General features: G+C 39.1%; 1 protein-coding gene across 1 annotated transcript; it reads right to left on the bottom strand.

The window, feature by feature from the left end:
* Positions 1-192,747: 192,747 nt before the first annotated feature.
* LOC139697436 (lachesin-like) lies at positions 192,748-512,531 on the bottom strand. The gene is made up of 9 exons (XM_071596149.1): positions 512,298-512,531; positions 393,170-393,276; positions 364,834-364,914; positions 316,842-317,027; positions 309,335-309,527; positions 307,762-307,890; positions 279,127-279,246; positions 197,969-198,139; positions 192,748-193,061 (listed from the first exon to the last, which is right to left on the bottom strand). The coding sequence occupies exons 1-9, from the start codon at positions 512,350-512,352 to the stop codon at positions 192,748-192,750; spliced, it is 1,356 nt and encodes a 451-aa protein (XP_071452250.1). The 5' UTR covers positions 512,353-512,531.
* Between the last annotated feature and the right edge of the window lie 64,185 nt (positions 512,532-576,716).

The raw sequence follows: 576,716 nt of genomic DNA, 5'->3' as shown, positions 1-576,716 counted from the left end.
GAGTGAGTACGCCGTCCGTCGAATGGGAAGTCAAACTGCAGACCCTTCGGCGCCTTTCGTTAAGAGTTCTTTCTCTAAGAGTAGCCTATGCCGAGGACGGGTCTCTCTCCACCCTTCCTTCTTTCCCATCCACCTCTAATTGCACAAATGACCTCAGCTGTGGCTCGCCTCTCCTAAACCTATTACCACTACTACCCAATGATGATTCATGGAATAGACTGGTGAATAATTTTCAAAAGGTTTGCATGCACAGTACACAGTCATAACAAAATTGAGCGTAAAAATCCGTAAAAAATAATCTGAAGACTAAAATATAGTGAGTCATACGCAAGTACTGTTGCATGATGTAAACAGACGTGGTGTATTTACACGAACGTTTTTGTATAATGGCAAATATATACTACAATAAATGTGTGAATTAATTTTTCTGCAGGCATGGCTGGTCCTTAACACGTACTCACCGCGCCGTCCCTAGTTGCGAGGTATTTAATGGATGTCAAAACCAATAAAATTTGTATAGTGACTACACTGATTCCATTGTGATATAAATATCACTTATTGATTCTAAAAATCTGTGGTGAATCTAGAATTCACGCAGAAAAAACGGGACTTGGAATCTATTGTTTCGTTAGCCTTTTTTTTGGGTCCATGGGATGCGCATGCAACGGGAGTCATGTGCGAGTAACACGGCTAACTGGCGCAGTTAAGCGAGCGGTATTCCATTTCTCCATCTCTTCGAGAGAGGCGACCATATAGTTTCCAAGTAATCATTTGACTTCACAGATAATAGTGACAGCAAATTTTATTCAAAGACCAACATTCATAATTTTTGTTTGTAATATTTACTTAAAGATTTGGGTCCAACCGGCTTCTATTATGTGCAGATTAACGTGTTCCTCGCCCACATCTCCTCTCTGCTTCTTCATTCCTTCCCGCTTCAAGCATCGCTACTTCCTCCTCCCATTCTTTCAATTTTTGCTCTCCGCTCGTCTCTCTCACTCTCTCCATCTCTCTTCCTCCCTCCCTACCCTCCCCATTCCCCTCAATGGTTCAGGTTCTCCACCATCCGATTCTCCGATTCGCCTTCCTCCTTGGCGACCCGCTTTCGAATCCCGTTAAGGCGCCATCCCACTATCTGGAATGGGATGGCATTTGCGAACGAGCTCGCATTCCCTTGACCGTAGCCAATGGCCCAGCCTTGTTGGATGGATGTTGCCAGGCACGAGGGGTTAAGAGTCACGAAACTCGACGAAGGAAATGCTTGGTAGAACGTGTAAGACTGAAAGGGTTTTCTCCGGACAGTTGTCACAGAAACCCACAAACATTAAAAATAATTATAACCTCGACCGGAAACGACATTGTAGATGGGAATTGATCGACAAATTAAGAATAGTAAAAGAGGGAAATGAGGAAAGAGGAAAACCGATGTCAGATCTTTACTGTTTTCCAATCTTAGCCATCGAAATACTTCTTTCGCCTGGCGAGAAATTCCTTGTTTCCTAAAAGAATCACAGAATTTTCCTCCAATAATGCAAAGAAAATAAATCCTTGTTTTTAACTTTTTGTTCCTAATTTATTATGAGTACAACCACACATCATTCTTCGACATTGTTATTTCTATTTACGTATAGTTACATAAATATATAAAGATTATATAAAATTATATAAAAATATATGGGAAAGGAACTGGCCCTGATATACCCTGATGTGTGCATTTTACACGCCGTCGGGCTTAGTACTAGGTGAAGTCTACCATCACCTTCCAAACCGACCTTTGGGTTGATTACTGTGTTTATGAAATACTGTGTATATAAATGCATGTATATACATAAATATGTAGTTGTTGGAAGGCTGCTATTAAAAACGAATATTCAGTTGCCCTCTATTTTTTTACCCACTGTTTTGTACAGGTATATTGAGAATAATTTTCCGTAGCAAAAAATATTTTAAGCATGACAGAATCTGGCTTTGTGATGAGTCATCTATAACCCTGTATGGGAATACTTTAAAAATGTTTATCTATACTTCTAAAATGTGGAGGAATTCTGAGTCTTGATAGGTTTGGTTCTTTTTCCGAAAAACGTCGCTATGATGGATTGTACAGGATAGATACTGCACGATAGATTAGCAACTGATTCATTCAAATGATTACATAGTTCGGTAATGTTTTTAAAACTTTATTGTTCATTTCATTATATTCGTGTATTGTTAACCTTATGCCAGTTTTATAATTTCACTGTATAAACTCGTAAAATACATGTATGTGCACGCATGTTATTGTCCATATTTTATTCTTTGGGTTATTTTTCAATAGATTATAAAAGATGTAAGTATTTTTTACTTCCTTCGCACATGTTCTAATCATTGAATCGATTTGGATCTTTAAAATTCAATATCTTCTTACTATACCTGAGAATACTCAGGAAATTACAATACATGTACATACATACATCCATGCACTCACTCATGCACACGCACACATGATAAATCTTAAAACAGACCATCCTATAACCAAATATAGAATTTCATGGCTGTAGTGCTATTAATTTTGAATTTAATCAGAAAATGGGTACGAAAAATGAACCAAAATAACGATGTTATGGTGCGCTGTGTAGTCGTTCATTGGATTAATGTTGACAGCTAGGAAATCCTGCATAAACATATTAAAAAGGCGTCCTGTTGGGATATGGAGTGAAATACGGCGCAACCACACATTGAGCGCATTGTCCCCAGGCCTTGAACAAGGTGCAAATGTCGCGCGGAATGCCGCGACACGTGAAAATGCGTCAGTAAAAACAAATTTTTGTAGGCCACAGAAATAGGTCGTTCTTTATTCTAGAGAAAACAGTTCCGGCATACACTCACCGCATGCCATATTATTTCAGGATATGCTCTTGGTGTGCGTGAGCAGTGTGGGTGTTGACAGTAGAGAGAGCGGAGGAAAGTAAAAAAAGGAGAAAGTGGAGGGTAAAGGGGGAGACGAGTGGGAGGATAAGGACAGGGTGGAGGCTTTAAGTTGGATGAAGCCCGAGTCCGGAATCGGTGTGGATCCGGGACGTTGGCCCTTTGAGAGGGCGAGGGGGTGAAACGTGTGGAAGGGCGCCGGCGGAGACGCGTTGGAAAGTGATGCGTCACCACGGTGATGGTAGTATTTATAGGAGAATGCTGCATTTGCGAAGGGGAAGTGCAAATGGCCCGAGGAAAAAAGCGGTCTATCGGGTGGAAGGTCCGACTACCAGAGATGACGCCCGATCCTCCTGTAATCCTCTATTGGGTTCCCACTCGCCACGAGACTCATGGAACCGTCCTTCGGAAGGAAAATTAAAGGCATGACGTTTAAGTTTTGGCATTGGTTTATCCAGCGCATCATTTTTCCTCAACTTATTTCCTTCTGAGTCTTCGTAACTGATCCAGAAGGATTTGTCACATTTTTATTTTCTATGCTTACCATAAAATATACTTGTACATACATTCCGCCAGGGATTCCGGCAGTGGGATGTTGAAGACTGTGATAGTAGGGAGAATGTTGGGCAAAAGAGGAAATGGAAGGAACAGGATAGGGATGTTGGACGGGATGAAGGGAGGAAGAAAGTACTCAGAGATGAAGAGGGACCTGATATAGAGTAGGATGATGGATTTTGTGTTTTTTTGGGAGTAATAAAATGTTTGTTTGGTAGTTGTGTCCATCCAAAAACCTACCTTAACCGGTAGATTACCTTAAAAAAATACATTCCGCCAGTGAATTCAATAATTTCATTTGATTTCGTAAGAATCTTTGGGTTGATTTTATGTATATAATGAGAAGTGGGTGGTTAATCCCTAGGGAAAAAATACTTATAAGATACCATGGGCAATTACAGTTATTCCAAGCTTACTTAAACCAGTAGCGTCAACTCAGTAGTTAATAGTGTTTAATTAATTTTATATTTACTGTCGTAACCATAGTTATATAACTGTTTAGGTAGTTTCCCAATGTACATGGTATTGGGAAAAGTTTCGTAAAAATATATTTATTGCAAACATTGCTATAATACCCTAAAATTCTTCAAATCACGTCCCTTGAGCGTTGATTCACTTTTTTCAGCGGCTTTTCCACGACTCGAAGGCTCCCTGATAGGTGGATTCCGGAAGGTCTTTAAGGGTACGCATGCAAGCTTCTTTGGCGACCCTTAAGGTGTCGTTTGCATTATGTTGGTGTCCTTTGAGGAATAATTTCACTTTTAGGAATAGGAAATAGTCTGCTGGTGCAAAGTCGGGACTGTAAGGGGGTTTGGGGATCGTCGCGATGCCGCTGCAAAAGGTCTTCTTAACCAGACATTTGACTCTGCTCTGGGTCGCCCGTTAACACCTTCGGTACGAGTTTAGATAGAAGAGTTCTTTCGTATTGCCAATTTTTCAGTGATAATGGTGTGCACTGTCATCTAACCAATGCTAATACGATATGGGATCATGCGCACATTTAACCGACGGGCTGAATTCAGCTATTCACGCACATGTCAGGAAAAATTGTTTCCAAAACTTTTTATGTAAACCTTGTAAATCTAATGAGAATTCCGCTTTTAATTCTAATGGCGGACCATCTCGAAGAATTTAATCCGAAGGGAGCTGAACTATGAATGCCAAAATGAATGAGTGGGAATAACTCTGTAGATAATTTGCTAAAACAAAGGTCAGTATGGTTTTTTGACGACAGCGTCTGGCGTATTTTCATTCACATCATTACTACTGATCTAATACTAAAATACGAGGAGACATCTATTGGGTTAAGTACTGTAATCGGGTTTTCATTAAGTTCACAAAATGCCTACGTTCTATGGTTATTGTTTTGCATAGAATTAATAATGATGTAAACAAGAGAATAAAGTAAATATCAGATATTATTTAAATTTGATTGAAAATGTTAATATTGACAGTAAAAAAATGATGTGGACTCATAATGAAATCCCACTTTAATCGCTAATTTTATATCGGTTCTTCCTAACGTTTGAATGACTTACTGTAATTTATACCATGTCTTCCTCACTACTTTTCCATTGGTATTGCAATTTGGCCACAGAAGGAAAATGCATGAAAATTAAACTTGATGTGAATTCAATTAGGTGTTCAATTTCCGCTACAGCATTAATTCAACCCCGTGCAAAGTCACGATTTCCTGATTCGGTAATTTTCGCCTTTCGACTGCGTTCCGGCATTATCACTTCACCATCCCTGGGGTGCAGAGAGAATCTTTCTTATAGAAGACGGACCAACTACCCCTTATTTCAATCCGGAGGCCTTTCATAAAACGTTATGCTCATGCGTCAATAAGCAATTTATCTCCCCCGCGTCCATCGTAGGTGCGTTATTCACCAAGGGCGATTTTTCTTCGACCGATTTCCCGCAAAACCCCATCGGGATAATTGGGGCCTAATGCCTGTGAACTGTTGATGCGCCCCAAAGCTCTCAAGGAGTCAAATAATAGAAAGACTTAAATCTTAGCTCCCTCTGCCTCCCAGTTCCGTCCCCTCTCTCTCCTTTCCTCCCGTCACCCCCTCCAACTCACTACGATCCATTCCCTTGCTCGCACGCCTTCCTCGTGCAATCCGTACAACCTTGCCTTTTATTCGCTTCCCGCAGACCGCTCTCTGACCCAACTCCGGCTGTTGACTGGCGATCAAGAGGACGACGTAGCTTTTTCGCACGGAGCACTCGATCCCAGCCGCCGCGCCACCAGGAGGAAATAAAAAGAGAAGGGGGCGCAAGGGGGTGGCAAGGTCCACCTCGTCTCTCCGAGTGCTTCCTCGAGCGCTCCCGTAACTGACGGCCCTTTCTCTCCTACTCACTCCCACCACCTTCCTCTGCTTACAACATCCTCTCTCCCTCTCTCTCCTTTCCTCGGCGTCAAGCCCAAGGAATATAGACGCGAGAGATAATCGCGATAGGACAAGCGTGTCGAAGTCGCGCAAGAATGAGGGGTGAAGACGGGGAGGGCGCAAGTCATTCCTTTCACGAGGACATCCATTTGGACTTGCACTTCCCCTTGACATGCTTTTATTTTTTTCCTTGGGCACGCCCAGGGTCCTCCACAGACCAATGAAAGCAGTTGTCCCGCCCGAATCGTATTACGAAATAGTCTGGCAATTCTATCCTCAAGTCTGACTTATTTTACCTGAATATATGGAATTTTTCAAACTGAAAATGGTTGTAATCGAGTCAGATTTATTATGGAGATTCATCATTTAATAAAAAAAAATTGTCTTCAGTCATTAGATTCAAAGGTAATGCCGTTAATTTATTTTGGATGCTCCTAACTTAATGACATCTGAGAGATTAACAGCCATGACCTGAACATCACAACAATTTTTAACGTAAACATTCTAGTCAGAGATCGACTCAGTATTGGACTAGCCATTTTTTATGTATCTTTATACAAAGCTCTATGTTTCTATTTAATACGGAAAAGATTTTCAAATTATTTTCTAAGGTTGGCGTCTTTTTGGCCCGTTGTTATTTTTCTTAAATCTCTATCTTTCTTCCTAAAAATCCGTATTTTCGGAGTATGATGGGAATAATATTATTTCCATCCGTAGTTATGCTTTTAAAATACAATGTAATTCAAATTAAAGCCAGATATTCTCTTATCATTTTGCTTGAAACAGTATGGAATACGTAAAGAAAAACATTTTTAAATTCGACTATCCTATCCTAGTTAATTTTGTAATAATATTGTATTCAAGATATACTCTTTGTCTTCTTCATATTGTAAACGTCCAGCACATATACATATGTGACAATTTTTCTTAACTTTAAGAAGTTAGTACAACTTAACGAACTCGAAAATATGGCGCAACACTGGAGTAGCATGTTTTTTTTCTGCAAAATTCCAGATAGCTTCCTGCATTAAGAGTGATAGCACGGAAAATTTGCGGGGGAGGATGAAGCTTGGCACATCTAATTTCCTTAAATTGTCGAATGTGGCAAAATGGATGTCAACTCTTGAAAAGCCTTAAATGGTTAACATTTCACGCAAGTATACCCACTGTGCATCTGTAGTGTAAAAGCTTAGCAATTTTATTAGGTTTCTTTAATGGCTATTCTAATGCAAAATTACGGCAATATTCTCTATTATTTCAGCAATGTATTTTCTGGTTTTTTGGTCTGCATAATATTGATGCATTGTATGGTGAACAGTGAACTGCGATTGAATCAGGAAATGAGAATAATGAGAAGTTTTCTACATGGATAAAAGCAAAATAATAGTGAAAAGTTTTTTATTTTGTATTCAATCTGAGGGTCTTTGGTTCGATACGATGCTGATGACACGCACAATTGATACAAACCAAGAGAAGCGAAATAATTCCATTTGGTATTTTAAAAGCTTAATTCATCAAAAGTAGAAGTCCAAAATCTCGTAAACTCTTCAATTTTTGTCGAGCTGCTATCCTTTTAGAAACAATCATAAACTGTAGAATATCAGATTATTGCCTTCTACTCATATAACTCGGATTACTTGTAAATTTAATTTTATTCATTTACCTTCATGTTTAATTACGTCACGTCTTCATTTTGTGGGAAACAAGAATAAATCCTGCATGTCCCCAGAGATCAACAACCTCAACTGATTTTCCATAACCGGTCGAGTTTCATGGGGAATAATATCAGTGTTTCGAATGATCCCATGGTAACATTTACTCTGACCGCTAAGCCGAACATAGACAAAGATAAGAGAAAAAAAGGAAAACGGCTGTTTGAAACTGCAATCATAGCAAAATATCAGTACAGTAAAATTCGGAAGACATTGACGAATCATTTTCCGATAAAAACGTTATGCTACGGATTGAAACGATAGAAACATGGATAAAGATGCTGAGAAAAAGTATGCGACCCAGGAATCGTCAGTGTAGAAGTAGACGCTCATCTATGTATTACGGAACGCCATTGAACACGGCCAAGCTGCCTCAAAATTTACGGTGCTACCCCAAAGTACATGATGCGAAACGACCTGCGCACCTCCCATTTCTAGGAAGGGTGATAAAGATCCTAATCATCCAGACGAGCTCAGTGATTCTTGGAATAGGAATACGTTCGAAAAGATAAAAGCTCATCGTGACTGCCGATGTAAATGCCATTGGCTGAAAAACATCTTGGCGATTATATGTGAGCGGAGAAGGAAATGGATGAACGCGGAAGCCGCGTGTGCGTGTCCAGGCCGACTCAGGGGAGCCGTGGAATATGGAGGTGTGCAACCGCGCTCTCATTGCTCGGCCTCAGTTAGGAGGATCAATTAAACATGAGCGGTTAGATAAAACTTTCCAAGGAAAACTTTGTAAGCTAAAACGAATCAATTTTTTTCTATTCTCCTAGCATCATTTGAGAGCTTTCAATTAGTGTTGCATGCTTTCCCTATTATGAATCCCAGGAGGTAAGAAATAAATGACGTAGCGTCCATAATTTTGATACTTCCAAGTCACTTCATTAAAATGTTCCATATAATCGCAAAGATTGCTTTGCCGATGGAATAACTTAATTTGAACAAAGAGTGTTTGAAGAGAAAAGATATTGTTTGATTGTGACGATGAACATATTTTTCTAATGATGGTGTACTGCCGTATTCATCCAATAGTCTCTTTGTTTCTTAATAACTGCCTTTGAGTGTACATTCACATATGTCGTTATTTTACCCCCCTATTCAATAGTTGGTTATTTCCTATAGTTCTACCCAGCCATTCAGATTTCTATTACTCTATGCCGGCTAGTATTATGCCTTATAATTGGTCGAGTAAAATTGTTTTTCCTTCCTCTAAATGTATTCGACAGACCTCTTTCTTTCCTAATCATTTATTATTAGACTGCTTAATCGGTCATTTTCCCTGGCCATTATATCTTTATCGCTCCATCTGTATTTAAACAGCACATTTACATTGCTTCAATTCTTCTACTATCTGCTGTTGCTACTGCGCACGGCTTAATACCACAGAATAATACCTTCCAATAACGTTTCACTGAACTCTCTTCTTTTTTTCGTGATATGGGTACTTGTAGGCATTTTTATGGTATATTTATGTACTATACTAAGTTACGGTACGCATTATATCTTTGTTTTCCCTTCCATCCCAGGTAATCCTATTTACTCGGATGTCAACATGTTTCCACTCATTCAAGTTTTTGTTATTCTTGATTCATTATCATGACCATTTCTTGCCTTTTTCCCATAATTAATTTTTCGTCATCATTTTTTCTTTTCTTTTTTTGATTTCATCTGGATTAATCTATGGAGGTAAAAAACCTCGTCGTGTATAATAGTTACCCAATGAGTACTTCCATGTGGCGAGAAAAGCTTAATATACAGCTAGTTTTTCTGTTTACGACTCCAGGAGTGCAACTTCAGTTTTACCTTCTTTGAGTTTTTCAAAAAAGTTAAATTTAATGGGTGACGAAGAGCATCTTTTCATTTCAAATTCTTCATTTTTAATGATTCTTCACGGTGATCGAATTTGATCGTTGCCATTTGGTGCTCATACAGTCTGAAAATCGTTATGCTCCTCTTATATTCCACAACTATTTCCTTTATGGGCATTCCGCACTTCTTCAAATAACTTCCAAGTCAAATTGCTGGGGGGCCATAAATGCTGACAGTTCTTTTCAATCCGCATAAGAAACGTCAAGACTGGAGTGAGTTCTTTCGTGGCTCGAGTTTTACCTAGAGTCTCATTAGTTTTCATCGAGAAATCCATTTGAATTTTTGGTGCATTTATGCGCAATGCAACTCTAAAATGTTCGTACTATTCAATCATATACCCTCTTTATAAGATGAAGAATAAGGATTGGCAGATTTGCATACCTCCCGAAATAAGGTTATTGTGGAAAATTGGCGAGCTTAGTCTTTTAAGGTGTAGGTCCGGACGTGGAGCACAAAATGTGCCGGATAGAAAAAATACCAAGAAAAAGTATACATGAAAATAGAGGGAGGACTGAGGAGAATCCAATTAGGAAACAATAACTGGATGTAGGAGATCCTGAGAGGTTGTAGACTGTAATAAAAGAAAACTGTTAGGCTAGAGAATAGGTGGCAAAACAGGAGGTTCAGAATAGAGGTAGAGGGTATGAAGGGCTGAAAATTGATAGTAATGTACCGGAGGCTTTTATTTTCTCCTTGAGGTCTTTAATATATCCGCGAAGGTGTGTAAGCATCGTCCTAAACCTACTCCTGGGTGACCGACTAGCAATGATAATTGGCGTACTCGGAATTGGAGCGTATTAGTAATTACCTTTTGATGAAGCACGTCCTCAAAAAATCAGTTTCCTTTAAAGAAGATTTAAAACTTTTGGAACAGCCACAAACAGTTACCCTAGGAAAGATGGACAAAAGGAAGCAAAAAGCGACACTAGGCATCTCGAGAAATGTTTTTCGAATGCAGCCACATGAAAAGCGTTTGTTGCATGCCCGATTCAGGTGAGAGGAGATTAGGGGGTTGGTCACAAAGTAGTATTGGTCCAAAACACATAAAAATAATTGTGTCAAGAAATAGTGCATAGAGCAATGAATTAAGTACACTTCTTTCGCCTATCCTCAATTGTAGGACAGGTAACCCCATTCGTCGAATTGCTTCTTTTGTTTCGAAGGGAGAGTGCCTTATTTTTTGAGTCGGGCGACCAATCCCATCGCCTGTTGCTCATAACCGTTTGCACTCCGGAATGGCCAACCCCACCTCCTCCCCCCCCTCCTCACCCCATGGAGCGTTTTTGAGGCATTTGCCGCACGCCTCGGGAAGAAAAAGTTTTCGCTTCGGCCCAGAAAATCGTGCCTCGGGGTTCGTTGAACCCTTCCTCCTTCCTCGCCCCCTGCCACCGATCCTCATCCTCCTTCCCCCTACCACCCTTTCCCCCTCCCCCACTTCCTCCTTCTCCCTCTCCCATTTATTTTCTTCCCACTTCCATCGCTCGACCCCCCCCCCTCGAGCCACTGTCCATCGTCTCCGACAGACGGATTAAAAAGAGGCGGTCCATCCTTCCCCCCGCTCCCCGTAACCCCAAGCGGGAGGGGAGGGGGCGGCACACCGCTTGAGAGAGACACTCCGCGGCGGGAGACCATTGCACCACGGCTGGGAGAAAAATCACCAAGGACTCTAGCGCATCCCTCTCGGCTCCGAGCAGCCGCCGCCGTCGGCGGAGGAGGCCTGGGCATAAAAAAAATGCGCCATTGCTGCCGGCGGTCTTTTCCTCCTCTCCTGCCTCCCCCTCTCTCCCGTCCATGGAGACCAGTCCAATGGAAAGTGCGAGGATGCGGGGAGGAGTGCGGGGGAGGATGAAGAGAGCGAGAGAGGAGGGTGAGATGAGGGGGAGATTGGGTGGTTGGTCTGGTGGAGGATTGGTGTGGTTACTACTATTGATACGGTCGACTGTTCTCACTCTGCCCTAAGCCTTGTTCTCATTACAAGATGGTGGTATCAAGGAGTAATGAATACCTAGCTAACTGTGGTCTTAAAATTTGTGCTTCATACATTCCGATCAGAGACTTCAGTTCATACTGCAAGTGTTTTTGACTAAAGTATACGGATTCGACTTCGTACACGTTTTCTGGCGAGCGCCTAACCCTCTCTGGGTGCCAACACCTCACGTTTATCATATTTCATTGCTATGATTGAGTCGTTTTCTTCATACTAATTAAAGACTGGAATACTTGGCTGGTGAGGGGAATTCATCAAACATCACGGGGAATTCAGGGGTTTGAAACACAGATCCAACACTTACACCAAGTCGAATAGAGTAGTCTCTGTAAATGAAAATAAATCTACTCTAATCAAATAATAGCGGCCTAAAATGTATATAGTAAGTAGAACGACTTCCATTGACTCTTATATTTAAGCATGTTAAGTATTCATTTTAAAGCGGTAGAAATTAAAGCCTACAGCTTAAAATGATTTGCGATCTCTAAAAACCCCTATTATATAATTCGCGATCGAAATCCTTCCCATTTTTCTTTATAGCCCTATCACAAGGTGGCGATGTGATACGTTTTGGTAGCAGACCAAGATAATCTTTTACTCCATCCGTATTTGATATAAATGTCGATTTTGGTTCATCGAGTTAAAATGCTATTTCCCGCGGAGCAATCTCAAATGCTGTGCCACCTTTCATCTCGTGCAGAGCTGAGCCTACCTTTGGGGCATGTCCTGTAAAGAAGATTACTTTTGCTTTTGAACCAAAAGGAAGAATATAAAGCCTATTTAACTTCTTCCATTCGCCAACATGCCCAAAGGAAGACTTGCTATTAAGACTCTCTTGTGGCTGGGCCAAATAGAGTAAATCGATGGATAAGCAAACCTCCTCCGCGTTTGGTCCAAGGTTAGAACACCTGCTTTGGGGCTGATCGTGGGAGCGAGAGGAAGCATCAACGGAGACTCATCATCACCTTTGGGGGGTAAGGTTGGTTCCATCCTCTTTCTCTGTTTTTCTCTCTCTTCCCTCCTCTGTCCCCCCCTCCTCTTCTCCCACGCCTCCTCCTCCTCTCCCGGGCCCTCCTCACTGGCTCTCCACCAACCCGCTGCCCTTCCACTCTCGGCCATCCCGCCGGATCCCCATGGCTGCTTCTTCCCGTGGGGCACGCATCCTCCCCTCCATCCAAACCGCATGCATACGAGAGAGCCAAGCCAAGGCGGCCCTCGACCTCTTCGCGAAACTTGTAGGTTCCGAGTCGCTTCAAAAGCGAGAGGAAGAATAGTTTGGAGGGGGGGGAGCAGGGTGGATAGGAGGGAGAGTGTGTTTGTTTCCACACCTCGCTGCCTCGGGTTCCTCCTCCTCTGTAGAGGGCTCGAATACATTCGAGTTTTCCTTTGAGACGGAGGACAAACAAGTGGAAGGAAACCCTTGTGTGCATCAGAGTCTTTTCGTGAGGGTTTTTTATTTCGAAACATTACGTGATGGAGGGAAACATTGTCATAATACGTGAACGTATGAATGAGCACGTTCATTCAAGCGATAAGCTACAGGATGTCGACACGTTGTGCTACTAAATTGAGGATCCTCAAAGTTTCAGCGACAGCAATTACGTATTGGGTGCTTCGGCTAGACGACTGAGGTCCAACATCATTATTCTGTTTAGCGGCCGTATTATAACACGTTATCCAAGTTTTGAGTGGAATTTATCTCAGGATCCATGGGATCGAGTGTGATATTTACGGTTCCTCTAATCTGTCAACTATCTGCGTTACTGCATATCTTCCGTGTGGCTAATTTGTTTCATATTTTTCCTTCAGAAAATTTTTCCTTAATCATATTTGGGAAGATCAATAGCCTTATCCTCAATAGGTTGTTGTCGCTCTTACCTAAGAACATGAAATCTCATGTACAATATGTTATATTTTATAGAACGCTTAACATTTTTCAAATTTGCTAGCTTTATTTTCAAACAAATTCGGGGCTTTCCGTGTCACAATCCGTTTTGCATTGAAAAAATGGATCACGGACGGCACTAACACCTAGCCAAACTTGCATCCCAAGTGCAGATACATCGATCACTTCCCTTCTTGTAATCGCATGGCTTCCTTTATATCGGCTTTCCACGACGAAAGGAGTTCACTTATGGTTGCGAGCGTCTTGGAGCGAGTTTTTCAGGATGCCGACTGAAACCGTCCTTCGGTCATTCGCCCTCCAATCACGCGGCGTGCTTCAAATAACCGTGTGGAGACCCTTCCTGCCCCCCCCCCATACTCTCTACTGGGTTGCTTCGTGCCTGGCAATTACGCGACCTTTGCTAAGATTCGGTCGGCTCTCGAAAGGAAAAATCTCTCACCGCTTCTCAATAATTTTATTGGATGCACATTTTTCGCTGCTACTGCGAACTTAGCAGTCGAGGGGTTAGTAATGTGCCTTTTCGCACCCAATTTCTGTGTCATGACAACAAAGTCGACAAAAAACGTTAAAATAATTTAAAAAATTATTTCATCGATAAATACACTAAATTAAAAATTTCATGTTAAGGTATTTCAGCAATTCTTTCACACCGAAAAATGGCTATTTATTCCCAAGACGAATATTTCTCCGAGCCCATTTAATGGCGTAGTTTTCCTTAGGCCCTTAAAAGATTTCGCAGCTGAGTAAAACTCAGGGGACCCATTGTCTGCGTACAATTCATAGATGTAAAGATTATATTTTTATTCAATTTATACTGTTAGAGAATATAATGCAAGCGTAAGAAACAATGACATTTACGTTCATTGTGATAAATTAAAATCTTATCAAATTTGCCATAAAAAATTGAAATAATTCCAATACGTATGCGTACCATAAACGTCCTCGTGTAGAGTGGTGACATTATTATTTATAGCTTTTCCGTGCTTACAAGTAACATTTTCAGCGTCGCGTTTATGAAAACTAGTTAAGCAGCAACGGTCCTTTTCTATCTATCGATTACAAAATGGAAAATAATGCCTTAGAACATTCATTCCATGAATAAATGTAGAAATATTCTTTGCAATGCTACTAAGCCTCATGGTTATGCGCAAAAAAAGTTGTGTCATCAAGTTATCAGTCTAATTGTCATCGTCAAATTTATTTGGTCACCGTGATTTTTGCATGTTTTAGTGTGCGATATTTCAATATGGTGGCTATGCTAAGCATAGATTTCACCAAAATTGCTTCTGCAGATTTCATAAACTTTATATTGCGAAATAATCACGGTAGGTGGCTTTTGTATCATCATATTTTTGCGTGTGTACTTAAATGTTTATTCTACGTGTACCTCATTTTATTGTCATACAATGCGCTATCAACTGCTCGGGGAATCTCATGGTTGTAAATCAATGTGTCCTTTGGGAATTTACTTGATCAAAAAATTACTTTCTGAAATAAGAGCTCTCAGTGCACAATAGTCTGCAAATTTGCGAAAATGACAATCCATTAATGAAAATAATCTAAGGTAAATAAACGGTTTCTAGGATTTCCTGATCCCTCATAAATTATAAATATAAAGTGCTCTAAATGAAGCGCTTCGTATCGGGAAGTATTTTCTAATCTGTAGAATGATAAGAGTGTCAAAATAAGATAAGATTCAATTTATTTTTCAATAAATTCTTCTAATAAGGGATGTTTAAACGGATTACTGAAAACGTATTTATATGTAACACTTTGCTGCGGATCTCTGCGACATTTTTATCATATTAAATTCCAACTTACCATGCTGCGAATGCAATTCCAGCCACCTAATATTAACTAGTCACTGTAGTAAGTTATTTATTTTGGCTCAAAACACGTCAATGTTAGATAACCTATGGAAATATTTGTGTTTGGTTTTCATGCCTGCTCTTTACTATCGGAAGAGGATAAAATGGATTCAATATGTAAATATCCGTTTTTGTGTGCTGTCTTATTTATGTATTCTTAATATTTTATAGTGCAATAAGGCCATTAAATATCGTTCTTTTTTCATTTTCCGTGGTACATTTTTATTTAAACGTATGGTGATTTTGGTTTTCATCAAAATGGTGGGTTCATTTTTTTCCTCATTTCAATCATTTCTATAATCTTGTATTCAAGGTATGAGCACATTTAAATATTCATTTAATTTGTAAAGTTCTTTCATACGACGAAAAAGCCGTGATTACCTAATCCTACTTGAAATGAGAATGGAAGAAATACGCTTACCAGATGTTTTGTGGGAGTGGTGATGCATTAATTCACCTTTTAATGAAGCTATGGCTAAAATTATGGAATGGGAAGCTAGGACATCATTTCTCTTCTTCCTTAAACCCTTTCTTTGTGCTTTCTCAGTTGGAACTCCTCGAAGTTTTAATTTCATTGCTATTGTATTTTTTAATCAAAAATGCATTAAGGTTGCATGACTTTTCTCATAAATGTATCGCAGTTAGGGCTATACGGCTTCTACTTCATGCTTAGATGAACTTAAAACGTATTTATGCTCAACATTTCCGCTCTCTTCGCTCTTAACTACATTCCTGGCCATGCATATAGTAAATTCTCCGTGAAAAACATGAAACAGGCTAACTTAAGTACTGTTTTTTGTTCTAGCACTGGTGAAGGATAACGGTTCAGCTTTTTGCGGTTGGAATGATTATCCCACGTTACCTCAGTGATTTGTTTTGTTGGGTTTAATAGATGTCTAAATTAGCGAGCATTGCGGGCATAGCAATAACAAGTGTAATGTGATCTTAAAACATGACGTGTTATCCATTGTAATGCTTGCAAATTTTTAGATAGATGACCGCGGTGTTAATAAAGTTGAAACGATATATATCAATGCTGAATGCTTACAACCCATTCAAATGTTTTGCTTGTAAATTCGTTGGAGAACAATGTTAACGATTGAATATCTACCGAAACAAATAGAATATATATGTATAAATACGTGTATATATATATATATATATATATATATATATACACGGGGGCATATACCCCCAGGCATATATATACATATATATGCCTGGGGTTCGATGGTTCGATTCCCGGGAAAGCCTCTCTGGGCACCTCCAGCTCCACCCAAGCTATGTGATTTTTTGGGTAACAGATCTTCCTGGGAAACCATAACCGGCTCATGGAAAGGAACTGGCCCCTCTGCGGGCTTAGTACTGCGTGAACTCTAACATCACCTACCAAACCGACCTTCGGGTTGATTATTGAGTTTATATATATATATATATATATATATATATATATATATATATATATATATATATATATGTGTGTGTGTGTGTGTGTGTGTGTGTGTGTGTGTGTGTGTGTTTTTGTGTGCATGTATGTACAGGTATGTAGTGTACACATTGTGAGTGTTCTTTTACGCTTTATCTATTTTATTTTGTGCTATATTGTGCCGCCCAAATGTTATCTTGTTCTCGCATATACGATACATATGTACGATAAATATATGTAAATATACGATATATATGTACACACCCTCGTATATACGGGCACATGTTCAAAAAATATAATTTATAAAATTTTATTCGGATAATTTATAGTAAACAAATTAATTTTTTGATATTATATTTTCATTGGGAGGGATTGATTTTACTATGAAATAGGTAAAAGTCACTTGGGGTTCAGGTCTTGACACAAGAAGAATGAGGAATACACCTTAACTTACGCGGTGGGTTTTTGTGGTTAGAGTGGGTGGGCACGCTTAGAGGTCTCATGTTCAAATTACCTACTACTACGGTTGGGTGGCATCCTAAGAAATTTTCTATATTTTTCATCTATTAACGTCTTTTAACGATCTGCTCCCAAAATGACAGCCACGACGTTTATTTTTCCGATTACTTTCCTTCTAATTTCATAGTACTTTCGAAAAAGCAATGACTCGAGTTTCGGATCCGCCTTCCTTTGAAATCTGAGGTTGGAACTTGAGTTTCGGGTCCGCCTAATCTCTTTAAAAATTCAAACCATCTTATACTAGTCTTAAATTGAACAACATACTCTCCACAAACCTTATTTCACTGATATTAGCATTAATGTACCTTGGCTTAAGATTTGATGAGGCGAGCGCAAAATTCCAATGCAGCGTCCTGCTCGTCGTGAGCTACCTTCATTGTTACTGTAAGCGAATTGAACGTTTTAACTTGTAACGGCTGCCCCTGACGCAATACTGGAATCAACTCAAGGAAACTTACACCAAATACATAGCACATATAAAGGTGGCAATATAAGATAAAATAAAATTTTGTCATAATATATAATGTGAATAAAAACTATTTAGTCATTCTTCCACGCAGCCTTGGTGGCGGACTGGAGTTAGGGAGGGGGAGGTCAGGAATCTGGAGGTCGTGGGTTCGATTCTTGCCTCAGTATTTTTTTCCTTATAGGGCTTGGGTGTTTGTAAATGTCTATAGTTATGTTGTTGTCAAAAGCCTAATTTGAATACCGAAGTGCTATTTTCGAATTAATGTAAAATGAATAAATTCGTAGAAAATTTTTAGTAAACAGTGATAAAAGGCAATCTAATTTAATACAAAAACAGAATTTTGATTTTCAAATAATTTTCATAAAACAGATTTCCTTATGATAAGACAAAGCAAATTCGGCTAGGATTATAAAACTAATTAAGGAATCATTAGGAAAATATTGAAATCATGAATTCTAATAAGATCTGTTTTCCTCATCATCCAGCTATTTGCTATCATAGCTTCGTGAAACTAATGATTACTTTGACTATGTGATTGACTTTTTAATTTGTTCGCGTGGTTTTATTATACATAAGTATGCTACACTGCAAAAGAGTCTTCCTCTTCCCCTTCTTCCTGTGGAACTAATTGTGTGATATTATTCTTGATATCGTTAACTATTAGTCAATTATCGGTTTTTCCCCTAGTTTTACTTATTAGGGTATGTAGAATGTGTGCTTGTAATTAAAGTATAATGTTACGTATTAGCTGGCTTGATTGAGTGAGAAATTTTCACTTACTGGGGTGAATTAAATAAAAAAATTGCGAGAAACGTCAAAAATCGCAAGTTCGAAAATATGGCTCATGCGGCACGCATATATATACATCTTATACATGAAAGTTGAAGGCAAGATTGAAGGGGAACGAAGTGCTAGCATTTGGAACATATAATGGCTTAAAATATAATGGGAATGGTACCAAAAGTCCACGTTCTAACTATTTCAAGTAGCAGCCAATAATGAAATGATTGCCAATGTTTACTGCGTGAATATGTTGCCAGAAGAACGATTTCGGTAAACATTACTGGACTATAGAAATGTCATTTACACATTTTTAGAATTCAAAAAATACAAAATCCTCGTGTTTCCAACGCTTAGAGGTAATTAAGTACATGCTATGGACATACACAGAATGATATGAACATATCATTCTGGGTAGGACCACCATGATAAACGATCTCACTTGAAGGAATACATTTTGATTCTGTTCATTAGAAACTACTTCTGAAACTTACGCGATCACCTTTTTTCGCATTTTTATCTCCTGGTTAATAACTATTGTGGGCATGATAATAACTATGAAAAGGTTTTGGCTTTTCCCATGCGTGAGCCAAAGCGTGCCACAAAACTATGATCACCGTCTTTGAAACTTCTGAGGAATTTCGATTTCTTAAAATTATTAATCTTTTCCCATTTTCCTGCTCTACCGAAACTATTTTCTTCTTAACTTTACAACTTTTTATTTTCTTATAATATTTCAATACTCCACCACAATCCGAGTATTTAAAGCCTACATTTTTCATTTCCTGTAATACTGTGAGAGGGCTACTTGCCCTACTTCAAACTGCTAAATACGTTGCCAAATACAAATCTTCTTCTGTGTCCCACTCTTCCAATTTTATCGTATCGAAAACCTTTAATCTACATACGCTGATCTTTTTGTCTCGAAGTCCGAGAACACCTCTATGGCAAACAAAGAAATTGTTGAGTAATTTAAGTTCTTTCGGTGATGCCCCCATCATGATGACGTCTTCTTGGTGTCCCCGCCGGTTGTCCTGTTTCGTTCTAAGGATAATCTGTGCGACCAACGCTGAGGTCCTCATAGCCATGAGTACTGAAGCGGAGTTAGCTATTGACGCCCTCGCCCGACTATGGAGCAGCTGGCACTGGCAATTGTTAGTTCGCATGATTTTTCGTTCCTTTTTACGAAGTATATTCAATTGAGACTAGGTAAAAGACAGATTACCACTTTTCATGGAATAATCCGTCACTCGTGTTCCCTATTTATAATTAATGACAACATTGCGGGTATATGAATGATTCCCTTCAAAATCTTTCATTTTTTAGTCTAACACGAGCGTGACGCGCGGCAAATGTCACGCACATGTCCTCGACTTCATAGTGAGATATTCCTATTCACAAAACGTCTGTATCCATTATCCATATATTTGATCTTTATACACGCATTTATATACTTATAACTTTTATCTTTACCATTTAGAAATACTCAAGCAATTATTACGAATATTAAACCATCTCGTCTTTCCACCCTATTCACGTGGTTTGTCTGTAGCTTACAATTTTAAGTGAAAAAATCACTTATGTCATTTGGTGTACTTCTTCGTCTATACTGATGTCAGAGGGTTTTCTATTATCAGCTACCCTATTTTTTAATCTTTCCCCGTCATTCTTCTCCCCGCATTTCTTGATGCTTCCCCTCTACTTCAATACGAGTTTGCTCGGGAGAGCATTTTAACGGTGATGGTGAATCCGTCCGCATCATCCTTCCTGCCATGTGTTCCATATTCCGTATTTGCTTTTGAGGTCTCCCTCCCTCTTTCTCTCTTCCTCCGAGCACACGTTGTCAACGCGCCAATAACTGTTCCTCCTCCGCGTCTTGCCCCTCCTCCGCTTCACCCACGGGTCCTCCAAGGACGGACACGCAGTAATATAGTTTGGGAGGACAAAAGAGAGAGAGGAGTGCCTGTATTGCCAAATCAATGACGTCGAAATTAACGGCGAAGTAATAATATGGGGGCGTCAGAAAAATTAGCGAATGAATTATTTGAAATTTTGGGTTTTAATAATTTAAACCTCTTATTTTTTATTTCAATATGAAATAAATTTGTATTCAGGATAATTAAAGCATCGTACATTGGTACATGAAGGAAAGAGACCTGTCCATGTCAATTCAACGTTCTGTGGCAGTCATTTTGTGTAAAAAACTGTGGAACTTAATGCAAAATCTAGAATACAGGTGTTAGATTGCACAATATACGAATAAATGTTCTATACTCTTTCCATAGCTTTAAAAAAATATCTAATAAAACCTATTTATGGGCATGTTTTGCCTCCGGATGAATCAAGCGTAGACTTTAAATTTACAACGACATTGTTTCAAGGGTTTGCGTTAGATTTAGTCAAATACGTAAGATAATGGTTATACAAGCCTGCTTTCGTTGATCTCATTAGTTCATTATTTAGTGGCTAATATATTTTTGTACTCATTTCATAAAGTTAAAACATTTTTTTAATACCATTTCATTGATATTATAGTCATTAGTAGGTACGGGATATTGATTAAGCAACGACAATTATTTACTCCATTGCTTACGTTGCGTACTCCATTAAGCAAAGCATAATAGAGTACGCAACAACAATATGGGACCCTGTGGTAAAGGTGCATATAAATAAGCTTAAGAAAGTACAGAGAAAGGCAGCTAGGTACACTCTGGGAAGACATAACAGGACAGATAGTGTGACAGAAATGTTAGAGTCACTAGGATGGACACCGCTCCGACTCAGAAGGAAGCTGAACAGGCTATGCGGGATGTTCAAGATAATAAATAAAGAGAAGGGGTGGGAGGAGCTCTCAGAAAGAATAGACAAACCTAATTACATTGGGCGGAAGGATCATCAGTTCAAAATAAAACACAGAGGGCACAAAACAAACTCCTTCCTCAATCGTAGAATTTTATTGGAATGGAATGAGTTACCTGAGGATATCTCTAAGTCCTTCCCTTTTTCATTAAATAAATTTAAAACGAGGCGTATGCTCTCCTTAAAAAATATTAAAATAATTAACTGTAACGTGTGAGTGAGAAATGTACGTGATAAACCCGTATGTACTTCCTTGTATGTTTTCATGTGTAATGAATGCATTAAGTGATTTATGACTCGTAATCAAGAACATTACCACCAGGCTATCGCCTACTTGTAATGCTGGTCGTTAAATAAATAAATAAACAATATAACAAACATAGAGGAATGTTGGAAACAGTGTGATTGCAAATTACCTATCTCATAATGAGTACTTTTTTGGCTAAGAACTAGTTCATACTAAATTTTCATTCAAAGTTTATTTATCTAGGCTATGATACGTACGATTAATGGAGAAGAGAGTATCTATTTTAAAACTTAAATTTATGACTTTATGAGCTTGATCAAAACCAATAGCTAACGTAAAATCAATTTCCGTCAAAAGAACCAACGATTAAAAGCTAAAAACTCTAATATCCACCTTCAGGGCTAATTTTCCAAAGAAGGGGAATGAATGTAATGTTCCACTTTATTTCGATAACTTATTTAATTCAAATATCTAAATGCGGCAATATTCAATTAATTTTATTTCCTAACTATCATTCTTTTCTTGATGCAAGTATATGAAGATATAAGAAGAAGTATAGAAGATGCAAATAGTTTTTTCGTATATTTAATCATCGAAAAAATTATACTTATCATCATTTAATGCCATCACGAATCCACCCTCTAAAAGATATCTATGCGACGAAGTTGTAAATTTGTTAAAAGTAAAGCTTTAAGATAGCATTAGGTATTTAAAAATTCTTTTCTCAATTACTATTGCTGCATGCTAGTAGGTATATACTTTCGACTCCATGTTAATAGATTCGATGAGGACGAATTTTTATATCTTGAAAATACCGGAAATATTCGGATTTTAAAGAATAAAAACGCTGACAGGAAGTGGCAAATACGCGAAGAATCTTATGATTAACTATGATTAAGTTTCAAGGATTTATGATTCTATTGCGAAGAAAATGACGGCTTGAATAATCGAAAGCTAAGCATTTGTGTACGCAATGATCTCTGATATGATGCCGTAGGTCACATAATATATCCTCAGTTTGTGTAGCAGATGATCGCTCAATGGATACATACTGCACCCGCTAACGACTTCTTACGTATAGTTGATAAACCATAGCTAAATTTGCATGTTTAAGCTCATTTTCAAGTTTATAACCATAATATCATCCATCAGTGTTACGGATGTTATGATAAATACCGCAGAACTCTCCTTGTACTTACTGTCCGTGAAATAAAGCGTTAATGTATGGTAATGCTCCGTTAGCCATTGAATTGTACCAGAGACGACACTTGAGTATTGTTGCTTGCGTAGAAAATAATATCAAAGGGTTTTGAACTCAGAAATATTCAACAACAGAAGATTTGTATTCATCATTCAACACATTATTTTTAGTTCTTTAATTTTCAGAAATGGAACGGCGCATTTATAGATGCATATGCTTTTGCGATCAATTTGAATGGACTGTAGGTCGTTAGAATCAATAAAAATTAATCAAGGGTGTACCAAATGTTTAACTTATAGCTGATTTTGTGAAAAGTAAAATGTTCATTCATGCTACAAAGCTACTTTTCTTCCGAGCCAAAAATAATAAAGCCTGGTTTTCAGTTACAAAAAACCGGAGGGTTTGAATTGTTTCCTGAGCATAAATGCTTAATCTAACTTAAAGTTACATTTGATGCTCTGTATAAATTGAAAAATGTTGCAGATTCTTGAATCCAATCATATTTAAAATACTTTATTGTAGGTTACACTTTCTAGATTTGAAATCTTTAATACCTTTACAACTTCTTAAAAATATTAACCCCTTTTACTAATTATTGGTTATCAATAACGATTTCACTAATCTGGGTTATGAGTAATGTATTAAATCCGGTATATATATCCGGGTACATATTATGAAATAAAATACAGTCATTGTATTAAATATTTAATTTTACGTAATTTGAGTGAATAAAAGTTTCTGAAAAAACTATTTTAGCAGATTTTTTGTTGATATTGTGGAATGAGGGAGGCAGTTAGGGAACACAAGGTTGTGAGTATCCTGCGTTACAAAATGCTGTCAATTAAATGGAGATGAGATGCTTTTTACTCGTGTATTTGGTTTTAAAACTGCATCTGTGAAATGCAAATCGAATTGCAATGCTTGCTCAAAACTGGCGCCACGTACCTACGAGGATGAATGCCGTCGTAGCAAGAGAGCATTCCCCGGGAGGAACGAAGGCAGTGGGTCTTCGCGCAACCCACGCAAGTAAGCTCAAGTTTTACGGTAGCACGCCGTTACCCGACAAGGAAGACCGTCATCGTGAACAATTGGAATTGGTACGAAGCCGATTTAACGATTTGCACAGAACGAAATACCCCATTAATAATATTTAGAAAAACGCTAAGAGAATTTTAATAGGCACAAATATAACTCATCCAATCTTAAGGCTAAAGTTATGTTAGTTCAGATCAGGCATATCAGTTGTACTTAACCGAATTAAAATTCTGTTTCACGAGCTTACTGTTTTAATCATTATGTGGCAGCATTCGGACACATAATGATTAATATTCATGCCATTGGTATTCTCACTTGCATCTTTGCATACGTTTGTAAATTGATTATAATTGGTAAAATACTAATAGATTTTAGATTCATGTAGTACCAAGAGAAATGTGGGGATAATGGTGACAAAATGGACGGAATCTTTTCCACGCATTTTTTCTTGAAACTAGTGTAACCTCGTCCTAGCACGTAATTTTTAGACCTAATTCAGTAGGTATTTTTATAGCGAATAAAATATAGTCAGATAGAAATGTTGATAGTAAAATATAAGTTTATGTGCAAGTAATGTCTTTATCGGTAGTGTATGATTACTGCTGAAGCGAATCTGGATCCTATGATTATGTCACCCACGCATGCAATTCCACGGAGAGCTGGTCGTTATATTATGCATGGTCTGACGCTCGAGTACAGTAGCGAATCGACCTTCTCGACATGAACGATTATAGATCTCTCTATTCATTTGGGGGAGATCAGGAATAGTTGTTAAATAGTATACTACGTTGATAATATGGTCTAATTTCACAGCTATATTCCTTGAATCATTAACTCGCTATAATTATTTTGCGTTTGTATCAAGCGTGTTTTGAAACAGTGCTCGGATATATTATAATTCGATTATTTTGAAAAATAAAATTGCAGTAAAATAGTAAGTGTTGTAAAACTACATAGCAGAGTAGACATCTTACTTTACTTGGATGCCAAATATGCTGAAACAAATTCAGTTGATCTACAAGGATAAAATGGTCTTGGAAGTAATATGTAGATGATTGCGAGAAAATACTTTCGCCAACAATTATACATCACTCATACTAAGTAATTTTAGTAACGATAACTTAAACAGAAGAATCCATGCCCATTGGAGTGTACGATTTAGTTTACACAAAACGCATTAAAATGGGCAAAATTTTCACGAGTTTCCTATTCTATAATGACGTTCGAAAGTATTTGAACAAAATACGGGGTTGTGAGTCGGGAAATCTGCGCATTATTTGCGGACGCAAAACGTAACGTTAGATTTAGGCGTGTTTAGACATTTCAGAGCATGGGAGTTGGGCCACGGCGGAATGGCGGGCGGGAGAAAGAGGACGGTTGGAGCACCTCCGGAATGAGGAAGGAGCGATGTCTGGAAGCAGCAAGTGGGGAGGGGAGAGGAAGGGAGGAAGAAGGAGGAGGAAGGGAGGACGAGACGGGGAATGGGGTCACGGGTAGCCAGAGGAGACAAGGGCAAGAGCAAGGACTGACAATGAGCGACGACGCCCTCCGCAGGTGACATCACTCGAGCGAGCGCCTTCGAGGGATGAAGAGAGCGAAAATTCCCCCAAACGGCAGAAATAAAACTACTTGTAAAAGGCACGTAGAACGGAGAAAAAGACAATTACTAGATATAGGTATTTGAAAGGATATAGAGCACTAGGAGCAAAAGTCTGTAGTGTCTCTTCTCCTAGAAGAAAAATCATGTTATAAGTTAAACAATTAAGCATGTAATTCTATGGAAATGAATGAACTATGTATAACATTAGTATTCTAAAAGGTTGACATATACTATTGCTTTAATATCTTAAAGGACACGATATTTGTATCATTTCATTTTAATTCAAAGCAGTCGTCTAAAATTGAATAAATAAATGTGACCAAATGTAAGCTGTGCGTCATGGTTTTAATTGATTTAACAGGAAAATCTACCTTAGTATTTTTCAGAAATCTATTCTACTCATACAATGACTCTCATTTCGAGGGTAAAAAAAGGTTGAGTGTATACAAGATCCTAAGTAAATCCACTGGAAATAAGAAATGTGGAGCCGTTATAATATATAGTATATCTGTCAAGACACTTCTCTGTTCAGGAAGTGAAGCTCAAAGAAACAATCCATTTTATATATGCTTGGGCTTTTAAGATATGAAACATAATCTCTTGATACTTGATCGATATAATTTTTGAAATTAAATCTTTTTAGCTTTAATACTTTTGAATGCATCCAATATGTAGGTGAATTTCTCATTTACATATCGGATCAAAGTTCTCATTCTATAACCTCCTAACTGAAAAATAATTGAAGCGGGAATCTAAGTCTTTGTCAGAGGGAAAGAAAATTTGGGAGAGAGTGGTAAAAAGTGAATCTGGTACCCACATTTTAGAAAGCTTTCCCAGAGCCCACATCTTCAATGCCACAACCGAAGGTGATTTTCAGTAAAATTATCAATGGAATAATTTGTGTCTAAATTTCAAGGATTTATTGCTCAGTTACACAGCGCACATGATATAAGCATGGTAAATAGCATATTATCGAAATAAATGGGAACATGATCTTTTCATCACAGCGCTTTGATCAGCACTTGCGATTTTTTTTACAAACACACATTGAAACTACTGCTCTTGGGGAAAAAATGTTCGACTTTATTTCACATGATATTTCAAGGTACGGTGAATATATTTCGACCTTGTTTATTATTTTTAAAAATTCATGATTCTCACATTAAAAGACATCGTCAGTACTCATTATTTTTCTTTATATTATTTTATGCTATGAAGAGTAAGGATTAATTTTGCGCTGATAAATAACAGTTTTTCATTAAATTCCTCTGCCACTAGCCCTTAATTGCACAAAAATAAATATCTTGAAATATAGCGAATAGTGTTATTTACATATTTACTTAGGCATGTATCAAGAAGCCATAAGCACAATTCGATCATTCGCGGGTACTACTGAACGGTTTCAAGCTGCTTTGGCAACATCGTGTCCCATTATTAATTTTTTCAAACCACACCAGCGTCGACGTTCCAAGTAGGCCGGGCATATAACGGTTCATCTGCTGAAAACTATTGCGAGTCAGCACGAGGGGAAGCGGTGGTCGATCAAATTAAAATTTCTGCTCTAACTGGCAAAAGTGCCCACCTCGATGGATTTCCTCATGAAACGGTACCGCGAGTCTTGAATGAATAAAAATTAAAAATATTTAACCTAACTGGATTCCTCAGATGTGTTAGAAAAACCTGACAATAAGGAAAATAGAAATGAGATTTGCGAATTTTCATCGGTATAGAAGAAGTTGGCTTTTGTTTAAAAAAAACCTTCATAGAAGCCTTTCATGAATCAACCATTCAAACTTTTAAAAAATACCTGTAGTCAAATGAATATTTTAACGATATATGTACTTCTAGGCAAACTATTTAGGCAACACAGGTTATCACGAATAAGCCTTTTCATTTCCCCTTATCATAACGATATAAATTATGCAAATTAAATTCCACTTTACTTCTCCATTTAAAATAATAAGGACAACTATTGAACAAACTGAGGATATTGTAATGTTGAAAAACCAAGTCTAGTTCTACGTTTATTGTAGAAGGGCAATTTTAATACGAGAAATAAGATCACTTATTTATTTTAATAAAATTTAAATTATGTTTGCTAATTTAAATTCGAAGAATTATTTCTCGAAGCAAAATAATTCACTAAGTAAATTAATTTAAGTAATAATTTATGGAGTAAACATAACCGACTATATTTAATAATATTTCCAATAGCAGTAAAGGGTCACCCTTAACGGCTTAAGGAAATATTATTCAATATAGTCAGTCTGAAAAGAGGCCCTAAGAAGCTCAATTTCTCCTTTCCATGAGTGAACATAATTTTCTTGAGCGGATACTGGCACAGACTTTAAATCTCATAGCATGAAGTAACGACGTTTTAACCAGATAATGCTAAGCTTCTTCGATTTCATGCTCATATAGACGTATCTCATGATCAATCCTAATCTTAGTCTGAACTAATTCCTAATAATATCTCATTCTATATATTGCTTTAAGGAAGGAAACAGTTACATGGACAACTTTTAGGTGGACCAATAATATTACGTGTCCATCGGCGTAAGTGATACGAATCTTTGTTCGCGCGACGTTGCATTCCTTTCAATCTCCTCCTCACCTGTAGCCTTAATGAGATCATTATAGCGGAGGATTTTTCATAAGTCTACCTTCAAAGAGCTAGCCTTCCCTTCACGCGTTGAAATTATTCTAAAAAAAGCGGTCGTTGAAATCACTGAAGGTAGGCGCGCATAATCACGGAAAAAATCTGTCGAGCTGGGACAATTGCTACACATAGGAGGGAATAAGAGACTTCACCACATACCTTTCCTACGGTACCTCCAACAGTCGGCACTCCCTCCCTCTGTTGAAGCAGCGGGATGTCTCCTTGTTTATATTGTCCTCACACTGCACTGTTCCTTTCCGTCACTCTTATATCACAGACGACACCGTTTACAAACTGTGATTTTGTTCCTTCTTCTTTCTTGATTATCTTCAATAATATTTCTTGATGGTTTTCTTTCTTGCATTGATAGTGGTAAGTAGCGCCTCCTCACCTATGAAAAAATTAGGGTCATCTGACTTTTGATGACATAATTGTATATGGATTTCTGAACCGATTGTGGAGATGAAGATCAGACTATAAAACCGCGTCGGTGTTCCTTAGGATTGGCGAGAACTCCAAAAGGTTTTATTTTTCCTAGACTTCTCCAGAGGCAATATACCTCACCGATCCTTCGCACGCTCGCGGACTACGCCGGCGGCATGTCGCACTCGCATCCGCTTGCTCCCGCGTTCCTTCCCGGCAGTCCTTCTTCGAGAGCCGGCCCTCGTCTTCCTATCCGTCGAGAACCACTCGCACAGCTGACTGCCAAGTGAATGACCTGCCTTCGCCTTTTGCTGCCGACGACTCGCTGTTCTCTCTCTCTCGTTCCCTCTCTCTCTCTCTCTCTCTCTCTCTCGCCCTATCCTCCCCGAGATCTTCTTCGCTCTCGACCATAGCGGACGACAACGACGTCCAACGAGGAGCTCACTCAGCGCCACCAGAAGAGGGTGCGGAGAAACCAGAAACCCACTTTCACTGGTATTCGGTGGCCTTCTCTTCTCACCCCCCCAGGATCATTTCCTCCCATTTCTGCTTCTCGCTTCATCTCCCCCTCTCACATCCTTCGCAGGGACTAGTATGCAAAAACTAATTACCTGATCTAATAATGTGTTTTTTATCATCATCAGGTAGCATCCGCCCGTTGTGGTTGCATGATTTTCAAAGCATTTAAAAAGTAATTTTCAAAGTTACCCGCCAATTCAGTGCTCAGTAATTATCTTCGGTAGTGTTGGTTCATTAAGGACAGTTTAACTATAAGCATTAAATTATCCATTGAATAAAAAAATTGATATATGATTCAAATTACTTTTTCAGCCACACAGAAATAATCAAATATTTGTTGCGACTGCCATGTTTACCCACTCCTGAGGGATTTTTTTGGGCATAACTCATTTAAATATCTTTGTAAGTACAATCAATTTACAGCATCTGTAAATATTAATGTTTAAAGAATATATTTTCCTGAAATACAGGGTCTGTACAATAATTATCGTGACTGGTTCGCTGTAGCTTCAACGGAGCGGTGGATGGGGGTCCGACCGGTCGGCTCAGTAGAGGGGTCCCCACCACTCAGGCGCACTTTAGTTCAGTCGCCTCCGGGCATGCGTTGAGACAGGAGGTGAATTTTGGTGACGTGTGATTGTTTGTGGTGTCCTCGCGCCAGCATGGAGCGCACCATCGAGCAACGCTACGCTGTGAAGTTTTGCTTTAAACTCGGGAAATCCGCGTCGGAGACCCTTGAACTCATTTAACAGGCTTATGGGGATGATGCCTTAAGCCGCACACGAGTTTTTGAGCGGCAAAAAATGTTTAAGGAAGACCGAGAGCTCGTCGAAGACGAGCACCGCGTCGGACGCCCAACGACCGCTCGAACCGATGCTCAGGAGGCCAAAGTGAAAAAGGTCTTGGACTCCAACAGGCGTTTAACCATCACCCTTATGAGTGAGGAGACCGGCCTTTCAGTTGGAACCGTCCATACCATTGTAACAGAGGATTTTGCGATGAGGAGAGTGTGCGCGAAGCTGGTGCCGAAAGTCTTGCACGAGAAACAAAAAATGTCGCGGGTGGAAATTTCGAAAGAAATTTTGGACTACGTCCAGGAAGATGAAGATTTTCTCGACAACTTTATTACCTCAAAGAATAGCTCAAAAGGAGCTCAAAGAATATCGGTTCGACTCCATCGAGGCGGTTCAAGCGGTGACGACAAAGGCTCTCAACAATATTCCCGAAACCGACTTCCAGCGGGCTTTTGACAAGTGGCAGACGCGCCGAACTAAGTGCATCGCTGCAGAAGGAATGTATTTTTGAAGATTATTAAGTAATTGTTATGAAAACTGCAATAAATTTTGATTTTTGGAACCAGTCCCGACACTTATTGTACGGACCCTGTATCACTAGCTCAATTACTTTTGATTTCAACAGAATGTTTCATGAAACCATTAAATACAGCAATTTATATACCACCTATTTCGTAAATCACTGGCAAGGTCCAATGTTTTTATGTGATTTCCTTGAAACTTGCAAGTTAGGATCTATTCATCTTTGTAATATTTAGTGTACATGAACTTATGTTAATAGGAAAGCCTACTTTTTAAATATCACAAAATAACCTGTATCATACATATATACTACTCTTTAACTGCTTGAAAATATGCGCTCTATTTAGGTTATAACTGAGACAATCAGTTGGACTGACTTTTTAAGCACCTCTACTTTTCTACCTGTATATCTAAGCATTTGTTTCTATTCCGCTGCTGTAACCACGTAAGTGCATGTGAACCTAACGGAAAATTCACTGAAATACTACCACTTAGAAATGGAATAGGGGAGTCACTTGGCCGTAATTGTTGCAGGTGCTAAAATAAGTGAATGCCTCATCCTAAATTATTTAATCTTATTAGTATAAATTTTACTTACGGATTCGGAGGAATGCTCGCCGGAAAAATATATTGTTATTGGGAAGGATTGTCAACGTTGAAGGGGTCACGTTTGGATCCCCCGTACTTTTCAAGATCTTCACATCAGTATCTGCCTTGTGCCTCGTATTAGCATTATTAGTATTTTTAAGGTACTCGGAGGGTATTTATTTAGATAATCCTCAGTAAACAACATTAAGGATGCAAGTAGTAAGGCGTGCCTTTCAAGCATTCGTCATAAATTCAAGCAACACCTTTGCCAGTGACTGTCGCGGAATTCAAGCGGTAATTAAAAGGGGTGAGGTTTATTCAGGCGAGAGGTGGCATTCACTGAATTCGATTAGAAGTGGGGAGCGAGCTTTTATTACTTCTTCGATATGTTTACTACTTTCGATCCAATTTCAGAAAAGAAATAACATCACCTTCAAACCAATACCATTGGTGGGTTAGAAATTAGGACAGTGGACCGAGTGGAATAATCAAATACCACTTCAGCATAGGGCCTGACACGAAAAAATAAGGTCAAAATATCTGCGTTGTTGCATCAAAAAAGTCGGTTTCGCCAAGTGAATAGAGGGAAAATATTTGATTGAATGTTATTTTGGGGTAAGGGGTGTTATTTTGCGCCGATAAGAGGTCGTCTTATGTGATCCGTGAACATTTAGAACTCACCTAAAATTATTTTATGTTTGAATCGAAAAATGTAGAAAAAGAATATGCCCAATTCATTACAAATTATTGCTAACTATCCCAAAGTGCCACGTAATTTTTGAAAATCCGATGATTGGCTCCGCCAGAGTCCCCGTATATTAGGTACGTATTGGATAAATTCTGAGAAAAACAGTTCAATAGTGAAAAAATGTCTCAAATCTGTATTTATACTTTGATTGTTATCCCCAATATCGGGAAAGGTGAAAGAGTATGAAAAATATGATGAGTTTCCGAGGAAAAGTCAATAATGAGCTCACTTAGCGCGATGTATATCACGATGGCCCAGCTTCTTCCACTTTCATTACAACCTAATTACTTTCTGAAATTGAAAGAATTTTCAATTCATTGGAAGGCATACTATTGAGGGATGACTAATAATTATAATATTTTCACTAGTGGTGTATGCAAGGCAAGTTTTAACAGTTTTAACATAAATGTCCCACTAATAAGAATTTGAAATACATGTAAACCGTAAAATTATTCGAACGTGAAGTCCAAGACTCGGAAGTTGGCTTTTCTATGTGTGAAATACGTTTTATAAAAATGTAAGAAGTATTATCCTTTTGGTTCTTCCAGCAAATTGATGAGTTTTTCAACGTTCTGTTCAAAGTCTTAATGCGACTAATTTTTATGGAATTTACTTCACGAAGGGGAAGACATACGCAAGAGGCAAAACAATAAACACAGTGATCAAAATCAAGGTCTGTTTGATGGGTGATGATAGAGTTTAGTCAATACTTCGAGCAAATGCTTGTGGAATTCACACATAAGGCTAGATCCACCTCTAACCCTGGTCTACCACGTCCCATCCGAAAGAGATAGTGGGTTGTAAAAGGAAACGGAAAAAATTAATGTCAAAGTACATCCCTGATCGTTATCAAGGCCCATCATGGAAAGAAACATCTATGTATTGCATTAAGCAGTTCAATTTACTTTATATTATACTTCAATCAAAAAACTCAACCAACTGGATGATTCTTGCAGAACAAAATGGATATTTGGCCTCAATGATCTCTCGAACAAAAAGCAAAATAAATAATTGAGGTGTAATGAGCTATTTATGCATTTTCTAGTTATGCTTATTTTATTTTCGTTTTTGTTATATTAAACTGTGGAATTGAGGAAGAAATGTAACGCTCGATCTCATTTAACTGTATTTATAGATAATAATTTAAGGCCTAATTTTCCTTTTCCGGAGAAAATTTTCCATAACTCATACCTCTCCGTGTTTGAACCCGGATATTGTCAGCATGAAATCATCCAGGGAAGCGATGCGCCTAAAATATTAGTGTATATTCCGTTGAAGCGCTTTCTCTTGGAAATAGAAAAATATTTGGTGTGTGTTTATGTATGTATGCGGGTGTTCTGTGGGTGTATTTATATATATATATATATAATTGTATATATATATATGATTTTGTCGAAGTAACTAGTAACTGTTGAATAAAAAAACTTGGACAGCATCATACAACATCAGAACACATAAAAAGAACACTCACACCTTATTTCTTGATAATTTCGACAGAATTTAGCTCTGTCTTCCTCAGATGAAACAGTAGTACTGACTGCCATATATATGTATATGTATATATATACATATATATATATATATATATATATATATATATATATATATATATATATTGATATATATATATATTCATAGTAGATATTATTTGCGCCTTGTATCATAACTTGCAATTAAAAATGTATAAATATATTAATTTTGAAGAGTTCTAACGAATGGGAAAAATATTTTGTCACTGACTTACATAGAACTACAGGTATCTGCAATATGTTATTATCCTACGTTGAGAAAAACTTGATTTAGGAAGACACAAGTACTTCCATCGAATTGATACTCATGCTCGATTCGAGGAATCTCTTCGGAAAAGAAGCATTATTACTCAGGATGATTTCACCCCTTTCTACGTACACATCCCATGTGCTCAATCTCCACTACTCTCTCTCTCTGCCACCCTCATCTTTTACTGACTCAATACCATCTTAGGTCATCTGCTTCCGTTTCTTTTCTTTACTAACAATGACTTTTTAAAGGATTGCAACATGAGAATTATCCGTCGAAAGCAATCCCTCGGAGAAATGACCCAAAAGATGCCAGTCCAAAAATTCTAGCGCACTCCTTCACTAAAGCTTTACTATTCTCTTGATTTCACATAAATGTAGTGAAATATTCCAGCATTAAAATTTCATCTATTGTTAACTTTTAAGACCGATAAAGTGATCTATACAAGTAGAAGCAAGAATAATTTGAGAATGGAGCGACAAACGATAAGACATACTGTTTTTAAATTATGCAATCGGTATACAGATTGGAAATAAAATAATCAGTGCCCCTGAACGGTGAGCAGTTGGAATATGCATTCATTCAAACAACATATATCACAGTTAATTATATGAATACAAACTAATTAATTTTCGACTTTAATATTAATTTAAACATTAATTACTTTATATAAAATAATATATGGCAGCAGCGAGAACTAACTGCCTTTAGTGGATGATAATGATGTTAGTTGGCAACAACTTTACTAAAATTTCAGGATGGTATTGAACTGCAATGGAATGGCATTATTTTATCCTCAACTCGTAGCTGTGAAAAACTTCTCTATTTTTTTCCTTTGTGTAGGATGTGAATTTTTCTTTCTCTTTCGTCTCCGAAACAGACACTGGATTGGAATATTTGTATTTATTTTCACTTTAAAACCATTAAATAACTTCCGGTTAACTTCTTACATATTGCTCATTTCCTTCGCTTATTTGGGTACAACTGTAAGGTGATCCACCAACCAATGCTGTAGATGATTGCCCATTTATTATATCAACTTTGTTTTTTCATTCATTATTATTATAGCTTCTTCGATAAATGGTTTGAATAAAAAATATGAAATCAGTCAATATTTTTTATGTAACGTTGGCAATTTCCTTTTTCCTGTACGTATCAATTTCAGTGCATCGTGATTTCTAAAAGTTCGAAGCTAGTATTCCATCTTTCCAGTTACGTTTAGTTTTCCTTATAGCTTGACATAACTGCACTCACGAATTATTAAATAAGTGCCAAGGCATGAAAAGGTGTAACATTTACATATAAATTGTTTATAATAAATCCGACTAGTATTAGTTTTAGCGACTGAAGTAATTGCGTTTATTTAGTATTCTCACATAATACATGTTTGCACAAATAGAAAGACAGCTCTAGGATCCTCTATTTCGCCTGACTTGATATTAAAGAAAATATTGGTAAGACGTTCATAAAAAAGCTACATGCGCCTATTCTCGCTGGGCTCATTTCATTTGTATTAAATTGGAAGCATATAGAGCGATGAAATCGCACTTTTGTTAGTTTCACAATTTGATGCATGTGAGGATAAAAAAGGATTCTCCTTTGACTCTTGCGGGAGACCGAGTTCACGTACTATTGGTACAGTTAGCTATGCTGAGCTGAAGCAGGGAGGTAGGTGCTGAAACTCAAAAGCAATTTGTAACCAAAGCGATTTATTTTTTATATTCCTCTGATGATGAAACACCAGCCTCAAAGATTCCGGATGTTATTATTTGTTTCCTTTGAAAGTCCTCATTAGACTGACCACTCGATGCACGGCACTCTTGTTAACTGTCCAAGTTCACTCTTTCAGGTGGTTCGGTGCCATCCGTAAACCCGTGAAAATATTCTTAAACTATTTTTTGTGCTCTATTCTGATGACAAGGAAATGCTCCACCTAAATTTTAATGCGCACCTCTGGATCCTGTTGGGAAATGTTTAGAAGCCCATAGACCTATTTTGCCCGTCGCCGTGATATTTCAATGCATAAGGAATTTCCCAATGTATTCCGTATTGAATGAAAAATCCGCCTGCTTAGCATTAATATCAATGTATGATCATATAAATAAGTTATGTTACAGGATTGGCCGTTGGAAGTATTGCTGCTGAAGATTTGCTGTTCAATACTTGTTTGCAGAATAAAAGTTAAGACACATTTAGGACTGGGTTTTTTATGAAATATCTCTTTCAACTGTGGAGACTTTCGACAGGATCCTGGGAATGCAATCTGTAAGCATCCATATTTAAATGGAATCAAAAGTATCCATCCTTCTGGACTTAAAATTTTCCCCAAGATCATTGAATGTCCATAGCGTAAAAACTTAATTACTGTTAACATAGAACTGTGTCTCCTTGTCGTTAACTGCCCGCGATTCATTTTATTCGAGCGCTTGTAGAGTTGCGACTTCTTTTTGCAGTTTTTGGAGAGTTCATATGTGTATGTACCAAATATTCTTAAATTAGTGAAAGCACATCCATATTTCGTTTCGTATAAATTTGTTATTATTACTTAATTTAAATATTTTTGTGCAAAATGCTGTGGCAAATTTAATCGTTGTCACAAGTTAACAACTAGAGTGCCATAATTTTATCCCCAAATCCAACTAATGGTAAGACGGCTAGTGTCTAATTAGTCAAGTGGTACATAGACGGGTTAAAAAAAAGCATATTACTTACACATGGGAAATTGTTCATGAATACATCAAAAATCAATTGGTCAATATGACTGATAGCTTCTTGTAGAGGAAAACTGATATTTTTTCAAATCTAAAAAAATGCAGATTAAGCGAAAATAATTGAATTGTATTGTGTTTATCATGTTCCCAGAACGAGAAGACTTGGGAATTGAAGTGGCAATAGTTGAAATTCCATTTGCAATCAATAATTGAGCTTCCAACAATTTTTCTTACATTATTGATTACGATATACTGTAATTTTATTTTATGGTATCAAATTAAATATTATTCTTACTTATTATTTCCTTGTTGGTGAGGTGGGTCGGATAGTAGTGACGCATACTGTTATTATTTCTGCATTATTCTACCCGTAAACAATCACGTCACCACTTATCTAATCTCACATTGTCCTTTGAAAATCCACTTCACTACGCCGTCGGAAATACCGAACATTTTTTAAAACTTCTGCCTCCCTAATTGTTGGAGGAAACAAATCACGGACCAGGTCTTTGGGAGTGATTATCGGCCTAAGTGATTCTGCCTTCCTTTTCAATAACGACTCAAGGAATTTACGAAGACTCTAGCTCGTTTTAAACTCATCAATTTGTGCTCAACCGCGGAGGTAGTCTTGAGAAGTCGACTTAAAGTGAACTCAACTGTGTGTAATTTTATGAAAAGTCCTCATTCAAAACTTTTTGCTTACATTTACATAGTTATGTATTGGTATTGATGCATCTCATTTTGTTCACCATATTTCCTTGGTCTCATTTTGTTTGCTGTCACAATTATATTTTGTCATCAGTGGCCAATGAAACCACTAGCTAATCCCGTACACGAAATACAATAATACTCGGTATCATTTTGTATAACTAAGCAAGAATTTTACTTCATTTATTTATTCCAGGGGCCATGCAATTACAGATCTATATGTGACCCAGCTAGCCCCTAAGGCGTGTGGCAGGTTGCATTAAACCTCCAGATATTAATACAATGGTTAATTATAGGCACCCGATATTACTTATATTAGGGTAAATTTAAAGTTGATCTGCATGGTGCTTTGTATTATGGTGGTCACCAATGTGCGAATGCAATAGGATTTCTCTCCTTTCGTCGCGATCGCTTAGTTTGGCAGACAGTTTACTTTAGTTTTGAGTGGTGGCGTCTCGCCTTGCAATATAGTGTGGGGCTAGGATCACTCCATCCATGATTGCGTAAAACTCTTAAAATCTATTTTTATCGTTTGTTGTCTTGTGTCTAGCCTTAGCTCTTTCGGTGGAACCAAAACCAGAATTTCCAATAACTGTGTAACGTTTTTTGTTCGCTCAAAACGATTTTTCTCAAAACGGGCAGCTTTTCTCTGTTTCTACACGTAACATTAAATCTGTAAGGAATAATGATAACATTTATACTTAGACGAGAGCGTATATAAAAAACTTTTAATCATACAAATAAATAGCATGAAATTATTTTCTCACAGAAAAGTGATTTCAAACTCCAAGAAAGTTGTAACACAGATAGACCTCCGAGGGTTGCTAGATGACTTTTTCCCAGAGTTAAAATCTAGTCTGCTCTTAGTAGTAGCAGATAATACACTCATATTTGTAACGATATGTACGCTGACTCAACAACATTTTAAATATTCTGTCGTGTCCAGCAGATTAATTTCTCCATGCTTGCGTAATTGTTAAAACAAAGAGAAACTTTAAGCACCTTTAAATAATTTATTTTTTACTGTTACAATTCCGTTGAATTGTTTTCATGAGATCTAACTAAATAAATAAAATTATACCGATGGAGAAAGCAATAATATTATCTCTTTGGATTGCTAATGCAGATTGGTTATTGCCGACTCCGATGGCTAATTCCCATCGTAGTTTTCCCTATAATTCCCATTAATTTTCTCAAAGTATATTTCTTTTATATTAGTGTCAGGGAGTATTATGTACGTGCTTTAATTTTCACTTAAAATCAAAATATAGATTGTTTTCTTCCATTTTCGGTAATTATTGATCCACTCACCTTTGCTAAATTTTCTATCATTTTGCCTACGAAATACATTTTACAGAATCTCGTCAGCATCTCCAAATGAATTGAACATTTATTCGGCATGTGATCTGCACTTCTCAGATTTTAAAGTCTTTTCATAAGGAGTTACCGATATTTGTAATTTCCTTGTTTTGTTAACAGTATCCTTAGGATGTGCTGTAACAATTGATGGCTCATTTAACCAACCAGGGAGGATAGGCAACAAACTTGGTCGACTGCCTCCAATACAACGTTAAACCGCATGGTGAATTTGCCCGTCATGGCAAATCCACTCCCTCAGTGAAATAATTTTATTCCAACTGGTGATTCATCATCTACTCCACCTTCAAAGTAATAGCAGATATAATGTTTTTGCTCAGCATTCTAAATGGATATTCCCGCAATAATGACCTTATTTCATTCCGTAAGTGTGTTTCTCCTTGTCCTGCCACATCAGTTTTATATATGGTCCCAAAATTCCGACTTTCATTATTTCAGAACAACTTGGCCCATTGAATCACCGCCATTTTCATTCCCCTGATCACAAAATATCCATCATGGAATCTCCTCTATCCACCCATCTCCTCCAGGACCGTCCTGAAACTTTAAATGACTCATTTTAAATGAAAGACTTTATCCTTCACTCTTTTGATTTAACCATGGTACACTGGTTGTATAGAGGACACATTCTATGACAGTGGATTTTAAAATGAACATTGTTTAAATTTGAAGAACACTCATTGGAAGTAGTATACTAAAATACTGGAAACGATTGGGGTACATTGAAGGGATACAGTTTAGACGTAGTAAACTAAAATCCTGGAAAAGATTGGGGTATATTGAAGGGATTCAGTTTAATATAGTATATGAATTGTATGAAGGAATAAAGAAGATGAAGTAGTAATAAAAAGCCACTTCGGCAATATTAGCGGCAGATTAGGGTGTGATAATATAATGCTTCTTCATTCGCTATCTACCAATTGTGTTTTATGAAATCCAAATGAAAAAAAATGGGGAAGAAAAGTCTGTAGAGGGATTCACATTCAAAGTGCCCTCAAGGATGCGTGTATAAAATATGCCCGGTTTGTACATGAACCCATGTTGAGTCCATCAGTCAAGAATTATAATTATGAGCGGACATAATCGAAAATCAAAATAATATTACCAATGAGAAAGTGAATGCAATAAGATTGAAAACGCTCTTGGCAGCAGGGAAACGGAGAATGAAAATGTGGGGCGAGGAAGTATAAAATGAGAAAAACTAATCAAATAAAAGCATATTAAATTTCTGTGAAAAAAATAATCTATGAGAGCAAAGATTCAAGATGAGTTATCAAATAGAAAAGAGAAATATTTTTAAAGAGGAGGAAATTGACAATCGGGGCGATGGGGAAGGTTGTTGAGAAGTTATTTCGAGCATTCCCAGCTTAATTTCCAAGGCTCGAAAATATGGATCCCCACGACAATGGCTCCCATTCTATTTGCTTATTTAGCTTTTCTTTCATTGAAAAAATTCATTTGCCTTGCCAGTTATTTTTTATTAAATATAAAACTTGAAAGTGATCAATATGAAAGTCATTGCTCTGATTTTTATTCGGCAGAAAAATTCTTAGTTCTACGATCGGTAATGGTAAGGTTGACGACAAAAAATAAATGTAAGAATGTATTTGAAAGTCAAAAACTTCGACAAAAAGAAATAACGGTAATTAATAACCCCTTATCGGTTTCACATACGGTAAAACCAGTAAAGAAGTGAGGTCTCATTGTGTGTTAGAAGTGACTGTCGTAGTTGCATAAAGACTAAAAATTTGAAAATATATTTGGAGAGATATTTATCAAGTGCTGATGAGACAACGTTTTCCAGAAAGAAAATAAAACTTTTTGAGAGAATATTGATGGAAGTGATCAATAGTTTCTACAAATTTAACAAACAAAGGCAAACCAAAATGAATCAAAGGAGAGTTCGCTTGCTTGTTATGTATCGGGAAACTAATTTAAAAGAATCTATTTGTTCGCCTTGGGCCACGGTAAATCAAATTACATTAACACAGTGAACAATAATGTATACTTAGTGATGACGTTTTGCAACTGTGAACGTGCGTGAGCAGGTAGGCTTTCAGTCCGCGATACTCTTATGCGTACATTTTTGTCCTGTAATAAGTGTCGGCAATAGATTGAAGCGTCACTCTAAAGTCAATAGTCACAACCAAGCGTGAAAAAACATTTACACCCCTTGCTTAGCGTGAACAACGAGGATTGAGCGAATGATTACGAACGAATCCAGCCAAATGCATTCATTGATATATTTTTAGCCAGATACGTTCGATATCTACAGCTATGTGTGAATTAAAGTGACACTCATTACTTGAGAGGCATTTTTGTCCGCCTTTATAGTTTATATAGAATTACCATATGTAAGGAGTCGCATACTCTTGGGGACGTTATAGTTTTTCGTATGTTGTTGATATGACGGAACAACTAATTTATCCATCTTGCTATAAAAGCCATCATAACAACAGTTTCAAGGTATCAAGTTATACAATATAAGAAATATAATATTCAAACTCAAAATCTATAATCCATCATCAAAAATTAACGATTAAAAGAACTTTGAGGAGGGCTAAAAGGTTTAATGACATAAATGCCAAACACAAATAAATGCTCGGTTTGCTTGATAAATTTACATAAATGCCTTTCCGGCTGGGAACCCTCGTTTTGACATCATACACTCATTTTACAGCAGAAAAATTTAGAATAAAATTTTAAAATTACCAAATTTTATTACTTTCATTTGTCAACTATCGAATTCAGTTATCCTCATCAATCGTTTTTTTAATCTCAAAATGCAATGTGCATTTATAATCAGCGATGTACTCGCATAAAGTTTAACTAACAAAAGTTTAGAATCCAGAATTGGACAAAAGGCAAATAACTAAGATGAGACAAGTGGTGAAAAAACCAAAATAGGCTAATTTCCCTCGCAGTTCTGATCCAATGTTAAAATACCCAGGACTCCTCGCGAGGAGGTGACTGGATAAGCCATCTTTCTGGCTTGGCTTATGTCTATTCAATAAAAAGTCGTTTTTGGTATTTGGAGTCTTCATTAAATTCGAATCGATTTTAGCATTTCAAAATTTAAACAATTTAATGCAACAATTTTATCTACCGAGATCACGGACAATGTCTTCCCTGAAATTCGATTCTAGTGTTAGTTTGACGTAGCTTCTCCTTTCTGAAGCCTGCCTCATCATATTTTCATATTTCATGAATCTTGTCAATCATATAATTAAAATATTTATTCAAAGCTTCACGGGATGTACAGTTAATGATTTACGAAATGAGTAGGTAAATATTTTGCCGACATCTGGTAACAAAATTTCCTCTATAGCATATCCTCTATGATATAAGAAAAGTTTGACCGCTCGTATATATCGTCTAATGCAATTTTCATTCCATGGAAAATTGACCGTATGTCTCTAATAATCCCGTTAGTTGTTCTGTATACTTTTAATATGAGCCAAATATGTTTCTTTCAAGTGCTATTTCACTCCGAATAAGCTTTAAGATGAATCAAAAATATTTTTATTCAATGCAGTAAGTAATATCCCATTCATGGGTGGCTGTCATGAGTTTAAAAGCAACTGGTAGAATGTAAAATTGAAATTTGTCTCAGTATCTTATACGTAAAGTCTGAAATTCACCTTAAACATTTTAAGTAAAGAGTACAACAAGAGTCACAAGAAAAAAATTTCAAATAGAACAAATTAAACATTTTTGCTACAGTTTCTTTGAGGGCGGACTTACAGTTTGGGCTCCTTAGCAGCTTATTAAATATTTTGGACTTAGTAAGACTTTTTAGTTAAAAACTGTTCTTGGAAGTTTTTCGAATTTTCATAATGTTGGAGCGATTAAGTATTGGATAAGAATGTTGTTTTATGTAAAAGAGAGCCATTCACAGAACATGTAATGTTCAGCATGAGAATTCAATATATTTCTTTTTCACCTGACAGGGAAGCAAGATTCGGATTCCACCCAATGTGAATTCATTTCGTAGATGTTTCAAGTGAATCATTACTTGGCGTAAATACTCAAAGAGTTTAGCTCATAAATAATCATAAATAATTGTTAATTTAAATTACAAATAGCTATCCTTATTTATTCTTTTATATTTGAAGTAAACCGAAGGATAGATTAAATGCTGCAGGCACAGCCAAACGAACTCGGGATTCTAGGAACAAGACTCGTTTCCGAAAAACGGACGAACAAGATTACGGAAAACTTCCTTTTGTTTTGGGTAAAAAATGTTGCAAATGTCGATTTAGCATAGTAATTAATTCACTTTCTGTTAAAAAAATTACTTGCTAACACATTGGAGTACTTCCCAGACTATGCACGGCGTGCTGTCTGACCTGTTTTTCTTGATGGCCTACCTACTTGCATTTCGGAAAGAAAGATTATCTGCATATAAAGTGCTTGGTTTAATCTATTTGCCAATTCGTGCAGATCTATAATTAACGAATGCAAATATATTTACAATAAACTTACAAAAAGTACCACTTTAAGAGAATTTTAATTCGTATCTAAATCGTATTTTAGAACTTTATTATAAAATAGACAAGAAAAATCTGTCTAGCCTTAAGGAATTCACTGTTTCTCGACAAAAATCCGCAAATATTTTTTCAACCATGTAATTATATTGTAAGAATTCGTTTCACCGTTAAAATTTATTGAGTTTCATTCTTCAATCGCATTGTCCATAATTCGTGCACAGTCAAAATCATAGCAATTAACAATCTTTAATGTGGACATAACCGTGCGATAGCGTTAACGTGCGAGAACTGTGCCAGTGAAATCATTTGAAAAAGATCATTAAAAGATCTGAGAAAGTGCCAATGTGAAAAGCGACTAGATATAACTATCGCACGACCGATAGGTGATAGCATGACATTTTAATACCTGCAATATTGTTTTTCTGTGTGCGTAGTTTTTATAATATTTCCTTTTTTCATATCCATTTATTATTATGTAAATTTGTTTAGTCCATATTAAAAAGGAGACATGCTTTGGAATACCAAATGTAGGTAGAGCAATAACGCCTACAAGTGATAGAGAAAATATAATTCCTGGCTATGAGGATTGATTGAGTTGAAATAAATATGAAATAAGTAAAGAAATTGCTCCATATGGCGTGAAATTGTTGCATTAAAAATGTGTACAAAGTTATCTTAGACATTATGCAAGGCAATGCAAGGCAATCGAAATAAGCTTGAGAGTGGCCCTACAGAAATTTCATAAAAGAGATAAGGTTAAAAATCTTAATAGCTAGATCACATTTTAATCGCTCATGTATTTATTTATACTCCATGATCATTTTAAATCTCCTATTAAGCACCACAACAACAGGATTTTTTAATTTCACTACTTCCTACATGGTCAATAATTGTAGTTATTGATTCCCTTCGAGAGAACCCGCAATTGATTCGATGGGATTGAAGTTCGAACTCAGCCTTGTCTCTTTTTGTTGAAGAAACTAATAAACTTCAATGAAAACATTTTAGCGAAGGCAGAATAGTTCTTTTTACCTCCTAATAAAGGATACCATCGTAATCGAAAAAATAATTTTAAGCATTTGAACATAAGGGGCGTATGTACAGGGTCTGTCCCAAAAAGTGAGTAAAAGGATTTTTCCTGGCGAAGCGGACAACTGGAATGGGACGATTTTTTGTGGAAAGAATCAAGAAAGCAACACAACCCGTGTCAGTTGTCTGCGGGTAGTTACAGAACGCGGATCGCTATTAGACTGAGCCTCTGTTCGAGGGTTGGATCACAAATTCACGGTGCCACTTTCCATGGAGCAATGAATTACGATAAAAGTTTGTGTTAAACTCGGAAAATCGGGTTCGGAGACTATGCCCATGGCTAAGAATGCTCGAGATAAAGAAATGTCTCAAGTGATGGTTTTCTGCTTGCACAGGATGTTCTGGGAGGGTAACGAGGAGGTTAACGGTGAGGAATGCCCTGGACATCTATCAACAACACAGTGAGATGAAAATATACAAAAAGTGAGACACGTGCTCAATTCTGATTGACCCCATAGTGTCAGGATGTTAGCAGAGTGTAATATTCAGAGGACAACAGTATTGCATTGCATTCTTACAGAAGATTTAGCCATGAGAAAGGTATGCCAAGATGGTCCCTATGGTGCTCTCGGAAGACTAAATAACCCCTTTGAGTACCATTTCGGACCACTGGATTATGTCAAAGAGGCCATGACGAGGTGCCTGAACGAGATTCCCATCGACGCCTTCCAGGAAGCGTACCAGAAGTGTGGCAGAGGCGCTGCCATCGGTTGATGCACAAGGGCGCTGTGATGGCTGTTTTGAAGAGTTTTAGTAATTTGTGCTTTTATCTGCAATAAAGTGTACCCCCAATTAATTCTACTTATTTTTTATGATATACCATGTACATATGTTTGAAAATTTAGTTTAGTTTTTGAGTTTTTACGTAATCGTAAACGAACTATGATGCAGACAGTGGAGCTGAGTGTAACTTAACGAGAACTAATTAATTAAAAATTGGCAATTTTCCACAAAATAAAATTTATTAATGCGGCCGGTTTCAATGTAACTTCATCATCGTCAGGTGTAGTAGGTGGAAAATTGCCAATTTTTAATTAAATATGATATTCCACCACATCACACCTGAAACGTCTCTTTTAATCAACGGGAACTGTTAATCAATTTTCAATTTCATTTATTTTTTCTTTCCCCATAATATGTTATTCAGAATTAATAATAATTAAGAATATTTCAGCTAGTTTCGCAATGGAAAGTATCTTAGCCTCTGCAAATTTCAGAAAATTCACTAATTTTTTTAAACAAGCTTTCTGAAATCTACTTTACGGTTATGAGTGAATGTGTCTTTCAAGGATCGCAAACATCTTATTACCAGATTACGGTCTCTGCGAGCAAAATAAAGTCTGGAAAATGGAGTTAACTTGTCGGAGTCTCTTCGACGTACTAGTTTAAGAGACTATTTGGAATCTCTGATGACCGTACTCCAGATTAAGATTGAGTAAAATTAAGAGTAAAGACTGACACAAAGCGGAGGATTGTGTAGGTACGAAGTTTGGTTCCGAAGGAAAGATGAGGAGCATTCCACAAAAGGCTGTTGATTTGTGGGTTTGGCATAATTAAGTTGGATATGACAAGAGCAAGATAAACGGAGAAAAGTTAGATACTGATGAGGAAAAGAGAAAGTTCCTGAAGTGAACTCCCCAGAAAACTGAATTGAGCAAATATTGAGAGGGAAGATAATCTAAAAACCTGTAATAGAAGATCAGGCTTTGGATAATTTATTGTAGACGCCATGACGTGGATTGAAAGTTTGGATAACTGAAAATGAAAATATCGAGCCAAAGGTAATTGTGGTTCACTGAAAATCTGTACAACCGTACGCGTAAGGTTGTCTTAAATATGGTCAAAATCAATCTCTATATGGTTGACAAAGTATAAAAATAAAATATAATATTTTATGTTCCCTTTGTTGAACTCTCTCTTGAAAAGTCACCTGTACCCCGTTTTTATAGAAAAACATCATGATTTACTAACTTACGAGTCGATGGGTGGAATCGCAAATGTGACTTGGATGGAACGAACTTCATCTCGAGTTTTCCCCCGAACAACGGAAATCGTCGAGAGTAGGAAAGAACCATGAGTGAACCCATTAGCATCGACGCCATGCAACCGGTACACGTACGAACGTGTATTTCGTCAACCGTTTGCTCCCTTACTTGCTTGAAAGATGGGAGCAGGAAGGAAAAGGGAGTGTGGGGAGTGGAAAAGCTGTGAGGGTGGGACGGGAGAGGGGCGCGGATGGGCGCAGGAAGCGGTAGGAGGCGAGAAACCAGAGTCCACTGGATTTACCTGCTCGGCACAAGAGGAGAGAAATTACTTTTAGGCCCGACGTGCACAATTCATTCGCCATGTGCTCAAGTAATTGTGGAGCGCTCATCATCAGGAATCGAGCCACCAAGCGCGAACACGTCGCCAAATGGAATCCTTAGAATCACTTATGTTCTTGTAGAAGTATTTATTTCTTGTGATTTTGTTGGTTCTATGAATGCTGGGATAGTTTGCGTCATTTACATTATAAGGGCAGCCTATGGCGAATCCACGCCTTCATGAGATATTTGTTTAATTCGATTTTAATAATTGATTTTAAAATTCCTGTCACCCAAAAACCGAATTACCTGAATTTGAAACAAAACTGTTCAATTACAATTCATACTGATTTCAGTCTTCTCTCCCCTCTAGCTCTCAACATTATGCCAATTAGCCCACACTCCCTATCGCCCGGGAAATTTCACCCTGGGACCACCTCTGTGGTCCCAGGTCCCAGGGCAGGTCAGGGTTAATGCAAGGAATAGGAGAGAAGTGGAATATCCGACATTGGTTTCCGAGTCAGCCTACTCATTAACGCATCGCAATTATTGGTAAGGGTTTGATTTCACATTCGACGTAGGTAGTAGGGTACGTACTTGAGGTACACGTCACCCAAGATGGGTCCGCCATCCCACTACGCTACATCCCGTGATCTTAGTCAGCGGCGTGGGAAATTGGTAAACTAAACGTCTTATACCTCTCTAGCCCCTCAAATAGTTATAATGTTTATACATAGCTGGTTTCTGTCCTTAGAAAATAAAAGAAAATAGCTTCGGCCATCATAGATACCTATGAACATTGTCAAGTTACAAACTAGAGAGCAATTAAAGTTTAAGGTCGTTTTAAATGACAACTTATAAGTATTTAACAGCAAGAATTTCTTTGAAAAGCGTAAATTTCTGTGCTTAGCATACGGTTTGTCCTATCCTCAGCAACTAAAACCGTCACCCCGGGCTCTGAGAGTTCGAATTTTGAAGATAGATCTCTTTCAGTCCCATAGGATCCGGTCTGGGTTTGATGCTGAAACTTCATCAGTAGGCAATAAGCAAATATACATCATATTTCCCCACACTTGGAGAATGTATTTCGTAGTTTAGCGTTCAAAATTTCAAGATGATTCAGTTGGTTGGTCATAATTCAATATTGGTCTGATATTCAAAGTTTTGATCACTGCCTCATCTTAGGAACTGTCCATAGCCTCAATCTGCTATACCTTGAGCTCTGATCGTATCACTATTTTGATTCGGCCATTTGTTTATATTTTTATGTCATTACATTAGCTTTGAAAATTTGGTACTGTAATATATGAAAGTTAGTCTTATTTTCTGCGAAAAACAGCAAACGTTTTGACTTGTAGCTCACCTACTGAATATACCTTTTTGAAGTATTCCTATGGTACCGTATAATGCGTCCCACAACATCCCCAACATTTAGGTATGGTAATCAGAGGCCTTCTTTTATAATGTTTTTTGTTGTCTTAGGTAAACACAACATTTAGCAATGAGGGAGGGTTTGTTACTTCCTTTTGTCCAATTCAGCAAGCATTTCAGTTCATGAATGGAAATGGGTATTGTGTGAAAAATTCCTCTGTGAGAAACTACTCACATTTTTCCTTGGAAAGATATTTAAACGTGTAGAATGAACGAGGGTTTTGCTTTCTTTTCGTAGGTTTTCCTCACCATGTCTGAGCGAGAACAGGTTTGATGAGATATCCCTACTCTCACTATTGAAATATTTCTCGCGGCCCAGCAACTCCTTTCGGTCTCTCTAAAATAGTGAAAATTTCTGTGTAGTTAATGCATATGTCCTCAAAACTGGCTGTATCCATATTAAAATCCTCTCGTTGATGGAAGAAACAATTTCTCTGGCAGTAATGGTATATCTATTTATTTTCCTAAACTATCGAGATTGTATTAAATCCAATAAAATGCCCTAAAGTAGGCTTTCCATTTGGAAGGGCTAACCGTATAAATATTCCTTAGATAATTATTATTATATAACTATTATTGAATCCAAGTGAGCGCTGGCTGTTAATTGATTGAGGAAAATTTGTTTTGAGTATACGTCTCATGAATTAATATAAAATAACATAAGTAGTGACGTAGGCGTTCCTATCAGGGTATATGTTTTAATGGATGAACAGGGAATGAAGAAACCTTCGCGCCCATAGCATAGAATTATTTGACCATTGTCGCAATTTAAATTGGATCTATGTATTTCATTGTTCTGTCGGAGTTTTTCAAAATCATTTGGGAAATATATTCGGGAAATCATTGAATGAACGTATATATGTGTTTAGTTGCCTCCATTATACTAGCATAATATGTAACTACTTCAGTGACGCCATCAATTTGAAAAATAATTCCTTAGATTTTAAATTTCGATTTTATTCCATTTAGAAGAATTGAGCAAAGAGATAGTTCTTTATCCCAACCTATGACTGCGTAACTCACATTAATCTCAAGCGTCATAGTTTTATTTGGAATTTCCTGGCTCTCCCATGTTTACTTCAATCCTAGGAAAACGAACCCCATTAAATTTTGTGGACATCCAATGACTGATTTTCAAATGTAAATACTTACCCTGGATAAATCGCTGCGCGAAATCCATTTTAATGTGCATGGCGAAATGTTGTGTGCGTTTGTGAAGGAAATGGTACACAAAATTGAAAGTAAATTGAATTTTTTCAACTTTCTTAGCGTGATGAAAATATAAAAAGTATACTTAGTAAAGGTATTTATTTTTTAATTGGTGTGGCGAAAATACGCCACTGAGATCGAGTAGACGTGTCATTGGTTGTGTTAATAAGATGGTCAAACTCCTATTGACACTAAAAACGCACCTCAAATAATAATAACAACAAGTCGATCGCTGAGCCACGTCAGTTACTCCGCCGTTACTTCTGGTACATCTCAGATGATAACGGTTAAACGCTGGTTAAAATAAATATAGTACCCACGCCCATATCCTCTCAGGCTTTCCATACTCTGATTGAGCAAATGTAAACAATGTAGATAGGTGGCATGTCTTCTCTTGAAAGAAAAATGCTAATTGTTCTAATACTCATGCACCTCTGTTTTTTAGATCTTAACACTATCCTTAAAATAATATCAAAAGTAATTATGGAGAATACCTATGAAGACCGAGAAGAGAGCAGGAGATGACAAATATGAAAGCTAACTTATGAAAAATTTAAGAAACTGAGTGGTTGGCAGCGAAGAGAGCTAAATTAAGCCAACAAATCTTCGTCTTATTAATCGCAAATTGTGAATATAAGTTGACGAAAGTTTTTATAATGCATGGTATCTCCAAGGTAGGGCTGCAACTATGCTTAGTGTTCTTTCTTCGGAACCCGGAGTTCACATGGATTTTGGTGCCCTCCCGCCCCTGTTAAAATTGGAAACATTGTTGTATTGCAGAAATTATATAAACTCCAAGAAACCTATATAAGGAATTATTTTGCAATTAGGACGCACTCCAAGCACGACGCCAGGGGTAAATGCACCGCCTCCCGTGTAGTTGCAGCTCCGCGCCAGAGGAAAGTCCGAGAAGATTAAAATTTAATAAGAATATCATGCGCTAAATGACTAATCCTCAGATGTTTAAGAAGCAGCCCTTAAGTTTCTCCTCCTGAATTATTGAGTCCATTATGCGCACTTCTCAGAGTGGAGTGCACTCAGAAGTATTGAGAGGGCTGAGACCTCTCGCTCATCGGCAATGCTCTTCCTTTGACTTGGCGACCATCGAAATAGGATTAGGCAGGGAGGTTGGAGGTGAGGCGGAGGAAAAGAGAGAGAGAGCTTGCTTACCTTCCTCACTTTGACCACACGTCGGAAAAATCCAGAGTGGCTCCTTGGGATTCCGGATGGCCGCGTATCAGGTACACATAACAGAACGCGAGATGGCGAGGGGGGAGAGGAGGTCGATCGTGAGTGGGAGCGTGGGTGGGGGGAGGAGGAGAGAGAGGGTGGAGGTGCGAGAGGGGGAAGGCGAGATGCGGGAGTGTGGAGGAGGGATGAGGACCGACTGTGTGGAGGAGGGGCCTGGGCGAGGAGGAAGCGGCCCAATGCCTTGGAGATCGCGTCGCCACTCGTCTGACCTGGCGGTCCACTCCTCTCGTGCGTGCTGTGTGCATTCGTTTTGGGGAAAGGGTGAGAGGAGGGTACACCCTGGGCCCCCTTCCCCGGAGGGATTGGGGGATGTGAGGGGGAGGGGTGGGCTGGACGATGATGTTGGGGGGGGCTCAGGAAGGGGAGGGGGATGGAAGAGGAGGACATCCAAAGGAGGGGAGGGTGTGGACGATGGGGAGTAGGGGACGGGGTGGGTGAGAGGGTGTTTCAGGAATCCGCTACGGGAACCGTTAAAGGGGAGGCGATGGGGTCGGCCGGTGTAAAGGGGAGTGGGGAAGCGGTGGTTGGGGTGGGAACATCCCCCGCCACACCCTCCCCTCCCTGCCCTCCCCCCTGCTCACCTTAGCACACTCCCCGCCAGCGTGATTGCAAGTGGTGGACACGCACGAACATGTGAGCACGGGATACCTTTGCTTTTCGTCCGCCCGGCCGCAGAGAGCGAACTTCCCCATCTCTCTCGCCTTGCTCTTTTTTCTCCTCTCTTTTCGTTCATTTTTTTCCCAGTACACTTCCCGGTCCCCCCGTGAGAAAGGATTGCCGACAGGAAATTACGGCGAGGCAGGTGTGTCAGTGATTCAGGCGTCGACATTCAGTTAACCGAGCGCCAAAGTTTCTAATCCACACCCACGATGTAGCCCGTGAAATCATGTACGCTAGGCGGGTGCGTTAAGAGTCAGATGTGGCAGGAGTTCAGCAGTGAGGTCTCTGGTCAATAGAGGTAGGGTGGGAGGGAGGATATTTATCTTGGCTCATTTGCACCCAAATTTCTCCTTTACGTCAATAATCGAGTGGTGACGGTACTTCGGTGACCAAGGCATGAATCGACGAGAAGGATTTTAGTTTAACTGGAGCGTATGCTACGGATCAGGCAAACCCGGATGAGATGGAATAAGTCATGCATGCGAATATTTCACAGTGAGGTTATGCCTATTTCTCCACAAATAATTGTACCACCTGATTGAAAAAACTAATGTTGCAGAGTAATCTTTTAATTTATTCATTCTCGTTATCCCCATTTATTCTTACATTGATGATTTCTTTCATCAATGCAAGAATAATATCATTTCAACATAACAAGAATAGCATTTCTTGGTAATATTTTATCTTATCCTAATCGTATTCACCGAGCCGAAACTCAATGTTTGATTTAAACGAATATACGTATTTCGTCAATAAGGACATGTTACCTGCTTCATTTAACAGGTATGTGCAGCTATCGAACGAAGAGAAGTTTTGTTTTACTGTCCTTGTTTAAGACTCCTGCTAGACAGCTCCTCTCTCTTCTACCTGTCCGTTGTTGTGGGTTATCACTTTTGTCCTCCTGAAATACAAATTATACAAGTACGTGTACAAATGACACGTAATAGCTCAAACGGGCAGCAAACGAGCGTAATGAAATCCCTGGTGTAAGTAAATTCCTCTTTTAATTGTCCCTACTCCTGTGTGACGTACAATAAGAACACAACAAAGCACAAGGAATAAAGAGCATGACAAAGTAAATTTTGTGTTTTGGAGATGCTATTATCTCGCACCCGTCGGGTCAAACGGTGAGCGCGCAGCTACGGTTAAGGCTAAGTGGCCTTTAGGTGATGGTGGTGGTGTAATACCCGTAGTCGGGTGCATCTACTATCTTCATAAATAAACAGCCCGTCTCTTCTTTTCAGTTTTTTTTATCTCTTTTGCATATTTTTTTTCGAATAAAAATAATGTGATCGAAAATGCATTTCTTTAGTGTCTCCAAGCATGCATCAAGCATCATAGTAAACGTCAATTAGTCTCCTCCGCCGGTCTCTTTATTTCATATTCTGACTAAGAAAAAATAAAACACTGTAAAACTGAAACTGTGAAACACTGTCAATAATATGGTTGAAAATGAATGAGTCACTTCATACGTCATCCCCAGTTCTCTAATAGAGTATGTAAAACTTAAAGCGCTCTTACATCTTGAAAAGGTTTTCAAGTTAAATTTCCGTTAAGTATTCAAACATTCCCGTCGCGTGCTAAAAGTTGATCAAGGTAGGCCAAAAATATGGAAAACTAATTAATTTGTGGACTAAAACAGCCTACCAGAGAGCGTTTGCCAGCAGTTTTCTAGAGATGCCTGTAGTCACATTATCGACTTCCTCCGGGTGCATTGGAAGGAAGTTTTCAGGAACCGAGAAAGCAGAGACATCCGCCAATTCCTAGCGTCCCCTCTCTCTCTCTCGCTCCACTCACCCGCCGATTGGCTGCTTCTCTCTCGAGGCGGATCTGTCACCCCGTTGTCCCTGCTATTCCTGACCGCGCCCCGCGTCATCTCCCGAGTCACCCGGACCTAAAACCGATTTGAAAGTGAAAATTCACTCCCTTTTCCCCTCGCTCCACCCACTCCATTTTCTCTCTCCCTTTCGCTTTCCTCAATGTTCCCTCTGCCCCCATTCCCTCGTGCATTCCGAGCTTTGACACAGATGAATAGACGAACACTGGTGCTCCTTGTTCCTCTTGAATAAAATCATTTTTATAAATACCTACTCAGAGCTTGTATTTTGGATAGAGAAAGTGGACGAGAGTTTTCACGTAAAATTATTCAAAGACAAAGTGTACTTCTGCATCGAAAATTGGCTATATTTCTACCGACAGGGAGAAAATTTGCGCTTCGTCGCACGTGTTGATGTGTGTGCTGATGATATGTCGAGAAATTAAATACTTAAATTGGTCTTCCTCCTGCCAAAGGTCACAGTTTCGAGTACTAACTCTGGTAAGGACATGGTAATACTGTAGTGGTGTATTTATGACCGTGACTCCGGTAGTTCGACCCCTGGAAACCTAATAAGAAGCCAAATGCAATTAGTAAGGATCGTAATGAGCACACTTTTCTATGATGTTGTCTGCTAGAGCAAAACAATGACTGAGTTCATTATCGATCAATAAATACAGGGTCCACTATAAAAGTAATGTGAATTTTCTGGGAAAATAGATTTGTTGTTCGTACTTATGCAAACGCTTAAAAGTCTTCAAAATACTTTCCCTCTGCATCAATACACTTACGGAGACGTGTCTGCCTCGATTGGAAGGCACCCTGAAACTCCTCGATGGAAATATCTCTCATGAACGTTGTAACATGCTTTTGGATGCTTTCCACGGTCTCCCAATGCTTTTCTATCAGCTCTCTCTTCAGTTGGGGACACAAAAAAAGTCGTACAGAGCCAAGTCAGGACTGTAAGGGGGCTGGGGGATCTGGTCCGGGGGTGCTCCGGAACAGCAAGTTGGTAACGATGACGGACGTGTGGCTGGGGGCATTGTCTTGGTGGAGCTTGACCTCCATCAACGCTCCATCGAGCCGTATTACAAATTCGAAAAGCACACTTCACGTGGAGGCTCGGAGCAAACTGGTGACCGGCTGCTTTGGAAGGGTAGGTCCCCATCACATTTCCCGACCGGCTTTACCACGCTGCCATGGATATTCGCGTCACAATAAAATCATACGCATTACTTTCATAAAAGATATATGTATTCATTGAGTTGAAATGGAGAAAGGTTCATAATGTACTCGGTGTAGTTAGATTTAAAAGGTGAAAAATTTAACCAAAATACTTCTGGGATACAGAGCCATTGACAAAACCGCAACTTTTTGGCAAGGTCGAAATAGCGGCTGTGGTCTTGGTTCCCCTCAATAAAGTTCGAACGTATTCTGCAGAGACATTTTCTCGAGGATGAATCCTAACATGCCTGTGATGTACGTTTCCGAACGGTTGAGAACAGAATGAAAAAAATCGTTCCATGGTCACGTGATTTTTCGCATAAAAAGAGCAGGCAAACTTAATGAACGATAAAAGTTGAAGACAGAACGGAACGAAATCTTTGGAACGGAACGAGCATCGTAAGACCAGAATATCCAGGAAACTTACATCTGGGTTGTTAAAAATATGCGAATATTTAAAATGATTGTAGCCTCCTTTAATTTTTCCGCTCTTTATAATTGTGTGGGAAACTTTAGTCTTATCATTACACTCCAATTCTGTGCCAAATAGTAAAACAAGATTAAAACGTCAAAAATATGAAATCACCTCCAAAAATTCATATAATTTGATTCAATTTATGTCACATTTTTGAGCTCCATAATTCTGGGGTCACCTATGGAAACTTGACCATTCCGGCTAAGATTTTTATGATATTGAACTGAGAAAAAAGTTTTTTTTTACTTGCAGCGCCAAGAGTCGCTTCGTGAGCGGCGGGTTGCCTAGAGTTAACCTTCCCAAAGGTAAAACCATCATGCAGGCAAGCAGCGATGAGCATAGAACTTAGAGGTACCCTCCTCCCTTTTTTTCGGTGTTTTTGGAAATTTCAAACGGGTCAATGATTTATTTTGTCAATCCAAATAATTATAACCACTTAGAAGGAAAAATAAATCCAGTGAATTGGGAATGAATGGAGGAATGTTTATATTGTTTAGTCAGGAAGCTTAGTTTTGTGTCTCCAACAATTTCCCCCAAATTACATCTTGTTAGCACTCAGCTTCACCCAAGCTGTATGATTTTTCGGGTGCCAGACTTTCCTGGAAAACCACAAGTGACGCTGACAGGAACTGGCCCTCCTACTTTGATGTAGGAATTTCACATGTTTTCAGGCTTAGTACTGGGTTCAACTCTACCATCACCATTTGAGTGAGATGTTTACATATGAAATCGACCTTCTAGTCAATTAATGTGATGATGGTGGCCATCATCAAGCTCATATAATAAACTTTTATTGCAATAAATTAAAATTACAGTTTAGTAATGAATGATTTTATTCAACCTCATCAAGACTTAATTATTGTTTTTGCTCAGGACAAATATGAATACCATGTCGTGAAATAAAATTCTTTCTACTCCTAGGAATCACTTTTAAAAAATTAGGTAGAAATATCAAACCTTCCCAAAAATTTAAGGTCATAAAGGTGGAAATTCTTGCAATTCCTTTTTGTATAGTGCATTTTCATATTCAAGTGTAACATGGGTGGATTGAGGTTCTATATCAAGATAGAGTAATGTAGAAATGAAAAACTAATAGATGCATGAAAAAATATTTTAACCATAAAATTGAATAATAAAAATTTAATAAAAGGAGAACTTACAAGCAGGACATTAATTAATACAGAAAAAAGGTTGATTGAAATTTATTACTTGAAATGTTACAACTGTCAGAACATTAATGAGTTTAAATCGAATATAGGGCAAATTATCTTCCATCTTTTGTCTTCATAAGTTTATCAGTTCCATTAATAATAATAGCAGTGCCATTATGCTTGAACAACAGTTTGTTTCTAGACCTGACAGTATCTATTTCAATATTATAAATCTCAACCATGATTTTAAACACATTGGGAGGATGGGTAAAACTCCCTTTTACTCCATCTTCAATCTGGTCATATACAGAAAACATTGTTTCTTCTCATAATCTTGGTCAAAATCAGTATTCATCCTCCTTCATCTTATCAATGACAGCCCAGATGATGATGAGTACTAATGCATCCATATCTTCTCCTTTAGAGGGGCTAGGGGATATGTAAATTTTTGCTTATTCCACCCTTTTGTATTTAGGCGTCTTGCTTGTTTAATCTCTCATGACCACATTTCACCCTACACATTTCACAATTTTAAAAAACAACAGGGCCAACATTTCTAGACCCATATTAGCTCTTTTGAAATTATTTTAACTATTTCAGTGAGAATATACAATTAAATTGAATGATCCAAATGTGCATTGCTGAAATACACATTCATATAGTGTAATTACGGTTTTGACTGCTAGATACTATAACCGGCGATAAGTTGCTCTTAAAGTTAGGCACAACAATTTTGAATATAATTGGTAGATCATAAGTGAGAGCATTAGGGGATTAGAATATGGTGATAGGAGAAGGGAGAGTTGATATTAAGGTATGATGTCCTAGTTTAAGAACTAGGAATTACTGTGGGAAGAACGCAATATAGTTTTACCAGAGAAATGGTTCAATCATTACAAGCACTTATTTTAAATGTCACGATAGATATAAATATATGTTGAAAATGCCCAGGGGCTCAGAGAGATATCATTTAGACTAAATTGTAATCAGGCAAAGATTTAGGACTAAAATAATTAATTCCCACAGTTTCTCATTAGCTGATACTTATTCAAATCATAATTTAGTGCTGATGAAGTTTCATTAGAATTCAATCAGTTATATATTCAAGAGGATGAAATAGAGAAGATGGGTGAGGAAATGGAATATAGAAACATTAACCTTGAAGTAAGGAAAGAAGTACCAGAAGGCAGTAGATCAAATTATGAGTGAGAACAGGGAGGTGATCAAATGGAAGAAAAATGGAAAATATCAAAAAAGGATATTGAAAGCTCTAAGTAAAACTAAAGGAAGTGTGAATAGAAAAAGCACGAGAAGATCATGGAATACAGATGAGATGATTAGCAAGATAGTCTAGAGAAAGAAATGGAATAATATAAACCTAGAGGCAGGTGTGGAAGAGTAAAGAGAGTTGAATAATGACATGAGTCAGAAAATCAATAGAGTAAAAGAAGCATGGTGGAAGACACATTGTGAGGAAATGGGGAGCTTACAGCAGACAGATGAAATGAGTGCACTATATTGGAAGGTGCAAGTACAGTTAAGAAGCAAGAAATTAAAATCCATTCAAACAATCAAAAATATTTCAAAATTACTATTGAATCAGGAAAGACTCAGAAAGATGGAACTGATACATAGAGAAATATGAAGTTGAACATTATTCCAGCAAGCCTAGACGTAGAGAAAGAATATTATGAAGGTAAGGTCCAGTCATATTTGATTGCAAGGTAATAAGGGCATTGAGGGAATTGAAATCAAATTAGCCTATGTGTATTGATAACATCCACACAGCACTATTAAAGGGGCCTTGGAAAATGTGGAAGGAGTTTTTATGGAATAACTCATAGAAATTTGGTTGGATGATCTCATCTGAGTAGTGTTAGGCCTGTCCCAAAATATGGAAAAGCAGACATATGTGAGGGATATAGAATAATTAGTTTGATTTCATGTAGTGGTACTTATGGTCATAACCAAAAGGATGGTGAGGAGGGCAAATTATTATTTAGGTGATTATCAGTTGGATTTCAAGAATGGGAGAGGTACAATGGATGCTATAGCAGTACTGACGTCACCAATAAAAAGGAGAATAGAGTATGATCAGGGGATATTTGTTTGCATCATGGATTATGAGATGGCATTTGAGAGAATAAACACGTTAAAGTAGTGTGGGTATCAGGTCATGTCTAATTTGATGGAGCTAAGAAGTGTACTAAGGTTTGGTTAGTGTCCAAAATTTACCGAAAATGTTTGACTACCAAGTAAGAATAATGATATATGTATATTTATTGAGAGGAGTAGTAGCCTAGTTGCTAGAGCTGTCAGATCAACACTGGAAGGCCTAAATTCAATTCTCAGGGAATTTGGACTCTCCCTAGCTCCAGTATTTTTAGGTGCCAGATTGTGCTGAATCTTAATTCACAAAGGCTTCCTTTTATTGGGGTACATTACTGTAGGTAAGTCAGAGATGGTTTCCAGAATAATTTATTGTAGTGTGTGGTGCCACTTTGTTTTTTCTTAAGATAAGCTAAGAAGTGTATTAGTGTTCAGTCTGGGTCTATATTACACAGGAGACTACATAATATAATAGGGACTAGTTGCTTTAGACAAGATGTGATATAAAGAAGTTTGCTTCCTTTTGTCATTCACAATCCAGTAATTATAGCTTCTTTGAGCAGTATTTTAGTCTGCTGTAGTAACGCCATTTCACATTTGTTTGTTAAGCACAATTCACCCTAGCTTTCTTCTCCATTATGATGATAATGATATAAAATGTTCTGGAACTAACAATGCACAGCTTGATTAATAAGTATAGTAATTTGTATTCATTATAGCATCCTGCTGGGTCAATCTTTAACCTGTCACCGATTCACATATTTATTTGTAACTAATTTAAATATGCATTATTCTGGTTATAATCACTCAATGTCCAGAAGTTATCAAAATTTACCTTGCCTTTTTCCCTACCAATGAAGAAAAGCACCCACATGAACAAGGTAACACTACCACAAAAGCAGCCACAGGTTTAAAAATGTTAGTATAAGCCCAACCACAGTTCCTATTCTTCTTTGCTTGAAGACATTTCATTGCCTCCATATTTTCCTGATGCTCCCTAAAATAGTCAGATTATTGAAGCTCATCACCACTGTCACTGTTATCCAGTATTAAGTTAATCACATTCGAAAAATTAGAGCATGATTGATGCAATGCATCAGCTAATAATCTGCCTACTAACAATAATGTCAATTGCAAGTATCATTATCCCCTGAACATGATACTTTTAAGGTAGTATTGGCATTTTCACCAATTTCATATGCAAGCATCACATTGTCTGACTACACTTTGTAGTACATGTTGTATCTCAGGAAAGTTGTATGATGATGGTGAGCCTGCTTCACAGCAACCAGCCACTCTAACAGAGGGAGAAATGAGCTTTTAAGGAAATAACAATGTGGCTTTTTGGACTCAAGGTGAGCTTGTTCTTGTTATATGGAGTCTCATATTAAACTGATTCATATTTTACTTCCAGTCAGTGATCTCTCCCAATGTGATGGTTTTTAAAGGTCTGTTATTTGCATTTAGCTCTGGTTATTAAGGGATAGGTGAGTATTTAATCATATTAGTAAAAATGATGTAGTCAGTTTGACCATTAAGGGTTCACTTTAACTATTATGACCACCTAGAATGGACAAGTGCTTATAGAGCTTGGGCTCCAGAATATTGTGTAACTAATACAATGGAGTAGGTAGAATTTGTGCTACATAGGGAAATCCTTGAGTTGGCCACACCTCATTGAGCTATACTAATAAAATATGGCTTTTATTAGTCCCTCACACTCAGAATATATTTTGCAGAACCTTAAGACTATGCAATGTATTTCGATTTGAAATGCTCATGTGTTTTTCCCAGAATTGGCAGATTTATTCTTATGCAAACAATATAGGATGGCAATGATGGGTTAGAGAAATGTGCAAATTAGGCTTTGAGAGAGTGAAAAAATTGAAAAACATTGTTTAATTACCAAGTGGAAAATATTTAGCAAGGGAAAATATTTCCTTTTCATGAAGTAATCTTAAAAATTATCAGTCTATTATATCTGTCCAATACTGAAAAATATATCAAATAATAGTTTTGAGTGGGGGGAACTGATAGCTCTTTAGAATGTTTGAAATCAATTTCATTGCCATTACCAATTAAAATCATTGTATTTGCAGTGTACCAAGCAGAACACCAAAAAGGTGCTACCCATGGTGGACCTCCCATCCCACCTCCCCCCTTAGCTATGATAATAAACTGATGCTATCTGTAGAGCCAGGAAGTATTTATCATACATTTTGATGCTGACTGAGGGGAATTAGCTCCTCATTTGCTCTCCACTTCCCTCTCTATGTCTGATTAATTGAAATGCTATTGGAAGAGTTCATTGGATATAGCTCCTTATTTCAAAGGTCCCTTACAGAAAGAAAAATTAAAAAGAGCAGTGATCTAATAGTAGAGTCAGTAAAATGTCAAACTGTCTGGAATTAAATAAAAAATTTTGTTCTCCTAAATTAAAAAAAAGAGTTCCTATAAAATGTTCAAGAAAAATATTTTATTGATAAATATAAACTTGTAGAATAAATAAAGAACACAATTTTATCTTCTGATAAATGCAAGTTATTAGGTCGTCATGATTATGAGAAATTAGAAATTGATGGGAGATAAAAATATATGCAATTATTCATCAATTGTGTAATTCACAGGGAAAGGCAATATGTATGGATTATGGAATGAAGAATGTGAGGGCTATTGAACAATTAGTTTGATTTTGAGTGCAGTAAAAATGATACATTGGGTCATCAATAAAAAATGGAGAGAAGGGCCAATTATTACTTAGGGGATTATCAGTTTGGGTTCAGGAATGGGAGAGGCATGCACTTGAACTGAGGGCACTGAGTCAATATTAACATTGGAGAGCATTTAATACAGTAGGTAGAGCAGTTCACCTACCAAGGAGGAGTTTTATATGACCATGGTCAAAGTTATAGGGACATTAGAAGAAGAATTTCATAATGCAAAGAAGCTTTAACAAAGTGTCTATGACAGTGACCTTGAGTAGCTATGTAAAGAAAAGATTAGTGAAAACTTTTATATGTAGTTAAAAAGGGATATAAATCTTTGTATGAAATGCAACTTTGGTTATGAGACACCATGATAAGCATAGTGTAGAGGCTTTTGAGATGTAAACTAGAATAGATAAAGTAATATGGACAGAATGGAAAGTAAATGAGGACATACTAGTCACATAAGAAACTGCTATAACTGCTAATTATAGTCTTGTTGATGTTTGTATGTTTGTGTCCTTATATGTTGCTGTTATACGTGTCACTATAAATTGGCAATCCTGCTGTATGTGCACAATTTTTACTAAATAAATAAATAAATAAAGAAAAAATTGCTAGGAGAAATTCATGAGAGTCAATAAAATGGATGCAGAGTCAATTGGTGATGGAATATTGAACACTGTGATCGAGAGGAGATATTTAGAAATTCATTGAACATTTGATGAAGTATTTTCACTAGGGTAAGGGAAATCTTCAGTCTCCAGTGCATGGATGGGCCATAAAAAATCTTTGTTTTTGATCAATGAAAAAAGCTGCATTCACAAATCACTTTTAGTCTGTTGCAATAAATTTCTCAGTGGTGCTGTGGGTTGTTTTTTTTATTTGACTATGTCTATAGCATCAGAAATAGTTGGATGAGAAGGGTTTATTTGAAAAAGCTGTAGATGTGAACCATTAAAGGATGTGGACTCCTGCTGTAGCAAGAAGCAATAGAGGCCAAAGACTACTCTGAAGGCTCATTTTAGGAATGTTAATTTTTGGAGGGGGTCGGAGGATTGAAAAATTGATAGATTGTCAAGATTTTTTGGTCTAAATTCTAAGTCTCTTAATGTGATGAAAGTCTTCCCAACCTTTAAAGAAGTAATCCCTTTTTTACTTACTTAAAAATTAGAAATAACAGGAATAAACACATTGATGATAAATTATTTCTAACTACAATTTTAAAGGCACTTTCAGTTGTATTGAGGTAATATCATTGCTGCATTCATTGCTTTATGTCATTGCATTATACATTAGTTGAAAAAAGGTAAAGCCAATTAGTAAATATGAGATGAAAAAGAGAGTATTACATTTAGTTGCAACAAGAGGGACCTGCTTGTGACAATGGAGTAGAACATTTCCTGTGTTTATTTCAAATAAAATCCAAAAAAGATAAACCAAATCTTCTTCGGCAATTAATTGGAGATAAATTTCGACATGCCATGATTTATTATAATATTCCTTATTTCTGGGTATCTGAAACATTAACAGTAATCCTTGAGAATCTTTATTGATCCCCCTTCAGGGAGAGTATTTTGTATTCATAGTAGGAAGTTAAAGACCATGGAACAATAATCCAAGATAGATCTCTCAAGTGAGGCATGCAAACAAGTACATAAGCACTCAATGTGAAAATAATTAAGAATTACATATCATAAAAAACCAAATGTCTTATTTGTACAGTAGCAGTTTAGGTTTTACTGTAGCCCAGTAGAGATGTTCCAATTATAATACTGCAAATGCATTGTTCAGTAGGTTCCGAAGCCCCCTTTAGTTTTACTGCAACGGTACTTCTGGCAATTGCAGTCTGATTGGCATCACTTTATCTCTGGCTACAAGATCTCACTCCTTCAAAAATTTATATTCTTGCTGACTTCATAGGTATCTGACACTCGAGGAATGGAAAACAGAGATTAGGAGTAGTAGTAGTTTTTAGGGGAGGCGACCGACAACTGAGGTCATTTGTGCCATAGGGGATGGACAGGAAAGAATGAAGGGTGGAGAGAAACCCTGCCTCGGCATTAGCCTACTCTTTACGAAAGGCGCCAAGGGGTCCGCAGTTTAACGTCCCATCCGACGGATGGCGTACTCACCCAAAGTGCCCTCAGCAAAGCTGCCTCAAGTAGGGATCGAGATACCTCTGAAAATATTCAACACCGCCAGGATTTGAACCCGTGCCCTCCGGGTGGGAAGCCAGTACATTAGCCCCCGCACCATCTCGATCCCCCAGAGATTAGGAACTAAGAATTTTTTACAGCTACACCAGTATCACCATCTTGCATTAAACTAATTGCTAGACCAATTTAATGCATTATTGTCAATGAACAGTGATGATATGCATGTATGATTTGGTGATACTGACAAAAATCAAAGAGAAACTGAGAGAAATGAAAATAAATACTTATGAAGGAACCCCCGCAATTAGGACTAAAAATCAACTGTATATAAACGAAATCCATGCATTTTGGATGCAGTAATGATGAGCAGGAGACACTCATTGTTTCAGATCAAGGCTTTGTAAAATGTGAAGCATTTAGTTATCATGAGATTGTTACCAAGTTGCTAAATGGAGCTATAAGTTTACAGTACTATCATTAGACCAGTCCTTATGGTATGGAGTTAATTCATGCGAAATTAATTAAAGTCAAAAAGTAAAAAAAATAAGAACTTGGGAAAACATAATCTTGAGAAAGATATTTAGACTGACAAAGGAGGACAGCACTTGGAATATAAAGAATAACACAGGTAGATAAGGGATCTGTTGAGAAAACCAGACATTTGAGCAGATGTAAGGAGTATGACGTTGAGATGGGTGGACCATGCAATAAGAAGTGAGAACAAGAGCTTGATAAAGCAGGTTTGGAAACAAATCCCATTCGGGAGATGGTCTCTGGGAAAGGCTATAAAACTTTGGAAAGACCAAATGAAGTTAGAGGTGGGCAAGACTGGGGTCATTGAAGAAGATGCTAAAAGTTTGAAGAAATGGAGGAGTCACTTTACGAGGCCAAAAGCCATTTTGGGGGTGAGATGAATGTACAGATGAATGCGCGAGAGCTGGCATGAAGAAAACGATACTGACTTGGATTGTTGCCAGTCTTTTCTTGTACTTGGCCCGAATTTGCAATATTCGGAAACGAACCAACCAAATCTCTCCTTTATAAAATCCTTACTTCTTTAAAATAAGCCATAGTGTCCAGCGTAATTGACGTGAAGTGCTGCGGTCTATTTTTTAGCAAGTGGAGTGAAAACCATATAGAAAAATTCTACGGCCGTTTTAACAGGATCACACCGATGGAAGTGGTAAGTTCACAATCCTTCCCTCCCTTCCCCTCACTCTCAAAGTCTGCTGAGCTCGGATCCATATGATAACATTCGACTGCTCTCCGCCCGTTTCTTTTGTGTACAGCCCGCTTTCGACCCAGCGAATTTCCCTAGCCCCTATCCACAATCTCTCCCTCCTCTTACGTCGGGGCATGATTTGGGTCTAGGCATTACCAACGTTTTCACGCGATGGGAACCAAGTAAAATGGTCCCCTCATTTGTCCTGTCCAATTCTTAATTTCAATGCGCTTATTGTTACCCGCTTGACTATGAGCTGTGCGAGGTTTCCTCTCCCTCCGACGAACGACGGAAACCATTTCTGGCAGTGCTCGTGAAGCGGCCGGTGGTATCAGTATGTGTCAGGAGTGTCACTGGTAAGTAATGTCGAAAGCTGTGGCTTCTTCCACGGTGATAAGTTAAGTATTTTCTTCGTCGTGTGATTTAGGTTAAACTGGATAAACTTTTTAGCATGCATATTGTCATTGAGCAGAGACAGCAATGCAGTAAAGTGGTCTTGCCATTTGTTAAACGCAAGGTGGTCGTATTGGTCGTCGTAGTTGTGAAACGTTGTTAGTCCCTACTGTCTGTTTTCCATCCCACGAGTTTCACCTTCCCGTCAAACCAGCCTGAATATGAATTTGTGAAGGAGTGAGATCTCGAAGCCTAACATAGAATGACGCCTATTGGACTGAAAACAGAAGTATCTTGGCAGTAAAACTTAAGGGAGCTGTGGGACCTACTACCTCAGTGAATGTGCAATATTAGAATAGGAACATCTCTTCTTGACCTCGGTAAAACCTAAACTGATACTGCACAAGTAAGACATTCGATTTTTTACGATGTGTCATTCTTATTCGCATTGGTGTAAACTTTTCGATTTTTCAAACTTCCTCTTATTGGGCTGGCTTTAGATCGTTATTACGAAGATTTATCCGTTAAACTAAAAATAATTTGAAATTCAAGTTACATTACCTATATTTTCAGGATGTCAGAATATTCTTCATTAATGGAAGTTCATATCTTTCATTTAAGTTAATAATTTAATAATTAAGATGTTTTCCAAATTGCTTCATGCATAAAATATTTCTTTTCGAAGCACCAGCTAATTTTTAACCGATGTTGCCCGCTTTACTCCATTTTCATATTCAGTTACGAAGGAGTAGCGTCAAATCTTTCTCGAGTAGTAGTTTTAGGGGAGGCGACCGACAGCCAAGGTCATTTTTCTCGAGTATTGTTCGCTCGCGTTCCGTCAGCCTTGCCTCTTGGGGCAGCCTAAAAAATAATAAATTCCTTCGATCATGGTAATAGGTAATTGATACATTGCTCCATACAAATTTTTTTTTGCAACTGCTATATCTGGCGATAAAATTATACTCTTATTTTTTCCAACTCGGCGAGCTATTTATTATGGTATATGAATTCGAGGGGAGATGCAGCAGTCCAGACAGAGCGTTTGATTACTGACAGGATGGCCCGGGTTCAATTTCCAGGCGTACCTCTGGACACCCTCAGCTCCCCTCGAGCTGTGTGATTTCTCGTGTACCAGTACATCCTGGGAAACCTTCACAGGGAAGGGAACTGACCACTACCTGGATTTCACACGCCATCGGGCTTGATGAACTATCTAACTGACCTTCGAGTTGATTACAGCGTTTATGGTTTTACATGAATAAGATTAGAGAGCGTGATAACAATAAGAGCTGCAGCTTTGTATTACCATGGCAGCCGACAAATCGATGTGGCAGGGGGTGATCGGTCACTAGCGACTAAGTTAATTATTTGAGTGTGCAGGAATTGGATAAATTTAAATTTTATTTTTAATTTAATTTAATAATGGAAATTTAATTTTCACGTAGCTTAAATTACTATCGATGTAGTCATCTACTGCTATAGCAATTTAAACATGCCCTCCGGATAGTCCTTAAATGCGGTGTGACGTAAATGTTGGCCACGTTGTCTTAATCATAAGAATGGACACAGACGTTACCGTTCACATTAACCGAGTCAGAATATCTTCTCCTCGCTCATGTGGTGTTATACATGTAGGATGTCAACCAGGAACAGAGTAAAACCATTGCTAGACAAAGCAATCGTGATACTCGATTAAATGACATGATTACAGACGATGAGACATGATTAAATCTGAGTTAATCCCCCCGTAACGTTGTGTAACCGACTTGCCCCGGAATTTTTCTGCGCTTTTTCTCACATGTCTCGGCGTAAGAAATTATCGGCGGAAAATCGTGCTTGCCGTTATATTGGTCTTCAGCCTTGGAAATAATTCCAAATGTTTACTATGTAGACGATAGTTTCTTATCATTATTTTAATTATCCAATGAGTGTGCTGATTACTGATGTTTTTCGTGCGTGGTGTCACCTTATAATGCTCTTCCATGGAGGAATCCTTCTCGTGTTAACGCTCGTATGTAATCTCTTCATATCTTGTACCAAACGTGTGGTTCATGCAAGATTGATACTGTTTAAAGAAAGTACGGGGTAAGTAAAATTATATCGGGTCTCCTCTGGTGCCGGCGCCGAATCATACCTTGACGTGACGGCAAGGCTTGCGCGTGATATTAATCCCTAAAGATGTGCTGGCCGGAGTAATGAACATTTCTTCTGGTCAACCATGATCTGTCCAAGTTTAGGAGCCAAGTTGAAGGTGTTCCGTGCAGCGCTTGTGCCGCTTTCAGCCGACTGCAAAGACATCTGACAACAGTGGGGTGGCCGTTTGAGCACTGGTGTCACGTTACAAACGGTAAAGCGGAATGTAATTTGAAACCACCTCAATTATCCCATGAAACAAAAAATGGACATAAATTTGAGTGTGAGTGCCCTGATCACATTCTATTTGGCGGTTAGCTTGCTTACCTTCATTTTCTTGAATGATATAATGATCAAATAAAGAAATCGATGCAACCAATCCAAGGAGTTTTAAGTGGATTATTTCATTCATTCCTCATTGAAGGGTTGAAATAAATTTCAGGAGGCATTCAAAACTCATTGCCGCATGGAAGAATTGTAGTTTTTCTTACAGTATCTCAGATTAAGAAAAAATGGAGAAATGGGCAAATGAAATTGGTAGTTATGGCATTAAATAAATTTGAGAACTTATTTCATAGTTTCTTGTTCTGCATGACCCATTTCACTCCAATGGCTCCATGCTGATGACATCTGGAATTTTCCTATGAATTTCCAGAAAACCTGGACCTCTTCTGCTATCTCGCACTTGCCATTGATCAAAATCATATAATTTCAGCAAATGGTGTTTTGAACACCCTCTCCTTGGAAGGAAAGATAAGTCTTAAAAAATCATGCCTGTCACTCTAATCTGAAGCAAACTGAATGGGAAGAGAATTCTAGTTTCTTAATGTGCTCCCTCATACCATATTAATTTCTACATTTTTGTTCCAGGGTGTATGGTTAGTGGGAAGACTGGTGCACTGGCATCTGGAGGCTACTATGCCAAAATTCCCCATGTGGTTCTTGTCATAGAATACTGGGATATTACATGGGAAAGCTCGACTTTGACCATTTAAGGCTTGCAGAGCTGAAACAGGACTCCAAAAAATAGGTCTTTATCTCCGGTCCAAATTCTACCTCATCTTTGTCAGAAGTAATCATTATTTTGCACCACAAAATTTAATCTTGAAGTAAAGCAGTTATATGAGCCAGTTTTTCGCCAAGTAAATTTTTATACCTACTTCAATGTCATACAAAGTATCAATCCTCTTCATCTTTGCTTATCCAATGTTCTCCCTTCTGTTACAGCCATCGAATTTCCATTACCAGTCAATATGCTCTGAATATACTTTTCTGGAATTTCCCTCAAAAAACTCTTATCCCCTTCTGTGTCACAAATTTATTCTATCGCTTCAATTTCACCCCTTTGATTTTTTTAACCTTATCCTTGCTATATCAAAAGCTTCTAACTCACTTACCCTCTAGAATTAAGGGCTGTTCCAAGTGATGGCAATATAACACAATTTAAGTAAAGACTAAATTTTCTGTGAAAAGTTATCAAGAAAGGCAAATATAATATCTGGCAAGACATTTTCTTATCTACCCTCTTTTTGCAGACTCCCTCCTCATAGTCACCAAAGCATTTCTCTCCTTTTCATTCTCACCTTCAAATCATGCAACCCTTGGGGATTGAGATGGTGTGGCAGCTATCATACTGGCTTCCCACCGAGAGAACCCGGGTTTAAATCCTGGAGGCAGAATATTTTTCAGTGGTATCTCGATCCCTACTTGAGGTGCTTTTTGGAGGGTACTTTGAGTGAGTACGCCACCCAATAGATGGAATGTAAAGCTGTGGACCTTTTGGTGCCTTTCATAAAGAGTATGTCAATGCCAACGCCAGGTTTCTCTCCACCCTTCATCCTTTCCTATCCATCCTTTTATAGCGCAAATGACCTCAGCTGTCGGTCGCCTCCCCTAAACACTACTACTGCTGTTCAACAATGCACAACTGTTTTAGGGTGTTGATGTGTTGTACCTTCAGTGCCATACTCTTTTACCTGATCTATTTCGCTATAAGGAAAGAAATGCCATTTTAATTAATTCCTCTTATCAATCCAACTTTTAAATATATAAGATATATCATTCAAATGTTTGAACTAAGATTCATTAAAAAAATTATTTCATCAACTGTATATTCATGTTCATGTATAATGCTATATTCAATGAATGGTATTCAATTAAAATCTAGTGTTGGGCAGCTCATAATGACTATCTTCTACTTATACAGGGAACTTTCTTTGCCCAACATTATTTCCCTCATTTGTGTACAACTACTACTTGACTCATGCAGTCTTAGTAGTGCATTTATTTTCTTCTTTTTCATACCTGCCAGTGCCGGTGGCGGTGGGGTTACGTCCTCACCTGCCAGCTCAGAGGATGCATGTTCCATTCCCACCTCGGCGGGTGTTCCTCCATGAAGGAGGTATCGTGGTGGAAATAATGACACCTCCTAACAATTAACAAAGTTTATTGTGCTCAGAAAATTAAAACCTTGATGAGGCGATTGAACAGTAATTATTCAGTAAATATTCGGCCGTGCGGTGGCGAAGCCAGGAGAGAATCCTTCACCAGGAAGCAGCGTCCTTGGGTTGACCACGATGGCGGCGCGCGTGACGGTCCAGAGCCAGTCAGAGAGAGAGTGAGAGTGAGACTGAGAGTGGCTCTGGCGGCGTGGTTGCGCCCTGGCGGCGGACCCTGGTGGCGAACGCCGGAAGCCAAAACACTTGCCGGCGAAGGCGCGTTCGCAATGGCGCTCAATGATGATTCAAGGGTTGAGCCGCCACACCACCCCCTTGGTTGTTTTATAGTCCCTGGTGATTAGTAGACATTGGAAAAATTGTGGAAACAGGAGGTGATAACGGGTGAGCGGCAAGGAAGGAGGGTGTAGTGGTGGTGGAAGCATGACAGGTTAGGTAATGAAGTCAAGACAACGAAAGAAAAAGAGAAAAAAAAGAGAAAATTATAGTTGAAATTCTTCAAGATGCGACGGAAAGCGCACGTGTCTCCCAGATCGGGTTGTCCGTTCGCTGCGCTGTGTGCGCAGTGCAGCACCTGGGGGCTGAGGGGCTGGTGGTGCAGGCAGCGTAGCTGGGCGCGATGTAAAGGCGGCAGGCCATCTTTCGTCCGATTCTGCTGCCTCCAGCTGTGGCGCGGTGTGGTGAAGCGGTAGAGCTGCCTGGTGGTTATAAATTGGTAGGTTGGATACCGTAAAGGCAGGTTTGAGTCTGTCGAGAGAAATGAACACATCACGGTTTGGTAAGCGGACTTTGTACGCCTTATCATTCCGTTCTAAAACTTTAAACGGCCCGTCATACGGCAGCTGAAGAGAACCCCGCGGGGGCCGTGCCGGACGAAGACGTGGGATGCCGTTGGCAAGTCTTTGAAGATGAAAACCTGACGGGAACCGTGGCGGGCAGCGGGGCGAGGGCTCAACTCCCGGAAATGCTCGCGCAACTGGGACATGAAGGTGGTGTCAGCTGGCTGCGATGGAGAGGTTGGTGAGAGGAATTCTCCGGGAAGGCGGAGAGGCTCCCCATACACTAACTCTGCAGTGGAGGCATCTAGGTCTTCCTTCCAGGAGGCGCGGAATCCCAGGAGGATGGCAGGAAGTACGTCCACCCACTGAGTGGTCCCGTGGCAACGGATGGCGGCCTTCAGCTGTCGATGGAACCGTTCTACCATCCCGTTCGCCTCAGGATGGTATGCTGTCGTCCTGAAATGCTCCGCGCCGGCCATGAGGGAGAGCTGGCGGAAGAGGTTGCTTTCAAACTGCCGTCCTTGGTCGGTAGTGATGCGTTGGGGTGAGCCGAAACGCGACATCCATCCGCTAAAGAAAGCGAATGCCACTGTCTCGGCCGAAATGTCACCAATCGGTATTGCCTCGGGCCATCGGGTGAAACGGTCCACGCACGTAAGGCAATATCGAAATCCACGTGAACTTGGGAGAGGTCCGACCAAATCGATGTGGACGTGCTCGAATCTCCGTCCTGGAGACGGGAAATTGCGCACAGGGGAGGCAACATGACGAGTCACTTTTGCCTGTTGGCACGGGATGCACGCGCGTGCCCATTCGCGGCAGTCTTTCCTAATAGAGGGCCACACGAAACGCGATGTCACGAGTTTTATCGTCGCTTTCGCTCCGGAATGCGCCAGGTTATGAAGCGAATCAAACGCCTGACGCCGGAATGCGGGAGTGACGTATGGGCGAGCACAAGGGGTGGAAGTGTCACAAAACAAGTGCACAGCACAACCGGGAACAGGAAGTCTTCTGAGCTTGAGGGAAGACTCTTCGTTCTTAAGGAGCGCAGCAAGTTCAGCGTCTGCCTCCTGTGCACGGCCTAACTCCTCAAAATTTACCGCGGAGGACAAGGAATCGATGCGCGATAAAGCGTCCGCCACGACATTATCCGCGCCGGCTACGTGACGAATGTCTGTCGAGTATTGGCCGATCAGGTCGAGGTAGCGGAATTGACGGGGCGAACATCTGTCAGGTTTTTGCTGGAACGCGTACACTATCGGCTTGTGGTCTGTAAAAATTGTAAAATTCCGACCCTCCACCATGTGGCGAAAATACCGGACCGCCCGATAAATCGCCAGGAGCTCCCTGTCGTAAGGGCTGTAGTTTCTCTCGGCCGAGCTTAGTTTTTTGGAGAAGAAACCAAGCGGTTGCCAACCCGCTTCAGTGCGCTGCTGGAGCACAGCTCCCAGGGTGAAGTCTGAGGCGTCGGTAAACAGGCCGAGGGGAAGGGAGGGGGCCGGATGGGCGAGAAGCACAAAGTTCGAAAGAGCGTCTTTACACCGCTGAAAAGAAAGGCGCAGTTCGGGCGTCCAATCCACTTTGTCGCGGCCGTGTACACCACCGCGTAGCACTTCACTGAGGGGGGCCTGTAAGTCGGCGGCATGGGGAAGGAATCTTCTATAAAAATTCAGCATCCCCAAGAATTGGCGGAGCTGTTTCACCGTCACAGGGAGTGGGAAGTCTGCGATAGCACTCACTTTGTCACTTAAAGGCGTTGTACCCTCGGCACTTACACTATATCCTAAAAACTTGACATTGGGAACACCAAAAACACACTTTGCAGGATTAATGAGCACACCGTATGATTTTAATCTGCCAAAAAGCTCACGCAGGTGATGCTCATGTTCGTCCTCATTTTGGGAGGCGACCAAAATATCGTCTAAATAGACGTAGCAGAAGGAGAGGCCTCTGAGTGCCTCGTCGAGGAAACGTTGGAAAGTCTGTGCGGCGTTTCGCAGTCCATATGACATAAAGGGAAATTCAAACAACCCAAAGGGGGTCGTGATTGCAGTCTTCGGTATGTCTTCCGGGTTCACAGGTATTTGGTTATATGCCCTCACGAGGTCAATGGTGGAGAAAACACGAGCACCATTGAGGGATGCAGCGAAATCCTCGATATGGGGGACAGGATAGCGATCGGGGATGGTCCTAGCGTTTAACGCGCGATAATCCCCGCATGGGCGCCACTCGTCTCCCTTCTTGGGCACAAGGTGGAGGGCGGAGGACCAACAGCTATCCGAACGGCGGGCTGTCCCTAATCGCACCATTAATTCAAATTCCCGTTTGGCTGCGGCAAGTTTGTCGGGAGCAAGCCTACGTGGTTTACATGACACCGGCTGACCTGCGGTCGTGCGAATGAAATGCACTGTGGAGTGGGACGCATGACCGGGTGTCCCTGCTGGACGCGTAATTTCGGGAAAGCGCGAGAGAAGAACGTGAAAACGGGTTTCTCCGACTACCGCCTTTATCTGCGTTGCCGGGAGGCGTACAATGTTTCCGGCGACGGAAATTGTCGTCGAACTGTCTGTAAGACGAGAATTCTTAACGTCCACCAAAAGACTGAAATGCGTCAAAAAGTCCACTCCGATAATAGGCTGTGCAACGTCTGCCACAACAAACCTCCACGTGAAGTCGCGGCGCAGACCGAAATTTAGGTTTAATACTTCCCAACCGTACGTATTTATTACGGAATTGTTGGCAGCAAAAAGTTGGTAGTCGGTCCGCTGTCTAGGACTTTTGACGAGCGATAGGGGAAACACAGAAAGGTCAGCACCAGTGTCAACAAGAAACTGTACCTTTGTGGTCGTGTCCGTAACGAAGAGGCGGCTTGCTGTAGGGCTAAGGTCGGCGGCCGCGTCTACCGAGCGCCCGCGGTGTTTTCCGGCACCTGGAATGAGCACGGCTGGGTGCAGTGCCGCGCGTCGGCACCAAACTTCCGGTGATACCAGCAGAGTTGTGGCGTCGTACGGCGTCCTGATGGTCCGTCTTCAGAGCCGCGAGATTGGCTGCGGGAACGGGAATGGCCTCGGAAACGGGAGCGTTCCTCTCGAGGGTGCCGCGCCACCGAAAGAGCCGCAACTTGACGGGTGAGGTCGTCCATTCGGCTCAGGAGGGAGGTCAACATGCCCGAGCATCCACCGGAACAAGATGGCGGGTCGGAACTCACCTCGCTTACCTGAGCGTGGGTAGGGGCGGGCACTCGTTCCCGGGGTATCACCTCACTAATTCTGTCGGCGAGGGAAGCCACGGCGTCTAGGTCGACGCCATCTTGAGCTGCTAAGATGGCGTGGAGAGGCGTGGGTAGCCGGGTGAGCCACAGCGACCGCATGAACTCGTCAGGCATCGACGAGCCTGCCAAGTCCTTGAGATGGCGGAGAAACTGGGATGGCTTCCTGTCGCCCATCTCCTCTCGCTCAAGGAGTCGCCTGATCACATAACGAGGCAGATGTAAAGATATTCGGGCTCGACCAAAACGGCGTGGTCAGGGCATGGCTAAGCACGTAGGGCGAAATGAATCACGTCGGGGTCACCACTATTGAAGAAGGTATCGTGGTGGAAATAATGACACCTCCTAACAATTAACAAAGTTTATTGTGCTCAGAAAATTAAAACCTTGATGAGGCGATTGAACAGTAATTATTCAGTAAATATTCGGCCGTGCGGTGGCGAAGCCAGGAGAGAATCCTTCACCAGGAAGCAGCGTCCTTGGGTTGACCACGATGGCGGCGCGCGTGACGGTCCAGAGCCAGTCAGAGAGAGAGTGAGAGTGAGACTGAGAGTGGCTCTGGCGGCGTGGTTGCGCCCTGGCGGCGGACCCTGGTGGCGAACGCCGGAAGCCAAAACACTTGCCGGCGAAGGCGCGTTCGCAATGGCGCTCAATGATGATTCAAGGGTTGAGCCGCCACACTCCACATAGGGCTTGGGTGTTTGTAATTGTTGTTAATGTAATATGTATGAATTAGGTGGAAGAAGGGCCTATAAGTCTCCATCTTGCCACAATGGAGTCATTAAATAAATGGGAATATGTTGGGAAATATGTGTTCTTGCCCACCCCATGTGTAGTGACTGTAAATTTTGGAAGAAGTTAACATGGATCCTTCAACCCATTCAATCAATAGTACATTTATATCTCTTTAACTGTGTGACCTCTGAGAAATTTTAACCAGTCGGTAAAATTATTTTGAGATTTGAATTAACTAATGCATTCGATATATAAAGAGATTATTTGAATTCTTATTAACAATTAAGTATATTACCTTTAATCAATAGACTTTGTAAAATAAATAAGCTCTCTAATATCGTATAGACACAATGAGAACTAGTAGGACTACTAGGGCTGTTCCAAAAGTAGCATGAATTATTATTTCCTGGGGTAGATGGATAGTGGTTTCTCTGGCTAGATTCCAAAGAGGATTGTCAAAGGAAAGGCTGGAGACCAGCTGTAATTGGTTCCCAACCTTTGTGAAATGCGGATCGTTCATTTTTGAAACCTCTATAATGTGACCCCATTACGCTCTGTCATGAACCGGTCATTGGAACAGTGCTACACCATCAAATTTTGTGTGAAATAGGGAAAATCCAGGATAGACTCATGAAATGCTCAGGGGATCTTATGCGGATAACACCCTGGGTAGATTGGGTGTTTTTTGAGTGGCCCAAGTTGTTTCAGGAGGGTAGAGATGATGTTGAAGATGACAAATGTTCAGGATGCCCTACAACATCAAAAAGTGATGAAATTTTGCAAGAATGAAGGCTTTTTTGGACAGTGATCAGAAATTGTTTGCATGATTGCAGATTTAATTAGCATCCCCAAGAGTTATGCACATTGACTTGTGATTGAAAACATGAGCATGAGAAAGATATGTGCTCAATAGGTGCTGCGAGTGCTCCTGGATGAACAAAAGGAAACTTGTATGCAGCCAGAGCTTCTTGATCATGTGAGGGAGGATCCATATTTTTTTAGACAATGCCCCACCAGGCATCAACCTCTTCCCCATCCTCAAATCTGCACTGGAAGGATGCCAAGGGCTTGGAGTAAGCATCACAACAGACCATGATGAGGTAGCTTATTGGTGCCTGAAAGACATTCTGGGCACTGCCTTCCATAAGACATAAGAGGCATGGAAAACCCACTAGCAGTGGTGGATGCACAAGGGAACTACTTAGAATAATTTTGAGTGAATTTATTGATTCGGGGATCAAGATGGTGCAATGGCTGTGGAACTGGCTTCCCACCCAGAGGGCCTGGGTTCAAATCCCGGCGGTGTTGAATATTTTTCGGTGGTACCCCCTTGAGGTGCTTTGTGGAGGGCACTTTGAGGGAGTACGCCATCCGTCGGATGGGACGTTAAGCTCCGGACCCCTTGAAGCCTTTTGCTTAGAGTAGGCTAATGCCGACGCCGGGTTTCTCTCCACCCTTCATCCTTTCCTGTCCATCCCTAATGGTACAAATGACCTCAGCTGTCGGTCGCCTCCCCTAAATACTACTACTACTACTATTTATTAATTCAGGCAATACATTTTTTTTAACTGCTAGTAAGACTACTTTGGGAGAGACCTTTCTATTAGTCTTAAATAATTAGCTCTTCATAATTTTATGCTTTGAATTTTATGAAATAATTTCTTCTTTTGAATTTTAGTGGTGGCAACTTCTGAAAGTGGCGATGGCACTGCAATCTGCTGGCAAAGTCTACAATTATTTTAGTTTTGACTGTTTCCCCACGGCTCTCTTTGGAAATCTGCTATTCACATATGATGAAAAGGGAGGGTATTTTGTTTCCATTACCTTTATTATTCCTGAAATAATAAAATAATCTAAATCATTGCCGATTCAATGAAAAATTTTTATGAATGTATTGTGATGAGCATAATTTTAATAAAATTTCAAAGAATGCACACTAAAGATAGCACAACAAGGAGAGGATGAAAATATACATTCACAGCTGCCTGGTATATTCATGGCAGAGATGGGTTAAATAGCTGTCTTCATTATTTGTGCGATGGAGCTGCCATCTATTTGATACAGATCTGATATAAAGTTTCACCCCCTGGTATATGCCTGCTATTAATTGATGCATAGATTTTCTAAATGCATGAAGTCACTACTTCTACAGGAGATTTAGGTAACTATGTATTACAAGATCTTAGCAAAAAAATATCTTTTATCTCCTTGTCTTAACAGTTTCATAAAAATAATGTGGCTCACAGTTTTAAGATTATTATTAACAATTAACATATGTCCCATACTGAAATGCATAGAATTGTTTGATGAAAAAATCTTTGCATATTTTAAAGGATATGCTTCCTAATTAGGTTATATTTTGTATTTTACTCCAGGCATTTCTCAGTGCAATCTTCAGCAAGACTAATCCAAATTTGCTTTTCCAAGGCTTCAACAACAATGCACAGGTGACACTTGTGTTTTCTCCACTATGTCCTATCTTCAACATCCATTGTGGAATCAATCTAAAAATCATGGTTTTACTAATCCAAAGGTTAAAATAAATTGTAGTGCATTGTAATCCTTAAACTATTAATGGTAAGTAACCCATATCAGGTTATATTTATAATGATGTTTGTTTTTAGCCTAACAGAAACCGCATATTCTCCTATAACTTGGGTGATGTTGAAATAGTGACAAAGATTAATGGTTATGGAATTATTCATGAATGGGGATAATGGGAATAGTTTTCCATTTGCAATGAAAATTTTATTCCTAATGTTTTGGTTAGTATTGTGGTTTTGGACAACTAGTTTTATAGAAGAGAAACTAAGACTGTATTCATAGGAGTAATTTATCAAAATAGTTTTACCTTGATAAGAAACTGAATCAAGTACAGAGTGCCCAGATGTTTATCATAGCATATGGTTGCAATAATTTCTCATCACCCTGAGAATGAGACGTACCATATAATATGGAAAATATTTTACTTATAAATTTACTTAAAAAGTTTGTATTCTATCAAAATTGGGTATTGAGTGAATATTGTGTACAGAGCATGATGCTCAACAAAGTAATTATTATTGAATTCCATGATCACAATAATTTTATTTCCTCCTAAAGCTATTACCTCCCTTAAATACTGCTACTTACACTGCCAAGGGACTACAGATTGTTGAGTGCATAACAGGAATAATGCCAGAGGCATTGGATGATTGTTGATCACAAGAAAATGAAATGTAATAGATTCTTCTTAAGTAGGTAAGCTACACTTAACTTTAAATCTGGAGGAATCAACTATTTATACCTACCAATATATTTTAGACAAAAATTACCAATTAGAAAATTATTTATAATTTTGTAATAGATACTTTCATACCCTGGAGTATGTGAAACCATGAACTAAGAATGTTTTGTATGTATTTATTATAACGGCCCATAGTATTGATGCCATTTTTTCAATTATGTTAGTCATGGATATATTCCCCTGAAAAAAGCTGTAATTATTTAAAAATGTTGCTATAGTAAAGCAGCAGTCTTTAATGTATCTAAATTTAGCATTGCAGTTGTACTCCAACAGCTAAGTGACAATCAAATGCCATTTCTGTATTATTTTAGTTTACTTGAAATCAATGAATATTTTGTCTTTCACTGTGGTTATACCCATTATAAGTTAACAGGATTGTTTCCATTTTAAAAATTTTCTAGGGAAACCAATCTTTTAGATGTTACTGCCATTGTTCAGGTTGACATTACACATATATAATAGAATTATTTTGCCAATTTTTTTAAAAACTGTACTAAATAAAAATAACTTTATCATAATTATATCCTGAGTTTTCAGTCAGGCCTACCATTAGATATCTATGCTCAACAAGAGGGGTTATCAAAGAAGGCATATATGAAGAGGATTCCAAAGAAGGCATATATGAAGAGGATTCCAATGAAGGCATATATGAAGAGGATTCCAATGAAGGCATATATGAAGAGGATTCCAATGAAGGCATATATGAAGAGGATTCCAAAGAAGGCATTTATGAAGAGGATTCCAAAGAAGGCATATATGAAGAGGATTCCAAAGAAGGCATATATGAAGAGGATTCCAAAGAAGGCATTTATGAAGAGGATTCCAAAGAAGGCATATATGAAGAGGATTCCAAAGAAGGCATATATGAAGAGGATTCCAATGAAGGCATATATGAAGAGGATTCCAAAGAAGGCATATATGAAGAGGATTCCAAAGAAGACATATATGAAGAGGATTCCAATGAAGGCATATATGAAGAGGATTACAATGAAGGCATTTATGAAGAGGATTCCAAAGAAGGCATATATGAAGAGGATTCCAATGAAGGCATATATGAAGAGGATTCCAATGAAGGCATATATGAAGAGGATTCCAAAGAAGGCATATATGAAGAGGATTCCAAAGAAGGCATTTATGAAGAGGATTCCAAAGAAGGCATTTATGAAGAGGATTCCAAAGGAGGCATTTATGAAGAGGATTCCAAAGGAGGCATTTATGAAGAGGATTCCAAAGGAGGCATTTATGAAGAGGATTCCAAAGGAGGCATATATGAAGAGGATTCCAAAGGAGGCATATATGAAGAGGATTCCAAAGAAGGCATATATGAAGAGGATTCCAAAGAAGGCATATATGAAGAGGATTCCAAAGAAGGCATATATGAAAAGGATTTCAAAGAAGGCACATGGTACAAGAACAGAATTACTGTGGAATTACTTATGCATTGTTTTTAAAATAATGGCACAAAGATGATACTTAAGAAGGCACAGGTCTAAAGTATCACTATATGAAGGGGTTTTAAAGGATGGTTCATTTGAAGAGTAATTAAATAAACTGCATATCCTTAATGCCATCTTGAGGAAATCTTCAAAAGACTTAATTTTCTTATGCATATTCTTAATTATTTCATACTAGTTTATTTCAGCTGTAAATTTTAATCGAGACTTTTAAGTTAATGTTCATATGATTATTTTCTTTGGCTCAGCAATGGTTTTGTATAAATACTTACCTTTATTTTTAATTTATTGTATCAGTTTAAGTGAAGGTGGAAACAGTTTTAATTAAAAACTAATATATATTTCTACAAGAAGAAATTTTTAATCTCCTCCCTTCAAATTTCTTTAGGTGTAAGATTTTTATTATTTTCTTTTATTAATGTATCATTGTTCATAATACTGAACTACCTGTGTTAACATTGTTTATAAAATTTATGGATATTACAAAAGCATATTTCCATTACTTGTATATCTGAGTTAATTTTATCACTTAAACATTTCAGTGGTGCTTGTTAAAATTTGGATTCAGATAAAAATCTGAATTATTAATGCTTTTCAGTCTTAATATTTGCCTTCCAAAAATGTTGAGATATGACGTAATATGTTATTTTAATGGAAAAGTTAATTTTTAGGTAATTTATTGCAAAACATGTTCTGCTTTGAAGACTGTGAGAAATAAGGTTGAATACATACTTAACTGCTATTATACTTAACATTGTCTGATGGAATGTCATAGTGCTTAAAGGTATAAAATTATGTATTTAATTTCATTTTTAAATATACTGTTATTGTAATATCTGCAATTTACTGCTTTTTTACTCTAAGACTTTAAGTAAAGTGAGAAAATTAACCATATCAATGTAGTTAGACCTAAAAACTAGGTAAAGTGGGTGCTTTTGTGTATTTCTTGGAAATTTAAATGAACTGGGCAACTTGTCTCTGTAATTTGTTCAAATATCATAGAATTGCTCTCATTGTGAGATGAATTTAATGAGAAAACCATATTTTGTGCTATCTGTCATCACTACATTGTCCAATTCAGAGCTGCAAAAGGCTATACTAGCAGCATTACATGTACAGCACGTTTTCTGCAAGGTAAGCCTGATGTGATTGGAGCCTTTGGAAAACCCAATAAACCCATTTCCCCAATTATTGTAAGTATTTCATACCAAATTCACTTTTTTATTCACTCACTCTTTGTGAATTTGATTAAATGAAGTTGTATATTTATAATATTGATCGGGATATTTACTGTTAATGATCAATTATAATGGGACCTGTTTTTTGATTTGACTAATTGAATGATAAACAAATGAGAACATATCATAAAAGGTAAACAAGAAGAATAATATACTACTTAGGGTAATCTTAAATAGCATAGATTTTAATAACATTCAGAAAAAATATTTTCTAGGATGATGTGAATAGTGGTCTTAATAGAAATTATAATGTATTTTTTGGTTTCTGGCTTAACCTAGTGGAAGTTCATGTTCATTAAATGAAGAGTTTTGTATTTTCCATTGTTCTCTGTGAAAAGAACAGTGGAAAAAGTGTTCTTCATATAAAGAAATTCTCAGCTTTGTGAACATCTCCATTTCAGCATGAAGTTCATTTTCCAGATTGAATTAGTTAATACTTATTCAGTCTTGAGGTAAACTTTACTTACAAGGATATAAATACTGGTGTTACTAATATTTCTCTCATTTTCCGATTGGTATTGTCATGTTCCCTAATCCTTTTACAGGTATTCAAGGTATATAGTCTCCTTACAAGACTCTCTCAAGTGTTTACACTGTCAGCAGTGCTATTCAATATTTGTAATTCAGGTAGGTGATTCTGGGTTTAAATGATAAAAAATATGTGGCTAAATTAAGTGATCCAATTCATACACCCTAGAGAAGGCCTTTTACTTCCTGTATTGGATGACATAACGGATGGACCTTTTTTCCTGCCTAATCTACCTGTTAAGGTAGGTTTTTGGATGGACAAAACTATGAAATAAAGATTTTGTTTTCCCTAACAAAAAAATAACCCAACACCCTACTCTACAACAAGCCCATATTCTCAGTGCAATTCCTTCCTTACTTAATCCCTTCCAACATCACTATTCTAATCCTGCCCCTTCCTCATTTGCCTGATGTTCTCCTTATCACAGCCTTCAATATCTCACTGCTGATCCATTTTTCCTGCCGCCATATAATTTCCCCAAAAATCCGCTCTCCTTGCCTACCATGCCTAGCATTTCTTCATTTGTTTTCCTTTCTGGCCACTTCACCTTCTCCACACCCACATTTCAAAAGCCACTAATATATGTCTATCATCCTACTTGAGTGACCATTTTTCCATGTCATACATAACTTTGCTCTAAGTCAAAGTATTTAAGAGTTTTTCTTAATAGTATCCTCACTAAAAAATCCCTGTCATCAACTCCCTCCTAGTAAAAGTCTCTTTGCCTGCTGCAATTCTACTTACATAGGGGTTAGGTGGTAGAAGAAACTCCATACTCTCCATCTCATCCTAAAATAAAGATGATCGTCTCTATATCTGTACTACTATGACCATTTTGGTCCAAAACACTTCCGAGATATAAAAACTTTTCCACATGCTATAGGTTTTACCCTCCTATTTTAATGTTAACTTTAGCCTCTCTCCTCCTGGAAAATTGCATAACCTTTGTTTTATTAATATTGATTCTCATCCCATATCCACCACACTGAAATTAAAATTCACTCAGCAATGCTTGGAACCCCTTAGATGACTGACAAATTAGAGCTTAGTCATCAGCAAACCTAACTGATTTTATGAATTCCCCTCCTCCTTTCATTCTTACTTCCAGTTCTGCCAATGCCTCTTTAATCATTTCCTCCACATATACTTCAAACGGGACCGGTGACAATGGACAACCCTGCTGCCTTACACCTCTTCCTAACACTACCCATCTGGACTCTCCATTCCCCACTTGCACCTGAGCAGTCTGAGACATGTACAGGTTGCGGATTAGCCTCCTGTCCATCCAATTTATTCTTATTTTCTGCAATATACTCATTATTTTTCCCAATTCAATCTATCAAATGCTTTTTCAAAATCTATGAATCAAGCAAATACATCCTGATTTTATTCTATATTCGTCTCTATCAGCGATCTCATTACTTCAATGACAATGTGCATACCTCTGCCCTTCCTAAACCCAAACTGATCATTCCCTAAGTAATCATTTGCCCTACTCTTTATCCTTCTGTTGATAATCCTGAGAACAACTTTAGCTGTGTGGGGTATCAAACTTATTGTTCTGTAGTTCTCCCATGCTGTAACCTTTACCTTTTTCGGAATTGGAACCAACACTGATCTCACAAAATCTTCTGGCCAGTTTCCTTCCTCATAGATACTATGAATCAGTCCATATAGCCTCTTCCTTCCACTTTTTCCTAAACATTTCAGTAGCTCTGCAGGTATTTTGTCTACCCCCATGGCCTTATTGAATTTCATTTCCCTGAAAGCCCTTTCTGTCTCATAGTCGAGCTATGGACCTTCCTATAGTGGACCTATGCTATCTTCCTCTGCATTATTCCTTTTCTATGTCTAACCTTGTCAGTCTAAGTTCTTTTTGCTGTACAGTTCTTCTATATATTCCGTCCATCTCTCTTGGATCTTTTCCATTGAAACTATTATCTTACCAGGCTCATGTCTAACTGTTAGCACAGATATTCCCTTCTTACTTCCCCATAGTGATTTCACCATGCTGTATAGCGCCCCAATTTCACCCTTCAATATCCAAACTTTCCATATCCTCGCACTGCGTCTTTCACTATGTTTCTTTTGCTTTATTTGTTGCCCATCTCAATTTATTATTTAACTCTTTGTACTTCATTTTGCCCTACTCTGTATTTACATTCTTCCATTTTCTTCTCTCATCCATCTTTGCAATCATTTCATCCGTGATCCATGATTCCTATAGTGTCTTTTGTGGCTTTCAATATCCCTTTCTTAACACATTCCCATTTTTCTCGATAGTGCTCAGCTCTTAACCTTCATCCATGATTTTTTCTACTGCCTGCTGGTACTTCTTCCTTGTCAATTAATTTAATGCTTCTATGTTCCATATGCTAACCTGCTGCCCCTGCCTTATTTATTTTGAAACGGAAGCTACACTTCATAACACCTAAATTGTAGTCAGAGTCCACCTCCACTCCCAGGAAGCTGTGCAAGTTGATCACACTGTTCCTAAACCTGTGCCTAACCAGAACATAATCCAACTGACATTTTTCTGAGTCACCTGGCATTTTCCATGTATACCTACACCTTCTGTGGTGTCTAGACCAAGTGTTGGTGATGACTAATCCCTGTCTTCTACAGAACTCAATTGCTTTCTCCATAATTTTTTATAATAATAATGTTTTTAATCATAATTTTTTAAATAATTTTATATATTATGGTTTAAATATTCTTTGCTTAAATGCTGATATTATTTCAGCAAATAAACATTCAATGCTCCACTTTAAACTTATAGTTTTGTTTTTAGGAGTTTAATTTTTAAAAATTGCATATGCATTACAAGTCAAAAAATAAGTTCTTACAATCTTACTTTGCTGTAATAAATTCATTTTTTAAGTAAATAATATTTCAGTATTCATGTGAGTCAGTGAGATCTTTCATCTTACTTGATGGTAAACACATCCATATAATTGTATAACAATGCTTGGAAGTGATTTTGGTGTTAATCACACACTCATTGGCATTGTTCAGATCGACAGGGGTAATTCTACACCTGAAAATAAATTTATTTTGAGCGATTGACGATAGAAAATCGATTGCCAGTACTAGGGATGAAATTGACCCAAATTGCCTTGGGGAGCTTTTAAATGAAATGAACAGTATTACATTTTTACATTACAATACAGTTCACATTAGTGGGTAAATTTATCTTAAGTGACTTAGGCTGTTTTACAGACAAGATTTTGGAATAATGCAGCAATTTTTAATTTAAATTCTGTATTTACCCCGAATATACATCTAATCATCTATATTACAATAAAACATTTATTTTATTTGTATTTCCATTGAAAAATTCGACTGGGGGTACCCTCTCATTAACGAAAGCTGATGATTTCTTATTTTTTAAACAGGTCTGTGCAGCATCATTCTGCCTTAGGAGTCGACACATTGATGAACCCTTACGCAGCTGGCTCCAGTGGATAGTGGTGTGGTCTTGCCGTAACAACTCTCCATATTGGACTTCACCAATCAATGCTGTCAACGCTCAATGCATTGGGTTGAAAGGAGTCATCTATTGTGGAAAAATTGACACTGCCACACTGGAGTGAAATTTGTTTATTTAAGACATTCTATTTGCCTGTGTGCTCTGAATTACATACTGTGACACCAATAAAGTGACTTTTCCCATGGTTACATGAATTGTTTTTTTTTGAAATCCTCAGCATTTAATTTAAACTATAATTTTCTGAATATCCTGTACATGGGCTTTGCAAATACATTTTTCTCATCAGACAGACTTATTACATTTCCGAATATTGGAGGAGGGATTTTTTATGGTTTTAGAATATTGACTTCATTGGTTTGTTTGCAAATTGGGCTTGATAATTTTGGCGATCATCTGCCATGATAAAAATGGATTACGTATAATTGTGAAAGAAATAATACATATAGCTACAGGTATTTTAAAATTAAGAAACTGCTCAATTTGAGCACTTTTTCATTTTTTTAAGCAAAAGAATGCCAATAGACTTACTGTTAAATCCTGCTAAAAGGTCTCTAGTCAGCGGCGGGAAGTAAGCAAATAAATATTCCATAGTGTTAGACAAAATTTTCCACAGAGAAAAAGAAGTCCCTCTTTACATTTTCAACATTGAGGAAAAATGAAATGAAAATGACAAAATAACTTAAAAAATTACTCAATATTATATTTCATCAAATTGTTCATAAAATCAACATAATTATTCAAAATAAAGTAAAGTATTATGCAATTAAAAAGATTAATAAGACAAAATTTTCTTACAATACTATAGTATTGCAAAAGAATAATATGAAATTCTGTCATGAGCACAAAGGAAAACGCGAGACGGAGCTCGAGAATTAAAAAATACGCTGAAAAACGGAAATTTTCGAGATTTGTATCCGGCGAACATAATACGCTAGGAGGTATCCTCGTAGAAGGTTCCACTTGACTCCTGCTCCTGCTGAAATTGCCTCACACCACTCCATCAGTCGCTGCCGGCCTATTGGTCCTTTGGTCAAGTAGGTGAATCGCCGACCCTCCCCAGGGAAAATCGGCCAATCATAATTTTTTCTGCCATACAGAATTGGCATTGGGAGATATCACTGGATTGGCTGATGCCCTCTTATATTTTCTGCGAACTCCGCCCCCCAGTTTTTGTTGCCAATGGGGTACTATTGGGCGTGAGCCAGGGGTGAGAAATTTCCTTCGGTGGCAGGAGTATGAGTTAAGTGAAACCTTCTACGAGGATACCTCCTAGCATGTTATGCTCGCCGGATACTAAGTTTTTGAAACGCCGGATTTTCAGCGTTTGCCGTCCCCCCCCGCTGCCTATGGTGGCCGCTGAACTTCGTCTTTTCGTGTTTCAGTTCATATATGCCACCTGATATACAATTATTCCTTTGCACTACATGATACATGATAGATTATTCTTCTTTATAAATATCACAGGTATACGCAATATTTAATTAAATAAAACGTTGTAAAGAAATGTATTTATTCCACAGAGATGGTTGGCGTCGAATAGAAATGGTAGAAATTGCTCTTTGCAGAGCAAAAAACATTACACGAAAAGAAATAATTGTTTTGGACGTCAAACTTTCAATTTAGCAATGCAAATTTAATAGAATAATCATTATTTAAACTTCTCATTCATTTGGCATTCATTCGCTTTATGGAGATTTTGTTAATAAACTTGTCGCGTCGCTGGCGACCGGGGTTGGCTGTGCGACCCGCCCCGAAACGCGAGAGCGAGTGAGCATTCTGCCCAGGTAAGGGCTGGGGTTGCTGGAGAAAATAAACCTCCCTGCTGTTCCGTTGATTACCCCGAAGGGCGTTTATTCCGTCCAGTAAAGGATTACAGTAAAGGGGACCTTCTCCCAGGGAGAAGGTCGAGTGTCGTTTGCCTGAAGGGCGCGTGTAGTCCGGTTCAGCTCCAGCAGCTGGATGGCGGCCGGGGTCCTGTCCGGCTTCTGGCTGGTCGCGGGAGCCCGACGGTCCGGCGAGCCAAATAGGGGCAGCCTCGGCACCTCTGCGTAGGGCGTCCTTGGAGAGTCCAGGGGCCGGAGGCGGTACTGCGGGGTGGGCGGCGTCAGGAGACTCAGCACCGGCCACGTAGGAAGGGCGGCCTCGGCCAACCAGGTCCGGTAGTCCTCGAGGGTCGGCGATGATCCCGGGGTGGTCGTCGGAGGGGCTGGTGGCAGAGTGTCGGAGCGGCGGGGCGGCGTCGCGGCGGGTCGGTCCTCCGTGCGGCGTCGAGCTCGGTTGGCGCTGGGAGGCGGCGCGGCATCCGTCCGGTTGCTTTGGTCCTGGTTGCCTCGAATTCCTCTTGAGGGGATCGGAGTTGACCGAGGATGTGCTCTCTGCGGTCGCTTCCTCCAGAGGGGAGCGGACTTGACCGAGGATTTGCTCTCTGCGGTCGCTTCCTCCAGAGGGGGGGGGGCGGAGTTGACCGAGGATGTGCTCTCTGCGATCGCTTCCTCGAGAGGGGAGCGGAGTTGACCGAGGATGTGCTCTCTGCGGTCGCTTCCATCAGAGGGGAGCGGAGTAGACCGAGGATGTTCTCTCTGCGGTCTCTCCCTGATGGACTCCCACCTCCGACTCTGTCTGTTCGGGTCTCAGGTCCCTCCTTATATACCTGCCCTGGCCCGGGCGGTAGCCAATGGGCGAGCGCTGAGGGGACTCCGGGGGAGGGGAGACCACGTGACATTGTGACGTATCGCTCACATGCCCTGGCGGTAGCCAATGGGCGAGCGCTGAGGGGACTCCGGGGGAGGGGAGACCACGTGACATTGTGACGTCGCGCTCTCCGCGTGGCAGACTCTTCCCCTATTGCATCGGAGCGCGGGTGGAGGGGAAGATTCTCCGCTGCCGGGAGATTTGAATTGTCTTCGCTCTGCGGAGCGGGCTTTGGCCACAGTAGGCGCACATCAAACTCATTGTTAAAACTCGCTATAAAATAGGAGTCCTAATACATTGTATTTCATTTAATTATTTTTGTATTACGTTTACCTTACGATACGGCCTTAAGTGTAACTTTTGTAGTTTTTGGTCGCGTCTAAGTGAAATACTTTCTTTTGCAAAATCGCAACAAATTTTGCAAAGAAAATGTATAACCAAATTGTAACTTTAACGATAATTATTTATAATGTTTATCATAGGTAAGAATTTTAATAAAGGGGAGACAATTGGAATTTGAAGTGACATGCTAGAAATAAAAAAGCGACGCTCATTTTATAAACTATGTATAAAAACTATAGTACTGGCATTGCAATTCACCAAGTATTACGTTTATCTGGCATAAAAAAGTTATGTAATATCGAAAATATCAAAAGGATATTTAAAAATTAGGCGATAAATACGAAGGAATTCGCGAAATGAGTATTGGGAAGAACTGGGAGAAGCGGAGACAACTCTCGTAAACGCCGAAAAACGGAAATTTTCGAGATTTTTATCCGGCGAACATAATACGCTAGGAGGTATCCTAGTAGAAGGTTCCACTTGACTCCTGCTCCTGCTGAAATTGCCTCACACCACTCCATCAGTCGCTTCCGGCCTATTGGTCCTTTGGTCAAGTAGGTGAATCGCCGACCCTCCCCAGGGAAAATCGGCCAATCATAATTTTTTCTGCCATACAGAATTGGCATTGGGAGATATCACTGGATTGGCTGATGCCCTCTTATATTTTCTGCGAACTCCGCCCCCCAGTTTTTGTTGCCAATGGGGTACTATTGGGCGTGAGCCAGGGGTGAGAAATTTCCTTCGGTGGCAGGAGTATGAGTTAAGTGAAACCTTCTACGAGGATACCTCCTAGCATGTTATGCTCGCCGGATACTAAGTTTTAGAAACGCCGGATTTTCAGCGTTTGCCGTCCCCCCCCGCTGCCTATGGTGGCCGCTGAACTTCGTCTTTTCGTGTTTCAGTTCATATATGCCACCTGATATACAATTATTCCTTTGCACTACATGATAGATTGCATACTTCTTAATATTTATCCTAGGTATACGTAATATTTAATGAAATAAAACGTTGTATAACAATGTAATTTATTCCACAGCATTGGTCGGCGTCGTCCGTCTGCTATATCGTCTTCTATGAAACGTCTTCCAAGCGCATACAGCTTGACAAGATGGGTTGCATTTCCAATATGTTTATACAATTGGTGCATTATACTGATTTGCCCTGCTTTTAATTTTAATAATCGCGATTTAAGATCAATTTGAAAGTTATTGTAAGGTTCATTGTGGTTGCCAAATAAATAATACTTTTTGATATGGATCAAGGACGACCTAGATGACAAATAATATTTCTATTTAATTCACATAGATTGAGTTGTAACAACATATAGTTAGTAGATTAATGTTTACACTTTTAACTAATTAAAATTTACCTACCGATCATGATCAATTGTCATTCGATCATCGAAACGCTAATTGGCAGCCACTAGAGTTCGCAGTACTTTTCAACCCCGATATTTAGCTCCCTATGGAAAGATCGAACAACAATTAGATGACAAACTCATTTTTTAAATGTCATGATAACTTTGCTTTTATTCAACACGCCTTCATACTGTTATTTGCCCGTTGTTTACATTCAGTGGATATCGGAGACAAAAAGTGCGCATCAGTTTGTAAATCCTGGTGCTTGGACTGCAGTTATGATATTGCCTTTATGCTTATGACCGGTGTTTCGATTCGTTTTTCACGTATTCGAAAGTGTACTCTCTCCGGAGTCTTAGAACCTTTTTAATCCAAGTTTTCGGGATATGATTGAGTATGAAGTAATAATTTCTTTTCACGTTATCGTAAAAGAATTGCTAATATGGATGCAGCTTTTAAGGTTTGCCGTAGTTTTATTTTCTTACGTGCATATGCCTTTTGAAGCGGATCTTCTGTTATTGTTGACGTTTATTATTTAACATTTGTAGATGGTACACAATGTTACAGATGCGCAAATGTTTACTCCAAACAAAAATACATAAATCTTTTACAATGGGAGTGCTAATGTATTTAGAACTTTCCAATCTGTATGCCTCTTGCATTTACAGTGTAATTGTTTTTTACAAGCTCAGTACTTACTTAAAATTCCAAAAATATAGCAAGTTATTTTGCTCCAGATAAAATCCATGCAGAAGGACTGTCATTATTGCAGAGGGGAGAAAGTTTCTGTAATTACAATTACTTGACTGCTTTTTAAAGACCATTATGATGAAATTGATGCCATTAGCCATAAAAAACCAGACAATTTAATTACATAACCATTTGGGCAAGATTTTTTAGGTCCCTGGTATGCTTCTATGAATGATTGATGTATCCAAGCGCACCAATAGGCTATCAGCACCTAGGTATTCCTGAGAGTAAATATTAACCCAAAGAGTTAATTAATTATTAAACTATTAAAACAGAAATTCATGTCTGAGCTTCCTCACACTTGGAGTAAAAATTCTTGTGTTGGTGAGAAAGAAGGCATTAGAGAAGTATTGTGTGTGCATTGAATTTTATTTTGATCTCAGGAAAAGCACAACTGAAACTTAGGTAATGATTCAAGAATCATTTATCAATGAATCTGTGAGTTGGGCACAGTGTTTGTGGCAAGGGATAATCTTCCTCACGACCTATAAAAGCTAGGATGTCACCTACGAACGTGAAGGTAATGTAATCACTTCCTTCGATTGGGAAGTGATTATTCATGATGAATATGTCACCAAAGAACAAACAGTGACTGTGCAGCACTATATAAAAGTTATAAGAAGGTTAAGGCCCACCATGTTGTGGAAGAGACAACAAATATGGAAAAAAAAGTCTTAAGGCATCCATTATGACAATGCATCAGTGCACACATCATTGATTGTTACTTGAGTTTTTGGCCAAAAACAGCACAACAGTGATTCCCCAGTCACCCTGCCGGATCTTATTCCTGCGGACCTTTTCCTATTTGTAAAGTTTAATCCACTTTGAAAGGCTGCCAATTACTTTACCTGCATGATGGCAGAACACCTACCACATTTGAGTGTAGATGCATTCCTGACTAATTCCCTGCAACTTTATTTGTGCTTTTTATTTCATTCAACCAGCTGCTTAGTAACCTCAGAGTGTATTATTGTTGATTGTGTGGCCCAGAGTTTTTTTTATGAGGTTGAATAATTTGCTCAATGCATCATTACATATCTTAATTAATGAACTGTATGCACTTTTTTGTATCAGGATGGAATTTCCAATGACTGGTGCTAAACATTTCTTGATGATATAGTAAGTTATGTAGACACTGAAAACATAAGCCATTGGAGCTGTCTGGTTAGAATTAGGGAATAAATAGCCTCTTATTTTCTCTGCGCATTTGCATTACATGTTACTTATTGACTAATTATAATAATAATAATTTATTGACAATTCTTTACCACATTAGTTAAAAATTGCATTGTACGATGACTTAGTTGTAGCAATTATATAAATTTCTTCAAATGAAATGAAAGGGATTTTAAAAACCTTTGTATTTGATACAGACGAAAATTTTCAGCTACCAAAATTTTGAATTTCTTTTGCATTGAATGACATTTTCAGAGCATTTTGTTTTAATCGTAATATATGGTGGTCTTTTCACCCTTGTATTTTTATATATTACCTGAATATTGGCCCTTGTACCAATTTACGTTAAAATAATTTTGACCTGTTCATTGAAATAGTAATAATTCATTTTTCACCCCACATTTTCATTATATGGGTTGTGGTAGTCCAGGGGATAAAGTGCTTAGTACTGGGTGAACCCTACCATCACCTACCAAACCAACCTTCGGGTTGATTAGTTTTTTTTTTATTTTCGTTATTGACAATTACAAGTGGTTCATGACCAATTGCCTCCATCTGGGTATGAGTTCATTAAATTTGTGATTTCCTTGATATGTACGGAGAAAGTGCTCTGTAAAGCTGTACTATCACAATTAAAAATTTCTATTTGATAAAGAGGTTATAGTCGATTCCAAATATGCATCAAGTTAGCACCTCATTTCATATCAAGTTAGTACCTTATCTTGCCCTCATCTCATCTGTGGCCTACCTCATGTAAATTTATTGTTATGGTGTGAAAACTGAAAATTTACCAAAATTCTAATCCAACTAAATTTTCTCCTTTTCAATTAATATGGAATTTCAATATTTGAATCATGTGAGAATAATACCAATATAAATTCCTGAGAGTGATTTTTTAAAATTCTATTTTATATAAAGGAAAAGTTTCCACTACAAATCTAAATAGTGAATTTCTTTTTGCATGCAGTAATGATGATATTTTTCTCCACTTCAATACTTTTTAAGTAATTAATGGGAGATTTCCAATTAGTTATTAGGATAGGCTGTATAGCATTCAAACATTAAAAGAAGTGAGCAGAGATTCAAACAGTAGAGTATGAAAACTAAATATTGTGCCACTCTCTAGATCAATACTGCTTCAAAGTCCTGTCAAAATAGAAAGATAAAAAACATATTGCTAATTTCAAAATATATGAATGTCTATGCGAAAAATATGTAAGTGCATGTGAATGAAATAGATGTTCAATGACTTCTGGTTTTTAATAGAGGTGGCATGTTGTCAGTCTCATAATATAGAATCAGCCACAGGGAAGAAATAATAAAAGAAAACATTAGTCATCTATAATAAAAAAATCGGGATATATGGGGTCACTGCACATGAGAAACCTCATGTGAGCATGGTTCTCAATAATTATTGATAGATCACTCGTACAGTGAAATTGAATTTACTGTGTTAAAAATTAAAATTATTTTGGGAAGTTTCATGTTCACAGAATAATATTACTAAGCTCAATGACTACTCTTCCTGATACTTGGAAGTGTGTGCAAGTACATATCTACTGAAATAATTACAATTGCTAATTAACCATGCATGTATCATTTGTTCTTTTTATCTTTTCAGAAAAATAAAATAAATATACTTACCCCATTTATATTTCTTAAATGAGTACCAAGGTAATTCTAAAATCTGTCACAAAAGGAGGAAAGTAATTGCACTGATGTGTCTCTGCAATAGTCATTTTGAACTTGTAAGGAGACAATGTTACTTGGTGTATTTTTTTGAGCATACGGAAGGAGTTTAGTCAGCATCGATAAGCAGCTGTCACCTAAGTCAAAGATTATGCACATTAACAATAATTGAAATTTCATATAATATGGTAGGTCATGTATTATAATTTACAACCCATCCCGCTTTATTTTCAATAAAAGCTATTTTCACTATAGATAACTATTGTTATTTGACTGGGGTTGCAAGATAAACACTTCATTGGTAAAGTATCCCTTAAACTCACTCCTGGAAGTATCCAACTGCACAAAATTCATTCTTGCATATGCCTCTAGGCCAGCAATATTATCTTCTAATAAACTATTAGTTTCTTTCATGAAAGTAGCTTGATTATGGAAATAAGTTTACCATTTAGACCAGAAGCATCAAAGCCATTACAAAAAATGCTGATTTGAAAGTACATTATAAGAGCTTCTATCACATTATTTTATGTTTTTGAATGGCAATATATTATTCCTCTAATCAAATTAGGAATCTTAAAAAATAAGAAATTTTTTAATGGTCTTGTGATCGATTTAAACTGTGTTTACCATTAAGCCATTATATCAACTCAGATGTTCAAGGTGATTGCTCCTGGGTGGTTGTATTTGATACTCATCGATGTCTAAGGTTAGTGTAGATGTTCATTTCTCAAGAGAAAACTTTTCTCAATCAAACCTGTTTTTCTATCACATCTTTGGACTGATTTCTGTAGTTTTTTCTGGTGACATGAAGAATTTATTTCTTCGGCATTCATTTAAGTTTCTAAACAGCGTGTTTGTGCTTCAAATTATTTTTTTTGAAAGCTTGCCTTACCCCCCTTTTGTTGTTTTATCAAAAAATATTTTTTACTTGTTGTTCCTTCTTAGTCAATAAATACTAGTAAATATACTGCGACTGCCAGGTTTACCATAAAATTCTTTGAGGAAGATTATTTTCCTGGAAATTTTCATTAATGAAATTTTACAGTTGGATTTGTCCATACCTTCCAGCTGCAAGTGGCTATACCCTTGCTAATTGTTGTGGAGTACCATTCCAGTAAAATTGGAAGTACAGCTAAATCTGGCTTATAAAATGTGGTCTATATGTCTCTGTATATGTAAAATGGGAATGGCCTCAGCTTTTATAAGAAATATAATTAGAAAAGAAGGTGAAAATTAAATGTAAATCTTGGTGTCTAAGCATGACCTATGTAATGCTATTCCGTAACTTCTCTAAGATGTACAGTACTGTCATTGGTACATATGACTGTCAAACTGGAGGTCACTCCCTGACAAAGTCACTCAAGCCTGGGCTCATAAACATCAAACCAAATCCTATATCTCCCTCGGGGGCATGGTGATGTAATGACTGCAAGAAGTCTGGCTTTGTTAAAGGAGTGGCAAAAAATGACATGTCACTCCAACCCACAAACATGTACAGCCTATGTGTACATAAATGCAAGAAATTTCAAAAAATAGGCCTGGGATCCTGGTCTAATTAAGCATTAGGCCTGTGGTATTTATATACTGCACATATACACGTGACCACATCCCTAAATATTCAAGGTAAAACATGTATGAATTCCAAAGATATAACATCAGCTAAAGTCATCAAAAAGGCAAAGTATCAGAAAGTCTTCCCAGCAATTTTGGTGCCACTTTTGAACCTGAACAAACGTATATTCATTAGTATAGATAGATAGCGAGTAGAGATATTCAACACCTCACAAATACTGATATCAGAAACATATAAAAAAATCATAGAAAAAAATGCCATAAAAATACCAATTGAAATAATGAAAAAATCAAAATAATTTTATCCTGAAAAAATTAATTAGTATGGGGTCCCTATGTATACAGGGGCATTTTCTACAGATACCTTAGATAAACCAGTCTAGGGAATGAGTTTTTCAATGGATAGTTTCTTACATTCAAGAATTTTACCCCATTCAGATGAGTTTCCTCTAATGCCAACAGCTAATTAAGGAGTACAGTTGTGTACAGTGCTGAGTTCTGTTCATAACAATCTTTCCATGGCAATACATTTACTCTGCATCTGAATACGCAGTGGATTATGAAATAATCTAAGCCTAAATGAATCGCTGTTTACTTTAAGATTCTTTTGGTACATTAAATCATTAAAAGAAATTTTTCTAAAACGAAATTATTTCTGGCAGCTAAATTACTTGTACTCAGTCACTCCCTGACACTGAGCTTTACCAAGGTGTTTGATTATGTAACATATCATATAACGAAAATGGATACTGAAGAAGTTACTTTTATTTCCAAAAAAACTACAAATATATCAAATTAGATAACTATGATCACAATAGATTAATTCTAGGTACAAATGAAATAAAAACTACTCACTCATTACAACTCAAAAAAGACATTTAAAATGTATAAAAATACCACTATAATGAAAAAATTCTCTCTAAATTTAAAGCTGGATAAATAGTGGAAGTAAACTTAACTCTCTTGACTGCTCTCTTAAATCTGGGGTTCCCAGCTCTCATGGGGGTTTCACAGCATCTACTTGGATTTCAGCCCCTTGAGTATGGACCTAGGGAATACCAACCTAGGCCTTGATGTGGCAGGAGGGCTTGAGCCCCTCCAGGAATCAGAATCTGTTTTGCTAATTTCCAAAGCTAGGGGGTCACTAACTAGGCTCTGGCTCCTTTGAACTATTGGGTTTGCGGCCCCATGATCTTTAAAATGCTTGCAATGGAAAATAAAAAGAAAGCCTAGGATGAACCGGGGGTAGTCCCAATGGGCTTCCCCAAAGCATGTACAGAGAGAGAGGAAGAGGGTCCCGGAGAGGAGGTCCAACCACAGGGAGCTGGAGCTACTGTGGACATGTTGGCGTGCCCCCTGTGTACTCGAGAGTTCAAGTCCAAGATTTGGCAGGAAGTACACCGGAATTGAGCTCATCCTCTTTGAGGCCAACGAAGCAATAGGCATGGATTGAAAGAACCGGTGGTGGTCGGAAGAGGCATGGTAAAAGGTGGAAACTGAGACTGAAGGGATGCACCAAGGGGTGTGGTTGATGAATGAGTACATCACCGCTCACTTCCCTGATTGTACTCTGGAGGCCATTATAGGCAAACAGCATCAGAGGGCATACAAGGTGCTAGCCACCCTACTTTTCCATGAGCAAACCCCAGACCCACCTTGTCCCCACTATTGCCCAGAACGGGACCACAAACCATCGATCCGGGAGGTGACTGTTGCTATTAGTAACCTCCCCAAGACCTGGAAGACTGCCATGCTGGTGGAAATGAGAGAGGCTGACACCCAGTGTTTTCTTATCCTTTTCCAGGATTTGATGAGGGAAGCGCTGGGTGCCAAGGAACTGCCACCTCCACCTTGATGTCCCCCCAGAACTGGAGAAGGACATCACTTCAGTTGCATATTCCAATGCCAGAGGGACTACACCAGGGTCCAGGAGTCATGGAAACATCATCCAGCCACCACTGCAAAGGGAGCCCTGAAAGGTAGAATAGACACAGGTGGACTCTCGAGCAGATGGAAGAATTTCAGAAACCAATTAAAACCACAGCAGAAGATGTGGATCCTTAGGTTTGTCCTCAGACATAGGATCCAGTACCCCCTAGTCCTCAGTAGGACGACGATGCAGAGATTGGCTAGAATGAACATCTGCACCCAAGCTGCAGTCCTCCAGTGGCTCCACCTCTGGAAGGATGTGCTAATTAGATAGTTCCATACCCCAGTTAAGGAAGGAGGATTATGGATACCAGTATTGCGCCATACCATCCCCATTCAATGATGGAGGAGATATGATTGCCTTCACCAGTCAGAATCTCCAACAACTGCAGCAGTGGTCCAGCCCAACTTCTTCAAGCAGCAGGTGTAGAGGATGGAGGATGCCTGCACCTGCCTCATTTTTGCTGAGCTGTCCCCGACAGTGGTAAAGAATTCTGGACATCGAAACTGGTCTGTGGATGGTCAAGAACTCCATGAGTTTCCATACCTGCAAAGAACAATCGAGGTGGATTAGGTGGGCTCGGTGGCTGTGCTCCAAGTAAAACACCGGACTAGCCAGAAGTGGCATTGAGAGGCGATGGTGTAACAAGGCCTACCCATATTTCATAGTCACTTCCTGATGCTCCAACAGCAACAAATGAATAGGAATCCCTAGACCATGGATCTGCTCTCCAACATGTCTCCACAGTTTCCTTGGGCCAAAATCAAATGGAAGCAATCATCAATTTAGAAGGGAGAATGAATTCTATTTCATTTACAATTCACAGGTCTAGTGGCACCTTTTATTATTCCCACAACAATGGGCCATTCATTAACTAAGTGAATCAAATCAAATGTGCCCCCATGAAAATAGCAGACTTTCTCCAAGAATGTCATTACATACTATCTATGGGTAATATTAGGTATTACTATTTTTTTAGTCTACTATTTTAATACTGATAGCAGCAAAGTTAAGAGTATGCTTACACATTTATGAAAGAGAAAATAATAGTGAAATATGAAAATTATTTCGATTCGGGTGAATGACTATTGCATGGCCAAGTCAAAAAAGCACCTTTATGAAAAATAAAAGCATAACTTGCAGTGTTGATGTTGCAAACTATGCAAACAGTATTGCGAAAGAGAGGGCCAATTATTGAAGGATCAGAATCACATGCATATTTTTGCCATACAAACAAACTTAGTGATTCATACTATAGGGTGAGATCCTTATATGAGTTAGTCAATTTGAAGGTAATAGAAAGTTACAAGTACTAGTAACTGATGCATGCTTTTGCATGGCTTATTTAAATGTACATGAGCAAATGCATATCACTAATTAAAGATATATTTTTGGTTAATATCAACTCTTATAAAACATTCAAGAACAGCAATATCATAATTTGAATTGTTCATATTGGGAAAAGTACTTTAGAGAAGTATTTTTGAACATTTTTTGATTGTAAATTCAATAGCAATTTATTGGCACTGATTCCTCACAATATGTGCAAATTTAATGAGAAGATTGCCAGAACATATGTTTGCCCCCCACAATGCAGACCCTAATTGTGGTTCTGAGAATACCATTACATCTATTGCAGTATATATTGTGAATTGGAGTAGAAGGAAAAACTAATTTAACAAATAATTATGACTCAAGAAAGGAGCAATTACCTAATATTGCATTATTCTAACTTGAATTAAAGGAAAGAATTAATGAAAGTGGCCTAATTCCTGATGAAGGAGATAAGGTCTATTTATTGCTTGGTCTGCCATATGACAAATTCCAGGAGCATAGGGTGACAAGATTCTGCCCTGTGGCTATGTTATTAAAATAGATTCATTGGTGTTTTTACTCCTCTTTGAATGATTGAATATGTACAACCACACTTGAACTAATTCAGTTGAAATTTATTTATTTGCTACACTAAATCCTACCTTAACAAACACAGCTTTAATCAGCAGCTCGCACCTGGTTTCTTGCAGTTACAAAATGAATGGCAGGCCATTAAATATTTTTTGAAAACCTATCATAACACTACAAAAAGATGGCAAAAAATCTATATCCACGTTACAAGTCAGGGGCAGTATACATGAAATTGTGGTAAATAATGAGGCATAAAAACAAAACAATTCATATACCAAAGTAATCTATTAAGGCCACTACATTTATCAATGCTTTAAAAAATTAAGACATGAACATAATGGTCTTCCTAAAGTCCCATATTATAGTGAATTTACGTGGGGTTATCACAAAAGTGATCAATTTATAAGCTGACGATTGCTCAGTTTCTGTAAATATTATCATTCACATATCAGGATTTTCAGAATATAAATAAGAATTAAGAAATGAGCATCTTGGTAAACATAATATCTAGTTAATAGTTTTTCATAGAGTTTATGTTATTACACCTATACTGTGTGATGTCAGGAATCAGCCCTTCCTGGAAAACTGTAGGTGGTACAGGCAATGGAATGGCCATATTATTCCTGAGTGTGTGAATTTCAAATGCAGTATTAGACAAATTTAAGTCAAGCCTTAATCTCACTCAACAAACCAGCGTCTAAGGCTCTGCTTCAATTTCAGATCAATGAGGCACTTGCTCACATAGAAAGCAAAACTGAAGAATTTAAAAAGAAAAAAAATTACAATTTTAATCCTTTCATGGTTTACTCCCCTTCATTTAACTCGTTTTTTATTATCATTTTCAAATATCATTGGGATTGGCCCTTTATGCGATCTCACTGCCTATTTGGTAGCTCCAATACAAGATGGTGGGAAGTGCCACTGTGATTGACTGATGAAACAGCATTGGCACAGTGACTGCATTTCTGGGGCACAAGGTAGCAGAGACTACCATTTCATTGAAATTTATCGAATTTCAAGGATATCTGATGAGGAATAACCCTTAGCTCACATGAAGTCACCAGAAATCCATCAGCTGAAGTCATTGTCACTAAACTATAGGGAGAGTCTTAGTTTCCAGTATTTTCTCAGTATTGGCTTATCTTAGAAATGAGCATGTCTTCAGAGGAACAGTGTTGCCTGGAAAAACTTCCAACAAGGACATTTGAAGACTTAAGTCTTGAGTTTTTCTTTTTGAAACAGTCTTTGTAAAAATAACAATCATATTTCTCATATCTTATTCCATGCACCTGATTAATGTTACACCAAACTGCCCTAAATCCATAGTCCATCACCAATTTTTTCTCGATTAAATTGTAAATAATACATGAAATGTAATATAATATCAAAAAAGAGAGAAATAGAAGGAAAGGAGAAGGAAGTCTGGAAACAAGACGGGACCCTCCTACTGCATCCTAGTTGGTTCCTGCAAATTTAAATGCCAAAATTTTCACCTCCTCTCTTCTAAATAACATGGTCATGCCTTCAGTCCCATAGCTGTTTGAATACAATAAAAGTTCAATGCTAGAACATGTCAGAACTTACAAAAGCTGCATCCAAAGTGAGTGTTGTAGCAAATGACACTGCCTTCTCAGATGAGACAACATTTATGAAAAATAAAATAAAAATTTTATATTTTTGGTTGTTTATAATATTGCACCACAGTTATTCTACTCTAAACCGGGAAATTTTTTCACTGAGAAGGAAGATGTGACTGAAGAGAACTCATTTACACAGAAAAAGGCACTGTCATGAGACTAAAATCTACAGAAAATTCTCCTTGTTTCCACTCTTTATATGACACAGTTATTAAACCTGATGAAGGTGACGAAGAGGTGTCCACATGGTATGCTCAGCCACATGCCTTTCACCTGAAATTCACACTCAAAGCTAGGAAGAGCAACTCATTTTCCTCTTCAACCTATGATGTATTGTGCTGTAATGTACAACAAATTTCTGGTATCTGAGGAGTCATGCCACTGGAAATCACACACCATTTTAGAAAATGTTCATCTCTCTCTCAAATCCTCCACAATTTATCAAAGCAAAGTGAAATAGAAAGCAAAGTTGCAAGTTGCCCTGGTGCAATAAAAATGGCTTTTAAATAAGTAACAGAAAATAAAATTAAAAACTATCCACATTTTTATGGGTTATCTTCAATATTAAAAAACTTATATCATTTTGACTACATCACATTTAAAATCCAAATTGATTTTAAATCAACATTTTTTTCAGTTTACTCTTTCAGCTGGCAACTCCATAGCTAAATCTTCATGACCCCATTAGCAGTCACATGGGTTGAGAACCTGAAATTAGAACCTACAGACAACTGATTTGAAGCTTGGTGAACCCCTGAGGCTGGTAATGAATTCTTCTCTCCATTCAAAGGCAAATAAAAACATTTTTGACATCATACAAGCATGCACCAATGACAGTAACAGTGGCACTAATGCTACTACAAGTACCAGTGAATAATTCAAATTAAGAAAACTAAACTAAATCAGAAACTTCAACTTCAGCAGGCCTGCATGTTCCACCAAGCATCACTTTCTAGGCAAAACCTCTTGTTTACTATATACTAACTTTCATGTGGGACTGTCTGCAAAATGTGGAGTGACTTTGAATGATATGACTGAGCAAAGAATAGGTGGTGTGTATGGAGAAAAAGATGAAGAATAGAAAGAAGGATATACTACATGTGGGAGTGGGAGGAACGGGTCAAAATGCTTCCTCCAGGGAGCAGTCCTAGGGTGACACCTCGCGGCACACCCCTGAATCGCACAAACAAATGAACCGCCACACTACAAAAAAAGGCATAGCATCTGATGCAACGGTGAGATATGTAACAAAGGTTAAGGTGTGAATTGCATTAATGAAAGGCTAGGCATGACTGGGGAATGATGAATTAAAAGTCATAGGTTCTCCTTGCTTTAGTCCATCTAGTGTGACAGCAGTTTTGCAGCAATCCAAAGGCTGCTCTCCCAATGTTATCCTAGGAGGCATTTACTAAGTGAAATGTGGCCATGGCAAGCCTTGAATTGAAAAGACATCAAGAACTGAGGTGGAACTTGTAATAGCACCAAAGAGATATTAAAAACAAGCAGTTTTGTCTACTTGCGATTGCATAACATGCATCATGTCATGACTCTGACTGTGCTGTGTCATGACACACAACATACAGAGTGAAATTTTATACAATATAAAATTCGGAGAGACAAAATTAATTGCCAATGAGAGACAAGAGAATACTACCTTAGGCTCATCAGAGATGCCATAGAAATTACATATGTGCTTACAAAGCTAACTGAAAGGATGGATGCATGTCCTCCAACTAATGGAAGTGAAAATGCAAAGAAGTAACTTAATCAGCCAAGCAGAGGAAACCTGAGTCAACGGCCATTGTGAACCAGCCAAAAATATAGAGTATACATCTGATCTAAAAAATTCAGCAGACAGGCCTGGTAAAACTATTATCCCAACAAATGGACCAACACAAAGGAAAACCAGAGACATTATCTCCATTATCACTATCAGCTCATGGAAGCCACTCTGTGGTTAAGAAAACCAACCAGGTAGTTTGTTGGGTGGTTGAGAGTCAAGCAGACAAGAGTTGGTGGCTATGTAGGATACAAGAGTTTTGCAGACCAGTCAGAAAGTGAGATAAAAGAGGATAAGGGAAAAGACCAAAGAAGCAAGGTTAAGGTAGGCTGTGAGACATAAACCTGAGTGGACTTAAGTATTCATGGAGGATTGTATGGTGACACTAAAAATATCAATTTATCTTGTAATGATTAAAATAGAATAAATTATCCAAGTTTTAACATGCATTCTCAAAAGTGGAATAAATAATTCAACTATACTAGAACTGTTCATGTTTGTTTGTTCAAGTCCTAAATACTCTTTCAATAATGAATTGAATTGATGCATGCGTGCGAGTGAAATTAAATTTTAAAAAAATTGAACATTAAACTTATTCATAATATAATTGACAAGGTTCACCATTTAAAGGATGAATGACCAAAACCATATATAAATGAAGTATAATTAAACAGTATATAAATATAGTAAATCAATAATGTTTTAATGATTATTAGAAAAATATTTTAGCATAAAGAATTAAAGACTGGAATGCCAAAATGTAAGTCGCAGACTTCATTTATTTTGTTCAATTTTCATTCAAGATAGAAGCAGCCTAAATCACCAAAAACCAACAAATATAATGTAACTGAGAAAGGCCATTGACTTTAAAAAATACTCCTCTTCCTAAAAGCATATCTTTCTAAAAAAACTTGCACAATTATCACCACTTTGTATCTACAGAACAAATGTCCCTTATCTGCATTAGATTCCTTAGAAAATATCACAATGATATTCCCACACCAAGGTCTATGGGCTATTATACTTTTTAAAATATACAAGTAGACAGTACCACCACTGTGTACGAATAAATTTTTGCCCAAGGCTAAAATAAAGCCTCATTTCACAGTGCACATTTAAGACTTCACTCCCAGCCAGATAAAAAAACTTGAAGTTGGGTTTGAAAGAGTTCAGAAAATTTAAGCAAGAGGTAAATTAGAAGAAAGCTTGAAAAATCTCAAAGAACTAACACTTATTTTCTACTTGAAACATGCCACTAACTATACTAAACACTTAGTACTTCTGCATGCAGAGGCACTGTGAGGATATTTATTCAAATATCTCCAATCAAGACAGTGAAAATATATTATTAAAGTAAAATGGTAAAAAAATTAATAGCATAGCAAACTAAAAAATGGCTAGCATCACTATTTATAGTGTAATCATGTTCTTTTTCCCCTCACCTGCCACACCTCATGAAGTGGCATGCACACAGCATTGGAGTTAGCATCAGAGTGTGGCTTCTTTCATCAAAGAGCCTATGAATGTTGGTCCTCATGAACATCAGAAAACAGTTTCTTCCGAATTGGAGTCCATTCTAACCTTGTGGTAAAGTTGAGGTTCATCACTCTTGTTTCTAAATAGGAAGAAAAAATTTAAAACTATGCACAATTATGGCAGAGGTGGCCATAGGGGGGTTAATGACGAAAATTAAAACATTTATTCACTTGAATAGCTTGAAAGTTTAGTGATCAAAGACAAAAATCAACCTATTAAGTTTAAGATCTAGGGACATTTGTTAAAAAACTACTATGTTTGGTGATGTGTGTGATTGAAGTATTATTACTTTTCATTTTTTGCACAGGGCATTAATATGGGACTGTGATGGGGAAGTGAATTCGGTCAAGTGAAAAGTAATATTTTTAAACAGATAGGTAACCCTCAATTAGGTATGCACAATTTTAGAACATAGTTGCTGGTTATGGTATACCGTTTTAATATGTTGGTATACCTCATGTAGTTGTTTTGGCCTTTTTAAAAATTTTTCAGTTCCTAGATGAAAATAATTGACCAAGGTCATTTTTTGATATCAGAGAAAAAAGTAACTACATGATTATGGCACTGTACTGATAACACTATTTTCCAATAAGAATGACTCTGCATTGTCCATGGGAAAACATTAAAACTGAATCTTTTCAGAGAATTTATTTTTCAACATAAAAAAGTAATAACTACTGAATACACTTCAATACTTAAAATACAAGGATGTATACGTATTGCACTTTTCTCAGTTATATTTAATGTGACCTTCTCTTTTGATTTTTCTAGTAGATGCAGAGCTTTCTATTTTTACTGGCATCTTGTTATTCTTGCATCAATGTATGCACAAAACTTCTTGTCCAACAACAACTTGGCGAGTTTGATCTTTTATTCGAAAGTTATTTTTACCTCTAGTCCTTTAGCCACACTGGTTCTGGTAGGCCCAACTTTGACCAACGACTTAAGGAAGTGCTCTCTGAGAATCAAATCCTCAACTGAAGCAGCTAATTCTCACAGGAGAAATTGGGACTGAAATTGTTACACATGTATCCAAGGCATTAGTCCACAGCCCCAACTGTAACAGTAATTCAACTAAAATGAAGAGAGGAGTCCGTTAGATTCATGTGCGACTAAAAAAAGATGAAAAGTTAAATCCCAATTTCAGATGCCAATTTAGAATTAAGTTTAAATTTAATGTCAGGTTATCTAACAAAAATATTTTCATTCCCACAAAAACTTTTGCCAGAAAATCTGTCCACCTCTCAAAATAAAAAAAATATGAATCTTAATAAAATCTGACCAGCGATTATATTTCTCCATATATACCTAAAGAGGTATGTCTTTCTTTCTATGGATACTAATCTAAATTCCATCTAATCAGCATCCCCTTCCATCAGAAAGTATGACTTAGGAAGAAACACTGGTAAAATGTTTCAATTTAGATTTTTCAAATAAAATATATTCTATTAAATGTCAAATAAACATATGATAAATTTATGTTAAGAATTACTAATTTGTTTTGCTTTCAGTGTTTAATTTATTAATACCTTAATCTAATGGATCATAATGTAATAATTCACATGTGTATGTCCTCAATTTAATGCTTTCCATGAAATTACCCAGATTTTTGTTTCCAGACTGCAGTATCACATGCAGAGTTAGAATCTGTTCAAAGTTTTTATCTTGCATCCACCCGCATTTTATACAGAACAAACATGGCCTCATAAAGTGCATGACCTTAAGTAAGTAGGCAGTGATTACAATAGACATACTACAAAGGGATCTTTCAAAGTAGATAGTGAAGTAGTAGTAGTATTTAGGGAAGAAAACCAACAGCTGAGGTCATTTGCACCATAGGGGATGGACAGGATAGGATGAAGGGTGAAGAGAAACCTGGCATCAGCATTAGCCTACTCTTAATGAAAGGCACCAAGGGGTCCGCAGCTTAAAGTCCCATCGGACGAAAGGTGCACTAACACAAAGTGCCCTCCGCAAAGCACCTCAAGTAGGGATCGCGATATCACTGAAAAATATTCAACATCGCCAGGATTGGAACCCGGGCCCTCTTGGTGGGAAGCCAGTATGATAGCCACTGCATCATCTCGATCCTATGAATAGTCAATCTTGATCTCATTCTCATTAACAGTGGAATCACCTACTTTTGCAACCACTACTTGCATGAGTGCTGAGTACTCTATCAGACAGAAGGGGCATTAAAAAAAATGTACTTTATGAGCTATGATAGAGTTAGGCCAAAGTTGATCAATGCCAGGTTTCACTACAAACCACTTCATTGCCCTGATCCTTGCATGCCGACATATCAATCTCATTTCAATTGACAAAAATGACTAATTATATCAATTTTCTTCCAGAATAGGAACGTAATCAAGTAGTACCAATGTTTTGTGGCCTGATTTGAGCACCTACTTTCTGTATTCTAAATAATTTATTTTGAGCACCTACCTTCTGTATGGTAAATTATGAGTCCTTGTATCTTCTTATTCCCAGGAGAGCAGGAGGATATTATCTCAAAATGCTTTGTAAGGAATTGTAAAAATAAAGGATTTCAATATGGATACATTTCCCCATCTTTTTCAATGGGAACCTCAGGAAAACCCACCCTCATCCAATAAAATTCTGATATGCCTGATTCATGAATTGTGCCAGAGCACCATGCATATGAATTTTTCATCAACTTACCTCTATGAAAGCAGGAATGAACATAAATGACAAGATGTTGGAGTTAACTGGACTTGAGTATGCACAGACTTGACTGGTATGGTCCAACAGTCTGGAGTAACAAAAGTAATGAAGTGATTCGCAGAAATTCCCTTGTCCCATGGGGAAAGTTATCACTGTGGAAAGAATATTCCTGGGGGAATGTATGGAATTCAAATTTTGCAGATTGGCACATTAGATGTGGTTCTTCACAGGTTTGATAGAAGTATTTAAATTAAAAAAAAATATTATGAGACTCAGTGACCTCTTCAAGGAAAACAAATAGTAGGATCATTAAGTAAGCTTTACTCTGCAACAAATATAGAAAGTATTTATGACCCTCATTGTCTGTGCTTGAATAAATACCATAGGAATAATGTGCTACAATAAATACCATATAATTAAGGTAATGGGGGAGGAAGGGTGGACAGAAACCCCACATCTACATTTAGCAACTCTTAGTGAAAGAAATTGTTCCATCTAGCATGATGGCATATTCGACTTAACGTACCCCCCACATAGCTCCCAAGTAGGGTTCATAATATCTTTGGAAAAATCTGCCACCACTGGGATTTGAACCCCAGCCTTTGGTATGGGAAGCCATTACATAGCCACTACACACTACACAAACTGGACATCCTTAGTTGGGTATGTTATTTGGCTTTCAACATAGTTTGCAAAAATTCCATCTATTGTACATAATAAAATTATGTTACATTTCTCCTGTATCTTATAAATTATTTACCGCTTGAAATCATGTGACACCGGCTTTACATGAGATATATACCTCGAATATGATTAATTATCTTCACTGGGAATGAATTTTATCATAGTCGTATGAAAGAAGGCGTAGAAGAATGAAGACGTTGAAACACTTTAGTGTTTTCAATGCTAAACATTAATGGATCCAGTAACTGCTCAAAATTATTGATTCACAAAAATAGATTACTAACAACATGATGTGGTAAGGTAGCCTCGGAAATAGAGATTTTACTTACTTAGAAGTGGTTCCTGGGTTAAAATCATGATCTATGCCTTTTGATAAATCTGAAATTGGAATAGTGAAATAAATTGGAATCGTGCAACTGGGGAAGGTCAAATTCCTGGACAGTGAAATTATCTTAAAGCCCCTACACTGAATTTTTTAGTTTCACGCGCCTTTAGATAACTCAGCGTGAGCTCTAGCCACATTTTTCAAAACCACCTTCCAATCTATTACTATTTGGCAGCGAGAGTCGGTTAAAATATGCAACCTACCTGAAATATACGGAGCGGTGTACTACACAAAACTCCACCGACCCAGAGCCGTTGCTAGAGGGGCTCAACATTCACTCACTATGAAATACGTAGTCGCTCTCCTTCTGCGGCCAAAATCTTCTCCTGCAACTCCCCCCCCCCCCCACACCAAATAGGGAAAACCCCCGTGGATAAAACGGGGCAACTTAGAAGTTGGGTGAGGGGGGAGCTCGGGGATAGAGGGATACAAGGAAAGAAAGGCTGGAAGATATAGGAGGTGGCAGAGAGCGAGCTAGTGAAATGGGAGATTTCGACGCTCGCACGGGACTGGGAGGGGAGGTGGGGGAGGAAGATCGGATAGAGAGAGGGAGGGGGAAAAGGGACAAAGGTGAAAAAGACAGTAGGAAAAAGAGTAAATAGTCGTCCACTCTCGATAACCTAACCGATGACTTCACGCCAGGGGGGGGGGGAAATAAGTGGGGTGGGAATAATTTTACGGAGCGCGTGTACTTTAGACGCCATGAGTGTGTTAAGGCCGAGTCCAAGTTTAGAATGCCGCCCTTCGATGTGAGCGCATTGGAGCTGCCCTCAAATTACCAAAGGCTTTGGCTGGATGCAGGTGTGGGCCGTTTCATTATGTCTCCTTGCGGTGGAAGGCTGGGAAGGTTTCAGAAGGAATCTTACGAAAGGTTTATTATTGGATTGTTTTAGCTATTTTAATGTACAGAGAATTTTAATGTTTTTGGATGTGTTTGTATTCTCTTAGTGCTGCGTTCTACTAGCAGCACTAGCGAATAGTTCGAAGGGTAATTTAATGAACAGGGTTCGTCCGGAAAATAAGTGTACTGATTTTTTCCCGCCGCTCCAGGCGCGCCCAGCACCGCTCTGACGGGCTGCGATTGGAGGGGGGTATGTTGGCAAGCGACGCTGAAAAAGGCAGTCGGATCTGAGCTGTGGTGTAGTGAGGAGCTCTGTTAACGCGAACCTCCACGCTCGACCCACGTCAAGGAACGCGATGCCGAAGTTTTTGGAGCAGCGTTATTCCATCAAATTTGCGGTAAAGCTTGGGAAATCGTCTACCGAAACTGTCGGTATGATTAACCAGGCTTACGGGGAGTCAGCCATGTCCAGAAACATGATCTTTCGGTGGCACAAGATGTTCGTGGAGGGCAGAGAAGAGGTCGACGACGAAACACGGCCTGGACGCCCATCAACGACACTCACCGACGAAAATGTGCGAAAAGTTCGCGATGTACTTGAACTCTGATCGTCGTCTTAGTGTTCGGATGATAGCAGAGCAGTGTAATGTGCCAATAACAATAGTGCACGAGATTATTAGGGAGCAATTACAGATGCGAAAAATTTGTGCAAAGTTGGTGCCGAAAGTGCTCAGTGATGATCAAAGACTCAATCGTTTGGAAATCGCGACACAACTTGCGGATCACTGCAAAAAAGATCCACATTTTTTAGAGAACGTTGTTTCGGGTGACGAGACGTGGATCTTTGAGTACGACCCGGAGTCGAAGAGACAAAGTGCGGAGTGGCACACCCCATCATCACCCCGTCAAAAGAAAGCTCGCATGAGCAAATCTCGGATCAAGGCGATGCTCATTGTCTTTTTTGACAAAAGGGAAGTCGTCCATTACTAATTTGTACCTGAACGACAAACTGTAAATGCTGCATTTTACGTCCAAGTGCTCGACAGGCTTCGAAAACGAGTCGCCCGCGTCCGGCCAGCGATCAAAAACATCTGGCGGCTGCATCACGACAATGCGCCGTCTCACACCGCGCTTGTCGTGTCGGACTTCTTGGCCAAGCACGGCGTGGCAACGCTGCCGCACCCGCCCTACAGCCCGGACTTGGCACCACCGGACTTCTTTCTGCTCCCGAAGATAAAGAGGAGTTTGAAAGGAACGCGATACGGGACTTTGGACGCCGTCAAAGAGGCCGTGACGACGTGTCTTCGAGAGGTTCCCGATGATGCCTTCGCGGGAGCGTTCCAGGAATGGGAACGCCGCTGGAACAAGTGTATCGACTCACAAGGGTCCTATTTTGTGGAATATTAGCTTAAGATATGTAAAAGTGTAATACATTTTTTTTCCTGAGCTCAGTACACTTATTTTCCGGACGAACCCTGTATATCATCTGAGGGATAAATATATTTTGTAGTTATTTTTAAAGGTATCCTTATGCAGTCTTTTCATTGTATAGCAGCTGAATTACGAAACATTTGGAAATGAATTTTACATCGTATTACAAAAAAATTATAACGTTTTAGTCTACTAAACAGGAACAACATTTTTAGTAAAAGAAATCTTATGTTAAGGAACAATGGTAATACGCTTTTTGTAATATTTTCTTATGAAAATACTATTTTTGCATAACAAAATTAACCAGAGAGCCATGTTGAAAAAATCATTAAAAATGAGGAATTAATTTTGGGTTGCATAAATTTTTGCCTGCCTCCGAAAAGTAACATTTTGTAGAAAAACTGTTCTTAAAGGTGTTGGAGGATCGTTCATACAGCATCTATAGCTAGCCAAATAAATGCTATGCGCACCTACGAGGGTCATCCGGAAAGTAGTACCCGTTCGTGAAATAAAGACACAAAAGTAAATATTAACAAACATAAAAAATTTTATTTGAAAGAGGATACTTTAAACTACTTCTCAACATAATCTCCAAGCAAATTAAGGCATTTGTCATAACGTGTGACAAGTTTCTGTATTCCTGCTGCATAGTCCTTCGCCGCCAGCTCATTGAGATACGCGAGGGACCCATCTTGCACAAATTTTTGCATAATGCAGATGGTGTTTAACAATTTCATGAACAATTGTTCGAGAAACATTGGGAAAATGCTCACAGATGTCATCAATTGTGACGCGCCGATCGTTCCTCACGAATTCGTCAACTGAGCTCACCAGTTGGTCTGTAATGACAGACGGTCTCCCCGAACGCTCATCGTCGTGTGTGTTCCCCCTCCCCATGTTGAAGTTGCGACACCACCGCCGAACAGACGACTCGTCCATTACATTGTCTCCATACACCTCCTTTAATTGGCGATGAATATCACATGGGCGAACGTTTCTTGCATTGAGGAATTTAATCACTGCCCTCACTTCACAACTGGCGGCGTTCTCAATTTTTTTAAACATTGTAAACAATCACAGAAACAACACAGGCAATGCTAGCGTCACGCAACTTGGCTCAGAGAAGGCAGACAAGCCACTGAAGCTATCTGACCTCGTCCAGCGGCTACTCGCGTCGTCAGCACTTAATGCGGCACGAACGGGTACTACTTTCCGGATCACCCTCGTAATTTTACGATGTATGCACACTGTTTGGGACCTTTTTCTCTCCTGACCATGTAATCCGCTACAAACTACACAATTCTTTTCTTTTTTACCTGCAAGGTGCTCCAGTCCGGTCCAGTTGCTCCGGTCTGGATTAATTGCCGAATTGGATCGCGTGCAGCGTAGAGGAGCTAGATTTGTAAAACGTTGTTATGATAAACTTAGTAGCGAGTCCAAAATATTAGAGCAGCTAAGCTGGGAATCACTCACAGAGCGAAGGTTTAATTACAGATATATACAGGTACAACAATGATTGGAGTGGTACAACTGTAACTGGTACAACCGACCTGTATGAGTAACTTTGTAACTGAGGATTACGCCGATACGTTGACAGTCGTGCATAATAAAAAAATTGGTTGAAAGGTGCATTGCTTATTTACTTCAGTGATCATAGATTTCCACAAAGTAAAGCATTGAAACATCGAAAACATTAGTTAGACGTTTTCCCTCCGTACTATTATTGTCTAGATGTGCTCGTACGCTCTGTTACCTCCCGTCTTTCAGTTCATTCGATGTGTCTGTTCTCAACCCCAATCTTTCCCTCACACCCAACATTCCCCTTGCGTTCGTCAGTCTTCCTTGTTCCTCCAGTTCTCAATAACGCCCTTTGTCTGTCTTCTTCAAATGTGTCTTCCACTCTTAGTAGTTGAGTGGTTGAATTCCATGAAACTTCTCTTTCCTACCAACCCATTCAACACCTTTTTGTTCATCATCATTCCCATGCACACTTATGCAAGCAATAGCGTAAGCAAAATTGGTGGTTCCAAAGCCCCTTTTGAAGGTTAAAACTGAAACTTATTGCGTGCAGTTAGTAGTTTCAGACACAGAAGATGGAGAGGGAGGAAAAAGTAGGGGGATAAAGGGTAGAGAAAAAAGCACGGATTTGCGAGTTTTCGTTGTCGTTAAAATAATAGAAACTCAATAACTTTTGGGCTATTACATTTTTTTCTTATTTAAATGAGCCATGAACGTTAATTAGTTCACTTGTTTACTGGATTTTTGCTTAGCCTGGAGTCGTGGGGTAATCCGTCGTGTTATGATTTAGGGAAAATATTACAGTTCATATTAGCTATAATCAGCAGTTTGGGTCCATTATATTCGGTAGAATTTGGTGAGAGGGTGGGTCAAATCTGTTTATATATTTTAGTAAAGATAAAACAATGAACTAGAGTTGCATGAGAAAATGTTATCCTTGCCTTTTATGGAATTCCTAGCTATTTTGTTGGACGTATTTCCTACAAAGGATATTTTGTGCTATTTCTATTTGTTGAATTTTTTCACTATGGTTGGGCATATTTCAGAACAGGCCGTTTTATCGCGGGTATTAACACAAAATTATCTCAACCATTCTGATAATGTATACAAAATTGACCCCACTCTCCGATCATATTCATATTAACTAGCGGGAAAGATTTGTGACAAGTGGTCCATACCACGACTAGAATTATAAATCGTATGGGGTGCAGTGGAATTTTCTCCTAGCTGGCAAATTCTTGAGGCATTGAACCAGAGCAACTTTGCCCTGAGGATTCATTGAAACGAAAAGCCCATTGATGGACGGTTTTATATAACTGTAAAATTTTAAGTAAAACGTTAATCTTTCTTAATGTGAACAACTTTTTTCTAGCCATTCCCACTGCTAATCAATCCTTTCCCTTGACAACGCCAGCATCTTCTCTCTCCATCTTCCCTGCCCTTCGCCCGAACCCCCCCCCACTTCCCCTGCTCTCATTCCATCTCTTTTCTTAAGACAACCTCCTCGGAGCGGCACATCCAACTACTTCATCTCTCCCCTTTCCAACAATGGCTTTCATCCCTTTAACCGTCAACCCCATCACTCCTTTTCCTTTTCCGTCCCACCCATACATACATGAGGACAAGAAAGGGAAAGTTTTTTTACCTGGGCTAAAAATCCGAAACGCGCGTAGCGATATAGTTTTTTTTTACGGGCATAGTGGAAAAGTGCAGCTTTTATTTATTCTCCAGTGTGGACTCCTTCCACCTCATCACGCCTGGAGTGGTGGGCATTATTCTTGCGGGGTCTCCGTGTGTGGTGTAATCGGATGGAAGAACCAGCACCGGCGGTGGTCCTATCGCAACGCATGGGCTGGAGTGCTGACCGAACTTTTCATATCTTGTTCCTTTCGGAAGACTACGTTATCCCCGCCTCTGCTTCCTTTCTTTAAAGCATTATTTGGAAACCAAAGTGAAATATTTTTTTACCGATACTTATAATATCATATAACCTTGGAGTGGAGTAGGTGAGTTCAACAATGGCGACTCAAATAAGCGTAAGAAAAATATAAAAATATTGATGTCCAAATGGAATAGAAGTAAAATGTGTAAAATAATCACACGATTCAAATATTAATATAATTTTTTTCATCGCAATAGTGTTTGATTTCACCAAAATATTTCCTCTCACCTTTTTTACTCCGCACGGAAATCAATAAATAAACCCTTTATAAATTCGCTTTAAATTTAGACTCGGTTGGGATATAGCTTGAACAGAATGGTGATATTTGTTTCGACGTACCGAGTTTGATAAAGCTGTGAAATATGCAATACAAATTAAGAGAACAGAAATTTTCCCTCTTCTCTATGATCTGGGTCGTTAACGTTGGTTCTCAGTCTGAGAGCAGGCTTTATGCATACCAATATTAAAATGATTAGAAAATTTTTTCTTAATATAAATTCATATCGTCAAAATATATGTACAAGTACTACAGATGTGACCGAGTAAAAAGTGAAACCGATTGTTTTGAATATTTTAATGACTAATTTGCGAACTGAAATATCGGTCATTTCCTAGTTATGATATGGAAATATTTTTAGCGGGGTGGCACAATATGATGAACAATGCGGCCACACACCAAAATTTGAATATAAAAATCAACATACACAATATTTAGTCTAATATATTTATGGTCCCAAAATATGTATAGAATATTGATATTTTTATCCTGAAGTAAGGAAACTTACCCATTCTCAATGGCATAGAGTTCACGCAGTGAAATTTCCTGCAAAGAATAGAAAATACTATTACAAATTAATACTTCAGAAAAATTACATACAGCTGAATATTAAGCAATTGAAAATAGGGGGTAACGTTGGATTCTATATCTTCCACTTCCATAAAGGAGATAACTTCAGACGTCACTTTGTGGAAACGATACATACTACCTTGATCAAAAATTTCCCGGAATTTATTCAGAAAATTAAAAATACAAGTTTATTCATCTACATCTATATTGTCCCCTTCAAAGTAATCCCCATCGACTGCAACACACTTATGCCAGCGCTTGATCCAATCCTCGAAACATTTTTTATATTCGGTTTTCGGTATGTCCATCAGTGCTTCTTGCGATTTTTCCATTACTTCCTCTCGGCTGCTAAAACGCGTTCCCCGTAATGGTTTTTTAACTCGATTGAACAGAAAGAAGTCACAGGGAGCCAAATCAGGTGAATTCGGTGGCTGTTGGATGGTATTTGTTGCATTTTTCGTCAAAAAATTACGAATAATGATAGCACTGTGCGACGGTGCGTTATCATGGTGCAAAATCCACGAGTTTTCTGCCCACATTTCTGGTCTCTTTCGGCGAATTGCTTCACGCAAACGTCTCATAACGCCCAAATAATACTCTTTGTTTACTGTCTGGCCTTCTGGCAAAAATTCATGATGCACTACACCGTTGTAATCCATGAAAACCGTCAGCATTGCCTTCTTTTTTGACTGAAAACGACGTGGTTTTTTTGGTCTCGGCTCATTTGGTGAACGCCATTCACTTGCCTGATGTCTGGATTGCGTGTCGTACTCATAAACCCACGTCTCGTCTCCAGTAATGATCCTTTTGATGAATGTGGGATCGGATTCAGCCTCGCAAATCATGTCTTTTGCGACGTCAACACGGTCTCTTTTTTGTATGAAATTGAGGTCTTTTGCTGCTACACGACGGAAACCCAAATCATTAACCACAATGTCTTGGGCGGATCCATAGGCAATGTTCAAGTCCTCCGCTATTTCTCTGATGGTTAATTTGCGGTTATTGACCAACATTTCTTTTACTTTATCAATTTTTTCACCGACTTTCGATGTCGATGGTCTGCCACTGCGTTCATCATCTTCGATTGACTCACGACCACTTCTGAACCGCTCGTGCCACTGGTAAACGACCGTTTTTTTTAGAGAATCGTTGCCGAAACACTTTTCCAACATTTCCAACGTCCGTGCGCCACTAAATCCGTTTTTTACGCAAAATTTAATACAAGTTCGTTGTTGCAAATTTAAATCCATTTCTGCAATTGTAAAAAATCGCCAACACACACAGAGATAGATGTACTCTTGGCTACGTAACTTTTGCAAATGTCAAGTTATGACACTAAGATTTAAAGGGAATATCAACAACAGATGTACCAATTTAACAAAAAAAACAGAACTCAAATCGGAACGATGGGAGCGCCACACGGTGGTTATTCCGGGAACTTTTTGATCAAGGTAGTATTGCAAAAGAAACACTTGGTTTTTCCACATAAAATCAAAAATCACATAAACCACATCACAAAAATAAAATCACAAAAAAACAAAAAAAAAAATAAAATTTTATGTGGAAGAACCAAGTGTTTCTTTTGCAATTCCACTTCCATATTAATATAACTCACGATTTTCGCCGTTATGAAATTTTGAAGATAAGGCAGATTTTGCATATCTTTTAAAATTCCGTTTTGAAGCTGGCGATTCTTTGGTTTTGGTAATTGTAACTATTAGAGTCACTCGTTTGTGAAGAACTTTAAAGACTTTAATAAGTCACTTTTCACGCAATTATAAAAATCTTATCGAACTCACTGAGCAGTGAAATACGACCTTCTTTAATATAAATTTATTTCCCAGTCACAGTATCGTCCACAAGCATTGAGATTAAACTGTCAACTGTATGGGTATTACAATGTGTAAATGCATCAGTATTTCAACAGCATTATCATCAGTATTCCACCCCAAACATTGATTGACTCCAGCCATTTATCCTTCCATTTCCAAAGCCCAAACTTCTTTGTACGCTCTAAAGGCTTTGGATCTTCCTTATCGGGTTCTTACTTCAATTACATTCCTCGAAAATTCATTTTGTGGCCAAACCATCCGGTTCTACTTTTGCTTAGCGTGCTCCATGATATCTTTTCCTCTTCTATTCTTCTACGAGTATGCACTAATTTTTTTAATACGAAACGTGTACAGATGGGAGGTTCATGCCGAACTATCTATCAGCGATCACAGATTAGTCACATACCAGATTGGCACGACTACAGAAAATGAACGCTGTCATCGAAGAAGATTTAATATCGGTGCAGCAAACTGGAGAAAATTTATGGAGATATTATCAAAGAACACCTGGTACAAATGTGAAGTGTTGCCATGGGATCCAAGCAATAACAACATCGATGCTCGAGTTAGATCTCTTACGGAGGCGCTGCAAGGTTCCGCTCTGGCTTCGATCCCTCTGACCAGAACACGACGAAACGAAACAGTGTGGTGGAATGAGAAACTTCATAGGCTTAAGATAACTTGCAGAAACCTACGGAGAACTTACCAGAAAAGCATTAGCCACGAAGAACGTACCATCAACAAAAGAAGATACTATGAGGCAAAGGAGAACTATGAACAACAATTGCAAAAAAGCAAGGAAAAAAGCTGGGAGAAATTCTCGAGGTCAAATATTGAGGAAAACCCCTGGGGGTTAATATATAAAATCGCGAGGGAAAAATTTAAAACCCTACCAGCATACTCAGCTAAGACCAACGCCAGAGGGGAGCTTCTATTCCTGGACGAAACCATTTCCAGCATCATCAACACGCTAGTGCCGGATGACACAGCAGAAAATGAAACTGAAGAGCAAAAAGTAATTAGGCGTGAGGCTAACCTCCCTTGTCTGCAAAGTACGGAGATAGAAATCACCGATGAGGAAGTTAGAACCGCGATTAAAGAGATGAAAGTGAAAAAGGCCCCAGGCTTTGATGGCATAAACGCTGAATTGATCAAAGCAGCAGAGCCGTTAATCCTCAACTATTTAACTAGATTGCTACAGGACTGTTGCAGAAACAAGTACTTCCCTGCGGCATGGAAAAAGGAGGTCCTATGCACCATCTTGAAATCTAAGGAAAAGGATCCCTCTGATGCTAAGGCATACAGACCCATAACACTACTACCCGAAATGGGGAAAATGTTCGAAAGAATCATCAAAATGAAAATTGAAGAAGCAGTTGGTGAGGAGGATCTACTTCACAAAAGCCAATTTGGATTTCGAAGAGGCGGATCCACCGCAGCCGCGGCAATAAAACTTCTGCAAGAAATCAAAAATCGTAAATATAAGTATAAGGTGGCCTTATTCATAGATTACGAAGCAGCATTCGATTCATTATGGTGGCCCCATTTCATAATCCAGCTAAAAAGGTATAAAGTCCCGGGACCAATAGTAGAACTTATTAAAAACTATTTCTTGAATAGAACCACCAAAATACAACTAAATAATCTGGAAGTTGAAAAGAACATTACAAAAGGGGCACCACAGGGATCCATACTCGGTCCTTTTCTTTGGAACATCTCCATGAACGATTTACTGAATCAGCCCCTTCCTGGAAACTGCAGATGGACAGCCTATGCTGATGACGTTGTGATCACAATGCCCGCAAATTCCAGGAGAGAAATAGAAAAACTCGCAAAAGAATGTTGCCATATAGTGGAGTCATGGAGTACGAAAGTGAAATTAAAAATTTCTGTGAATAAGACTAAGTTCGTCGTATTCGGGAAAAAATTGTCACGAAACCCAACTATAAAAATCTATGGTCAAAACATCAAAAGATCCTCCACATTCAGATACCTGGGCATTGAATTCCACGAGAGACTAACATTCCAAGAGCACGCAAATTACGCAGCAGGCAAGGTAAAGAAAATATTTAACTGCTTAAGAAGGCTGTGCAGAAACCGATTTGGCATCACCACTAATAGCTTAAGAACTATATACAACGGAGTCACCATCCCAATATTGGCATACGGCAGTGAGGTGTGGGGAGAGAGACTCAATTACAGTAGAATCCGGAGAAAACTGGAAGAGGCCCAAATATCTTGCCTAATTGCAATATCCGGGAGCTACAATACGGTCTGTAATGAAGCTCTACAAATAATAACTGGGATACAGCCGATAACGTTCTCAATAGAGGAAAGAAGAATCGAGGTACGGATGAAACAGACGGAAGAGGCTACTCTGGGAGATGTAGCTTTGTCTCCAACTGAGAAATGGAGCAGGAACAGGAATTTTATAAGAGCGTATTTCCTGGATATGTGGGAACGGGAATGGGAAACATTAGAAAAGGGTAAAACAACCAGACAATTTTTACCTAGCGTGAAGGAAAGAATGAAGATCAACTTTAAAACTTACAACGGTATTACGCAAATTTTAACGGGCCACGGGGAGTTTAGATCATACCTCAAGAAAATAGGGAAAAAAAAGGAGGGGACGTGTGAATGCATGATGGAGGAGGACACGGCAATACATAGAGTCCTTTATTGCCCAATTTATGCCGAGGAAAGACGCGAACTGGAAGCTATCCTTGGGTATTTGCACAACGTCCAACAAATTGGGCAATACCTACATGAGGAACCGATTAGGAAAATATTGGAAAGATTTATTAACAAAAGATAAAGTAAGAACGGGGAGAGTAACGGAAAGGAATGGCATGTAACTCATATTTTGTATTTTGTAAAATTTACGAAATTGTATGGGGGGTTATGTTTATAAGGCACCCCAAAAAACAAATTGAAACAATAAATGCCCGATCGTGCTCGAACGGGCCCAATTATTATTATTATTATTTGAGCTGCCGATTTGGCATATCCATTCGTCCATATTGGCCGAAACGTCGGCCAATATGGACGATATAACCCGGTGGAGGACCCGAGAGGAATTTACGCAAAAAGAAAAGCCGTTTCTTTTATCAAATCACTTGCATTTATTTATTAGAATCATACTATTTTTACATTTTTGTCATCACTGCCTTTACCATGTGAAGATTTGTCTAATGTAGATTCACTCAAATGAGTTTTATCTTGATATATGTTAGTTGTAATAATATATTTTTTGACCATTTTGTGTCAGTTTCGCAGTTCCAATTTGAATGGCTTAATAATGCAAGGCATCCCTATCAGAGAAACATAAATTAATTGAGTTCATAATTAATTTAAGTTTATATGATGTCTTTCCTATTTTACTGTTAGAAAAATATCGTGGAAGCTAAGTAACATTTTACTCTTACACCGCTTCAAGAGTACGAAAAAATTATATTCCTCCTTTATCTGATACAAGTAAATATGCAAAGAGAACGCATTGGAATTTCAGAATCGATTAGCAGTAGTGGCACGAAATATTTGTACTTGCGTACGTCGCAAATCAGAGCACTACAACGGCTGATTGTTCCATTCAAAAACTTTTAAAGTACAAGCAGTCAAACTTGCGCACCCGTCATGTCTCTCTCACAAACATTCAAGGCCCATGTGTACCCGATGGAATGTCACCCAGCGAAGACAAAGTGAAAAATAATTAAAATTTTGACGGGAAGTAGCTTTTATTGCTTCCTGGATTTTTCGCGATCATGGGATGGCATCAGTCATATTTTAGCTATTCGTTAATTAAGCTGTTGTAAAATTCTCAAGACATAAATATGTAACATAAAATTAGCTCAATCAGAACAAAATGTTTTGCGAATCAAAGCAAAAGAAGAAAGTATAATGTTTTAATTGGAGCCCCGACTTCGATTTCAATTTTAAATTTATTTTTAGAATGCATCACACCATCTATCTCAGGATAAACTCTAAGATGAAGGCTTGATTTGAACCTTTCAAGATATGGTTTAGAATTCTGGAGTACTACCAGCCTGGCTACTAAGGTCAATCTCAATCAATTGAACAATGTTGAAAAGAATAAAGGAAAGTAGATGCTACTAACTATTGGTTCTGAGATACTCAAAACTTCGATTATCGATTTCCTAAGACATTCCTCCGACTCTTTGCACTTCAGACGTGTGCACAAATAGCGTTCTATTTATTCTTCAAATTGTAATAACCCGAGGGAGTTTGGTTTTTTCCTACTCGTATGTTTTCTACTATCATATCACGGACCCTCTTCATCAATTAAAGGGAGAGCTGATGGTGAGGGCTCAGCAATGGCCGGAAGCAGCATCGAACACTATTGTTCTAACTCACTAGTGTACAGGGCTTATCATGCGATACCTTCTACAAGCATATTTACGCTACTTTATTTTAATGAAATAGACCGCATATATTAGGCAGAAGAGTAATGTAGGAGGGATTCTTGATTGAAAGAAAAGAGAAGGAAAAAGGAGAGTTTTTATTAGAAGGACGGGAGTTTATGACGGAGTCAAAAATGTTCATTAAATAAAGAAAAGATTTTCAAAACAATCGTATCGGGCTGAGTGTCAAAGAGAGTAAAAACTATGATGCCTCTACATTCCATTACTCTTCCCTCTCAATTTTTGCAAATTTTATCCTCTGTTTAACCACACAACCCGGAAAAGAGAGTAATAAAGACGAATTAAGTATGAGTACACCCTGGGAGAAATGTGTTCGTCTTAACGGTGACTATGTTGAAAAATGCATGTTTCGTTTTGAAACTTAAAAATTGTGCTTTAATGTACTTTTCATCCGATCTTGCCATTTGTTTTTGCTCACCCTCTACAAGCATGTGTGCCTTACTTTTCCGCCTACTCTCGTATAAGTATACCCGTATGCATGTGTATGTATATATATATATATATATATATATATATATATATATATATATATATATATATATATATACATACATATATATTTATCTCCATGAAATAGAATGCTCTTCGGTGACACAAAAATATTTAAAAACACCGATATAGATTTTCAAAATATAAACACAAAGAAAGGACATTCACATATGTAGTTTTCACGTTTTGACGGCACGGGTATCTTCATCAGAATGCCGTTCTCGGGGGAAGAGTGGAGGAGATATGTATGGCGGGTGAGGGGGAGAAAGGTAACGGATGAATAGGGAATGGACAAGGGAGTAAGATAGGATGGCGGCTAATGAATGGCTTCAGTGGGCTGAGTTCAGCCCGGGAGGTTTAAACAACTGATGTATCTCGCGTATTCTAACCTTTCTATAATGCTTGCGAATTTAGGATTGCTTTCAATCACCGAAAAAGAGAAACAGTCGTCAAAAGACTGGTCGTGGGAAGCGGTGTGAGTAAGGATGGGATAATTAAGTAAGATGGGAGATTTAGTGGAGTGACCGCGCCATCGAAACGTCAAACATACAATATGTATAATCGAATCAAGTATCCCAAAGTTTGTATGAGCAGCTTACTGAAAGGAGTGTTAACATCAAGTAAAAAATTGCTCATACATTATTAATTCTTCCTGTATATACAAGAATATGGGAATATCTCTCCGAGTGATTTAAAGAAAACCTTAGAGGTAAAAATTTATGCTGTGAAGTCATGGGTAATTCTTAAATAAATTGTGTAGTACAATTATGATGTAGAATTTAAAATCCTTTTTTTTTAACTTCCATAGAATAATGCCTCGACTTGAATGTGTGGTTGCTAGACAGAACTGAAACCCTTTACAGATAACTTAGAAAATTTACCAACTGCAGGTGACTAATTTTACGTGGTGTATACTAATTGAGTGGGTCGCTGTAGTCCAGGGGGTAGAGCGTTGGACTGCTGACCGGAGGGGCCCGGGATCGATTCCCGGGTTCGGCACCTGTAGCTGAAGTAATTTTCGGGTACCAGGTGTTCCTGGGAAACCATGACCGACACAGGGAAAGGAACTGCCCCCCCCTACCCTGATGTGTGAATTTTCACACGCCGTATAGGGCTTAGTACTGGGTGAACTCTACCATCACCTACCAACCCGACCTTCGGGTTGATTACAGTGTTTCTGTATGGTTTTTTTTATACTAATGGAATCCACCTAGTTACAAAATTCTATGGCTTTGCATTTTCTTAGGTATATGTTTTATTAGTTTTGCAGTTTCCTAGCTATGGACATTCACCTCCAGCACAATAAATTTAACACATCATTCTACATTAAACCGACCAACAACTAACAATGCCTCCATTTTAAGAGCTGCTACCCATCACATACAAAACGCTCAATCCCTTTCTCACTATCAGTCCGTGGCGTCCGTCTCTGCGACAACACCCCCTCCGAACAGAAATACATGGAACAGCTACGTGACTCTCCCAGGAAACGCAGGTACCCTAAAAAGCTACTGAACATTGAAATTCTCAAACTGTCAACCCAATACACTCCTCTCCCCAAACCAAATCGCCCAAAATGCCCTAGCCTTATCACCACTTTCTTCCTCGGAACCCACAAAATTAAACATACTATATAATCCGTGAACTCTTCCCAATTATTAATAACAATCAGCCCGCATCACTTTTATTCCCTCATTGTCCCTCCGTTTCGTTTAAATGCCTGTCGAATTTGCGAGATATCTTCAAGTCGACATGACCACCTGCAGGCACCCCCGTCTCTTCTCCGCCCCTGTCCGCACCATGCAACCGTTCACGCTTCAAATGCTGCCATCTTCTAAGACCCGCCACCTCCCTTACCACCAATTCCCCACCTGACGCAAACTGCACCTCAAAAAGCATTATATTACGCCTCTCCTGCAACTTCTGCCCTGCCTTCTACGTGGGTGAATGCACTACCACCCTTTCCCTCCACATGAATAACCCCCAGCACAAGGTTTCGAAGGGTAATATTTTTTTCTAGTCTGCTTTTTCCTTAATGAATGAATTTGAAAGGTATGCCACGTTACACATTAGGTTCTTTCATATATTTTCCTCTTTGGTATGCAATCAGGTTTTCTTCGGGTATAATAGAATAATAGACTATTATCTGCAATTGGTTTCCATATCGCACCCTCGAAGTTCCTGTAATTCCTATTGTGTTCAAGAATGTCTACCCATATCTTATCATTTATGCGCTACAACTACGTATTAAATCTTCGCCATTCACTATTCTTGCATACACATTCTTTGCATTGATTCGTTTATTTTTTTCAAGTTCTTTTATGCCGTAAATACTGGTGAGAGATTGCATCCTTTTAAACATCTGCATTTATGTTTTCTCCTATTTTTATCCCATTTTCTTCCATATTTCATTAAGTTTCCGACGCACTGGTTCTTGGAGATCTGTCAATTTCCTTTCGGGCATTTTCATCCTTCACAACTTGTTCCACCTTAAGTTGTCAAAGACTATCTCCAAGCCTACGACTCTCACGTGTTCCTTGGAGGATTTAACGTTTTGTTATTATCGAATCGAATATTATTACCTTCCTTTTCTCACTGTTCTTCGTGACTGCTAATCGGTTTTCCAAAAGGCTATACAACATATTCTTCTCTTTTTACCATGTTTATTTGTGCTATCGCAATGTACACTTTTGATGCCAGATTCCAGACTTAGTGCTCTTTACGTTTGCGTCTCTTCATTTTCCTCAGAATTTCATTGCTAATACTCTTATTGAAGTCTCCCGCATTAATCGATGAAATTTCCGTTCTTGGTTATTCAAGATTTTGCTATACCTTCTAACGATCTAATAATTTCTCTCCTGACGTTTTCTGCTCCGAAATAGTACCCTACCTTTGAGCTTTACTATTCTCTTTTGAATTTTCTCCTCTGAATTTCTGGGATTCAGTTGATTTTGCCCATCCCATTCTCATCTTTCTTTAATCTTTCTTCCAGAGAATATGAACATTTATATGGACATTCGATATTTATTTTCCATGCGTAGTGTCGTCATCTTTTTTAGCATATTCACATTCGAATCTCTGATGTCTCCTCATTTCGTTTCCTCTCACCAAAGGAATTCTTCACCGGCTGGTATGCTTTTTCGATGTCTCAGTTGTCTGTATTTCGTTGGTATCTTCGGAACAGTTTATTTCCGCTCTTCTTTGGGCTTCATTGACTTTCACATATCTTGGCTCCGAACATTTTTCGGAGAACTTCGGCACTGTCACTTAATGTGCTGTTTTACTGGCTCCTTCCTTGTCTTCCTCCTTTTCTCACAAGAACTTTTCTTTTCCTCGTTCTCTATGGCCATGTGTACCCTCTCCATTCCTAACAAGTTCCTGCTCTGCTACTTCGGTAATTTTTAGATCATTTCATCTTCCTTCGTTACAAGTCTCTATTGTTTTGCGCTGCAATTTATCATTTGTAGTCCTATCAATTATTTCTTAGATTTTTTTTCTCCATAGTTGTCGTGCTACATTACAATTCATGTTTTATCATATTCATCGCAGACGGCTGTCCTTGTCATATATTTAGATAGGATTCAATGTATATAAATTGGTGAAGTCAGTTGGATATTAGAATCTTTCTTCAGAAATTTCCTAAGTGTACGTATATTCTGCGCTACTGCACAGAGAGTGTCGCCATTATCATATTCTTTTCGTTTCACCACTCGTCAATCCTATTTCCTATGAAATATTTTTCCCCAATCCAAATTTTCACATGCTTTAAGTATTTCCCTCGTTGCTCTCACCACCCTCCACGTTTCAGTGGCTCATTTTGTTTAGTTTATCCTATCTTTAGTGTTTATTTCAGTTGTTCATGCAATCCTTCTATTTATCCTTCTGTATGGTTGGACACTGGCTGGTGGATCTTGTTCTTTCTGTTTCCATGGACTCTCCTTCTAATCTGTCTCTACAAATTTTCTCGTTTTACTCCCATCAATATTTTGCTTTCTTTTCCTCTTCTTTCTTGAACGTATATCATTTTATGTTCACCGTTTCGCTAGTCAAAAAGCCAGGCGATCACCCCATTTTATTTTATTTTGCCGACTCTCATGTTCAATCTCATCATTTCCATCACTAAATTTACACTTACAAGCACCGTATCCAAAACCTCCCTCTCATTCCTAAGGATCTCACGTTCCATGCTCCAACCGTAAATTTATTCAGTTTGACTGATGTTACCCTCTCAGCATTCAACTCTCATAGATCGGATAGAGGGTTCATTTTACCGCCGAAACATTTCATGGTTACAGCCATATAACTTTTGGTTGAGGTCTGTTTATGTTTTTGCATGGCAACCTTCATGATAATCCTGAAACTTTAAAGAATGATCTAAAAAATGTTGCTCAGTTGAGCGTGAAATATTCTAAATCATTTCTTGTTATTTTTGATAAGAAAACATATTATACGAAGGGAAATGGGAATGTTTGAGGCAAAGAACATTATTGTTTTTTAGCCAACAAGAGACCATGCTAAGAGACCATTCTTCTTTCTGCATACTCGATGTGATCAACGAAAAGGAAAAAAACACGAGAGAAATTTACCATATTTTATGAAAATTAAAACGTCTAAAATCTGATGTATTTCCTATCTCACATTAGATTATTATTTTGTCTACTGGATTAGTAGGTTGGGTTTTTGATGGACCATTGCTGGTATTAAGTCCTAAATGAAATGAAACGGAAAATGACAAAATATCATTTATATGTATAAAATAACTCATTTTATTGCTATGAATACTTTCTATCTGACATAATTCAATCCATTATACCTGCTATTTTCCTTCTTCTACCTCACTTATCCAGCATAATCCCCTCTATTTCCGCCTTTACTATCCTATTCCCTCTCAGTAACTCCTGCATTCACTTTTTGTGCCTTCTTCAAATTTCTCCCGACAGCAGTCTCCGTTCCCCTACCATACTGGAACTTCAAGGTTTGTCTTCCAGTCCGTCCAGTTTATTTTCTCCAATCTCCACTTCCACATCTCAAACGTCTCAAATACGCGTTTCTTCTCTTGCCTCAACAACCAACTTCCCCAGCCATTAAGAATAGGCTCCAATTTAAGTTTTCACCAATCTTTTCTAAACACGTTTACCTAGGATGTCTGCATTAACTACCATTTCTTTGTAAACGCTTTTTGTTTAACGCAGTTCGTATTTTAATACCCCTAATACTCTAAACTCTCCCCTCCCGAACACTTCCCAAATAGATGAACTATTCTACCGTACTAATTTATGTTCTATGAACTTTTCTAATTTTTAAGGCCCAACTTTAATGTGTATCTTAGCCCTCCCATATCTTTAAAAGCTTATTATGCTCATTTTGCCATGATTGATTCTCATCCCATCCATACCACACTAATTCTGCAATCCACTAAGCAATGGTGATAACCCCTCGGCTCACTGGGTAGCGATTGAACATCCCCAATACAAAATGATTTTAATAGTTTCCCACCTACTTTTACTCCAGTTTTCAGCCATTCCTCGGTATGTACATTAAAAATAACAAATATTAAAAGGACATCCATGCCCTACTCCCCTTTCTAGCACTGCCAATCCCGACCATAAATTCGCTAACCGCACCTGTTCAGTCTGAGACATGTACAGTTACCGTATGAGACGGATACATTTCTCCAGTATACTACTTTCTTGCTCAAAATGTTTATTAATTGTACCCATGTTACATGATTGAACGCATTCTCTAAATTCACGAAGTATACAAATACATCCTGGTGGTATTTTGCATAGGATACTGTAATTTCTTTCGATTTGAAGAAAAATTGTTTGCATCAACTGATTTCAGGTTCTTCACGGGAAAAGTAGAGCATAGAATCACCACCTTAACCTTCCACCTAATTTTCAAAGACATATACTCCTTTTATATATTTTTGCGTTAATACTATAATATATATGCAGGGTTTATCCACTGACACTTATCTTTCCTTTCACTGATCTCTTTATAATGGTGACCACATAGTTTTACTCTTTCGCTTGTTTAATCGGAGTGGATATGAAAAATACAGACGACTCCCGATTATTAATTGATTATTATTAATAGATGGATACCATAGATTGGTGCCAAATTGGAGCGACATCTAGTCTCTGACTTGCCATATTTCCAAATTCCACCGCTTTCCAAAAAAGTCACGAGAAAGAAGTCGACCCAAACGTTTAGCCCGCAATTATTTGAAAACGATAACGACTCGAAAAAGGAAGAGTCGGAAAATAGAAGGGGAAGATCCAAAACGGACCCTATACGGAAAACAAAAGAATGTCTATTCAAACATCCATCTCTCTCGCTCCCTCTTTCTTTCCCCGCCGTCCTTCCGCTCACGCTGCGACGATAAAATCCCGACATCGGGAGATCCCACTCGAGGGAGAGAAGCATCTCTTCTCTATCGCATCCGCTCTACTCCACGCCCTATCCCCTGCCCCAGCGTGCGACCCCCTTTGCCCTCTCGCCCCCTCACCATCCCCCACGGAAATACACCATACCCCTCCTCCCTTCCGTCCCGCCGGAGAGCAAGATCGGGGAGGTCGACGGGGAGGGGGGATGGAAGGATAGAGAGGAGGGAGGGTGGACACTTCTGGGGGAGAAGGGATTCCAGGGTGAAAGCGGGGATTGGGAGAGTGGGGAAAGGGGGGGAGTGGGACGAGTAGAGGAAGCGGTGGTCGGGTGGGGAGGGAGATAGTGAACGGGTAGGGAGATATCGATTCTGTTTTCATATCAATTTCTGTTGTTCACATCTCATTACACTCCAATTTTAAAGCCGATTGTTCTTCAGTCCTCCAAGTAATTGCTTGCCTCGGGGTGGCGCGATAGCACGGGGAGGGATGCCGGAGGGATGGGTGGTTGGAATGGGGCAGAAAGGGGTGGGCAGTGAGGGGGAGGGTACAGTAGTGTTTCTGGGGCAGAGAGAGAGGAGCGGTGGGACAGGGACCGAAGGGGACCGGGAAGTGGAAGGGTCCCGAAAGAAAAAGGTGGAAAAGGGGTAGGGGAAGGGAAGGAATTAGGGCCCGGAGGGACGGAGGGGGTAGGTGTGGTACGTTGCGGGCCGTGGGGAGTGGAGGGATGAGGGGAGGGGAAGGGTAAGGGATTGGCGCTCGGGATCGACTAGTTGGCTCTTGAGAGGGAGAGAGGAGAATGGGAGGGGGAGAAGGTTGGGGAGAGGTGCACGTGGGGTGGGATAAGGAGGGGATGGGGAGAAGATTTCGGAGGTTAAGAGGGGGTTGGAAAAGGGGGGGGGTCGGGATGAGTCGCGCATTCGATAAGAGATCCTCTTGCCCCCGAGTCGTCGTTCTTTTTGCATCCCCTTCCCCAACCACTCCCGCCTCTTCTTCCGTCTCACCTCCTTCCCTCTCCCACTTCCTTCATATGCCCCCTCCTCCATTTCCATTAGCTCTTTCGTGTTCTCCTTCCACTTCTCGTTCCGAGTGTAGCCTTTTTCCTTCCTTCCTTCCATACTCCTTCCCTTGAAAAGTCTAAACCCCCCCCCGCCCCCCGGGCCCCGGGACACTTTCTCAACCCTCGCCCCCATTCCGTCAATTCACCGCCGTTCGTCTCGTCTCCTCCCCCTTATGCACCCCACACACTAAATCCTCTCCTCCCCTCGACTCTCTCACCGTTTTCCTTTCTCCCCCCACTCCGCCACCTCGCCAGTCGTTTCCTCTTCTTTCCCCTCCTCCCTCGCACATCCCTCACCCTCCCCTTCCGCCTTTGACCCTCTCCTTCCCAGAGACCAGTTCTTTCCTTTTCATCGTTTTCATTTTGTTTCTTCACATCCCGCTCCTTAAAAAGTCAGCTTCCTAAAATAATGTTCCCTCTCCCCGAATCTCTTCTCATCCATCCAACTTCTCCTCTACATATATATATATTTTTTTTGATCCCTCTTATTCGATTATCCACGGTATGTCTTGCGTCACTTTTTATGTTCCATTCGACATTGCATTGCACAGCGTACCAGCACGTCGCACTGCATTTGCATAGCGTGCATCGGATGTGAAAGACTTCCGGGAACTTGACAAATCATTAACCACTTGACACCAAAAGAAAAGAGGCGCGTGGAAATTTAGGTTCTTGCCCTCTTTTTGAATGCTATTTCGTCTTCCTCCTCAACAAATGACAGTTTTATTTCGAAAGAAAACAAAGCATTTAGAGAATATAAAAGCTAAAATGTGATTAAGACTATCCTTCGACGGGTAATTTTGAAATTTCCCCATTATTTTGGCTATATTTTTTAACATTGACTGACTTTAGTATGTGGTCTTTTGTTCATGTTTTCTCAAGTGGAGAAAGGTCATTTGAAATGGCATTGCAATAATTAATTGCTTGGACAAAATTCAATGCAAACACATGGCAGCGGATAATAGGATTGTATCTTTTGAAAAGGCAGAATAAACTTAAGTTTTACTCTGATATGCCCGCTATTCGAAGGAGTTTGGAGTCCTTACAAACTTTCCGTAAGCATGTTCTCCAACAGAAACGATATCAGAAAATTCATTTTTCAAGGTAGTTTACTATTGCAATGAACACATCTGCGACCCGTCTAAAAATCGCCAACTCGCTCCAGGTACCCCAGGAACATGAAAAGCAAACATTGAGATTGGTGCCCGACAGAGTAGCCGCGATACCTCGTCGCACGATCCACTAGGGAACCCATTCATCTCTCGGCCATTTTGCAGGCGATGATTCCCCCATTTGTCCCGGCGAAGAAATAAATCCACCCCATTCCCTCCCTCCGACACACTCCGTCGTCCCTCACTACATCCGACTCCGAACCACCCCCTCGAAGAGGAATCCTTCCCGTGGTAAGATTCCAACCATTTCCGGCCTCGGTTTCCTTCACAATCAGAGGAGAGGAGAAAAAAAGCATGAGGATAGGGAGCTTGAAGTCAAGAAAGAGGAGCAAAGGTCTTGGCTTGAATCGGAAGAACGTGGGAACGGATAACACGAGTAGTTTTAAGAGGAGTGCGAGGGTAGGGATGAGGGGTCCCCTCGAATGATTCCCCTTTCTATCCCACATTTACATTCCAGCTCCCATCACTTCCTTCTTCGCCAACTGCCGGAAATCCCGTGATACCGTCAGGAGTGCAGGGCCCTCTCCCTTCTGGTCTCCCTCTCATCTCCTTTCCTCCGGCAACCTCAAAATTCCCGTCATCACCGGATCCGAAGCAGGAATCAACAGCACTTAAGGATATTGCAGCGGCTCGAAGCGGGTCCGGCCGGAGGGGGTTTTTGGGGAGATTCTCCTCCTCCACCCGTCTATCCCTCCCTCTCTCTCACCGCTCTACCTCCCCTCCCTCCTCTCTCTCCCTCTCGCTTACTCCTTCACCTCCTCCATCTCCAAAACTTATCCTCTTGCCCAACTCCCGTCTCGAAAACTGCAAGCCCCTCAGTGTTCCCCCACGGGCACATCATCCTCTCTCGGCCTCTTCTCTCCCGCGGCTCCTCTCCCCTTAACGATGTCGTCGTCGATTATGGATCTGATGTCGGATGTTATGTCCTGCCTCGAGGTATGCAGGGTGCGGTGGTCATGCGTGGATTGAGGGGGCGGTTCCGAGAAGGGACGGGAGCATGGTGGAGGAGGAGAGAGTTATACGAGCGAGGAAGCTGAGAAGGACGCCCGTGTTACAAAATGACGCAACTACTATAATTACGCTATGGCGCCAGCTAAACCTTGGACCATTCAATAAACGGTGGTTAGGATCATATGGTTCACTGACCATTAAATTAGTGGCTCGACAAACTATTTACGGACGCTGAAATATGTCATAACTGCCTCTCCACGTGACCAAATATGTTCATAGTCTAAAAATGTTTTAAAAATTTATTTACTAAGGAACGTTAGGATGGATTATAAACCCCTTTCATCGACACGTGGCTATTGCATGATAGTAGATAAAGAATTGTATGAGAAACAACTTCAAGGGAATCCAGAATGATTCTCCTTTTTTGACACACACAAAAACGAAATATGGTTACCTTTGAAGTTTTTCTCGCTGGAGCTTAGATTTCTTTGGAATTAATGTCGATCTAGATACAGTCTTTGTTGCGTGTCGACGACGCCAAGTAATGTTTAACGAAATGCGGGAAACCCTAAAAACCAAGGTAATTCAGCTGAAAAGTAATTCAGTTATAAAAACGGAAGATAATAGTTTAAAATCTTTAACTTTATTTTTCAATTTGTCCAAACGACTTAATAGAAATTATATTAAGTTCGTTATGATTCCTCTCGACAGGACATACCGGAAATCATGATTCTATGATTCTTCAAAGAAGAATACCCACTTAGTACTACTAGTAGTACTAAGTCTCTAGTGATCCTAAGGCTTCTGGGATCACATCAAGCTACTCTAACCATCAGTTTTCCCAGACGCAGAGCCACCAAGCAGCCCGCATTCTGTGGTGGGACTCGAACCCCTAACGTTTCTGCTAACAGGTGAGCATATTATTAATCTAAGTGGCTTGGTGTGTTCATGATTCATTTATGCTTTTTATGGACTGGGACATCTCATGCACAACAATTTATCGTATGAAGGGCAAGTAAACTCACCTAAATTTGAACATGCTTCACCTTATTTTCACTGAAAATAGTGAATCGTATTCTGTTAATCAGCAATTGCCTAGTATCTCAAGGTTCAATATGTACAATGCCATTAAAATAAAATCTAACCAATGAACTCCATAACGAATGGATGTACTCCCAGGATATATAGGATAGTTTCTCAGGATATTGCATATGAAATTATAGGTAGTGGCCTTTATTTTGGTGTATCCCAAATTTAATCTCCATTGAAAATATATAGATATCACAAATGGAAACGAATTCTCTGGCAAATCAATCCGGAAATTAATGAATATATTCTCATTTAAAGCTTATTTTTAATACGAGGAACGGTTAAAAATTTGAGAAAATGAAGAATACCCGAATTGAATATTGAATAAAAAATTAGATCTAATGAAAAAAGGTGATTCCGGCAAGTCGATAATTGACAACACTATGTTAGAAACGCGGAAAAACCGCTGTCCTTTTCATTACTCCTTTTCTTGGTTAAACTAATAAATATTTTAACTGAAAATAGAAATAATTAAGTGACATCTTATAATATCATTCGTGAATGTCTACTCAGGTAGTAGTTTTGCATTCACAAAAAGGCGAAGTAATCGGTAGATATTTCAGCACTTATATAAACAGACATACCCAGGCTTTTATGCAGATCGAATGAAAAGCTTTTTGAATTATAATTCAATCATTTAAAATTTGTTTACGTAGTTAAAATATTTAGATTGTAAAATATTCATAAATTAAGGAGGTATCTATGTGAAAAATAGATATTTTCTTAACTTTTATGACTTAACGCCGAAAATTAATGAAAAATGTCATTGTCAAAAATGTGAAAACGATTGAGCATCTTTTGAGAAACTCTTAAGAGATCTATTGATAAATTTCATTCTAAAACTGTGGCATCAAAGCATATCATGTTGAACAAACCGAGATTATTCTTGTGGCTGGTCTTCCATTCTTCTTTACGTCTAAAGTACATGCTATTTTTATGCTCGAGTAAGATAATAGGTTTTTAATTTAATTTTTTCCTGGGACAATTGAACATGATGTTTGAGCTGTTGATAAATGATCAATCATTAAATCCCATCTTCCCCAAGTTCAGCGGAGTATTTTTATCTTTCTTTAGAACGCATGGACGGGAAGCAGGAAAATAATAAGGAAAGAGTAAGAATGACAGGAATTCAAATGATTGACTTGAAAGGCAAGACTATGCAATATCACCAGAATTTTTCAATACTTTTATGGGTAAATATAGTATGTGAAATATGGATTCATGGGTAAGGTAGCAATGACTGGGGTGCCCAGTCTTCTGTACAACGACTACGGGGTCCACTATTCACAGCCTGCTTCTGGGAGATAATGGGAAGAATGTCGTTGTGGGTACACTCGTAGAAAAGAAAACAGTTTTTGGTAAAAGGAATGGAAAGAATGATAGCATAATGAGTGTAAAGGGTGACATTGTGTAGCAATGGATGATTTTGTTTATATTGACCAATTATTTGTGAAAGGCGGCAGGGAAATAAAAAAATTAAAAGGAAAATTGAATATTTATCTAAGATACAAAAAATGGAGGATGAGTAATGGAAAAGAGGAAGCAAAAATAGCAGCATTTTTATACTGTTAGTTTTGTTTACTCTTTTCCATTACTCTCAATCATTTGAAAGCAATATTTGTATTATTATTGTACAAATATTGTACGAAAATGAAACATGGGCGGAGATGAGTTAGCAATGGAGTGATATACTGGTCAGAGGTAGATGATGATTTAAAATTGACACATTTTGGAGCATATGAGGTAGGCATAGTTTAACTGAGTTAACTGTAGGGAGGAAAAATGAAGATATGCTGTGGAATTAGGTGGTTACGAAAGAATGTGAGTTAGATATTGCGAGTGTAAGATGAATATCAAACGCATGCGCCAGCTAAGATGGGTGTGGTCATTTGTGAGAATGGATGATGCATTAAAAGGAAAACAATGATTTGATGGAAGGGGATTGTAGATAAAGCCATGGGTGAATGTGGCCTAAGAGGTTATCAATACTACGGATAATAAATGCAATAGGAAGGGAAGAGGGTTTGTGAAATAAAATATAACGTGAAATAGGCGCATATGGCATGAAGAGCATGGAATTATGGGAGAAATCAATGAAAGGTAGGTTTCCTAGTCATAACGAAAAATCAGGTTTAATGTTCCTCCAACTATAGCAGGAACGGGATAATGGGATTTGAATATATGCATACAAACTGAATATCGAGTTGATTTTTATCGATGAGGTTGTCCTCTATCAGGTCACTGTAAATAAAATCTGCCGATGGTCTGAGTCAATAGAAATCGGCTCACTATCACCATACGTTATAGCCTTTTCTGAACGAATCGAAATCTCAGACTGAAAACTAAGATTTAAGGTTATGTTGTGAATAATGTTGGTGCGAATTAAATAGAGAGAGAGAGGGGCGAAACTTAGCTAATAAACTCACCAAGATACCCAATTCATTTGTACCATTCAACAACACCGTTTGTACCAATCAAAGAGCAACATACTGTACTTAAAGATGATCTACATTAAATTATGAATCGGAATACATCAAAGTTTATTTACCCCCAGGATTTGAGCTTACATCCTTGGCGTGATAATCTAATTCACGCCAAGGTCGCAATCCGCACTTTTTTGTTTGTTCAATGCTAATGTATGAATAAAATAAAATTAGAAAAACATCTAAGGTCAATTGTATATGCTTCAGTATAGTCTTCATCAAACCTCACATGAGGAGGACACTGCTTTACACATATGACTACGGAAAATTGAACCTTTTATGTGAATTGAGCTGGATGTTACTAGAGAATGATGGAGATTAAACGGGCTGAGGAAATCTCCAATAATACTCTTCGAAGGGTAGGTGAGGGAAGAAGGCGGAAGACAGCATTACCAAGAAAGAGAGATTTTTTATTTAATTTCAGAGATTGATTGTATGAGAAATTTATTCGGTATATTTTCAGATATGCTGCTGACTACGATTGAAGGAACTGGCTAAAGAGAAAGGTGTAGGTTTATACGAACCATAAAATGGAAGACGCTGAAGAGAATGATTCATAAATAAAAGATGATTAAAAGTTTTCATAAACACGCGAGATAATTGAAAATAAAGTGAGAGTCAAGCACAGCAAACTACAGATTGCATTTGAAAATAATAATACAGTTGCTGATAAAAAAAATTCTTCCCACATTTAGCATCCTCCATACGGCTCGTAAAAATCTAACGCTTACAATATTACGACATGCTTTGGAGATATTACTAGTGAGCCATGTTAAAACAATATTTAATCTAACTTTGTTATTTTAACGGAGTGTTCGCTTACAAAACATACGCTTTCGTATGCATGCCTGCTCAGGTTGATATAAATTTAAAATATCCCCCTCGGCTCATAACTTTTCACCTCGAAGTAACCAATGCTGTGCCAACAATGAATACCCATCAGAAATCCACAATGGCTTTCTGCGTTCACTTTCCACACCATTCAGGTTCGTGCTATCGATATTCGTATGAATGGAGACAATTTATTTGCAGGCTGGATATATTGATGGTGGCAGAGGCAAGACCGTAACATAAACTGCTAATATAAAATACCCGTGAAAAATAGCTCCCTTGAATAGAATGAATGTCCTTCCTGGTGTACGAATTATTCGCAGATACGATTTCTTAAACATTGGAAAGTAACTAACGGAATGAAACCATTTATCGAAGGAAGCAAAAGTGAAACGACTGGTGGAATGACATGGAATGGTGTTAAACCAAGTGTGTTGTAGATAATTAAGAATTAAAATATTAACATTTAGAATTAAAACGGCATTATTATGCCTCAAAGTAGTGGCTTTGAATTTAATTTGGGTTGTGGGACTTGATAGACTCTTCTTGTAATATTCACAAAGGATAATGAACGAAATTATAAACATTCCGTCGGTTAACTAGGACAAGAGTGTTGTATGGATGCTATCCATATGTGTCTATGAAGACTGTTGTGGGAATTTCGAAGAGTGAAGAGAAAGTTGAAGCGGGGCCTATTGAATGTCAAGGGAATGTTGAAGAGTGACATAAAGGAGATATAATGTAAGGAGTATGCGATGCAGAGGGTGAATGGTTGGGAATGTTGAACTGAAGAACGTAAGGCAGGAAGTGCGTAGTCAAAAATTAGTCTATATTAACAATTTTTTTAATTATTATTCCTTAGTTTACTGTTTAAATAAGGTTTTTATGAACCTAAACTGTGCAACGATTAATTTGCCTTTCTTAAACGAGCAACCTAACACTCGACATTATGGTGAACCAATATTCAAATTCCTGAGAGGTTTATGGTCATCGTTTGCCTTGAAGTTCCAAACTTTTAGGTACCATAGGCATTCCGTGGAAGTTGAGGAGGCACCAACAGTATGAATCCTCTATAGGTCATTTTTGTTTCGTTTTTTTTTCCTATTTATGGACAAAAAGTGCCCTCGGTTCTATGAAATTTATATTCTTAGGTTAAAAATGTATAAAAATATGTGGTAAATTTAAATTACGAGGCATATTTTAATAAAACAGCTGAACCAAAATATGAGAAGTAATGAAGCTGGTACTTGTGGAACTAATTTATGCCTGTTCGATACTTACAATGATATGTCAGGAGGCAAACAATGCGACACTGTCGCTTATTTTAGGGCGGGAAGAATCTGTGATGCACTGCTATGTCCAATATCTTTGTGTGTGTGTATATATAAAGGTATAGAGGTAGAACAGTTTACGTATCTCGGTAGTGTTTTGGACCAACACGGTCAAAGTAGTAGGGACGTAAGGAGAAGAATTGCGCTAGGCAAAGAGGCTTTCACAAGGAGGAGGGAGTTGATGACAGGGACTTTGAGTAAGGATGTTAAGAAAAGACTCGTAAAAACTTTGATATGGAGCGTAGCTATGCACGGCGCGGAAACGTGGTCATTGAAGTAGGAGGATAGACGTGGACTGGAGGCTTTTGAAATGTGGGTGTGGAGAAGAATGGAGAAGGTGAAATGGACAGAGAAGAAAACAAATGAGGAAGTACTTGGTATGGTGGGCGAAGAAAGGGGTTTGTTGGGAGCAATCCTATGGAGGCAGGAAAAGTGGATGAAGGGGGTGTTGACCGGCAGTGGGATGTTAAAGACTGTGATAGAGGGTAGAATGTTGGGCAAAAGAGGAAAGGGAAGGAACAGGATAGGGATGTTGGACGGGATGAAGGGAGGAAGAAAGTACTCAGAGATGAAGGGGGACCTGATATAGAGTAGGATGATGGATTTTTTGTTTTGTTAGGAATAATGAAATGTTTGTTTGGTAGTTGTGTCCATCCAAAAACCTACCTTAACCGGTAGATTACCTTAAAAAACATATAAATATATAAATATATATAAATAAATAAATAAATATATATATATATATATATATATATATATATATATATATATATATATATATATATATATATATATATATATATATACGGGGCTCGACCCAATCGGCCGTGTGTCGTGCCCGGCAGCGGGGGAGCCAAGGCTTCCGCGGTCGTCATCCCACGAAACCCTTGCAAGGGAAAACCAGCAGCAGCAGGACAGAAGACGCAGGAGAAGAAGACAAAATTAGTTAGAATAGGAACGTGGAATGTTAGGACAATGATGAGGACAGGGAAATTGGAGAATGTTAAGCGAGAGATGGAAAGGGGAAATATAGATATTTTAGGTCTATGCGAGGTGAGATGGAAAGATAGCGGGGATTACTGGAGTGATAAGTATAGAATAATATACAGCGGTGGGGACGAGAGCCAACGAGGGGTTGCCATAGTATTAAATGAAGAGGTAGGAAGAAGCGTAGTCAACATAGAGCAGGTAACGGATAGAATACTACTAGTGGAGATAAAAGCAGAACCGACGAACTTAGTTATTATTCAGGTATACATGCCACCGAGCAACCATAAGGAAGAAGAGGTCGATAAGATATACGATCAGTTAGAGGACATGATCGCGTGTGTTCCTGCAGGGAAACATTTGATAGTGATGGGGGATATGAATGCGACGGTAGGCGAAGGAAGAGATGGTGATGAGGTGGGCGACTACGGTTTGGGCACGAGGAATGACCGCGGGGAGAAAGCAGTTGAGTTCTGCAGGAGACAGGGGTTAGTCATCACCAACACTTGGTTTAGACACCACAAAAGACGCAGGTATACATGGAAAATGCCAGGTGACTCAGGAAGATATCAGCTAGATTATATCCTGGTTAGACACAGGTTTAGGAATAGTGTGATAAATTCCCACAGCTTTCCGGGAGCGGATGCGGACTCAGACCACAATTTAGTTGTTATGAAATGTAGCGTACGTTTCAAAAAGATAAGGCAGGGGCGGCGAGTTAGAAAATGGAATGTAGAAGCGTTAAATGGGTTGAAAAGGAAGGAATACAAACAGGCGGTAGAGAAAATCATGGAGGATGGTAAAGGGCTTAGTACTATCGAAGAAAAATGGGAAATGATCAAAAAAGGGTTGTCTAAAGCCGCAAAAGACACTATTGGAACCGTTAACGCTAAAAGGACTAGGAAACCATGGATCACGGATGAGATGATTACAAAGATGGATGAGCGGCGAAAATGGAAGAATATAAATACAGAATTAGGCCAAATGAAGTACAAAGAATTGAACAATAAATTGAGGCGGGCAACAAATAAGGCAAAAGACGCATGGTGGAAGACGCAGTGCGAGGATATGGAAAGTCTCCAGAGGAAGGGTGAAATCGGTGCGCTGTACAGCAAAGTTAAATCGTTATCGGGAAGTAAGAAAGGAAGAGCTATGCTAATAGTTAGAGATAAGGCGGGTAAGGTAATAGTTGACGCAGGAAAGATCCAAGAGAGATGGAAGGAGTATATAGAAGAACTGTATAGTAAAGAACTCAGACCAACACAGTTAGACATTGAAAAAGAAAATGACGTAGAGGAAGACAGCTTAGGTCCAGGCATACTAGACAATGAGATAGAAAGGGCATTAAGGGAGATGAAACTAAATAAGGCCGTGGGGGTAGATAACATTCCCGTGGAACTTTTAAAATGCTTAGGAAAATGTGGGAGGAAGAGGCTATATGGGCTGATCCGTAGCATTTATGAGGAGGGAATCTGGCCGGAAGACTTTGTGAGAGCAGTTTTAGTTCCGATTCCGAAAAAGGTAAAGGCCACGTCATGTGAGGACTATAGGACAATTAGTTTGATATCCCACGCAGCTAAAGTTGTTCTCAGGATCATAAACAAACGGATAGAGAGTAGGGCAAATGATTACTTAGGGGATGATCAGTTTGGGTTTAGGAAGGGGAGAGGTACGCGTAATGCCATTGCAGTAATGAGATTATTAATCGAGAGGAATATAGAACACAACCAGGAGGTATTTGCCTGTTTCGTAGATTTCGAAAAAGCGTTTGATAGAGTGAATTGGGAAAAACTAATGAGTATTCTGCAGAAAATAGGAATAGATTGGAGGGAAAGGAGGCTAATCCGCAACCTGTACATGTCTCAGACTGCTCAGGTGCGGGTGGGAAACGGGGAGTCAGGATGGGCAGTGTTAGGAAGGGGTGTAAGGCAGGGTTGCCCATTATCACCGTTGCTGTTCAACCTGTATGCAGAGGAAATGATCAAAGAGGCATGGGAAGAACTAGAGGTAGGAATGAAAGTGGGCGGGGAATTCGTAAAATCAGTTAGGTTTGCTGATGACCAAGCTTTAGTTTGTCAGTCAGCCAAGGGGCTGCAAGCATTGCTGAGTGAATTGGAAATTCAGTGCGACAGGTATGGAATGAGAATCAATATTAATAAAACAAAGGTTATGCGATTTTCTAGAAAGAAAAAGGGCAAGCTTAACATTAAAATAGGAGGGCAAAAACTAGAGCAGGTAGAACAGTTTACGTATCTCGGTAGTGTTTTGGACCAACACGGTCAAAGTAGTAGGGACGTAAGGAGAAGAATTGCGCTAGGCAAAGAGGCTTTCACGAGGAGGAGGGAGTTGATGACGGGGACTTTGAGTAAGGATGTTAAGAAAAGACTCGTAAAAACTTTGATATGGAGCGTAGCTATGCACGGCGCGGAAACGTGGTCATTGAAGCAGGAGGATAGACGTAGACTGGAGGCTTTTGAAATGTGGGTGTGGAGAAGAATGGAGAAGGTGAAATGGACAGAGAAGAAAACAAATGAGGAAGTACTTGGTATGGTGGGCGAAGAGAGGGGTTTGTTGGGAGCAATCCTATGGAGGCAGGAAAAGTGGATGAAGGGGGTGTTGACCGGCAGTGGGATTTTGAAGACTGTAATTGGGGGGAGAATGTTAGGCAAATGAGGAAAGGGAAGGAACAGGATAGGGATGTTGGACGGGATGAAGAGAGGAAGAAAGTTCTCAGAGATGAATGAAGAGGGACTTGATGTAGAGTAGGATACTGGATTCTGTTAGGAATCACAAAATATTTATTTAGCAGCTGTGTCCATCCAAAAACCTACATTAACCGGTAGATTACCTAATAATATTAATAATATATATATATATATATATATATATATATATATATAATTATTATTAGGTAATATTATAACCGGTAGATTACCTAATAATAATAATATATGTCAACGGTGATAATGGGCAACCCTGCCTTACACCTCTTCCTAACTCTGCCCATCCGGACTCCCCGTTTCCCACCCGCACCTGAGCAGTATGAGGCATGTACAGGTTGCGGATTAGCCCCCTTTCCCTCCAATCTATTCCTATTTTCTGCAGAATACTCATTAGTTTTTCCCAATTCACTCTATCAAACCCTTTTTCGAAATCTACGAAACAGGCAAATTATCCATTATTATAAAAATTTCAAATTATCGTTGTTTGCTGATAAATACTTTAATACATTGTTTTTCTGGCGTGAGAATTATTTTTCGCCAGTAACATTAAGGTTTTTATATTCAACTTTCATTTCCTGAAACACGACTAAAGTACCTTATCGCACACAACAAAATTCATCCGTAATCCAGAACTGAAAACCCATTCATGTATTTGCTTCATCATGCCAACATTTTTGATTTTTTCTGTACATTTCATCTGGGCCAGATGAGATAATATTTTCCCCTTCTGCCTTCGGATTTAATGAATTGATTGATAATTTTCTCCCAGAAATAGTAACATAATATAAAAAATAAATACTGGGGTTAGCACAATGGCTACTTCGTTACTCGAAATTTATTAGTAACATGAATTTTTCTGAGGCAAATTGAATGACATGCCAGTCTATGTTATTAAAATTATTTCTCCTTGGCATACACAGATAATTTCAGTTAGTGATAACTTAACCTTCAAGTACACCAAATGTATGAATTAGAATAGTTTTCATTATAGATTACTCAGAGTATCTTATGCTTTATTGCACTAAATCAAGCTCTAAGTTCTACTCGTTTCTTACCCTTAATATTTACATCCATAATTATGACATTCCCGAAATATTTTCTGGGATAATTTTTCTTAATTAATTTTCTCGCTCTCAATGCTTCTCAACCAATTACAATAATCAGGAAAATGTTTGAAAAGATAAACCAAAATTATTGCCGTTTACTTTAATCACGTTACAAAAAATACTGTTTTGTTTGTCTTGACGGTTTGAATCGAATGTAGTTTTTCTGGAAGGATGTGTAAGAAGCGGAAGGGTGTGGTTACATCTTTCAAGTTTAATACAGTATAATTGAACGGAGAAGAACGCAGACATACATAACCATTTTTATAGAATTTATTCATACATCGCCTGTGCATTTTAATAATGGTTTAAACTTTCCGTTTTACTTTATATCAACTCGACGATTCCTAGGTTTACCCTAGGATCATTTTATAAGGAATAAGGTATTCAACATTTCAGCGATCTTTCCGTCCACGCATGGTGGTAAAGGAAATTAATTTACATTGCCATTGTGCCCGCGTACACATTTAGAACCTAACTAAACGAGGAGATGCATTCAGAGGTAGGGAGGGAGGGAAGTTGAAATGAAGAAGGGCACTTCGTGGCAACATCTGGGACTTCTGCGGGTAAATTTGGGAATAACTGGTTGGGAGAGGGGGTAATGAGTCACGTAGGAAGTGCCGATGGGAAAGAGGAGGAGGACAGAATAGCCGCGCTGTAGTGAATGATTTTCTCAATTAAATGGTAGGGAATGAATTCCGGTTTCCATGCGGTCGTGCTGAAAAAACTACGTGGAACTGAAATTACTGCTAGCGAGCTCTCTTGGTTCTTTTATTTATTTCAGCATTCACAAAGCAGCGCTTGGGCCTTCTGTTAATTTATTTTGCTTGCATATGAAGAAGTCATTTACTGAGGCTCGGAATTATAACCGTTTTAGCAGGTTTTGCATTAAGCTCAGTAATAATTAATGCATGATGACAATTTTCTAGATTACACTGTTTTGGAGGAGCTGTGAAATGAAAATTGAGCAGACTACTGAAATTAAATCACTACGAGCATAGTAAAATGCCTCATGCACAAAATATAATATCTATATACACAAGTGGTGACAGCGAAAATTTAATGCGTGCGCCATATAATGCTGGCTGGGAATGAAATAGTAAAACCAACAGAGATTTTTATAAGAATATGACTGATTTGGAAGCCACATTATTGTTGTAATATGGTAAACTAAAATGCTGTATAATTTGAAGTAATGTTTCTACATTTGGAAATAAATTTCCTTCATATTGGATTCATGAATTATTTATTTCTCACTGGAAACCATTGACCAGTTTCTAAAGTAGTTCAATACAAATATCATTTTTTTTAAGAACGAGATTGGGAGTGAAGAAACTTTATTAACCTCACATTCATTAATTTCTCATTCATAAACCAATACATTCTCACTGGAAATATTTAAAAAATGTCTACCGCAGTTAATGACTACAATTATCACATTTGCCAGAAGAAATATTGAAAGTGAGAAATGTACCTAAATAGCCAATGTACTAATTATATAAGTACACTAAAAATACTTAAAATATTTAAAATCGCTAACAATGGGATTAATCAAACTATATCTAAATGCTAACTTTTAAGATGACCACGTAAATTTTGTCCTGAACTAAATATCACTTCAGAAATACGCTGGATAGTCTCATTTTTGTCATTTTAAACTTGACTGAAGACAAAGGCTATTCAGATTATTGCTGGTAAGTGGAGATTCAATAATAACTTGGTGATCATTTGGCGGTAGTGATTTTAGGGCGCAAAGGGAGAGGAGGGAAAACTTGGTGTTGGTATTCTCTTCTCTTTAGCTGAAATCTGAGGGATTTATGTATTGTTCCGTGACATCCGAAAAATATAAAAATACGTTTGAAACCTTCTAAATATCGTTCATTTGGGACCACCTAACATTTTATTACAATCGGCATTGGTGCAAAGATCCTCGGAAAAGGAATTCATTACTATATTTACCGCAATCAATAGATGCAGCTCCATTACTGGTAGCTGTGTCTATTAGCAATAAGTTGTCCATTTTAAGCTCATTCAAATGCGTTTTAATAACCTATGACGGTAAATTGAAAATTTGTATAAAGATTATGGCAGATGTCTTTGTTATACTATACCTTAATTAGAACGGACGAACTGAGTTAGAGCCATTAGAGGGTCAGAGAAACTGTACAAGTATGTTTCAAGTCGCTGTTACAGAAATCAATTATAGGGACATAAATATAGTATTGGGAACAGCAAACGCGCAACCCAGCGCCATTCAATATCACTATTTATTTATGAAATCCTCTTCAAGTGATTATACATTTTGTCCATTTCAATAATTTGGTTACAATTACTCATGGATGGAATAACAAAAACTTGGGCCCTGCAAGTTGCCATTTCATTCCAAATCTCAGGTTAAGATATTAGTATTTCAGCGACGCGTTGGAACACCTTATTTTCCTTCAAAGGGTAAGAAACAGCAGTTCGTAAAAAAATATTATCGAACACCGTAGAGCTTTATGACGGTGTGCATGAAAATAAACAAGGTGAACGGAAGGGAAGAAGCTGTTCTCGCGAATGGGTGAATAGTACCCCATGGGGAGAATAATATTAGATTTTCTTTTTAAAGGACAAGAAAGAGAAGACAGAGAAGGAAGGGAGAAATATAAGAACGGAGGACGATCAAGGGATAGGAGTCGTGGCGATAAGAACGTGCAGAATGAAATGTGGCGCGGGATGGCGGTGGGAGAGACGATAGGGGTGCGGGAAAGGTCGGAAAAGAGCCGGAGCGAGATGAGGGAGGCGAGGGGAACGAAGATGATGACGAATGGGGAGACAAGGCCAGAAGTGTAAGGACGATTCGGAGGAAGGGTGTCAGGAAGGTGAAGTGGGTGAACGATTTCGTAGGGCTATGAGGCCGGCAGCTCAGTCATTCGCCCGCCGGATTACTTCGTGGAAGGGTTCCGACGGTAACTGTAACGGCCAACTATCGAAATGATCTAAACCGTCAAATCACTCAATAAAAAACAGTAATCTATTTTAGAACTTTAAAATCTAGCTCTCATAGGTTAAAGAGGAGACCAAAGAGGTAGAAAGACGTAGAGTCTACATTGAAATCCTGAGTTAACTACCGAAGTGGAGATGTCCAAAAAACATTTTTATTGGCAAATCTGTGCAAAAAGAACGCGATAAAATTTTGAAGTAAAGGCATGAAAGATCAATATTGAATAATATTACAGCCATAAAGTACATGATAGAACTCCTCCGAGTAAGTTTAAGTGACGTAAATTAATCAGCGTGTCAAATATGCACGGTGCCGTTATCAGGAAGGGTGTATCAAATAAAAGGATAAACAATTGGGGATAGGAACTCCGAATCAGAGGACTATGTTCTTAGATGAGCGCATTGGGCATTTCAAACACTTGATATAGACCAAAATGGTTGAAACCATGTGTGTATGTATATATATATATATTTATATTTAATATATATATATATTTATATTTTATATATATATATATATATATATATATATATATATATATATATATTAAATAAGGTCTGTCCAGAAAGTTCGCGAATTTTTAATTTCCGCGGGTTACGCATTTTTGACTTCTTCGTGGCTTTATGTAAAGTACCTATGTATCTCCCTTATGCCGAAACGTTCGGCCATTTTGAATGTTCCGTTAATTTTTGACAGCTGATTTGCTGGGACGTGCTTTCGCTTGTCTTCGAATTTTGCCTGCTCCAACCCTGTAACCATACCACAGGCAAGAAAGGGTATTTTTCTATGCCTACGCACTGGGACTAACTCCTCATTTAATATAGGACACGCTAATAAAATGATCTGCAAATAATACTAGAATAATCAGTTTAAGTACATAAACACATAATTTATTTTCGAGTCTAGGGTAGGTCACAATTGGGTGATGTCGAAGGAGATACCTGAGGAATGCGTCGTATCCCAAAGGTTAAGAGGGGGCGGTGTGGTGAATGCGGGAAGGTATGGAACAGCGTTCACGGGGGACGGAGTGAGGGAAGGGAGAGGGTGAGGACCGGATTGAGCGTCGGCACTCGAGGGGGGGGGGATCGGGGAGGCTGCAGAAGAAGCCTCTCTCGAAATGCAGATCCAAGATTTTGGAGACAAAGCTCTGAGCGGCGGCGGGGAGTGGAGAGAGGCATTGGGTGGGGGCAGGGCAAGGGATACTGACTGAGAGAGAGGACAGTGTAGGGGAAGGAAAATACTCTTTTCGACAAATCCGATTGAAAAAGTGAGTTTTCTTCCACCTTAAATTAAGTATAAGAAAACCTGCGCGCGACGAAGGACGGATTTAAAGTTTTTCCCTACTTATGGGCGATGGCGCGAGAGGCGAGTCGTTAATGCTTCGTAATAAAATTATCCGTCGGGCGCATTGGTGAGTTACGTGCGCGCCAAGTTGAACTTCGTGGAAAAGGGATTTGTGTGGAGGAAATTGAATTTTTCTTAATCGAAATTTTTATTTTTTTGCTAAAACTTTATCTTGCAATATCCGTTTGAAAAGCTTATTGTAAAATCGAAAGATGTGGTAGAATATTTCTCCCCAATGATCAGATATAGATTTTCCAAGGAATTTACGAATGGGTCTATGGAAAAGAGTCATGCCTTTATAATGTCATAAATCTTCTAAAAATAGAAAGAAAATAATTACTGCTGTGGAGGATGGCGCGTGTGTCTGTATATTGCCATATCTCTAATCTTTCGGTGATGATAAATGATGAAGAAAAATACCTGCGTTGGCTCGTGGAGAAATTTTAATTGCTCTCTTGGTCGCAAAGTAAAAAATATTTTATCTAAATTACTGGTAATGGCACCATCTATAAAGGAAGGAATGAAATTTTAACGTGTATTATAGAAAACAACACGAATTTACTCAAAAAACACATGCCGAGAGGCGGTTTTTTTTCAGAAAGTTCATAACAAATCGTTATGAATAGGCTCAGAAATGGCATCGGAATACAATTAGACGAGGAGTGATGGAGAGATGCAGAAAAAAGATACTGGGGCGTAAGAAATGGGGTGGTTGGGTGGGGTGAGAGGAGGAAAATGAAACGGGGACGTAAGAATTCTTCGTGAGCTGGAAACGGGGAGGAAGACTGATAAGAAGTGAAAGAAGATCATGGGAGGTCGATAAGAGGGCATTTCGCAGAAATCGAAGCTGGAAGACGTGGGGAAGGGAGACGTTAGAAGGGTTGGAGGATAAAAGACGGAATGACTTGGGGAAGGAGGGGAGGGGGTAAGAGACGCCTCTTGCCTGGGGTTTTATGGTAACAGGGGCAGGAGGGGTTTGGAGACACAGTTGGGAGTAGGGTGGGGAAAGGCTTGAAAAAAGAAGAACAGGATAGATGGATATTATATCGAGGGTCTTGAATTTAATGAAAATAAGTACAAAATTCATTTTTACATTTCTCTTTTTATGCTCAAAAGGTATCGATTCATAAGTTCTTTTCTCTGGAAACGGTAAGATACCAGGAGAAATAAGTATATTAAAATAATATTAATCAGTAATATTAAATGACAGAGACAGTAAAAATTCCATTCATATCATCACCCTTCTGCCACTGTTAGAACTATATGTCTATTAAGGTTATAAAATAATGGAAAAGAAAGAAAAATAAATTACGGAGGAAATATTTAACTTTCAAATTAAAAGAAGATGTTTGAAACTGTAATTGACGGTACGAATTTAACGAAAGAACCCGAAGAAAATAAAACTGTTCTCAAAAAGTAATGCTAGGAGGGAAAATTGAAAAGCCCCTTGCTAGAAGAATGCAGTTTATGAAAAATCATGACGCACGGGAATAATTCACGATTGCCCTCGGGTTCAAGCGTCCGAGAGGAAGGCGATAAGAGTGGGAGGAGGAGGATGAGAAGGGGAGCAGGGGACTTGGCGGGGCTGGATGGAAGGCGAGAGGGAGGAGGAGGGAAGGAATGAAGGAAGGCAGCACTGGTGGAAGATGGGATACGGGAGGGTTGGGAGCTATGGGGATGGAGATTGGATGGAGTCACTTGGAAGGGCGCGAGGAAGCAGTCGGCGGGGATGGGAACACCTTCCTGGGGGATGAGTAGAGGGGAAGTGGAGAGCCGAGCGTGGAAATATCTTTAGTGACAGGGGTGAGGAGACGACGGAGGAACCTGTCCGAGGATGCCGCTGGATGTTGATCTTCGGTGAGGGAGAGGAATAGCGAGCGTTGTGCACTAGAGGGGTAGTGGTGGTAATAATTTAGCATTTTAAGGCGCCTCTACGAATGGACAAGCGCCGGAAAACAGCTAAGGAAAATACAAATTAAACAAGATTCATTTATAATCCAGATATGTGACTTCATAGCTCTACATAATGTTGGCTAAAATAAACTAAGAGTTTTTGCTAAACGTTTATGTTTTAATTAAATCAGATAAATGGATCAAATTCACATAAAAAGTATAGAATCTAAAATATATATTTTCGATAAATTTGTGCAAGAAATCATCTTCTGACCGTAGTATTTTCATTTTTTTCGGGCATACTTCATAAAATTGCAGTGCATACAGAGTACACGTCAATATTTACCGGGAAATTTCTACTTAGCTCAAGAATTTTTTAAATGAACATTTAAAATCGAGTTCTCCTGTGCGTTTTGCCTGATTTTCTTATTATGTTGCCTGAAAATTTATGGGCGTCTGATCGTTATATTTACATTGGAATTTAGCGTGGCCTATACGGAAGTTCTGAAAATGAAAGCCCTTGCCATTGCCTGTCTCTCTTTCACTGTGGTTAAAATATGTATGATGGAGAACTGGATCCGCCCGGAAAGGAATTTTCCTCTGGAAATCATGGAAGTTGTTTCTTCTTGCTCAATATTATTACATTATTGGAAGCAAATTTCTAGGGAATTGGAATCGATTCATCGATTAGTAATTTTATACTTTTTCTGCCACACATTTTGTTAGATTTTCTTCTCGTTTACTCAAATAATATAAAATAGTGAATAGATTTTATTGATGGGCCGATATTAGCATCGTTGAAGTTACAATGACAGGGTATAAATCTACATGCGACAATTCACACGGAAAATCTTCCTTATGAAAATTAAATGAATGAAAATGAAAATAAACGTTAATTAGAATTTTCCCATTATAATGCACAATAAAGATTAAGAGTTAATAAAGTATTAAAGCAAGAAATTTCCATAAAATCCAATATTTTCCGAATAAATATTTTCCTCATATGTTATATATCATATTAAAACCGGTCGCGCAATGACAAATCACGAGAATGACAAAAAAGTAAAAGACATGTCCTACGCTGCCGAATCATGTGATGATAATGCTGCATAATTTATAGGAAAACACTCATATTTATATATAATAATAATATAAAACATGTAAGGGGTAAAAGTTTAACCGATTGGACTCTAGTATTGCATCAGAAGTATTCGTTGCAAGATTAGTTATGTTCAGTTCGGCTACTCCTTCTTTTTAAATACGAATAACGCTTTCCCCGAAGGTGTTTCTGCACATTGGGGAGCAGGAAAATATAATTAGGAATAGAACTGTATTATTATTATTAGGTAATCTACCGGTTAAGGTAGGTTTTTGGTTGGACACAACTACCAAATAAATATTTTGTGACTCCTAATAAAACACTATCCAGCAACCTACTCTATATCAAGTCCCTCTTCATCACTGAGTACTTTCTTCCTCCCTTCATCCTATCCGAAATCCCTATCCTGTTCCTGCCCTTTCCTCGTTTGCCTAACATTCTCCCCTCTATTACAGTAGTCAGCATCCCACTGCCAGTCAATACGCTCTTCATCCATGATGGACACTACAGACCTCTGAAAAAATAAATAGTATGAAGAATAAATTGCTTTTCACGAAATAATCGTGATTTTGTAGTGGGTTTCCAGGAGCCCACTTCGAGCAAATATCCCATGGGAAAATTTTCTGTTACCAACGTGTGAGAGTCGGAAAAATTAATATTTCAGTTTCACTAAGATATTTCAAATATATCCGATATTAATCTTAGTTTCTCTAAATAATTTATGGCACTCTTTGTTTGATGATCTTTTCTCTAAATGGCAGCAGCGATGTTGATGTTAACCTCCGTAAGAGCAGTGACTAGAGTCCCGGGAGTAACTTCCTTCGAAATTGATAGTCCTCCTCCTAAACATTAAAAACCATATCCTAAAATCTAATCCTCATAAGCCCCTGGCAGCTAGAATTACAGGGCTAGGCTGACGATTTATCCGGAAGAAAGTAAAAATTCAATGCAGCGTATTACTCGTAGAGTGTTGCCCTCATCGTTGCCGTAGATAAACTGAACAAGTTTCAACTTACGCTGAAGTAAAGATGGAGTAAAATAAATGAAATTTGAACAGCATATTCATTACAAATTAATCTAACAATATAAAAAGAAGTTGAATCTTTGAACAATAAATAATGAAAATAAAAATATAATGCTCAATTTTCATTGGACAGTTTTTGTACTAGGTAGTACGAAACTACTTACGGAAGTACTTGCGCAGCCTGTGATTGTGGGTGTGTTTTGTCTCGAAAAATGAGCCGAAAACGAGCGAAAAAAACGAGCCGAAGAATGAGGAGTTCAAGCATTACCTGGGAGCATCTTAGGTGGATCAAAATAAATTTAAATCGATGGAATGAAGAGATTGACAAATTCATTAATTATATTACATCTATTATGCGCCATAATTTTTCTTGCGGAGGTTTTAATTTGATGTGCATTTTAATTTGACTTCGCAAAGGAAAAAGCATTGGATTCTAAAACAAGTTATATTTCAAGCTAAACATTCTTGAAATGAAACGAGATTCGGCCGACTTTAATAAAACCCGTGCCGCTGCTGCAATGTATATGAAATTTTGCTTGCAATATTCAATTTATCCCCAGTTCACATGGTATTAATTTGAAAGAGTACAAAGGGGAGTTGCTGAGTCTGTCGACTTGGCAATTACCTTACGGCGAACCATACAGATTCACCTGCCAGTACTGGAGGCATCATATTAAAACAATGCGATTTAAGATGTTCACGTACATTTAGAATTACTAAATTATAGCTTAATATCAGATCGAAAAATTTCTTACGAAACAAGGGAAACGTGTATTTAAAACAGACCATAACCTTCGCTTAATATTTTTATTCTTCACTGGTATTACGCTTCAACGTGAAATTACGTAATATTCTGAAGGAATTAAATGATTATTAGGGCCCATTATTTGTTATTCATTTATATTTAAAAATAGAATACCACATATTTTAATACTTACCCACTTACAGGTAAAATTACAAAATTATCAATTTAAATATTGTTGATTTCAAAGAGGAAATTTCCAAACATTTATGTGATTTTAATTTTGAACGAAAATTGGTGCTTCCGACCCTAGTTACCATATTTTTAGAGGACATTTTTTCTAAAATATATCCTTACCATAAATCTATCAGCTAGAATACACACACGGGTTTTAAAAAAATTTCACAAGTATAAATAGTGGTGTAGTATGATGGGTAACTATTTCCGCAATATCCATTGTGTTTTATCATAATTTACGCTAACTTATAAAGAGGTATAAAATACTATCTAGCGGGTGATATTACTGATGTAAAATATGATACCGGTATATTGTTAGAGACTGCTCATTCATAAGTCTATTTCATACAAAGCACAATACTCAAAATCATACCAGCTTAGAGATTCGAGATGAAGTTTTTTGACAGGAGGAAAGTAAGCTGGGGTCACTAGCCCGGTTTCTTTTGAGCTAGAGTGAGAGTGAAAGGCGGAAAAATAGTTTATTCAGATGATGAAATTGAGACCGGGTGCCCTCTTTCAGACTTTCAGACTGAGTGGGATGAGTTCGTAATATATAAAGCCTTTGCCCAGAGAGATGGGAAATCACACCCAGATGAGGAGGCGCAGTGGTTTGGACTGCTGCAGGAAAAGGGTAGGGTTGGAAAGACAGAACAGGCATAAATACTGCTGCTTATTCAATGTAAGAACCCAAATGGATCCGCCTCCTGACCATTCAAACGCAGTGATTTTTATTTAAATCATGTGTTCTCTGACTGAACTTGAGAGGGCCTTGTAAGCCTTGTTCCTATTTATGAAAATGAAATGGAAATTTAGATTTTAGATGGAAATTTTGTGCCACGGCAGAAGTTCCTGCGGATAATCAATGAATAGGCAAAGGTAGCATTACTGTCTTGATGCTGGCATTGAGAGGTGGTCTCTATGAGCTTGCTGGCACAGAGGTGGGTTTATATGAACATTTTCTCTGAGGTATTCGAACTCACGAATCGAGATTTTGAATCCCAATGAACACAAAAGAGTTTTGTATTAAAACTTAGGTTATATTACGCTTACAATTTTTCCAAACCACTGGAGAACATGAAGAAAAAAATATAAATTATGAACTCGATCAACTTCCTTAAGTAATGCTTAGAAAATTAACTTATGCTTAAAAACACTAACGCTTCACTAAAATGCTTAAAAATACATTTTTTAATTGATTCTTAGGATATTTCTCAGATGAATTTGAATGGCATGCGTCGAACCTTTACGGGAATGAATGACTTTGTCCACTTTAATTATAACACAAAAATTAATTATTGTGCTCTTAGAACACATTAAAGTGGTTTGTCCGTGCAGTATGATAAGTTTTGGTTTTGATACATGGACAATAAAATAAAATAAGAGAGGTTTAGGAAACAATGCAAATTTTTTTTACAGAATGATCATGATAACAATAAGGTCTCTGTGAATTACTTACAAGTAACTACCTAGACTGGGGGAAGAAAAAAACAATAGACAATATGTTTTTTATAGGCATATGTAACAGAAAGAAATGAATGAAACTAATAAAGTACTCTGAGCTGATAAGAGGAGATGCAGGTATGAGGTAAAAAATATGATCACGCGGAGAATTCGGAAGAGATCAACGCGGAGAGTTAAATCCTGGAAATAATAGCTGAATATGGGAATAGGAACAATAATCCCAGGTGATGGCTCTAGACGCCAAAGAATTTGATAAATCAGTCATATATAAAGAAAGGTGGATTTATCAGGAGTATAATTGGAGTAAAGGTTCAGTGAGAAAGAAACGAGAGAAATACTGACGTCAAATAAAGATGAATGCCAGGAAAGAGATCTATGAGATCATATGACAACCAGAGATGAATGTGCAGAAATGTGGAACCAATCAATTTTCCATATTAAGATTTGACGAAGAATACTTCAGAAAAGCAACTCTTTTATAAAACGTCTACAAAGAGTCATTGAATACCTAATAGTATAGCAAAATACCACTGCGACTTTAACGTATACTAGTGTGATTTGACCTTTCACGCGTAATAAAATACTATCTGAAATAGAAAAAAACTATGAACCTTAAAAGATTATGAAAACCTGCGCATCGTTGTACATACATAATGTCAGAGTGAGTGCAGAAGACATTGGCGGAGAGTTTGGTGAAAATTTTGAAGCTTAACACGAGGCAGTTGTCGAGTGAGGGGCTTCACAGATATCGGGAGCGAATGGAGCGATCGAGAAGGGCTGTGATCTTCCATAAGGGTACGGGGATGGAACGTGACGACGACGGGGTTTAATACTGGGTCCTTCCGGTAAAATTTAGCCTTGGGGAATGTTCAAATAGAGGTGGAATAAAAGTGGAAAGTTAATCAAGGAAAAATAGAAACTCGGGCAGAAAATTAACTTGGGGCAGTAAAAACTAAAACTGTCGCACACATTCTTGGCTTTATTGAGATTTCAGATTTTTGAGGGGCCGAGTGGCTCGGAATGAAAAATAGGGGGCCAGAGTTTATCTATCGTTGGAAAATATTCCTTTTGGTTATGGTATCGGCTGAGGAGTGGTTGAACAGTTTCCTGTAGATGAGAAACAAGGTTAAAGATTTTTACTTAGCCATTGTTCCAGTGAATTTCAATACTTTGCATCATAATTAGCTAATTACTATAAGGTGATGCCGAGAATCAAAAATAGTCAAAATATAAAGTACGTAGTGGAAAATTGCAGGCGGGCGCTTTGATATCTTAAACAAGTTCACAAAGAGGAAAATAAATATTACATTTCACTCGCAAAAATCATTGATTAGTGAGTACCACCAACCAACTAACCCATGTATGGTACCCATTATGGTGCTGTTACTTGGTGAGCAAAAATGAACTAAATTTCTCCTGATCCAGGTTGTCACAGGATAATGCCAATAGCTTTCAGTTGATTATTTCTTTGCTTTAATGATTCTCCTAAATCCCTGAAAAATTTATTTTATCGATCAGTATTTCGTTCACATGGTAGCTGTTACCACCTCTTGGACTGTATCCCGTTTTAGTTTTGCTGTAGTGACTGAACAAAGGATTTTATTTCACATTAGTACGGCATCTGGAACCAAGAAGACCCGTTGCGACTAGGAGATTAAATAAAAATAAAATAGCGGTAATCATGAGAATATGAATAAATATGTGTAGAAACAATGGGGTAGAAAGTGCATAAAGTGCTGCACAAGAGAATGGACTGACATGTGGATAAATATCGAGGAAAGATTGAGAGTAAAAGGTGGAATAAAATGATTCGAAGCAGTAATAAGCAGAGGGTAAAGAGCGGGCCGACGAGGCACGGTTGATGTATGGCTTGAAGATGGGGGACGAGCGGGTGCAAGGAGGTTGACAGCGCTGTTTAGGAAGTCCGTATTAGGGGTGGGAGGAGAGGAAGAAAGGTCTTCCGACCCCAGAACCGCGAGGGGGGTATGTATCGCGACGAGCCGAATAGAATAAAGAGGCGAAAGCGGAGCGTTTATTTATTCCCTCGCAGCCATTCTTCGTCGGATAGCGGGCGCGGCAGAGCAAAGGAAAGGAGGGAAAAGGGTGGGTGAGTGGGAGGGAGGGAGGGGAATGTGGGCGGAGGAAAGAGGATGGCGTGGGGGAGGGCCGAGGGCCATCAGTAGAATGCCACACCAGTTGAAAATTTAATTTTGAATCGCATTCTTTCCTTCGGAGATATTGATTCTGTCTTGTTGAGGAGAAAAAGGATAGAGAGGGAGGCGGGGCGTGGGGACGGAGTTTAGGGAGGGAAGATTTTATTTTTCTCGGGGAGGTGGTGAATGGGGTGCGTGTTTTGGGAGGGAGGGGGAGGAAGTGGGGGCCGGGGTAGTTGGGTGGGTGTGGTTGAGAATGGAACGCCGGGTGGTGGGGGCGCGGCGGTGGGGTGGTGGGCGTGCGTGAGAGTGGGCGGGGAGCCTGGGAGAGGAGGATGGGGCGGAGATAAAGTGAGCGGGAAGAAGGGAAGGGCAGTATGAAGAGGAGAGACTATGCGTGCGTCTGTGTGTGTGTGCGCGGTTGGATGAAAGGAAAAACCGTAAAGTCGGAGATGGTTGAGGGCAAGGTTGGGAGGAGCTGGGGAAAAGGAGGGGGGTCAGGGGAGAGGAATGGTGGGAAGAGATTTGCAGTGGGTGAGGAGGGAGAGTGGGAGGAGGGCAAGTCTGGTTGAAGGCACGAGATTGGATACGAATGATGGGATGGGAATGATGCCTATGATAGTAATGAAGGACATTACGGACCAGATTTTTTTTCAATATACGCAAGCTCCCCCTGCAAACTTAATGCCATTCCATGGCTATTTTCCTCGTGGCGGTAGGAGGAGGACATGCGGAGGAGGTATATCGAAGAGCCAAAGAGGAAGGACCAGGGGTGGCATATGTAAACGAGGAAAGAGATGGATCGGACACACCAAGAGACAGAATGAATTCATGAGGGGAATAATGTCGGGAATACTATGTGAGAGAATGAAATGGATGGCAAAAGAGTAATAGCAACAGAGAAACACTCTGTGCAAATAATAGAAGTAGTCAGGCAAGTTGCGCAAAATATTCTGAAGTATCGTATTAGATGAAGAAATCGAAGGGATGAAGAGTCACGTATATTCGCCTTAGGATTGAGAGCGAAGCAATGAAGAAATGGTGAAGATTCGGTGATTCATCCATTTGTTTCTTAAAAAAAGTGAAAGTACATTTTTGTGGAATAGTTTCCAGTATTAAACGAACAAATATCGTGTAAAAATCAGAAATAAACATAAATATCTACATATATTCATAAAAAAGAAAAAAGTCACATAAACACGGCACAAATATTCAACATTTAAATCAGAGTTTCATTCAAAATCTCCTGTGTTTCTCTAAGGACTGCATGGCTATGGCTCCATTGGAAGTGAATCAGAGTGAAATTACCTGAGCCTTCGAATTATACCGAAAATATATGAAATATTAATATTAGATATTTTATATAATATATATTTTACTTTTACTTTGGATCTAGTCCACCTAATTGTTAATATCCTCATATAATTTACCTGGAAAAATTTATCGAATCCTAAGACTAAACTGAACATGCATGGAGGTTGACTGCTTTTGTTCCATCAATATTAATATTATATCCCGAAAGAAATTACAATGACTTAAGACTAAGGCTATTGGACCACTAGCAGTAAATATGAGGGAAAAATTCATTGAAGGGGAGACATTTTAATATGCTAATGATCACCCCAAGGTTTTTTACCCCAGCTACATCCGCGCTCTGGCTAGAAGACGCATTTGCTGCTGATAGTAACACCATCGAAACATCCGCATAGTATGGGTTCTATTACACTTCCCCGAGGGACCGATGTTGGCCTATATTTAATGCTATCGGTATTCATTTCAAAACCGTAATTAATGTACATTGGCCCGAATTCTTTCGTGTATTATTGACAAGCTCTAGAATAAATGCAATATAAATAATAAAAATATATGATTTAATTATAATATTTCGCTTTATTATGCGAAAATTTATTTCACTCCGGATGAATAACATTCAACTCTATGAAAAATACGAAGTACTCATTTCACGGGAACATGCTAGTTAGAATATGAAAACATATATTTACTATAAGAATCCGGAGGGTGTTGATTTTTAAGGTTTGAATGATGTAGCTTATTTTGTTTTAGAGTAATGTGCTCTCAACTGTGAAATGGATTACTATAACTGTGAAATACCTTAGTAGTGTCCACAGTTTTAATAAAGGCACATGGACGTAATAAAGCTACTGCGTAAAGAAATGGGTCGTACCACATACCTTAGATAAAAGTGTAGAAACAAAAAAGGGGTTTTTTAATTATGTAGAATAAGTGATGGTCACCCTAAAGTTGCAGCCATATTTATTGACAATTTTAGGATGATCCAATTGGTCTAGTTGATAAAGTATTTTTTCTGCACAGTGAGAAAAAAGTACTTTATAGCGAGGAATCTATTAATTCTTCAGTATCAAACATCTGTGTCGCAATGTTCACACTGTAAACATTTAAAGATGAATTACATTAGTATAAGATATTATTAACCATCGATTCTCATTTCCGTTATCAATCGATAAAATAAAATAACGGAAAACATACAGAGTAGCCGTAAAAAAAGACATTTTTGGGTGAGAAAGTACGAGGCCAAAAATCATGTGGCAGAAAATATCAAATTTACGACAGAAAGGGGGCATCATTGGGAAGGGAGAAGATTTGGAAGAAGAAGAAGAAATGGCGGGAAAATATGGGATGGGGAAAGGGAGGGTAGATTTTTGGTCTCAGGGCAGGGGGAGGAGTAGCGGCGGTGTGCGCACGGGAGCCGGGAGATTGTCCTCGGGGGAGATCGGGAGTCACGGGCGGGGGGGGGAGATGGAAGGAGAAGGGAAAGGGGAGGGGACACGGTAAGAGCCGTTCGACGGGAGAGGAGGGAGGACGGCGGCAGTCTCTTTCGAAGGGATAAATATCCGGGAGTCGCTCGAGCCCGTTCCTTAAGCTTCTGCCGCCGATCCACTCCGCCACCAACAATCCCCTCTGCCGCACTAGTCCATCTCCGACCCCACTCCCTCACCTCCCCCCTCCACACTCCCTCACCTTTCCTCACCCCGCACACTCCCCAACCTCGGACCGAATCATCTCCATTCCATCCCTCCATCTCCCGGCTCCCTTCCTCCGCATCTCATCCTCTCCCAACCGCGTGGGGGACCCTCTTCCTTCCTCCCCTTGCCCCTGTCCTCCTCGGCCTTTCCTTCCCAACCCTCTCCTCCCACGCACGCCCACCCCCTTTGCCCGAAATGGGGCGAGGATTCATTAGATTCGTATCCGTTGACATTTTGGGCTGGGAGGACGCGAGTTTAGAATTCGCATCGGAATGACAAGGCTTTCTTTCCCAACCGTCGGTGGGGATGCCGTCGCCTCCCCCTCCGCCCCCACCTCCTCTCATCTCCTCTTTCCCTGCACCACTTTCCCCGCCATATTCTCTCCTCATTTCCCGAATACCCGATTCCATTTCGTCTCCCTCTCACTCCCTCTCATCTTCTCTTATCCGTCCTCCCTTCCTTATCTCAGCCTCCCCTTATCTCCCTACCCTCCCAGCGTCCTTCTCTCCCTCTTCCCTCTCCCTCCCACTCCGACTCCTCCTTCCAGCCAGACTCACGAATTGTCATGTGAAAAATCCTCTCCCTTCCGCCCCAAAGATGGGAAGGGACGGAGGGAGGGGTACTGCCGAAGGAAGGGTTTACGAGGGAGAATGGGATAGGGACGAGGCTCGGGGTTCTAACGGGGCCGAAAAATCCAAGAGGACGCCTGCGTGCTTCATTTGTTTCTAATCATCGCTTTAGAGATATCGAATTACTTGATTTCCCTCATTCCCCACCCCCATCATAATTCTAATCCCCCCTTCAGTCCTTCCTCCATTTCCTTGACGCTTATCACTCACTCATTGGTGATTCTATTTCGGTCCGTTTTGAATTTAAATTTTGGGGAGCCAGCCTTCGCATTGCACGTTTTTTTCATAACATTGCACGTTTTTTCATAACATTGCACGTTTTTTCATAAAAGTTAAGCTCCTCATAAGGCAATGAGGAAGGATAGGACAGCGAATTAAATTGTACCAATGGGAATATAACTAATTACATAGAGATTACTGTTATCATCTACTAAGTAATCATAAATATTGAAACTCTTAGAAGACTGAAAATATTCAGGGCTATTTTATCGAACCTTATTAATGTGTTAGTTTAAATACTTTTTGTTACTTTCTTTTTCACCACAAAACTGCACAATCAAAGACATAAGAACAAGCTCCATTCACGATAATAATGAATTTTTGGAAACAAACATGTTTAAGTGAGTAAATAAAATAGCATTGAACTGCTATATATAATTTCATGATGAAGACATTTTTAAAAAAGTGTTTAAGTATTAATTATTACATGGTTAAAACATTTTACCATAAATTTACACCTAACAAATTTGAATAAAAATGCTTTTACTATTTCACTGTTTTGCATCCAATTCCCAGTTTTTACTTGTTTGAATGACGTTTTGGAAAGCTAACTTAGCATATGAACCTGGGTTATTTTCAAGATGTAATGCCAAGGTGCCCTTGTGCCTATTTAATAAATTTAGGTATTTTATGTTACTGAGAAGGCTAATCAATTTAAAATATCTTAGAATTAGATAACAATTAGAATAACAATGAACCTCTAATTCGTATTTTTTGTCAATTACTTCAATCTGTCTTAGGTCCTTTGTGATTATGTACTCCATTACTTTCCTAATTCGTTCATAATATTTTTCTTGACTGCTTTCATTTAATATTTTCCTCCATTATGATTTAAAATAAACTAATAATTCTTCATGTATGTCTAATTAGATTTAGATTTGCTCTTCTTCTTCTTGATGTCTTGAACAAGTTTTTCCCTTCACATGCAATTCGAACTTAATTGTCAGCCCCTTGGTGTGTCCACCATTTCACCTTAGATTCATCTCTTTAGATTCGTCAGCCTTCTATATTAGCTGCCTGACCAGTCTCCGTCTCTTTCAAGAAGTTTTTAGTGTTTTTTACCAGCTTTAGATACATCCCCTATTTCTCTCCACTCTCAATATTTAATAATACGTACGGGACGACAAGCAAATGAACAGGGTCGTGCTGTTTTTCCTCCACTGAAGAGATTTATAATTCCATATTCAGTGCAGAACTTAGTTTCTTAATGAAGATTTAATAAAGGGCAAGTAAAATGAATTTATCTATGAATTCCACATTTTTCAGCTGAGTTTTGAAGTTTTATTAGAATGAATGTTACCATAAAGTTAAGATATGGTTGAAACAGTTGGCTATTTTTTAATTAATGAATAAGTAAAACTATTAGGAAAAGCAGCAGCTGCCATAGAAAATATATAATTTAATATATATTTTATAAATATAAGCTCTATGCCAGCGTAGTAACTAACAAGAAACAACATATCGTGGATAGACGAGAGATTATTATGAGAAATGTCAGCTGTAAAAATTATGATCACAAGGAAAAAGATGAAACTTATGACTCTGGGTAAAATTGCACATCATAAAATATACTGTGAATCTTGAAAATATTGACCCTGTAATGGGAAATATACGCACGAAGTAACTGAAGAGTCGCATCAAAAATTGACTAATACACACTAAAAAATATTGAGGAAATATTAAAATGAAAAATGTATTTCGATGTGTCATTTCACGTTCGTTAGGATCCAACTTGAGTGCACCTCGAGTAGAAAGTTTTTTTTATATTTCCGAGCCACACAAAAAGGGAACGAATGCGGCTCGAAGGTTGGCTTTTAGGCTGGAAGAAAGGCTTGTTAGGTTGATAGGAAAGAATCTTCCGATTGCAAAAGCGAGGTTAGAATCCGTTATGGACACCAAAAATCTTTGGAGTTTAAACCTGACTGCGAGGGATTAATTCCAATCCCAGACTAATTACATTAAAGCCATAATGAAATAATTGAGTCAAAATGATTGTCCCACAAAAGCGGTACACACCAAAAATTGTACAGGAGAAAGGAATCCTTTATACGAATGTCTCTAACAATTCGTGATCACAATATTATAAAACCATTAAGCCACTCGAGCATGAAATATTACTGAAATGCTCTCCTCATTTCTCGATCAAAAAGCGTATTCCTCGAATGGTCGGTTATCTGTCGTCCTAAGCCCTTGTGGAGTCTCACAAGGTAATATGTGGACGCAGAGCATGAATACTTGGCGTTCACTTTGAACGCGAAGCCGGAGGTGGATGGTATTTTTCTTCCCGGTCGCTCTGCCGGGAATATCGCCTTCATTCCATGCGAAGAGATAGGGGTTAAAATCTTAAAGGGGCGTGGCTGTAGGTGGCGCTTCCGAAGTTATCCTGTTCGCACCCAACCTGTCAACCCCCTGTTTGTGACGTCAGAGGGCGTCGCGTTTGTCGACTGCTTCGGAATTCTCAGCGGCGGTGTTAAGGAATGCGGATAGGCAGAAGAGGGCTGCGCGGTCGGGGCTGGGGTGGAGTTTCGAGTGGGAGGGGGAGGTGCCACACCTAGTATGCATTCATTCCTTCCCACCTCTTTCTCTATCCTGCCTCAGCTCTCCCCCAATAACCACTTACCGTAACGGCGCCACGCCTGCCTTGTTGTGTATTAATTAGTCTCGTGGGATGGAAAGTGACGAGACTCTTCAACGCCCGGGGTACAACGAGGGGCTTTAGTTTACGGTGAGCCCTCCTTGTGATACCAGCCTTTTGAGTTCATCTTCAAAGGTGGAAAAAAAGAGCTTCAAACATCCCCTTGAGGGAAACTTGGGGGACTTGGATCATGAAGTTCATTTTTTATTTCTTTCGATGAGGGCCCTGAGCCATCTGATTTCTTCAGTAACACTCATATGACTTTTCTTTGCCAGCAAATAACCGCATATTGAGGTGGTTAGCGAAATAACTTCCAAAAATAATTTCGTGCCATTTTAAAAACGAAATCAAATGATTGCATCACTATGTCCACCAAATTATCACGCCATATTATCAAAGCTGTTCCATTGAGAGTTTTGATGGGTTCATTATTTTTGCATAGTGTTACCAACGAAAATTATTTTATCAATGACAGAGATGAAATAAATTTAGTTACTTCAATAATACAAATAAATTTATCGTTATCATAATAAAGGCCACCATAGACGACCTAACGACACCCCCATACCACACACACTAACAATGGCTTGCAGGGCCTGCACTAAAATATTACTAAAAATACCAAACAATACTATCAACACAGCTGGTTGGGGACAAATCTTAAAAGTTTCCAGATAAGTGGAGAGGGCTTAATGACTCCCTTTATGGTCAATTATTCACCTGAATAAGAAATATTGCATTATGGACCCAAAGTACATATATCCCTCAATTACTTTAATTGACTGTTTTTTAGTTGCATGAATTAAGAAATATTTCATTAGCTTGTATATAAATTACACTTATGTAAAATTACTACCTGCTCAACGTGGTCTTATTTGACCAGAAACGTTTTGAGTGGGGGTAAACAATTACTCTCCTGAACTCGCCCTTGTGGATCATATTTTCCCAACATTGGTGAAGATCAAAGTTCAAATTAGTAGGTATTATTTAGCATCACGATTCCTTTTTGGTTGCATTACTACAGAAATAAAACTACTCATTCATCTATCTTGAATAAGACGAGATAATTAAATATACAGCAATAGATGATAATTTAAACAAAAATCCACGCCGAACTGTGCATAATTTACCGGTCACTCAGCCAATATGAAAAGGGAAATAGTGCATAAATTTGCTTTAGTAATGAGGATATTTACTTTTTCGATATTCCCTTTGCATAAAAAGTAGGTCCTGATCAAAATGATAAAATGTAATATTTGAGACCGATAGAATGTTATAATACCTATGTTGTTTCCGTTACCATAAGAAAATACGTGAAAACAAAGTTACACATTCAAAATGCCATGGAACCGTCAATTATTGTTGAACCACTTTGACTCTAAGATAGTTTTTTGCGAACGATATTACATCCAACTTTCAGCAACAGATTGATTTTGCCACTGTTGGCAACATCCAAAGAAAATAGTGATTTATAGACAGAAACTGAGGGCAATTTCTTCGTTAATTGCCCTGTTACAGCGTACATTAATTGCCGTTGACTGAAATTTTTAGAACATACCATCCTTTGAAATTGGTGGAATCGAACTAAATACCTCTCAGTCCTTTGTCAGATCCGGTGTATTTAATAGTAGTGAGGAAAGGCAAAGCATGGAATACGTGATTTTAAGTACTTTGACTCGGGGTCTCTAGAATGTCAGTGCCTGACATGAATCTTTAAAACCTCGGTGTACGCTTTACCTCAAACGCAGACTTGAGTTTTGGATGCGAGCCTTTTGGGACACGCTTTGTTTGTACGAGAGAGCCTTTGTGCTCCCGACCACATTGAAGCACTGACCGTTGAAGATAATCGCCGGTCTGATTTATAACGTAACTACGTTTGGATCAGCTACAGTGCGGCATTGGAGAGGGAGATGGGCAGAAAAAATGTGTGCGGTCCAAGGGTAAATATATATTTGCGTGCATGCTGCATGTTTTCGTCCGGTGCCAATCTCTCGGACTGCTTTTCCAAAGACTGAGATACTTGAAAGTCGGTCACCACTCGATAACCTGGCTCGCGTTAGCAGGTAACGTATTCCACTCGTCGCACTGATCTCCGCACCGCTCCGATTCAATTCGTTTGAGCGTGTTAAACGGAAAATAATAATGTTTGCCCTTTCATTTTGATTTTTCCGTCCAATTCATCGATTATCGTTTACGACACCAAAGCATTTTCTCCCTCCTTCACTGTTGATTTATTATTTTATTTCCACGTAAAAATTCTGTCATAATTTCTTTATTTCTTTTATTCAATTTTTCTTCCCTTCCCGGAAGGGAATTTTTTAATATACACCACTTTTTCGCGCCAGCTCGACATTCTGCAAAATTGCCCGCTCACGGAACGTCATATTTCGAGTCTACGCACACGTGTACTTTTGTGCGTTTTGTGTGTGTGCGTGCGTGTATAGGAAAAGAATAAACGGAGTGGGGGAGTCGGCGGAGGGGAGTGCTTGCGAGCTCTTTGTGTCCAGGGCGACGTGCCATGTGTTTGTCCCGGTCTCATCCCGATCCTCCCGGGGCGCCCTCCCACCCTCTCCCGAATGTTCATCCCCCGTCCCCCGATCAAAACTCTCCCGCCAGCTCCCTTTCCTGCCCCTACCCCGATAACATCGACAAAGCGGGGGCTTTCATCGCTGCACTTACAAATATATATGTATGTGTGTGTATAAATATATATATTTATTTATGTGAATACAAGAGTTGGTAGGGAGAAAGGAATTCCCTCGACGGGACGATGACATAAAAGAATTAATGAAAAAGAGAAGAATATCGGCATTGGAGTCGGGTGGAAGGGCGGGGAGCGTGGGTTGAGGAGGGTGGGGTGGGATGGGATTGTTAGTGCGGTATCGGAGCCGGGGGTACCTTGAATGGGTAGGGGAGTTGGAGGGAGAGGATGGAGGAGTCAGGATTCTGTGGCGGAGGGAGGAAAGGAGGGTATGGGGCGACCTGCGAGGTTGCGCGCGCTCTGCATGCATTGCGGAACGGGGGGGAGAAGGGGGTAGGGCGGGTCCGATCGCTCCCCAATACCTAATCGCCACATCAAAGGGATGATTCTCCGATATTATTGAAAGCACCGTCACGGGCGCCCCCATCCTCAATCCCCTCCCCTAGCCATCCCCCACTCCCCCTCCCTTCCTGACCTCTTCACAATTCTCTACCCCAACCCTAAACCCTCTGACTTCCAAATGCTCAAACCTCTCAAATCTTCCTCTGACTCTTCCCTGTCTTCTTTCACTATTGCCGAAAAAATCCCCCATCCTCCGAGCCTTGCGACACTCCCCACAGTACCCTCCAAACAAACCCAGGAGCGACCGTACATATTTGCTCGTGTCGATTTCCAAAATCTTGGCCTTTCCTTATTAATTAACGGCTTTCGTTTTTCCAAACTATTAAATAGCTAGATTAAAAAATGTGATGGGTGGTTTAATATCCAAGGGAAGCGCCCTTATGCTGTGGAATTTACTTGCATGAAATAATATGGAAAAATCTGTAATATCGGGAAATAGCGAATGATTTTGGGTCACTATCGATGGGATCTTTTGATTATTTCCATTCGATAATTTTTCCATGGTTAACGGACGACCAGTCCTGTACGAGAGTTCGGGACTAATGGCTCTAAGAATAGATTAAATAGCAAACATAGTTGGCGTCATGGTTTAACCGACACACAAGGGAATATTTTTTATGCCTGAAGAACATTTGCATTTAATATCCTCTAAATCGTAACATGGGAATTCATTTTTGAAGGGTATATTGTTTTACCACATCATTTTTACGGCAATGATTTGAAATCTAACTGAACGAATAGTTTTATGAATGACGGGAGGACATCATCAAACATAACAGTAATTTTTAGTGTTTAGTAGTTATTCTCACATCAACAAATGATGTGAGAGTATTATTACCTGTTACTAATGGGTGTCACAAGTTCCTCTTGTTTCAATATCTACAGAAATTTGCATGTTTATTTTGTATTTTACTTTCGTCACCTTCACAGCAGCTTTAATCGGTAGAATACGAGCTAATTTTTCGTAATAATCCTTTTTCAGCGAGAGTGATGATAACTAGCAGCCCTATTGCATTTCAATTTTACTCGATGACAGCATTTCATGAATAGAGGTAGATATTTTGGTCGAAAATTCCCACTTAACTCTTATCTCAGTTAAATGAGTTGAGCCGGATTACTAGTTTAAATTAGCTAGCTTTAGTTACATTAAATTTATTACGAGGTGTCTGCGGACTCTTTGCATAGATTGTCACTACACTTACATACATATTTTAATAAGTTTACCGATACCTCTTCATTCCTAGGATGGTTTCGAAAAACGCCAGACCGGAATATGATGCGTCTGAGGATAAATTTGACAACCTGGTTATCGAAAAATGACAAATGCAATGGGGCAAGTTTGAAAATCAAGGCTTTGACATTTCTTACTCTAGAGACATAGAAATTTAAATGCTAGTTTCTGTCATATCATGAAATCGTGTTTGCATCAATTTTTTAAGGGCTCACACCGTTACAATATAAGTTTCTCTGATGGCTTTATGGAATCCACTCACATGGAAATGTTTTAATCCTGTGAAAATATTTTTATTATTTGCCATGGTTGAAATAATTTTATCTTTTTAAATTTGATTCCTCCACATGGTGTGAGTACGTAATCATCTTGTGAAAATAAAACTTGTGCTTCTTATTTATCTTAAGAATACAAGCTTATTTAGGGTTACACCTGAACCACGCGGTAAAGTTTGAGCCCTGAAAGAACGATTTCTTTTTAATCTTGAGTCAATAATGACCAGATCAGCATTTCATCCAACTTTTCAGAAGCATCTCTCTATTTTAGAGTTGATCTCATTTTATTATTTTTCATGTTTCTTCAGAAAAAAGCATTACAGGGAAACATTAACAGAGGTGGCATGGCCAATGCCAACCGCTCTTTACTTTCTACAGACATATGGATTACTATTTCAAAAAGTTACTTGAAGTTACATTGACAAGCAATCATAAATTGACGTGCAGAATACATTAGGCCAAATGTATTCTGCACTAATGAATCAAAAGCGTGGTCTACGGAACTCCTAACATAAAACTAATGCTAAGGAATAACGTGATATCTTTGTTTTCCATTGCCCAATGATGTTCGGGGTAAACATAAAAATGCCCTTACTTGCTTTATCTCTTGAATAATCAAGAGAAATGCAAATAAGGGCATTCAAGTTTTTATCAAATTGTTCTCTTGGATGATCCATAAGATGGCGTACTTTTTTATGCCAGTATCATAAGTTAAAGGTAACGTACGGTAAAATAAAAGTTTTAGGGGATCTCATTTCTACCAAACTCCTATCCACAGGCATAAAATATTGTGAAACTAGGTAAAATATTGGGGAACAGTCGATCAGATGAAAATATTATTTTTATCAGATCTACATTTTTATTTATTCAATTATTACTTCCCGGGAAAAATAGTTGCCATTCATGGCAATTTTGAAATATAACGCTTCTGAGAATGAATCTAGAAATTCAGATATATTCCTCAATGAAGTGACATTCCAAGCTGATTGAATATGCGAAATCTGATTTGCGCTTTCACTTAAGCAAAAAAATTGAATTGCATGCCATGGTACTCTCCGAATAGTAAAATTTAGTAAGCACAACTAAAAATTGAGTAGAATACTCTCAAATTATGTTTCGTTTGTTTGGATTTAGACTATATTTTTATTGAAAAAGTATTTTTATTCAATTGTGCGGAGAAATTGAAGTTAGAGAAATTCAAGCAGCGTTTGGTTAATTTTTTTTAAATTAAATGTATCTTATTATCCGTGGGAAACTAGTCAAACCCAAAATGAGTGTTGGGAAAAACACTGCATCCCATGAGGAAGATAAGATCAACAAGTTTCCTAGGAATCTTAAAGAAAAATTTGGTCTTCAGTATTAGAACAGAAACTCTAAATAACCAATACTGCTCTTAAGATTTGGAAAATGATTCTATTTTATATAGACATTGTATGAAAGCATCGGAAGTAACGTAGCCAGGGTATGGTGTAGATACATCACGTGCGTCAACGAAGGGGCCGAATTCCCAATACTATCGTAATACTTAGAAGACCGATTCGGCATTTTAAATCCTGGGCTACCGCATGTGTATTCCAAACCATTTTTAACTCATTCTCTGCCTAGCAAAGATTCATCTAGGAAGTAGATGGAGGAATAGGGCGGAAATGAAAAGGGATACACTAAAACTATTCAGTGGTACACAGATATTAAAAAACTGAAACGGAACTAGACGAAAATGGGGCTTTCCCCACTCGTCAGATAGAAATTTCGCGCAGAAAGAATGGCAGAGGCGAACGGAGATCCTCGGTACTTCATGGTTGGTGCTGTGGGGATGGGTGCGAAGGGTAGTTTGAAAGACGGGCGTGGGAGGGAGAGCGGGACGGAGAAATGGGTGAGCGGAAGAGATTCCACCCGTTGCGTCTCTCACGCGAGAGGAAGGAAGGAGATGCGGGGGGATCGGGGAGGAAGGAGAGGAGAAGGGAGGCTTTGAGATGGTCGTAAATTCGCTCTTGACGGGGTCAAAGGGCCACTGCGTCCCGGGGAGGGCTTCTCCGCAACCTCCCGCCTTCCGGACAACCTTGCAAATCGTCCCGGCCCTCCCCCATTCTCTCCCCGCCTCCTCCACAGTCGCACCACCCTACCTGCCTCCCTCCCTCCCTCTCAATACTTTAATTCGTCCCCCTCCCCCTCTCTCCAATCCTCCAACCCCCCCCTGTCCCCCGGCGCCCTCCCCCTCCCTCGCACCCCCGCCTCACTCTTAATCCCCTTTTCCCGGACCTAAAAGCCAGGAACGCCGCCGCCGTCTCAGTTGGCCGCCCTAAAGGGCCTAAAGAACCTCGCGACCGGGCTTAATGGGCCTCCTCGAGCACTTACTAAATAAATCCACGGTGAGATCGCCGCTGCCTTGCCACCGCGGACTTAGCGGAGGTGGAACGGGGAGAAGCAGGCTAGAAGGGGGGTGAAGTGGAGCGAGTGCACCATAGTCCTTCCCTTCGCCAAAAGGGAGATGAATGAGGGAAAATGCTCTATTGCAGTTTCAACCCCCTTCCCTTTCTCCTGCCTCTACTCACATACTCATTTCTCCCTTCCCCACCCTCCGCTCCATCGTCCCGTGCGCGTCTCCCTTCTCTAAACGCGCTCTTTTCCCCCACCGGCGTCATCCCCGACCTCGTTACACGCTTAAACCCAGCCCAAGAGACTCCCCTTCTCGCTCCGCCTCAAAGGCCAAGTACTTGATGATTAGGATCCACTGCCCTCTCTCGATTATCCATCGAAGGATTATCCGGTTTTCGGGCTATCCACGCTATCCTTATCATCAGCTGCTTTAAAAGCATGAGCAACAAGGGAAACGCCAGAAGTACATTTTCCCTGGCCGTAAAACGAAGGCACTACGAATCCCCTTGGCCATTAGTCTAATGCTCAAAAGGAAGTGCAAACAGTTGTGCAGGTATACCAATGATGGAAAGTCGCAGAAAACAACATTATGATGGTATTTCTTTCCGTGACTTCTTTTCTAATAATTGATGAAATCAGATATATTTTAGTTATAATGTGATGGCATGCACAAACATTTTTTCAAATTTTAACTGTTGACCTATAAATAGAATTTTTGGCAAACTAAAAATCATGTGATGAAATTGAAAGATTTTTAAAAATCATTCTACAGAGCAAATCAAAGAAATTCTGCTGCAGTTTAAGGAAAATAAATTGATATGCCGAGTATTGTACGCAGAAAACACGATTTTTGTTGTTGTTGGGCTTTAAAAGCGATGCTGAAATAATACAAGAAGAAGCGAAAATAGTTATATATATTTATTTATGCTCAGTACTTGAGGACTGGTTATTTTCCAAAATTCTGCCAAACTTTGGAAAAACCACGTGAAAAAACGAAGTTAGTATTCGTATGGCTATCGTTTATCACCTTGACGGGTTATTCATCTTATCATTCCCAGGAATTCATTCACAAAATGAAAGAATTCCAAGTGTAAATGTGAACGTTACCTTTTATTCGTTCATCATACCATGGCCAAAGACCGTGTGTCGTAAGGAATACAAGAAAATTAATAAAGAGGATCCATGAGTAGAATTGGAATAGGTACTGCGCGTAAACTTCCTTGTAAGTCATTCATGTTGGCTTAATTCCATTTTAAAGAGCAGAAAATGATTTTGAGGAACAGAATATACCTTGTTAACCAGTGGGTTATGTTAAATTATGATTTCTTTTTGATAAATTATAATTTCTATAATAAGTGATCAATATTTCCACTTAAAACTAAATTATATGTATGTGATAAAAAAAATGGCATGAAATGGTCATTAATTGCAATGAAATGGCTGCTCGCGTTACCTAATGATAGTAGGATGTCAGAAATAAGTCATTTATTATTTTTCTGCATAAGGTTTATTTAAAAAAAAATACCTTTTCGAATTCGGTAACGAGTAAATTGATTATTTTTAATCATCATTTTATTACAAGTTCATAGCAAATTTATTACAAAGATACCCGCGAAAATCTTTTTTCCAAGATAGTAAATTAGTTCGTGGCTTTTTTACACTTCAAGGGAGAAAAGTTAACGTTGATATGCTTTTCAAATAAACATGAGCCTTTTGAAGTTAACACTTGGAAAGAAAATGAAGATTAATATATTCTATATTCAGCCGAGATGCAATTTAGTTTACACTGGTTGGATATCTACGAATTACATGCTATTTCTTTGAGTAGTTTTATCAACTCGCGCGGAAACATTCTTATCCATGATTTTTCTAAAACATTCTCTAAACAAATTGCAAGAGAAAATGCCTCCAGGAACATGATAAAAAAATATGTAATAAATTGATGGATTTGCATGTATTTCCCTTTACTATAAAAATATTCATGAGTTATTTATTTTATTTATTTATTTAACGATTTTTTTGTTGGGGCGAGATAGAGACTTTATAGTCCTTTCTTACACCTAATTCCTAAATAAGATACAAAACACTAATTTAGTGCTCACTTTCTGAAATTTCCGAATATCTATGGAAAAAGAACATTGGAAAAGAAAAACGAATTTCAGTGGAGTAGTAGAACAAGTTGTAAAAGTGGAATGATTTGACTCGTAGTTTTAATAAATCGTGCTATAAATAAAATACAGAAATAGCATGGGATGCACTCACAATCATGACTCAGTCTTTTTCAAATGCATCAACAACTATTTCAGTTATTTCATACACCCTACTATGTTAAAAAAATGTACTCAATTACCTGGCCAGTTTATAATTATCCAAGCTAAAGTGGACATAAAAAATATTCGCGCATATACGCCTCACGTAAACGTGTTCGTCATGGCAAGAATAACTCCCTGCTTGTTCACTCACTTCAATGGCAACGCAGGCTCTCCTCACAATGGATAATGGCTGTCGCCCGCGAAATAATGCACGCGAGTGGAGTTATATAAAGCTCGTGCCTACCCAGCAAGATGCAAATGATGAATTGCCAGGTGGCTGTGCGATGAAACTTGAATTTTATGCCTTGCTGTCAGAGCTCTTGGTTAACAAAGGACGAAAATGTGTAATTCGGCTAATGAAATCGCTGAATGAACTCAGTGAAAATAAGAACTTACGACTGTGATTCAAGGGAAATAACAGATACCGCAAGCATTTCCCATACTTGAAACTTGCGTCTCAAGGTGTAACAACTCATGCTGGCTCTATGAATGGAGAAATTGATTCATGAAAAGACAAACGAGAGCTTCATTTTTATCCTCCAATAACAAACCTGTGAGGGGATCATCGTCTGACGAGTGAAGGAGAAATGTGAACTTTGTCTCTTTGGTAAACAATCATACCATTGAGGGCTTACCACTGATTTCCTGGCAGCTGTCCTGGAGCTGACAGTTAATATTGTCATGGTCAATCGCTTAAAAAATCAAACATGGCCGTTCTATAATTTGGGAAAAATGATAGCTTTTGGGGATGTACATTTGAAAGATTTAGGGGAGAGAATTTTGTGGATGAAATGAGACCTAGGTTTTCCCATACATCAGGCCAATTCATTACGCCAGCCATTCCACAAAATTAAGTTACCGTCACCATTTATACCTTTATATACAAGTATATAAATAAATTTCATGTAAATATACAATTTTCACATAAAATTACATTAAGATTTCTTACAGGTGATGAAGAAATTTAATTGGGATATATCTTTCTTTTTCCCGTCTGTTCCTGTTGTGCAAAAAAGGCTATGGGAAGCCAGGTCTCTAAAGGGATACCAAAAAACATACGCCAATTAAAAATAAATATGCCAAATGAAATAATTCCTTTAATGTCATATACACTCAAATATCAAGGAATTATGCTCTATGCAACTATTTCCAGTTTATTTTTGACTGCTGAAAATGTTTATTTAGGAAATTTGCCTTTGAGGTGGGCATGCACTTACCAGCCTCGTTCGTCGTCAACCACAACGTTTTTATTGGCAGTATTTCCTCGACGTGTCCTTCCTTATCTTTATTCCGTAAGGAGAAGTAAAGAGGGTCTAATAAATACTTAACCTGCATAAACTGATGCCATTATCGGTGCTATCCATAATGTCAACATGAATTCAACCTCTACCACTTAGCGCCGACGCCATTCCACAGTTAATTGAGATTTATTTCGCCAAACTAAGACCCTTCGCCATCTTTTTGCGTGAACACAAAAGAAGTTCCGAAAACCAATTGAATTAATTTTCAGTAATACAGCAGAACACTTGCAAATACCATACTCATTCACTAACTTTTCTCAATTTGAATCACCAATCCATTGGAACAGCTTATTTTAAGCCGCAATTTAATGGAAATAGATATCTGCGAAAATTCCTTCCAATCTGAGCGGAATACCATGGCAAAGTGATCCCATGAGCAGAATCCCATGGCAAAATACCATGCATACGCTTCTTGTGGGACTTAATGGGAATTTTCTGGTAGCTTTTGATACCGCTTTTTAGATAACTTAACCTTCTGCTTGGGGAACGGGATGTGTATCAGCCACATTGAACCTCGCTTATATTCTTTCGTGAATTATTAGATAAATAGATATATTATGTTTATAAAACTGACTTCACGTAGAGTAGGATTAGTTAAAATACGAGTTTGTTGCGCGGAAGGCCTGAGTTTGAATCTTGACTGAGAAGTCTTACCCAATAATTTTCATTTCCAATTCAAGTGTCGAGCGTAGAGTGCTTGAATTTCAGTGAACCGCCTGATAGATGGAACTTCCAATAGCGGAACCCTAGGAGGCTTCCCTTATAAGCAAATCAATAGCCACACCACCCTCTTTTTCTTCTATAAACTATGTGGCAGTTTTAATTACAATTCATTCCTGAAACGATCACCTGAACTCAGCGGAGGCCTTTTTGCTTATATAGTACTGCAAACTAAATGCTGCTAAAATATGGTAGCCATATGAGGGTTGCTATTTTTATTTTGAGCCTTGACAACACTGAGTGCTTTAGACGCCATCTGACGTTTCCATGTGAAAGTTTGACCCTTTTAACGCTAACTTTTTTCGAAACATTTTGTCGCTTGATCATAACTTCTGTTGTTTACAGTGACTCGAAAATTTTGCCTCAGCGAAAAAATGGAGCTAATTCGTAAACACTTTACGACGATTTTAGATGATTTTCTACGACTTTCGAAGTGGATTATCAAGACAGGAGTGCATCGATTAACTTACTTCCACTTTTGGCGATAAAGCCCTATCCTTTGTCACTGTGAAACGCTGGTATAACAAATTCCATCATGCCCGCCGTTCGCTCAGCGACGAAAATCGTGAAGGTCGTCCAAAATCAGTTGTTGTGCCAGAAAACATTGATGCTGTGCAAGAACTAGTAAAGGAAGATCGTCATGTGGCTTATCGTGAGATTGAGGCATCCTTGGGGGTTAGTATGACGAGCATCAATTAGATATGATTAGAAAAATTGTTTGTGTTGGGTCCCGCATAATTTGAAAAAAGATCAAAAAGATGCTCGTATCAATTGGTTCAAAGGAACGCTCAAAACATAAAATCGCGGCTTATTAAAAGCTATGTATAACATCTACACAGGTAAGAAATCTTGGATCTATGCGTATGAGCCAGATACAAAATAGTATTCCATTGTATGGGTCTTCCAAGACGACGCCAAATTCGACAAAAGCGAATCGTGCCCGAAGCACATCGAAGCAAACGATCGCCTGTTTCTTCGGAATAACTGGACATGTGGCAACCGTTCCCTTAGATAAACGTAGAACCGCATATTCTGAATGGTACACGAGAATTTGGTTGCCAGAAGTGCTTGGTGAAATACGGAAAAAGAAGTGGCAGCGAAGGATTATTCACTGTAAACAACAGAAGTGATGATCAAACGACAAAATGTTCCGAAGAAAGTTAGCGTTAAAAGGGTCAAACTTTCAGATAGTCACGTCAAATGGCGCCTAAAGTACTTAGTGTTGACAAGGCTCAAAATGTAAATAGAAAGCCTCGTACTTTGACCATTTTGATCCAAAACCCTTCGACATAGGTAACCTTCTGCTCCAGTTTTTGCCCTCCTATTTTAACATTTTCCTTAGCTTTTCTCTTCCTATAAAACCACAAACAATTTCTCGGTTTCCATTTACATTTGTAATGATATTTGCTCAAATAAATACCATAAAAAATTTAATTACGGATGATAATGACCAATGTTGTTGCTTTTGTCATAATAAATGCTAATGTCAATAGGAATAATATTTATCATTGAATATTTTAAAAGTAATTATGTACAAATTTTAATAACAGCTATTTATCCATTGCTTATTTATATTTAAGCAAATTTATGTAAACATTTTTATGTATACCATTACGTAAAAATAACAACTAAAATTCACATCATATTATGCAACTTAGCGAGCGAGAAATTTAATCCATAATGATTTTTTGTTGAGCTTATCAAAAACCTCTTTCGTTTATAGGGTAAGATCTATTCTCACAGGCCAGGTTCTACAATGTCTTATTAAATTGAAGGGTAATTTTAACCTCCGAAAAAGGAAAAAAAAACTCAGTTCAATAAGCGCTAGTTCAAGTTTAAAACCGACAGTTAAACAGGTCAATAAGTGACAGACCATGTTGCATCGGTAATAATGTTCATTTTCACTAATCAACAATTTTATTTATATAAAAAAATTTATTTTTTGATAATATTCAAGTTAATTTAACGTGTTTTGAAAACAATTGGACAACCTACGAGAGATCCATATTTTCTTAGGTAAGATATTCAGTTATTATCGCAAGTAATACCAAATGCCAGACCGGATTTTAGTGACGTGCACGAAGAAAGTCTGTAGACAAATTTATATGACAATCCCTAAACGGGAGCGCTGTAAAATGTGATTATGTCAGGAAAATGGCCACAAAGGTGGCAAATTCCCGTAAATGGAGATGTGGGCAGTGATGCACCAAAATTTCTAGGTCATGTAGGCTTGAATAGGTTTTACGTATTTGGTGAATGTGTTCTAGAGCATGATTCAGAATATTAAGCGAAAATTCACCGCTCTTAATTCAAGTTCACGCGGCTTCTGTGAAAAGCAGGGGATTTCGTTGCTATCCTAATAGATTTTTCGATGGCTGCAAACTTTATGGACCACTGACTAAACGTGGATAAAATATTTTAAGGATTTCGAGTAAAAGAAAGATGTACCTCTATTAAATAACATTTAGCGGAAGAACAAACAGGAAAAATACTGAGCTCCTTTTTCATGGATTATGTACAGTGATTAGCATTATAAGCTCCTCTTCCCTCTCCACATTAGTCCTTTGGGATGGGGATGGTGATGGACTGAGGAGAAAGCTTTATTGGAGGAGTAAGTAAGAAGAGGGAAAACAGTCGACGGAGAATGAGAAAGGAGAAGAAAGAGCTATTGAAAGACGGAGATGGAAGAGTGTGATGCTGAGGGGTATTCTTTCGAAGAAGAGAGGGCTATAAATTAAGGATGAAAGAGGTGCGGAACGGGACGTGATGGCGTAAATCGAAAGAGGAAAATAAAAGACGTGGGAGAGAAGAAGGGAAACCAAAGGGGGAGGAGGTCGAAGCGGGGAGCAATTAAGCACCATCTCCCTGAACGATAACGCAAGATAGTGAATCAAATCCACTGAATTTTATTTACTGCCAGTTCCATGGACTGAGGCTTCAGGGGAGGAAAGAAGAACGGGAAGTCCTTTCAATCACGGTTGGGAATATAAAGGACCTCTTTGGGGGTGCCACGATTGTAGATTTTAGGGCGAGAACACAAAAGTGATATTATAGGGCCGAAATAAGTGGTCCGTCGAGCGCGAGAACCGTGGGAGTTGGGGGTAGGGCTACGACCAATTCGGGGAGGACGGTTCGGAGGTAAGTCTGCGGGGAGAGACTGACCTGTGGAAGGAGGAAGAATTTGAGGGAGCATGGGCGAAAAAGACGTGGTCTAGCTGGCTTGTAGGACCAAGGCAGGAGGTCGGAGCTTTTCTCCTGCCCTTGTGAGTAAGGGTTAAATAAAAAAAGGAGCAAGGTGGCTCTACCGTGAGGGAAATGGAGAACCTGGTCCAGGAGGGGAGGGGCGTGCGTGTCAGAGGAGGGTTTATGGAAGGAAAAGGTAGGGCGAGGACGAGATAGGAGAGCCGGAAGGGGGTGGGTATTTTTTTCGAAGGCGTCCAAGCGGAGGGGAGGAGGACGTGACATCGTAAGAACCGCCGCTTGGGAAGGAGAGTGGGTGGTGGAGTGAGAGCAGGCCCACGGGGGACGGGGTTTGCTTGTGTGTGGGTGGGACGGAGGGATGGGCGTTTAGATACGATGGGAGGGGGAGGGCTTTTGGTTAAGGGGGGCTCCACCTCGAGAAATCGGTTCATCGTCAACTTTTAAGGGGGGTTCCTTCGCTTTAACCCACTTGCCTCCGCCACCTTGTGTCCTCCCTTCCCCGAAACTCCTCCCTTCCAACTCCGCCGCTGCCCCACTCCCACCACCCCGCGCCCCTCCGAGCGACCCCGGGGCCGCCAGTTCCTTCCCCATTTCCAAGTCCTCTCGACGGAGAGGGCGAGACCACCACCATAATGTATTACCTTCATAAACTGACTCGACAGTTTCAATTATGAGATAAAATTAATGGTTACTTTTACGTGTAGGCTTCCAGCGCTTCCACCCTTGGTCCACCCCTACTTCACCCGCCTCCGTTCCTCCCGCCAGTCCTTTCCTCTTCCCTCCGCCCCATTTCTCTCCTCCCCTTCTCACCCCTACCCTCCAAAGACGCTCCCACACCTTCCACTTCGCTCACTCCTATCTCTAATCTCCCGTCGCTTCTCTCGTATGCTTCCGTTCCTCGCACTTTCCCTGCGCCCTTCTCCTCCCGATTTCTCCAACAATTTTGTCTTTTCCCACCTCTATGCACTTCCGCTTATTATTTTACCGACCTTATTCCTCGTACTCCTCTTTTTGTGTACGAGACTTTATTTTCTCACCAATCCATTGACTATTATCAATCATTGCTGTTCCACTCACATAAGTCTTCACTCTTCGTCACAATCTTGTCATTTTAGTCTCCCTCCGGTTATCTCTTATAAATAAACTATGGCCTCACCACCACCCCCCTACCCTCTGCCTATATCTCTTTTTCTTCAGGCGAGTTTTTTAGTCACCTGAATTACGCTGAAAAAGTTTCACTATAGTTTCATATTTACTTGCACCTTCCTCTTGATTTCATTGAGGTTAGACTCACAGATTTATTTTCACCAATCTATCTTGCAATCAGTTCAACCATTCAATCAATGAAGTTAAATAATTAGGAGATTCAATTAAAAACCTTTGCCAAACACCCGTGGTCAATGAGTATGAACCGCTGCAATCAAATCCGAAAGGGGCATGAAATGATCTCCGAATGGATTAAACGAATTGCAGCGTAACTCTGAACAAAGTGAGTTCTCGGGTGGGAGGATAGGCATTTCGTGAATGCAGGAAGAGAGTACAAGCAGAGAACGAGAGGTTTCTGCGGCGAAAAATTGCAATGACGGGGGGGAAGGAAAGGGATGTAGGGATTCGATGACGGAGTAAAACGACTTGCTCTGGCAGTCGGTTCCGCGATCTGTTCTACTCCCGGACCCATATAACACATTATTCTTTCGCGCTCGCATCTTTCATCACAGTTGACTTCACTATCTCCTCCCGTCTTCATCCCTCCACTCCCATCTCTCACCATTTACCCCATCTCCTCTCACACCAGCACCGCCTTCCGACGCCTCCGTCACTCCCCGAGACGCTCCCTCGCCCGCCAGTCCGCCTCTCCCCTTCCCCTCGGAGCAGCACGCTCTGGCCACCTCCGTTCCCTTCAGTCTCTTCACCCAATACGTCGTCCATGACCCAGCCCGATCCCCCATTCCCCGCGAACACACTCTTTCCCTTCCCTCCTCATTCCGCATTCATGTGCAAGAATGTTCCGGAGGATCATAAAGCCGTGGAAAGTTAAGGTCGCCGCGGAGTGAGGAATGCCCCGGCAGGGGCACCCACCAGGCCGGGGGAAATAAACAAAAGACGACTCGTGAAGGAGAGACTATGAGAGGGGGGGTTGGGCAAAAAAGAAACAATAATGGCGTCGGTGATGTGCATTTAAATGGCAATTTAAAATAATGGATCCGGCGAAAAAAATGGGAAATAAACGGGAGCACGTGCTGAAATGAGGTGATAGGTGTTTTGCGTCATTAATAATGGCCTCCCCGCTTCGTGTCTTTTTTTGTTTCCGAGAGTAATTTCTGTCGGTGGAGGCACTACCGTTGAGTAGGTAGTGCGGGAACGCTTGAGGGGATTCTCAAGAGGTTTTTGGAGAGGGAAAGGTTGGGAAGGGAGGGTCTCAGTGTCGTAATGATGATGACGCTAAAGAGTTGGCTGTCTGAATTTAAACGTGACACCTTTCGAAAATATTCCCACCGAACTCAACAGTCATCTTAGTATTTTTGCCAGGAAAGGTATGATGGGCATTAAAATCGATTAACTCGGGATATTCAGGCTCACTACGGAGAGGTTTGTTAAAACAATTGTTCTGTAGATTGTGCTCGAAGTTAGTCACTATCGAGTCCAGAGCTATATTTTTGGTCTTCACCAGATAAAAAGGGATTTTTTTCTTCTCAAGTGACATAAATATTTGGATATTTCATTTTTAATATAATGTCATAAACTCAGTGGAATAGTACCTCCAAAAATGTGAAGTGCATCTATTCCTGGTAACAATTAAACTAACTGATTAGTTGTCCAACCATGGAGTATAACTCATACTAACCATTCTTAAATTTGGCAGTGTCAGACCTTAGAAACATATTTTGCCACTCATTAAGAGATTAACTTCGAGATACTTATGCAGAGCGATCGGGTACTGTTATTATTATTGGCATTCTAAAGTTTAAGAACCTTTTGGATGGACACAGAAAACAACAGTATAATGCATTTCTTTGTCTCTCCTGACCAAACGAAACTTCTTCCCCGCCATGCCTTACTCTTATTCCTTTGTTTTATTTTCTGTCGAATTTAATTTCTCCATCCTTCTCCGAATTAACACTTTAAAAGACTCTAAATCTATGCTCATCATCTTGCTTCAAAGGTCATGTTTCGCGCCGTACAGAACCACACTCCATATAAAAGTTTGAATGAATCTTTATCCTCAGTCCTCTATCTACATCCTCACTCAACGTCTGCCATTAATTCCCTCCTTATGAATTTCTCTTTGCTATCCGCAGTTCTTCTTATGCCCATAACACTCTATTCACTTTGTACGAAAGTAATTTTGATCTATGCAAACCTTTCCACCTACTCTAGTCTATGAACTTCGGCTATAATTTTTAACTTACCTTTTCTCTTCCTCGAAAACTGCATAATTTTTACCTCATATACTTTGATTCCCTTCCTATACCTATCAAACCGACTGTCTAATGCGCTCAGCATTGATTTTAACCTCTTGACTGGATAGCAAAATAAAGTGTGATCTTCTGCAAATCTAGCATTTAAAGAATTTTTGACCGTTTTTCATTCCAATCTGGAGTCCTTTCCATTCCTATTTTACCATTTCCTTCACATACTAACATGAACAGCATGGGTGACACCTCTGACTAACTGTAACTCTTCCTAACACTACCCACCAGGACCCTCCATCTGCCACTCGCACCTGAGCAGTCTTGAGACATGTACAGGTGGTGGATGAGTTCCTATCCCTTCAATCCATCGCACTCTTATTTTCTTCAACAAATTCATAAAGTCCACACAATTAATTCTTTCGAACACCTCAAAATCTAGGAAACAGTCAAATAAATCCTGATTGTATTCTATCTTCCTCTCAATAAGTCACCTCATTACTGCTATGTCACGACGCGGGCCTCTATCCTTTCCGAACACAAAATGCTCATAGCCTAAGTAATCATTTTCCTAGCTTTCAATCGTTTTATTGATAATCCTGAGAACCATTAAGCTTGGAAGGAAATCAAACTTATTGTTACTATAGTCCTCACAAATGGCTGCCTTCCTTTTTGGAATAGGATCTAACACTAAGCTGACGAAATTTTCCCGTCAAAATATCTCTCGTATATTCTTTGAATTAATCAAAAGGAACTCTTCATTCCATGTTTTCGTGGAACTTTATGTAGTTCCACGGAAATATTATCCACCCCCACATCCTTATTTGACTTACATTCTCTTAATTTACTTTTTATCTCGCTATCCATGGAACATATTCATCCTCATCTACGTTATATTTTTTCTAACGTCTAGGTTTTCTGGGCTAATGTCTTAACTACATATTTCCTCTATGTTTATATTCCTCTTCCTTGGGTATATTTTCTTCATATTCTTCCTTCGATCCTTTTTTTATCAGATGACCCATTTTCTTCCTTTCCGGATAGAGATCGCTTCATGAATCAAATACCGTGTTCGCACAGAATGCTTATGCGCAAATAACTTACAGTCTTAAAAACAGCAAGGAAAAATGGTAAATAGCTATTTTTTAACCACTAAAATTTGCTTAATATTTTCAGTATATTCAAATCTACAAAGTTAATAAACGTTTGCAAATATTCAGGGTAATTTTGTTCTCATTAACCCAATCTCTGCCAAAACATGCAATAGGGATCCACTTTCATCATTGTCGTCAAAATATTGGCAATGAAAGATTTAGCGCAATTAGATTATTCAATAAATGATAAGAATTATAACTATGAAAATAAGGACTAAATCCTACGAGTACGAGACTGAGGCAATATTTTCACATTCTTCAGAAGTATTTAAGTAGGAATATCAAGCCATTAAAGATTTTGCCTTCATTTTGAGGGAACTCTCTCATAGTTAACATCCTTAATTGCAACGTATAAAGCCAAGTAGTGAGTACCTAATAAGTACTTTTGTAGTACTTTAATAGTAGTAGTTTAGCAGTTTTTAATGGTATTCCTCTTATTCCCATTTTTTGGTCCACAATAAATTCCTAACCTAAATTTAAATATAATATTCTAGAAAATTGTAAATTAGAAATTTTGCATCATAGTGGCCCTTGCTTCATGGGCATCCGATCTAAAATACTGTGTACAGAAATCGCAGTAGTTTCATGAACGCCTCCATTGCCATTGAAAAGAATACCTTCACTGATTAGCTCTTGTTATGGAAACAATTGAACAATCATTCTTTATGATTATATTCCATCATAATCTACAAGACAGAATTGAAAATCATAATATTCAGATATTACATGACTTATGACGCATACAAATTTGGATAGATATTGAATTTCAGAGTTTTGACTGGAGGTAATCAGGAAAGTCTGGAGGGAGCATATAGTTACTAGATTGAGTTTTGATTCAGTAACTTATTTTTTTACTGTGGATTTGGAAATGATATAAATGGAATCCAGTGATTAGAATTCAGAGTAGTTTGAAATTATAGTTAGAGAAATGAATGAATCAGACAGAATTTTGCACAAATCAATCAATAGAAAAGAAGGCTTAAAAATATCAGATTCAAATAAATATATATACCCTGGATTCCAACCTGCTCTTTGGGATTGAGTTGTGTTGGCAAGTTTGTCTGCAATCAGGGTATGGGGAGTGACTCAGTTCTGATAGACAGAAACCCTCTTACTAACCGCAGCCCTATATTAAATTAGAATTGACGCACTTTAGTTTTCGACGTTTCCTTTTCGTGAAAACAAAAGAGGAAAAAAATCAAATAGCGGCGGTAATTCGAGCACGGAAGCCTATGAATGTAATTGATCCTACATCCCCCGTACGGTTTTTAAATGAGACCCTGTTCCGTCCCCCATCCCCCCGCCAATGGAGCCCCAAACGGGACTGTACCCCGCAGGATAATAAATCGTGGTTCATTCATTCGTTCATCCGACTCCACTCTCCGCTCCTTTCACCAGTTCCATCCCCTAGCCGCAAAATGCACCCTTTACTCACATCACCCCACCCTTCCCATCAATACACGTCTTCACCCCCGTCCCTCCCTTTCGCCCACCAGCCCTCCCATTCCTCCTCCTCCCTCCACTCCCCTTCTTGCCCACCCATCCATCCACCCTCGCACACATCCTCCCGCGAAACCTGCCACCCCTTTCCCGCTCACCAACCAACCCTGGTCGCTCGCCGGGGCTACGTGAGGAAGGGCTCGAGGCCCACTTCATCCGCCGAATGACTCTTCATTCGGCCTAAGTGAGGCGCCGAGTCAGCGCAGATGGGAACCTCGATTGAGCGATGTACCCGCACCCGGGCACTAGCCCCCTTTCCTTATCAATCACTCGCGATTGGCCGCGCCGGCGGGGGTCAGTGTAATTTTCATAGGGTGCAAGTCTTCTCGGCATGTAAAGCAGTCGTAATAGGGACGCGAGAAGGGATTCCCTGAGAAAATGCGATATTGTATGTTCCTTGCACCGTACAGAGAATAATGTTTGGTTACAATTATATTTTGATAATGTTCATCAAATAGGCAGGCAGGCAGTGAATGTTCAGAGGAATGACAAAAAAAACAAATTCACGCAGTAATTGTAGTCGTGCGCTGTTGCAATACAGCTTCCGATGCTAAATTCAACGTTAAAAAAATGAATGGCGATCGTTATAGACGAAAAACTTACAGATTTGCAGATTGCAACTAAAGAAAATTTACGCTTATAAAACGTTTCACTGTAATCGAAATTAAAGTTTTATCTCTGTCGAATCACATCCTCTATTCTTTCAATGATGCTAAAATACATCAAGTAATTTTTTTACCGAAGAGTTGTATCGTAAAGCTATGAGAGAAATACAAATAAAGAAAACTAAAACTACCTTTCGAAGGACGACTAAGTAAACTAGGAGACAAACCGGTAACGCAGTGAATTCTTCTCGGGATTTCATCCGGGTAATCTCCTCCATCTCCATCGCTGCCGACGTTTCGATGAAATCCTTTTCCATCGTCATCAGGGCCGAGGGCGGTAACGCAGTTCTTCTCTAATTAAATAAATCAAATAATTTCGATGGGAACTTTGCACTAGTGCGAATTTTTTTGATAGAATTCTCTTACTGGTTGATATTGAATTCTGTCTTGCATAAATTTTCGCTTTCGATATTTTTGACAAAATATACTGCATTGATAAAAACCAAGAACAACTTCTTGTGATTAAATATAACGAAACGAACTTCTTAATTTAACCGTAGTTTTTCGTATTTTCAGGCAAAAAAATCTTCTATCGAAGTTCTTGGTGAGCTCTAGCCAAACCATTTAGCAGCATTTAACGAATATTCAGGAGCCAGAAGAAATACTGCCCACGAAGCGTCTGCTCCTCAGTAAGGCAGCTGCAAAGGCATTTTACCTCAGTAGGGTGGCCATTAAGCGATGGTGTCACATTGTGAACTATTGATGAAGGCTAACTACGGGACTCGACCCAATCGGCCGTGTGTCGTGCCGGGCAGTGGAAGATCCAAGACTTCTCCGGCCATCATCTCAAAAAGGCCATGCAAAGCAAAACCGACCGCAGCAGTACAGAAGACGACTATATTAGTTAAAATAGGAATTTGCAATATTGAGACAATGTTGAGGACAGGAAGATTAGAGAATATTAAGCGAGAGATGGAAAGAGGAAATATGTGTAGATATTTTAGGTCTATGTGAGTTGAGATGGAAAGAGAGGGGGGATTACTGGAGTGATAGTTATAGTAATAGAGTAATGTACAGCGGAAGGGAAGAGAGCTACCGAGGGGTTGCAATAACATTGAATAAAAAGGTGTGAAGAAGAGCAGTTAATTTAGAGCAAGCACCAGTGAGATGAAATCAAATAAGGCCGTGTGGGTGGAAAAAATTCCCGCGAAACCACTCAAAGGTTTGCGAAAATGTGGTGGGACGAGTTTTTATGGTATAATTCGTAGAATTAATGAGATAGGCATTAGGCCGATGGGCAGTTTAAGAAAGAGGAGTAAGGCAAGGTTGTCCATTGTCACATGTGCTGTTCAACGTATATGTGGAGGAAATGAATGAAGAAGTATGAGAAGAACTGGAGATAGGAATGGAAGTCAGTGGGTGATTCTTAAAAACAGACATGTTTGCTAATGACCAAGCTTTAATTTGTCAGTCAGCCAATGAATTGAAAGTATTACTGAGTACATTGAAAATTTAGTGCGATACGGAAGCAACAAAAATGTATTACTTTCCAGTTTTTTTTATTTATTACGGCAGGATTTCGTAGTTATGTAATAGATACATTCCTCCGCGTAAAGTTCAATCCTTTAGAATACAGTTGCCTTTCTCTTCATAATTAGCAACATCATGCATGAGCATTCTTTTATGTATGTAATTTCTGGTCATCATAGTACTGCTGCTACTAGCCTTTCCGCTGAAGTCATAATTTCCATCACGAATGGTAATGTCTTTGTTTTATTTTTCCTTGCTCATTCGACTATGAACACTAATTAATTGACACCCCTTGAGAATTTCATTCACATAGTGTGCCGAAAAATTATTTTTCATAGTTTTTTTACAGGTTTCATCTACTTTCATCTTTATTGGGAAGAGAATCTACCAGCTTTTTCTCAAGCACATAGTAAATCAGCCCAGGTTTTTTTGGATCTTTTATGCCAGCTACGTTTTTTGCTCCTTTCTTTAGATTCTTAAATTGAAATCGGACCTTCATTGGTATAAATACCCCGGGTAGTATTTGCTGTACATACAGTATTTGCTGTTTACGAAGTCTGTTCAAAAAGTATCGCGAATTTTAAATTTTCGCGGGTTACGTGTATTTGATTTTCGATTTTTTGTGGCGTTATGTTGGTACTTTTGTCTCTCACTTATGCCGAAAAGTTCGGCTATTTTGGACTCAGTTAATTGTTGACAGCTGTTTTGCTTGGACGTGTTTCGGCTTGTCTTCGATATTTGCCTGTTCCAAAAAAATGGATCAAAGGATCTGTTTCAAATATTTTGTGAAAACGAAATTAACGGCGCGGACGCATTACGAATGTTGACTGTGGTATATGGAGAAGCTACCTTGGACCAAAGCAACGTTTATCGGTGGTACAAAATGCTCTCCGAGGGCTGAGAAGATGTGAACGACGAAGAGCGAGCCGGACGCCCGAGCGTGTCAACAACAGATGAAAATATTGATGGAATGAAGAAAATAGTATTGACCAATCGTCGAATCACCATTAAAGAAGTTGCTGAGAAACTAAACATATCAATTGGCTCGTTCCATTCGATTTTTACCAATGATTTCGGCATGACACGGGTCGCCGCGAAATTCTTACCAAAATCGCTCAATTTCGACCAAAAACAGCAACACATTGCTAATGAGGTGTTGGACTCCGTCCGCGACAACCCAAAGTTGCTCCAGAGGGTCAAGGCTGGTGACGAATCATGGGATTGTGGCTATGACGTGGAAACCCCCAAATTCCCAATCATCCCAATGGAAGTTGCAGAACGAGCCAAGGCCGAAAAAGTGTCGAATGTTAAAGTTTTGCTTAAAGTTTTCTTCGATTGCAAGGACGTGGTGCATCATGAGTTCTTACCACAGGGTAGAACGGTAAAAGAAGGAATATTACCAACAAGTTATGCGCGAAGCAATCTGCCACAAACGCCCGGATTTGTGGCAGAACGAAAATTGGCTTTCGCACCATGACAACGCCCCTGCTCACATATCATCACTTGTGCGCGAATATTTGGGCAAAAACAACACACCAATGATGCCACCGTATTTTCCAGATATGGGTATCAGTGACTTTTCGTTGTTCCCGAAACTGAAGGGGCCCATGAAAGAACGACGCTACGCTACGATAGACGAGATGAGAAACTGCATCGATGGAGGAGCCGAACAAGATCACAAAAATGACTTATTGAAGTGCTTCGAGGATTGGAAAAAAATTTTGGCACAAGTGTATAATATCTAGTAGGGGAAAAAATAGATATTCATGAATAAATAAATAATTTTTGGAAAAACACAAAAGTCGTGATCCCTTTTGAATAGACCTCATATGTGTAATTTGGTTCATAAAACTCGTCTTTAGACGGATCTAATCTAGTTTACATCTTCTTGTTAGGGATTTGGAAACATGTTCTACAATTTAACTTAACGGTGAACGGAGTACAATGAAATCCCTTCATTTTCACTGAAATTTTTTTTCTAAAAATCACGTTCCATTTTTTATCCTACTTGACATTTAGGGGCTCTTGTACTTCGATCTCTAACTTCTTTTTATACTCTCATACAACATATCACTTATCCTGGAATATAAATAATGCATTTTCCTTTGCGACGCATTGGTAGTATATTTAGGGGTTAAAACTGGTATACAATGGATTTAGACTTTGTACCCAGCGTGGTGGTCCTGATGTATGCCTATATTGAAGTTTTCAAATATTCTCTTCTTTTATCCTTCTCTCTCAACATAAATCTCAGTACAAGTGCTGATTCTCCTGTCAATGCCGATCCCATAGTCTTTTCTTTGGCCTATTTTCCATCATTCCAACTCAAGGTGTCGAAGTATATTTCATTTATTCTATTATTTACCCTTCTTAACCTTACATTCTAACAATGGGATAAAATCCTTAATTTTTTGTCACATTCGACAGATATGTACAATCTTCAGTAATCTACCTTCAAAATATATTACACGAGTAATCAAAAAGAAAATTTACAGGTAGTTAACTTTGAATTTTTTTCTTTTAGGGGTAATGCGGTTATTGCTCGCTGTCTTCCACGTCGTAATGCTACAGAGTAAAAGTAAGTTTTGTTACGAGTTCAGAGGTATGTTTGAAATTATAAGAATATGCCACCCCACCGTGCGGATTATTTATTAATTACTGGTTAGTGTTAGATAGATGCTAAAGCAAGTCAGTATCGCAGAAATTACTCTATCGGCCATCCATAAACCCAGTTAACCCAGGAGTAGGACCCTCCATAGATACCTTCCTGGTCAGGACTCCTTCATCTTAAGGGTCACTCTCTAAATTTGTAGTTAACCTCTATTTATAGTTGGAGCCCGTGCGACGGCTAAACCGAATTGAGATAAGTTGTGCCATATACATTATCAATATTGGTATTGTAAGGAATATCTGCTCCTGCAACACTCATTTTTGGAAATTTTAGAAATCAGCCCTCTAATCGGCAAAATCAAAGGCATTAAGGTTATTCTAGGTTATCTAATGATCTAGAATATACCATGATAGAAAATTTTATAAAAAGTATTATTTTAAAATAGTTAATAGTTTTTACACCATTAGGAGCAATTCAATATCAAGATGTCGCCGTATAAAAATTAGGCACGTTGGTAGTAGTATGTGCATTTCAATGACTCAAATATACGAAGCAATATAAGAGAATAACCGCAGTGCTCTAGCAGCAGCAGTTGAACACCCCATAAACACCACTAGATCCGTGTTTATGAGAATTTGAATTGAAAGATAATAACTGCGTAATAAGCCAACTCATTAAGCTTCGGGGAAGGCCTGCGTGATGCTGCAAAATAGCATTGGGGTATTAAAAAAATCATTGGTGCTTCAGAATTAAAAGCAAACCATTCGTCAAAACTCCCGAGTTTCAGTGGAGTGTAATTACAGCTTGCGGACATGCGGAAATATAAATGCGGTAATAATAGCAATATTTGAGAAAAATCACCGAGTGCATTAATGTTATGAAAGCCATAAGATAGCGCTCGGAAATAATAAAATTCATCAAATTAAGTTTGCATTTCAAACCTCCATAATCGCACATTTTAATCTTCCCCACCGAAGATACGGTTAATGCAATTCGAGCTTATCACGAAAATAAATTCGAATCCAAAATGCTTTCCGTGTGATATTTTTTTTTCGCGCGTGTCTGGCTAAAAGCACGAATGAAAATAATCGCTGAAAATGCTCTTGCATGGACTAGCGACAGTTGCGCTTTCCCGGGAATTTTTTTTCTAACACTCTCTCTCGCTGCCGTGCCACTGGATCCGTGATCGTACCTTTTCGGTTGTCCTGGAAACGGGCGCATGGATTGCGGTTGGGAATGAATTACATCTCTCCCTAATGGAAAGTTTTTAAATACCCGGTTTCCCTAACTAGAAAAATTAGGATTGGGTGGCAGAATTTGTGATCGTGCATCTGTTCCAAAATTCATGGCGGGGTTGAGTCGACTCCACGAGTTGGCTGAGGCGACATATTAAATTTATCGCGAAAGTATCCCCTAAAATCGGATCATTCCGAACAGTAACCAGATTATGTTAAAGCATGAGCGTTGATTTTTCTATCGATTCGTGACAATAAAGCCGCGCGATGAGACGAAATCCAAGTTCCATTAGCGCGAGAAACCCAAATATTCTATAGTTATGAAAAAATTATATTTTTGGAAAAATATGCCCCACTGCAATATAATTATGGAATGGAAAATTATGAGGATTACTACTCTTTATTTTATAAATTATTCTGTTGAAACTTCTTGCTCGTGATTTGTTATTATTCTTACCGTTGAAATTGTAGTAAATTTATGAATACATTCTTTTAACAACGTTGATTATGAAATTTTCCAGAATTGATTTATTACTGAAAGGATCTTGAGATGAAGACAAAGAATATAATCAGGATCTAGGGAAAGTTATAAATCAAGATTATAAGGCCTACGCGATTATTTTTAACAGGTATGTGAAGACTCTAGTCGTCTTTCATGTCTCTATTTTCCTTTGTAAAATTTGCTCTCGCAATTTGACCTTCTTCACAGCGTTGAAATATTGAGCTGTTAAAAACCTCACTGTTGAAATTACTTAATGCTTTGTGGCACAATATAGAGTTGACGTGCGCCATCGACAGGCGAATTTGTCATTTTGAGCACGAAATAAGATCGGATAAGTTCCATTAAAAACGTAGTTTTTTCAGGGGAAAGTAGTGAATATTGAAATGGTGCGTTATAGAATATTAATAGAAGACTATTGATAGCATTGGATGAAGAATATGCTAGAACGGAAATTTCAATTAATGCCATGTTCAAGTGAAAAAGGTAATCGTTCGAAGGAAACAATAATTAACCTATATTTTTCAAACGAGAACAGAGGTTAGATTGGGAAATAGTTTCGGTAACTAAGCAAAAATATTTGAACCTTTTTTGTTGTAGTTTAAAATTGTCTTCCAATTTCGCTATAGAGTATACCTGTATTATGGATTTATAACTTATAAATATTTTTCAACGCCTAAATCACATGCCATACACTACACGATGAACGAAAAGATTTCATACAAGCAGCTGAAAATGATTCTGAAATATTTTCTTTTCTTCTTCTCTTTCTTTTGGAATTTAAGTTGGTCCTTGTTCCGTAGGTAAACGTAAAAAAACATTTGAGAAAACGTCGACTCTATTTTGGAAGTTTGTTTCAAAAGATTTCAGGCAATGGTCCCACATTTAACCTAAAGGAAGAAAAGTGAATTCGAGATTTAGAGCACAAATCTAGGACACGAAGAGGAAAAGTCGGGTTTTATTTCTGAAAATATCTGCATGCATGCCAACATCTTGAAAAACGAAACTCAGTTATTGGAAAAAAAAATTAAAAATCGCTCAAAACAAGCTTCATTAAACTATAAAATTCGATAATGTGACCCTAAAAGTTCACTAAAAAATGTAATCAAATAATATAAAAATTTTACATTCAGTATAATTAATAATCGATAGATAATATTCTTTTGTTACCATAAATTACTGAATTGTAAGTCCTTAAAACAACAAAAGGTACAAATATCTTGTCACTGTTTCTAATATTTGTTAATGATTTCCTACATTTATATTTATTCTTGCGTCTGCTTGCTAAATGAAAGCGAAAGCACTTGTACGTATGTCATTTCAAATACCTTCATAAAGCTACGTCTGGAAAAATTCAATCATGTACTGGTATTTAAATGTTTTGGAGCTTGGTGCTTATGGCCAGGTGTATGTTCCAGTTGCGGGTAAAAATAACTCAGAAAATGGAAACTAAAGCATGGGAACCATTAGGAAATACAAGGAAGGTAATTTAACTTTACGGCTTTAAAATAAGATAAAATCAGGTCAGACATGTGTGAATTGGAATAAATTTCATCAGAAAGATAGATCTTCCTTTTTCTAGAAAATCATATCAAGTGTAAGCATAATGGAATTATTGTACATTGGAAAGTTTACTTAAACAATATTGCAACATCATCAGTCGAGTATGCCGATTCCCAGTAGTAGTAGTAGTATTTAGGGGAGGCGACTGACAGCTGAGGTCATTTGCGCCATTTGGGATGGACAGGAAATGTTGAAGGATGGAGAGAAACCCGGCGTCGGCATTAGCCTACTCTTTACGAAAGCCGTCAAGGGGTCCGGAGCTTAACGTCCCATCCGACGGTCGGTATACTCACTCAAAGTACCCTCCACAAAGCACCTCAAGTAGGGATTGAGATACCACTGAAAAATATTCAACACCGCCAGGATTTGAACCCGGGCCCTCTAGGTGGGAAGCCAGTACGATAGCAACCGCACCATCTCGATCCCTCGCCGATTCCCATGGGCCTGAAGGACGAAGTATATGACCAGAGTTATCAAACTGAAGGTTAATTTAATAGTTGACGGTAGACCTCTGACCTAAAAAGCTCTATGGCGATTAGATTCTCACATCAATGTAAAGGGAGTCACTTCCATGTCCTGTGCTGCCTGGAGTCTCCCATAGAATTTCAGTACCTGGGTGCTAAATTGCCCAAAAAAAAGCTGAAGGTTTCATGAGTCATCAGAGATCGAACCCGAATCCTTCTGTAAGTGTCGGAATGCTCTATTTACTGGGTGGGTTACCATCCCCCCTCATAATAATAAAATTTTGCTGGAAAAACCGTATTAATTTCAGCAGATGGATATCTCCATACAACTATATTATGATAGTTTCTTTCATCATAATGAAATATTTCAAGAGTACTCAAACGCGATATTTTGCATCATGGTGTTGATGAAGAGGGTGTCATTGTTCACTTCGTATGGAAATGTGATTTAATGGACGGAATTTTAAGATTTATCACTCTAAATTACAGTCAAGTTTATAAATTAATGAAGGAGAAATAAATAAATGTGAAAGCACTATTGCAAAGTTAGTCAACGGCCCGAAGTTTAATATCAAAGTTCAGGTAAAGTATAAGAAATCCATCCAATTATGCATATTTACATAAATTAGTTTTTATTTCACTTTCCTCTGATTATTATTATTAGATCATGTTAGTTCAGTTACATCAGGAACTTCAGATTGAAATGAAGTGGTGAATGGAGAAGATGAGAGAGTGATGTTTATTGAAGATTTTACGAATGGAATATTACATGAATGGAATATGACTAACTTAAAGATAAGAAGAGGTAAAAAAAATCATTTCATACAAAAATTACAAACAAATTATACAAGATTGAAGCACAATGGTTTAGGTAATCATGGAATTTCGAGAGATGAAAACTTACGAATAAGATTTTCTTATGGTCACAAACAATTTTAAGAATGAGATTATCAAAAAACCTCAAAACTTTTCGGAGGTAGATGCGGATGCCAACTATTTTAATGTAATAAAAATTAAAAATAAAAAAGGTTTCATTCGTATGACAGGGAGGGCGTGAAAGCCGACATTTGACGTTTGCTAAAAAAAAAGGAATGACAGACAGGATTTTGTTGATAAAGGCAATAGATATAAATATTAGACAAAGGAAGGGAAGATCTTTAAAAAAATAACAAGAGGAAAATATAAAAAGAAATATGGGAGGGGAATACATAAGTAATGATGAATTGAACGTGAAATAACTAGGGAAGAAATAAGGAGAAGACGTTTCAAATACACGAGGTTGGCAAGAAGCAAAACTTGGGCATTATGCAGACGTTAAGAGTACTTACTGTAAGAGGTAATAGTAGTTGCAATAATATGAAGATAAATCATTTTATAAGAATAGTGTAGGCGCTTTTTCAAAAGGCATTGGAATTGTCAAAATATTTCGTGATAACTATAAACGGATACCTTCAGAATCAAAGGATTCAGATAATGTGAAAGACATGGATTAGGTGGCTGAAATACACTGTATACGGAGAGTTGAAGTTTTTGGAAAATGGAAGTAAGAATTTTCGAGTAAATTATTTATTCATGATAGTATTTGACCAGAAGAGATCAACGCTAATTTTTGTTACAATTTTAGAACGAGGGGAAATAATTTAATGCAAAGAACTAGAAAGCTATTTGATTACTTTCCGCACCGAGCAATTCTAATATTAAGAATCATCATAAAAAGCATGGAGAATAGGGGAAACGACCATCAAGGCAACAGTCTCGACGGATAAACGTCATACTTCAAACATAACATGTGTGTATGCTTCAAACGGAGCAATGGGGTGAGAAATGTCAGTTCGTGATGATACCAATCGCCTTTGCTGTGGCTCAGTATTCTTCCCCATTTCCTACACTAATTATCTTAATCGGAGCGAAATAATTCCACAAAAAGGAGAAGTTTATTTATGAAAGTAAGCGGAGAGAAAATTATTCCAGATTTTTGGCTGATCCAGCTTATTCAGTCCGACAGTCTAGAAAAATTCAATGCTAGGTCCATCAAAAATCGATATAAATTGGTTGGGATGCAAAAAACATAAGATAATAAGGAGATCATAGAAGTTAAAGAAAGTTCTTGGTAATGCAAAATAAGTAAGAAAAGACCTATCTCCAATCTATGTAAGTGTATTATTATTATCATTGGTGATCCACCTGTTAAGGTGGGTTTTGGATGGACATAAAGTACCAAATAATACTCTTGTCTTTCCTAAAAAAACATAACCCATCCTTCTACTCTACAGAGTGGCTGTATTGAAAAATATTTCCTATGGACGTAAAGGGCTTTTGACATCACTGTAAAAGTAACAAAGGGGAGGATAAATTGAGATTGTTGAGGTGAGTTACGGGAAAATTCAATTCCTCGGCAATGATTTGTGCTTTCCATCCAATTCTAAAACAAACCCCTCTTCATTTCCGTATATTTTCTTCCTCCCTTCATTCTGTCCAACAACTCCATCCTCATCCTACCCCTTCCTCGTTTGCCTAACATACTCCTCTCTACCACATTCTTCAACATCCCGCTACCAATCAATACAAGAGAAGGTTTGGAATCGTTATATCGCACATTTTTTGTCAGTGCAATAAATCATTTTCAGAAGAAAAATGTACGTAACGTTTTAGGAATTGATTGTGCTCATGCTCGCTTGAAAGTGGAGTTAAAGTTCATATTTTTGTGTGAGTCTATAAGGTTACTCTTTTCGTTCATCTCTTACCAATTTATTTTATTGCGACCAATAGTGTAAAAGTGAGTCTGTGATTTTCTCCAGGCATCACATTTATTTCACTTACCTTTATATTAGAAACTTGATTCTTTGCGCGGTGGAGTGCTCACTGAAGTCCGTTGGTTGGAATCTTTGAGCAATGGGGTTCAGGGGGAACATATACCATTCCTGAATGAAATGATAAGTAACTCAGTCAGTTTTTCAATAAAATAATATTTCAAAAGAATAAAATGATGTTTAAGTATAAAACACAAAGCATAAAATTAATTCTCCTAAAAAAAATATATAAAAGACATTTTTTAAATAGCTGCAAAGGAACTCAATTAAATGCGATCACTACAAAAGGACCATGAAAACAACATTTGTCAGTTCATCTTTCAAAATCTTTATTGGTGCAACGGCAGCATCTTTCCCCATATATATTTATATATTTATTCATTTCAGTATATATAATAATATCAATTCATCCATAGGCATATATACACACTTTTCTACAACAGTTATTACTCTTGTATGAATAACAATCGATAGTATTGTTTGTCTTAATGGCTTTTTCATCATTAATCCTCTTCCTTTGCACGAAGGCAGCGGCATGGAACAAAGCGATCAATCAAATTGTGTCGACAAACAATTTTGCGACAAACCCATACAAACTAAACGGCGACGACTCGCGTGAAAATCTCCTTGACACAATCCAAGGCGGGTCGAAGAGGCTTTTTTTTTAAACGGTATATCATCTCAGATTCCCCAAACGTTCTCAATAATTGTCTTCTCCACTCAGTCAAAAACACCCGCACTGTCGGTCCACACTCTACCCTCTAGATACGAAACAGCGGTGAAGAACTCCCCAACTTCAGAAACCCCCCCACCCACCGCCCGATCAATGCTAACCATCTTTCCCCAACTTCCATATTAGTCTTCAGTTTCCAAGGATAAGAGGATTCCGTGATGACATCGTTTATCCGGGATGACGGACTGTAATGGCTTACTCCTTCCTTATTTAATTTATACCCTTGGTAACAGGGGGTCGGATTAATCGCAAGGAGGAGGGTTGGAGTCGATCAGGAGGGGGTCCACGCGAGAAGCCGCGGGGATATTTTCAGATGGGCGGGTTTGCCTTGGGTACGGATCCTTGACTAGGAAAGGGATAAGAAAGTTCTGGGATTGGGAGATGTGGGGATTCGGGTGTAGGGATGAGCGGGGATGAGAGATGGATGGGTCGGGTTTTCACACGGTGCAGGCCGGATTAGAAAACACACCTACAACTAACCCGGATCCAGGCAACGATGGATGGCACGCGGGGCTCGACTGCAGAGAGAGAGTAGGGAAACGGGATGTGTCTCACATCCCGACGCTCCTCGGCACACTCAAACGACAGAGACACACAAGCACACTGCAAAACGCACTCGACTTGTCCCTATGATCATTTCGTATCGTTCAAATGGGCTCGGGGGGGGGGGGGAGGACCTATACAGAGGGGGATCTCCATCCGAACTCCTGCTCGGGAGAGAAGAAGGAAAAAGTGGAATGAGAGGAAGTAGGGGAAGTATAGGAGGAGGGGGATTCAATTCAATTCCTGCATTTCATATAAAATAGAGGCCCATTGAAACGAAAGAAAAGTAAAACTTGCGCACACGGATTTGTTTAAACAAGCTCCCATTATTTTCTTTATACGTAACACGGAAATCGGACGCGTAGTATACAACATTATATGGCGAACGATCAGTAACAACAGAAACGAGTTTCCACTCTCCTTCCTCCAATATCATTATTATACATTACACGTTCCATGAAAGCGGACTGTACCTCTCGCTTGCCTCGCGAGGGAACAGCTTATGTAAATTACCTTCGTCGCGCGGCAATCGCGCTCTAAGACCTTGGCGGCACGAAGGCTTCGCCGCGTTCTCACAAATCGTCGAATCGGCGAACTCTTTCTCCTCAAGTGGCCCTCTCGAGCCCCGTGTGAAAGAATCATACAAATAGAACGAGAAACCCCATTTATGACCATTTATCCTGGTCTAAGGCCCCCGGGCACGGGGATTCGGGTTCGATCGGGCCACTCCTTCCGTGTCCTTTCTGAAAGGGGGGTACTAAGACAACACGGTTGGAGTTGTGGGAGAATGGATAATAGGGGAACATAGGGGCGAGGGGGTAACGGAAATGGTTCGGGTTTGGTAAGTTAGATGGGGGATGGATATACTTTTTTCCGCTCGATTAAGCATGCACGTCTGTTTTTATTCATATGTATGTGTGAGTAGCCGAACTCTTGTGTTGCATGGTCGTGTTTGAATACATGAAAGCTGCAACGAATGCCACATCCGGCGACACCTCTCTTTCCTTTCCCACCCCCACTACTCTCTTTTGGCACATTGACACTCCGAAAAAAAAGAATCACACCGCGATTCACACGTCGGCAACGCGATCCACGGGATAACGCCGAGCGGCTGACGGCGGCGATCCTCTCCCTCCCCTCGGAAGCCTCTCCCGGTGACCACCCCCCTGGCCGGCTGGAGCGCCCCCCTCGGGGGGGACCGGGTTCTCGCACCGGGAGGGGTCGCCTTTCCACCGCTTTCTTCTCCACCTCCTCCTCCGCAGATGTGCACACGTCGGATGTCTCGGTGCCCGGTCACTGCAGCGAAGAGAGGACGGCTCGGAGGGCGAGGAGTATGGGGAGGAGTGGAAGGAGGCGGGGGATGAGGGGGGAAGAGGTGGGGGCCGACGAGCCGCCCCCACCCTCTCCACGCCCCCCTCCATCGCCGCCCCCACCCTCGTCACCGCCTCCCTTGCCCCCGGCCGAACCGCCGTCCTCCCTCAGCGACCCCTGGTACAGCCGGTTGCCGTCTCCGGGCTCGCCCGAGTCGTCGCCATCTACGCCCCCGGAGTCCATGTGAGAGTCACCTCGCTCCATGGCGCCCTTGACACTGTACGGCAACTCCATCTCTGCGACAGAGACACGGGGAAAGCAGGCGGAATCAACAATCGTCGGCTACGCCATGCATGCAGCATTTTCATTTCAAGTTCAAGATCGGAAAAACTCGCATCCAAAATTGTAGACATAGAGGCCACATTTCCCGAATTTAGATTGATGTAAGAGTAAGTATGTGACTTCTTAGGTACGGTATTCGTTAAGCTGAAAATTTTATTTGGAGAAAATAAAAATTTTTTCCGCGATTGAAAAAAATGGACGCCGTAGTTCAATAATTGCCTATACATTGATAAGTACATATTTGCAATTTTAATTTAGGAATATTGCTAAGACAGTGAAAGCTTTACTACGTTTATCGTTTCACATTTCTTTTATCTATTAGAATATACAAGAGTAATACGTTTCCAGTAGTAATTCTTAAAGCATTTATGGTTCTACATTTATTGCGTTAGAATAGCATACACTTCTAAACTTATAATAGTAACAGCAAAGACAAGAAATTGGGGTAAAAAACGTTGCCCATTATTTCTTGAAACTTTATTAAGAAAATTTGCCATAATTAAATAATTAAATTCATTGAAGGGAAAATATTTGTAAGACAGCAAAAATTATTATCCAAGAACAACGTAGTCAGACCCAGCGTCCAATTAACTGCCGGAGTGTCCGTTTAGAATAACTCGGAGTGACTCAACCGGAGCCTTTGTCTTTTAAGAAGGTCCAGGACAGTCCAACGCACGAAGTAGGAAAAAATTTTCCAAACACTGAAAGGATTATCCAATTTTCAGTATTCTTTTAACATCTGTTTGCACAAGACAACCTTGAATTGTTCCCAATTAACTCAGAAAAGCTAACAAGGGGAGAGCGGCTGTAGTTATTTTAGTAGAGGGCAGGTTCTAGCCGAGAATTGTCCACTGAATCCTGAACGATTCAACCAAAGGGTTTACTAGCTACTTTTTCCTTCTTTTCCATAGGCATAGCAATCAGATATACCCCGACCCTTCTTTGCTCCCCCATACTCCGTGCGTTCGCTTGACCTAACTCGACGGGGAGACGGGATCTCTCGCCACCCTTCATCCTCGACCCCCGCACACTCCTCCCTATCCCGCCTCCCTAATTTTCCCATTCCGACATTCATGCCCGACCACTCCTTTCCCTCGCCTCCTGAAGACTCCGCCAAATTCCGGCCATCCACGCCGCTGCCCACCTCCGGTCCGTCCCCCTTGAACAACTTCCACGACACGGGGCGAAGTGGATAAAGAGGAAGAAGGGGGAAGATGTATGGTGAGAGGAGGAAGGGGGTTCGGGGTGTCCGGAGGGAAGGGGAGCGAGCCAAGTAGGAACGCGCGGCAGGAAGAGCGGAGGGAATGTGGAATTGGTTTCGGAACTTCCTCTTTTACACTCGGACGTTTTTTTTATCTACTTCTTTTGTTCTTCCTCCCTTTTTCGAATCCCTCCGACCCTCTTCCCCAAACACCCGCGCCCCCGCCTATTACATATATAACCCGACCGCCCGACCAAGAGCTCTCTCCCCGGCGCCCTCTTTATACAACCCCTCTCCAAATCTACCCCCCCCCCCTCACCGAGTTACCTCCAACCAACCCCCCACCCCATCCCCGACTGTAAGAATCCACTTACCGCTTCGGATGTTGGCCCGGCTCGAGGGAAGTTTCGACCCCTTTTCCCACCCTCTCCACCTACCATGGATACTTTCTTTCTTCCCCCTTCCGTCCCCCACCGCTTTTTAACGCTCCCCTAACCACCACCACCACTCCCTCCGCCTCCATCCCCGCCCTCACCTCTTCCTTCTCCTCATACCTACATCCTCGACTCTCCTTTCTTACGGGCTTAAACCCATATAACCCACCTCCCTTCTCGGCCCTCTTAAATTCTCTTCCCTTCTCCCTCGCGGAAACTTGAATCACCGACCGGTGTTATTCACTGCCGAATGCCACTCAGCCCTCCCTCCCCGCCCCCTTCCTTCCCGCGCGCGTTCTGGCATCCTCACGAGCGGAACATCTTAGTCCTTGTGGCACGATGGATGGCCGACCGAGGCCCTTTCGTGATCCCGCATCGAAGGAAAAGAACTGGCGGTGTCGAGCTCTCTCTCTCTCTCTGCCTCACTTCCGTAGCACTATGGTTCCCTTCCCGGCATGGCCTCTTCTATCCTTCAGTCTCTCTATTTCTCTCGATCATCTTCTCCCACTCTCCCACTCGCCCTCTCCTCCGTCCGCTTCAATTCCACTCCACTCTCTGTCCTTCACACCACCTTCGCATTAACTTCTAGCATTCTCGATTCTCCTTCTGGGACTGCTCCTGTTAAGCACCGGTCGTGTGCAACGAATCTCAGGCTCGCTCACAGCACCGAAGGCATCTCAGCGCTCGTACTCAATAATTCACGAAAAATATATATTTATTCACATTTCGTGGTAAAGAAAATTTTTTTTTAGTTTACGTGCAAAAAGTTTCAACATTCGATTCGATTATTGAATCCATCTGAATGTTCGATTAATGTGCAGCTTTTCCTGTCAGACTTCCTGAGAGAGTAAGTATGAATCTGAAGCCACAAATGCGGGCTATTTCGGGTGTTTAACCCGAATGCGGGCTATGGGTGTTTAACTTCCCACATTACACTCATAATAGAATTAAAATATTATTGCTGAGGTGGTTCATTTTACAAATTGCCCGAGAAAAATAGAACGAACCTCAGGTCTAAACGTGGTGAGAAAATTTTAGGAGATTGATAGGGGAGGATTTTCATTTTGGAGCGAGGACGCGGGAGAATGCGTTCAGTTATTTATTCAAAGGTGGTTTTACTACAGGCAATATGATTTAAAATACCTGTGCACTAATGGGTCCATCAGATCGAATTCTTCCCTACTTGTTTTAGATCAAATTTCATGCTATTGTTTATAAAGGGGATTCGATTCAAATGTTAACTGGTGAATTGATTTGGAATTAAGTAAAAGAAATGCAAAAAATAAAGGGCCCATTTCATAAAATTCGCAGTCATAAATTTATTCCGAATAAGGTGAGTAGATTAGAAAGCACCTAGACGTGGCTCTTACGTTTCATTAGAAATAAAAGAGAATTTTTCGGATCAGTCTCAAATTTCTACAGACGAGTTGATGACAAGTGCAATTAATACGTAAGGGAGAGGTGTATCTGTACACAGCTTAGGCCGTGTTTAGAATATTCAGCTAGTCTTTGGTATCTAACGATGGATACTTAATTTACTGACAGCAAAAATTCCAAAATAACTGTTGTTACATTTAGAGAAAGTTCCTCCGAAAAAGTAGCCAATGTGATAGAACTATTAGAGAATTGAGGAATGGAACTCCTCGAGTCACGAGGAGCATGATTGACAATGAAATATTTACAAAAGAGGAAAGTTCTGAAATTGTTCCAAAAGTGAAACGGCCCATAAAGGTAATTCATGCACTTCATAATATGTTATTAAATTCTTAAATTAAAACAGGGATGAAAATAGTGTCACTCCGGAAATGACATATTAAAATACTCTTTCTTCACTCACGCTATTCCCGATAGCATAATATGTTACCATACTACACGCTAAGCAAACTCCGAACTCCAATTACTTTGTTCCATCGTCCTTCTTTAGTATATATTTCATTCCTACCCTCACTTATAAAATTAACATCTAAACATACACTGCCCTCAAACTGCGCGCCAACATGACATCTCGGGGAATAAGAAGTAAATATGGAAATGAAACGCTGGGAAACTGAGCATATTTTATCATAAAAGTGAGAGTACATATTTTTATGCACTCCAGGAAAGGTTTCAATCTATTCAATCATCACTTATTAACCTTTAACTGAGTCTGAACCAACCCGCCAAGTGATTAAGTCTTTTGTGTACCTCATCCATCATCTTACTCTCTCCATTTCAAAATAGTCTTCAGTGAACTTCATTGCCACCACATTGGCCAAAGAGTTTATTTTAGTCCTTTATTTCGAGTTTTCCACAAACTTCTTTCTCCAAACACTATTCCACATACTTTTGGGTTGACAAATCGAACTATTATGTTTGCTTCACAATTATTAATAGAGCCATATTTTCCGCGATTTCGGTGTTCATTTATCTAGTAATGTATCTTCAAAGAGGCCTCATTTTATTTTCTATGAGTTGCTTTCTTACTCCAATTTCGTATGGATAGAATTTTTCACGGGAACTATTCTTTCCATGTACCTTCCGTGTTCCTTTTATTACGCTGGTGATTTTATTTCCCGAACTCCATTCCTTCACTTTTTCCATTTAATTAATCTACTTAATATTTGAGTCGCCTTATGCCGTCGAGCATCATTTTGATTTTTCTCAGGCAGTATTATCAGGTGGTGACCCCAGGTGGCATTTTTCATCAACTCCTCCACTTCAGTAATTATGCACTCTAAAGCAATTTCTTAGAATCTAGATTCATGACTGCGGGAATAAGAATTATGCCAATTTTCTTTCTTTTGAGGTGCATTACCTCGGATCAACTTTATCTATTTCATCCATCTTACTTTGTTAAAGTCAATTATATACATGGAAGAAATGAAATATCATTCGGTCTTCTTACTGTGGCCCAAACGGTTTCGCGGAACAGAGGAGAGTTACATTTCTGGACCTAAGAAACTTTACTTTTCGTTAATCCTTCGGTCTTCGTGCTGTGGCCCAAAACTTTGAGCATAATAGGGGGTAGTTACATTTCCGAGTTGATAATCTCTCGTGATTTATATTTTCCAAGCACCAAAAGGAAAGTTCATAAATAAATTATTCACAATAGGTAAATGCTACAGTTAAAACGTCAGGTAAACCGATGGGATTGCAATATTTGTATAAACTCATTATCTCATAACTGATTATAACTTACCACAGATACTACTGATTTCTTATTACGATACTTGTAAATGACACTCACCGTATAGTCGGATATTTCCTTCCGCATCTCCGATAGAGTTCTTTGAAATGCATTTGTAGCCTCCGAAGTCGGACTTGTCGAATTTTCTTATAGTCAGCCTCATCTGGACGCTGTAGTAAGAGCTATTTATTTCAGTCATTTGATACTTGTCATTTGAAATAATCATCTCACCTGGAAATAAAGCAAACGTTATAAGAACAGGAATGAAATTTAGGGGTTATGCACAGGACAAGACAAGAATCTATATATCATGTGACTGTATTTCCGGCAATATGTTATAAATGTTTCCACAAATGAAGAACTATAATATACATTTAATAGGCGGTGTACTATGAGAACAAATCCTGATATAAATATTATTTATTAGATAATATTTTAATGATTATTAATTATTGAAAAAGTGTATCAATTCAATTATGCATACTTAAATTTGATTACACTTACGTCTACATATATACCCCGCGATCCACCGCAGCCACTTGAGCAATCGAGGATACGTAATTTATTTTGAAATCATCGAGCCGTTAGACATCGGCCCGGAAATACAAAAGATACGTAGTTCAAGTCACGGTCAAGGAAATATTTGTGAGCTTGTGATCTGCTTGATTCCGCATTCCTCATTTCTTTTGTGCACGTATTTTATGTGTGTTCCTATCCCTTTTCCTAATATCTATATCCATGTGAATGTTCATGCATACAGAGGTAGTCCAGGGGTAGAGCGTTTGACTACTCACCGGAGGGCCTGGGCTCAATTTCCGGGCAAGCCTCTATGGGCACCTGCAGCTCCACCCAAGCTATGTGATTTTTCGGGTAACAGATCTTCCTGGGAAACCATAACCGGCACAAGGAAAGGAATTGGCCCCCTACCCTAATGTGTGAATTTCACACGTCATCGGGCTAAGTACTGGGTGACCAATTAGTTTATGGTTTTAATAACAAATGTTTAAACGGCCATCACATTCGAGCCATTTCATAAAGCTATATTTCATAAAAATCAGGTTATTTGTTAAAACGACTTTTGGTAAAAATCAAAAATTTTATTCCGACTTCAGTTTTTCGCAGAAAATTTGCAATAATCATTGGAAAAACTGAATATAGGTGCTTTGCTATCGAATGTCATGAAGTAAAGAAGTGTCTATGATCTTTTCATTATTAACATTTGTGATGGCTCGTGAAATCATTCCGAGTAACAGAATAGATGCCCTTAAAAGAAATCCTACATCCCGTGAGCTTTATGGAGCTATATTTGGCAGAATTTTTCCCCAAATTAAATTTTGAAATATTTTTATGCTGCATACCTGTATCTTCACGAATAGCGTATCAAAAATTCAGTAAGCCATTTCTATGAACGACGAAGCACTAGTTATTCACACCATTTCCATTACTCCGTACATTCCAAGCTCTCTGTGAAATAAAAAGTGATTAGGCAGCAAGAAATACGATTACGGCCTTTATATTGACACAAATTGGTGCATGGCGAGTAGTTCTGCAGTAAATGAACTCGGGATTTAGGCCTGGATAGGCAAAAAGAGAGCGGCAATGTGTTTCACTTCCTCCATTATTTGCAAAAGACCATTACCTACGATTCCCATCGTGTGTTCCAATCAGATCAATAGAAAACTCGTAGAATAAAATGGTAGCCCTTCAGACGGGTGACCGGGAATTTTGCAAAGTAAGCACAATTTTACAGCTTCAACAAATCCCAATGGAGAAAACGTTTCCGTCTTATTTCTTACACCTACCTAAGTTTAGGATATTCTACGAGAAGGTAAAGTTTTCCAAGTGAAGTTTTATTATACTGACCAAGACACATTTTTGGGATCACATAGAGGCACGTCACAGATAGAAATAAATATCTTTCCAAATTGGGAGTCATTTAGGCAATTTTATGAGCGCCATAATCTTCGACAACGCCAGCATTTACAAAAAGTTAATATTGGGAATATAAGGAGCGAAAATTTAAACCTAATCAATCGAGATGACGATGAATCAATGGAAAACTCTTTGCAAACTTCCAGGAAATGAGTTTTTCGTCAATTCTGGCGGTTCAGCCTCTGAAGCACCTGATGACAAGCCAAAACTATTGGGGCTGGGCTCTTGACCAGTATACTCGTATCCATACGAGAAGGCAAGAATTTAATTGACGATGGTTACGATATCATGACAAATAAAACAGAGCGACCTAGCAATGAATGATCGTAACCCGCATTGCCTTGGCTTTCCCTACGAACCAATGACGTACCACGATACAGGGTTCGGGAATCCGATAGTTGGGATGTCAGTGATAGAGTACAAGAAAGAGGTGAGTAGGAGTGATGGTGGGGTTGCGGAAATGAATGGCCAAAGGGAGAATAAGAATGAAAAGGGTGAAAGGGTCAGAGGGTAGAGAGGATAGCGGAGGAGGGAGGGGAATCGTGCGGGAAGAGAGGGCCGAGACGAGATCATATACATGGCGGGCACGTGAGTCCCGGGACGCGTGGTAGGTCTGTTTTAAGACCAGTAGTCAGGATGGGGGTGCGGAGTTTGAAGAGGGAAAAAGTGAAACAGGGTTCAAAAGGGGAGGGAACGGTAGAAGATAAGGTAGGAGGATGAGAGAAATAGGAAGGATGGGTTGGGAGGGGAATAAAAGAGTGCCGGCAGAGTCGAGTCACTCCCTTTTCTCTCGCCCCCCCCCCCACGTCCCCACTCTCTGTTCTCGTATAATGGAATCTTTGGCGGGAGGTCGTTTTTCACTTGAAGGTGCGCGGGTAGGGGGAGGAGGGAGTCCGGGGGAGAGGCCTACGGCGGCGCAGGGGATGCCTGGAAGCCACCAACTCCCGTGACGCGACCCGATTCGGAGGGGGCCCGGCCGGTGACGGTTCTGGGACTCCTGTGCTAGCGTTACCGAGAGGGACCCGAGCCATTCCTAATGGCTCACGAATTATAATCACTGGTGTGCATATGCTGCCGAGTTTGTTCGACTCCGCTCAAATCAATGGGTGCGAACCTGCCGCTCGGTTGGCTCGTCTATGGGAAGTGGGCGATTTGTCAACCCCAAAGTATATGGCTGAGAAAATTGTATGAGTGATAAATGTTTAAGTTATTTGTAAGAGCTTTTCGAAGCTGAAAGATTCACTGTTTCATATAGTCGGAAACATCTTTGCGTGAACCAAATAAACAATACTTTTAGTAACATTTATAAAATATTAACGGAAACTATCGCTATGCTGTGTTTTAAAAATATAATGAAAAATGAAGTTATTATTTATGCCGAGAAGATGGTATTATATGGCTTACTTTCACAAGAGTATGCAAAAAATTACTACAGGAGAAATGAGTTCATTAAATATAATTTTTGCGTCAAAAAACATGAAAATTTCATTTTTTTCCTGCAATTTTATATTTGCCATGATATTCTATAGATATTTTTACCGTGACAACTGTCACGATGAACTTCACAGCTTCATGCAATTATGAGCAACTATAGTAGGTTATTCACATGATGAGCTGCAAATATAAATGAAGGATGGAATTTTTCAAATATTAAGTTATACAGCATTAAGAATTAAATTGAACACGATCGAAATGATGGCAATTAAACGTGAACTTCCATAGGAATCTCCATTGCAAGCATTGGAGAAAGTAAAATGGTAGAATTTTGGACTGAAGTTTTAAGTCAGCACAATTTGTGGCTGTTAAAGGTTTTGTTTTATATATGATGACAGGTTGTATGGAAATTAAGCAATTTAGATGAAAAATTCATTAAGTCACTGCAAAAACTCCCAAGTGTCTTCATTTCAATAAATATGAATTACCACGTTTGCGAGAGAGCATGCTTTGATTGATTTAGCTCCAAACTTTTGAAAATGCCAAAAGAATTAGAATGCTAAGGATGAAAAACTACCCTATATTCCTACCCTCAGCGTCTAAAATATAATTAGTTCTACTTAAATGCATGCTCTTCCACTAACCTTATGTGTTTTGTTATAATAACCCATTCTTTCCGAATGACCTCATTCGTGTTCGGTTCATCTGTTTTTAAGTTTCCCTTTCAGTCCCTCGTCCCTCTCCGCGGGGGGAAATGCCTGCTACCTGCAACGTTGGGTCGCATTCCCTGCCTTTTACAGACTCTTTGGGGGTAGAGTGTTTTGTGGTGCATTTTCATGTGGTAGTGATGTTTCACATTCTTGCTTGTTGTGTCCTGGCTTGCGTGTTGTAGGATGGCTTTCGTGCTTCATCCTGGGGTGCAGTTTTTAGTTGTTTTGCGGTATATGTTTGCATGAGTGTTGGATGAAGGGATTTTTGCATGAGTGTGTGCGCTGCTGTGGGTGTTATTTTCCGTGTTGTTTTTTTGTATGTGGTATTTTTCCTTTTTACGGTTGGTGACCTAACACCCCCCGCCACACGCGCTTGCGGCGGCTTGCGGGGTATTATGTACATGTAGATGTATATTTATGATGGGCCAACATAATTCAGGTTTTATTAACTATTTGTACTTGATTACTGCCTGAATATTTCTTTTGCAAGTGGTGGAATGGTGACATTCACCAAACGGCCGATCTTCATATCACCAGTAACCTCAAACTGCAAAAATCTCATTGAGAACCTGTCTAGACGAGAATCTCAGTAGAAATGATCACTTCAGTGATATAAAAAATCGGCAATGAAATGATGATGAAATCGAAGATGTTATTAAAATACTCAAGTAATAAAACTGGTTTAATTTGTTACGGTGTCGGCCTATCCTATCTAGTGACCATACAATGAAACCATGTTTTCAATTACTAGTATTTCAATTCCAGTTAAATAAGGGGTAGGCAACTGAAATTACGGCAAAATTAATTAAATCTATTTGCAATATTTTATTGAAAACATTTTCGGATTTGCAATTAGTAATATTTCAGATTATATGCTTTGCCCTACGATCAATTAGACGAATGGAAAATCCGCGCAACACATTGGATCTGCATCGAAACGCCATCCGCGGGAGATAACAGCTGCAAATCCATTCGAGAAAACGACTCGTGGGCGTTTTGCACGACAACGCGATCCAAATTACCAAATAATGAGAGAGCAAATATCACTGGGGTGTGGGCGACGTCGAGGGCTCCACTCAGGAGCCGAAGAGGAGAGAGGTGACGGAAAAGGGAGAACTGCGGCGCAGAGGTAGGTGGCAAAAGTAAACAAAGCGATGGATTCCCGACTCCATATTTTGAGGCGATAATCTTGAAGGTGGAGGAGTGGAGTGAAAGCGTGAAATCCTTCCGCTAAATAAAAAAAAGTAAAAGAAATGAACGTCTCCTCGAGAGCCGGTGAGAATGGAAAAGAGTGGGGGATGGAAAGGGAGGTTGAAGTGGGGACAGGGAAGATGGGAGGGGAATTCCCATTATCAGCTCGCAAGTGATATCCACTTGTTACCTGCCAGCGTAAATCGAGGTGTGAGGATGAAGAAAAAATAGGCTTAACGAGATTCGGTTCAACATCGAATAGCTGGAGGAGTGGTGTATGGGGGGAGAGAGGAGAGTTTCCACGAGGTGAGAGAAATGGGAGGTGATGGAGTGAGTTCGCAGGGGAGCGGGTGGAAGTGGATCTCTCGCAGTTGGAGGAGATGGAGACAGGTAAAGAAGGGGACGGGATGGGGGAGGGGAGACGAGGAAAGATTCAGATGGTGTGGCGTTGGAGAAAAAGAGAACGGGTCGCAAATGCGAGGAGAAAGGGAGAAACCGTGGAAAAATCTGAGAAACGAGGAAGAATGGAGCTCAATTAAGACGAAAAAAACTTTTTTAAGTATCATTATTTGTGAGCTTTAACGTAGTGCATTAGTACAGAAAATATTCCTGTTTCATATGAATACATTTATATTCGAAGATAATACAAACAATGGCAAAATAAATTCAAAATTTGTAATAAACATTTTGAATTTAAAAATATACGTGTTATATAAATATAGTTTGTGTTCTTGGATCATATGGAATGTACATGTATGTAGTATAAATCTGCAAAGTTAGATATCACCAAGCATCTAACATTTCCCACAAGCAATACGGAGAAGTATCACGTTGAAGGCTCTTGTTAAGCTAGGAAAACTAAATAATTAAATTGCGTTCAAGAAAATATATCTCGACTAATGATGAAAAAATGGGGTGAGGTATGGATAAAAATACTTCAAAATAGAAGGTTTCCCATAATTTCATCGATTTATATAAAGAATTGATCACTTTCTATAATAGAAGATAAATAATTAGACGATGGTAGAGAAAGACACTTTGCACTCCCTCATAAAGATTCATAACTTCACACGGTCACCTGATGATGATGCGCAGCATCGAAACCATAATCGTGTGAAGTAATAAATCTTTCAGTGGAAGTGCAAAGTTTATTTCTCTACCCTCATCGCAAAGGAATTCCACAAAGTTAAGCCTGAAACTGCTACGATTAATCAGACGAGGTTTACAATACTAGTGAAATGACAAGTCACTGGAAATATAAATGTACATCACTGCCCATTTGCTACTTTTTGAAAAATTGCATTGAAAGTTAACGACACAAGCAGCAGTATATGCGATCATGTGCTAATAGTACTTTACACTGATTTGGTATTTCCGTCCTTTAAGAATCTAATCTTCATAATGTCCTTCGTATACGCAGTATTTTCGGGAGAAAAAAGAGGTTTTCATGCGTATTGGAGGAAGAAAAAGAACACACATAAGTGACAGGCGGAGACAGGAAAAAAAATCAAATTTGTCAATGATACTGAGAGGTTTATCTATTGTGTTGAAGACATTAGGCGACTGACAATATTAGAAAACTTCGGGCCTTTATCAATGATTACGTAGAAGAGAAACGGAGGGATCGACGACAAAAGTTACACAGTCTTAACGTTAATCATAAAGCATTAAATTGCACTTTTTTCAATCAGAGCTTAAAAGCAACTTCCCAAAAAAAGTGAACAAGGGATACTGAAAACTTAGACTTGGATTATTGAATACAGACAGATGACATTTTACGCGGGAAGAGGAGGGGGTGCGGAGCCAGTTGGCTTATAGCATGTGATCTAGTAAAATGAAGATTAAATACGAGGAAAAACAAATTCGGCAGAGAAAGAGAGAGCACGGTAAACTGGGAGGGAGCTTTACCATAAAATTAAACGTCGTTTCGAAATAAAAAGTAATTACGAAAAAATGAAGTTGATAGCAACTTTTTTATACCTCAGATGCTATCTCTGATACGTGGCAAGAGAAGAGGAAAAAAGTTCTCATTGTTTTCAAACAGGCATCAAGGTACTTTTTCTCACAAATTCGAAAAAAAATCATAACAGAAATATCATCGACATAGCAAAAAATGAGCTCGGGTACAAGTGTTAAACGATGCAAGCGTAGAGCCAATAACATTCCTAATATACCTCTTTGGGATCCAACACCAAATATAATCACGCGACGAATCCGAATACACTCACAGCTATCCAGAGGGGGGATAAGAGGTAACACATTCAAAGACCAGGAGATAGCCCAGAATGGCTTCGAAGGAGGCTGGAGGCACGAGGAGTGGGAGAAAAAAGGATGGGGAGAGACGAGAGAAGGTGGAAAAGTATTTTATTCTCCTGAGAAGGGGAAGGAGGAGTGTGAGAGTCGTGAGAAAGCGGTGGGAAATAAAATGAAAGCCGAGCAAGAGAGTGAGAACTTGAAAAGGATGGCGGGCGGGGGTGAAAGGAGAAGGACACGGGGTGTGGGGGGAGAAAGAAAGCGACGAGAGAAAGAAGGCAGAGGACTCAGAGTGGGGAGATTATAAGGGAAGTGGAAGGGACGCGAGATGGGGGGGAGTGGATGGGGAGGGCGGTTGGGTGTGTGAGTGAGGTGGAGTGAAATGGATGGCAGCGAGAGGAGAGGGATTTTCGGTGCGGGAAGTGTGAAGGGGGAAGGGGGAGGCAGGAGGAGTGGATGTGGAGGGAGGAGGAGGAGGAGAAGGGTGGCTCGTGGCAGATTGAAGGAACATTTTCCATTCCGGGCAGGGAGTGAATTCCGCAGCACCAGGATTTGAATCTCTCGCGAAAGAGGAGTCACTCACACTCAGGCACAAGCACACATCTCCGCTCGTCACTTGCACCACGGTGTGATATAAACGCGTTGAACTGAACGCGTCCATTTCCCGCGTTCTCACCGTGCTTCCCCCCTCCCGTCCTACTTCCCACCCGCCTTTCGTCCTTCCGCTCCCCCCACCCACTGGCCCATCGCCCCCACCTCCCGCTCACCCCTTCCCCCCTCTCTTTCCCGTCTTCCTCTTAGCCCAAGTAACCCCTTCCTACCTCGCAGCCTTTTCTTTTGTGCCCGTGTCTCACTCTCCTCTGAAATATTACGCTTTTAGGGCAATCGCCATCTCTGCTGCCATGCCAACCACTTGACGTGCCCGTTGCCAGCAGGAAGGACGCCACCAGCGTCCCACCCCCGCTACGCCGTGCCACGCCTCCCGCCCCTCGCACCCGCTGCCCCCCCCCCTCCCAGGCGAAAAAGCAACCCCGGCCTCACCGCCGATTCCATTGTTTGGTATTTGCGATTCATTCCCTTGCCGCGAACTCGGGGCCATTGAGTACTCCGGGGTGGTGAACGGGGGAAAAAATTGGATTTCCCTATCCTGATGCACTTAATTAAATATGCTTCGACAATGGTTGGTTAGGTATAAGATTCCAATCTCGTCTCTTTGTGAGGAAATAAAATCACTGTACTTTGCGGTGTGCTTATGATGGTAGGTACCACTTAACTTAATGAATGAGCATCCACAAAAAAATAAATGCCTTCAAATTTTTTCATATTATTTAATAATGAATATCTGTCACTCCCACTATGTAACTTTAGGCGTCATGAAGTCAATTAGTGATTGACATTTAAGACGTGAACTTAATTACTGAAAGCCATCTACATGGGCTAAGATGGATGGCAGAGAATAAACCACTATGCAACCCATAAGCAAATACATAGTAATCAACTGTGTTTATTATAATTGAACGAATAATTTAGGAAATATAGCATTCTGAATCATACAAAATGTTTCCCTTCCAGAACGCGGGTATTGAAAAATTATGATTGAACCGTGGTGTATATTTCATGCCTATTATTCATTTAATAATGGTAGCAAAACTTAATAAATAAAAGTAAAAGAAATGCACCATCAACTGTTGAAGTTGGGAAACTGATACTATTTTTGTTTATAATTCTTCAAAAAATCACATCTTCAGCAATCCAAATGCAGAATGTCTCTGAAATTTCTTTTCATTGCTATGGTTTCCAGTGAAGTATTGTCAAATTTGTAAATTGCATCGATCACCAGCGATTAATTAAATTCACTTCCCTAAATATATTTTTTTAATCAAGGGATTTATTATTTAACTCATAACAAAATGTCATGATCGTTACTAAAGTTGCTAATCGAAATGTCTAAAAATATGCACTCCATGTATTTAAAATGCCAATGTTAACACTGTACGCTATGTAAAGCATGATTTTATATGCTAATATGCTTATACAAGATCTTTTTCCGATTTTGATCAAAGCTCATCATAGGAGCGCCTATTGAGTTATATGCCATTTTCCTATTTTCTTGTTACATTAGAATCCATTTTTACAATTTTATAAAAGATTTTTTTTCTCTACTGAGTCACCGCTGAAATACTTAATAAGAAAGGAATTATGCATTGGAAACGTAAAAAAATTAATTTTAAGAATTTTAAGAGGCTAAGCTATTAATAAATGGACATCTGTATTTGTAATTTATTTTCAAACTAGAGGAGTTAATACAGATATAATAAGAATTAGGATATGAAAACAGTTTTTCGTGACGAAAAATACGCTGAAACATTTGAAGTTGTTTTTTTCACATCGAGAAAACAAAGAAATACTTCAGTAATATTCAAAATGCTGCAATATCTGAAATTTTAAACTTAATTAAATTATGCAGAATATCCTATCTTAAACTCATAACAGAATTTATACCATTTATTTCAATTGTGCTGTATGCAAAGGATACTGGGACTGGAATCTAATTAAATTGATTTCTCTGAACATATTCGGGCTCGAAAAATAGCGTCATGTGTCTTAGAGCTGTTCTACCGATACACGTAAATCATAACCTACCATTCGTTACATTGATATTTTTCAAATATTGTCCTTCCACCATTTATGTACTGACCCTCAATGAGATCGATCTCGGATCTAACCAATCTTTATATTCTTAGCAGCGTTACTGATTTCTTTGATGCTATGATGTTTGGTGGAATAACGACATTAATGCCCGCAATTCTACTCATACTTTTCTTTCATCGCTTTTCGTTCTTCTCAATTCATTTGTAATCTACAAACTGTATGCTTAAGTCGTTTTCAAATTTGATTTGGATTTAAATCTATCAATGACTGCCCTGAACTGCTTTTGCTTATCAATATCAGAATATCATCATGACCTACCTGTAGTTATTGCTAATTACTATTTAAGAAATTCTTCTCTCCCACTTACTGTATTCACCACCTGCTGATACGAGTACTTATCCGATTTTGTTTTCCTCTAACACATTTAATAACTCTATCTTACCTCTACTTATAATTGGTAACCTCTTTTCATATGATTAAATTTAGTTTTTTGCTCATTTTTACATGTATACCCCTCTCATTTTATGCCCTGTTTATGTGTCACTACAAACGGAAATCACTTTTGTAGGTGGAAATAAACACTCGATTTTGCTGTGGAAATATTTGTGTTTTAAAAGGAGATGACCGAAAAACAACTGATCTATTCATTTCATCTCGGTGGAATAAAAAGATTATTCTTGTTCTACAAATATAATCAAGAAGAAATACAGACACGTATATTATTTTATTTTACCGAGCATCGTTATGCAAACAGAATACCTTATGGAGTGAACTACACGTGCTCTAATAATTAGCCAACTGCAAGAGATGATATTATTGATTTATTCACCTTTACACACTGTCTGAAGCATTATGGAAGAAATACTGTTTATTAATTACTCTCGTTTATATTAGTTCAGCGAAGATAGACAATTATTGGACAATGCACTATTGATTCAAAGTAAAATTTGTCATTGCGATGGGAATGCCCCAAGGATAGAGATATAAATAAAGACGGAGAATTTATCGAAACGAATATTTTTTTATTTTTATTCGTTGATAGGAGAAAATCCGCCTCTGTGAGATATAAGAAATGGAAAAGGTATAATTAATATCATAATTAATTTCGGAAAACCGTTTCGATCAAAACCATTACTTTCAATTGTTTAAAATGGAGTTAACTTCAGAATTTAATTTAATGTGAATTGTACGACCATATGATAAGTAAAACTTTCTGATCCTCTGACAAAGACAATTGAAGAATTTAAAGCTGAAATTCTGGAAAGGAATCTTTCATTGAATCAAACATTTAACAATACTTCATGAAATTCCAAAAATTTCGAAAAATCTCCATAAATATATTTTGAAACTCAGAATTTTATCCATTTTTACCCTGTGTAACTTCTTTGGTGGTAAATTTGCTCGCAGAAAAAGGAAATACTCCAGCTATTTATTTTCAATCGTTTTCTCCAAATATCCGCTTTTCCGAACACAATTATATATTTAAAATCATGACATGTCTCATGAGCTCAAAATTTTGATTTATTGCTTTTAATGCTAAGATTAAGTGATCTAGATACTCTAATATATAGGCAAAGAATACTTCTTTTGACCACTAAATAATTCAGGAAATCCATTTGCTCCACCTGAGAAATACTTTTGAGTGAAAATTAAAGGAATTGAAAATTCGTACTGCTGTTGGTAATTTTATTCTACATGAGTTATACATTAAAGTAGCATTTCTATAAATTTGCGTATTTAAAAAATGAAAGTAGGATATTATTTAACCTCGCATATTTCAGACAGAATTATTATTAAAGGTATGGACGTTTGGCTATTATTTTTAAAATAAAATAATACATCTACAAGGAATAACTCCGCCTTTTAAGCTTTACTGTTTATAAAACAGTGTGTGATAATTATGAACGGGTTATGTTGCTTGGTAAGAACGATGAGCCATTTTAACGACCCTGTCATTGATGGCCCTTAGAAATTGATGATGTTACACAGTAGCCATGATATATATCATTCTTTTAAATAATGTTTCATGACACCAAAAGGTTCAACCAGTGGTCTCGGACAGTTCTTTTCCGTAAAATAATATGCATTATAATTTATGAAGTTAGTTTTTATGAAAGATATTGCACTACCTTCCTAGGAATATCTGTTGAATAGCTATTTGTTACTAGATAATTCTTCCACGGTGACATGGTCATAAGCCTATTCCACAGTATTCTCAGGCATATTAAAAATAACCTAGTAATTTTACTACAAGAAGGTTTTCCACAATTTTCCTATCCATGTTGCCTTACATAATTTTATATAGTCATTTAAAGTAAAAAAAATGCAATATTATGGTACTTGGGAAATAAAATAAGGTGTGCCACCTTTTCCAACAGTAGCTAGCAAAAAACTTGTGGAGCGCAGTCAAAACGTTTATCAGGTAAAAAATCTATTTTTATTGTCTAAAAGGAATAACTTTTAAGTGCTTCTCAGTGTAATTTTTGAAAACAATTGTAATACTGAAGAAAATGATCTCTTGCAAAAATGAAAATTTTACTCATTAAGCTTTATTTTTTTTCTGTTGCAAAAGTTATTGAGATATTTTCTGATCAAAGGTTTCTGAAACTTCCACTAACTAATACGCATCATAGTCAGCACGTAGAGCTATGAAAGGGCTTTTTTCACGCGCTTATACTTGTTACACTCCATTCCGCCTAAAATTCCTAATTAATCTATTCCTTTAATGGTTAACTAACTTTGCTATTTTATATCCTGCTGATTGCAGATCTTTTGGTCATATCAATGAGAAAATTGTGATAAATAAATGCGTAGAGCTGGGAAAAGGTGCAGTTTTTATAGCAGTAAATTAAGTGATTCATGCTATTCACTATGAATTACTTATGTGATTTCGAGACCATTCTAATTAAATGAAATTTCAAGGCCCATTTTATATTAGAATCATTTCAAGCGAAAGTGGTAAGTAATGGAGAAGGGGAGATCTACCGGCGTGAGTCAGAAAACAGTCAAAGAAGGCACTTAGAGGAAAGGGATAATTCAAAAGTTTTCTCTTCCTATCCGAAAAGATCCTAATATCTAGCGACGCCGGTAGGATATCGTCTGCATCCATCTACATTACAGGTTCCAGGGACTAACAGGTTGGAACATTCCTCTTTAAAAATTGATAAAAGATGGTCAAAAGATATCATTTAATAGATTATTATTTGATTAAGTGGGACATACTAACTGCGGCCACCTGATATACTATTGCATCATGTGCCTAGATATTTCACCTTGTGGCATAATACAGTTATTGAAAATATTATAAAAATGATACAGAATTTTCGGCTATGGCCTAGAGTAAAAGTTTCCGTGAAAATAGAAGTTTTTTTCCTAGATAATGGTATATTTTTTAGGGACGTATATATACAAGCATACAATAGGTATGAATACACAACACAGAAACAAAAGGAGACGATATGTACAGATAATTGTATGGAGTATGATTTTACATATCTATATTTCTGAAAATGTCCTTAATTGCCTTAGTAAAGACGTTGACCTTAAGGTGGAGAACTATGAAGTTTTCGTAAAATTGTAAATAATCAATAAGTTACAGACTTAGACATCACAACAAAATATTCCAAAATTTTAGTTTGGATAATTAAACAACAAGGAGAGACTAAATCAAAATTCAGAATACAAATATTACATTTATATGTTGTAGCACTAATAATTTTAATTCACCCACTTCTCAAATGTGGACGGTGATATATTATTATTTGTTCAATATTAAAAAAAAATTGAAACAAATTAAAAGATATGAAAAAATGAGCACTTCCTTGATACTACCGTTGAATTGTATTCTCATTGGAAACACCTTGAGCATTAGATAAAATGGAATTGAAGACTAAGACACATAATTCAATCTTATATGCATTAGTGGATGTGATTAACTTTAAATATTTATGAAATCGGAACGACAAGATTAATCTAATATGGAACGAAAGTACGTTGGAAATTAGGTACATACGCTTCCATCGCAATAATTTATCCCTTGGATCTCATAATAATAGCTGATTGAAGTTAATATTGAGAGAAAACATTGAGATGGGGGCCATGCAAATTCAATACATACTTTCAATTTTTTTCCACACTTGACTTGCCTTAGTCCACTCCTATGGTGAACAAGCACAAAAACGCCACCAGGAAACATCGCTTCATCCACCTAACGCGACTTCAAATACATTAAACTTTGCCTGTCCCTTCGTAATTCGAAATTATTTTCATGGATATCTCTCCGTAAAGTTTTCGGGAAAGCATTTAGGTCGGGCGTCCTAGGAAGAATCGGCTTGGATAGGGAGGGGGAGAGAGGATTGGTCGACGACGGTGGGAAGGGGGAGTTAGGAGATATGGCGAGGGGAGCGAGGGGCAGTTGGAGGGGGTTAACCGGGGAGGGGGAGTGGAAGCCGGAGGACCGAGGCTGTAGTAAGAGGACATTTAAGTGGCAGGGGGGGCGGGGAGGGAAGGGAAACGGACGGGAGGAAGCGCGCAGGGAAGAGGGAGGCGGCAGATATCTCTTCCCATAGACGACGAATGGCCTCCCCCGTTTTTCCAACCAATTTCCATTGAATTCAATTACGAAAACATGCAGCTTTTTTCTCTTTGTCATCCATCTGCGTCACTAAGCAATGACCTCTCTCCTCCCCTCCATACCTCTCCCTATCTCTATCCCTCACCTCTCCTCCTTCCCCCTCTTGACTCCATACACGAATCGGCTGAGGGCGAGAGAGCCCTCCTCTCATCCCGGAACCATCTCCCTTGTTCCTGGTTTCCACTCTCGTCCTTTTTCATCCCTCGCACGCGTTCCATATCTTCCTTCCACCCGTTAACGTTTCAAAGTCCTCCATTTCCATTCATTCCACTTTCCTTTCGGTAGTATTTTGGTGGTAACTCAGGAGGTATATAACACGCATTCTTTCTGACCATTTGGGTGGAATGACAAGCAGCTTTTGCGAAATTATGATTATCTGATTTAAGACGAAGCAATATTTTTACGCATTTCAACAGAACATCTGAACAAAACAGAACATTTCATACAATCTAATTGCAAACGAAGATTATTGTTGATGATAATCTACCGACTGGGGACAATTTCTAATCTGCGCCTTAAAACTAACGAGTACCCTTAAGGACATCCTATTGAACAATATCCCTTTGATCGAAATTATTCTCTTCCGCAGGCACTCATATATCCAATGAAATTCATCGCATCCAAAATAGCAAATTCTCTGCTCTCCATTACACGGCAAAAATTTGAATCAATCAAACTTGTTAGTAACCAAAAGTATTACTCATTGTTTTCATGAAAATCTATATTAAACGTTTCATCTCTTTGATCCAATAACTAACTGAAAATGTTTGATGAAACGTTGCTAATGTTGAGTATACCGATAATTCCTCGATCAAAAATATTTTTTCTGTAATATCTTTTAAAATTTGATGCATGTTACGTAACGTATAAAATAAACAAGAAACACAAAATGGTCGGCCAATACGCATTATTATGGTAACAATATCAGCCAGACTTCGCTTGGATCTTTATTAATGCTTTCAAAATTATTTATTTACACTCCATTAACCCCGACCCTGTCCACAGTTCTCGTTATTTACGTAATTATTCTGGCTTGGTGCATTAATTTATCACCCTGCTTTACTTTGGTCTTCATATTTTCTTTACCTACGTCTTGGGAATTATCATCTCATGGAACTAAAACGAAGTTACTACCACTTATGGACAGTAGATGAATAGCAAAGTTTTGTACAGATTCCATCCATGGAGCACCCTGACTTACCGGAAATAACCTCAACTTTTTTGATACAGTCTGCTAATAGATACACTTTGTGTGATTTAACAGATGTCTAAACAATATCTGAGTTAGTGCAGTACGGTAAACCAAATCATAGTGCAATATGTAATTATTCGAAATAACGTTGTGTAAACAATTTAGAACCATGCTCACTAAGGAAGTTTTGATGCTACGGTACTTACTTAAGCAAGTGAATAATACTTCTTCCAGTCATTTTTCTACTGCGACAATAATAATAGATAAAAAGACCAATTGCAGCAGACATTCAAATTACTCTTTCAGTACCATGGCGTCTAGATATTTTATATTTGATGTGCTTCTATGTCCAGGATTACCGTTCTACATCAACATTTGATTTCAGCTATGCCATCGATAAATGAAAAATGGGCCTATGATGTAACACCGTTATATTACGACATCATTGAATCCATGAATGTACGCTGATTCAATGTATTTGCAGAATGAAATATCGATTTCTTTTTCCCTGAACAACATGTAATTACTTCTTTGGATAAATAGGCCAAATTAAACAAGCTTTTTAGGGGTAAAACAATTTGGAACCGAGCCAAAGAAAATTTGCCTAATTACCGCAGACATTCGCTCAGCCCAAAAAATCATACAAAATTATGGAATATATACAAAGGTAGGTGACCGAGAAATTAGAATTTACGCAGAAATTATAAGAATTAAATTAATGAATAATTTATCTGGAATGCATACTAATGCACCCGGAATTGTTGACTTGATATTACACGTTATTTCTTCCGTAAAAACGTCAATTCGATCTCAATTTGAATGTCAGATTCATTACTAAAATATAGAATTATGATAAGATAACACCCTACAATCCATATATAATCGCATTGAAATTATGTGTATAGAGGCAGCGGCTCATACGGCCATTCGCAGGAGGCCCCTTTCAACCTACAGTGCACAAACTCAGCTCTAACATGGCTTCAGACCGGAAACATCTCTCTCCCTCTGCTTCATGAATTTTGCAGCTTTGATCTAAGTGAATCAAACTAACAAAATAGGATAACAATGCAAGATACCATGAGAATTAGCGCACAACGACAAAACTTGACAGTTGAGGTGGAGACTTAAAGTAGGCGAGAAGGACGGGCAGATGGAGAAGGTTGAAGGGTCCGTACAATAGGTATCAGGACTGGTCCCAAAAATCAAAATTTATTGCAGTTATCATTACAATTACTTAATAATCTTCAAAATACATTCCTTCTGCATCGATACAGTTAGTTTGGCGCGTCTGCCACTCGTCAAAAACCCGCTGGAAGTCGGTTTCCGGAATACTGTTGAGAGCCTTTGTCGTCGCCACTTGAACCGCCTCGATGGAGTCGAACCGATATCCTTTGAGCTCCTTTTGAGCGATCCTTTGAGGTAATAACGCTGTCGAGAAAATCTTCATCTTCCTGGATGAAGTCCAAAATTTCCACAGTTTTCGTTCCTCGCTCAAGACTTTCGGCACCAGCTTCGCGCACACTTTCCTCATCGCAAAATCCTCTGTTACAATTGTGTGGACGGTCCCGACTGAAAGACAGGTCTCCTCACTGATAAGGACGATCGTTAAACGCCTGCCAGAGTCCAAAACGGCTTTCACTTTGGCCATCTGAGCATTATTTCGAGCGGTCGACGGGCGTCCGACGCGGTGCTAGTCTTCGACGAGCTCCCGGCCTTCGTTAAACATTTTGTACCACTCAAAAACTCTTGTGCGGCTCAAGGCATCATCCCCATAAGCCTGTTTAATTATTTCAAGGGTCTCTGACGCGTATTTCCCGTGTTTAACGCAAATCTTCACAGCGTAGCGTTGCTCGACGGTGCGCTCCATGCTGGCGCGACGACACCACAAACAATCACACGTCACCAAATTTCACCTCCTGTCTCAACGCATTTCCGGAGGCGACTGAACTAAAGTGTGCCTGAGTGATGGGGGACCCCTCTACCGAGCCAACCGGTCGGACCCCCATCCACCGCACCGTTGAGGCTACAGGGAACCAGTCCTGAAACCTATTGTAAGGACCCTGCATGACCAGTTCGAAAGGCGTTATCGGCAAGGGGAAGATAAATTAGGTACTTAAATTTGGGTAAAATAAAATTGGCCGACATTAAATGCAAAGGACATTTTATGGAAAACGTTTGGTTTTAGACGCATTTGATTAGAAAATAGAATACGATTCATAAAATGTGATGACATATTCTGGGACACTACATGTCAAAAAATAGCATAAGAATGGGTAAACCGCGATTATTTAGATGATTTCACAACTATATTTTAAACTAATGCTGAAAGGCAATATAAAATGGATAAAATTTAAAATTTAACTGATATATTCTGAACTCATTAAGGATAAAAATGTTTTCAACCAAAATTATATCCACGTTTATTTAAATATGCAAACTGGCACGCGGATATTCGGCAGGGAACTTTAAGATAATAGAATTTATTCCTTTCTTATTGACATTTGGGGTCGGTGTAATCCCTCCTCAATTAAAATGAATGGTATTTGATTTATACTACCAGAGAACTGAAACTTAATTTTTCCGCAACCGTGAACATTGTGAGGAAAGAAAGTATACATGTATTCAAAGATGCCAATCCCGGATCCTATCTCATTCTTTTACCTAAGTTGTCTTCCTGTCTTAGTTTTTACGAAGTTTTTTCCGATTATAATTTTGCAGATATTTTTAGCATTACCCGCGATCGTGAACATTGTTAGGGAAGTAAGCATATTTAAAGATGCCAGTTCTGGATCCTCGCTCACTTCTTCTCTCCAGGTTTTCTTCCTATTCTAGTTTCTACAGTTTTTTTATAGTAAATTTTCATAACTCTAGCAATTTTTTTAAAATTAATGCAATTATTTTTTATCATTTTTCCGCGAGGGATAACTAATACTCATCACAAATGTAGCCCAACGGACAGCGATCTCCACTTAACTCTTTCATTATTGAGAAAGTCGTCTGAATTCGAGTCACTTTTTACTTACAATTATATACTTCTAATGGGTGTACCAAATTTTGGAGGTGGGAAAAACATGCAAGTAGATTTTTCTACATATATTGAATTTCTTCAATCTTTACGGTCCATGTATTATTTAATTTCGTGTTTTCTTTTGCTTAAAACTTTTTTTTACCGTACCAATGTTACGATTCGATTATAATCCTCATCCCTTACAGCAATCCAAGATATTGCTAAGCCACGAGAGAGTAACCCGCCATCTGCTGGATCTTTCATTTCTCTCTCTATCACTGTGTTGTCGGCAAATAATCTAATGCTGCTCCTTACGCGGGGAACTTATGTCGTTAAGGTTTATTAGGAAAACTAGGGGCCCTATCACACTTAATTGTGAAACTCCAGAGGTTCTCTCCACCTGCCTCTCATGAGCTAACTGCATATATTACTTTTCGTTTAATCTGGCCTATGAATTTCCTAGTCTAGTTTATCACTTATGTATTAATATAGTAATTTTTTAGTTTGTCAATTACTTCTCTGCCGTGGATTCTGAAGACTTTAAAACAATTTTAATCCACACCATAAATGTCATGTAACTCCATTTCTTCTAATTTTTGAACGCCGTGAAATAAAAGATTCGAATTGCGTTTCTCTTGGTGTGCTTCTAAATCCGTTCTGGCTTCGGAAAATATACATGTGCTGCCTAGAAAGGACATCACATAACTAACAATGACGTTCGGGATAATGTTCTGAAAATTAACAATAGAGAAAATATTGCCCAGAAATTAATAGGACCATCCCATTGTAAACGTTGAAGACAAAGTGGTGTGCGGCAGGTCCTAACCCATCTTTTAACACCAATTAGGGAATAAGGTTCACAAATAAGTTTCCATGCCTTGAGAAATCCTCTTCAGCATCATAGGACGCAATGTTTTAGAGCTTCGATGCTTGTTTTAGTTTCCATCTCCTTTAAAATTTTTCTGATAAATTGTTATACTGTTCGAAAGCTCTCAGGTTTTTTAAGGTGCCCTATTTTATTTCGTGAACACACTATCGGATAATTATTTCAGGATATTGGTCTTATTTGCGCTGCCGGTAAAAATTTCACCGGTTTATTGCATTAATGAATATAAAGTTGGCCACTTCCCTTGTACTTCTCTAACCTAACACCAGAAGTTTTAACGAATTTTCTCTAAATATTCACACAGAAATTTTCTCTTGAAAATACGCTGGACTTTGTGAACAAAATATTTTGTACGTGTTTGTAATGTTGTCCATCCCTTGAATTTTTTTTTCGGTTTTACCTTTTAAATATTATTTTATAACTTGGAATTTATTTTTTCTTGTCACATTAAAGATAAAATTAAAATTTAAGTTAGCTTGTTTCTCCATTTAATCAAGTAATTTATAGAGGCCCTCCAGGTTGGAACCTATGCTTTTTGTTATAAAAAGTAGTAATTTGTTTTTTGATTTCTGCCAAAAGCCCATTAAAAGTTCCTTTGTTGAATAGATATACTTTACGATTTTCTTCCATCACACTCACGAATTTTGTTTGCATTTTTACCAAAAATGGCCATATGGTCGCCAATACCTCCATTTATTTCTAGATTTGTCATAATTTCCGGTATGTTAGGCACTAAAATGTCGAGCGCATTGCCCCTTGAGTCGGCGAGTAAACCACTCCTTCAAACAAATAATGAATAAACTCAGGAGCCGTCACAGGAATCACAGTACTTTTTGTTGTACATTTCTCAGGACATAGTCATAAACGGAAAATAGTCAGGACATCAGTATAATTAAAAGGCTTCATGTGAGAACGTTTTATATCCTTAGAAACAAAGCTTTTACCATGATTTTATTTTCCATCACACGCCGCGGGAATGATGCAGAGATCATTTTCCTCTAATGGCTTTTCAGATAATTTTTTTTTCCATCAAAATACAGAAAAAAGTTTCGATTAACTGGAGCCACTAATAAGTCAATAAATAGAGACAGTGACATCAAAAAGAGAAATGAAATAAAGGCTTAGTTCATATTATCGTGAGAATCCCTTCTATTTGAAATGGAAATTTTGCGGAAACTTAAAAACTCATCATGATGCTCATGGAAGAACCCATAACAAGCTGCATGCAACGTCTATACTTACCCTCAGAAAATGATTTCATTTAAATTAAATATAATCAAAGGCAATATTATCTTAATGTATACATCAGGAGTACTCTTGGGAAAATCTAAAAGGCATTCCTAATAAAATGTTATATGCTTAAAAAACTAAAGTTTATTATTCCATATTGTGAAAAGTACTTACAAGTTACAATACCTATAAGCGAGGAACGTTCAATAAAAAATAAAAAAATACATTTTTTTAGTACAGTAATCTTACAAATATTTAATTTAATCTTATATTTTTAGCTTTGTGTACAATGTTTACGAGGTAAAAGTTTTCTTCCAAGCAATCCACAGTCGATGTTAGTTGAACCATGTTCATTTAACCTACGCCTGGTTCTTCTGATGAAAAACAGTTTCCATGAAGGGGTTGCTTCATATTGAAGACCAGAAAAAGTCACATGGGACTAGGACTAGGCTATATCGAGGCTAAGGAAGACATTCTGTATCGATTTTCATGAGATGATCTGCAACAAGACTTTCGATGCACGGCCATAAATTATCACGGTACTGCATCCAGCGTTGTTGCTTTGAAATGGGGCCTTTGTCTAATGACGATGGAAATTTGTCAGCATATCACATTAGGATACTCCATTTAAAGGTGCCTACAATGGTCTGACATGATGATGTACCATACGCTGAATACGCTGAAAAATTGTATTAGAATTACTTTCCCAACAAAGGAAAACATCCACTACTTCTGTGGTGATACTACTACCACTACTTCGGTATTTGGCGTTACTGATGCCAAAGAATTAAACTTTGCTCTTCGCTTTCAGGTTCATAATAATGTAGCAAGTTTACTCTCTAATTATAAACTTCGAAAAAATTCTCAGCTTACAGTAACATCAACTACAACTGCGAACAAATGCGTACGTCCTGTTGTTCGGATATGAGTAGACTCGTATATCAACGGTCACAAACATGTTTCTTGTTAAATTTTTTGTTACCAACATGTGGGTGGCACTCAAAGAAGTTTTAAATATTTACAATAATGGTATTTCCGTTATTGACCATTCTCCTCTCACAATGGCAGCTGCGGTGTCAATTTTGGCTACAATAAGAGCAGTGACTTTAGCTCTGTGCCCAAATTTCTTTAACATTTTCTCCCATCTTTAAACATTTTAAACCGCCTTATAACAGTACTACAGGGAAGGACAGACTGACCAAAAGTCTCATTTAGTACTGCATAAACCTTGTACAACGGTTTGTCCGGGGGAAGCAAAAATTCGATCTAGTGTATTTCTCGTCGCTTGTTATACACATCGTTGTCGTAGGTGAACCGAAAATATTTGAACTTTCTCCAGCTGACGCAATACTGGAGTTCATTCAATTAAAACAATTGTACCACATATATGCATTAAAAATTAAGCTAGACGCATCAAGTTTTATTAAAATTTCAACAATTAATTTTGCGAATAAAAATTTATTATCACTCTTAATTGAAAAAACCTCTATTAACACTTGTTTAATTTTGGTAGATGTTACCATAGAATAATATTTCTGCTATCAATATATGTTAATATTTTTTTTGTTTTTCAACATTTCATATAATCATATGACAGTATCACTATATGGCTAATAGACAAACTTCCCGAAGATACCACTAGTATGGGACAAGAAACGTTGGAAGACAAAATAGATAACCAAAGGGAAGGCGAAAAATATTCTGTAGTACTCTTTGTGTCTCTTTGTTTCTACATTGTCAAGCACCTAGTTTGGGTTTTACAAGCCGTAAATAAATTAAGAAATGTGTAAAAAACTACTTCTTGCAACATTAAAAATATAAAATATAATGTCCAAAGTGATGAAACCTATGTCCAAAGTGCTTACATGATGGTATTTTATAAATTAATAAATATCCGTGAAAAAACAAGATACTTCTTTTAATCGCAATATGAAGCATTCCACCCGGTAACGCCCGATACAATTGATGGGCATGAAGGGTAAATTTGGAATAGGAGACGAAAAAGGGCACAATAAAGAATGAGAGAGATAAGAAGGATGAAGACGAACTCGCTAAGGCGGAAAGTGAGGAGGGAAGGGCGGGGAGTGGGGATTGGCGTGGAGGGAGGATGGAAAGCGAGGTGGACGGAGAGGCGAGAAGAATGTGACGCGGGAGGGAAAAGATTTCCTCCAAGGGAGAACGAGCGCAGCTGCGACTGTCTCCATACACACACACCCACACACACCACAAGATGTTGCATCTGAGGAGGAGGGCAGGGGCCATCGAGGGAGCGAAGTAGATCGGGAGGGCTTTTTGTGTGAGGCCGGAAGGGAAGGGAGGCAACGGGAGGGGTGGAAAAAGGAGAGAGAGAGAGAGAGGTGGGGGAGACAAGTGTTTGGGAATCTAGAGCAGTGAGAGGGGTGAAGTTGGGGGAATACCGAAAGTTTGTCCGAACGGGTGTAGTGCGGATATTAAGATACACGCAATCGGTGGACTTGAACGAAAAAGAGGAGGGATGTGAACGAAAGACAAGAGTGGAAGAGCGAGAGAGATGGAGAGAAAAAGCTCAGGAGAAGGATATTGGCGCGGGAACGAGGAGTTTCCGTGTGATCCAGAGAATAAAGTTTCCGAGCGGGGCGGAAGGGAAGGATGCGAAATGAAAGTACTAACTTGAGGCATTAAATCCGATGTCTTCCCGGAGTGAGATATAGTTTTTTCCGATATCTTGCTGTATGGCTCAGTTTCGAGGGATTATTGCGGCACAAGTGGAATGGATTCAGGAGCAAAACACCCTTATTGCGACGTCTTTGAAGGGAACAAACAAACCTTTAAAACAGACTTGTGACTGAATTCGTCAAAATAAAATCACTCTTCCGTGCAAATATGAACATTATAGTGAACATTACCAAGGTAATAATTGATAATAATGCCTTCGAAATCAAAATGGCTTTAACTAAAGTATGACTAACTGATAAATTTTAACTGAATGATCAAATTACACATCAAACCATTATTATTCCGTCATAGGAAATGTTGGCCTAAAATTATTTTAGATATTAACCCGAAATAATCTCGGGTGTGTACAAATATTTCCCGGGAAAAGTTCTTTCCTTTATTTATATTTCATAAACAGTTTACGTTATCGCCAACGGACCTGTTTATTTTACTTTAACTTGTGAGTATCCAAAAGGTTTTATGTCTATTAACCTTTAGTTTTTTGTACCAATGTGATCTTTATTATTTGGAAATCCAGCCAAATCTCCAGAGTATATCAACTCCCTTTAAACTGCACTTTAGGCATTACGATAATTCTTGCAAATGTTTTCATTGAGTTCCATTTTTGAAGGTTGAATTGAAAATCTTTAAACATTTTTTCCTGCATTGGTATACATGTATATGCTGAAGCTTGGCCTACTCTTCTGTGTACATCCTGAGACCATTTTAATGTAGCCTAAAGATGCCTGTAGAAGAGTAGGTAAAACTTGATCGTCGTATGATGACTAGTGGAGAAAATCGGATGGTCCTGTGCTCCAGGAAGATAATATTGATACAAAAAATATTTGTATATCATAAAGAATGTATTCCAATTCTTAGTAGCACCTGGACGGCAGAAAAATACCTACGTACAAACAACAACACTCAATAATCCTCATAGGGTCTACATCTCGTTCGGGGTTAACCCAATTACTTAATTATCTCTTCTTCCACGCTTATGTAAATGTGTTCCTCCTACTACAGTATTCAAAATCCCACTATCGCTCACCATCCCTCATTCTGTCTACCTAAAATGTAAAGCAATCCTCTCTCCCGTTCTTTGGCCCGCCTCTCGGGCAAGCTTATTTCTTTATATTTATTAATACTTATGCATCACATTTCAAAAGCCTCCAATGAGCGCTAATCCTCTTTCCTCAAAGACCAGGATTCTGAACAATACAATACTACGCTACCTTTCGATGTCTTTAATAATCTTCTCTTTGCGCTTTTACTTTGGATCCCTGTCATACATTCATCATTCTTTACAAATGCTTCTTTCACCCTTTCGGCCAAATGCTTCAAAGGTCTGAATTCTCGTAATTTCATTACCTCTCTGGCCATTTCCTCCATATTTCTGCCTAAATAATTTAACTGATTTTACTCTTCTATTTTTGACCTCAAATTTGAATTTTATATTTCGTTTATCTACTTTTGAATGCTTTATTTAATTTTATTTCTTAAAATTTGTTTTCATCGTATATCTTTGATCCTCTGATACGCTTAATAAGAAAAATTCATTTTCTGACTGATTAACTTTAGCTTAACTATTAACATATCCCTTATATATCAGTTAACTCTTCACCAAATATCATCCCTACACTCGGGTATTTCGAATATCTATTTCCCTACAATTTAGAAATATACTAGTGTACATGGCCTGAAAAACCATCATACTAACCCCCCTTATGATTCTAAACGGTCGGAATCACTTCAAATAAAAGTAAGTAAGATGCAAAAAAAATCGAAGCATCGGTATTGCATAATATGGTAACACGGAACCCTGAGAACGGGACGGAAGCAATCGCTTAAACTTCCCAAAAAGTCGTTAAGTCCGTGTTAAATACTGGAAATTTGGATTAACAAATTGTATAAAGATATTAACCCTCCAGCTAACAAGGAAAAGTGTGCGGTCCGTGGAGTAAAAGGGCATTGTTGTAGGTTCTGCCAAGATAAGTGGCCAGTCAGAACGAAATGTAAGAAAAGGAACGGAAATGAAGAAAAGAGGTCCTCATGAAGAGTCTACGTTCTCGGAAATACAGGAACACAATTTCTGGAAGGTAAAATTGACAACACGTTATCGGGAAAATGTATATAAACTCTATGCAGTTGCGCGGGTGTCAGTAATGTCACTAAAATTAGATCCCTAGGTTTATCGTGCCGAGTAGGACAAAGACAAAGAAGAACACCCTGACCCGGGAAAGGGAAAGATAATTCATAGGATGCCAGAGATATAGAATAACTTGTGATGGAACTATTCACTACAACTATAATTCGATTTTCCTGATGCTATATATACTACGTACGTTAAGGCCCTCTTGGTTTTATATTTTTACGATTCAATTTAAGTTTTGCCAAGAACCCTAATCAAAGTTCGGGATAATGCATTAAATAATGAACTAATAGTAAATTTGATAAAATCTCGTCAAAGACACTTTGGAAACTAAATGGAAATGAATATTGAAATTTATTTCAGTTTGAAATTTAAATGTCCATAAATATGATTGAAAAAAACTTTGATGAGTTCATGAAATTATAACATCAGCCTTCACGTTGTTATTTGAGAATAACACGACAATTTTGACCACCCCAAAGAAGATAATAAAAGGAAACGGGGGCAAAAGTCAATGATAGTTTTCAAATTTTTCAATTATATGATGATGCTTATACTTGAATTTTTATGAACTACATTGATTTTTATACCAAACGTCATTTTCATGAGGAGGTACAATACAGAACGCTTCACATCACAAACGAGAGTTTTGAGGGTGGATAAGGTGAAACGAGAAATTAACGGAAATCAATTTATTTTTATGGGTAAAATCAAATATCTAATCACTTAGGCCTCAGGTTTTTCGTATGATTTCTGCCTTTTTACAGACAACACTAGTAATATTCAACTATGTGATGACACAGGGACTTAAATGGGTATTTACAATCTGAAATCTAAAAATAGTTAGCAAAGAATGTCCGCAATTCAAGACTGGTGCAGTAGTTAGATAGTAGTAATAATAATAGTGGTAAAGACGATGTATTTAATTAGAATAATTACTTTGAAATGAGTTTTACGTAAATTAATACTTCTCCTCCAAATCTTAAGCCAAATAAAAGTGAAGTTTACAAATTAATATCAATGTGTACTCATTATTCCTTCCAAGAAGTAATTAGAGGAAACATGGGAAATACATGTACGAGGTGACATTATATTGAGATGCATACTAAAAGCATAGAGGGAAACGTGATCAGAAGTAAAATAATGTTGTCCTATTTTCTTTGGCAATTTACTGTAATGGTAAGAGGTACGTTATAATTTAGAATAAAATCGCGTGCAACGAAATGTATCGTGGCTTCTGAATAGAAAGTTCCCATGAACTAAGCAATTCGGCTAAATTTTTAAAACTGGGATAGGAAGTTTAAAAGAAAGGACAAATCTCTTGTGCAAAGCTGAGGCAGATTTATTTTTTCATAATTTAAACAATGACAATATTCATCAAACTCAAATATGCTGGGTTTAAAATCTAAAGATTGAAAGAGATTGTAAAACCTTTGATTGTTTGTACGTTTCGACAAAATTGATTGCAAAAGAAGAGTGAAAAAGATTGTAAAACCTTATTCATGGTGTTAGTAGTGGTCTCTCGGCAGAGTGTAACTTTTTGATGGAACCTTGGACTACACACTACTCTACACTAAGGGATGTACTAATATAAGTAAGTATACTAACATGACACAAAATTCCTTAACCGCATATTACATATTATAATACCTAATTTTATGCTCTGCTTACTTTCCAACCCCCTTAGGTCTATCCGAAATGCCTATGTTTTCACTGTATTTACCTCACTTTTCCAGAGTACCTCAATTGCCATCTACAGCATCATTTTTATCGAATTATCCTGCCATCTTTGAATGTATTCCAACAGGTATCTCTCTTGCCCTAGCATTGCCAGAACTTCATCGTTTGTTTTCCTTTCCGCTAATTATATTTAACCATTCTCTCCACGCCCACATTTTAAAAGCCTCCAATATACGTTTAGCCTCTTGCCGCAACTACCAAGTTTCTACTTTACACAAAACTATTATCTCCATATCAACGTTTTCACTGGCTTTTCTTTATGTCCCTACTTAAGTTGCCTGTCATCAACTCCCGCTTATTTATCTATCGCAATTCTTTTAATATTTTTACTACTCTACCCGACCTTCTTCGAAACCCTTTCAGAGTAGATAAGCTCTTCCATCTGTTACTAGTGCATGTATGTTCCCCAACCATCAGTTTTGTCTTGAGCATTCTATTTATTGAGAATTGCTTCATAGAACCGTAAAGATCAATATTTTGCCCTGCGGATACAAAATAGAATTTCTCATCAAAAGATTATTATAATAACTGATTATAGTTACTAGCCAATGCAGTAGTCATGTTTTTATATGAATGTTTCTATTCTTAACTAGCAGATCGTCGTGAATGAAGTATTAATAACAGTTAAGAAACTTTAATAGATGGAAGCTTGGCTTAAACATGAGTATTTTGTCTATGAGGTATTATAATTTGGCTTTTTTCACCTTCTCACTCATGCCTTATTTGAAGCTTTATTATTTAGGTGCGCGGAGGTCACAACTCATAAATTACGTGATTGTCAAGATATTAGTTTTATGGGTTCTTCCTCTAGTTATACAAGGTAGACTATAAAAGTAATGCGCATTCTCTGGGAAAAACAGATTTATTGATCGTACTTGTGCAAGGGCTTAAATGGGGGCTGGTGGACCACCGAGCCAGGAAGTTGGTAACGATGAAGGGCGTGTGGCTGGGGCCATGTGGCGTGTTGCTGAGCACTCCATTACGCCGTGTCATAAAGTCGAAAAACACACTTCACGCGGAGGCACGTCTTTCCGCTCAGACTTCTTGGAGTTAACTGGCGACCGGCTGCTTAGGAAGGGCAGTCCCTCTACGACATTTTTCGACCGGTTTTACCGCGCTGCCATGAATAGTCGCGCCACAATAAAATCATATGCATTTCTCTCATTAAGGACCATGTATACGATTAACTTCAGCTTGTTTTTGTGTCGGTGACTTCACATTCTGTGGTCTGTAGCGATCGTAGAACTTTTCAACTTGTAATTACGTCAGTAATATATATAAACAGTGGAAATTTTACCTGCTATCCCTGACTCAAACCCCAGAATTGAACAAAATAAAATTGTTGCATTGTAATGCACATTAAATTATGACTACGTCGAAGGTTACTGTCACGGCATCTCCCGTAGTTTCTTTGAGTTAGTCAAAAAAGATAAACAATAAGAGTTTTAACCTCATGGACTGGGGCGAAATGCACACGACTCGAAAACATGTGATATTGTACGTACGGTATTTCGTCATAATATCTTGTTCCTATAAAGCCCTTAAATTTCGCAGATTAAAACGAATCCTCGGTAGTTTAACTAGCACTCCGCCGGATATCGAGAGGTCCGTGTTCGAAACCCGGTAAATACGAATGATTTCCACCCTTTGAATTTCTTCCATTGCAATTACAAACGGATTACTCCGTTAAAAGTTAATGCCACGGTATACCCCGCAGTTTCTTTGAATTTTTCGAAGCTCTCTCTTTGCCTTCTTCAGAATTCCCCCTAAAAAGAATTTTATGATGTAAATTACACTGTACAACTGCATGGGATAGATCTCAATATGTCCGCGAGAAACGAACCAAAGTAGGCTGAGATTACATTTTTTATTTCGAAACATGACCACCTCTATCTATGAAAAATGTAGAAAGGTAATGCAGTTGCAGTGGTACGAAATTTGTGCTTGGATGAACTTGAATCCTTTCTAAATGTTGACCTTCATATTCTTGAGTGATGCATCCATTGAGAAACCCAGCAGCAGCGAGCGGAGCAACACGCGGACACAGGGATGGGATGCACCGAATGGGCAAGAGATTACGGCGTGTCCGAATAACGGTGCTGGCGAATCCATACATGAGTTCCTCGGAAAATTGATGAATATTTAAGCATGCAGGGTTACTCAGAAATTTTTCAGTTCAGCCCGTTTAGGAAAATAACTACGAACAAATAGAACAGCACATTGGAAGTAATATATCGTAAATGGCTTAGAAATTGAAGATGAGAAAATAAAAACCTTGCATAAACAGAAATTATATAATTACTATTTTTAACCGCAGTGAATATAATATTTCAATTAATTCTTAGAAAATAGAAGGAATACAAAATAAGAATTAATATGGAAAAACAGGTGAATATGTAAGGACGTAAGAAAACAAAAGGCAACTACGTAAGTAGTTCCTCCACTTATCCGTAGGATAAATGGAGGAACGTGTATATAGTTGATTAAAGCTTCTCCAAAAGCAGCGATAGATATTTTGGTAATTATAGCTGATGTATGCGAAGTGGAAGGGAAATCATCCACGAAGAATTGGGTGCAAGCATATCGAGAAATACCGAGAAAGATAGCATGTGTAGAATAAAGCAACAACGCAAAAATGGATGGAGAAATGTGACGAGTATAAATATTTAGGAGCACCAAGCTAACGTGAACGAGATTGTTAGAAGGGACATTTTCATGAGGCTTGCTAATGATCGAATTTTAGTTTGTAATTCAGCCAAGGGGTTGCAAGTATTGCTCAGTACTTTGGAAATCCAGTGGAATAGGTATGGGATTAGAAAAAACGTACAATGCAAAAAGGTTATGTGGTTTTCCAGGTAGAGAAAGACTAAGATTAACATTAAAATAGGAGGGTAAATACTAAAGCTTGTGGAACGATTTACGTATCTAGAAAGTGTTTTGGACCGAAATGTTCAAAGTAGTGGGGACATAAGGAGATATATTGCGTTGGGCAAATAAGCTTTCTCAATGACGAATGCATTGATGACAGGGACGTTGAAAGATGTTAAGATCGTTAAACTTTGATATGAAGTGTGCTTAATTACGTAGCGGAAATATGGTTAATGAAGAGGGATACGGTTTCTGAAATGTGGGTGTGGAGACGGAAGGAGAAGGTGTAATGGACCAAAAAAAATGAGGAAGTGGTAGGTATAGTGAGTGAGGAGAGGGAACTGATTGGAGGAATCAGAGGGAGGCAGAAAAAATGGATGAAGGGCATATTGATCTAAAGTGAAGACTGTGATACAGGGATGAATGTTACGTAAACAAGGAAGGGGCAGGAATAGGGAGTATACGGAGATGGATATGGACTTTGTAATATAAATATATATATATATATATATATATATATATACACATACATACATGTATATACATACATGTATATATTTATATATATGTGCATATACATGCATGTATATATATGAACTTGGACAGCAACAAACAATATAAGATCACATAAAAAGAACACTCACACGATATTTCTTAATAATTCCGTCGCCGAATTGTTTCTTCGGAAGACAACGTAAAGATGAGCAAAAATTGGCAGCAGTGGAGATTGTTTACATCAAAAGAAGCTGCAAGAAGTTGCAACTGCAACGAGACTCTGATGATGGAATGGAAGATATGATGGGCTTAGAGAAACATATCGCAATAGAGCGAGAAGAACTTAAGCTAAGTTAGTCCGGTCAAAAGTATGAAAAGGATGGGGCAAAAACATTGGTTATGGAAGGTTTGGGTACATCAACTAGAAGAGTTTAAGGCAAAGAAGGAAATTGGGAGAAGAGTGGAAGAAAAATGTGAGAAAAAGTGTAAAAATGGAAATTTCAAAAAGATATGTGAGGCTACATGGGAAAACATTTCCTCTGCAACGAGCAAAATTCAAAGCAAGGTACCTCCAGTCCAAAGGAATTGTGATTGGTTTAGAAAAACAGAATCTCGGGGTGACTCAAGCCATTACCAATGCCTCCTCTGCCTTTAATCTTGAATCTACTTTTAGAAAAAACTATTGAATCGTCTAATTGTTAAGAACTCTCAGTCATTTATGGCCTTTTAAAGCCCCTTTAAAAGTTGCGACTTCCAAAATTCGAGTACTCGTTTTGGTACATTAAATAAATTAAGATATCACATCGCGCACCATATTAATCGTTGGTTAAAACTATGTATAGCTGATTGGAGTCTATTGGTGTCTCAGTAGTTTCCACTCGTTTTAGAAAATTATTTTAAAAATCTAGGTATTCCATTTTGTAGGGTGCAAATTGGGTGAAGAAAATGTGTAAAACGTTAAGTAATTTTTACCATTCATTTAGAAATTCATTTAGAAATTTTTCATTTTAGAAAGAATTCATTTAGAAATTTTTATCGGGAATAAAGAGAAGAAATTTGACACAAAATGAGTTCTTATAAAATTAAAGAGGAGTATGAAAGTTAACAGCTCTATGATTGGCCCTCTTTACTTTGTTCTTTACAAATCAATTTTGCACTGAGATCAGATAGGGATTTACCCTGACCCTGCTTACCAAACATAGTAGCCTTAGCGCAGAAGGCGATTTGATATTTATTTCAGGTTGACTAAGGTATATTTTGTAAAATATGTTGAATGGTATGAAAATGTACAAATTCTGGATTTCTTAGAAAGAGACGGTAAACAAATTATTTGAAGCTATAATTTTATAGTTATTTGAGAATTATCGCGGCAATTACTTCCATCGAAAAGATGACGTGAGATCAAATTCCGGGAATTTTTCATGAATATTATCCTTCCTTTATAGGCCTAAAACCAAACTGGAAATTATCAAAATCGGCAGGTATTTCAGTAAAGCTTTTCATTTGGACCAGACTATTTAAGTATTATGCCGTTCGATTTCTAAATATGAGAGCGGATAGTGGATATACTCTTCTGGCTGTGTCATACTATATTTTATTCGTGATTTCTTCCAGAGAGTACTTTTATTTGACATGAAGAAGACAAAACATTTACGAGTGCAACCTTTATATTTTTATTCAATATAATTCTTACCGCTTTAAGCTACCTAAGCTAACCAACCTAAGCTAATACCTACCTACCTAAGCTAATACCTACCGCTAAGCTAACCAAATAACTTCATAACCAAATAACAGTTCATTTTCATCATACATGCCATTGGTATATCTTTAGAAAACACTACTGGATGCAATTAAGTGCGTTGATTAAAAGTGTAAACATTAGGTAATAATAATTTAATGTTAAAAGTAAAGTAGAGATACCAGGCGTAATTACTGCTCGTTCATTTGGAAGCGTAGTAAATAAACAAAATTGGAAAAATTGAAAGCTCTTTTCAAAGCGTAGCAGGGTAAGAGAATTTGAAAATAGTTTTTTAGTTTTTTTCTCCGCCCATGGAATTTCAATTTAGTAAATTTTATCTGTCATGTATGAATGAATCTGCTATTTTTATTCTTTCCCGATACAATTTGACACATGGATAATAAATTATACATGGCCTCCCTTTGATTCCGCTGACCCGAAAACTAACACAGGCTTAAACGTAGGCCTTTTCGTTGCGTGCCTGAATTATGTGGGTGACTGCATTATCATTAATATTTATAGTTCACACTAGAAACCAAGCAAATATTATTTAAAAAACAAACAGAAACTGTATTATTTAAAGTTCAGAACCGGCCGCGCGTGTGGAGGATTCACCGAACGGGACGCTCTGCTAATGGAACTGCTCCTCGTACATGATGGCGAGCTGTGAAGTACTGTGGGTTCATTTTCCGAAAGATGACGCAAAGGGTGAGAGAGAGAGAGGAAGAAAGAACAAACAAAAAAAAATTTCAACGAAATCACACAAATCGTTTTTTTTTTAACTTTTGCAAAAAAGTAACGGCGTGATAACATTTAATTTTGAATCGCAAGCACTGCTATCTTGATTGCGAGTGCCGTTCTCCAGCCATGGGAGTGGGCATAAATTACTTAATTAAAAAAGGGAAAACATTTTGGAGATGTAAAACATGCTTCGCAGGTTCCCGACGGGCCATCCGAGCGACAGTGGCTCCGTTGGTGGAAACTTAAGTCCATTAGGAACAATTGAGCATCAGGGAGGAGATGGGGAGGAAACATTAAAGCGAGGGGGATGAGGTAGAGTGGTACTGGGATGATGATGAGAGGGAGGAGGAAAGAGTTAGAGAGAGGCAGAATGCAGGGGAGGAAGAGTGAAGAAAGAGTAGGTGGGTTCGGGAGGAGAGACATTTCAATGGAAAATAGGTGGGCGGGAAGGGGTGAGCGGTCGGTTGGCTGGGAGACCGGCAGCAGAGTGGAAGGAGGTAGTTGCGAGGGAGGGACGGTCGGCAGGAACGAATAAAAGTTTGTAGCGAATGCTGAGTAAAGGATGAGGGGAGAAAGGGGAGGCTTGGAGAAAGAGAGAGGGAACAGAAAGAGAGGCTCAAGGTATGAAGCCTTACGTATGGCCGCTTATTAAGGCGAGTTTGACGTAAATTAAAGCCTTCCACGCAACTATTCACTTGGTTGGATTGATGCGGAATGCAGGGTACTCAGATTTTTAGTATTTAGCTACAGAGGAATTTTATAAAATTCCGAGTATTTTGTCTTCGTTCTTAAGAAAATATACTAGAAATGGTCTTTCTTGAAAATTAAAGTGTTGCTCACTTCCATAATTACTCACTACTTTGATATTACCACGATCATAAACATTCGGGATTTCACTAAATCATCATATTTCTCTGGCATTTTCTATACAGAAAAACAATTCAATATGTAACAAAAATTTTCTTGTTCGTTACAGTAGATTGCAATACCATGTGCTCATGAAATATATGCTCATTTGGAAGTTAAAAGTTCACTGCAACGGTTTTGAGTAAAAAAATGTTTAAATAGACCAACGATGCGGTTCCAAGAGCCCAATGATCGGTGAGTAATGATGACCATAGTTAGCTTGCCAGCATGTAAAGGCATAAAAGCATCCTTTTGAATAAAGAATATTCACATCAATGGCATGGTCATTATCATCCATAATTTTTCTTTTAGCCCAAATATTCCTTTAGCTCTGGGAAAATACGATTGTGAGAGGGAGCTGGGATGAGCATGGAGGATGAGGCAATTAGAATTTGATTTTGTGTGTGAAGTCTGTTGAAATTACTGATCGGTGAGCTGGAGTATTGACGCCTATTCATTTACGCAGTAATTATTGGCAAAAGCTGGCCATTTTTCATTACAACGGTGATGAATTAATACTATTAATTAACACTTCCGAATGACGATTTTAATTATTTATGGTAATGATTGGAAATAATTCACAACAAACTTGTTGCAAATGCCCTCGTCTTCGGTGCCAGTTTTCCGCCGTTTGCACTTTCTTCACCGCATTTCAAATGAAATATCTTTTTAGTGTAATTCCGATTCAATAGTGATCAAGCACAAGACCAACTGCGCACAAAGCGATGATTAGAACAGTGTCAGTTAAGTAAACACTAACATCGGCTGTTTCTTTAAACTTCTTCATGAAGTAGCTGAAAATTATTCTGTGAACATTGTCGTTAATTCATTCGTTTATGACGGCATTTCAACTTCAAATTTTTTATATACCTTTTAAGTTAAATAATTTCGGAAATTTAAGTTTGATTGGTTTTTAATAACGGTGAATGGAATTAAAAGAAATGAATTTCACTTGGGTTTCACTATGATAATTCTAATTTGCTTAAAAAACAAATTGATGACACAAAACTTTGCCTTCATGCGTTCTTTAATCCTTAAAAATCCCTAATTTATCTGAATAGCAAATAAAATATGCAACGGGAAACATACCATTAACAAGAAATGGTCCTAGTAAGTATCGAATGTTAAAATAATCAATTCAGCAAATTTGTTTGGTTCATTCCGGACAAGGATATATTAAGAAAAGGAGAAGGGAGAAAGGACGCAGGTTGAATATCGTTGTAACCTTAATTTGGACAAAAATATCTTATGAATAAAAAGTTGTAATAAATCAATGATCAATAAAATCAAGGTTGACCGCAAAAAAGTGTAAATCGAGTTAACATAGCATTTTTAATAAATAAGAAGAGTATTTTTATCGAATGGCAAACTCAGGCAGTTACGGGAAAAACCATACAACAAAACTGAATGTTGATCGTAAATTAAGCATAGATTTAATGTATTCAATTCAATGGTCTTACAATAGCGAAGTTCAAGTTTCGCCTTTAAATTACTCTTGAAATTATTTCAGAGAGAATCTATCATATTCGAATAAAATTTGGAAATAAAATAATCAAACTATTTCAGATAACTCTTTAATCATGACCCCCGCTATTGTAACTCCGAAGGAACTAGTCACATAATATAGTTATACGGATAACACTTATCATTAAATTAATCAGAAAATAACTACTCCAACTGAAAGTGTATCAACACTTGACATAATGAATTTATTGAATAAGTTAATTCGAGTAATACAAACTACTTCTTTAAGAGGAAGCGAGAAGATCGAGGTGAGTTGATGACTTTCACGCAATATTGAATTAATGGCATGGCAGTTCATCGCATTTTAGCTCCTTCAGATGGCACTCGGACCCTGATACACGATATGAGCGCATTGCTGGCTTGGCTAATTGGCTTTAGTCACAGAACCTCTTTCCTGATCAGGAATCAGAGATATGATATCGAAAGTTTTTTTCACTTTCTCTTCCTGATACATCGTGGAACTACTATATTTTCCTGTCACACTTCCACTCCGGCAGCTTAAAATTTTATAATAAATATATATCGTGGCCTCAGTACGTGTAGCTGACTTAGGGAGGAGGTTTTCATTACTTTCCTAATTGGAAAATAGAATCCCATTAATACATCCTGTTAGCTCTGATATACCATTATTTCTCGAATTGCATTACAATCGGAACAAAATATTATGCCAAACTAAAGAATCCTTAAAAACTCACCCCCAAGATTACGCGGCTGAAATATTCGAAGGAAAACACTCAATTTCTAGGAAATAAGGCATATTATATATTTCTATGAAATGGTGATTCCCGATAGAAGAGAAGAACACATTTAGAGCGTGTTTTTACACATAGTTCTAACGCTTGCAAATATCACAAGTCAATGACGCGACTTCATATAACCCTCCCTTTTGAAGTAGATTATCATCCTTTCTATTCTAGAGAGACTGATTCAGGTGCACAGGCTTTGCTTTTTAAGGACAACTTAGAAAGCAATTTAATGAAAACCATAAATCAGGATGCTGATTTTTCCAACGCAGTACTCGTATAATGATAATAATAATTCTTCATCACCTACGCCTATCTAAATAATTCAGTTATTTTTAAATATCTACATGCCATATTTTAATTCATTAATTGTTTTCCGCATGGAGCACTTAGCAAGATTATTTGTATAGTTTTCTTGCTATGCTTCAGTATCCTACTGGTATATTCTATTACAATGCTTAGACAGTATGCCCTTAAGTTTATTTAATTTTTCATTTAGAAAATGTATGAACAGTTAGAATATATTGTGCAAATATGAACTCGAATATGGTATTTTTAGGTTAAATAAAATATAAATAGAATATATCGTAATAATTCTATACAATAAAATGATAAATTTTCCATATGATATAGAAAAAATGTATGAGTCTCATTCCAAACGGAAATGAGTTCATGCCATAGGAAAAGATTTTTTATAGTAACTAGAAATATGTCTATGGAAAATAATTTCTTCTTTCGTCATGATTACACATTTAACGGCACGAAGCGCACACTCTTCAAATGACCAAAAAATATAAAATGAATTCAAACTGAAATTCAATTCCAATTATAAAGCGTGATAATTTATGTGTGAATGAATGACTTCATCGGTCTATCTCAAAGGCATCCATAAAAGGATTGGAAGGATTAAAGAACGTAGGGTTTGGATTTGCCCGAAACATCTCATAGCATTCACTTCACTTAATGCAAGGGAAGGAATAGAAGTTTTGAAATCACAGGTACATATTTCTCCAACTAAACCATTTTTTTGCATCTCAGGTATCGTGTCCCGGTCTCTCATCCACACAAGGTTCTGTTTATGACACCTCATTCACGATTTACCATGCTGCCCATTTTTATTTTTCTACAGCCTCAAGGAAACTTCGGCGGCGCATACTTTTCGAATTTTGAGAGGCATATTGAGGTTACCATGGTAGGTTACATTTCTCAATAGTACAAAAAGGGAAAATGGAAGAATGTCTGCTTCTGTATGTACACTAATTCTAAAAGTAATTAATTTTTTTACATTTTATGGCTATCCATCCAGACAAAAGGAGAGCATATATAATAAAACTTAGAAAAACGCTCCCTGGAGTTTTCTTTCCCTACTCCGGGAAATGTTGGGGGCCCTCGCAGTATCGTCAAATCAATCAGATTAAAAAATATGTTACGGTACCCCGGGAGTTACATCTCTCGTAGAATTCGCCTCTACAACGAAAACAAGATCGTGTACGTTAACAAACGTAGCCAAAAATGCTGATTTAAATCCTATATTTCAGTTACACACATTACCATAACCTGTAGTTGCAAATATGATGACACGTTTTTGTAACATACTCTATCCCGCGCCTGGATAGTGAGTTACAAGGTCAAACGCAGATGAAGATACTGAATTCAATAGGTAAAGCTGTAAATTATCTTTTTACTTTTACATCCGGCTGTTATAAAGTATTGCCTTAGTATTTGCATAGCCTGATTTTATTTGTAACCTCCTATTCTATCCTACCATAATTTATATATTTGACTAACAAGTTTGAAAATTATTTTTTTTGTGCTCACAACATAGTATAGTACACCTAAATTTTTGTGATAATTTTCACCCACAGATAACTTCAATATTTTTACAACTTTTCCTTGGTATAATATCTAAATTGGTAAAAACAATAATAATGTGTTATACAGTATTGGTGGCTTGATCTCACACGGTTTTACCAATTAGGGCATCGACAGGTAGATAAATCAGAAATTCAATGACTCTAATGGGTAAAACCGATCGTATGATATCTACAAAGTTTTTGTGGACCCTTATACAGTTTGATGCTTTCTTCAACACATACGGCTAACTAAAATTCTATTAATTGTCTAATTTAATTAATCAGCTAAAACTAGGTTCCACCCCAGGCATTTCCAACCCTATACCTTTCTATGACTTTTTCATCTCATTCCATTTCGTATTTATAGGTTGTTAGCACGAATAATGACGGTAAGCTATCTTATTCAAGCACTTACCACAGGCCATTCTGATTTTCCATCCGCCCCCCTTATTGGATAGTATCATTCATACAGAAGTTATGGGTCGCACTCCTAAATTCCTTATTAAAGAATTCCACACAACCAAAAACTTCAATTGCCCTTAAATACAAGAAGGCATGGTATGCCCTATATATCTTAGTTAGATCTCAATTAATCACAGTGAGAAAAGGAGTTCCTCTCATGACTTTGCTTAAAAAATATTTCCTTTTAGTTCACTGCCTCCTCGTAGCGGTTTGCATATATGCTTAGCATGCTATATTTGCAATCGTGTTTTTCCGCAAGTTTTCTCCACCATTCCTGAAAATATTATTACCCGATGAAAACATTCTTTTCTCTTCTTAGTAGCAGTCATCATTATGTAGCCTACTGATTAAGGTAGGTTTTGGATGAATACAACAACCAAATAAATAATTCATTTCTTCTAAAGAAACACAACCCCACATCCTACTCTACAACAAGTCCCTCTTCATCTCTGTGTACTTCCTACATTGCTCCGTCCGATATCCCTATCCTATTCCTCTAACCGGCATCACGGTCAAGGTGAATGATTTTTACACTCTGAAATTATCGTATTGTACCACCTCATTTGTTTTTCTTTCGGTCCATTTCACCTTCTCCATCCATCTCCATACACACATTCCAAAAGCCTCCAATCTACGTCTATCATCCTGCTTCAGTGGCCATGCATCCGCGCCTGACATAACTACGCTCCATATCTTTGTTCTGGCTAGCCGTTTAAGTAGTAGTACGAATCTAAATAGTTCCTTCCGTAATCTCGTTCCAATTGATATTTTCATATACAGCTATCGCATATTACTATGTTAGATCTAGCCTTCCCGGTCTTGGGCGATACTTTTCCAATCCAAATGTAATAATATAATACACAAATGTGATAATAAATAATGCCTTACACGCAAAGTGTTTTCAGGAGTTGTATGTATGCTGCAGATACTTTCCGAAATCTTTTTCTACAAGAAAAATAAATGTTCTTATCCCATCGATTATCTTTGTCAACTTTTGGCTTTTATTAACTACTAGAAAATTGTTTTACCATTTTAACTCGATTACTAATCATTTATGCATTTTTTTACTATAGGTAATACTCCTTACCTTTACCCGTTAATTTATCATCATTTTGCACAATCATAAATCAATATTGACTGACAACACAAATTTGACCGTTTTTTCATGTCACTTCAACATTTGCGTCCCAATACATTCCATCGTGAGACTTTGCATTTTCGCGAGACGACATACATTTTCAAAACAGGTCTAAACTCAAACGCTTTATTGAAAAACTATAAATAAATTAGGGAGGCCATTGCTAATTTCGGGTATATATTGAAAAAGGGAGTTGAGCATATATCGGTAAGGATTTTGGTCAATCGAAGAAATTGAACGGAACACTTTGGATAGTTGAAGACTTGTAGAAGTAATGCCATAAGTAATGCAACAACTAGAGGTGAAAAAGACATCTCACTCATGTGATTTAATCAAAGTCCGTTCTTAATTATTCCTCTAAGTTAATGTTTAAAACTAATAAAAGAGTCCGTATCTTTTACATAATCTGCAAACTCAATGATGCGAACGAAAGCATCTATCCTTCATCAATCTCAAGATAGTATTCACTGAATGTAAAGCTTCAATTGGAATTGAAAGCGGATACGTTGAGCAAATAAGCGTATAATTAAACTAATAAAAAATTGTAAAACATGAAAGATACCGAAACAACATGCTGCCATGATTTCAGTCCAAGTGAAAACGGTGCATCTTCATTAGAATCAATACTACTCGTGAGTACTACTCCCACTGTCACTCTCACTGAACAGAATATCTAAGAAAACTGCAAGAAGGAAAACAAAACATCTATAAATATCTTTAGATTTTTATGCCTATCGGGCCATATTTTTATGAACATTTTTCTAACGGACAAATGAAGAAAATTTTTCGTCTATTATTTCAGATCATGTTAAGTACTTAGGCGCTACACTGGTATCGAAAACAGTCATGGTATACACCCCTCAGAAGAATATGCAAGCCAGCCTAAAAAATCTAGGTACTATTCGACGGGTTTTAGGAAAATCTAATGAAAAGATAAGAGAGAAATGTTACTCCGCTTTAGGTAGGCTAAAAGAGCAGGAGAGATATCGAATTTTAAATATATACAGGACACACTGAGTTTCCCTACGACACTGAGGTAATTACTCTGGCACTAAATTATATTTGTACATTCTGCCATCGAAAAAAAATCATAGAGATAGACATTTACACCGACTTATTCAAGTATTCTCTCTCCTCTCGCACGATGCATTATCATAGCTAAATCGAATCACTGCATCCAGACACATTGCATTAAAAACAAACATTCAATGATTTAGTTAATTATTCCATCATTAATGTTACTACGCATGCGTGCGTGTTTGTGTACAATTTCGTATATGACCTAATATATATTCAAATATTTGTAGGAATTATTGTAATTAAAAAATCGTAATTGGAATGGAAATATATTTTTGATGAAAGGGGAATATACACATATTATGCATCAAAACCACACCAGTTTAGGAACGAATTTTCCTATTATTGCAAACAAAATTTTGGCTCTTAGAAAGTATAGGCAATGACATAGTTAGCAGTACCAATTAGACATATTTGGTAGGTTTAAGTCTAATTATTTGCTTAGAGGCACGAAAAAAAGTACACAATCCATTTATCTCGGAATATCTCAATAGTCACCCTTGGAAATCATTTGACACCCTGACGAAAAAGTGGAGAATAAAAATCGATCGGCTCAATAAGCTAAATATTCCGAGCATATCAACAAGTTAAGCAATGGGGATCGAAAAAATTTTAGTTTTCTATATAGCGAAGTCAGGAAGATTTTTGCGACATGTCGCGTTGGACAGTTTGGGCTTTGGAAATGGAAGGATAAATGGCTGGAGTCAATCAATGTTTGGGGTGGAATACTGATGATAATGCTGTTGAAATACTGATGCATTTACACATTGTAATACCCATACAGTTGACAGTTTAATCTCAATGCTTGTGGACGATACTGTGACTGGGAAATAAATTTATATTAAAGAAGGTCGTATTTCACTGCTCAGTGAGTTCGATAAGATTTTTATAATTGCGTGAAAAGTGACTTATTAAAGTCTTTAAAGTTCTTCACAAACGAGTGACTCTAATAGTTACAATTACCAAAACCAAAGAATCGCCAGCTTCAAAACGGAATTTTAAAAGATATGCAAAATCTGCCTTATCTTCAAAATTTCATAACGGCGAAAATCGTGAGTTACATTAATATGGAAGTGGAATTGCAAAAGAAACACTTGGTTCTTCCACATAAAATTTTTTTTTTTTTGTTTTTTTGTGATTTTATTTTTGTGATGTGATTTATGTGATTTTTGATTTTATGTGGAAAAACCAAGTGTTTCTTTTGCAATACTATAGTCTTTGTCCCCTGCAAGATTTTTGACGAACGTTGATGCATCCCTACACACGCTCATATACTGCTTTATAATAAACTTTTGATTCAAGTGAATACCGTCTGTTTTCGTATCATGTTCTTCATTTGCACTCGACGCCGGCAATTTAAAATCCTGAAATGAATGGATACGGATGTGAACAAAAAATCCCAGATAGCTCTAACTGACAGACAGAGTTGAGCCAAAAATTTTTGTGGAGGTAAGCAGAGTGAAAGGGGAAGGAGATGCGCGCGGAAGAGGATAGGAAGAGGCCCAGGAGAGAGAGAGAGAGACAGAGACAATCTTTTCTCTCTTTCTGCCTCTCTCTCCCACGCCCTTCTCCCCAGGAGGAAGAAGTGAGAGATAAGGGGGTTGCGATGAACGGCAGGAAATGTGCACTAAAAGGGGAGAAAACGAGTCCATTTCGGCCGTTCGCGAGATTGGACGACGAGGAAGGAGGGGGATGAGGAACACTGAGTGGTTGATAATAAGCCCCCCTCGTTGCCAACAAGAGGTGTCCCCTCCCATCCCCTCCGCCCTTTCCTATCCCACTGCCGCTATTAGGCTGATTCCATGCGAAACCGTAATCAGGTGTGCGAGTGCCGAATGCATTTGGAGTGATTTTATTTTCAGGTACTCAAGGAGAAGAAGCTAGAAAAAATTAGTTCAAACTCATAAAAAAGTCAACTAGGGAACTCACAAGCAACAGTTGCAGTCAGAGGGAATAAAGTTAGCGAATAAAGTGTTTTTAAAGCATTATGACTGAAAATCTCTAGGAAAAAAATAGAAATTTTTGCGGGTAAGGGAGTGTCCAGAAATTATCTCGCTCGCTGGGACATATTTCTCTCGGAAATAAACGGTTATGCTGGAGGGGGTTGAAAGTTGAATGCGTTCGTATGTGAGATAATGGGAGTGAAGAGTAAAAAACAGTTATCTAGGCCAAGGGAGTCAAATGTATGAGTGTTCTGGTTTATTAAGGCGTTCTCATTATAATGTACGCATTTGGCTCAATCTTTTCGTTTTTACCTTTTGGAAACATAACCGCCTGTTTACTCATGTCTCACATTTTTGGTTTCTATGTTTCAGCATCAAATTAGGAAAATACAAGAGAAGATTGAAATAATCTTATATGTAAAGTAAAATATTTGAAACAAATGTAATCAATAAGAGTTACAATACTCATTTTAACCCCTTATGTATTGCAAACTCCTTTAGCGTGCCAAATTAGGCAAGAGCCATCAAGGTAGAATGAAGAATCTCAATTTTACTTCACATACATTACGATGGTTTCAGTGATTAGGAGTGATTACTATTTTCATCTAATATTTTCATTCGCACTAATTATTTAATTTAAATTTACACTGTGGAACATTTAAAAATCAAATATCTGAGATAAACGATGCTTTATAAAATCAGGAGGGTATTTATTTTATCAGCTATATATTCTTTACCCCCTTCATCCACTTTTCCTGCATCCAAAGGATTTCTCCCAACAAACCCCTCTCTTCGCCCACCATACCAAGTACTTCCTCAAGAAAACAAATGAGGAAGTATTTGGTATGGTGGGCGAAGAGAGGGGTTCGTTGGGAGAAATCCAATGGAGGCAGGAAAAGTGGCTGAAGGGGGTATTGGCCGGCAGTGGAATGTTGAAGACTGTAATAGAGGGGAGAATGTTAAGCAAACGAGGAAAGGGAAAGAACAGGATAGGGATGTTGGACGGGGTGAAGGGAGGAAGAAAGTACTCAGAAATGAAGAGGGACCTGATACAGAGTAGGATGCTGGATTTTGTGTTTTGTTAGGAGTCACAAAATGTTTTATTTAGTAGCTTTGTCCATCCAAAAACCTACCTTAACCGGTAGATTACCTAATAATAATAATATTCTTCACCCAAGTTCCGATGGGTCGGCGGCTCAAAATGTAGTGCATAATTACTATAATACGCTCACAGCAGGCGCCAGCATAAGATAGGAAGACCTAAATCACCAATCATCTGGGTCAATTTTTACACAGAAAATTTGCCGACATTGTTACTTAAGTTCAATGGCTATTAATATTGATTTGAGTTGCAAATATATTAATAAACATTGAAAACGATAGCGTAGTGCAAACAGAAAATTAACTTTGTAATCTTAGAAACATATTTCGAGTCACACAGGGTGCTCTCCAGAGGAGTGTGTATGTGGACGGAAAAAGAACGAGAATGATAAAACAAGGTGCAACGTCTGAGCAAAAGAAAAGGAAAATAACGAGACGTGGACAGGATTGGTGACGCATCAATGGCTGCAAAAAGAGGGACGGAGAGAGAGCTGGAAGTATGGTAGTGGTAGAGCGAAGGAACTCTGAATGGAGAGGGAAGGGAAAGAAGGCGCAGCGAAGCGAGGGTGGAGGAAGGGGTGAGAGGAAGGCTTTGGCGAAATTCGTGAATGTCAAGGGGAAGAGAGGGTTGGGCAGTTGAGGCTGCGTCGCCGCTGAGGAGGATGGGAGAGGATCCCTGTCCCCATACTCACGGAGATGGGGGAGTTGTAGTTTGGATGACGGAGCGAGCGAGGCTAAATCATGAACGGGAAGATAAGAGGGGGATTAAGGGGGAAAGGGTAAAGCAAAGAGGCGTGGTAGGACGCGCGCCTGAAGAGGAGAGGATTTGGAACAGTGAACTAGGGGCGATTATCGTTAAGGAATACTCGTTAGCGGACACCATTTTCAGGAATACAGGCAACCTGTGCGACATTGGGTAGGATGAGTGTATTTGGAGGGGAAAAGGGAGGAATTAATGGAAGGGAAGGAGGGAGGAGTAATAAAAATGACACCGAGTTTCTCTCCATCTCCTCCATCATCTACTCTCGGGCGAACAGGTTTCATATCCAAGATGACTTTTTCTCGTAACTGAGCGATATAATTGCTGTCTTAAACGCCACTAGAACCAGTAGGGAACGGAATATCGATAAAAGCTATTCCATTGTTTAGGCAACGAAACTGCCCACAGTGCGGGCGGTGCTGGGTTTAATGGCTGTATAAACGCTGTTCTCTTTGGAATTTGCAAGTGAAAATGAGATTAAGGGAAAGAAAAAATTTGAGGATGGGATTTCAATTTTCAGATGAAGAATGCAGAAATCCTAAGTTCTCGAAAAAAATTTTAACACACTCTGAAACGACGGTCCCACGACGCTCAATACCGTTAATAATTGGCTAAGCAGACAGCGCACTCAGCCTGTCATATTGCGCAAGTGAACTCCGTATAGTTACGATATGAATGTCTCCAGCCGTCGGAGCTCCTTGAATAAAACGCAATTGAATAGTTTAATACCGACTGAGGGAGATATATTTAATTAAAAAAAGGTTCATTAGAGAGAATTACACTCAATCTCTTCAACCTATACACGTAATATACCATCAGAAAAATACTCGTATTTCCACAATAATTTGGCTTCCCTAGCATTCGACTTCATGCTTCGTTCGTGTGCTGTATTCGTATCTGGGGTTAACGGAGGCCATGCACATATAATAGACACGGGGTGAAGATGAGATGATAAGACGCGCCAAATCGGGGACGAAAACCTAAGATGACACGCATATTCATATTTTGGAAAAAATTACCGTGCAAGAACGCGTAAATAAGATGACATCGTGAGAAGAAAAGAGAAATAGGGAGGGAATGAGTAGGGACCAGAAAAAGGAAGGAAGGCGAGGGCAGGGAGGGAGAGGGAGGTAATGGAGGACGGGAGGGGAAGGCTGGGGAGAGATAGACGACTGCAAGACTGGAAGAGAAGGATTTAGGGAATAAAATGCTGAAAGGATTCAAGGCTCAACTGCGAGGGTGAGTAATGGTTGGCTTTCACCATTTTTGCTTCATTTCAGGGACCCGCACGTACGGGATCCCATTCAGGTGGAGAGGGCGTGGGTGGATATGGAGTGAGGGGTGGAGGAGAGAGGGAGGACTGAGAGAGGGTGCGGTGGGGTGAAGAAGAAAGGAGAACGGGGATGGGGAGACGAGGGTAGGGGAGAGAGGAAATGGACGCTTGATTTAAATGGAGTCGGACCAACACCTAAAGCACTAGACACACATAAACGCCCCCTCATGTTTTATATCTGGAACATTGCGAGCGCGAGAGATAGTATATGAGGAATAGTGAACGGGTGAGTTGGGACGGGGAGAGAGTTGAGGTATGACGGGAAAGGAGTGGTGGAGGATCAAGCCTGTAGAGTATTTGGGGAGTGGTTGTTGGAAATGGCGCAAAGGGGCGGGTGCCGGAGGAGGTGGATGTGTAGTTGTTTGGAGTTGTGCGTCGAAAAGGGGAGGTCCGGGGCGGCCGAGGGGGAGAGGGCGAGGGAGATGCCCACTCGACTGAGGTTTCCGTGAGCTGGACTGAGCAATCTGTGTTAATTGCTCGCTGGAGGCAGGTGTATGGCGGGGTCTGCACGGGGGTACAGTAGCAGGCCTCGAATATTTCCATCTCCCGGACCCCTCCCTCCGCCACTGCCCCGCGCCCCCCTTCCTCCTCCCGGGTTCCGCATGGGGTGGGGGAGTGAGGAAAAAGGTGGAAACGGGGAGGGGCCGCTATTTCCGGTGGGTTGGGTGGGGAAGGGAGGAGGAAAGCGGGAGATGGGCCGCGGTATGTGGATGGAATCTGCGGGTGGCCGAGGGTTTGGAGGGAGCGGGCTTGGGAGGGGAAGTGTAAACGTGTGGAGGGTGGGAGGCTAGCAGGGGAGTCGATGTCCCCCCTGCTCCCCGCTTTCCTCTATCTCGTCGGGAGGCAATGCTGAGTTCCCGGCACCGCGTTGGAACGGGGTACGGGGGAGTTCGGCAGGAGCGTAAAGGGGTGTACCAACGTTGTTAGAAGGAGGACGAGTGTCCCCCCCTTCCCCCTACTCCTCTCCCCTCCAGCACGGGAGTATTCGCTGGGGTGTTCCTCTCGGCTCAAGATGGTGTCGTTCGGATCGTGTGCAACGAGGATGATGGAGAAGGGAGGATTTGCTTTTGTTGCATGTCTTCCTTCTTAAAACTCCCTCCCTTGCACCCGTAGACACCAAAGCGGGAAGGATCGGGACGAATAAGAGAGTCAAGGCGGAATGGTGGGGGGATATTATATTTCTCCTCAGTCACAGCGCTGCAGCAGGGAGTATTCGCAGGTCGGTCTCATCTGGTTGATGCGTGCATGTGACGTCCGAGTTAAAAGTTAAAGAGGAATCCAGTGGCGTCAATAGAGGAATATGATTTCCTTCAGATCTATAATCACGTCATCTTGAGTTTCATTCATTCACGAATCTTGAGGTGGGTTGAGGAAAGATGATCCCGTGGACATTCCCTATAGATTCGTGAGATGTCGAATTAATCATATGTTTACCCATTTCTGAAGCTTCCATCAACAACGGGACAACTTATTTCTAGCATTATTCGATGTTAAAATTCCCTTGGATATAATATACACCAGTATCACTATGCAACATTTTACATGGCTTGGACTAAAATCAATGCACATGAAATATGTGTTATTAATATGTATAACCATCAAAACTTTGTGATGGAGTGAGCACATTTCTAGTTATGTGATGTAGTTAATTAGTTTTCGTGTGATCCTGATAATAAAATTAAATTCTGCGATTATATGATAAGAAAAAGCAACTTATTTCTCCCATAGTTAAAAATCAACCGTCAATATGGTATCTCATTTACACTGTAAATAGAAGATTCAGATAGGTTAACGGAAACTTTGACCTTGATAAGAAGCGTAAGCTATTCTGCCAGCGTAGAGTATTTAACTTAATTATTGAACACCATTAATTATTTGAATATAACATAATACGAAATTATTTCAATATGGATATTAATAATCTACAGAAAAAATATAATTTTTCTCAGTAAGTTACTCAAATTCGAGATTTTATTCCATACTCATCTGCCCGTTCAAGGTACTTCCATATTTCTGAAATAGACTATTTACCCTACATAATTTCCAAGGGTTTAGCTAATTTACTTTCACAGTAATAAATGCCTGAATCTCGTTTTTTTAAGGTGAATTTCTATTTATCTTTTTTACACAGCATTCTAAATCGCATCCCGTGAAATTTAAAGGTAACCAGACCGGAAATAGATACATTATAGTTTGGAGACGAGGAAAAAAATTCAAGGTCTAGTACATCAACTTTTTCAAACGCGTGCCGATGGTGGATATTGTGGAAAACCAAGATTGATGGGTAAATTCATTTGGTTGTTAAGCAGTACTCTGAGTAAATACTTCGCAATTGTTATGCTTATGCATATTCACTGCATCATCATACAGAAATGACAGCTTCGATTAAGGGAACAATATATACTTGTACAGCAATGAAGTTGCGTTGAAAAGGTTACACTTCGTGACTAGAATTTGAAAAAATAAGGGTAAATTATTGAAATGGCTTTAAATTAAATAAAATAATAAAGATTACTTAATAAAGGAGTACACCTATGGGAGGTAATTAAGGTTATTATTATTCTGCCTGTATATAAAAGCATATGTATCTAAAATAAACGTAACAATTCTAATGCTGTTTAATGCTATTGGTTCGTAAAACAAAATAGATATTTAGCCACAAATTACTACTGCAGCAAAATTTAAAATAGTGATCCTAGTAATTTAAAGGGAACTTGATTTATTTCAAATATGGCAAATATGCTTCAGCAATACCAAACAGGCAATAGACAATTGTAAATTTGTCTGAACAGCTATCACAGCCTCAAACAAGTCCCTATATTCAAAAATTCTGAAATTATTAATAAATACACTACGTAAAATAATATTAATTTAAAATGCGTACAAAACGTCAAATTCTGTCTGAGAAAAACGATAGAAACCTATTACTATCAATTTACGAAGACAAATATGAGAATGTTGAGCAAGTTATTGTGTTTTATATCCAGATTAACTGAGTATGGAAATTTTTCTCCGTCTATCAGCAATCAATTTAATTTAGAATAATCACATGAATGTAAACAAAAGTTATTTCATGTCATTTCGACTGTCATTTACAGTTTTTTCCCGAAAGGTTTTTACGGTGAGATGAAGTGCGTTACTTTTCTACCGCACAAAATTTGTTTTAGGATGCTTACTATTCGGGATTGATAAGGGACAGCGGTTGTACGCTGCGGGTCCGCCTCTATCGGCTCTGTGAGTGGTCGCCGGGGCAGCAAGTCGAGTAGAAATGTTATTCGAGTACCAACAGACGGAATGAATTGTTGCGTGTGCGACCGTATCGTGCTTGGGTCAAAAAACACGGTCCCACGGTCCAAAAAGGTCAGCGCACACCGACCAATCATCAGTGAACACGGCATGAAAAAAAAACCGAGGGCCGTAAAAAGAGTCAGCTCTACATTTTCGGTTAATCTGATCCAGTTTCAGTATGCAGTTGTACAATTATGGTCAATTTATGCAGAAGCACCGCGCTCCCACAAAAGGTTGACATTTCCCACCTGAAATTAAAGGAATTAAACGGCGGCGCGAAACTATTGAATAAAGATCTCATCGTCAAATTCTTTCCTCCATTTCATCAACAGATAACTCTATTCCAAAAATTTTAGGACTTAAAAGGTTTTAAAAATTTTTTATGAAAGATTGTACACAAAACAATGCATCGAAGAACCACGAAGATAGTCGGTGACTGCTGAAGTACGTCATTATGTTTCATATAATTAAGCGGGAGCTAAAAATGATATTTAATGACAGGAAAGAGGAATGATATTTTTTTCTCCCTTATGATAATGAAGAATTTACGAAATGCAAAGCAAACACGCGTTAGTAATGAATGATTTCTTTGGTGAAACTTTTTTATGCACGTTGAAAAACGATCTGTGACAAGTAATCTGAAGAAATACACGTTTTAAAGTAGGCATTCCTTTTTAAAATACTCAAGTAGCCTGCTCTTGCAAATTTGATGGATAGAATACGGCAGTTACCCATTACTGTATTTATGATATTTGTACCGTTAATTAGGTCATTAATTTCATGTAAATATATTCGTCCTGTGCACATTAATTTACGTTAAGTTGGAAGAGGTTAAGTACTGGGCAGGGACAGGACAGTAGGTTACCACATGTACCCTCTACTTTAGTTCAGGATTGACTTACATGTCTTCTATATGAATATGCATCCCCTACGTATTAAAAAAATCCTCGAGTACAAAAAGAATTACCCATACATTGTAAAAAAGATTGGGAGATTTATGAATTACAACGATGTTTCACGTGACTACATGCATTTATATACATTATAGTTCAATATAACTAAGGTAAGAACCCATTAGGTGTAATGGAATGCAAGTAGGATGCTTGAATTACTAAATATTTGTATAAAAATAACATAGTTTTTTAGTTTAACTCTATAATTCAGTTCATTATTATTTTAACAAAATTTTTATAGTAGTTGAACATTTATAAGTCCAACTTCAAGCCCAAATTTTGTTTTGTTTCGAGGGAACCTTTTTTGATAATAAGTGTTCAATTGGCCAATTTAAAAGGGAAACTTGCGGGTCAATATGCACAATTTTCCGGAATCGCTAACTGACACTTACTTACCTATTTTTAAAAAATATAACTAAAATGCTTAATACTAGGGCAATGAAATAGGTTACGTAAAGGCAACGAGAATGCATAACAGTGAAAACCACTACAATTGAAATTGAAAGGTATCCACTCCAACATAAGAACCCAGAAATTGAAAAAGCATAGCAAGATTTTATCTTCAATTTTTAGCCCAAATAATAATAGATGAAATTAAAAAGGCTCTAAAAATATTTAGGTTTCTTAGCATTGGATTGTCTTATAAAATCTTAAACCAAACCTTACAGTTATAATTTAGAGTCCTGTCAACAGAATGATTTAAGATACATTAATTCATGTTTATTTTTAAATACCTTCAAATATTTCTTAATATCGAGAATGCCTACCGATTGGTTATTTTTTAAATGGATAAGTCAAGTAAGATGTGACTCATCCACACACGATCTATTAAATTACGTGGGTGTCAATAATCTTTTGATGAAATCACCATCAACCTATTTCACTGAATTTACATTAATTGTTCACAATCCACCAAATTCATATCAAAAAGAATAACAATATTTTGAAATGGAATATCTAGGCTCTTCAAACTCAAATTGATTGACTGGATGTATCTATTTTAAATGTTAAAATCCATTTGATAGTGGACGACTTTGCAAGTATATTGCCAGTGATACTAGAAAAGCAAATCAAAAGGTGCAATAATTACTTTTTAATAATAATTATAATGAAATATAACTTCTCTCGATAAAATATTCTCTCAGCGTTAAAAATAAAATATTAACTAACAATGCGCTCAAATGCTATGCTTTGAGTACGCACATGTCAAATTCTAGATCGAATAGTGTTGTTTATCTGCGGTGAGATGCAAAAAGGCTATTGCGATAAAAATTTAGATCTCACATTTATTACCAGCGGGGTGGAAACTAGATATAGATTGGTAAAAAATTGTTCCCAAATACCGAAAAAAGCATAGAATTTCCCCAATAATTCACCCAGTTGTAGTAATCGTACAGCTTACGGGATTAAAATGCTGAGTGTAACAGAGCAAATACACTTTCTCTTCGTGCTTTTAAGGATGGAATTCGAATTTCACGCAGTGATTTTTAAAAAGTTTCATTCCAAATTGTTACCTTTTCATAATTTTACTTAACGTAAATTTATGCAAAACGATCAAAACATACAACTGTATGCTATCTTTTCTACTATAGATCATCAAATGAAATAAATTTGGGATGATTTGAAACGCAAGGGTTAAAAAAGACTTGCTATTAGATAATAGGAGAATTATTTTTGAAAATTACTAATGTACTTAAGTCCCTATGATCGCACGGTAATTGCAAGTAACATGAAAAAAAATAATGAGTATATTCTTCTAAGTAAATATTTATGGCGCGAGAGGAAAGTTATATATGTAAAGGAACGCATTTGAAAATATAAATTTATAATCTTGGGAGACTCTCCGGATGATCACATAATATTTCTGGGTGATGAAGACCCACACTTACTTCTTCACTCTACTGGTTCCTCAATTTTCGGGGGTGCAAGGGATATACATATTTTCATTTTTTACATGGTTATGACGGCTCACGTGCTTTTATCTTAATAAATTACAGCAAAGGTTCCTGATAGAAATAATTCTCCGCCGGAGAAATCACTATGGTCCAGAGAAAATGAGCTGTCCTCCCTTGGGATACATTATGGGGACGCACCTCGGCAATCCTTTTCCCGCGGTGTGTATTAAGAAGTGGGTGGGACATGGCATCCATTCGGCCTTCCCGACTCAAAATAGAAGTTTAGTCCGAGAAAACAGAAAAAACTAAGAAGAAGGAAAAAGTTAACTCTATCCCCACTCCCGTAAGATCTAGACTTGACGCAACGACTCCCTCCCTCCTTCACCTCTATCCCTCCCTGCCTGTGGCCCGTGGACTGCGCTAACACAAAGAGACAACCCCACGTTTGATAAGTATTAATACAGAATCTCATCCAACTGAAATCCTCGTGTGAGGGCTACAATCGGAGGGGGAAAATAGCGAACGTCTTTTATTCCCTGGAAAATGTTCGGCTGGTCGACATTTGTGTGGCCAAAATGATATTTTAATCCTCTCGTAAAGTATCACTCGATTTCACAGGACCGGGTGCGTGCACGTTTTTGTGTGTATTTTTGTGCTCCTCTTTGTTTTTGTTTTCCCCGAACAACTCTTTCCTTTTCATTCCGTGTGGCTCCTCACCCATTGGACCAAAAATGATATATCCCATCGGGATCGATGGGAATGGAAGCGTCGGCAGCGGGGGATCTAGATACGCGGACACACACTCAGACACACACGCATGTGAGAGAGCACATGCACCCACACACACACATACACACGCAAACGTGAGTCGCGACCCCTCCTCACCTCCCGCCGGTCGCCCCATCCTCCCCCACACCGGAGGCCACGCCGCGGGGGTCGATCAAAACAATAGACTCATTTCATTCGGAAAGTTGGAAGGACAAAGGTCTCCAGCCACGTGGATGTGGCCACAGTGCCATGCAGAATGGTCGAGGGGGGAAGGGGAAGGAGTAGGGGGAGGGGTGAGGCACGGAGGTTGGTTGTGAGCGGATTATTGGGGAGGGAGGAGAGGAGACGAGGGAGGCTGAGGAATTGAGTGGGGTATGGCGGGTGGGAAAGAGGACGAAGGGAATGAAGGTGGAGGGGATTCGTGTTTTAGGGGGACTAGGGGGACAGGAGGTGTAGGGAAAGCAAGAGGACTTCTGTTATTGTTTCACGTATTCGCAGAGGGTCTCTGATAGTTTTAAAGGCCACATTATTTCGTTTGACGTCAGCACGATGGAAAAGTATGCGGGGTCGTTTACAAAAAGACGAGATCTTATTCCGAAGCCCATATCGCTCGGCCTAAACGAATGTGAGTGGAAATTTTATTGACAACACAGGCGAAAGATTGAAGGTAGTTCATTGCAATTAGTATCGTATCATATTGCTATTAAGCATCATCATAGCTACGCGTCGTCCTGAGATACTCAGAAGTACTTGGACTACTAAAATTATTCTTAGTGCTAGCGTCTACGAATAGGAGGGTGCGTGAATTCTTCATGGAATGCGTGATGTTTTTACAAAACTGGGTGGATACAAACGAGAAGAGATCCATTTGAAAAAAGAACCATAACCTCTCCATACGTATCACGAAGAGTGATGAAATTTCGAATGTTAATATAGGCTAATAAAACATAATTTGAAGCTGGAAAGGGTTACGCATGTAAATGCAAGATGTTTTATTCATTAAAATCAATGATAAATAATGGCATTCAACTCCATTACTTGTAAGTTATAGGAGCCAGGAAACACTCCTGGACGAAACATGGCCAAAAGTTGATATCTTTATCCTGATATAGATTAGTATTTTGAACATGAATAAATGAGCAATGATGTACAACATCGAATCGAATCTGCAAACCTAATCTTCGTATTTTTCATCAAATAAACTAGTCCATGCAGAAATCATTTCTTTTTCGAAAACGTTTTACTCTAATATACAGGCTATTCGTATATAAAATCTTGCATCAAATAAAACAACAGATTAAATACTTATTTATAATTTGAAAAAACAGAGATGAGAACAAATAGTGCGGTTAGACCATCGATGTCGCATATATTTGAATTATTTTACTATAAATTGCGTGTAAAAATAGCAATGAAGGCCAAGGTTTGATGAGTAGTTTACACACTATACTTTTTATGTCATGATTGTGATTCGTAATTACTGTCCTCATTATTTAGGCAAACTTGTATTTACGCAATATACAGAATATAATACGCAATATACGCAATATACAGAACGCATATATTTGAATTATTTTACTATAAATTGCGTGTAAAAATAGCAATGAAGGCCAAGGTTTGATGAGTAGTTTACATACTATACTTTTTATGTCATGATTGTGATTCGTAATTACTGTCCTCATTATTTAGGCAAACTTGTATTTACGCAACCGTAACTCTAATAAATATTTACTTTAAGTATTAACTTTATAAAGGGATTCTATTTAAGTGATGGGCAGTATGCCATCTAAGCTTCCTCGCAGCAATGTTATATGTATGTTTTAAAGTTATAAATAACAAAAGGGAAAAATGGATCATAAATTTGAATACTATATTAACAGGACGTAATAATGATAATTCTACAAGTGGGTAACTTCAAGTTTGAATTTGAAACTTTATCTGAGCATAAGAATAGGTTTTTACTTACCGCGCTTTACAGTTTTAATGCAAATTGAATGCTTTCGTCATGAAGATAAATGAGATTTAGGGAACTTTTCACGTAGAAACAGTACAATGAAATATATACTTGCATTGTTTGGCAGGTTTCCCAGAATTTGTTCACTTTCTACCTCGTCTATTTTCAAATATTGGTAATTCTAATTATAACAAATACTTCCACTAAGTTACTAGCTTTACACCACGCCCGTGTACCTGCACTACTTTCAACTCTCTGTGGCTGGAAGGTGTGTGAGTTCATCTCGTGTAAAAATACTAGGAACCGTCCTAGGACAATGACTTTTGGAGCCTTACTCTTGAACGAAATACATAAAAATATACCGAAAGGAAAGAGTATCACTAAAGAAAGTATTCCCATCGTCTGTCTCTAAATGAGGTAGTTGCAAAGTCTGGCAACTTTTAGGAAGTCATTGAAGAGACGGTGTCACGATAAGAACATTATCAGGGAAGACAGCGAGAAATTAACTCACCTCTGTCGGCATGATGGAGGCTAACGAAGTAATAAGAACAATAAACTGCATACGAGAATTGAGTTCATGAGAACATTTATTTATTTATCAATAGTTTGAAAAAAGCACATTTTGGCATTTCCATCGGACTATTATCAATGATAACAATGGTCACATTTACAAACACCCAAGTCATAGGTCGAGGAAAACCCACCTTGGCGGATATCGAACGCGCGACGCTTGGAATGACAGACGAGAACGTTACCCCGCCACCACCGGGATCGGCAATTTTCGTATAAAATGGAATCATGGCACGGCGTTTGTGATGGTGAATAGCAAGGATTACAGGAGAGAGAAGAGTACACAGACAGCTAAACACGGGCACGGTCTACACAAGGAAGAAGGGTGTTGAATAAGGATGCTAGGGAAAAAAAGATAATATTCCAAAAGGAAATCAGGCATGTACGAGGGTCATCCGGAAAGTAGTACCCGTTCGTGCCGCATGAAGTGCTGACGACGCGAGTAGCCGCTGGACGAGGTCAGATAGCTTCAGTGGCTTGTCTGCCTTCTCTGAGCCAAGTTGCGTGACGCTAGCATTGCCTGTGTTGTTTCTGTGATTGTTTACAATGTTTAAAAAAATTGAGAACGCCGCCAGTTGTGAAGTGAGGGCAGTGATTAAATTCCTCAATGCAAGAAACGTTCGCCCATGTGATATTCATCGCCAATTAAAGGAGGTGTATGGAGACAATGTAATGGACGAGTCGTCTGTTCGGCGGTGGTGTCGCAACTTCAACATGGGGAGGGGGAACACACACGACGATGAGCGTTCGGAGAGACCGTCTGTCATTACAGACCAACTGGTGAGCTCAGTTGACGAATTCGTGAGGAACGATCGGCGCGTCACAATTGATGACATCTGTGAGCATTTTCCCAATGTTTCTCGAACAATTGTTCATGAAATTGTTAAACACCATCTGCATTATGCAAAAATTTGTGCAAGATGGGTCCCTCGCGTATCTCAATGAGCTGGCGGCGAAGGACTATGCAGCAGGAATACAGAAACTTGTCACACGTTATGACAAATGCCTTAATTTGCTTGGAGATTATGTTGAGAAGTAGTTTAAAGTATCCTCTTTCAAATAAAATTTTTTATGTTTGTTAATATTTACTTTTGTGTCTTTATTTCACGAACGGGTACTACTTTCCGGATGACCCTCGTACATTGAGACTGTGAAATGAGATGGAAAGTTTTTTAGGACAATTGGAGCGATACTTTGAGAGATTCATAACAGTGCGGTGAAGATTCAGCATGTGGTACTGAGGAATGCTTTATAGAAAACAAACATTTACGAGTAGCTTCAGGCGTGATGTGGTGGAAGTCGAACATAATGAATAACTGAGCTATCAATTCCTGAATATCAAGTGGAAAAGTGTCATTAGTTATTCATTATTCGAAAATTTGTTCAGTGAAAACACTCGTTCCTCATTAATATTGCTCTGTAAATTAAGTAGTGCAATATTAATATATAAAAAAATATCCAATAAGTTTAGTTGTGGCTAGGTAAAAACTTAATGCAGAGCAAAAGGTGAAGACTATTTTCAATATGAAGGAAAAACAAGCCGGGCACAAAGAACGAATAAAAAAAATTCTTTTCTAAATAAAACAATTGTTGATTGGAACACCTTACCTGCAAAAATATTCGAGCCCTTTCCTAACAGAGTGTATACTTTTAAGAAAAGATGTAAGGAATATATGTAATAACTTGATTGGTGTGTGATGTAAAATTATATGTAACAGCTTAATTTTTTTTAATGTATCTTTTTTTCTTGGTGATTTATGGATGTAATTGAGATGGGGATTCTCTTATTTTGTTAAAGAGATTTATGTTTAGAAGTTTCCTTTAAGTGTACTTTTCTTTTACTGACTGATTTTATCTATTATCTTTTGTGATTATTTGGGACTTGTGTGCCACCTGACCCTGTCTATCAGCGCATGTGTATTTTTAATAATAATAATAAAAAGTAGAGTACGTATAAGATAAACTAGAGGAAATAATGGCAAGCATCTATGATAAAAAAATAATTTTTGACGGAAAAATAGAGGATAAATGAAGGGATGGGAGCGGGATAGTGGATTGTGGCTTACGAAAAATGTATTAGCACACTAACAAAATACCGATTTTTCATGAGAAAACGCGCGTAAAAAAGAAAACATTACGAGTAGATATGACATCTACTCAAAGGTAAGAAAAATGCAGAAGAAATAATTCTAATTGTAATTATAATTTAAAAAAATAATAATAATTGTCGGATATACGAAGAAATAATTAAATTATATTTTGGTTGAACCTTTATTAATAAAATTAATTAAAGCACAAAATTTCTTGGGGAAGGATACAGATCCGGATCAAAACTTTAAAGTGGTTATAAAATATAAATTCAAAGTAAATCCAAGGGAATTAATTAGAAGAGGGAAAGGGATTGGTACGTAGAATCTTTAATAATAAGTACAGCACAAGACACTATGATCAAGGGAAATACTAAATAAATAAGAAACCATTGATTAATGAAAAGATGATTAGGAAAATGAAGGGGTTAAGGAAATATTATAAATTAAGGAAGGAGTTAGGGAGACGAATTCATAAGATATTAAATAATAAACTCAGACACGAAACATAGAAGGAGAACGAAAATTGGTGGAATGAGCAAAGGGAATTCAATGGGATGCTAATGAGAAATCGCAGAGAAGGTGCAGAGGTGAGTATGGTAAAGACAAATATGAAAACGTTGTACAAAATGTATAAAAAAGGTGGGAGGTTCTTCAATGTTGCATTTTAATGAAACCAAAATTGCTTCAGAAAAGGTTGAGTAGTAAATGAGAGAATTATTTCGTAATAAACTCCAGGCAGGGCTCATGGATATTGTTAGTTAATATCGTAGATAATAATACCTTTGGGATGATATTAAGAGAGATGCTATTGAAAATAAAATGGGAGTTGAAGGCGAACAGTTTAATGATAATAGGTAACATTCCTATAGTGGATAAGAAAAAACTAGAGAAGGTATTTTAGGAGAGGAGATGGCCTTAGTGACTAAGAGAAAGGGTATTGACTAAGAGTTTTGGCTGGGTAAATATCAAATATCCATTACGGAAAAGGGAAAAAAAACTATTTCGAAACTCTATGACCAAAATTTTAATGCCACGCCCAAATGATAGACGCCAATTACAATGGCGAAAAAAATTAGGACTTTTTGAAAGGTGCTAGGCTTTGAAATTTTAAACCTAAAAGTAAGAAGGATATTCCAAATCTTACTTTCTGACTTCATGAAAGAATAAGGCCTCATTGGACCAATTAAAGATTGCGCTACCCAATACTCTTATTTCATACCCAAGTGTGCTCTTCACGACCTTAACATCTTTTTCTCAGTTTCAGGGAAACTACTCTTAAGGCAGTGGTATAAATGTTTCTTAAGTTAACTGTGAGTAATGGAATTTATAAGGTGCGGCAACATAACTCCCTTTTTTATAAGGTAAAATCCCTTTAAAAAAGGATGTTATGTTGCCGCACCCTCTAAATGTACATGTGCAAAGACTCATCGATTTCCAATTATTCATCTAGTAGCCGTTAGCGAAACTCACAAATATGCATAATTAAAAGCTGAATGATAACACACCACTGATAAATGAAACAAACGATAAACTGACCTTCATATGCTCTCCACGTGATTCGGTGAATTGTTGTGATTTAATGTATTTCCTTTTGAAAAGCGTAAAACACAATAATTGAAAGTCCAACCTTAGATAATAGGAACGGAAGCCCTAGAAAATATAAAACCAATTAGGGTATCTGTTAGGGAGACGCAGATGACTCTCCCTTTTTATAGACTAAAATTAAAATTTAAACATAAATTTTGTAAATAGTAATAGAGAACGGAAATGAGATGAGTTTCTACTGTTGACTCAACGACCCTGTTTCACCGCTAAGAGGCTTTCTTTGTGAGATGATCTACGAGTTTTCACGAGGTGTCGAAGGAGATTCCCCGCACAAAACCACTCCAGCAGCCCTCTAGTCTCTCCGGTTTCCAACAAGACACCTGTCGGGGAAATTGGAAATCGAAAGGCTCCGATCGACTGCGGTGCCCCCGGTATATGCGTTGGGGGAAAAATAACACGAGGCGAGGAGGAACAGACAGACGAGCGGAGGCCTCGACTCCACCCCGAACAAAGGCAACGTTTCACAACGAGATGATAAAATGCAGCGGTGCAGGGGACGAACGAAAAAAACGAATCGAGACAGGGAGCGGAAGGGGAAGAAAAGTAGGAAAACGAAAAACGCTTCCCTCCGTTGTAAAAAGAAAAAAAAACTCCTCTCTCCGCAATTTTCTGTGGAGTTCCAATGCAACGAAAGAAACGTCTCGGGAGAAGAGACTAATGTAAGGTCAACACTTGCAGGTCGTCAGTTTACCGTCCATCTCGAAACTCACACTCACCCCCCAACCCTTCCCGGAACCACCCTTCTATCTCGCGCCGCCTTGCCCCCTTCCCACCCCATTGTCCCTCCGCTAACCGCCGCCGACGGCGCCACGCCTCGCCCCCGCCCAATTTCCCCCCTCTCAAACACGTGGTCCACCTTCCCTTCACCGCCGCCCTTTCCCTCAACTCACCCTCATCCACAACCCACACGCCCTCGGTAAGGGACACTTCGAAACTCCCTCTTCTGTCTCCCCTGACTCCCTCTCCCACAGGCCCATTTGATGAAATACGCCAGTATGACGTAAAATATCTGAGCTTTCATGAGAACGGAGCCTCTCTTTGCTTCCCTACTCGTTCCCCGCGTTCACTTTCTCGCACACATCGCTTACCTCTCCCTCCGTGCATCCCATACATCCTCACGACTCGTTTTCATCGCATCTATTCACTTTTCTCGTACAACTTCTTAAAGTGTTCTCTTTCCAGCGCGTTTGGCCTAACTATGGTGACCAAATATATAGCAGCAATTAGCTAGGTTGCTGCGGTTGACTCGAAACTTCAAATGCTATAATTTGATCGCAGAAGAAGACCGAATTAGTTAAAACAGGAACTTGGAATGCTAGGAGAATTTTGACGACAGTCAGTTTATTACTAGTAGAGGTAAAAGCACAGCCGACGAACTTGGTCATTTTTCAAGTATACGAGGTCTGTTCAAAAAGCATCATGACTTTTGTGATTTTTCAAAAATAATTATTTATTCATGAATATCTATTTTGTCCCCTTCGAAGTAATCCCCATTAGATGTTATACACTAGTGCCAACGTTTTTTCCGATCCTCGAAGCACTTCAATAAGTCATTTTTTGTGATCTTGTTCAGGTCCTAATTCGATGCAGTCTTTATCTCGTCAATCGTCCTTTCATGGGTCTCTTCAGTTTCGGAAGCAAGAAAAAGTCACGGAGGCCCAGATCTGGGGAATGCCGTGGCTGCGGCATCATTAGTGTGTTGTTTTTGGCCAAAAATTCGCGCACAAGTAGCGATGTGTGAGCACGGCCTTTGTGGCGGATTGCTTCGCGCAAATTGCGCATAACTTCTTGGTAATATTCCGTATTTACCGTTCTACCTTGTGGCTAGAACTCATGATGCACCACGCCCCTGCAATCGAACAACTGGGCGTGCGGTCTTGGCTCGTTCTGCAGCTTCCATTGGGATGATTGAGCTTTAGTTTCGACGTCATAACCATAAACCCATTCATCCCTAGATATGACCCTCTGGAGCAAATTTGGGTCGTCGCGGACAGAGTGCAACACCTCAATAGCAATGTTAATGCGTTGCTGTTTTTGGTCGAAATTGAGCGATTTTGGTACGAATTTCGCGGCTACCCGTGTCATGCCCAAATCATTGGTAAACATCGAATGGAACGAGCCAATCGATATGTTTAGATCCTCAGCAACTTCTCTAACGGTGATTTGACGATTTGCCAATACTATTTTCTTCAGTTCATCAATGTTTTCATCTGTCGTTGACATGCTCGGGCATCCGGCACGCTCTTCGTCGTTCACATCTTCTCGGCCCTCTGAGGACATTTTGTACCACCGATAAACGTTGCTTCGGTCCAAGGTAGCTTCTCCATATACCACAGTCAACATTCAGAATGCGTCCGCGCCGTTAATTTCGTTTTCACAAAAAATTTTAAACAGATCCTTTGATCCGTGATTTTTGGTGCAGGCAAAAATCGAAGACAAAAAAAACACGTCCAAGCAAAACAGCTGTCAACAATTAATGGAACATTCAATGGCCGAACTTTTCGGCATAAGTGAGAGACAAAAGTACCAACATAACACCACAAAAAATCGAAAATCCAATAAACGTAACCCGCGAAAATTCAAAATTCATTATACCTTTTGAACAGACCTCATACATGCCAGTAAACAATCATTAGGAGGAGGAAGTCGATGAGGTATACGAGCAGTTAGAGGTAATCGCGTGTTCCTATTGGGAAACATTTGATCGTGATGGGGGATTGAAATGTGACGGTAGGCGAAGGAAGAGATGGTGATGAGGTGGAAGACTACGGTTTAGGCTCGAGGAATGACTGCGGGGAGAGCGCAATTGACTTCTGCAGGAGACAGGGGTTAGTTATCACCAACACTTGGTTTAGACATCACAAAAGGCGTATGCATACATGGAAACTGCTAGATGACTCTGAAAGGAATCAGTTAGATATATTCTGGTTAGGCATAGCTTTAGGAACAATGTGATAAATTCACACAGCTTCCCGGGAACGGATGCGGACTCTGACCACAATTGGGAAAAACTCTTGAATACATTGCAGAAAAAAGGAATGCATGGGAGGGACAGGAGGGTAATCTGCAGCCTGTACATGTCTCAGAATACTCAGGTACGAATGGGGAACATAGAGTCCGTATGGGCAGTGTTAGCAGGAGGTACAAAATTCGGTTGTCTATTGTCGCCGGTGCGGTTCAACGTATATGTGCAGGAAATGATCAAAGAGGCATGGGAAGAACTGGAGGTAGCAATGAAAGTCGGAAGGTAATTCGAAAAATCAGTAAGACTTGCTGATTACCAAGCTTTAGTTTGTCAGTCAGCCAAGGAGTTGCCAGCTTTGCTGAGTGAATTGGAAATTCAGTGCGACAGGTATGGGATGAGAATAAATATTAATAAAACAAAGGTTATGCGATTTTCCTTAAAGATAAAGGCTAAGCTAAACATTAAAATAGGAGGGCAAATAACAGAGCTGGTAGAATAGTTTACGTATCTCGGAAGTGTTTCGGACAAAAATGGTCAAATTTGCAGGGACGCAAGGAGAAGAAGTACCCAAGCTATGTGATTTTTCGGGTACCAGGTCTTCCTGGGAAACCATAACCGGCACAGGGAAAGAAACAGGCTGGCTTAGTACTGGGTTACCTCTATCATCATCTACCAAACCGACCTTAGGATTAATTAATGTTTATGGTTTATATATACATATATATATATATTTATATATATTTATATATATATACAAATATGTGTGGGTCGCGGTAGTCCAGTGGGTAGAGCTTTGGACTACTGACCAGAGGGTCCCGGGTGCGAGACCCGGGTTCGATTCCCGGGCAAGGCACTCTGGGCACCTGCAGCTTCAACAAAGCTAAAGTGATTTTTCGGGTACCAGGTCTTCCTGGGAAACCATAACCGGCACAGGGAAAGGAACTGGCCCCCCTACCCTGATGTGTTAATTTTCACACGCCGTATAGGGCTTAGTACTGGGTACCATCACCTACTAAACCGACCTTCGGGTTGATTACTGTGTTTATGGTATATATATACATATATATACATATATATATACATATATATACATATATATATATATATATATTTATATATGACTTCTTAGACTACCATATAGTTCATTTAGAATACCGGTGATTCACCGTAAACGCTAAATATAATTATAGTATCTAATTATATATTCTAAGTATAATTTTTTTATATTTATGCCTTAAAAATAGGACAAAAAGGGAAATAAAGGGTATAAATATCTTTGCAGGGAATCAATTAAAATAGTCTTAAAAATTCATTGTTTTTCCATGAGGGTGAAAATTAATTTTCCTTTTTTATGCATTGAATTGTACCTCCTCTTCAATCATCCATCTCTTCCTCTTTTCCTTCTTAATCTCGTTTTTCTCGTTTCTCGAATCATTTCGCGCTTCGAACCCAACTATTCTCCCTTCGGTTCTTACTGCCAATGTTTCCCAGTCACATTTCTCATCCCCCATTTCTCTCACCTCCACTAACTCATGACACCCCTCCACCAGGCACCTCGTTCTAGAGCTATCCAAATCTACCTTTACGAACCCTTCCCCGAAGAGGGCCTCTCAGGGACACATAGAATTTGTACATGATGAGTAGTTGGAGGGGAGGGCGTGTTTCACAAAAGTCGGGGAGGCGCGAGGTCTGCAAGCGTGAAAGGAGCCGGCGCGTGTTGAGAGATTTGGGGCGAAGGAGCGGTGGGTGGGGGCAGAAGAAGGATGGAGGACAAAGGGCAACTGGAAGGAGAAGTGGGAATTTGGGCAAGAGTTTTGGGATGGAGAAGGAGGCATTGGGTAAAGCTGGGAAGAAGGTGAAGGCGGGCAAACAAAGGGAGACGGCGAGGTGACATAGTGGGGCATTATGACGGTGGTTGGGGGAGTGGGTGGCTCCGGGGAGATTTCGGCGGGAGGACCGGAAACTGTCGGGTGTGCGGGGTCGGTGGGATGCGGGAGGGGGCGTTAAGGGGTTGAATGGAGAGGGGAAGGGAGGGGACCGGCAAATGAAAGAGAAAGAGGGGAGACCGAGAGACGTGGCCCTCGTCAGTTGTGGTTTTGAAAAAAGAAAGAGGATGGGGAGCAGTGGGGTCGGCACTCGGTTTGGAGCTCTGGGCAGCAGCGACGTATCCTGTGAGGGAAAGAAGGGGAGGAAGAGAATTCGAGGTGAACGTGGGGGTGGGATTCTCAATGGGAGCGGGCAACATGAGAAGAAGGGGGGAGAGGACGGTTGTACAAAATCCGCAGAACGGAGAGAAAGAGAAAAGAGAGATAGAGAGGGAGGAGGGAGAGATGAATGGAATGCCGGCAACGAAGAAGGGTCTTGCGAGTTCTGAAAAAGTATTCTGATTGGCACTTTGCGGATCGGTTTGCTTCTTGTTAGATAAACCTCGGTGTTGATTGCACGTCGGCGCGGAAATACTTTTCGGAGCCCCGTCGAACTCCTTTTCAGCGATATGCCCAGGGTGCGCAGAAGAAATAATCAATCGGAAATTCAAATGTGAAAAAATTTTCCTCGCCGTCTCTGTAGTTTGTAGACCTTGTTTTATTTTTCCATTCCCATTTCTAGAAATTCGTTCGCCAGCATAACCGTTGTTAATATTTCTGTCTTGCTGCAATGTGATGTTCCAGAGCCATGGAGTTTTTCCAAAGAGCTCTAATACCCTTTTAACACTAAAGCTTTTGGCATAGTCAGGGAGTCAATTGCGACTAGAATTGAAGCTGTGTGTCAAATTAAGTGACCAGAAGACTAAAATATTCACTTTATCAGTTTCAGTCCCCATAATTATGATGATGTCAGACTAAGGAAAACGGATAAAACTCTGGAACTGTCTTTAATCAAACGCAGCGTCACATAAACGGCTACTATTAAAAACAATAATTCAACTTCATCAACGGATTTACGATTGTTTTATTAATAATAGTTTGCAGAGGATTTATTCCTGTTGTAGTCATTTTTGGCATTGTTGTCAATGTTATAAAAGTCAAAGAATATATGCAGCGAGCTCATCATAATTTCAATATCTGGTAACCTCGGAACAATATCACTTGAGAAGAAGACGTTGAAACATATGCGAAATCAGACTTCATACGCAGGACTGCAGAGAATGATTAAAAAGGAACACACGCAGAATGAATCGAGGATATGCCATGGAATGTAAAACTAAATTCAGGAAGTTAGAAATATAACTGACTTGAGTGATCACATAATCTGAGATAATTATATTCGAGGAGTTTTTCTGATAGGAAACTTTAATGTCCGCAAGCCGAAAAGTTATGTAAAGAAGCAAATCTAAAATAATTGAAATACTTGATTGACACTTAGGAATCGGACATCATGATGGAAATAATCAGCAAAATATTGCGAGAAAATCGGAAGCGTAATGTGTTGAAAATCAATTTGGGTTAAAAGCAAATGATCAAGAAAAACTTTTAGAAACAGATATCAAACAAAAAAGAATAAGAATGAACCAATCAAAAATTATCACTCTCACCATCTGGAGGTGGGTTTTGGAAGGTGAGAATGCTGAAAACTAAATTTGAGTACATTGCCAAGGCAATAGATTGACATCGGAATTATTGGATTTTTATAGAAACGGATAAGACAGGTTAAATGCTGTTTAAGAAGGATGAAAAAGAAAGGTTACACTAATTAACATGCACCTTTTATCCCCTTGCACTCTCTCGAAAGCTTTTGGAACGACAGAAGCAGTTATTTTCTCTTTTATAACCCATTTAAAAATGCTTCATATTAACCACTATTTGAACAATGAAAAAAGAAACTACGATAAATTCCGACAAATGATCATCTTTTGGTTACCGGACTGAATTCAAACAATGAAATCAATGTTTATTCTCTGTCGTAAGTTGCTACACGGCAAAGCAGAGGAATAAGAAAAATATTAAATTTTTGCTGCATCCTTTAACGCTTCCATAACTTCCTCTGCATTAAGTTTTATTTTATGGATCCCTCATTTAATTAAAAATGTATTTGATTTGGCTGATCGAGAAAAAATGTATATTGATTAAATAAAAGGCAATGTCACTAAATATTTTTCCATAATTTTTGGCAAGTCATTTATAAGAACTGCATCATATAAGGAATACCGAAGAAACATGCCAATATACGGAATACAGTGATAGGAGAAAGAAGAGTTTAACCGATGTGAACCCGTTACTAAGGTTTTGGAAACGGACTAGGAACCATATTAAACGGGACATTCTAAAACTGAAGGGCATTATTACTTGCCTCAAACAATTGAAATTGGTTAAACGATAATTTGAAGGCAGTAGTGTAAAATATTAATAATTAGCTACAGGGTTCTTTATTTATCACAGAATCTATGATTATCTACGGAAATGATACATTTTATTAACTTTGAGTAAGTTTTAAACATTTAATTAGAATAAGTCAACAAAAATATTATATTCCCATTTACTCGGCCGTTATTTTGTGAGACTAGAAATGTTGACCCAAAGGATTACCTCATTAGATCACAGTAGATAAAATGAATTCTAATGAAGAAAATTTAATAGCTGAACTAAATAGAATACAAAATCAAAAACCATCAGTTTGACTAGTAAGCTCATATTCATTTCACAACCAAAACATCTTATCTCATACAGCCTATTAGACATATACACGTACTATATAACACGCACGTTGATGGAAGAGTATTTGAAATATTTATAAATTAATTAATATAAAATTTTAGTAAAATCCTACCGCATAAAAAATAACAGAAATAGAGGAAAACAAACTACAACCATTTCTGCAAGATTATCGCCAAGCGGCAATGCAACCCATTCGCGAATCTTTATCTTTCGCCGACTTCTACTTATCACTGAAATACTTCAAACAGAAACCCCCTGTCGGTCGGTTTGTTTCACTGAGTCATAAATCGTTAGCACTAGGAACTGCACCTCCAATTTACTCCAAAGGAACCGCCCGATTCAATTCAACCCGAAATGAACTAAGAGAAATCCGGAGCAGTATATAAAGAAGACATTCAAGAAGTCACGGAGGATGAGAAGAATTATTAAAGTTTCTAAAATAATTAGCTCCGTACGAAGAGTATGACACCGAAAATATTGATTAAAACATCGTATGGAAATAAAAATATAGATTTTAATGTATAAATATATACATACCTATATATTAAATTTCGGTTGAAAGTTGTTAATATTCAAGGAAACATATGGCCTACCAATTTATTTTCTATGCATTAATTCAAAATTTCCCTGCCTAAAGAAGGCGAGGGAAGAACATGATGCCTCAATAAGGTCACAGAGATGCAGGAGGATGGATCTCTTCGAGATTGAGTGGGGAGAGACAAGGAGAAGAGATCAGAGAGGAGAACTAAGGGAAGAGAAACTCCTGGAGAAGGAAAAGGGGAATCGGGGAGGAATGTTTGAATAGCTGGGGAGCGAGTGAGGAGGGTGGAAGGAGGTGAGGCTGAGCGCGGGACGGGAGAGGAGGCGCCTAGAAGAGGAGCAGAATGGTCGAAAAGGCAGAAGGATACGGAGCAAGGTGGGGTTTTGCTTCTTTGGGATTTGTAAGACGAGAAGGGGTGGTGAAGTGGTGGGTAGTGTTTTCTGTCGAGGATTCGGGGCCGTGCGTGAGCGGAGAGCATGCAATCCCTTTGCCCGAGGGCTATTTTTTTCATTTCCATCCTTCTCCCTTCCTTTTCGGGGCGTCCCAAAGGCTCCTGAAACCTCAGTTCTGAAATATTTATCTGTTTCTCCACATCGATCGCGGCGTAGGTTACGGCGGTTCGCGGAGTCAGACGGCTCACTTCCTCCTCCGCGCGCACCTTCTCAGCGGTCACGGATCATTTCTCCGAGTGGGCGCGCCCCACTCCCGTACACTGATGGTCCAAATCCACTGTGGGATGCTTAGAACCTCGCGGTCCTTGCTTAATAACTCTGAAGGAAAGGGATGGTAGAACAGGGGTCAACGTTCCAAACAGCCACTCACGACCAGGCCCTGCTTCCCTATCCGAAGCTGGCAGATTTTGGGCAACTCTAATCTTGAGTGAAAGACTCTCCATTCTCGGGATGTCACCGCGTAGGTTGTTTTTCTGACAACAGTTTCGCCCGTGTTTCAACTTCACTTCGACCTGAAGACGCTCGTTGAAACACGGGCGAAACTGTTGACAGAAAAACAACCTACGCGGTGACATCCCGAGAATGGAGACTCTTTCATCTGAACGCCGCGAAAATCTACGATCCCATATCTAATCTTGAGTGTCCCATACGCAAACAATAAAAATGCAATCTAATTTATCGAATACTACGACTCATCGGAGTACATGTACTGCTCATTAAGTCAGTAAAAATTTACTAAATACTCGTTAAATATATTTTTCTTTACTTAAAATTAACTTTTAAAATTACGCTCGAAGATAGCAAATGAAATAAAATTTATGAAGTATTCATCCGGACTAATATTATATAGTGAAAAGAGTTTTATAAATTCACTACCTAAACGATATTTGTGCACTCAGATATGGAGAGGGAAGAAAGAGTTTGAAGAGAAGGACACTATTATGGTTACAATTCCAACAGGATAACGAGTTCTAGGAATAGAGATAGTTACACGCGAACATTTTATATTGATTATTAATATTATTCAAATATTTTAAGAGATTACTTCTGCATTACATCAATAATTTAAAATTCAGCAGTTACTTCACAGTAAAGCGAATTTTACTGAAAATATATCAAGAGTAGAAGTACTCTGCATTGTCGGGTTTCACCGCGTCGTTGTTTGATTCAGACCTAGATACTACCCGCGTTTAATTAGGGAAGCAATTGAGATCACAAAAAACCCGGAGAACATCAACAGGGATGAAGGCTACCATCTCCACAACGCGTGGCAGAGAGTTCTCCGGGAACGGACCAATCAGGGAGCAGCCACTAGACGGGACCTATAAGGGTGGCAAAATTCCGAGTCCCTCATCTTCGACCTGAAGACGCCGAATGCAACTTCGGCGAAACTGTTGTCTGAATCAAACAACGACGCGGTGAAACCCGACAATGCAGAGTACTTCAAACCACCGCCGCGAAAACCTACGCAGCCATATATATCAAGAGTAGGTTGGCAGAATATTTGCAAAAGACAACAGGAAATTATTTTAAGAAATTTTATTGGCCACTCTTAGATATGAACTTTGGGTAGTGAGACTTATCATTACGCTTATCTATTTTCAGCAATTTGGTTGCTCGTGGGATTGGATTGATGCGGTGGCAAGGCTTTCTCCTCAAATATTTTGGTTTTTGAGAAATCGGATTGATACGGTGTACTATCTTCCAATTCCGAGACTCCGGGTTTGAATCCCGGCGGTGGACGAATTTTCGAAGTAACCCGATCTCTGCTGCAGATGTTATGAGGATAGCAACTCAAGTGGAGCTCATCACCTGTCAGATGGGACGTAAGATTGTGGACCCTTTCGTGACTCTCGTTAAGAGTAGGCTGATAGGCTAGTAATAGAACCTGCTAATGCCGTACATAGATTTCTCCTCACCCTAATTCCATTCTCTGAGCACCATACGTCTACATAATCGGCCAGATATTCCCAACGGCGCAAATGAACTTAGATGTCGGTCGACTACTGCCATAACTAATATTTTAGTGTTTCCTGCATTGTTGATTCATCCAAGAATTTAAAATTTCTCTTTCAAATGCCTACCGTGGAATGACTTAAAACTTGAAAATCAGAATAAAAGAGGCACCTGACGTGATAGTATGCTAAAAACATATTCATATCAAAGGAACAAAAACATTAAGTAAAACGAGAGCCCCAGGGACTATTCAGAGTCAATTAAAATGCCAGGGACATCTGCGTAAGATATATAATCTAGACTTAAATGAACGATGGAAAAGGACTGCTTCGTGAGGACGGGGAAAGGAATGGGGAAAGGAATGGGGAAAGAAGCGAAGATGCGTTGAAAATGATGGGAACGTATTAGGATGGAAGGGAGGGTTCGAAAAGAGATAAGGAAGAGAGAAAATATTCGTGCGGAGAATGGGGATGAAGTCGTTGACAGAACTGAATGAGGATTTTGAGAAAAAATATGCCAAGTGAAGTTAAAAGTTTGAAGTGAAAGTTTTTTAGAGCTCGGTAAAAATACATGTATAATCCTAGTCTAAATACGATGCTCAAGAGTATAATAATCCATTCGCATGGTTTCATTTTTGCATGAAATAAAAAAAACAGACCTACATTAAAATTTGTATGTCAAAGGTTAAAAAGGCGACGATAAAGAGCAACCTGCATTAAAGTAATATTAATTTCAATAAGGGTAAACATTTTTAATAGAATATGCCATTTGCCCTTCAGCTTTTAGTTATTACAAATTCATGTGCATAGCATTAAACATGAAAACCAAAGAAAACTTGGAATACATTTGAGAAGAAGAATAAAATGCTGAATTAAATAAATTTGAAATTATCAAGTGTCATATTTAGGAGAATTATTTAAGGGTCAAACTCTGAAGAGAATGAAAAGGAAAGATGGGACATATATTCGGACGGAGCAGGAAAAATCGTGAGGCAAGAACAGGGATATGGAAATGACGGAGTAACTGAGGGAATAAAATGGGAGACATTAATTAAAACACGTGAAAGGGGGAACGAGGGAATTATTTGTAAAACATAGGAGTGTGCTGCTTTGAAGTTCTTATGGGAGGAAAGGGGCAGGGATGGAAGGGCAGTGAAGGGATGAAACTAAAGACAGAAAAGTGAGCGACATGGCAATCAGCGCAATTGGAGAACTAAGAGTAAAAAATTGTCAGTGGAAAATTGCTGTACCTCAACTCTTAGAAATGTATCACATCGTATATAAAAGGATTTCCTCTATATTTGTTAGAAATCTTAGAAATATTTTGTGCTTTGGCTGTAAAATTCACTTCTCCTGTCGACAGGAAATCTCTTTTCTTTCGCTGGCATCCTCGAAACCCTTGCTGTACGTTGAAGTTCAAGATTTTCAAGTTGATAGTCATATTTTTAGGAAGATAAAGCGTAATAGTTCAACGCAGTTATCTACTTCTAATTTTTAATTAGTTAATTGCATTTTCTGGAATTAAGTGAAAGATGAAAAAAGCCGTATGCTTAATGCGCCGAAAATCCGCGTATATCCACGTTCTCAAAAGGTTCTTTGGATCAGAGTTATGTCCGTTGTTCACATTTCCATCACAGTTCCCGAAGGTAGCAATCACTACCGCAAAATTAATTACAAAGACCGTAACAGCGAGGGTATTTTCCATAAAATATCACGATTTTTCGCAGCATTGGGAAGAACAAGAAGGTTGTCGAATTAAAACTAATTTTTAATTATCAGGTATTATGAAAAAGTAATAAAAATTCAGTAATTAATGCTTAGCCTCAAAATTGCGACGACTACTTTACCAAAAAACATATTTGGTCGGTCTTATGTTTGATTTTTCTTATTTTATTTGGCACGCAAAATATAAAGATCCGAGTGTTCCAAAAATTCCCCTGTGCGACGCTTTCTTAGATTTGTCAGATTTTACATCTTTTGAACTACCCCATTTTAAAATCAGCTCATTACAACATTAATTCAAACATTTTTCAATTAACCAATTGGCACTTTTTGCTAAAATACTTCTTTCTTTCTTACGCTGCAACAACATAATAAATGATTAGAAGGTTTAAAAATACGCATTTACGAATGCCTTAGGATTTTAGCATAATTTCTGCGCTGAAATTTCTACGAGTATAATGGCCAACATTCTTGATCACAGTCCGTGGGCCTATGATGCTCGTATTATCCGGTCAGGGTAGAGAGAACAGCGGCGTAATGTTCGTCCACTTTCTTTCCTACCGAGACAACTCTAGCATAATGAGGACCTCATCTCCGATTCACCGCCGTCTTCATCTGTCTTCAACGACCATCTTAAGCGCCTTCCGAAATCCGGGACGATATGCGCCCCCCAGCAACCAGAAGACAATTCACCTGAAACATCCCCTTCCCCGCCCCTAGGTCTGCCGGGCATCGTGCAACGGGGCCTGAGAGAATTAGTGGGGTGTGCCAGGCGGGATGGACGCACTCCTACAAGGATGAAGGAGCTAAGGGGTCTGAGCACACGGAAGGCTCAGGTCCGAATAATGGGCGGGGGAGTGGTAGAGCGGGGAGGAAAGTAGAGGCCATGGAAGTCAACGTCGGAAAAGGAAGCGGAAAGCGGGGAAGGGTGGATGGGGGACGGGACAGAGGGCTGAATAGGAGAAAGATTTCGATGACGAAAGTGCGTTTGGAAGAGGAGAGACGAGTTGATAAGGTTGGAAGAATGAACGGGGTTGGGCGGGGGAATGAGAGGGAGATCCTCGAATGAGGAAGCACAGGGTGCGGCGGAATCAAGGGGGGGATGGAGGGGAAGGAAACGGAGGACGCGAAGAGGGTCGGTGGGTAGACCCTACGGGGTGGGCATGGTTTTTACAAAGGGGACGAGAGAGGAGGTGGAGGAAGTAGGCAGGGATGGTTAAGTGGGATTCGGGCCCAGGCAAGGGCCGGCGTTAATGAAAACAATTAAGGTGCCGCGTGGCATTTGCATATTCCCCGCATTATACATCCCGACCGACCCTATTTTTTGGGGCCATCGAGAGAGAGAGAAGGTAGGAGTGCTCGAGGACCCCGGAGTGCCCAGAGGAAGGCGGGGTTTCGGGTCCTCTCTGGCGGGGAGGGAGAGAAATGGCGGTGGGCGAACGCTCTAAGCACAACCTCCCCCCTTCGTGGCTCTGAAGAGGGTGACGGGAAAGAGCTGACCCTCTGAAAGAGAGAGATAAAGAGACAGCGAGAGGAGAAAGGTATGTGTGCTGGTCGGACCCGCCCTGGCCCACTGAACCCCCCTCCACCAACTCCTTCCGGTCCCTCTCTTGCGGCCTTGTGTTTGTGAACCGGCACCACGGGAGGACGCAGACACTAAATCCTCCTCTTCCATCTCCCCACCTCTCTCTACCCTCCTATCTCATCTTTCCCCACCCCTCCCCTCCTCTTGTCCGTCCCAGACCGACGACAGAACCTCCTTCGTCCCCCTCCTGCCCGATCCACCACCCTTCCAGCCTCACCACTCCTCCTCTCCAGGTCGTCTCCCCTCCAGTTCCTCCCATTCCGTGTTACACGTCATCATCATCCCGACACACCCACGCAGTTTGTCCAACGTGATATAAAAAAACGAGAAGAGTGGGCCTAGTTGCGATAGAGAAGAATCTTCCGTACGCTCTGTGGGGGCGGAGAGGGGGAAGGAGGGTGCGTGTGTGTGCGCGCGGATCCCGAAGAGGCGAGCCTAAGGGAAGGGCGGAAGAAAGGAGTGGCCAGGAAGGGGACGAGGGCAAAGCGGAGGGTGGAGGGATTTTTGGGTGGTGGTGGGGCGGAGAGTTTTTGGGAGCGCATCCGCGAGGTGGGGAGCGGAGGAAGGAGTGGGCTCATAGTCTAATTCGACGCTTTTTATTCCCCGGGAGGTTGAAACTTATTTTTCGCGACCTCCCCCGCTAGAAAATCCACCCTCCAGTCTTCTCCTTCTCCTCACTCCCGCCGCCGCGTCTCCCCTTTTCACGACGGGTCTCCGCGATCCCTGCTGCTGGCAGGTCACTTCACTCCCGAACCCACCCCTTTCGCCCCCTTCACCCGATTCCCCTTCCACATCCGACCTCTCCAGGGTCTCCAACTGGTTCCTCCTTCCCTTCCTCCCAATTTTAAGCGAGGTTTGTGCTTCCTGAGATCTAATGTTTAAAGCGGGGAGGTTAGGAAAGGATAGGTATGAGGAAAAGAGTGACCGATTGGAGAGTCTGTTGCGGTGGTGTGGGGGGAAGACTGAAGGTGGTGGAGGAGATACCACGTGCGTGACGAACGCTGAAGTACTTTAATATTCCCTCGCAAAATTTCGTGGTAGCAGTAATTTTAGGAGTGGTTAGTTGGGTACAAATTATTCAACGGGTTGTTATTGGCAATTGGCAGTGACTAGGCACCATTCCATTGATAGATTTCGACAATATGCCCATGGGTTTCCCTCATAGTCCCAGGGATGATAGCGCATCCCGCTGGCTATAAAAATGTAGCTAAAGAAATGGAAAAATCCAATATTATTAATGAGTTAAGGAAGAACTCATGGAAAACTGGTTTTATTCCAGCATTATATTATACAATATTGGCTATAACCAAACCTCGAACAAAAAATGCAGCCAATAGCATAGGTCGGTATATTCATTTTCCATTATTCAGGTCTCACTCATTAAAAAATAAAACTTGGGTGTCGCCGTCGACATTCTTAGTGAATGCTTGGAATAAATATCTGCATCGAAAAGGATAATAGAAGTTATAAAACGATTTATTTCATTTATATTTTCCTATTAAAATGGTTGTAGTAAATATTAAGCCAATGAGGAGTACTTACTAACGACCGTCTAAGACTCCAAGAAATACCTCAAAGGACCTCTATCAAATCCAAACGAAAATTTACTCGGTCTCTTAAAATAGTTTTCCATAAGCCTTTTAATTCAACCTTCGAGAAAAAATGAAAACTGTTGTATAGTTGAGCACATTAATATATTTGACTACATGCCTACTAAAAGTCATTACCAGTAAACTAAAGGCTTAAAAAAAAGTTGCTCCTAAGGATGAGATATATTTAGTCATATTATAAAAAAAATGGTAATGCTTTGCATAAAAAGATTAATATTCGCTATTCAGATATACTTCGCTACCAAATTTGTTCACACAGATAAATTCTCCATACTCGGCAAATGTAATTAAATCTGAGAGGCATATTTTATTCAATGGTCAACCACGGGCTTCTCCTTGTTAATGGCATACCTACGAGAGATTAAGGGGAAGTATACCCTCTAATGGGAGGCAGTTGAGCCACTTAGAAAGCGATGGCGTATGGGAGATGAGTGCACTAAGCGTGTGCGGAAAGTAGCCGGGAGTTGAATGGGTTGCAGTTGGAAAAGGGACGAGGGTGGTTAATGTGGGCCTGGGAAAGATGCGAAGGTGAGTGGCGATCTTATGGTCACACGACAAGAGGGGAGCCATGAAACGTGTACATGCAACGGTGAGCAAAAAGATTTTTAATGCACGAGGTTTACAGAAGGACAGCCTTGTTATGTTTGGACACTTGGAAGGTGGCCGAAGAGGCAGGGGGAAAACTAACTGGTCTATTTGACTCCGGGTGGGACAAGAGAATGCAAGCAGTTCAAAGAGGAAATTAGTGATCATGAAATTTCGCATTAGACACGCACGAATCTTAAATATCTAGAAACAGATTAACTTGCCCGTTTTGGACATTATCTGCAGTGTATTGACTACCATAGTAAAAGTATAATCGCGATGATATTTTATTACTTGTCACTGGTGACAAACCCTAGATACCGTAAATAGAATTAGCCCATACGCGTCACAATGGTGGGGGTAGGATGATGTATGCGTAAAAATGCGGAAGTTCAAACACAGTTGCGACCTAACGACAGTTTCATCTGCCTTCGGGTACTTAAATTGGAAAAATTGTACTCTAGATTATGTGCTATATTTCAAATATCAGCGTCATCGTTTTACCTTGAGCATTCTGATTGAAGCGAAAATTTCAATAATGACGGATGTATCTGCATGTAAACTGAAGTACGTCAGGGTGGACTTTTCTCAATAAATACTCAATTAGGTGACTAGGCCTAATGTTGCGAAAAGCCTCCCACAGGGAGTAGAAAAAGGTTATACTTTTAAGTGAAGTTTTTGACTGATTCATACATTCGAAGAGAAAATTTAGGGAACAATTCACTCATTAGGCTATCATTGTAAAAAAAAAGATACGACTTTTAGGACGTAAATACAAGTGCAGTGGAAGTATATCTTATGTCCCAACGGAAACTTGTACACTCCTATTTAATCTGCACACCAATCCTAATAAATGCAGAAATATTTTGGGACCAGTAATCTGTCTAGAGAACAGTATTTAGAACCAATGCCACTACGGAAAATTTTCGATGCCTGGCGGCTTCACTTGCTTGCTTGTCTTCTTCCGGCTCTCATTTAGACACGGGCGTTACGACATTTCCTGCGGCGAAGTTCTGAGAGAGGAGGTTAAGGGGAGTGACTGAACGAGGTGATAGAGTAAGAAGAGTCAAGGGGAGCAGAGAGGAAGGGAGCGAGGAACCATGGGGCGTGGTGTGGCGGAGAGGGAAACACCGATGCCCCAAAGGAAAGGGTAGAGAGGAGGGGAGAGAGAGGCACGTGCGCCCGCTTTGTATAAGCGTAGTTCATTGGAATTACCTTTTATTCAGGGCCGGACGTCGCGCGAGGGGAACCGACAAACCCTTGGAACCTCGTACCCCCTTTTCTGTCTCCTGTTGCTAATCCAAACTTGGCACTCAACTCGCGGCCCAGGAACACGCCTTCAATTAAGCCGATTTACCTTCTTTCTCCCATTCTCAACCGTCTTAATGCCCCACCACCCAATCCCCACTCCTGTATGTTCAGCCCTTCACGAGGAGAAGATTTAAACGACGTTCAAATACAGAACAATCGTGTTCCACCAAGGAGAGCATTTCCAACTCTTCTTCAGACGGAAATGATAATGATCATGATGAATGATGGAATGCACATAAATCCTTCCATAAATCCTAAAAATCGAATTAAAAGTTAACTGATGCGGTCAATGCGGTCTAACTCGGTCAATGTCCATCACAAAATAGAGGCGCGCTGCCTTTCCTATTAAAAATGTATTGCAGAAGAATAGGAGGAATTTCGTCGAAAACGCAATGCGGAAGTTCAAGCTGTTGAAGTACACGCTGTACGCGTAAAGATGATCTCTGCTGTCTCTCGCCTCCCCAAAAAACTACTGCTACTTATAATTGATATGAAATAATTATCTTCAATATGGTTAAGGTGTTGCGTAGTACCGCATTTTGAATATCATTTGCAGAGAATTTCAATGTTCGACAGGGAGACTTGTAAGTCTTTATCCAAGGGACTTTACATATCACAGATACACAACACACCATTATAGTTACAATAAAAAGCAAACTATGCACTTTAAACCGTCTAATAATAAATAAAGAAAAACTCTAATTACCAGAGATACTAACATAGTAATGGCATATTCCAAGTATATTAGCAATTATGCGTTATATGATTTTCAGTTAAAATCTTTACTTTCGTGCACGTAAGAATTGCCTAAGATACTTTAGTTTTACCCAACAAGTATTTCCACCCGATGCACCCAAGGAAAACGTAAATGTGAGTAAAGAAAAAACTTACACATTGATAATTTCACAAGCCCAAGTGTAGGCGACGGCAGTGCCCCGGAAATGATATTATCACAGTTATAACTGTCAATCGATATTTTCCACAAGATAAATACGTGAAAGGAATGATTGACACATTATAAATATGTTTGGCAGTTAAAGACAAAACAACGGGGATTAACAATATGATTAGTATTCTTTTCTATACATTGAACAAGAAAAATACTTAGCATAAAAATATTATCTCAACTTAATATTTACCTAAATCAGCAGTATGCAAAATGTCCAGCAAAACTATTTGTACTCTAACTCAGTGGATATACATGTCCAATAAGACCTAGGCATTGTCCAATATGTCCAATAGGGACTGTAAGAAGGCTTCTAAATTATACTATAAATAAAATTATACTATGTGTGGTTCGGGAATCCAAATCCGAGAACGGCAAAATATAATTTAATTGACTTTGAAATCATTCACAACTTTGAAAACGTAACAGGTACTGATAACGATTTAAATTGTTGAAAGGTGACTGTAATTGAGTTAAATAAGTTTTATCAAGTAACATTATCATTTATACCTTTAATTTTTGCACAACTACATCTCATTTTTAACCGAGACAATGTTTTTTTATCCAGGGTGCATATAAGTTTTTTTTCCATTATGTATATCGGTTTACGGGAAGCGACGCATTGGGAAGTGTTGTTGGAAGATGTTACTCGATTGTCTCAGATTGGTTTGATCCTTTTTATAACTCTTCAACGAATCATATATCAACAAATTGCTTTAGAAACAATTTGTTGCTTCCAGCACGAAGTTTCTGACACCAGCCTGTAATTAACTCTTAGATACTGAATTTGTGCTGCTTACGCACGAGCTCGTATGGTTGGTATTTTGAAGCTTTTAAAGGAACAAGATATTTTGACGAAATACCGTTCATACAATGTCACAGGCATTCGTAGTCATGCGTGACGCGCCACAGTCCACGCGGTTAAAGCCAACTTTTAAACACTTATGCTGTTTATACCTTGAAAAATTCCAAAGAAACTGCAGTGCAGATGCCGCAACAGTAACTTTTAACGGAGTCATCCGCTAATGTGCATTTCAATGCAACAATTTCAGAGTGTAAAAATCATTCGCCTTGACTGGGATCCCAGTCAAGGCGAATGATTTTTACACTCTGAAATTGTTGTATTGACACACACGCAGATTTAATACATGTATATGTATATTAATAAATGTATACATGTAGATTATAGCCAGATAAGATAAGAAAATGTATATTATAGCTCCGCAATCCGTCTCGAGGGCGTATGGAACGGATGTTAGGTAACCGGCCATAAGAGTACATGCAAATGTTGATCGATGATTAATGACATTCGGGAAGTTAAATTTGCCCTAAGTTATGATCACTACTCCTGTAGAAGAAGAGCAGCTGTAGTGATCACTACTTCAAGTCTATATTTATACTATGTTAGGTGGATGTACATCGTATTCAAAATATCCATGAAACGGCTCATAAACTAAATAAATATGAACTATCGTTAAATATACTATACACAATAATATGATAATATATATTATAATAAACTAATGTGAATCGTTAACAAGATCTACTAGATTTTTACCGCCAATTTATGGATAAAGACCTAAATTAAGATGATACAACAGAGATGGGAAATATGCATAGGAAAATATACTCTTATTGCCAAGCACCAAAACACTCGTATGTGGTGAAAGGTTAGCGATATTCGAAGTACAAAGCTATTTATCCTCAAAGTTAATAATCGTTCCATTACGTTCATTGGTTAAGTTCTCCAATTGGTTCTGAATAAATGTTTTACAAAACTTAAAAAAATATATAAAATGCACAGCATTGATAACACGTAGTTGCTTCAGGAAATCACCAAAAGCATATTATTATAATAAGTATATTATTTCAATGAACGTAGTAAAAGACACCGTAGGAATACCGAAGCAACCTCCAGCGATCAAAGATAATTTAAATTCCATAGTTCCTCGATTGTAAAGAACCACCACGACTGCATCAGCTTCCTCAGTGCAAAATACCACGAGCCCTTTTTCAAACCATTGTAAGCTCTCATCCCAGTGCACCCCTTGATGCGGTGGTTCATTCATTAAATCCCATCAGGCTATGCAAGTGAATCATCTTGGTGAAGTGTTCTGCATATGTACTGCGTTGGAGTTTCATGGAGAACGTTCTGTTGATTGGGTCAACCTAATTAGAAACCCGGTGAATGGAATAACATTGCTAAATCATAATCATCTTACCTTTTAATATAAGAAAATATCCTTTAACGACAGCTGTCTTAATCTACATCAGAATCGAGACATCGCGTGTAGAAAGCTTACAAATCTATGAAGACCGTGAGCCGCTAGCTCAAAATATACATGAAGATGCACTTTGATTTTTATATTAATGTAAAACTTATTTACACTCAGAACTAATTAAGGTGATAAATACACATTCCTTAAATAAAAAAATGCCCCTTGCCTGTCAACTTAAAAGGTCATAACCAGCCTGGTGTATAGACATATATGCTCCTTAAAAGAGTGCTCATGAAAATAGAGGTAACGAAATAGAATTTGAGGTAAGTCTTCCGACTGAATCATTAAAACCTTTAGTAGAGGCCGAAAATAAATTATCAGTCCGGCAATAATCAACCTCAGGGGATGAATCTTTCGATTTTTGTATTTATGATTAAGTGGGTAAATGATCTTGATGTGGTTGCAGTGGTTATGTTACATTCTCAAATTAGAATAATTTGAAATCTGTTATATGTTAGCCACCGAATACGTGATATCTGATAGCCAAGAAATAATTAGCAAGAACATATATCGCACACGATCCCACCGATTGTGATATTCTTCCGTTCTCTTTCATGTACCGCACGTACTGTTGGTCAATACCCCATCGTTTAACGTTCAAAAAGAATTTAACACTAAAAATCCACGAAATACCCAACATGCCCCAGACATTCACTGAAAAGGGGCAGATTGATAAGCTTAAAAACCATATTGCATATTCATGGTGTAAAAATGGCTTTGGTGGGTTTTGCGATCAAAATATGTAAGAAATCTTCTAAACGATCATTTAAATTTAGGTGACTGAAAAATGCTTTGTTTCAGTCATTCAAAGCTCCTCTCAAGCATTTTACAACATACAAATTACATTTTTTACAGGCTTTGGAGCTGTCAAAATCAAAAATTACTTTCTTGCAAGGTGGCAAATAAAAACTTGAAAAGCTGAATATTTTTTCAAATAATTATTTTTACTCGATAAAAACTTTTCAACAGTCAGGGAACACCGGTGCCATTCAAGAGAAAATAATACTGGAGGAAAATCATATTAAAAAGATTGTTTTGACGGCTGAGGTAATTACAGGATGATACTATCTATTCTTTCAGAAATTTAAAATAAGAGGATCCACTTACCGGTTTCCCTCGTCCAGTAATTGATCGCTTTTGGGGACGCCTCCACGTGGCACTGCAGAGTGACGTCAGTTCCAGTCGGAGCACCGACCAATTGGTTCGGAACTTGGATTAGTGGATGAACTGCAGATGAAAAACATAAAAAGAAGTTAAATGACAAAACTCTAAAAATCCTATCTTTCACAAAGTTATGTATATAAAAATCATTTTGCTCTCTATTAGCACTTCTTGGCATTTCCTTTCCGCAAGAGACTTTTATCTGAAAATTTAATTCATTAAAACCACTATCATGAAAGGAAAAAGAAACTGCTTACGAGCTCGGAGGGTTATGAAATAATCTTTGATCATTAAAAATCTATCTTTTGCCCTACTCTAATCTCCAATGGTCAAAACCAATAAAATAAACTGCTGAAGAAAAATAATCTTTGTGAAAAGAAATTTCACCATAGAAAAAATGAATTGTGAATTTGAAAGCCATTTTATAAATAAAGACCTGAGGAATGTACACCCCTTTCCAACCACTCCTCTCCCTCAAAAGAGAGAAATGAAAATGGCATCTTCATTCATGAAACCATCGAGAGTTCGAAATAAATGTGAACAGCCTGGATATGAAAGAGTAAATAGCAACCTGAAAATGTATACTTTTAGGGAGTTGGCAAAGCGAGAGAAAAGGAGGTAGGCATCAGTTTAATCGATTACAATCATCAAAGAGATGCATTTCAAATATGAAATATGCTGTGCAGGCAGGGTCGCATCTGGAGTTTTGTAAGCCTGAGGCACCCTTGTATTCATCTCCCCATCAAGCACAAACATGCAGTTAAGGAAAATATACATCCCGAAATATTATTGTTGTTCGATTAACATACGTCATTTTAAAATCATTTAACAATTGTGTGGAATTATTTTATGAAATAACTTTCTTTTTAAATCGATTCTTTCCGAATATTATAAAAGGTTTTTAAATTCCTGCTTCCATAATTCCTGGGCAATAAGTTTAAAGAGACCACTGGTTATTTAACTCGGTTAAAAAGACAAATTACCATGGATGTATCAGAAAATATTATCATAATGTCTGTCTTGTATCATACATAATTAACCAATACTTTACAAAAGGATTCACTGGAAAAAATCCATAAAATTATCATGGGAGGGCAGCAGCATAGGGAATGTTCCAGGAAATTTGAATTATAAGAAGTGTTTTCGATCATTCATTTATATACATATATATATATATATATATATGTATATATATATATATGTATATATATATACATATATACATATATATATATATATATATGTATATATATATATATATATATATATATATACCTGTATATATATATATGTATATACATATATATACAGTATATATATATATATTTTTTCGTCGTTATAAAAAGTGCCAGGTAAAAAGTTTTCAACAAATTCAAATTTATTTTGTTTGATAACTCAGCTGAATGGGAAGCAAGGATAAATGCACAACTGGGCTATATTACGACTAAATAACTTTTATTTTTAATAACTACTCCTAATGAGAGACATACTGGAAGGAAAAAACTTTTTAAGTGTAAGAAATACGCGCAATTCCGTTGCTAAAGAAGTAATAGTAGATTAATCATATAATTGTTTTGTGATTCTCATTTCCACTGTTTCATTGCGGTAAAATTTAGGTGTTAACTGCTGCCACTTTCATGAGAATAAAGTTGATGAGTATAGGTTTGAAAACCGATGGCACAAAAACGACCATATAAATTTTTAACCACCTTGTGCGGGTTTTATTTATAACGTACTTAATACATTCATAAATGTTTAGAATAACCTAACGGGATTTGAAACTTTTGAAAATTGAAACATGCAGGGGGGACTTAAAACTTTATTTAGACTTGGTATTTTTTCGTTACTCCTGGTTGTTGAAATACGGAAAGAATAGAAATTTAGAGCCGCATGGATATTGTCAAAAATAACGTAACTTTTTCATTATTTTACAATCAAATCTATAGTCTAAAAATGTATGTTAATGAATTAGCAATAGTTTTCACATTGGTATTTTTCCACTGTCAACACTGATATGAGCACTTTCACGTCATTTATAATTTAAAGTTCACCGACTATTACAACTACTGTGACCAGCTTGCGCAACATCTTGCCCGGTAAAAAAGGTTACTTTCCTTGACTCTGAATCATATAAGCACTTTTAAAAATTACAGCGAACTCAACAGATATGCTAATTTTGCACTACTTGGCATTTTAAAAAAACAGCTATTATACGATATAAAATTCGGCCAAAGAAAATTTTGCAGAGAATTTGATTTCAAACAACATTGGATCGCGATATTTTCTTCTGGCCTCGCATCTAGTTGAGTTCAAAAAACAAACTAAAAAAAAAAATGTTGATTTGCTAATAACTTTTTATGCGACGCTTATTGTGCCTACGTGTATTGTTGAGATTCAATCTGGACACAATTTAGACTTGGAACGAAAATTTTCATTCATAATCCCTGACAACTGGTTAAATACTAATATTACAGCATAAGCCTTCATTGAGAATAATTTTGGCCGAAATGTTACATACAAATCAATCTTGAACTCTATAATGAACTATAAAAATGTCATGTGCTAGAATTATTTTCAGAACTTTTGCTCGACGCGCAGAAATTTATTCGTGTAGTAAAAATACCTTATTTTACGCCATAATTAATTTGTTCTGCAATAGTAACTCCTTCAGGCGACACAAGAATATTTTCATATTGCTGCAAAACATTTTCTTCTAACATTTGCTTCTAATAAATGACTAATTTCCTATTGTTTAAGAGCACAATCGCTCTTTAGAAAAATATAATTTTAGGATCCCTTGGTCGCATATCCATCTCACCAACCTATCCACTCGAGACGTTGTAGATGTATGATAGATAGGAGATTGATGCTCGCTTTATGCTAATGCGCATAATGAAATATGTATGTAGTGAATCAGCGACTGTGGCAAAAGGAACTCCCCTGGCAACATGCAAATGCAATGTGAGTTTGAAGTCCGAGATAACAGATGAATCAATCTTTCCCGCTCAAGTGGACATTGACCAATAAGGCCTTGAACTTGTCACCCAGTTCCTCCTCCCTTTGAAGAGCATTCATTTCGGCTGTCAATGGCAGGCGTGAACAGGGTCTTTGGTGTCAGCTCGGAGCAAAGGCGATATATCCCTGAATAATGTTTGGAAGGGTGGGAGATTAGAGGGATAGCGAAGTGGTAAAATGGTGAGGGGGAATCTAGGAAGTGGAAGGAGATGTGGGGGGCATAGGGAAATTCGGCGAAGGGAGAGGTAGGCACTGAAGCAGTGGATGTCGACATTAAAAAGAAGAGGCCAGGATATGATCCGAAAAAGGGAAAGTAAAGTCGGGTTTGCGGTGACTAAGTTTCACAAGATATAGGGAATAGAAAGGCAATGAGAAGTTGGGAAGCAGGTGAGAACGACTTAATGAGTGACGTGAGCACAACTGGAGAAAAGGGCGCTTTTTATTACAAAGGCCAAGTAAGGTATCCGGCTCTAAAGCCTTTAAAACAAACCGAACTGAAATTACTAACATTAATATACTTTCAAATCAAGCTGTTCTAGCTGAAGCCTATTTATTTAAAGGGTTAACTTAAAAGCATAAGTACTTGGTATTATTAAGAATAAAGATAGAAATTAAACCAACAGAATTTTTGAAGAATGGCTTATGATTTCTGTATTTCCTTCATCAGCCTGAAAGAGTAATAATTTTTATTCAGCTCTTTCAACCACTCATCGTCTCTCATTGGAATGAAGTAAAATTCTGTAGTTAACTAACAACTTTAACTTTGGAAAAATAGGTTGCAATTACGAATTCCGTAACAATTTTGAATACTATGCGACACAAAAACGAAATTTCTCAAAATGAAGCAAAAGGGTTTCAGTCTTCCCAAATGCAACCAAAACCATAAATGCTATCAGCAATCAGAAGGTATGTGGGAAAGAAAAAGAGCAGGACCGAGCGATATTAATGCAACCTAAGTACATTGTAATAACATTACATTGAAATGACTTTAAATCTATCGGAAAGAATTTTAGCAATTTATTGCATGAATTATTAGCCATTGCAACCAAAGGAATAAAAGAAAACTGAAAAAACGGCAATTTACACCGAAAAATGTTTTTGTTCAAATAGGTACATACATTAAGATACATATTATTTAGATAAACAGCATACCACCGTTGAGTTTACAACATCTACATATTTAGAGCAAACATGGAGCATGTTTGAGGAACGAAAATCTAGATAGATGGTATATGATTAATATCTAACATTTTTTTAATAGAACCAATGCAATCATTCGAGAAACCAAGCTATAGAAGAATGTAGCTAGCTACTCTAAGCGGAGAGGAAAGAGAAGGGCGTGAGCGGGTGGTGGAATCTGGAAGAGTAAAACATGAAAGATTGATGCGTTACAGGGAGTGAAGACCAACCCATCCGCAATCTATTTGACTTGACCTGCAGATGTCCGGCGCAAACATTTTGGGTCGGTTGGGATAATTAGGCGGTCGTTACGCATACGGATCGTATTCGGCCCAAAAAAAAGTGCGCGACAGTGCCTAGAATGGCTCAACCAGCAATTAAGGATCACTTTTTGTCGCTTCCTTTTGTTCCTCCTTAAATGAGTGAACGTAGATCCGGTTCCTCCGCCCTATGACAAACTGGATGCAACTCTTCCAGTTCTAGAAAATCCTTACATTATTTCTGGTCACAGAAATAATGATCTAGTGCTACACCAATTCAATCTTAATAAACAAAGACATAATTATTTTAAAAAACGACCGTTTGAGATTTGGGTATGAAATAAATTTTTTTTCATCCCAGAATCGTCGTTCCCTTAGTAGTTAAGGACTATTAATGAAGGTGCTAGAACTTGTAATGAAGATCTGTAAATTCTGCCATTGAAAAGGGTTTTCTTTTCACATAATGCTACCACGAATATATATTAATAAAAAGACATTTGTTTTTTAAGTATTTAATATTCCGCAACGGTATTGCTTTTACTCTTGGATTCCACATGAGGAACTAACTTGCTGTTAAATGACATTCCCTGTGGTTTTAAAAAGAGAAAACGAAGAGTTATTGATAGTTAAATCAGTATTGGACAATTACTCCAATTATTTATTAGAAATAAATAATTGGAGTAATTGTCATCGGTAAGAAACTAATTCATTCAGGATTTTATGATTGTGCATCTCTGATTGCAAGTAAAAACCAATAAAAATTGATTATTACGTATTATTGTAATACTATTACTAAGTAAATGAATGAATAATTACTTTAAAATGAAAAATGCGTAAATTTCAAATTTCGTAAACAGCAGTATTTATTAGGTTTTTGAAAACACTCCAGGTATATACCCTGTGTGCATGAGCACGGTAGACAACTTTTATCCCAATTGTCACAAATGTTCGTTAAAATAAACACAAAAATGAACCATTTTGATAAAAAAACAAATTTTTACGGGAGCAACATAAGGATATTTCATATTTTTTGTACAGTCGTTTTTGAGATAACATCTGACTTGGAAATAAAATCGAATCCGGTAGAAATTTCACCAGACACATAGTTTATCTAGCTTTCCGATACCATTTTAATCACCACATGGAGCGAACGCAACGCGGGGGAAATGAGCAGAAATGCGTGTTCACACGGCCATCTCTTTGGCCGTGCAAAGTGAACATTCATTCGGCAGCAATCTTAACTGTCGGCGTCCGATTTCGTGCCACAAAGGGGGAGAGAGAAGGAGTTTGAACTGAGAGGGGGAACAGGGCGAGGGGCGGAAAGAGAAGGAGAGAGTGGGAGAAGTAAAGGGTTCCAGCGTTTACGTGTGTACTTGAAGTCTGGCTGCGGTAATAGAAGAGGTATGGGAGGTTTAGGGAGACCGTGGGAAGTTGGGAGGGGTTAGAAGGGGAAATCGATGGGGTGGGGACGATAGCCAGTTTCGGCGGCGGCTATATAGCGCGAAAGAGTAGCGACGGCAGAGATGGGATGGGGGGGGGGGGGGTGGAGGTTGATATTGGGGAGGGAGTCGACTCCCGCAGTGGTATCGGGGATTTCGTTTGAGAGCGAGGTTTTCGATGGGCCGTCCACGGGATTGGCAATACGCGACGAGGGGAGGGGGAGGCGGACGAGAGGATGATGCGGTCGGGCAACGAAAGGGGAGGGCCATATTGGAATATGGAGGGAAAGGGATGAAAAAGTTGGGAGGCAGTGTAGAGGGACGAGGAGAGATTTATAATAGAATGGACAAAGACTAGTACAGAGGACGGAATATGAAATATTAGGGGCAAAGATGAACAAAGAAGGGAAATATTACAGATTTTTCTTTGGGGACAACACCTTCTTGAGAATATTTCAAGAGCAAAACCATGTTTATGACAAAGAGACTACAAAAATAATACAAATCTTTGGAAGTGAAATGCAATACGAAAGCCTTAAAACACCCTTTACAGTTAAATGCTCCAGAAAGATATGCACATTTAAAGCCCTTTGTGCGGGAAATTTGACCAAAAAGGTGGTTAAGGTTTAAGGTCATGATGAATTATGCAACACATTCTTATTTAATTTATATTTCAATGAGAAAAGTGATAAGTCATAACTAAAGCGCTCTTATATGGTTTTTTTCAAGTTTAGCACCATGGTTAAAATTTTATAATTGAGTTTTCAAAATATGTTTTTACTTGCTACTTCACCTAAACCGCCAGAAACAACAATCCAGTTTTCTATTTTTTCAAATAATAAAAAGATGTTTATGCATTTTTTATTACTTGTCCACTCTCCTACACATTCTACTTAAAGTTAAAATGTTTTATGCATTATGAATCTACTTAATTGCAGATGCTAAATCAATGCGTCTAACATGAGCAACGAAATTTAATATGCAATTTTCTCTGCTCAGAGATTACAGTGATGTTAAATACTTAGGTAAGCGGGGGCCTATTAAGTTATCAGAAGGTTACTTACTCGTTTACTGCATATAAATTCGCCCATTACTTTCGCCAAAAGTGCATATTAGCCATGTAAATAAAAAGCAATGTATCGCCAGCAACCAACAAATAGCAAAAGCGCTGCAAACTGAGGATTTATTCGCGCAGAAAAAAGAATGAGCCTGTCAAAGAAATGTTGATTCTAAAAATACGCTAAAGTGATTTAACGGACGGGACATATGAGGGAGAAAGATACACACACATTTACATATACACTCTAAAATTTCCGCACAATGCAATGACGAATTGAACCAAATACAAAAGGAAGGGAATGGAGAGAGAGGGATTAAGTATTAGTAATGGGGACCGTTGAATATTCTGCTATATCTTCATCTATCACTCCTTGTCTTCTGAGCTCACTGAAAATATTTTAACCCTAGCGACCAGTCTCGACCCTTCGCACCCATTCACATTCAATCTCGCTTGTCTTTTGAAAAATAGCCGAAGAATTTCAGACGAAAACGCCATCGTTACCAATTCCGTGAGTCGCCAAATTAAAACCCCAACGCTGACCCGATATTTTAATTTCGCGCATTATAGCGAAGCATCAGTTCAAGATATTATTCCCCCATTCCCTCAACAGTAACGCATTTACTGATACTTCTCGTCCGCGGAGGTTGAAATGCAAACTATTGGGGCCTAATCGCAAGAAGAAAGAATTTGGCCTATTTAAAACAAATATGTTATTTCTGAACCATTTCATGCTTTTAAACAGCATTAAGCTGGTCCGATGTCTCATGCCAAACCTTACGCACCGCCCTCTGGGCTTGGTGCAGCTACAAATCGGGGTAAAACCTGAGTAATAAGCCCTAGTGGCGTTCAATGTGAAAAATCGGCTGGAATATGCTGAAGTATCAAAGATTGAGGTATGAACCTGTCGTTTGGGAGGTTCTTCCCACGGACAATACGGGATAGCAACTGCAGGGTTATAGATTCCACTTGCCACCCTCAGCGTCTAAAAAATAATTAGTTGTATTTAAATGCATGCTCTTCCACTAACCTTATGTGTCTTGTTATAATAACCCATTCTTTCCGAATGACCTCTTTCGTGTTCTGTTCATCTGTTTTTAAGTTTCCCTTTCAATCCCTCGTCCCTCTCCGCGGGGGGAAATTCCTGCTACCTGCAACGTTGGGTCGCATTCCCTGCCTTTTACAGACTCTTTGGGGGTAGAGTGTTTTGTGGTGCATTTTCATGTGGTAGTGATGTTTCAATTTCTTGCTTGTTGTGTCCTGGCTTCCGTGTTGTTGGATGGCTTTCGTGCTGCATCATTGGGTGCAGTTTTTTTAGTTGTTTTGCGGTGTATGTGTTTGCATGAGTATTGGATGAAGGGATTTTAACACGAGTGTGTGCGCTGCTGTGGGTGTAATTTTTCCGTGTTGCTTTTTTTGCATGTGGTATTTTTCCTTTTTACGGTTGGTGACCTAACACACCCCGCCACACGCCCTTGCGGCGGCTTGCGGGGTATTATGTAGATGTAGATGTAAAAGTGCTCCAAGCGGCTTTGAGGATGCCAATAATCACATTCATCAATTAATGCCGTGCAAAGAGCGATTCAAGTGCACTATCACATCTAACCAATGAGACGTTCTTAACTGGAACCTTGTGCTCTCACTATTAAACATAATCGTAAATACGACGGATTAACCTTAACCCTTAGTTCCTTCCCAAAAATCAGTTTTACCAACCTCTCTCCTCCACTCCCATGTTTTAAGTCCTCTCCTGTTGGTAGCCTCCGCTAATAGCTACTGATATTTAGGACAATTATTTACGCAAGAGGTACGACTGCACCGTTGTAAGTACCGAGCTGATTCAAGGGGTACGGTAATGAGATAAGGACAGTGGAAGAGGGGACAAGAGGGGAAGGAGGGGACCGAGAGGCAAAACAAGGCCAGGGGAATACTGCCTGCGGGTTGAGGATCAGGAAGTCAAGGCTGGGAGGGAGAGCTTTGGAAAGAGGGAGTGGGAACCAAAGAAGATTAAAAGGGGAAAGGAATTGGACAGAGCCTTGGGGGATGGGGGAGTGGAAGGAGGAAAGGCCTGTAGAGAGCGGAGCGAGGCGGATTTGTAGGTCCGATCATCCGAGGAGGCAAAAGCGCGTGAGAGAGGTCAAAGGACACATACAAGTGAGCCAAGGGATGGATGCCTTTACCCACCCTCCCGACCCTCCCATCCCCAGTGTGACTCCGCTGAAAGCGGCGCGAGTGGGCCATCGCAGATGAAAGGAAGCTAAGAGCGGTTGTGTGCGTGCGCTGAGGAAAAGAGCTACCACTCTCCCACAACCCCCGGATGCCCCGTCTAACGTCAGGATTTTTTTTTTATTTTCGAAATTTATCCGCAGCGGCGGCACGGACGAGGTTGGGAGGCGATTCGCACACCCTTTTGAGGTTGGATCGATTATACGTGCGGAGCTAAGAAGGACACAGTGATGCATCAGGGTGCAGGAGTTGCTTGTGAATTTGAGGGTTAGGTGACAGAAGGATTGAAACCCGTAGGGAAAAATGTTACGCCCTCGCAAGTCATCAGTGGCAATTGGCGAATATGGGGTGACAACTTTCACTAGTCGTATTTACGTGCACTGTGTGATTCTTGAATCGATGTTTTCACCTTCCTCTTATTAGTACTTGATTAAGCAAGTACAGCACGATTTCGGCATAACTAAATACAGGTTGTTGAAACATTTTGTAATTGAAAATATTTTCCTTTAAATGTGAGTCATGATTTCAACAAGACGTTAGGCATGTGTATCAGCAGATCGTTCACCTCAGTCCTTTTACGCAAGTCTCTTTCCAGCTAGTCTCATTACTGCAGTGTATCTTTCCACATATAAATTTCTCATTATTTGTGGGATGTTATCCTTTTCTTTTTAAATCGCTGGATATCTGAGATTTCTTACATTTTCTATCATTGTAATTGTTATTCTGTATTAGCAGAGGTATTTTTAACTGGGCTGTTTTTCCTTCATTACATACCTACTTTCAACATGCTAATTATTCCTCTATTTTAAGCAGGATCTATTCATTGGCGATAAGTGCTTTTAACATACCTTTACAAACATTAGTCTTCTTTAACACCGCACGACTATTGGTTCTAATCGTTTCATCACTGCGGTTGTTAGTATCTCAACTCGTTAACATTGGAAAGTCCCAGACTCCCGACTCACAGGTATGTGCAAATGAAGATTTGCCGTAAGAGTTAAAATAAATCCGTGAGCTGCTGTTGACTTTCTACTGGTTACATATTATTATAAAGTCGTCTTCTTAGTCTGTGTGATTTTCCTCAGTAAATTTCTTGTTATGAGGACGATTAAGAAGATTACTATCGTGGTTCTTCCATGATGTTAAATGCTAAATAGGAAATAATCATATTCATATCAAAGTAGAAACTTACACATTTTATCGAACTTATCGCAATGAAAGTTCATACATAACAATTAATTTTTCGTTTTAAACAGCTCAAATCGCAGGGAAATAGATGAATATAGCTGATTTTCCTTTGACGTGAAATATCACAAGAATTATATTATTAGCAGGGTTCAGGAAACATATAATGACTGATTCGGGAATACGTTAGTATCGGTTAATTGCTGAGCGTTGTTTTCCTTAACAATTTATTTTTTTTTAACTGTAGAAAATGATAGAAATCATTGATTTACTGTTCCATAATTTACTAAATAGGATGTGTTTGCTTTAACTGAAAATAACTGCTTGTAATATAAGCAGTCTCTTAAGCAAAAGAGTTTGCATTACTTAAAATATTTACTTCCACACTCTTAGTAATCCCCATTAATTTCCATCTTTGCTTTTGACTTCCATGTTACAGAAAAGTTCCGTACCTATAAAAAGATTCAATATTTTGCGCACACTGTAACTTTGGTAGGTCTACGATATGTAATGCGTCCGCAGTCTAAAAAGTTACTCATAAAATACAACTATAGCGAAAAAATATAATTTTGTATTCAGAGCGTACAAATACTTGTACCTTTAAAACTAAACCTGATAGCAAGCTCAATCAGGGAAACAGTTTTATGATATCTACTAGACACAACAGGATTTATCTCGCTAATCATGAGGATGACACCGTCATGGGAACAGCAGTGAATCGCGAACACTACCTCATAAAAACAAACGAAGCCAAAACTTCCCTCAGGATAAATATACTTATTACATACAGGAAAAAAAACACCCTGATGGTATAGGAGTAGTCAAGAAAGGCCAAAGGAAGGACTTACTGGATTCAAAAGACAGTACATGAAAGGACGTGGATCGAGGTAAGAGAGAGAGAGAGAGATAAGTAAAGAGGAGTGGAAAACGAGCAGATTGAGCTCTAAGGGTTGAAATGAAATAAAAGTCTCCGAGGATACGAAAGATTGGAAGGATGAGATTAATAGTATCTTGGGAAAATCAAGAAGGAATAAATAAAGTATATGAAAAGAGGTGATGTAGAGGGAATAAAAGAGATATATGGTTTTTAAATTCTTTGAAAAAGATTGGTCCGTAACTTTTAGCCGATATCAGATGAGGAGTATCTTTTCCACCTTAAGTGATTTCTTTGAAGGACACTAAGATTATCTTGAGCCAGTGATGTCCAAATATTTTTGTCGTCTGTGGAAACATGTTTCGACCTATGACTGCGTATTGAGTTGAAATTTTCAGCATTAGAAGGCTTATTTTATTCTTTACTCTATATTTTGTTATATTTGACTTTGCACGAATTTCGTGAGACGACCACCGTGGAAGCTTTACCCATATCCCTGTAGGCCACGATAAAAGGTGTACTGGATTGGGCACCGTATTTGTCAGGACTTGTACTTAAATAAATGCCCATACTTATTTCCTGGGATAATTAACTGAAACGGTTTTCTGTCGCCTTCCTCAATAGTGTTTTAACGTGACTCCATCGCTCAAATGACTGGAGTCGGACGCCTCTACAGATTAAATCTCTTGCATAAATTGGAAAGAGATCTTTTATGCGATGATGTTGAAAATGTATTATTAGCCTCATCGTACAACGCTGGAGAGGAACATGTAAATAAAATAAGAGAGATAAAGTGAAACCGAAAATATTGCCCCGTTTTTAGAAAGTGTTTTTCTAAAATCGATAGAAGAAGGCTCAGTACCTCGCGACTGGAAGGCAGCTCATATAAATCCCATCTATAAAGGCGGCGAAAAAGAGAAACCAACCAATACCGAGTCATTTCTTTAGCATCGAATTCTTGTAAAATATTAGAACGCACTATTTTCAATAAAATTTTGAGATTTCTCGATCGTAGGATAAGAAACTTAGCCACAACCAGCATGGATTTAGGAAGAGCAGAACTATCGAAACACAATTGGGCCGTTTCATTCATGACACACTTAAATCGGGAGGAAACGACACACAAGTTGATGCAATATTTCTGGATTTTAAGGAAGCCTTAGACTAAGTCCGGCACAATAAATTGTTACAAAAGCTTGAAAGCTATGGTATCAATGAGAAAATAATATATCGGATTAGAGACTTCTTATCAAATCGCAAAAAATGGTAGTTATCGATGAATTGTGCTCAGCGGATACAGATTTAACTTCGGGCGTCTCCCATGAAAGTATAATAGGACCGCTTTTATTCTTAATATACATTTATGACCTAAGCTCACACGTTAGACGCAGGAAATGAATTATGAAACAGAGGGTTTGTTGTTAACGACAGTAGATCGCGTTAAATATTTGCAGGGGGTTGAAAACCACACCTTTTATAGGGAACACATATATATTGACAACTTGCGGATCCATTTTCAAGAAACTCGGCTTCATTAAAAAACAGATGGTGGGGAAATGTAATGAGAAAGTAAAATAGAGGGGCTATTTCGCTCTAGTTAGGCCACATTTGGAATATGCCGCAAGTATTAGGGATCCTTGAGAGAAAGTTTGGCAAAAATAATAAAATTAAGGCCAGAGAAAATCCGTAGATTCGTCAAAAATTATTACAATAAGAAGAAGAGAATGACAGTTCTTTTAGGGGAATTAGTCTGGGAGCCACTTGAGATGCGAAGAGAAGAAGCAAGGCATAGACTATTAGAAAGGTTCAAACACACGAGTTCAGCAATAACCCTGAAAGAATTATAATGACCCCACACTATTTAGGACCACAATGATGAGATAATGGAGGTAAACTCCAATACAGATATATACAAATACTGGTTATTTCCCTGGTCAATCAGGAATCATAATAGTAAGAAACCAAAGTCACAATAGAGATATACTCGTAGTAAAGACATTCGATTTACAAGCCAGGACAAGATTTAAATTGCGTAGACATAAGGTATATTCGTAGGTGTATGTGTATGTTATTTGATAGTATATGTATTTACTAGCATATACTTGCAAGTGGAAAAGGTTTTCGCATGAAGATTGTATTCGTCTCCGTGGGCATAAATTTGCATAGACTTCTTGTTTTGCTTGATGTTTTATTCTTTTTTATAAGTGTTGACCAAACACCCCCCGCCGCACGCCCTTGCGGCGGCTTGCGGGGTGTTACCTAGATGTAGATACAGAAGTGTAGAACAGTTTTAAGAAGTTATTTTTCCCACGAGCAATAAGTTATCAGAACTTCAACTTTACTTGACCAAGGTGGGAGGGTAATGTATTTTGTATCAATTGCAGTCCGGTGGGTAATAATAATAATAGTACACGCCTTTATTGGGCTGAGATTGAGACTTGATAGCATCTTCTTCCAATTAACTCCAACTTCCCCTGCCACACACCCTAGAAGTGGCAAGCAGGTTACTATGCATATATGCATGCAGCTGCCATCCTAAGGGACAGACACTGAGTGGACTACCTTTCTTCAGGCTCCTACTCTTCGTCCAGGGTTTACCCTACCAGGAGATATTATCATAACTCCCGTCAGCATAGCTCTGGAAATCATCAGAAATACATGCCCTTCCACTATGCCGGAAAAAGGGAAAGATAGTGTTTTAAGATAGAAAATCGAAAACTAGAGCAAATGTAGCACTTTATCTATCTTTGCAGTGTTTGAACCAAGATGGCCAAAGCACTAGGGACATTGACATAAGAATCACGTTAAAATAAAGAAGATTTCACAAAGAAGAGCTAGTCAATGACGGCGGTTTTGAGTAAGAGTGCTTAGAAAAGGTCCGTTTAAACATTAACATATTGCGTGGTTTTATGCGGTATGGAAATTTAAGCATTTAAGCAGGGCGATAGAGGTGGATAAGAGCTTTTAGAGATTTTCATACGTGTAATAATGGAATAGGTGAAATGGACAAAAAGGAAAGCAAACGAGGAAGTATGTAGATGAGGTTTGAGAGGACGGTTGGGAGGGATACAAAATGGGCAGGAATGATGGATGCACAGCGTTTTGACAGGTGATGTTATGCTGAAGGCTGATAGAGGAGAGTATCTCAAGCAAACGAAAACTAGGTACAATCAGGATAGGCATGTTGTACGTACTGAAGGAAGGATGTATGCGGAATTGAAGAGAGGTTTATTGTGGTGTCCAATGTCAGATAGTGTTTTGTTAGAAGAGGTAATGAAATGTACCATTGTTCAGGCTGTGTTCATCCAAACCTACCTTAACCGGTAGAATATCAATAATAATAATATAGTATTGTTTCTTTAGTGGCATTTACAATCCTATGGGCTCATGCGCGGGTATCATCACAGAGAGATGCACATAAAGAGGGAGAACTAGCAGTTCTGCAGACAGGAATCAAGGAATTACCTATAAATTCATATAAAATATAATGTCTTGGTTTTAAATACCAATCAAGTGAGTAACAGTGATGTACACGTATTACTTTCAGTGTAGAGAAAATCTGTAAAAAAAGAATTTCTTACCGAATCGCTCATAATTCGTAGTGATTATTGAGTGACATTTTTGCAGTGGTGCCTTATTATTACCCATTTCCCAGGTATAAGTAAAAATATAAAAAATCTCCGATGATATATTGTTCTTAGAAATGTAAACTTTGTGTAAAGTATGCGATGCCGTTTACGCTAAATAATTAAACTTAATAATAAATTCATATCACTACATTTATAATCGGGGTTTAATGTGAATGAGCATGAACTTATCATGGCAATGGCGTTCAAATACTGAGTACTTAGATAAAGTATCATCATTGAATAGATATTATCCGTATTTCTGTTGGAGATATGATATTGAATCATAATAATGGAAGGGATGTCCCATTTTATCTCTGAGACATTTCAGGGATATTTTTGACCATGTTTTTCCATTTATTCAATTTTCATCACTTCATGTAAATGTTTCTTAATCCAATAATTAATTGAATATGAAAGAATATGTACGCTTTAGTTATTTAGTTACCTGGCGTACTTAGCTGACTGATAATAAATTCTACTGGTTAGCCGACGAATGTAAATCAAATATGAATTATTAGAAAAAAAACTTGATGGAAATGTGTTGGAAAAACTATTAAATATTTAAGCCATATTATCACAACCACATAAATCCTTATGCGCAGAAAAAGGGAAATTGAAAATTATGAATACATTTCTTACGGCCCAGGCTGAAAAAGTACTTTGTCCGAGCCCTTTTTGAATTTTTAATATACTCTTAGCATACATTTACATGGCAAAACACGGAGAAAATGGGATATTATGGCTTTATAGATGAGTTCTGCTGATGGACCTTGACGTGGTGGAAGGGCGTGGGTGTTCCGATGACCCCTAGAGCTGTGCCGGCGGAAGCGATGATAATTTCCCCTGTTCTGGTTACCCATGCCGGGGTAAGGTCGAAAGGTAGGCGTCAGACGTAGGGTAGTCCGCGTAGCCTCTGTTTATTAGTGAGGTGATTGCAAAGGTGCCTTACCCCATTGGGGCGGTGGGAGTGATAAAGTTACGCTAAAAATACCCCTGAAAAATTGATAGGTGATCATATAAATTCTTTTTCCAATGATAATTATGGACGAAAAAATAGAGATAATGAATTTTTGGAAACTACAGGACTAGGTTCAATTGGTCGCGTGTCGTGCCCAGCTTCGTGGGAGCCAAGGTCTCCTCGGTCGTCATCATCATACGAAATCCTTACACAACAGAACTGAAAGCAGAGGTAAGAAATACCCGGAAAAAGGCTGCAAGTTAGGATAAAAGCTGAGAAAAAATCGAGAAAGAATTGTGTTAAGGGGGTTTAGACATGTTAAGCTTGTGTGGGTTGAAATGGAGAGACATCGAGGAGTTATATAATAATAGCTATACATTATTGTATATTGAGGGAGGAGAGTCATACAGCATATACAGCAGGCAACCATTCTACAAGGAGTATATGCCAGAAGAAGTCATAGGGAGGAAGAAGTATACAGGATGTGTTTATGTGCTTGGGCGCTTAGAGTGGGCAAAGAAATAGAGAAATACTCGAATGGGATGGAGAGATAGGCGAGTTATTCAAAACTTTCACATGAATCTGACGGCACAGGTAAGAGTAGCAGAGGTAGAATCGGGATAGACAGGGATTGCCAAGGAAGTGAGAGAGGGTTCCCCGTCGTACTTCTTATACATATACGCTGGGGAAATATCAAGGGTAGCATAGGAAGAGCTGGGAGATGGTAAGCAAGGGTAGCATGGGAAGATATGGGAATAAAAGTTGGCGAAGAGAATGTGGCCGCAAATCAGGTTTGCAGATAATCAAGCAATATAGAATCAGATGGCCAGAAGATTGCGATTATTACTGAGTAACAGTTGAATTAACCACAATAAATAAAAACGAATGAGATTTTCAAGGTGTAAGAAGTTACGTTAATTATTAAATCATGCGGGAATAAATTAGAGCAGGTTGAGCTGTATATAGATTTGGGCCGTATGTTAGAGAAAATGGGGCATTGTAATTGGGAAATAAGGAGAAGAAGCGGAAGAGGAATCTGCATGAAGAAGAGAACTTATGATTGATACACTGAGTAAAGACGTGAAGAAAATATCAATAAAAACTTTAACATGGGGCTTAGTGTTTTAGGGAGGTGAGACTTGGTCTTTTAGGCGAGAGACAGTGTAGATTAGAGGATTTTGAGATGTGGATGTGGCGGAGTAAGATCAAATTAAACTGGAATTAGAGAATAGCAAAAACTGATATTTTAAGTAGGGTAGAAGAAATGAGAAATTTATTGGGGGAAATACGAAAAAAGGCACAGCATATGGATGGAAAAAATATTGAAAGGTTGCGGATTTGAAATTGAAGGCCGTGATAGGAGGGAGAAAGCGGGGTAAAGTAAGGAAGAGAGTGGGCATGGGGACAGCATGAAGATTGGCAGGAGCTACGCAGAAACGAAGAGAAATAAGAAGTTCGCAAGATACTTCTAAATAAAAGGCTGTTAGAGATCATCCAGCACCTAACTTTAAATAATTCAAATATGTTGATTGATTGGACGGCCTTTCTTAAAAGTAGCATATACTATAGTTACTCGTAATTAAACCATATACTCGTAAAAAGACAATTAAAATTATCCTCGCACCAATTCCAGTACCAGTTCTTTTTACAGTTCATATTTATTTAAGCATTATTTTCATCCATCTTAAACTCGCTTCATTTACTTCCTCATAAGTAGTTCAACATGGAAAGGAAAAAACATTCTGACCTTAACTCAATCTTCTTTGAATTCCTACTTGCCTCCCTTTCATAATATTCTATACTATTCAAATACCATACTCCTTCAGTAATTATTGCAAGAATTATTTGCAAAGAGTTGAACCATGTGGTATGATCTGAACGCGCCATTTAACTGATTCGTTTAATTTAATAAGGCAATAACTATCAAAATATGACACGGCTCATATTAAATAGGAAAGACTATAAACTCTCAAACATCTAAAAACAAAATGAGTAACGGCTTCAGATCGCGTTCCATTGTTTTCAATTACTTTAATTATTCTTGCTCCTAGCGTCTCCAATGGCGGTAGGATATCATTTTAAAATGTTGGTATAATGTTTTCCTATATTAGCCACTGCTAGCTTGAACCTCTCGCGTACCGTGCGTGCAAACTGTTTTAATCAACGTTACAATTTTACTTTCAATTACTTACAGAAAATTTTATTTTACTTCCTCATAAAGCGGTATAATTTTTGCAAAAAATGCAGACAGTAGGAAATATTTTTGGATATAACCCTTCATACAATTATTCGTTATTATTATGCCAGCATATAAAATATCTTCAGGATAAAAATATACTTTTTCTACGCTCCATCAAAAGTGGTAGAAAAAACCAATCAGTTACTATCTGAATAAAATTATTATAACATGTTATCTTTTATTAATAAAGAGCGTTATAAGGCCGAAGGTAAAAAATTCTGAACTACACTGATTAAAAATTCTATTTGTTCTTACAAGTACTTTATTGGTTATTTTCAGAAATGACCTTGTATTCAAATTAGCTATCCATAAAGTCATATGATATAGGTATTTACCCCAAATTTGAATGGCTAAATTATTGGAATATGTTCTTTCCTATAATTCCATAAATCGTTGGCACATGATTCTTCCCCAGCCAATTCCAATTCTCTTACGTCTAATCCCCTAAAAGCCTAATAAGGCTTGTTATTTTATTTTCACTTGCCGCATGCACTTGTCACTTGATACATCTCGCGCGATCTTGGTTTTTACTTTACCTTCCGTTCCATCTTTAAAAAATTAAAGTGTCTTTAGATGTGCCCAGTTCATCGGATTTTTCTTTTTCACATTACTCCCTGTTACGTTTTCCTCTTCTGTTATTGTGTATTTCATTGTTTCTTATTTGAGGACACTATGGAGATTCCTCAACTGTAACTTTTATCGGAGTCATCAGCTAATGCGCATTACAATGCATCAATTTCAAATTATAAAAATCATTAGATCACGGTCTAGGTGAATGATTTTTATACTTTGAAATTGCCGCAGTGCATCGCTCTCACTTGAAATATTTTATGGCTTAGAAAAGAACATTACGTTGGAATAAAATTTCTATCAATAAATAAGGCAGTTATTTGAATACAAAAACGAAAGGAAAATGTTGGGCGTAAATCCAGCAAATAGCAAAAAAGTCATTATAAAATAGAAAAAAAATTAAACTGAATGGAGAAATCCAAAAGCATATCTGAAAATTCTTTCATTGGTATGAGATCTATCTACCATGTTTTCACCGTGTTTTGCATTAAATCTTCAATAAAAAGCTTCATGATGACCAGCCTAATGGTATACGCTACACAACAGTCAACTATTTTTTAATCGTAGAATTCACAAGTATTTCCGATCCTCGTACAAACAGTTACACGGTTTCATAAACAATTTGGAATTTCCCACAGTAATTTGGCAAAAATTACAAAAAGTACGGTTTAATAACGAGAGTTAGGATAAAAGATGGAAGTGACTTCGATTGGTCTTCAAGGAATGGGGAAAGACAGCGTGAATGTGTTCGACGGCTTGGATAGGAAACAGACGGAGGGATAGGCAATAAGGAGGGAACGAAGGGGAGGGAGAACTTATGTTCCAGGAAGATTGGTACATGCAGGAGGTGTGCGGTCAAATCATTTCTCCCTCCCCTTTATTACTTATCGCTACCGCTTCCTCACCCCAACTCTGTCGGCCTCTCGCAACCCCACCACCTCTCACGCTTGGCGTTGTCAAAACGAAAAACCTAGCCGCCGCTTCCCCATATTTCCGGCCGCTGTCTCTGAACCTCCAATCCTCCTAAATTTCATATTTCGAAGGGAACTCGAGGCGATGCTTCCATTCACACTCCTTACAATTCTATCCAGGATCTTTTCTCCCTCACACCCTTGCTTATTCTCCTCGTCCCATTCCCTTTTCATCTCCCCCAGTCTCTCACCCAGTATCCCACTCCCCGGCCTCTTCTGTGCTCCTTCTGACCCAACCCTCTTTCGCCCTTTACTTACCTCCGCAAAAAATTCGATCTTCCCAGGTCTTTTTCCTCCACCCTTCCCTGCCTTTGCCGTTTTCCTTTGCCACGCCTATACACTGTTCTTTCCTCATTCTGCCTGTTCGGGAGCCATGCACGGATTTTAAGAGTCGGCAATTTCCTCTCGCTTGAATGTTTGCCTATGGTTTTTATATGAATTACCATATATAACATAGGGACCAAAAGCCAAAATAATTATCAACAATAATACGCGGATTTAATTGATCTTTATTCCAATGCCTATTTCCACGCATTAATTCGTTCATGAGTTCATGCCAGTGAAATTTCGAATTAACTTTCACCATATTCATTTATCCTGATCTTTATCGGTAGTTTATCTTTGCCATTCATGGTTTGTATAAAAGGTATCGGAAGATGTTCCGGAAAAATAAATTTATTTCAGATATTACTATATTGCTTCAAAATTCTTCCAAGTAAATACCTTAAGCGTCGACGCAATTTTGCCTGCGGCTTTTCGACAACTCGAAAGCTCCCTGCTACGTGGATTCCGGGAGGTCCTAAAGGGTAAGCGTGCAGACCTCTTTGGCTGCAATTAAGGTTCTATGGAGGTGTCCATTGGGGGAGGATTTCCCTTTTGGGAAAAGGAAATAGTTTCCTGATGCCAAGTTGGAACCGTAAGGAGTTTGGAAAATCGTCGCGATGTGACACACGACTCTACTCAAGGTCATCCGTCAAGACCATTGGGACGAGTTTAGTGTATATTTTTCGCATCAACAAATTTTCAGCGATAATGATGCGACTATCATTTCCTCACTGCCAATATGATCTGCGATCATTCGCACACTTAACGAACTGTCTAAATGTAGTACTTCATGCACACTTTGCATGTTGTCCTAGGGTTTTAACGTCGATGGCCGTCCAGGATGGGGTTTGTCATCCAACCCCACTCGGTCATCTTTGAAGAGTTGGTGCCACTTAAAAACTACATTTTGTGGCATAATTTCATCCTTGAACACTTGTCAAATAATGCTCAACATCTCCGTATCAGATTTCCCCAGTTCAACACACAGTGTAAAGGTATTCCGCTGTTAAGCTGTTTCATGCATTTTGCACTTGCAACAAGTCACCCGATAGGGGTTCACCTAAAACACGATATAGCCAGAACGGACGCTTGCAGGCGATTGGCGCGGGTCGTGTGTGGAAGGTCAGAGTCCTACTACCAAGCCTGCGCAATGCAAGCGCACTTCGATAAACATCCACGGCAGGAAGAAATTGTTTCCAATACATTGTATACAAAGCTTATTCATCTCGTATAATTATTTACAGCATACAACGAGCCTAAACCTTTCCCAATGCGTTTTTTTATGACTTTTAGGGGCATGTTTCATGTTATCGTAATATATTAAAGTCATATGCCGAATAATTCCACATTTCCGGCCGAATTAACGATCATTTACCTCATCATATTAACTACTTACATTATACGGTTCTTATATATTCTATTGTGCAAAAACCGTAGGTTCGCTGCAATTAAGATAAAGAAGGAAAAACATTAAGTAGGTATCTCAGACAAATCTTTATGACGATGTTGGAAGACCATCATTTCGAGTTTCCTTACGGTATATTATTATTTGCATAAATATTGATCGCCAAATTTTTGGCGCTTCAAAGCCGTCATTTCCAGATACATCACGCTGAAAAATGGTCATCACATTTCGAAAAATAATACTATCAATTTTAAAGCAATCATAATAAATTAATAGAATTTACGTAAAGATGGCTGTATTTGTTTAGCACTAGGAAATATTTTTACTCACGTGATCTGCTTGATTCCGCCTTCCCCACCTCTCCTGTGTTCGTCTTTTATGTGTGTCCCTATCCCTTTTCCTTATATCTGTTTCTATATAAATGAGTATTTGTTCGCCGTTTGGTGGGATTTCTTGTTTGAATGTATATATATATATATATATATATATATATATATATATATATATATATATATATATATATATATCTTAACTATTTTAAGCATTATATATATATATATAGATATATATATATAGATATATATATATAGATATATATATATATATATAATGCTTAAAATAGTTAAGAAATATTGGCCAACAGAATTAAAAGAAATAGTCCCGAAACGTTAATTCCATTATTTCTTCAATTGATGTTTCATAATTCCAGAATGAGGAAATAATGTTCGGTTAATTAAAGACATAAAAGAAAAGTTGGCAATGGACTATTACCACGTATTAACTGTGGACATATATGCATACGTGAACTCTTTTAGAGGCAAAACAAAATAATCTGGTAAAAGATGAGAACTGTTACGATATAGCAGAAAACATTTAGTCTCGAGTATGATAAAATGTTTACTTGCATTATTTCATCTCAGGCGGAGATCAAGGGCGAGGGATAATTTTATCAGTTGATCAGTAGAATGAAACCCGTCCTGACTTTCCAGATGCACCGCGGGTGCAACTACATTCATTGTGGTCGAAATTATTCTCACCCTCCTTCCGTTTTAGCTTCGCACCTAAAAATATTTCCTGATCTTTTCCCCTGGTCTTACGTGCAATTTATTTAAACTTTGTATTCCTCCGCAGGATTCCTTTGGCATTCAATCCCTCCCACTAATTCCGTAATCCCTAACTCCCACCTCACCATAGGAATCATTCTATCGTCCATTTCTCCCCCGATCCAATCCCACCCACACGGACCCACCCTCCGTTCTCCCCCTCCTATTTCCCACCCCAACATCCCCTCGCCAACAATCGAAGCAACCGCAACGCGGCCAAAAACCAGCGTTTCAATTATCGGGGACGTGTTCCCACTCCCACCGCCCCTTATGTTCCCCTAGTCCACCCCCACCAACCCTAACCGCAAATTTCCAATTTATCGTCCACTCCTTCCCACTCACTTTTCCCCGCTCCCTCACACTCCCAAAGGGCCGTTCGCCATCTTCTTCCCTCACTCTTCCTCCCTCCTGCCAATCTCGCCTCCACCTCCCTTCAACCACCAACCTCACCGAGACCCCCTTCCTCCCCCTACATACCTAACCCCTCGCCGACAGGGAGCAGTTCGCGGGATAAAAATAAAGAAAAACGTCCCGTAGTACACGACCGACGGATCTGCCAGCCTCCCACTTACATCTCTCACACTCCGAACTTTGTGCCCACTCCACCCACCTTCCTCTCCGACCACGTGAACCTTCAAAACCAGGATAGTCCAGACAATCGGTTTCGTCCCGGAAACTTATTTCGCTAATAAATTGAGATATGGGTAGACCATGCACGCCCGCTTGGAGGAATACCTAATCCCGTGACAATGCATCCATTGAAATGCATGCTTTGAATGGTTTCAAAAAGTAGATCCTTGAGGTATGAAACGATACCCGGAGAATTGATAGCCGATATTTCATAAGCGGAAGCAAAATTTCGGTGCCAGTCGTTGCAATAATCTTTCATTTAACTTGGCGTATCATTATCAGAGACATAGCCCGGTGACATCCTGATCCCGCCGATATATGTAATTTGGAATAGGTCATGAATTTTGTACATAATGCTCAATATTAATTTTATCAATATCATCTCTGGACGACTGGGTATTTGAGTATTAGTTACCGCATTACCAGAGGGGAAACGATTAGCAATTACGTTATTTTTACATCGTAAATTGCCACAGTATTCTATCATTTGAATAATTCATTACTCTACATATCGTTTATTCAATACACCAATCTTATTTCCAGCACACCAAGTTTCAAGTGAGAGCAGGTATACTTGCCCAGTTGCATATCGTCGCACTTTTGAATTGTCGGCTATGAACATTCTGGTTTTCGGGTGTCGATAAACCATGAAGTCCCTTCCACTAATGGAAAAGCTTGAACATGGGAATACGAAAGCTCACGGGAAGGCACACAAACAGCATACGCGGGCAAATTCCTTCGACCGTCAATCAGAGTCGATGGAGGAGAGACAGAACCTTTCAAAAGGAAGATTCAGCTCGAGCAGGCAACGAGAAATGGCGTGAAATGAAGCGGGTAAAAGTGGATGAATAAGGAGTTGGAGGAGTAGACGGAAGAGAGGATGGTGGAGGCAAAAGGGTGACGTAGGAATGGGAGGGTTGACTTGGGAAAGGGAAAGATGGCCAAGGATAGCGGAGTAAGAGAAGAAAGTGGAAGAAGGAAAATGGGAATGAAAATTGATAGGAAGAAAAATGATAGACGGATGGGTGATGAGGTTACGCGGTGAGATATCTAAGGAAAGAGAAGGAAAATATGATAGACCTAAACAAGTGAAGTAAGCAAGCATGTTTAAATCGAAAGCTAGTCTTGAAAGCTCCGTTAAAATTTATTTCTGCACATGCTGTGACCAGCTTAAGATATTTTTCATAGAAAGTTGTCGAAAGAAACCTCTGAGGCTGAGTATTAGTTAACATATAGTATTTACCAATATTAATAAAAAATATACAGCGTTAAAGGCAATTATTTGTATGAATGAAGGAAGGGAGCATTTTACAGAGAAAATCCCTGTTTTAATTTGATTTCTTTTCTATCTCACTTACGGTACCGCCTAAGCGAGGTATAATACTAGTACTGTAGTAGCTGGGGTACATTTGGAGCTATTTTTTTCACAGAACAAGTCATTTAAATGATGAAAATACCACCTTGAATATTCATTTCGTGATGTTTCCATTTACCACCAATTTTACCAGTGTAATTTAAATTTTTGATGGGATTTTTTCTTACAGCTTTTTATTAATTTTGAGATCACAATACATTAGAAGGTACAAAATTATTTGTTTTCACTTAACACTTAGTTTTATGAAATAATATGACATAATTTTACTTATCCTTCAAGTTACATAACCTGGATTCATGCAGTTGGTGTTTAAAAATTTATTTTCACTCAAAATGACTTTTATGTAACACCTGGGCCGTGTAAAAATATCAGTTCATGACCAGAAACACATTTAGGTATTTTTTGTAACGCAGATTATCACTCTATTTTCCTATAAAATAATTGATTCATTTCTGCAGTATTCTTTATTGTCACTTCTATCTATTGTTTGTTTTATATATCTACTCTCATGGTTTCCTCAGTAATTCATGGCCTACACCTTTCCCAAACCACACGAATATCTTGCCTGAAAATGAGGCTGGTAAGATCTACCAAGATTTCAATGTTCAATAAGCATATAATATTTAAAGTAAAATCGGCCGCACATAATAAAGCATTTCTTCACATTTAAATGAATTGTTCACAAAGTACTTGAATAGTACGAATGTTTATCTATCATTCAAGTTGACTTCTGATACACATTCATACTTCTGTATCAAATACTATCGATCAATCAAAATAAAACCACAAAAGTACACATGCTTATTGTAACTTTATGTAAATTTACGTATGGCTAATAGAAAAACCATCCCATAGACTACAACCTTGACGTGGTGGAAGGGCATGTGCGTTCCGATTACCCATAGATCTGGGCTGGATGCAGCAGTGATCAATGCTCCTAGTAGGGTTACCCATGTGAGATAGGTAGAAGGTTCAGAGTCAGACAAAAGGTTGTCCACGCAGCGTCTCTTCCTTAATGAGGCGGCTGCAAAAGCGTCTGACGCCAGTGGGGCGGCCATGAAGTGATGGTATCACGTTAAAAACATTATTGAGAAAGGCAATGGGAAACTACCTCAACTATTATTCCCAAGATTTACATGATGGACAATAGACAGTATAAATAATATCAATCCTGGCAACAACGGGACTCGACTCAATTGGCCGTGTGTCGTTTCCGGCAGCATGAGAGACAAGGCTTCCGCGGTCGTCATCTTACGAAAACCTTGTAAAGCAAAACGGACAGTAGCAGAACAGAAGATGCACAAGACGAATACCGAATAGTTAGAATAGGCATTTGGATTGTTAGGACAATGCTGAGGACAGGAAAATTAAGAGTATATAAAGCGAGATATGTGAATATTAAAAATAGACATTTCCGCAGAAAAGAAAATACTTTGTTCTTCGACGTACATTCTATTTTGCACCACTTAGGTTTCGACTGAGAAATTCATCATCAAGTGAAGTATAGAGGATACACAGCTTTATCAACCAGGCAGAGAAAATGAGGGGGAGGTTCTGGTAAAGTGGAAGGAGGGTAGAGAGAAGGGAAACTGGTGTGTGTGTATGGGGGAAGGGCGGTTGGGTATGGCGTCCGTACACACACACCAGTACACATACGACAGTTCCCCTTCCCTTCCCCACTTTACCAGTACTTCCCCCTCCTTTTCTCTGTCTAGTATATTAAGCTATGTGTCCTCCGTATTTCACCTGATGATGAATTTCTGAGTCGAAACCTAAGTTGTGCAAAATAAAATGTACGTCGAAGAACAAAGTATTTTCTTTTCCAATATATATCACTTCCACAAAGTGATGCCTCAAACCAATCTAGATATTTTAGGTCTACTCGAGTTGAGACGGAAGGATAGCGGGCAGGAGTGATGATCAGAGAGTTAAATACAGTCGAAGGGATGAGAGCCAAAGAGTTGTTACCATTTTATTGTATAAAGAGGTTGGAAGAATCGCAGTTAATATAGAGCAAGCAACGGATAGATCAATACTAGTAAAGATAAAAGTAGACCCTAGGAACTTGGCCATTGTTCAGGTATACATGCCAGTAAGCAATCATAAGTAGGATGAAGTCGATAGACGATCAGTTAAAGGACATAATCGCGTGTGTTCCTGCAGGGGACCATTTGATAGTGATGAGGAATGAGAATGCTACGGTAGACGAAAAAAGAGATAATGATGAGGTGGGAGACTACGGTTTAGGTACAAGGAATGACAATACAAGGGAGAAAGCAATAGAATTCCTCAGGAGACAGGTCTTCACCAAAAATTGGTATGGGCACCACCAAAGGTGTAGATATACATGAAAAATAGATGACTCAGAAGGCATCTGATAGATTTTATTATGGTTAGGCCCAAATTTAGAAAGAGCGTGATAAATTCGCACTATTTCCCGGGATAAGATGGGGACTCTGATATCCATCAATGCTCATTTAGTGTAGCGTCCGATTCAAAACGATAAGGCATGGGCTGCGAGTTAGGAAATAGAATATAGAGTCATTAACTAGAATGATTACGAAGGCGTATCAGCAGGCTGTAGAGAAAATCATGGAAGAAGGTAAAGAGCTGAGTACTATCGAGAAAAAATGGAAATATATCAAAAAACGAATATCGGAAACCACCAAAAAACCGTAAGAATTGTTAATAAAAAAACAACAAAGAAACCATGGGTCACGGAGGAGATGATTAGAAAGATAGATGCGAGAAGGAATATATATATCCTGCAAGCCGCCACCACGGTGTATGGAAGGGATTGAATACACATCAGAATAATTTTACCTAAGAATAATCCTACCGCGGTCGAACAATGTTATTATAAGCTGTTCTACCCTAAATCTCTCTAATTTGCCTATCATAATCTCTCCTATTGTAGTACGTTAGGGGTAATAATACATTTTAAATATCACTGCTAAAAAGACCTCCTTCCAATTTATACATGATCTTCAACCTGTAATTTAACATTCAATCCATGGGTGATTCCTAGCCTAGCTGCTCTAATATTTTATATATGCTAATAAGTTTATCAAAATTTATTACAAATATATCTCCTCTACGCTGTAAGCGATCCAATTCGGCAATTAATCCAACTTCGTGATCCCATATACGAACTTGCAGCATGTTCTAGATGAGGCCAAACTAACGACAGATAACATTTCTCTTTGACCTTTTCATCACTTTTACCAAGTTCTCTTCTAATAACCACAGTACAACTGACCAACAAAGTTGACTAAATAATACCGATTACCAAAATTCAATCATGTGGAAAGGTTCAGTTATTAAAATCACAAACGCATTTAGCCCCAGTCTCTTTTTCTGGTAACAGGCTGACATTTAAAATAAAATTTTGTAGAATTCGAATTTTTTCATCACTTATTTATATCGTGATTAATTTAGTATAATTCATTTGATACTACTTAATAGTCATTTCCTAAGTTATACAGATCTTTGCCTCATTACATATTTCGCGATGCATCGTAATTACTATTACGAACTGCCATTTAAATTTTAAAAAATACTTATATCCGTTATTAGTGTTGAAGAAACCTCTCTACTACAGTCTTTAAAATTTAGAAAAGGCGTGTGGCGGGTAGGTATGTGTGTATATCTATATATATATATATATATATATATATATATATATATATATATATATATATATATATATATATATATGTATATATATGTATGTATATATATATATATATGTATATATATATATATATATGCATATATATATGTGTGTGTGTGTGTGTGTGTGAATGACTTTGTCAAAAAAGTTCCTAATGCAAACAAATATAATCTTGCAGGCATGGGCAAGTCATATGATATGACTCACTATCTAGAGGTTATGATGGTTACTGAATGGGAAAAGATCAGACTCCCAACTGTATTATTTTTGCTTACACAGCATTAATAATCCATTGGCACGTGGCTAAACAATTTTCCTTATTTTTATTTATTTACTTTAGCAAATGAAATTGGATTTGTGGATTCAAATTGGAGCGCACATGATAATTAACGTCCGGAAAACAAAAAAATTAAGCAAGCTAATAGTAATTACATGAAAAATTAGAAAGGCACAATGAATTTAAACTTACAGTGAACGTGGACCATCATTCGCTTGGAGACAGACGGAGGGACGCCGTTCGCTGCGATGCATAGGTACGCCCCCATCTCTGATCTCGTGACCTTCATGAGTGACAGCATCTCCCCTTCTACGGATTGCACTTTGAGACCAATGAGAAGAATGAACATGATAACACCAGTCAAACAATAAAATAATTATGTAACCTTCAACATCGATTGATAATGTCACAGCGAACGTGTTAGAATCAGGAACGTATGGGAGTCTAGATACGCGAATTAGAATCAGGAAGACTGATTTAAATACATGAATAATTACTGAATGTGCGTCATATAAATCAATAGTTAGTAGGTGTAGTTGAAAAAAATATCCTGTGAGCATAGAGATTCAATGATCATTGGAAATGTTAAAATAGAGATTCATATAAAGAGCCGTGGAAACTAAAATAAACCAGATGATTAATTGCTAAACAACATTGATTGTTTCACTTTTATTTCAAAATTACAACTTTCCTTCTTTTTGAAAATATGGAAATATTTTTTTTCTTTGAAATCCACTCGGAACAAAAGAAATCAGTAATTCAGAGGTAATTAAAACAAAATTATTGCATGACATTGAATTTACTGACAGAAAAATGGTAGTACATACAAATATCGAAGCAAAATTCACAAAAAAGTGTGAAAAAGCAAGATTAAATTTTACAAAAAAATTCAGTTACAAATAGAACCGTTCAAATATGAATAAGCTGATACACCAATAGATAGGCATACGATATCTGTAGAATTCAACAATATTTTTTAAAAAATTAGGATTAGCATAAATTTTTAGAATTTCCTAACAACTTTATGCACGAAAAACATTTTTCAAGTTGCAATTATCATTCATGTATATTCTTATCACACCATGGGCCACGAAACACGTTTAATATTTCAATAGCATTGAAGGTCTAGAACTTGAAATACGACCTTGACTGTTTTCAGCTTTTTGGGGTGGGGTTGCATCAAAGTTCTCCAGTACTATCGCTGAAAACATAATATAGCGGTTTAAATTAAATAATAATGGCCACGATCTGAGGAACTAAACGTTAAGTCAGTTACGCCTTAGGTAACGGAATTTTTATTGAAAATTATTATTATATAATTAATAGATTCGATCTTAAAATTGGCAATATGGTGGGTCGACGTGTTTAAAATTCTGAGAGGAAGAGTAATTTACAGCCTAGGAATTCAAGTGATATAATCCAGAGTGCATTAAACGTTTTTAACGAGAAGCTGGTCGGTGAGAGTTTACTGGAATATGCAATGCCTCGCGAATATGATCCTCATGAAAATTTCTATATCAGTTGTGGATTGGCAAATAGAATAATGCATTTCACTTAACCAGGATATGAATATAGTAATTTTCAGCAAAAAACAATTTTTTTCAAATCTGTGTGAAAGCATTACAGAATGGTGCGGTAGTTGAAGTAACTTGCTAAATAAGCACCACTCACAGTATGAAATGGTACACCCTTCGTAAAAAAAGCTCTTGAGGCAAGAAGGGCGTGTTGCACGCCGGGAACCACAAAGCGTGGACCCCCAACTCACCTCTCGTCTTTCCCGCGGACCCTTCACGCAAGATGATCTCACCGCCGTCCTCCCGACGCCAAGTGATCCGCGGCCGAGGAAAACCCCGCGCCCGGCACACCAATTTGGCGCTTCCTCCCTCGGGAACCATGACGTCGCCTGACGTTTCCTCATATATGATATCCGGCGGGATGACCACCTCCAAGAATGCCGTCTGGGGGAATAGAGAGGACGAAGAGATATGTTACACCGCTGGTGATTTTTTTATTTCTCACCATAAAACATAAAACATTAAATGTTAAACATAAAACATTGAATGGAACAGGGAAATTACCGTTTTTAAATATTAATCACGTTATTTGAAATCATTCATAATAATAATTAATGATAAGAACCTTTTTACTAATCGATCAACTTAAGGAAAACATTTTTCTGGAATTATATCACTCTTTCTAATATTAGCTTATTTTTAGCAACAAGCAAATTAATGTACCAAAAAATAGATTTTAACAAAAATCAAAAGCGGGAGGAAAGACTAATGCTTTAAACAATGTAAAAAAGCAAGAATAAAATAACTACTCATATCTGACAGGCTCAAGAATTCCTTCGAACAATTTTATTCTAATGTTTTCTAAACTTCAAACCCTCTTAATGCGACCAATTATCACGTTATGTAATTGGTTAACAACCGTGATATAGTAATTTTGAATTTAATTTTGTTTCCAATAAAATATCTTATTCATCCTTTCCCATAAGGTTACTACATAAAATCATGATATTTTTCCATAATTAAATATAAAAGTCAATGGATTATTGCTATCAATGTGGTTTCAATTAGGAAGTTAATAGTATCAACTTGCATGCCAATATTTACACTTAAAATTGGATTTTATGGAATAGATTTTAGAAGGGAAATTGATTTATCTATTAGACTTGTGCAAAAACTTCAAAAATACCAGAAGGATAAGAGCGACGGAGAATGAATTTTCCGGAATTGAGCTATAATTTCAAAAAGTAATAAAAGTTATTTAATTCACAAATATAAAATTTTTTTTTACTTATTTATATTTAATAAAGAATCTTTCTTAGAGAATGGAGTTGCATCAGTTGTGTCAAAAACTGAATACTAAAACCTGTAAAAAATGGCATCATAACTCTTAGTGGCGTTAGTAGTAGTTGTGCATGTATCATCTTTTTTAAGACCATTTATAACAACATGTGACAGGCTAGTTAAAGGAAATTCAATCAGTAACCCGCAAGAAATGAATACATGAATTGCAAGCACCACATCGCATGGCTTCACGCACAAAAGCATAAGAAGTAGATTAAAGACCACAATAAGGGTAAATCGCACACTCAATTGACTTTCGCATGGCTTCACGCACAAAAGCATAAGAAGTAGATTAAAGACCACAAAAGAGTAAATCGCACACTCAATTGACTTTCCCCAAAAACGGCTTTTATATTGAAGAAAATTATTACACCAAATGAATTCCTCGAAATTAACTTGAATGATTAGTAATGATTATTCTAGCTGTAGACCAAGCATAAACTCATGAGTATTCCACAAGAATGACGAATATCACGCTAAACGTTTTATAGCAAGCCTTCTCCTTCATTGGCGGCGGCAAGTGGGCGACTCACTCATTCACATCTACGGGTTACAGATGACGACGCCACGATTTTTATTAGACGCACCAAGGCTCTTCGTCGACGGCGCATGCTCGCATTAAATTGATGACAAAAGACGCACGCTTCCCTTTAACAATGTTTTCTCCTTTTAAAGGGATTTATTGTAATTACCCAGCAATTATGGTTGTGTGTGGAAAGAGAAAACAGCTACTACGCTCGCGTCCAACGACAATGGTCGTATTCAGACGGGTAAGGAAACGTGAATGTTATTTAGACTGCATAGAAATTTCCCCACCTCTGTTCCCCTCCTCCTCCCTCTCATCTCTCGGGACAAAAAGCATTTTACGGGTGACTGCGGCGGCACAGGAGAGAGTTGGTTTCGCACGTTTTAGAATCCCGCATGTGGATTCTCCGTGTCTGTGAATTATCAATCCACGCAGACAAAAACATTTTCTTGGCATGATTAATTGCATGAATCCATTCCTATTCGGAGGGACAATAAACAGATAGATGCCTCCTCAGAAATAAAGGGTTTAATCATCGCTGAGTGATTCAAGGACCTAGCCGTTTCGGTAAAAATTGTTATACCCGAGGTCTAACTTATGAGTTTACGACAATTGTTCACTAGGGTATACAGACAGAAAATGTGGAGGTAATTAGAATAAAGATAAGTACCGGCAGTTGGTTTCCATTTCCTTTCAATTCATTTGAAGGTTGAATCTGTTTAATGCTCATTATAAAAAAGTATCTACGATTATAACATCCAACCTACAACCATAATTAATATTGCTTTGAGTCATTTTAAGAACCTTTTTCCGCGTGATGGTAGCGGAATAGTATATACGAGTATAACTCAACAGCTCCTTAATCCGTTTAATCATGATGTAGTTTTTATTTTTCAGTAATTGAGAATCGTTGAAACTACCGCATTGACACTTTCACCTGGAAAAATTAATAAACCCTCACGAAATTTCGATTATATTACTTAACCAGTGTGCTCTCTTTCCCCAACACAGCATAGAAATTAAGGCATTACGTGTATCGCCTTTCCCTCACTCAACAGAGAGTCACGAAACCACGCTCAATACTGATGCGAGTAGGTAAATCAAATGTTTTGTTGCATGGCTTCGCTTTCTTTCACACTCTCGGCACTTGGATAATTGTTGCGTCAAGTGCGACCAGCGGCTCTCCGCATACAATAAAACTCGCCGTTAGCGTCCTTAATCCCCGTAAGCTATCTTACTCATTTTCAGTGGTCCCTTACGTACGGCATTACTCAACATTTCTACCTCCTTACAACCTCGTTCCATTTAACCTACAGATCTGCACCGAGCTGCCTCATTTGTCTGTCTGAATTTCCACACAAGACTCTGCTACATCCCAGGGAATTACTAAGCAACCGAGAAAATTTCCGTCTTTAACTCATCAACCATTTGTGCTCTTTCTCTTAATTGAGTGCTCTTAATTTAGACACGGAGAAGAGGTTACTTCAATAGGAAAGATAATGACTCATTGCAAGTACCGGAAGAAATCATTGTTGTCGCACTTAAACAATCTGCTGAACTCGAAGTACACTAAAAATAGCTTATCCTTTCATAAAATAAGTTTTAAAATTCCCATTAATGCTGCTATATAGATGAATTCACTTAGTTCCATTTTCATGCGATGACTGTGAGTGACAAACTTACACCATAAACTCTTACTAATCAATTACAATTCAAACACGAAATCCCGCCAAACGGCGAATAAATACTCATATATACAGAAACATATATAAGGAAAAGGGATAGGAACACGTATAAAGGACGAACACAATAGAGGTGGGGAAGGCGGAATCGAACGGATCACAAGAGTAAAAATATTTCCTCAACCGGGACTCGAACACCGGATCTTTCCACTTGCCGGGCGGATGCTCTTAACCACTTGAGCTATCGAGGATATGTAATTTACCCTGAGATCCGTGGGTCTTATATGTCGCCAAGCGCCCCGCCGTTTGGCGGGATTTCGTGTTTGAATGTGTATTTGGCCAATGTGGCTCATCTCTTTCTTCTGGCTATGCGTGCCACGAAACGCACTGTTCTTTTCCTGTATGATGTTGTATGAATTCTAACCACTGTCATCTCCTCTTGTGTATTGTCTATTTCTCCTTTGGTGGGTGAAACAGCTCCCTGACGCCATCTCTTGGCTAAAGAATCGGGGCGCTTGGCGACATATAAGACCCACGGATCTCAGGGTAAATTACATACCCTCGATAGCTCAAGTGGTTAAGAGCATCCGCCCGGCAAGTGGAAAGATCCGGTGTTCGAGTCCCGGTTGAGGAAATATTTTTACTCTTGTGATCCGTTCGATTCCGCCTTCCCCACCTCTATTGTGTTCGTCCTTTATACGTGTTCCTATCCCTTTTCCTTATGTATGTTTCTGTATATATGAGTATTTATTCGCCGTTTGGCGGGATTTCGTGTTTGAATGTATATATATATATATATATATATATATATATATATATATATATATATATATATATATATATATATAAATTCATAGCTCACATTTCAAATTAAAAAAATACGGAATTTAATTTTACCATTGCTATTTTTGATAAACATAATAATGACCAGCGTTCTGTATCAATCCAATCAATTTTTGAGCTTCTTTGAGAACGGGAAATAAGAGACCGGGTGTGAACTAGGGAAAAAAATGGGCAACCCTAAAGTGGAAGAGAGAGTGAAACTTGGAAACGAAAGCAATAGACTGAAGGTTTGGATGCGACGCTGTGAGAAAATCTGTGAGGACTGAGGTTCGCGGAGCCTGTCGGCTCGAACTCTTATGTTCCATTGGGATGTTGGGGTGACACGTTTGAAAACTGAAGGGGAGAATCGGATATTCGAAATGCTGAGCCGACGGTGTCGTGAAGAGCGCCGAACGCCAAACGACAAGGGATGACGACGCCGCGGAGGGAGTGTGGTGTGTCTGTGCATGTGTACGTATGTGTGAGTGTGTGATGTGGCTGTCTGTATGTGAAGCAGCGTGAGAACCAGTGAGTGGATGCTGGTGTTAATTTAAAAGCAAAACGAGGTGAAGGGACCACGTCTCGTGAAGATCTGCAGGCGTGTGGAGAAGCGACTCATTGGATTTGGTTTGAGTCTCGCGGAAAGAGAGCGGAAAGGGTTTTTCCGAGTACAGGGAAAAGAAGGGCGGTTGGATGTAATCCCTTTGAAATAAAAAAGAGTCAGACTCGCGTCATCACGGGGGCTTTGAAAATCATATTTTAAGTTGACGTGTAACCCTTCAAGTCCTAAAATACCACCGAACAGGAATAGTACATCTTAGATCGTTCCATGGGCATGCTTAAGTTCATTTCCAAGCATAGGTAAAAATGCAATTAAATGGTTCAATGGAGCAAACGACTTTTTTTTTAACCGAGAGGGAAAATCGGGTAGTCGGAATGTTGAGCCGATGTGTAGGGATGAGAGATAACAAACTTCCTTAAATATATCAATAATTCATGCGCATATATTAAGACCTCGCTCTTAATGATATATTGTCATCCGAAGAATATTGATATTCTTAATGATAAGATGGCAGAAATGAAAACCATGAGGTGTTCCATCAACATAAATGGTGATACCCTTGATTTTCATCTCTCTAAAAATTACCTTAAATATAGCCTAATGCCTAGCTATGTCAGCATAGATAGACAGTGAAGCGTCCCACTTTCAGAGCTGCACAATAAAAATAATTTTAACAAACTGGAGAGTAAAGAATTTACAGGATTAACGATAAACAATTGATTGTAAAATTGAGAACGCAATGAAAAATATACAGGCAATGAAAAATATACAATAAGTATATTTATCTTAGAGATCATGTCTGCAAGCGAGAATAAATTGACTTCACAGTATTTTGGAAATAAAAAATATTGAAGAACGTGGTCCATTATCTGACAACTCTCTCAACAAAATTTTAATCATCGAACTACATTAAATTTTTAAGCTATATTTTAAGAATTTTTATGGTTCATTTTTTCCAAGGTTGTGTGAAAAATTCATTATTTATAGACAACTTTAAGACTATTAACATTATTATTGTGCATATATTATTAGTTAAGAAAGTGGTTGGGTATTACTTGAGCCGATTGGAAATCCTTAAAGGTAGGCAACATCCACAATCTAAGGAGTTGCGAATTGCATATGCGTTAGGAAGTTAAATATCTGAAGTATTCATAACTGAATGGAGATAAAGAGCACAATACTCATTCACATCTCTGTTCGATGGCTCAAAAGAGTGTGAATATTTGTTCTCGAAATAATAAACAAATGTATTTGTAATTGTGCTCAAGCATGAATATTAATCTGTTCCGTACTTATATTAGGTTGCGAGAATATTCTGATCATGCAGTAACTAGGTTTTGCAAGAATTTTGAGTGACTAAAAAATCACCAATTTTAAAAGAATGTTGAAAAATATATTTAAATGATTGAACGGTATATTTAAAATTGCATCCATCTTTTTTAATATACATAAAAATGCAATCAGGAAGTATTCCTTTGCTTGGCGGACTACATACGAGCAAATTGGGTTTAACTAATTAAAATATTATTGAATATAGGAGTTAATTAAGGGATAAAAGATTTATCCTCCACATGTACATTTCTCAGACTTCTCAGGTACGTGTGGCGAATGTAGATTCAGAATGAGCAGTGCTAGGCAGGGGAGTAAGACATGGATTACTACTACCACCTGTTAATTTGAATACATGAGCTGGAATAATCATGAAAAAACAAAGCAATAATACATGGAAGCAGGAGTGAAAGTAGTTGGGTGCGTCAGAAAATAATTTATATTAGCGCATATTCAACCTTTAGTTAGCCAGTTTAATCAAGGAGTTACCATAATTGTGAGAATGAGAAGGAGAAAGCCTGATATAAACGTTAAATTGGAGGGCTTAAACTAGGGCGGGTTGAACAGTTCAATGACCATGTAAATGTTGTTAGCTAAGATGCCAAAACAGTAGGGACATAAGAAAAAGTAGAGTATCAGGTTATGCATGTTCAACCAACGATAGCAAACGTCAGGGTGTTCAATTTGTGCACATCCAAAATAAACTTAAATGGCAGATCACCAAATAATAAAAAAAAAATGTTCGCTAAGAGCGAATCAGTTTAGCAGAATTAACCTGTGTGAATAGCATATTTCACACTAAATCTTTAAGGCATTGATGCATTACTTCAATGAAATAACTATATTAATTGGAAATACTTGATGTGATATAAAGGCAAAGAGAATTTTTCTGAGAAGAAAACAGCTATACTTGATAGATATTCTTCTTTTTTAGGGAGCCGTGGTGATAAATATATTGTATTTCTCGACCCACTTGAATTTACCTAATGAAGACAAAAAATTAACTCTGGTGTAACTAGCAATACCTCTGGACAAACGCAGCATATTTGACAAATATCATACAACACTAATGTATATACCTAATCATAAATACAAATAATTAAAACTAAGAATATAAACTTAAACCAAAGCAAAGTATGGCAGGGGATAAAATTGTAAAAGTTGATACAACTGGATTTTTATGAATGTATCCAGAAAGGTAAACTTACAAATATGGATAACATTTGCTATTTCATCTATCTGTATGATTATTCAATAAAAGGGACAATATACGAGACGTGACTATAAAATAAAAACTAGAATAAGTGTATTAACTTTTCATATAATTTAATTTGCGTGAAAGGAATAATTTTTTATTTCTAAGAAGGGGATAGTTAGCTTGAAATGAATTGAAATTTATTATTTTACTTAACACAAACAAGAGAACAGATACTCTCGAATATTTATAAGCCAAGCCGCAGTTCTTCTGATATACCCACTTTAAAATTCCTACTCACCTGGCTCTTCATCGGATCCGTGTTGACCTGGCACATGTACTGCCCCCTGTCCTCCCGCCTCACGCCTCGGATGCTCAGCGTCCACGTGTTGAAGTCATTGTGCGTGACGGAGAGGCGCGCGTTGTTCGTGATGACATGCTCGTGGATGGCCAGGATGGCTTTGGTGTCCGCCTTGATCCACGCGACCTGGGCGGCGGCGTCCAAGTAATGTGGAAGTGTGTGTGCGGACGAGCACGTGGGCCGCACGGGAAGCGGCGATGGAATCCATGGTGGTAAAAGAAATGATATAGCAGTGCGACAACACAGTGGGCTGAGAGACGGGAAGTCGGAGACGGACTTGCCTGGGGGAGGTAATTAATTATGGGAATGGGATAGGCAAAGAACATTCAGAGAAAGGAGTGGGTCGACGGGTAAGGGAAAAGACGGAAAGCCAATCAGAACAATGGAAAGGAAGAGAAACGGCGAGCGGTCGGAAGGTGAGGATGAAAAACGCTAGGGAAAATTTCATCCAGTACAAAATTAGAGTCCAAGAAAAAAACTAATGAGCAGAAAATAAATTAACACATAAAATGTATTCATTCTATGAATCAAAATTCATAAAAATCATCAGACAAGAATTGTCAAGATGAGAACATAACCAGAGATTCGTGGGAAAATAGGCTTAAAGTATTTATGAACGTAAAATCATGGATGATTTTATAGAACTGCATTTAAGTAACAAAGGAAGTAAAAGATTACAACACAAGAAGCATTCAATATGAGCACAATACGTTTGAGCCAAAAGAAGCAAGAATATCATGAATGTCAAAAGAAACTTTTGATATATAACTTAAGGCGATGGTTAGTAAAAGGAGGGCGAGAACACAAGTTAAGAAAAAAAATAATTAAGGAAGAGAAATAAATAAACACAAAAGGAAGAAAAAACTTAGGAATTGGACACCAGAGAAACAAAGGCAGGAGAGGAAAAATGGGAAAGATATGAAATGAGGCATCAAGGCAATGCATTTGGTAGAAAGAGTAGCAGATGTATGTGTTCTTTAGAGTTGAGGGAGCACTTGAAACGGGAGGGACCATGGCGCCGTTTCTGGGAGGTCATGGAATCAAGTAGTTGGCTGAGAAAGGGTGGGAGCGTAATGGACAAGGGCCAGGGAGGGTCCTCTGATCAAAGTCCTGTTACAAAAGACTAGTTAGTACTTCACGAGCAGACTTACCTTTTCATAATGACCCGTGAATATAAAATATATGTACATCCATCAGGGGTGAAATATCCACTCCACTTTATGCCATTCTCATGCATGAGTGGACAGAAATTTATTTATCCCCATCGGGTCTCCTTTTTACTACCTCTATTGCCTCGCTTGTGGAAAACAAGCCAGGCTCTATTTTACTTTGAACGAAAAGACCCTATGTTGTGCATTTTACGGATATTTTTTAATCACGTGCAGTCTCAAGTGTTTGACCAGAAGTAATTTTTTTCATAAAAGGTAACAAAAAAGTCATTTTTTTTAACCCCGTAGTAGTATAAACAGGATATCTAATTACTTTTTACTCTAACTATACAAGGAAAACATATCAAATATACTGACATATCTAGGATTGGCTATATGGCAAAAATGAAGACCTTAATTCCTCTTTACTAACTCTTGCAATTAAAATTTTTAAAAGCGTCATTCTTATTGTGTTTTGTTGCATATAAAAGCATATTATCACTTCGTTAGTTACAAAACACATCAGCAGTGACCTAAGTCCGTATCTTCTGCTACTGTATATCTTTTCCATTAATTAATTAGTTAATTTTTCAAAATCCCAAAATTTGTGAGTTGCAGATGAAATTATTCTTAGAAAATGGATTTTAGAATTTTACGACACCTTTCTGAAATTATTATTTATAAAAACAACACATTTCAATTATGCATTAAAATATAATCGTTATACAAAGTAATTCAACAAAAAGCAATGAAACTGATAAGAGAAGAATAACCTTTGGCAGCAAGTTCATAATGGTGCTAAAAGTTAAATTGTTTATATTTATTTACTCAGTCTTCTCAAGTTTATAAAATATTAATGATGAAAATATTACATATCATGTCTTCATAAAGAAGACATCTAGACCTATGGTGATATAGATAATCAAACTTTTCGAAAATACAATTATATGCATAGCGAGGGTGAGGATCAGTTTGGTAGCCACTGGTACCCGTTATCTCTGATAACAAGAGCTCATATCCCGTCATTTGTATCACGGTTTTTCACTAGTTTCTCTATCCGCCCATAGTTACTGCGCAGGAAGCACAATAGAAGCAGTTGAATGTATTGGAAGGAGTTTAAATAAGTGGATCTCTATTAAAAGTAAGAATATACTTCACATAAATTATTCAAGATATCGAAAAATGCAGCCAATTCGAGTTTAAATTCTACAGAAACAAGATTGATTTTGTAATGGATTTCAGTCACGTTAAATTTGATTTACAGTTGCTTTTATCGTAGCTTTACTGCAGAACTATAATTTGGTGGGAAAGCATATTTTATAATGTGCATACATTAGACCTTAATATTGCCAAATGTTATTCAATAAAAATTGTTGCACCTTCAATTCAAATAAACTTCGGACAAAGCTGTTATTTAAGATGTGGCCGATTAATTTGAATAACTAGACTAACTATCATTACTACTTACCCCAAGATCCCTAAGTACCCGTAGTAACGCATGCATTAAAAATGATTTAAATCTATTAAAACGTACTTTCGTCAGAAAAGATGGATAAAATTGCCTATTTTATTCAGTTTTACTACATTTCAATGACGCGTAGGGTAAATACGGCGATGCCGTCGAAATCTTCTTCCGCGGGATCGAGGGGTAAAAGAATTTATTAGTTCTATTATATTATATTAAATCGGTCCATCCATTGAATGGAAATAATATTGAAGTAAAGGAATGAAAGCTGTGAGCATTTAAAATTCTTACCGACTGAAGTTGGAAGTCATTTCAGACTAGAATTATTACCACTCTATTAATATTGCTGAAAAATGAGTACAGGTTTGTTTACATTTGAAGTTAAATTAATTGCTCGTATGCATAAGCCAACTTTTACTTCAGACTCAGAAACTACAGAAATATACAATAGGAATAAAACATTAAGTCAATCAGTTTCTCATAACTTAAAAGAAAAAACGTGATGGAAATAACTTTAAGCTTTCCACTCTTAGTATGATTACATAATTCACCTGCTAATCACAATCTTCTTTTATACTAAATACATAACAATCAATGTCCTGCACGACATAGATATGTATTTTTAAATCCAGGATACTGCTTAGATTAGCTCGTCTGGTTAAACAGTGCTTTAACCTGAAATTAACAGTCAAAATAGGTTTGACTTATAAAACAGTATTCAATGATGTGAGGCAGTTAAAACTTGAGGAAGACGAATACATAAAAAAGTATTGGTATAGCGTGCTTAAGTTCACAAGTTGTACTGATCTGGATATTGCAAGTGTGCATAACGCAACTTGCGCCGAAAACTAAACTATAGTTAGGATCTGAAACTACATATTACCTGATATTCATATTTAAAATTTTTTACTTAACGCGTGTTGAGCATCAAAAAACACATCATAATCGATCTTATACTGACCCTCGAGTTTCTCGTATTCTTTTAAATCACTTCTGAAACGAATTTCCTACTCAGTCTATGTAAATATTCCTCTGCAGTGCTCTGGGCAAGAAATTGTAGGTAAAACGGTATTACTATTTTATTTCTGTATTATTACAGGCCTGATATTTTCATTACTAATTTTTTTAAAACATGATAATTTCGTTCCTAAATATTACATTTCACATTTGGTATAAAATTCCTGGCGATTACGTCCATTAGAGAAACTTCCCTTGAAACGAACGTGAACCTCAACTTCTAAAGAGAAGAGAACTAATGAAATACAGTTATATATACTTTACCTGCAATAGATCACCATTATTTGCGGGTAATTCATGACTTTTCAGATGTTTTGAATTCACTGCAGTGCGCAATTAATTCACCCATCTTTTAAATGCATAACAAATATATACCATTCTGGAATATAAAGCGATTTAAAAGAGATGCACTCATTTTATGTATTGAACGACGGTAATGTCCGTTCCACCCTCGATTCCTGATCCTCGTATGACATTTTCTTACAGATTATGCTCAAGATATTTTATCGTTAAATCTGGGCTAGCTAATCATTTATATTAAAGTAATTCTTTAGAAATTCAAAGTTTGTAGCCGTATCGCCCTTTTTTGAATTCAATCCTAATTATAATACCGGGTTTATATCAACCGCTCTTCCAAATCCTATAATCCTATCTACTTCCTGTTGCGAACCAAGCTCTATCAATGCTAATTATCTAGTATAGTCCTACTTCGGGCACCTACAATGCATTGCTATCAATGTTCAAAAGAATGATATTGGGTACGGCTTTCGCAATCGGATGCACGACACATGGACACAGCGATAAACTATTACGTGCACACAGGTAGAAGTCATAATATGCAGGACTTGAGTAAATCTTTCTAATGGTTTCGAGAATACTAGAAAACAAACACCACTGCCAGACTTCAAACAAACGTGACCTTTGCTAGTGATCTCAATAGAAAAATAGAGCCGATGGAGATTTTGGTTTCCCAACACAATCATGCAAGAAAATATTCGATGAATCTCATCCTGTAAATGCATGCTGAGGCATCCTCCCGATCTTCAAAACCTAGAATTTTAGGGGTTGGCAGAGAGGGGAAAAGAGGTGAGGGCACGCGAGCGGAGTGACGTTGAGGGGAAGAAGGGGAAACGAGAGGGCACGTGCATATGAATTGAGGAAATTGGCCAGGCGAGAATGATTAGCCAGAGATCTTTCGAAAAGAGTTTGTCGAATAGAGGTTTGCACGCGGGAGAGGGCTCGAGAGGAATAAGAGGGGGAAGGGTTGCAACGGTGGTGGAGGGAAAGTAAGAGAGAGGGGGAGTTGTGGGCGGCGAGGGAGGTGGGGAATTGGCAAGGAAGCGTCGGATAGGGGTGAGGGGTAGTCAGACGGAAGGTGGAGAAGGGAATGGGCGAGAGAAGGAGAGAGCCGAGGCTAAATGGACGAGGGATGGGTGAGTCTATCCCCAGCGAAAATTAATTCGTCCCTTTGCTCCTAATTTTACGCCAATTACGGAGCTTCAAAGACCACCCACGGGCGGAGAGCCCCATCCACGCTTCTCATACTCACCCTCTCCCCCACACTCTTTTTTCCCTTGTTTTTTTATCCCGCCACCACCTTTGCGCCACTGCTCGCCGACCCCATACCCAACCATCCCATTCCTGGAAACCTTTTCCCACCTCAGTTTCCACAATTCACCATACACGCCGAGTCTCTGAGGGAGCGGGGCAACCGGTTACGGAGGAAAGGAGAAATAAGTAAGAAAAAAGTGCTCCACCTATATATTATACGGCGCGCCATCCATTGTCCCCAAGACTGACTGTCCTCGTCAGGAGAAGAGTATGCCGTTACGTTAAGCTTGGATAAGGAGTGGAATGAGGGGAATGAGATAAGTGATAACGGGCAGATGCTTCAGGGGCTTGTCGCTTCGAAGGTTTCATGTTGATGGGAGGGAAGTGGGCAAGGGATGAGTCGGGGTTGATCGCGATCCCGAGGGTCTCACTCCAAAAGGAAGAAGCCCTTTGACTTCATAGTGTAAGTGTGCGGAGAGGTCAGGGAAAGGTCTACACAAAATGAACAAAGATTTATTGAGAGCCAGCTCCGCCAAAAGATTGGATTAATAAATGCAGGCTGAAAGCCTTAAGTAGAACCACCTTACCAAGTGTGACGAAAAATCTGAAGACCTATTGAAGATAATGCAAAATGTTCTTCAATTGACCGACCTACATTCAGTTCGAATTTGGAGTGACAGGATGCTGTAAATCTACTTCATAAAAAGAGATTTGCTCGATTTAAATTATTTATCATCCGTACTTGCATTTTACTACAACGTTTTAGCAAAGTAAATCGTTCTTACCGTGACATAGAAAATTACTTTAAATTTATTTTTCTGAGCAGAATAATCAAGGGGATTGTACACGAAACTTATTGCCCTTGTCACGTGGTCGAATACATATTTTTAGACAATTTTTTGAAAAAAAAGGTAGCTGGATATCGTAGAATAACAACTTTCAAATTTTCCCTTTTCACGGTTTTACACGACACTAGAGATGTGAAAGCTTTCCATATTTCACTAGTTTACGCCAATAAATGCGTAACTATTGAGTCCTTCACAGCTAGGGCTAAGTGAAGGTTGAATTGCAAATATTTTTCAACTTCAATAACTCCGGAATATTTTCCTTGATCAAGCAATAGTTCTCTGGTACCAATCGGTGAAACATGTATTAACGATGACGAGCTCCCCTACCTATGTCTCAATTCCAGAGGCTGGCAGTCACTTAAAGTTTTTCCCCGATTTATCGTTCTCACTTTCCATCTTTCTTGCTCAGCACCAAACTTTAGCCGCCTGCCCCCACTCTTCCATTACCGTACTCGATGTACCCATTTCGTGCATCTCTTCACCCCCTTCTTGTTTTCTCCCCGTAACTTTTGCCCCATGCATTCCACCTCCACTCCCCTCCAACAACTAACCCTCAATTCAGAAATATCCCCTCTTTTATTCGCGCGTCAGTCCCTTTTACCTCCCCATTCCCGCATCCACTCCCTCCCTCTTTCCCCTCTGCACCAAGCAGCCGCCAATTCTCTCCCTTCTCCCCCGGACATCTTGCCTTCGCACCCATTCGAGCGGAAAGTGATCTCGTGGGAAAGACATTTGCATTGAGACGCAGGTAGGGGGAGATGGGGTAAACGGGATGGTATTCCATTGGATTCCTCCTTCCAACCTGGGCGTCCCACGGGGACACCCAAATATAGAGTAGTCGTGCGGGAAGAAAGTAGAGGAGGAGGAAGAGGGAGGGAGTGGGGCTATGAGTGTGGGAGAAATGGGAGCGGGAGTGAAAGGGAAGAAAGAAATGGAACAATGAAGAGAAAAGGAAGGAGGCCGGGAAACGGCCCGAGGAGGAATATATGTTAGATTTAGAGGATAAGGAAACCTTTAGGAAAGAACAGCGCAATAGACGGTCCATCGCTTTTACAAATATTGGAATCATATGATATTCCCAAATAATTTAACGATTTTGAATTTGTAAAGAGCAGTTTAACCGTAGGCTCTCATGTTACCTAAACATTTTCATAAAAAATAAACTCCATTTTGGTATCGCGGAATATGTTGCAAGTAATACTACAAAGTCGCTTAAAAACCATTTAAATTACTAGAATGACTACCTTGCTAAAAAACTAATATTTGAGCCATACTTGAGGTTAGAAGGGGGCTGAATAATGCAATATCTTGTTCATACCCATTTAAACGGATGAAAAATTAAACTTTGAAGGAAAAAATCAATTCGAATTGCAGGAAAAACATTGTTAGTCTAGTCTATGAAAATTTTAAATTTAAGGTTGTAAAAATGTAATCAAATTCAGCCCAAACAACAGCCATGAAAACTTCCCTGAGGAGGAGTAGGGGGAAAACACAGGATCTTGAATGGATAAGGAGACGGCCGAAGGAACCGGAGTTGTGAGATGGGAGGCAGGAGAGGAAATGAAACTAGAGGTTAGGAATGAGAGCGGAGGAAGAAGTGGAGGAGACGATAAGGATGGGGGGAGAGAAGAAAAACGTGGACAATGAGGTAGGGAGCGAGAGAAGGACTTGAACGGGAGAGAAAGATATAAAAATAAGGGCGGAGGGCATGAGAGTAGGAGGAAGGCGGGAAAGTACGATCGTCCGCAGAAATGGAGAAATAAAAGGAAATGAGGATTGCGCGAGATGCGACGAGAAGGGGAGCCGAGGGGAGGGGAGGAGAGGAAGACGCGACGGAGAGGGGGTGGGGTTTCGGGTGGTTAGCGGGAGGAGGGGCTTGGCTGAATGGGAAATGGAAAAAGCGCCACCGAGCGAACGGTATAGGAAAGTGTTATGTGTGCGGAGGGATTGAATATGAGCGGGGAGCAGGGCGAGGGTGGCGGGCTGAGGGGACGGCAAGGGAGTGAGACAGAGGAGAGGACAGGGGGAGAGCCCTAGTGCGGGAACTGAGGGAGGGAGTCGATGGACGGTGCGGGGAGACGACAGGGTTGGAGACCGGAAGGGGGTAAAGGGAGGGAGAGAAACGGACAAGAGTGGGAGGAAGAGAAGGGAAGATGGCATGAGAGAATGAAAATCCTTTTCGTGGAAATATAGTATATATGTGCGTAAAAAATAGAAGTGGAGAGAGAATAAAGTTCGACTGCGTGGAAACGCAACGCATTGCAATAAAAGTGACGCTGAGAAATGTGCAATAATCGATTGGTACTACGGTTCCACTAAATATTTGCATTTTTATTGAAAAGCATATAACTGGATTAGCCGACATGTGCATCGTCGCAACGAGCTCTTTACTGTAAAAGCTTTTTGTTTCGTTACGAGCAGGGGTGAGGGGACAGAGCTAGGTGGGAGTGAACGGCTCAACGGACTCGCATCCTCGTGCGTGGGGGCTATGAAATCATTTCTTATTCGAAATTCGGAATTTAGCCCTCGCGCACGCACTCAAAATCAGTTGCTCATCCCCAATTGAATGAATGCACCGCATAAACACACCCACCGCTCAGGATCTGTACTTGTGCCTCATTTTTCGTTCCCCACGTTCATTTCCGATTTACACAAGCCGGGTAAAACGAGTCGATTTACCGTAAAAACTTTGGCCACAGGATTATGTTCAAAATAAAACAAGTTATACCCACCAACAGGGATACGCTCAATGATTAACTTCACCACATTGCAGTCCTGGGATGAGCACCGTTGGTTTATTCTTTCCCCCGGAGTGGTGCGCGGCCCCGCGGATGGATGGGAGCGATTCCCACTCTCGACCCATTCGCGCGCGTCTCTACCCTCCACTTCTGCTGCTTTGCCCTTTTTTCCCGAGGGCATGACGGAAATTTTTGTATTCATGTCGAGGATTGAAAGGTCGCACAAAGGATTGCTTGTACGCGGGGCAACCGCCCACCACTGCCCGGCGGTCGGAAGCACATTGCTGGGAATAACACTCGGATCGACGCAAGGATTTCTTCAGCAGTGCTGACCCCGTCTCCTCCTGCGTCAACCTCCCTACACACCATTGCCACTCCGCGTGAATAGGGAGACGTGGTCGTACTCTAGTAACCAGACCCCATATGACCTCGCCTGGTCCAAACGACTCAGAAATACGGCCATATCCAATTCTACTACCGCGCGTGCCCACAACTTTTCTTGTCGAATCTTTTACGGTTGGTTACAATCTTCCCACCTTGGACAATTTCCAAGCCATCCTCCCGTCACTCTCCGTGTATGGACTGATTCGCTCCTCACCCATTTTTTTTGAATAGTTGAAACCAATAAAAATATTAAAATTTCGACAGATATAAGGTCATAAGATTATTTTGCACTAAAATATAAGGTGAAAAACCCTCCGCATCGGGCGAAATAACTTATTGAACGGCGGTAGGAATTCGAATATGCTACTCCAAACCTATTCTCTTTTATAAATTGTCAATTAAATTGCAATTTTAGTTGTTTCGTCAAAACATCCTGTCCCTTTAAAGCCCCCGAAATTTCGTAGATCAAGAGGATACCTCGATAGCTTAGCTTAACTGGCTAAAACATTCACCCGGATATCGAGGGATCCGGGATCGAATCTCGATTAAGGTGAATGAATTTTAAACTTTGTACTTGTTGCATTAAATTGTGAACGACCTCCATGTTCTGATTTTTAATAATCGGAACAGCAAGAATACAATACACCCAAATCTACTTATACATCTATATTTTAACCCTGAGGTAATTGTAAAATCCTTTCATAACATTTTGTGATATCCTTACAAAATAAATCACTAAAAATATATTCACAATAGAGAAAAATATAAGTGGGAGTACACTAATTTATTCATGATCGTGATATTTTTTCAATAAATGATCACTAATTATATTAAATTACCAAATAAAAGAACAATGAGTTATGATTAACGAATCAAGATATCCTCTTCCAGTTTACTCTTTGCAGAATGATATTCGAAATAATATAGTAGGATTCGTATGCATAACACCACAATCATTACTGAAAGTATTTAATTTTCTCTACATTTGTTTCGAGCTGATTCTCCATACTTCATCAAGTTTCTTTACCATTTATATCAAAATAAAGTTATTGACTTACTTTAGCATTTCATTTTTGACATTAGAACCATCCTGAATTCCAAAAATAAACCATAATCTACGGAAACGAAGTAGCATTCACAACAATGTCTCTTTAGAGTTACCATCACATGTCATCCGCAATATCAGCAAATAAATTGTGGTAGTAAAAATTCTTATTCAAAAGAACACGAAAAAGACAAACGTGTCATTTTTTCAAATTAAAGTTGCTACGAATAGTAGAAGGTTTTATAATGATACCGCACCACGATTGAGTTGATTCAATAATAGCTGGAAGTATTCCCGAAGTACCATAATAGATTAAATGTTGATGGATGTATAATTTATCAGGGACTGAAATTTAACCGTTCTCTTCGGAAATAGTCATTCCTTATGATTGAGCCTTACTTACTCGTATTTTTGAAAAAATGTTCTGAAACCTTTTTAATCAACTATTTTACCATTTTTTGACAATAATTAATCATTAAAATAAATTTATCATTTTACGTCAACGGTTTAATCGCTACTTTTTCATGTTTGAAGCCGACATTTATCGAATAAAAACATTATATTTGGTACTTGTTCAGATTGATTCTGCCTGCTATTTGGTCAAAACATACATCGCATATTCCTTAACAGGCAAATTTGTTCTAATCAATACTCTTATGCGAACTTAAACGCCAAAGATATTCGGCGTTGCACGTCCATAAGGAAGAGTAAAATATACATAATTTGGGACAGAGACCGAATAATCATTGCAAGAGCTATTGTGGGAAAAGAACGCCACATACATGAGAGTGGAGGTGATACACTAAGTGATAGATATCCTTGAAGGGCTAGCAATTTTCCATCGGGTGTAGATCTGACAGCCTCAATCTTAAGATAAAAAGTTGAAAAGAGCGTAAGTCATAACAATCTATTTTGACCATTGACCATTATCCCTATGTACAAATATATTGCCGGCCTTTTCTCACTTAATATCCTAAGCACTTAAATATTCTAGAATTATATACTCTGAGAAATGCTATAGAGATCTGATAGACGTTTTAATTACAAAACAACGTGGACTCACTTCGAAAAATCACAAATGCCTCCATAAGAAAACCCTACTTTTGTTCTTGGCACAAAAACACAGTATCTTTAATTTAATATTCAAAGTCATTATTTCTAAGGAAATTCACGCAATCATGAAATATTTTTACGCCTAAGTTACTCATTGACACATTTCTAATTCCTATTTTTGTTATGGAGGCACTTAAGAACTGTTAAAGTCTCTCTGTGTTGTTTACGTCTGCAATTTTGAGCGGGTAATTTCTATTTATGCCAAACTTAATGGTACCATAAACAATTCTGAATACTTACCACGTCAATATACGGATCATTTGTTTCTGAGGGTTTTGTAAAGGAGCAAGTAATTCTTACCCTCATTCTCTTTAGATCTAGTCCTACACCAACTACATGTCCTGTCTTCTTCAAAGTTTCGTCATCAAATCCAGCTTTTTCTCAACTCATCATGAAGCTTTTCCTTGGTAATGCTTTTTATCCAGCGTATTTTTAGTATATTTTCAACCATTCTCCGTCCTCACATTCACTTCCTCTTGAATATACGTGCTCTTCTTTGATAACAAATCAAATTCCTGAGCTAGAAAAAAGTACATTTCATATTAAAACTCAACTTTATACATTTATGCTCACGACCATCCACTCATTTTTTTGAAAGTGCATTTTTAACCAGCGTAATTTTTCGCCAAAGCCTGAATATAAAAAAATATCTTATTTGTGAGAGAATTATGAGAACCTAAACCTTGAGGGAAAGCGCGAATAAGTTGGAGGCTTTTCAAAAAAAGAAATCGTGCATGCAGGAAACTAGCATTCGCATGTTCGTTCGTTGAGCTCCTAAAACATATTCTTATGGCGGCACTGTGTATTTTAGTTTTTCTTATTACGAACTATAGCGAGCAAAATAACACTGCAAAATTAAAGTATAGAGATAAAATTTACCGTGCTGTTGATGAAACGATCGATTATTACCCCGAAGAAGAAGGAAAAGGCTAGGAGAAAATTAACCTTTCTAACATCAATCCGCCTCTGTGTGACTCCATTAAATATATCCCCTGTATTATCCTCCTATTGTACTCCTGTATTCCCCATTAAAAAAATAAAAGAAACTCTGCAATTCATGTTTTTTTATTAAAATAATGAAAATAGATTGCAGTGGCTTTTATACCGATAGGTGAGAAAGCTTTTTCTTACGATTACGCTGAGGAAGAAAAAACTTTCTCAATTAATGACGTAAGGCTCAGATTTCAATTCGCTTACTGCAAATAAAATACCAAATCTGTAGAGTTATGTTCGCATACATACCTTTAAATAAAGACACATTATGTTTAAAAAATATGACTACCTGATTTCGGGTTTATTGAACGCATGAAAAAATTTGCATTATTATCCGCATTAAGGGAGATCCCGTATCCATGGAGAATCAGCCTTAAGGACTTCAAAAGAACAAAGTGGTAGCTTTTGTCAATTTTAATTTGGCATTTAGCAGCTGCTCGCAAACCTAATCCGATTGTCCGTGGGGCAAAGTATCAACTTGTAAATTATTTTAGACAGCTGATGAAATCAATGTTGCATTCTCCGACGCAGGAGAGCGTCTCTTTGAGTTACAGGAGGACTCCATACACTTAAGTGAAGGTTTAAATTCTGTTTGGAGGATGGTACTCCGTGAAATTGGGACTAAAACTGCTATAATTTACGCCATATACTTCAGCCGAGCGGAAAGAACTCGAAAAGAATCTCCAGAGAAGACAGCAATCGAAATGAAGGCTATTGTCAGTATTTATTAAATGGCTTTTTTCTTTCGAAAAGAAAGACGATACTGATATAAATCCCTTTACCGCCTTGGAGTTGGAAGTTTAACTGTAATACAATGGTAATATCATATAGTTTTCTTTCTCAAAAATACTAAAATTACCTTAAAACTATAAGGCGACGCAGAAAGATATTTGTTCGCGTGTAGCGGAAGATGAAAAAAACCTTGCACTTTCCCAATGCACCTTGCAAACACAAAAAAAATGCACCTTGCAAAACCTTGCACCTCCTTTCCCAATGCACTGCACCCCCGCAAGAAAATGCACCCCGAAAAATAGGCTCATACAAAAAAGTTGCAATCCGCGCGCCTCAGAACTCCCCCACCCCAAAACACACCACTTGAGTGGAAAGTGTACCATAAGCGTTCACTGCCTCATTCCCTCACCACAACGAGCCAACGCATTCGGGTCATTGTTTACGGACACCGAGATTGGGATCGGCACTTCGTGGGCCGGGGAAGGGTACGGAGAGGAACAGAGGTGCGTAAGGTGGAGCGAAGCGTAAGACGAAAGAGGAAGGCAAGACGACGCCGGAGAGGAGAAGAAAAGAAGAGAGACGAGGAGGGAGAGAAAGGGGCAGTATTCGAAGCGATAGAAGGAACCCGAATGTGGCTTTGGGGTGTGGCGCAGTGCGACATTGCCTCCCACAGATCCTGGCCACCGGCCACAGCAAACGCTTCCCGACTGACCAAAATCCACTTCCTGGGCTAACCTACGAAACCACCACCAGCGGGGTGGGGCGGGAGGACACGTGCCCTCCTCCCACCCAATCCACCCCCGTTCCTCTACCCGCCCAACGACGTGCGTTCGTTTGCGCGTATGTGCGTGCGTCTTAGCTGTCCTCACCACGCCACGCCGTCCCGCAGAGATTCTCCAGCGTAACCTTCACGCCAAGCCGCCGCACTCGACGACCTCTCCTCCTCCTCCTTTCATCCCTTCTCTCGAGGACTCTCCTCCGAATTCCGCTTCTCCTCCCGTCCCCGCGGTTTTGCCCCCGACATGCCCCCGTCCTTCCCTCCTCCACCTCACGCGTTTGATGTCTCTCTCTTCCTCTCCCTGTCTCATCTCATCCCAATCGGCCTGGATCTTCCTCCCATCGACCGCGCTCTATCCCTCTTTCCTTCCCACACGTCGCCTCCGAGGGCATCTTTCCACTCGACGCGTGAATCGATTCACGCGAGCTCCCTCGCTATCAATGAGGTGATGCATTGATTTTTTTACCGGTTCCCCGTAAATCGAATCCCGTCGTGGGAGCACGGTCGTCTCGAAGAGAGAATCTGGCTCGGATTTGATTAATCTCACTCTTTCATGAGTCGCGGTTCTGCTGGATTGCATGACCCAGCGGTGTGCTGCACTAGATAGCCAAAATAGGTTCTTAGGGCAAAAACAACATTAACTCGTAACGGCTAAATTAGCGCTCAAGCACGGATGGTGTATTTAATGAGATTTATCCGGGTTAATATTATTTGTTATCCAGAGAAAACACCGGCCTTTCCTTATTTAACTGAGAACTTTAGAGGAACTTATCCGAATCCGGTCAGCCACCGGTGAAAGTATAAATTATGCAATGATATGGTTATCCTCGTCGGCTGCAGGCCATGCCTTTGTTATGCCGATACTTTTGTCTTTCGGGGAGTGTGGAGGCGAGGGCACACATTACCCGAAAATATCCCACAAATACGTATAACTCCACCCATAAAGATATGATTACCGTTTAAACGGTTTTCTGAGTATTCAATTATTGTCACCCATATATTTGACGCTAAACATGTCTATGACCTTCCATGGATTAACAATTATTTACTAGATTTACCTTCGTGCTTAAATATATCTATTTTAACAATTTGAATTAGTAATATTCCTAAAAACTTGAAACTAATTACCAATTTATTTTACCGGTATCTTATACATGTAAAATAAATGATACACGGTCACTTGCATAAAACACGATGAAAATAAGGAAATGTAAACAAATTAACCGTACAAGAAATAATTACAAAATAGGTATTACAAAGTCATAGCAGAATTTGTTTTTTAATAATTTGAAATTCATAACAGCATTAAGAAACTAAAAGACAAGTGTATAATAGGTATTTAAATAAGTTAATTAAATATGACCCTTAAATATATGTCCGTAATAATTCAACAATATGTACATCATAAGAGATTACATTAGAGCCTCTAAAATAATTCATGCCGAAAAATAACGACGAAAATATAAATTGGGCACTTCCACCTGGTGATTATCACCGTACATATTAAATAAGAGCGCTAATTCAATAAAATACCGAAATCCATTATTGATTAACATCATAAAACACAAACCAAAATTATTTTCAACATTTCTGTCATTGATAGACGTTAATAAAGTTGGTTTTTAACGGGTCTCAATTCGGTATTTTAAAAGCTCCGTTAAATATTGCTCTAAATATGAAGTGACATAAGGGTGAGTGGAGCCTATCCCTTGGGGCCGAGATAAAAAGTTTTCTTTTTCCTTTTTTCTTCAATCCTATGCTTTCTAAATCAAATAAAGGAGTTATTCAAGATAAGAAAATAAACGATCATTATGGGTACCAAAGCGTCTATAATTTGCAAGAAAAACTAGACTCTAATAAAAGGATCCCTAACGGGTATGTCTAAACCTAAATGCAAGTGTAGATATATTCACGTTAATTTTGCATTACACGAGCGAGCACATTAATACCTGTATAATTCCCTCCTCAATTCATTTTAATTTTTTTGCAATGCTCGTTTAAAACGAAGGTAGAACATTTCACACGGGTTATGTTGTGATAAGGAAGTTTTCACAAGGTATTTTTAAATGATGAGCTGCATGCTATTACTAATATCTGATATTGAACTAAATTTACCAAAAATATTAGCTCTGTCAAAACTTGTCTTCCCACATTATAGGCCTGAATTCCACATTTCTCATTCGTTGGCCTATCAACGGATATTTATTTTAATTTGAATTTTCCAAAAGATAAACACATCCTCTAGTTAGTTCCCAAGAACGATCAGAGTAAACATATGCCAGCAAAAGCAATTACAGTCTTAAGTAAAATATAAGATAATTTATGTTTTATAATGTCTTCGAGAGGGAAATTAAAAAAATGGGGATTACAGCCGATCTTCTACAGAAAAACCGCTGCAATGTTATTAATATTAGGTTCCTGCCAAAACATTCAAATAAAATACAAGTAGAAAATGCAATATAATAATTAACTTATAGTGGGCTATGCCATACGTTTAATTCAAATGCGGGTTTTAAGCAAATAAGACTAAAAGGGATAAAATTTAAGAAAAAAAGAATGTCGCAATAATATGTTTCCTTACATTCCAATGGCAGCTATTTAAGCATACTGATAGAAACTGAAATATTTTCGAGATATTGCCAACTGATAAAATTTTCAATGATACTTACAAATGTATTCGGGAATAACATTAACCTTCGGATTTTCTCCACCTCCATGAGAAATCTCGCCGTTTAGAAATGCTGATACGTATTCCCAAGCGCTGGTCATACCCATCACTAATCCTAAATCTCGAAACAACCAGAAAAGGGGAAAGAAGGAGCATGGTTGGAATTACCTGTGGGAGTTGCGGTGGGATGTAGTGCAAGGGATCGGATCCAAGGACACTAGGGAGCGAGGAGGAAAGAGGAGAGATGGGAGGAAGAGTTGGTTGGCATTGGCGTGAGTGGTGGGATGGAAGGGTGGGTAGACGAAGAGAATAAAGGATGAGGAAGGACCAAAGTGAGGGAGGAGGAGGGAAGACCTGGGAAATCGGTCCCTCGGAGTCGGGTCCGGAAGCGAGGGCAGCGAGGGAGGGAGATGTTTTGGGATGCGTTCGGGATGGAGTGGGCAGGGATAGGGCAGGAAGGAAAGGGGGAGGGTAGAATGGGTCGGGGAAGGTCGCTGGCATGCGGAGGAGGAGGATGCTCCCCATCCATGGGGAGAAAAAGACGGGGAGGAAGGGTATTCCCTTATCTCGCCCGCACCGGTAAGTGGTCACACACAATAACACACTCGCGCACGCTTGTGTAAACACACGAGAGACGCCGATTTCGTGGGCTCTTTTGGGAAATGGCGCGCTCCTCCCACGGTCACCTTTGCCGATGTACGGTGGGGTGGGGTGCGGTGTGTGTGGAGAGGTCGACAGATGGCGAAAGGGGGATGGGGAGCATCCACTGAACCCATCTCTCCACTGTCCCCCCCTTCGCCCTGGCAGTAAGTTGCACCGGACGTTGAAAGACGGCTTACCTTCGCCCCACGGAATTAGTTTCATAATTCATGCTCGACGGAATTAGAGAAATATTTAAATAGAAGGAGAGGAAGCGCGCCCATCGATTTAGATGGGGCGGAACGGAGGTTGACATCCCTTCACCCTGGGGAAGGCAAAAGTAGAGCGACTCTGAGATGGCCAACGGCAAAAGAGCCGGAAATCAAGTGATGAACTTTCAACTATTTCCATGCTTCCCAAACCAGGCATGTATTCACGTTGAAAAGTTATCATCATAGTTTCTAACATTTTTAATACTTTAAAGTTCACGTATATCATTTGATATGTAAAAATAAGTTGAATTTTTAATCAAATAAAAAATGAAATTAAATTGTATTTATTTAAATGTAAACTTAATTGGTAACGAAGTCCATAAAATTACAGTAATATTATTTTTAAGCATGAATAATTCTGATGCAGAAAGTTGTTTTGTGTAAATTGACAAATATGTAATCGATACTAGCAAGATATATCTTCCTCATCATGCGAGGAAATTGGCAACCTCCCTCAAGCTATTATATATATATATATATATATATATATATATATATATATATATATACATATATATATATATATATATATATACATACATACGAGGGTCATCCGGAAAGTAGTACCCGTTCGTGAAATAAAAAGACAAAAGTAAATATTAACAAACATAAAAAATTTTATTTGAAAGAGGATACTTTGAACTACTTCTCAACATAATCTCCAAGCAAATTAAGGCATTTGTCATAACGTGTGACAAGTTTCTGTATTCCTGCTGCATAGTCCTTCGCCGCCAGCTCATTGAGATACGCGAGGGACCCATCTTGCACAAATTTTTGCATAATGCAGATGGTGTTTAACAATTTCATGAACAATTGTTCGAGAAACATTGGGAAAATGCTCACAGATGTCATCAATTGTGACGCGCCGATCGTTCCTCACGAATTCGTCAACTGAGCTCACCAGTTGGTCTGTAATGACAGACGGTCTCCCCGAACGCTCATCGTCGTGTGTGTTCCCCCTCCCCATGTTGAAGTTGCGACACCACCGCCGAACAGACGACTCGTCCATTACATTGTCTCCATACACCTCCTTTAATTGGCGATGAATATCACATGGGCGAACGTTTCTTGCATTGAGGAATTTAATCACTGCCCTCACTTCACAACTGGCGGCGTTCTCAATTTTTTTAAACATTGTAAACAATCACAGAAACAACACAGGCAATGCTAGCGTCACGCAACTTGGCTCAGAGAAGGCAGACAAGCCACTGAAGCTATCTGACCTCGTCCAGCGGCTACTCGCGTCGTCAGCACTTCATGCGGCACGAACGGGTACTACTTTCCGGATGACCCTCGTGTGTGTGTGTGTGTATATATATATATATATACATATATCCTTCCCCACCTCTATTGTGTTCGTCCTTTATATGTGTTCCTATCCCTTTTCCTTATATCTGTTTCTGTATATATGAGTATTTATTCGCCGTTTGGCGGGATTTCGTGTTTGAATGTGTATTTGGCCAATGTGGCTCATCTCTTTCTTCTGGCTATGCGTGCCACGAAACGCACTGTTCCTTTCCTGTATGATGTTGTATGAATTCTAACCCACTGTCCTTTCCTTTCCTTGTGTATTGTCTATTTCTCCTTTGGTGGGTGAAACAGCCCCCTGACGCCACCTCTTGGCTGAAAGAATCGGGGCGCTTGGCGACATATTAGACCCACGGATCTCAGGGTAAATTGACTATCCTCGATAGCTCAAGTGGTTAAGAGCATCCGCCCGGCAAGTGGAAAGATCCGGTGTTCGAGTCCCGGTTGAGGAAATATTTTTACTCTTGTGATCCGTTCGATTCCGCCTTCCCCACCTCTATTGTGTTCGTCCTTTATATGTGTTCCTATCCCTTTTCCTTATATCTGTTTCTGTATATATGAGTGTTTATTCGCCGTTTGGCGGGATTTCGTGTTTGAATGCATATATATATATATATATATATATATATATATATATATATATATATATATATATATATATATATGTACATATATGTATATGTATATACATAAATGTATATATATATACATGTATATGTATATATACATGTATATGACATTTCTTTTTAACCATTAAATTGCATACGATATTTTTTGCATTTGTGTACTACCAGTCTAACTTAATCGATCATATTCTTCTTTTCCTCTAGGTGGAAAGTAACTTATCAATTTATTTTCGGGTTTACACTCTATATGAAATGTCTTGTTCACTATTGGCATTAAAATTCAAAGTGATTTCTCAACTTTACAGTAACTTCCAATTGTCACTAGGAAATAGCATAAGAATTACGATTTATTGCATACGTCGTTCCACCACATAGCTAAAAAAACTGTCATTTGCTACTCCATAAATATTTGAAGTGCTGTTCAAATGAATGAAGATCACAATGTAACATTTTCAGAGTGTAAAAGTCATTCACCCTGACCGGGATGATTTTTATACTCTGAAATTGTTGTATTTTAATGCATATTAGCGGATGACTCCGTCAAAAGTTACTGTTGCGGCATCTTCCGCAGTTTCTAGAAATTTGTTAAATGAAGATGACGAAATATATTTTACAATCAGCTAATATATTTTTAAGGTTTTGAATATGTTTTATGCATTTGCGCTCTCGTTAAAAACATCTTCAGCAAAATTATTACGCTGAAATTCAGTAAAATCAAAAAATCTTGAATTGTATTACTCGAATTACATGTAAAAACACCCCAATAGTTCAAATGGCCCCATTTAATTCTGATAATATAAACAACTTCTTAAAATTATTTCCAATTTTTACCAGAATTTCTCATTTGGAGTCCCTAATCTTACCTTTCCTAATATCTAACTAATCCTTTCACACCTGCCGAACACGATTTCTTTCCCCGGCTTCCTCACCTCTCTGTGTTCTTCACACCTCCACTCACTTTTCCACAAAAAATATTTTTGCCAAAACAGGAATTCTTCCCTACCCTCTGCCTCAGTTACGCAGATTTTTCGAAAATTTGGCAACGGTGCCTGAAGGCCCTCTCAAACACTTCCACATCCACACACACACTCTCAACCTCCATCCTTCACGAGGATCCCAGCCAGCCCCCTCTCCCGAAAACCTTCCCTCTGCTCACATTTTTGCTTCTGCTCTTTCATCCCCTCCAGGACCCCGAGCTCACACGCCGCTGCGTCCCGCGTGGTCCGCAACAGAACGGGATTGCTCATCCAAAACGAAAGATAAATAAATGAGAAGGCCGAGAGAGGGCTGGATTGAGGAGGAGGGAGCGAGAGAGACACGGGAGGTTTTAAAACTCTGCTGGACACGGTCACATGGCGCGCGCGCGAGTGCGGATACGGACCGCGCGGAAGCGATGTCCATATCCACCCCTTCCTGCCCTCCCTCCCGCTATTACTCCCACCTACGTCGCCCGTCCTACTCACCTCTCATCCTCCAACTCGTACTCGGCTGGCGCCTCATGCACAACATATTCGCATACGCGCACACGTCAGCCTCCGGCTCTCCCAGCACACGCATATTCTGGTGATATCCTCGCCACCCCTCCTGGCATGCTTCATGCTTACCCCCTCTCCACATCCCCTCCACCCTAGGCTACTCCTCCCCGAAACCACATTCTTCCGACTTTCTCCCCGCCTCCACTCCGCCATCTCTCACCCACCCCCTCCCCTCACTTTTCTTCACGCTACTCCCTTCTCTCTATTTCTCTCTCTTTCTCCGTACTCCTACTCACCTAAATTCCTCTTCGTCACCTAACCCGTGCTCCACATCAGTTCGCTTTTCCACCTTCTTCTTGAAGCCTGGCCACCCGTCCGAATCCCGTGCCATGGCTATCCAAGTTTAACTAATAATTAAGTTATGGTTTTTGCACCCCTGTGATTGTACAAAGGGTTCGTCAAATATTTTTTCCGGAAAATAATAATTCTTCTCGTACCGTTTCGCCTGCATGCTTCATTAGTCTACTAGGAGCTGCCGCAGACAAAAACTGTCCCCTTTATTTTCATTTATTTTGCACCACAAAATAAACAAATCATGCGCACACGTGTAGAAGCTTCCCATTTGAATGTTTTTTGCCATCATTGTTCGTATTGAAACCTATAGCTTGGGTCTCTAGGAGAGCGAGTACTATTTTTTCATCATGCCCTAATTCCATTGATCGAAATGTACTGATTGTGAAACATTGTAAAAAAATGAAACATTCCTCGATTTCCTTCATTTCCCCTTGATGATATTTTACCACATGGAATTATTCCTGCGTTCATTACCACTCATTTACCTCATTTATTTCCAGATTAAAGATCTTCGTATTCATTTTATTATGCAAACAATGAAAATAATTTTCTATTAAATATACACCTAATCAATCTCACAGCTGATTAATACAGTATTTGACGTCACTACTGCATAGTAATCCAAGCAGCTAATGTAGTTTGAGTTGAGCGAAATAATCTAAAATGGTGAAGTTGTCGTTACTTCTAACGCTATGACAGGCTAATGCCCTACTTATATCTACACATGAACTGTGTGTTCATATCCAAATGAATTGATTATACTGCGGCAAAAAACTTGTAAAACTTAAAATTTAAAAAATACAAGTATAAAAATAATTAGAGCCCGAAAAATATTCAATATAAAAATATACAAATATAAATAAGTATATATAAATACAAAAACGTGAATTACACAAGTTAATGCTCTTGGTATTTTTTACTAACTACGAGTAAAATTTAAGCATTTGAGACTAATACCAATAATTTAAAAATATGGAATCATATTTAAATATTTAAATAATGAACGAGTGTTTCGCGTCGAAGTTCTTCATACAACCTTGATTTAAATATAATTAGGTCCCTTCTGGTTATGAGAAAATTTTTGACAGTAAGAAAAATTAATGACTCTTCGGATTTTTCCGTCATCCAGGTAAAGATTCTCCGCTTAATCCGCATGATAAAAAAAGTGTACAATCCATAATGCAAATGGCCAGATATCTTAATTTTTGTACTATTTTTGACGTAGTAGAGCTAACGCCGCTGCCGAGACAGAGTAATTTTTCATTTAAAATTTTAATTTAATTATCAAAAGTTTATATTTTCAAATTATCTCTTACAAAAGGTTGTCAAGGACTATCTTTTGTTTCCAAATGGTTGCGATTTTTATTTTCCATTGAACATAAACATTTTTAAATTGTATAAAATCATAAAAATGCTATATTACTTGCACGTCAGTTCAAGAGGCAATAATTATAATTTCATATAACCGGGACGAAACACATATTTCTGATACTAAACATGTAGAAACTTGGTCATTATTCGATAAATTAACATTTTCAATTTTAATCATTTTTAGGCAAGTCCATCTACCAATACTGGTAGATAGAGAGAACTACCATGATCGTGGTCGACGCTTGTTTTAGGCAAGACTATAACTGTGGAAAATATGTGAACAAATGTTATAGCGTGACAATTATAATACAATAAACAAAGAGGAAATAATCAGATTATGGTGCAAATATTTTATCGAGGTCTGGAAAGATTAGTTATGGAACTACAGGTAAGTAAAGTTAAATAGAGGGAATTTCATCTTCGACTATCCCTAATAGAGTCGGTTGTTCATCTCTCCTTCTGCCTTCTCTCTCTCTCTCTCTGCGGCGCTCCTTATAACTCTATGCACGCATTTTTCAGCTTACTTCTACAGACCGTGGCTTCCATATCCATTCCCTCACGAACTCAAGTCTAAAACTCTCGACCTCTTCCCGCCTTTACTCGCCCCTTCCCTCCCTCCCTAGCCTCTCACTCACCTGCCCTCCCTCTCCCTCTTCACCTGACTGCCCCCCCTCCATCAGCCTCAAATCCACCTTCCTCTTTTGTCCACCTCCTCTCGGCATTTGTGATGCAAATTTCGGATGCCGCACGCGGGCGATCTTCGTCCGGCCGACTCACATGGACACGCTGGGAATGAAAAAAAAACAATCCAACAATTGCGAGGTCACACGGAAATATATATTTCCCAGACCGCACTCTCTGGGGGAAGGAGAGGGAGGCAGGGTGAGCGGGGGTGGGCAAGAGTGCGGGGGTGAAAGGGGGGGAAGGAAGAGGCGGTTCCGTTCCCAGCGGACCCCGTGGTCGCGACCCCGTTCCCTCTCCCTCTTGCATCCGTAGTAGCAAAACTGTTCTTTGTCTCACTTCCCTCTCCCCTCGCCGTCACCCTCCAACACTCCCGGCAGAGGTGGGTAGCCCTCGATTCCCCCCCTACCTCCGTTCTCGTGGGGAAGGACCCTCGCCTTCCATGTCCACTGACGTGCTTCGGGGGGCGAGAAATAATTTCTGATTTAAGAGCTCGCGGGGTTCCCGAGGCATTATGGGCGGCGGGGAGAAGGTGCACGGTGGGTGTAGGGAGCGGCCAACCGAACGCCGTGGCACGTTTCCATCCCATCGGATGCCCACACGCTCCGGGAGAGCTTTGCGGTTTTATTTTCCTGGCGATGGGACTTTTCCCTGTTCCATCCGGCGGCTATCATCTCCTCGGAGAGGAAAATTGGAGAGGCCTTCTCGTCCAAGTCAGGACGCCCTTGCATCATGAAAATTGCAAAACATTTCAACGAATATCTTTGCTACACGTGATGATAGGATTGATGAAAACCTCGTGTATAAGTTGTTAATTATCTATCTTCGGTAGAAACGTGACTAATAGTTATACTCTCCACACATGAAATTTTTTTCTATATTATTCGAAAATTGAAATGAAACAATTTGGCTTTTCCATATAGAAAATGTTTTTACTTACTACTTAGGTTTCGTTATGGTATAATATCATCAGGTGATGATGTGATACCAACCTGATGATGCTACTCGTATACCATAACGAAACCTAGGTAGTAAATAAAAAAAATTTCTACGTGGAAAAGCCAAGTTTTTTAATTTCAATATCAATATGAAGATTTGCCATCAAGTGACGCCCGAAACTGTTTTATTTATCTATATTATTCATAATAATGTACATTATGATAATTTTAAATACGAATATAGAGTTAACTTACTGTCGCAAAAATAATTTTTGAAGGGATACATTTTCAAATAAAATGTTTATTTCCGTTTTTAACTATTATTAGTTTCCATTTCCAATTATTATATTCATTTAGAGCATCGATAATTTTCCAATATCTATATCTTTTGGCAGGGAAATATCAAATTTTAGACATCAAGAGACAAGCACTAATACCAAAAATTAAACAGTTCGTTCATTAACTTAATACTTACGAGATAGAAAATAATACATCTTGAATGAAGGATTTTTAATATAGTTTAAATTCAATTATAAAAAAATTGTTGGCCAGAATATAGGTAGGGCAAGATTTCCCTAGATTTTTTCTCTCTCAGAAATACGCTCTTCGACCGCATAAACTCAATTGAAATATGGAGGATGGTTTGTAGTTTACTGTTCCAAATTTTGCCGTCTTCAATTATGCAACCCACAACTGCAAGGAAAATGCATTTTCTCGCAGCGAAGTACTTCTGCATCCTCTTTAACTAAACGGTAGTATACAGGAGGCGATGAAAGTTTCCCCGAGAATATTAGGTGATTTAGCCGCGGCGCAGATTTTGTCATAGACGATGTTTTCCATAGTGTATAAAGAAATTGATGGAGAAGGTTGTAAACCTGTGAGTTAAAATACTAAAAAATAGTCAAATATATTGTCAAAATTCAACTTAGTCCTGTATATTAGAAAATCTGAAAAAAATGGATAAAAAACAGAATTGAACAAATGCACCCTCTGTATTTTTCTGTTTTTTAAATTTGGCTTGAATGAAATTGTAAATGATTCTCAAAGTTCATTTTAATTATAATAGTTCTTGTAGATTTATCACAATATTCATGACCTGATGTTATAATTTATGCAGAACGCAATATGCATTTGCAACTCACCAAATTTGCATAATTTATAAACTATGACCCCAAGCGCTCCGTAAACGGAAAGTTCCATTCACTCGAGACCGCATGAAGGGATAGCATAAAAAAATTAGAGAGAAAAAAACACTGAGCTATCAAATCGGAATGACCTCTAAACCCACGCCGACAACACCTATCCTGGTGAGATGTTATTATGCACTCATATTCCAGTTCCTTGTAACTACTCCTTTTATTTCTTGCATCCTCCGTTTCTTGCTCTCCCCTTAGCAAACCACGCCACATATTCACCGTCACTTCTCCCCCTTCCTTTCTCGTTTACACTCACCCACCCGCTGGGGTCACCAATTCGCTCTAGTTCACCCTTTTCTCCCTACGTTTTCCCCGACTCATTCGCAACCACCCTCCCTCTCACCCTCCGCGTCTTCGTCCTCGATCCCACCCGACTCTCCCCTCACACGCTCCCTTCCCTCTACCACCACTCGCAATGCAACCCTTCTATTTATCCCTCTTTTCGCTCCCCTGCTCCATCCCACCATCCTCCACTTCTACGGCCTCAATGGCACCGACTCTCGGTTCGCTTGGACACGCTCCGAGCCTCGGAATTGGCGCTGCGAAAAACGGTTTATGCTCTCGCGGGAGGAGAGTGGAGAGAGCACGGAGAGAAAAAAGACGGGAAAAAATTAAGCAACACAGCCTCTCTCTCTCCCTTTTCCTCTTCACTCCCACCCTACCTCTCCTGGACGACATCCCGCGCACCCCTCCTAGAACCGCCCCGGCGACTCGTCCCTCCCACGCGCCCCTCCCCTCTCCCTCTCCGACACGGCCGTGTAAATTGCGCTTGCTGGAGCAGCGTTGCGTGCTCCGCGCGGGGGTGTAGGGGGGTAAGTAGGTGGAAAGGGAGGAGGAAATGAGAGGGCGAAAAGCGGAGCAGGGGGGAGGGGTGAGAAGGAGGGAGGTGAACGGCGGGGAGGGGCTCTCTCTTTTCGGAAGAGCGGTGTCGGCGCGCGGGGAGATGGGCGGAAAGGACGAAAAGAAACGGGAGTCGGGGTGCGTGGGTGTGAGTGTGTAGAGAACTGGAGGGGAGGGGTCGAAGAAGAGAGGAGACACGGGGGTGAGGAGTGCGGGGTAGGATGAGTGGTCGTGGTGGAGGGGGTAGGTGAGAGGCGCTAGGGCTGTGGTGTGGCCGAGGAGCGCGAGGGCTGGGGGTGGGTGTGAGGGCAGTGGGAAAGCTCGCCCCGCGGCTAATGGATCGCATCCTCCTCGCCCGACTGGCCCCACTACTCGCACTCCCTACCCCCTACCCCCACCACGCATGCAAACACTGGAAAATACGCCCGTGCGTCCTTTGCTTCCATCTTCCCTTCACCCTACCCGCGGCCCCCGCTCCAGAACCACCCGCGCGGACCTTCTCTGTTCGTTTCGCCAACCCCTTCCCCACCACTACCTCTATCCATCCTTCCTCTTCTCCCCTCCTTCCCCGCACATGTGTGTTTGTGACTGCTCACCTTACTCGTCCTACCTAATGCTATTTCTCGCCCGCGTCATTTAAGCCTCTTGCTCTCTTTTCATACACCCGCCCTTCCTTCTCTCTTAACGCGCACGGTAAATCCGCGATTTGTGCAAATTACACTCCTGGAAGATTCCGCGGGAACCATAACGAAAATCGCAAAAAAACAAAATGAGTAGAGTTACCAATGTGCATAACTATACGCGAAATTATTGTAACTCCCAAAAATATATTTGGAGCACTGATTACATAAGTGTTTCTGCATGTTAAAAAAATTCAATACTACTTGATCCAAAGAACAGAAATGTATATCAATGCATAGTGAGGTAGTGCAAAGCATCAATGCGAAGTTTATCGTAGAAGTTTACATACGAAAGCACACGATGCTAAATTCCGTGACAAGGATGCATTTTGCTTTATAATCATCAGCTAAAAATATAGGATGCAAAAATTTTAACTTTATTCTGATAATAAAACCCCAGGATGAATTTAGGGACGATCAAGTCAAATATTTGATTTATAAAAATGCTTTTAATCTTTGGATTTCATTTCCCAAGATAAAAATAATAATCACATATTTAATAAAGTTGAAGAAAGTCAGAGAAATTAATAACAAGAGAAGTGAAGTGTGATGATTTGTTCTCAAACTTTCTAAGCCTTTGATATGAACTCACTCCTTTCCAGATTCTCTTTCTTCTCGGTGAAATATTCATATACTCTTATCCTAAAAATGTAATTGTTTTAATTCAAAACTTCTTCCATTCCACTTTCACCTTACCAAGTTAATGAGTCAAATTACACAGCATAAATTATTTTCCAAAGAAATCAGTTTGATGATAAATGGAAGAAGTAACTCGAAACAGCTGTAGATCTGCCATTCACCTAATAAAGAATTATTGAAAATAATTTCATTTCAATACTTCAAAGACTTAATAAAGACATTTGCAGAGTTATACCTGTTTTACGTCAATTCGAATCGAGGGAGGTAGGATATTTGATAGAATTAACAAAATTAACGACGAAGGCGATGTATCACGAAAGATCGCCACCTTCGAAACGACTTCTCTTGTTTATTGTTAAGAAGCAATAACTCCAGGGAAAATTATTGGATTAAATATTCTCTGAATCCCCGTCATGTTATTTGCAGTAAAATACTGATTCGACGTATAATCAACAGAAGTAATATAATCCGCGGAAATCAATGATGAAAAGAGTTATCAAAGAGCTATGCCATCCCATGTAAGTGAATTAAGATGTGAAGAAACGATAAGGCTAGATTGGTGCTAAACAGAGCAGACAGCCGCAGCAATCTAGATAGATAAGGCTAGATTGGTGCTAAACAGAGCAGACAGCCGCAGCAATCTAATCTTCGAATGGTTAACTTCTCATGATGGCGCTCATATTCCACTATTCAGCATATATATTTACTTTATTCATCTTCTTTCACTATCACGAGCCTACTCTTCTTTACTCTCATCCATTCCTTCTTCATTCATATTGCTATCAACATTTCTGACCCCCCATTCCCGTTGAAAATAAATGCACGTCTTTCACCCCAACCCAGTATTTTTCATTCCTCTGCCCCTCACATCACTCCATTTTCATACACATCAACTCTCTCCCTCCCTCTCTATAATCCTCATCAGTCCCCCTCCTGTCCCGAGACCACCGAACATTTCCCCCAAACCTTCAGTCCGTTTCCATCCGCTCCCTCCTGTCCCAGCTCCATTCCCTGCCAACCACCACCCCACTTACCCACGATTCCCCTTCGTCTCTCCCTCTCCGCCGACCCTTTCGCATCGCATCAATTCGCCTCCCTGCTTCGCACGCACTCTCCAGCCAAATGCTAATCTGGAAAATTTGGAATTTCAGTGCATTCAGGTACGTTAGGATCACCATTTCACGGTCGGGATCGCGCGCGATAGCCAACCCATTTCCCCCATCCTTCCTCGCTCCCTCCTATCCCCATACTATCCCTCCACCACCCCTTCCGGTCTTCATCCCTCCCCATGGGACAGACGGACGGGCGCGTAGCGGATGGCGAGAGCCGCGGGACGGGGAGTGTATGAGGATTGAGGGCGGTCTGGAGGCTGAGAGTGGATCAGAGGGGGCGGGTGCGAAAGGACGATGCCGGTTGGGAAGGGTGTATGGATTAGAGGAAAGCGGGAATGGAAATGAAGAGAGAAAGTGGGAGTCGGAGAAGGAAGAGATGGAGAGCGGAAGGTAGGTGTGGAGGAGGGAGGAGGATCAGGCGCCGTCGCCTCGGGGAAGTCGAGTCCTATGGGGACACGTGTTGTCGGGAGGAAATGATCCGAGTCTGCGGGAGGGAAGCGTGTGTTTCCTCCGCAACTCTGTGCATCAAACTCTCAACCTCCCTCTCCCGATCCCGGCCGACCGCTTCTCGCTCTCGCACGCCTTGCCTGCCTCACATCCCTCGCCACCCCCCCTCCTCACTTCCCCATCCTCCTCTAGACGCAGCCTCCTCGTTATGCTCCTACCTTGCTTGCTTCACGAAGAGCCTTGACTCCGCCATCCGCTCAGGCCACCGCTCAATTCTCACCCCGGACTCCTTTGAAGGAGCTAATCTGAATGCTAAAGAGCGGCTGCTTGCGACGTCCGATATTCGATTTTCTCTCCTGGGTCTTAGCCCTTTGTTGGAATTTAATAATGAAGAAATATTTTTGTCACACATCTGGTATACAAGATGAGGCCTGCAGAACTAAAAAAATGTTTGGATCTACCATCGGAATGACAGTAAGTTTGGAAGAAAATGTAAATAAGTTAATCGTCCCGAATAATTGGATTAAAGTGGTGTCTAAAACATAGCAATTTGTTTCACGTACCACGGGGGTATGTTATGTGAGGCAACAGTAGCAATTAACGAAATTTCACCCCCTTCTTATTATAGAAAAACTAATTACCTTAGAAATGTTTCATCTATTTTGTGGCGTCAATATGAGAAGTGTTACTACGCATAAAATGGCATATTTTTACCAATTATTGGTTCCCAAAATAGTGCGAATGAGTGTATAACATATGTATTTATGATGAACTCCTTGTTTGGGACAACGAATATATCAAGCTAAAAGAAAAATTATGTACAAAACGCTTTTTCCCCATTGTTTTTACAAATAATATCAATAAAAGATTATCTGTAGTTTAGCCCGGTGTTAAAAACATATTCGGTAAATATAAATGTTCATTAATCGAATAATTTAAGTTATTTGATTTATATTATTTTTACTTGAATTTTATCAGTTTCCTTATTTTTTTAGCGTTATCTGTGTTTTCAAAGACTTAGATACTAAGGGATCCACTAAGTACTATGACTGGTGACAACAAGGTCCATCGTTCAATCTGACAATCCGATTTACAATGCATAGGATAATTGACGATAACGCTGTTAACTCTGGAACCCAATAAAAACGTTTTTAACCATATTCTTCCAGAGTAATTTCCTGATTATTTCATACTTATGTTTTAAACCTGGAAAGTTTTTTGACGAATACTGTTGGTTCGCTACCTTACCTAACTTTCCTGGCTTATTGCTTACAGCTGACCTTCCCCGATTCAAAGTTAATTTTCGAACCCACGCACTTTTTTCTAATGAACTCGTATTTAACGAAATTTTAACGCAAATTTCATGTTCCCCTCCCTTGCTCATCTTATCTCCTCATTTCATCTCTTCACAGCTATGCCTACAGCCTTATTTAAGAAATGGCATGATATGATCAATACGCTTTTATTACAGCATGCTTCTGATCAGCGGATTTAATACCTCTGACCCTATATTCTTTTTCTAATCATCATTATATTCATTATTTAATAACATATGCTCTTCATACGTTATACAGAAATTTATAGACACTGGAACCTTATATAACTTGATGATTACACAATGATTTTTAATTGAATGGAAATATCTAGCATGGATTTCAAAGGTTAAAATAGAGTTAATATAAAAGTTTTGCCCGATAGAGTTTAAGGCAACTCGATATACCGGGCGATCGAGAAGTACTTTATCAGATTTACATATATATTCTTGATTGTGCAGAGAAATTAATTAAAAACATTTATCTGATTACTTAGATATTTCAGTACCGAATCTACGTCTTGATTCTACATCCCGAAATAGGGAATTTCCCAATTCTGTAATCAGGTGCTCTTGACCAAATCATGCATTCAACCATAATTTTTCTTGCTATAAATATGGTTATGATTTTATATTGAATTTTTTCAGCACGGTAACTTGAATGATTTTAGTAAATAACTTGAGCAGTTTTTCATTTAAAATCCTTCTACCCCCTTAAAAACTATATTTTCACATCATTACCAAGTTATTAACAAAATTCCAAGACTAACGATCAGCTATACTCGAAGTGTCGGGGAACTTTAGTGTTCATCTAGGATCCGCCTGTGGGATCGGAGAAAAGTCAATTTTGAAAGTAATTTTACACTCCTTAAAGTATTTGAAAAAAAGTTCCAATATATCAGAAAAGGATTGAAGTCATAACTCATGATGCGATTTCAAGTACTATTGAGTAGATTAGGTGCCCATACAACATAAATATAGTGCCTTCTTTAATTTATGCATAAAGATCTAGGAGTGTTTTTCATACGCCAATGAGCACCATCATTTAATTTTGCATTTCAGATAGCTTAGATTGTGTCTCCAACCATGGTTGAGATGTTATAGTTTAGCATATTTTATAAACCCATTATTTTCCACAATAGTAGGAAATGGGAGGGGACATAGACTTCAATCAATCAGATACAATGCAATGAGTTAACTAAATCTATATTAAAATGCTCCTATTTTGAGTAAGAGGATGAGTTCACAAGTTGTCCCTTCGTTTTCAGACCACCGAACACAAATCTCTTTTACGGGTAGTGGGATTATATTTTGATATATTTTTTATGAAATTTAGAGAAACATGCGTTGCATTAAAACTATTTGCTGTAGTTAATGAATTTTTCTCTTTAATATTTGTGTTTTAATGGGGACATTCATTGACATGAACACATAACTTGTTTTTGTCGTTGTGAAGAACTATCAATACTGTTGCTCACTAGACTCTACAAGTGAGCATATTCAAATGTTATTTAGTATAAAAAAAATTACCTTCTTACCTGCAGCGTGAAAAAATAAAGAAATATTATTCATTGCCAAATAGAATAAACAAAACTCAATAATTTGCTTGCTACTCTCAAACTCAAAGAGAGAAACACAGAATACATTTTCGGAACCACATACATACACACGCATTATGGCGTTTAAGGTAATTATATACGTTGTGAGCAGTCCTCAATTAAGCAATTAAGGTGGCTAAAAATATTATAAATTCAAGTTGAGGCATTCAATGAAAATAATTCTGTCCGCTATGAGTTCGCAATTCCGGTAAAACCGCTTGTTCAAAACATAATAGGTGGAAAGGCGAAGAGAGTAATCGTACGAAGCCAAAATACGTAAGGAATTCACACATCCAGGGCAGGGTACGGACCATTTCCCAGTACCTACTTTGTATCCTGAGTGAGTTTAGATTTCCACAAATTTATACAGCTTTGGTTGAGCTGAGAGTGTCAGAACACATGACCCGGATTTGTATCTGGGTACCTCCTATCAATAGCTGGACACTCCAACAAAGTGACTAGCTTATAATAAGGTAGTTAATATTCTGCAGAGATAAATATTTAATCAAACTCCCAGGAATTATGCCAGCTGGCCAGCATCCATTTCTTTCAATAAATGTTGTTGGCTTCTCGAGTGCAATCGTCCTAATAAAAACCGGAGACAACTCGATGAGCACATATTCCTGTGAATTCCAAGCGTTCATGACACTTTGATCCTCTATTGATACCGATTCATCCGTTTCTGCGATTCTTCTGACTGCCATAGTCTCTCTTCCTGCTCCACCTCCTGGCGGCTAATTCCCAACGCCGCCGCCCGAAAATCTCGCTTCACCACCGCCCACCTCGTGTTTCTTCCCCTTGCCTCATCCTGCTCAAACACACACTTATACCCACTCCCGTGCCATACTCCTCTCTCTCTCTCCGGACTTCCTCCCCCTCCCTCAAACCTTGCAGGCACTCTGCGGCCGCCGCTTTACGAGCGTGAAAAGGGCGCCTGGGTGCGTGCTCTGGAGCAATTTGGCGAGAAATGGTGAGCATCAAGAGAACGGCGGAGAGGGGGTTGGAAGCGTAGGGATGAGGATGGGGTGGGTGAAGGGGAAGGGGAGAGCTAGTAAAAAAATGAGGAAGAAAGGAAAATAAATTAAAGGAGGAAAAAAAGAGCCCTCCGCGATGAAACAAGGGGGAGTGTGGAGAGGAGGGTGAGAGGTGGAGGGAAGTAGAGGGATAGTTGGAAGCAGGGAAATGGGACGAAGGAAAAAAGAAATGAATTCTATTTTTGGTATGTTTATTCGATTGCTTCCACCGTCCAGAGGAGGGATTCACTTTTCCTCCCTATATCTTCCTCCCCGCATCCTCTCTCCCCTTCTTCATCATCCTCCTCCTCCACCGCCCAAGCCCTGAGGCCTCTCCGACCTCTCATGCCTCCCTCCCAGCTTGGAATTAATTTGGATAATAATCCGCTGGTCTCTGCTCGCCTATATCGCTGGATCGGGATTTGCTGCAAGGGTCGAAGGGAGATGGAATATTTCCGCCGAGTCTGGCCCTCGCATGGGGTCATGCGAAGTCTGAGGGGACGGTGCCGTGGTAGAGGGTAAGGGGTGGGAGATGGGAGAGGTTTGGTGGTGGCAGCAAATGTGGCAAGGAGGAAGGGAGAGCTTTCCGTGGGGACGGGGGCGCGGAGCGGAGACCGGGTCCAATGGGGCCCGCCGCCGAGGAGGGAGGATGCGGACCAGTTGGGGTTTTGCGTTGGTGCGTGGGGAGTGGTGTGACACGTCGCCGGAATGGGAATGTCCAAATGGAAATAAATCCTTTTAATTGTTTTCCTGTCTCTGCGCAACAAATAGTCGCGTCAGGCAATACAGGACGTTCCTTCAGGTGAATTTGGAGAAACTCGATATTTTTTCATTTTTGCACTTTGTAGTTTCCACCCGCTGATCGGTTCCTAAATTGCCTCCGTTTCGGATTTTGCAAACTGCCAGACCAAAACCTGGAAGCGAGACGCTGGCAAAAGTGAATGCAACGCCGGTAATGATTTTTACGTGATAAGGCAAAATGAATGAGAACTAAAGAGGGCAACAACAACCCGGCAGTGCTTTCAAGTTGCAAAGGTAATTGTCAGAGAGACACTCCCGAAGAGCAAAGAATAAATTAGAATAAATAGTTTTTAAATGAATAAAATTATTATAAATTTCCTTTAAACGCTAATAGCTTCTTCGAATGAAGAAGAACCATTTTTATGCTGATAACATCGGGCTGGCTGTGGACTAAATTATATTTCTAATTCAATGTAAATTATATCGTAACAATGAAAGAATATATTAATACAATTCTTCCACATAATTACTTGTCAGACGCAACGCAAGTCTACCGTAATGCTGAGTAATAATATACATGGATTCGTTTAACCTAAAATGCAGATAAATAGTAGAATATGTATTTGCATTAAATAAATGTAAGTTGTGGAAGAGCGCAAAATACAAATTTATTTGTTTCTGTGCCTTTCTTATTCGTTCTGATGTCTCAAAATAGTTTTGCAGCATGATGAGCTAAAATAAGAGTAAAGCAACGATAAAAATATGTTTAATTTTCAATAGTTTATTCTAAAAGTTAATAAAAAAAGTGTATTATTTCAGAGATAGGGCGTAAACTACCAAGCTTTATTTCAGGAAAATGCTTTTCATTGACAGTCATAAGTAAGTGGGACTTATCAGACAGGAATCGTTTCAGTAGACCTTCCCCATAATTTTAGAATACATTGAAGTTATAAAACCATTAAGCTCACATTCATGCATCGCTAATTCATTATAGCGCGCTTTTATCTGTTTTCATGTTAATCATATTTCACGTCGATTTCCCAGCGTACGCTATTGCACGAGCTTCTGCCGCCGAGAATGTGGCAACTGCTAGAAAGTAGTAAAGGATATTGCCAAAGACCAAACCAACTCACAATCAACAACTTTGAACCAGGGAAATATCTTGTTGATGTGCGATAGATGTCGTCCAAATCGTTTCACGATGAAAATTTCCAAGCAATCAAGGATAACCTAACACATGCTCGCAGAAACACGATCCATTTTCCCACTCATGTACCAGATGATGCGAAAGGGCGCAAGTGCGTCTGCCAAACCCTTGCACTCGTGGACCGCGCAAGACACTGGAACGCAACATTTTGACGGGAACCCTCTTACACCCACGAGGCCCCTCCCCTCGCCCTCCCTCGACACGGCATCTGCTCAAGGAGGCGCCGGACAAAAAGGCGTCGGGACAGGGCGAGGTCTTCCGCGGGGCGGTGGAGAGACCGCCACGAAAAAGGGCGAACGTCCCTATTTTCCTCCCCTCCCCCTGGGGTCCCCACTTCCTCAACGCTCCTCTATCCACCCCGCGCCCCTGACCCTACACCGCCCCCAAAATGTCAGGGCGTGCCCCGAGTCACCCCCGACACGCCCCTTTTCCGCCCAAGTCCCCTTCCCCCGACCCGAAGGGTAAGGGACGATGTGGGAGTCGTCGTGTATGCGTGTGTGGGTGGGTGCAAGGGAAGGAGGAGGACCCTCGTTCCCGCCCTCGCAGCGGCGCTTAATCGCCTGTGAAGACAAAGGAGGAGGGTCCGCGAGGAGGTTTCGGAGGGAGGCAGAGTGGGTGCGGGGGCGGGGACGGGGGCGACCTTTAAGTCCTGCTTCCAAACTGGGGACGGCTGAAATCCGTGGGTGGGAAGGGGCTTGTGGGATCGTCTTTTCGGTGGGACGAGGGTGTGGGGGGGGGAAATCGAGAGTTTTTTGTAAAGACGGGATTGCTGGAAGTCAGGGTAAGCGCGGAATGGATGGATGGAAACGGAGGATTAGAAGGAGAAGAGGGAAGACATTTTTGAGAGTGAATCTCGGTATAACTCCATAACTACGTTAAGGAAGAACTTCCTCCTTACTCTGCGAAGGTGATGTATCATTCAGGGAGAAAAATTTAATTTTTTTGGTCTGAAAGCAGTATTTATGGGGTTAACTTTTACGATTGACTCCTACTACATTAAACCTTAATGCCGTCCATTCTTTAATTACAAAACATTTAAAATCTTCTCTTTCCTGACTGATGGACCGATAAACTCCATCGATAATAGAATTTTCCAAAATAAATGAGTGGAATACATTAATTATTATCAGTAATGTATTTTAAAAAGGCCGGGAAAATATATAAAATAACTCTTTAACGGGACACCCTGATGGCTAAAAGTGTGTTTTCATTCAACTAAATTATGAATTACACCGTTTTTATTTGTGAAATAGAAATCTTTTGGTCAAGAGTTTTCAACGCCTAATTATTAAAAAAAATACAGAATTAAAGTGCCTCATTTGGAAATATTGAATTAGTTACAAGGATACAATACTTCACATGGATAACAACGCATTTTTCAAATAAAATATTTTTTATTTCGTATATGTATTTCTACTTCTAATGGATTCTGATAGAGTGTGTAAATTTGAGTCACTTTAAAGAGTGAACACTCTCTAGCACCAGAAAACAAAAGATTCGATGACATTTTAAAAGTGTGCCCATTAAATGTTTCAAGGATGCATATATATATATGATGCATATATATTATATGTTTCAAGGATAAATATATATATATATATATATGTTTACAGATATATATATATACATATATATTTACAGATATATATATATATATATATATATATATATATATACAGATATATATATATATATACATATATATTTACAGATATATATATATATATATACAGATATATATATCTATATATACATATATATATATATATATATATATATATATATATATATATATATATATATATATATATATATGCGTCAATATAACGACGGACGCGACTGTATTCAGAACATGTTAGTGTATAAAACATACAAAAATGTTTGTAAGCAAGGCTTTTTTCGTTTGAAAGTCAGACTAACATGTTCTGAATACAGTCGCGTCCGTCGTTATATTGACGCATCTGCCAGGGGACCTAATTGAAGAGCAGCAATCGGAGCATATTATTACGCCATGAGAATTACGAAGCATTGCGCTGGTAGACGCAGATAGCATTACGCTCAATCTGGCCAATGAGAGATGTAGCCAGCACCGACGGTCATTCGCAGCTTAAATTCCACACCTGCCTAACATCAAACGCTTTCGGCACTTCGCTGGACAGTAAATACCTTAAAATGTAAATGTCACTAGTTCCTGTGAGTGCTTTTAGCTGCCATACTGCAGCTGCTATTATATCCACACACGCGATGAATATTTCGCGGAAGAAAATCGTTGGTAAGAGCCACTTTTGATTCAAAATTGAATGGCCCATAAAATGAACCCCAGGAGATGTAATTCTAAGTACAAAAGAACATGTAATCAAATTACCAACAACGCTGTACCACAATTCAACGTGAATAGCACTATATTGTTAGAGATTATGTTCAGTGTCATGACGAAGAAAAGAGCCAAGGAAAACTACTTGGAGTTAAAAATTGTAGAGACGGAATTAAATATCACTAAGAATATGTATGAGCCTTAAATAAAATGATAACCAAGTTTAATATTTCAAATAGCACTAAATCATTTTATCAATTATTTATTTTCATAATAGCTTTAGTATCCACCTCCCAATCGCGCTTTCTTTGCAAGCCATTTTCCATAGTCCATTCATGGTCACAGCGCCAACGTAGTCAAGTTATTTATAACATTTCAAGCATGAACCGCTTACCAAATATCAAAATGTTTTGAGGGTTTCCATACTTTTAATAGTTTCAGAGAAGACGACCGGTAGCTAAGGCCATTAGGAATGGATGGGAAAGGAAGGGTGGAAAGAAACCCGGCGTGGGCATTAGTCTACTCTAGTCGAAAGGCGCCAAGAGTTCCGCAGTTTAACGTCCCATTTGACAGAGGTCGTACTCTCTCAAAGTGCTCTCCACAAAGCACCTCAAGTAGGGATCAGGGATACCACTGCAAAATGTCTGCCGCCTCCGGGATTCGAACCCGGGTCCTCTCGGTAGGAAGCCTGCATGTTTGTCCCCGCACCATTTTGATCCCCCGTCGAAGCTTTTATTTATCACCATTCGTTAAGGGTTGCTAGAAATATAATGCTTATTCAGAGGGAACATTTGTCTATTAATGGCAAGAGGTAACTCTGTACATCAAATGGCTCCTAAGTCGGAGCTGAAGAGTGATGAAGAGCTATTTGATAAAGCAAGTTACTTTAGTTACTTTTGTCATCAGCAGAAAAATCTGTTCTTTCGAATAAGCATATTTTCACTGTAGTGACCCTTAAGGAATGGTCTTCTCAAATCATTGGATTCAATTGAAGTTTATTAGTATTTTTCATCCTTCTACTTTCATTGGTCAAAGAGCTTCTACTCCGATCGTAGATATCCAGATTCCTAATAAATATCCATCTATAAAATATTTTGTTTTGCGATACATTTTCCATAAACAATGCTGTTGAAGAGAATCTCAACACACAATTTCTCATTTCATTTTTTTTAGTAATCAAACCTTTCATTCCTCCATATCGATCGGTTCATTACCTAATGAGTATATTTTTCCAGATTATTTTTCCCTACTTTATTCATATCTTCTCTTTCACATTGATAACTTGTGCCCAGAGATATCATTGAGCCCTATTAATACGCTGGTCGTTAATCTCTGCATGGAACTCTGCTTACAGTAGGGTGTCTATTTTATCACTTTCCCAACACCAAAATGATTTATTAACATAATTCAAAGTGCTTTGACTCAAAGTACTATTCTGGTTTTAATTAATTCCTACCTATCAATTTATAACACCGTTTTTCTATAAATGAGCCACTCCAAGCATGTATTCAATCTACGCTTCCAGGTTCTTTCTGGTTTCAAATGTACACCGTTCCCATGCCGTTCAAAATGCGCCACAGGAATATAAAGATTTTTACCTACAATTAATAAAAAGCTGAACCTTCAGCAGCCCAGGTTCGTGTATCTTGAAGTGTCCTGAATTATCCAAAATCCATTTTATAAAATAAGGCAAGAGACAAAATTATCCACGAAAACCCAAACTTGAAATGTTAAACTTTCGCAATTTTTTAACCACTCCACTCCACGTTCACATGAGTGTCGCTGAATTTTCGACAACTTTTACATAGTAACGCCCTCTCACCATTTCCATGCGTAAACTTTCTGAATATCTGTGCGTCAGACGTTCTATACTTATCAAACTATTATGATTCATGCGATAGTTATAAGTAAAGCTCCTGCTAGCGTAGTTTGTTTAGAGTAAATTTATTTGTGATATATATATATATATATATATATATATATATATATATATATATATATATATATATGTGTATGTACATGTGTGTATATATATTATAAATAAAAATATTAGGTTACAGATGTGCAAATCTTGGCATTTAAAGAGTATGCAGAATATAAAACGGCGAAAGAGCGTGTAATAAATATTATAAAATATTAAATTTGATTTGAGAGTACGTTTTTTGATATATCACGGATGAATTCATAAAATTTAAAATGTCACTGGAGGTTTTATATCAATTGTAATTCGGTAAAATGTGTGCAGAAGTCTTCTTTGAACACATTTTTCGTTACGCAAATTCAATTCATAGATGATTTTCTCCAAATGGTATATTTTCCTGAGAAAATGACCCGAATTTATCTGAAAACCTCCTAAACAGTTCAATATATCATTTTTAAAGCAAAATAGTATTCTTTTCCGGCATTAAGTATTCTGGGAACCTTTTAAGCTGCTTCTCCCGAAGGATACCTTGTTTTTCTTTAAAATCTGAGTTTATCCTGTTTTTTCATGCCATCTAAACAACTTTAGATTAAATTTAGATTTCATGCCTAGGTTTCACCATTTTAATAACTCTTAATCACACTCATTTAAATAACACAATAAGGTGCACATTTCAAAAAATTACAATTATACTGGAAAAAATATTTTTGCTACTGTTAATTCGCTTGTGTCGCCGAGTTAATCGATAGCTGCTATTAATAACTGCAATATGTTCAAGCTTTTCTTAATATTTCATAATACTTTCGTTTCTTTTCTTAATCTGTTTACAATAGTTTTCCTAAACTTCTAATAGCCTAACAATATATTATTAGGGGTAAAACTCAAAAATGTATTTTTCATAAATCGTTTATTTTTATTTGGGAACTGATTGTATGACTTTTATTTTATTTGACTAAGTGATTTTATGATAAAAATCCCATTAATGGTGCGAAAATAATGAAAAATCATTTACTATCATCATTATTATATTATTAACAACCACGAGGATCTTATTAAAACACAGTCATATCAAGAGAGAGGATTTTTAATGAACTTGGTCTCTAAAATTAGTAATGTGCGCCACCAGTAATGCTCAGTATTACCTTATTGTCATTAGAATTAAGCCAACAAAATTTCATATCATGATGTTATAATTGTTAATAGAAAAATGAACGGCTTCTACAGTTTTGGTTAATCACACTTATAAACGCTCTTACTTGTCAACAAAATTATAAGCTAAGAATTACACACAAATATTCCAGGATATTGTTTGTTTTTGTTGACATGCGATCAAGTTTTCGTAGGTGAATACTATATGTCAAACAGGCAGGTATCAGGATTGCGACTGAAGTTACGTACAGACATTAAAAAAGCTAACATAAAACGTAAAATAGTGTTGCAATGTGTTTTGGCTCGACCTCTTCAATGAAAGCATTCATCAGTAAAGCTAGAATGTGCTGGAGAGATAGAGAATTTTGACCAACTTGCATTTGTCATATATACCCTTGGACCGAGTACATTAGTGATTCGATTAAAGATTTTTAAAATCAAGACAATTTTATCCCAATTTGATTTCTATTCAAGTACCAGGGGTGCGTACTCAACTTGGTCCATTTCGTTCATACTCTTGAGAATTTTCACCTTGTTTAGCTTTTGGTCACCATTTCCCCTCCATTTTTCTCGTGAATCTCCAACGCGTTTCTCCAGTATTACCCCGATACCTTCGAAAATTCTCCGGGGGGAATCGCAAAAACAAGTGCCCCAATTGCTCGCGTTGGCCTCTTCAAACCTGCTCCTACTCTCCCACCTTCCGCTCCCCCCCCTCCTCTCTCTTCTGGCATCACCCGCGTGCTCTCTCAGCCAATCCCAAGTGATTAGATTAGCCCGGAGCGGGAGAAAGACACACTCAGCGGCACCCCTCTTCGCCGCGCGAGGAATCTTCTGGAAGTGTTGGCGTCTCCTCACTAAGTTGGGAGGTTAGAAGGATGACTCCAACGAACTTGAGGAATCGGAGGGGATGAAGGAAAAGATGGTAGATAACACATACGCTGCAGGAGGGTGAGAATGAACCCGAAAAGAGAATTTCAAAGATAATAGCAGGAGAATTATAATTAAATATATAGATGAGCTACGTTGCTCTAAAAAATATTTTTTTATTGTAATCATGGTTTGTAAAGAATTACATATAGATAAAATAATACTAAAGGTTAAACTCGATGGGCGAAGAGATAAACTTGGATAGATGAGTAAAGACTCTTCTTCGGATCATAACATCAGAGTAATTTTCTTTGTCAGTGAGAGACTGTAATTGATTCTCACGATGAGAGGTGTATTTGGTCATGTTTCATTTCATTGAATAAACTATTTTAAACGGTTTGAATTTGAATCACTGCTAATATGGCTTAATTATGTAACGACTGATCGCCTTTGTGTAATAGATGGCACCACATAAAATTAGAGTTTAATTTTTATCAGGAAATATTTCCCTGATTAAATGGAGGAAAATTAGAACGATGCTATAACCCATCAGAGTAAATAGAATAAGTGAAGAATAGATTTAGATTTATAAACCGGTCATTATACAACGTGAAATTTCAGACACATTGTATTAAATTAGCAAAGTGGACAAAATTATCATAATTTCAACATAGAAGCTGAAAATGAGCAATTGTCCAAAACGCAATTCGACAATTATTATCAAAGTTTTATCATGAGATTGTTATTCTCCACGCCTAATTTTGAAATAATAAAGATTATGGAATTTTTTCATTGAAAACGTTTCATTTAAATGTCATCGACTTAGAGTATAAAATATATGTTGAAGATAGCAAAGTGAAAACTTGACGGTTAAAAGAGGCGCGTATATTTATACCTGAATTCGGGGAGGAAACTATCCGTTTACGTTGATAAATTGGTGTGTAGGAAATGGGATGATAAAAGCTGGTAGATTAGTCCTGAAAACATCAGATCTACTCGGATCTCTCCACAGAGTAAAGGCGGAAGAGAGAAACGAGCGAAGAGAGGACTTAAGAAGAGGGGCGGATGAAGGGAACGTTTGTATGTACGCAAGAGCCGAAGGCAGGGGAAGTGGAGAGCAGCTTGGGGTGAGCGGGATTGGGAGGGGAGCAGATGTAGAGGAAGGTGTTGAAGTGTAGCCGTGGAGTGGCCGGGAGAGGGCGAGATGAAGAGTGCTGAAGAGTGTCGCCTGGAGGGTGCGGGGAGGCGAGGAGGAGAGCGGAAAGAGGAATTGGGCGGCGGGAAAGAGAGAGGAGGAATGGGGAGGAGAGAGAGCGGAGGGGAAGCAATAAGAGGAACGGAGAACACGGTAGTGGGGAAAGGGAGGGCGGGCCCCTACTGAGACAGAGTTCTCAGGAGAATGCAGAGGAGGGGGAAAGAAGCTGCTGGAAAAAGGGAGAGGAGTTGTGCGAGCTCCTGAAAGAAAGAGAGAAAGAAAGGGAGGAATGCCTACCCTTGTGAGACAGACACTTACTTCCCGCCGGTGTGTGCGTGTGTGTGTTAGCGTGCTCGCATGTGAGTGGTCGAGTGTTTTTGCGGGGAGAACGAGAAGCACTTTGAGATAGGATGGCTCGGGAATCGGTTAAAAGAAACGTCGGGTGTTTGCTTAGACTGGAAGTTAAAATAGCGCGAAAGGTGGAAGGGAGAAGGGTAATGGAAATGGGAAGGGCAAGCCGTCCTATCTGAGGACCGCGGCGAGGGCTGAGGGGATTTATTGTACTTGATGCGAGAGACAGCACGTCGGCTTGGGGTGGACGAGAAGAGGAAAGGAAGAGAGACATCCACGGGTGAGGGTGGGGAAGTTTACAGGGGCCGTGTAGCGAGAAAGACGAGAAACGGACGCGTGCAAGAAAATGGGAAGTTGAGCCGATTTCGATGGAACTAGGGAGGGCAAGCAAGGAAGGCGATTGGAGTGAGGAGGGGATGGTAGACGGAGAGAGAGCAGAGGAGATCGCTTTCTTTGGGATGAGAGTCACTTGTTGAGGAAAGCCTTTTAAAAAATTCATTCCAGTATTTACAGAGGGTTTAAAGGAATAAGTGACTCGAGGGTGGAAAGGTGGGGTTAGTGGGGCGAGAGAGGTGGGGCGCTGCGACGAGGTAAGGGCCCGTAAGGTCTGTTGGAACGTGCGGAATTTTGTTGTCACAACCCCAATTTTCACTTCCTTCAATCAGCCTAATCGGAACGCTCTTCAACCTGTAGTCAGTATGGTGAGGTAAGCGTAACGGGTGACTTACGCTTAAATACTTGGGAAGAGCAAATTTACCTTCAAATGTCACATTAATGTCCACAGAGTTTGCCTGGGAAAACTCAGCATCTAGTTCATTAAACTAAGAAAAAATCACATATGCCATAAAAATATCAGAAAAAATAAATTTACTATTGGTCTAAACAAATATAAACTTTGTTTTCTGAAAATGCAGAACAGAATATTTATTTGAATTAGTAAATGCAAACCTAATTTTAGCACAGCCTCCTTGATTCTAGTGTTTCAAGTAGTTGCCTAAAAGCATTTTACTATCTCTATAAATTTTAATCATAAAGTTGATTGCATTAAAAATTTGAAACATAGGAACAATTTTTTAAGCTGTGCTCGTTATTTCAAATTAAGGAAAGGCCAAATTACGTAATCAATTAATCTTAAGTCGTTTACGAGGAAAATCAATTATAATTATACAAACTACAAATATAATTGTTGAATTCAAAATTTATTAATTCAAAATTAACCATTTGAATTTCAAAGCTACTACCACTGAGAAATACACATAGTTAATCAATCCTTATACTCCAAATATATCTTTAATTATTTGGGTAATTTCAGTTAATATTTGTATATAGTTAAAGTCAATATGGAAATACAATATTTTTATTAAACGTACTACTTTTTTATATAATAAATGTGAAACTCCAATAGCCGTAAACAGTTTACCTTTCTAAACAAAGTAAAAATGAAATTAGTTGGCTAGCGCCACAAGTCAAGAAGGGGTAAAAGGTAAAAAAGGAGAGGATAAGAAAGGTGAATATGAATACGCGTATAGGCTCACTTCGACTTGTGTTGTAGTGACGATTACCCTTCAGTACGCTGAAGAGGGCTACTTTGTGACCGAAATACGCGTATTCGTATTCACCTTTCTTATCCTCTCCTTTTTTACCTTTTACCCCTTTTACCTACCTCATTATCCTTTTTTACCTTTTACCCCTTCTTGACTTGTGGCACTAGCCAACTAATTTCATTTTTACTTTGTTTAGAAAGGTAAACTGTTTACGGCATTGGAGTTTCACATTTATTATATATTACTAGCCGTAAGAGCTCATTTCTATCAATGTACTACTTTTTTATTATTGTTTTCGGGCATGACAGTGATATAAGTTGAGTTTCCACAATTAAATGGGAATCATTTGAATATTAAATTCATCTGAAATTAATGTTTTCATTCAACGTCCGTGGAGCACTGCATTTACATTTACAGCACATTGCATTTAATTCAATTTTTCATAATATTTAAAGTATCTTAAAGGCTAACAAACTCTGTAGATATCTGAGAAGCAGATTTCTTCTTTGATAACTAATTATATAAAAAAATAGATAAAGAATTGTACAATTTAGGGTGATTCTCACTTAGTGCTTTTTTAAAGAATATACTCGTATATCTATTATTTCTTTCTGCATTGCTGGAAAAACTTCAGGAAAGGAGGTCAGAAAATGTAAGAAGCTTGATGGTAACAGTTTGTAATTACTGAGGATTGTTAGCACATAAAGTGCTCTACTTATTTGCGCCTGTATTTTCCTTTTTTTATTGGTGGGATGCTGGGAATAAAATATCATTTGCGCTTTCATATACCTACCTTTGCTGAATGGATCATCTATCAGGAAAGAACAATCATCCTTGCGTTCAACTCTATAAAGCTAAGAAATCTTTTAAGGTACGAGAAATCAAGGGGAAGCGAACATGGTGATGAAGTTCTACCTCCTCTAATAACGCGCCACGACCGAGTTTATACGTATCACGCTGAACTGGCATAGAAGCGATACGACATCCCACGGAACAAACGAGAAAATTGACGTTCTTCACGTTTCGTCCATGCGAGCCTCATTAACGGAGGTCAGAGCTTTAATGCGAGTTAAATAGTGTCGCTTAAGGTGCCGCCACGGTAGATGAGGTTAAAGCGATACGGAGAGTAGACAAAAGGGATGAAATGTTTTGGTGGAGTGTGAGCCTGGTAGGCGGCATGGGAGGAAAGAGGGTATGTGGGGTGTACGGGCAGGTGGTTTGGGAGTGGGCGGGGTGTGCTAGGGAGGGCATGGAGGGGGTTACGGAAGGGAGGAGGACGTGAGAGAGAATGTGCGTAGCTTTGCCGGTGGCGCCTCCAGCGGCGGCATTTGCGTGTATCGGGCGCCAAGGAATCCGCCCGCCTCTCTCCCTGCACACGAATTAAAAATGGAACTCGAGAAAATATGTAAGCTCATGGTTTAAGGCCACAGAGGAGTGTGTGGGACCACTGCGGTTGCCACACGGATGAGGTTGCGGGAATTAGGGCAGTGTAGGTGGGGGAGAGGAGTGGGTAATGTGGGAGAGAGTGGGGTGAGTTTTAGAGTGTGGGATGGTGGATGGTTGGGGTGGGACGCGTACTAAAAACGACGCGGCGGGAGGGATGTGGGGGTCGGAGATGGAATGGAAGCTCCCCGCATTCCGATAATTCCGCCGCTGTTATTAATTTCACGGGCTTTGCTGGCAATGCTCTACAATCACTGCTCGTGCTAATTTCGGCATGTTTCCGTCTGAAAGCGGGGATGCCTTCTTACGATCCCTAGCAATTGACAGTGCGCGCTATCAAACGAGCTCCCGCGAAAGGCATTCCCATGCCCTCCTTTCCCGTTACATAGGCGAGAAAATCATCAAATTTTCGGGCGAAAGGCATCCTAGGATGAATGCTAACTCCGTGCGGAGTAAGGAGCTGCACCCGCTTCATTTCGTTAGTCGACTAGTTAGTTGGCTTGTTTTATGGATTTCAATCTAATTTCAACCATTTGGCTACTTCGATATTCATCTCCAATGAGGAACCAGCGAAAAATGGATTCTTTCATTCATTGAGTCAGGTATTTTTATTCCCGGATTTTAATAAAAATCCACCAGCAAAAATGTTTTCCGATGATTCACGGCAATGTGAGCCAGTTGTAAAAGAGGCAAAAACCTACTGAGAATCGGATTCAAGTATCCAATTTCGTTTACTCAAAATTATATGTATTTTCATCATTTTTCGTATCGGCATTCTTGATACACAGAATTAATTTCAAATTAAGAAGACTAAGGCTTAAGAATCAGCATCCGAGCTTTAAGTATAAAATGATTTAGTTGATATAAATGTGGTTAGTAAAATTAATATTGACAGAACATTTATCAAATGACAAAAAATAATCCCGAAAATGGCTAACATATCTACATGCCTAATGAATTAAACCTTACCCAGCATGTGGCGTGACGAAAATATTTAACTATAAATTTCCAATATAATAATTTGGAGTACCCTTCAGAAGAGTATTGAGAGCAATATTAATGTTTCAAGTATTTAAACTCCACCTCATCATACATATTCATTACAGAAACGTAAAATATGAGAGTTTTGGACTAGGGGTCAATTCTTAGGATAGGATAGGACTAGATCATTTCTGAGTAATTAAAAGTTCTCTCTCCGCCTCTATTTGCGGATAATTTTTTTTTGGAAATCAAATATATTTATTGTTCATATCATTGGCTCAAATGGTGATTGCTACAATCGAAAATTAACAATTATCCACGCAAAGTAACGCCATCAAGAAAGTATGTAATTGATAAACATGTTGCTTTAAAGTTAATTAGAGCTATGAATTCGAAGTGAAATAGTCTATCAAAAGTACCATGTTTGCTCCTAGTATATCATTCACCAATAGAAAGTCTCATCATACTTATATTCTTTAATGCACTTGATGTGATAGTTTCAAGCAGTCAGGGAAACTTTAGCAGGTAATCATAGTACAAGCAGTAGATCAAAGTTGTAATTTTATTTAATAAAATATATCCAAAAGGGTAAAAAGGTAATAAAAAATAAAAAAGATGCCCATTATAACTAAAAAAGAGGCCATAAACTATTGCCATATTTAAATAATTATAATTCAACGTCAACGAAAATGTTTCAAAACCATCATTTCATTAATATTTTTAAGTGATAAAAATATTCTTCTAGATTTTCACACCGAGTTAAATACATTTCAGTTATTTGTCTAACCGCTTTTGGATAACGTACGAGCATCGAGGACAGCAAACCACCCTGGGAATTCGCTACCACACGGAATTAGTCGGCGAATCAGGGCGGAGAGGGCCACTGCGGCGTGTGACGCGTGACAAAAAAAAGTCGACGGGCGTCCAGCAGGCGAGAATCGAACCGTGCTTCAAAAGTGACGGCAGCATGTTGGTGACGTCTGCCTTTGCGATTGACGCGGTGGAGAAGGGTGAGTGGCACGAGGAGTATGGGGGACCAAATGAGAAACAAAGCACCCAGGGAGAAGAGGGAGGGTTGAGCCGTTGGAGGAAGGGTAGCGGATGGAGGGGAATGGTACAAATCTCCAACAATGGCGTGGATGGCTCAAATGAAAATCACATTAGCAAAATTTCACTTGTCAATTCGAAATTATGCATGGGCGAGAAATGGGGTGGTGTTAATGCACCCCCGCACCAACCTTAGTGATTTGCTGCGGTTCATGTAGCTGTGCTAATCTGCGGGTTTGGTATTGCGGGAGAAGGTCACCAGTCGTCCTCCACTGTCATGACAGCAGATGAGGTCATGGGCAAAAGAAAGGTATCCATTTAGAATAGCGAATCACAACGGGAGGGGGAAATGGCGAGTTTTGTAACCATATAGCGACTCCGACACGCGGAGCGCTGTAGGTAAATTATGCACTAGATTAACAGTCATTTGCTAGGGGATTACTTTGACTCCGCCGTTTCGCCTTCAGAGGACGTGTAGTAATGGAAGAGGCAGCTGCAACTTGGTAAGCCGATGTTAGCAAAGCTGAAGGAAAACATGGATTCCGAGACACAGCATGCTATGCTCCAAACTTCATGCCCCTTGAGAAATTAGACAGCATGCCTACAACTGAACTAGCGGTGACATCGAGAGGTGGGGGCATGCACATATTACATAGAGTCAACCGATTGTAATAGAAGAAGAACGAAAGAATTGGGGTAAAATTATTTAAAATACTACTTTCAATTTATGATTTGACATAAATACATTATAATCACATAAGTTTAGAGAATTATTCTTCATAGACTTCGATGAGTTAACAATGCGAGTACACTATATTACCTATACACCTAAACCTATGAAGGACAATTGATCTACTTAGATTTATATCTAATATTTTAATGGTTACAGACTTTTACTCTACATCATATCGAATAATTTTAATGGATACCTTATTCGTAAATTAAATGGGACCATTTTTACTCACGCACCAAGTTCATCAAACCTGAAATAAACTTTCTTATATCTATAGGAAAATTAATACCGATTATACCGAGATTGATTCAAAAGTTACTGCCTCTATAAGCATTTGTACTAACAAACAATTATCTTTCTATGAGAATATCTACAGTTTGTAGATGGGAATGATTCTTCCGGTGGGAATCAATTTTACAGCTGTTTGTAGAGACTTCTTTTGAAAAAAAGCGTCTTTAATTCTGATGCTTCGTGCTTTTAGGGGGCTCGAGGAACGAAAACAACCCTATTTATGACCAAATGAAGCAAATTTCAATCCAGTTACAAAAATCTTACTACCGACCAAGTTAAAATTTACTACGTCACCTTCAGGTGACCTGTATACCCAAGTAATGTTCAAATACATGGAGACTGTGTGCACACAAATGTACTACGAAATAGTGCATTATTATTTTTGCAGCCAAAAGGAATTGAACCTTAAGAAAATATTTATTGCGACTGAAACTTACAATTTAAGTACTATATTCCTAGCATCAGGATAAAACAACCTTACATGAAAGAAAAATTCTATACACAGAAAATCCTGTTTATTCGAGGAAGCTTGGGCCATATAACATTATAATATATATATATATATATGTATATATACATATATATATATATATATATATATATATATATACACATATACATATATATATATATATATATATATATATATACATACTCATTAACATATAAACATAAAAAGGAAAAGGGATAGGAACACACATAAAGGACACCCAGGAGAAGTGGGAAAGGCGGAATCAGGTAGATCATGAGTATAAAAATATTTCCTAGACCGGGATTTGAACTCCGGATCTTTCCATTTGCCGGGCGGAGGCTCTTAACCACTTGATCCGCCCGGCAAATGGAAAGATGCGGAGTTCAAGTCCCGGTCTAGGAAATATTTTTACACTCGTGATCTGCCTGATTCCGCCTTCCCCACTTTTCCTGTGTGTTCCTATACCATTTCCTTATATCTGTTTCTATGTAAATGAGTATTTGTTCGCCGTTTGGCGGGATTTCGTGTTTGAATGTTTATATATTGAAGTAATTGAGTAGTTACTTACCAAAAGAAATAGAAGCGATGAATTTCAATTATGAGCAGCTAATCGGTTTTCATTTTCAAATTCAATATGAATATTAAACGATAAAACACGATAGGAATTATTAATAGTATTAAAGAGTTTTAATTTCAATGCATAATAATTTATTTTATGATTTAGTATATTAAAATTCGACAATCAGGGCTCACTCTTCAATCTAGACTTTCATTAAAGCATCATAGATGTATGCCACAACAATTTTCTTTTTTCCTAATACGGGGCTGATTTCTGTCGATGAGTACAGCAATAAATACGTAACAGTTCGACTTAGAGAGAGTACAACACGGGAAAATTCTCAAGAAAAATTAACAGGAGCCCATATTTCTTCTTCTACGCCAGTTAAATAAGGCCAATTAGAAGTAGAACCTAAACAATGTAAACGGGAGTGGAGGAAAATCGCGAGCCACTTAGAGGTATTCTAAAGTTATTCGGTACAGATGGGGTAGGCTGGAGTGTATCTCCGAGCGGAAGAGTACACAACATCCCCACCCGGCGTTCCCCCGTTTCAACCCAACTAAAGCACACCACGCCCCCAATTCCCCTTTGAGGCTCCATTGTGTTTCGCTTTATATCAAACTCCGCACACAAAACTGCGAAGGCTTAGAAAATGGATCACTCCCGAAAGTGAAGGGGAGATTGGAGGAGATGGTCTCTGGGCGGAAACCCAAAGAGGCGGAGGATGGCGACCACGGCTTCCTTTTTTCCGGAGAGGAAAAGAGAGGCTGGGGGAACGAGGGAGAAAGCGGCGGCGATCGTGGGGGAGAAAGTGAGGCATGTGGCACGCATGCAAAAGCAAGGGATGACGAGAAGGGAGCCCGACGAAGGGAGAGAGACGAAATGCCACGAGGGAAGGAGAAGCGGAAAACGGCGGAGAGGCGGGAGAGGGTGGGAGCGGTGGGCCTATGTGTACTATCCCAGCAAGCGAGGGATTGGGGTTGGCGGGGGGGCTTAAAAACAACACGAATTATTTTCTCAAGACAAACATAGTGAGTTGAAAGGCTGGAAAAAGTTTACTCGAGGGTGTGGGAGGGACTGCAAAAGGAAAGGCGGGAAAAGACGGTAGAAAGAAAGTTGTGTGAATAACGGAAAGATATACAAAAATGTATATGTATTAAGGTATAATAAAGGGAGGCGCGGAAAATTGAAGACCGTGGGGCACACTTTTGCACGTAAAAGTAAGAGGAACGAAGAAGATCGACAGGCGGCATCCGTGGGCGCTCGGGTGGTCCAAGGAGATAAGAGCTGAGAAAAGTGACAGCTGTCCGAGTTTGTGGTGGAGGGAATGAGGAGGGCATTGGGTTTGGGAAAGAGAATTGAGGAGGAGAAGTAACAGAGGGTGGACGTGCCGAAGGGCTCGAGGAGAGAGGTGAAGAGGAGGAAGAAGGGAGAGAAACTGTGGAGGGAACATGCATAAGGATACGAAATGGAGAGGATGACGGATGGAGAGATGCCGCGAGGGTGGCTGAGGGGATTAAGAGAACGATGTGCTCCTGGGGAAAGCCTCAGGTAAGGTCGAATGGGAAAGAATTGTGTGTATGTTCGGGTAGAGGAGAACCGAGTGGGAGGGAGCGGGGAGAGGAGAAATAAGGGTAGTAGACAGAGAGAGATATTGCGGATGAAGAGGAAGAGAGGGGTGGATATATATGGAGGAAAAGGAGATTAGATTGAGCGAGGATTAGAAGGGGCTAAGGGAGGGATCTGGATTGGAAGCGTATAAGTTGAGTTTCACGCCATTATAAATGAGGATGTTCTTCTTATGGAGGCAAGTTAGGGTCGGGGGTATAGTGGAGATGGAAAAGTCCGGAGAAGGGGATGCAGAAACGCTCTACCACCTACATAAATTACGTACAGGATACTGTGTGTGTGGGTTTCTTAATTTTATTCGGGATTTGGATAGCAGAAAGGTACCGTCTACGCTTTTAGTCGCTGAAATTCATCGCTCAAATAGACAAGAGCTTGGAGTATCACTTTACAGTCAATTTTATTATTAAGGTACTTCAATGTACCTCTACAAGGGTATAATAAATAAAAAATGTCGGCTTCGTAAACTAGTGACACATTTATAACATCAGTCTTATGTTACATTCATTATTAAAAATTAGCATAGCTGAAGTCTGCTATGAAAACAAAAACTGATGCCACACATTTTTGTGATACCGAAATTCCACAGATATATAATAATGACATTCTGACGTAACTAATTAAGTAATTCTTTAAAGAGCTCTAGCTTATTTCCGGGAATTCTTTCCTTGGATTTCAGTAATTAGTGGATCAATACGTAAGATATTACACATCTTCTTTACTCGAATAATCAAACATCAACATGAAAGGGTTGCTATTAGATTAAAAGGCTACATTACATTACACACGCATTGTAAAAGCACATCCAAAATAAACAAAAGTATATAAAAACCTCTTAAACATGGACATTATTTTTATGTAAAACATGGGATTATGACCAACTGCCTGAGAACATCATTAACGCAACTTTTCAGTAAAGAAAAGAAAAATTTTACCATATCAATTCCATTATTATTTTAATTTATATCAGATATTTATTCATAAATATTGTGCTGGCTGATATATTAGACGATGCAAACATTTTTATTGTTGATTAGTAATTTATATTTCATAAATATAATTCTTCATCAACTCATTAGAGCTGACGCGGGATTTTTGGGTTATGACATCATTTCTGCGACGCTACGGCACAATACGTAGCTCGCTGAACGAGAAATCTTGACATTTGAAGAACAAAACGTAACAAAGCCTGTTATCCCTCATGACGACGGATGATCTCCAAAACTATGCTAAGCTTAAATGAAACACGAATGTTGCAACTCATTCTTAATTTTATTACGTTGATGGACGCAAAGCCGGCTCGTACAAAGTAGGTACATCTACTGCAACCTGTCTGCCGCTATTAATTAATATGAAACCTGGAAACAATGAGTGATGCACGCTAAACCTTTCCCCAGACAAAACCGCGCGCAAGCGGTTTCTGGAGGGTGTGGAATCCACGATGGACCAAGGGAGGGCGTCAGTGAGTGGCGGCCAAGCGTGAGTGGATGAATAGGAGGGGAGATTAAGGCAGGAGCAGAGAGAAAGATAAAGGAGACGCAGGGAGGGTGATGGTGTATGGATAGTTCGGGGGAAGAAAAAAATAAGAAGTGAGGGCGTGGTGGAAAGGTGGCCGTCAGAGAAGGGGAGAGGGCTGAGGATGGGTGGAGAGCCGTTAGCAAGCAATCGGTAGGAGAATCGGACACGAGCACGGGGATGTAAAGAAGGGGGGAAGTAAACGGGATTCGGAACTTGGACCGGGAATTAGAGCCGGGAAAGAAGCAGAAAAGGTATAGTCGGGTGTCGAGCTGGTGAGGCAGTGGGGGTTTAAGGTTTCAAGTGATCGAGGGTGGGCTCGGAACGAGAATGGGGTAGGGTGTAGAAGGGGGGAAAAACAGATATAGAGAGAGAGAGGAAGAGAGGAGGCCGCGGAGGATGGTGACAAAACGTTGAGAGAGAGAATAAAAACTGCCGAATTAGGGACAGAAGGGAGACTGGAAAGGTGGAGCACTGAGGGATGGATGGAGGAGAGGCGGTTAAAAGGCGGGCAGGTGCCCACCGAGGTACCGCGCTCTCATCCTTAATCCGCAGGAACAGTGGCGGCTGAGACAATTAATCAGTTTCTGTGACGCGGGATGAGGTATCTGTGTGCTCGGATGAGAGACAGGTTGCGTACCGAAAATGGAAGAGAGTGTGAGAGCCGACTTGGAAATGGGAAGGAAGGGGGATAACCCGGAAGGTGGCCGTAGCGGTGGAGGATAGAATAGGAGTAGGTGGATCCGTGGCGACCGTGGGAGTCGAGGGGTTTTACACGGTGGCAGAAAATGAGAAAGGTGATTTTGAGAAAAGTGGAAAAGAGGTAAATATAGTATGTAGTGTTTAAGATGTCCATTGGTGTGGGAAGTGTCGTCTAATGGCTCGCTCGGTAGAGAACCTGCATATTGTGACAATAAAAATGGGATAAAGACGGTAAGTTGGTTCATTAAACCTTTTGGTGCCAACAAATAGAGATCTTTAACGGCCTGATGCAACGTGCGCGTTGGGCTCCCGTTGTACTCAACAATCTTCCAAAGCACGATTACGCGTTGGAACTATAGCATACTGGAGCAGAAAATGACCTGGACCTGAGAGACCTAAAAATAGTTCAGCGATAAAGGAAGTGTTTCCCATTACCGGACTCACATCAAATTCCTTTATGAACATGACTTCATATACTATATCATATTTGTGATGATTAAATCATTCTTAGAAGGAAGTGGAGCATAACACAATAAGGAAAACCCGATAACAATTTATCATCAACTATTCATCCTCTTTAATGAAATTCTAACGGCTTCAATAGCCCAGAATAAGCCACCGAGTATCTATTCAAAGCTAAAATATTCATTAAATTATCGATAACAAAATATCGCCATGGGATCATTTTGTCGTCGATGGACTTGATCCTGAGAAATGGTGTAATACCGAGTTCGATTTAACCTAATTATTCACTTAATCTGAAGTGATTCACCTAATCTGAAAAATTAATCTAATGCTGAAAAAATGGATGCATTCACATGGAATGTAAAGAGCAACTGTATTATTTTAATAATTCCAATTTAACCTAACATTCTGAGTCAGCAATGGGAAAATAATGAACGGAATAACGTGTGCGAGAATGAGTTTCGGTTTAATTGAAAAAGCTTAAATAATTCAACCGTGTTCGTAATATCTGTGAATCGGCGAAGAGGTAATTTCCTACCTGGGATCAAATTTTCACGGCCAATAACTCTAACACCCAAACATTTTAGAATAACGAATATTTGTTAATTTTCCATTTTATTACATTAAGCGCAACGGTATCTCCTTTAATAGATCCAATACATCTATTTTCTTATTTTTTAGATAAAATATTTTCTTTAGATATTTTTTCAAGTTTTATTCCTCAGAATAACTAATTATAAACTTATTTAAAACTATGACATTGCTATTTCTGGCCGTAGTGGTTTTACAAATTTTTCTTTATTCATTTTCATATTGAGCATCTTCCCTTAGTTCGTGCAAATGAGTTGGGGGAATATGTGTTCCAGAAAATCTTCTTCGTAGATCTTTCAAATTTACGTGACAACAAGACTTATCTAGAACACAAACACTTCTTCTTGCATTATTTCCAATTTTAGTGACAGCAAAAAAGTGTAGAACTATCGTTCATTCTTTTTTCAATGCAGCAGCAATTAATTTTAACACACAATTTTCTCTATTTTCAAATAATCCCTGACAAAATACAGGGAGGGTAGCCAACGAAATCGTAAAAACTTGAAATCACAGCAAAGAGTGTGAAAAAAGACTGTCGCAAGCGCATTCAAACAAAACACAAAAAGACGCGACTGGACCCGAATGAATTATCGCCTTAAGGCGCTTATCCACATTACTGCCACTCCACCGAGTGTTCGAAAAAACCACAAAGTAAAAAAATGTATTTTCTAGGAATAAAATATTAAAAACCTTTCGCTATATCACGTTCAATGCATGCGACCTCTTTCCCGCTTTTAAACTAGCCTAAAACATTTGTTTGGGCGACAAAATAAAAAATGCATCGATTGCTGCAGTAACACTTTAAACAAATTCTTTAAATCCAAACTTTTTAATTTAATACCTAATTTATAAAAATATGTTTTGCTTTAATTTAATATTTAAATTCAAACGCAAAATTTTGCGACTGAAAATTAATTTTGGGATAGAATTTATTTTTGAACCTGTATACGTTTATCGTACCTCACCCTGAAAATCAGTATATGTATAAAAAAATAAGATACAGCTTTTCCACACTTTGAATCAGCTTTGAAGAGATGATATTGCCCTGTAGTTTGCTTTAAGCTAATAGAAAATGTTTCTTAAATGGAAGAGTGTTTTTTTTAATGATAAGCCTGATTTATTAGCTATGAATACTGTGTGCTAATTGGAAATGCTAATATATAGCGAACCGTTATAAAGACTTAGTTTTCAGATCTGTATTAATAAAGAAATAAATCAGCACGCTAACAATCATCAGTAAAATTTCAATTCCTTGTAGTCACTAAAATAAATTGTATTATACAGTGGACCTATTATCAATACATTTTCAAAATTCGGCATATTTTATCCCTAAAATTAACATTACACTTTAGGTGTAACTGAAAAGCTATGTAAGACACACTTGGAAGAGTTTATTCTTGAATTTTGATTATGCAGCCAATTTCTCTCACCCCTGGCGTTATCCAAGCGTGACTGCTTATTTAATATTTCAATAGTTCCTTATATTTAGCTGAATATTATATTGACTTATTGAAATGGTTTCCAATCAAAAATGAACTTCTCATAAAAATGATTTGCAATCTGCTTGTGTTCATTTTGTTGATCAGTTGAACCAGCGTACGTACATAAAGCTAAAAGTTTTGCTTGATTTTTAATTAACCTATGTTTTCTCAAAGAATAATTTGTGTATATTTTTTCACGACTATTTGCTATCTAAATCTTCAGAAGATTGAAAATGAAGTCAAAATTAAATTTCTTGTCAAGTAAAATTAGGCTACGCTAACAAGCAGGCAGTAAAAAAGGCTGAACAGAATTGAATTTCTTAATGACAAAGTGATTTGCTGCAGTTTAATTCAGATGCTACCGTTAACACACACCGTAAAAAAGCTCTCTGAAACGTTACAGTTTGTAAGGATTTTATTAACTGGTTTCGACATAGGAACAGTTTCACTGAAACCAACAGTATCTTTCACAAGCAGCACGCAAAATAATTTTAAATAATGCCAAAACACAATACATTATTTACCCTTTCTGGCTCAATTTTACTGAATATTTCAAAATTTGATATTGAACAAGGTTTTAGATTACTAGACAATGATTATTAAAAAGTAAAGGTAGTGTGCTTTTCATTTTTTTTAATTTACTTTTGCTATTCATCGTTACTTATTTATTTCCAGCAACCCGTAGGTTTACCTTACTTTGAGAATTCAAACCGAGAATGAACTCATGACGCTGATACATATGCAACTACTAGTACTCAAAATTTTGTTTTTTTTTACCTAAAAGCGCATCCATTATCAAAGCAAGGAATCAAGACTTAAAATTTCCGACCGATCTTTGGCGAATTTACCATTACCACAAACAGCAGAAAATTTCTGTTGCTTTGGTAAAAAAGCGATGGACTGCTTATGCAGGTGAATTTTAATGGAGATGAAGAGAAGATAAACAGCTAAGTCATAAATACTGTAAAAGCCTAAAATACACATGGCAGGCATTTATCGTGAGCCAAAAAAGATGGATGAAATTAATGATTTACGGCAATTCTCACTGGATATTCAAGAATGCCATTCAAAATCGCAAGTGGAAAACGATTACTTATGGCAATTAATGCGCTCTGTTGATTGTTAGTGCAACTCTTATTCTTCACGTACTCATGAAAAGGCAGTTAAATAAATTAAGAAATATTATTTATGGAATTATCGAACGATATAAGCTTCCTTGAAGGAAAGGAATGCAAAAAGTTGGATGACTCAAATAACCTTCAGATTGAAAGCTAGTGATGCGAAAAGAAATATTCCAAAGCAAACAAAAATATAGATTTCTCAGCCCATATTCACATCAGAAATTATAAACGATTTACATATTTATTATATTAACATTATTGTATTCAACCTTAATTTATGTTTATAATTAACACGGACGAATCATCGCAATATTACTAAGTCTCAACCGACCCGAAACAACGTGACCCTACGTTACAATAAATCCTAATTCAATCCTGCATACTTTGTCTCATTTAGTTCAGACCAGCATACCTCTTCCTCCTTTACCTCGTCTGTCTAACACTCCTCATCTATTATAGTCGTCAGCATTCTATCTCCCAGCAAAATGCGTTAAATCCGCATATCTCTCTCCATTGGATTCCTCCTAAGTACATTCCTTTCTCCCCCACTTTGACTAGCACTTCGCTTATTTACTTATTCTTGCATTTCACCTTCCCCATCTTTTTTCACGCCTACATCGTAATAACCACTAATCTACGCCTATTACATTGCCTCCAATACCAAGTATTCGCGCCGTAAAAAAATACACACTTAATCACTATTTTCACGTCAGGTGTCTAAAACACTTTTGAGAAGGACGACGGGAAACCCTCTCAATTGCAAGATAAGGAAGTGGACACAAACATGATATTCATTCATCAAGAGGAGGTATATTTACAACTAGTAATATCTTATATAAACTTTCAGCTTTGGTTATCATCGCATACATATTCCAAATGAAAAATAAATAGAAATAAAAAACTCAGGTCCGGCGTTTTGACCCAATTATCCACAATGATTAATTTTATATTTCATATTTTTTACAAAATGAAACAAATTGACAGCTAGTGATTTGTTCATCGGAGCCCAATGGAATATAATTGTAAAACACCGACCCTGCCAGCTAATCGAATGCAATTGCATAGGCGTGCAATGAATCACACATTTCCAAAATTTGTTCAAGTTTAGAGCAACAAGAAATGTGACACGGATTTTGTGAGTTTTCTATAACTGTCAAATAGCTATCGGGTGTTCGAGAAAAACTTTTTTAGACCCGAAATTGACAAATTGAAGACTTTGAATATATTTGAATTATTTCTTTTTTCTCGACCTAGAAAGATTAAATCAGCTAAAATTGGCTATGAAAAATATAATGTGTATTATTTTTGAAAATGTTATTAACTTATGTTGATGATTTCCCCTAGTGAATGACTAAAATAAATAGACATTAAGTTTATGACAACTATTTGAGAAGATATGAAGAGACAATTGGAATAGCAGAATTTCACTGACTGGAAAAATGTTAATCACGATTGACCTCGGTAACTCGGGGTTTAATTCGTAGAAACGCTGAAATGACTTCTTATAGAATTGAACCAAAATTGAATAAATTTTAATAATTTCTCAAATGATACTTTTTCTATGGAATCAAAAATATAATATATATTTGCATTGGATTTATAACTTACATACTCAAAATGACATGTTCTTCAATGAATTATTCATCTACGTAGTGAGTCATGATACGTTTACTTTTCTCCGGAGCTGACAAAAAAAGTAGCGCTCCTGCACTTAACAGTTGATGGTGTCAAAAAGTATAATTCACATCCCAAACATGGTCTTCACTAGTATTGTGAAATGCATTTATTTTTCAAGAAGGGTATAGTGACGTTGTGATCCTGGTTTACGCTCTTTCTTTGCTAATTGCCCAGTGGCCGATGGAATTTCATCTGATACTCCCAAAACATTAAAATAACTTTTCAATTAACAATTTTACACAAATTGCAATGAAATGCATCATTGAATCAGAAAATAATTTTTGATAAAAAGTCTAAAATATTAATACATTTTCGGAACAGTTATTTTTAGATAAAATAGAAACAAAGTTACTCTAATAGATTTTATCTCCAATTTTTAATCTTAATGATGGAATCTCAAACGCCAATTTTTTGTGAATACAGTACATTTCAAACAAAGCAGTTTAAATAATAAAATATGAATAGCCACGATGTTGAGACATATTTTACAGCTCACAGCGAGTAACTTCGAAATTTGGTGAATTTCTAATACTAATACTTTTTAACCTCATGTCCATTATAGCAAAACTTTTCTCCACGACCATTTTGGGAAAATTAATATTGATAATGCTAATTGTGACACGAAAGATAAATAGAGGGCAGAGGGCAGAGAAAAACAGAGAAGAGCGAAGGCAAAAGGAACTGCGGTGGTGGTGGTGGGGTGTTAGGATGGGGAGGGTAGCATGGTCGAAGTGAGGCGGCGTGAGGATCAAGTTGGTGAATAGGAAATGCAAAGTGATGGAGTGAGTGGTGGAAAAGAAGGCAAGTGGGGGGACGGCGGTGGAGGGAGAGGGACGAGATGGAGGAATTTTGAATTTGGGATGGTCGATGTGGATAAAAAGAGAGAGAGGGGAATAGGAGGGTGGGAGGAGGATCGAGGGGGACAAGAGGGTTGGGAGCGAGAGTGAATTAGTGGAGGTTGTCCGAGGGGAAATGAGTGAGGTGGGAGAATGGGGCGGCAGAGTGGCAGGCCCAGATGGACCACCCAACGAGTGGAAAGGGAGAGCGGCCTAGGGGGAGATGGGAGATGCACGTTGGGGGTCGGTACTCGCATATGCTTTTGACGGCAGAGCAAAAATACCGGAGACGGTAGAAAATTAAGAAAGAAGAAATATTAAGACGGAACTGGTATTCTATTCTCGTGAAGCTGAGTCAGAATAAAGAAGTTCCGTGTGAGCTAGTTAGAGTATTAAATGAAAATACCGGGAACGCAATCCCCGTTCGGAGTATAAAACCGTTTATTTTTTCTTCCCGGAAAGTTATCAAAAGACCTGTTCTTGATTGCCTGCTCAATATTGTTCGGGTCATTTAGGTAAACCAAGACAAGACGTACCAGAACAAGAGAGATTGGTTTTTGAAGCTATTTTTGATGTTCAGTAGGTTTTATGTGTGTGAGAGTTGACCCTTACCATTGAAATTAACGAGATAAACATTTTTTTATACTCATATTTTAAACCCACAACCTAATTCATTAATTCACACTGGTTTAACATCAAACCTCCCATAACCGCTAAATATAAGAATTGTAAATATTTTGCAATCTTTTGGAAGTATTTTCGGTAAAATGCCATCTGATAAACTTCATGAGTTTATTTTATTTTCCCGAATTCGCCTAAGAATATTTTCCAAAATAAATTTACCTTGAGCAATGAATTTAAACACCGATAATATAACTGTCATGTTGCAACAGGAATTACCAACTAAAGATAAGAGCCATACCAAAATGTCTATATCATCTTCCGAAGTTCTAGAGCCAGTTTGTTCTTTGGGCAAGGTGAAATGCAATTCCGGAAATTTTTACCCGCTATGATAGAAAATTTATGATTGGTACTATTTTTTCTACCAGAATCACCTACGACATAAATTCTACAAAGTATTAGGTAATTTCTGCCATCTATAATGATCGAAAAACACAAACTTGATAATTTTCTTTTATTTAAGAGATTTTTTGTCGAAAAAATATAACTCGAATTACAACTACATTATATGATTAAAAGAGTAAAGTTACTTTACACGCACTTTGCTAAGCTGTTATCCACGATTAAAATCGATTGAAAGTGTTTCTCTTGAGAAGACATAGCTAAAATATTAGCCAAATATAGTATAAGAAATATTTGGAACTGACCCTAGAAGCTGTCAAAAAAGTAAATCATTTTTCTATTTACTGTGCGTAACAGAAATTTATCGAATCAGCAATATTAATTTATCTTTCCTAAATGCCGCATTTTAAATTAGAAAAACGCTCTCTTTCACTGAGAACACCTATTTTTATTTGGAAACAGCTGGTTATGGGAGGATTAAAATGAACGCAGACAGTACACTCTTACATTTGTTAACCTCGGAAAACAAGACGAAACCTGATTCAATTCTGTTACATATACGGTAAGAAAATCAGCTCACACTAATTTTCTTACCATATAAGTAACAGAGTGGACGCATTTTCCCTTCTTCCTTCCTGCTACTTCTTTAACCTTCCTGTACAAGGCACCCATTTCACCCATGCTCTTTAAACTCTCATAATCTCACAATGCGCCCCCAATCAAGCTTATTTCGCCCTACTAGTTTATTATTTATTTCCTTGCACTACCTTTTACCTATGCTAACATTTTCCCATTTTCTTCTAACAACTATTTTCGTAACTATTTCGCAATAATTAACGTTAAGCCTGTCCTTTTCCCATTTCTTGTTAAAATAGTTACGTTCATGACTTTCGATATCTCTTTCCTGATGTGTTACAATTTTTCTTTAGGCACTTTCCGCGTGTAAGTTCTTTTAGAGGAAACCCTGACTCCTGCAGAACTTTCTTACTTACTCCCCGCGCTCATTCCTTGCTTCTAAACCAGTGTGCCCTTATTCCTATCTCTTGCTTTGCCAACAACAACAAAACAAGCGCCATATAAATAAATTATGGTTCTTAGGATCATCCTAAATTATTTACTATTGTTGAACGTATAAGCTATCTATTTCGTCCTCCCTATTGACTTGTTGGTATGAAGACATGAATAATGATTTACTTCTGGAGATTTAGGTGGACTTTTAATGTATCAGTTATATGGATAAATTGATTGCAATTTCCAAAATTGATATTTCTTTAATCCTGATAATTATGGCTATGGATGGATTATGGAATAAAGAAATTTTAATGGTTGACATTTTTGCTTAATTTATCCAAATGAATAACCAAGTTCCTCGTCCCCGCTTATAATTATGCTAATTATATTCCATCACTCACCATCTGGATGGTGACTACGCGTGATACTGCCACCCTTTACTGGCTCACTTCCGATAATTGTATGCAAGGTTTGTATAAAAAGTATTGGTAACAATTTGTACCTGACGTGTGCACTAAGTGCTGAATGCAGACAGTCAGTTTAGTGTGCGCATGATCGCAGATTGCATTGACATTGATAAGATGACAGTACACACCATTATCACTGAAAATTTGGCGATGCCAAAGACCTGCGCTAAACGGGTCCCGAAGGTCTTGACGAACGACCAAGAGCAGAGTCGAGTGTCTGCTTGCAAAGACTCGTATCTGTCGCAACGATCCCCCGACCCCCTTATAGTTCCGACTTGGCACCAGCACTATTACCTATTCCCAAAAGTTAAATTCTCCCTATGAGGACACCACCATGGGACCATGAGTACCGTTAAAGAAGCTAGCACGCGTTACCTTAGGTGCCTTTCGGCATTCACCTACCAGGGAGCCTTCGAGTCGTTAAAAGGCCGCCGGCAAAAGTATGTCGACGCTAAAGGGATGTACTTTGAAGAATTTCGGAGCATTGTACCAGAGCATTTCTGAACCAAATCTGTGTTTCGGAAACTTTTCCCGGTATTTTTATACAGACCATTTATTACCCTATTATAATCAATCCAATAGTCCCTGTTGTCTTCCCATCTCATCTCGCGCAGCTCTACGAGTAACTTCATTACCTAGCTCCATCTCCTACCATTTATTTCCCTAACCTCAACAAAATCCTAAGATACCCTGTCTCAATTCTAACCAGTTCTCCACCTCTCCACCACCAGGTTCACTTCTTTGTCTTCTGTGTAGCCTTGCCTTAAATTTCTTTAACAAACTTTCCCATGTGTGTATCTCTTCAACACGGTAATGAATATATGCATATGTTTTTCTTTTGACATCTTCGGCGGCGAGTGCTGCTCATTGCTGAATAGAGATCACTCACTGTCATTAATTCTCCATATACACTCCCGCTCACCTAATTTAAAACCCATGAACCAATTGCAATTTTTTCAAGCCTCTGCTTGATACTATATAAAATAGTTACATCTAAAATCAAGAAATCAATTAATGGCAGTACACATTTATGGGAAGTAAGATAACAATTTCGTAGTTATGGATTTTTTTTTCTCTCTGGTCTCAATTCGTGCTGTCGGTATTATAATTTTGTTCCCTGCGAGTTTATAAAAGACCGATGGACTGACGTCAAATCAAACTCTTAAGTTGCAATTGAAGAGAGTCATCTAAGTTTTTAGATCAAGAGAGAAGTAACTTTAGGAATCCGTTGGCACTCGGCACGATACCTGAATTTTAGCACATCACAATAAGCAAAACATAGGTGATATCGATCCATAATCAGCGGAAGCCATCAAGCAATGGCATTCGCGATGTACCACGGGGATGATGGCCGTTGTGAGGTAAGTCCGTGGAAACTCAAGAGTTTCGGCGGATACGGCCCCCGGCGTAAGCTGCATCGCCCCACCGGTGTAGGCCTGGATAGGAATGGTGAGGTTGCGGGGATAGGAAAACCGAGAGTCAGACGGACAGTCAGGGAAGGGACCGTCGGGGGCGGTTTCCCCGGACAGGGAAGAGGTGCGGGAGGGAAAGGGGATCGCGGGTGGGAGGACTTTAACACGTGCTCCATGGCTTCACTTCATAGCCTCCGCGGCCCCCTTAATACCTGGGCCAACTCTGTGGCTCTCAAGTTGTGTTAATTTAACAAGTGGGAAGCGAGGAACAAAGAGGGCTTTGAGCAGGGCCCGCCCCTTCAAACTTGATGGGCATGGTGTGGAGCGAGGAGAGGTTACCAACCTCCTAGCCCTTTTCCCCGCTTCCCATCCCTTCTCCGTAACCTCCCGGGAGGAGCAAACGGAGAGAGAGGACGATGCCTTAGAATGGTTAGTGACTTCATCCCTCCTCCCGACTTGCCCTCTATCTCCTTCGCCATCTCCCCGAGGCCTAGTACGCATATTGGCCCCACTCAGTCGAAGCGTAACAAGCTACTTATGGTAGGCGTCAAGGTAAAGCTAATTCCCTTGCTGAAAGGCGGAGGAAGGTTGCCCATTGGACTGTGATTATATTACCATAGCGCAAAATGCAATCTAAAACTCTTAAGGGAGCTTGATGCGCGGTTATTGCGAATTATGCATATTTTTTTAAATTTATATATCAGCTCAGGAGCCGGTCCGTTGGGTATTTTCGCCCAAAAAAGACACAGGGATCAAGAAATGTACTTAGTTATCAAAAGTTTAAGGAGGGTATCAGCAAAGCACACATAATTGGTGAGGGCAGAAGTTCATTTCAATTACTATGCAATGGTATGAGCAATATTTTAACCTTTTCCCTGAAAATTGAAACTATGGAAATCACAATGGCAATGAATCAGATTTTTATCGGTTAGGTTTCACTTAAATAAATGGTATTTAAATTTCATATTCAAGATTTAAGATGAAATTGAATGCATTCGTTGTGAATTCTCTTTGTAAATCACCCATATTAAAATCTTATAATTAAATCCCTAAGGTTGAGTCAGTAAAAATGATAAATCTGATGCGTCTTGATGCTTTGAAAATCAAACCTGAGGCTAAAAACAAATAAAAGGTTGAAGAAAAGAAGACGTGTGAGCTATTGGCTTTGAGTGTGAAATAAGGTTAATTCCTATAGCCAATAACAAGAAGCATAGAAGGATCTTATTAAGAATTGACTTAATTTCGCAAAGGAGATTTGAGAATTAAAACAAACAAATATAAGCTCACGCATTGAAGCCTTTTAAAAGTTTTGACATGATTAACTTTGTCTTCAATACGATCGTTTTATTATAATCCTACCACATTCATGCGTCATTAACGAATCATCTATTTAGTTATTTATGGATAGAAAATCTACAGAAATCTCATCACTTAATGGTGTACAAGAAGTATTGTCGACAAATGATCGCTAGCACAAAAAACACTTTAAACTATGAATGAAAGTCTCATATTTCAATAAAAAACGTAGTCAGACGATGTCTCTTGGGCTTAAATATAGACATTTAAATTTAGATTTGAGAAGTAAAAGTGTGTCACTGACAAATTTAAACGTACACAAATCTTTGCAGAAGGATTCATAAGTGGGCACCTTTAAATAAAATGAGGTGGAACAGATTACACCGAAGAGTATGCAGCGCTTAAATGCAATGGAGAATTAAATTTCTTCTTATGATATTCATGTTGACACCAATTTCATGTATAAACTCGAGAGATCCTATTGGGCACAAAGGAAAAGCGAGATTATATGGGCATCAAGTATAATCTGTATAAAACAAAGAAGATTTTTGGAGAAAAAAGTAGCCATGAAAATGCGATTTTTAAGTACATGCACACGAAATGTTTGTAATTGACATTTAAGCTGCAAGAATACCACGAAATACAAAATTGCTACAATCACTTTTTTAGCCAACGTTGCCCTTTAAACGGCGATACTCAAGAGCACGATCGTACGTAGCACAGTTGTATTGCATAGACTGCGCAAAAAGCATCACTATCACCAGACGGATATCAGCGCTTAGAAATCCCACCGTAAGAACAGCCGTTGCGCTAATGAAACCCGTGTTCCGCTTAATGTCGTGAAATGATCTCAAAACAACCTACGCCATCACGGCCGCGAACTAATGGGGTCGTGCACTCACGGGTGGGGGAAGTAGTTGGCGTGAATCCGCCCCCGGAGTCTATTCCGCGACGCCCTTTACTTTGCTCACCTATTCCAACGGACAGAATTACCCTGAGTTTAGCCAGGGAGTGAGTGGAAGAAGGGAGAAAGGGGAGAATAGACGGCAGTCGCGGATTTATTCTGTGGTTGTATACACGCAAAGAGAAGTAAGGCAGTGGGACGAAAGAGACGGGAGCGATAGGAAGAGATGAGCGGGGCGGGGGAAATCATGGGACGAGCATTTCATCCGACACCGAAGAACCGAACGCTTTCCACGGCCTTTAAGAGAAAGAGGAGGGGAAGTGGGACGGAAGAAATGGCAAAGGACAAGGAATCCCTATCTAGTCCAGTTTTGGATCGACGTCTGTGGCATTCGTCGTCAGCGGGTGGTGGCCCGTGGGAAATGGGAGGGATGAACGTTCAGGTGGCCAGCGTTGTGAATGGGAGGAAGATTCCAGGAAGAGAGGGTTTATGTGGGCGGGGTGGGCACGTGGAAGAGAGAAGAGGGATGGATGGTGTAAGGCAAATGGACAGAAGGTGGAATTATTCATAGAGGCTCTTTTCTCAACCCCTACTCCTCCCAATACCCTTTTTTTAGGGAAGAGATTTAAACTAGTTGGTCCCCTTTTTCACATTTAATCCTTAATCATTAAAAATAAAAATTACTCAGCGCAGAGTACGGAAGATTACCAATTAGATTTTCTGAAGTTTCCACGGCCTGGTTCAAATCACTCAACAGTCCAATCCAGCTCAAATACTCCATCGTAAGAAGTATACATTCCGATGTGGAAGGGCATACTCATAAACTTATTATGAACTAAATTAACTCCTGGAATTAAACTCTTAAGTTCTCATGATCAGCAGGAGAAATGGGTGACGCTACTTTCACTATAGTTTAAAAATTTAAACTTTAGATCTAATTTTACGAGTATATGGAGATGATAAAAGAGAGATAGATATGAAACATGAATGCTATTAGAATCAAGGGCGCAGAACACTTGTGTATTAAAAACAATTGTGCAATATGCTATTGTAGCCTCCAGCCGTTTTGCGTAAAGACTCAAGGAAACTAGGCAATCAACAAATTAGATGAAAAAAATCGATTGTATTAGAAGTTGGATTCACGCATCTTAATTTTAGAAGCAGCATTACGTAAGTCAACTAGCCAAATACTTCAAATCCCATAACGCCCATTCTAGGATTCCTACTTGACCAATAGCATAAGGGGGGTGAAAAGGAAAAAGAAAATGTGAGGCGCAAAAGGTCAAAAAGAAAGAATAGGAACGATGGAATAACATAAATGAGACTAGCAATATGCAAGGAAAATATTCTTTGAGCACAGTATAGGAAGGTAAATATAAACTCACAAGATATTCAGTGGTGGAGAAAAATTTTATTTGAGTATTATTTTACGATTTTATTTTTCATTAGCAGCCTTTTGGACATCTTTTGGACGCCTTGATTATACAGGTCTAATGTAAAAAGATTTGTTCTTAAATACATTTATTTTAACTATCCCATTTCGTAAAAACATCTCGTGAAAAGACCCAAATGCTTTACACATTTGTACGTATAAGAGTAAACTTAGATTGTTAACCCTCGGTACAGCAAATTACTACTGTAAAAGTCTACTGTAAAAATACCATTCTGATTCCATTATGATGACGAAAGAACAAATAAAGTATTGCATTATGTTGGAAGTCGAGAATAGAGTAAAGATACAAGAGGAATAACTGCTGATCAATAAGAAATGCGAAATACCAAATTAATAAGCATATTTACTTTTGGTATGACGTCTATTACTAGGTCAATCTGGTATAACAAATTTCCGATCTGGGTTTTGTAAGAACAAAATGGTGGTAGCGGGATATTAGAGGAAATAAGCGAAAAGAAACAGGATCGGTGGGTAGGAATAAAAGAGCACGTTGGAGTAGTAAGAGAAAGTGGTGGTAGGGGATGTTACTGGAAATGGTATTTTAGTTATGCGAGAAGGAAGGTGTATCCTTTAATGGAGCGTCTCTTATCAAAGAAATAGACTCTAAAAATAGGGTGAGATGAAATGAAGGGGGGATAGAAAGGAAGGAACTTAGGTTAAGAAATAAAGACATCGTCACGGGATCAGATAAGAACGGTGTCGAGAGGGAAGATGGCTGCACCGATAGGCTACCTACCTCCTCAGAATACTCCTTGTGTTTCTAGAGAAGACGGAGGTGCATCCAGCCATACAATTCATCCAATCCTCCTTCGTCTCATTCAGCCAACCCGGTTTAAAATTTTGACGAAGCCTATTACATACGTGGTTATTTATCAGTCCCGTGAACGATAGAGCGTGAAAGAAAGTATATGATTCCGCACGAAATTCGGACGAAGAGCATTGGGAAGGGAAGGCCAGCAGGAGAGTGGATAAAATAGGAATGCCCATGCCTGTTTCCTGAAGATACAGTACATCTGAAACTGGGTACGGGTAGAGAGAGCGAGAGGGAATGAGCATGAAAATATAAGGATTTGGCGAAGAGAGCAGATTGAACAGAGGGCGGGAGAGGAAATTTGGAAGCAGTACCGGAGGAAAGAAGAGACGGGCGTCGAGGATTTGGAGGGTGGGTAGGCTGATACAGAGAGGAGGAGGCGTGTGGCACAATTTGGGGACTTGGGGGTGCCGAAGGAAGTAAAATAGGTGGAGAGGGGTTGGAGGGTTTGTTGATCTGGTTGCCTGAGGCGAGATGGTTGGGTGGAGAAAGGGACGAGACGGGTCGTGGATTGAATGGTTTGGGTGGGGGTGGCGATGGAAAAGTGGAATGGGCAGGGTGGTCAGCTCGGGACTGAGGCGGGCAGGTTTCTGTGGGAGTGGGTGCCGGGGGCGGCACTGAGAGGGATGATGAATGTCGGGAGATACTTTGTGTGGGAAGTCGGAATCCGAGGTAGAAATAGAAGAGCGGGAAGGGAGCTAGAGGCAACGGTAGGGAGTTAAAGAAGAGGAGCAGGTGGCGGTGGGACGGAGAGGTGTGGGAAGGCGAGGAGGAGGAACGCCAAAATGGACGCGGAGGGAAGGGTTCGAACTGCGTAAGAACCATGGGGGGATGAAGATAGGGGGTGGGGACGGTCAGGGAGACGGGAGGGATAAGTAAGAAGGGATGGCGGTGGTAGGGGGAGCATGGGAGACGTCGTGGTGGAGGGAGGTATAACGTAAAAGGGAAGGGAAAAAAGTGAAACAGTGGCTCCCAAGAATATTGAAGAGGAGTCCTTTGCTCTCGAAAAGCGTGGGGGGCGGTGCTGAGAGCATGGGGAGTGGGCAGCGGGACTCATTGAAAATGGGTGCTGGGCGAACGGAAAAGAGGGGAGAGCGATGGGAGAGGGAGGAATAAAGAAAAAGGAAGAAGAGAAATGGAAAAGGCGGAGAGGGAGGGATGAGATAACGTAGAGGGGGTACGAGGAGACGAGGAGTTCGAGGGGTCGAGAGAGGGGACATGGGGACACTTGGATTGCGAATGGGTCGGGAGAGGATTGAGAGCGAGATTCCGGGTAAGAAGTTTGCTGATGAGATTAAAGGAGGCCCGGACGGCGGCGAGTAGGGAGGGGAAGGGGGAGGGAGAGTGGAAGGCGGGAAAATGGGAAGCTGATGGGATAGGGTAGGGGGATGGGTAAGGGGAGGAAGGGACGCAAGGGTTTAGGGTCGGCGGGGCGGGGGAGCGAATGGAGGGAGACCCTGGCGGAGGAGTGGGGTAGGTGGGTGGATTGAAATCTCTTTGAGACGTGGATTACTTGGACGGCCCGTCTGATCTCTCTTCGGGCGCTTTTGATCAGCAAACTTCATGCGACTACTACCTCATGCGGAGGAAGAAAGCCGGAGAACTGCCCGGTGGTTTGGCCTCCTTCGCCAGCAACCCACCATCGCAACTACTCCTTAGGGCGGGCGCGAGGGTCGGAGAGGAGTGGATGGAGTGGGTGGAAGGGAGAGAGAGAGCGATGGGTGGTCGAACGGGAAAACGTAAGGAAATTGGTATGCAAGATATGCGTGGAGTGATGAAGGACTGGTGCAATGGGTACCGAGGCACAGGATCAGTAACAAGTCGATATTGAAGATGCCTTTTATTGGATTAAGTTGGAAAAATTAATTTTATCATTCCTGTGAATCCGAAATTAATCCCATTTGGATTAATCAACAGTCCATGAAAGGTGACTAAATATATATACAGAGAGATCATCTAACGGTAATATTTTAAGGAATAATATATGTATTCTTCATAAGGTACAACGTAGGAGGGGAAAGAAGAGCATTAGATTGACATTGAGTACTTTAAATACAAGTCTGTAATACGGAATAACTTCAGTTTATCCTGCAAAAAATACTTCTCCAGTAAAAGAATTAATCAAAAGCTGTATTAGGGTAATATTGGTTCCGTTAACAATGAGGCATAATAACTTTTCATTTCCCAGCCATAGTAACTAGAAAGGAATGACTGAAGTCGTGGGCATAAAATATTTAACAATAAGTAGTATAATAATATATCTTGGACAGGGACTGTAACGACTCATTAAATTTAGAATTCTTTTTTCATTTGAACAAAAAATGGCCTATGTTTGTAAAAATAACATGAAGCTACGTATAAGCTATAAATGTGGTAAAACTTAGGAAACGGCCATGGTTTTCCCCTCGCAAAATTACTTGCACATAAATAATAGTAAAAAACAAATAATAATATCAAGCAAAATTGAGGGGAAAGAATAAATTTGAAAATTGGGAAAATTAAGGCAAATGAAAATTTTTGGACAAGGGGGAGGACATAAAAGCTCGCTGGGTCCTCCGATCTGGAGATGGGAACTATGCCGAATGAAAAGAGGTGATGTACTGATGAAAAGGGAAAAAAATAGATTGGGGGTTTCGTGAGGGAGGTAAGGGGAAAAGAGGAGAGAGAGGCGCACGCTTCCCCTACGCCGTCGTCTTCTCTTTATAAAAATTCTCTCCTTTTTTATTCCATATCGCTCACTCTTATCTCCGAGATGCTACGCGAAGGCGACCGACCAATCTCCCCATACCTATCCGCCTCACACGCCCGCTCCACGGCATCGCTCCTGTCACCTGCCGACACACACCACTCGGCCCTTCCAATCACATATCGGTTGTTCATTTCTTGTAATCTTCCTCTGATCTCCCATCACTTGCTCACCTTTTCCGGCAAGGCGCTCCGTTCGGCGAGTCCTTCTCAACTCACGTAGATTACTTTTTCATTCTATGGCACCATTTCGGTTTTTGATTCGCTCGAGTCCTTTTTTTTATTTTTTAGAGCCCTTTGCCATCCTTTTCCTACCTTTCCGCTTTATTTTGTGAAATTATCCTTGGATAAAATCTATCTACAGCGTATTTGGTAACAGAAATTTTCTGGTCAAATCACTGAATTCCTTTCGGTCAAATTACTTTCCGTAGACGACTCTTGGCACAGAGAACGAACAAAGATGAAAATTCTATCGCCAAAAGCTGCCATCTAAAACCTACAGTTTATGCTCAGTGCTGCCGATAGATACATCAAAGCATACCTGACTGCATTCCGTAATAGCCAGGAGGGAATATAACTCTTAAATCTCATTCGTTCCGGAAAAAAACACAACTTTCGAATTGACACGATTTTGAGTCACGACAGTAGTGCAGTTTGATGAATGGTCCTCATCGTCATTAACACCAAACCTTTTTGAAATCCAAATTTTCTCAGATAAAATGTGTCATGTTGAACGAATGCATAATTAATATTTTGAAACTTCTATTACATCTATTCATCGGTACTACGCACTATCAGGCAGGAGTCAATAACCAGTTCAGGATGATTTCGCCTTCGTATATAATTTTTTGGCAGATGAAAGAGCTCCATCTTCAATACATTAATACCGAACCAATATGTAATCATAGATGTCGTAGAAAGCATTTATCTCCGCCTTTCGAAATAAAATATCTGTAACGGTTTAACTTTTTAATTTATAAAGGGCATATAATTGTGTTTTTTGGACATTCATATTTCTTCATTCATAATTATAGATCCAAGATAGGCGAGAGAGGATTTCATCTACAGATACATGCATTCAATATTTATTTATGCTTCATTATTCGGCGAATACAATGCAGTTGACCATCAGACCTGAAAGCTGAATCTGAAAATGCATGGTTCCCTTCTAGCACAGTAAATATCAACCACTTTGCACAAATCGACCACTTACAAATACTAATATTAACAACTTAAGTACACTCTATAATAAAAATTATTATTCAGGAGTAAAAATAATTGTAATACATAAATGAGCTTGCGAGACTTATTGCAACGTTAATCCATAAACACTTCCAGTTGGTGAATATAAAATAATCCTTAAAAATTCTTAATCAACTATTATCAAGTAATACAATTACCACTCCTAAATTCCATGTTGCATTCCACAAACCAATGTCCATCAACAGAAGATTAATAGTATGGGATTTACGACACAATACTCCTAATACGGAAGCACGTGCCGTTTACTCATTCCAAAGATTGAAATATTTTAAGAATCAAGAATGTAATTATGTCATCATTTCTGCCATATAGCCGTATAACGTTAGGTACCGGTTAAACTAATTCTATTATAGCCACTATAATGGTGCACATATACACATAACAGGTGATAGAAGGTGCAGGAAGTGAGTGCAAATGTGCCTTGTCAGTTACAAAGTTGGAAGAAGGAACGTTCAAGTGTACAAACAACTGAGATTCGGGAACAAAGAAATCACAGAAATAAACTCTTTGTGACTTTTATAATAATGTTTAGGAACACATGCTTATTTCTGATGGTGCATCTTGGAAAACGCATGCAGTATGAACAGTTTCCTTCCAAAAGTAATGCCACTGACTATAATGCAAATAACGTCCGAGGGAGAAGGGGGGAAAGGGAGAAAGAAAGAGACGAAAGATGGATTAAGGGGAAGTAGAACAAAAGAGTGGAGAAAAGTCAGACATGAGCTTATGTTAATGAAAATGAATTTAAGGTTGGTTTAATAGGTATTAATGTCTAGGGTAGCTGTTATCTCTTGGTCTTAAAAGTTTTTATTCACTTTTATGTCTTAATATTTACTTTTGTTCATGTTGGAAAGAAGTACTTTTAAATTCACTTTCAAAATATTATTAAAATTTTTATCTCAAAATTATATTTAAAATATTAGCAAGAATGTTAGCAATAGTAGCCGTTATTATTAGATGTTAACTTAAAAAATCGATAAGGCAATGGAGATAGCTACGAAGAAATCTTTGATTGAATTCAACGTGATAACAATAGATTTAAAGAGGAAAAATGGTAATAATGTTGCATTATAACAAAATAAATAATTTTTTAACTTTATTTACACAGCAAATGCAATTTCATAAAATCAGGGGATGAAATTTGTTAACGAGAAAGTTGCATTGTGATGGTTAAGGATTAGTTCATTACAGCCAAGAGGCAAAAGAGACTATATGTACATGGAAATAATTTCTCTCATTCAGAACCTACAAGATGTTGTATTAGAACGTTATTCCAACAATAAAAAAGAAAGCAGGCAATATATGAAGTCACCTCGATAGCAGTTGTAACTGTATTTACATTATTTCTTTCATTCTTCATTTAATATACGATTCACGCTATCATGTTATTATTGAATAAATTGTAAAATGAAACAATTGTAACATAATGTGTAACCTCCATGGTCAGCTACGACATGGTGTTTTATTTAACTACGAATTATATCTGACGAATTTAATTTCATATTCCTAATAGACCATTTAAACATTTGTATCAATGTAAAGGACATTATATAAAATATTACATGTGCCATAATTGTCAAATGAAAGAGATATCTGAGGGGTAGTTATTGTATGAAAGTATGTAAGTGTATGATGTACCATTCGGTTTCGCTCTTTAGGTTAATATTTTTATAAATCAAATTATATAAAAAGGATACACTGTTAAATCAGTATAGTATGACACACATTGTATTAGTATAGACATACTAATGAATGGATTTGACATAATATCACTGAGGTAAATGAAAGGGAAATGTTTTTATCCCGCACTGAACATTTTAATGCTCAACCCATACGAATGGAATGAATAGAGCCAAATTTTTCATGTAAGCTAACCATTATTCCATTGCCATTACCCCTGAGTTCTCCAGTCCCAGCTGATACATCCATCCCATTAATTTCCGGACACAACTTCCCTGCACCCCTCCCAAAACCTTTCCCTCCAGCCCCCCCCCCCAACCGCCCCTATTCCCTCTTGTGGTTGTACACAGCCCCATTCCCCTTCCTCCCTCGTTCAAAATCTCCGTGCCGTGGGTCAGTGCGGGCGTGCGTGCGTGTGCAGAGTGGACAGTGCGTGCTCTCTAGTCGGAAACAGCCATGAATGGGGGGATGGGGGTTGGGTGGGTTCGTGCGGCGAAGTAACAAGATCACGCGACGATGCCGATTGCGACGGCGCGGTCACGGAGCGCCCGCGACGAGGGACGCGGTGGACGGAGCGGCCGGCGGCTTGCCCCACGAGCTCCTATGAGTGCATAATTGTCTGAAGGCGAAATGCCGCCGCTCCGGAGGTCTCGTTCGACCCACGTGATCCGTGTTGAAATCAAAGGATGAGGCGGATAAGCGCCGCCCTTGGGGGATATGCAACCAATTAATGACCTTCACTGATGGATCAATTTTGATGGCCTCGTCGCAGTGGGGCCGGGTTGAAATTGTTTCTGATTTCTGAATCCACTCCCACGCTCAACACCAAATCCTGTGAACATTTACGGGCAGTAAATATTTACACGAGCAATTTGGAACCCATTCTAATCGAATGGGGGAATTAAAGCTATTAAGCGTCTCCCCCACAGAATGAGTATGAAATATTGATCACTTTCCATGCAAGAACCCAGTGGTTTGATGTAATATTGGCTAAGCTTCGGAGAATAACTTTTATTTAAATAAAAGAATCCCTCACTTGATGAGAATGACATATTTATCGCTTTCCAATCAAGTTTTCAATTGTTTAATAAAAATATATTAAGCATTGGACAAAAACCTTAAGTTAAATAGAAATAATTTCGCAGCTCTTAATCACTGGCGAATAAAATATATTTTTGCATATCCCTGCTTATTTTTGTACATACAATTTTTAAATCACTTCAGTTTTCCTTTTCTTAGGTAATTTTGAAATTTAAATAATTCAGTGGTATTTTAAACTGTTTTCATTGTTTTGTATGCACGTCATATCAAAATTACTGTTCTTACCAACTTAATTTTAACTCACCAAGCATAAGACGAGTTAAAAGTTGTGTCCAGGGGCCATTTATCGTCACAATTATGACCAAAAGTGTCCATCGGCAAAACATGTATAAAATTCCAAATCACTGAAAACTCAATTTGAACACTACAATGAGAAATTTGTGGCCATTATACATTTGCTGTGAATCAACGTCAAAAGAGAAAATTTTGGACCCCCATGGTATGTCTATGAATATAGATTAAAAATACTCACTGCGAACAACACGAATAGACCCAAACATAGCACACTCCATGGTATCAATGACCCCCGGGCATGTGTATAGCAAAACACGATACAATGACCATGATCTTCTCTTCCGCGTGCGTGCTGAGAGCTTTCTAGGCTCGGTCACCGACGGGCGGGACGCCGCGCAGATACCCCGTTTTCGAAGCCGGCAGAGGGAGCGGCCCCCATTGGGGTAACTCTGGATTTTCGAGGGATTCGCCATAGCCGTGCGTCCGTCGCTGCGGAAACTGCATCTAAATAATTTGGTGAAGGGCAAGGGAGGGAGGGGTAGGGGCGCAAAAGCGACTGCAAGCGAGAGGTCCGAGCGAAGATTTGGCGAAGAAGGGGAAGTTAATAAGTAATAAGAGAATCGTGGGAGTCAAGAGCAGTGCAGAGTGCTAGGTGAACAGTGCAGTGAGAGAAGATACAAAAGACTGAGAGACAGTGGTGCTGTTGTGCAGAGGTGGGAAGGGTTAAGGGCGGAGAAGTGCTGTGCTCCGAGAAGGAGTATCCGGAAGGGAGAGAGAGGAAGAAATCTCTTTTTCACATCTCTCTCCCTGTCCTTCCCTACCTTCTCTTTCTATCTCTCGAAGATTGGTGCAAGTGAGAGGGAGATAAGTGAAGCGGGCTTGGTTGGTGAGAAGTTAGAGTGCCCCGTGGGTGTAGCGACGGTGCTGCAGCAGTGAGAAAGAGAGAGATTGGGATTTTTTTGCTGGTTGGGGCTGCTGAGGAGAAGGATGGGGGGCGTAAGAGACAGGCGAATGGCGAAATCGGTACACACCCTGGCCTGCGCGGCGTCTCCACTCACCCTGTATCCGCCCAAATTGTTGACGACACAAGTGAAGGTGGCGTCCCTCCCTTGGGCTATCGTCACGTTCTCCAGCGGGTAGATGAAGTCAGGCTCATAGCCAAGGGCTGACATCGTGCCGGATAGGGAGATCGAGAAAGAGATAGAGAAAAATAATTGATCACAAACACAAATCGAAAGAAAACGCGCTTCAAGAACGCCCTCGCTGAAAATGGCCACCCTCACGGGATACGAAGTCGATGAAAAAACATGAGAAAGGTCATGCTTTTAGAACCGTCCCAACACCACCATGGTGATTCTAACCAAAAAAATGTTCTACCGATTTTTATATTCAAACATGACTTCCGGTTATCAAATATGAAAATCAATTTGTCATACACCTAATTCAATGTAAAAATATGATAAAAATTTAAAACTCACGACGCAGGTTAAACTTTTTATGGTAACGAGAGAGACATCTAAAAAGCGAGTAAATTACAATGCACGGCCAAACAAATCCGAAGAAAATCAAGGAGGTAAATACATTATGAAATGAAAAAATACATTTGCGAACATTTAATTATTAAATATTTTTACTGGTAATGTTTGTTTAAGTTTTACCATAGAATTAAAATATTAAAATAGTATTCTTCTCACAGTATCAGTATAAATATTTGAACACATCGTGCGCATTAATACGACTATTATACTCCAGAAATTTGAGTGGAAAGTCATAGGATTAAGTGAGAGATTACATAAATTACTAATATGAGCAAATATCACAAGTGTTAAATGGGCTGAAAATGATAAGAGTATTTGGAAGTTTATCAACTGTCACAACTCGTATTCACCAACTTAAACAATGGTCTATACGTGAAACGACCACATCCATTAAGGCAATGCGTCTTGGATTTCAAAAGAGGCCTATTCTAATGCAAATTTCTCCTTTTTTCTCCATAAAGTCACCTTTTCTCAAATGATTTTTAAAAACAGTAATTTATTTATATTTTAGTCTGTTTAAAACTAAAATGTACGTCCGTAAAAGTAGCTATGTTCATTTTAAATCAGTATGGGTTTTTCAACCATTAATAATCACGAAAAATCAAGTCTTCCATACGTGTATTCACGAAATTCTGGTAAATATTCTATACTTTATGAAAATTAAGTAGGAGTATTGGCAGAATAGTTAGTACACCATAGAGAAAAGAAAAAAAGGTGTTGAATTTAATACGTTCAATGAGTTTATTGGAACTGGGAGGGTCGTCATTGAGATAGTAACCCAAGCTAAAGATCCGCTCTCTTAGGCATGAATAATGCGTAATTAAGAATATACCAGGCACTAACAGAAGTATTTGGATGCATCAAACACTTCCCTCAAACTCGACTCTGCTTGCCCCAATTTTCTCCACAAAATATTCAACAGTACCATTTTGGTCACCTATTTCATACTACTCCTCTCATCGTTTCATCCTTCGAGCTTGGTCTTTCACCGATGCCATGACATCAAACTTGCTCAAAACTCTCGTATGACTACGCTCACTCTCTGGCCAAAGTCAAAGCAAACTTGCTCTTTTCACTGAGCTATCCTCGTCCTCACAGCAATAGACAGCATAGAGCCCTTACGGGAAATTGATATACTTCAAATTTGCTTTAATATTCCAATTTCTACGTACATATTCTGAACACTCAAGATCATAATGTGTACGTGAGATAAATGTCAAACTTTAACTTTTCGCTGTGCCGAGGTCTGTTTCGGGCGCACGGCCCAAATAAACCTTGACTTGGGTTACGCCACCACTGGAGAGCAATAAAGAACGGAGGGCATTTAAAAATTGATAATTGATTGATGATTCAAGCTGATATATGAGAGAAGAGTAAATGGTATGAAAGAAAGCTGTAGAGTGAGAAGGTGAACGGCGATTGTGGTTTAAGAGACTCTCAATACAAGGCATGTTAGATGACTCAGAAACTGATTAGTACGTATGAAAAAATACATTATTGCAACAATGGCAATAAAGTATGCAATGACAAGGAGCTATGAATAACATTAGTAAAATGAAGAAGTGCCCTAAAGTAATTAAAAATCACCCGTTTTCTTCACCAACCCCGAAATGGAACGATGGGAATGCTAGTTATGCAACTTGCGAAGTGCAGGGGCACCCTTCCGTATCGGAGTCGACCGGAAAGAAGTGACGAGGGTTCCGGGGTAAAAGAGATTATACAAGAGGTCTCTCTCTGCATCCTTAAAGATCCATATTAAAATTATCGAGTCAATAACGATGGCGGAGAAAATATAGATTGCTCTTAGAGAAGGGGCTGTAATTATTCCTCCCGCGGTCAATGATTGTACCCAACGTGATTCACATAGGATTTCGAGTTCATGACAGACTTATGCTCCGGGTTCGACAGCATCAGAAAGGTCCCTGGGAGCGATTTGAGACAATATATGAAGCCTGACACGCAGGACCGATCGGGATTCGATGGCTTCCAGCCGGGTGGAAGCAATAAAACAGACTTCATGGAGTCAATGGGAGCGAGGGTGCATTTTCGAATCACCAGCCCACGTTAACCGCCCAAGTACAAGTTTGGACAAAATAAACACATTTGTTTGTGTATTTCCATCACTGGAGGGACCATTTTTAAGTACATACATGTTCTATTCGTATTCTAGTGAGATAGAATATTCGTAAAATTGCTATGAGCAGGCCATAAACTTGCCATACCCTCCGTGAAATTTTTGACAAAAAGCGATTGAAAATGCAACAGATTGAACAATAATAAACTATTAAACAATCCACCACATTACTCTAGAATTATTATCATTGGTAATCTATTGGTTACGGTAGATGATGATGAACATTCTATGGATATGTAATGCTATATTCAATTTCATTACGCTTGACCATACTTCTACAATTAAATATGCTTCTTTGCTTCCATTCCGACTTTCTGATTAACGCAATAAGCGCAATCAACATGCATTAGAAGCTATTCGAATTCATGCAGTATGCCATATTTCGGCACAATCAATGAAAATGTCAACATTGTTAAAATACGGAGGACAGGAATTGTCACCATCCCCATATCGTAGGATATTGCTTATTTTTAATCCCACGAGTATCGTTTATGTAGTTTTACAAGTTCTTGTAAAACCGGGAGAGTGATTTTTAAGTATGAATATATATGCATACAAATGGTTCACGACTCGTTTGAACACTAATTAGTTGATTCTAATTATTAAACTCCCTCGGGTTCATGTATGGGAAGCGTAGAAAGTCTGGTGTCGTGAAACTCCACACCAGCAATCTAACATTAAAACTTAGGGTTGCTTAAATGTTAGTTGTCAATAGGTATATCAAATAATTCTAACGTTGTCGTGGTACATCATGAAAATCTAAGGTAGCGATCGAAGTGAAGTATTTTTCATTTTGTTCAAAGAACCTTTCTTATTAGACTCCAGCCAGTCTCATGATCTTCGTGTCACAAAATGGGGATACACGGCATGTATGATGGAACGCAAACAACACTCGTGCTCGGGCAATCCCCAAACAAGTAGAAATAGAGGGTGTTTCTCATGGTTTTTAGCCATAATAGTGCTAAGTCTTCCGTCGAATGTTTTTACCTTATACGTGGTTTCGAGGGCTAAAGAGCGAGCACTAAGTCAACCAAGAACGGAGAACATGAGAGGATCTCCCGCTTAATTCAACATCAGATTACGATAAAAGCAATTTTTTTCGGCCTCCTTGTATTATGCATGCATGTACCTTTTCGAACGTATAAGTACTGAATTTTTATTGCATTGAAAGTCAAAAGGGTAAGGTAGAAATTTAAAACTCTTATCCCAGATTCGTTTTCAATTCTAACTATTAAGTAATTGCTCTGGAGATATAGTGAAGTATTTGTTACAATGACCCGTGTATTCTAATGAGATGAAAGTCACTCCGGTATGATATTCAAACTTAAAGGGGTCAGCATATCCAATAAGCGGAATTACGAAGCAAAAGGTAAACTAAGAGAGGTTAAAAGAAAGCGGAAGCAATAACATAACCACATCAGTAACCTATCCATAACTGAGGTCACGGTTCACTCTTTGAGGTACATTGGGAATATTTTGACGGAAGAAGAGAGGTTTTACAACCAGTAATACCACAATAAGTGCCACTAAACCTTGTAAATCACACCTCCCTGATCATTGACTGCCTCTGACTGACACTGGCGTTGAAGATATTAATACACAGACTTTAATAATTACCTCCGTATGGTGAATATATCATAATACATATTTCTCAGTGCTGTTTCTATGTGTAAATTTTTAACATCTCATTTATGAGAAAAACAAAATTTGCACTTTTTCACAGATTTGTTTGTAACGTACAACGCGTTTCAGTTCATCAAACCATCTTCAGGTACAAGACCTTGTACCAACTGAACGGTTTGATGAACTGAAACGCGTTGTACGTTACAAATAAATCAGTGGAAATGTTCATTTTTTTCTTATAATGACGAACTTCCACTACATCTTGCCTGAATCTGTTGAATATATTTCATTTACCATATATCTCATCCATCATCTGAAAGAAATGCGTACTTATTTCGAGTACAATGGTGATGTCATGAAGAATAAATAAAATAAAAAAAATCACAATAAATTACGGTATCATGTCAAAAATGACGGGGGAGAGTGGAAAGAACCTAAAAGAATCAAGCAAAATCATACTCGCTCCAACGTGACCTCATACTGATAAGCGGATAGGCTCTGAAGCAGCCCCACTAATGTTGCGTCATTTAAAGCGAGGTCCTAATATTGGGATAAGGAGGAGGACATAACGGAGTATAAACTCCATTCTCTTGAACATAACAGTTTCAGGTTTAACTTAGTGGAATTCCTTCATTATGAGGGTTAAAAGAAACTTAACGCTTCCACAATAAAGATTTAATATTTCACGACCATAGTTTCGATGCTGGGCATCATCATCAGGTAACATACATCAAAATTTTTTCCACTCATGTAGTCTTGCTCCAAGAGGGGAGTAAGGGAGAGGAGAGGGGTTAAGGTAGGGGGAGTAAGGGGGAGGGGGTAAGTTGAGTTTAGGTTCAGCAGCCTATTAGTGGTCTAGGGGAGGGGGAGGGTATGTTTTGGAAGGTTACTGGCTCATATTTGTGAAATTTTATATTAATTAAATGATCATTAAATGAAGAACACAATGTAACACTCCACCGTTCTTAGAAATAGCGGCGGAAAAAAACAAACACATTGTGTTCTACATTTAAGTAGGGGGGTGTTTATCTACAATGCTTTCACCTTTATTAAGGGACGGTTGATGATCATCACTGCCTTGGTGGGGGTAGGGTTGGTGTGGAAAGATATTGGAGTCTTTTAAGAATTTTAGGAGGGGGGAACGGGAGAGGTATAATGTTTCATAGGCCACCTCAAACCTGTCAGACTGAAGGGATTGCCAAATTTCCAACTCCTCCAAAGCATTTAACCAGCGTCCTTTCATTTCAGTGTGAAGAATGTCTGCTGTGAAGTCACTGGTGTGATTTTTATCTAAGAGGAGTTTGGGGAATTGGGATCTGTTGTCTTTCTTTGTGAAGCATGAACGGTGTTCTTTTATCCTAATATCGAATGTCCTCCCTGTCTGTCCAATATAGATGGCGTTGCAGTCCGCAGAACTGATTTTATAAACCCCGCTTTGTTGAATTATGCCAATTTTGTCTTTGGGTGGACCTATTTTTACTTTTTAAAGTATGTGTGTTGTAAAAAGCTGTGTTGATGTTGTTTTAGGAGAGTATTTTTTGTATTCTGAGTGAAATGTGGCCAAGAAATAGAATTCTTGGCCATCGGTGCTCGTCAAGTTTAGAAGTGTGTTACATGGATTTCTGGGCTGTCTCTGTTTGTTTTCTGTTGTACATGTTGGCAATCATTATTTCCCTGTAACCGTTGTTGGCTGCAATCTGTTTAATAACAAACAAGAAGAACTCCGTATTATTCAAAACTAATTTCACTATTTAAAATATTTTCAGCGAGAAATTGCTCTGATTTAACGTGTATTCTAATAAGACACAGTGGCTCCAAAATGGGATTCAAATGTAATGAAACAAATATTAGCGGTCTATGTAAGGAATGGCCTGCATAATTTTATATTGCTGCGTTATTTAATTAATTATGGGATTTCATTGCAACAATGTCGAATCGAAATGCATATTAGCGGAAGACTCCGTTAAAAGTTACTGCTGCGGCAGCTCCCGCACTTTCTTGGCATTAATTATAGGAGGCTGTATCCCGATTCCGATGGTTGACTCTTAACTGGTATATACTTGGACTTGCCAAATTCATACCACTCTAAATAGACGACGACGAGTGAAATCATTTACAGATGAAATATTATTTTTATTTTATATGCATGTATGTTTGAAATATATGTAGCAATAATGGAAATGATGGCGAAAGTCTTGGAACAAGGTATATTATAATGAATAGCCTTAAGAGGAAAGGATTTATTTGTTTGATGGATGAAATCCAAAATAATTAAGATTAAGCTAAACTCGCCTTGATCATTTTAAACGTTTTTATATAAATAATCTGATCGGATAAGTGGATAGAATTCAGCATTCCAATACAAAAACATAATAGTATAACTGCATTTTTCCTATCTTTAATTCCAAAAGGTAATATTTTCTCGACAAAATACATTGGTTTAACAAATTTATATGTAGGATAAAGTTTATTTTTATATTTGACCACATTTACTGCATAAAATGGCAACATTTCAAAGTACGGTTTTTCGATATTGATAATTTTTCATATTCATATCCATTTTTTGAATTCTCTAAAGAAACAGAAATACGTGTATCACCTCCGTCTCCCTCTATCATCAGGCAATAGCATGGATTGCGATGCTATATAACAGCACCACAACTGCATGTAAATAATTAAATCGAAAATTGATAATTAAACGCCTAATTATTGGGTTTAGGGTCATTTGTCGCCAAGACTGAATGCATGATTCTGACTTCTTTAATGAAAATAAAGGGCGTTAAAATAAGCGACATTCATTCATGAGTCACTAAGTCACATTCATAAAAATAAATAATATATATCATGCTATTTTTCATGAAATTGAGTAATAGTGAGGAAACTTTCAGAGTAAATAGATGAATAAATCCACACCTTTCCTGCCAGCTAGTATGAATTTGGGCTTTAACCATGACTCCTAATGCTCCATTTTCCTCGAAACAATAAATCCAAGCAAAACAATCAAATGCTTTTCTATTCTGGACTCCTATGGCTCAAACTATAAGATAGAAAAGAACAATCTAGACTACTAAAATAAATTATAAGCCCCTTTCGATTCTGGTGTTTTGTTACTTGCCGTTTTGAGTGCATGCATGAAAATAAAAATATTTATTTGAAAAAGTAAACAATTAACTCAAGTAAAAGTTGGACACAATACTACCTTGATCAAAAAGTTCCCGGAATAACCACCGTGTGGCGCTCCCATCGTTCCGATTTGAGTTCTGTTTTTTTTGTTAAATTGGTACATCTGTTGTTGATATTCCCTTTAAATCTTAGTGTCATAACTTGACATTTGCAAAAGTTACGGTCGGTTTTCGGTATGTCCATCAGTGCTTCCTGCGATTTTTCCATTACTTCCTCTCGGCTGCTAAAACGCGTTCCCCGTAATGGTTTTTTAACTCGATTGAACAGAAAGAAGTCACAGGGAGCCAAATCAGGTGAATTCGGTGGCTGTTGGATGGTATTTGTTGCATTTTTCGTCAAAAAATTACGAATAATGATAGCACTGTGCGACGGTGCGTTATCATGGTGCAAAATCCACGAGTTTTCTGCCCACATTTCTGGTCTCTTTCGGCGAATTGCTTCACGCAAACGTCTCATAACGCCCAAATAATACTCTTTGTTTACTGTCTGGCCTTCTGGCAAAAATTCATGATGCACTACACCGTTGTAATCCATGAAAATCGTCAGCATTGCCTTCTTTTTTGACTGAAAACGACGTGGTTTTTTTGGTCTCGGCTCATTTGGTGAACGCCATTCACTTGCCTGATGTCTGGATTGCGTGTCGTACTCATAAACCCACGTCTCGTCTCCAGTAATGATCCTTTTGATGAATGTGGGATCGGATTCAGCCTCGCAAATCATGTCTTTTGCGACGTCAACACGGTCTCTTTTTTGCATGAAATTTTGAACCAACTTTGCTGCTACACGACGGAAACCCAAATCATTAACCACAATGTCTTGGGCGGATCCATAGGCAATGTTCAAGTCCTCCGCTATTTCTCTGATGGTTAATTTGCGGTTATTGCCCAACATTTCTTTTACTTTATCAATTTTTTCACCGACTTTCGATGTCGATGGTCTGCCACTGCGTTCATCATCTTCGATTGACTCACGACCACTTCTGAACCGCTCGTGCCACTGGTAAACGACCGTTTTTTTTAGAGAATCGTTGCCGAAACACTTTTCCAACATTTCCAACGTCCGTGCGCCACTAAATCCGTTTTTTACGCAAAATTTAATACAAGTTCGTTGTTGCAAATTTAAATCCATTTCTGAAATTGTAAAAAATCGCCAACACACACAGAGATAGATGTACTCTTGGCTACGTAACTTTTGCAAATGTCAAGTTATGACACTAAGATTTAAAGGGAATATCAACAACAGATGTACCAATTTAACAAAAAAAACAGAACTCAAATCGGAACGATGGGAGCGCCACACGGTGGTTATTCCGGGAACTTTTTAATCAAGGTAGTATATATGGTCTCAGTACATGAAATATGGGATTTAGCCACGTATTCACGTATTGGCAAAGGGATATGGCTCCTTAGCTCTAATAAACCCTGAATAATTCATTAATTTTCAAAAAGAGCTTCCTGAAAATGAACGTGACCTTATTCCACTTCGCAGGGCCAGGAAAAATTCCAATCGGTCAAGCCACAATGAAGGTGGGGAATTAGGTAACGCAGCGAATACTATCCGGTATGTTTCGCCGCTCTACATTTTTCCAGTTCCGGGTCTATCAACTTTCTCTCCCTTTTGCAATTTCAACTAAAAATCATTCCCCCCACCGTCACCTTTAGTTATCTCTCCTAAGCTCCCAACTGACCCCGTGCATCCTTCAAATCTCGTCCTTACAGCACCCAGACCCTCTGACCCGACACCCCATCTCTATTCCCGTCCTCCATCCCGATTCCGTTCCTATTTTTCCGCCGCGGAACACTACAAAAGAGTGAGATGGATAGGCAGGACGGGAAGCGGGTGAGGAGGGAGGGTAAGAGGGACGATCCTCATCACTGGTTAGGACGAGGGGCGTCGAGTTCCCAAACGAAAAGCGGATTTAATTTGATCCCCCGACTGCCGCTGCTGTCTTTTATTTTCTGCCCTTTGGCCTCGCCGTGCCCTTTTATTTCGGGTCCATCCGAGGCAAACGATGACCACCGCGCTCGAGTATGCCCCATGGCGGGAATGAAAAAAATATGTCTTCCCTTCCAATCTCTCTCCACTGTTCCCTTCTCTAAAGAGCGTCGACCCGTCGGCGAAGGGGAGCTCGTGATTGGCCAGTGCCGCGTCGCAGGGATGGTTCGTGAGATTTTTAACTGCTTGTCTTAAGTCTATGTCTCTATGAGCACGCGGACTACGTCTACCTGTCCCATTAATTTTATGTGATTCCTTCGGTGACTTCGGTACCACTAAATCAAAGACGGCGAGTTCCAAAATTCTAAAGGGCAAAATGAATAGTCTTATAGGATTTCGCCGGACTATGTTTTTGCGCTTTAGAGGGAAGAATAATATTAATCAGTTTAGCGATTCGAATTAAGGTTAACATAACAAAGTTTTCAAGTTAAACGTCAATGAGTAAATATTATTGTATTGGTCGTTTTAGATTATTTATTCATTGCAATTGTAAAAAATATCAAGGAAAGACACAAAAAAGGAATGTACATACGTTGACGTACCGCTATATCAGATGAGATCAAAGCAAATAAACGCACGTGTTGTACTACTTTTCACACCATCGTTACACACCCACTCTAACGCGAGTCAAAATAATCCTGATCGAAAGCAAAGAGCTTCAAAGAACATTATTTTGTTTTCAGAATATCTAATTAATGTCGGCATAGAATTATTTGGGATCGTAACAGAGATTTGAAATCGGTTATTTACAATAAACCTATCAATAAAGAAAACGGCATTAACGAAATGAAGAGAAATTCCACTGCCAGAATTCTTTTAGTTTAGTCGCCAGTGCACCAAATTTGCTTTGATAAATCCGGGTTATCAAGTAGCATAAATTTAACTCCAAATATTTAGCATACAAAGATTGAATTATTACAGTTAGTTTGACTCTGGAATAAAATTACTTTTACGAGGAATATCCACAACACGCAAACTTCGATTTAGCCAGCGAGGGATAAATAGAGTGCAATCCGGGTCCCAAATGACTATCCTAGTCGGAACCACAAAAGATAACTTAAGTGGTTGAACAATAAAGTTGTTCTAAGGCGGTAATATGTGGTAAAAAAAAGTGATGATCATCAAAGTATTATAAAATCAATGCCATATTTTTCAAATTATAATATTGGTAAAAATGCAGAGGGAATGAGAATACATTTTATTGGTTTATTTCAACGCTTTGCATTATAAAAAATTAATTAATTAAAATGAATGATAAATCCATTGTAAGATAGATTAGTTTTGTTAATCGAGGAGTTTCTTTGATTTCATCAACATTCTTGTCAGGTTACTCCTATTCCTGGATTATTCAGTGCAAGTAATTGAAAATATTCGGCAGAAGCTCAATACAGGTATGATTCAAAAGAGAGCTTTAAAATGCGAGAATAATCCTGCACATCAATATCAATAATTCTTTTATTATATAAGAACATCTGTTCAATACAACAACATTGAAAATAAATTTATAGCAGGAATAATAAAATAATTTTTACATTTTTGTCAACATTCATCAGATAACGTTTTGGAGATACACATGAGTCATAAAAATACAACAAATTGAATAGTAATCAAGGAGATAAACCTGGAAAATATTTTATTCTCTGAGTGCAGTTCCCATTTCTCTCGGCGTCTAATATAATCCATATCACAGAATGTACGATAAGGTTATCTGGCCGTACAATGAACCTACCTCACCGTACATTTTCCTATTTCTTGAACACACGTAACGTTTTACCCTTTGTTAGATATGACGGTCATAAATCTTTTATAGGGTATTAATACTACCTTGATCAAAAAGTTCCCGGAATAACCACCGGGTGGCGCTCCCATCGTTCCGATTTGAGTTCTGTTTTTTTGTTAAATTGGTACATCTGTTGTTGATATTCCCTTTAAATCTTAGTGTCATAACTTGACATTTGCAAAAGTTACGTAGCCAAGTACATCTATCTCTGTGTGTGTTGGCGATTTTTTACAATTTCAGAAATGGATTTAAATTTGCAACAACGAACTTGTATTAAATTTTGCGTAAAAAACGGATTTAGTGGCGCACGGACGTTGGAAATGTTGGAAAAGTGTTTCGGCAACGATTCTCTAAAAAAAACGGTCGTTTACCAGTGGCACGAGCGGTTCAGAAGTGGTCGTGAGTCAATCGAAGATGATGAACGCAGTGGCAGACCATCGACATCGAAAGTCGGTGAAAAAATTGATAAAGTAAAAGAAATGTTGGTCAATAACCGCAAATTAACCATCAGAGAAATAGCGGAGGACTTGAACATTGCCTATGGATCCGCCCAAGACATTGTGGTTAATGATTTGGGTTTCCGTCGTGTAGCAGCAAAGTTGGTTCCAAAAGACCTCAATTTCATGCAAAAAAGAGACCGTGTTGACGTCGCAAAAGACATGATTTGCGAGGCTGAATCCGATCCCACATTCATCAAAAGGATCATTACTGGAGACGAGACGTGGGTTTATGAGTACGACACGCAATCCAGACATCAGGCAAGTGAATGGCGTTCACCAAATGAGCCGAGACCAAAAAAACCACGTCGTTTTCAGTCAAAAAAGAAGGCAATGCTGACGGTTTTCATGGATTACAACGGTGTAGTGCATCATGAATTTTTGCCAGAAGGCCAGACAGTAAACAAAGAGTATTATTTGGGCGTTATGAGACGTTTGCGTGAAGCAATTCGCCGAAAGAGACCAGAAATGTGGGCAGAAAACTCGTGGATTTTGCACCATGATAACGCACCGTCGCACAGTGCTATCATTATTCGTAATTTTTTGACGAAAAATGCAACAAATACCATCCAACAGCCACCGAATTCACCTGATTTGGCTCCCTGTGACTTCTTTCTGTTCAATCGAGTTAAAAAACCATTACGGGGAACGCGTTTTAGCAGCCGAGAGGAAGTAATGGAAAAATCGCAGGAAGCACTGATGGACATACCGAAAACCGAATATAAAAAATGTTTCGAGGATTGGATCAAGCGCTGGCATAAGTGTGTTGCAGTCGATGGGGATTACTTTGAAGGGGACAATATAGATTTAGATGAATAAACTTGTATTTTTAATTTTCTGAATAAATTCCGGGAACTTTTTGATCAAGGTAGTATATGACCACTGATTAAGGCGACGTTTTGAAAAACCATTCCACAATTATTTGTCACGAGGAAATAAAAGCGCTGAAATAGATTTCTGGATTTTGATTTACGCTCTAATAAGTCATATTTTCTGAAATAGTATTGGAAGTACTTCGCAAAATAGACAGCAGCGGGCAGTTAATATAATTTACGGGTCCATAAATTGTCCCTTTTCGAAAAAAATAAGCAGGCGCCTCATCACATAACCGTCAATATGCCCCCAGTCCGTCCGCAACGCGGCCCACGCAGTTAAAAACTTCCGAAATATACTTTTCGCATTCCGGGCGTCGCTTTTTTTCACCACTGCAATGGCGACCGGAGTTTACGGTCTTTCGCCGAGCAGTCGCCATTATCCACGTGGACGCCCCTACTCCACCCGTCTCCCTCCGCCCCTCCTCCACTCCTGAACACGAGGTGCTGGCGGATTGATTGCCCAGGCAGTGCCACTAATGGCAAAATGCAGCGCAGAATAAATAAACGGCGGAAAAAAGGGTAGTCCTCTTGGAAAAACAACAGCGGTGGCAAAAGGGGGAAGGGAAAAGAGGGTCTGGGTGTGGTAGGTGGGAAGCGTAAGAGAAGGGCTATGGGCGACGGGGAGGGGATCGAGGGGGATGGGTAGTGCAGGACTTGGCCAGGGTGGGAGGGATCGGGAGAAAGGGAACGAGAAGAGGCGTAGTCGGGGGGGAAGGGTGTGCGGGGTGCTCCGGGGGAGGGGGCCGCTGAGAGAAGAGAGAGGGCAACAAAAACAGTTACATGCAAAGCAGAAGGGCAACCCATTGTGTCCGGTCGACCGCCAGATGCCAGCATTATTCTCGCATTTTAAAGCTCGCTTTCGAATCATCGCCGAGTGGGTCTGAAAAGTGGGTTTGAGGAGTGGGTGGGAGGAGAAGGGTGGAGAGACGAGTGTGTCGGATGGCAGGAGAGAGGGGGGTTTTTGGGGGATTTAGCGGGCGGCGAAGGAGGGAGGTTCGTACGGGTATGGGTTGGGTAGGGGGCGGGTGAACGGCCCCACGAGCGAGCGAAGGGAGTCGGGCGGCAAGGGGCAAAATTACGACCGAGGCGGCAGATCCGGCGGGTTGCCGTGCAATGCGGAATCCTCACTTCACCCCTCCAACCCCTCGTTCCTAGCCCTCCAAAGCCCGCGGACACGCGCCCAGGTGAAGGGCGGCGAAAACCGCCTGACTGTCCGGACACGACTATTCGGAGCGGCGCTCTCCGCTTTTTCACTCTCTCTCTCTCTCCCCCTCTCTCCACGTCGCTCCACTCTTTTCGCTCAAAACCCCACCCTTACTCCCTCCCTTATCATCCTGTCTCCCTCTCCATTTCACTCCCTCTTACCATTCCTTCCGTCACACCGCGGCATGTTTATTTTTTCCTGCGTTTATTTAATTATAAATTAATTATGAACTGCCAGGAAATTCACTCCGTTATCGCAAAATAAGTAAATTACCATTATGCATGGGATATCCAATGGAGGTCACTTACTTACTCCACCATACCCCTCCTTCTGCAGCACGGGAAGAGGCATAGTTAGCGTTAGAGTGAACAGCGAGAGCACAACGAATCTCAAAAGTCTTCAGGACTCAACCGAACCATATATCTCTTAATAGTCCACAGTGGATTTTAGTATGGAAAGTGAAATGGTCACTGTGGATCAATACAAATCCTTTATCATTCACCCAGAATTATCTTAAAAAGTTTTATCTTACTTCGGCTGTAAGAGTATCCTGTTCTCGTGAACCAATGAGTTTATCTTTCAATAATTTAATTCAAATATTTTCTCTTGTTATTTTACGGTATCTGGAGCAGCCAACTCTTGGTTGAAAGAGGCATTCCGTTATTTTATATTGACCAGCTAATTTTGCTGCATAGATATTTTAGTACCCTGCAAACTACCGCTAGGGTGTGTGGCAAGGGTGAATACGAATCGGACAAATTTTGACCCGAACATGATGCTACCGCGGTTGGACAATGTTATTATGATCCCTTCTTGTTCGTAAAAAAATGGCATCTTAAATCTATCAGTATAACACTTAATCTCTCTAATTTTATTGACATGATCTCCTACCTTAGAGGCCGTAGAAAGCTGTATATACAAGAAAAGAATTTTTCTCTAAATATTAATTCAATAATTACACAAAAGTGAGTCACAAATGAATATTTCCTGTGTGTATATATATATATATATATATATATATATATATATATATATATATATATATATATATATATATATCAGTTCACTCGGTCACATTACCTTTCATTTTCTCATATAACTTATGAAAACAAGTTTTCAGGTGATGAGATATAAATTATCGATTGCGACCGGATCTGATTTACGCAAGAAATTATTTTTCTTGTACATTGCGCAATTGTATATCATCGCCCCGGTACTTAGTAGTTAATATTTCAAAGTCAAAAAATGTATACAATGAATGATTGGGGATGGGCGTTTGATAAAACTCTTCCTTTTCATAGAAAATTTATGTGGAAAAAATTTCTCAAAAAGCGAGGGAATGACGTGAAATTGAAGAGTAGCGGAATGTAATGACAACAAATCCATTAAAAATATAAGCTTCTTCCGTTAGCATTAATAAAAACTCATACATAACGCATACCACCAACACTTAGTTTAGACACCACCAAAGGCGTAGGTATAAATGAAAAATGCCAGGCGACTCAGAAACGTATCAGTTAGATTATATTCTGGTTAGGCGCAAGTTTAGGAACAGCGTGATCAATTCGCATAGCTTCCCGGGAGCAGATGCGAACTCTGACCACAAATTTAGTTGTAATGAAATCTAGCGTCCGTTTCAAAAAGATTAGGAAGGGGCAGCAGATTAGAAAATGGGATGTATAACCTTTAAATGGATTGACAAGGAAGGAGTATCAGCAGGCTGTAGAGAAAATCATTGATAAGATTAAAGAGCTGAGTCCTGGATACGAGGTAAACTGGGGATGCATCAAAAAAGGGATATCGAAAGCCGCAAATGAAACTATAGGAACCGTTAATAGGAAAAGGACAAGGAAACCATGGATCACGATTGAGATGATTACAAAGATGGACGAGAGAGGAAAATGGAAGAATGTAAACACAGAGTTTGACAAAATGAAGTACAAGGAGTTAGATAATTAATTGAGACGGGCAACAAATAAAGTAAAAGAAGCATGGTGGAAAACGCAGTGCGAGGATATAAAAAGCTTGAAGAGGAACGGTAAAATTGATGCACTATAACGCAAGGTTAAATCACTATCGGGATTAAGAGGAGAAGATCTTTGCTAACAACTGGAGATGAGCCGGGTAAGATAATAGTTTAAACGAAAAAGATCCAAGAGGGAATAAATAGAAGAACTCTATGGTAAAGAACTTGTACTTACAAGGTTAGACATTGAAAAGGAACATGACGTAGAGGAAGATAGCATTGGTCCACGCATTCTCGGCAATGAGATAGAAACGGCATTAAGGGATATAAAATCAAATAAGGCCGATGGGATAGATAAAATTTCAGCGGAACTACTAAAAGGTTTAGGAGAATATGGGAGGATGAGTATACAAATTTATTTGGAATGATTCGTAGTAATTATGAGGAAGGAATCTTGCCGGAAGACTTTGTGAGATCAGTGTTAGTGGCTAATCCAAAAAAGATAAGGCCACATCATGTGAGGACTACAGGACAATACGTTTGATATCCCACGCAGCTAAAGTTGTTCTCGGGATCATCAACAAAAAGATAGAGAGTAGGGTAAATGATTACAGAGGGGATGACCAGTTTGGGTTTAGGAAGGGGAGAGGTACGCGTGATGCCATTGCAGTAATGAGATTATTAGTCGAGAGGAATATGGAATGCAATCAGGACGTATTTGCCTGTTTCGTAGATTTCGAAAAAGCGTTTGATGGAGTGACTTGCGAAAAACTAATGAGTATATTGCAGAAAATAGGAAGAGATTGGAGGGACAGAAGGCTAATCCGCAACCTGTACATGTCTCAGACTGCTCAGTTGCGAGTGGGGAACGGAGAGTCGGGATGGGCAGTGTTAGGAAGAGGTGTAAGGCAGGGTTGCCCATTATCACCGTTGCTGTTCAACCTGCATGTAAAGGAAATGATTAAAGAGCCATGGGAAGAACTGGAGGTAGGAATGAGAGTGGAGGGGAATTCGTAAAATCAGTTAGGTTTCCTGATGACCAAGCTTTAGTTTGTCAGTCAATCTAGGGGTTGCAAGCATGGCTGAGTTAATTGGAAATTCATTGCGATATATATGGAATGAGAATCAATATTAATAACACCAGGTTATGCGCTTTGTCAGAAAGAAAAAGGGGACATTAAAAAAGACTAGACATTAGAATAGGAGGGGAAAAACTAGAGCAGGTAGAACAGTTTATGCATCTCGGAAGTGTTTTCGACGAACACGTAAGGAGAATAATTGCGCTAGGCAAAGAGGCTTTCATTAGGAGGGAATTAATGACATGGATGTTGAGTAAGGAGAGACTCGCACAAACTTTTATGTTGAGCATTGTTATGCATGGCGTGAAAACATGGTCACTGAAGCAGGAAGATAGAAATGCATTGGAGGTTTTTGAAATGTGTGTGTGGAGAAGAATCGAGATGATCAAATAGCCCGAAAGGAAAACAAATGAGGAGGTACACGGTATGGTGGGCGTGGAAAATAGTCTCTTGGGAGAAATCCTAAGGAGGCAGGAAAAATAGATGAAAGGCGTATTGATCGGCAGTGGGATGTTGAAGATTGTAATAGAGGGGAGAATGTTAGGCAAACGAGGAAAGGTCAGGAAGAGGATAGGGAATTTGGACGGGATGAAGGGAGGAAGGAAGTACACAGATATGAAGGACTTGAAGTAGAGTAGGTCAATAAATTGTGTATTTTTAGGAGTCAGATAATATTTATTTGGTAGTCGTGTTCATCCAAAACCTACATTTACCGTTAGATTACCTAATAAAAATTATGGCCTATATATACTTTGTAGTAATTTATAACATTTTTCCTCTTAATATCAATTTATGTAATTACTTCTTTAGGTATACCAACAAACCGAAAGCCGTACTGCCAGCAAATTCAAACATTGTGGTAGGGGGGCCAGTTCCTGTCCTAGAGCCAGTATGGTTTCCCAAAAAGATCTGGTAATCGAGAAATCGCACAGCTTGGCAGAGCTGAGGATGCCAGGAGGTGTTCCCGGGAATTAAACCCGAACCCTCTGGTCCATAGTGCCACACTCTGCTCACTGGACCACAATTTTACTTCTTGGATAGGTAATTATATTTCCGTCCATACAATAAATATCGGGACTGATTCCAAAAATCAAAACTTATTGCAGTTATCATTACAATTACTTAATAATCTTCAAAATATATTCTTCCTACATCGATACACATAGTTCGGTGCGTCTGCCACTCGTCAAAAGCACGCTGGAAGTCGGTTTCCGGAATACTGTTGAGAACCTTCGCCGCTTTAACCGCCTCAATTGAGTCGAACCAATATCCTTTCAGCTCCTTTTGAGCTATCCTTTGAGGTTATAACGTTGTTGAGAAAATCTTCATCTTCCTGGACGCAGTCCAAACTTTCTTGCGAAATTTCCACCCGCGACAGTTTTTGTTCCTCGCTCTAGGCTTTCGGCACCAGCTCCGGGCACAATTTCCTCATCGCAAGATCCTCTGTCACAGTGGTGTGGACGGTTCCGACTGAAAGGCCGGTCTCCTCACTGAAAAGGGCGATGGTTAAAAGCCTGTCAGGGTCCAAAACGTTTTTCACTTTGGCCACCTGAGCATCGGTTCGAGAGGTCGTTGGGAGTCCGACGCGGTGCTCATCTTCGACGAGTTCCTGGCCTTCCTTAAACATTTTGTGCCTCTCAAAAACTCTCGTACGGCCTAAGGTATTATCCCCATAAGCCTGTTGAATGCGTTCAAGGGTCTCCGACGCGGAGTTCCCTAGTTTATCGCAAAACTTCACAGGGTAGCGTTGCTCGCTGCTGCGCTCCATGTTGGCGCGACGACGCCACAAACAATCATACATCACAAAAATCAACCTCCTGTCTCAACGCATGCCCGGAGGCGACTGAACTAAAGTGCGCCTGAGTGGTGGGGGAGCCGACCGGTCGGACCCCCATCCACCGCTCCGTTGAGGATACAGCGAAACAGTCACGATACTTATTATACGGACCCTGTACTCTACACATGATTCCAAATCATGAGTATTTAATTTTGAATAATATCACAACATTAAAGAATTTCATTAGCCAACGTATTTCCTTTATGGATGATTTTTTTCAAGTCTTCAATAAGAATGGACATTTATATTGGCAAATGTAATGTATAAATAATATTTTTTAAGGTAATCTACCGGTTCAGGCAGGTTTTTTGAATGTATGGTTTATAAATGATATAGCACATTTTATATCACAATGGGAATGGGTGAGTAAAATACGAGACGAGGGGAATTCCAAGACGAGAGCGTGATCACTCGAATTCAAAATTATTTATCGGAATTCCTGCCTCATCGGGAGGGAGATGCTAAGATACTAAATCAACTGAAGTACACTTATCTATCGATGGGACGTTAAATCGTGGACCTCTAAATACCTTTCAACAAGATTAAGCTGACTTCAACGCCGCCGGGCTGCCCTTCATTCTTTCGCCTCTCCAATATTCTACCTCGTCACCCTCGACCATAAAACGCGAAAAAAAACTTTCACACCACTAACAAAATTGCAGCTACTAGCTTTGAAGTAACCTTTGGTTTAATGCCAACAATCATACTACGATATCTCATTACGGGTTCAGCTATTTGCCATGGTGCCCCTATATAGTCATGCTCGGTCCTTTCAGGATAATGAAGCTTTATTCAGGATAATTATTCCCATCTCTGGTTCTCTTTTCTAATTTCATTTTACGCTACGTTAAACCTATTGACGCTAATACACTCTATTATATCAAAAGTTTTCATAATTTTTGAACGATTGGAATTTGTAATTTTTCTTTTTCGGCGGAGGAAGAAAGCGAGAGCATAAATATGTACATGTTTGCAAAACAAAGACCTCCCATAATTTACATCAACAAACAAAAGGTCAAAAAACACATTATTTTACTGTAACTAGAGTTGTTAATGGACTGCTCATTAACAACTAAAGCAGTTTATGATTATTTTGAGGGAGTAGTGGGGCCAGAAATACCAAAAACTTCGACACGCGTACCAAATTTCACTCTCAATCGTCACGCCACAGATAACACTCACTTTCCTAACACCTGATTGGTTAAACACAGGTAGTTTTTATCAATATTCAATTTAGTACATGATGAAATTACAAATTATTTAATTTCGCCAACTCGCCAATTTTTATTTAAATAAGATATTCACTCCCATTTACATTGACCAATGCAATATGATACTCCTATGCAAAATTTAGTGGCTTCATAAATCACATAATTTAAAACCTGTTTTATGCATTTGTTTCGTATAAGTGCACATACATTTGTTTGGTCTGTATAAAAGAATTTTCATACATTCTGGACACACATTCGTTATCCATTCATAAATCTCTGAGGGCCTTATTAAAACTTACGGAATTATCATGGCAAAATTCACAACAAAAGCAATATTGCAACGAATTTAAAACGTTAAGCTGATTTTTAAAGTGAGCATTTTCTTCATTTATGACGAATAAAATTAGGGAACTATGAATTGTCACATTTTAATTAATTTAGTTAGCTACCGAAAAATCCCCCGCTTATCCAATTATCCGCATCGATTACTTCCTTCCTCCCTTTCTCTTTTAGCCCCGAAACCTTCTCTGGTCACCGACCTATCTCTGAAATCTCCCCTGACGATCCCAGTCCTCCGTTGTCTGCTCACAGAGACAGTTTTGCTCTCCCTCTCTTCTCTCTCTCGCCCCTTCACGTTCCCTCGTAGATGACCCCGCCAAGGAACACAATATAAAACATTCTATTATATCCCCAAACTTTTTTTTTTGGAACACACTCCCAACCGACTTATGTCTTCCACATTTTTACCCCTCGGTTCCCATACCCTTTATTCTATTTGGAAGCCCTTCTCTCCCGGAACCTCGCCCTTCTTTCTCACTCGGCAATGACACAACATCTACCTACCCCCCTCTCCCTTTCAGACATGCCTGCTTCTCCCGCCCAATTCCTCCGCACCTTCCCCCCCCGTCACCCAACCCCTCCCACATTTCCCGACACATCGCAATTAATTAATAGGATCTGTTCACGCGAGACCCGTCGCACGGCGCGCTGATAACGTCGACAATTACGGCGACGAGTGGCCTGAGCGGCTCGCCGCCCGCCGTTCGTGACGAAGCACGGTCCGCCGATTTCGGGGGATCGAAGCCCACCCTACCTCGTCTACTTCCCCCTCCTCGTCCACTCACGTTCGAAACGACCCCCACCGCTCATCCTTCCTCTTCTCCCTCCTCTCCCCTTCCTCACACCCCCCAAAGCCCTCCCGTTTCCCTTGTTCTCCGTGTCGGACTCACAGTCTGTCTGCGCCGGATGGGGGCGGGGAGGTCGGGAGTGGGTGAGGGTGGATGAGGGGGACGGTTAGGTGGGGATAGGGACGAGGGTGTAGAGTCGTGTGAGGTGCTTTGGGTGCGACACCGCCGGCCAGTCTATCTGTCTCCGCACATCTCTTATCTCTCAAAATCTCTCCCATTTTGCCTCCCTCCCATTCCGCCTCTCCACTAACCAATGCGCCAATTCTATTTCCCCGCGACGCGAGGCCGTGACGGAATAGCAGAAGACGATATTGTTGTTTCCGCTCAGGATTTGACCCTTTCGAGAGACTTCAGTTTTTAACCAGAAAATAGTCGGTTTTGTCCGCCCACGGCACAATGAGAATGTGGGAACCAGACGGGGAATTCGCTCTTGACAAAGTTGCCGAAACGAAACCGTACCGATGTTAACACGATTAAATATAATTACAGGAATCTCAGCTATTTCAACAGCTTTGCAGTAATGGAGGCTCACCAGATTTTGGTTTTCCTACCGCACTCTCCAACCTTCTCCCATAATAGGTTATTAATTGCTCAAATCTGATGCCAATACAGAAAGTAAAAGGAAGAAAAATAACCATTACACATAGGTATTATATTCACTGTAAATATATTCATCTGGAACCACGAGGAAATAAAATCAAGAGAAGTAAAAGGATAATATGACATTAGTTTTTGAATAAACTATATTTTCTTCAAGAATAATTTATACGCTGAGTATGGTTATGTCTGAGTACGATTGTAACTAACCAGCTTGTACGTGACAGTAATAATTTGAAAATTGTCCTAGAGAGCTGATACATTTTATCGGGAAAGAAAATCCACACATATGTGGAAGAACTAAGAATTTTTTTCCCGATATGAATTGTTTCCACAAAGTGACCAGACTCAAACCATTCTATGATACATTTTAATTAATCCTGCTCCCATATTCAGTAATAAGAAGCAAACACCAAATGAATGATACAATATATAAGCTTACTTGGCATTTACGTGTTTACTGCCTCATACGTTTCATTGCTTATATTAGTTGAAGTGAAAATATTATTATTGATAAACTTCAATTCAAAAATATACAAACTATAGACATTCTAAGAATAGAGAATATCAGTTAAGTTCTAGATTGCAAGAAAAAAGGAAAATAAAACAGTGTAATGAATACAAATAATGTAGAATAATCCCGTCGAAAATCTGTAATCCATTAATTATCGATATTAAAAATAGAGATGACAACGAGATTGCTACCTTTAGCTCGGAAACCTTTGGTTTGATTTTTTATATTGGCTTTTTTGATCGAATACAATTTTAGAATTGAATTCCTGGAAATGTATAAGTTATGATAGGCAATTGAATACTGATTAACTCGCAAATATCCAGCAAAATGTACTGAAAAGATTGTTAGGCGTTTTCTAACATCGTTAATAATTTGTTCATTTTCAATTTTAAAATTGTTCACTTTTCCAGAGGTCTCCAGATGTCAAATCTGGATTTCGGGTGCCAAGATGAGTTTTAGAAGGTTTTTAAAAAAGAGATAGTTTCAGGAATCACTATTTTAGATTTTTATTTTTCATTGACTGTATGTATAATTATAAATTCATAGCTAATATGAATGCTATAGAGTCATTAAACTCTCCAAAATCTTAGTTTAAAACTCCCCAGTACCATTAGTAGACTCTTTGTCTTAGTTATTTTTCCAAAGGTTATGAAATTAGTTTTTCTCAATTACATGCGGAAAATTGTTAGCAAAAGCCAGAACAGATATTTGTTTCGGTACTTAATAAAATACCCCTTCTTCTAGTGGTGTAATTAATGTGAGAGATCACTTATTAGCGGTCGAAACATTATTTTTCAAATATGTCTAATCTCTGGTAAATCATGATGTAAGTTACGAAAACGATTTTTCAAAATTTTTTACTTATCACCTCTTCGTATAAAATAATAACTGACATTGATTCAGAAATTTTTTTACTCATAATTTTAACAAAATGATGAGTAAAGATGAAAATTTCCGAAAAAGAAACATGTTCTTATGACCTTCATACACGAGCCACGGTATTACCACGGTCTGCCATTTGTGAACGTCCAGAAAACGATTTCCTAAGATAAAATAAAGTTATTTTAAGTTCAACCCACGTTCTTGTTCAGGATAGTTTCCTTTCAAAGGAAATGTTCATCTCCATAGATTTACTTTTAGGGCAATGATTAGCTTTTTTATTCCTACTTAAGTTTTGTTATCTCCACCTATTCAAAATAGTAGTTTGAACTGTTATACTTATGTGTTGTGCTCCTATATATTAATTGAAAGTGATAATTTTGGCACTCTTAAATATATTGTTTGTTATCTCCATGTATTTCTAACATATTTACACAAATTTAGAATAGGCAACTTAGTAATCACGACATGGACGTATTGCTTATTGACCCTCAAGATTTTTCAATTTTTTTCATTCAATTCTCAAAAGGAAGCATTCGAATAACTTTAGATTTTGGCCACCGTTTCGATTATTTACTTATTTCTGCTACTGATCATTCCCTTCTTATTCACTGAATTCCCAAGAAGTTCATGAGCATCGTTTTCTGTATGCAGGTAACATAGATATAATTATCCCTTAAGGTATATTTTAATGTCGTATATAGGCTTTCGTTGAGATAGTCCTGCATATACAGGGTCGCACCCAAAAGTGGTAGGACTGATTTTCTCTGGCGCGAACGGAGCGGTGGAGGGGGGTCTGCCTGGCAGGGTAAGGTGGAGGGGGCTCTTAGCAACAGACCAACACCAAATTCAGTCGCCTGCAGGCTGTCGCTGAGTGAGGACACCGTTTTTAGTGAAGCAAGTTTTTTGTTCGCGTCGAAAAACAAAATGAATCTGTCGAAAAACAAAATGAATCTGTCGAAAAACAAAATGAATTCCGTGAAGTTTTATGCGAAACTCGGGAAGACGGCAACTGAGACCCTCGATATGATCAAGCAGACTTATGGGGACACTACCTTAAGCCGTTCCACAGTATTTGAGTGGCACAAGTTGTTTAAAGAGGGTAGGGAGCTCGTTGAAGACGACCATCGCTCCGGACGGCCGTCGACGGCAAGAACCGACACGAATGTGGACAGAGTGTGGACACTGCTGAACACAGACCGACGCTTAACCAGTGAAGAAATTGCAGACCAGTTGGGTCTGTCTGCATCCAACGTCCAACGCATTATTTCACAGGATTTGGCCATGCGCAAGGTGTGCGCCAAGATGGTGCCGAAAATGCCGTGCCATGGCGCGCTCGTCGTCAGACAGCTCCTGGCCAAATACGGCGTTGCCACGTTGCCGCACCCGCCCTATTCTCCCGATCTGGCACCACCGGACTTCTTCTTCTTCCCCTCGATGAAAAGACAGCTCAAGGGGCGACGTTTTGACTCTATAAAGGCCGTTCAAGAGGCTTCGACGAGGGTCATCAACGGCATCCCCAAAGAAAATTTCCAGCAGGCGTACAGGGAATGGGAGCAACGTTATACTAAGTGTGTAGCAGCTCAAGGAGCATACTTTGAAGATTATTAAGTCGATGTTTGTATATCGTCAATAAAATTCTTGTAAAAAAATCAGTCCTACCACTGTTGGGTGCGACCCTGTATGCTGCATACGTCATTTTTACGATGAATTTTCAATCGCTTCTTACTGATCACAATGGCTAAAATTTCTTCATTTCCTTATAATGCATTCATTTATACATTAAAGCAATCACAGAACACTATTTTCTATCAAGGCTGCTTGATCATCCTTTGCCCTTTAATATGACAAAATGGGTAAAGAGGAGTGATCTTTGGGTTCCATTGAAGCAGAGTTTATTTTCTTTACTTTAACATTTTACCTTCTTCCACTGAGCCCTCCCTCTCCCTAATTATAGCTGTAATTGATTATATGCTCCGCCGTTCTGATCTTTTTCCATCTCCTTTTGCAAATAGAATTCCTGAGTATCTCCTTCCTACTTTTTCTTCCGTTGACCGAAATTTTCAGAATCATTCCTTGACAATCTGCTTCACTGAACTAAAATATTTTGCGATAATACTTTCTCAGTAATTTCTCTCGTCACCGACAGGGACTGTAAATGACAAGAAAGATAATAAGGAGCCTCTTTAATGTCTTATGTTCGTAAAGCTACAAAAAATGATTAATTCTTTTAAGAATTACAAGTGGATTTTGCAAGTAAATTGTTGAACATAACTATCCGCTTTTTAAATCCTCTTTTTATTTTTTTGCTTTATTTTTATTTACTTACAGGAAAAGGAAAACAGGAAAAAATGGCTTTCGATAACTGACGTGTTGATGCGTTTTACAATTCATAATTAAGTCGGACATTTGCAATTGTCTCAAATGAGAAACAAACGTGATCAGTCACTTGAACAATCGAACCAAGAGTGCGTCTTTGTGTAAGATATTTGTGGTTACTTGTGAATCTGAACATATGATAACCATTGATTAAACAGGGTGTAACTTACTTTATGCAAATTTATACAAAAAGAGAACTTTTATGACTGAAAAATTCATTTTACAGGAACGTTAACTCTAATGAAACACCCTCTCCGCTTTCCGCCGTTCACGTCACATTAATGCTAAAGAAACACCTTTTCCACAATTTCACATTGACCCTTTTTCACAAGAAATATTTGGACCTCTAAATCTCCCACAGATTTGGTTACAAAAAATTCTGTTCATACTTTGCAAGTAGACGTCCAGAGCAAGTGCAAGTCATAAGATAAACCACGGTAGAAATATTTCACCAAGGCTGGTCGTGGCGAATATGCTGTTTTCATTAATTTTATCCCGCTTAAGAGTCTATTGCAGAATGTATTACATCTGGCGAGATACTCCCAAAACCAGCGTGAATAGAACACAACCAAGTGATCGAACAGTGATCTTCTTAATGCACGGTTGAAAGCAGCCATTATTTTTTTCGGTAGTGTTAAAATCGTTTGTGACATTTTGGAGCGCTCCTTAAAGAAGTTTTGGATCTAATTTCTGGAACTCATTGCTCAGTGTGGCGACACACGATGATTTATTTGAGCCACAGCTCAGCTCTTTTAATACATAATATTAAAAAAACTTAGGAGTCGGGCACGAGAACGCACATATACTGTAATTGTAGAAGATCGAAAGCCAAATTTTGAAACTCAGAAAAGTAAAGGAGCATATATACGAGTATGTGCTTGGCGATGGATTCCGCAAATAAATATCCATTAAAGTAGATCCTATTTAAGTAAGAGGGTTTAATTCATGTTGAGTTGAACATATACAAGATTTTTTAGTGCTTCCCCAAACATTTTTGTTGAATTTTTTCTCTAATTTATAAGTTTAGTTTCCGAAGATAAACACTTGAATTTGACGTTAACCCTGTACCCTTTGTGCGTGCACGGGAATATGAAGAAATATTTAACAGTGACTTACAAATTTACGTCACCGGTTTATTCTAAAATGTAAAAATAATTTCATTTTCTTTTTCACGATTTGTGTTTATTTAATCATTGATGTCTGTAACCAGTTGTCAGAAAATTTTTTCTCCACGTAGAAATAATTACCTCCTGCGAAAGCCAGTGTAAAATATTTCCAGTAGAAATACAGATTTAACCGGAATTGCTAGAATTGTGGTACCTGAAAGTCGACTTTGACACGATCCTAAAAGTTATAACAGTTATCCTACCATTAACTTGGAAACGCAGCGAGTTAGAGGCTGTATCGCAGCGGGCTCACGTAAACCTCTAATACTTGCTAAATTTTTTCTTTCAATTTCTCATCTCCGAAAACGGGTACGAGAGAAATAAAATAACGGCCAACTACTGCGACAAGGCGCAGCGACGTGATGGCACCGGAAGGTGAATGCGTACATAGGTAGGCTTGTGTCTGTGGGAAAAAATTCTCCCATTTCATGTAACGCGATCGCTCAAGACTACGTGGAGTGATTCCCGCCGTTGTCTCGACAAACCTTCCGCAGTCCGACGATCGTCGGGGCCTGTCACGACACAGCCGCTCCTCCCTTGCACACGACACCCAAACTTCTCCCTCCTTCCTCATCCCCCCGTTCCCCTCAAACCAGTCGTTATTTCGCCATCTCCCGCCAACCTATCCCCACCCAGGTCCCTTCGTCCCCTCGCAACCCAAACGTCCCCCTCCCAATTCACCCGTACACACATCCCTTTCCCATCCCATCCCTCGAGGGACCTACTGCTACGTTACACACTCAAAGAGCGCCGGGAGGAAATGGGCGGGGATGGGTTGGGTGAGGGGTGGAGACAGCGGGAGAGGAGGATAAAAAAACGGCTTGGAGTGTGCGGACTTGGTGCTGAGGGGTGGAGGTGGGTGGAAGGTTGATGGAAAGGAGGTCGGGGAGCATGTGGGCATGCTCGGGTGAGGGGAAGGTGGGGAGGGATGGGGAAAAGAGAGGGCGCGGTGGGAGGATGGGGAAAAGCGGGGATCCTCTGAGGGGAATATGACATATAGGTGCTCGCACTTTTTTCTACGTGCTCTCTTACAACGCTTCATCCTATCCTCTTCCTTCCCCCTCTGATCTCCGTTCCTTCTCCAAACCTCTGAGTCTTCTTTTTTGATTACTCCTCCATTCCCTCTCTCGCTCTCTGCCTTTTCTTCCTTACACTTCATAATTGTGTTTTAACAGTCGCAATTTACTCAAATTATTCAAACATTTCCATTTGGAATTTTTCTACGCGTGTTACTTTAACTGAGCTACCTTACTATTGTAAAATCAACTTTACATTTTACATACTTATGGGAATATTCGCTTCCAAAAATTTGTAGATTATACTGCATGAAATCACTCTTTGAGTTGCTAGTAGTGTTTAATTTTACAAGTAGCATTGCTTTTTCTAATTTAATTATTTTAACTCAAATGGAGAAAATTAAGGCGTTAATAGTCATTATGTAAACGCTGCTAAGTATGTAGTGACTGTTTTGCAAATGCCCTTCCGTTTAAGTAGCTAGCTCATATGACATAAAATGTGAAACATGGATTATTTACCAGCGTGAAATAATTTTCCTCGATTATGTTTTTTTCCTTTTGGCAAAGTATACGATAGTTGCATTAATTTAATTTACCCCTTTAAAAGTCACACACTACTGAGATAAGTACTTCTCTCGTTTCTCCTGACAAAATATGACTTAAGTTTAGCCTTTTTGAGTAACTATGGGAATACATTTGTTCCTTGTTTGTCAAAGTTTTCTCAACAGGAAAGTTAATGCTTTCTAAAATAAAGATGTCCTAGCCAAATTTACTATTATAAAGGCAATGCACTAAACCTCGAGCTCGTTCTACACCGTAGACTTCCTCTGGTCAAAGCAGTGTTTCGTGTCACAATGTCTGAGATCCTCTACTTTCACGTTTTTCTTGGAATTTCACTTCTTAACGATGGCCAAAATCCTTACTGTCTCAATTTGGACCAAATTAAACCTTTGGATCGTCTGTCTCGTTATGTCCAACCCTTTCTATCCTCAAACATTCTTATTCCCCTGCCCGCTCGCTTCCTCCCTCTCCTTCCTTATCCTCCTCGCCTTCATCTCTCCCTCACCCCCCTGCTACGCGCCGCGCTGCCGAGGGGAAATACCCCTTCCTTCTCGGCCCTCACCACTACGCCCACCCCATTCTTCGCAGCCGCCACTATTTCCCCTCCATCCACATCCGAACCCCCAGCGTCTCCACCCACATTCCATCGCTCCCTCTCCCATCTGCCCATTCTTCCGCCTCGCCGTTTTTTCGTCCACCTTCGCCCCTTCCGTGCACCGTGGTTACGGGACTCCCCCAAGCGTGGGCGGAGGAAGAGGGGGGTTGGGGGTGAAGCAAGGGGGAGAGGGAAGGGTGGGGGGCATAAGCTTTTGGCGAGAGGTTCCCTTCGTCCGCTCCCGGTCATCAATCACGAGGGAAGGAGGAGTTGAGGGGATGAGAGAGGAAGAGGGAAGAGCAGGGAGTGGGACCAGCCTGAGGCAACACTCGCGGGCGGGTGGCAAGTGGACAGTGGGGAAGAGTACCAGAGGAGTTTGGGGATGGGGAAATGCGGGCAGTTTTCGGAGAGAGGAGGCAAGGGTGTGTTTCGGAGGGAGGGACACTAGGGATTGAGAGGAGAAGATGTAGTGAAGGGGTACGGAAACGGTAAAGGCAGAGGACGTTTGAGGGTGGAGTGGAGACAAGAGAGAGAGAACGGTGCAGCTCTCGAGAAATGATCGCTCGACCACTTCCCCACGAGTCAACGCTAATCACGTAGAGAACGTGGAGAGATGGAAAAAAAGGAAAGAAAATGGAATCCGCTGTCCTTTGTGACTCTCTGGCCGCGATGCCAGCACCGCGCAGCCGCGAACGGGGGATCAGGTGTGGCTTTGGCGCGCGACTGACTAAAGGAACAGACGTGGAACGTAAAAAGAAGAGAGATGGGACGGGAGGGAGCGGAGTAAAAGGGACGGAAGGGGGAAATTGGGAGGGATGTAAAGTGGAAGATAAGAAGAGGAGGTTTTTACTGAGGCACGACGACCACCCCCCCCCCTCCCACAAAACTTGCCTTTGAAGGGCTTGAGGAGGCGGCGAAATGGGAATGGCGGGAAAGGCAAGGGAGATTGAATAAGGTTGATAGGTAAGCAGATTTGATAGGATCTTGAATCGAGGAAGGAAAAGTATGAGCAATTTTCTTCTTCAATAAGGCTAATCCCTACCAAAAAATGCTACATATCCTGTCCATGAGATAAAAATCATATCAAACGCCAACGGAGATTCTGAGAATGGAAGAACTTAGAAGCAAGCTACAGGACATTCGAGATAGCGCTAAGAAATACAGGAGGCTCTAGTAAGCAATGGAAACAAGTACATTGAGGAAATTCTGAGAGCCCATTTATTAACCAACCGTAAAATAATAGATTTTTTAAATATTCAATAAAAGATAGAAATTATGGTATTTTGGCCACTCTTTGACAGTAAAAATCGTTTTTGCAAAGATTGTTAAAACGTCAGAGTGAAGGTAATTGGATAAATAAATATTACAAGGATGGAAAAGTACGCCTGGAGTGGAAATCAAAAAAGAATAAAATGTATTCTTGGATAATTATTCAATATGATTACCGGAAAAGTTAATAAATCCTACAAATCTCAAATAAAATGTTGTACAATGGAATATTGAGTAATTTATAATTGTAAAGATAGTTGATTTCAGTAACGAAAATAATGATATCAGCGAATTTTGAAACAGGTATACATGCTACTTATAACCCGATAATTGATATTTAAAGTAATTAGGCACTCAGAAAAACATTAAATATCTTATCTCAAGACAGCGTAATTAAATACAACAAAATATCGACGCATTTTATTTCAACTCTATCTCTTCAAGTTACTAAAACTCTATATCCTTAAATTAAAATTACCATTTCTTCAAGAATCCACTGTGGAGAGTAAAGTATAGATAAAAGTATCTAAAGGGGCTCAGCATTTTCTACGTAATCAAAAATTATAATACAGTAACTTTGTACGCTTTTAATACCAGTGAAAAAGGTGATCGTACTATGGGTAAGTAGAATCCTGAGGCAGGGATCACGAAAGAAAGATCGTGCACGGAGAATAAGGAAAGAGGAAAAAGGATAGATATTGAAGTGCACTGTCACTTCGTCCTCTCTGAACAACGGTAGAGGAACTAGAGCAGGAATAGGTTGGTTAAGAGAGCAGGAATTGGAGTTAGATACGGAGGAGGGGAGAGATAAGTGAAGGGAGATATGGGAAAGAGGTGGACACCTCGAAACACGACTTGCTTTCCACGATTGAGAGATGCGAGAATACCGTTTCTTTAGGACGGATAGGAGGGGGAAAAGGTTTGCAGCAATCAGATTTTCAGAAACAGAATTCCACACACGGCTGATGTGACGCCTATAGACTTTGACGACGGCCGAGCCATTTCTTTGAATAACCTTGGATTGCTGGAATTCGATTGTCGACGCAGCCTTAGCTCTGGAACAAGCGTACAGAGGAAAACGTAATCTAAGTCCGTGACTTAGCATTTACCCTTATCCTCGCTTGTAAACCTTTGAGAACATGAATGCCCCCATTTATTTCCTTTACGGGCACACTTTAAATAATAATGATACTGCATTCTAAATGTACGAGTCAAAGGAATTGAACTGTGTACCCTAGGGTAATTAATTGATTATATATTAAATAGCACATTAATGTCCTCTTAAAAGACTAGACATTTGGTATCTGGTGGCATTTTACACTGATACCTCATACCTACCTCATAATATAGTGAGACATCATGCATTAGAATTGATATTCATCAGTCGTCAATTAAAAAATCTTTTGGTCATTTACCATGGCCAGTTATATGATGGATTAATAATCTTGAATGGCCATACTTCTCTCGGAGTTATAACCTTGAACAAGAATAAAATAGATCAGCCAAAGTATCAAATGACCACAATATAGTTTCAAAAGTCACAGGAGAAGAGAATTAAATCCGCTAATCATTCGTATTGTTCTTGGAAAGCAATCACTTCCTCTTATACTATTCTTACTGTGACATCTGAAGTTCGCACTACGGCTCATACTAATATTTCACGGTACTTATAGAGTTCATAGATATTCTCCGATATTTATAATACAGATGTGTTATTATATAATTTGATATGATAATGCCTCAGTAAAATATAATAAACTTTTATAATATAGCTAGACAATTTTCATTTATGTTTCTTGGGAAGTAATACCATTGATATTTTTTCCTGTATTTATAGTACCTAGTGAATTGATTTACCAAAGTGGTAAATAATTGAATACTAGTTGTTATAGCCAACTATAATATTTTAATAATTTTTATTTTTATTAATCGATTTTTCGCGTAGTATTACAATGGATGATAACGGAAAAATAAGTCATTTAGCCCTAGTAAGTCACAAGTATATATTAGTAGAAAGATATTTAATGAAAGTAGTATTCAGCATGGCTCAAGGGCCATCGGTTTATTGCAGGCGGCGTACTAGTTTTAGTGAGGCATACCGTGCATGATTTATATCAATAAAATATAACTATGTCATATTGCCCATCTATTTAGACTCTTGAAAAATTAAGAGAAATCACTTTGCCTTACAAGTTAAGTAGGCTATCCCTGAACTACAAATACGGAATTCTGTTTGAAATAGAGCTTATGTCCAGGGATTGTGGCTAAAAACCGAGACAATTATAACCACGCTTACATAGCATGGAAGCTAACACTCCCCTCCGGTGTATGTCTTTTGGAGCAATCGATACATTAGCAAGGGAGTGGTCATTGTTAACGCGAATATGATGCTGCCTCATTTGAGAGACATGTACCGAGTTTCATGCTTTACTTCGGCGGTAAAGGGTGCATGGCGTAGCGATTAGGAGGGAGGGATAAAGAAAAAAAGGATAATTAAGGCGGAGAATTCAATATAGAATAAAGGCGGTTGCTTACAGTAAAAGTAATGCTCGTTGCAGAAACGAAGACTTAAAGGACATTTAATTAAATGACCATGTACAGAATGCTGATAATCTATTTGAGATCCGAGCGGGTGACGGTTGACTAATTGGGCAAACACATCGACCATAATCCGGACATGATGGGAATAACGAACGGATTAAGAGGAAGTAAGAAGGATTTGGTTGCAATAAAAAATGATTAATAAGAAAAACTTGTATTACATACACAAAACATGATAAAAGATAAAGAAACTCACTAGACAGTCTACTTTCGATGATTGTGTGCTATAGAAACGTTTTTTTCAAAGGTGAACGAAGTGCTAGCTAGGCTAAGCCACACATAATTGTAACATGAATCGAAAGTGAACATACAGTTCAATTCCACCATCAATGATTTCTCAGATAGTGAGTGACCTCGATAGGTCGTTCAGAACACTAAGCGCCCGCCGCCTGTGCCCATGCGGCAACTCTGACAATTTTGAAATTATTTATTAATCATTATAATCCTAGGCAAATATTTTTCATGGTATTTATCAAGCTTCCTTTAGTTTCCATAGAGAATTTGCCTTTCAGAAAATTATGGTTGATCAACACACGAAAAATTCTCTTACAGAAGATTTTGAAATTACTCAGCTTTATCCATTCTAGAGTACTCTAAGCACTGAGCAATTAAAAACAATTAAATAAAGATCAATCTGGTTGAATCTTGGTGGGTGCTGTCTCAATGAATGTTACTTGTGGGATATAACTTTGATACGCACCAGCAGTATCATCTCTCTGACTTTACACGGACTTTTCAAACTGCAACTTGTACACTCGTCCACTTACGATGTGATTCCAATTTTTTCCGTGGTTTATTTTTGACGTACCAGGGAATAATTCGAGAGTGGTACTGAAGAAGTATTAATATTATATACGCCTATTAATAATAACTAAATCATGTGTCTTGAGTAGGACTATACTTAATACACAATTCACTTGTAAATCAAAATGATAAATTTAAAATAGAGATATCCTGTAAGAGAATTACGGATAACGCAGATACCGAATATATTACTTCAGGCAGTCTTTACATAATTATTCCACGGGACAAAAATTTAACTTTCCATATTTTCTCATTTTTATAAATTTTATTAATAACCTTGTTCATTTTTGGATGCTAGCTTTCCATGAGTTCGCCTTTACCTCCCGCCACCCGTCTTTGAAGCAGCCGATATTGGAATGTAGAGATACAAAATTCGGAAAATTGCGGGAAATTTGGCCCAGGAAGCCCTATATAAGTAAGGAAAACAAAGATACAGGATTAAACGAGGTAAACTTTGATAAAAGGGAATGGGAATGCGGAGAATCGTGTACGTTTAGAATGATTGAGGGATTAGTGGATGGGAGAGAGTGGAAGTGCAGGATGCCAGAAGCCCATTTTGCTTCATTTACCTGTATTTTTGTCCTCCCACTCCATGCCAAGTCCTGCATAGCGGGTGTACTAGAGTCTGACTCCAACCGACACCATTTAAATGTATGACTGCCTTCTGGCTGTTCAGTAATAATGCTCGTGTTATCTCTCTGCTTTACTGTTTTTGGCGCCCCTGGCAGCATTCGTAACTCAATGCTCGGTTTAGGCTTGGTAAACCTCTCGCGGTCACTGCGTGGAGGTCAAGCATGAGGCAGTAGGGATACAATAATATTGTAAGCATTTAACTGTTGACTTCACACTGTAGTGGAAGGCATCTCTACTGTTGGTCTGGCGAATCAGGAGAATCTTGTTGACACCTCCCATGGACCCGTGAAACTAAATGGGAAATTCCGAATTAAATCTGCGTATTTGCGATTAACAACGCTCAGAAAGGGTCATAAAGAACGTTTTCGTACGACTACTTTCCTTTTAGTTAAAAAGAAAACAAAATATTATTATAAAGGAGAGAGATTTTATTGGCATAGATGAAGGTCAAATTATTATATCGAGAAATTTATAGCACTCATTTTTCGGCGACAAAAATTAATCAAATACTTAATGAAGACAAATTTTGAGGGCAGATTTATGTCAACATGCATAAACACTGCGATGATTTTGCCTTGTTGTACAATAAAACGCGAAAATCATATTCATATAGGAGCCACATGAAGAATATCCCGCCTTCGAGCATTTGGTAATGACGTGCAAGTTAAAATTAATTAATAAGGCGTGCAATAGGCCACGTCTTTGAATAATAATAGGAGCTTTACAGGCAACAGATGAGTTAGCATAAAATCATTAGAGAAATTATTCTAAACAATTAAAGGAAGGTATTGGGATACTCTAATCAACGATTCACACTTATATAAATTAAAATTTATCAAAGAAATTGATCTTATACTTGCAAATTCATGACCTACTTTATTTTGTGATTGATTCTGATAGTAATGTGGCCGTTAAAATATAATCTGAAAAACTAAAAGAATATTGCGTCAACATAGGGTATCTCGTAGACGGAGGTTAAGCTATTAACTATGCGTATTTTTTTAGAGCAACTTCTCCGTATTTAGGGTAAGGAAAAAGTCGTTTACTTTACACAATTCCGTATAATTATCTTTAACCGAAGGGGTAAATTAGTTTTTTAGGTGGAAGTTTTTAGGTGCAACCAAACTGCAGACAATTTCATTGTCAGTGTCAGTGCAGCGCAATTTGAATGAAAAAAATGTTATTGGAAATTTTTCAAGGGAAAATATACATTAGAAACATTATGATATATCCAAATGACAAGCAAAGTTTCATTTCGACGATTTTTCATCACATAGCCGAACAGATCACCAAAAACTTCTATGAAGAATGAGGGTTGGAATGGGCGGAGGCAAGGGGTAAAAGAAGTTGAGATAGACTGGGAATGAGTTATTGAGACCAAAATTTACATATTTTCACGTGAGATCAATTGGTTGGTGGGTACAATCATTGAATTCCAATGGATGTCATAATATTTACACACCTACTGCTTATTCACACTCCATCAATCATGGGCAAAACGAACATTGATAGATGAGAAAGCTCTATTAAACTCTGCAAAATATTCGCAGAAAATCTTAAGAGGTTGAATAGGGAGGTTAGAGCTTTTCGTTCGTGCTAATCTCTACGCAGGCTAGTAAATTCGCATATTAGGTTAAGGGGCAAGAAATGTTAACCGTAAAATCACGCAGCTGAGCCAAACTGAGAGTTCCCAGACTCGACAGCCAGAAGCAAACAGGGACATCCGGTGATTAGTCTAGCTCTTTACTCGCTTAAATACCAAGTCTCTACCAGGGATCATTATGAGCATCTTATTACTACGAAGTATCCTCATATTTTGAATAGTTTTTCAATTATACGAGCAGCTCATTTATTCATTTTCATACCGAATGTAAAACTACTAATAATGACTTTAGCTTGTAATTTTTATTCCTAGTACGGATTATGGAAATCTCAGGAAGTGAAAGCAATAAAGACACAGAAATTAAGGATCAAAAATGTTGAAACCAACTATTTGGTCGAAACAGTATAGCTTCTGATTTCCTGGAATAATTTATTTTATCTAGAAAGGAACAGTAGCCACATAACAGAATACAAAGGGCATATAAAGGAGGCCGAATAAATATAATCAAGCAAATTTAAGAAACATCCGTATCAGTCATCTATGCAGCGTATCGTAACGCGATAGTGTTTTCGAAATAAAAATATAAACTAACAAGACACATTTGAAAAGTCGGCGAGTGAAATAAGAGACAAGTCGGATAGAGTTCTGTGAAGGTTGTACAGGCCTTTGGGCCGAGATGAAGCTTTTATCCTGAGACCATAATTTAAAATCAATTAGGCTTATAAAATTTACGAAAACGTTTGCTGATAATTTAATTTAAAGGAAAAATAAAAATATATAATACATCTCATCAAGAAAGTATTTTACGAAACTTGAGTAAGCTTTCCAATTATTGCAAGCAATAATAGGTATTTTTAGATTTATCTGCAAGTTAGATTTTAAGGCAGTAAAATAATAAGGTACATATGGTTATTAGCATTGAATCAATGGTTGCTAGAGGCCTGGTATGCACTCTACAATTCCTGTAAGACCGTTATCATTACTTCCTTCCAACGCAGAATCACCAGGGCCAATAAAAGCGTATGCCCATAGCAAGATGCAGGCTCATGGAAATCGCGTCGTCCCTAGGTATAGGTCTAACTATCTGTTAAGCTATTAATATATGTCCATCATTTGCAGCACATAGTGCGAGTATTACCCAATTTACAACAAAATTGGAGGGACTTTCTTTGTCCATTGTAATTCATAGGGAACGATGGCAAGAGTTCATTTCAACATTTAAAAGAAATACCCGCATGACAACACCAAATTATTGTTCCGCGTAAGATATTGTGTAAGTATATTTTCATCCTTTTAATTTCTTAATTTCATGACGCGAAAATAGACTGTTGCCGGAATATTTTGAAGCATGCATTTATCCAATACAGATTCAAATCTAAAGTTAGATTAAAATTATGAAGCATATTTAATGCTGTCTTTTATGAAGTGAAATGAAAAACACTAGATGATCCTGTGAGCCTATCATTTATGACTACTGTTTAGTTAGTACAGAAATAGTAATTACTTTATTTTAAGGGCTAAATATTCTTTTTGCACTGCTAACACCAATAATGTCAAATATCAATCGGAGAGCAGGGAAGGAGGAGACAGAGTTTGCATTCTGCCTCATAAAATTTTAATTCGATGACAAATGACTTATTTAGGAATGAAACCTGTCCGATACACTGAATGCATAGCAAACTTCCGGTAAAAGTAAGACCTGCGCCTAGAATCTATACCCACCTACACTGAAATTTAATTAATTCTAATCCTGTTTAGGCGAACAAACTTTGAATGTGGATTAATCTTAGTATGAAACCGTCCCTCGTTTTTATTGCACTTCTAAACAAACTTGAACTTGGCTATTCATACTGGATCCATCACATTAACGAGGTCAACATTCCATATTTCTTCGCGAGAGATCTCGGGTATACATACATTCAAGTTCCATGCTTCTTTCTTATTTTAGAATACGGAACAGGCATAAGAAAGCCTAAACTCGTCAACGGCGCTCTCGGGAAAGAGTCTGCAGTGAGCAGGAGCTGAATTCAATTCCACTATATCCCTCCTCCAGCGTTTCTACTGCCTCTGCATTTCCTTGCACTCCTGACTCACCTTATTTCACCTCCGCATCCTTACATACATACACCCACTCTCTTCACATTTATCTCTCTCTCTCTACCCCTCCTCTTTCTTCTCACTTCTCCCGCCCACTCAAAGGACTCCCTTCTGGACCCTTTATTATCGACTCTTTCTCAATCCCCCCTTCCTGTTCTCCCTACAAATACGATCACCGACCGGAGCATGGTAACAACTTATGCAGAGTAGAGGAAAAGTAGTGTGAGAAGAAAAGAGAAAAAACTCGTACCTTCGCTGCCCGCTTTTCGTAAAAAAATACCCTCACCTTTCCCTGCGTGAGGACCACTAGGGCTGCTTCGGGGTGCGTGGAACGAGGATGGGTGAGGGATGGTGGAAGACGGTGTACGTGCCGGGGGAGTTGTGCTTGGGGGTACCGCCACGAGCGCGGGGAAGCCTTAGCGGAGTTGAAAAGGTGTTTCCCTTCACGAAGTGTGAGCCTTCGGACCTAACGTGCCTCGCAAAACTCCGGCTGAAAGAATGGGATGGGTTGGATCGGTGAGGGGAGTGGTGGAGCTTGGAGAGGAGGGGATCGCCGGGCACGGGCGGGGACGCATAATGTGTCAGTGTTTGTAGCCCCCCGTCGCGCTCCTCCCTCTTCCTTTAAACCTCTCCCTTCTCGCTCCATATAAGGACTAACCCTCTCTCTCCCACCCTCACGCACCCCCTTCACGCCCTCATTCGACCCCCACTTCCTTCCTTGGAGATGTGGGGGAAGGAGTCCTTTTTATAACAAATCGCTCGTCCCCCGCGTGCATTTTCGTTCCTCCTACATTAAATTCCGCGCGTCTCCAGGCTCACTCCACCCCACCTTTTCCCCTTTCTGCCGGGGCAAAGGAGACTGATACGGAGACACTGAGAGAGAGGGAGAGAAAGTAGGATAGAGAGAGGGTTGGAGACGGGAGAGGCGGGAAAACTCCACCGGCCCCAACCTCCTCCCAACGCAAACTTCATTTACGCGCAGAACGAGGGAACCAGGAGAGGACCCCAGGCTCCTCCCAAACTACCCCTCCGCGCGGGCGCCCTCTACCCCCGCCTCCCTTCCCCTCTCGCTCAAACCCTTCCACTTCGGGTGAGAAGAGGCACGCCTAGGCACTCCATCGCCCCGGCTTCGCTCTCGCACCGTCCCGCTAAAACACTCCCATCCGCCTTTCTCCCCTCGACCCCCGCCCTCGGCAAGCGAGGATTTACGGTAGGCATTTTACTATCCGGGAGCCGTAGTGGGAGGGACGGAGTAGGGGTGCGTGCTCCACTCGAGAAGCTTCGCCGCCCCGTGGTGCCTAAATCGTCGGGGGCGCGATGGGCAGGCACCAGGGACGGAAGAGGGGAGATTTGAAGATGACAGGGAGAGAAATTAGAGCAAAGACAAAGGTGGATGGTGTAAGGCTGGCGGAAGGCTGTGGGGCAAAAATATGAAGAGCGAAATGAGGAATAGGGCACGAGTCATACGATAAGTCGGGAAGTAAAAAGTGAGCGGAAGGAAGAGCACGGGGACCAAGAAAAATTGGACGAAATAATTAACATATGTTGACATGTGCCTAGGGTCTTCCTCGGGGTCCTAATCATCTTGCTAATTCTAAAATCCATGATAAGAATACGCCATTTCATGTATCCAGGTTCGTTGTTGTAATGTTTGAAGTAGATCTCTACGCAATGAAATGAAATTTCTTTGAGCCGTGCTGTTTATGTAAGCGTTCATTCTCTCTAACCTCCACGCCCTGCTGTATGACTGAGAACTTCAAGCTCCGCCGTGGAATGGACCCTTGAAAAACCTACAATTCATGTGTAATTTAATAAACGATGAAATAAGAGAAATATCGAGGTTACATTCATCCTTACTGTTTGCACTCCTTCTTAATATTCTTTCATAATATTTATTACAACAGTAAAGGACAATCAAATCCCTCTGATACCATCATTACGTATATCAATGAAATTAAGGTATGTAGGCTATTTTCTTATTTTTCTGCTTTTTTCATTTATTTTGAACTTTTTAATTGCGAACGAGCTTTTGAACAAACCAACCTGTAACATTTTCTCGTGACTATGACTACATTCCCACGTGACTATATCAACGAGGGGGAATACTGGCATAAGAGTTGGTCGACCGATCTCGAATCACACCAGAGATCGTGCCGCAGAATTAGTTGGCCAATCCCTCTAGCATGTTGCATCACTACTTTATGTAATTATGGATCAGAGTTTACTTAGTAACTTTTTCACTCGTAAAATCACTCGCTGGGAAAAAAGAGGAATGGAATGGGTGCCTGGCACTAATTAATTTCAAGAACCAAACAACATAGTAGCAAAATTGACACAAGGAATACAAAAACTTATCAAAAATAGGAAATTAAGTGCCAATTAAATATAAGATTTTGTAGAGAATAAGTGACTCATGTTTGAAAAAATACAAATTATTAAAGGAATAACGGGTAATAATTGTTGTCCTGGAAAAATGATTATTGAATAAAATTATGGTCTATCATTATTGAACTTTCCCACAGGAGCGCAGGAGGATTGAAAATGTTTATTGAATATTTACCAAGTACGATCAGCTAGGATAAGCAGGATAATGAGTAAAATACTCAATTCTAGTGGAGATTATATAGAGGAGAAATAAATGATGAAAGTTAAAAATCTGTAGGTTTAGCCTATGAAATAAATTTTTGGAACTCAATGTAAACGTAAAAGATGAATGGAGGGGTTAGGGATAAGATGGACGGAAAAAGGTTAGGGTCCAGAATGAATAAGTAGGGATCGTGCGCAAGAAGAAAGTTTGCTCCTTGGTCGATCGGGGTATGAACAAAGAGATGGCCAAATGCGAGGAAAGCGATACTTTGATTTGTGCAAGCTCGAAGCTTTAGAATAATTTATTTCACTATCATGGAAGAACTAAAGATAAATACACAACTCTTGCAGAGGATCACAGTTGATGCGTTTCTCTTGTTCGGAGAGGAAGGAATAGGAACCCTTGGCTGCTTACACAGCGTCACGATAACTTCACCGTACAGGCTTCAGACTTGTGGGCAACGATCTACCGAGAGGAGACCTCGCTCTTTACACGCGGACCGCACATTGGATCCTCTTAAGCTATTGCTTTCTAATGGAAATACACAGGCATTGGTCTGCATAGAAAAGTATTTGTTGAAATCATACGAGTTACCTCGCAAATCAATCTAGCTTTGTCAATGCCTATTATATATGGCTTAGAAAACGTTTTCCTATAAACATCTGTTCGCAAATATCAATCAAAGAGACAAATTTTAAAACACCCGTTTTCAAAAGATTCGTTTGAAAACTTGATTTCCTTTAAAATTAATTTATTGAGTTTCAATTTGAGTTGTTCAACGATAAAAACTGTGAAAGAATTAAAAATTAGCCAAAACTGTGGTAGGCTGACAAATAAACGCAACGACATGCACACTTTGTAGCCAGAAGGATTTTTATAGTTGAAAGTTCTCAGGAGGTTCTAATAAAACATTGCATTCTTCTCACGGGTATCAAGTAAGTTCTTATCATAGGTTGATTGGTTTTAAAATACATCTATGTAGTCTAGACCGATGACAATAATATCTTATATAAGCAAATATCAAATAAATTAAAGAGAAAACTATTCCCTCTTCCTATTAAGAAAGAATGCTAAACTGTAGGGAAAGAATTATAGAAAAAAAAGTTACTTAATAGTAAACCTTCAAAGCAATATTTCGCGGAAATTATCACTATTTTGTCTTTAATAAAGCAGCAGCAAACCTCATAATGTTTGAAGTACAAAATATTATTATATAAATCTAAATTCAAGGTTTTTAAGATGAAGTGAACGAAAGGCCTACCATCATCATTTGTGCCTTGTATCAGTTTTATCCTGAAGAGTATATACATGTATTACGCCTAATTTTAAATAGCGTGTTACATAACAGCAGGGGGTATATAACCGTTTGCTTAACCCGAAAAGGTGAAGGATGACCTCACACTAAGCCCAACGGAGGGAGTCACTTTGGTCAAGGAGTAGGGGAATAAGATTCTTTCCCTTTGCTGCCTTTCGTAGTTTTTAGAAGGATCCATAGAACACAAAATCACTCAAAATGGATTGATTTTTGAATAGAGATTAGAGATATCAACTCTAGATTGGAATCTGGGAACCCATGTTCATAAACTGAAAACTCTCCCATCTGTATATCTCTGCTTTACTACCGGCTATAATTAACAAAATGCACTCCATTCTTTCAAGCTAATCGTAAGGAATGTTAAATTTTCTCTTTCGTCGTACGAGAAATATTTTGTCTTTCTGAGTATCTAGAATAATTAAAAACTGTAGGTCTTAAATTTCACATTAAGGAACGAGTTTTTATTCATAAGAAAAATAAGTAGACCTAAGTTTAAAATCTCATCATGTACTGATTAAAATTTTTATTTTTCATGCCCTGGGAAACGAAGAAAACTGCAGGCGTGATGACCCAGTCGGTAGTTCGCTTCGCTAATGGCCTCAGGGTCCGCGTTCCAATCCGAGTTACAACTCTGAATCCAGACCAAAATCAAGGATCGTGAAACCAACACAGTAGACCAGTTTTCGAAAGAAAATCCCAAAATACTGAAATGGGTGAAAGGGCGGTTTGTGCGCGCGGATCCTTTCCTGTAAAAGAGATTCTCCATAGCCAACTTAATAAATATTGCTTAGCATTATACTGTTAGAAGAACTAACCGTCGAGATAATACGGCGGGGATTATTACCTTAAATGTGAGGAGTGAATGAGCTCCGAGCACAGTAAGGGTACATTTAGTAATTCTACGTAATGTGAATTTCACGTGCTGATGATGTGTGCACAATTAATTGAGTTCTTACTTTACCCAGGAAATGAAAGTTACGATTGATTACAGTGATTTTGAAAATTGTTGGGAAAACTTAGAAAAAAAAACATAAAAAAATAAATGTTCCAGATTTAATTGTAGATGTTGGACCAATATTTTAGTATTTGTTTATAACGATGATTCCACGTACGCATACAAGGAGCTTGTACCAGGGTGAGTTTATCCATGAGAAATCAAGGGAAAACTTTTGGGTTTATATTATGAATTAAATAATAAGCTGAGTAAATTAGCATTAAAAAATGGTATTCGCTAATGCGCTGTCTTGGTGATAGCGTCATTTTTGAGCCGAAAATTGGTAACATTTGTAAACTAAATAGTGTCTCTATATTTTTTATCAGAGTTGAAACTTATGTAATGAGGGTGTACATTTTTTCACTTAATTGATGAGCTATTTTCATTTACATTGTTCCAGTGCGTTGAGACTTCAATGTAGAGTATAGATTGGCTCCTATGTCTTTGTGATAATAATGTGACTCTTTGTAATCAAATCAAAAATGCATTAGATTGGGCATTTTTTAAAATATTTTGTTGAAATCACGAATAAAGTCATTTTGAAACATATTTATATCAATCAAAAAGTAGAAAAGATAAGGTCTAAATAATGTAAGATATAACCTCTTATATAACTGTAATATTGTGTGCACACAAGTCATGCAGTTTTCATAGGCGACCAGCGCTATTATGAATATTTTTCAAGTCCAGCAAAAGATTAAGGTTATTACAACACACAAATTTATTTATGGCTTTCCGGTTTTTAGTCAACCTGTAACACCTATGATTCGGTGAAAATAAGATGCATAAAAATTTTCATGAATCACAAGTTTATTTCTCCCATTCACATATGACCTAATTGACTTGTTAGAGTAAAAGTCGAAAATTTATGCATTTAAAGTATTATCTTATTCATCATGTTCACCTTTGCCGTATTTCTTAAATGAGCAAACTACAAAACGTCGTTGCTGTGTGGAATTGCTGCGTTTTTCGACCCTTTTGCACGTGAGCACATTATAAACCCTAGAGTCGCTGTCCACTCATTCTCCTTAATACAGAGGATGCCTCATCCATACCATTTCAAAAGAATAGAGATTTCGAAAATCTAAGTGCTTAAGAAAAACTATAAGAGGAATTTATTCCGTTACTATTCCCCAATTTAATTTCATAAAGTCACAAAGAAACAATTTTACTAGGTTAGAGGATTGCAAGAAGTTACGGTCATTGTTAAATACTTCCCTTATCATTGGTAATGGAAAGGATGGTGCCATGGAGAAGTTAATGTTCTAGCCGCTTCAAGTTTGTAGATATAATTAATTTGATGGGTGTTAGGGATAAGAGGAGAAAGTGTTAAATTGATTGGGAAACAAGATAACCTTCTTTTAGAGATAGAAAACCTCGGGCCATTTTTTTGTTTTTTAAGCGGAGGGGAATGCAGCAATTTAATCAATCTTGGTAATCTCTGCATTGAATTTTTTTGTGAAACAATATAAAGAACTTTTTTTAATTTACGTAATATGTTTACTAGTTCTGGGGGAACACAGTCATACCTCAGCATATGAATTATCTTTTAAAGTTTATCTCATGCAAAGATAATGATAATTTCTACCAATAATCGCGGAAGAGATAGTGTATTATGAACATGAAGGAACTTAATAAAGTTTCAATAAGCATGTTATGACATTGGTGACAGATATTATTCCCATAAATATCAACAGAGATACCAAAACACAGACTGTTTACATATTTTATTAGCGATGACGATCAAAATCTCTAAAAGTGTGAAATGATAGATAGATGGATAGTCGTCTTTATTTTGAGGCGAGATTGAGACTATTGAGTCTACTGTACCTCTTAACCTCTAATGATAGAATATTCAAAAGAATTTGATCATATTGTCTTATTATCAAATTCAGTGCCCATCAGCATAAAAATGATAATAGGACAGCTTAAGGAATTTTACTTTGTGTTAGTGAAAAGACGTATTCTAAAGAAAATTCACACACATAAGACAACAAGAATTAATTGGAATGATAATTTAAACATTTTCGTAAAATAAAAGGATACAGACATTCGAATCCACTTTTGTAATGAAGTACAAATTCAAAGTAAGTAATTTTTGGTGTAGACAAAAGACCCGTAAACAATGAGATAGGTGGTAAATTTAAAATCAAAGACACGTTTGCCAGCATACCTTAGCTAACTACAGCTGAACCAGTGACGCAAAACATTTGAGTAATAAAGCGAGTAGAAGTCTTGAACATTTTATACTCCTCTTTTCAAAACACTACGCCGATCAGTTATCTTCGCCGTGAGGAAGAAATATGCGAATCGCATTGTTACCCAAATAATTTTCTTCCCTCCATCCATTCCCCTGAGGTCCCACATCCAATCCGGCAAGGGCGTTTGCCACAGCGTGCTCTCAAAACTTGCTGGCATAACCATATTTGAGATAAAGGCCCTTCTTCGACCAAATTAGTTTTAGCCGTGGCGCCCTTAAAGGTGCTAGATTGGCGCCGGAGTCGTTCGCTGGATTGAGAGCAGGGAGGGGACGGAGGACCTCTTCCCACCGCAGCAGCACGCTAAGATTCCCACACGCTTACGCTCCACCGGGAGACGATCTCCCAGCCTCTCCTATCTCACTCACCTCCATCATTCACTTACCCCTCCCTCCACCCTTACGTCTCCCGCCTCAATCACTCTGCGTCCTCTCGACGCGGCTCCCACGCCTCCCTTGTCCCAACACACTACCTTTCTCACCGTCCGCCTTCATTCCCTCAGTGCAGAGCCTATCCCCCACTTCGCCAGAGAGAGGTAAAGGATACGGATGGTGTGAGGTGGGGAAAAGGGCAGCTCCGGTGTGGAGCAACTGTGGAAAAATTGTAATAAGTGGCGGTGGTGTGAATGCATTGAGGGGAAGAAAAAATCGCGATTCGAGATGAAAATGCAGAGGAAGAGGGGTGTAAGGAGGTGGAGGGGGAGAGGTAAAGGAGGCGGGATGTGTGAGAGGCGAGCTGAAAGATAGCAGTGGAGCGAGAGAAAAGAGTGCGAAAGTAATAGTGGGTAAGGAGGAGAGCAGAGGAGGGGCAGGAAGGAAGAACAGGAAGTGAAAGGGAGAGAGAAAGGAGTGGAAGTGAGGGTGGAAGGAGGATAGGGTTAGAGAGAAAAAGGGGGAAGTTCCTACCTTAAATAATTGAGATAAGGAAGTATGCAAGGGCGAGGAGGTGTAAATGAGAAGAGTTTTGAGGCGGTGGAGGGAGGCGAGAGGGGAGGAGCACGGGGTGTGAGTGGAAAGTAGGGAGAGGGATATATAGAGAGGAGGGAGGCAGACGATAAAAAGGATGGGAAGGCATATAAAGAGGGTGAGAGTTTGGAGGGAGACGAAGGAGGAAGGGAGGGGTTGGAGAGAAGGAGATACGGAAGACCGTTAGCTTCTCGCCCACCGACCCCACTCCCCTTCCTCTTCGTCTCCTCGTCTCATGCACACGCGGCAATGAAGTTCACCACATGTGGAGCGGCGTGTGAAGAGAGGGGCGAGATTAGGGGTTGGGGGCGAGTGCGCGGACGTGGGAGCGGGCGGGTGGGTGCATGGCGCGGGTGGTTCTTAAACACGTGGGTGGGTTGGGGTGGGGTGGGGTGGTGCGGGGAAGTAGGGAAACGGGAGAGGGGAAGCGGCTTTAATTATGCTGCCTTGAATCCGCCCTCTCCTCATTTCTCTCTCTCTTTCTCGCAAGAACAACCCTGCGGGCTCCCCCTTTTTCCCCATCCCCTATTTCCCCGTTCGCCTCCCGACCCTTCCTTCCACTCTCATCCACTCTTAAACTTGAACCTCACAAAATTCCAACGCATGTATACGTACATATATGCGTGTCACTTATTTCCTTCTTTACCCCTACAATCACCTTTCGCAACTCTCAGGCTCTTTTCTAATTCTTTCTATTCCCAATTAACGTATCTCGTTTATTAGATTATGGACAGGACCTTCATGGGTTCATATGTTGACTCTCCTAAGAGGAGTTTGTTGGGGGGTAACAATGACAGGAATTCTCTCTTAAGTATTTTATTTTTCACTATTTGAGGATTCGAACGATATTTTGCATTAGATTAGCTAGTATGACGTTTCTACAACATAGGGTCGTGTTCTACTAAGCCAGTTCAACGTTTAACAAATATTTTTCATACTTAAAATTTTACTGTTTACTTAATGATTTCCTCGTCAAAATAATTAATTTTTTGGGATTTCGGTCATATATATATAGCATGTAATGACATATAATGGATGCCTCTCATTCAAAATTATTCATTTAAAGAGCTTTATCATCCCCTTTCAATATTTATGGCTCCTATATTTCGGTAAATATAATTTTTGGGAGAGTGTAGTTTACTTGAAAATGAATCACTTTGTTCAATGGTTTTTGAGGTAATGCCATATATTGGAGTTAAATGAGATAATCTCATTTATTTAATAGCTACTCTATCTACAATACAAGTTCACGTAGAACTAAAAGTATATGACCATATGTGAACGTACGCCTCAGGTATTTTCTCAGTCCCATTCTCCTTCGCCCCAGCCACTCATTTCCTCGCTTCCCTCATTCTCCTTTACTCATAAAAAATTGCATATCCCCAATCACATTCTATCCTCTACCTCCCTTTCTCTCCTCCCCCCTCACACTCCCCGGCTCTTTATTACTGTCTCCCCCCCTGCATTTCACTCATTTTCTGCTTCCCGCCTCTTTGCCGTCCTTCCTCGACCTCTTCCACCTCGCACCCCTCGAAAGCCCCTCTGCCACTGATAAACATTCCTCTCTCTTACATTATCCAGCGCTCCCTGGCTTCTCACCATGACTCTTCTCTCATTACTTACTCCTCATAAGATTCACAATTCCACGAGAAGTACATTAACGCTCTTCAAACACTTCCTCCACTCCCACGAGGTCCCGTTCCTTCGTCTGACGTCACCCCTTTTCCCCGCCTTATCCGAATTCTTCACAAGATTTTCGCTCCTTTTTCTGCCTCACTAGTTTCTAATCCTCAATGAAATCGTTCAAAATTACGCCAGCCTCCTCTTTCCCCACTGATTCTGCCGAAGGATTTCTTTTTATGGACACTCTTGCCGACGAACTTTTGAGAGCTTAGAATTAAATTTTTGTGGCCTTCTTAATGGAGCGTAAAAAAACACGTTTTGGCTTACTTGCGTTCTCGTTATTTTTCCTCAAGTGTAAAATTTTGCTGAAAGGCTGAACCTTTCAATTCTCTGGTGGCAGATTAATCACGTCTGAGCACAAAATTAACTTTCCGCTACCCCTTAAAAAAATATAGCATACCCTACTTATTACGGAGAATCCATAGCTCATCATTTAGGTACATATGCATATCACTTCTTGCAGATGTGGCAGTTTTGGCGATTTTACCTTTAGGCGTTTTGAATTCTATTTTCATGACAAATCAGGCCATAATATTGCTTACGATTTTGTATCTCAAGAGAAAACCCGGAGTACGTTGGTTTTGATGCACGATCAAGTAAATACATTACTTGTAAATTCCATAAAATATGTTCTATCATGCACTGGTGGAAAAAGCTATAAATGGTAAAGTCATATTGCACACATTTTCTGTATAATTTTGCTTCATTCATTAGTTGATTTTTAATATGCCATAAAATACTTCGATTATACATAAATATTTATAAATGTATGCATGGCAGCCTAGCATTTTATGTAGTATTACAAAATGATAACATTAAAAAGAATCCTGTTACTCTGTTTGATTTACAATATAATAAATATCACCATAATGACTACTTCATTCGGATGAACTAAATATTTTCACTAGAACTATAAAATTTAGCCTTTCCTCGAAGATGATTCTTGCATTAATGAAAGCTTTTGATTGTCAGAAAGGGCTACCTAACATACAGAAAAGAAGGGTGAAAAGAACTCTTACAGGCTCTATAAGAGCAAGTTCTTTGTTTGAGGCCACGCTATCTCTCCCTCGTCAGCCCTGTTTCCTACATGCTGGGATTTCCCAACAGCACGTTACGCCAGAAGTGAAAGACCCTAGGCCTCACCTGAGACTATCATTTTAGGACCTGGCCGGAAGGGAAGGGGATGGGCTCCTTGTTTGTTTCTTTCTCATGCAAGCAAACTATGGTTCTCAGAGTACTGCAGTTCTTACCGCAAAAATACAGTGAAAAAAATTTAAACACTTTTAATATCCATTTCAAAAACAGTTGATTACTAATATTTTCTTGGCTAGAGTATATAGAGATATACGTAGAAATCCAATGATGAACTTTTACATCAACCCCCGAAAATAAAATACTTTCGCGATGCATTCTTATAACTCTCTCTTATGGCTTTGGCCACCGTTAAAATACAAAAATGATATTTTATCAATTTGCCACTAACCAATGGCAATGTTTAATTTGTTAATTTTTTTATCTTTTAAAAGTTTTTTATTAAGTAATAAGTAAGAATTAAGTATTAAATAAGAGAACAATTTTATTCATATTATTAAATAATTATGTGAGAACTTCCTCAAAAATATATTTCACAAAAAGATGGAAGTATTCTTTACGGCACACGTAGTCTGCAAAAAACTCCAATTGTACGGTTGTCTGATGAAATTTTAGGTTCCCTGCGCTCCCAGATGGTCCTATTTGTTCTTTTGGAATACTTCCCTGGAGCCTGTTCTCAATGGCAATAATGTAACCTCTGGAATGTATAAACGTGTGAAACTTGGCACTCACTATTAACTACAAAAAGAGGCGATGGAATTTTGGCAACGTGTTATCTCAGTAGTTTCAACACCAAAAAATGCGCATATGTAATTAAGTTACATGGAAGAGGTTCAGAGGATATTCATTAGTCCTGGACATCGTTTTCTCCATACACTAAATAGCAATGGAACAAATCTTGTACTTAGTGTGACTCTTCCCACAACACCCTCCTTTCACCCTTAACGCTTTCCTTCCTCAGCTGTGCATCCCTCACGTATCTTCCCACCCAAAGACCGCCTGGCTCTCATGCCGTTTTCTTAGCAATGTGTTCGAATACACCGCAGAGCAGAGGAAACTGGTGCCAGCTCGCGGAGGATCCCTTAACCTCCATAGCTTAACCGAGAGCCCCTCCTCTTTCACTTCACACTTGTCTGCGCATTGTAACGGGTGAGAAGTGGATGGTCCACAAGTGGAATGGGGAGAGGAAGCTCTCCTCAACGCTAGAGTGGGGAGGGGCGGCATGGAGGCCGTGAAATACTGAAGGGGATGTGGCGACGGAACCAAGGGAGGAAGAAAGGGCTGGATACAACCAAGAGGACGTAGAGGGGATGGCGAATTGGGGTGGGAGGGCGTCCCGAAGGAAGCAGTTTCGCGGGGAGGAATGTTTGCGTATGCGAGAGGAAGTGGCAGCGAGTTGGGATGTGACCCATGTGTTGCTCCTGGTTTGGCAAGAGTGCCGCTGGCGGGGAATGGGTAGAGGAAGATGGTTAAGATGAAGGGAAAGAGAAGATAAAGGAGATTGCCGGGCTCCATGGATATGTGGGCGCAGTGGATGTGGAAGTAACGGCGCGTGGGGAGGAGCTTGTGGAAGAAACAAAGGAGAGAGAGAGAGAGGTCGTCAAGACGGGTGAGAGAGTCTTCGGACGCACAAGAGGAGGGCGGCAGAGAAAGAAGGCAGGTCCTTGGTTTCAAAAGGGCGTGGAGGAAATGACATTATGGGAGGGCTAAGATACTAGGCGAAGGTTGAGAAGAGCAGGATTCTTTGACTGGGAGTTAGTCGCACACGCATCCATGCGACGGGTTGGGAGATGAAGTAGGTCTCTCTCTCTCTCAAGGGCCACCGGAGGTTGGCTAACGTGCGATGGTTTATATGAAGGGAGGAAGGGAGAGTGGAGATGCCGCCGGAGGAGAAATACCCTGGGCGTGAGTACGCGTGCTGGGTGAGTGTGCATCTGGAATGGGCAATCGCAGAGTTTTGTTGCGAGGGAGGGATGGAGAGACGGAGAGGGAAATGGGAAGCGGGATGAAGCTGAGTGAGTGTGTATGTGTTGGAGGTGGGGATGAGCATAGGCCGGGAGTGCAGCTAGGTGCGAGAGACGGGAGGAGGAGGGTGGGCGGTTCGTGAGCGGTGTTCCCTGCGCTCTCTACCCCCCCCCCTCTCAGCGGGGGCCATCTGTCCGTAATTCACTCCTCTCTGTCTGGCGCCTCGAGCCGCGCAATAAACGTCGGCCGCACGCGGAGGCTGGGGAGGGGTGATGAGGGACGGTGGAAGGGGATTGGGAGGGGTGAGAGGGATACTAGGGGTTGGGGGAGTCAAGACGAGACCCGGGAGTGGAGTAAGGAAGGAAGTGCTAAACGAGAGTACGCTCATAAATGAGGTGAGGTTTTTTTTCGCCCGTTGTCCTCTTTATCTACCCTTCCCCCAACTCAATCTACAAACCCCCTTCATCCATACGGTTCCCCTCCTAGGTCTCCATCCATACATCCCACGCCCGCCGCTTTACCTTCTCCCCCCGAGGCCAACGGGTGTCAAATTCACTCGGGGTTTGTCGGCGGTGGACATCGGGGGGAAGAGGGACTTCGGCGTGTGAATGCGAGAACCGACGTTCGTGCAAACGGAGGGGGCGAGGATGCTCGATTCTTCGAATTCGTAAGGTTCAGCGAAATGTTTCCGGATGAAATCACAAAGATTATTTAAGGTGGTCAACGTTGTAAAGTTCATACTGCTCCGTTCAGCTTTTAATATGAAATCCAGTTTCAACGGTGATGGAGGAGGGAAAGGAATACTACTGAAATGAAGACTGTGTAATATCACACATATATAAGCGTGGAACACCGCCATCTTTTACTTCTGTCGCGTCGAAACTCCGAAGAGAGAATTTACCTGGGATAAATTGCTTCAAAGAAATAGTACTTTGAATGGATCTCACTGTGTATCCCAGGCGCTTATCGAAATGCTTGCATATAAATTACAGAACTACGGTAAATAACCACAGTCAACATCAAGTAAAAAGGACAGGAACTGAAAACTGGATTTGAAACAACTTCGGACTCACCGCATTTAAATAGTAAGGAATTTTACTCTTAAATGCTATTTATCTCGTGTACGAAAAGTCTCAGCGCTATAAAGTGGAAAAGTTTGCATTTCTTTGAAGGCAGTTAAATTGATCATCAGGTATAGTAATTTTCATAATAACTTCATTATGCATGTTACCTAAAGCTGAAATAGTAGGAACGCAATATTTAGCTAAAGGCGTAGAGTCAACATATCCTTACCAAAACCTTATGTCAACGAAATGCAAGCAAGGAACCGTAAGAAAGTAGATAATGTAAGTAGACATGCCTTATTTTTATGTCTAATTATTAAAAATATTTACCTCTGCCTTGGGAGGCGGTCAATGAGATTTTTTTAAAAATTGTCCAGTGTTTACAAGAAATTTAATTAACATTTACGATGCCTTCTTTGTTGAATGCTTTTCTTGTCTGCATCCAAATGCAAATAAGAAATAATTGGGAATGATTGTGATAGTTGGGGATGTGTGTTTTGTATAAGTGTACACCCTCATAAGATATTATATCGTACAAAGTGAAAACGAAGAGGAAGTTACGGAATTTATTGTTAGATGCTGTATCAGTTGAAAATGTTATATCTCATTATTGCGGTAACTGTTTTTTCATTTGGAGATTTGAGGGACGGTTTAAATAGAATAATAGAGAAAGACTGCCTAGATTTTAAATGATTCCATTTTTAATAATGCCTTAGGGTACAATTGGAATTAATATAGATTTTCAATGATGTATCCTGAGTTCGACCTTGGTTTTATGAAACTCATGTAACTAACATTCATCTCAGCTTCTCTTTGTCCAAAATAAATACTGTCATGAATGTGCATGGTGAAGCTTAAAGTTTTTTTAACAGTCTGGTTTAAATTCTGATAAAAAAACTAATTATGACTCAAATATAATTCTCTCGCCCCGTCTAATTAGCATTAGCATTACTAAAATACGCACAAAAAAACCGAGCTCACACGATCCTATACATATACCCAAACTTAGATCGTTTTTTATCAGTTAAGGACCAAGTTCTTAATTTATTGTGACATAATTTGAACAAAAACAATTTTACATTTCAAGTACGGAAAATCTATCGAAAACTAAGATCATATAATCTATGCATGAATTCAATTACTATTTCCTTTTACATAAAATTTATCCTAGTACCCTAATAGGTAGTTAATTCAAGTAATTAAGAATGAATCTAGTATTTATCGAGTATTTTCTATCTAGTAGTATCGAGTATTTTCAACTGATAGAACAGCCATTACCCCGGCATTTAGGTAAATGCATTAAATACGCTATAATATTTACACCAACGGAATATTTGAATGTGAAAAATAGGTAACCTTATTCCTAATTAACATATATGGTCTTCTCAATCCACATGTAATATATAAAGTACATGTAGCGATTGATCTCATTAAACTATTTTGTACGAGATGAGACTCTCAGTGGTATTACTCGTCAACTTAGTTGCCATATCGCAATTTTCCTCAAAATCTCTTTTAGCTGTGAGGCGTGGGAAGGTCAGCAGTTGTCAAAGGTAATTTATATATCCAAGAAGAGGATAACTAAGAGGAGAAGGGGATTAATCGCGGGTTCCCAGGGATTGAGAAAGATCCAAGAAACACCAAAGAGTCGCAGGGGAGCGGATAATTGGGTTTGACAGGTTATCTCATTCAATCACAGTCAAGTTCTTCGATTTTCCCAACGTGCCCACGAAAGGGACAACTCTTGACATCTGAAAATTCATTCCCATTAGAAAAGTTATTTCCGAAAACTGTGAAAATCTTAGAAGAGAAATTAAAGTGTCAGACAAAAATATGTATTATTAATAAAAAGGAGGTTATAAATATTTTACGCATAAAACATTTATATGAAAGCAGGCAAAAAATATTCAAATTTATAACTGGAAATTGAAGCATATTTTTAGAGCATGCTACCAAAGGTGTATTAAAGCGGAAAATATATCTGTAACGTGTATACTAGGTGAACACCATAGAAATTTTAGTAATAAGTAAAATAGGAACATATTAAATGACAAATAAAAAGCTATTCTATTTTGCTCACTATTGCAATTAATCTGGTGTATTTTATCATTGTTTTCTATAAAGCAAGGTATAAGTTTATCTCCTCAGACTTTTTTTAAATTTAGGACCACTAGCTTTAACTTATCATCGCGTGCAATCAGTACTTGGCAAATCATTTTTTACGTAATTGTAGATATTTGAATATATTCTTGGAGATTTAATTTTCTCTTTAAGGTGTTCCGTAACCAAAGTTATACTATACCTGAAGTCAGGCCAAAGTCGTTACAGCTTTATGGCTATGGACCAGTTCAGTGGAAACTTGAAACCCAAATAGGGTCGTGCAGTAAAAATTCTCTTGAATAAGAAATATTCAATATCAATGACTTTCTCGGCAAAGTTCTCAATCAAATAGAGTATCAATATACACACAAATTCACACATCCATCATACACATCGGACAAGGCTCCATTCAGCGCAGATTAATTATTGCCTTAGCATTCATAGGTAAAGAGCAGAATTTCTTACCTAGAGACTAATCAAAGATCAAAGAATCATCTGGTCTTAACATGACCAACTTAAATATGCCAAATTATAAAGGACCTCACATGAAACGATGTAACCAGAGAGCCAAAATGAATTCACAATTGTATGGCGTTTTTCATGCGATGTATGAGAGTCATAGGCAGGGAAAATGATGGGTGACAGAATGGAAATATAATTAGTTTCAAGTTTCTGAAAATTCCTCGTTAACTTCGTTGAATAAAAAATAGCTTTATTATAGCTATTATAAATGACAGTATACATTAATATTAAGGCAAACAAATTGAATTTTACAATTGGATAAGTTAAATGTAACACTTTAATCGAATACTAAGAATTACTACCCACCGAAAACATAATCTTCATGTTCGATAATGGCAGACCATTTAAATTCTAGCTGACAGACTATATACAAATTCACAAAGCAGAATTAGTCCACTGATTCACGAGGTTTACGAAGACAAATCTATTAGAAGGACAAGGAAATACCTTATCTCTTTCCTGGTTCATATCTAACCATTATTCACTTAGCGGAGAAACTATTCACGTGATGTAATAAGGGTAATATAGGAAAATGTGGGCGACAACGTGGGGGAAGTAAATAGTTCCTTGTATGCACACCTGCGGATACGCTTTCCCCACACCACCCGATCCAAGAACAACAAACGAGTTGTTGCCGGCCGCAGAGACACCCTGCGGTTTCCCGGGTGCATCCTACCGCATCTAACCACTCCTCTTTTTCCCTTTGCAGAGACCTGAGTCCCCCTCACCACCCTTTTCCTCCCTATTTCTTCCGCGCCGCACATGGCGAGACTAGTCCGGTAGCATAGCACGAAACGGTAGAGACATCGTGCCCCAAGGGGATTCCCGAATCTCTTTCATTCCTTCCCCCCAACTCCCTCATCTTATCCGACCCCGACTCCTGGACCCCTTACTTCCCCGCCACCCCTTCCTCGGGAGACTTCCCCCGGTCGTGTTTCGATAACTCCGCACCTCTATTCCCCCCTTTTCCTGATCCACTCCAAAAATGGATCACATCGGACCCACTACTCTCTTGCCATCTCTCACCCTCAAAACCTCTCTTCCCCGCCTCCTCTTCATTCCTCCTCCTTCCGATTATGAGAAACGAACAAGTTTTGCGTCTCAAACAATTTCCTTGGATTGGAGACGATCTCGGGGGACACGTAAAGGAGTCGACGAGGAGAGAGAGAGGACTAAGGGGGCGGGGGGTGGCGATGCGTCGTTGGCCGTGAGACGGGCATTTTCTTCGCGGAGAAGGAGAAGTAGAGGGGAAGACGGAAGAGTAGGTCCACCACCGACCCCTTGGGAAACATAGAAGATTGACCCTTATGGGTCTCGCGGGAGATGGCGCATCCTTCTTCGCAGCCCGACTTCCTACGTCCCAAGAAACCCCCTCTCGGCCTCCATCCCGCTTCCCTGCCTCACTCGCTGTCCCTCATTGTGCCTCCTTTTCCAGCCCACTCTTTCTTATCCTTTCCGTTTCCGAAGAAGTAAAAGGCAGTGCGTCCGGAACGAAGGTGGAAATACGAGGAGATGGATGTCTGGGAGTGCCGAAGGATTGATGTCCTTGACTCCTTCAATTCCCCCTCTCTTTTTAGCAAGGCTAAGAACCGAATCAACTCTTTCTCGTTCGCTCTGGTATCTTCTCTTTTAATTTTTCTTGGACCTAGGCTACCGCTTTATTTTTTGGATGATAAGGAATACCCTCTTAGTGATTGGCACTCTCTTACGCATATATTTCAAACGTGGAAAAAAATGATAGCCACAACAAACGTCAAAATAATTATGGAGCGATGATGACATACGCTAATAAACGCGGAGAAAACGATGACATTTTGTTGCAATAAAAATATACTAGCGGTAAATGTATGGGCAAATTATTGGAAGCAGATTTTTATGAAAAATGCATACATGCGTACTTATTAATGGCAGCGAAAGAAGGATAAAATGAGGGAAGTTTGAAGAGAAACTATAACGAGCTTCGACCTTTAAATCACTGAGATTGTTGGGATGCTTGTTCGACTTCTGCAGTGCCTGTTCACAATCAGGCCAATCAGACGCCAGAATATTGATTAAAATTCCCTTACATATATCCGCCCCACCATGTTCTTTTCATAAAAATTGGATACACAGTGAATATATGCAAATTCCTTCCCTGGATTAGAATATGTGTCTTCATTTCCTCATTTTAATCGATGTACTTGTATCAACGCATATGATCAATGCTTACGCAAAGGTTTTGGCTTCCAACCCCGAGGGTCCGCGTTCGGATCCCGGTAATGGCCGGATTTTTCAGTAGTACCCCGATCCCTGCTTGGGGTGCTATGTGGAGAGCACTATAAGTGAGTATGGCGTCCGACTGATAGGACGGTAAGTTGTGGATCCCTGGGCGCCTTTCGTTAAGAGCAGGTTCATGCTGATGCAAGGGTTCTCTTCAAGCTTCTTCCATTCCCTAAATCTTACCCATATCCACCAATTCCTTCTGGCACAAATGACCTCAGATATTGGTCGCCTCACTTAATAACTACTAACTACTCATCAACGCACGATGACTGCCAATAAACTGCTATTAAATGCTACAAGGTTTTGGCAATTATATTGTACCTTTCCCCTTAAGTTAGAAACTTCACGTATAATTTAGGCTGGTAATAATAGAACCATTGCACTCGACGGTAATATGGTGCACCAATTACAACTGCTGCTCAGGAAACCTCGTAGCTTGGACTGCGATCCTTTCTCAATTCATATTTAATTCAACATTGCTTGCATACATTCATCGATGCATCGAACTCATCCTGTATTAATTTTTTTAGAGTCTCAAAAATGTACATTATTCTAAAATCTGAATTATGCATTCAGACGGACCGTTATTGGTTCGGGAAGTTTTTTCGGCGATGATGGCGATGGTTTTTTCCTTGAAGATGTGAAGTGATTGAAGTGAAGTGAACTTTGAGAAGTGATAACTCGATACCAAACACGAGATGTAATATATTTTCCTTCTTTCAACAAAAGCAAGAAAGAGAAGATCAAGGATTTTATTTCCTGTGAAGCCTGTTGCCAAAACTCACCAGAAAGGATTGCTTGATTGATTTGGTATGCCGCAATGATACCGTTTGCTGCATGATACTTTGTGCATACCCAATAGCCGCAATCACAGTCTTAATTTTTCAGTACAAGAATATCTCTTGAATATGGGACTACGGATACACTTCTGCACAATTTAGAAGTAAAATTTGACAGTAAAACAAGTTTTTTTCATTTTGAAGCTTCGTGCGTTTTATTTTTTGGTGTATTTTTGGACTTAAATTATTTATTTTTCCCAAGTTATAATCTCGAAAATGTGCATCCTTACAGAAAAGTCATTCGGTTGCCCAATTTTCGTTTCGAACCAAATAGTCCAAGATTTCGAGTTCATTGTGCGCTACAGATTAAAATTGTCTTTTTTAGGATTACCTCAGAAAAATGTTTACCACCTATGCCTATGGTGTGGACATTTATCGTGTTAAGAGTCAACGAGCATAATTTTTCCAAATATGTGAACAAAAGAATATTATTTCTACTGAAGAAAAAGGAAGAATAGTCTTTAAAGTATAAAGCTACGAAAAACGGTCCTTTTAAAAATAAGTGATGCCTTATCCATAATCATTTTAACAGTTTTGATTGCATAGCGATATAAGCAAACTTTAGAGTGTGCTCACCTGAACACTCCAAGGATCGGTTTAGTTAAATTATAACGTATACATACAGGTGTAGACATGGGATTTGCTCCATAATTTCACTAATTTATGAATTAAATCTATATATTTAGTTACATTTGTTAAACAATATGTAAATACTTTCAATAATCTCAGCAGCAAATTATTTGGGAATTATTAAATCGTTACTCACCGTAAATCGTGACTTTTTACACCGAGCAAGTTCAAATAGTATTTCGCTGCTCTCTCTCTTCGATTTTAATTAAAAGTTTCCGTCTGACAGAGTTGTCTCTGCTGAGCTCAATCAAACTAAATCTATGCCGACTAGTAATATGACCTGACCAATAATCGGATAATCCATAGAAGTGTAGAAACATAAAAATGACTAATAGCGTTAAATTCCGTGAAAAATGCATTATTTTTTAATAAAAATGATTCTTCTGATGTCTTTACTAATTATTTAATTGCTCAACCGATTTTATTAAGTATTTTAAAATTTTAGGAACAAATTTATCACATCTATATACGACTATATCGCTAAATAATGATCAAACTATTCGCAATTTTAAGAGATGTGTTTCAAAAACCCAATCAATTGTAAAAACCTCTCCCCCATAGCTCCACCTAAAAAATGATGATTTGTGTTCACTGCTCATACTACTTAAGCAATGGATATGATAGATGGTCGATCGCCAGTAATAATTTTTGACCATCTGAGCTGCTCTTTCCGCCTCCAATCCCTCTTTTAAAAATCTCCTCTCCTACGTCTTCATTCTACTCTCTTTTCCCTCTCACCCAGATATCCTATTTATATCCTTAATGCCCATCATTTTTTTAAATCCCTTGCTGCAACCACCTTCGACAGTATTCATTTAGAATATCATTTCTACAATTTTTCCCCATCCATGTTCCAAAAATATTAAAAGTTTTCCACCATAAGTATTTTATTCTTTATTAAGAACTGTCAGTCAAGACCGTTTCAATCGATAACCCATTTATGTAACAATTAACCATGCCCTTGGTTTTCAATTTACAAATGTCTGAATCCTCACGCGCAAGGAAAATAAGAACAACTTTTTTTGGATTGAAAAAAATACGCGATGGAAATTGGTTGATTTTCTACAGGAAGATACAGGCGTGAAATGTATATTCTTGTTAAATACGTCAAGTATTTTTAGTTCTATCAACGCTTCCATGCCATCCGTGAATCGTCATCCAAGGTATTATTGTCGCTGATCCCAGTTATCACAAAAACTTTTGAATTAGGTTATGAAATCCTATTTAAAATATTAACTAATTCAGGAGAAAAGGAACCGAAATTCACTTTGATTACATTTGTTTTCTGCTTTGCAAAATAATATAAAAATCCTGAAATGTATCAATAATTATGCTTAAGTACTGCGATTAAATGTAATGGAAATATACCCAATAATATAATATACATGATTTTAGAAAATATCAGTTGGTAAAGTTCTAATTGCGCGGTCTGACTTCACTATGTGATAATGTAAGAAGTAGTGAACGACGTCACTAATGATTCAACAAGTACGTTTGAGGATTTCAATTTACAGAATTTCTCCTGGTATGCCTACCTAGGCATTGATTTTTCAATCGCATTTGAAATATCCAATTAGGGATCTAATAAACTTATATTTTTCAAGCATACAATTATTGTAATATACTTGTATTATGGTTAAATATGTTTGAATACTCAGTGTCATAAAATCTCATAATTTATTATTTCCATAAATTTTCTCTTCCATAATATCGATTACAATTACAAAGGAATAATTTACATGCTGTGAGTAAGGCATTTTCTTTCTTACCCCATTGACAACTGGGAAAATGAAACGTAAGTAACCCCTTCTGTAAGTAAATAGTCTTCCTCCTATTACAGCGAAAAATAGCAATGACATAGATTACTAAGCCAACTTTTGGAGAAATTAGTCTCTTTATTTTATACAAATACAAATTTTATTGTATCCAGACATGCTAGTATAATGTGTAAACATTTCGTTTCCCATTTTTCTATTTAAAACCACATTTCAGAAAATTTTGAATGCGGCAAAAGTGCCCACCATCTAAGGGCAAATATCCATTGGAAAGGATGTTGGTATGCCTAGAATTAAATGCAAATAAATAAGAATGACTAATGGTGAATCATTTACCATATTTTCCTCTTTCTCTAGAGTAGAGCGAAGAAGAAATAATGTTGGGATCGTGTTTAAGCCACCGAGATCACACACGAGTAGAAGAATACGTTTTGCGCTTTGAAACTTTTCGCTCCCATAGTGGAAACGAAAAGTTGCACAACATTCTGAGTTTCATGGAGGAAGGTAGGATTGGGTAACCGGACAAAACGGAGCAAAAGTGGAAGAGGGAGAGGGATGGACCAGGGAGATCAAGGCTGGTGCGGAGTTGAAGCAAGGTTGGTGGAATGACGGAGGTTTTCGAGCTGAAGTGGGACAGAGGGGATCGTGGGCTAAGGGGCGGGACACGGAGTGGATTACGTCCCGGAATTAGGGTCCGTTGACCAGGGCAACGGGAGGCGGCTCGGCTGAGGAAAGATCAAATAGGTATGACACGGGATTTCACGGCAAGGGACGAGAGAGAAGATGCCGGATGAGAGGTGGGGGCGAGACGAGGGCGAAGAGAGGGAAACCAGATGACAAACCTTAGAACACCACTTCCATCACTGATTACTCTAAATCTATGGTTGGCCCGAAGGAAAACGCTTTTGAGATCGGTTAGGATGGCTAGGACTCCATTACTCAAAAGGATGAGTGACCTTCTTTCCTCCCCTCCTCCCTCTAATCCTCCTCAACTACGTAGAGAATAACAATGCAATTCTATTGAATTAAATAAGAATTAAAAAATGTAATCGCTGATATACCTTAGAAGCCCACCAAACTATGATGCCTTGAAGAGAAACATTTGCATTTAAAAGAAAACAATGAGATAGTATTTAATAGCAAAATCCGCGAATCTACATTTTGACGCCATTAAAAGGATAATTAAAAATATAATTTCATCATATCATGAACCCGTAAGCCTGTCCTCGGAAGGAAAAAGCCTTAATAATAATGAATTCACAACATTTTTCACTATTTTCTCATATTAAATATTCTGTCAATTATCTACACGAATTTTGTTTCAGAGAAGGTAATAATTCATTTCTACGATTTTTGACACATGTGAATGTTTCTTGCAGTTGAGTTATTATTATATTAAATATTCCGAGCGAGCAGGATGATTTAGATTTTTGTATCTTACGTACAGCAGCCATCATGAGACGAAAGTATGTACTAAAACGTGAAGTTTTGATCATTCCTCTTTTATTTAAAATTAAGGTATTCAGTTTGAAAATCACCGTTGCTACGACAAAGCAAAAAAATATTCTAACACGCCGAGACCGCCTTTTCGACTGCAGGTTGCCCGGAGATTCGAAAAATGAAAAAAGCCGTAGAGCGAATGAAAGAAGGAAAACAAAAACAGAGAAGAAGTACGACAGGGAGAAGAACGGTTTCCAGCGAAGGAGAAGTTGATGGGAATTAGCGCGAGAAGGAAGACGGCCAAGGCGGGAGTGATGAGGGCAGGAGGAGTGGGCGCTTAGGAGGGTTACGGCGGTTTACGAGGGACGCCGACGGCGGAGCTGGTGGCACGGGGGTGGGTGTCGGATACGGTCCAAAGGGGAGACGGGACGAAGGTTGAGAGGATGAAGATTAGCCGCTGTGTTCATGGATCCCGAGAAGGATCCTTAGAATTTGTCCTCTCTCCTCATTCCTGGCGCAAAGTCGTGAGAACATAGGGATTAACTTGAAGTGATGGATGCTAGCGACAAGCCGTAAAGGAAGGAATTAACTTTTCTCCACGCCGGATAAGCTATTTGAACATATAATCACTAGATTACAGTTTAAAGGGTAAATAACGTTTACGTTTTTTACCCAAAGCATTTGATTTTATTAACTTAACTTTTCAGAACAAAATTCCAAGTCGTTTTCTGCTAAACACTGAGGGAATCTTTTCAGCAGTATTAGCAATCGAAATATGAATTTTCAGTTTTTTTGCTTAATTTATGCAAAAATATTTTTTATTTCAGTAATGTATCTTTTGACTCTAAAAATTTATTTTTACAAATATGTGATTCTGCGAGAGTTGCGATTGATAAAGCATCTAATAGAAATAGCTCTGATGCACGACGTTAAATTTTTACAGAAGTAGCCGTCTTCTTTAATTTTTCATTTGGACGCTGTCGTAAATTTCTTAAATTCCCGAGGGAATTTGAAAATTTTAAGCCAGCCAAAAAAATGGCAAGTGGAAGTCCCCGCTGGAACTTTGCAACAGTTGTGAAAAATAGGTCACCAATAACAGTGTTTAAAGATCTTGAACTAAAAACTATTCGGTTCCGCGAAATTTTATTCTTAATATCCGAGGTCTTTGGCATGTGACCAAATATTCGCTTCTTTAAATATTCAAGAATAAACAAAAATCTTTCCATTTCCCACCATGAAAAGCGCAGCCTTTAACGCGTGAAACCCGAGACACAATGGCGTGAAATTGGAATTGACGCATGTCACTAGCTCTTAGTTGCAAATGGCTCTCACGTTCCAATGGATTCGGTTCAAAAAAGGCCCTCGACTATAATCCTCCCTGTCGCTCCTTCTTCTTATTCAGCTCTTCGTCATGCAGAGCCTTCACCTTATTCCTTTATGCTCATTTTATTCCTTTGGTCAAAGTATTTCCCGCTTTCTAACTGTCCTTCACGTTCCGCCATATTACTCTATCTACCTCCCCCGTTTATGTTTCCGTATTTTTCTCAACTTGACTTTCTTCATCTGCTCCACCACTGTCACTCTTCCACGCTTCCTCCTCAAAATGTGTCGGCTAAGGGCGTACTTTCATGGTTAAGTGAGGAACGTTCATGTTTACGACATGTTCGCACTTACGTTCATGCAGGATGCCTTCCGAGAGGGGAAAACCTTGTCCTTTCGCGAGTCATCAGGCAGAGAGGGGCAAGAAATTGACGAATAAACGTGGCAAGACTCTTCAGCCAATATTTGTTTTCATAACAGTTGAACGGCTTCCTAGGTGCCTGTTGTTCCAGATCGGCCGTATTTCAGAATCAATCTTTTGATAAGTAAGCTAATGACAACCACTTACAGAAAAAAATTGCGACTGCCTACTCTCCCGGAACGTTTTGCCGTCATCATTGGATATAATTTACCCATCATATTAATCATTCGCTGATTTATTTTTCAATCAGCAACTTTTTAAGAAAACATGCCCAATTATTGTTCGTCTGTTACTTCGTATACCTCTAAATTCAAAATCACTCACCGATTTGTGCTAAGCATGTAATTCGTTCTGAAAAAACAGGGAACACCGTTATTTTTGGAAGATTAATTCCAGAATTGGGCGTACCACGCCCATAACCGTCAATGAACATCGCAATATAATTTTTTTTCATAGTCCAAAATCGTTCACATGAAATAATAATCATAAAGATACGATGATTCCATTAATTATTTAATGTAAAGCTTCTAAATATCATTTCAATATCAATTGGTAAAGAATTAAAAGATTTCTCAAATGTGATATTTTTTTAATATAAGAGATTAAATACTCGATTAGTCATCTTTTTGAATGAGTACGCACTATTCGAAGAAATATAGACCAATTCTATTTAGGACCGATTACCATATATTTGGCTGCGTTGACCGCATTTTCTTAAGTATATTTTAACAGGGCAAACGCGGGATTAAGATGCATAATAATGATGATGCTGAACCTAATTTATCACGTTATATCTCTTGGAGATATTAAAACCAATGTTAGCCATGAAATTTGTGATTACTTATAAAACGAGTTTACTTCAGAAATGACGTTCCCAACAATGAAAATTGAAAAATTATCGTTGAAAAAAAATCTCGGGACGCTGAAAATCACAATAAATGGTTTCAAATTCTAATACTTTTGAGCGTTATTCCCTAAAGTATGCAATGACTTTCATCTTGAAGTGCTGACAGAGATCGGGATTCGGTTTGATACACTATAGTAAAATATAATATAATAACAAATGATACATCATTATCAATCAAATACTCTAAATAGAACCTTAATTATTAAAATTTATGTTAACAACATCAAGGATAATTATGACCAGGATTAGTTCATCGCTTCTCAGCAGACTATCCTGTTCCCTTTCTGTATTTCTCTCAATGTATACTACCATTTTACATGGTAAAGATTGTCCGCCAAATTTCTTTTGTAATTAAATGTTCTATCGTACATGATAAATGAATCTGTATCATGCCAAAAATAACCGTATTCATTTCCTCATAGCTCTTTTTACCAACATTTTCCCTTACCTTTTTCCCTTTCTTGTAGTTCATCTAAGACCTTCTTCGTTAGGATCTTTAGTGAACTATCGTGCCTTAGAATATGCCCAATCAAGTTTCCTGTTCTTCTTGAGGTATTTCCTAGGTTTTACTCTTCGCCTACGTACGAAGTACTTTTTATTTGTTACTCTGTCTATCCAAATTTAATGGATACAGAGATCCACAAACAAAGAAGTGCTTTGAGTGTGGGTCAAGAGAAAAGGCCATTGAGGAAACTTAAAAGAATTCAATATTCTTTATATCTACTGTAAAATTTCATTCCAAGTATAGGATTTTACATTTGAGTGTACAAAAATCCTATATACTTATATTTTATTAAATTTTCTATAATCCCAGTTACTTAACAACAACGAAAGGTCTTTTTGCCAGGAAGTAATAGAAAGAAACTCATTAGAAATTGATCCTGTTCCCGTTCTAAAAAATGTTCTCTACTCCTTAACTGGCTCACTACTGTTCAGTCCGCAATTTTTACAGGCAAACGTTTATATCATCTATAATATTTTCTACCATTATGCTCACAACTTGAACCTCGAATGGTAATTTCGTGGAAATTGTTTTAGAAAGTTCAGGACAAAATGGGTTCAGGATTCTGGGAAGAATGTGTCTTTCCAAGTTTTGCCTATGATTGAGAGGATAAAAATACCCACTAGCCTTTTTTCCTAAATTGTACATCGCCAATACCTCATCACAATTGATTCTTAAATAGATTAAATTATTTCCAGAACATTTCTTCCACCCTCAAATCCCTTACATCCTCCTCCTCCATTGCTGATGATTTCTCTAGAGGTGGTTTTTCCCCAACCTTAAATCGAATGTCTACATTTTTTACTTGCGCCAATTGTCAAGTGGCCGCAAAAGCGTTTGGAATTATGTTCGCTAAAACTGTCATCTCAACTTATAGCGTTGTATCCAGACAACGTGACATTTTCCTGCGCGCTGTCGATTGGAATGTACAAGGATCCGGTAATTCCTCGGAGCTTGGTTAGGCGGCCCAAAGGAGGGAGGCAGAGAGGGAGGAAGGAGGCGGGAGGAAAATGGCAAACACGGTCCTGAGAGGGAGATTCGCAGATGGGATCGGCTGGAATGGGAGGGCGAGAGAGGAGGAGATGAGATGAACGAGGGGAGGGACGTGCGGGCACACCCAGGACTATGCATCGCCAAGGGTAGAGCAAATTTATGAATGGAAAAATTATCCCAAGGAAAGGAGGGAAAAGGAAAGATAAAAACAGCGGAGTATAAGATAATTAAGGTAAGATGGGTAGAGCTGAGAGAATAAAGTATAGAGGACTATGAAAAAGAAAACTTTCCCGTTAATAGTAGCTAAATTATATTAAAATCTGAACATAGATTTGAACTGTTTAGAAAACGTTGTCGGAATTATGGGTGTTTTGAAGTAATACCTTAGATGCCAAAGTTCAAAGAAATTCCATTAAACGCAATATCACTCAAATGCAGTATAATAGCGATTGACTTGCCGTGCAAATTGAACAGCAATGACCTTAAATTCGAAACTTGCTATTTAAATCCGCTCAAGGATAAAGCATTCGCCTCATTATAGCAAAAGGGTTCAACATAAATTGCTGTGTAATTCATCAGGTCATACCCTATAAGTCTTTAAGATGGCGCGTAAAAGAGATTCTTTTCATAATTTTGAATTATAATGTAACACTGGCTTTCTCATCTAATAAAAAACAAAAGGTTATTAAAAATAAGATAATTTTATTCTAAATGTCAACTTGATTCTTGGTTTAGTTTTGGCCGCGCATTGGGAAGTCTACTGTAATGAAGGACACCTATGTATGTGCAAAGCCATGGGTGATTAGGTGGAAATAATTACAACGAGTAATACATGAAAGTGAATATTATTTAAATTAATAAGAACGATCTTAAAGTATATTTTAGTAGCACTTATGCGTAGAGATAAAACAAATTTGGAGACCTTCGTAAAAGCGCGACAGTTTCTGCACTAATATTTTTTATGATATATATTTTGTTTAAATAGTATCATTAAATATATAAGACTAGCAATAATTATTAATATTGCTACGCAGCATTTAATAATCTTTTATCGATATTTTTACACCTGGCTTTTAGCCTTCAAGCTTTTATTTACATTTTAGCTATTACATAAATGCCCACAATCAGTTAATGAAAAGTGTACATCCCGTTTTCTATTAATCCAACGGTTTAAATATATATGCTTAAGCTAATTTTAAATTATATGATCAAAAAAAAAATATATATATATATAGTCACAACACGGTGAAGGACCACAAAAATCTCTACATGTGAACAAAGGTATATGCAGGTAAAATTAAGAGAACGAGGACTAATAATGAAATATCTGTCTTGGTAATACGAATTGTTTACCATTTCATTATGCAATGTTTTAAAGATAAAATCAAATAAATATCTATCTTTATGTTATTAATAGCGCTGGTTCAATGAAAGAGTGGCAAATCTAGGATCAGGATATGATAGGGAAAAACAACAGCGATAAAAATGTAATTTAATACGTAATATCCGAGTCTCCATTATTATTTTTACAAAAATTCTTTCCAATAAAAACTGAACAGACCTTTGCCCTCCACAGTGTCATAATGCAAATCTTCTATCTGCAGTAGTACGCAGGTTTTTTCAAGTTTTGAACTAGAGGACAATATCTAATATCAGTAGATAGTAGACAGTAAATACTAACGAAAGTATTTCACCATTTTATATGGCAATTAACTTTGCAATTTCAAAGTATATGTATGAGACTCTATGGACGATTAAAGAGTCGAAAATTAATGAACAAATTTGTGTCTGGCCAGTAAAATCATAAAGGGAGAATGAACTGGAGTCATACATAAAGGAAAGGAGGAGGAAATACTTCCAGCTGAAATAATAGTAGATGAAAACGTCTGCACCCAAATAGTGCTGTATGCACAGTGCATGCCGATTAGTAATAATGCCATATCCTCTGACTTGCTCACGTTCCTACAATCAGTTGATCGTCATTTGTTCACTGTCTGACTCTTCAAAGCCTGTGAAACCCAGGTGCGTTACGCTCAAGCCTTTGCTAGGGTAATCCTCAATCATTCTGCAACCGCGGAGGTTGAAAAAGTCTACCAACTTCCTGGATGAGCATAACTTTTTTTTACATTTAATATTACCCGTTGGGGAGCTCTAGAGACTACATGCTGGGAAAAAATTGGTGAAATGTGGAGAAAGAAGGACGGAGAGGGAGGGAAAGTGAATAGGGGGGTCTGAGATGAAAGAGAGGTGAGAGGCAGGAGACGAGGGCGGGAAGGGATGGAGGTTGTATTTTTTGGCGGGAAAGGGATGCGGTTAGCGCGAAGGTTCGAGATGGTGGAGAGAAAGTGGAATAGGGGTGGAGGGGAGAGGAGGAAAAGGCTGAAGGGGGTGAGAGCAAGAGAGGTTTGGGTGGCGAAGGGGGGTAGAGGGATAGAGAGAGAGGGAGGAGAAGGGGTACCGACGGGGTGGCGAGGGAAGAGAGGTGGCGAGGGGCGAGTGTGGGAGGAGGAGGTGAATGCGGGAAGTGGGGTATTTTTGGGTGGTGCAAGAGCAGGTCTCGGCGGTGCGGTCGTGTGGGGAGTGGGTAACTGAGGCTTTGAAAGCTCCTGACGAGACCACAAGTCTCCTTGTTGACATTGTGGCGTGGGGCCGGAGACGAGTAGGGCGAGGGGGCGGGAGCCTGGGGGCCTCTCTTCGGGGAGGGGGAGGGCAGATGGCGGAGGTGGGGAGGGTGGTTGTACAGGGAGGAGGAAGGGCTCTGGACGGCGCGGGGGGAGAATTCTAACCAGAGCCAGCGGGGGAGGAGCGGGGTGAGACCGAGCAGGGTGGGGAAAGTCCACTGGGGCTTCGAAGGCGAGATGTAGGAGGAGGAGGGAATGAGAGGGTTCCAAGGGAACCGGGGGACAAGTGGGGGAGGAGGGAACGAGGGAAGGTAATGATAAGAGCAAACCTGGGAGGGGAATCGACATTTGGGCGTTGCGGGGCCGGAGCGTTGGCGGAGACAGGACTCGCCTTTGCGGAGAGGAGATTAATGAATTTCGCTTGGCAAATGGGTGATGGACGGTGGGAGGGGACGGAGGTGGGCGGGAGTGAGGAACGGGAGAAAAGTGAGGGAGTGTTGGGCGGGGTGGTGGTGGAAGGTAGATAAGTGAAAAGAGCGAAGGGGCGTCCATGTCAGAGCGGAATATCTTTATTTTTCTCCCACCCCCACCTCCGTCCCTCCCTTCTCCTCTTTTTCTGTCTTTCGTCCTACCTTTCCATCTCTCTCCGTTACTCGAAATGAGCGTAATCCGGCGCGTGGTATTGTCAGTTTGGTTGCTTCAATTTAATAAAAAAAATTCTAGCCGCAGAAAGAAGAAAATATAAGAAATTTGGTGAATTGCAGAGATTTGGAATTTTTTTACGAGTCCTATTTCAATTTCACAAAGAACCAAAAAATAAAGAACGGTGGAGATGAATTACTGTGGAATCATTTTTTATTCCCTTTTGGAGATTTTAAATTTATTTTTATAATTAAGCTCGATCACTGAGTGCAGTAAATGATAGATGTGTACTCCAAACCTACGTCAAAAAGTCAAAACAAACCTTGTTTCGAATAATTTCATACGGAAATGTGCAAAGTTTATTGATATTTTACATCCGGAATCCATTTTTCCATGACCTACTTCCTAACAGAGGGTAACTTTGAGAACAAATGAAAGAAGGATTTAAATTAAAGTTAATTAATAATACAAATGTATACTAATTTTTCCTACGTAATTTCATGAATAATTTTTCCTTTCTTTTTTATCCCTGCCTAACTAATGGTAGCATTATATTATCACAATATTATTATTTAGAGTATAGAAAAATCCGAGCTTTCGAATTAGTAAAATTAGTTGTTGCTGTTATTGGCAAATAATACAGCTGAACAACTGTAAGAGGATGAAATTTTATCACTTTCACCATCCGCAATTTTTCTCTAAATTAATAGAGGAAATTAAGAGAAATCTGTTTCTTTAAACATGTTTCGCGGCAATAAATATCGAAATTTAACCATTTGACCTCCATGTAATAAATAATTGAATACTACTTTAGGATTGCATAGTTTTACATTAAGACCAATTTTGAATTACCCGGTGAAAGATTGTCCAATTAAATTACTTAATGAAGATGATATAAACGACACTGTAGACAATTGAACCTAGATTTAAAATTAAAATAAGTACCAAAATTAATCAACTAAGCCATGCATTGAAATGCTTTAGCAGTTACACGAGGAGACGCGGACGGAAAAATCCGAGTGCACCCTTCCCTCTATGGAGGTGAAATTGATCTTAAACCTATTTGAATGAACAGTATGGTACTAACGGCGAGAGTGCTGTGCGGAAATGAGGCGATTGCTCATTAATTTCAATTTCGGTAAAAATGAACGAGGATTTTAACGAAATAACTTAGATCAGTGGTTAACTGAAAAAAATAGTTTGCAAAAATATTTCAAATAAAAACAGCAAAAGATTTTATTTTGCAAAACATGGTACTCCGATGACTTAATATCAATTGTACATAGACATGCCCAATTGACAAAATATCAATTGTAATTTCATTGCCGCTAATTCATTTATTTTACATAAAATGGTTTTCTATAAATAATGAAATAGTTATTGCGAACTCAAGGTCTCGTAATCGTAATTAGTCTTTCACCGCAAGAGTTAGCGCAATTGACAAAAATAAATCTTTAGCTTTAGAACGGGTATACTACTGTCACAAACAGGTATTGCAAATATTACGACTTAAAGAGGCTGACCAGATCCTTAATTACAACAGCGCCTCACAACGTGAAAATTCGCTATTCAATTTGTGGCCATGACTCTGATACAGTAATTTTTAAAGACTTTTTTCTGTATTAGGTTTGCATAATTCATCCGACAACAAATATTCAAACTTTGATACTCAAGGATAATAATTACCTGAAATAAATGAACTTCAACGATATCCTTACCGATGAAATGGTTGCGTAACCAATAGGCAATATCTTGTGTTAAAATGTAAACAAAGCATTTCATTAGATGAAGTGTTCGTGTATCTAATTAGTAGATTACAGGAACCACTTATATGTTTAAATTACCAAATTTTTACTGGTAACTGATGTCAGCTTGCAGTAATATTTATAAACCAAAAACCTAAAAAAAGGAAAATCACTAAAATCATGGAAACTGTAATGGAGTGTCGTATTGCTTTTGTCATCAATTTAAATAGCCAAACGCATGCCGTGCAGTTACCATTATTAGCTCGTAAAGGGTTTTAATAGCACAAAATATGTATTTGATAAGATATCCAGCGCCACATACGTAGATAGTATAGAGGCAAGTTAATGTTACATTGGAAATAGAAAAATATAGAATTATATGACATATCTTAAAGTAGGTGCTAGCATGTTCTTATACTAAAACATTATCTGTTAGCACTTATACGTCTGTGAGCCTGCGGAGAGGATTTTGAATGTTCTCAACCGTAAAAAATAACAACGTAATAACACCCAACTCAGCCAAACACGAGATTGAGCTGTTTTTCCAGTGCTAGTCAACTTTTTTCTGAGATCAGATTAGGCACCGGTAGATAGTTTTTCATTTAAAATATTTTTCATTTAACTTGGTCTTGTGCCCCCTGATGCTGGAACTACACTGTAGTAATATGGCAAAGATTTTCGCACTTTCTAAGCACGACAACGATTTCAATACGTTGAAAGTTAATAAATTATTCTCACCACTTGATTTAAAACTAAGGTCTCAACGTAGTAGTTTTAGATATTTCTTTTTGGCAGTGAAAGATATTCGTATACCTAAGATCCTTCGTCATTTTCCAATCTTTTTAAAAATTATGAAGGACACATCATAATAAGGGCATCATCTAAAGACTTACGTAACTGTACATTGGTAGAAATATCATTAAAGGTTATTTAATTCTGCCTCCAATATGGGATTAGTTCGGAGCAACATCACTTGCAGCGGATAATTATAGCATTACTTGCAGGTCAATAATTTGAGCGACTGAGTCGGTCGTATAGAATGCTAGTAATGACTGGTCGCTACATGGGTGTCACATAGAGATTCTAGTAAAAGTGCTACCAGATTGTAAACCTTCTGGCGCAGATTTATGTCGTTTGTAGTTGGATCTTGAGAGACCCATTATTTCTCCCAAAGTTAAACTTTTCCCTGATTATATAGCTTTCCTAAATAGGAAAATTGTTCTCCTTCTTCTAACTAGAATTTTAACATTTATAAAGTGATAAAATATTCAGAGAAAACAAAACACCTTTTCCCAAAGCTGCAAATTATCAAATTTATGTGTCACAAAAGTCATTGAATATAGTTCGGAGATTTGGGATATCATGAATAAGGAAAGCCAATCAAGTGAATGTAAACCATTTTAGTTGCATTTCATGCAAGTGATAGGGTCAGTTCTATTGGTAGAACATTTGAAAGGTAGCTCAAAGATGCATTGCACAAATATTGGCTACACATAAAATTGTTATATGAGGTAGTACAGTGAATATCGTGACTTTCAAAACCAAATTTACTAAGAATTTATGCATCTTAAAACAAATATGATATCTACTACCTAAGCATCAACTACCAAGTACATGTATTTTACTAGGCGCACTCATTTACTAAATAGACTTCTCCTACCAATCAGGAAACTGTTTATTAGTTAAACTTCGGAGCTTTTTCCTGGGGCAAAAAACTTAGTGATGAAATTGTATTATTTATCAAAACCCCTCCAAAGGTTTTCTTCCAAGATCTATTTTAGCTTGAAAACTCCGACAGAATTTCCAATAGGTATTTAAACTTAGTTGTAGTAACTGGATGGGCTGTGCGTCCATTTTATCTTTGGCAGTATCTCGTTTTCCATTCTTAATAATGATACAGTTTCATCGGTAGCTTGAACATTCCACTGCGCGCAGTCAACGTTTGATGCAAAGCTGAACGAAATAGAATCCCTGAAAAGTTCTCGAGAACCTTCGAGGAGATTCCGAAATAAAAAATGCCGACGAAGTTAAGGAAAATTATTATTTGGAATTTTGGCCGTGCGGAGGCAGAGGGGTGGAGAATGAAACACGGAAAGTGGGTGGGCTGAAGGACACGAGAGAAGGGAGAGGCATGGGAAGTCGTGGGGGAGGGACGGAGGGTGAGAATGGGTCGGCGAGTGGTCGGCTTGGGCCCCTTCACCCCGTTCCACGAAGCAAGTTCCGCCTTCCCTCTCCTTGTCCCAAAATCCCCACCCCCTCATCTTGCCCCCGCCCCTTCCAATTCTAGTAGCGAATAAAGAGAATCGGCAGTGGCTCCCGGGAAATTTCTACTCCGAGATCGCGCCATATAATATCTCTCACATTTTCCCTCGATCTGCCGGCACTGCCTTCTCATCAGTTTCGGCCCGCCCCCGACCGTTTCCCTCCCTCTCAGCTTCCTTATCCCCGCACCATCCTCGTCGTCCCCCTCACACTTTATCCTAATCCCGCCATTGGCCTTTCATTTGCTACGTTCGCCCTCTTACTTGGAGCCGACCCGACCCAAAACGCAGCGCGCCCTTTGCCCTTCCTGCCTCTCCGCCCTTCTGCCCAACACACCCTTCCAACCTAACACCCCACTCCTTCTTTCCCCAAATCCTCCCGCTCGCCTCCATTCCCCTCTCCTGAAAGACAGCTGAGTGTTTTCATCAGGCTGTTTCCTCCAAAATTATTTCCCCTACACCCCTTTTTCCTCCTCCTTTCCACCTGTTTCCCCGCCCCAAGCACGCTGTCCCCTCTTTTCCCTCCCCGACCGGTCCCAGGCCATTCCGACACTCACCCGCGGTAGCATTTCCTCCGCAGCTTCAATCCTTCTCCCACTCCCTCCAATCCATCCACCTCCCACGCCCCGACGCACACACCCTTTCCCCCCTTCCTCGCATCTCACCCGCTCCGCCACCCTCGCCGCGTTCCTCGACCCCCATCTCCAAAACCCTCGCACCCTACCTCTGTGCCTACACCCTGCCCCCACAACTTCCACCGCCGTGCAAATCTTCCTCCCCCATTTTAATCCTCTTTATTTCCAATTCCTTTCTTTATCCTCCTCATTTATCTCTCACACTCTCCGACTTCTCTCTAACTTTCATTTCGCACTCGCTGAGCTTCTTGACTCTTTCCCATTTATTTTTACGAGAATTTCTATCCCGCCAGCCCCACGGAAAATTATCATACGGGGACGTTTCATTCTCTCCGCCTATTCTCTCTTTCTTTCCCCGCTTGTCGCCTTTCCCCTCCGCTTCGCATCTCGAGATGACTCCGCACTCCCCTCCTCTCACCTCTCCCACACTTTTTCAGACTAGTTTCCTACGAGCGCTATCTTCCCTCGCTCACATCTGCGTCGACTTCGTCTTCACTTTCCCACCGACCAAACCGCATTAAAACAATTCTTTTTAATCAGCGAAAAAAATGAAAGAAATCTCAGTTGGATGGAGTCGAGACGAGGACGCACACAGCGTATTAACTCCACCCCAAAAATTATATCAAAGATTCCTCTGGCATTACCGTAATCTTGGTACTTTTTTACTCACGCGCGATTATTTCCGCCCTCATAAGGTTTCTTTTCGAGGCCCGAGGTAAGAGAGCGGAAGGGAAAGAGAGAAGGGAAAAGAGGCAATGTGCCTACCCCAGATTCTTGGCTAGTCGAAGCCCCCTTTGGCATTGGAAAGTGTGCGAAGAAACCGGAAAAATGGGGGCTTGAAGCCCGGGAAGGAGAAAGCAAAATTCTGCATTCGCGCGAGTAGCACACCCTGCTCGAGAGTTAAGTAGTCCCACCATCCTTGCGAGAATCTCTCCCTCCAAGACCCCAATTTCGACCCTTCTTATCCTTACTCCTCACCTTAACCACCGCCTGCGTCAACATCTCGACACATAATTCAGCAATAGTGGTAAAAATTCATCGCAAAGAATTATAATTTTCTTCCGTACCCGAGAGGATTGGTTATGCCTTGCGACACGTCCTATCAACCATTAAGAAAGTCATAAGATTTGATTAAGTTCTAAAAGAATCGAATGATCTTTTGGACTGGGATTTTGATTAATGAAAGACTACCTAAATTTGTAATGGCTTGGATTGCTACTCTTTTTGGGACTCTGTTTACTTAAATGTACCGTCTCATGGTAACGATCAAGAACATAAAGAGATTGTCAATGATGACCTACAGGCTGACATACCTGCACAAAATCGAAACCTCCCAGCCATCCAGGCAGTAGAAGTTCAGAACCCATCCCCTTCCCTCTCGTACACGAACCCTGAAGAACCAAAATCCTTCGCTAACTCCCCCATCGTCCCAAACTACTCCCGTGTTATCCTTCCTCCACTCCCTCCCAGTCTTGTGTCCCGTCTCATCCCACATACCTCCCTCCAAAGTCGTCTTCTCAAAGCCCTTTACCAACCGACCATCCCCTCTCCCCCGCGTAGGTATATGCCCTCGCACCATAATTTTGGCCAACCCACTCCCCGTACCTAGGGGAAACAAGGAAACCCCTCTCTTCGCTAAACCTTTCCCTCCACCTCACTTCCCGCACTAAACTCTTTCCTTTTCAGTAACCCCCTTAAAATTCCTCCTCGTTTCGTTACTTTCTTCCATGGAAAAAGCCTTCCCCCACTTTTTAACTCTTTCCTTCCCGAGGTTTTCACTCCGCACTTTCCTTCCGTCTCCCCGCACCTCTACCCGACCCAGCATCATCCCTATCCCCACGCCTGCCCTCCGCCCCACCCTTCAAGCACCATCTATTCTCAAATTTGCCCTGCTCATCTCTCCGTATTCTCCGAATAAACATTTAAGGGCACCAAAACCTCACGTTTTACTCACCTATCCAAAACTCTGTCCGTCGCCAATTGTTTTCCCGTAAGTGAGCAGCATTCCAGCGTCCGTTCCCCTTTCCTCTTCCTCCACAAACCTTATTGCTCCTCTCCTTCCATTGGAATTTAAACTTCCCTCATTTTCTTCGAAGTCGTCTGTCTCCTCATATCTTACTTTGACTTAATCTTTGTCATTACATCCAACCAGTCCTATACTAATACTAATTTTGAATTCAAGTGTGAAGTCATCAACTACCAAGATTAGGTTTGGAAACTCATTATAATACCAGTTTTCTAATCCTTGAATGTGAACTATCTAGGCCGTGGGGACCTAATTTCATTATTATTACACCTTTATTAACTCTATTTTTCCAAATATCTCATCAAATTTAAATATTCAAATATATCTCTTTACATTAAATGACTTCTCCTTTTATGATTACAAGGAAATCTTAGAGAGTTTAAATAATTCCCAAAAAAATCACAATCCCTGTCACAATAAATATTTATAACATGTTTTAAATGGATATATTATGAATTAATAAACCGTATAAAATATCAACCTTAATCATGTATTAATTATTATATTTCGAAAATAGACTTCTGAATATATAAAAAATGCAAAGCACATGTTAAAATTCTTGCTGCTTTTAACGTTGGTGGTGATGGTGGTAAAATGTACCAATTGGATATATCGTAAGTTTCCTTGTAAAATTTGATGCAGGATTCGAGATTATATATACCTCATCAACATATTTTTTACATTATGGATAAAAGTATGTTTTCATTACATGTGGTCCGTATGCTCCAAATTACCGAGAGGAGATTGCTTACATCGAGGCATAAAGTGTTTGGTGTTTTGAAAAATTGTAATATTCTAGAATGCCGGCATATACCTCACAAAACTATGCCAGTTTATAAAAAATTCAGTGCGTCGTGCCGCCGAAATATTATTAAGATTTTACCTTCCAATACACCTCTGCATAAAATCACCCTGATTGCTTGTCGCAAGGCACAGGCTCCCTTCAAATCCAACCCACGGATTACTGAAAAGACTCACATGACTGCACCACTTCTATTAAATAGCTAATCACAAAATTCTGCATCAGCCAGTTCTACTATTGCGTTTCCCAAATTGCGCAGAGATACAAAATTTCTGGTGATATCAAAATACTCTACTTGGCACGCACGACGACAGCCTACTTACTCCAGTGAATTAAGATCAGTTTCGGGACACCATGAATCACCTGCCTACGTCAGCAGGAATAAGAAATCCAAGGCTGTCTCGCATGGGAATTTGCTACTACTGGGCCGCACTCAAAAGAGTACGGTTTTAAAGGGCGAAATAATAAACTATTATAAACTTGAGAAAAATAAAGATGCGATGAATGCGAGGCATGCTAAGGGTTAAGCCCATGGTTTCTATACATAATTTAAGAAGTAGTAGCAGGGAATCCACTACGATGTATCAGGTATGTGGTGAGAGCTATGATATATGATATGCATATAAACCCCAACTCCTCCTGGTATTAAAACCAGGACTAAATCGTGAGAAATTAGTGATGCTCATATTTAGCCAACCAGATGCAGGACTGAAAGAACCTTTCATGTGACTTTTATTTTCTGATTCACTGGGAGGATTCAATTCGCTTCTGACGTTTCATTTTCCTAGCAATTGATTTGCAAACCAGAAATATATCTATGTAATGCTACTTAATTTTTATTTCAATAAAAACTGCAAATAACTCAGTCGATGTTAGCTCCTTAGTAGACACGTTAGGTTCACGATAAGATGATTTTTTTATTGTTTCAATGCAGCACACGCTCATAACTCGTATAAATTACAATTAATATATTTACAAACTATGTTTGAACTATGGCTTTCAACGAAGTTCTCTCAGTAAAGCAATGAAAGACAGGAAGTTCATTTTTATTAAGAAAATCAAGTCTACAAAGGCATTATTTTGATAAAATATGTTCATAAAGAGGCTAGTTTAAAATTAGAAATACACCATGTAACTTACACAGTAATTTTTGTCATGAATCCGCGTGTGAAAACTTTCAAAGGAAATAATTCTTTTTTCCCACAGGTATCATATTTTGCATGTTTAAGCGATCGCAACCATTCACCAGCAAGGCAAAAACTTAAAGGAGATATTTAAAAAATCTTTCTTTACAAACACATAATTTAATAAGCCTCTAAAATTATTAAACACAAAATACTAAGGACATGTAGTCAAACGAAGCACATTTTATAAAAAGATTGTAGGAACGTTTGGACATGGTTAAATTTCCAACCTCAGCTGCATTCTCTAAGAACCTAAAAAAACTAAAATCCCATTCCAGGAGTAAAATTCACTGACTGGCGACCCAAAATACCATAACCGTCTCCAAGGTATGCCAATAATCAAACTTTGCTCATCGATTCACTCGAAAATCTCAATTCTCAAAACAATCTCCGCTCAGTCGAATCGACGCCCGCTTATACATACACGCCATTTATCTAATAAACCCCCCTCCTGATATGAAACTTCAATTAATATGCCCAATATATTTCACGGGAATCCAGCCCCTAAGCTCCTCTGTTCCAACGAACTGCAAACCGCAGAGACAACGTTGGCAGGAATATTGCTGCCTAACCCGACCTTCGAGTTGAACCTACTCAGCGGTCCAAAAGTACACTGTTTCCCGGGAGAGTCCTCCGCCTCCTCTCAGCTCGCCCACCATCCTCCGCCCGCACCTCACTCTCACCTCCTGCCTCTCCCACTCCCCCGTCGACCATTCTCAGTGCTCTGGGAAATCCGTAAACGCCTTCCGCTCAGACCCCTCCCTCCTCTAACCCTTTCTCTCCCTACCTCAACCCACGGACAGAGGCTCGCCTTCGCCTCCCTCCCCCAGCGAACCACACACGCGCCCAGCCCCTTTCACGGCCATGACTCGTGCCCACCCCTTCTCGGCTTTACATCCTCCTCTTCCCGCATGTGCGAGTCCCTAAAACCCAGTGGTCCCAATTTCATCCCTCGCACGGACCAATCTAATGGAACATGCATTAAAGTGGACTACCCAGGGAGGGAGATAGAGGGATTCTCTCGGCCTCACCCCCTTGTTCCCCATCCCCGCTTTATCCGCCGCCCGTCTCATTCTTCTTCCAACCGTCTTTCCGGCGTAGTCACCATAATTTTGGCCATCATCCTACGAACTCGTAGTGTTCAGGTGGTATTTAAAAATACAACTGCTATTAAATCCACTGAGTCTATCTGGCGTTCTCCAGGAAATCTAATAACCTTTAGTCCTAGCTTAGAATTCTATCTAAGATAAAATCAAGCTACTGTATATTTAATCAAAAATATCTTTATGTGACAGGGTACATTTAAATTGGTAAAAAATAGCATGAGGAATTACTAAACTCAAGAAATATAATTGATGAATTACATTTTGAGATCAAAAGCGATGCACCTTCCATTGAATGAAATTCATTTTTCGATTTCCCTTATCTACACCTTACTCCGAATATTTCGGACGCCTTATGTTCACGATATAATTTATGATCTTAATGTCCATCTATGTGCATTGGTACCCACTGTATTCCTTGTTTTAGCCGGTAAGTAATAAAAGACTTTTTCGGCAGTGTACCACAGGTCCGCGGTGTAGAGACTATGCCTTCTCCAACGATACAATTTTGATCACTGTGAACATGTGAACAAATTTAATGGACTTCGAGGGGCATGTGTTTATATACTGATTTAAAGCAAAGCATACAACACAGACTTTGCATCATATTTCGATGCTGTCGCATAGAGAAAACTCTCAAGCATGCATATGCATGCATAGAGAAAACTTTCGCAGCACCATGAGTTGGGTCGCACTTGAACTCGGCGAAATTTATTTAATTTATTCATTTTTATAACTAAACGATGTATTAATTGAGCGAAGAGAATTTTCATCCATAATTTAATAAAGGCTGCTGAGATTTAGAACAATGTTGTCAGGCGTTTACGGTGGCAATAATATTGAACCTAAAATCTTTATATCATTAGTCATGATTAAATTTCATGAATCATAAAATGCTCATCAACACTCAGGCCATTTAATAATGAGTTACTTTAAGTGAATTGATGTTGATTCTTTCCATCTTGTGAGCTTCATAACGCACATTATAGGTAACCTGCTAAAAACGAATGCAAATACTACTCGGATATGGATGCCGAGTTTCCAGCTGAAAAGACCATGCAATAAAATCTAGATAACCTGATTTTATTGCAAGACCTTCGCCGTCGGAGATCCTTAAAAACCCAATCACCAATTTCTACTACTACCAGGAAGTTTTAGCTGTCCAATAAACATTTTTCTTCCACGTTAAACACTCCCATTCGTTGAGCGGCCATATTTCTCCAAAAATTTGATTTTCGAGATACTGGGACGTCAACGCAAGTGTAATCTGTTGAATTTCAATCTCCTGCAGCTTTGTGATATAAATAGAAAATCTGTTACAAAAAATCCCCTTTTTAAAACATTATTGGTAAAATCAAGGCACGTTTACAATCCTTAAGAACATTTGCGCGGTTAATCCTTAATATTTGCTAAGGTTTCGATTGCACTAAGACTAGGACAGTTTTGACGATTCTATTTCATTCTAAACATTGAATGAGACAATACCCTTTTATAAGATAGATGCCCTTGGAGCTTGAAATATGTTAACAACATGTCGTAAGCTCAATTAACAGCCAATTCTCCACCTGGGCCATCAATTGAGCGCCATTGCATCCCTGAATCACGCAGACCACAGGTCCCTGGTCGGAGTGTGCCTCCACAAAGACACCGACTAACCGCAAGAAGTGAACTCGGAAGGGGAATACTTCGGGCATGAAAACAGGGGAAGAGAGTAAAGGCGGGCCTTCGACAATCACCACAGACTTGGGAGGGTAACTGAAACTGAGAACGTTTCGACAATCTTGCTTTCAGTGAACAGTTAAAACATTATTTTGAATAATTCACCCCCAGGAATCACGCTCAGATGAAGCAAGGGGAAGTTGCTGCCGGAGTTGAGGGAGGGATAAAGGAGAATTTGAGGTGCCGGGTGAGGAGGTGAGGGCAGTGATAGGGCTGATTTGCAGCGAGTGGATCTAAGAGTAAGTGGATGTTTACACACTGAAGGACGGTGACAGACGATACGGCATCTTTAATCGAAGGGAATTGGGAAGAATAGACCGGCCGCATCAACTCATCACGCAGCTGGCTTGGGGATTCGTGAAATGGGAAGAAGGTGGAGAGAAAAGGGGAAGGATAAGAACGGGTGAACGGGATCAAGGGAGGAGTCGCTATTTACAGGCATCGTATGGCGAGGACTAGCAGGAGGAGATGGCGTGCGAGGAAAGGGAATCCTTCCACAACCGATCAACAAAGCACTCATTTCAAACCATTCAACATTCTATTCGTACTAAAAACAGACGGAACACCCCTCCCTCCCACCTGGCCCCCTATTTATTCCTCCAGACCAACTGACGATGGGTATGGAGGGCGGGGGTTATACCAAGAACTCGGTGAGGATGGAGGGAGAAGACGGGAGCTGAGGGTGAGTTGGAATAAGGGTTCAAACGGGGAGGTGGAAGCAGACGAAAGCGAGAGAGCATGAGTGGGTGCAGGAGCCAGGGATATGAGGGGAGGAGTGGAATGGTGGGGGAGGGGAGCGGGCGTGAGGGAGATAGGTGGCAGCGAGAGCAGGCCCGAAAGCCCTTGCGAATCGCCACGCCGTAAATTTGAACGAACACTCCGCCGTGTTCATCTCGGTTTATTAGTCTGCGCTCGGTCAGGATTTCCTCCCCTACACTCCGTAATTCCCTCCCTCTCCGCCCCAATCCCAACACAGAAACCCCTTCCACCTTCTCCTCCGCCCTCCACAACTCTACCCTCCTCTCCCGCCACACACACACTCTCTCTCTCTTTTTCTCTCCCTCTTACCACTCATTCACACCAAGCTCTCCTCTCTTACGACCCGTCCCCCCTCTCCTAACTTAATTCCATCCCTCCCCCCATCCACCTTTGGAGCGCAACTCCTCCTTCCCGTTCCTCTCGCACACCCTCTTACTCTCTCACACACACGCACACTTCCCGCCACTTGTTCCCACTTAACCCGTTCCTCTCCTCTACCTTCTCGGCCGCCCTTCTCCCTCGCCGCTTCCACCTCCCCCTCTTGCCCCGTCATCTCTCGCCTGCCGACAAAACTATCCCACTTATTCCCGCACACACACTCCCTCCCTCCCTCAACCCTCGACTGTTTTTATTGCTACCACCAACTAAACCACCCATCTCCACCGTTCCAACCCCCTCTCGCCGCATACACCCCCCAACCACTTTCGTCGTCTTTCCTCGAAACCATTCTCTACCTTCCACCTTTCCTCTTTTTCTTTCTACCTGTCATCTTCTCTTCCCAATCTCTACGCACACGCTCGTCGAATTTTTCTTCCTTTCCCCAAGCTTCACTTTTTGAACCCCTTTCATGAGCTCTTCTTCGTCCACCCTGGGTAATTATGACCAACTGATACCAGTAGAACCTCTCTTTTTAACTACATTCACATTTCTCACCACGACTCGTCGTCTCGTGATTAGTTGGCCTTGGCTGACCACAGCCACCTACCATATGAAGAAATTAACATAAAAAGCTCAGGATATAGGTTGTTTGTATTTTATGTGAACTTTTGAGCTGTTCCAGTTGTCTCGTCGGTGGTTGCGACTCATATTTTCAACATGAACGCTTCCTTCGTTATCGTTCCTCGCAATTTCCTCATTCTGGAGGCAAGGGTATCATCTGTGAATCAGGAGTTACGGAAAGAAAAGTGTACAAAGCGATAAATAACATTTTATTCTTCCACCGTAGCCTTCAAACATTAGTAGTAAAAGAAATCGTAATTTTGAAGAGGCAACATGACAATAAGACTGACTATAGGCTATATTTTTATTATTTTCTCTTATTTGAGAATTGAAGTGCAAATGCTTTTCACCACTGTTTATAAAAGGTATTATAATTCCACATGAAGTTTAGCGGATTATTTGAACCTGTGGTAACATCTTTTAAAATACCGTTATTAGAATTTTACATTACCTCTAGAGTAAAATACGTATTTTTATTTTCTCAGGACAAAATGACAAAAAACACGAGAAAGAAGACGTAACTAGTGAACTCAATCTTGAGTAGATCTTATATTTTTTAATAACTCTTTTATTTATTGAGTTATAAATATTTGGTAACATCCCTAAGTGATATGCGGCCACAAGAGAAAATGAGGATTTCCATATTATAATGTGGCGAGATATCAACTTTTTTTCCAACGCCTTTCACACAAAACATAAACGGGAAAATTACTAGGTTTCTCCATGAATTAAGCCAATATTCTGAACTCAAATGGTTACAGTTTTGCCAAACTGTATTGCTCTTGTAAATACTAATATTTGTACTCTATTTCTCTGAAGGAATAAATAAAATAATTATAGTAATATTTAACTTTTATGTGAATTTACTATACCTACTTCTTTTTACTAACATTTACTCATGAGAATATGAAAATTTCAAATGTAATTATTAAAGTAATTCACAATTACATTAAAATAAACATCTCAAGAAAATAGAGATTTGGACTCTTTCTTATGATTTTTATTACCGATCAAACAAAATGGTCATGACACCTAAGCGGTTTCAGAATATAAAACCAGGATGGATAAATATAATGAAATATAGGTGTTTTATCATGGTAACTGGCTTCGCCCTAATATTTTACGTACATACAAAGAAATATCATTACATTTTGAGGAATTGAAATGTGTGAAAGAGGGATTCCACGGAACATATATTCGTGTCTGCCAATAAGGCCTTTCAGAAGACACTAGCGGAATTCAAAAGGAAAAAGTTAGGTGAACATTTAAACGATAACCCAAAAATGTTTTGGTCCTACGTCAGGGAAAGTTAGGGAACAAGGTCCACCGTAAACTCTTTGAACAACGAAAAAGGGGATAAAGTAACAAGTAGTTTACGTATAGCCAACATACTTAACTCATTCTTCCACAGTGTTTTCAATACATGCTCCCCGAATATACCAGAGAACCTACCGAAAACATTTCTGCAGCCAATGACCGACTTCGGAATAATACGAATAATAACGAATCGACTTTTCCACCCACGGAATAGAGTTACTCCTTCAAAACATCGACCCCAACAAATATCCGGGACCTGATGAGATACTGGCTTACGTGTAAAAAGAGCTGTCGTCTGAAATTGCCCCTTATCTTGACATAATATTTAAGAAATCATTAGCAGAAGAAAGGGTGCCAAGCGGCTGAAAGATAGCTTCTGTAACGCCCATATTTAAAAACGGAGACCGGGAGGACTCCAGTAATTATAGGCCAATATCGCCCACCACCATATCCTGTAATATTCTTGAGAAAATTATTGTTAGTTCCATAATGAGGTACCTCGATAGCCAAGATTTATTGATTAATAACCAACACAGGTTCCGTAAAGGTAGATCCTGCGAAACTCAACTCGCACTCTTGGTTCATGATATAATGCATTCCGGTGAAAGTAATATTCCAGTTGATGCGATATTCCTAGATTTAAAAAAAGGTTTTGATAAAGCCCCTCATTGCAAATTACTCGCGAAGTTGGATACTTATGGAATACACGGTAGTATTATATACTGGATTAGACAATTTAAATAAAATCGCGTTCAAACAGTCGTCCTGGATGGTGTATCATCCCATACTGTCAAGGTCACGTCAGGTGTACCACAGGGAAGTCTCATAGGCCTCCTCTTGTACCTTATTTACATAAATGACCTCAGTACCGTGGTTAATAGTAGGCTCCGTCTTTTTGCAAACGATGCGGTGATTTATGGGAACATTCGAAGTCGCGAAGACAGAGTCGCGTTAGCTAACGACCTAGATGCAATTCAGACTTGGTGCGATACATGGCAATTGGAATTAAATTTGAAAAAATGCGCAGTAGTACATTTTTAGGAAAAGAGCCATTCCCTCCCATTTAGTTATAAAGTAAAACAAATAGAAATTGTGAGGGTAGATTCCTTTAAATATTTATGTGCAACAATTCTCACAATCTGTGATGGGGAAAGCACATACGAGAAATATGCGGTCGTGCAAATAAAAAATCGGGATTTGTAAAAAGAGTGCAAGGTAAATGTGACGAAAAAGTGAAGGAACGATGTTTCCTTGCCCTATTCTGGCCCCACCTAGAGTACACTGCCAGTATATGCGATCCTCAAGAGATAAATTGGATTTCGGAATTGGATGAGTTCAGCGGAGGGGGGCTAAATTTATCGAACATTATTATGACCATTGCAGTAGCGTAACCACAGTAGTAGTTTTGAGGGGAGGTGACCGACAGCTAAGGTCATTTGCGCCATAGGGGATGGACAGCAAAGGATGAAGGGTGGAGAGAAACCCGGCGTCGGCATTAGCCTACTCTTTACAAAAGGCGCCAAGGGGTCCGCATTTTAACGTCCCTTCCGACGGACGGCGTACTCACTCAAAGTGCCCTCCACAAAGCACCTCAAGTAGGGATCGAGATACCTCTGAAAAATATTCAACACCGCCGGGATTTGAACCCGCGCCCTCAGGGTGGGAAGCCAGTACGTTAGCCCCCGCACCATCTCGATCCCTTGAGACTTGCCGGAATCCGCCAAATAGGGAGCCTTGGAGTCGTGGAAAAGAAAAAGTGTGTACGTTTAAGGTATGTAGGAGGCATATTCATAAAGTAAATGCCGTGATCTTACATTTAAAGATGGACGCTTCAGAACACAGCTTTACTCCTGCAGCACCATCCACTGATTAATTGAGAGGCTATAGAAGCATTTGTTTTGTTTCAGAAGTCGTTTGCTTGTCCGTGCATACAAACAACAATGTCCGCGACAATCGTTCATCCCGCCAGCTGTGAAGTGCGTTCAGTCATATGATTCTTGTATGCAAAAGGATTGTCGGCTACTGAAATTCATCGGGAGTTATGCCTAGTTTATGGCCCTACAGTTATGAGTGAAGGAAAGGTTAGACCACGTGATTTTAAAAATGGACGAACAAATGTCCATGGCGAAGAGCGAAGTGGCATGCCCAGTATTCTGACCGATGAATTGTTTCGCAAGTGGAACAAAAACTGCGATGTGATCGTCAATTGACGATTTATAGCCTGGCTGAACAATTTCCTCAACTTGAACGCACTGCTGTCTACAACATTGTCACGTAAAACCTCGGAACCTTGTGCGCAAGGTGGGTACCGAAAATGCTCACCGACCACCAAAAAGAGCAAAAAATGTCCAGTGAACGAGAGTTTTTGGGCCGTTACCAACAAGATGGAGTTTTCTCGCATTGTAACTGGGGACGAGACGTGGATATCCCACATCAATCCAGAAACAAAACAGCAATCTATGCAGTGGCGACACTCATATTCACCAATACGGAAGAAGTTTAAGCGAACTCCGTGCACAAGTCGAAAATTGTTGGCTACCGTTTTTGGGACCTAAACGGTGTTCTTTTAGTGGATTTTATGGAACGAGGGAAAACAATTACAGCTAATGTGTACTGTGAAACGCCCAACAAACTGAGATGTGCGATCCAAAACAAACCACGCGGGAAACTGTCATCTGGCGTAATTCTCCTTTACGAAAACGCGCGTCCTCACACTGCTACCAAAACCAATAAGAAAATTCAAGATTTTCTCTTTGAACACCCACCGTACCGTCCTGACTTTGCACCTAGCGACTACTTCCTCTTCTTGCACTTGAAACAGTGGCTCGGTGGATGACGTTTCGAAACCGAAGAGGAACTCAAGAACGGCGTTGTCAATTGGTTCAACTCTCAGGCGGCGAGCTTCTATGCAGAGGGGTAAAAGAATCTGGTCCAGCGGTACGAAAAATGCTTAGAAGTAAACGGCGATTATGTAGAGAAGTGAAGTAGGTTTGTAGCTATCTAAAAGTGCCAATAAAATGTGTTTCATATGAGTATATTTTTTCCTGTGACCAAACGGTCGTTACTTTATGAACATGCATAATTGAAGAATATTGAAATATTGAAATAAAATTCAGCAATATCTGAAATTGATCTATTTTTCCGAATCTTTTTCCGACACTTTGTACCCAAACCTTGTATATTTCAAGGAGTGTACACATTGATATCGTTTAAATAAGGGATGATCTTCATTTCTAATCATTTACATCTATTTTAGAGAGATGTATTCTCTAAGAGAACACTATGCTACTGATCGGAGTGCCCAGTGTCTGCATGGGATTATTGTTCCGGGTACCCTCAGTTTTACCCGAGATGAGAGATTTTTCTAGAACCAGATCATTCCGGGAATAATTGGTAGCAAAGGAAAAAGAACTGGCTACCCTACCCTGATGTGTGAAATTTACAGACCCTTGGGCTTAGTACTACGTGGTGTCACCCATCAAAACATCCTTAAATTTGAAAACTTCTTATTTTTAAATACGATCTATACACTTTCTAATGGATGTATTTAACGAGGCATAAAGCATAACTACAACTTAATTAAACGAGTGGTGCCACTCCGATCAAGTTAAGCCCAGAAACTTAGCACATACTACGAAGTACTGCAAGCACACAGTTTAAAGTTTATACTAAATTAAATGGGAATGAATATCGCTTCATAAATACGTGACAAAGTTTGATTATTTCAGATACACGTACCATACAGGCCTGTAAAATTAAACTGATGATAACTCTAGCTTCCCTCTTAGACCTCGAAAATTTATTGATTAGGTTTTGAGATTACATTTGCTGAGACTCAATTAAATCCATGGCATGAGATATAACTTCTACTACCTCACTCTTGAAATTGCTAAATTTTCTTACGTTTTTCAAGCTCTATCTAAAATTTGTAGTAGGCTTTTAAAACGAAAAGTACATTTTACCAGCGGCATTACGTTAAAATGAATGCGTCATAAAAGTCATATAGTATTAATATTAAAAAGTCTATTTAGGTGCTTTTGACACTTTTCGAGGACTATTTTGAAAAGCTTCTTCATAACAATAATTTATATTTCTTACTATATATTCTACAATGAAAAATGGTCCCAGAATTTCTGTATTTCTCCATAGCCGGGAACTACCTCAAAGAAAAATCGACTGGAATGAACTTAAGCGGAGTAAATCGGTTACAAACAAATGTTATCTGGACATACGATAATATACTTGTGAAAATTCACAGGAATGAGGACTCGGAGGAAGAATGAGTGATATTCCAATATAACGATGGAAAAGAGCTAAAGGAAAAATTAATTTATTACACAAAAGAGTTGGCTTTTAATAAAATTCCCATGCTTCCCACAATGTGAGACCATAAAGGACATGTATAGCAGGCCCTAATTGGGACTGTGGTCGTTCGTCCTTCACCCATCGTCCCACATCCACCCTAATATTCAAGAGAGCCCCTCCTCCACCAGTTTTTCATTTTTCCTCATATCCCGTTTCTCATCTACCTCCTATCTTCTCACCCCTTCCTCTATACTCGGGCCTCCTCACCCACCCCCACTCACCAAAGACTCCCGTTTCAGAGAAGGAAACTATTCTGAAAGAAGTGAAGAATACAGAAAGCCGATACTACTTTTCTCCATTCCTCCGATCCATCCCACCACCTCGTCCTCCTTACCCTCCGCGCTCTTTTGTTTTGGATTCCTGTCCAACTCCAATATTCTCCCCTGGTCCCATTCCCCTGTACCAAAGCCCACTCCATCGTCCCTCCCCACCCGGTCGCCCCTCAAAAAAGTTTTCCTGTCGAACTTCGTTATGAAAACCAAATCGAATTCCACCCACCGAACCGGCCTACCCTTCTTTGTTATTTCAACCTCACCTCGACCGAACAAGCAGTTTGTAGAAGCGAGAGCGAGTGAGTAGTGGAGGAAAGGGGGAAGAAGTAGGGGGAACAGGGAAGGGGAATGGGACCTACCCCCTCAGGAGGAAGAGAAGAAGGCGTGGGAAGGGGACGGGGTGTGGAAAAACAAGGGGGTGTGGGACCAAGCGGAAGAGTGTGGTAAGACGGGTGCCATGGAGGAAACTGTGGGGCCCAGTGTTTGGGGTGTGAGTGAGGAAGACACGAGGGGGTTCGAGGGTGGGAATCGAAGGGAGTAAGAGGGAAATGGGGAGAGGCTCCCTCTCTGGGCCCTTACTTTGTGTTGATGAAAGTACGCGTGGGACCATCGGCGAGTCATCGTTATAAATGAGTTAGCCGCTTTGAGGAAGAGAGCCCTCTCATGAGAGGTAGGCAGTCAGGAGGAGCAAGCGCGGAGGCGGAGAGGGGGGGGGACGCGGGAGGAAGATCGGGGGAAGAAAGTTGCATTCCAGGCGGGGAGAGGAGGCAAGGGGAGGGAGAGGAGCGAATGGAACTGAGCGAGGGAGGAGCGATCTTTGCTTTCTCAACGTGAGTTGAGCGGCAGTGGAGTGGGTTGGAGGGACCCAAGTGGCTCTGATGGAAGTTACTTCGGTTTTGAGGTGTAGCGAAGGGGCCGAAGAGGTCTGGGAGGAGGAGACGACGAATGGGTGGGATAGAGAGGGAAGAGGGAAGGTGGAGTGCGTCAGCCACGGGAGTGGGGGTGCAGCGGGAATAAGTGATGTCTGAGAGACTGGGGAAGAACATTTTCAGGGAAAACTGAAACAGAGACATTTTCTAGACGGTAGCTGCCATGAGGAAAATTACATCTTATGTCACTTTATCCAAGGTAACTACTCCGCAGACTCTCACTCTCGTACATTATTCATTCCCTTGGCAACTGTCTAATTTACCAATAATGCTCTGGGCTACGAATATCAATGGGTGGGAGTATTTTTTTAACGTATTTTTGAATTAAGCCTTTGATGTGTCAATACTTAAGAATATTATGAAGCTAAAATTATCAAATATTATAAACTTTTTATAAATATACTATCGTATTTACCGTTTCATAATATATGATACGACATTATTAGCAATGTAGATTGCCTTACTTCATAATCTTTATGCTCAGCAGAGGAAGAAGTAGAGTTCGTGATGTCTATCCAGTTCAAACCTCTGCCTTAGTTTGTGATAATGAATTCTCCAATTAATTGACATTTATTGATATGAAAAGTGATATCTTTATCAATAATCTGAGAAGGTATGAAGGTCAAAATATCCGTTTTTAGCTCAACAGCTTAGTGGCTGGTAGCTCTCATTTTAGGGGGCATGCACAAAATAACTGCTTAATAAATGCACCCATCACGTTTAGAGAGACGCACATTATTTTTATCCTTTAGCTAATGTAAAACGTCTGCTTCATTCCAAAGACAATAAATACGGCATACAAAAGTATGACAAAAAGTAGTAAATTATTTATCAAGTAATTACTTTTCCGTTGAAAAACCTATGTAAAAGTTTTTAAAGCGCCTTTTGAATCAATGACTGAGTACTAAAGATATATAAACTGGGTTAGTTCAATGAGTTAGCAGGGTATTTTTGAAGTTTATACTGTACATATTTAAGTTGTGAAAATTGAGGTTATAGCTCGCGGGGATATACTCTTTATACTACACCCTATACCTGCAAAGGCATATATCCCTGATTATGCTGGGGAAATATTGTAAATAGTAACAACTGATTCGATTTTTGTACGGCTTGTCAAATTATTTAAATAAAATTACGTAGTTAGCCAAGTTTTAAAAAACGTCACCCTGACTTTTTCCAGAGTATGAGCCCCATTGTTTTCCATTTTCAATCATCGCTCTATCACCACGATTTCAACTGGAACTCTTTCAGGTCCAATCATAATTAAAAGCTTATCAACACGTAGTAGCTGATAAGACAATCATGGCAATAAAAACTATTTCCGATTTGATAATTTTGATCTTGAGCTTTTTCTTCTGGCCATTAAAAACAAGAAATATGCTGATTAACTCTATTCTGACAAACATCTTTGTACTTGAAGTGGCACTACTGTTGTAAAATACTCTAAACATGTTTTAAAATGCGGAATTTTCGGTATACATGTAGGGTTTTATGAACAAAAATTCTTCAATTGAAACGATTTGTAATAAATTTTGCGCACTTTTTGCCATAAATTAAAAAAAAGCGTATAATAAGTGTCAAAAACCTTTCTAGCTTGAATGTCGGAAACGCTACGTAAATTATTTTTACAGCGGAAAGTTAGCAGCAAATTGATGGTGAAGACTCGGAAAACCCAGCTCCTGCAAAAAATGATACCGCGAGCCAAAGGAATTAGAGACGTGAAACAAGTCTTCATGAATTACATAGCAAGCAGCCGCCCCCTGCAATAGTCAGCGAGAGGGTTGCCTGGACCCTTTCCCAGCCATAATGGCACCCCAGGAAGAAGAAGAGAACGGAGAGGTGGTATGCAGAGGCTTAGCGAAAAATACAAAGGGAAGGCCAAAGAAAGAACGAAGAGCGAGTGAGAAGGCGGGGAAACTGGAACGGTGTCATTTGTGTCACATTGCCGAAAATAGCGCAAAGAGACCGTGCAATTTAAGCCTATTAAATGGGAGGGAAAAAGAGAGGGACGAAAGAAAGAAATAAGAGGGCTTGAAAATAAAACGCACACCAAAATTGGCCAACTCTTTCCCTTTGAAAAGATTCCATGACATGACGACTTTTTTATTCCTTTCCATGTAGGAAATGATGCGCTTATTCGTGATCTTCTCCGAGTCCAACGAATGGTGCATTGATCTTAGCCGGTGGCCACGGCCCAAATTAAGAGCGGAAGTCTCTTTCGCTGCGGCCCGCAAAATAAAATAAAATAAAACATCCTTCACGCCTATACTAATTTATCCCAAGTCACCCCAATTCCATTAAGTTAGCTCATATTGATTGTGACTTTTCTAATACCGGAAAGGTGTGTGTGGCAAGTTAAAAAAGTAATTACAGACTGTAAACTAAGGAATATATTCAAATTGCCTGAAAAATATATTTTATAAAAATATTTTATTGCTGAGTTAAACAGATCCTTTTTATCTTTTTAAATAATAAGATGGCAATGAAATATTACCAACGCTTTCATAAACATAGCCACAAGCATTCATAAAAGAATCCCTTGAGCTTTTTAATCACATTCAACTTGATAGTTAAAACGTCGTCAAGTCGCCTCCGTTTAATATATTACTTATATTCGGAAGGGTAATTGAAAGTCACCGGGTGCAAAGCCTGGTAATGAGGCAAAATTCGGCACCAACAGAATGTCGGTGTTGTCTAAACTTTATCATAAGTAATGTTCAGCTAGCACATGAAGATATGATATGTGAAAATTCAGATTAGTTTTCGCCGTGTTATCTACCTTTCTCATGCAGGTGGAGTGAAATACCTTCATAATAATGCTGATCAACCTTTTAGTTAGATAGGCCAAATTCATTCATGGCTTTCAGCATCAAAGTCATAAAAATAAAAACAACAAATTATTGGAATGTTTATGTCAAATAAGGTGCATAAAAATGGCTAACTATTGCATTCTTGCAATCATCTATCAATCAATCTTCGTATTGACATATCACATTATTGAAAATCCATATCAATCCCAAGAATATGCAAAATATCAAATTCAAAATCAATCGAATTGATAAACAACATGCAATAAAAATTGATTATAAAGAAATGTGCCATAGTTCAGCACGTTGTCCAGGGATATATCTTGATTTTCTTCGACCACTAATAAATTATTTACGGAAAAATGTTATTTTAATGACTAAAATAATTATAAATATTAGAGCCTACTGGAAATAAAAGAAGCAAAGGGCAAATTTTGCAATTATTTTTCCAATAATGATAATAATAATAAAAATTGTGGACCTTTTCTTGGGCAAATCAATCTCCCTTTATCAATATTAATTCTGTTATCAATGAAAAGAAAAGCCAGGGTGTAGTATGAGATTATAAAGTGGGGTTGTGAGTAGTATCTTAAGGTCGATCGGTCATTGGAAACCCAATTACTACATCTTATTCTCAGTTGGCTATGCACCGAGATCTCATTTAAGATACTTAATAAATAATTTCTCAATTGCTCATGGTCATTCTCATAACAATGTACATTTAATAGGCAGGAGAGGTGAAATTGATTGACCAAGCAATGACTGATGAGTTTATAATGACTAAGCAATAAAACACAAATAATTAACACGCATAATCACAGCGTATAATCCACCCTGGTGTGAATGGGGACTGTAAATACAACAATTCATTTTAATATCCACCCTATCGAAGCATCATCTATCAATAAATCGGAAAATAGACATTCCAAAACCAATCCATTATGCTTCGATGAATCATCCGTAGTTACATACCTCACGGAATAGAAAATTAGAAAATAAATTCCTTCCCATCACCTATTTCTCTTGCATTCAGAAACGGTTTTTCTAATGGGCCTTTCTGTTTTTGTTCGACTGAATTCGCGCATACAAAGTGCAACACCTGACGCAAAAAGTGGGAGGGTAAGGTACGTAAATGGAAACGCGAATCACAAAATTTTAAGCACACCAAACAGAACGTTCATACATACGCGCTATATTCCGAATTTCCACTGCCGCCGATTCGTGTACGTTTTCGCGTTTCTTTATTAGAATTACCTCTCGTGTAAATGAGGCTTTGAAGTGGGAAGAGGAGAGAGGGGTATGTAAAGGGCGAACTAGAATTTGGCGCTGTGGGCAGCTGAAAAGGGGATGCTTTTGGAGGTGGGTAGGCGGGCGCGAGGCGTGAGGAAGGGGGATGGTTGTTGCCTGTGGATAGATTCGGGGAGAGAAAAAGGGAGGAGGTGGATGTGAAGGGGAGCGGGGCGTGGGCGGAGAGGCTTGTTCCGGGAGTGGGAGCGAGAGATTACGTCCGGTGAGGGAGGATTGGAGGAGGGGAAAGAGGGGAAAATTAGGAAGGAAGCGACGAAGTTTATCTTCAGCTGTATTACGCCTCCGAAAATGCTTGAAAATCTCTGCCTTCTCTCTCTCTCTCTCTCTCTCTCATACACACACACACACGCTACGTTGTGGGGATTTGTAGCAGGCATCCATACTCACAGAGTGACGATATAAGAGAAAATTCGGCTTGCAACAAACATCGCTGGAATATTAGTTTCAAAGGGATAACAAATATATATATATATATATATATATATATATATATATATATATATATATATATATATATATATATATATAACAGTAGACATATTATCATACATGTTTCACATGAATAGTTTATTGTTTGAAACTTGAATAACTCAATAGAATGGCAAGCAATGTCATTACTTTTTCTATGCTCTGCATTCTATTATGTATATTGCCACTTTGCTTATCATTTTTCATTAATTTTTTAAATAAATACCACATGTCTACTATTTTAGGTTATTTTAACTTCTACCTCTTTTTTCAAGGAACGATTTAACCCCCTTATCAAGGATGTGAACCAATGACAAGGAGGAAAATTATTTTATCAATCTAAAAAGTCGTTAAAAAAGTAAACGGGAATAATTGTACGTATCGTTCAGTCAACACTTGATATTTCATAAAAATGTAAATGAAATGTACATATTTTGTTTAAGCAAATCACCACATAATATAACTACAACTATTTTTCCTTCATTACTCATCACTGAAATACATCTCGTTTGTTCATCGGAAAACCTTAATGCCGAGAATCTAAACCCATATATTAACTCCGCTCAATAGTAGTTATTTCATTCACCAAAAATTTAAACAGACAAAAGCACATTTCCTCCTCGTATTTCTCATCAAAAACTGATTGCGTCGTAAAAAACTGCCAAATAATGTTTGCAAAAAGCATCGTACCTTTAGTGCAAAATCATCATTAGTTGGCGAAAGAGGATAGTGTTGGCTTTGTTGTCAGGCAAACAGGGAGCATCCGCAAAATATACAGTTTCCCTCTGCTCCGAAGACCTCCCTTCAACCCCCTTTTCCCAACCCTCTCCTTCCCTTAGCCGTCTCCTCGCATCACTCTAATCACCATCACCGAACACCCCCTTCAAAATCCTCCACGCATCCGCGCACGACCACTCGGCGTCAATCATTGGTTCCATACAGACTCGCCCTGCTCGACGAAGAACGCCATGGGAGGGGGAGTTGGGGGGCTTTGAAAACTTCGGCGGGGAAAGAGAGGGAAGGAGAATCCGATGTAACGAGAACGCGAGACACTTTTCCCACATTCTCCTTGTCAACGCTTGCTTCTGTATCTCGGAAATGACAGAGGGACGAGACAGAAGAAGAAAACATTAGCTGAAAGCGTATTCTATGGCGAGAAAAATATACTGCCAAAGATGATAGGGTGAGCGAGGGGTGAGAAGTAGATAAACCAGAGGTTGCCATCCTCGAGCAGCATGGAAAATGAATATTTAGAGCAGGTGGCTTAGAGGAAATGTCCAGCAAAAAAGGGCATCAAAAGTCATATTGGTACGGGTTAATCCTTTGATTAACAAGGTGCGATCTTAATACATACTAATAATTGAAGCAAGAGAACAATCGGATTGGATGTTTAAATGTTCATGACTACAATTGTGCAATGTACCTAGTACTAATTATCTTTACCACGTCAGAGGTTAGTTTATGAAGGTAAGTTCATTAAAAAATATTAACATTATATAAATAGGCACATAAATACAGCAGTGAAAACAAAAATAAGAAAATTATATAACGGTTACCCATATAAACTTCAATTCACTGCTTATCAATACAAAAAACCAAGTAAAATAATTATTCACCCCTCTGAAGTTTCTGTTCTGACTGCTCGGTTCTCTAAGACAGTTCTGGCGTTTCCTTCAATAACAACTATCGAAGTGTTTGCCATCATGATATTAGCCAAGACAGGCTGTGACAGAAAATGATCAGAAAAATTAAGGAATGGAGACAGTTTATAGGATGACTAGGGAGTGAAAAAATACCACCATATCAATCAATCCGGAAATTTATTTGACAGGCGAAGGTTGATTTTACTTAATGCTAGACCCAACGGAATGTGGTACGAAAATATTTGAAGCAAACGGTGGCTTCCATTTACACCATACGAAATAACTCACCGATGCACTTACACCCCTCGGAAAGAGACAATGTGGACACGAGTGAGCTATACAAACGCTTCAACGCATATTTTGGAACTGTTAAGAACACATACTGACATGAAGGGTATAGAGCACTACCGGAGGAGGTTCGAAGAAAGATAATGAGCAAAGAGTCCGTCAGTGCTAGTAATTCAGCAAGGGTCAAAGGAATAAAGGGTAATGCAGGAAGGGACGCTGGAAGGATTAGAATTATGTTGCTGTATCGCAGTGGGAACACGGTGTACCGATGAGAGCGAGAAGATTCGGAGGGCAAGGGGTGACCCCAGAGGGTGGGTAAGAGGGAAGGAAGGAGCAAAAATGGTTGGCTGATTAGCGCGGAGAGAAGTAACGACTCCCTGAATGGAGAGCCATCGCGTCGGGACCGGGCGTCGGAGGAGAATTGTTTGTAATGAGAGCACACCGGAAATCGAAGAGGTTTTTGGAAGGAATGAGGGGTGAAGGGATGAGCATTAGGAGTGCGGGAGAGAGACATAAAACGTAGAGGAACGAACGGCCTGGTGGGGATGGGGGCGAGGTGAGGGGGACGGGGAGAGAGGAGGGAAGCGGACGTCGAAGAGAGGAGGACGAAGGAGGAGATGCTCCACGTTTTCGGTCCGAAGGCATCTTTCTTTTATTTTTTCGTCCGCTTTGTTTGATGAATTCGCGGGGAGGGATCCGGACGAATGAAAACCACCCCTCGCTCGTCCACCATCTCGAGCGGGTAGGGTTGTGAGCTCGCGCTGGAGAATAGAGTTGATGTTCGCTGGATGAGAGTGGTGCCGAAGGACGGAAAGAATAATGCGGATCCCAGTCCAAAACGTGTCTCACCTCACCCCTCCCAGCCTTACAATCTCATGGCCGGTCCATAGCTAGCTTACTCACTCGCTCACCCCACATAGCGTCCCTTCTCCTTGCCATCCGTCTTGAGGGAACTCCACGCTAATTACGGACACTCACTCCTTCACACCCCATGTCGGATACTCCCGTCCCTCGATGACCCCTCCGCTCATTTCATCCCATCTTTCCTCCAAAGCTCACTCCTTCCCTATCCATTCTTCCCTCCGCACCGCTACTCCCTGCCGTAATCTCCACATATCATCCTCAAATACCCATCCGTAACTTCACTCACAACATTCACCTCCTCCGACTGATTACATCGATCGCCTTCTCAATTACTTCCCACACTTTCCATTTCCACCTTTGGAGTAGTCCACTTTCTTCCTGATGGTCTCGGAATTATCCCCACCACTCCACAAGCAATTAAGTAACCCCGTCAAACCAACTATTCATTTACCGGAACTACCGCACTATGAATAATATATTACTATGCAGCAAAATCCGCTCCTCATACTTTCGCGTCAACCAATTAATGGTATCCGATTAAAAAATTGTGACTATTGTAAGAGCATGTAAAATACTACATATATACTCGTACAGTTAGCAATTTCAAGGATCAAACTTATCAAAGGAATATTCTTTCCTGCGAGACATGGAGAAAGGAGTGACATGAATACGATAGCAGTTAATCTTAGACATTAAATATATACGATAAGCTTAGAAATAAAAGATCGTAAAGTAGTTGGAAGGAATGAGGGGTCTACTACTCTGTCATTATATTTTAATTAATTGGAAAAAATCATTTGTAACGGAAAATATTACCCTGGAGTAAGACACGTTATCAGCCAGTGTCAGGACAAGTCTATTTCTAGGAAGGCTTCACAAAATGTAGTTAAAAAGGCTTTGCGCATTCTCACTTTATTGCCTCCGCTAAATTCTACAGAAAGGTCAAACTAGGTCGGGAGTCTTTTTTACATTTGACAAGTATCAGAGTGCTTTGCATTTTTACCCCGCCAACACTATAGAGAAACACGGGAAAAGAAAATGGATAACGGCGTCAGGAAGAGAGAATGAGCACAAAATAAGCAGCTTTTCCCTATCGGCAAGAATCCCGTGACATTGCCACTCCTCCCGAGCTATTAATTTGCGGAACACCCTTTCCTCGTCGCAATAGATACGCTGTCTCCCAACAATGCAGCGCAACAATAACTGCCAGGCGGAAACAAAGGAGGAGTCGTAGGCAGTCTGGTAAGTGGGTGAGAAGACAAGGCTGGATCAGCGGCAGTGAAGGCGAGGAAGAGTAGGAGGGATGAAGCGCAGAGGGGTTGGAAGAGGTGAAGCTTTGGAGGCAGGGTCGAAGATGGAGGGAACGACAGAAACTGGGGAAATGGGAGGGGGGCTGTGGGAAGAAGTGAAGCAGTGGAATGAGGGAGGGGGAGAGAATGGAAGGGCGTAGGTGCCTCTCTCTCTCTTCCGCAGGGGTCCATTCACAGCGACTACCCTCGACCCACCCCTCCCACGAGCCATCCAACTCCGACCGCAGCACTTAAAGAAAGCGAAGGGAAAACAAAGGAAGAGGAACAGACAAGGGAGGAGGAGTGGTGTTGGAAAGATAATACGTAAAGGGCTGGTTAGAGGGGGTAGAAGACAGGGTGGAGAAAGAGCAAAGGAGCTGAGATGAGGATTGCGTCGCTGAGGGATGAGAGCTGGAAAGGTGTAGCGGCGAAGGGAAGGGAGGGGTACGCAGGGGCGAGGCGGAGGAGGGAAGAGAAGATGGGGCCGCATGGGATGGGAAGGGGAGTGCAGGCGGGTGAAAAGACGGACAGACACTTCCACCACGGAAATGTGTTCGCTATAAAAGCCACACATTCAACCCAGCGTCAACAAAGAAGACGGCTGCAGAAAGGTGGAAAAAATAAACCAGTAGGAGTCATCTATAAAAAAAAGGTGCAAATTTCATAAGGAGAATGAAAAAGTGGAGGAAGAACGCAAGTTAAGGATGGACGAAAGAGGAGATAAAAAGGATATCGGGAAATATGATCGTGAGAGATCGCTAAGTCAGAGGATTTTACGAGCTTGCGTACGGTTTTGGGCAAGCAACCGTATCGCCATTTATGTACTTATGCAATTCCCAAGAAAATTGAACGTACTAAAAAGGAAATATAATTGATGGTTGTTATAATCCATATCAGTTACCCTCTTTGATTTAAAATTAATATTTCATAACATAAATAGTTTTCTTTGCGTGAGGAATAATTGTGTGACCTGCTTATGCGAACATCGTAGACTATTATCCAGTAAAATTTTAACATTTTCTTATTAATTGAGACTTTAAGTTTAAGGAACACTGACAGATTCATATCTCAGGAGCAGGAATACCAGAGATCTACGAGAAAAAATCAACTTAAAATGAAAAGAAGAATTAAACCTTCAAGGTGGAAACGAAATACTACCATAATACAATATAAAAGGAAGTAAAACGATTTTTCAATATGAGGAATATATTAACATTTCATTAATCTTCTATGGAGGCAACATATATTTCAAGTACTTTCATCCTGAAACCTCCTGCGGATACAATACATGCATGTACCATAAGTAAGCTATGCACACGGATGAAACCCTCGAGACAAGTAAAGAGCGCCATTTTGATTGTTCTCAGTTAAACTTTCCCTTTCACACGGCACAAAAACCAGTTCCCTTCATTATTCCCAAACTGGTCACCTGCTACAGAGCAACTTTTGCTTATTTTTGCAATTAATGAAGCCATACGAAGAGTAGGTTAATTATTCGTACTGTATTTATACGGTAATATGGCCAAAAATTGCTATAACGAAATTCTTTGTTTACATTGGAGCTAGTTCGCCCACTCTGCTTGACCACGCGCTCCTAGCGTCGTTCCCGCTCCCTGTTTATTCTCACCACTTTCGGGGCCCTTCCGAGTCTTAAGAATTTTTTTCTTCCAGTGTCCTGTTTAATCTTGGAGTGTGCTCAGTCCTCAAACTCGATGAACGAACTTGGAATTCAAGTAGCAAAAATCTCATCTTCGACGCCACCTGCCCCCTCTAATACTCACTCTTGCCCACGTCCGTCGCAGGCGTAGTGGAGTTCAAAGGATCAAAAGACCCTCCGAGTCGAAGCATCCCTCCTGCAACCTTTTGACACGCTTCCCGCGAAGCATAACCAGAACGCGGAAGTTTAACCCTTCTCCTCGGCCCCTTATGCTCTTTCCCTGTGCCTCACACATCCTCTTTCTCTCTCTCTCTCTCGCCACCGGCTGCCCACTTGCGACGTGGCAAACGACCGCTTTGACATCACGCGTCGTGCTTCTCGGTAGTTAAAAATGAACGAATGTCCCACAGGCTGGATTAGTAAAAAAACTCGTGATTTCGCGCTCGTCCGAGGGCCAAGAGCCGCGTTTTCACCGAGTGCTCTCGGCTCTGTCGCAATACTGCTTCGTCAGCGAAATGGCTCCTCCCACTCCGTTTCGACACGACCTTCCCCTGGATCTCGAGAGATCGCAGGTCTTTCGTGAACTCCCTTTTCAGGTACTGCTCTCCATTCGCAAATTAACCAATTTCCACACCCCCGTTTTTACTGCATGGTTGGTGGCCGATGGAAAATTCTAGGAACAAACTGCGAGGTCTCAAATGCATTGACATGTATCGTTCGTAAAAGATCTTTGAGTTTGAGCAGTGATATATATTACCTTAGACCTAAAATGGGCATAATGAGTTGAACTGCATTAGTGAACGCAAAATACTAAAAGGAAATAAACTCCACTTTGAAACCATTACGTTTCACTAATTTTCCACGCCTAATGCAATTGTATATCTGCAATAAAAGAATTATTTATAATCTCAGGCCGGCTGTGTGATAGTATTACGGAAGTTAAAGAAAGGAGCGGGGCCTTGAGGGGTAAGCACCCTTTTATAGACAATGTCGACTTTGGCTAATAATTGTTCTAAAACTCGGAGTGAACTCACCGATGAACATACACGATAAAGCACCGTCGTACAGGTCAATCAATCCCTTATTGATAAAAGAAAACGGAAACATGAGCAGGAGTTTAGGATTAAAACATGATTAGACCTCGACAGCTGTATTTTGTTTTGCATGACGAAAAAGATATAATCAAAAGTATTAATTTTACATCAGGAAGAAACTATTTATTATCAATGTAACATATGTGACTTTGTCTCACTGAAGAGATAAGTTACGGACTTTGACTGGCAATACTTATCATTCACTGCCACTTGTTTTGGTTCACTGCCATTACTTGTGTGTATGCAAGTCATGAAATTGAGCATTTTACCCTCGGAAAAGATTTCAACCAGTTTAACTTCACGATGATGCGGTTTTAATCTGAAAGTCATTTCCTTCCTAATCATACACCTGATCTAATAATCATTCTTGGGAAACATTCCTTTCAGTGAGGTAAACAGGAACTCTCTTGGTTTAACATTGGAGTGGAAAGTGTTTGGTGGACAGAGTTTATAGGTCATTTCCATATCTCCAAAACCAAATATGATTTGAACTGTAAACCTCTCCTAGAATATTTTGTTAAAGATTGCAAAGGGTTTTTCCAACTAATAATCATGTCCTTTAATTAAAATTTCAAAAAAATCTCCATCGCTCAACTTTTTACACCGAACCACCGATAGACCTACCGTAAGATCAATTTAAAAAGGCTAAACTATGTAAGACCGTATTTTCGTGAAGATACTATGAAAATTTTACTTTTTACTTATCTTCAATTCAGGAGATTGCGGTTATGACGTTAGATCAATTACATGTATTTAAAACAGAATTTTGAAAATTTGTCCTCTGCAATTATTTCACATTATTTTTCAATTCGAATTTCAGCTCTCTAGTTGAAACTCAAAATATTTTCAAATAACATTTTCATTATTTCCTTCGAGCAACCTATCTTCCACTTCATTACAATTTTCCACTTTTAATTTCTGTCACAGGCCTCTTGTTCCCATTTTCATCCCCCTACACCTTCAACATCAGCATCGCCATTAATGCATTTTCAAGCGGTAACACCAGCCAATGGGCTAGTGGCCGAGAGCGGAGACTTGAGGCGGTTGGATCACGCGGACGAGAGTGAAACGGAAATCTTAGTATGGGGTGTTTGGAGGGAAGAGGGTTGGAATCGGCTGTGGTGGGAGACAGATCTGTTTCCGAAGTCCGAGAAGGAGATGGAGCAAGGGAATTCTACAAGAGAGATGGGGGGGCGGAGGCCTAGGCACGCATGGTCCTAAGCGACAGCGTCAGTCCTGGGGTAAGGCTGGGGTAGGTAGGGTTGTTGCAGCCAATGGCACTACACTGGTGGTAGTGGCCAGGCGAGTGGCGGACATGTTGATGCTGGGAGTGGATGCAGGGGGTGGTTAATAGGTCGACGGATTGGATAAGTGCGGCGGCGGCAGCGTGAGGGATAATGGGCTTGGGACGGAAAACACGCCGAATAGAATCCAAAATGGAATTAAATGGGAGAGAAGGGCTGGTTCGACGATTACAGAGCGAGCTAAATGCAAAAGAATTCCGGAGGATTGTCAACCATTTTCAGCATGTGCTCTGAAATAATAAAAATCGTCGAAACATCAATAAGTATTTTTTCACCTAATTCAGTGAATTCATAATTTAACCCAGTTGAAGATTTCAAATCGAAGGATATGTTGATTATGAACCCAGGTTACTCTCATTTAACACATTGGGGAGCTAAAATTATCCCGTTGATACTTGTCTAAATGATCATAATTCCCTTATATTTAATCAAAGATCTGTAACATAAATATACCATCTATTGATTTGTTCATAATTTTCAGGTAGATAGAATAAAATACCACCGCTAATTTCCAGTCGCATAGATAAACATAACACTTACCTTGGTTTCATATTAGTTGACGGTAAATGTGTTAACTTGAAAGTTACAAGAAAGGATATCAAATAAATGAGTTTCCCTCGAAACAAAATCCAGCTAACGATAAATAAAGATCAAAATTGATAAATCTTAGTGTAAAAAATTCAAAACTTTTCAGTACAATATCAAACGTTATCCTCTGCATAACAGCACTTTCAATCCAATATCAGGAACTCAAAAAGTGTCAATTTTCTTACATAAAAGTGAATATTCAAATTATTATCATTGGTATTCTATCCCTTAAGATTTTGAATGGACACGTGCTACAAAAACGCACAACAAGACAATTCTTTCCCTCTCCTAGGAAAACACAACCTGACATTCGGCACTACAATAGACCTTTCTGAAGAAGGAAAGGAACAATATATTGCAGTCTCATGATGGATGTCAATATTTTCAAGCAAATAAACTTATCATAACAATCGATCAATCGAGATAAATAAATTAAACCACTATGTAGCAGCTGTAAATTTCACGCATTAAATAACGACAGGAATATTTATTTTCCAAAAATGAATTTCGAAATACGAATTTTCTAAATGTAGCTAACTACTTGAATTTATACATTCAGAATTCTTAAACCTTTAAAGGTGCAATAGTGTAACATTAAGAATGATAAATAACGCAGTGATTGTAAAGAAAATATTAGGAAATTCCCAAGCACACTTGGGAGAGATTTTCTCTTGATTCTGATTTAATAATGAGTTCATATCATTTTCCGAATTTGAAACCGAGACTATATAAGGTGTGAATCAATGTTATATTGGCACTTTATACCAATAGAATTCGCAAGGGAAAGTTTTTTACAAGCCCCTTCTATCCGATCATTGAATTCCCTGAAGCCTCTACCCCATCAAAGCGAATAGCGAGAACACGAAGACGCGGGCACAGACGGAAAACCCCTTCCTCGTTTACGAAGCGAGAGAACGCCGGGCCAAACTGCTCGCTGTATTGCGAACGCCCAGCGGAAAATGATCGACCGGCATGCAATGTGAATGGAAGGATAGCACCGCTCCTGAGAGCGATATAGGGTGCGTGCAAAAGGATAGAGGCAGAGGGAAGTTTTTATTAAAAGGATTTCGTTAGCTGCGAATTGAGTTTGGCCGCAACAAAGGGGGAGAAAGAAGGATATGGGAAGGAGTGAGGGGCGGGGGTTTTCGGAGTGGAAGCGAGTAGGGGGTAGGAGGATATATATTTGTGCGGGCATGCATCGGCGAAAAGAGGTGGTATTGGTGCAGGAACGCGGGATGAAAGAGACGGTTTGCCCTTTGAGTGGCGGCGGAGGGAGCGAGGGGATAAGGGGAGTGAGACCCTGCCTGGGGTGTGCATGGAACGTGGGAAGGGTGGTGAAGGGAGGATGGGAAAGAGATTGTTTTTTCGGCGGTTTAAGGGGTAGCCCCTCTTGGGATGGGAGTACTGGGGTGGCTCTAGTGAAGGGGTACACAGAGGATGGGGGCTGGGAGGCTGCCTAGGCAGCCAAGAAGGAGAAGGCATCGCTTGGACGGGGGGGTGGTTCTCGGGAGAGATGGGGTTGAGGGCGGAGGGGTGTGGAAAGGAATGGGGAGCTGGTTCGGCAGAGGTGGGGTCTTTGGGGACGAAGGTGGGGTAGGTGAAGTCTTGGTGGCGGGAGACAGTCGGGTTGACGGTGAAGGAGGGGCGACGGGGTATGTGGGCCGAGCCGAAGAAAGGGTGAGCGAGAAGGAAGGGATGAAAAGGGTGGGTCGGGATAAAGCGGTTGGGGAGAGGGGAATATGTGGGTCCCGAAGAATATCCGAATGGTGGGGGAGCGGGTGAGAGTAGGTACGGGAGGAGGTTGGGTGGATTAAGGGGTTGAGGGGGAGGCAGGGTCGTATGCGGTGGGCTGATGATGGAAGTGGGCGGGAGATTTCGGAGGGGGGACGCGAAAGAGAGAAGGCTGGGTGGGCGAGAGGGGTGGTAAAAGTTGTTGAGTAAAAGGAAAGCGGACGGGTGTGCCGGGAGATTGGGCCGTGGGATGGGGATTTGGAGGACGGAGGGGAAGTAGATGGCGGGAAAAGGGTGAGCCTTGGATTTCAAGAGTGAAGAGTAAAGAGCGAATCCAAGAGATGGGTTTTGGGAGGAGAGACAGAGAGAGAATGCGGGGCGGGAGAGGCAGCAAAAGGGAAGAGAGGAGTGAAAAGGAAAAGAGATATGCTGGGAATGCAGGGAGTGGGAGGGAAGCGAAGGAATTTGGAGGACGGGGTGTGCAGGAGTAAGAAGTGGGTGGCGGGTGTAGGGGAGGAGGACGTGTGGAGGAAGGGCGGAAAGGGTGAGGAGGGCTGGTAGATAGTAAACGAGGGGAGTGAGGAGTAGAGGAGATGGCAGCGAGGAGGAGGAAGGACGCAGAGGGAATAGACGGGAAGGGTAGCAGAGTGGTCTACTCAGGATAAGGGTGGGAAGGTAGACGAAGGTTTCATAAAAGGGAGAAAAAGGGGTTTGGCGGGAAGATTCGAGGAAACGGGGGAAATGGGATGGGGTGATGCGAAGGGGCAGGGGGGTGTGGGTGGGAGAGCGGAGGAGACGAGGGACCCATTTCGTCGGATTGTCGGAGTGAAGGGGGTTGACAGTTAAAAGGCATTGGAAATAAAAAAAGGTGAATCCCAAGGAATCAAAATGAGAAACTACGGAATTCGAATTTCTGGAGAAAAAGAAGTCTTGTGGGTAAAATGAGCCTGCGAAAAATTAAGCTCACATATCACAATTCATGACACAATATGCAAACTATTTTACTCCACCATTTTTTTTATAAGTTGCAGTAATGATATATAGCCAATATTTGGCATCACCAACTATTAACCTTATTTTTAAAAAGTGGACGAGATTAAAGGAAAGAAATCACGCGAAATGAAATTTATTGCAAAAGAGCTGAAAATTCAATATTAGCATGACTGCTATTTGAAGTACTTTATTTTTTGAAATCAAAGAATTATCTTAACAGAGAAATATGAGGATAAATAAAAATATAATAATTTAAACGATAAAAAACGGTTTTTATGCCACAAACTCGGATTTAATAGAGACCGGATCGGATTTAAAATTTAATATTACGTGTTCGATAATCCCATGCTGCCACAGACACATAAACATAATATGCAAGCATTTTTACATAATGCATTAAAATTTTATAAGAGTACAATATAAAAATTCATACGCTAATAACACCAAGGGATAGGGATATTGAAACGCCAATGATACGATTGGATGCACAAAGCACAAATTTCACCAACTTCAATAAGAGAGCGAGATTTTTACAGTTGACATAATATCAATATCAGCTGCGTAATGAAGTAATTGGTATGATAAGAAATGATTATTCTTTAAGCAACTGGTGGGATAATGTTTCTCTTCTTTGAAATAATAGGCCTATATTTTGGAACACAATTAAAAATATTAATTTTGATATTCACTACAGAATAAAATGCAAAAATTTATATATATATAATTCATCCCCTACTTGAGTTGCATAGATATTGTGACTTGGACATACTGTTTACCATATATTTTCCCTTATTCTCCAAACATCTGCAAGTACGATTTATGTCTGTCTCTATGATGCCCAACAGCTGGTATTTGTTTTCATTGTAAACTTTTCACGACTTTCTTACCATTTTCAAATTAGGTAACAATATTTCTCCGCATATCAAATACCCCTATTTATTCCAACCCCTATTTATCCTTCAACATATTAACTTCAAATAGTCATTTTGTTTCTTTCATTGGTTAAATACTTAAATATCTAAGAATCCTTAAGCATCCTCGCCTTCTCTCTTCCATTTCTTAACTTCTTTAAAACGTTGATTTGTTATCTATGAAAAGGTGCCATCCACTCGCTTGATTGAATTCATACCTCTATATCTATTTCCGCATATTCGTATGACTCAGTTTCTTCATTTCATTCACTAAATCACGCTTTCCCCATTTCAGCTTTCTCTTCGATTCCATCCACCTGTACCTTTCACTCGAACTTGAACCTTCACCAATGATAGAGATCAAATGCCTTAAAAGTGTAAAGAGCCTATCTCCGAGGTCACTGCTTTTTAAGATATATATTTTTACATCCACTGCTTACCTCGAAGTGTACTCATCCGTGTCGTCCACCATTGTATTAACCAACTTTAGTTTTCAGGGTCTGAAAACATGGGTAGGCATAAAATGTATTTAACGCTAGACATGAAATACTTCACATATAAAAAAAACCAGTTATAACTAAATTCATTCAAATTTTAAAGCCCAACTCAAGGTTTACTAATGAAAGGGGACAGAGAGACAAAAATTTACAGAGCAGAATTAATATTTTTAAATATTTATTCTGAAATGATGAAATTGCGATCAGGAATTTAAATATATATATATATATATATATATATATATATATATATATATATATATATATATATATATATATATATATATATAACCATAAACACAGTAATCAACCCAAAGGTCGGTTTGGTAGGTGAGGTGATGGCAGAGTTCAGAATTCACACATCAGGGTAGTGGGGCCAGTTCCTTTCCCTGTGCTGGTAATGGTTTCCCAGGACGACCTGCTGGTACCCGAAAAATCACATAGCTTGGGTGGAGCTGCAGGTGCCCAGAGTATTTATATATGTATATATATGTATATATGCATATATATATGTGTATATATATATATATATATATATATATATATATATATATATATATATATATATATATATATATATATATATATATTATGTAGAGAATGAATCAATTGATAAATTAATTTTGAACACTAAACTTCCAACTCATCTGATTCCATGACCCTATTACAACAAATATAAGACATTGAAAAAATATTCTGTATGCATAGATATAAACATAAAAATTAATTCACGCTTAATTATAAGCGATCATCATTAGTTATTTATTTTTTCTAATCACCCAGGGGATGTATTTTCCCTTTTAACAAAAACCTAGCAATAAATCATAAGAGCCGGTGGCGTCGTCTCGCAATCTCCTACATTGTCAATTGTGATAGAAAATTGTCAATTATGATTGCTATAGAAAAATCCTCCATACATTACTAGTGATATATTATTATCCACCGAAACGTCTTCGCGTTTTATTTTTACTAGGAATTGCCACGGCGCCGGCGCTCACGCATTTCACTTAGAATTAACAATTCAATTCCAGTAACTATTTTATTAAAAAATATCACTTCAGCCAGCAAGAAAATTATAAGAACATTCGAAAATGAAAAATTTTCAAGATTGACACGTGCAAAAAGTAGCTCTCCTGAGCGATAAACATGCCCCAGAATCTATCATTTTGTCACTCTCAGGTGCTCTAATTCCCTCCTATATTGCCGTCTACATATTCCCGTGCTCCATAAACTTTGAGTACGCTTTTAGGGACCGTTATACAGATCATATGCGTCTGAAATTGAGAGGAATTACATCGAGGTGAGCAATTTATCCACTGCCTTAACGCCTATCCACCATCTTCCTACCTTTCCCCGAATTACATGGGTTCTCCTCAAGGATCGTCTGGGATTCACCCGGGAAAGGGTAAATTGAGCAGAGTAGACTGAACCTTTAAGCTTCTAAAGCCACAAACTCTTACTTATCCAACTTATTCACCCGACCACTTACTGTGCACTTGGTAATGGACTATATAATACCAGTGAATGAAGTTGGATTAAATTTGCTGCGCTCGACAAATAATTCGTACAGAAACTTCATTTGGAGGCTAGTCTTATGCCTATTACCTGATGATTAGTTTATACGGATGACAGAAGACGTGGTGATAGTAAATTTAAAAAAACCCCAAACCAAGCCAAATATGAGCCTAAGATTTTTGCAAAGGATTTGTTGTATTGGCTCTTTCTACTGATGGAAGTAGATGCACACAAAAATAAAGCTTGAAGACCGATTTAACATAAAAAACGTTTTGTGGAATTAATGTAGATAAAATGAAGGTCTTTCAGTTAAATTATCATATAACTTAGATTAAAAATCCCATGCCGAAAAATACTACCAAAGTTTTATAAGAACAAGAATACAAGAATAATTTGTAATATATGTATCTATAATTATCTGCCATAAAATTGCTCGCGATGGATAAATGGATTTTGATCTGGGCATCACGCAATCAAGGATATAGTGTTCTGATATGAGAAGAAGAGGTTGCAACACAAGCAGCCGCAAGTATAGTACGCAGCTCGAACAACATACATGCGATAACGAAGGAAAGTAGGGAGCTGTCATTTTATAGTTCATATAAGTATCACTAGCTTCACCTCGAGTCAAACAGGAGAGAGGAGATAAAATATAACTTGGTTTTTTAATGATTTACATTAAAAGTAAAAGCCATATATTTACAATTGAAAGTAATCAAGGCTCGATTAATGTCAAACTGTACATAGTACAGCATGGTATTGACGAAAATTAAACCCAAATGGCTGCGACATGACGGCGTTGAAATGCATAATATTAAGTCAGAATTCAAGGGTTTGAAAGATAATGTGTCACTGAGTGAATTATCAATAAAAAATACTGGTCAATTGAACAATTGATCAAACCAGGGCAAGATGAAAGAGAGGTTTTCCCAGAAAGAAATTGAAAAACATGAATACTGAGAACATAGTTTTTATATCCATTAAATAAATACCAAAAAACTCTAATTCTGTTATCGACCTTATCTGATCACAAACTGCTCGACTTCCATAGATAGGATATTTGATGTCTTTTCACATGTTCGTCGGCGCAACATGCGTCACTATGAAATTGTCCTCATATATGCGATGTCACAGATTTTCGGACGCCTGGGACCGTAATGCTAAGGAAATTGATTCACACAACCTACGTAGGTAGGTTAGTAAATGCCAGCTCAAAATGCGATTCACGTCTTTGTAGAACGTCTTTGGATGTGCCTCCGACTTCTGATTTGAAGACCTACCATTTTCTCTTAGACGACCATTCACTTCTTTATGGAGTCATCTATGGCATCCGAATGTACTTATATCAAACCTGTCCTACGATGAACGAGAATGTATTTTTATTCAACATGTCACAAAACGGCATCTTTTTGGCACCAAATCGTCACCTCAAGAGGAAATTGGATTATCAATGCGTGCTGCTACACATAGTGAAGTTACATGTAGTTAAGAGGCGTATTCACAGTACGGGAGAGACAACCCACCACGCTGCAAGTGCGATAAAACCAAAGGAATGATTCACGAAGTATCTATTTCAGACAGAATACTTCGTACTCGATGTGACTATACTTTTACTGTCATTTAAATACAACATTAGTAAAGTAAAAGTAATATCACGCACACTTAATCATTCCCATTCTGAGTTGCAATAATAAAAGCTACCACCAGAAAAACTGGTTTAACTTTACTATATTAATCATATGCTATAAAATAAAATTCAGTTCGAATTTTATAGAGATATATTCACACGGTCGTGAAAACCAGAGGCACATATTATAATAGGCCGTTCTATTGTTTCAGGCTCCACTTCGTGGAAGTATTTAATATCCATACTAAAAGGAAAGGCTTGTACTTTTCCAGAGATTTTATTATACGGTACAACGCGTTTCACCGACTTGCGGCACCATATAGTACCTGATGATGCCGCAAGTCGGTGAAACGCGTTGTACCGTATTATAAAATCTGTGGAAAAGTACAAGTCTTTCCTTTTAGTATGGATATAATTGGTTGTATTAATATTATGACCATTAGATCAGAAAAAAAGGCTAACAAATGAATATCGAAAGGTACTCATCTATGATGTGATATTAAGGCAGATAACGGCAGATGCTGGCGAGTGTTAAGTTAGTAAGGGTAGGGTAAAAGGTCGCGATGATGGTAGGAGAGGGAAAAGATTGGGAAGACGCGGGCGAAGAAGGAAGTGTATCGGAGTGGTAGGGAAGTGCGTGCGGTGTAACGAGCGAAGTATTGAATGTTGCGGCAGATGAGGCTGAGAAGGAGGGAGGGGGCCATAAAGAGAGCTTTGCAGAAGAGAAGGATGATGGGGGCCGCACGAGTGTTGGGAAGGAATAGGAATGCCCAGTGAGAGGGGCGGGATGGGGATAATTGCGGGAGACCACCGTCTCCTTTCGCTTGGCGGCAGAAAAATTCCCACTCGTTTTGTTAGGTCCCCAACGGTGCGCCAAACATTTCATTTCAAGAGTTCATTAGCCATTAAAATTAGCTCACTATTCATTGCTAAAAATGCGCACCGAGACGAACGGATGAGAGGAGAGGACGAGGGGGCTCGAAATTCACCACGGCTATCGCCAACGGTGATTAGCTTCAGAGTGGGCGGGGGGGATTGGAAAGGGAGAGATTGCACGCTAAGGCCCCCCATTGTTTGCTGGCTTCGTGAATGGAGGAACTTTAGGTGACAAGGGTAGAAGGAGACGGGAAAGATTCGGTGGGCAGACGGACATACCAAAACCAAAGGAGGGAAGGATAATGAGAGAGACGCGGGATAGGCAGAAGAGATGCGACAGGGAGGAAAAGGGTGAAGGTGATGCAAACCTGAAGCGTTTCTAACGGGGAGTTCGAGTGGGGTTGATGAAGAAGTGGAGTTTGAAGGAGCGAAGACTTAGAGAATTTTGCATGATAGGGACGGATACAATGAAAGAGGTAGCGCGGCATTAAGGCCCGGAGAAATTCAGGCGTAAGCATTTAGAAGAGTCACGACTCCATCGTCCTTGCCAACTCTAAAGTAATGCCACAGTCATACAAGCAGTCAGCAGTGAGATTTCATAAACTTTGACTGGTATAGGGCCAACATTACGACGCTAATTGCAGAATAATAAGTAATGTTTGCTTATTTTAGCGCATAACTTCCCCATGGTGATGAATTCGTGCTTCCTAGGAAATAATTTACAAATAATTAAGAAATAATTATTACTATGCAGGGAAAAAATTGAGAAAAACCGACAATATTTCTGATTTAAAGATAACACGGAAGGAAAATAAACATATATAAGAAAATGCAATGACTTGAATTAGAAAATAAAGCTTTGAACTAAATGGTGGATATGAATGACCACAATAATAAGATTATATCATAGAAAAAGATAAACAATGACTTTCATATAAAGAGGTTTGATAAAACAAGACATGGTGCCAAATCTCTGCTACATGTTTAATTACTTTTAATGGACAAAATATCTGGCAGTCAATAATTAATGCCGTCACGTAGCTTGCTAAAATAAGAACCCATAAACTTCATTCAAGTGTTTTAAATGATATTTACAAAATGAAAATAAGACCTCAGAGTTTCCACATGTAAGGATGCAAACAGTCTTCTCTAATTTGCTTTAATTTGTCGATACCAAAGTGACCGCTTTCGAGGGGAACTGAGAGGTCAGACAAAGAGAGAGACCGAAATAGGGGACATTTCAGTGGGACATGAGGCAGTCCTGCACTGCGCGTGTGCAGTTTTTGAGAAAAAATAAAGAAAGGCAAGGGGAAGGACGTTCGCAAATGCATTGTCCCAACCAACTCACAACGGACTTGTCTGAAAAGAGAGATTTCGGAGGCCATAACCCCTTCTAAAGAGCCCGAGGCTCATACGCCCTATGCAAGCCTACGTAACCAAATTCCGTATGCATTTGCACACCGTCTGCCGATTTCAATCATCGCTGTGTAAAGCAAGTGAGACATTCTTCCCTTTATGCTCTCGAGAGTCCATTTTGGAGGTTTATCATTATTCAAGAGCATTTTGTGAGTGGAACAGTAATAATGAGTGGCATTATTCTCTCGTCACACCATGCTTAGGCCGCCACGCGCAACGCAAATCGTTAAATTACTTTGCTTTAAAGCCGACGATACATCCGTTTTGCCATGATAGCACAGTGAAGTGCTACAGACAAGATATTAAGTAGAAAAGATAAAAGAGGCCTTATTTACTACGTTAACCACGATACGACACAGAAAATTGACAACTTCTAAATTCATATATCTATTAAAGAATTTTCTTCGCCATCAAAATACCGAAATCTCAAACTTTCGGCTCTTGGTTCGGTACTGGATGATTTCGTAAAAAATAATAATGCACTCTTTTTATTTCACCCGCAATCCCAGCTTTTATACGGGATAAGCTGCGAATAGGCTACCTAGAATCAAGAGAGAAAGTTGGATGAAACTGAGTAAACTTGGACCAACTCGTTTAACATTTTTTCTCGAAAGAGCTCGTTATTTAGAACTCAATGTCGGAATTAGCGATATGGCCGCCAAAAACAACAAAATGACATGGCCACAAGCGAGACGGAAGAACGCGAGCGGGGAGGATGTTGGCCAATTCGACTTAGAAACGGAGATAGTGAGTGAAGAGGTAGATGGAAAATGGCAGATAGTGGTTTCGCGAAAGCGAGTGCGAGAAGTGGTGGGGAGGAAGGAGGAATTGATGCCGAGGGAGGAAGGGCAAGGACAAAAGACGAAGACGGAAAACAATGAAACCAGAGGGGAGGGAAAATTGGGATGGATTCGGAGTGCGGGAGGTGGAGAAGTGGAAGAATCGCCGCTGGAGTTGAAGGGAGAACGAAAAAGCTGGAGAGAGTCGTGAGAATGGAAGGAGTGAAGGGAGAACGGAGACGTAGATTGAGAGGGGATACAAGGGGGAGGATGCCAGGCGATGGATGCATGTGAAGCAAAGAACGAAACCGTTCTCTGAGACAATGGATGGGGGAGGTGGCGTACCGAGAGAGAGAGAGAGAGAGAGTCGAGTGGCTTCGCATTTGACGGAGGGACAGTGGTGACGTGGAGAAAATGCGGAGCAAAGGAGAATTACGGTGTGGGGTGGTTGATGTATGGCCCAGCGACGCAAGAATTAGCATAAAAAAGGAAAATGGCACGTGAAAAATGGTAAGGTAATAAAGAATAAGGGGAGTAGTGGGCAAAGCGGGGGGTTAGTTCTTTAGAGCAATGAGGGAAAATTCGAGCCGTGAATTATCACTCTTCAAATTTGCAATGAGGAAATGATCTTTCTTACCCATCGGCAATCCTTATTCCTGGAAGAGCTTCAACGCCCATAGACATATTTTCTTACGTTTGTAATTCGAGAAAATAATATGACATATAATTTTTAAATTTTCATCTCAAAAAAGTATTAGCCATAGGATAAATCTAATAGGAATAAAATTGAAAAGAATAAATCCTCGGCCAAGAATGATAGAAATGCAGATATTGAAAAAGGATTAACTAATATTTATACCAGTTCGTGGTACTGAAATTAAGACTGCATTTAGTGGAGTGAGCAAATTCAGACTTACGGAAAGGATTATAGGGATACCTAAATATAACTAAACTGAAATAACCAGTTACAAAGTTAGAGGTATGAAAATAGAGTATGACTTATTTTATTTCAAACTAAATACTGATGTAGGCTCCGCAGATAATTATGTGCGTTGAATCACGTTTAATATATAATGCTTGCGGCAACAAACAATCATTAGAATGAAAGATATATTTCTTTTCAAAATACCACTGAACCGTTGATAAGAATGAAAACAGATACGAAAAATCTATGGAGTACCGTTGACAAATATCTGGGAGAACCGAAATAAAGAATATAAGAACAGTTAGGAGTTGACACAGATACTTTCAACTGAGTATAGGAAAACATTAATTTTTACAGTGTTATTTGAATATTATAGTTGAACTGACGGAAACGTAAATTTCGTCGGGTAATAAATGGGAATATTTTAACATATTCAACATAGGAAATTACTGTTGATAATTTTGTTGAGGGGAAAAGTTTTACCTGTTGGCGGACACCCATATAAAGAACATACAAATGAGCTTTTTCAAAATTCGACTCTCTTTAACTGAGCGTATACCTGTACATTAGCATAATTCATTTAGCGACAACTATGAACACGATCACTTTGTTTTAATTCATCTAAATTAGTGAAGCGTCCACATAGGGATAAATATTCCATGAAGCTTGAAATAAGTCGGGTTGAGGTTTGCTTTCCGTTTCTCATTTCCTTACTCTTGGATCATAAAAAATCGTAGACGCTCTATGGAAATAATATATATAACACTAAATAGCTTAATAGCTTTTCACTAAGTTAATACAATAAAAAGAGATATACCATATTAGATGCTGAACTTAGTGAATCTTGATAAATCATATTATAGTATAAAATAGTTGCAGCTAGAAATATCTCTCCCGATACCATTCATATATATTATTCTGCTCATTTACTAGGCACAAGAAATAATAATTACGAAATCGCTATGGAAAATACGTTTATCAAAATCGTTTCAAAGGTGAAACGCTTAAACTTAACTTAGTAATAAACCTTAGCTATGGTTATTTTTTTAAAGGATTCTTAAGATTAAAAATAATTTTCTGGTATATTTACACTTGAATTTGAATAAACAGAATAGGCCAACTAAAAAAGTTTCTATAATGTCATTTTTTTCAAGTTACTCAAATAAAAAATACATTTTAACGTGATATATTTATTTGTTGCCTATTTAAGTTAATTTTAGGGAGTACAATAGTAAAAATTGACATTTTTTCGTATATAACACCTAGTGACACCATCAAAGGATGACTTTTGACTTCTCAGAAAAATTCACGTTTTTTAATGGGATGTAAGCTACGTAACGTAAGTATATTTCCTGTGAACTATTTTGAGGGAAACAATTCGGCTTTTTATATTTAATTCCGCTTTATTAAAAAATTTCTGACCGAAAAAATGCTGATTCCTGTAATCGATCGGTTGACCCTTTTTCTAACAGAAAATATGAATCAAATATTAGTCCAAAAAGCACAATATATAAACAAAAGGTTTTAAGAATTAAGTTGTAATATAATATATAATAAATTTATTGGTAAAAATGTGAAAAAATTGTAAAAATAGCAATTATGTCTGATAAATTCGGGGAGCTGTCATGTGCTGAAATATCTTTCATGAAAATTCTATTTCATGTATTTAAAACCGGAAAAATTTAGAAGCTTTTCAAATACACAATAACTACATTTGCTGTCCTATCCGACCGTATCATGCTGTAAGATTCATAAACCACTGAAAACGCTGAATTTAGAGTGATGGTGCTAAAACAAAATGCTGAGACCATGTTCACGGTGGAGGGAAAAAATTAAATCACCTTTACGTTACTTTTATGATGAATTCCAGGAAGTTCTATAAAAGGTATTTCAAAATTTATCGTTATAAATATCACCTATCTTGAAATATAATTTTCATCCATAGCCATTCAAAGGAAATAAAGCGTATTTTTCTTATTTATCCAATAAGTCAGATTTCATGAAACGCTATGACATTACGGATAATTGCCTGAGAGTCACAAAACTACACGTGGATAGCTGGATCGATATTCTTACATTACTTTACTATATTTCATGTAAATTAATCAGAATATATTCGAAAGAATTTCCCTCTTCAAGCACAAGCTGAAGAGCAAAAGACGACTAAGCTATAATGCAAAACATGATGGCTTCTACTAGTGTGCCCCCTCCACTCCCGCAACATAAATACACGATTCTAAGGAGCCCTTTGTAGGCTGAAGGATTCGCCGCGGGAGCGTACGTCACCCAGTCCATGAATCGACTAGACGAACACTGCTCGAGAGACCCGTCAATGCAATTTCCCATCGTCGAAAACTGCTAATATTAACGCAGTGCGTCCTCTCATTGGCGTTCGCTCGTAGTGACAAGTTCGAAAGTGCTCGCCTTGAGGAGAGCTTGAGGTTTCCGAACCCGAAACGGGAACTGCAATAAAGAACGTCGTGGCGTGAGGAGGGGGGGGGGTGAGGAGGATAAGAATTACATCGGAGGTGGAGAGAGGGATGGGACGGGGAGAGGCAGTAGCGACGGCGGGAAGCACCCAGGGGGAACGACGGACGGACACGTGAGGGGGGAGCAACACTGGTGCTCGAAGGTTGGAGATTAAAAGGAGCAGCCCCGGAGTCGGTGGAGAGGGTTTGGGGAGGGGTGAGGCGTGGATGGATGTCGTGGAAGGGCATGAGAGGGAGACACCGCAGGGTTGGAGAGGGAGATGCGAGGGAGGAGTTGGACAAACGTCCTTCCACACCTCTTCCTTTCGGATTAGGAGTGAATTCAAAGGGCGTGTCTGGGGTTTTGAGGTGAGGTGGGGATGAGGGCAACAAGGGATAAGAGGGCGGAGCAATAGGAGGGAGGGGAAAGAAGGGATTTCGAAGGGAGGGGGGAAAGAGAGGGAGGAGGAGGGTAGACGGATGAGCTGCTCATTATGAATTCCCGTAAAGCAATAATTAAATTCCATTCCTCGTACGTAACAGTGTTTAGCATACTCATCCCGGTCGAATGGTAAAATGGCAAGGAGGATAGGAAGATCGGAGGCATGGGGAGAGGAGGACAGAGAAGGATTGCTAGAGGAGGGCGGGGAGGGATTTCTGGGCGTGTAGATGTTGAGCAGAGGTTGAAAAGCGTGAGAGGGAGGGGTTGAGAGCATTTTTGGAGCGGAAAAACCAAATGCGGTTGTCAACAAGAGAAGCAGGGAGAGAGGGAACGGTAGGGATGGAAGTAGAGTCGGGAATGTTATGCAGAAACTCAAGTCCATTAAAAATGATTGTGTGCGCGAGTCGTACGAGAAATTCTGGACGCATAGCGTGAGGCAATTCCAACATATTATTCAGGAAGGGTTGCAAGGAAAAATATTATAAATTTAAACTTTTTTGAGGATTTATTTTTGGTCTGGTCTCTGAAAATAATGCCGGTCTGGGAGGATAATTTGGCCCGCAGATTTGCGTGCATCACTCATTCACTTAAACTATTATTCATTCATAACCTTACCGCTCTGCTCCATTTTAAGTGCTGGTCCACGGGGTTGAACTTCGTTATCTCCGCAGATTTGGCTTTCATTTTATTCATAAGAGAACGACCCATTTTACTACACCAAGACTCTCTCAATGTCTCTTGATCTGACCTATATCATTCGCACATCTTTATTCCTTGTGCACATTTTGCTATCAGAATTTCGGTCATATTTCCGAAAAGTTCATTTATTCATTAAGTACTTTTCTGAAAACAGCATATGTGGTCTTTTACATCGGATTTTTCAAACTTGAAAATGATAAAAAAGATAATTAAAAAAAGAACAAAGCTCTAGCGGGAAGGAAACTCACCTAGACTTGAATCTAACAAGCGAGGATATGAACTCGCCGCCAAAGAGGCCGGCAAAACTCTGTTTCATTTAGTGTAGTACTATTCAGTATTTTATATTTCGTCAGGCATTTTTAGCTGAAAAGATAGAAAAACTATAGGAAGCTTGCCTGATAATACAAATTAAATGTGAGTTAACTTCTCACAGCTACTTTACTACGGTATCTAAGGCCATATGCTAATTGCGTATTTTGGCTGCAGAGCTCCAACCTTTAAATTATTCTTGCGTAAAATTATAAAATTATTTCATCCGCCGGATTAATGATTCTTTCTGATACCAATATCGAAGTTATAGTCATCGAATAATTAGTATCGGTAAGCTACCCATAGCGCTAGTTTTTGGATGGACACGAGCTATCGAACTGTAAAGCAACAAATTCCTCACCTCTCATAAAAAATACTTGTCATATAGCAAGATTTGCATGAGAAAATATGGTCAAAGTGAATAAAAGCGTTTATTAAAAATTATATTTTATTTTTAAAAATTGTTAGGGGTAAAAATATGCGTAATAGCACAATAATAGAAAACATCTATTTTTTTAACCGTAGGGGTAAAACAAATCAAATAAAATATATATTCAATAATTTAGATGCACATAACACTTTCAGTACATAAATTTTGTACTTATTGGTAAATAAAAAAATTAATGCTTTCTTTCTTATTTTCTTTCTTTAAACACGGTCCAATAAAAAAATATATAACTGTTGAAAGGTTGTCTCGTCTACATGATACTTTATAAACAATCACGTACTTACAAGAAATATACAGGCTAATTCTTTAAAAATTCAAATCACCTCATAAATTAAGTCCAATTTAAATATTTCCATACTTGCTATGAGGAATTCCATTTCGTTTGTTGGACACTGATGAGCCAATTAAATGATTTGTTAGGCGTCGAGCACTTTTCATCTTCGTGAGTACATTGGGTAAAATAATATTTAATAAATCATTTCTCGTTTTGGATACATCCGCTTATGATTAAATATTGAATCTTACAGGCAAAGAGTGATATTAATTATGGATACTCTCTTTCCTATCACGTAAGATATTACGTAATCCACAAATGCGCACACGCACACATACACACATCCATATGTGTGTTTGTGTGGGTGTTTCATCAGTATGGGATTTCGATCTTTGAGTTGGATGCGTTTGTGTTGCATATATATATTTTCTGTGAAAAGTGCTTAATTCCCCCTATATATATATATATATATATATATATATATATATATATATATACATATATATATGCAAAATGAAATCCCCTATATGTATATATATATATATATATATATATATATATATATATATATATATATATATATATATATATATATTTAGGGAATTTCATTTTGGGAGAAAATTTAATTAGAGGTATTTTTATTCACCCATACAAATATTCTTAAAAGAAAATAATTCATTAATTAAAATAAAGTACTAAATATAATTAGTAATAATGACGTTTGCTTCCTAATCCAACCCTCGACACCCGTCTCTCAACTTGAGAATTGTTATGAAAACAAATAAGTCGTTCATCGGCTCATAGCACCGAAAGAGACAGGAAATATGATTCCCAAAAGTGGCAGTCATGAATGTTCCTATTTTCTTTCAAGGTAACATATCTCCAAACCCAAGAAAATAAAAAATAACGTAATTGAGAAAAGAATTAAGTTTAAAAGAGGCTTATTTTACGCTTTGAATGCTAAAAAGTCGTATATTAACAACGAGGTAGCATCATTGACTGGAATACCTAAAAGTTTGTCAATACTCGTATTGAGCAGTGGAAATGTGCGAAGTAGCAGTAAATGTGGCCATCACGATAAAGATTGAGACAAATTGAACTAATAATATCAAAATACGTGTGATACTCACCGACTAGTTTGATGCTAAGTATCGTGAAGACGTAGCTCCACACGGAAGAGGGCATGTTGAAGGCGGACGGCGGACGGTGCTCCACCCTCTTCTTGTCGCATGCGTCCACAGCGGGCGCACGTCGTCCACCGCCGCCCCCTCCACTTCCTTCTCTTCCTCCAACTCTCCCTTTGTCCACTGAAGCTTCTCTGATCACGGCTTCTGATGCTGAGGAGCACTGATGACCAATCAAGGCTCCTTATGACGCCACTGAAACGAAATTAGGAGATTGAAATAAGTTAAGGCCAACTTCGTTGGTTTGAATTTTTAAAATGAGCCCCATAATACAGTAGAAGATTAGAAATAGAGATAGCTTTTAGTTCAGTAGTTCATTCTTTGTTTCACTACACGAAATATGTAAAAAGTACGAAGTTAATAATAAGAATGTTGATCTCGGAGTTACGATGCAAAGACAAGTTTTCACATCCATGAACAGGTTTTTACATTTTCCTCGAAGGTCTGTCTATCCACTTACGCAGAATATTTAAGGAAGATCACCGAGAGCTAACGTTGTTTGCCCCATTATGGATGGGTGAGTAATTTGGAACTGGTTGGAATTCATGTGAATGGGAGAAAGTGAAAATAAACACCGTGTCGGCATTAGCCTAGGAAAGATTAACGAAAGGTACCAAGGGATCCACTGTTAAACGTCCAATGCGTAACGTACTGCACATGAAGTGCTATCCACATAATGCCCAAGGAGGGAGAAGGATACATGTAAAATATTCCCTCACCAACATTTATTCATAACCGAGGCCCGGGTAGACTCAACCACGAGCCCTGGAAAAGAAAGCCAGCCAACACTTAAGTCGCAGCACGAAAGTCCCTTTGCCTGATGATACCTAGTCATGTGCTTGGGATTTTGTGGGTATATTAACTCAAAAATTGTTTTAAGACAGTAAAAAGTTTAATGCTGCAATTTTTCTAGTGGCAGAAATGGTTTTAACTTGTTCCAAATGGACCAGGTGGGTTCATTCGATTTTATCAGCTAAAAGTTCGAAACTTGTGAAACCTTTAAATTAAATGGGGCACATAATTTTTTCTAACAATTTAGAAGGTAGCACACGTTTTCTCGAAAACTCATACGGTAGCCGTTTCAGATCATTAGTAGTTCTACACAATTTTACATCCAATTGAGCTATACATATTCCTTCGTAGGTATTACTTTGATGGAAAATTTGTTTTTTCCACTTATATTTAAAGTTAACTATTGCTGTCGAAATTTTAATAGATTGATTGATGGATTGCTGGCATTAAACTGTAAATTGATATGATCAATTTACTCACAACTTTTAAACTTTTCCGTATATTGATTGATTTAAATAGTTAAAAATAAAAACTAGAGATGCAAATGATCCAACTATTAAAGTATGATGCTCTGTAAACTTAATAAATTCGAGAGTACTGCAACAACAGATGACTGATACTCTCCGCACATGAATCAGGAAGTGATAAAATATATAAATAGCTGAGAATTTAAATCATGATTATGTAATCAAAATTGAACATTTACAGTGAACTATATCAAGGAAAAATAAAAGGCACCAAACGATTTCACGCAAAAAACAAGGGATTGGCGATTTCCGGACGACATTATAACGATAAATGTTCATGTAATGATGATGTCTCATCTTTCATAATGAGCTTAAAAAAAATTTGGCCTGCACAGCTTATGAGCAACTTTGTAAGATCTAGTAATCCCGAACAGGCAAAGTTTTTTTTTTGAGCTCTACGACATAAATCAACTTGCAGAAATTAAAGACGAACTGACAAGGACATAATAACAACGTACAGCGTAAAAATAAATAATAATAACACTAAGGGGATAGGCTTCAGATTAATAAGAAAATAACTCAGTGGAATAAAGGGAAGAATTTGTTATGTAGGCAATGATGCAGTAGCGAATGTATATTAAACAGAATAGGGATGACGAAGAAGGTATTCTGTCATAAATAATATTAAAAACTCTTAATAGAACTAACAAAAATTCAAGAAACAATTTATCAAAAAAATATAAATGAAGTTAACTTTTTTACGGCTATAATAAAATACGATAGGAGTAGCAGAGAGAAGATTGAATTTTACTGCGCTGAGTACACATACTCCGAGTGAGTGAAGAGAGAAACCTTACAAGGATACAGAGAAGAGGGGGAAATTTATCAGATACATTTTGAGGTTCGATAGTTTACCAAATTCCGTAGCTAAATGTAACAACGTGAGGAATCACAGAGATAGGTAAAGGATGAATTACTAGCCAAAGGTGATAGAAGATGTGAGCGTATGTAAGCATAAAATGATAGCGAGTGTATATGAATGTAAAAAAGTAGCGAATGTATAGCTAGGATAACTGTTGCAACCAACTTTTCAACTAAAAATACTTACTGATTATAATTAATGCAATGTTTTAATTAATGGATTCCGCATTTATGGAGATAAGCTGACCACAGTTGAGAACATATATTTATAAATTACGAATGGACATGTCGATTAAATTTAATCTTAGGATAGATTTTCCATTTTGTCGCCTAAAAGAATATTACTGATTCCTTGCCCTTTATACTAATTCCAGTTTCATACGTAATATTAAATAATGTTACCCACATTTTTATAAATGAATAGAAAATAATCAGTCAGATGCAATTTAACAGTATTTTCAAGTTAATTTTCAGTGTTATTTATTGGTCGAGAGAAATTGTACTTTTCTAAACTATTTGTGGCAATTAAATGACTAGATTCAAAATAGCTATTAAAAATCAATTACTCTATTTGAAGATGCTTTACTCCGGTTTCCACGCCTTAAAATTAAAAAGGGTAAAGCACTTCACGATTATATTTTTTTTTACATTCATTAATTCCTTAAATGTATGCAAAGATTCTTATGCAAACTTTCTTATAAAAATAATAAATCATATTGAAAAATTGCCTCCACGCTAATTTGACAAGTTTTCGGAGGGTAAACCAGGAGAATATGCTTATTATGTTGTCAAATCGATAATCTCAAATAGAATATATGAAATTGTAAACTGACACATACCTGTTTACCGATTATTTGAATAAAATAAGCAAAAATTGTACTTTTTTGTACAAAAAAGTTGGGCAGATATATTTAAAAAATAAATGAAACAGTTTTGGCTTAATAGCTCATTTAAAGGTGCAAGTTCTTCATCTCTCGCTTACCCTTGCTTCTCCGTTTCTTAAATCGCAGGTTCCTTTTCTAGAGGTTTTACTCTCCATGACCCCTCCCTCCAACCTTCTCGTTACTCTGCATCCAACCTACTCCAATCCCTGCTCTCCCTAGCTCTGGATCATCCTTTCCACTAGCCTCGCCTCGCAACAGCAGACAACATGGGAAGCTAGCTAAGGAAGCAGGAGGGAGTGGGCTGGGTAGAGCGAGTCAGAGGAGAGTGGAGCGAGCGAGAGAGAGAGAGAGAGAGAGAGAGAGAGAGAGAGAGAGAGAGAGAGAGAGAGAGAGAGAGAGAGAGTGGGGAGAGGTAGTGTATGCCTCACTGTTTGGGAAGCCGCAAAGGAGTCCGCCTCAGCCTTTCCCAATCTATAGACTGGAATTGGTTCTCCTGCAGCTCGTCCTTCTTAATGGCTTTCCGAGTGGAATTCCAAACGAATGCGAAACTCTCTCGGGCAATTACTACCCCCCTGCGATTCCGGCATACGCCTGATAATGCTCACAGGATAAACAATTTTACCTGCGTGCGTTTTTATTTATAGAGCCTCCAGTTTGGGACTCAAAGGTTGCCAACTCATTGCAATATTTAGTGTGTCTTTCCACGGGATGCAAGCCTTTGCCAAATTCCACCACTTTGACAGGCGACTTCAGCCAATATGTATCCATTCATACGGCAAGATCAATCCATTCCTCTAAAATAAACAAATTTTCAATGCAGAGAATAGTTGACATTAATTTGCCAGTGTCACTCATGACCTTGGTTTACTTACTTCGCTCTATAATCGGATTGTTGAGAAACTAGAATTTTGATGGCATCATTGAAAATTCAATTAGGAAAATTGATTACCTCTTCAATTATTTAAATTCCTTAAAAATTAATACTGCGAATGCAAGAAAAATTACGGACTAAAAATTTAGCCTTCTAAGTAAGGCTATTTTATTTCACCAATTAATGTACTAAAATAGCCTTATTCAATATTTTGAAATTTACCGACACCAATATTTTAAGGTAATTGTGTATTCATAGGTAAGGGTGAAGGAATAATCCGCGGACACTTAAAGTTCTCCCTAAATCCGTTATAACAAAGATAAAAAACAGCTAATCATTGAACAACAATATTATTTTGCATTAAATATAAAAGCCAATATATTTTTGCGTCTTCATTGGTAATAAAAAAGCTTGAAATCTATTAAAAATGCAAAATGTGCTTAATTGGAAATTTTGAGTTAACCTTGTTCCAAACTGATAATTTCAGATGTCACCTTGCAGTGCTTAATTTTATGAATGAAATTAACTTACTTGAGTCCACAAAAATTTTTAAACTTCCGACTCACATACGTACTCGTAAAACCTATTTTTTCCATTTTTCTCAAAATAAAAGATGGCATTTCATTGTTTCTTCTTTAAAATATGATTTATTTATGTATAAATCACTACGAAGCACTAATGCAGAAATTCAATCAATTTTTAAACAGTGTAGCGTTTTAATTAATTTCTAGCTAATATGCTACATTCTAAAAACATAATAACATTGAATAAACCATACATCAACTATAGGGTGCTCCGCCAAAAGTCGATTCTATTTCAAGGCAGTAGTATGATTACTATAATACGATAGTTATTAAATGGAGATGTGTACGTTTTAAATTTACATTGATGGGTGATTTGAATATTAAATTATGTTAATTCTTTGAAGAGAATTCTCTTTTGGGAGAAACCTGCATTTTGGCTTCAATGGATGGGCTGTTTATAACCAGATTAAAGATGCGAGTAAAGGAAGAACTCAATTATGTCTATGAATAGGAATAAGTAGGTGCATTTCCTTCTAAAAGTAACTTTCCCAGCAAAAATATTCAATGAATCTCAGTTCCCATGAAAATTTTCAAATATAAATGAAAAAAATGCAATCCTAGCATGCCATGTATTATCCGATGCTTATTATTTCTAGAGTATACTTATTTTCAATTATTTTGATATGGCCGGGAAACTATTAACATTTTGAGCAGTGGAGTTAAAAAAGACATTAGCTTGACCTTCTAGTTCGTCCTCGACGATAAGTTTCAGCACCATTATTAAACCTCCATCCTTATGAAAACACCATGCAGTCAATTAAGAGTTGGTTGGGGTCGATTTCAGACTTACAACTAACGTGCTACTCGAAAGGAGAGAGGTGACACCGGAAATTTGGGGACAACTCTCACCAGATAAAACACTGGAATGTGGAGAAGTGGCTTTCGTTTCCGCAGTTTCCCCATCCCCTGGAATTAGCTTACCGCAGCCTCTGTTTTCAAGAGTTTATTACATGTTACTAAACCCAAATGAATAAGTTGCAATCCAAAGTCGTTAGATAGCCAATAACTCATACAGAAATAAATGCAGAGAGAGCGCGAAAGAACCTTCTGTAGAAAGATCAAAATGTAAGTTACAAGAATACACACATGAAAATTAAACCTACGAAATCAAATTTAAACCTATGAAAACCTAAGAAATAAAAAACTTGTGAATTTAATATTTTTATACAATGGCGGCATTAGGAAATGAATCGCCTCAATCACGTGACTTCGTGGTAATGGAATACGATTGTTTCTTGGAACTGGATCTCGATTTGCCTAACACAAAATACAGACATTGCTTTGTGGAACATTTTGAACAATAGTGTGTGCAAATTGAGGCGCTATGGCATAATAATATCTATTCTACTAGTTGATTATACTGTCTAAATGGTAAATACCGAACCCGAATATTCAGTTTGAGAATATTAGTTTAAATTGTGCTAAGAAAGAGTATTGCATAGTTTCACCCGAGTTTTTCGTATATGCCCTTACTGTATTTGAAGGAAATAAGATAATGCTGCATTTAACCAGTATATTTCACACTTAAGGTTGTGATACACACCAATAAAGGAGTGAGAGCCCTCAATTGAAGTCCCATCTAGCTTTGATGAAAGCGAAGGAAATTCAAGAATGCCATAAAGCTATGCAAACCTCAGAAGGTGGGTTAAAGACATCGCAGTTACTTGAAACTGCATGCCAGTGTAGGTTTCTCGCAGTGGCGCTTCGCATTACGAGAAAAAAGCGATGGAACAATAAACATATGCATGATAGATGACGATTCCATATCAGTCATTAACGCATAGCAAAACTGATTGGGTTCCAGAAATGGAAGGATAGAAAGGTGGATGTAGAGATGAGGACGATGTGAGAGAGTTGCTTTAACTCCAAAGGCTTGAGCTATTTACCGGCGGAAAGAGGCACGCGTGCCATTGTTACAGGTTTGGCGAATAGAGAGGGAAATTGAGGATAAAGAGAGGGTAAAAGCGAGAAAATGAAAGACGAATGGAGAGAGAGGCATAGACGGGCAAAGAGGGAGCGAACGAACAGAACCATTGTGGCGAAAGAGAGCGTGTTGGAGGGAGGGGAGTGATATACGGACTGCGGCCAGTTCCTCACTTCTCCTCATTCGGCCCCTCTTTCCCCTCCCATATGGCAGCCTCCTCGCCGACTAACCCGACAACCCTGCTCTGCCCCGCCCTCACCCCAAAAATCCCATAATTCCTCGCCTCGTGTGGGGATCGGTCGAAGGTTTTTCAAACGGAAAATACGCTTTCCCACGCTTCGCCTTTCGAAGGAGAGAGAGAGAAGTAAAGAGAGAAGAGATAGGGGGAAGGGCCATAAGAGAAAGGGTGGAATGATGGAATAACATGGGGATAAGGGATGGGGAATCGGGGGATGAGTTGGAGAGAGGATTGGACCGGGAGTTGCCGAAGGGATGGGCGAGAGAAGAAATGAGAGTTAGGGAGCGTTGAATAAATATGAAACGCGCGAAGAGTTGAGACGATTGTAGAAGAGGAAGAGTGGGAGAAATGGTTAAATGGTAAGTGGGGTGAGGGATATTTTGAGAGAGTGATAAATGCATATATATACATTTTCCGGGCGAAATTGAGACCATATTCTTGGAACTATGTTTTCTTTTCATTTCTCAAAAGTGGAATCCGTAAAAACAATACGTAATTATCTCATTTGGAAATGCAGAAAAAATTCATGGGCCACTGAAAATATTATTTATAGTACGAGTATACGCTTTTATGATATTGGTTATTTTTAAGAAAATGTTTTTGCAGAAATTCATGACAGAAGGCATTAATGTTTCAGCAGTTATTAATGATATTAGTACATTAACTCGTGTAGGGCTTAATTTCGGCGCCACGAATAATTGCCTTTTGATACCGCGGACAACAATTACGAAATAATAAGGAAAAAGCCGTGACATAAACGTTCATAAATATATTATATTACGGGTAGTGGTAGTAGTATTAAGGGGAGGCGACCGACTGCTGGGGTCATTTGCGCCATAGGGGATGGACAGGGAAGGATGAGGGGTGCAGAGAAACCCAGCGTTGGTATTAGCCTACTCTCTACCAAAGGCGCCAAGGGGTCCGTAGTTTAATGTCTCATCCGACGGACGGCGAACTCATTCAAAGTGCCCTCCACAAAGCATCTTAAGTAGGGATCGAGATACCTCTGAAAAATATTCAACACCGCCGGGATTTGAACCTAAGCTCTCAGGGTGGGAAGCCAGTACGGTAGCCACCGCAACAATCCTGATCCCCTTAACATAGAATTTCAGTAGGTTGTAATGCCATTTTATGCAACTAAAAGAGATGAACTGAATTGATTTAAGTCACAACATAACATCTATAACTTATTTTAAACCGTGAATTCCAACTAGCCCCTTGTCGTCTAAGTCGAGGACGAGTGTGATCAACTATACAGGTACAATTCTTGCTGTAATATCTATTTTGGATACAATTGTACAGTTTTTTCAATCACTAACTACTGTAGAGAAATAGGTGCATGATTATCTCAGGAACTAAGAAACAAAAAAATGTGTTTTTAAAATGAAAAAATTAATAAATCTTTGAAATATAATGCAAATGACGTAATGAATAAATGTATTATATTCTCAAAAAATAAAATCATTAAAATACCTACTAAGTCATCTATCTACTATCTATCACTACTACCATCATTCTAGGATATTTTAAATAAAAGAAATTCACCGAAAGGTGCCATTAGAATTTTTAAAGAAGAAAGAGTTTTGTATCGACTTAAGCATCTAATTATAGAGATTTTTCTGAAGGATTTTGTTCTCTTTTTCACACACAAATAAACATTTTACACTGAGAAATAATTTTACAAGTCGACCAGTCTAATTTTATTTTAGATTAGTCATTTTTAGACAATCTAGAAAAAGTGGTTTTACTTGTGCCGTATGATTAATGTTCCTGTATGTTACAACTGCTATTGACAATTCCCATAAAGAAATAAAAGCGTCAGCAAAGGTATGTAATATTCCTCCTTGTCAGTAGGGTATGTTGAATGTAAAACCCAAATGGAATCAGTCGAATATAAATGACGTAGATGTAACTCGAAAGAAGAAAAAGGTAGAGAGAAAGCTTCAATCCACAGATACATCGAAATAAAACATCTTGTACTCCTATAGGTGTAATTTAAAGTAGCTATGGTAACAGAATTTGATACATTCGGTTAGCCATCTTGCTACTAAGAAATATATATGCGAAGAGTCACGAAAAAAAGCCATTGAAGTTTCCCCGTGGTGCGAACATTAATTATTGTTGGTGGCGCAAGTACATTATTAAGTGTATTTTTTGGCTTGAATTTTTTATACATGGATTGGGGCTCCAAGAAAATGGAGTGGGATTGAATAAATGGCCTTCCAATTATAAAAACAACTTGGAGGAAAAATATTAAAAGGAAAGATAAATCGTTATACTCAGGGGTAACAACAAGAGTAACGTAGAAAAAGAAAATTTTGAGGAATATGAAAGTTAAGAGTAGAGGGTGGTGAAAAAGTTAAAACAATACGTCAAAGACACATTTAAACGGCATATATCTCAAAACATGTAATAAACAATAAAAACAAGAATTAAGTCTCATTCTTCTTATCAAAGAATCAAAAATTATTTGAAAACATGATTATCCTTGAAAAAAAGAAGCATATATGAAATCATATATGCAAATAAGCATTTATACATAAATGATAATTATTAATTAAGTTTTATTCAAAAATGTTTCCCAACTTTAATGATATTTTATATCTTAAAAATAATTTTTATTCCGTTTTTTCATTCCCTGCGAAATTGTAATTGCCGAAAATCTTGTATTTGTGATATGGGAAAAACGTGATTTTCATTATAATAGTATAACATTTAAAAGGGCAGATACTTGATGACTTAAGGTAAAACTTTGTTTTATGTCTTTTATATAGAAAATGTGTATATTTTCAAAACTATTTAATGGCATAGAAAAACGCGATAGATAAGCCAGTGTTTTCTTATTTTGAACTGCCAATTATATTTTATATTCTAATTACGTTCACTTCAATCTTATCTACTCGTGAATAATATCACTTGTATGTCTGACCTATCTAAATAGATATAATATGTTCATATCCTTGCCTCTCGGAACCACTGCCGTAGAATTTTAATTAATAAGATCGTTTTACAAAGAGTAATACGGACATAATTATCTTCGAAGCACATCAGCTGGATTGTTTACAACATACAACGATGCTAAATACTATATCACATAATCCTTTTGAAAATAAAAACCATAAAAACCAGACCTGAAGAATGAGGTGATCCCTAAGGTGTGTGAATTTCTCACAAGTTAGGGTGATCAATTCCTGACCGTGAGGGCCACTGAGGTTCCTTGCCCTGAAGTGGAGACAGTATTTACAGCCAGATAAAGCGCAAATCTTGGGAATAGATGGAATTTAACCCAGACCCAGGCTAGTTGCCAACTACCACCGAGTCTAAATTTCTATTAATGCCCTCATTCCATTATGCCACGACACCCTATGACACAACTTTATTGATTTTAAATGATATATTATAGTTAAACACGACCTAAAAATCACGTATTTAAGTCTATCTTCATGTTTTTAAATAAAAATGAGAATAAACTAAAAAATACCATCTTCAAAAGTTTTAAAACTATGCCAAATGTATCTGTAGTGTACCGATGGCATGTAGTATCTATCAAGATACTACAGATAGGCATATTCTTTCCTACGGGAAGTTGAGATTGAAAGGTGGAATGAAACTAGTAGATGACGGCGGTTGCACTGATTAAGATTGGCAAAGAGAGTGGTAGGAACACGGAAGGATTGTACAGGAGAGAATGTGGAGAGAGAACTGGGGGGTAGCGATAGCGTGGGAGGGGTTGAGTAGTCTACTCGTGCCGCAGCTACCAGTTCTCACGGCAACACTTTTCCCTTTCGTGGAAATCGCTCCTCAATAATCAGGCCGAAGGCCGAGGAGATCCTCTCGTCTCCCACCAAACCTCGCACTTCCCGCCCATGCCGTCCTTTACCGCTAACCCCATGTCCCGGTGAACGCCCAAAATCCCTCCCAACCCGCCCCTTACAATCTACCTCCTCCCCTCCATGGTCGTCCTTCCTCTCCTATACTCATAACTGGAGACTCCCCCGAGGCTTGAGTTGCGGCAATGAGGAAGCAATCCCCTCGGAGCGTCCCCGACGTCCCTTAACTCCTCCTCCCAGCCTTCTTTCACCCTCTCTTCGGTACTCGCGCCCTGATTTATCCCTCACCGTCACAGAGATGAGTCTTCTGGTACCGTCGAGAATGAATGACATTCGCATTCTCGCATAATCCCGGTTTACTCACGACGGCTGGGAAAAGGGTACCGCAAGAACACCAGGGTATCTGTAAGATGGCCCCCGTATCTTCCGTTTTCCTAACTTTCACCCAACTTACGAATTCGAACAGGTTCGTGAAGGTTGTGGTGATGACAGCGATAGGATAAATTTAGATATTTAAAGGAGAAGGCCACTGATTATGTACATACTAATGGTGAGAACGAAAATTAAAGGTCTATCTATCGCACTTTTCTTACCGTCAAATGATTTATGAACCCTTTATTTGATAGATACATATATAAGAGAACTTCATACGCGTATTTCATGGAGAGGATTAAATATTCAGCGATGTATATTACTACAGCCATGGAAAGGCGTAAACATTTTTCATGGCAAAGAAGGATCTCAAAAAGTAATCATAACCCCTCTTTAAGTTATTTTATAGCTATTTTAAAGCTAAACAGATTTTTCTCTCTGCTTTCATAGCCCTCGTGATGCTTACTGATGACTCCTTTCATTCCCGAGTAACTAATCGGCATGGCCGATCCTCGAGTGTGACGTTTGGCAATCGCATTGGAGGTAATCGTTGTGAAATCCTAATTGTAACTAATTTATAAGTCTCGGAGATGGCTATTCTCTGAGGTAGATCCTTAATCCAATGGAGCTAGGGACTCGCTTAAAGCAAGTAATCACAGAGACCTTAGCCGCAATTTTCCTTGCCTAATGCATACACCAAAATTATACCTGAAGCCGTATCACCACTTTTATCGGCCTGGAATTTGGAAAATCAATGAGGAGGAAATGATAAGGCCTGAAAATAAAAAACGCAAGGCGATGATATCTCATTCGAGCGGAAACGGACGGCGCGAAGGGATGGCTTAAAACCTTTCGAATATTCTCATGGCTATCGGATCGTTCTCAACGAGCCAGCGATGATTATTTCGGATAATAAACTATATATTTCCCTCAACATTGCTTTTTTCAGGATGCCTGATGCCAGTCTTAAACTAAATTAGTTTAAAGAATATTGTGGAACTCGGCCGATAAACTATTACAAATTGGCAAGTACTACGAAAATTAAACGCAGTATACGCAATGCAGCTCATCTATCACACGTAACGACATGAATATAGCCATTTAGATGAACTAATTAATGCGTCTTCACAAGAAAAACCCCGCAAGTTTTTATATGTGTGAATTAAAATTTCGTATTTTACAGTGTCCTGACTATGCATACATTTTAATTTGTGCCAGGAAGTATGTAAACTATAATTGTTTTTGCCCAAGACCAAATAAGTTAATTCTAAAGGATTAAAAGTGCAAAAAATGCAAGGCCAACACGTTTTATGAAGCATTTGTTCACATTAAGTTATTCCATATTTATAGACATTTTTATAATATGTTGTTTATAAGAATTGTAACATTGTAAAAAGAAGTTAGTAGGAATAGCGTTATAAAGATAATTTAAAATACATTTCATTCATTTCTCATCACAATAGGTTTGAAAGTCTTTCCAGTAGTAAACTTTAGAATTAAATTCGTGTAAAATTTAAAAGATGTACAAAATAATATTTCAAAAAATTTACTTAACTTATGCTTATCAAAATTTTCATTACAATTTCATTCAAATTATATTTATTTAACAATAGTTTTTCCTGTTACATTTCTTATGAGTTAATTTGTATTGCATAGTTACGTCGCCGGTTTTCTTCCTTTAAAAATAAAAAAAAATGGAATTAGAGCCATTTCTTAAATTCCAAAATTACTCGTGGGCATTTATCTTTTCCCTCTTTTTGCTTCCACATCTTTCTCATCACTTTCCCTTGTTTTTCCAACCCTTCTGCGGACATCCTCCCAGAGTAAGTCGAGACATCCCTAACGACTTGAACTAACCTTTCCTTCTATTTTATCTAAACTGTTATTCACCACACTCCACATTCGCCGTTAACCCCAGTTACGACACTCTAATGTCATCCTTCATATATAGCTATGAGTAACGTAAGTCTTTAAACAGGTTTCATCTCGCTCCTCCTATATTTAGTATGAGAAAACACTATTTGCAGGGAATTACTCCCGGAATATCTAAAAGGCAATGATAATATACCCTTGGTTTCAGAACAGAATGCAGAAATAGAAATAAACTGCTATCCACTTTTTTCCGTGCTGAAGAGATAGTATGCCGAAGAAGTAGAATAAGAACATAACTTTCTACTACAGTGAAAACTTGAATCTTCAATTGGGACTTGAACAATGCATATGCATTTAAAAATCATACAAATATAAAATTAGACAAATTCAAGATAAGCAATAAGAAAACCGATAAAATAAAACTGATAAAAAGGGCAATATCGTTACAGTGCCTTACTTTCAGAAGGTATTTTATAAAATGATCGTATGTCGATTCATAAGAATTCATACGAGTATATCAATATGTACATGAAAAAAAAATCGTTTACATGTTTTACCACAACGCGTATACGAAATCAAAGTAGGAATAGAGAAATTAAATATGCAGCTACTTATATATATATACCTAAATAAGTAGCGGAATATCAACAATTTAGATCCATATCAATCAATTCCTGTAGAATAGTGCAGCGCCCCACTTCGGGGAAAATTGGCTTGAGAAACAAAACATTGCAATGGTGTATCAAACCCCACCGCGATCCGCTTGCCGACTCCCAAAACTCATTTCCCATTCATGCATTCTCTGTCGCGTGGCTCTCCCCTAGCCCGACACCGACTCGGATTCAACGTCTGCACGACGCAATCCCGATCTCTGCAAATACGAATCTCGTACGTATCTCCTCTCTCACTCACGTCCCAATTGCCCCTCAGCTCTGCCCCAGCTCCTCTCACTCAATGTCTCTCGCTCACGTACGCAGGTATGTAGGTTAACACTACTTTATGTATATATATATATATATATATATATATATATATATATATATATATATATATATATATATATATATATATATATATATATATATATGTGGTGTGTATGTGTGTGTGTATTATATAGTCTACCCGCCCACTCTCCTCCTTCCACTGTGCTCCTACCAGCCGCCTCCACCTCCTCGGGGTACTCCCCCCACCCGTTCTGTAGCCTCATCCTCCTCTCTGACGACGACCACTCACCCTCTGCTCCCTCAGGACCTACTTCCTTTATCACTGCCACTCGCCGCCGCTCCCTGTCCACCCATTCCCCCCGGGCGTGGCCGTTTCTTCCGCCCTCGACAATGGAAGCGAGGACGGAGAATGGACCGGGAGGGCGAGTGGGACAGTGAGGCAGAGGAGGAGAGAGTCGCGGAGGTGAGCGGACTCGGGGAAGGAGGAATGACGAGGGATGAGGTGGAGAACCATTTAGAGAGTTCGCCTGTGCCCCTCCCACTCACTTCATCCCACAACCCACCACTGCCTAGACAACACACACACAGGCAGGCACAATCTCTCTCTCCACAGTTTTTCCTGCTCCCCTTTTTTTGTAGTGTCGGCCCCTCTGTCCACTCCGGGGCCCATACAGCTCGAATTTGTACGTCCGGCCTTCCATTTTGTAGAGCGAGAGTTCCTGGGAGACGGGGGAGGAGGGTATGAGGGGGAGGATAGGGGTGACCGTTGCGGGGCAGGGGAGTTAAAAGGTTGTGCGGAGGTGGAAGAGAAAATGATCGAAACTTGGGTAGGTGAGACGACGGACGGAGGGGAGTTGCTAGAGTGAAGGGGAGGGGAGCAGCAACCTTGGGAAATCTATGAGAGCAGAGAATGAAACACGGATTTGCGTGTCCGGAGTGCGAAGGTATTTCTCGGATACTTACTTGAAGCGTTAAGTGGGCAACGAATTCTCTTGGGAAAAAATATCCATTTTGCCAAACAATGTGCCGTAGAAATCCCAGATGCATCAAATACCAGATTTTGCCAAACACTCTAGTGAAATCTTTGGGAAATCTTCCCGCTATTTTATCAATTTATTGAAGCTGAAAATCTCATATTATAGTACTACCCATAAAACATATGTAGATGTATTTCATGATTATTAATTACAGAACAACATAGTCGACTAACATCACCCTTAGCTGAAACGTGTGATTTATTTTTACATTTCCGGCGTCTGTTAACGCTAAACTCATAAAAATTAATTTGAAATTCACTCTAAGAACTGCTGATTATTTTACTGTTATTACAAAATGCTCTTTTTACAATTACCTAGTAATTAGGAAAACTATATAACTCCGTCATTAATCGTTGAGATTAAAGAGTATGAATTAGAGGTCTAATTTAACTGCAATATATTTTACTTATTTATCAGCGTTTATGTAGGATCCAATTACGTTGTCTTTTTAACATTCATTAATATGATTTAAAACTTAGAAATGAATAAATTACGAGATAGAAATTGAATAAACATAAAACTTTACATAACAATAGAGTAAACTCAATATAACATGGCATATGGCATGAAATTGGTGGCATTATAATGATGGTAACCTCCTTCCAGACCTTCCCCCAAATATGTTGCACCGCAGTGAAAGTTGGATTTAACCATGAACGACATAATTAGAAAAGTGGAATAAAAGAACAATATATCATACCGGTTTTTCATTGTGATTCACCTTCTTCAGAATTACCTCTGATGCTGCGCTGCAGAAACGTCTGTATCTTAACAATAAACAGTAAAGCAATAACAGTAGAAAAAAAGTACAAACTGTATTACAATGCAATAAAACATTGGTATTTGGAGATTCTAAACCTAGGGGAAACTTCAGTAGCGACACCTAGTCATTTCAATCGGTTATTACAAACTGAGCTTCTTTTCTGACGCAGTTCCACCTAGACACACAGGCAACATTTATCTATTGATTGTTCATTTCCTAGCATATATTTTTTTCATGTATATTACGTAATGTAACTACTTATGCAATAAAACATTGATGTACTATTTTAATCTATGATATTTGTATTAAATGGTCCTATAAGAATGTCAAAACACTACATAAACGTACACCCGAAGCAGATCCCACGTTCCTATGAATAATCCCTCGACTATCTCCGCTCACTGCAACAAAATACACGAATTTACTCTACTTTGTCAAAGAGATAAATATTTGATTTCAAACAATCTCATTCTCATATCCACTGTTATCATGTGGAGGAACTCAACTTATATTTTAAAAATTGGTTGCGAAAGAAAACGCACTGGTCGATTTGGGAATGGTTTCCGGCTATGAACTAACCCGCTGGTAAAAAAAAATCACTCCCGAACACCACATTGGGCACGAAACGAAGCTTAAAGATTCTATTTCGAGGTGAAGGGTTACGGAGAATTTTCACTTTTTTTCGTTGAATGACCGCTAACGCGGTCCCCATCCGGCAGCAACAAAATAGATGCAAAATGACGATACGGGAAAGCAAATTGAGTCATCAACTGATGAGTCGGTCAACCGAAAAAAATCAAATCTCGGCATGTACACGAGAAGAAAAACCCATGAAAAAAGGGAAAAGAATAAAATTCAAACAACAAAATGGGAAACTTTTTCTCTCTTGTTTCCTTTTTTTTTAATGGGTTTCGGCGGGGAAGAAATGGGACGCGGGGGAAGAGTTAGAGGGAGGGGTGGGATAATAAGGGAGGGATGGGAAACGGCGAACAAAAGGAAAGGGGGCTGAGGGCGCAAGGTGGGAGGTGGGACACCATGGATCGAGGATGTGAGATGAAGAAGGGGAGAGGGAGAAAATGGCGGCCGGAGGGTCCAACGAATGAAGAGGGGAGCTCACTCCAGATGCATAACCAAATCACGCGCTTCGGGAGACTGCTTTCGAATCGCAATTGCGTCAAGAGGACGAGAGGAAGGACGGCAGACGGGAAGAAGGAGAAGAAGGTAAGGGAGGATAGGAGCAAAATAAGAGTAAGACTGGAGAGGAAGAAGAACGGGATAAGGTTTCAAAAGACGAGGTAAGGGAACTGAGTAGAAAAATAACAGGGGAAGCCAAAGAAGAGAGGGAAGGAGGGAAAGGATCGGGAATCCATCAGTGGTCACAAAAGAGAGGATGGGAGTTAATGAGACGGAATTCCAACAGCACGTCCTGTAATGCGGATAAAGAGGAAATGGTATGGTAGGAAAGAGAGAAGGAATGAATGGAGAAGGTTCAACGGTTCGGCAAAGGAACACCTTTGTTGTAAATATAGCGCAACGCCTTCGCATACGCTCCCTGCACAACTCAAACCACTCAAAGATCCCACTCTGTCTATACTCATCTCCCACTAATCCCCCCTTCCTCAACCAAGTCAGCATACCCTTCTCCACCCATACTCTCCCCTCCTCCTTCGACCGATCCCCCCAACTCGCGGCTCCGCAAGGAGCCTCATGAATCATGTAGGCTGCAGGAAGGGAAGATGGAAGAGTGTTAGGGAAACACTCGCCTTTCCACCGAATTCCTTTGAAGCCCCCATCGCAGGAGCGGGCGATGGGAAGAGGGTGGGATGAGGAAGGGTATGGTGCCGAGGGAGGGAGGACGAATGAGGAGATGGGGAGGGAGAAATCGAGTTTGGGTGGCTCTTTTGGGCATGGTGGCACGGGGAGGGTTGAGGGGGCCGGTTGAAGGAGAGGAAAGAGCGGTTGGAGGTTTGGAAGAGAAGTGGAGGAAGAGGAGGATAAAAAAAGGAAGGAGGGAAGCAAGGTTGGAGTCATGAGGGAATGCGGTGCGGGAATAAATTCATTACCGCCGCCGTCTGGCCCCTGCGCTTAATTAACCGCTGTGGTGGGGGCGATGAGTTTGGCCCCGCGATTCTTCGGAGGAGGGTTTTGGAAGGGGCGGATGGAGGTTGGAGAGGAGGGGACGAGTGCATGAGATAGGAGATCCCTCCAGAAGATGGGATGCGGAGTGCAAGTGCGTGGGTGGGGCGCAGAGGAGAGGAGAAGAGGGTGAGTGGTTGGACGAGGGGGTAGATTGTGGCGGTCTGGTGGTGCGAAAAAGGGGAGAAAAATAAAGAGGTGAGAATATTCGAGGTGGCGGCAGGAGGGTGGGGGAGGCCGTGGCTTCGTTGGCAAAGGTGGGCGGCTCGAGAGTCAGGTAGTCGGCAAGATTACGGGACGTGGATGTGAAAAAGAGAGGGGTGGGAGAGATAGAAAAAGAGAAAGAAAAGTTAGCGGGCGGGATTGGTCAAGGGGGAGAAGTGGGGAGAGATTGAACGGGAAAGGAAAGTGAGGAAGGAGACGAGATGGGGTGAGACAGAAAAGGTGGGGATAGGAGAGGAGCAAATGGGGATAATGGCCATAAAGGGGAGTGGGTATAACAGTGGAAAGAGTGGAGAGGGGTGGCGGAAAAGACGCAAAAGGGGAGAGGGAGAGTAAATTTAAACGAAAGTTGGGGAGTTTCATGAGAAGTCAGTGTATCGGGAGAGAGGGGGAGAAGGATTAAGCGAGAGCAGGAGGAAGTTGAGGCGAAGGAAATACAAGGGTTCCGGAAAGTTAAGGTGGACACCGGTACCAAAGAAGAAGAAGAGAGGAGAGATAAAGGAGGAGAAGGGGAAAGAATAAATAACAAAGAGTCAGGGAAGAGAGAGAAAGCCGAATGAGAGTAGTTGACAGAACTGAGTGGACGAAGGGACTATTATTTTTTATTTATTTCTCCAACTGACTTTCGTGATTTTTTCTCAATTACGTTATTTCGAAATTTCATTCTATTTGAATGACAACATGTAATTTCATGAATTAATAGACATAAGTATGTGCATAATATGTGCAAAGATATATTTATGATGAAGTACATATTAATGCATAAAAGGCTGGTGACCTAACGCCACACTCCCTTTAGACGGATTGAGAGGTATTTCGTCGATTTAAGACAAATTAGCTGATTTTATTCAGAGAGGAAATTAATCAAAAATTAATTATAGCACAAAATGTTGATCCTTTAATAATGCTGATAGAAAAAATTTAACTGATTATTTCAGGATCTTTTACGGCGAAGTAGCCAACCACGAGAACATCGTAGGTTAAGGTACTACCTTAAATATTGCTGTTTTGTCGTGATGTAGCTGCTAGGGATTCTCGGTATATTTTTCTAAGGGGACATTTAACGGGTTACTAAAACAATATTATGATTGATATGAATTAGCAGAGAAGAAAATACAAATCTAGTAAGAATGAAACAATCAGAAAATCTGTTAGTTTTTAGACGAAAAAAGGTAAGGAGTGTATTTCTTCAAAAAAAATTAATTTCAGGAATAGTAATGAAAAAATTTGGTAATTACATTAAGAAATAATTAAACCTCCCTCGTTTCACCTGTGATTCAAAAGTTGCGAAGGAACGTGAAGAAAATTAGCATGATTCCTCGATAGAAATGATAATTTCTAACAGAACCATAGTTGTGAATTAAATACTATAAAGGAGTAACGATTTTATGGACCCGAAAGGGAATACGCTTAGTAAAAATATGGTTATTAGTAAAAGGTTTTGCTGGCAACATCAGCTCATTCACCCTCATCTTCCTGGAATAGAGGAATGAATCTAGTCTTCAATTACACTAGTGAAAAAACCGAAGACGTACTAAAGGCAAACGAATTTAAAGCGAAATCATACAAACGGAAAGAAGTTAAATTTTACAAATGGCCAAAACCTTATATGCCTACATTAACCTTTGGTAAAGAGATTTTTAGCATTTTCAGCTCAAAATAGGTTTCATATTAATAAAATTATCTGGCTTCTAATTTCAAAAGTTTAATTTGAAATTGAGGACCCTCACTCTTACAATACCTCCATTTTTAGACATCACTTTTACATTTCATATCTTTTGAAAATGAATGAACTCATTAAAGGTTTCACGATTTCTACTCCATTGTTCAAAAATAATTATTCAAAATCGACTACTAATCCACGGAAAACGAAACCAGAGAGACAAGGCAATTTTAGCTCGGCAAAAGTGTTGAGAGAAAGATACTAAAAACAAAATAATAATCTTAATAAAAATCCACTATCCAAAAATGTTGTTACTGATTTCCAGCCTCATGCTATCCAAGAATTTCACTGCCATATATTTTTATTGTGATGCCACTAAATTTTTACAGTAAAAGCATTTCCCGATTATGATTTAATTTAGAGAATGAAACATTTTTACCCAGCAATCGTTGACAAGGCTCTCATTGCAATAGTTTAGGCTCATTAGAAATATTTCCATATAAGTGAAGTTGAATTTTAAAAACGTGAAAATATTATTACGTTAATTTTACATTACGTGATGCATTAGACTAGGCCTAAAATAAAGAATCTTAGCAGGAAAAAAAACAAATAAAAAATGATTTTGTCGTGTGCAAATAAAATGTTGCCCAAGTTGTGTGTTAACAAATTTATTTTTTCGTGAGAGAAATCTAAATATGTGGTATTCCCGTTAGCTAATTTGATAATATTGCAGGATCTAATAAAGTCTTAGATCCATTTACTTTAATATGCTTCGAAAAAAAATATAGAAGCATGGACAGCCAATAATAGTTTTATTTCAGTGAATATTCAATTTGGGATTCCCTAATTAAAACCTAAACTTATTGGAATTCTTGACGATAAAATTCATTGAATTTTTCCATTTGTTGCTCGTTTATTCACCTTGAAAATACAAAAATGTATTTCATTTTATTAATTTTAGCAGCCAGGTTAAGTAGGAACCACGAAAATTTCCCTCTCCAGGATGAAATAAATCTTACAACTGTTTATGTGCGCCATAGTTAACAACATCAACAGCAAAACCGGAGACATGTTTCCCTAAGGTGAAGGAAGTAGTTGGAAGTTCCTGGGGATTCTCAAGAGGGATATAAGAGTCTAGGGAAGGGGAGGAGTGTAAACGCTTCAACCGCCGGGAACACCGTTAATTTGCGGCTTTCGGATACTTTCGCATTGGGAATTCGATTAGGGCCGAGGCGATAGAGCCACGGGACGACGATGGCTTACGCTCCCGCGGCAAAACGCGGTGGCTGATTAAACGCGGAAAGCGGACGAAAAAACGGCAGGCAAGACGACCGGTGAAAGATACGGGGTGGAAAGGAAAAAACTCTTAGGACGAAGATATTCGAAATATCCAAGTAAAAAGACAATTGAGGGCGGCGACATGGTGGAAGAGATAGACGCATTGAGGTATTTTTGGAGAGGGTAAAGCAAGGATCCTTTTCCGCACACAGTAAACACGCGGAAGAACATAAACTCAATGCACGCACAAACCCTAGTCGGGGGTGCGTGCACATCTTTCTCTCGCGGATAAACGCTCGCCGAGCCGAGAAATTACGTTCCCCCGGCGTCGTTCAGTCGGGGATGGGACGGGGAAGAGGTCTGTTGGGCGGGCAGGGAGAACGGGGGGGAAGGCGCGTCGGTGGGAGCGAGCGGACGGGCGGGGGAAGGATGGGGAGGTCTTAAGCCTACACTGGCTATGGGAAGGGACGGGAAAAGGACAGGTGTCAGGGGCGGTGCCCCTTACCCCCTACACTCACCCCACCCCTCTCAGCGAGCCCATCCTCATATATAGACCTTTAACCTGCAACCAGCGCGCAGCATGGCCGGGATGAGAGCGGGTATAAGGGGTCCTTGCGAACCCACTTCCCATTCAACCCACTCTCCTCCGCCCCCTCCCTCTCCTCCGCCTCTTCCCTCTCCTCCCTACCCATCTCGACAATAATACCCTCCGCACCGCACCCACCTCATCGCGATGTCGCTTCCGGAGCGTTGTCCGCAACCTCCGGAAATGGGGGAATCCGCTTAGGGCAGGAGTGTGCCCACCCTCTCCGCCGCTACGACAAAGGTCGGAGAGGAAAGACGGCGTGGGTGGAGAGAGAGAGAGACACCCCTGTAATCCTTACCATGGCAACCACACCCCCTCCGGCCCGGCCACCCGCTCCTGTGTCCCCCTCGCCCCGTCGGCTCCCACCCTCTGTCCCCCCCCGCGCTCCTTTCCCCTCTCGGGTCCCCTTCCTCACTCCCTCTGCGTCTCTTTGCCGTCGACGACGCCTCCGCCGGGGAGACCTGACGAGTAACGAGGTGGATGAGGGGAGGGATTAGGAAACGTTGTGCGATTGAAAGAGGTTGTGGGCCCAATCCGTTCACAGTATTACCCCTCCTCTTCCCCTTTACTTTTGACCAACTTCCCACTCTATACTAACAAACACACGCACTCCCACCCACGCATGCACCCCGACCCGTTGTTTCACCCATGTAATTTTCCATATTATTAATTTCGTAATACAATACCACCTTACAAGCAAGAGTAATTTTTACGCACTGCCTCGACACTGTATCATTGAGGATGCCTCTGCAGCTTTAATTCCCATCATTTATGCACACCCTTCCGTTATGCTCCTACGTCTCATCTTAAGGCTTCGTTGGGAAATTTTCCAAAATGACAGAGACAGAAATTTCAGGAACCTTTTAATGCCAAATCTCGAAGATTTGTCATGCGCTTCGAGTTACCATCATTAAAATAACAAAATTCGTTACGCCAGCAGATTGATCTGAACACGAAAGGGGAATTCAATTATTGGTTAAATTTAAGGGTACATTCATCTAAATTAGCATCAGCGCACAATGATTAAAAGTGTTTCTGAAAGCATTTACTAATTTTCTTTTCATATGATCTTTTCAAGGCTTATTCTCCGTAGGGGCACCCAAACATATTGCTGGTTTGAACGTTTAAGCATTCAAGACGCGACGGTGGAAATGTTTAAGGCTCATATGTGATCAACAAGTCATTTCAGGATGCACGTTATAGGTTGTGTACTCGGCCTATTAGTGCAATAGTGTTTCTATTGCCTTAATGTTCTTATTGTGACTACACATCAACTGATTTCATTTTACAAAGCCTTACATCTCTAATGTAACAATTTTAGAAAATAAAAATCATTCGCCTTGACCAGGATATAAACCCGGATCCCTCGAAATCCGGCCGTGTGCTTTAGCCAGTTCAGCCATCAAGGCGTCCTCTTAAACACTGATATTTTGGGAACTCAAATGGGATAAGATGTTGTAACGAAATACCGTGCATGCAATGTCACAGGCATTCGTAGTCGTGCAAGACGCGTCACAGTCCACGAGGTTAAAGCCAACTTTACACAATTAGGCTGTTTTTACCTTTGACCAATTCCAAGAAACTGCTGGAGATGCCGCAACAGTAACTTTTAACGGAGTCATCCGCTATTATATTCATTTCAATGCAAGAATTTCAGAGTGTAAAAATCATTCGCCTTGACGGGGAATCGAACCCGGATCCCTCGATATCCGGCCGAGTGCTTTAGTCAGTTAAGACTGCCAGATAGTCAAATAATACAATATTCTAGCGGTGCAAGGCCGCTAAAAACCAATCTCCACTATCATAATCTATGGTGAAGATACATTTAATTCCCAGATGTGTTCATTCTGTCGTTTTTGCATTACAAAAGAATGAGACTCATTTCAAAATTATTAACTGCTTAAGGAAGTACCAATATGAACAACTGTCCCTTTTAATGATATACATCTGGACAGTTTATCAATTTCGACAGATAGGAAATATACGATAATCATATTACGCGGTATATTTGAAAATGAAGGGCCGTTTTCTTATACTTAAATATTGGTATTTAAGAACAAAGTCCAGCTTAAAATATTTCATTTATTTTGCCATTTACATGAATATTTTAATCATTTATTTAGAAGACGCATTTTTCTTCGGGTAAAAAGGATAATTGTCACGAATTGTTTACATGCTGGCATTACCCCTCTATTTCCGGTTGGACTTCCCAGAACGATGGCGTCAGGATTGCAACCGATTTCCTGTGGATTAATTTTTCTATTAAAAGCCCTTTCTCTCTTTTAAGAGCAGCGATAACCAGTTATAAAGAGCAACTGTATGAACAAATTTTAATCTGTGACTATGGATTTCAGTTACGGATCCATTCAATTAACAATTAGTTAAGTGAACTACGTTTTTACGATGTATTCATACATGTATGTAGATGATAATTTTCAGAAATATTTTTATTAATTATGAACTTTTACAGTTCTTAACTTACTTACATCGTCCCATTTCCACTTCACAAGTGTTTTGCCATTTTTCAAGTTTCGTAATAAATTACATTTGGTCTAAACGGTATGAATATGGGAAAAGAACAATTAAAATGGCTTTATATCTCAAAACAAATATTTTTTTAAATATGAACGAAATACACCTTTTCAATAAGACACTGAAAAAGTAATATATGTTAAATATAATTTTTGATACTAAAATTTTTGCATAGAAAGGGTAAGAATAGCAAAATTAAAATAAGGTATTTTCATTCTCACCCGTTACAATCGATCACCAAGTATATCTGAACATGTTACTTACTTTTATGCAAAACTCTCAAAATGGGTTCAAGAAATGACTAAGGATTTCATTTGGTTTACATTTTAAAAACACTAACTGGAAAAAGACCTTGAGCCCTCAAGCATCGTCTTCTCGTTCTATCTTATGCAATTTCTATCTGTTTTGATTTTACAGCATAAATATTGAGAATTTATCTATCGATGTTAGACATTCCTTGCGATTCAAACTCTCAATTTGCCACAGTCACGACAAATGTGGGGTTGAATAGTAAGAAAATGCAACATATATATCTTGGGAAAACAAGTCATCCTGGCGACACTCTTTATCGCCCTTTCTTTAGAGGGGGCTACTTGAGTGCCCAAGAGGTGAGTCAACCACCTGCCCAAGTCTACCATGCTGTCTTCTAGCGGAAAATTGGGTTCACCATCCAAGCGACTGATTCATAAATCGAATCCGTTGACATATTTGTGAACTCTCCTCAAGACCCAGATACGCAGTTCTCTCCCAGACGGTGTGCGCTCACTGAAACCAAATAATTGTAGTACATCGTAATAGTATTTTGTACTTTTAAACGTATAAAACTTTTAAAAATAAAACGTATCCTACTACTCGTTCCAATCCATTTAAGAATATTAAATAGTCTAAAGACTTACTTTTACCAATGAAAACTCATGGCCTATGACACTGAGGCTGCTCCTAATTTTTTCAAATGCATAAAAAACTCAACAATTCTTTCAGGTGTTTCAAGCGGAGGAAAAACGTTACCCTCATTTTAAAAACGAAAGAAAGAATAAACACAAGTTAATTAATGCATAAAAAACCCGTGAGGTGGCTTAACCTCTAAGTTCCATCTCTCTCTCTTCTTGTTTATTCCACTCCGCTAAAATTAATGAGCTGAAACTAGTACATTCATATAATCGAGCTCATATTGCATGGGCTTTTTTAACTGTCACTCCCCCACTTTTATTTTCTTTCTGAAGGAGTCTGTAAATGCATTTAAGGTTTATAATGGATCGTTGTGGTGATGGGAGGTCACGGTAGAAAGTCCCGTTCTAGTACTAAGTGTTGTATTTGACACCACGGAAATAATGGCGATATAAAATACGTGCCAAACTTCCGGGGAATCGTTGTAAGGACGAGGAGATACTGAAGCCGTGTGAGTTAGAGCGCAGTCAGTTAATCTTCCTCATTCCCAGCTAGGAACCTTATTTAAAACACGAGACTTGAGTGCCATGGAAACCACACCAAATCAGCAATCGAGGAAAATGAAAACTTCCTAAGAGTCGGAGAAGAAGGATATTAGAAGAAAGACTGAGCAAAATAGGTTTAAAGTCAATTATGCCATTCTCCCTATTCCCGTTAAAAGAGCAACTATGCCTCCTAAGATGAGCTGCGGTCAGACACCTGATGGCAACACCTGTGTTAAAGGAAGAATCATTCGCCGGCCAACACTTATATGATTTTTTTTATGCAGCACCTTGCTATAAACCAGATTTTATGCTGTTCATAATAATAATAATCTTATTCGTATTCCATTACTTTGACGTTGTAAGCAGTCTGTTTACCAAACGTTGAAGTATCATGTTCAGAGAATTTTCTTTGTGGAAAATAAAATCACGTACTTCAGTACTTTTTACTTACTTAGCCATGACACTATTCAAATCTTTAAAAACTGCTTGTTTTTGCGGAAGAAACTGTAAATATTGGTTGTATTACGGTTCAGCAGCTATATCAATACAATGGAAAATTTAAAAAAAGATTGAAACATTGTATTCGGGTAGAAGTAAGCTTTGTAAGGTTCAGATTTTTTATTAATATAATATTTATGCATGAGGTATGAGGGCAATTCGAAAAGTAAGACCTATTTTTTTCATGAAAAATAAAATTTATTCTCAACTTTGTGTGCACCGTAGGAAAGGCTTAGCATTTAGCTATTTTTCTACAAAGTCGCCTTGACGATCAATCACGTTTCCTACCCTTGTAACTAGCTTTTTAATACCGGCATCGTACCTTTCTCCCGCCGCATCGCGAAGCCAACTGGCGACTGCTTCTCTGATATAAATGCATCACCATTTAGTGGAAGTGTACGGTGAGAAGTGTATGGACATCAAAAACGTGCGGAAGTGGTGCACGGAGTTTTTTGATGGCCGGGAAAACGTCCACGATGAGGGCGGTCGAGTTTGCCGGAATCAACGGTGACTATAACTGACGAGGTGGTGCACAATAACCTGAGAATTACTCATCATGAGATAAAGGAAAGCCTTAATGTAGAGAGTGGCTACTTCTCCGTACAGAATTTTGTGTCGGAGCTCCTCGGTTACAACAAGGTGTCTCACCAAAGGGGTGAGTCCCCTACCCCTGCTCATCGTGGACGTTTTCCCGGCCATCAAAAACTCCCTGCTTACAAAGATGCAAAGAGTGATTGATCGTCAAGGCGGCTTTGATCTATTTTAATTTTCCGAAGGTAGGTTATTTCCAACTCCTTCTAAAATATAAAAGTAGCCCAAGTTAATTTAACAATTTATTTGTGAGTTTAAAAATAGATATGGCAATAAAGAAACTTAATTAATAGCCTAGCATTATAATGTGCCATCAGGCAATCAACAATTTTTTTCATACGATTTATCTAATCTAATGTGTTTTAAATAAATTTCGTGATTGAAAAAGTAGCATCCATTAACTCAAATAATATATCCGTGACACTGAAAAGGCTTTCTCTTTGATCTTTCTCATCTTTCTCAATGATGAAAACAATCCCTTCTCGTGATAATTTTAATTCAAATCATCGCAAAATATTCAATCCACAAATATGGTTATTTCTCTCCGGAATAATTTACTAAAATTGGTTTTAAGTCATGAAATCATGCGATGTTCCCACTGACTTATATCTCAACCTATAAGTAATATTACTACCATCCCTATTTTATTTCAAAATATCGGGTATCGTTTTCAGTATTAAAAACTAATAAATAACTAAGATATCAGGATAAAATTAATTCTATCCAACCATTGATCATTAATTACATAAGTTTTTAAATTACATAAATTCGTGTAGATTTGCTTTGTTTCAGAAAGCCGTTGCTTGAAGTAACTCGGAATTAGGAGGATATATAGGAATGCGATTAAGTTTCTTTAAATGAAATGGTTAATCCATGGAAAATTCACGGTAAAATGATGGCTGTGAATATACACGATATCTCCGTCCTTAGACACATAAGTGGGGTGGAAAAAGAATTTTCAAACTGGTCACATGTCCCTCACGGATGATCCAAGAGGTGGGCGCTCACGAACAACGCTGAGGCAGTGAAGGAGGCCTTTACCCTATTATACGAAAATACATCCATCCAAATGATCCTGAATGAGACTTCTCTTAGCTACGAAAGTGCGTGGAAAATTATTCACGAAACTGCTCATGTCAAATGTGTCAGCAATCAGGGTCAAAAAACTAATCACTCCTTTTCAGAATCAAAGACCTGCAATCGCGACTACGGCGCGAACGCAATCAAAGCGATGTGTCTTAGAGATTTTGTAATATCCGCCCTATCTCCCAAATAACTTTTTCTTACTCCTAGGACTCGACAAACCATTGCGGGGTCTAAGATTTGACAGCAAAAATGCCCTCATTCAAGAGTTGGAACAATGGTGTTCGATGCAATCTTCCGAGCTCTACAGTGATGGCCTTCGAAAGGTCAAGAAACGCTGGGAGAAATTTATAACTCCGAATAGTGACTATGTAGAAAGATCTTAAGAAAAACAAATAAAGGTTAAGTTTCCATCTCGATTATTTGCAGCAGTAATTAAAAGTTAACCATACCCCCTCGTAGTGCAGTCCATCGGGGTTGCATGAGAAAAGTGTCATTTACTCGAAATCAAGCTTTACGTTATCTTGATCTTCAATACATAGATATAATCGGTGGTGAAGATAAGAGATACCCATATTGTTTTTTCAGGGCTTGAAAAATCATGTCATAAATATTTTTTTATTTATATCTCAAAAATAGTGAAAATTAACGTAAACCTCCAACAATTAGATTTTTTTACTTTAACATGGTTGGAATCTACAGAGGAAGGCACGAATGAACGTTTTAAATTTCATATAAATAATTTTACTTTAGCTCACATTAATCAACGAAATGCGGTTTCAAGCCACATATTCAATTAATTCGATTCATAATTAAACCCATGAATGTTAGCAAAAAAATTGAAATATCCTCCTGGCTTCTATTACCCTTTATCCATCTTTCTCGTCCCTTTTGCCTCATCAACAATACCTTGACAACTTCTGCCACACTATGCTGTCGTGGAAAATCGCAGGGAAAGATGCATATGTAGGTGGGTGCCACAGCAGCGCCTGCCACGCGTCCTGCGGTGGATTCCCTCGACTTGATGCAGATGTAAAAGTAAGGAAGAGGAGGCTGGGCAAGGAGACGAAGAGGGCAGATTGAATTTAAGGAGATAAGGGAGCATAAAGGGGAGAGGGAATAATATTTTAGGAGAATAGACGGTTGATAAAGCAAGCGGAGACGAAAGAGGTGGGTGGTCGGCGTGGGCTGAGAAGGGTTGGGATCGAAGTAAAGGGTTTGAAGGGGTGTTAAAGGGCGGGGATGGGAGTTTCACTCCTACCCTAGATGGGCGTTTGGGGAGAGGGGAGGCTGAACGCTCGCGAGGGTTCCGTCGAGATGCGATGAAATGTGGCGAGAGGAGAGGGAGATGGATAGATAAGCGGACGAGAAGCGAGCGGGAGGGGCTGAGGGTGGTGAGTGGGCGAGGTAAAAGGGGAGGAAGAAGGGGCGTGAGATGGAGAGGATGAGGAGGTGATGGCGGGAATGGATTTGGAGGCGGGGGAGAGGCGATGGAGAGGGTGGAGGGGGCGCCAGAGCGGGGAAGGGGGAGGTCTGCGGCGAATCCTTCCTCCTCCTCTGACAGGGGTGCGATGGAGTCGGGTCGCTCGCTCTCTCTCGCCCCAAAACGTTTGTAAAAGTCAGCTGCGCATGATACTCCCCTTGCTGCTATTGGATTATGAACAAAAGGCCTCGAACATTCAGGAACGAACGAATAAAAGGGACACTAGCTTAATTGTTTTTGGAAGATAGGCATTCTTTGTCTGTGTATTGTAAAATTTCATAAATCAAATACGTCATCGATCGCCAAAATGTATCAATTATTTATCCACATAAGTAATAAGATTCATTAAGGTCAGAGCCCGAAAGCATTGGTATTACCTTTTGTATTTTAATCTTTCGTTTTATTCGAAGTGCAATGCTCTTTATCTTAACTATATTCAATCGGTCTGGTAAACAATGTGTCCTAACGTACGGTCCTTCTTAGGTATCATGTTGGTTTAAGTGCCACTGAATAGTTGACTTTCTGATTTCAATTAAATGGGAATTGTTTGGAGCTTGTATGCGAATTAAAGCTTCCATTGTGAGTACGATTTTATTTTGAATAATCAGTATTTAAATAGGTCGACTGGATTGAATACATATAATAATATTGTGTTGGTACAAATTTAATTGAAAAAGCTATTACGCCCGGTTACTTCATTAAAACTATTGACTTAATTTGGCAAAGATATATATATATATATATATATATATATATATATATATATATATATATATATATATATATATATACACACATACATACATACGGATATATCCACCATTAGTTCCATAGATTTAGTAATTTTATCAATAAATGTAGATAGAAAGCATTACAGTAAAAATGTGCTATTTATTTGACATTAAAGCATTCATTTTATCTTACTATACTTTGAAGAATATGGTGTCATGAATTGAATTGGGATGAAGAGCAAGGAAGACACTTTAACGAGGGCATAGGAATAATGATAACCCTTGATAAAAGCTTTTTTATTTGGATTCCAATGAAGTAGACGATTATTTGATGTAAATATTCAATATAATGAAAGAAGATACTTTGCTTTTCCAAATAGAATTTTTTTGCGACCTAGGTTACGCTTCAGCATAACATCTTCGGGGAAATTGGAAATTTTTTAACTCACATGGATCCACCCAAATGCTGGGAAAGAGGGGAGAGTAGAAGGAGAGAACAACCAAACAACAACGAAATTCATTGTGGGTGAGCAAAGGGTCCTTTTTCATCATGAAGGATTTCCAGCATATTACGCCTGAAACTGTGTCATTTATATATTCAATGTGATATGGCTTAAGCACATCAAAAATCCAACATATTTTACTACTTTATTAACAGTATGGTAATTATTGACTGAATAATTAAAAATGAGCGAAGAATTTACGACTGCAAATGCACCAACAAATCGGGAAACACCCGGAAAAGAGCGGAGGTGGAGGGACAGTTAGGGGTGGGCTTACGAGACGCGGAGGAGTGCCGACAAGGGAGTAGCAGAGGAGTAGAGGAGATTGAGGGTGCGAAATTCGATGCCAAGAAAAAGGAATCAAGGAGGAGGAGAAGATACGGGGGAGGAGGTTCTGGATAATATGTATGCGGGAGGGGAGAGGGTCGTAAGGAATATGGGGATGGGTCGAGACAATGTGAAAGAAAGTTTGCACAGGGCAAGGAGAGGAAGGAAGAGCAGCGAGAGGACAGAGGAGCGAGAAGAGGCAAGCCGCGTCTCAGAGTGGACGAGATGTGTAATGGAAGGAAGGGATGAAGGGAGGAGGGGGCCGGGAGTTGGCCTTAGGTAGGCGGAGAAAGGCTAGAAGGTGGAGGAGGGACGGGTTGGAGGCTGAAGAAGAGACTTGAAAGAAAACCAAAGCGGCGGCCCGGAGTTCGGGGGTCGGGATGACCCAGAGGGATGGTGGAGGAAACGTGGGAGGGATTTGAAGGAGTGAGGAAGGAAGACAAATGAGGATTGCTCGTAGAAGAGAAAGGGAGCTCCAAGGAAGAGGGAGGGAACGCGTGGGTTCGGGCGCGGCAGGAGGAGAGGGAAGTGGAGAGGGAGGCGCTCAGAAATTGGTTCACTAACTTGCGGCAGCACGTCCCTGCCTCCGTCCAGTGATGTAACGTTTATTGGATCCACCGTCGGAGGAGGGTTGGTAGGGCAGGGTGGAGAATGCGGGGAGAGAGGGGGTGGGAAGAGATAGGAACGAAAGGGGTGGGGGCGAGGGGCTGGGAGACTACTCCCCTCTGCTGCCGGAGTGAGGCTGGGACAAGCGAGGCGGCGGCGGTGGCGGGAAGCGGAAACAATGGGTTCCGGTGGAAAGAAAAGCGAGCATCAAGAGGCGAGAGGAGAAGGATGAGATGGAGAGGGGCGGGGGAATTTGATGGGACTGGTGGGTTGAGGGGGTGGACCCGCGCTTCGAGGAGGGGAGTTTCCTCTGTCATCTCCGGTTTGGAGTAGGGGGCGCTCGGGGGTGGGAGATCCTGGAGCGGCGGTTTCGGGAAAGGAGGCAGGCATCGGGGGAGGGTGGGATAGATGGAGGAAGGGAAGGGAGTGGGAACAGGAAGGCCGCTCACGAGACGGAGGTGGAGGAGTGATGAGGAGCGCTCCCTCTTCTCTATATTATTAAGTAAAGAATCGACCGCGGGCGGGGGATAGGGGATGGGTTTGAGGGAGCGATGGAGATGGGGAGGGGCGTGAGCAAAGGGGAGAGCGAATGCATTGTTGGCCCAAATGAACACGCGGGAGCGAGAATGGGAAGTGAATGGCGGGTCTTTAGTCCGCGCCAGTTTAAGCAGATTAAAAATAAAAAGTGGTCGAGTGGGTTCGGCAAGAGAGAAAGAAATGGAAGAGATAGAGGAGTGTAGACTCAGGAATGTAAAACGGAGAAAATTGGTGGCATGATAATAATTTAATTCTCCTGAGCTTCAGGTTTCTCACATTTGTTGGGTAAACTCTAGAAGATTGCACAATTACCTTTCTTTCCTTTTCCTCTTCTTCTCAAAACTGGCTGCTTAAGAAGCGGTTAATTTTTAATAATCGTTTGTGATTAAACCACCGCTTAATCTTAATCAACCCTAAAAACCTCCGCATGAACTTCAAAAGGAATATTTCAAATTGGAGGCTGGGGCTGATTTTTTGGGGTGCTGTGAAGCCACAGATCAATGGGCGCTAACGAATCGTAATCAATTATATAAAAAGTATTTCAATAAGTTTTTGGAATTCTGAACCTAATGTGTCAGAGAGACAAAAAGGAGATTATTTAATATAATAATTTGATCTGAGGGAACTCATAACCTGGGAGATAAATGTTTTCAGACTACTATATGATGAAAAGAAAATCTTAACAGGATAGGTACGCAATCAGATTTCCAGCGATATTGTTCTGGAGTCATTGATAACTCAATCCCATGGATTCAATAATGGAGAACCAAGATTGATACATTCAGGGGCGTCAAGCACTCCAATGAATTTAACTTTAAAGCTTTCGGCAAACTTACAGGTCCCCTGGGGTGCTGCAATAGGACTTCATGCATATTCCACTCGCATTGCATTTTCTCGTGCCGGTTCGGCTTTTCCAACCGGTCCGGACCCTCAACTCCCTTCCATTCCCGCAAGGCCGCTCATTAACCTCACTTGCCCCCTTCCTCACAAACCGTGCCCCACCACCTTATGCCAACTACTTAGGCTCCCTTATCTCCCCATCGGGGCCCCACCCCGCATCTGTTTTCCTCCCCGTTGGGCTGGTCCGACGCCCTTGGGCTCTGTCGCTCGACCTCCGTTAACCCCTCCCTCCCTCTCGACCACTCCCAGCCCCACCGCCCACCACTACCGTCCCGCCGGCGACGACCCCTTCGCGCCGCTCCCGCGTAACGACCAAACAAAACGTCCCCAGTCGAATACCATTCCTGAACATCTCACCATCACTCAGGCGGAACGCGTACCGTTTATGTCGACTCGCGATGATTCCAGCTGAATGTCTACTCCACGAGGATGCGTACCAGGATGCAAGTAAGCTGAATTCCCACGTTCGCCGTCTCCTACCGTCGGTTTCCATACAGTCCTATGTTTTCCGGGCAAATATACCACGTAATTTCAAAATGTGGGCCATGACCAGGATATGTAATATGAAATCGATCCAACTTCGGTACAGTTGTGCGAAGGGAAAATATTCAAAATTATTTCCTTTGAATTACATTTCAAAGTGAAAAGGTAATCAGGGAATTGGGAGGAGGCAAATGAAATGATTCCAAAACATTCAGTTCTATTAAGGAATAAAAGCGTTTTGGGAGAAAAATTTTTTAGGAGGAGAAGCCGGAAAGATGTGTAAATAATTTGTCGAATCATGGTAATAGCTAGTGGTGATTAAACCCCTGGAGTAAGGACACACGCAACTAGTTCATAACTTTTCAGGACTAGTTAAAAGTGATTGATTCAGATATGCATTAAATGAAATATGCCAATGAACAATTAGAATTCAATACTGACATCTGAAGAGTTAACGTCATCCTTCTGCAAAACACCTCAATTTTTCAAAATTTGATGGCAAATCCTTATTTTAGGGGTTATTTAAACACGTACTTAAAACCATAAGTTTTGATAAACATGTAACCCGAAAGGTTCTCCATTGGAATGAAACATGTCTAAAGCATATTTGTACAGTATGACCAATTACCATTTTAAACTGTTATAAAATAATGAAATCCAAAATGGCCACAATTAGGATTTATTGAACATAATTCTAGAATTATTAGCAAGGGTTTATTAAGTCAACATCAATAGAATGACGAAAAACAAAAAAACATAATAATGAAAGAACCATATGAAATACACAAAAAACGTGAAGAATATAAATATTATGTAAAATTTCGAAGTGGGGAACTTGCTGTGAAATTTTGTGAAGGTTTCAGTGCACGAAAACATTTACAAAGAAAAACGGCAGGTAATTGAAAAGAAAATGGGATTAGGATACGTGGAGATGTAATATGTTGATGTGAGGGAGCTGGTAAAGGCAATTCAAAAATTTATCATTAGTAACAAGGAGGTAAATAAATTTGAAGCTCCTGAAATATTCTTAAATAAAAAGATAAATGAAAAGTCTTTTATTCAAAATATATGGAAGAGCTTATAATCTCGAGTCGATTCTGAGGGTAAGATCCGCTGTACAGAGAAACTGTACTAGGGAAAAAGTGAGTATTCAAATACGAGGGTCATCCGGAAAGTAGTACCCGTTCGTGCCGCATGAAGTGCTGACGACGCGAGTAGCCGCTGGACGAGGTCAGATAGCTTCAGTGGCTTGTCTGCCTTCTCTGAGCCAAGTTGCGTGACGCTAGCATTGCCTGTGTTGTTTCTGTGATTGTTTACAATGTTTAAGAAAATTGAGAACGCCGCCAGTTGTGAAGTGAGGGCAGTGATTAAATTCCTCAATGCAAGAAACGTTCGCCCATGTGATATTCATCGCCAATTAAAGGAGGTGTATGGAGACAATGTAATGGACGAGTCGTCTGTTCGGCGGTGGTGTCGCAACTTCAACATGGGGAGGGGGAACACACACGACGATGAGCGTTCGGAGAGACCGTCTGTCATTACAGACCAACTGGTGAGCTCAGTTGACGAATTCGTGAGGAACGATCGGCGCGTCACAATTGATGACATCTGTGAGCATTTTCCCAATGTTTCTCGAACAATTGTTCATGAAATTGTTAAACACCATCTGCATTATGCAAAAATTTGTGCAAGATGGGTCCCTCGCGTATCTCAATGAGCTGGCGGCGAAGGACTATGCAGCAGGAATACAGAAACTTGTCACACGTTATGACAAATGCCTTAATTTGCTTGGAGATTATGTTGAGAAGTAGTTTAAAGTATCCTCTTTCAAATAAAATTTTTTATGTTTGTTAATATTTACTTTTGTGTCTTTATTTCACGAACGGGTACTACTTTCCGGATGACCCTCGTATATCAGCGGAGAGAATATCTCACTTTTTAAACTCCTATTTCTAAACCTGAAGGAGTAAAAAGGATTCTCCAAAGTAGGCTCAAGTACCATGTTCTACGTATTTGTCAGATCTAGCAGATTAATTTCATTCATCTTTCCGAGGTCTCCCAAAATATTTTGCCTGATAAACTTTTACATTTCCTGAGTGGCGTATTTTTTGACACTTCAAACGGATAATCTATGATTATGTTTCCTCTCAGAAACCCTCTCGAAATTACTCTAATTTAAAATCGGTGACTTTGACAAGATTGATCCCAAACCCTTTCTGTGTACTCGCGAAACTAATGTGGATTGTTATTTCTTTACTTTCTCTTAATATTTATCTACCTCCGATGTAATCACACCAAATGCATTTATAGAAGAATCATATTTTTCAAATATGTTCTCCCTATGAAAAATTGACCCAGCCGTCACAGTTGAAGACTGAATCTGAGAGTTAAAACTTCGTACAAACATGCTCTCTGTTTCTTTCAAACGTTTTGTAAATATGCACGACACATAGAAATCTACAAGACAATCACTTGGTCACTTGTATCCTACTGCAAAGTTCCTACCCTACTGATTCAAGGCATTACTACTTTATTCCACATTATTCTTCCCAACAAACTTCAAAGGCCACTAGCGCTTTCAAAATTGTCATACCGCCTCTCCTGTATTTTCTGCCAACTCTTTTATATATATATAGATGTATCCGCCACCACCCTTTACCATACATTCGTATCAATAACTTTGTGAACCATAGCGAATAAATATTCACAAGGTTACAGACATAGGAAAATGGATAGGAACACAAATAATTTGCAGACACATGGGAGGTAGGGAATGTGAAATCAAGCAGATCACAAGTGCAAAAATACGTATTTCCCTGACCAGGATTTGAACACCGGATCTTTCGACTTGCCGGGTCTATGTACTCTAACCACTCGAGCTATCGAGGAAACGTAATTTACACTGAAATCTGCGGAGGATTAATGCAACCAAGTGGCCCGATTCTTTGGTCAAGAGACGGCGTTAGGGAGCTGTTTTAGGCAAGTCGAAATATTCGGTGTTCAAGTCCCGGTCAAGGAAATATTTTTACACTTGTTGTATGCTCGATTTCGCCTTCCCTACCTCACCTGTGTTCATCTTTTAATGTGTTCCTATCCCTGCTTCTTGTATCTATTCCCATGTGAATGTATATATATATATATATATTTTAAAGTGTCGAAACATATAATGTATATATATGTTTTAATGTGTCGAAATTGCTAATATCTGAAACTTGAAATGTTTTATGAATAATGGAAATAAAGTACGTCCAAATGCCCACGACAATTCAGAGCAGCAGATGGATATGGTCTTAAATCGATTGAAATACTGCAGTATCTCTGTCATTGGGATATTGGAAAATTAGCGGTGAAGGCATATTTACCGATGCAAAAAAATTAATGCGCGTTTCTGCTATTTGGCAATAAAATAAATAAAATACAATCTATGAGTGCAGAATAATCCTAGAAGTGTGTGCGTCTATGAGTGTGTGTGTGTAAATGAAATTATAGCTAGTGGAATACGCCCTTATGATTATATATATTTACATTAAAATGAGCCATCATTCAGACTCTTCTGAGTGGGCTACGGTCATATCAGTATTATTCACGATCTTGCTACCAATGTCAAAGGAAGGAGACTTCTCTTGCTCCGATGAAAATAAAGTTAATTAGACGACTTTTCAACTATTGCAATAAAATTAAAAATATTTTGCGCAAAAATTATTCAATCCAAATATTTCTAATAAAATTTATAAAATGTACTATTACGCAGTAGAGCATAAAACTAGGACTAAACCAGTATTCCTGAATTCTGTTACGTAATATCTGCCCTAATTAAATAATTATTTGTCTTCATGGCTGACATTTCCTAATTCAAATACTAAATAGAAGCATTAATCCATGGGTTTCACTTTTAATTCTACATTAGGCTCATTTATAAAAGTAACTATCGATACTGAACATACTATGAGCTTCATGGAAATCCTCTCATTTACCACGTACACTAGAATGACTTAAAAACTTGATGAAAACATATTTGTCTTGGGAAAACGTTTGTTTAGAATACAATTAAAATGAACAAATCTGTAAATATGATGGAATTAGAGCCTAAAGAGCGATTTTTAGTTGTAAAGCTATTTTTTACTTTATAACATATTTTGGATAACATTGGAAAAACTATAAGTAACTTATGTCGATAATATTAACTCAGTTAGCCCAACTATTACGTGGGGCAGCTCATCACCACACATATTAATATAGAGTAAATAAAGTCTAGATTTTTTCGGTAAATCACAGTATATATTTCTTCAAACCATCCTTGGCCACTACGTCGATTTAACCCTTGAGATAAAAGTACATGTGGTTTCCTTATTCAAACGTCTATTTCCTTCTTCTCGAGTTTTCATGGCAGATGTTTCTTGTTTCCCTCATATTTCACGTCGCGTAATATACACGAAGGTCAAACTATAATTTACCAAAATAGGATTCAATGTTTTCCTCGATTATCGGTGAACAATCCCTAAAACGGAATAATCGGAAAACTCGAACAATTGGATCTTCACATTTTGGGGATAGCAGAAGCCTTTTTGGTAAATCCGCCGTAGCCCTTCCGTCCGCTGTGACTCCAATCCCACCCTTTTCCTCTTCGAATCCGAGCGTGAGAAACGAGCTGAAGGATTTAGTCGAATCGAAAGTAAGGAGATGAATTCGCGATTCGATGAGACGAGGGGATGGGCGGGGCGGCACTTCACCCTCCAGGACTAGGTGGGCGATATAATGCGCGCGCGGGGAGAATCAGTGGAGGGATGGGGAAAGCTTGAGGAATGGAGGGGGTTTAATGGTTGGGAAGTAATGGCTGGAAGGGGCTTGGGAGCCTAAAAAGAATGGAAAAACTCCGCCTGGAGTTTTAAGGGAATCCTGGATAGGAGGCGAATTAACGCCGGGCGGATTGAAGGGGTGGAGAGCAGGATGCTGAAGTAATGAGAGGGAGCGAGAGAGGAGTTATGAAATCAATTTTGGAAATGTCGCTGTTTCCATCCACTGAAAAAAGCAGTGAATGAGACGGGACAAAGTAAAAAAGTAAAAGATTGACGAATAATACTGCCTCGAGAACTTCAGTGCCCCTGCGCCTCGAAGATATATTTCTCATTGTTAATATGGGAAGACCGTGAATTCAAAGACTGAAGGAATGAAATGTATTGTATCAGTAAAGCCTCATAAATATTCTGCAACCAATTAAGTTAAGCCTGGGGAGAAATCCTATACTAAATAATACGGAAGTACCTTTTGGTTTCTTAAAAACAATTAAATATAATGGTACGGTTTAAGTATAAAAAATATCCTCCTACATGCTTCAATGTCACCCTTATTCAACATTTAATATTATCTTATTTACTATAGTAGGAAGCCATATTCGGCATTGCTATGCAAGTTTTTGATTAATGACATAGCATTTCACTCAGAAGGTTATACACAGTAAAAGAGTTTACCGCTGAAGTAACGGTAGAGTTGAGCATCTCCACCCTTCATCATTTCCTGTCCATCCCTAATGGCACAAATGACCTTAGCCTTACCTTAGGTCGCCTCCCCGAAATACTACTACTAATACTTTGCCACAAATCGACAAACAAATGAAAGACAAAATTTCAGGCAAAAAACGATTTATCGCTAGACAAAGGGTAGCACCGAGTATTCAACTTAGTCTGGAACTAAAATAGTGATATTCCTAAAGAAATTTGTTCTCCATCGTATCTTGAATCAGTCAATGTCGGCTCGCTAACGAACTTCATTGGAGTTGAAAGAATAATGGCAGATTCCATAAGAAATTTCTGCATCAAAAACTTACCTTTTCTGTCTATATATACTCTTATATCTATATATACATATTCTGGTCAATAAATGTGTATATATGCGAGGTGTACCCGAAAGCTATCCGACCTGTTTTCTTATCTCTGCATTGGAGCTATCTTCGTCATTCGGACGAAGCTTTGACATCTTAAAGCAGTCCTCAAACGTAGATTTTGGAATGGCCTTCAGATCGCGCGTCGCATTTCTCTATGTCGTCGAACCGCTTTCCTTTGAGCGCCATTTTCAATTTTGGGGTCATCCAAAAGCCGCAAGGAGCTATGTCGGGACTGTACGGAGGCTGGCGAAGCTGTAAAATCTTGTGTTCCTTGTGTAAAAAATTACTGCACAAGGTTTGATGAATGCGCTGGCGCGTTATCGTGGCGAAGACGATATACATTGCTTGACCAGGGACACGGTCGTATTCTTCTCACGGCATCACGCAATTTTTTCAGAACTTCATCGTAATATTCTTTGTTGATTGTCTGGCCTCTTGGAGCAAATTTGTTGTGCACAACCGCCACACAATAAACAGATAATTAAAAAACACAGGTCGAATACTTTTCGGACACACCTCGTTTACATATACTATATATCTCTTCCATGGACTGCAACCTTGACGTGGTGGAAAGACCTGTGCGATCCAATCATTCCTAGAGTTGTGCCTGCGGGAGGAATGATAATAGCTCCTGGTAGGGTCACCCATGCCAGATAGGTCGAAGGGTAGGAGCCAGACGAAAGGTATTCTACGCAGCGTCTGTTTCTCAGTGAAACGGCTGCAAAGGCATCTCACCCCAGTGGGGCGGCAACTGAGTGATGGGTTAAAAACACTATTGAGGAAGGCAACGGGAAACCACCTGAATTACTATTCCCAAGACTTTCATGATGAACAGTATAGATAATATGACTCTAATATGGCACTAACAGGACTCGGCCCGATCGGCTATGTGTTGTGCCCGGCAGCGGGAGAGGAAAGTCTTCCGCGGTCGTCATCTCACAAAAACCTTGCAAAGAAAAATCGACAGTAGCAGAACAGAAGATGAACAAGAAGAAGACCGAATTGGTTAGAATAGGAACTGGTTATGTTATGATAATGTTATGGATAGGAAAATTAGAGAATATAAAAAGGGATATAGTAAGGGAAAATATAGATAGAAGTGGGATATAGATAACAGGAAATTTATATATGTTGAGCCTGTATTTTAGGTCAATGAGAGGTGAGGTGGAAAGATAGCGGGAATTACCAGAAAGATAGTTACAGAGTAATATATATCGGCGGGGACTAGAGCCAACGAGGGGTTGCCATAATATTGAAAAAAGAGGTAGGAAGAAGCGTAGTAAACATAGAACAAGCAACGGATAGATTATTACTAGTAGAGGTAAAAGTAGAACCGATGAACTTGGTCATTGTTCAGGAATTTATGCCACCAAGCAATCATGAGGAAGAAGTCGATAGGATAAACGATCAGTTAGAAATCAAAATCGCGTTTGTCCTGCAAGGAAATATTTCATAGTGATAAGAGATGAGAATGCGAAGGTACGCGAAGGAAGGCGATGGTGATAAGGTGGGGGACTACGGTTAAGGTACAAAGAATGACCGCGGGGAGAAAGCTATTGGACTTAGCAGGACACAGGAATTATTCATCACAAACAATTGGTTTAGACACAACAAAGGATGTATGCATGCATGGAAAATGCTAGGTGACTCAGAAAGGTACGGTTAGTTCATATTATGAATAGGTACCGATTTCGCAACAGCGAGATCAATTCGCAAAGCTTCCCGGGAGCATATGAAGACTGTGATCACAATTTAGTAGCTATGAAGTGTGGTGGACATTTAAAAAAAATAAGGCAAGGGTGGCGGGTTAGGAAATGCAATGTAGAGGCATTAACTGGATTGACTAGAAAGTTGTACCAGCAAACTGTAGATAAAATCATGAATGAAGGAAAAGGGCTGAGTACTATCGTGGAAGAATGGAAGTATATCAAAAGAGGGATATTGAAAGACGCGCAAGAAACTATAGAACCGTTAATGGGAAAAGTACAAGGAAACCATGGAACACCGATGAGATGATTGTAAATATAGATGAGAGAAGAAAATGGAAGAATGTAAACACAGAGTCAGGCAAAAGGAATTACAAAGAGTTACATAATAAATTGAAATTAGTAACAAATAAAACAAAAGTAGCAAAGTGGAAGACGCAGTTCGAGGATATGAAACGTTCGCAGAGGAAGAGTGAATTTGGTGCGCTATATGAGAAGGTTAAACCACTACCTGGAAGTATAAATAGAAAATCTGTGTTAACAGTTACAGATAAGTTGGATGGCATAATATTTGAAACAGAAAATATCCAAGAGAGATGGAAGGAACATAAATTATATCTGTATGGTGAAGAACGTAGGCCAAAAAGCTTAGACATAGAAAGTGAACAGGACGTAGATAAAGATAGCTTAGGTCCAGGCATGCTAGATGATTTGATAGAAAGGGCATTAGTGGAGATAAAATAAAAAGACCATAGGGGTTGACAAAATTCCTGCAAAACTACTGATAGATTTACGAAAATGTGAGAGAAAGAGTCTACGCATATAAGCTTACTCGTGGAATGGAATTTTTTTCTGTGGGTCACTTGTATAAATCTGTAAATACTATGCAAATTCTAATCCATCGATTTTCAAAAAACAAATAATTAGTAAAATAGAAATATTCCAACACTCGGAAGAAAATCGACTAAAAAATAAATTCCTCATTTATATTATTGATATAGTAATAATTACTTCAATTTAATTACAGTTTGTGAAACATTTACCCATAAACATGACATTTTTGAATCCTATCCACAGTTATTACCTCTTCAAATTGGAAAAATAAATCTATTAGAAGCAGAAGTAATTACACCTTGATGTTCATATAAAAATATCCTACTACCAAGAATCGAGCAAAAACCAATCGGCCAAAGGTTGAATGAAGTTAATCGCAGTTAGAAAATTTTAAGATTGAGAAACTAATTTAGAAGGCTGCATATTCTTTCACATACTGTCTATATTCAGCCTTTCAAAATGCATAAACTACCAAAATTTAATTATACTTTCATTTTCCTATTGTGAAGATTTTATCATGCAAAGTTCTTTTACAGATAGCCTATTCAATTGCTGAGATTTTTGCAGCAGCGTTAACAGCACCCCCATGGGGAGTGTATCGATAACTTTTTACGACCTGAATCGTCGACAAGCGGTCCCTAAGCGGGGACGCTGCCGGTGACATGAGTAGGTATTATAATGCTCGAGGGTGCCGTTGTGAATCGGAACGGAATACTAAAAATTGCGTGATGCATCTAATGTTTCTTTGCCCTTACGTGGAATATTAAATTAAATTGGTGAGTTAGAAAATACGAATTGATATTACCGCTTCTTTTTCACGACGATATAAGCATTGATAATTTAAGGAACATGGTTTTCATTACCCTAGTATTTGTTCAAGAGAAGAATGAAGAAAAATAGTTTTGATGTCTGTTAGTTATCTCGCGAGTTTTACAGCCACATAAGTCAAATTACAAATAAAGACATTTATTAAAATTCTGAAAACAAGCTTTTAATTAATTTGATTTATTTTTAAGTTAGAATGATTTGCAACTGGCACGATATATTCTCCGATGGCAAATTCAAATAAATTTTCCATAAAAATCTCACTATTTACTAGCAGGTACTTAAATATCATAATTATCATACGTTGTTTATTCATGTATATTACCGTTACACCAGTATAATACCATTGTCTCCTCCCACAGATGTCCTAAGCCTGTTCCTTGGTCTTCTTTCATCCTCTTCCTCTCTTCGCATCATCCATTTATATTAGTCACATTCTGCCGCTTCTCTTTTCCCTCCCCACTGTTCTCTCAGAAGCCATTTCTAATATCCCTTTTACTGTTACCACGTATACAATCCAGCATAATATAACTTTCTCTTCTGATTATCGTTCACAGGTGTTCTACTTTCACTAAACCCGTTCAATTCCACCTCAAACATTAACTGCCGACCCATGTTGAACTTCTCCACATCAATATCTAGAAAGACTCGGCTGTCACCCAAGATCCATATAGCTATGCTTAACAGATGTGCCTAATTAAACTTTACACACAGTATTTGGCTAATCTCTTGCTCAGATCAGGGTTCAATGTTCTGCTTAGTAACCTTTTATTCTCATTGAAGGATACTTTTGTAATGGCTTTCTTGTTTTAACCTCAACCTCACTCTTCTTTTCCCCGCTGTACTCCTACATTACCTTACGATATACCTAAATTTCTAAAGCTTATAAACTTCTCTATTCTTCCTTCACTAGCCGCGAAATCCAGATCTTCTTTGTCGTTTATTCTCATTAATGTATTTCCCTAATTTTCTTGCCATTTCACTATCACTAATTCTCTCTTCTAGCGTGACATCAGCCGGTGTTAAGACCAAAGCTAATCTGATGCAGTCTAACGCCCTATTTGTTTAATAACGTTTTTCCTCTTTCATAATGCTACTTAGCAAATCCTCAACGTAAAAATTAAATAAGATAATAGGCACCAGATCTCTTTCTTTTCTCGACCATGCTCTTGCCAGTCTGCCAGTCTTTTATTACCTCTTACAGCTGGTATTTTTTTCATGTACAATGATTTCATGATAGTTTAGGAGTATGACCACATATGCCTTTAAGGTAAATTGTATGCATTTATCTACTCTAATATTATGCGATCAATCATTCCACATTTTTACATTGTTGAAAAAAAATGCAATAATTAAGGGTATCCATGCATTATAGTTACATAGAACTTACGATGATGCTGGATGGTACCATCCATTTCAAACGCACGATTATTTGAAGCTTAGGACATACCGTTAGCTATTTTATCTTATATTAGGATAAGAAGTAAACGGTGTTCTTTTTAAATTCCTCCCACCATTGGAACTAGTCTCAAAAGCCATATTTAATTCATGGTTGTTTTTGGCTATTAAAATTGAATTTTAAACATATTTTTTTTTGTATTTCACAGAAAAAACCGAAAACAAAATGACAAGAATATTCCAAAGCACGATGGAATTTGAAATAAACGGATACTTAAAACGGTTTGTTTAAAAATACACCCCCGCAGAAGATTGTTTTTTTATTGCTTCATCAAGCTTGTTTTGCAATCGAGAAAAAATGTTTGAATTAGTGTAATAAATATGAAAACTTGTTGATGATATTTTTGAAAATAATAATAAATATACATTTTCAGTACCCTAAGCCTCATTTAAAAAATATGTTTTACTCTCTCGTTAGGTTTGTGCTTTGTTAGATGAGTATTGGACAAATATTCATTTTAAAAGTTTTCCTCAGTCCTTATAATATGCTCTCAGTTGAAAAAATAAACTTAACATGAGTACATAAATAAGTATGACCAATGTTTATTTAATGAATACCGTTTTTCTCACACCCATTTTGAATTATATGTCGTTTGAAAACCTAAATGCCGTGCAACGTACCACAATTACTTTACTCAGAGCAAAATAAATGATAATTATTTTTATAACTCATTTTTATAATATACAGTTCTTTAAACTTCCATGCCTCAAAAATTCATTTTTTGCACAAAACATGATTGTTACACCCGTCATTGGAGTAAATGCTTCAAATTGCTGCAGTACAGCCACTTGACATCCCCTGTTACGCGAAATTAAAAAAAATTATCATGCAGTTTTTTTAGGCGGTGAATTTGATAATTTGAACGTTTCGAATTTTTATTGAGTGTTCTTGTCAATTCACGGAGGGCAATCAATTACCAAAAGTTCAAAGGAAGTTGGCCCTTGGTCACGAACTACGTAGCGCACAGCGCCCTTAACCGATAAGCACCACTCGGGCCTCTGGTCACGGCAAAGGGGCCTCGCTCACCCCACGCAACCTCTTGACCTCTCCTCCCCACAAGAAGGGAAATCCCGAATAGGCGCGCGGTCCACTGCCTTTCTTAATTTTTCATCGAGGAGTCGTGTCGTTTGGTATAACGGCGGTGAACGCAATAATGACGCGCACAGCGCCAACTGGGAAGTGGGACCTCGACATTTAGCAAGGGAAGGTGAAGAGGGTTGGAAGCTCCACTACCTTGCAAGTGGTTATGTCATCGTTTTGACACGGCCTTTCTCTGGAATCATATTAGGGTTGATTGTCGAATTCCATAAGAATAATTAACCTACATGTGCTCAGCGAATTAACAATTAGTTGTACTTTGAATATTTATTGAATACATTGATTAATAACACAGACTGTCATAATGACCAATATTACCTACCGATAATATTATGAGAATAAAAACCTAGCGCCACTCATAAATTAAAAAGGTTAAGTATGAAATATCTCCAACGGAATAACAAAAATAACTAAATTATGGTTGGTACCGCAGCCAATGCACTGGAAATAGTTAAATAAAGTAAAACTGAAATTAAATCAGATATGTTACAGATGTTATCCTAGCTGCAAAATACATGTTGCAGAGGGAATGGCATTGGATGTAAACGAGACGAAAATATCATCTGACATTATAGCTTTCCAAATCTTCCAAATATTCAAGAGGTTTAAAATATTTAATTCGAAATTTATTACCGCCAATTTGTTCATTAATATCACTTTGGCTAATTCCATCTTCGTTATTAGTTTTTATCTCCAAAAATCCATTACAGATGAAAGAAAAAGTGGAAGAGGTTAAGAAAAAAGATTGAAGGATTGCTAACTTCACTCCGTCAGTGATATGCTACGAAAAACAAAGGAAACACGATGATAACTCCAACGGTGATAATCTTGAATTGAGGATTTGTGCGATTAAAATTTATAAATTATACACTAAATTTAAAAATACACTTAACCAAACTATTGTTTATATAGTAGAAAAAATTGTCCAGATCTAATATTACCGTGTGATACACAACCTGACATATTTTGGAAGAAAATATTTTAAAATGGTAGAGTTAAACCGACCGCGATTTCTCAATTAAATCTTTTCCTGAAAATTATAAAATGTAATACTGCTATCCATTGACAAAAAGATGACGTTTTTAAAGATATAATCATATAATATTAAATCTAAATGTTCATTTTCTCATTATTTTGCCAAAATAGCTGCCGACCAATCTCTGATCAAAGTAAAACAAGGTAATGGCTCTATTTTGTGACCCAAGAATTTCCCCGTGCATGGTGTGGATTAAATTTAAATATCGATTTGCCATTTTCCATCATGTTTTAGCGCTTATTTATATCAGGCCTGATAACCAAGGCTGAATGGCACGTCAAGAGTCCCAAATATTTTGCAGCCCCGAAGGGAATAAGAAGGGGACTAGATATCTCAGGACTCTGAATCCTCACTCTCACCCCTAACCTCGTTTCTTCCACTGCCCTTAATATCTTTCATCCCATCGGCTGAGAGCTCGCACTTCCGCCCTTTCTCACCGCCACCGGCAGACATTACCACGCACACGCTCTTTGCCTCAGAGATTCTCCCCGTAATAAACAGCAATCATCGAATCGCGGCCGACAGCTGGAGCGCCTCCCCGCGGAATCGCCTCCAACCACCCCGCCTCCCGCGTCGCACGGCAACCCAGCGGCGGCGGAGCACCCCCCTGAATGATTCATTTGTCCGCCCGAGTGGCCACTCATCACTTATGGAATGCGCGTGCGGAATTAATCGGAGCCGCGCGAGAGAAGTGGTCCGGGGAGAGGTAGAGAGAGAGAGAGAGAAAGTGGGGAAGGTGGGAGTGATGGGGAGTGCGGGGCGAGTTAGCGAGGCGGGGCAGGGTGACGGATCAGCTGAACGGCGGAAGGAGGGACGAGGCAGAGGTCGCGAGGCGGGAGGCTGGAGGAGCAAATGCGGATAGATGTCCCCCGCGGGAGTTGAATTGGAGGCCCCTAAGGAGGAGGGACACGCGGCGAGGGAGCCTGAAAGGGAAGCGGATCGCTGGGGAAGGAGGCGAAGAGAGAGAGGTCCACATCCACCCCACTTCTCCCCACCTCAACTGCACCCCTGGGAGACGGTTATGGGGGACGAAGGGGGGGGGCAGACTCGGGGCGAGGGGTTTGTGGTGAAGTCGAGAGAGGCTTCGCGGCTAAGAGAGCAGAGGAAGGGGTGCGGGGAGAATGGGGCAATGGAACAAGGCAACGGACGGACAGGGAACGCTGCCGCCGATGGTAGTACCGCTCAATTGCCCTCCCACACTCCCCTTCTCCCCTATCTCACATGCCGAGTCTCTATTCCAGTTCCCATCCCTTCACGGACCCATCCTCCCGCTCCTCCTCCGCCGCGGACCACTGAAGAGAGGGGGTGGGAGGAAGAGAGAGACTGCATTGCATAATCAACTTCTGGCGTGGCGTGGCGTCGCACTTCTGCCGAGCAGGCGGTTGAGTGATTGGTGCAAGCGGTCTCGAACACCGGCGGCGCCGATGCGAACGGTTGATGATGCTCTCCCGTGGCCCGACGCACAGGGAGGGGAGGGTGAAGTGAGAAGGACATCGGGGAGAACAGAGAGAGATAAAGGCGAAGTGTTAGGAGGAGAGAAAGAGAATGGAGTGATTTGATAGAGAGATACAGAAAGAGAAAGATAGAGAAAGGGAGAAAAGTGGGTAAAGAGTTTCGGTGGAGATAGAAGGGAAACCATTGCATTTTTCATTGAATTTTCGAACGCGTTAAATGGAAATTCTATTTTAGATTGGGCGAGATTTTTGATTGAACACTTGGCATTCGTTAACTCAGGATTACCGGAACAAAATGCGATTTTCCTCACCAATTCATCAACTCGGACCTATTTTTATGATTCGAGCTGACAAGCGCGGGAAACTTGATCCAAAAAAAATTGTGCCGACATGTTGGAAATCACTGAACTCGTGGAACGTGTGGAACTTGCAGGATGCCTTTCTACCTGTATGATGATAAAATTGTTGACCAAACAATGGGAATACAGAGCATTTATCTATTAACAGATGATGATTAATGAATGACCCATGAGTGTAAAGGCAGGTCGTAATTATATATATATATATATATATATATATATATATATATATATATATATATATATATATATATATATATATATATGTTGTACCTGTGTGTGTGACGTTTTTTATGGGAAGAGTTCCACATGACTTGATCTATATTTTGCCATTGCATCTGAGGACTTACAAACATATATTATCCCAAATTTTGGTACTCCAAAACTCAGATGTTAGACGTGTTATATTATAGTTATTTTGTGACATTGTAAAAATTTAACGACAAAAAAGATATAAAGGTATTATGCAAAAGAAAAAATGCTTACAATTATAATAAAGTGCCCTATAAAGGGAGGACACGAAAGTTTCATTATTCAATGTCATCAATTACTCAGGTGCTCCAAGGCCAAATATTTTATAAGTCTAGAATGTTATTTTATCTAATAATCATATTGTCTTTATAATTATATGAATTTAATAAGCTATGGTTAATTTTCTTATGCATTAGTGTGTTTCTTCATCTATTATAGTACTCCACATATAGTGTTAAAGTTGATGGAAATGCCAGCCAAATTCCATGTAGTTTCATTTTGTTTAATCAATTCTGCTCACGTTCTGAGCTCGGCATCGCACTCTGTCACTTGAGGCTCAAATACATTACTAATTTAATGTTTCCTCTTTTAGCTATGCATAACGCTTCACTCACCTAAAAACGTGGTCGACCGTACTGTTTTTGCCGTCTACGAGTTTTTTAACGTAATAAGGTAACGTACAGCAATCATTCTAGGAATTTACGTACATTTTCAGTACAAACTAAAATAAACTTTAGAGATCTAAAGCTGGTTAAAAGTTGCAATAACTATCTGAGCTAACACCTAAATAATATGTAAAATATATAACATAGGAATATTTCACCTATTGTAGATCATGACACAATCAACAAAATAAGACGAATTATGTAATATAACGTGGGGACCATATTTCTTTAATATTTTAACAATCTGAGAATTCAGCAGCAGGCGCAAGATGTTACAAGAATAGCAAGATGACTAAAGAATATCAAAAATACACATGCTTATAGAAATCTAAATACTAACAATGTTTCCCTTTTTAAATACAAGGCAACGAATAGATACCACTATTTCCAGTTGCGAACGGATAGTGAGGAAAGTACGTCAGCAAAAATGAAATTTAAGTAAAATGGCCTATTCATGAAATACTCAACATTCTTTAAACATAATGAGTTACATGATCATTAAAATTATCAGCCTAGTAATTTAAGCGTACTTTAATATTTAGTTAATATGCCATGTTTGTGTAAAAAGTATAGGTAAAAATTTTTTCCAGCCGTATGCATAAAGTGATGTATTCGTTTATCGTATCGATCGTCGTTTATCCCACTACGATGCGCGTATGATCGCAGATCTAATTGTCATTGTTAAGATGACAGTACTTACAATTATCACTAAATATTTGGCTATGGGAATGATCTGCGCTAAACTCGTCTCAAAGGTCTTGACGCAGGATCCACGGCTTTTCCTTCAAGGTGACAGACTATCTGACATCACGACGATTCCCCGATCCCCTAACAGTCCCGCCTTGGGCGGGACTGTTAGGGGATCGAGCGAGCAGACTATTTAGTATTCCCAAAAGTGAAATCCTCCCTCTAAGGACAACGCCCTAAGTACTGTCCAAGAAATTTGCTCGCATACCTATCCGGACCTACCGGAATCTGCCTACCAGAGAGCCTTCGAGTCGTAAAAAAGACGCTGGCTTAAGTGTGTCGACGATCAAGGGATGTTTGTACTTTGAAGAATTTTGAGACTTTGTAGCAAAATATGAAATGAATCAACTTTTCAAAAGCTTTTGATACTTTTTATAGAAACTACGCATAAGGAAATTGACTGATATAAAGAGTTTGGTAGCGTGCACTGAATAATTTTTTTTAATACTAATTTAAGACTCCGACCAACGATTAAATATGACTTGCAAACAGAGAACGCTGTCGATAGTAGCTGATTTCTGAATACGATTAATTCGGTGAATTTAAAAAAGATCATGACTATTTTAAAGTGTTTCACTTTTGAAGGGAAATGAGCCATGAAAAAAATTTCTCACATGGTAACATTAGTCAACTAACTTGATAAACATGGGAAATAAAATAATTATGAAATAAAGATAATATATAGCATAAAATGTAAGATGAATAAGGAATGATTTTGTGTCTCCGAAAATTCGTGAAGAAAACCAATAAACAATTTAAAATTTAAAAGTAAACCGCCGATTCATATACAATGTAAAGCTCATCTGTCTTACAAGAGACGTAAAATTACCTTTACGCTGAAGACAGTGTATGGACCACGGGCGAATTCCTTTCCTCTAGGCCTACATGCTCATTGAAAATCATCGTAGAATGCAGAGATTATCGGTGATACGCACACATGGTAACAAAAGTGACGGATAAATATTCTAGAGGTGGTTCAGTATTTCTTGACTCTTAAGTAGTTTTGAGTTTCGAGTTTTGTGTGATACCCAATTGACAAAGAGTAACTAGCAGATAACAACTTTTTACAGTAAAATGCCAACATCAGTGCTTCATATTTTTTATAATTTTGAATTAATTTTTATGTGGATAATCTAAATTACAGTTTATCGAAGAATTCTTGTTTGTGAAACCAAATAAGTCAAATTATTTCAATTAAATTATATCATCAAAATGAGTACTAAAAACTGACATTTTTATGCGGCATTATTAGATAAAATATATGATATGCTTGTCAAATTGAAACCTGTAATTTTGTATCTAATATTTAGAAGGATATTTTTGCTACGAATAAGCAGTTTACAGGACGGAAAGAGATGTAACAAGCGCTGGTAAACGAGAAGATAAAAGTGATAGTAGCTGTGGAAACAAATACAAATCTGAAAACGTTTTTGGCTTGCAAACTTCAAATGGCAATATCTTCATGAACTTAATCTTGGTTAGTTAGAAATAAGCATATATCATAGCAAGATTTTCTTCCAGAATATTTAACTCTCATATTGTGAAAAAGTTTACGAAAATCAGTCCCATAGTAATTTGTTCGACAAATATATCATTATTGATTGAGAAATAAATACAACAACATTTTAAAATAACGCTGTTATACATAGGAATATGTATATGCTTTAGGCTTCACTGACCAGTAAAATAAATATGAACTTTTAAAAAATGGAAAAATTTTGAATTTCATCCTATGCAATAAAATTGGAGATATTTTAATAACTATTCAATTCAATAGTTTTTATAGGTTTATTCATCCCTGGAAAAAATTTTCACACTCAGGTAAAGACTGGAGTAATACACATGACAACGGTATTTCTGGTTTTAACACTTTTTCATATAATCTTAAATTAGAAAACTATAGCGTTCCACTTTGAATCATTAAATTAAGTTTGAATTCATGACGTAACTATGGATGTTAACATTAGTTTTAGCTGATTATTCGAGATACTAGATAAATATATTCCCAAATGCGGACAAACTATTGAACATGGCCATTCTTGGTGAACAGTTGCCCTGACGTAAATATTTCTTATATTTTTGCGGTTGAATATATTCATTATTATTTCATTGAATGTATAGTATGTGGCGAAATAATTTATTTATAGTGCTTAGCACAGTATTTAAGTTACAGAAGAACATCTACTGTAGTAATAACAACAATCATCCGTCATCCAGGACATTTGTTAATTATTAGTTAGCCGCTAATTTGGTCACACGGGAGTTCTCAATGTGTATCGAACGTTTTTCGCGATCTACCGACCGGAAAATTTAGTAATTAAGATCATACATCACTATTTATATATACCGATTGTTCTCGTAGCTGCACATTCCTACGCCTCTACGCCGTACGTATAGGCTATGTGCGCATTTTATCTGTATATTTAATTGCGTGTATTCAAGGGGCACAGCTTTCCAGAAAGTTTGTTTCCTCGGAGATAGAGAGAGATAGATGAAAGCCCGGTGACTAAAGATTAATCCATATGATATTGCTCGCGTAAAGGAGCACATTCCTCGATGCCCGAATGGTTCAAAACAGTTTGAAGGAAACGCCGAACCTTGAAAGGGAATGGGGGAAGACCCTTTTGGAATGGTTGTCGCCTTGTTGTGAGAAACATAGGCGGGGGCATACATAGAGCTGACCTCTTGAGAGGGTAATTTTGGACGAGTGTGGAGGTTGATTGTCGAATGGAGATGACAAAGATCTCTGGCGGGACACACCAATAGGGAAATGAGATTCCATTTTGAAAGCATGAACCTTAAGACGTAGAATCATACGCAAAAACAATGCGAGGGGTAACAAATAAGTAATGACTAACAAAGGAGAGTACCAAGTGAGTAGTGCAATGCTCATTGGTGCGAGAGAGCCCTTATGCCCTTGAAGTAGTCATTTCTATCCATACAAAATATCTCTTTGCTTTAATCAAACAACAGCGCCATATGCGCAATTTTGGGACCTGAGATGAATGGAAGACACGGTGAGGGCAACTGGAAGTTCGGGTAACTCAAATACTAAATATTCATTTTAGTAATATGCATGTCTTAATCTTAGTCCAGTCAAATGTCCAAAAAAGAATGACTTATGGCTTTATTACAGTTTTTGAATGATTTTTCCCTTTGGAATCAGCAATCTTCCACCTTCAGAGCCTATTTGGTGAGTAACGACATACATGCGTTCCCATTAATTTCATTCCCTTCCAATGAGAAAATATGCTTCTTGAGAGCATATACTGCGTGCACGAAAAACACGAATACATCATTTATCGCACAAGTGTTTTATTTGTTTCTTTTTCACGCGTCAAGAGTCTTAAGGTTTTATGAGAAAGGGAAGAGAAAGCTTTTAAATGCATGAAAAAATGGAGAAACAAAAAGGGAATTTCATTAGATTCAGCGGACTACATGAATAACTTCTCTAACCATTACTCTCCTGAATTTTAACCCCTGTTTCTAAACCGGATTCTAGAAGAAAAGTAAGAAAGAAGAGAATTTCCGAGATCGTGGTCAACGGTACGAGGGAAGTGAGAAGAAAGGATGAGGGAGTGAGGGAATGGATTTCTAGAGTGAATTAAGGAAGAGTGAGGGAATAACACCGTCATGGTAATGTGTGTCACCTAAGGAAAGGAGATTCTGCCACACAACGGCACTAAAAGATACCTGTCAAGTCAAATGTAACCACGATGAGGGAACTTGGTAGAAGAGGTAGTTCCATTTAAGTATCCCTTCACGACAGTGCTCTCTGAGTACCTTTCTAAGCCAGAAATTATAATTTAGCATTTTTTTTAAGAGGAATTATATTTCTACTTCTCCTTTCTTCGAAGTAATTAATACACTTTCTGTGCTCTATGATGGTGGAAAAATTTTCTTAAATTATATAATGGATTAATGAAATTTTAAAGATAAAATTTGTAGGACATAAACAATTTATGCATGCGGGCGGAAACCATAGCTTTACATTAAGACAATAGGAACAGCATTCAGCATACACGTATGAAAGGTGGAAATTAAATTAGCATACCTCCTCATACCAAGTTCCCTTTACAAATTGTTGAACTTTCCTCGCGCTCTCCATGGAAATTGAACTAAACTCCACTCATGAACTTGGGCATCAGTTGTCAAGCACTATTGCCAACTCGAACCCTCAAGTCTCCATTCCAGCAACGACTTTACCCAATCCCTTGTCCTTAATATCAGTCGAACGGAACGCATCGCAAGTCCACAAAGATCGGGCGCTACGAATTTCACTACAAAATCAAATCCTAGTTTCCTAGAGATGCCCGGGAGGATGGAGGTACACATTACGTCAATAAATAGCTAGTGTGTGTGTCTGTGATTTTGTGCAAGTCTACCACGTAGTGATAATTTGACTGACAATTCTGCTGTCGGAAATCGGAGAACTTGCGCATAAACGATAAAATTTCAGTGAAATTAGTGTCAACGATTCTCCTTGAATTCGTGAAAGTAATTACCTCGATCTAGCAATTTTTGTCTCTGTGATTTTATTCTCCAGAAAAAATAAATTACAACCCCATAAAAATATATAAATTTTCCCTTTTAATAAATGCTATTTATTTTAATAAATTTCATTTGTGAAGCTTGAAAATTAAGTTCGAATGTTTCCGTTACCAACGGGCTTTCAGCGTCCTCCAAAGAATGAATCGCTGTTCCCGTTATCATATCGCGAAAATGTGACCTTTGATCCCCAACGCTCCAAATGTCCCTGCACAGTTTATTTCCATTCCGACTTTTTGTCAACGTCAGCTCATTAATCCACTCATCTCTCCCCACCCCGCTTTCAGGCCACTTCATTGCCACCCTCCCACGATCCATTCATACATCCATTTTCATCTCGTCGGCACTTATACAACCGCCGTTCGACCGACATCTAGCCGCTCTGCAAACCTCTTCCCTCCGGTGTATTCCTCCGCCGCCATATCGCTCTACGCAAACATTCTCCCACCAACCTTCACCTCCCCCATCCTCTTTCCTTCCCCTCTCTCTATCAACCACCGACCTCTCCACCCATTCCCTTGACGGTCCTACGGCCCTCATACACCTCACCTCCCGGACCCCTTTACACCTCCCCTCTCCGATCCTTACCCCCCTCTCTCTCTCTCTCCTATTCCCATCCCTCTGAGCATTCTCTCCCGGCTCTTCCCCCCACCGTTTTCGCCGGACCCGCGATTCCGGAATCGAACACGCATTCCAAAGTGAAACATTAATGAGAAGCGCCCGTCGATCAGTGGTCGAGAGAGAAATCCGTTCTCCCTCCTCTCCGTTCCTTCGCTCCATTTTCCCATCCCTCGATCTCTCCTACCACCCTTCACCACCTCACCCTCCTCCCGCCTCTCTCCCCCTTCACCAGGGTCCTCCCTGCGCGCCCATACTCCATAACTGCCCCCTCCCCTTCCCCAAACTATTCTGTCCTTCTCCCCTTTCCCACCCCCACAAGGACATTCGGGCTGGGGATTATTCGCGAAAGGCAAATCTCAGCTGAAACCGATTGGAATCGGCCGCTTGACGCGGAATTATTGCCCCAACTCCACTTTAATAATGAAAAGAGCTTTACTTCCAAAGCCTTTAGGGCTTGATCGAAAAAAAAATGATTCAGAGAATGAGGCAAAAGCTAATTATCCGGCGAAATATCTTCCAACATTTGGGTGAAAAAATTGACCTTTTAGTGGGGGAGAGAAAGGCTGATTTGGCACAAGGATAATAAACTTAATAGACCAGTGACGCCTTTTAAATCTACTTCATCATTGAATAAATCAATACTGAAACTTTTAGGGAAATAGCTTCATTTTGATATGCCACTTCCTTCCGTTGCAAGGGGTCGGTAGCTCGGGAGGTGAATTATTTGTTCTCAAATTCGCCACGGCTGTGAAATATTTGTCATGGAGCATTTGACTTCGCAAGCTGAATTAAAAACTCGCTTTAATCTATGCGATAGAGGCTTATGATGAAGACTTTGAGGGCCTATAAAGAGGTAAAAGTACCCACAACTTAAATTTGGAATAAAGCTTTATACTCGATCCTCCTTCATTGTACTCGTTTTTGTAATCATTAAAATCATGCATATAGAAATAACATTAAAGGACAATGGCCACAATATCATTAATTCTTACAAATAATCTATAGAAAATCAATTCTTAAACTTTCACTGGTCCTACATGAGCACATACTTCTAGAAAATCTATAAACAAAACTCTACCGTTAGTTTCTGCATAGGCATGCGGAGATAGTACAAAATCTATATTTCGCTTACATAACAGCCTGTAAATCAAAGACCAATACTACCTAAAAACAATGCAAAGGAATGATTACGTTTTATTTAAGCGCAATGAGAAGCTGACATTCAGATTTGTAATAACTACATTCCTACAATATCAATCATCAGTAATTCAAAAGAAGATGTATAAATATCAAACAATTTATACAAATATAATGATTTTCGTGACACACCTTATTAAACAATGACTACTTTACAGAAAGTCAGTAGACTTGAAATTGACTTTAAATGAAATCCTAGTCATAGGTGACTTAGCTTAATGTGCTGACTCTTAAACTTTCACGCATGTGTAGAAGCTGAAATTTCACATACATAAAAAAATAACAATCTTCTTAGTGAAACAAATGAAATAATCTTGAAATAGAAATAAATTGAGAGCAAAGTCCCCATAAATTAAGTTATCGAAAAAATTTTTCCTTATCTTTTCCTTGACATTGAAGACTATAGAATTTTAAGTTTGAAATTAACATCAATTTATAATTTTATTAAAAATAGACTATGTGTAGTAATACGTCTACTTAATGAAATATAATATGCAACGATGTGTATAGAACTGGATTCTAAAACGGAGTGCCTAGATGCCCAGTAATAATTAATTTTTCTAGACAACTTCTTTAACAATCATGGAAACCGTAAGAGATGAATAACACGCAACTTCATTTGCCAACATTCAGCAATGATTAAAAGTATCATTTTAAATTTAAGGTGAACTATTCCACATATAAGACTACGTAAAATTATGGTCTTTTTCAATCTAGCCTTCACGAAAGGTTTATTTCATGGGCAGTACGTTTACCAAGTATTTAGTACGATTAGGGAAGAATCAAATTTTTCATACGTTCTACAAAAAATCAGTAAGACTTCCAGAAAAACAAAAGTGCTATTTTTAGTCACACCAAACATTCACCCCTGGTACCACATCTCTAAACCACCTGGTTTTGCAGATATAGTTATTTTCGAAATAACACCATCAATCTTTAGAATATTCCCACTGTTTCCAACTCTTCTTCACTCTTCTACCTCTATTTATTTCTCCATCGTTTTGCAACCGGATTCCCTAGCCCTTTAATTTTAGCCTTCCTTTTCTTTCCGGAACGATCGACTCAAAGACACGCTTTCTATTTAACGGACAGGAGCCAATGTTAAACATATTAAATTAGGTATCCAGTACACCACTTCCCCTCCATCTGTAAATTTCTCTTGTGCTAGGACAACGTTTCTCCTTAGGAATAATTCCTACCCGATCTTTGTACAAAATTATATTTCAATGAGGTAAGCCCCCAGGTCATTAGATTCAGTCCAAAGGGATTTTGACGGTAAAATTTTTACCTTTATTTTCACAGCTATTGTTTACCACATTAATCGTATCATTTTTTCTATACATGGTTAACTTACCACAAGAATTTTATTTTTCCGATAAAAGGTTTTTTCTCTATCCCTGCTTTTGAGATTTACTGCCTGCAGACGATGAGAAAAACTAATCCCAAAGGAAATCAATGGGAACACTTAAAAAAATGAGGATTTGCTTTTATTAAATAAAATAAACCACTTTAAAGTGTACCACTTGCATCATGCATAAGTCCTTCTCCATGCATTGATTTTTTCCCACGTTCATACAGCGTTCGGATTCACACACACCGTGAAAATTCTTTATGGGAAAGAGCTGAAGAAAAGAAATGAAAATAGCAAGAGTTTAACACCATGACGAAATAACGATTAATAAAATAAAACTGAAATCAATCAAGATCTCTTTAATAGCAATTCGTCAAGCAATGGCAATTTTGACAAGGTTGAGGGGGAAGACCGGGGAGAAGAGAAATACGAAAAGGAGTGCAGGAGGTAGGAGTGGGTACCGCTTCCCTGGATTTCACCCATCCTCTCTACCCTGCCCCCTCCATTCGAACCCAAAGCTCCGGAATACCTTTACTTCTCTTGCTGATGCCCTCCCCCTCGCCATCCTTCGCGTAATTTCCTCTCCCACCAACCACCCCCTATTCTCCTTCCGTCGAGGTGGACGGGGTTACATCGGGTGAAGTGTAGGGAGAGGCATGGAGGAGGGGTCGGAGAGTGGTGGTCAGCATCGGTGGAGGGTGACTTGCCTCCGGCGGCTGCCGATGCTGGGAGGGCCAGAGCTTAGTGATTGATTATTTGGGCCCGCGCGTTATTTTCCGTCGATCAAATACGAGTGGCTATTTAGGCTAGCGGGCGAGAGATGAGTGATGAAAAACAAATCACCTGCATCCACCGCCCTATCGTTGCCGGATATACAAGCACCTGTATTCCTGCCCTCTTACTCTTTTTTCTCTCCACATTTCCTCTCCTTAACTTCCTTCCAATTTTCCCTCAACGTTTTTTTTCACATTTCCTGCTTCTCATTTCAGTATAGAAGCACTCATTTGCATCTAAATTTGAGCCCCGTTTAAACAATATATTTTTCTATTCCTCGTCATATCTGTTTATCATTTTATAGAAACTATATTATTGCATTCACATTGATGAGTCATTCACTTATGAAAACATAATTTCTCCTATCAAAAATAAATTTTTGAGAAACTATTCCTCAGGAAGAAAAATTATGAGCAATGGTGTGGGAAATTTTTTCTGTCGTTGTTTCAAGTCATATATTATGTATTTATACTAATATTTCATGTGGGAAACAATATATTATTAACGTACCATTTTTAACATGAACGCATATATTCTACGCATATTCTACATCTAAGAAGGAACAATTTATGTAATTAGGTACACTTAAACATACTATCATCCCGTCACCATTTTTGAATACATGTAGGTCCTAAATTTTAGTCAATTGAATGGATCAGATTTATTCTCCGCCAATCATTCATTAAATCATTTATATTTATCTATATTTTCTTTATTTATCATTTGGAGGCATTTTCACCACTTCAGAGAAAGGGATAATTTCGTTGATCGCAATAATGCTAACATATATTATAAAATGAAATTACCATTATGCTATCGCTCATCATTTGCACGTCTTAACTTATTGACTTAGCTGCTCTACAAATTTTCGTTTACTAAATAAACATGAGATTTTAACATGAAAGCACATTAATTATATCTGTTTCTTCCAACAGATGTTCCGCTATTTCCATTTCTAATTTACCGCATAATTCTTTTGTGCAAGTTTAACACAGTAAAAGGTAACATTCAGAAATCACGTCTTTTTTGAATAGAGCCGATGAAAAAACCATTAATAAACCATTTGTTTTTAGGCAACAATTTGTCTGCAGCACAAAGAGCCAAGAAGCAGCTATAAAGAGATTCGCAGAAAATTCGAATAACTCAGAATGAAGATGCATGAGGCCGAAAAAAGCGTACGTTTAAGTAGAAGTCTATTTGCGTTATCGCATAAAAGCTTGTCGATTTTAACTTTGTCACACCCGTTAAAAGTACGTGTAATTCATACAGGAGGAACGCAAATAGCCTTTGTTATGCGTTTCATATCAACCCCAGTTGAACAATTTAAAACTTAGCGATTATATTATACTAATGAATACTTCCGGTAATTGGTTCATTCTTATTGAGCGGTCTAACGAGCTCACTTATGCGACTCAAATATAAATCTAACTACGCACCAATAAATGAAAGGAAGTCTTCCGCTTCATGATAAGCACGGTCCGCGACCTCAAGCATGGGTGCCTTCCTGGCCTTCGGCGTGAGGATGCTCGATTAAGGAGGCCATGCAGGGGAAGGGATGGGGAGAATGGTTAAAGCAAATGGCCGCGGAAATCCTCCGCACTTCCCATGACGGAGGCACGCCAGAGGCCGGATGCGAGGATATCCGCGAAATATTTGAAGTGTAGGGTTAGCGGTTAGTGCATCCACGCAAGTGCACGCTCAGAATTGTAGCCCATGAAACGCCGGACGGGGTGCATCCGGGCAGCCAGGCGCCATATGCTCGATCACAGACTCCCTTGGCGGTGCGGAAAATGGAAACCGGTAGCGATTTGAAGCGAGTGTGCGCCGCAGATGGATAGCGTGATGCCCAGGGGAAAACAATTATCATTCCTTAGAGGAGAAAATTTTAAATAATTGTGTCGAAATGGGAATAGGTGGAATTAGCTTTTCATGTTGCAGCTGCAGAGTGAGTGATGCCTAGGCAAAATAATGGCCAGCAGTGAAATGGCCTCATGCCGAAATAATTAAAGTGCCAGTCATAACCAACAAAGAATCTATTTTAAAATATCATGTTATTATAAAAAATACGATTCATTAAAAAATGTTCTTAAATGCTTTCAATTACATGTCTTTCATCAAATATTTTGGATTACAAAAATTTCCGAATATTCTGGAATCATTAGTTTACCCCTGCGATTTTCGTCTAACTTAAACTGGTATTCATTCGTGTTAAATACTATGCCGATTAGGATGATTAGGAAAGGTCAATGCAAATTATCTTGGTTAAATATTTTCCAGTGAAATTGAAATAGAACACGCATTATAGGGAATTAAAAATTGATAAAACTATTATAATGAATGCCTTAAAACTTAAATTAAAATACATAATTAATTTTTCTGCCTTTCACTATTCACAATATATTTCAAGACAGTCATAATAGCAAAAAATATTATTTTATTAATGATTTTAATTTAATATTAACCTCGCCGCATCACATTTATTAGTTATTCTCTGCAATTTCATAAAATAATATCTATGAAGTTTTTAGAGTATTTCTCAGTACCAATTGCATGATAACAATGTAAAAATTAAATATATATAACAACTTCAAAGGCCACTAGCGCTTTCAAAATTGTCATATACCGCCTCTCCTGTATTTTCTGCCAACTCTTTTATAGTATGCATAGATGTATCCGCCACCACCCTTTACCAGACATTCGTATCAACAAATTTGTGAACCATGGCGAACAAATATTCATTCACAGGGTTACAGACATAGGAAAATGAATAGGAATACAAATAATTTGCAGACACATGGGAGGTAGGGAATGTGAAATCAAGCAGATCACAAGTGCAAAAATACGTATTTCTCTGACCAGAACTTAAACACCGGATCTTTCGACTTGCCGGGTTTATATACTCTAACCACTCGAGCTATCGAGGAAACGTAATTTAAACTGAAATCTGCGGAGGGTTAATGCAACCAACATGGCTCGATTCTTTGGCCAAGAGATGGCGTTAGGGAGTTAATTTACCCACCAAATGAGAGATCGAGAAAGAAAAAAGTAAAGACAGTAGTAAAACAAATAACTGGTTGGAGTACATGGAAGGACACTTAGATTTGCCGTGAAACCGGTACAGCGTTCTCCAAGATGTGAAAGGGGCAGGACGTTAGTTATTGTTAACCTCTGACGCCGACCGTGTCACAAAAGACCAACCGAGCGGAAATTACACGTGAACTTTCGCAACGTATTGAAAAGATTACTTGGACAACGTCATCACGGGTGATGAAACCTGGGTTTTTAAGTACGACCCAGAAACAAAATGCCAAAGCTCTGATTGGCACACCGACCAGTCCACCAATCCCAAAAAGGCAAGACTGAGCTGATCAAAAGTGGAAACAATGATCATTTTCATTTTCGAAAGTAAAAGAGGGGTCCATGAGAAGATTTTTCCTCAAGAACAGACAGTTAACGCTGCCTACTACGTGGATGTGCTGAAAATACATCGAAAAAAGGCCATCAGGACGAGAAAAGACATCTCCGCTACCTGGCAACTCCTTCACGACAACGCGCCTTGCAACAATCCGCCCGCCAGTTCCTGGCCAAACACCGGGTGCCGACGCTACCCCACCATCCCCTATAGTCCTTACGTCACCTTGACTTCTTTTTGTTCCCTCGGATTCAGGCAGCCCTGAGAGGAACCCGTTTTTTGCCCATAGAAGAGATCCAATCAGTTATGACAAAGACCTTGCGAGAGGTCCGCGAAGATGCCTTCCAGGTCACATACCGGTATGGCAGAGTCGCTGGAAAAATATGTTTAGGCCCAAGAACAGTACTTTGAAGAATTTTAAGTGTTTGTGCAAATATGTTCATTTAATTAATTTTTAAAAATATATGCATTATTTTTATTTATAATGCATTATTTTATTTTATATTACGAACCCTGTATATATATATATATATATATATATATATATATATATATATATATATGTGTGTGTGTGTGTGTGTGTGTGTGTGTGTGTGTGTGTGTGTATATATATATATATATATATAAACACGGATGTAGATTTGTAGAATATAGAGACAAATAGAAAGGACACTCACAATATGTTATTTGACGTTTCGACAGCACGGCTGTCGTCTTCATCCTTCAGAATGAAGACGACAGCCGTGCTGTCGAAACGTCAAATAACATATTGTGAGTGTCCTTTCTATGTGTCTCTATATTCTACAAATCTACATCCGTGTTTTTATATATTTGTGCGTCGCCGAAGAGCGTACCATTTCGAAGATATTTTTATAAATAAATAAATAAATATACAGGTATATATATATTATGCTTACAATATATAAAAATCTATAATCAAAGGCGTTCATGCAAATCATGATAATATGATACATTTATATATGCTATGTACTCAAAAGTAACATAAAAACCAAGTTAACTTGGGCATATACTTTTTTCAACCTCTTAATGAGTATTTTTGAGTTTATATTTCACAGGCATACAAGGATTGCTTGCACAATAGGGTAGAGTGCGAGTGGGTGTACCAAAGCAGAAATGAATACCGAACCAAGCACAAAGAAAAGCATTGCGAAGAGTTCATTTCAAAACACCTGGTGTTGTTATATATTGGTTGGTATAGTTTGGTTTTAGAATAAGCAATGTCGTGTAATCTTTTACGCGTTCTGCTATTATCGCAAAAGAAACCTGACCGGTAGATTAACATGGAGCAAACGGCTTTTTGCAACCGTGCAATCATTTAATTTTGCCCACGCAATCAAAACAAGTGTGAGTTTTCATGCTGATTCCTTTATTAATTATGTGATGCACACCTAGCCACCCTCCTTCCCATCGCTGAAAACGTAAATAGGCGCGCACTTTTGAAACACGCCTCGTACCGAATTATGTGAGGCTGCTCAGAGATAAAGTACATACGTTTGTACATTTTCGCACATAAACGGCTGTAAAAAAAAAGGAGAGCGCTAAAATAGAAAGCGGAGAAAAAACAGATTATTCCCAAACACTTGCCATCCTTCGCAACGTTGAGTGCTGCTGCGCCTCTCGCGGCGGCTGAAAAAGGATCGAAACACGCGAGCATGCAGCAAAGTCCGAAATGCGAGGCACGCTCTTGTTTCTAGCTTTCCCTCTTCTTTCCTCCCTCTGGTGGGAGTCCCACACACACAGGCGCAAGCAAACACACTAACACGAGCACGCACGCAAACACACACGCACACACAAAACGCATCTACTCAACCCACTCGCGCTGATGGGAGAATGGGAAGGGACCCGTGCGTGCAGTGTGGGGAAAGAGGAAGCAGTAATAACACAAAAGGGATGAGAGTTTAGGGTGAGAGCATGGTTGGGGGGAAAGCGGGGAGAATGGTTGAATGGTTAATAAAGAGAGGGGGAAAAGGCAGTGAGGGAATAGAGAGCGTGAAGGAGGGGCTCTCTGGAGAGTGAGGCTGTAAGGGTGCGACTGGATGTAGTTCGCGAGTGTCTGAGAGCACGTTTTGCAGCGACCAGGGAACCGGAATGAACACCTTACCGTTTCACGATTCGAGAGTCGAGTCCAGGTTTGGCCTTATCAAGTGGGTATTTCGGTTCGATTCGAGAAACGAGAGAAATGATCCTAAGATTCATGAATGCGAGAGATGAGATTCAAACTTCCGCGAGTCTAAAATACGAAGTGGCTTCACTGCAATGAGACGGGCAGTTGGATCAGAAACATGAATATTATCTCAACAACACATGTTCTCAATACCGATTCGACGTCTTTCAAGCAGACTTCTTACGCGAAGCATCAATCCTAAATCTATTGCTTTAAATCTCATATATTTAGGAAATAACGTTGCCGAATGGTATGTAAGTATAATCCATTTATATTTCCATCTTTCAAAATACATTTTTTCATAAATTGTTCCCGCAGTATCTTCCAGATTGTGATCACCCTATAAAACACTAATTAGGATATCTTGTCTAAACAATTATGATAACATTGTGATTATAGATATAATCTAAATATAGGTTCAATTCGTATACATTTTGAAAAATCTCTTCGTTTCACTTTCAATTATCCAAAAATAAATCCTCAATAATAAAATAATGACTTTTATATCAATTAAATTCGTTGAATTCACTATTATCAATATGTTAAAAGGACAAAATTTTAGTGCAATCATAAATATTTCGTTTTCCAAAAACTACCCAAATGGAGAAGCGACAAACTCGTGGTACACCAAAAAACGGCATTTTTGGTAAGATTATTAGAACTCCGTGATATTCTCATGGATGTATTTTTTAGGTCTATAATTTAATTTGCATATGTAAAAAATTAGTGATTAAAAATCCTAAAAAAAACAATGAAAAACCGCTTACTATCAACAAAAATTTTTATGCGTGAAAGCTCATGAATTGACAATATTACAACAAATATGATGGCCATTACATAAAAATACAGCCTTTTTGACAATTAAGGTTA

This window comes from Hetaerina americana, unplaced genomic scaffold, assembly GCF_022747635.1.
Source record: "Hetaerina americana unplaced genomic scaffold, ioHetAmer1.1.p SCAF_1, whole genome shotgun sequence".
NCBI lineage: Eukaryota > Metazoa > Arthropoda > Insecta > Odonata > Calopterygidae > Hetaerina > Hetaerina americana.
Note: the sequence above shows the minus strand (reverse complement) of the source record. Positions and strands in the feature narration are given on the sequence as shown.

Excerpts from the sequence above, each read along its gene's own strand:
- LOC139697436 (XM_071596149.1), bottom strand. The coding sequence starts at position 512,352 with ATGCCCTCTTCCGTGTGGAGCTACGTCTTCACGATACTTAGCATCAAA. Across the intron at positions 393,277-512,297 it reads ACTTAGCATCAAACTAGTCG|CCCTTGGCTATGAGCCTGAC; the intron begins GTGAGTATCACA and ends GCACGATGTCAG. Across the intron at positions 309,528-316,841 it reads CGGATCCGATGAAGAGCCAG|ACGGCATTCTTGGAGGTGGT; the intron begins GTGAGTAGGAAT and ends CTATTCCCCCAG.